At 38.3% G+C, this 576,716-nt stretch overlaps 3 protein-coding genes across 7 annotated transcripts; 2 read left to right on the top strand and 1 right to left on the bottom strand.

Moving 5' to 3' along the window:
• The first annotated feature begins 74,547 nt into the window (after positions 1-74,547).
• Positions 74,548-76,232, top strand: NDN (necdin, MAGE family member). The gene has a single exon (XM_082450789.1). It carries the CDS (start codon positions 74,680-74,682, stop codon positions 75,655-75,657), a length of 978 nt encoding a protein of 325 aa, XP_082306915.1. The 5' UTR covers positions 74,548-74,679; the 3' UTR covers positions 75,658-76,232.
• Positions 76,233-122,873: 46,641 nt separating this feature from the next.
• Positions 122,874-135,744, top strand: MAGEL2 (MAGE family member L2). 4 transcript variants are annotated; one of them, XM_082450777.1, is made up of 2 exons: positions 122,874-123,365; positions 124,149-135,744. In XM_082450777.1, exons 1-2 carry the CDS (start codon positions 123,353-123,355, stop codon positions 126,929-126,931), a joined length of 2,796 nt encoding a protein of 931 aa, XP_082306903.1. In that variant the 5' UTR covers positions 122,874-123,352; the 3' UTR covers positions 126,932-135,744. The 4 variants fall into 4 exon arrangements, with proteins under 4 accessions (XP_082306903.1, XP_082306902.1, XP_082306901.1 ...); XM_082450776.1 differs by having other exon boundaries at positions 124,089-135,744; XM_082450775.1 differs by having other exon boundaries at positions 122,874-124,339; positions 124,862-135,744.
• A 1-nt stretch (position 135,745) lies between these two features.
• MKRN3 (makorin ring finger protein 3) lies at positions 135,746-516,190 on the bottom strand. Of its 2 annotated transcripts, none has more exons than XM_082450787.1 (2): positions 496,494-516,190; positions 135,746-182,900 (listed from the first exon to the last, which is right to left on the bottom strand). In XM_082450787.1, exon 2 carries the CDS (start codon positions 168,362-168,364, stop codon positions 166,862-166,864), a length of 1,503 nt encoding a protein of 500 aa, XP_082306913.1. In that variant the 5' UTR covers positions 168,365-182,900; positions 496,494-516,190; the 3' UTR covers positions 135,746-166,861. The 2 variants fall into 2 exon arrangements, with proteins under 2 accessions (XP_082306913.1, XP_082306912.1); XM_082450786.1 differs by lacking the exon at positions 496,494-516,190 and adding an exon at positions 209,309-210,971 and having other exon boundaries at positions 135,746-179,085.
• Positions 516,191-576,716: the final 60,526 nt, after the last annotated feature.

Genomic DNA, 576,716 nt, shown 5'->3' with positions numbered 1-576,716 from the left:
CTGTGAAAGCAGTCCTTTTAGTTTCATGAAATTCCAAGTCTTTAACCTGTTATGTTTTACTGTCTTTTTACTTCTCCCCAGCCTTACCTCTCCTACCCACTCACATCCCTTAGCCCAATACCTCCATACACCATCTCATCCCTCCTTCCTGTTCAATTCCTATCCACCCCAAAAACCAGACATGTCTGAAGAAAAATATTCAACTGTGGTTTTGTTTTTTCATTTGCATAAATTTTTTAAAAATTGGTAAAATATATATAACATGAAATTAACCATCATAACAATTTTAAGTGTACAGCTCAGTGGCATTAAGTACATTTACATTGTTGTACAACCGTCCCCATCACCCATCTCCTGACACTTTGCATCTTGTAAAACTGAAACTCTGTCCCCACTAATGATAACACCCCATTACCCCCTTCTCCCAGCTACTGGCCACCACCATTCTCTTTCGTGTCTCTATAATTTTGACTACTTTAGGGACCTCATATAAGTTAAATCAGTATTTGTCATTTTGTAACTGGCTTATTTCACTTAGCATAAAGTCCGGTTCATCTATGTTGTAACATATGTCAGAATCCCCTTCTTTAAAAAAGCTGAATAATATTCCATTGTATAGATGGACCACATTTTGTTTACCATTCATCCATCAATGCACACATGGGCTACTTCCATGTTTTAGCTATTGTGAATAATGCTGATATGAACATGGGTGCAGAAATATCTTTTCAAGATTCTGCTTTAAAATTCTTTTGGTTATATGCCCAGAAGTGGAATTGCTAGATCGTAAGGTAATTCTAGTTTTAATTTGTTGAGCAATCACCATACCTTTTCCCACAGTGACTGCACTATTCATTTTATATTCCCACTGGTAGTACACAAAGGTTCCATTTCTCCACATCCTCACCAACACTTATTTTCTGTTCTTTTTTGATAATAGCCATTCTAACGGACCTGCAGTGGTATCTCATTGCAGTCTTGATTTGCATTTTCCCAATGATTAGTGCTGTTTAACTATGTTTTTTTACTTCACTTATAAATTATAATCACAGATTTCTCCAGGGTCCAGGATAGAGTAAATGATTCTGGAAATGTTCTCCCGTTGTAAAAACTAGAAAATTGATCAAAATATATGAAACTGGTTTGCAGACATTGAAAAACAGGCAGCCTAGAATTGCACACAGGAAACCGTATAGGTGAGCCCCGCTCTCATCTAGGTTTTTTGCTTGGAGACACATTCAGAACAGTAGCCCCAGTAGGGGAAGCTCAAAGCTCATGTGGCACTCTCAGTAGAGGAAAGGGAGATGAAAGTTCAGGAAGGCAGAGACATCTGGAAGGTGTGGGGAAGAGAACCAGAGAGAAGTGAGCTATGCAAAGACATAGACCTAGATATCACTGTTGCTGAATGCTAAGGTGCATTTGCACAGGGTGAGACTCTATAAGGAAGTACAAATAAGTGATGCAGAGCTGTATCCTGATCAATTCCCTGAGTTGAGAGAGGGCTGAGAGACATTTGAGTTGGGACCAGGCAGAGTAAAGAGTCTTTGTTGAGCATCTAGGGCATTGAGTAAAATCACCAGAAGAGGCATACCTTAAGTAGAGTAATAAACTATCCATAGAGTAAAAGCTACTCTAGATCTGCCACAGCAAGGCTTAAAAAAGCCTCAAAAGGATCATACTGATTCATACTTGTTTTAATTGCTTTCCCAAACAACTTCAATCCTCTTTAAAAGAAGACAAAAAAAAAAAAAAAATCCAGGTGATCAACAATATAGAATCACAATGTACAATACCTGAAAGAACTCCAGATAAGCAAAGAAGCAGAAATATGAGACCCATAACCAGGAGAAAAGTCAGTTAAAATAAACAGACTCAGAAATGACAGGGGTGATGGAATTACCAAATGACAAATTAAAACACATCATGTACATATGGGCAAGGATTTAAAGGAAACTTGAACATAATAAGAACAACATAGAAGATATAAAAAGAAACAAATGGAACTTGTAGAGCTGGAAAGTACGATAAATGAAGTAAAATTTTCACTGGGAAGTCTGCAGATTAAATACTGCAGAAAAATGACTTGAGACATTGAGGATATTACAATAAAAACTATCAAAACACAGGAATAGAGATTAAAAGAAAAGTGAAAAGAACAGACATTCATGAGACTGTTATTGAAAATGTAACATTCAGAGTGGGAGAAAACATTTGTAAACCATCTATTTGATAAAGGATTAATATCCAAAATATATAATATATTCATACAACTTAATAGTTAAAAATAATCTAATTAAAAATGGGCAAAGATCTGAATAGACATTTTTCCAAGGCAGATATTCAAATGGTACATGAAAAGTGTACTGGTACATGAAAAGTGCCCAACCTCACTGATAATCAGGGAAATGCAAATTAAAGCCACAATGAGATATCTGGTATTACAATGCTAGATACAATTGCAATACTAGATAGAGTAAGTTTTCCCCAGTCAAACATAATATTAATTCTAAAAATAGATTTAGGTAAAAAAGAACCATTTCACATAGAGTCTATGCAAACATTCCAATTTTCATTCATTTATCTTATCAATCATGTGTTGCATTCCCCATATCCTCCCAATTTAATTTTAACCCCTCTTAGAACTTTACCAACAGACTTTGGAATCACAGTGCCTTGGGCTACAATGTCAAAGAGTCCCAGAAAATTTTTTTCTCTACCTCCCGGTCATTTTATCCACACTGTGTATATGGCCTTGGGTTCCAAGCTGGGGGTTGGGTCAAGAGACTCCGAGTCTTTTGTGAATCCTCATCCTGATTAATTTGCTGGACTAGAATCCTTGGATATTTGAAATCAGGTTTCTCATTGTCATGTTTGCCTTCCAGCTTTAAAAATTCCTACAAACTAGAGTAAACAGAATGGGTATGTTTAGAGCCCTTCAGTATTGAGTCCAGTAGGTCAACCCATTTGTCCACTTAACCTTGATAGTACTGTGGTAAGACCTTTGTGTTGCCTCCACTGATGTCTGCTTTATTCATTTCATTCCTTAACAACATTTAAGGACTTCGACCCCAGTGGGACAAGTCCCTAGACTATTGCTTTTATATTCTTCCATTCTCTTGTGGATCACTCTAATTTTCTTAGCATCTGTAAGAAAAGACGAAGCTGAGACAACAAACTTGATACAGCATCTTGGACTATTGCTTGATTTCTCAGCATTAAGTTTGCATGGGGTGCCCATGTGAAAGAAGTCTCCTTGCTTATAACATCTACCATGACCTGAGTAAGGGGTTTATTAAATGAATGAACATACCCATCATCATAAAGCTAATCCAGTATGGCTTCATATACATCATATCAGCCACTTAATCTGGGAAATTCTACTTGGCATTTAAAGGAGAGAAAAGAAAATTCCCCTTCTCATGGTAAACAAACCTTACAGTGGCTCATATCAGTCTACCAGACTAGCTGTCCCCTTGATATTAGCCTGCTTTTTGTTTGCATGATGCATGGCCATCTGTGGTTGTTCAATAATAATCTGTGGGTTCTGAATCAACCCCAAAATGCACCTGTATCTTGCAGCATTAAAAATCAAAGACACTGGTCCTGAGTTACACTAACCATTTAGTTATTTATTCATTTTAACAAATGTTCTTCAGGAAACTGATGATATCAATTCACAAGTGAGACAACGCCTCCCTCTGTTTTGGTAGCTTCTTAGTTTTGCCACCAGGATTACCTTCTTGGTGATGATAGATCATAGAAGTGTTACCTGTTGTTCTAGAATAATTTTCCTTTTGTTGGCAGCCTTGAGGCTAGTGTCTACACTTAAGACTGGCCAAAATTCAAACTTAGTGCAGATCCGAATTCTGCTTCAACAATTTCCTCTACTTAGTTTTAGCTATTACAGATAAAAACAACCAAGGGATTATATACTTAACTTTTTTTTCTCATTATTTTGCATTCCCTTAGAAAACTCTTAGTTTTAGGTCCTGAGCGAGCTCTTAAGGAGTTGGATCTATCATTTCTAAACCCCAGTGGTATATTTTACCTTCAGTAACTGGTCACAGTGTAGTTGCTATCTCTTATCATGGGTGACTTAGTAGCCATCTATGCATCTAAGGTTTGTAATCGCCTGCTCTGCTGTCCATTCTTTTCCCAAACAATGATTTCCCAATGTTTCAGTGAGTCAGAGTCATTTGTGTGAATGAGTAACTAACACCAACTAGAGAACTGGGTTCCCAAGACAACCCTCAGACTCTTGAGATTCACTAGAAGGACTCACAGGACTCAGAAAAGCTTCTATATTCATAGTGTAATGTATCACAGTGAAAGGAGATATTAAAATCAGAAAAAGGAAAAGGTGCATAGGGCAAAGTCCAGGAAGAAACCAGGTGCAAGTGTTCAATCGTCTTCTTACAGTGGAGTCACATGGATGTGCCTGATTATCCCAGTAACAATGTGTGATAACGTATGTGGAGTGTTTTTAACCAGAAAAGCTTGTCTGAAACTTGGTGTCCAGGATTTTTCTTGAGGGTCACAGCAGCTGCATGACTGACTTGACTACACAAATTCCAGTCCCTCAAGGCAAAATAAGGTATTCACCATAATTCACATTGTTAACAAAAATTATCTTATCAAACTGGTACTATGGGATCCAAGGTCTCCATACAAAAACCCTTATCAGGCAGAACATTCCAAGGGCTTAGAGAAATCATCTCCCAGGATCAGACCAATGGCCAATCATGAAGACAAGTCTTTCTGTGAAATACTCTGGCTAGCCAGATTAGCCCTTTCTTGCACACTCTCTAACTTATTTTACAAATCCCTTATTATCTTCATACAAAAACCAGAACTTGCAGAAATACAAAATCAAAGAAAATTACAGATCAACTTTCCTCATAACCCTAGAAGTAAAAATATTTAATAAGGCTTCCCTGGTGGTGCAGTGGTTGAAAATCTGTCTGCTAATGCAGGGGACACGGGTTCGAGCCCTGGTCTGGGGAGATCCCACATGTTGCAGAGCAACTAGGCCCATGAGCCACAACTACTGAGCCTGCGCGTCTGGAGCCTGTGCTTTGCAACAAGAGAGGCTGCGATAGTGAGAGGTCCGCGCACCGTGATGAAGAGTGGCCCCCACTCGCCGCAATTAGAGACAGCCCTAGCACAGAAACGAAGACTCAACATAGCAATCAATCAATCAATCAATAAATCTTTTAAAAAATTTAATAAAATATTAGTAAATTGAATTCAGAAATATTAAAATGTCTAATTCATAAGGTCCAAGTAGGACTTATCCCTGGAATGTAAGCTTGATTGTACATGTAAACATCAATCAATGTAATTTATTGTATTAATATAATAAATGAGGAAAATAATAAAATCATCTCAGTTGATGCAGAAAATTCACATGACAAATCAAAGTCATTTATGATAAAACTTGTCAATAATCTAGGAATAGACTAGGACTTCCTCGACTTGATAAAAAATATCTATGAAAAACCTACAGGTAACATTACACTAATATAGAAAAAAGCTGAATACTTTCCACTTAAGATGAGGAATATATCAAGAATGTCCTCTCTTACCACTTCTAAGTCTTAGTCACTGTAATTAAGAAAGAAAAATAAATAAAATCTACACACATTGGAATGTAAAAGGTAAAATTGTCTTGATATGTAGATGAAATATTTATCTCTGTGGAGAGTCTTTCTCTAAGGAAACCACAAAACCTACTGAAATTAGTGAGTTTAGCAAGTTTGCATACCAAAAAAATATACAAAAATCAAATTTATACCAAAATAGTATCTTTGAAAAATTGGAACATATATTTGAAATACCATTTAGATTGGCATTAAAATATTTTTTTCAGAAATCTTAGTAATAAACTTAAGGAGATATGTGAAAGAGCTGTGCATTGAAACCTACAACTCATCACTAGGATCAATTGAAGATAACCTAAATAACTTCATGGCATGGAAGACTCAGTTTTACCAAGATGTCAGTTCTCTGAAACAGATTTATAGCTTAAAGGTAATCCAAAATAAAACCCAGTAGGTTTTTTTCTTTTGGTAGAAATCATCAAGTTCTTTCTAAAATTTACATGGAAACACTAATTTATGTGGAATAGTCAAACATTTTTGAAAAAGATACACTATAAAACTATAGTGATTGAGAGATTTTGTTACTTGTCTAAGGATAGACATATAGATTAATAGATCAGAAGACTAAATCTGGCATTACACCCACTCATGTGTGATCAGTTTAGTTTTGACATAAGTGCCAAGTTAACTAAATAAGGTAAGGATCATCTTTTCAACAAGTGATTCTGGAAAAGCAGCAACAAATAAATCTCAAACTTTTTTTCAAACCATCCACAAGTGACTTAAAATAAATCTTAGCCCTAAATGTAAGGAGAAAAAAAAACTATAAAATTGAAAAGTCAAAAAATAAATCAACAGGCATGAAAAGAATACTACATAACAGTACCTTACTCCCAATGTCCACCAGAAAATAAAATCCAGAAGGGGTCGCACAGCTCGAAGGCCATGCATACCTAGAGCTTACAGATTTCCTGCACAGAGTGCTGCTGCTTCTCACATTCCATCAGCTTGAGCCTATTTTAGCCCCAGAAATAAAGTCTTCACAGATGGGCTTGGATACCAGATTTCCTGGGAGAACCTCAGTTTTAAATTGAATAGTGTCTCCCAAAAGCTATGTCCAAGTCTTGACCCCCAAGTACCTGTGAATGTGATCTTATATGAAGATATGATTTTTGAATTAAAGATTAAAGATCTTGGTATGAGATAATCCTAGATTTAGGGTGGGTGCCGAATCCAATTGCAGGCACACCTCATTTTATTTTGCTTCCATTTATTGCTCTTCACAGTTACTGAAATGTTTACAAATTAAAGGTTTGTGGCAACACTACCTCAAACAAGTCTTTAGGTGCCATTTTTCCAATAGCTGTTGCTCACTTCCTGTCTCTGTGTCATATTTTGGTAATTCTCACAATACTTCAAACTTTTCATTATTATTATATTTGTTATGGTGATCTGTGATAAGTGATTTTGATGTTACTCTTGTAGTTGTTCTGGGGCACCATAGTCAGCACCCATATAAGATGGAGAACTTAATCAATTGTTGAAATGACAACAAAAGACAGAATATTACATAAACTTTGTTGATAAAGCTGCAACAGTGTTTGACTCTAATTTTGAAAGAAGTTCTACTGTGGGTAAAATATTATCAAAACGCATTGCATGCTAGAAAAATATCATTCATGAAAGGAAGAGTCAATCTACGCAGCAAACTGTGTGTCTTATTTTAAAATATTGCCACAGTCACCCCAGTGACTGGTGGTTGTTTAGCCACAACCACCCTGTTCAATCAGCAGCCATCAACACTGAGGCAAGACCCTCCACCAGTTAAAATATTATAACTCACTGAAGGCTCAGATGATGATTAGCATTTTTAACCATCCTTTTCATTCTATGTCTCAAATCATGTCAAACAGGATGGCGCTGGATGACAAATAGGATTTTTCTTCTCCTCCGTTGTTCAGGAATCTCTTATTATTAAGTCCCCTACACCCAGGGAACTGAGAAACATGAGTTCCTACCACTCCAATATGCCCATCTACCCGTCAGTATGAGAGTCAGAGAGGGAGAAAGGAAGTGCCCCTTCAGAGGGAGTGGTTGTCTATAAACCAAGGCTGTTCTGTACCATCACCTCTCTACAAGAAAGACAAGGGAGTAGACCTCTTTCCAGAAGGAGTGCCCTAAGAAAGGCAGTAGTGATGTGGGACTGTGTTTACAAGAAGGGAATTTTGGCATTTTCCCCCTGATTAGATAAGTTGATAAACCACTGAACTTGTTAGCTGCACTATTTTCCCTACTAATGGCGATACATCAAGGACTTTGTCCATTTCATCTAAGTTGTCAAATTTATTGCCCTAAAGGTTTTCAAAATATTCCTGTATTATCCTTTTTGGTTGTCTGTGGGATGTTTGGTGATATGCCACCTTTTCATTTCTGAAATTGGTAACTTGTGTATCTTCTATTTATGGATGTGCTTAGATGTTAATTTATTAATTTATAGGTATTTCTAAATGATTCATATTTAAAAATTTTCCCACTAAGAAAAAGGGAAGGCCCCACCCAGATAGCTTCATTGGTAAATTTTATAAAGTTTATGGAAGACATTATATCAATTCTACCAAACATATAATTGAAAGGAAGGAGGGAATATTTTCCAACTTATTTTTTCATACCAGGGTTGCATGATAACAAAATCAAGTAAATACATTATAAGAAAATCACAGATGAACTTCCTCATGAGTATAGATGTAAAAATTCTTAATAAAATATTAGCATATTAAATCCAACAATATGTAAATATATTATATATATATATATATATATATATATATATATATATATATATATATATATATAATGGGTCATGACCTAGTGGTGATTATGCAAGTTTGACTTAATGTTAAAAAGTCAGTCAATGTAATTCACTATATTTATAGAATAAAAGAAAAAAAATTATACAGTCATCTCAAGAGATGTAGAAAGATCATTTGATAACATTCAACATCCATAGCAGGCAGGCCCTGAACACAGACCGAGCAGGGTCTACCTTCTGTCTCTGAATGCTACTTTGTGGATTTGTAGCAGCAGCAGTAGTAGTAGTGTTTTACATTCATGTCATTGGGCACCTGATACTCCCATGAAGAGGGGCCCTGGGACTACACACCATCCCTGGGGACTGGCCTAGAGAATGTATGTGACAGAGCCTTAAACTAAATATTTTCTGAAGAAATAAATAAAGCTCCTTCATATTTGTTTAAAAAAAATTCAACATCCATGTATAGTAAAAATTCTCATCAAACTAGGAATAGAAAAGAATGTCCTCAAAACTGATAGAAGGCACCTAAGAAAACCCTACAGCTAAAATCACACTTAATGATAAAGGATTGAGTGCTTCCTTCCTAATATCAGAAATAAGACAGTGATGTCCACTTTTACCCTTTCTACTCAATATTATACTGGAGATTCAAGCTAGTGCAATATGGCCAGACAAAGAAAAATCTATACAAATTAGAAAGCAAGAAATAAAGCCATCTTTATTCACAGACAACATGATTATTTACATAGAAAATCTTATTGAAGCTACCAAAAAATTCTTATAAATAATAAATTAATTTAACAAAGTTGTAGAACATGAGTCACAGAATGAGTTCAACAGAATAATTAAGGGAATAGAGAAAAGAATCAGTGAACATAATGACAAAACAAAAGAAATTACCTAATCTTAAGAACAGAGAGCAAATAAACAGGAAAAAATAGAGCCCCAGGGACTTGTGCTACTATAATAAAAGATCTACACTTTATATCATAGGAATCCAGAAGGAGAGGAGAAAAAGGGCAAGGCTGAAGAAAGAAATAATGACTGAAAAGTCCCAAGTTTGGCAAAAGACAATAATATACATATTCAACATGCTGAATGAACCCCAAACAGGATAAATATAGGAAAATGAACATATGATGCATCATAGTCTAACTTCAGAAAACTTCAACAACAACAAAAATCTTGAAAGCAGTCTGTGAGAAAAGCCACTTTACCTATGGCTTTAAATAAAGTGGAATTCTCATCAGAAACTATGGAGAACAAAGGAAGTAGAACAGCATTTGTCAAGTTCTGAATTAAAAAGACTGCCAATCTAGAATCTTCTGTCTACTCAAAATATATTTCAGCAATGGAGGGGAAATCCAGACATTCTCAGAAGGACAAACAAGATAACTTGTCACCACCAGGTGTATGTAAATGAATGCCTAAAGGAAGTTTTCTAAACAGAAAAAGAAGGATTAAAGGAGGAATTTTGGAACATCAAGAAGAAATAAACAACACAATAAACAAAGATATGAGTAAATAAAATAAACTCTGCTTCTCCTACTGAGTCTCTTCAATTGTGTTTAATGGTTGAAGCAAAAATTATAACATTTTTTGATGGTGTTCTAAATGTAGATAGAGGGAATATTTAATACAATTGTATTGTAAATGAGGGAGTACAAAAGGATGTGAAAAGAGGAAAATTTCTAAACTTTATTTGAATTGGTAAAATGACAACACCATTAGATTGTGTTGTGGTAAGTTACATATATAAAATAAAATACCTAACGTCACCACTCAAAAAGCCATACAGAGAGATATATGTTGAAACCACTATAGATAATTCAAAACTAAATTATAAATAATGGCAAGTAACCCACAGGAAAACACATTAAAAAAAACAGAAAACATAGAGAACAAATAGAAAAAAATAATAAAATAAAATAAATGACTGAAGCCCTAACACAATAACTAGATTAAATATAAATGGCCTAAATACACCAACGAGAACACAGGGATTGGCAGAGTAGATTAAAAACATGAACCAACTATGTGTTGTCTACAAGAAATCCACTTCAAGTATAACAGTGTAAGCAGGTGGAAAATTAAAGAAGGAAAAAGATGTATTATGCAACGTTAATAAAAAGAAAGCTGGAGTGGATAACCAACAACAGCAGAATATACATTCTTTTCAAAATAGATAATACCAATAAAGAGATTAAAAATAATCAACAAGAACTAGATAGATTCTGGAGTTGAAAAGTACAATAACTTAAATTAAAAATATGCTAAAAGGGGCTTCCCTGGTGACACAGTGGTTGGGAGTCCGTCTGCCAATGAGGGGAACATGGGTTTGGGCCCTGGTCCGGGAGGATCCTGCATGCTGCGTAGCAGCTGGGCCCGTGTGCCGTGGCTGCTGGGCCTGCACTCTGGAGCCCATGAGCCACAGCCCCTGAGCCTGTGTGCTGCAACTGCTGAGGCCCACACGCCTGGAGCCCGTGCTCTGCAGCGGGAGAAGCCACCGCAGTGAGGAGCCTGCGCACTGAGGCGAGGAGTGGCCCCTGCTCGCCGCAACGGGAGGGGGCTTGCACACTGCAGGGAAGACCCAAAGCCAACAAAAATAAGTAAATAAATGAAAATTAAAAGAAAAAAAAACCCAGCATTGCCACAACTTCCCCTTTAAAAAAAATATGCTAGAGGGGCTCAACAGCAGATTTAAACTGGTAGAAGAAAAATCAACAAATTTGAGTATAGCACAATTGGAATTACTATGTATGAAGAACAGAAAGAAAAGACATTCAGCAAAATGAGCAGAGCTTCTGGGACACCAGCAAACATAACAACATATGCATATTGTGAACACCAGAGGATGGGGAAGAAGGAACAGAGACTAATTTGAAAGAATAATGACTCCAAACTTCCCAAATTTGATAAAATCATTAATGTATCTATCCAAACTCAGTGAACTCCAAACAAGATAAACTCAGAGGTCCACACCTAGTCCCATCATAGTAAAACTGTCAAAGCCAATGACAAAGAAAGAATCTTGAAAGCATCAAAAGAAAGCAACTCAACATATAGAAGAGATCATCAATAAGATTAACAGCTGCTTACAAAAAACCATGGAGGACAGAAAGCAGTAGGATGACATATTCAAAATGTCAAAAGAAAAAGACTATCAACCAAGAATTCTATATTCAACATAATTACACTTCAAAATATGAAGAATAAATTAGACCTTCCAAGGTTAAAAAAAAAACCTAAGAGAATTCATTTTTAATAAAATACTGAAGGAAGTTCTTGAAGTTAAAACGACACTAGGTAATAACTCAAGTCCATATGAAGAAATAAGAAGCCCCATTAAAGGTACTGCATAGATAAAGATAGAAGATACATAAATGTATTTGTTTTCTCTAACTTTTTTTTCTCTTATCTAATTTAAATGGCAACTGCATAACATTATAAATCTGTGTTGATGGAATTAAAATGTATAAAGATACAATTTTTAAAACAATTCCAGCAGAAATTTGGGAAAGGGAACACAGATTTAAAGGAACAAAATTCTTGTATACTATTGAAATTAAATTGATATTAATCCACACTATATTGTTATAAAGTAAGCTGTTAATTGCAATCCTAAAGCAACCATTAAGAAAATAACTTAAAATAAATAGTAAAGAAAAGGTAAGGGAATTAAAATGGTACACTGTAAAATATCTGCTTAACACAAATAAGTTTTACAACTTCACAGGAGGATAAGAGGAAGAAAAAAGACATAAAGAAAACAATGAATTAGCAGTTGTAAATCCTACATCATCAGTAATTCCATGAAACATAAGTCAACTAAAAACTCGAATTAAAGGGCAGATTTTGAAGGAATGAACACAAAAATAACTATATGTTCTCTACAAGGCACATCGTTTATATTCAAAGACATAAATGGTTTGGGTTGAAAATAAAAAAGATGTAAATAGATATACCACACAAAGAGTATCCAACAACTGAGCTAGGGTGCCTATGTAAAGTTAGACAAAATAATATTTCAGATAAAACTTGTTACTAGAGAAGAAGGATACCTTATAATAAATAGCCAACCCATCACAAACATTGAACAATTATAAACATACGTTCATCTAACAACAGAACACCAAAATATGTGGATAAAAAAATGGTAGAATTGAAGGAGGATTAGACAATTCAACAATAATAATTAGAGATGTCAATACCCCTGTAAAGGATACAAAAACTATACAGACAATAAAGGGATAGAGCACTGAACAACACTATAAACGAACTAAACCTATCAGACACATACAGAGCACTCCACCCAACAACAGCAGAATACGCATTCTTCTCAAGTGCACATGGAACATTCAACAATAGAGACCACATCTGGAACCACAAACTATACCTTAATGAATCTAAGAGAATAGCAATTATAAAAATATGTACTCAGATCAAAATAGAATCAAATTATAAATCAAGGAAAGACTATATGTTAGGCCACAAAACAATTTTCAATATATTTGAAATAATTGAAATTATACAAAATATGTTCTGCACTCAAAATGGAATGAAATTAGAAATTAATTACATAAGGAAATTTGGGGAAGTCATAACACATGGAAGTTAAGTAAAACACTTCTGAACAACTTACATGCCAAGGAAGAAAAAAATGGAAATCAGAAAGTACTTTGAGGTGATTGACAATGAAAGCACACAATACCAAAACTTAGGCGATATAACAGAAGAGTGTTTAGAAGAAAATATAAACCTTTAAATGAATGTATGAAAAAAGAACTCAAATGAATAACTTTTGGTTTGTTTAATTTTCTCTATTATTTTTCCATCTTATGTTTTACTTATTTCCACTCTAATCTTTATTATTTCCTTCCTTCTGCATATTTTGTCTTTACTTTGCTCTTTATTTCTGGTTTCTGACAAGAATTCCAAAACAATTCAATGGAGGAAAGAATAGTCTTTTCAGCAACTGGTCCCAGGACAAGAGAATATCCAGATGCAAAAGAATGAAGTTGGATCCCATCTTACCCTATAAACAAAAATCAACTGAAAATTGATCAAAAATTAAATGTAAGAGATAAAACAACAACAACAAAAAACCCTTAGAAGAAAACATAGGTGTAATTTTTCTTGACCTTAAATTAGGCTAGGTCATATGTGCTCATAGGTCATAGATATAACGGTAAAAGAACAAGCAACAAATAAAGATAAATTGAACTCATCAAAATTAAAAACTTCTGTGATTCAAATTATACCATGAAAAGGTGAAACAAAAACACAAAGAATGGGAATAAATAATTGCGAGTAATACATTAAGTGTCTATTAAGCAAAATTTTAAAAAATGTTACAACTCAAAGATAAAAAGGCAACTAACCCTGTTAAAAATGGTCAAAGGATTTGAGTAGACAAAGAAAATGTACAAAAGGCTAATACGTACATGAAAAAATGTTCAACATCATTAGTCATCAGGGAGATATACATCAAAACCATAATGAAATACCCCTTCACACTCATTAGGATGGCTGCAGTAAAAAAACAAAAAACAAAACAACAACAACAAAAAACAGTAACAAGTGTTCACAATATGGTGAAGTTGGAATCCTCATAAATGGCTGATGGGAATGGAAAATGGTGCTGCCACTTTGGAAAGCAATCTGACAATACATAAAAATATTAAGCCTAAATTTACCATATGAACTAGAAATTCCACTTCTAGGTATATTCTCCCTAAAATTTAAAACAAATACTGAAACAAATACTTGTATGCAAATGTTCATAGCGCCACTATTTACAATAGCCAAAAGGTGGAAACAACACAATGTACACCAACTGAGGAATGTGTTGTGATGTGGTAGGGTACAACCATGCACTGGAAAATCTTTCAGCAGGAAAAAAGGGAGAATTAAGTACGGATACATGCTACAACATGACTGAATCTTGAAAACATTGTGTGAAGTAAAAAGAGATGGGCACAGAACACACAGAAGTCCACACATTTGTAAGGCTCAGTTTATATGAAATGAACAGAAGAGACAAATTCCCAGAGATAGAAGGTATATCAGTGATTGTCAGGGTTCTTGGTGGATGAGGGAATAAGCAGTGACTGAATAGACATGCAGTTTATTTGGGAGGTAATGAAAATGTGTTGGAATTAGATACTTGTGTTGGTTGCAAAATATTTTGAATCAAGTTGATCCTTGAACAACATGGCTTTGAAGTGTGCAGGTCCATTTAGACTCAGATATTTTTCAATGGTAAATAGAGTACAACTGCACAATTCCCAGTTGGTTGAATCCACAGGTGTGGAACCTGCAGGTATAGAGGGCTGACTATAAAGTTGAAGGCAGATTTTTGACAGCAGGGAGGGCTGGCACCTCTAAACACCTCCCCAACCCCTGCACGTTCTTCAAGGGTCAACTGTATAATAAAAACCACTGAACTGTGCACTTTTAAATGGTAAATTTTATGACCTGTGGGTTACATCTCAATAAAAAAGAGTGATTGATACAGCAGAGGGATAGACATATTGACTGATGGCACAGAATATAGAACATAGAAACACTCCTCCTCAGAAGTATGGCCCCTTGATTTTTGGCAAAGGAGCAAAAGCAATTCAATGGTGAAATGAAAGGCTTTTCAACAAATAGTCTAGAGCAATTGAACATTCATAGACAAAACAATGAACCTTGAAATAATTCTCACACCTAATTAAAAATTATCTAAATTGGATCACTGACCTAAATGTAAAATGTAAAGAACATGTTAGGAGAACAAAAAGACAACCTACAGACTGGGCAAAATATTTGCAAACCATGTATCTGATAAGGAACTCATATCTAGAATATATAAATAATTCTCAAAAGGCAATAGTAAAAAGAAAATAAGAAAGGGCAAAATACATAAAGAGACATTTCACTGAAGAGCATATACAGACAGCAAATAAGTACATGAAAAGATGATCAACATCATTAGCCATTAGGAAGATGCAAGTTAAACTCACAATGAAATACTATTACACACCAGTTAAAACTGCTAAAAAAAAAAAAAGGACAACACTAAATGCTGGCTAGTATGCAGAGAAACTGGATCATTCACATTGTTGATGGAAATTCAAATTGGTACAGCCACTCTGGAAAACAGATAGCTTCTTTCAGTTTCAAACACACAAATAACAAATTACCCAGAAATTGAACTCCTGGGCATTTATCCCAGAGAAACAAAAATTATGTTTACATAAAAACTATTTATGAATATTTATAACATTTATTCATAATTAGCCCCAAACTGGAAACAATCCAAAAGCCCTTCAATGGGTGCCTGATTAAACAATGGTACATCCATTCCATAGAATATTACTCAGCAATGAAAAGGAGTGAACTATTTTTTTAACAGTGTTAAAATGTTTTTACTCTCTGATAATTTTGAATCCAAAAATCTAGGTTCAATTTGCCAGATAGTCAAAGATTATAAGTGTATACTATGGGGATAATTTTAGATATTTGGATGTTACTGGAAACTGCCAAGTTCTTAGATATAAGCTACCAATCTTTCTCTCTTTTTTAAAAAATCTATTTTACACAGTAACAATCTGTTGATAAATTCTTTTTTTTTGCATTCTTGTTTTCTCTTTATTTTTGTTTATTTTTTAAATTGAAGTATAGTTGATTTACAATGTTGTGTTAGTTTCAGATTTATAGCAAAGTGATTCAGTTATTTTACTGATTAATTTCAGTTAATTCAGTTATATATTTTGTATATATATATATATATATATATATATATACATATACACATGTATTCTTTTTCAGATTCTTTTCACTTATAGTTTATTACAAAATATTGAGTATAGTTTCCTGTGCTATACATATTTGATATATAGTAGTGTGTATATGTTAATCCCAAACTCCTATTTTATCCCTCTTTGCTTTCCCCTTTGGTAACCGTAAGTTTGTTTTCTATGTCTGTGGGTCTATTTCTGTTTTGTATATAAGTTCATTTGCATTATTATTTTTTAGATACCACATATAAGTGATGTCATATGATATTTGCCTTTCTCTGTCTGGCTTACTTCATTTAGTATGGTAATCTCTAGGTCCTTCCATGTTGCTGCAAATGGCATTATTTCATTCTTTTTTAGGCTGAGAAACATTCCATTGAATATCATATCTTCTTTACCAATTCATCTGTCAATGGACATTTAGATTGCTTCTATGACTTGGCTATTGTAAATAGTGCTGCTATGAACATTGAATATTGGGGTGCATGTATCCTTTCAAATTGTTTTTCTCTGGCTATATGACCAGGAATGGGACAGTAGGATCATATGGAAGCTCTATTTATAGTTTTTTAAGGAACCTCCATACTGTTTTTTAGTGGCTGCACCAATTTACATTCTCACCAACAGTGTAGGAGGGTACCCTTTTCTCCCCACCTTCTCCAGCATTTATTATTTATAGACTTCTTAATGATGGCCATTCTGATTGGTGTAAGCTGATACCTCATTGTAGTTTTGTTTTGCATTTCTCTGATAATTAGCGATATTAAGCATGTTTTCATGTACCTTTTGGCCATCTGTATGTCTTCTTTGGAGAAGTGTCTATTTAGATCTTCTGCCGGTTTTTTGATTGGATTTTTTTTTTACATTGAGCTGCGTGGGCTGTTTGTATATTTTGGAAATTAATCCCTTGTCAGTCATCATTTGCAAATATTTTTCCCATTGTGTAGGTTGTATTTTCATTTTGTTTATTGTTCCCTTTGCTGTGCAAAAGCTTTTAAGTTTAATTAGGTCCCATTTGTTTATTTTTGTTTTTATTTCCATTACTCTAGGAGATTGATCTGAAAAGATATTGCTGCAATTTATGTCAAAGAGTGTTCTGCCTATGTTTTCCTCTAGGAGTTTTATAGTATCCTGTCTTACATTTAGGTCTTTAATCCATTTTGTGTTTATTTTTGAGTATAGTGTTAGAAAATGTTCTAATTTCATTCTTTTACATGTAACTGTCTAGTTTCCCCAGCACCACTTATTGGAGAGACTGTCTTCTCCATTGTCATAGATTAATTGACCATAGATGTGGGGGTTTATGTCTAGGCTTTCTATCATTTTCCATTCATCTATATGTCTGTTTTTGAGCCAGTATTATATTGCTTTGATTACTGTAGCTTTGTAGTATGTCTAAAGTCCGGGAGCTTGATTCCTCCAGCTCCACTTTTCTTTCTTAAGATTGCTCTGGCTATGCTGGGATCTTTTGTGTTTCCATAAATTAAAAAAAAGTTTATTCCAGTTCTGTGAAAAATGCCATTGGTAATTTGATAGAGATTGCATTGAATCTGTAGATTACCTTGTGTAGTATGGTCATTTTAACGATATTGATTCTTCCAATCCAAGAACACAGTATATCTTTCCATCTGTTTGTGTCATCTTCAATTTCTTTCATCAGTGTCTTACTGTTTTCAGGTACAGGTCTTTTGCCTAAAAAAGAGTGAACTATAGATACACACAGCAACTGGATGAATCACCAGAGGATTATACTTAGTGAAAAAAGTAAAGCTCAAAAGTTAAGAATTCTATAATTCTCTTTATTAAAATTCTTGAAATTCAAAATTATAGAAATGGAGAACAGATTAGTGGTTAGTGGTTAAGAATGGAGGTGTACAGGTCAAGAGGTGGAGGCTATTAAAATATGAGTATGAGAGATCCTTTGGTGATGGACAGTATGAGAGATCCTTTGGTGATGGACATGTTCTGTATCTTGACTGTATCAATGTGAATATCCTGGTTGTGTTATTGTTGTATAACTGTGTAAGATGGTGTCATTAGGATAAATTGGGTAAAGCATATGAAAGAACTCTACAGATTATTTCTTCTGTTTGTAAATATACAATTATCTCTACAGTTTAATTTAAAAATCATTTGTATTTCTATATACTAGTAATGAAAAGTTGGAAAATAAAATAAAAAAAAATACCATTTACAATAGCATCCCCAAATATGAAAAACTTAAGGATAAATTTAACAAAACATAGTCAAGGCCAACACACTGACAATTTAAACTCTTTCTGGCCCAAACAGAGGTAGATCTTTGTCAGCCTGTCATTCTTCTAGATGTCGGAGGAAGAAAGCTGAGTTAATATATCTGAGATCAGGATGATGCTTCTATAGGACCTATCTTTTTGAAGCTTTTTCCTTGTAACTTATTCTCTTTCATGCATCTCTAGGCTCCTTTTCAACTGATGTTGCATTTTTCTCTCACTAGCATCCCACTCTGAGGAACTTAAAGCACATTCTAAGACATGAAACCCTGCCTTTATTTGGAAATACCATTCCGGCTGGCATTTATGTTCTAAAATCATCATACCCCTGAGCATGAGGTTCGGTCCTTTCAATCAACATAAAGTTTATATATCCTTCTCTGAGCCATGAATGATAGGAAAACAAAAAACAAATAAAATATATCCTCTAGTTGTCCACACTATTAAGGATGTATTAATTCATTTAAGAAGACCAAAAATCACAACATGCCTGATATATACCTGTCGCAGAAAACTTATGTGGCATTCAGGTAGGAAAGAAAAAATAAAACCTAGAGGTAGTGCCTATTGCCCACTGGAAGCTGTGCCTAGCTTTGTGCATCCCATTTCTTCTAGGAATCTCAGAGCAACTTGATTAGTTCAGTGATATTATTTCACTTGTCATAGGAAGACACAGGGACTTGGTCTCTCTTAGGGCACCTCACTGTGCAGTGTAGGTTCAATACAAAGGCAGCATATCTGACCCAGAACCCATGATCCTGTTCTTCTTCTCCTTTATTTCTTTTGTTGTTGTTTGTTTCACAATGGAAAAATAAGATGCTACAGAATAACCTCCACACAGTTTTCCCTAGTGGAATGTACCATTCTACATTCCCAACAACAGTGTATGAGTCCTAATTTTTCTACATCCTCACCAACACTTGTTACCTTTGTTTTTTGTTAATAATAAACACCCTAACAGGTGTGAGGTGATATGCAGTTGTGGTTTTGATCTGCATTTTCCTGATGATTAGTGATGTTGAACACCTTTTCATATACCTGGTGGCCTTCTTTGGCTTTTATGTTTGTTTGTTTGAGAAATGTCTATTTAAGTCCTTTACCCATTTTTAAATTAGGTATTTTTTAAATTTATTTTTTAATTTTATTTTTTGCTACTGAGTTGTAGTAGATTCTTCTGTATTTTGGACATTATCCTCTTATCAGATAGATGGTTTGCAAATATTATCTCTCATTCCATAGTTTTATCACTCTTATTGATCACTTCCTATGTTGTACAAGAGAATTTTAATTTGGTGTAGTCTCACTTGTCTATTTTTGAATATATTCCATGTGCATTAGGTGTCAAATCCAAGAAATAATTGCCAAGACCAACGTTAAGAAGATTTTCTCCTACTTCTTTTTGAGGAAGTTTTACAGCTTCAGGTCTTAACGTTTAAGTCTTTAATCCATTTTGAGTTGATTTATGTGTATGGTGTATTTCATTCTGTTGCATGAGGATATCCAGTTTTCCCAACATAATTTTTTGAGAGGGTATCATTTCCCCATTGTGTGTTCTTGATGCCCTTATTGAAAATCAGTATGTGTGGGTTTTTCCTGGTCTCTCTATTGCTTTCCATTTGTCTATCTCTCTTTCTTTATGCCGGTACCATGCTGGGTTTTTGTTGTTGGTGGTGGTTTTTACATTTATTTATTTATTTTTTTGGCTTGTTGGGTCTTCATTGTTGCACATGGGCTTTCTCTAGTTGCAGCAAGTGGGGGCTACTCTTCATTTCAGTGCACAGGCTTCTCATTGTGGTGGCTCCTCTTGTTGCAGAGCATGGGCTCTAGGTGTGTGGGCTTCAGTAGTTGCAGCATGTGGGTTCAGTGGTTGTGGCACACTGGCTCAGTAGTTGTGGCTCACAGGGTCTAAAGCACAGGCTCAGTAGTTGTGGTGCACAGACTTAGCTGTTCTGTGGCATGTGGGATCTTTCTGGACCAGGGCTCGAACCCGTGTCCGCTGCATTGGCAGGCAGATTCTTAACAACTGTGCCACCAAGGAAGTCCCCATGCTGTTTTAATTACTGTAGCTTTGTAACAAATTTTAAAATTAGAAAGTGTGATATCGCCAGCATTGTTCTTTTTTCTCGAGATTGTTTTGTCTATTTGGGGTATTCTGTGGTTCTATATGCATTTTATGGATTTTTTGTTTGTTTCTGTAAATAATGTCATTGGAATTTTGATAGAGATTGCAGACTGCATTGAATTTGTAGTATGGTATTGGGTAGTATGTCTTTCAGTAATACATATATTTTAACAATATTAATTCTTCCAACTCATGTCTTTCCATGTATTTGTTTTTTCTTTAATTTAGTTCGGCAGTGTCTTATAGTTTTCAGTGTACAAGTATTTTGCTCTCTTGGTTAAGTTTATTCCTAAATATTTTATTATTTTTGATGCTATTGTAAATGGTATTGCTTTCTTACTTTCTTTTTCAGATAGTTCATTGTTAGTGTATAGAACTACTACATGACCCAACAATCTCACTTCTGGATTTATATCCAAAATAATTGAAATCAGTACCTGGAAGAGATGTCTGCATTCCCATATTCATTGCAGCATTATTCACAATAGCCAAGATATGGAAACAACCAAAATGTCCATTGACAGATGAATGAATAAAGAAAATGTGGTATATACACACAATGGAATATTATTCAGCCCTAAAAATGTAAATCCTGCCATTTGTGCCAGTATAGATGAAGCTAAAAGACATGATTCTACATGAAATAAGCTAGTTACAGAAGGACAAATATTACATGATTCCACTTACATGAACTTTCTAAAATAGTAAAACTCATAGGAGCAGAGAACAGAGTGGTGTTTGCCAGGGACTAAGGGGTTGGAGAAATAGGGAAGTTGTTGTTCAATGAGTATAAATTTTCAGTTATGCAAGATGAATAGGTACCTATAATTAACAATTCAGCATTGTGCACTTTAAAGTATAAGAGGATAGATCTTATGTTAAGTATTCTTAAACATAGAGAGGCACACACATACAAAACCCAAAAAAAAAAACACATGGAAAATTTTGAAGGTGGTGGCTATGTTTAATGTCTTGATTGTGCTGATATTATGGGTGTATGCACATGTCCAAAATCAAGTATATACTCAATGTGTGTATTTTTAATATCAATTATACCTCAATAAACCTTACAAAAGATGATAGGGGATTTTTAACAAGGAAAAGAACACCGGTTTCTGAGATCACTAAATTACATCAAAGTTCCTATGGGGGAAAAGAAAGAACTACCTCTACCACTACTAAAATTAAAACAACTAAAACAAAAAGAATCATTGAAATAAAGATTAAAGAGACATTATTACTTTATTCATTAATCAATTGTTCCTAGTGACTATAACAATAAATAATTAATGAATAATCATATTGTATGAATCATTAAGCCTCAAATTACATACACATGTGCACACACATGCATATATATATACACACACACAGTGAAATGTGGATAAATGAACCTTGTTAATCATTAAACTAAAGCAAAGATTCCAATTTATAAGCCTTAAGTTAATAAAAATATTCATTCTTTCAATGCAAAATTAGTTTAAATGATAATGTGTGATTCTTATGTCCTTTGATGCAATAATACACAACACAGGTCAGTGGAGACTGAGCCATTACATTTGGAAAGCAACTGGCATCAAAATAAAAGGCCAAACAAATCTTTTCACTCTTTTCCCCACTGACACTAACCTGTAGAATTTATCTTAGAATGAAATCAGTCAAAAGTGAGGAAAATACCAATGCATACCCAGACTTTCAATGTACCATCTTTTAAAACAAACCTGAAGAGTTGGAAGCAACCTGCATTTCTAGCAACAAAGTACAATAATTAATTGAATAATGTTCTTTTTTACCCCATGGATCCATATGTTTTCTAAAAAAATAATTTTTAGGGCACTTTAAGCAGTTGGGAAAGGGCTTGTTAAATCATTGCTAGGTGAAAATCAGAATATAAATTATATAGAGTTACCATTTCAACTACTCAAGAAACATTTATTCGTATGCAAAAAGGACTAGCCAGGCACTCAAATGATATTATAACATGTATTATGAGTGTGGCATTGAAATTCACTTGATGGGGAAGATAGAATAATGGGAGAGATTGGGAAGAGAGGAAAGAAAATCAGTCTTTAGGCAATGAGTAGACTGGAAACTGTTGCCAGGGAGACCGGTTACTAGGCTCCTGAAATAGCTTAAATGAGAGTTGATGAAATTCTAAACCAAGGCAAAGGCTGAGGGGATAAATGGAAAGGAAATATTGAGGTTACTTTTTTTTTTAAAGAAAAACCATATAAGAAAAGAAAAAGGATTCTTTTTCTTCCAAAAATAAATGTCACATGGACTTTCTATTAAAATATATTGAAATTATAATATTAGATATCATTCATTAATTACTTAATCAATGCCAGGCAACTACCTCTTGTCCTATGCAGTCTATGAGGTTGTTTCCATCAGTATCCTCGTTTTAAAGAGGAGATGACTAAGGTGGAGAGGCTTGTCTAATATCACATGGCCAGTGAGTGAGAGCCCTAGACTCTTACCACATATCAGACCCCAGCTTAGACCCTGAACTCCATGCCTAGTGCTGAACAATGGGTAGTGGGATATACAGACCTGGACGAATCCTGAAAGTCACCACCTCTCTCTCTGATTCCTTTTCTTTCTTCCTTTCTTTCTTCCTTTCTTTCTTTTTCTTTCTTTCTCTCTCTCTCTCTCTCTCTCTTTCTTTTCTTTCTTTCTTTCTTTCTTTCTTTCTTTCTTTCTTTCTTTCTTTCTTTCTTTCTTTCTTTCTTTCTTTCTTTCTTCTTTCTTTCTTTCTTCCTTCCTTTCTTTCTTTCTCTTTCATGTAATCATATTTCCAGAATCCTTGACCTTCTTCATGCTTGTTGTTCTGGAGATTGGGGTTTGCAGCGTTTGCCTCTCTGTGGAAGGTGAACAGTTAACAGGCATACAAAGATGAAGGCTTGTGAGTTGCCTGCCAATTAAACTGAAAAAGAGTAGGGAGGCCAGGTTTTCACCTTTCAAGTTGGGGATGCATAAGGAGAGTTGAGAAGTAGGGGGAGGTAGTGGTGGATCTAAAAGAATGTGCAGAGGTGGTCCAGGTCACTATTCTGTGGGCGAAGAAGAAGCACAGGTCCCTGGGTCATTCTTCAGTCTATACCTGGGTAGAGACTGGTGGGAGGGAAAACAGTCCAGGGGAATGGGCTAAAAGACCAATAAGAGAAGAACACAGGAAGCAGGCGCTGAATTGCTGTGAGGAACTTGTGAGCAGTCAGTGAAAAAAAGACAGAAAGAGGTAATGCAGCCCACAAAATGTCATGGCAAAGATGATTACATGAGAATTCTCCAAAATCCAAAGTGGTTGGGTTAGAGCCATGGGGTTATAAGAATGTTTTGTCTTATTTTCTGTATCATTCAGAGTTAATACAAATATATACTATTTGTATAAAAATGAATTAACACCCAGTGAACTGATTTGCTTCATTTTGTGGTCTTTCCCTGAGACTCATTCAATAGCACTGCCTTGGTCCCCACATGCACCCAGGACCTCACCTCTTTCCTAGAACTGATAATCTTGTCACTGCTTCTCCTGCAGGTGTTTGTTCTTTTAATCTTTTGAGTACATACCCTCATGTGACACTAACCAGGGTCCTTTCCTGTGACAATGACGCTTAAGGTTGACATACTGTTCAAAGTGTATATAACTGCCTTAACTCTGTATCCAAGCTGACAATGTAGCCTAGAAAAGGGTGATTATATATGGGCAGTAGAATAAATCACAAAAGGCTGACTTGATTTATAAATACTGCTCTACATAAGAAATAATGATAAGATTAACAGGCAAAAATTTTAAATGAGGGATTATTGACCCCATATATGATCAATAGGTGGTTACTATCTCAACCCTATCAATAAGTAAAAGAGAAGCAAAGGATAGGAACACCCTTTTTAAAGATAATGTAGAGACACAAAGATAATTCACAGAGATTTTATGCATTATAAGATGGTCAGCCTCAGTAGTTATAAAATACATTTATTTGGAAATATGTGAAAAATGTAATACAATATTATTCTTTACACAGCAATTCCATTTCTGGAAATATGTAGATTAAGCATTCTAAAATAGGGATGTATATTTTTGGGAATTTATAGTAGAAAAATTCAAAAACTCCTAAATGGCTATCCATAAGAACTGTTTTAAATACATGATACCTAGTTAATATAATACAATACTGAGCATTCTTTAAAGTGCATGAGATATTAACTTTCAATATAAAAAGTAATATAAGATACATAAATATATTATCCCAGTATCTTTCCAAGTATACACATGTACAACACTGTTGGAAATATATAAACTAAATTGTGGTTATAAAAACAGAAATGGAATTACTGCAGTATTTTCTATTTACATATATCTTTGTTGTCTTAATCATGTACCCTTTAAATTAATACTTTTAAATTTATAAATATAATACAATATTTTAGTTTGAATAAATAAAAAATAAACATTTTAAAATGAGCCAAGACAGAAAAAATTCACAGCAGAAATATAAATAACAAATATAAGAAAAATGTTTCACCTTCCAAATAATTAAGCAAATTCAGCATCTTAAAGTGACAAACCATTTCCATATGTCCAACAGTCAGGATTTTAAGAAATGTACTGAACTATGTGGCTGCTTCCCACTAGCTATCTATTTTACATTTGGTAGTATATATAAGTCCATGTCATTCACACACTTCATCCCAGTTTACACTTCTCCCTCCCCATGTCCTCAAGTCCATTCTCTACATCTGCGTCTTTATTCTGGTCCTGCCCCTAGGTTCTTCAGAACATTTTTTTTTATTTTTAGACTCCACATATATGTGTTAGCGTATGGTATTTGTTTTCCTCTTTCTGACTTACTTCACTCTTTATGACAGACTCTAGGTCCATCCACTTCACTACAAAAGGTTCAATTTCATTTCTTTTTATGGCTGAGTAATATTCCATTGTATATATGAGCCACATCTTCTTTATCCATTCATCTGTCGATGGACACTTAGGTTGCTTCCATGTCTTGGTTATGGTAAATAGTGCTGCAATGAACATTGTGGTACATGACCTTTTTGAATTATGGTTTTCTCAGGGTATATGCCCAGTAGTGGGATTGCTAGGTCATATGACAGTTCTATTTTTTAGTTTTTTAAGGAACCTCCATACTATTTTCCATAGTGGCTGTATCAATTTACATTCCCACCAACAGTGCAAGAGGGTACCCTTTTCTCCACACCCTCTGCAGCACTTATTATTTGTGGACTTTTTGATGATGTCCATTCTGACTGGTGTGAGGTGATACCTCATTGTAGTTTTGATTTGCGTTTCTCTAATGATTAGTGATGTTAGGCATCCTTTCACGTGTTTGTTGGCATTCTGTATATCTTCTTTGGAGAAATGTCTATTTAGGCCTTCAATCCATTTTTGGATTGGGTTTTTTTTTGATATTGAGCTGCATGAGCTGCTTGTATATTTTGGAAATTAATCCTTTGTCAGTTGCTTCATTTGCAAATATTTTCTCCCATTCTGAGGGTTGTCTTTTCGTCTTGTTTATGGTTTCCTTTGCTGTGCAAAAGCTTTTAAGTTTCATTAGGTCCCATATGTTTATTTTTGTTTTTATTTCCATTTCTCTAGGAGCTGGGTCAAAAAGAATCTTGCTGTGATTTATGTCACAGAGTGTTCTGCCTATGTTTTCCTCTATGCGTTTGAGAGTGTCTAGCCTTAAATTTAGGTCTTTAATCCATTTTGAGTTTATTTTTGTATATGGTGTTAGGGAGTGTTCTAATTTCACTCTTACATATAGCTGTCCAGTTTTCCCAGCACCACTTATTGAAGAGGCTGTCTTTTCTCCATTGTATACTCTTGCTTACTTTATCAAATACAAGGTGACCATATGTCTGTGGGTTTATCTCTAGGCTTTCTATCTTGTTCCATTGATCTATATTTCTGTTTTTGTGCCAGTACCATACTATCTTGATTACTGCAGCTTCGTAGTATAGTCTGAAGTCTGGGAGCCTGATTCCTCCAGCTCCGTTTTTCTTTCTCAAGATTGCTTTGGCTATTCGGGGTCTTTTGTGTTTCCATACAAATGTGAAATTTTTTGTTCTAGTTATGTGAAAAATGCCATTGGTAGTTTGATAGGGATTGCATTGAATCTATAGATTGCTTTGGGTAGTATAGTCATTTTCACAATGTTGATTCTCCCAATCCAAGAATATGGTGTATCTCTCCATCTGTTTTTATCATCTATTTTCTTTTATCTTTTATCTTATAGTTTTCTGCATACAGGTCTTTTGTCTCCTTAGGTAGGTTTATTCCTAGGTATTTTATTCTTTTGTTGCAATGGTAAATAGGAGTGCTTCCTTAATTTCCCTTTCAGGTCTTTCAACATTAGTGTATAGGAATGCAAGAAATTTTGGGGCATAATTTTGTATCCTGCTACTTTACCAAATTCATTGATTAGCTCTAGCCGTTTTCTGGTAGCATCTTTAGAATTCTCTATGTATAGTATCATGTCATCTGCAAACAGTGACAGTTTTACTTCTTCTTTTCACATTTGGATTCCTTTTATTTTTTTCATCTCTGACTGCTGGGGTTAAAACTCCCAAAACTATGCTGAATAATAGTGGTGAGAGTGGGCAACTTGTCTTGTTCCTGATCTTAGTGGAAAAGGTTTAAGTGTTTCACCATTGAGGACGATGTTGGCTGTGGGTTTGTCATATATGGCCTTTATTATGTTGAGGTAAGTTCCCTCTATGCCTACTTTCTGGAGAGTTTTTTCATAAATGGGTGTTGAATTTTGTCAAAAGATTTTTCTGATCTATTGAGATGATCATATGGTTTTTATCCTTCAATTTTTTAATATGGTGTATTGCATTGATTGATTTGCATATATTGAGGAATCCTTGCATTCCTGGGATAAAACCAACTTCATCATGGTGTATGATCCTCCTACTGTGCTGGTGGATTCTGTTTGCTAGTATTTTGTTCAGGATATTTGCATCTATGTTCATCAGAGATATTGGCCTGTAGTTTTCTTTTTTTGTAACATCTTTGTCTGGTTTTGCAACACCATTAAGGTGATGGTGGCCTCATAGAATGAGTTTGGGAGTGTTCCTCCCTCTGCTATATTTTGGAAGAGTTTGAGAAGGATAGGTGTTAGCTCTTCTCTAAATGTTAGTCCTTAGGTAGAATTCGCCTCTGAATCCATCTGGTCCTGGGCTTTTGTTTTTTGGAAGTTTTTTAATCACAGTTTCAATGTAAGTGCTTGTGATTGGTCTGTTTATATTTTCTATTTCTTCCTGGTTCAGTCTCAGAAGGTTGTTCTTTTCTAAGAATTTGTCCATTTTTTCCAGGTTGTCCATTTTATTGGCATATAGTTGCTTGTACTAATCTCTGATGGATTTCTGCAGTATCCGTTGTTACTTCTCCTTTTTCATTTCTGATTTTATTGATTTGAGTCCTCTCCCTCATTTTCTTGATGAGTCTGGCTAATGGTTTATCAATTTTGTTTATCTTCTCAAAGATGCAGCTTTTAGTTTTAATGATCTTTGCTATCGTTTCCTTCATTTCTTTTTCATTTATTTCTGATCTGATCTTTATGATTTCTTTCCTTCTGCTAACTTTGGGGTTTTTTTGTTCTCCTTTCTCTAATTGCTTTAGGTGTAAGATTAGGTTGTTTATTTCAGATGTTTCTTGTTTGTTGAGGTAGGATTGCATTGCTATAAACTTCCCTCTTAGAACTACTTTTGCTGCATCCCATAGATTTTGGGTCACTGTGTTTTCATTGTCATTTGTTTCTAGGTATTTTTTGATTTCCTCTTTGATATCTTCACTGATCTCTTGGTTATTTAGTAGTGTATTGTTTAGCTTCCACGTGTTTGTATTTTTTTAGGTTTTTTTCCTGTATCTGATATCTAGTCTCATAGCATTGTGGTTGGAAAGGATACTTGATATGTTTTCAGATTTTCTTAAATTTACCAAAGCTTGATTTGTGATCCAAGATATGATCTATCCTGGAGAATGTTCCATGAGCCCTTGAGAAGAATGTGTATTCTGTTGTTTTTGGATGGAATGTCCTATAAATATCAATTAAGTCCATGTGTTTAATGTATCATTTAAAGCTTGTGTTTCCTTATTTATTTTCATTTTGGATGATCTGTCCATTAGTGAAAGTGGGGTGTTAAAGTCCCTTACTATGATTGTGTTACTATCGATATCCCCTTTTATGGCTGTTAGCATTTGCTTTAGGTATTGAGGTGCTCCTATGTTGGGAGCATAAATATTTACAATTGTTATATCTTCTTCTTCAATTGATCCCTTGATATTTATGTTGTGTCCTTCTTTGTCACTTGTGATTGTCTTTATTTTAAGGTCTATTGTGTCTGATATGAGTATTGCCACTCCAGCTTTCTTTGATTTCCATTTGTATGGAATATCTTTTTCCATCCCCTCACTTTCAGTCTGTATGTTTTGCTAGGTCTGAAGGTGGTCTCTTCAAGACAGCATATATACGGGTCTTGTTTTTGTTCATTCATCCAGTCTATGTCTTTTGGTTGGAGGATTTAATCCATTTATATTTAAGGTAATTATCAATATGTATGTTCCTATTACCATTTTCTTAATTGTTTTGGATTTGTTATTGTAGGTTTTTTCCTTCTCTTGTGTTTCTTGACTAGAGAAGTTCCTTTAGCCTTTGTTGTAAAGCTGGTTTGGTGGTTCTGAATTCTCTTAGTTTTTGCTTCTCTGTAAAGGTTTTAATTTCTCCATCAAATCTGAATGAGATCCTTAGTGGGTAGAGTAATCTTGTTTGTAGGTTTTTCCTTTTCATCACTTTAATATGTCCTGCCACACCCTTCTGGCCTGCAGAGTTTCTGTTGGAAGATCAGCTGTTAACCTTATGGGGATTCCCTTGTGTGTTATTTGTTGCTTTTCCCTTGCTGCTTTTCATATTTTTTCTTTGTATTTAATTTTTGATAGTTTGATTAATATGTGTTTTGGCATGTTTCTCCTTGGATTTATCCTGTATGGGACTCTCTGTGTTACCTGGACTTCATTGACTATTTCCTTTCCCATATTAGGGAAGTTTTCAAATATAATCTCTTCATATATTTTCTCTTCTTCTTCTGGACGCCTATAATTCGAATATTGGTGCGTTTAACATTGTCCCAGAAGTCTCTGAGGCTGTCCTCAGTTCTTTTCATTCTTTTTTCTTTATTTTGCTCTGTGGTAGTTATTTCCACTATTTTGTCTTCCAGGTCACTTATCCGTCCTTCTACCTTAGTTATTCTGCTATTGATCCCTTCTAGAGAATTTTAAATTTCATTTATTGTGTTGTTCATCATTGTTTGTTTGTTCTTTAGTTCTTCTAGGTACTTGTTAAACGTTTCTTGTATTTTCTCCATTCTATTTCCAAGATTTTGGATCATCTTTACTATCATTACTCTGAATTGTTTTTCAGGTAGACTGCCTATTTCCTTTTCATTTGTTTGTTCTAGTGGGTTTTTACCTTGCTCCTTCATCTGCTGTGTGTTTCTTTGTCTTTTCATTTTGCTTAACTTACTGTGTTTGGGGTCTCCTTTTTGCAGGCTGCTGGTTCATAGTTCCCATTGTTTTGGTGTCTGCCCCCAGTTGGTAAGGTTGGTTCAGTGGCTTACATAGGCTTCCTGGTGGCGGGGACTGGTTCCTGTGTTCTGGTGGATGAAGCTGGATCTTGTCTTTCTGGTAGGCAGGACCATGTCCGGTGGTGTGTTTCAGGGTGTCTGTGACCTTATTATGATTTTAGGAAGCCTCTCTGCTAATGGGTGTGGTTGTGTTCCTGTCTTGCTAGTTGTTTGGCATGGGATGTCTGGCACTGCAGCTTGCTGGTCATTGAGTGGAGCCGGGTCTTAGCATTGAGATGGGAATCTCTGGGAGAGCTCTCACCATGGATTGATATTACTTGGGTCAGGAGGTCTCTGGTTGTCCAATGTCTTGAACTCGGCTCTCCCATGTCATAGGCTCAGGCCTGACACCTGGTCGGAGCACCAAGGCCCTGTCAGCCACATGGCTCAGAAGTAAAGGGAGAAAAGAAATAAATAATTAAAATAAAATAAAATAAATAAAGTTATTAAAATAAAATGTTAAAAATATTATTAAAATAAAAATATAAAAAAGTACTTAAAAAAAAGAAGAGAGCAACCAAACCAATAAACAAATCCACGAATGATAACAAGCACTAAAAACTAAACTAAGATAAACATATAAATCAGAAACTAGTCACTCACATACAGCAAATCCCTAGTCTACAGTTGATCCCAAAGTTTACTGCCTCAATTTTGGGATGACTCATTTTCTGTTCAGGCATTCCACAGATGCAGGGTACATCAAGTTGACTGTGGAGTTTTAATCCACTGTTTCTGAAGCTGCATGGAGAAATTTCCCTTTCTCTTCTTTGTTTTCACAGCTCCTGGGGTTCAGCTTTGGATTTGGCACTGCCTCTGCATGTAGGTCACCCTCTGGAGTCTGTTCTTCACCCAGACAAGAGGGGTTAAAGTAGCTGCTGATTAGGGGGTTCAGGCTCACTCAGGCCACTGGGAAGGAGGGGTAGGGAATGCGGGTCGAGCCTGCAGTGGCAGAGGCCAGCATGACATTGCAACAGCCTGAGGCATGCCATGTGTTCTCCCAGGGAAGTTGTCCCTGGATCATGGGACCCCAGCAGTGGTGGGCTGCACAGTCTCCCAGGAGGGGAGTTGTGGATAGTGACCTGTGCTTCCACACAGGCTTCTTGGTGGCTGCAGCAGTAGCCTTAGCATTTCATGCCCGTCTCTGGTGTCCACACTGATAGCCGTGGCTCACACCTATCTCTGGAGCTCTTTTAGGCAGTGTTATGAATCCTATCTCCTCATGCACCCCGAGACAATGGTCTCTTGCCTCTTAGGCAGTTCCAGACTTTTTTCCAGACTCCCTCCCAGCTAGCTGTGGCACACTAGCCCCCTTTAGGCTGTGTTCATGTAGCCAACCCCAGTCCTGTCCCTGGGATCTGACTTTTGACGCGTAAGCCTCAGCTCCTAGCCCCCACCCGTCCCAGTGAGTGAGCAGACAATCCTCTCAGGCTGGTGACTGCTGGTTGGCACCGATCCTCTGTGTGGGAATCCCTCTGCTTTGTTCTCTGCACCCTTGTTGCTCTGCTCTCCTCCGTGGCTCCAAAGCTTCCCCCTCTACTCACCCTCCATCTCCACCAGTGAAGAGGCTTCATAGTGTGTGGAAACTTTTCCTCCTTCACAGCTCCTTCCCATAAGTGTAGGTCCTGTCCTTATTATTTTGTCTCTATTTTTTTTATTTCTTTTGCCTTACCCTGATATGTGGGGAGTTTCTTGCCTTTTGGGAAGTCTGAGGTCTTCTGCCAGCATTCAGTAGGTGTTCTGTAGGAGTTGTTCCACATGTAGATGTATTTTTGATGTATTTGTGGGGAGGAAGGTGATCTCCATGTCTTACTCCTCTGCCATCTCGAATGTCCTCCCATACTTTCTTTTCCTGAGAAATTTCACATTCAGTAATCAGTGTAAACAAAGCAATGAATTTAGACAACAATTTTTTACAAAGATGTTTATCATTGTGTTGCTTTAAATTAAAAAAAATGAGTCAATAAATAGTGTTGTACAACAATTTTAAATGATGTTCCTGTAGAATGTTTTGAGCCACCAAAGTCTAGTGATCTAGACAGCATCAGAATGTGGGGTATTAATTATGGCACAAGAGTAGACAACACCTGCTGGAATTGCACAGAGCAGGCAAGATAGAAACAATCAACTCTGTTATTGCTATGTTACAGTTTACAGGGGGAAAAGATTCTTTACTAACATAAACAACTTACTCAAGAATCCCTTGCTCTATGACCCACAAAGCTAGGTTAACCTGTATCCCTTCCATTCACATAACCCCTAACCTAGTCACTAGTACTACGTATGAAAGAATACATTTCAGATAAATAAGAGGAAATAAATTAAATTGCATTTGGAAGCCTCAGTTCAGAAAGAGAAGTATCAAACTACTGTCCACTAATAGGAACTATTTCAGACCTAAAAAGTTTAAAGTAAAATCATATATAATTACTGTTTATCCATAAAATTACTGTAATTATATTTTGAAAAGGCAAAAAGGCAAAAAAAAAAAGACCCTCACTATTCTCCAAACAAATTTACCTCTGAGGTCTTCATTCATCATTTGGTTTTAGAGTGACAGTAATCAATAGAAAGCAAGTTACATGGAGAGAGTGGAATTTCCAGACTTTGATTAATTCTGACCTAATGTCCATATAATGATTTACACTAAGCAGAACCAAATGTAGAAAAAATTGTTGAAAAATCCAGTTTCTCTGAATAAGAACTTTTGGTGAGAGGGAGCATCACTGATGAGTGAATTGTGCAAGTCTTTGATTGGCTTTTAGTTTTAAAACATACTGTGATCTAAAGCCCCTAGATTTGCATTCCAGCTGGAAAAAAAAAACACTGAATTAAGAACAATAGAGCACTTGTCTTTTCAGAAGCCCTCAAGGATTTTTAAAGAATCCAAAATGAGAGTAAAAGTTTATTAACATTGTTTCTTCATTTTGACAAAAATAGTGGGGTAGATGTAGAAAAAGACATAGGTTTTTCTATGGGGTTTCAGCTTGGAAATGAGCTGAAATGACTTAATTGAGAAACAAAAAAGCAAAAGGTTTATGTCTCAAGCTGCAAATCCATGTGAGGAAACTACTCAGGGAACATCATCTGAAAAGATTAGAATAAACAGAGCATAGATTGAGAATAATATTTCTCCCTACTGACCACAATTCATGGAGCATTGGGCAGAGTACACAGAAGGGTTTTCTTCACTTGTGGAAGACAATTATATCTAGACTGGGAACTGATCTAATCCACCCTAAAAAATCTTTAAAATCCAAGTAGAGGGGTTTCCCTGGTGGCGCAGTGGTTGAGAATCTGCCTGCCAATGCAGGGGACACGGGTTCAAGCCCTGGTCTGGGAAGATCCCACATGCCGCAGAGCAGCTGTGTTCGTGAGCCAAAATTACTGAGCCTGCGCGTCTGGAGCCTGTGCTCTGCAACAAGAGAGGCCGCGATAGTGAGAGGCCGGCACATCACGATGAAGAGTGGCCCCCTCTCGCCACAACTAGAGAAAGCCCTCACACAGAAACGAAGACCCAACACAGCCATAAATAAATAAATTAAAAAAAAAATCCAAGTAGAGATAGTCCCTGACTTACAATGATTAGACTTAAATATTTTCGAACTTATGATTGTGCAAAGGCAACACACATTCAGTAGAAACAATACTTCAAATTTTGAATGATCTTTTCCTGGGCTAGCAATATGTGGTACAATATTCCCTCATGATGCTGGGCAGTCATGTGCTTACAAAGGTAAATAATTGACAATTACCACCATTCTGTAACCACACAACCATTCGGTTTTTCTCTTTAAGTATGGTATTCAGTAAATTACATGAGATTTTCAACAATTTATTTTAACATAGGCTTTGTATTAGATGATTTTGCACAACTGTAGGGTAATTTAAGTGACTGAACACTTTTAAGGTAGGCTGGGCCAAGCTATGATGTTTGGTAAGTTGAGTGTATTGAATGAATTTTCAATATATGTTACTTTCAACTTATGATGAGTTTATCAGGACACAACCCCAATCTAAGTGGAGGATGATCTGTAATTCAACTGAATCCTAAAATATCTGAATCAAGAATAAAAACACTGAATATTTAGTAGTTCTGACAAGATAATATTCAAAATGTCTGTCATTCAATACCAGACAAAAAAGAAAATGTAACACACAATGAGGAGAAAATCAATCAATTGAAAATGATTTGTGGGAAATTTCCTGGAGGTCCAGTGGTTCAGACCCAGTGCTCTCAGTGCCTGGGCTTGGGTTTGTTCCCTGGTTGGGGAACTAAGATCCCAGAAGTCACGAAGCAGCCAAGGAAGAAAGAAAGTGATCCAGAACTGACACAGATACTAGAATTATCAGGAAAAAATGGTAGAACAGTTATTATAACTGTATTCCATGTATTGAAAACTTAGGGAGAGACATTGAAGTTATACAAAAAGATCAAAATTAAGCTTCTAGGGCTGGAACCTTTAATGTGACATTTGTTTTCCCCCACCTTGGGCTACAGTGGCTAGAAAGTGGGGGAAAAAACAACATAAAAATTTGGAGAAAATATTTTCTTTTTTAATTAATTATTATTGGAGCATAGTTGCTTTACAATGTTGCATTAGTTTCTGCCTTGCACCAAGGTTAATCAGCTGTATGTATAGATATATCCCCTCTTTTTTGGATTTCCTTCACATTTAGGTCACCACAGAGCACTGAGTAGAGTTCCCTGTGCTATACAGTAGATTCTCTTTAGTTATCTATTTTATACTTAGTAGTGTATATATGTAAATCCCAATCTCCCAATTCATCCCGCCTTACCTTCCAACTGTGGTATCCATATGTTTATTCCCTACATCTGTGTCTCTATTTCTGCTTTGCAAATAACTTCATCTGTACCATTTTTCTAGATACCACATATAAGCAATATTATACAATATTTGTTTTTCTCTTTCTGACTTACTTCACTCTGTATGACATTCTCTAGATCCATCCACATCTCTAGAAATGGCACAATTTTGCTGCTTTTTATGGCTGAGTAATATGTCATTGTATATATGTACCACATCTTCTTTATCCATTTCTCTGTTGATGGATATTTAGGTTACTTCTCTGTCCTGGCTATTGTAAGTAGTGCTGCAATGAACAGTGGGGGTTCACGTATCTTTTGGAATTGTGCCTTTCTCCAGGTATATGGCCAGGAGTGGGATTGATGGATCATATGTAGTTCTATTTTTAGTTTATTAAGGAACCTCCATAGTGGCTGCACCAATTTACAATCCCACCAATAGTGTAAAAGGGATCCCTTTTCTCTTCACTCTCTCCAGCATTTATTGTTTGCAGATTTTTTTGATGATGATCATTCTGGCCATTTTCCAATGATGAGAGAGATGATACCTCATCGTAGTTTGGATTTGCATTACTCTAATAATTAGTGAGGTTGAGTATTTTTTCATGTGTTTGTTGGCCATCTTCTATGTCCTCTTTGGAGAAATGTCTGTTTAGCTCTTCTGCCCAATTTTTGATTGGATGGTTTGTTTGTTTCTTTGTTTGTATGTTTTGATATTGAGCTCCACGAGCTGTTTTTATATCTTGGAAATTAATCCTTTGTCAGTTGCTTCATTTGCAAATATTTTCTCCTATGCTGAGTGTTGTCTTTTCATCTTGTTTATGGTTTCCTTTGCTCTGCAAAATCTTTTAAGTTTAATAATGTCCCATTTGTGGGCTTTGCTGGTGGCACAGTGGTTAAGAATCTGCCTGCCAATGCAGGGAACACGGGTTCGAGCCCTGGTCTGGGAAGATCCCACATGCTGCAGAGCAACTAAGCCTGTGTGCCACAACTACTGAAGCCCACACACTTAGAGCCCGTGCTCCACAACAAGAGAAGACACTGCAATGAGAAACCCATGCACCACAACAAAGAGCAGCCCCTGCTCAATGCAACAAAAGAAAGCCCATGTGCAGCAATGAAGAACCAATGCAGCCAAAAATAAATAAATAAATAAATTTATTAAAAAAAAATAATGTCCCATTTGTTTTGTTTTTGTTTTTAAATTTTCATTATACTAGGAGGGGGGTCAAAAAAGATCTTGCTGTGGTTTATGTCAAAGAGATTTCTGCCTATGATCTCCTCTAAGAGTTTTATAGTGTCCAGCCTTACATTTAGGTATTTAATCCATTTTGAATTTATTTGTATGTATGGTGTTAGGGAGTGTTCTAATTTCATTCTTTTACATTTAGCTGTCCAGTTTTCCCAGTACCACTTATTGAAGTGACTGTCTTTTCTCCATTGTATAATCTTGCCTCCTTTGCCATAGATTAGGTGACCATAGGTGCGTGGGTTTACCTCTGGGCTTTCTATCCTGTTCCATTGATCTATATTTCTGTTTTTGTGCCAGTACCATACTGTCTTGATACTGTAGCTTTGTATTATAGTCTGAAGTCGGGAAGTCTGATTCCTCCAGCTCTGTTTTTGTCTCTCAGGATTGCTTTGGTTATTTGAGATCTTTTGTGTTTCCCTACAAACTGTGAATTTTGGGGTCTAATGCTGTGACAAATGCCATTGGTAATTTGACAGGAATTGCATAGAATCTGTAGATTGCTTTGGGTAGTATAGTCATTTTCACAATATTGATTCTTACAATCCAAGAACATGGTATATCTCTCCATTTGTTTGTGTTATCTTTGAATTTGTTCATCAGTGTTTTATAGTTTTCTGAGTACAGGTATTTTCCCTCCTTAGCTAGGTTTATCCATAGGTATGTTATTCTTCTTGTTGCAGTGGCAAACGGGATTGTTTCCTTAATTTCTCTTTCTGATCTTTCATTGTTAGTGTATAGGAATGCAAGAGATTTCTGTGCATTAATTTTGTATCCTGAAATATTACCAGATTCATTGATTAGATCTAAACATTTTCTGGTGGCACATTTAGGAATTTTTAGGTATAGTATCATGTCATCTATAAACAGTGACACTTTTACTTCTTCTTTTCCAATTTGGATTCCTTTTATTTATTTTTCTTCTCTGATTGCTGTGGCTAGGGCGTCCAAAACTATGTTGAATAATACTGGTGACAGTGGACATCCTTGTCTTTTTCCTGATCTTAGAGGAAATGTTTTCAGTTTTTCACCATTGAGAATGATGTTTGCTGTGGGTTTGTTGTATATGGTCTTTATTATGTTGATGTAGGTTCCCTCTATGCCCACTTTCCGGAGAGTTTTTATCATAAATGGGTGTTGAATTTTGTCAAGAGCTTTTTCTGCATCTATTGAGATGATCATATGATTTTTATTCTTCAATTTGTTAGTATAGTGTATCACATTGATAGATTTCCATATATTGAAGAATCCTTGCATCCCTGGGATAAATCCCACTTGATCATGGTATATGATGCTTTTAATATGTTGTTGGATTCTGTTTGCCAGTATTTTGTTGAGGACTTTTGCATCTGTATTCATCAGTGATATTGGTCTGTAATTTCCTTTTTTGTGTGATATTTTTGTCTGGTTTTGGTATCAGGGTGATGGTGGCCTCATAGAAGGAGTGTGGGAGTGTTCCTCCCTCTGCAATTTTTGGAAGAATTTGAAAAGAATAGGTGTTAGCTTTTCTCTAAATGTTTGAAAGAATGCAGCTGTGAAAGCATCTGGTCCTGGACTTTTGTTTGTTGGAAGATTTTTAATTACAGTTTCAATTTCATTACCTGTGATTGGTCTGTTTATATTTTATATTTCTTCCTGGTTCAATCTTGGAAATTTGTACCTTTTTTAAGAATTTGTCCGTTCTTTCCAGGTTGTCCATATTATTGGAATAGAGTTGCTTGTAGTACTCTTTTATGATCCTTTGTATTTCTGTGGTGTAACTTGTAATTTCTCCTTTTTATTGTACTTCTATTGATTTGAGTCCTCTCCTTTTTTTTCTCAATAAGTTTGGTTAAATGTTTATCAATTTTGTTTATCTTCTCAGATAACCAACTTTTAGTTTTATTGATCTTTGCTATTGTTTTCTTAATTTCTATTTTATTTATTTCTGCTCTGATCTTTATAATTTCTTTCCTTCTACTAACTTTGGTTTTGTTTGTCTTCTTTCTCTAGTTGCTTTAGTTACAAAGCTACGTTCTTTATTTGAGATTTTTCTTGTTTCTTGAGATAGGGGTGTATTGCTATAAACTTCCCTCTTAAACTGCTTTTGCTGCATCCCATGGGTTTTGGATCATCGTGTTTTCTTTCTTATTGTCTCTAGGTTTTTTTTTTTTTTTCCTCTTTGATTTCTTCAGTGATCTCTTGATTATTTAGTAGCATATGGTTTACACTTCATGTGTTTGTGTTTTTTACAGTTTCTTTCCTGTAATTGATTTTTAATCTCATAGTTTTGTGGTCGGAAAATATGCTTGATATAATTTCAATTTTTAAAAATCTACTGAGGCTTGATTTGTGACCCAAGATGTGATCTATACTGGAGAATGTTTCATGTGCACTTGAGAAGAAAGTGTATTATGCTGTTTTCCGATGCAATGTCCTATAAATATCAGTTAAATATATGTGGTCTAATGTGCCATTTAAGGCTTGTGTTTCCTTATTAATTTTCTGTCTAGATGATTTGTCCTTTGGTGTAAGTGTGGTGTTAAAATCCTCCATTATTTGTGTGCTACTGTTGATTTCCCATTTTATGGCTGTTAACATTTGCCTTATGTATTGAGGTGTTCCTATGTTGGGTGCAGAAATATTTACAATTGTTATATATTCCTCTTGGATCGATCCTTTGATCATTATGTAGTGTCCTTCCTTGTCTCTTGTAACACTCTTCATTTTAAAGTCTATTTTGTCGATGTGAGTATTGCTACTCCAGCTTTCTTTTGATTTCTATTTGCATGGAAAATCTTTTTCCACCCCCTCACTTTCAGTCTGTATGGTCCCTAGGTCTGAAGTGGTTCTCTTGTAGACAGCATATATACAGGTATTGTTTTCGTATCCATTCAGCCAGTCTGCATCTTTTGGTTGGAGCATTTAATCCATTTACATTTAAGGTAATTATTGATATGTTTATTCTCATTGCCATTTTCTTAATTGTTTTGGGGTTTTTTGTTGTTGTTGTTGTTCTGGGTAGATGGAATGATGAGTAATTTTAATTTTCTTCTTCATGCCTTTCTTTTTTTTTAGCATCTTTATTGGAGTATAATTGCTTTACAATGGTATTAGTTTTTGCTTTATAACAAAGTGAATCAGCTATACATATACATATATCCCCATATCTCCTCCCTCTTGCACTTCCCTCCCACCCTCCCTATCCCACCCCTCTAGGTGGTCACAAAGCACTGAGCTGATTTCCCTGTGTTATGTGGCTGCTTCTCACTAGTTATCTATTTTACATTTGGTACATTTCATCTCAGCTTACCTTTCCCCCTCCTCATGTCCTCAAGTCCATTCTCTACGTCTGTCTCTTTATTCCTGTCCTGCCCCAGGTTTTTGTAGGTATTTTTCTTCTCTTGTGTTTCCTGCCTAGAGAAGTTCCTTTAGCGTTTGTTGTAAAGCTGGTTTGGTGGTGCTGAATTCTCTTAGCTTTTGCTTGTCTGTAAAGGTTTTAGTTTCTCCATAGAATCTGAATGAGATCCTTGCTGGGTAGAGTAATCTTGATTGTAGGTTATTTCCTTTCATCACTTTAAATATGTCCTGCCACTCCTTTCTGGCTTGCAGAGTTTCTGCTGAAAGATCAGCTGTTAACCTTATGGGGAGTCCCTTGTATGCTATTTGTTGCTTTTCCCTTGTTACTCTTAATATTTTGTCTTTGAATTTAATTTTTGATACTTTGATTAATATGTGTCTTAGTGTTTCTCGTTGGCTTTATCCTGTATGGAACTCTCTGCATTTCCTGGACTTGAGTGGCTATTTTTTTTCCCATCTTAGGGAAGGTTTTCACTATAATCTCTTCAAATATTTTCACAGACTTTTTCTCTTTCTTTTCTTCTGCCACCCCTATAATTTGAATGTTGGTGCATTTAATGTTGTCCCAGAAGTGTTTGAGACTGTCTTCATTTCTTTTCATTCTTTTTTTCTTTTTTGTGCTCCACAACAGTTTTTCCACCATTCTATCTCCGTGCTTACTTATCCATTCTTCTGCCTCAGTTATTCTGCTGTTGATTCCTTCTAGTATATTTTTTATTTCAGTTATTGGGTTTTTCAACACTGTTTGTTCTTCAGTTCTTCTAGGTCCTTCTTAAACATTTCTTGTATCTTCTCAATCTGCACCTCCATTCTATTTCTGAGATCTTGGACAACATTTCCTATCATTATTCTGAATTCCTTTTCAGGTAATTGCCTATTTCCTTTTCATTTGTTTTGGTCTTGTGGGTTTTTACCTTGCTCCTTCATCTGCAACATATTTCTCTGTTGTCTCATGTTGTCTAACTTACTGTGTTTGTGGTCTCCTTTCTGCAGGCTGCAGAGTTGTAGTTCCTCTTGCTTCTTGTGTCTGCCTCCGGGTGGGTGGGGTTGGTCCAGTGGCTTGTGTAGGCGTCCTGGTAGGAGGGACTGGTGTCTGCACTCTGGTGGTTGGAGATGAGTCCTTCCCCTCTGATGTGTAGGGCCGCATCAGAGGGTGTGTTTTGGGGTGTGTGAGCTTAGTACAACTATAGGCAGCCTGTCCGCTGATGTGTGGGTCTGTGTTCCTGTCTTTCTGGTTGTTTCACTTGAGGCATCCATCACTGGAGACTGCAGGCAGTTGGGTGGAGCCGGGTCTTGGTGTCAAGATGGAGACCTCTGGGAAAGCTCTTGCTGATTAATATTCCCTGGGGCCAGGAATTTTCTAGTGGTCCAGCATCCTGGACATGGTGCTCCCTCCCCCAGGGCTCAAGCCTGACTCCTGAGCAGGGAACCAAAACCCCGCAAGCCACGTGGTGTAGCCAAAAAAAGGAAAAGAAAACAAATAGAAAAACAAAACATAAGACAAATAGCAAAAACAAGCAAACAACAACACCAAAAAAAAAGAAACCTGGCAAACAAACTCAAGACAAATTATAAAAACAAAACCAAACAAACAAAAACCAAAAAGAAAACAAAAAACAAGTAAACAACCAAAAACAGAACCCAAAAATGAAAACAAACAATAAAAACAAAACTAACAGAAAGCAAAAGGAAAACAAAAACAGAAAGCAAAAAAATAAAAAAGAAAAGAAAGAAAAAATGAAAAAGAAAGAACAAAGATAGAACAAAACAAAACCAAAAAAACCACGAAAAAACAAATATGTGAAATAATAGAAAAATTAAAAATATATTTAAAAATTAATAAAAAATAATTTATAATGAAATATAAAACAACAGAACTAAACTATATATATATTTTATATATATATATACATACATATTTGTTTCCCTTGGGGCCTCCACTCTCAGTGTCCTTGCCCCTACAGTGAGCCACAGCCAACCTCCGCCTCTCCAGGAGGCCCTCCAATACCTCTACGTAAGTCTCTGGACCCACTATGGGCACTGAGGGGGCAGCTCAGACTCTGACCTGGCACAACTCCCTCATGTACTTTCCCCCAAAGTCCACAGATGCTAAACTAGACCAGTCTCAGTTGGGAGCTCTTGTTGTCCATTCAGATATTCTACAGATGCAGGGTTTAGCAAGCTGATCATGTGGATTTAATCTGCGGCTTATGCAGCAACAGGTAGAGATTTCTGTTCCTCTTCCTTAGTCGTACAGCTGCTGGGGCTCAGCTTTGGATTTGGCTCCACCTCTGCATGTGTGTCACCCTCAGGCATCTTTTCCACACCCAAGTGAGATGGGGCAAAAGCAGCAGCTGATTGGAGCACACTTGCTTGCTTAGGCCAGGGAGAGATAAGGCAGCCACAACAGGAGTGTGTACCTTTGTTCCGATGGGATTTCCCTCTAGTGCTTGCAGTGGCAGAGACCAGTAGGAAGTTGTAACAGACTGGGGTGTGCTCACTCTGGTGGGAGTTCCTCCCAGTGCCCATGAAGGCAGGGGCTGGGGTGTAGGGAGATAGTCTGCAATGGCAGTCCCACCCTTTGCACGTCACTCAACAATGGCACCTTGTTTCCAAGGCAGACCCCACTTCCTCCAGGAGCATTCCCAACCATGGAGCCCCAAACTCCTGTTCCCTCAGGTTGTCTCTGTGCAGCTGAGCTCCACACTTCCATCCCTTCAGGTCATCTCTGCACAGCCAACAACAGTCCTCTCCCAGGTCTGCTCTCCTAACCCCACATTTTAGCACTCAGCCTCCCCCTGCACTAGTGGATTCCCATCTCAGGCTGGGACATCCAGGGATGATTCCCAAGGAGGCTTTGGCAGGAGTGGCACTCAGGACCCTGGAGACTGCAGGCAGAGGAGACCTTGGCTTAAGGGGCAGGCAAGCCTGCTCAGATTGGTGCCCCTCCCAGTGCTCAGAGAGGCAGGGCCCAGAGAGTGGGGAAGGGCAGATGTCCCCAACCCCTGGGCCATGGACTGCTACCAGTCCTCAGCCTGTTAGGAACCAGGCCACACAGCAGGTGGTGAGTGGCAGGTGAGCGAGCAAAGCTTCATCTCCCACTCCCCATTGTTCCCCATCATTGCATTACCACCGGCACCATCCTCTCCACCCACCCACCCCACCCCATGTGTAGAAAAACTGTCTTGCATGAAACTGGTCCCTGGTGTCAAAAAGGTTGGGGACCTCTGGGGAAGGGGATTGCAATGACAGCTCCACCCCTTGTGCACCACTCAACAATGGCTCCTTGCTTCTATGGTGGCTCAGGCTTTTCCTGCAAGTTTCCCCCATTGTGGAGCTACTTACTTCGATCCCTTCAGGCTGTCTCTTCACAGCCAACAGCTGTCCCCTCCCTGGGTCTGCTCTCCAAACCCCACTTTCCAGCACCAAGCCCCCCTCTGCACCTGGAGACACACAAGTCAGCCTGAGGAATGCAGGCCTGCAGCACAAAATATGCGTGCAAATCTTACTCTGTCTTACCTTCCACAGACTGGTTGCTGCATTCCCCTCTGATATGCTGAAGTTCCTTCTCTGTGCCAGCTGACTTCTCTACCATGAGGGGGTTTCTCTAAATATGAGAACCTCTCCTCACCTTCAGCTCCTCGCCAGGGGTGCTGGTCGCTTCCTGTTCCCTCTTTTATTCTTTCTTTCACCATACCAGATTGCATGGGGATTATTCTTGTCCTTTTAGGTGTCTGAGGTCTTCCACTAGAATTCAGCATGTGTTCTGTAAGAGTTCTTCCATTTGTAGATGTATTCTTGATGTACTTGTGAGGAGAGGCGAATTTCATGTCTTCCTATTCTGCTGTCTTGACTCCTCCCCCCTGTTGGAGAAGGTATTTTCAAATCTTATGTTAGATAACGGTATAAAAGACAGAGCATATCATGAATCCCTTCAACTCTAAAAAAAAATTAAAGTGGCTAAAATGGCTAAAGGAGGAATCTGGCTCCCTGACTTCAGACTATAACACAAAGCTACAGTCATAAAAAGAGTATGGTCAAAAGCAACAGCTAGCTCTACCCACCACCAGTCCCGCCCATCAGGAAACTTGCACAAGCCTCTTAGATAGCCTAATCCACCAGAGGGCAGACAGCAGAAGCAAGAAGAACTAAAATCCTGCAGCCTGTGGAACAGAAACCACATTCACAGAAAGATAGACAAGATGAAAAGGCTTGGGCTATGTACCAGATGAAGGAACAAGATAAAACCCCAGAAAAACAACTAAATGAAGTGGAGGTATGAAAACTTCCAGGAAAAGAATTCAGAATAATGATAGTGAAGATGATCCAGTACCTCAGAAAAAGAATGGAGGCAAAGAGTGAGAAGATACAAGAAACGTTTAATAAAAACCTAGAAGAATTAAAGAAGAAACAGCTGGAAAAATTAAAGAACAAACACACAGAGATGAACGACACAATAACTGAAATGAAAAATATACTAGAAGGAATCAATAGCAGAATAACTGAGGCAGAAGAACCGATAAGTGACCTGGAGGACAGAAAGGTGGAATTCACTGCTGCAGAACAGAATAAAGAAAAAAGAATAAAAGAAATGAAGACAGCCTAAGAGACCTCTGGTACAACATTAAACGCAAAAACATTCGCATTATAGGGGTCCCAGAAGAAGAAGAGAGAGAGAAAGGACCTGAGAAAATATTTGAAGAGACTATAGTCTAAAACTTCCCTGACATGGGAAAGGAAAAGGCCACCAAAGTCCAGGAAGGGCAGAGAGTCCCATACAGGATAAACCTAAGGAGAAACATGCCGAGACACATAAAAATCAAATCAGCAAAAATTAAAGGCAAAGAAAAATTATTGAAAGCAGCAAGGGAAAAAAAGGCAAATAACATACAAGGGAACTTCCATAAGGTTAATAGTTGATTTCTTAGCAGAAACTCTACAAGCCAGAAGGGAGTGGCATGATATACTTAAAGTGATGAAAGGGAAGAACTTACAATCAAGGTTACTCTACATGGTAAGGATCTCATTCAGATTCAATGGAGAAATCAAAAGCTTTACGGACTAGCAAAAGCTAAGAGAAGTCAGCACCACCAAACCAGCTCTACAACAAATGCTAAAGGAACTTCTCTAAGTGGGAATCACAAGAGAAGAAAATGACCTACAAACAAACCCAAAACAATTAAGAAAATGGTAATAGGAACATACATATTGATAATTACCTTAAACGTGAATGGATTAAATGCTCCAAGCAAAAGACACGGGCTTGCTGAATGGATACAAAAACAAGACCCATATATATGTTGTCTGCAAGACACCCACTTCAGACCTAGGGACACACACAGACTGAAAGTGAGGGGATGGATAAAGATATTCCATGCAAATGGAAATCAAAAGAAAGCTGGAGTAGCAATACTCATATCAGGTAAAATAGACATTAAATTAAGAATGTTACAAGAGACAAGGAAGGACAGTACATAATGATCAAGGGATCAATCCAAGAAGAAGATATAACAATTATAGATATATATGCACCCAACATAGGAGCACCTCAATACATAAGGCAACTGCTAACAGCTATAAAAGAGGAAATTGACAGTAACACAATAATAGTGGGGGAATTTAACAACTCACTTATACCAATGGGCAGATCATCCAAACAGAATATTAATAAGGAAGCTCAAACTTTAAATGACACAATAGACCAGATAGATTGAATTGATATTTATAGGATATTCCATCCAAAAACAGCAGATTACTCTTTATTCTCAAGTGCGCACGGAACATTCTCCAGGATAGATCACATCTTGGGTCGGAAATCAAGCCTCAGTAAATTTAAGAAAATTGAAATCATATCAAGCGTCTCTTCTGACCACAACACTATGAGATTAGACATCAATTACAGAGACAAAAACGTAAAAAAAACACAAACACATGGAGGCTAAACACTACATTACTAAATAACCAAGAGATCACTGAAGAAATCAAAGAGGAAATCAAAAAATACCTAGAGACAAATGACAATGAAAACAGGACAATCCAAAACCTATGATATGCAGCAAAAGCAGTTCAAAGAGGGAAGTTTATAGCAATACAATCCTACCTCAAGAAACAAGAAAAATCTCAAATAAACAATCTAACCTTACACCTAAAGGAACTAGAGAAAGAAGAACAAACAAAACCCAAAGTTAACAGAAGGAAAGAAATCTTAAAGATCAGAGCAGAAATAAATGAAATAGAAACAAAGAAAAAAATAGCAAAGGTCAACAAAACTAAAAGCTGGTTCTTTGAGAAGATAAAACAAAATTGATAAACCATTAGCCAGGTTCATCAAGAAAAAGAGGGAGAGGACTCAAATCAATAAAATTAAAAGTGAAAAAGAAGAAGTTACAAAAGATACCACAGAAATACAAAGCATCCTAAGAGATAACTACAAACAACTCTATGCCAATAAAGTGGACAACCTAGAAGAAATGGACAAATTCTTAGAAAGTTATAACTTTCCAAGACTGAACCAGGAAAATATAGATAAAACGAACAGACCAATCACAAGTAATGAAATTGAAACTGTGATTTAAAATCTTCCAAGAAACAAAAGGCCAGGACCAGATGGCTTCACAGGTGAATTCTATCAAACATTTAGAGAAGAGCTAACACCCATCCTTCTCAAACTCTTCCAAAATATTGCAGAGGAAGGAACACTCCCAAACTCATTCTATGAGGCCACTATCACCCTGATACCAAAAGCAAACAAAGATACTACAAAAAAAGAAAATTACAGACGAATATCAATGATGAATATAGATTCAAAACTCCTCAATAAAATACTAGCAAACAGAATCCAACAACACATTAAAAAGATCATACACCATGATCAAGTGGGATTTATCCCAGTGATGCAAGGATTCTTCAATATACGCAAATCAATCAATGTGATGCACCATATTAACAAATTGAAGGAGAAAAACCATATGATCATCTCTTTAGATGCAGAAAAAGCTTTTGGCAAAATTCAACACCCATTTAGGATAAAAAACTCTCCAGAAAATAGGCATAGAGGGAACTTTCGTCAACATAATAAAGGCCATATATGACAAACCCACAGCAAACACCATTCTCAATGGTGAAAAACTGAAAGCATTTCCTCTAAGATCAGGAACAAGACAAGGATGTACACTCTCACCACTATTATTCAACATAGTTTTGGAAGTCCTAGCTGCAGCAATCAGAGAAGAAAAAGAAATAAAAGGATTAAAAATTGGAAAAGAAGAAGTAAAACTATCATTGTTTGCAGATGACATGATACTATACATGGAGAATCCTAAAAATAACACCAGAAAACTACTAGAGCTAATCAATGGATTTGGTAAAGTTGCAGGATACAAAGTTAATGCACAGGAATCCCTTGAATTCCTATACACTAATTATAAAAATCTGAAAGAGAAATTAAGGAAACACTCCCATTAACCATTGCAACAAAAAGAATAAAATATCTAGGAATAAAACTACCTAGGGAGACAAATGACCTGTATGCATAAAACTATAAGACACTGTTGAAGGAAATTAAAGATGATACCAACAGATGGAGAGATATACAATGTTCTTGGATTGGAAGAATCAATATTGTGAAAATGACTATATTACCCAAAGCAATATACAGATTCAATGCAATCCCTACCAAATTACCAATGGCATTTTTTTACAGAATAAGAACAAAAAATCTTAAAATTTGTATGGAGACACAAAAGACCCCCAAATAGCCAAAGCAGTCTTGAGGGCAAAAAATGGAGCTGGAGAAATCAGACTCCCTGACATCAGACTATACTACAAAGCTATAGTAATCAAGACAATATGGTAGTGGCACAAAAACAGAAATATAGATCAATGGAACAGGATAGAAACCCCAGAGATAAACCCACGCATATATGGTCACCTTATCTTTGATAAAGGAGGCAAGAATATACAGTGGAGAAAAGACAGCCTCTTCAATAAGTGGTCCTGGGAAAACTGGACAGGTACATGTAAAAGTATGAAATTAGAACACTCCCTAACACCATACAAAAAGAATAAACTCAAAATGGATTAAAGACCTAAATGTAAGGCCAGAGACTATCAAACTCTTAGAGGAAAACATAGGCAGAACACTCTATGACATAAATCACAGCAAGATCCTTTTTGACCCACCTCCTAGACAAATGGAAATAAAAACAAAAATAAACAAATGCGACCTAATGAAACTTAGAAGCTTTTGCAAAGCAAAAGTAACTGCAAACAAGATGAAAAGAGAATCCTCAGAATGGGAAAAAATATTTGCTAAGGAATCAATGGACAAAGGATTAATCTCCAAAATATATAAACAGCTCATGCAGCTCAATATTAAAAAAACAAACAACCGAATCCAAAAATGAGCAGAAGATCTACATAGCCATTTCTTCAAAGAGGACATACAGATGGCCGTGAAGCACATGAAAAGCTCCTCAACATCACTAATTACTAGAGAAATGCAAATCAAAACTACAATGAGGTATCACCTCACAACTGCTAGAATGGGCATCATCAGAAAATCTACAAACCACAAATGCTGGAGAGGGTGTGGAGAAAAGGGTACTCTCTTGCACTGTTGGTGGGAATGTAAATTGATACAGCCACTGTGGAGAACAGTATAGGGGTTCCTTAAAAAACTAAAAATAGAATTACCATATATCCCTGCATTCCCACTACTGGGCATATACCCAGAGGAAACCATAATTCAAAAATACACATGTTCATTGCAGCACTATTTACAATAGCCAGGTCATGGAAGCAACCTAAAATGCCCATCAAGAGACAAATGGATAAAGAAGATGTGGTACATATATACAATGGAATATTACTCAGCCATAAAAAGGAACGAAATTGGGTCATTTGTAGAGACATGGATGAATCTAGAGACTGTCATACAGAGTGAAGTAAGTTAGAAAGAGAAAAACAAATGTCGCATATTAACGCATATATGTGATACTTAGAAAAACAGTACAGATGAACCGGTTTGCAGGGCAGAAATTGAGATACAGATGCAGAGAACAAACGTATGGACACCAAGGGGGAAAAGTGGTGGTGGGGGATGCTGGTGGTGTGATGAACTGGGAGATTGAGATTGACATGTATACACTGATGTGTATAAAATGGATGACTAATAAGAACCTGCTGTTTAAAAAAATAAATAAAATTAAATTTAAAAAAAAACAGTATGGTACTGGAACAAAATCAGACATATAGATCAATGGAACTGGATAGAAAGCCTAATGTTTACACATTGTAAATTAACTATTCTTCAATATTTTAAAGGATTAAAATGTTTTTTAAAAGTGGCTAAAGGATTTGAACAGACTTTTCTCCAAGAAGCTATACAAATGGTCCATAAGCACATAAAACTATCCTCAACATCTTTAATCATTAGAAAATGTAAATCAAAATGAGATACCACTTCACATCCACTAGGGTGGTGACAATAAAAACAAATAGAGAAAGACAAATATCATATGATAACATTTTTGTAGAATGTAATAAAAATTGATACAAATGAACTTACTTAGAAAACAGAAACAGACTTACAGATCTTGAAATTAAATTTATGGTTATGAAAGGGGAAATGTGGGGGGAAGTGATAAATTAGGAGACTGAGACTAACATATACACAATACTATATATAAAATAGATAACTAATAAGGACCTACCATATAGCACAGGGAACCCTATTCAATATTCTGTAATAACCTATATGGGAAAAGAATCTGCAAAACAATGGGTATATATATATGTATAACTGATTCACTCTGCTGTACACGTGAAATTAACACAACATTGTAAATCAACCATGCTCAAATGATTTTTTTTAAATAAAAAAATAGATAAAAGGAAAGGAAGAACATTGAAAGTGTTGACAAGTATGTGGAGAAAGTGGAACCCTTATAAACTGATGGTGGGAACACAACAGAATTGGTTGGCAGTTCCTCATACATGTAATTGTTAATTAACTTGATCATACATATCAAACCATCATGTTTTACACTTTAAATATATACATTTTATTTGTCAATTATACCTCCATAAAACTTGACAGAAAAAAGTTTTAAAAAGGTAAGCATAGAATGGCTCACGGAATATGACCCAGCGATTCCATTCCTTGGTATATACTCACCCAAATTGAAAACAGATACTCAAATACTTCTACTCAAATAATTCTATATCCTATAAAATCTATATCCAGTAAAATTATCCTTCAAAAGTGAAGGAGAGAGGAGCTTCAAGATGGCGGAAGCATAAGACGTGGAGATCACCTTCCTCTCCACAAATACATCAGAAATACATCTACATGTGGCACAGCTCCTACAAAACACCTACTGAACGTTGGCAGAAGACCTCAAACCTCCCAAAAGGCAAGAAACTCCCCCCGTACCTGGGTAGGGCAAAAGAAAAAAGAAAAAACAGAGACAAAAGAATAGGGATGGGACCTGCATCAGTGGGAGGGAGCTGTGAAGGAGGAAAGGTTTCCACACACTAGAAGCCCCTTCGAGGGCAAAGACTGTGGGTGGCGGAGGTGGGGAGCTTCAGAGCCATGGAGGAGAGTGCAGCAACAGGGGTGTGGCGGGCAAAATGGAGAGATTCCCGCACAGAGGATCGGTGCCGACCAGCACTCACCAGCCCGAGAGGCTTGTCTGCTCACCCGCCAGGGCGGGTGTGGGCTGGGAGCTGAGGCTCTGGTTTCGGAGGTCAGATCCCAGGGAGAGGACTGGGGTTGTCTGTGTGAACACAGCCTGAAGGGGGCTAGTGTGCCACGGCTAGCCAGGAGGGAGTCCGGGAAAAAGTCTGGAGCTGCCAAAGAGACAAGAGACTTTTTCTTGCCTCTTTGTTTCCTGGTGCACGAGAGGAGATAAACAGCGCCGCTTAAAGGAGCTCCAGAGATGGGCGCAAGCCATGGCTATCAGCGCAGACCACAGAGATGGGCATGGGATGCTAAGGCTGCTGCTGCAGCCACCAAGAAGCCTGTGTGCAAACACAGGTCACTATCCACACCTCCCCTCCCGGGAGCCTGTGCAGCCTGCCACTGCCAGGGTCCTGTGATCCAGGGACAACTTCTCTGGGAGAACACACGGCACGCCTTAGGCTGTTGCAACGTCACGCCCGGCCTTTGCCACTGCAGGCTCGCCCCGCATCCATGCCCCTCCCTCCCACCAGCCTGAGTGAGGAAGAACCTCCAAATCAGCTGTTCCTTTAACCCTGTCCTGTCTGAGCGAAAAACAGACACCCTAAGGTGACCTACACGCTGAGGCAGGTCCAAATCCAAAGCAGAACCCCGGGAGCAGTGTGAAAAAAGAAGAGAAAAGGAAATTTCTCCCAGAAGCCTCAGGAGCAGAGGATTAAATCTCCACAATCACCTTGCTCTACCCTGCATCTGTGGAATACCTGAATAGACAACTGCATCATCCCAAATTGAGGAGGTGGACTTTGGGAGCAAAGATATATATATTTTTCCCCTTTTTCTCCTTTTGTGAGTGTGTATGTGTATGCATCTGTGTGTGATTTTGTCTGTATAGCTTTGCTTTTACCATTTGCCCTAGGGGTCTGGCTGTCTGTTTTTTATTTTTATTTTTTTACTTCTAAAAAAATTTTTTTTAATAACTATTTTTTTATTTTAATAACTTTATTTTATTTTATTTTACTTTGTTTTATTTTATTTTATCTTCTTTCTTTCTTTCTTTCTTTCTATTTTTTCTCCCTTTTATTCTGAGCCATGTGGATGAAAGGCTCTTGGTGCTCCAGCCAGGCATCAGGGCTGTGCCTCTGAGGTGGGAGAGCCAAGTTCAGGACACTGGTCCACAAGAGACCTCCCAGCTCCACATAATATCAAACAGTGAAAATCTCTCAGAGATCGCCATCTCAATGCCAAGACCCAGCTTCACTCAACAACCAGCAAGTTACAGTGCAGGACACCCCATGCCAAACAACTAGCAAGACAGGAACACAACCCCATCCATTAACACAGAGGCTGCCTAAAATCATAATAAGCTCACAGACAGCCCAAAACACACCACCAGACGTGGACCTTCCCACCAGAAAGACAAGATCCAGCCTCATCCACCAGAACACAGGCACTAGTCCCTTCCACCAGGAAGACTACACAAGCCACAGAACCATAGTTAGCCACTGGGGAGAGACACCAAAAACAAAGGGAACTACAAACCTGCAGCCTGGGAAAAGGAGACCCAAAACACAGTAAGTTAACCAAAATGAGAAGACAGAAAAACACACAGCAGATGAAGGAGCAAGGCAAACACCCACCAGACCTAACAAATGAAGAGGAACTAGGCAGTCTTCCTGAAAAAGAATTCAGAACAATGATAGTAAAGGTGATCCAAAATCTTGGAAATAGAATACAGAAAATACAAGAAACGTTTAACAAGGACCTAGAAGAACTAAAGAGCAAACAAACAGTAATGAACAACACAATAAATGAAATTTAAAAATCTCTAGAAGGAATCAATAGCCGAATAACTGAGGCAGAAAAATGGATAAGTGACCTGGAAGTTAAAATAGTGGATATAACTACTGCAGAGCAGAATAAAGAAAAAACAATGAAAAGAATTGAGGACAGTCTCAGAGACCCCTGAGACAACATTAAACACACCAACATACGAATTATAAGGATATCAGAAGAAGAAGAGAAAATGAAACGGACTGAGAAAATATTTGAAGAGATTATAGTTGAAAACTTCCTTAATATGGGAAAGGAAATAGTTTATCAAGTCCAGGAAGCACAGAGAGTCCCATACAGGATAAATCCAAGGAGAAACACTCCAAGACACATATTAATCAAGCTATCAAAAATTAAATACAAAGAAAAAATATTAAAAGCAGCAAGGGAAAAACAACCAATAACACACAAGGGAATCCCCCAAAGGTTAACAGCTGATCTTTCAGCAGAAACTCTGCAAGCCAGAAGGGAGTGGCAGGACATATTTAAAGTGATGAAAGGGAAAAACCTACAAACAAGATTACTCTACCCAGCAAGGATCTTATTCAGATTTGATGGAGAAATTAAAACCTTTACAGACAAGCAAAAGCTAAGAGAATTCAGCACCACAAAACCAGCTTTACAACAAATGTTAAAGGAACTTCTTTAAGCAGGAAACACAAGCAAAGGAAAAGACCTACAATAACAAACCCAAAATAATTAAGAAAATGGTAATAGGAACATACATATCAATAATTACCTTAAATGTAAATGATTTAAATGCTCCAATGAAAATACATAGACTGGCTGAATGGATACAAAAGCAAGACCCATATATATGTTGTCTACAAGAGACCCACTTAAGACCTAGGGACACATACAGACTGAAAGTGAGGGGATGGAAAAAGATATTCCATGCAAATGGAAATCAAAAGAAAGCTGGAGTAGCAATTCTCATATCAGACAAAATAGACTTTAAAATAAAGACTATTACAAGAGAAAAAGAAGGACACTACATAATGATCAAGGGATTGATCCAAGAAGAATATATAAAAATTATAAATATTTAGGCACCCAACATAGGAGCACCTCAATACATAAGGCAAATACTAACAGCAATAAAACGGGAAATCGACAGTAACACAATCATAGTAGGGGACTTTAACATCCCACTTTCACCAATGGACAGATAATCCAAAATGAAAATAAATATGCTGTAAATGATAGATTCAAAAAGATGGACTTAATTGATATTTATAGAACATTCTATCCAAAAACAACAGAATACACATACTTCTCAAGTGCTCATGGACTATTCTCCAGGATAGATCATATCGTGGGTCACAAATCAAGCCTTGGTAAAGTTAGGAAAATTAAAATCGTATCAAGTATCTTTTCTGACCACAATGCTATGGGACTAGATATCAATTACAGAAAAATCTGTAAAAAATACAAACACATGGAGGCTAAACAATACACTACTTAATAACCAAGAGATCACTGAAGACATCAAAGAGGAAATCAAAAAATACCTAGAGACAAGTGACAATGAAAACATGACGACCCAAAACCTATAGGATGCAGCTAAAGCAGTTCTAAGAGGGGAGTTTATAGCAATACAATCCTACCTTAAGAAACAAGAAACATCTCAAATAAACAACCTAACCTTACACCGAAAGCAATTAGAGAAAGAAAAACAAAAAAAAACCCAAAAGTTAGCAGAAGGAAAGAAATCATAAAAATCCGATCTGAAATAAATGAAAAAGAAATGAAGGAAACGATAGCAAAGGTCAGTAAAACTAAAAGCTGGTTCTTTGAGAAGATAAACAAAATTGATAAACCATTAGCCAACCTCATCAAGAAAAAAAGGGAGAAGACTCAAATCCATAGAATTAGAAATGAAAAAGGAGAAGTAACACCTGACACTACAGAAATACAAAGGATCATGAGAGATTGCTACAAGCAACTCTATGCCAATGAAATGGACAACCTGGAAGAAATGGACAAATTCTTACAAATGCACAACCTTCCAAGACTGAACCAGGAAGAAATAGAAAATATGAACAGAAAAATCACAAGCACTGAAATTGAAACTGTGATTAAAATTCTTTAAAAAAAAAAAATTCTTCCAACAAACAAAAGCCCAGGACCAGATGGCTTCACAGGCGAATTCTATCAAACATTTAGAGAAGAGATAACACCTATCCTTCTCAAACTCTTCCATGATATAGTAGAGGGAGGAACACTCTAAAACTCATTCTACGAGGCCACCATCACCATTATACCAAAACCAGAAAAAGATGTCACAAAGAAAGAAAACTACAGGCCAATATCACTGATGAACATAGATGCAAAAAACCTCAACAAAATACTAGCAAACAGAATCCAACAGCACATTAAAAGGATCATACACCATGATCAAATGGGGTTTGTCCCAGGAATGCAAGGATTATTCAATATACACAAGTCAATCAACATGATACACCATATTAACAAATTGAAGGAGAAAAACATTATGATCATCTCTTTAGATGCTGAGAATGTTTTTGAAAAAATTCAACACCCATTTATGATAAAAACTCTCCAGAAAGTAGGCATAGAGGGAACTTTCGTCAACATAATAAAGGCCATATATGACAAACCCACAGCCAACATCGTCCTCAAAGGTGAAAAAATGAAATCATTTCCCCTAAGATCAGGAACAAGACAAGGTTGCCCATTCTCACCACTATTATTCAACATAGTTTTGGAACTTTTAGCCACAGCAATCAAAGAATAAAAAAAAATAAAAGGAATCCAAATTGGAAAAGAAGAAGTAAAGGTGTCACTGTTTGCAGATGACATGATACTATACATAGAGAAGCCTAAAGTTGCTACCTGAAAACTACTAGAGCTAATCAATGAATTTGGTAAAGCAGCAGGATACAAAATTAATGCACAGAAATCTCTAGCATTCCTATACATTAATGATGAAAAATCTGAAAGTGAAATTAAGAAAACCCTCCAATTTACCATAGCAACAAAAAGAATAAAATATCTAGGAATAAACCTACCTAAGGAGACAAAAGACCTGTATGCAGAAAATTATAAGACACTGATGAAAGAAATTAAAGATGATACAAATAGATGGAGAGACATACCATGTTCTTGGATTGGTAGAATCAACATTGTGAAAATGACTCTACTACCCAAAACAATCTACAGATTCAAGGCAATCCCTATCAAACTAAGACTGGCATTTTTCACAGAACTAGAACAGAAAATTTCAAAATTTGTGTGGAAACACAAAAGACTCTGAATAGCCAAAGCAATCTTGACAAAGAAAAACGGAGCTGGAGGAATCAGGTTCCCTAACTTCAGACTATACTACAAAGCTACAGTAATCAAGACACTATGGTACTGGCACAAAAACAGAAATACAGATCAATGGAACAGGTTAGAAAGCCCAGAGATAAGACCACGCACATATGGTCACCTTATCTTTGATAAAGGAGGCAAGAATATACAGTGGAGAAAAGACAGCCTCTTCAATAAGTGGTGCTGGGAAAATTGGACAGGTACATGTAAAAGTACGAAATTAGAATACTCCCTGACACCATACACAAAAATAAACTCAAAATGGATTAAAGACCTAAGTGTAAGGCCAGACACTATCAAACTCTTAGAGGAAAACATAGGCAGAGCACTCTATGACATAAATCACAGCAAGATCCTTTTTGACCCACCTCCTAGAGAAATGGAAATAAAAACACAAATAAACAAATGGGACCTAATGAAACTGAAAAGCTTTTGCACAGCAAAGGAAATCATAAACAAGATGAGAAGACAACCCTCAGAATGGGAGAAAATATTTGCAAATGAAGCAACTAACAAAGGATTAATCTCCAAAATTTACAAGCAGCTCATGCAGCTCAATATCAAAAAACAAATTACCCAATCCACAAATGGGCAGAAGACCTAAATAGACATTTCTCCAAAGAAGATATACAGATTGCCAACAAACACATGAAAGAATGCACAACATCATTAATCATTAGAGAAATGCAAATCAAAACTACAATGAGATATCATCTCACACCAGTCAGAATAGCCATCATCAAAAACTCTACAAACAATAAATGCTGGAGAGGGTGTGGAGAAAAGGGAACTCTCTTGCACTGTTGGTGGGAATGTAAATTGATACAGCCACTATGGAGAACAGTATGGTGGTTCCTAAAAAACTAAAAATAGAACTACCCTACGACACAGCAATCCCACTACTGGGCATATACACTAAGAAAACCATAATTCAAAAAGAGTCATGTACCACAATGTTCATTGCAGCTCTATTTACAATAGCCAGGACATGGAAGAAACTTCAGTGTCCAGTGAAAGATGAATGGATAAAAATGATGTGGCCCATATATACAATGGAATATTACTCAGCCATAAAAAAAACAAAAGTGAGTTATTTGTAGTGAGGTGAATGGACCTGGAGTCTGTCATACAGAGTGAAGTTAAGTCAGAAAGAGAAAAAGAAATACCATATGCTAACACATATATATGGAATCTAATAAAAAAAATGGTCATGAAGAACCTAGGGGCAAGAATGGAATAAAGACACAGACCTACTAGAGAATGGACTTGAGGATAACGGGAGGGGGAAGGGTAAGCTGTGACAAAGTGAGAGAGTGGCATGGACTTATGTACACTACCAAACGTAAAATAGATAGCTAGTGGGAAGCATCCGCATAGCACAGGGAGATCAGCTTGGTGCTTTGTGACCACCTAGAGGTGGGGGATAGGGAGGGTGGGAGGGAGGGAGACACAAAAGGGAAGAGATATGGGAACATATGTATATGTGTAACTGATTCACTTTGTTATAAAGCAGAAACTAACACACCATTGTAAAGCAATTATACTTCAATAAAGATGTTTTTAAAAAATATGTTAAGAAAAAAAGTGAAGGAGAAATAAGGAATATCTCAGACAAAGAAAAACTGAGGAACTTAGTCACCAGCAAACCTGCTTTGTAAAAGTTATTAAAATAATTCTTCAGGGAGAAAGAAAATTGTTTATTTATCAATAGAAGCTCTGATCTGTGTAAAAGGGAGAGTGTCACAGAAGGAATAAATGAAGGTAAAATAAAATCTTGTATAGGGACTTCCCTGGTGTCACAGTGGTTAAGAATCCACCTGCCAGGGCTTCCCTGGTGGCGCAGTGGTTGAGAATCTGCCTGCTAATGCAGGGGACATGGGTTCTAGCCCTGGTCTGGGAATATCCCACATCCCACGGAGCAACTGGGCCCGTGAGCCACAGCTACTGAGCCTGCGCGTCTGGAGCCTGTGCTCCGCAACAAGAGAGGCCACGACAGTGAGAGGCCCGTGCACCGCGATGAAGAGTGGCCCCCGCTCGCCACAACTGGAGAAAGCCCTCGCACAGAAACGAAGACCCAACACAGCCAAAAATAAATAAATTAATTACTTAATTAAAAAAAAAAAAAAGAATCCACCTGCCAATGCGGGGGACACGGGTTTGAGTCCTGGTCCGGGAAGATCCCACATACCACGGAGCAACTAAGCCCGTGTGCCACAGCTACTGAGCCTGCTCTCTAGAGCCTGCGAGCCACAACTACTGAGCCCACGTACACAACTACTGAAGCCTGCACAGCTAGAGCCCGTGCTCCACAACAGGAGAAGCCACCGCAATGAGAAGGCCGTGCACTGCAATGAAGAACAGCCCCCGGTCGCCGCAACTAGAGAAAGTCCACACGCAGCAACAAAGACCCAACACAGACAAAAATAAATAAATTTAAAACAACCTTGTATATTTATTAACTTAAAGATAATTATTTACAGTAATAATAGCAATAATATATTGGATGATCCTATGAATTTTCCTTTGCCTGTTGACACAGTGCATGACATTAACTCATTAATTTTCAAATGTTGAACAACAGTTTCACACTTGGAAAAAGTCCCACTAAGCTATGTATAGTTTTCCTTATACATTGTTGGATTTGATGTTCTTTTGTTTTGGAAATTTTAGAATTGATAATATAACTATTGATTTTATTTAAATGCTAGATGATCTCATGAACAGAAGAGCAATGTCAAGGAAAAATCAGTGAACTTGATTATATGTCAATAGAAAATATTCAATCTAGATGACAGAAATTTAATAGAAAGAAAAAGAACAGAGGCTCAGGTACTGACGGGAAAATAACCAAGTCTTTAAATCTGCCATTTGAGTCTCAAAAGAAGAGGAGAATAGGTGTAGGGCTGAAAAGTATGTATTATGTCTGTCCACCTTCTAAATTTGACAAAAGGCATAAATGTACAGATTCAAGGGTCTGAGCAAAACACCAAAACTTTCAAGAAGCCCATGCCCAGTTACATCACAATCAATTTTTTGAAAACTAAATAGAAAAAGGTCTTAAAAACACATTTTTATCTGAAACCACAGAGGCCAGAAGGAAGGGGAATGGCAGTGAAATATCTTTCAGGAATAAAGGTGAAATAAATACATTTCCCTGACGAAAGAAAACTTTCTCCAGATGTTTTAAAAAAGTGGTAAGGGAATTTCCACAGACAGAAAGGAAATAAAAACAAAAGAAAATTTAAAACATCAGAAATTAAGAAAAAGAACTGTAAAGGTTTAAAATATAAACACATACACAGATAAACACACACAAAAGCCCACACATGCCCATAACATTGGAGCCAACCTAAAAGAGCTGGGAAGAGCTAATGCTGGAATAATTTGAACAACAAAGTTAATTACACTAGTACAGTTTATAAAGCGAAACACAAAATAAGTATTCATAAGTTCATCTTGACATTAAAAACTTAATTCAGGGACTTCCCTGGTGGTCCAGTGGTAAAGAATCCGCCTTCCAATGCAGGGGACACAGGTTCGATCCCTGGTCGGGGAACTAAGATCCCACATGCTAAGGGACAACAAAGTCTGCACACCACAACTACTGAGCCCATGTGTCTCAACTAGAGAGCCCACGTACCACAAACAACAGAGCCCACGCACCACAACTGGAGAGAAAAACCCGCACACCACAACTAGAGAGAAGCCTGTGTGCCGCAACAAAGAGCCCACACCACAACGAAAGATCCCGCATGCTGCAACTAAGACCCTACACAGCCAAAAAATAATTTTTAAATAAATAAATAAAAGCTTAATTCAATAAACAAATTAATGAAAGTGAAATGGCAAAACTTACTCAAAGAAGCATTTTAATTAATGAATGTAAAAAATTGAGTACAACATAAAATCACCAACAGAACATCACAGTAAGTAATGCTGTAGGCAAGATTATGATAAATACAAAAATCACTGGGTAAAACTTTAAAGAGAAACAGGATAGCAGACTATTCACATGGCCTCAAGTAATCTCTCTCAAAATATTTACCACACTTAAAATTTCAGGCTGTACTATAAAACACTAGTCATCAAATCAATCTAGTACTGACATAAAAAAGACAATAGAACAATGAATCTGAATCAAAAACCCAGAAATAAACCCAAGTATATATGGTCACCTAATATTTGGCAAGGGAGCCAAGAATACTCATTGGGAAAGACAGTCTCTTCCAAAAACGGTACTGGGATAACTGAATATTCACATGTGAAAGAATGAAGCTGTATCCATATCTTACACCACCCACAAAAATTAACTCAAAATAGATAAAAGACTTAAATATAAGACCAGAAACCAAGACACTCCTAGAAGAAAACATAGGGACAAAGCTCCTTGACATGGGCCTTAGTAATAATTTTTTTGGATATGGCACCTAAAGCACAGGTGACAAAATAAAAAATAAACAAGTGGAACTACTTCAAACTAAAAAGCTTCTGCACAGCAAAAGAAATCGTCGCCAAAGTGAAGTCAATCTAAGAACGGGGAAAGTATTTGCAAATCTTATATCTGATAAGAGGTTAATATCTGAAACATATAAAGAACTCATAGCAATCTATAAACAACTCAATAACGGAAAATGATAACCCAATTGAAAAATGGGCACAGGACCTGAATAGACTTTTCTCCAAAGAAGATACACAAAAAGCAGACAGGTACCTGAAAAGATGCTCAAAATCACTAGTCAGTAGGGAAATGCAAATTAGATATCACCTCACACCTGTTAGAATGGCCATAATAATAAAAAAAAAGACAAAAGACAAGAGATAACAAATGTTGGCATGAATGTGGAGAAAAGGGAAACCTTATGCACTATTGGTGGGAATACATTGAATAAATTGTATTCAATTCATTCCACCGTGGTACAGCCACGGTGGAAAACAGAATGGAGGATCCTCAAAAATTTAAAAATAGAGCTATCATATGATCAAGAAATTTCACTTCTGGGATTATATTCAAAGGAAATGAAAACAATAACTTGAAAAGAACCCCATGTTCATAGTTCATAGCAGCATTATTTACAATAGCCAAGACATGGAAAGAACATAAATGGTCATCAATGAATGAATGGATAAAGAATTTGTGATCTCACACAGACACACACACACACACACACACACACATAATTGAATGTTATTTATTCATAAAAAAAGAAGAAATACCTGTCATTTGTGAAAACATGGATGCACATTTAAGACATTATGCTAAGTGAAATGTCAGACATAGAAAGACAATATTGTATGAGCTCACTTACATATGAATCTAAAACAAACAAACCAAAAACCCAAACTCATAGAAAAAAAGATCAGATTTGTGGTTACAAGAAGTGTGGACGGTGGGGGGAGGGAAATTGGAGAAAGGTGATCAAAAGGTACAAACTTCGAATTATAAGATAAATAAGTAATAGGGATGTAATGTACAACATGATGACACTATACTCTGATGTAAGACATATAGGAAAGATGTTAACAGAGTATATCCTAAGAGTTCTCACCATAAGGAAAATTTTTCCTTATTTCTTTTTTTCTTTCGTCTTATTGTATCTATATGAGAAGATGGATGTTAGCTGAACATATTGTGGTAATCATTTCACTTTATATGTAAATCAAACTATCATGCTGTCTGCTTTAATACATACAGTGACATATAAACAATGATGAATGTCAAGTATTTCTCAATAAAAAATATTTTATATTTTCCAGGTTTATTGAGATATTATTGACATATAACACTTTGTAAGTTTAAGTGGCCATTATATATATATATACACACACATATGTATATATTTCATATACATACATATATGTATATATATTTTAATTTTTAAATTTATATTTTTATTTTATATTTATTATATTTTATATGTTATATATATTACCTATTTGTATGTTTCATATACTATATTTTATATTTTTATTATATATATAAATATATATGTATAGTGAAATGATTACCACAATAAGATATTTCATTCTGGTTTTGATTTGCATATCTCTGATATTTAGTGATGTTGAGCACATTTTCATGTACCTGTTGGCCATTGGTATGGCTTTGGAGAACTGTCTATTTAGGTCTTTTGCCCATTTTTTAATTAGACCTTTTTTTTTTTTGCTGTTGAGTGTGTAACAATATGATTAGTTAACATATTCATTGCATGATATGATTAAAATATTTTGTGTGTGTGGTGAGAACATTTAATATCTACTTTCTTAGCAGTGTTCAGGTATATAATACAGTATTATTAATTATAGTCACTATGCTATATATCAGATGTCCAAGAATTATTTACATTATAACTAGAAGTTTGTACCTTTTGACAAACATCCCCTCATTTCCCCCCACACTAGCCTCTGGTTACCACCATTCTACTCTCAGTTTCTATGAGTTCAGTGCTCTCTTTCTCTCTCATATAAATATATCACATTTTCTTAATCCTTCCCTTCACTTTCATTCATTTTATAGAAACTTAGGCTGTTTCCATATATTGGCTATTGTAAATAATGCTGCAATGAACATAGGGGTGCAGATATTTTTGGAGGTAGTGATTTCCTTTCCTTCAATTATATACCCAGAACTGAGATTGCTGGGTTATTTAGTAGTTCCATTTAAAATTTTTGGGTAACCTTCACACTGTTTTCCACAGTGGCTGCACCAAATTGCATTCCTATCAACAGTGTACAAGAGTTGCCTTTTTCCCACATCCTCACTAGCACATGTTGTCTCTCGTCTTTTTGCTAATACCCATTCTAACAGGTGTGTGGTGATATCTCCTTGTGGTTTTGATGCACATTTCCTTGATATTTAGTGATGTTGACCACCTTTTCTTGTATCTGTTGGCCATTTGTATGTCTCTTTGGAGAAATGTCTATTTAAGTTCCTTGTATACTTTGGATATTAACACCTTATCAGACAGATGGTTTGCAAATATTTTCTCCCATTTTGTAGGTGTGTCTTCATTTTATCGATTGTTTCTTTTACTGTGCAGAAGCTTTTTAGTTTAATCCAGTCCCACTTACTGATTTTTACATTTGATGCTTGTGTTTTGGTTTCATATTAAAAAAATAATCACCAAGACTGATGTCAAGGAGTTTTTCTCTATGTTTTCATCAAGGAGTTTCATGGTTTCAGGTCTTACATTTAAATCTTTAATAATTTTGAGTTAACTTTTGGTAGTGGTGTAAGATAGGGGTGCAATTTCATTTTTTTTTTCATGTGAATATCCAGTTTTCCCAGCACCATTTATTGAAAAGACTGTCTTCATCCCATTGAGTATTCTCAGAATCCTTGTCAAATATTAGTTGAATGTATATGTATAGGTTTATTTCTGAGCTCTTGATTCTGTTCCATGGGTCAGTGCATCTGTTTTTAAGCCAGTACCATACTGTCTTGATTATTATAGCTTTGTTGTAGAGTTTGAAATCAATGGATGATGCCTCCAGCTTTGTTTTTTTCTTTCTCAAGATTGCTTTAGCTATTCAGAGTCTTTGTGGCTTCATACGAACTTTTGGATTTTTTTTCTATTCCAGTGAAAAATGCCAGTGGAATTTTGATAGAGATTGCATTTAATCATCTATAGATGGCTTTGGGTAGTATGGCCATTTTGGATATCTTTTATTCATTTTTCTTGTTTAATTGCTCTAAATAAAACGCTATGGTTATTTTAATATATGTTCATATTTTTCTTTGATGTTATTCCCTCCAGTAAGTGGTGGAACTTAACTCCTCTCTCCTTGAGTGCAGTCTGGAATTAGCAATTTTCTTCTTACAAATAGAAAGGGAAGAATACTAAATTAACAGTGTAGAAACCTGACAGATACCACTCTAAGTGATCCAGGCTAATATCAGCAATAAATAATGTTGATATCATGAATACTCTGATATTAACGTTGTGAAAAAGCCATCTCATGTCTGTGTTATTTTTTCCCTTAAATCCACAACTCAAGTATCATCATAAGAAAACGTCAGACAAATATAAATGGATGGATATCCTTCAAAATGCCTCAGTAGTTTCATTCAAAAGTGTTAAGGTCACAGAGAACAAACATAGACAGAAACTGTTGTGGATTGGATGAAATTAATATATGATGACTAATCTAGATATTCTAGATTAGATTCTGGAAAAAAAAGAACATTAGCTGAAATAAAGGTAAAATACAAATAAAGTCTGTAGTTTTATTAATAATATTGCATCAATTTTAATTTCTTAGTTTTGATAAACATGTCATGCTTATTTAAGTTGTTAACTTTAACAGAAATGGTATGAAACACATACACAAACTCTCTGTACTATCTTTGCCACTCTGCTGTAAATCAAAAATTATTTCAAAATAAATATGTAAAACCAAAAATGTAAACATTATTAATTGGATATAATAGCAAGATTGACCTATATTTAAGCCTACAAAAAATCACTTTACATATAAAGATAACCATAAGTTACAAGTAGAAGGGTGAAAAATGTATACCGTGCTAACATGAAGTAAACAAAATCTGTAGTGGCTACAGCAATATTGGACAAAGTATATTTCAGAGCAAAGAATGTTTCCAGGAGATCATTTCATAAATACTCATCAAGAAGAGGTACAAGCACTAAACATTTGTACACCTAAATATAGAGCTTAAATATAATTAAATTAAAAACAGATAGATTTACAAAAGGCAGTAAATATAATTATAGCTGGCAATTTCAATATTTCCCTCTCAAAAATTGTTAGAACAAGTAGACAGAAAATTAACAGCAATATAGGAGAGCTGAATGACAGTATAAACCAAATTAACCTAATTGACAGTTATATAACATGCTACCAAATAGCATCAGAATACCCATTCTTTTCAAATGTACATGTAACATTTGCAAAGATAGACCATATTCTGGGCCACAAAAAAAAAAAGTCTCAACATATTTAAAAGGGTTGAAAAAACACAAAGTATGTTATTCTCTGACCACAAAGAAATTCAATTAAGAATCAATAATGGAATGATTTCTGCAATATCCCAAATATTTAAAAACAAAACAACATACTTGTAAATAACTCATTGACCCAAGGGGAAAAATAATCAAAGGGAAAATCACATCAAAATGTGTGCGGTGCTGCTGAAGAAATTCTTAAGAGGAAATTTATAAGATTAAAAGTGTATGTTATAAATAAGAAAGGTCTCAAATCAATGACCTCAGCTTCTACCTTACAAGAATTAAAAAAAAAAGAGCAAATCATACCCTGAGTAAGCAGGAGAAAGGAAATAATAAGTATTAAGAAGCAGAAAATAGGGAGATAGTAGAGAATGTCAAAGAAACAAACAAAAAAACCTGATTATTTGAAAAAAATCAAGAAAATTGACAATTCTCTAGCCAAACTGCTCAGGATCAAAAGACAAGAGATGCAAATCACCAATATCAAGAATAAAGAAGGCAACAACACTACAGTTTCAAAATGTATTGAAGGGACACTAATGGAATATAATGAACAACTTTATAGTAATATAGTCTACATATTAGAGATGGACAAATTCCTTGAATGGCACAAACTGCCAAACCTCATCCAATAAATATATAATCTGAATATTTCCCTTATATATTAAATAAGTGGAATTTGACTAAAAATCTTTCTAAGAAAACCCTTAGAAACTGAGAGGACTTTTAAACAGAAAGATCTTAAGATTTGCCTAATATTTGAAAATTGATTAATGTAACTCACAATAGCACAAAATATAAAGATAAAACATATTATCTCAATCGAGTAGAAAAATATCATACTTGATGAAACAATGCATCATATCCTTGTAAGATTAAGAATAAGACAAGATGGGCTTCCCTGGTGGCGCAGTGGTTGAGAATCTGCCTGCTAATGCAGGGGACACTGGTTCGAGCCCTGGTCTGGGAAGATCCCACATGCCACGGAGCAGCTGGGCCCGTGAGCCACAACTACTGAGCCTGCGCGTCTGGAGCCTGTGCCCCGCAACGGGAGGGGCCGCGATAGTGAAAGGCCCATGCACCGCGATGAAGAGCGGTCCCCGCACCGCGATGAAGAGTGGCCCCCACTTGCCGTAACTAGAGAAAGCCCTCGCACGAACCGAAGACCCAACACAGCCAAAAATAAATAAATAAATAAATAAAGTAGCTATAAAATTAAAAAAAAAAAAAGAGTGACGGGAACCAAGAACAAAATTTGCATTAGTAGCTTCTATGTCTTTAAAAAAAAAAAAAAAGAAAGAATAAGACAAGAATGCCCCAGGTTACTAATGGATGTTCTAGTCAGTGCATCAAATCAAGAAAAAGAAATAAAAGACGTTTGGACTAGACATGAAGAGATAAATAATTTTCATTCTCAAATTACAGCATCATCAATGTAGAATAGCTGAGGGAATCTACACACACACTCACACACACAAAAACCCTATTATATATTATCCTTAATATGTTGTATTAGTAAGGTGGCAGGATACAAAATCAATATAAAAAAACAATTATATATATATACATATATATGCATTAGCAAAATAATTAGACATTTTTATATTAAAAATATTTATAATGGCATCAAAATCATGAAGTAAATAAGGATAAATCTGATCAAAATCATAAAAGACCTGTACGCTGAAAATTATGAAGTATTGATGGAAGAAATTAAGGAATACCTAAGTAAATGGAGAGATTTACCAGGTCCATAGGTCAGAAGATTAAAGAATGTAATTGCTTTCAAAATCATTTATATAGTCTATAGGATCCCAATCAAAATCCTAGCAGTTATTTTGGTAGAAATTGACAAATTAATTCTAAAACTATTGAAATTCAAAAACCTAGAATAGCTAAAATAACCTTGAAAAAGAATAAAGATGAAATACTAATAGTCTTATTTTTAGAATTATGATAAAGCAATATTAATCACGACAGTGTGCTATTTGTTTCAGATAGATAGATCAATGGAACAGAATAGAAATCACAGAAATAGAATTGCACATATATGGAAAACTGAATTTTGACAAGTTGCAAAGGCACTTTAGTGTTGTAAGAATAGTCTCCTTGACAGAATGAACTTCAATCCATAACTTATTCCATATACAAAATTTGAGTCAAAATTGATAAATGGCACTATAAAATATGCCATTTAAATTGTAAGTGTACCCCCAAATTAAACCTAAAACCATAACACTTCTATAAGAAAATTTTGGAGAAATTGTTTGATACCTTGGTCTAGGAAAATATTCCTTAGCTATGGCATTAACATGCACAATCCCTTAAAGAACAGATTGATAAAATGTGACTTTATCAAAACAAAAAGACTTATCTGCTCTCAAAAAATTCTGTTAAGATAATAAAAAAGGCTAACTGTAACTGGGATAAAATATTTGCAAAGCATACTTCACCAAAGATGACATGTGGTTGATGATAAGCACATGACAAGATGGTCAATATTAGTCATTAGGTAAATGCAATTAAAACTACAATGTGATACCACTGCACACCTATTAGAATGGCCAAAATTTAAAATGACTGTACCACGGGTTTGTGAGAATGTGGAGGAACTGGTACCCTCATGTACTGTTAGTGGGAATGTGAAACTTTACAACAACTTTGGAAAAATATTTTGGCAATTTCTTGAAAAGTTAAACATTAGCCTACCATATGATCTAGCCATGCCATTTCCAGGGAGAGAAATGAAGGCATATGTCCATACAAAGTATTTTACATAAACGTTCATAGCAATTTTATTTGCAACAGCTCTAAGCTGGAAATGGTCAAAATGTTATCAATAGAGTTAAACAGAGTGATTAAACGGTTAAACAAACACATTTGTGGTATATTCATACAATAGAATACTACTCAGGAAAAAAATGCATAAACTCTTGGTATATGCTATAATATGGATGAATCTTAAAATAACAATGTTGAGTTAAAGAAGCCAAATAGAAAAGATTATATACTGTATGATTCGTTTATATAAAATGCTAAAAAATGCAGGCTATTGTGACAGAAAACAGATCATTGGTTACCTGAAGGTAAAAGTGGGTTGGGGTGCAATTACAAAGGGACATGAGAAAACATTTGAGGGTCATAGATATTACCTTAACTGGGGTAATAATTTCATGAATATTTATTTATTTGTCAAGGTATACTCTTTAAATATATGCAGTTTATCATGTATCAATTATACCTCAATAAAGCTGTTAAAAATAAAAATATAAGGCTTCACCTGTGGAATTAATGGTGAATAATTGAGAAACAGCAGAGTTAAGATTTTCAAAGGCACATATTAAACAGTATCTATGCCTATTTGTCCCCTGCCCCATAATGAATGGGCAGAATCCCACTGCCCTGGAGGAAAACTTACAGTTCTACACCCCTGTCTTCTATGAAAAAAAAAAAAAAGCCTTCTCTCACCTTTCCCAGGAGAGTAGAGAGTTCAGTCCAATGAGGGCTGCAGTAGGCATGGGGAGAGAATGCATTCAAGTTGTCATCACAGGCTGTGGTATAATTAAGAATTTGTCTGGTCTTTGTTCCAGGTTCCTGGCTCAGAACTTCAAAAACCTTTGTAATTTCCTGAGTGACGGGAGTGTCCTTGCTATGCTAATGAGGTGCGTCATGGGGGGCCAGTGAATTACTTCCAAGTGGAGGCTGGTTACCAGAAATATCAATCATGACTAGAAGGTTGGGGCTTTCAGCTTCCAGACCACAAGGGTGGGGAGGGTGGCTGGAGACTGAGTTTGATCACATGGCCAGTGATTTAAACACTCATGCCTACACAAAAAAAACCCCAGTAAAAACTCTGGAACTGAAGCTCAGTAGTGAACACATTAATGTCCTGACAGGGTGACACACCCTGACCCCACAGGGAGAGGGCATGGAAAATCTATGCTGGGAAACCTCCTAGACCTTGCCCTACATATATCCTTCATAATAAAACCATAATCCTATATGTAGTATTCTTAGTGAGTTCTGTAAGTCATTCTAGTGAATTGTGGAACCTGAAAGGGTCATGGGAACTTCCAAAGTTAGAGATAGTTGGTCAAAAGTGTGGGTAGCCTGGGGACCCCTGAATTGCAGTTGGTGTCAAAGTAAGGACAGTATTGTTTAAGACCTTACCCTTTAACCTGTGGGGTCTGCACTAACTCTGAATGGTAACTTCCAGAACTGAATTGCAGTACCTGCAGTTGGGCTTGAAAGAGTACAAGCAATACAATAAATGTAAAGCAAAATGGGGATCATTTATCTCTTTCATTGATACATTAATGGAAAGGGAGACATATAAGGCCAGCATTATAAGATTTATTTTATCTAATTTTATATCAATATGTAATTATAAAAATTAATCCCTGGCCATCAATGTGAGCAGGTAGAAGCAGCCATTCTAATAACTAAGGATTCAGATGTAATGAGGATGATGGGGTCCCATTTTCATGAAATGAAGAGCCTTTCTTATTCCAAAAGCTAATACCTGAATGTAAGATCCTAATTTATCAGTGGTTAAATGGGATTTGAGGCTATTTCCCATGGGACTCCCAAAGAGAGCCAATGGGACCTAATGATATTTAGACAGTGAACTCCCCTCCTCTTGAGGCCAGCCTTCTGTAGGTCACTATGACTGTACTGTACCAGACACCAAGGAGTTAGGAGAAATACTAGATTTGGACTATATCTAACATCTCAGTTCATTGTCTCTGAACGTGAAAGAATCCATGTGGTTCCTCTTAAACCCCAGGGTACTCTATGTAATTTTGAAATCATCTTTTTATTCATCCCTCCAAAGGGCTCACCTTTCGGAGGAAAAGGATTTTGCTAAGATTCTTTCTTCCATTGATTGTTTTCAAGCACCCAGGCTGTGTCTCCACTTCTCAAACTAATGAAATACCTGGAATCTCAATTTTCTTAACGGATTATTAGCCCCTGTGGTAGGTTGGAAAATAGCCGCCACCCACCCCCACCTCCCGCAAAGATATCCATGTCCTAATCTCTGACTCATGTGAATGCTACTTCAAATGGCAAAAAAAAACAAAAACAAAACAAAGTGTCCTTGCAGACAAAGATAAGGATCTCAAGACAAGATGACTCTGGACTTAGGTTGGGCCCTAAATCTAATGACTAGAAGACAGGAGAAGGAGATCAAAGATGGAGAGATATATGTGGGAGACAACTCTGTGAAGACCCACGTGAAGGTGGAGGGAGAAACTGGAGTTATTCTGCCACAAACCAAAGAATGCCAGAAGCCACCAGATGCTTGGAGAAGTGAGGAAGGATTCTCCCCTAAAACTCCAGTGGAATTGTGGCCATGCCAGTATCTTGATTTCAGATTTCTGCTGCCAGAACTAACAGGGAATAGAGTTGTGTTGTTTTATCCAAACCAGTTTATGGCAATTTGTCACAGCAATCCTAGGAGACTGTTACTGGGGAAGATTTTAATTTCAGAAGATGTACTGGTTTCAGTGTAGGTGATAAACTGTAAGTAAATAAATAAACAGTGAGAAGATGCAGCAGAAGTTGACTGTGGTAATCTAGGTGAGAAAGATCAGTGGAAAATTGTATCGGCATGCTGAGAGAAGGGTAGCAGTGGAACTTAGGAGGTGAGTATTGTGTGATTCATTGGATGTGAGGATAATCAGTGGCATTCTCATTTCTTTCTGGGAAACTGGGTGGACAGTCATGATATGTACTGTGAGGCAAGGAACATACAGGCAACAGAAAGATTGAGAGGGGCCACTGATGAAGTACAGTACATAGAATGTTGAATTTAAAGTTCAAAGTCATAATGTTTAGATGTCTCTTAAGCAGTTCAATATCCAGTTATAGACCACAGAAGAGACATCTAGGCTGAAGAAATAAATCTGGGGCTCATCATGTATAGATGTCAACTTCAAGGTCTGGGAGATGGCGTTGATCAAGGAGAACATAGGGTGAGGCGATAAGGGGACATAAAGTAGGACCACAAAAAACCTCAACTTTTAGGAGACACTTAAAATATTTGAGAAGGTGTAGACAGAGGGTTCTCAGCTGTCCCAGGAGTTGTGCATATGGAGAACTTGGGACTCTCTGGAAGAATACCTATGGCCTGGGTGGGGTGTGGACGTGTGTTGCCAGTATAGGTGAGGAAGCCAAGAGTGGGCTGAGTAGATAACTTGATCATTAAAAGGATAATAGGAAATACTACAAACACCAGTACACACACAAAATTAACAACTTAGATGAAATACACCAACTCCTTAAAAACCACAAAGCACCAAAATTCACCCAGAATGAAAAAGATAGTCTGATAGGTCTACAATCAAGTTGAATTGGTAGTTACAAACCATTTGAAAAAGAAATTTCTAGGTACTGGTGGTTCCATTGAAAAAATTCTACCAAAAATTAAAAAAGAAATAAAAACAATTCTATACATTTTCCTCCATAAAAGTGAAGAGTGGAGAACATTCTCCAAGTTATTTTAAGAGGCTCTGATATCAAAACCAGATAAAGGCCATGCAAAAAGTGAAAATTATAGACCAATATCTATGATGAATACTCACATAAGCATCCTCAACAAAATATCAGCAGGTTAATTCAGCAACATATAAAAAGAATTACAAAGCACAAACTTGTACCCAGGGTCTGCTTGAACAGGATTTATCTTCACAAAGATGTTGAAGATGAAGCAATCTATTTTAACAGGTCCTAGAACAGGTCCAGTGAGAAAAGTCTTATGATAGTCTGGAAAGAGGCTTACATGACCTGGGCTTCTTGGGCAGCTCTGTCTTTCCTCACTCCTGCTTGTAATTTTCAGTGGTTCTCAACTAGAGACCAGACTGCCCATAAAAGGGCTTTTGTCTGTGTAGGGGGAAGGCATCTTCTTTTTCTTTTCCTACACTTCCTTTTTGCTTGTCCCGTGTCCGGAAGGCATTTATATGTGTGTTGATAGGGACAGAGGTGTTCAGGTGTTGGTACTTGTGTGGTGTGCATTATGGTCTCTCACAATGAAAAATTGTCCCAATCTCATGCCAGGACTGTTCCTTTTGAAGAACCTTGCTCTAGACAGTCTCTCAAGGTGGTGCTATTTACCATGTTTATCTCCCAAACTTCTACTGTCTATCCAGGCGTCTTTCCTGAGACATACATACCCAGATACCTGCTGGGCACGACCCCTCCCTCTTCCCAGGTACATCTCTCCGAATAGTCTCAGGAAGTGGTGACTCCATATCCTGGATCCACAATACTGCTCAATGCCAGCCACCCTGAGACAGGATTCCAGTTGTCCTTGGTATTCACCGTCTCCCTTCACCTTTCCTTATTATTTACATCCCTACAGAGCATCCATTGCCTCTGTTCTATTCTCTGTGACGACATTGTGGCTCGTGAGATATGCATGGCAACATAATGCATAATGATTATTTAATTACTAACTTGTTTATTTGCTTATGGCCTTTTTTCTCCACCATTTCTCCTCACTATGGATTGCAGACACCACGTCTCTCCTTCTCATTTATTTCCCCAGGCACAATAACTGAGATGTAGTGTTTCATAAATAGTTGCATAATGAAGATGAAATGCAATCAATCATCTATTTTTAAGTGGATTCCTGTGAAAACTCTCCTAATTGGTCTCTCTGCCTCTGCTTCTCTACCTGCCCCCAACTCCAGACTCAACTCTGATTCCATTTGACTTTTCTAAAAGACACTCCTGACCCTGTTAGTCCTTGAGTACTGGCAGGCTGCACTGTGGGTCTGGACAGGACTAGAAGGTCTCCGGTTGCAGGAGTGTCTTTAGGCCTCAGTTGGACAGGCATGCACAGTGTCCCCTAGGGAGACTGAAGGGGTGAAGGGCCAGGGTTGTGTCCTCTCTCCCACCCTCCCAACTGCAGACAGCAGCACTGCCTGTCCTCACTTCTTATTCTTTTCTAATTAAAAGGGGCCAGCCTGTCAAACAGTCCCAATGTGATTGGTTTCTCCCCTGACTGAGCTACTTTTCTAAAATGCAAATCTTTCAGGCACATGATAGACATTGCTCAATATTTGCTGAATGCATTAATGTAAGTTCTCTGTCTCGATTCCTTGGCCTGCAAGGCATTTGGGGCCCCTCTGGGGGCTCCAAGGTGGGGTTGCTGCCTATGTGGACAGGAAAGAGCCAGAAGGATTCACATTTCATTCGGGGCCTCTGGGCCTCTGCACTGTGAGCATGTACGCTGTCCACGGGAGGCTCTGGGGTGATCCCCCTCCCTCTGTTCACTATGGAAACCAGTGCCAGGACAGGCCTCTCCTCCTATTCCTGAGTCTGCCAAGAACAGCCTATTCCACAGCTGTGTAATCTTTTCCACATTACAGAGTTTGAAGCAACCCACCAACAAAATTGTCCACACTAGAATATTTTAGGTTAAAAGTTCTCCATATAGTTGTTGCATCCATGGAACTTCTATTTACAGAATCTTGATTTAAAGAGTGGCCCTTCATGAGTTTTATGGGGAGAGATATTTTGCAACCTTCAGGCCTTTGCTTCTAAACTGCTGGCCCTGAGAGGACTCATTGCCCACATCGAATAGCGCCAACCCTGAAGATAACCAGTGAGCCTAAATTAGACAGTATTTGGCAAGGCATCACTGGAGCTCCAGACCCAAATCATGACCCTTGAATTAGAGAAGTTTTGGATGCCTCATGAGTACTGATTTCCTCTTCCACCCACAGTTGTCATCTGCCTTTTTATCTTATCTCTCTGAAGGCCTGCATCTCTGGGTTATGGAGAGGCACCTTATTAGGTGTTACTATCAAGCCATCAAGCTACTGACCTCTCCCATGACACATCTGCAGGTGCACTTTGTCTACTTAAGGGATATCCCAAGCTCTACTTTTCTCCACCCCCTCTCCATGGATTTTCTTTTTGTTGGGAAATGCACCCTCTTCAGCTGAACTTTTCCTGGAAGAAAATGATATCACATTAGCAGGTGTACAGTTGGGCTTCAAGGGTGAGCAGCACTAGGCGTTTACTCTGTACTTGGTTTCAAATTTGGCATCAGTTCTAAAGCTTTAAACCCTCTGAGTATAATCCCTCATAGTGGTTCCAGTCCACAGGCTCTGGGATAGTATTAAACAACCCTCCCAATAGAAGAAAGGTGTGGAGTGAGCTGTGGCAGAGGTAGGAGTTTACTGTTGACCATGGGAAACTTCACCAAAATGAGGACAAGTCCAGCTCAGGCAGCAGCTGAAACACAAGCAATTCTCTTGGGAATTGGGAGGGATTTGGGTGTGGTTGCCAACATGGGACCAGTCAGTTTCTGTGAAAGGTGGGGGTGGGGTCCTGTGAGAAGGTGAAGTTTCCACAGGAACAAATGTGGAGGTTGCAGCAGTCATAAGGGGAAGGAAGATCCTGGACAAACAGCGGGAAAGCCATCATACAAGTCTGTGCTAATAAATACGGCAATCTGTGTGATGGGATCCTAATGAAATTAAAATTACATCAAAATTACCCAAGGGAAGTTGAAAGCAAAATCAATGACCATTAAAACACTAAGAACATCATTAGTATATTACCTTCAAGAAAGTTTCCACTGCACATGGATTGACTACCTTCTGCATTTCTCATTTATAACCCTTGGATTTGGTAGGGAATCAATCAATTTTTATTATTATTCCTCAGAATTCCAATCTCCCACATCTTTTTCAGAGTTTACACATTTTCTTGACTGTTCTCTCAGTTTACATTCTCGCACTTGTCCGAAAGCCAAATTGACACACCAGACTAGGTCTTGCTCTGGGACTCCATCTCTTAACTTGATTCTGGATATACCCAATTGAACATCTCCTAAGCTTAAGTTACCATCTTTCCCCTTAAACTTGCTCCTTGTCCAGTGCTCATCCATCTCCCTCCCCTCCTCACCAAGACCTTAGCCCAACAGGACGCCTGGGGTGGGGGTGGTGATCCTTGATGTCATACTCTAGCGGAGCCTCTACCCTCCACGGGGCCTCACTGCCCCCCACCCCCTACTCCCTCCCGCCAGGCGCCCCGCCCGCCCGTCCGCCTGCCAGGCCCGCGGACGCGCAGGCGCACTGGCCCGTCCCGCCGCCGCCCCGCCCTGCCCGGCCGCTGCGGAAGGCGCCGCGCGCAGCAACGCGCACTTCCTCTCTAGGAGTCCAAGGAGGGAGCGCAGACTCGAAGAGCTCCTGGACTAGGCGGCCGTTCCCTTGCCAGACGGAGCAGACATGTCCGAACAAAGTAAGGATGTGTGCGACCCCAAGTTTGCAGCCGAGGCCTCCAACTCCGAGGTGCACAGCAGCCCCGGGGTTCCCGGAGGACCCTCTCTGCCCGCGTCTCAGGCCGCGATCTTCCCAGGGCCGGAGAGCCCTCCCGTAGGCCCGCCCGACGCCCCTCTGGTCTCGCCGGCGCCCCAGGCCCCAAGCGAAGAGGGCGACCCGAAGGCCCTGCAGCAGGCCGCGGAGGAAGGCCGCGCCCACCAGGCCCCGAGCGCAGCGCAGCCCGGCCCGGCGCCGCCGGCCCCGGCCCAGCTGGTGCAGAAGGCGCACGAGCTCATGTGGTACGTGCTGGTCAAGGACCAGAAGAGGATGATCATCTGGTTCCCAGACATGGTGAAGGATGTCATCGGCAGTTACAAGAAGTGGTGCAGAAGCATCCTCCGGCGCACCAGCCTCATCCTCGCCCGGGTGTTCGGGCTGCACCTGAGGCTGACCAGCCTGCACACCATGGAGTTCTCGCTGGTCAAAGCTCTGGAGCCCGAGGAGCTGGACAGGGTCGCTCTGAGCAACCGCATGCCGATGACAGGCCTCCTGCTGATGATCCTGAGCCTCATCTACGTGAAGGGTCGCGGCGCCCGAGAGAGTGCCGTCTGGAATGTGCTGCGCATCCTAGGGCTGAGGCCTTGGAAGAAGCACTCCACTTTCGGAGACGTGAGAAAGCTCATCACCGAGGAGTTCGTCCAGCAGAACTACCTGAAGTACCAGCGCGTCCCCCACGTCGAGCCCCCTGAGTACGAGTTCTTCTGGGGCTCCCGTGCCAGCCGTGAAATCAGCAAGATGCAGATCATGGAGTTCCTGGCCAGGGTCTTTAAGAAAGATCCCCAGGCCTGGCCTTCCCGCTACAGGGAAGCACTGGAAGAGGCCAGAGCCCTGCGGGAGGCCAACCCCACTGCCCACTGCCCCCGCAACAGTGTCTCCGAGGACTAGCAAGGTCTGGAGGCAGATGGATGGTTTCTGCCCCTCACCAGGGCGGTGGAAGGGTGGGGGTGGGACATTAGAGTATTCAGGATTTACAGTGCAGTATTTCACGTGTAACTTTTAAGTTTTCAGTACAGTGCTTTTATACTTTTTAATGCAATGATGTATTAATTTCAGTAATATTAGATAGAGTGTAGGATTCATGCATGTTTGTTTATAAGTAAGCTCAGTTGGTGCTTTTGCTTTTGTGCTACCTTTCTTGAATTTTTTGTACCAGAGACGTGCTAAACTTATGAAATACATTGAGACATTTTCCATCTTATTCTTTTACATGGAACGGAGGATGTGTATTGGGTAGACTGGTCCTGGAGAGTTTGGAAGAACTCCCCAGAAAAGCTGGCGTAACCAAGAGAAAAGTCAAGACCCCTGTCTTTGTGATCTCCCTGGGCGCAGGAAACATCGGTGTGGAGTGTGGTGATGTGGACTGAAACGGGCGCAACGTGGGCACACTTTACTAAACACAGATACAACCCCACCATGAGTAAACTTTAAAGTAAACATTAAAGATTCTTGTGATACAATCATTCATGGAAAAGTGTACTTTATCTTTTTAACAAAATATTATGGGTTGGGAATGGGAATTACAAAATGTACAGATACCACTATTTCATCTAATAACGCGGGGATATCACTATTCATCATGACTCATAAATGTGTGAAGTGTATAGTTTTATTTTCAAAATGGAACTCACAAGTTCATTTCAGAACTTTGAAAAATAGAGAAAAGTATAAAAACCAAAACAGGGTCATAATCACATCACATAGAAATAATAAATGTTAATATTTAGAGTAATTTCCTCTCTTGCATTTCTACATTTTATGAAAAATAATAGCTGTTTTTGTGGGCACGAAGAGAGTGAGGCATTGTACTAAATCCTTTATGTGTATTTTCTCTTTTTATTTAATCCTCACAACAGCCTTGTGAGGCAGGCACTTATTACATCTGCACCGTGGAGGAAATACAGGAACAAAGCAGGTAATTAACTTTCCCTAGATCGTAAAGTAGTCGTGCGAGAAGAGGCTAGGGTTTGGACTCAGACTGAATGAGTCCAGAGCCTATACTTTTACCCGCCTGCCTCCAGCTGCTCCCCTACCTCCTGCCTTTTAGTTTATGCCTTTTAAAAAATTCCTTGTTAGAGTCTGTACTTTTAGCTCCCTACCCCCCAACCCATTCACACAAGGCTAGGGGTTTTATTTTTCTAATGAATCCTCACATTAATCTTCTAGAGGAAGCAGTCATATTCTGACTGTACAAATCAAGAAACTTCATTTCGGAGAGATTAATGGACCTAGCCAAGTCATGTTCCTGCTTAGCAGTGAAACCAAGATTTGAAACATGGTCTTTCCTGAAGGACTGGGATGTTGGAGCAGTCTCTAATCAGTGGTGCTGGAGGAACACACATGGGACACCTGGGAGAGGGAGGTGGGGTTGGGGTGGGAAGGTCGCCTATTGGGGTATCTCCAACCCAGCAACTCTGGAATTGCAATGGGCCACTAAACAATCCCTCAGAGAGTGGGAGGGGGTGAGGGAGGGGGTGAAGGGCAGTGCCTGGGGATAAATCTCATTATAAAACTCTCAGTCCTGCAAGGGAGAGAAAGAGAAATGGGCTTTTAATAAGACTGAAAATCTTTCAAACTTCAGGACATTGGAAAAGACCATTTGGTTAAAGCCAGATCCTATTCTGGGGAGGCTGGAAAATGAGGGGAACACATAGGTCACATCACCCCGAAAAGAAGTAACCTGGGAGTTATATTTGGGTGAGGGAATTACAATCTGAATTGGGAACTAGGAGTCTCATCACTTAAATGACAGTACTTAGCAGGCAGGTGCAGGCGCTAAAGTGCTGAAGAAGCCTCACATGTCCTTAGACGAAATCCATCCCTTTTAGTACACGTCCTGTGAGGCCTCCTGTGGCAGGTAGGGGGCATTTCTGCAATAACTCAGGCAGCTGTGCCCTGGCTTCGATGCCACTTCTTACCCTGAGCCAAAGTGAACTCAGAAATTTTAGAACTGTTAAAAAAAATTACCTCCCTCTCACCCCAAAACTTCCTGCAGAATCAAAACAAATCTGTCCCTTTAAATGTAAAATTATGTCCGGGATGTCTCATTTCTGGAACAGGGCCACAGCTGTCTCCCCTGCCAAGGCGGGGTACTGGACACTTTCTCTAACGTCCTAATCCTGCTTGCAGCAACTGTAACTCCTGAACACTTTTTTCATCAAACCCAGAAGTCACCGGGCAGGCAGTCCCCTCACCTCTCAGTGTTTGTATTTACTTTCCTCTTTGCCAGGAGAGACTGGGAGAACCACTCCAGAGCTTCCCCAAGCTTCCTGACACAGGCACATCACCTGTGCTATAGAGGACCAAATCTTGAGAGAAGGACAGGATCATGAGAAATGAGAAGCTGACCCCAGCAAGTCATGCGGGCAGGGCTGCTCACCTCCCATGCAGGCTTGGAGGCAGCCAGACCCAGAGGGAAAGGCTTACCAGATGTGGAACAGGGCTAATTCATGGCACCTGGTCCTGCAGGGACAGCAGCTTGGGGCACACGGAAGGAGCATCCAATATCACTCTTGGATTTTCATGCTGGACTCAACTGAAAGGTTGGGGGGTTGGTCAAATATTTTCCAAAAGGTTCATCTACGAGGTGCCGGGAAAGGTCATTCAGGAAGGGGTCTGCAGACCCTCGATGTTCCAGCCGAGATGACAGTGTAGTGAAACCCAGACGGCTGCGGCTGGGAAAGAGTAATTCCCCACAACATCTGACATTTTCTCCATCTGTCTTGCCAACCAGAACCTCACTTCTTTACAAATACCCACACACATATTTCACTGTAATTAACTTCATTTAATTAAAGTCATGGAGGGCAAAAAGATCTTTATAAACTGAATATAAAGTATAGTGCCCCCTCATATAAGGTATTCTGAGAGGAAAATAAATGACTTTTGTAGTATCATTATGAAAAAAGGAAGACGTGTTTTAAATGAACTTCTTATGCAGTTAAGTATTTCCTCTGCTTGAAAAGTCATCTATGGCCCCCTCCACTTGAGTTTTACCTGACCAGCTCATGAGCATCACTTCCAGTGGGAATGCTGTCTGGCCTTGAAAGCACAGCCGTGTTCTCCTAGTATTACCTCCAATAGTATCCTAAACTATTCACTCATGCTGTTTATAAATAAGTTTGTATTTCTCTTCCTGGGATGTAAGATACTTAAAGGCAAAAAACTGTATCTGTCATTTTCACCATTTCCTTGATGCCTAATTTAAGGAGTGGCATATGTACGTGCTTGAAAAGTATTTGTTATATGAGTTAAGAAATTCAAAATATTATAAAAGACCTACTCTACCACATAGCAAAAACAAAAGGAAGCATGGCAAATAAAGACCAACCACTCTAAAGTAGAGGAAACATGGACAAGTTGAAATTAATGAAATTTAAAAATACAGAAAAATAGTATAAACAATTTTTTTCAAGTTAGTTTTGTGAATACACCAAGAAAATGGGCAAATATGTATCAAGTTTTTATTTTATTTTTATTGAGATATAATTGACTTATGCCATTGTATTGGTTTTAGCTGTGCAATGTAATGATTTGATATATGGATTACCACAGTAAGTTTAGTGAAGATTCATCACCTCACATTGTTACAATATTTTTTTCTCATGATGAGAACTTTTAAGATCTACTCTCTTTGCAACTTTCAAATATGCAATACAATTTTGTTAACTATAGTCATCATATACACATTACATCTCCAGGACTTATTCATTTTAACTGGAAATTTGTACCTTTTGAAGACCTTTACCCATTTCACCCACCACCCAACCCCTGCCTCCAGCAACCACCAATCAGTTCTCTGTATCTATGAGTTCTGTTTTTTGTTTGTTTGTTTTAGATTCCACTTACAAGTGAGATAATATAGTATCTACCTTTCTATGTCTGATTTATTTCACTTAGCATAATGCCCTCAAATTTTATTTGTGTTGTCACAAATGGCAGAATTTCCTTTTTTATGGCTAAATAATATTCCATTTTATGTGGAATATCACACACATTTTTTTTAATCCATTCATCTGCCATGGACATTTAAGTTGCTTCCGTGTCTTGGCTGTTGTAAAATTATGCTGCAATGAACGTGGTGTTGTAGATAGCTTTTTGAGATAGCAATTTATTTTCTTTCAGATAAATGCCCAGAAGTGAAATTGCTGGATCACATGGCATTTCCATTTTGAACTTTTGGAGGAACTTCCATGCTGTTTTCATAGTGACTGCATCAATTTGCATTTCCACCAACAGTTGTAGGAGGGTTCCTTTTTCTCCACGTCCCCCCCAATGTTTAATATTTCTTATCTTTTTGATGATAGACGTTCTATTCTTACAGGTGTAAAGTTTTGCTTGTTTGTTTCTAAGGAGAAAGGGCAAATAAATAATTTATTACTAGGTAAATGAGCCAAGGACACAAACAGGTTAGTGCTCCAAACGTGACACAAATAACAAGTGAAAAAATGAAAGAAAAAAAAAATCCAACCACACATTGTTAAATCAAGATACTTTTTGTATGCTAATCGATCAAAGATGTAATAAAAGCCAACATCCTTTACTAGCAAGGGTGATTAGAAATTGGCATCTGATGCCCTGATAGAACTGTATGAATAGCTACTGTCGACCCCTCAACAACTAGGGGTGAGTATGTTAGGTCATTAGGGGTGCTGACCCAGCCACAGTCCATTGGAGAATAAATTTACTGTCACCCTCCATATCCCCGGTTCCCCATTCATGCAGTCAACCAACCACAGATCCTGTAATAAACATTTATTGATTAAAAAAATCTGCCTGTAAGTGGACCCACTCAGTTCAAAACTGTATTGTTCGAGTCGACTGTACATGCTTTCCTATTTTATGCACTAATTTGTAGTGTGTATTGAGCACCTAATACATTGCATTTGCAGTGTTAGGAGTCAGGGATGCAATAGCGAACAGACTAGACATTGTCCTGTGCTCACAGAGCTTTCAGTGCATTGAAAGAAGGAGATGAATAATAGGAATTACACTTCAGCGCAGTGAGTGCCACTCCAGGAGAAGTATGGAGGCTAAAGAGGCTCAAACCAGTGCATCCAACTTGGACTTTCCAAGAGGAGTGACATATAAATATACGTCTATAGGATGAGAAAGAATTAGCAACGTGAAAGTGGTTTGGGAATGGTAGATTTGTGTGGAGGAACAGTTGTGTGAACAAATACACAAGCATGTGAGACTATAAAGTTTCTGAAAATCTACTAAAAAGAATATGGGAAATAAATTTCAGAATGGGCTAGAGGCTAGAACGTCGGATAAAGAGAAGAAAAATATCATGCTGAAGATGCATTCAATGCCCTGAAGATGTGAGTAATTTTAATCCTATGACAGCCTTAGAAGTAACTGTGCTGAAAGAAGCCCTTCTTTTGAATACGTATCTTCCTTTTAGTTTTCTTCTGATTGCTAATCAGGGGTCTAAAACATCCCTCTTTATCACTTAATTTACCCCATTATTCTTTGTTTCACCTACCAAGGGGTTTGGAGCCCTTAAATATATTATGCATTTTTCAATGTCTAAAGGGTTTCATGTGTCCCCTTATTCGCAACCTATATATATTTATAATATTATTTATTAATATATATAATATCATATATACTACCGTAATAGTATATATAATATTACATATATATATAATATTTTTTGTTGAACTTCAACTATAAGGCTACCTTGTGCTGGGTTCTGTGTACACATTAGTGAATTAGACATAAAGGGCCCCTGGCCTCAAGGAGTTTACTGAGACTCACAGTGCAGATACAGCACAATAAAAAGGTAAACAAACAAATGAACCATTAAATACAAATCACACATTTGGATAAGATAATGAGATAAATGACTTGGTTAGAATGATAAAGAATGGTGGAGGAGATCAGCTGAGATAAGATGCTCAGGAAAGAGTTTTCTGAAAAGGTGACATTTCAGCAGATACTGGAAGGATTAGGAGACATCTAGCAAAGAACAGAGAGAGCAAGCATATGTGAAGGCCCAGAGTTAATTAAGTGGATTTTCTGGTTTCCTTTACTACAAGACACAGCATTACAGATGAGCTGGGCAACAAGCAACACCCAACACTCTTCTGGTTTGTCTCTGTAACAGAGGCAGCACAAGCTGAGTATGTGATATCTCAGCCTGTCAGAGATGTTCCAGTTAAGACATAGAAGAAATACCTAAGCTTTTCCTTCCCACATCATTTTACTCCTTCTAAGAACATAGAAGGAATATCAGGAGCTATTGCGCATCCTGTGATGTCAAGAATGAAAAGAGGCAAATCACAGAGATATTGAGCATGACATCCACAAACCACTGAACAATTATCAATAGCTACCTACTTATCTCTGTATTTCTTTTTTTCCCAGATTTACTGAGATATAATTGACCAGCACTGTGTAAATTTAAGGTGTACAATGTGTTGATTTGATACATTTATAGATTGCAAAATGATCACCACCAAAATGTTAGCTAACCACTCCAGCATATCACATAATTATATTCTTTGTGGTGAGAACATGCTATGCATTAGACCCCCAGAACTTATTCATCTTATAATTGGAAGTCTGTACACTTTGACCAACATCTTCCCATCACCCTTACTTCTACCCCAGCCCCTGCTAACCACCACACTATTCTGTCTCTATGAGTTTGGCTCTTCATTAGATTCTACATATAAGTCATATCAAACAATATTGGTCTTTCTGTGCCTGACTTATTTCATTTAGCCTAATGCCGTCAGGTTTCATCCATGCTGTTGCAAATGACACGCTTCCCTTCCTTATCATGACTGAATAATATTCCATTGTGTATATATGTATGTTTTATTTATTTATTTATCTATTAATGGATAAAGAAGGTATGGTATATTTAATTTTTGAAAGTCGGCTTATTTTTAAGGCAGTGCTGTCATTTGATTAAGAAATCATGCTAATAATGGTAATGCATTCTAGAGGATAAAAAAGGGCAGATAATTAGGAGAGTGTGGGGCAACAGGCCAGAATTTACAGGCAAATTGTATTAAAGAGTAAATAGAAATCACTAAACAGTTTGGGACTTATTTGAAATTATGTTTTTAAAATACTACTCTATTATACAACCAAGATAACTCTACCCCACAAGAATCTCATTCAGATTTGATGGAGAAATCAAAAGTTTTACAGACAAGCAAAAGCTAAGAGAACTCAGCACCACCAAGCCAGCTCTACAACAAATGCTAAAGAAACTTCTCTAAGTGGGAAACACAAGAGAAGAAAAAGACCTACAAAAACAAACCCAAAACAATTAAGAAAATGGTAATAGTAATATACATATAGATAATTACCTTAAACATGAAAGGATTAAATGCTCCAACCAAAAGACACAGGCTCGCTGAATGGATACGAAAGCAAAACCCATATATGTGCTGTCTATGAGAGAACCACTTCAGACCTAAGGACACGTACAGACTGAAAGTGAGGGGATGGAAAAAGATATTCCATGCACATGGAAATCAAAAGAAAGTTGGAGTAGCAATACTCATATCAGATAAAATAGACCTTAAAATAAAGAATGTTACAAGAGACAAGGAAGGACAGTACATAATGATCAAGGGATCAATCCAAGAAGAAGATATAACAATTATAAATATATATGCACCCAACATAGGAGCACCTCAATACATAAGGCAACTGCTAACAGCTATAAAAGAGGAAATCGACAGTAACACAATAATAGTGGGGAACTTTAACACCTCACTTACACCAATGGGCAGATCATCCAAACAGAACATTAATAAGGAAACAGAAGCTTTAAATGACACAATAGACCAGATAGATTGAATTGATATTTATAAGACATTCCATCCAAAACAACAGATTACACTTTCTTCTCAAGTGCTCATGGGACAGTATCCAGGATAGATCACAACTTGGGTCACAAATCAAACCTCAGTAAATTTAAGGAAATTGGAATAATATCAAGCATCTTTTCTGACCACAATGCTATGAGATTAGACATCAATTACAGAGAAAAAAATGTAAAAAACACAAACACATGGAGGCTAAACACTACATTACAATATAACCAAGAGATCACTGACGAATTCAAAGAGGAAATCAAAAAATACCTAGAGACAAATGACAATGAAAACAGGACAATCCAAAACCTATGATATGCAGCAAAAGCAGTTCAAAGAGGGAAGTTTATAGCAATACAATCCTACCTCAAGAAACAAGAAAAATCTCAAATAAACAATCTAACCTTACACCTAAAGGAACTAGAGAAAGAAGAACAAACAAAACCCAAAGTTAGCAGAAGGAAAGAAATCTTAAAGATCAGAGCAGAAATAAATGAAATAGAAACAAAGAAAACAATAGCAAAGATCAACAAAACTAAAAGCTGGTTCTTTGAGAAGACACAACAAAATTGATAAACCATTAGCCAGACTCATCAAGAAAAAGAGGGAGAGGACTCAAATCAATAAAATTAGAAATGAAAAAGGAGGAGTTACAACAGACACGGCAGAAATACAAAGCATCCTAAGAGACTACTACAAGCAACTCTATGCAAATAAAATGGAAAACCTGGAAGAAATGGACAAATTCTTAGAAAGGTATAACCTTCCAAGACTGAACCAGGAAGAAATAGAAAATATGAACAGACCAATCAAAAGTAATGAAATTGAAACTGTGATTAAAAATCTTCCAACAAACAAAAGTCCAGGACCAGCAAGCTTCACAGGTGAATTCTATCAAACATTTAGAGAAGAGCTAACACCCATCCTTCCCAAACTCTTTCAAAATATTGCAGAGGAAGCAACACTCCCAAACTCATTCTATGAGACCACCATCACCTTGATACCAAAACCAGACAAAGATACTACAAAAAAAGAAAATTACAGACCAATATCACTTATGAACAGAGTTGAAAAAATCCTCAACAAAATACTAGCAAACAGAATCCAACAACACATTAAAAGGATCATACACCATGATCAAGTGGGATTTATCCCAGGGATGCAAGGATTCTTTAATATACACAAATCAACCAAGGTGATACACCATATTAACAAATTGAAGAATAAAAACCATATGATATTCTCAATAGAGGCAGAAAAAGCTTTTGACAAAATTCAACACCCATTATGATAAAAACTCTGCAGAAAGTGAGCATAGAGGGAACCTACCACAACATAATAAAGGCCATATATGACAAACCCACAGCAAACACCATTCTCAATGGTGAAAAACTGAAAACATTTCCTCTAATATCAGGAACAAGACAAGGATGTCCACTCTCACCACTATTGTTCAACATAGTTTTGGAAGTCCTAGCCACGGCAATCAGGGGAGAAAAAGAAATAAAAGGAATACAAATTGGAAAAGAAGAAGTAAAACTGTCACTCTTTGCAGATGACATAATACTATACATAGAGAATCCTAAAGATGCCACCAGAAAATGACTAGAGTTAATCAATGAATCTGGTAAGCTTGCAGGATACAATATTAATGCACAGAAATCTCTTGTATTCCTATACATCTGAAAGAGAAATTAAGAAAACACTACCATTTACCATTGCGACAAAAAGAATAAAATATTTAGGAATAAACCTATCTAGGGAGACAAAAGACCTGTATGTGGAAAACTATAAGACACTGATGAAAGAAATTAAACATGATACAAACAGATGGAGAGATATGACATGTTCTTGGGTTGGAAGAATCAATCTTGTGAAAATGGCTCTACTACCCAAAGCAATCTACAGATTCAATGGAATACCTAACAAATTACCAATGGCAGTTTTTACAGAGCTAGAACAAAAAATCTTCAAATTTGTATGGAGACACAAAAGACTGCGAATAGCCAAAGCAGTCTTGAGGGAGAAAAACGGAGTTGGAGGAATCAGACTCCCTGACTTCAGACTATACTACAAAGCTACAGTAATCAAGACAATATGGTACTGGCACAAAAACAGAAATATAGATCAATGGAACAGGATAGAAAGCCCAGAGATAAACCCATGCACATATGGTCACCTTATCTTTGATAAAGGAGGCAAAAATATACAGTGGAGAAAAGACAGCCTCTTCAATAAGTGGTGCTGGGAAAACTGGACGGGTACATGTACAAGTATGAAATTAGAACACTCCCTGACACCATGCACAAAAATAAACTCAAAATGGATTTGAGACCTAAATATAAGACCAGACACTATCAAACTCTTAGAGGAAAACATAGGCAGAACACTCTATGACATAAATCACAGCAAGATTCTTTTTGACCCACCTGCTAGAGAAATGGAAATAAAAACAAAAATAAACAAATGGTCCCTAATGGAACTTAAAATCTTTTGCACAGCAAAGGATACCATAAAAAAGACGAAAAGACAACCCTCAGAATGGGAGAAAATATTTGCCAATAATTCAACAGACAAAGGGTTAATCTCCAATATATATAAACAGCTCATGCAGCTCAATATTAAGAAAACAAACAACCCAATCCCAAAATGGGCAGAAGACCTAAATAGACATTTCTCTAAAGAAGACATACAATGGCCAAGAGGCACATGAAAAGCTACTCAACCTCACTAATTATTAGAGAAATGCAAATCAAAACTACAATGAGTTATCACCTCACACCAGTTAGAATGGGCATCATTAGAAAATCTACAAACAACAAATGCTGGAGAGGTTGTGGAGAAAAGGGAACCCTCTTGCACTGTTGGTGGGAATGTAAATTGATACAGCCACTCTGGAAAACAGTATGGAGGTTCCTTAAAAAACTAAAACTAGAATTACCATATGACCCAGCAATCCCACTACTGGACTTATACCCAGAGAAATCCTTAATTCAAAAAGACACATGCACCCTGATCTTCATTGCAGCACTATTTACAATAGCCAGGTCATGGAAGCAACCTAAATGCCCATCAACAGATGAATGGATAAGGAAGAAGTGTTACATATATACAATGGAATATTACTCGGCCATAAAAAGGAACGAAATTGTGTCATTTGTAGAGACGTGGATGAATCTAGATACTGTCATACAGAGTGAAGTAAGCCAGAAAGAGAAAAACAAATATCGTATATTTACACATATATGTGGAACCTAGAAAAATGGTACAGATGAACCAGTTTGCAGGACAGAAATAGAGAAACAGATGTAGAGAACAGACGTATGGACATCAATGGGGGAAAGTGGCGGGGGTGGTGGTGGTGGTGGTGGGATGAATTAGGAGATTGAGATTGACATATATACACTAATATGTATAAAATGGATAACTAATACGAACCTGCTGTATAAAAAATAAATAAAATAAAATTCAAAAATTCAATAAAAAGAAAAAAAAGCACTTTGCTTAGAAAATTTGAATCAAATTTATAATTAATAGTATTTGTATTCCTCCCCAAAACAATAAATCAAATACTACTCTATTATATTCAGAATGACTTGAGAGGAGTTAGTGTCAAAAATGGGACTCCATTAGGAAATGAGAATTATGTAGAAGAAGGTGGAGTGTGCTTCGTTTTTGGACATGGGGTTGCAGATATCTTTTCAAGAGTAAATGGGAGTGTGATTTAATGCGTTAAGGAAGAGGGGGGAAAGAACTGGTTTGGGGCAAAAGTCATAAAGAGTTTACATAGTCGGACTCTAGGAAATATCTTAAGAAAAATATACAGTAGACAATTAATAAAGATTCATTCTTAAGAGAATGAATCATGGCCCTTCATTGCAGCAATGTATTTATCCAGAGAGAAAGTGTAAAGGGTAAAGAGAAGTGTGTGTCCATGATTGTATTCTGGGAAACCAAAACATTTCCATGTCTAATATTGAAGGAAGATCTGGTGAAGTGACTCCAAAGAATAATTAACTGAGAGACAGAAAAATAAACCAAAAGAATATTGGATTATATAAATTAAAATAAAAGCATTCTGAGCTGGAGGAATTGGCCAGTGGTGTCAAATGCTGCTGAGATACCATAAGCGTTTGAATGTGTGTGTGGGGAGGGGGATGTTACATTAGTAGGACCAATGATGATTAGAGATAAGATAATGAGGATTAAGTTCAGAGACATATAACGTGGTATGCATTAGATCAGGTGAGAGACAATGGTGACCTTAACTAGGGAATGAGTAATGAAGATTAATGGGAAAAAAATGATCAATATTTGGAGATGAAGTTGATAGGAGCTGGTGATTGATTAGATGCTAGGAATAAGGACAGGGAAGAGTCAACGAGCATGGCCAAGTTTCTGTTTGAGTAATACCTACTCTTGGGTTTGGGAGCAAAGAAAAAGCAGGTTTATGTGGAAAGATGCTGAGTTCAGCTTTAGACATGTTGAGTTTGATGTGAATGTGAGATATCTAAGCAGAGACGTCCATTTGACTGGGGAGAAATTCCTAAGAGAAAAAATGAAGATGTAGATTAAGATTCCATGAACCCATGAATGGGAGTGAATGATATTGCTTAGGGAGAATGCATGGGCTTGGAAAGGTAACTTGTGCTATGCCCGAACAGTTAAGGCAAGGCATCCACAGTTCAGGTCACTCAGACATGAGCAGCAGCTATCCTCATGCTTCTTTACTATTCTACTTCCTAAAGGCAAAGGAGTTTGGGAACCTTGGAAAATGAGGGGAAAGAGATGCAGGATGGAGCATTGCAGAGAACAAATATTGAATGGACAAGCAGAGACAGAACTCTCAAAGAATATAAACAAACAGTGGACAGAGATTAGGAATAAAGCAAAACCTAAAATCTATGGTTTTATAGATGCCAAGGGAAGGAGAGGATGAAAGTAGTGTTAAATTTAGTTGAGCTGTGAAGTATTAAAATAATGTGCACTGAAGTTACTAATAAATAGATCATTTTCCTCTAATTAAGAGTAATTTCAATGGAATAAGTTTTAACAGAAGACAAACTTCAGTGACCTAAGAATTGAGCATGTCAGTGGAGGGGGTGTGGAGAATAGGGGACTCTCATATAGTGTTGGTGGGAATGTAAGTTGGCACAACCACTGTGGAAAACAGTATGGAAGTTCCTCAGAAAACTAAAAATAGAATTACCATATGATCCAGCAATCCCACTCCTGGGCATATATCCAGACAAAACTATAATTCAAAAGGATACATGCACCCCCCATGTTCATAGCAGCACTATTTACAATACCCAAGACATGGAAACAACCTAAATGGATAAAGAAGATGTGAGATAGATATATATATAATTATATATATATATATATATATATATATAATTATATATAAAAAATAAATTAAATAAAGCCATTTGCAGCAACATGGATGCAACTAGAGGTTATCACACTAAGTGAAGTAAGCAGAAAGAGAAAGACAAATTTCATATGATATCACATATTCGGAATGTAAAATATGACACAAAGGAACCTATCTATGAAACAGAAACAGAATCATGGACATATAGAAACAGACTTGTGGTTGCCAAGGGGGAGGGTTTGGGGGAGGGATGGAGTGAGAGGTGAGGGTTAGCAGATGTAAGCTTTTATATATAGAATGGATGAACAACAAGGTCCTACTGTATAACACAGAGAACTATATTCAATATCCTATGATAAACCATAATGAAAAAGAATATTTTTTTTAAAAATGTGTATATATATATATATATATATACATACATACATACATATATAACTGAATCACTTTGCTGTATAGCAGAAATTAACACATTGTAAATCAACTATACTTCAATTTTTAAAAATTGATTTAAAAAAAAAAGAATTGAGCATGTCAGGGTCAACAACTTGAACATATTCCACTGCCATTGGAAAGAAACCAGTGTTGAGGGTGTGGTGAGATCGAGCCTTAAACAAAGTCAGTTATACATTCTCTATAGGGACAGACAGAAGGGTAAAATGACTGATTAGATGTATGCACGTTTGTGTATGTGACAGGAAGTTGGTGGTTCTCTATTTTCTCAAAGCAGTGGCAAGGGAAGTAAAAATTTAAGACAGAAAGGAAGTGAAAAGAGAGAAAGATAGTCCTGGAAGTGTCCTAGAGGATGAAGAAGACTGAGGTTTTCCAGGAGCGGCTGTCATGGCTGACTCCGGCAGATATTAGCAAATTTAATGTATCAATATGAAAGAAGAAGAATATTCTACTACCAAGTTTATTTATTCTAGGAATGCAAAGTTGCTTCAATATTAAAAAATCAATCATCTTAATACGCCATATTCATAGTCTTTAGAATAAAAATCACATTTTCGTATCAGTTCATGCAGAAAAAGTATTTGACAAAATTCAACTCCCATTCATGATAAAAATTCTTAGCAAACTAGGTATAGAAGAGAAATCATCAACCTGATAAGGACCATAAACAAACAAACAAACAAAAAACCAGGCTACAGTTAACATTACATAACGTTTAATGGTGGAAGACTGAATGCTTCCCCTGAAGATTGGGAAGAGTAAGCTCTCTTACCACTCCTTTTCACATTGGGAGTTAACTTCCTGACCAGTTCAATAGGACGAGGAAAGGAAACACGTGTTTACATAATGACAATGAAGAAATAAAGCTGCCTCTATTTGCAGGTTACATGATTGACTACCTAGAGAAAAAAAAATACCAAAAATAAAAACAAAAACTTCCAGAACTAATAAGTGAGTTTAGTAAAGTCACAAGATGAAAGGTCAACACACACAACCAATTAGATTTCTGAATATTAGTAATTAACAATTAGAAACTGAAATGTAAAATCCAGTGCATTTATATCAAAGGTAGGTATAAACCTAACAAAACATGTATAGGTTATGTATGTTGAAAAGTATAAAATGATAAAAAAATCAAAGTCCTAAATATCAATAAATGGGGAGAAGCATCATGTTTATAAGATCAGAAGACATTACATAGTAATTAGATCCAATTCATCTATAGGTTAAACACAATTCCTATCAAAATCCCAGCAGTTTGCCTAGGATTGTCCTGGTTTGAGCACTGATAGTTCCACTTCCTAAGAAGTCCCTACGTGGAATGTAATATATCCCAGGTTTGGGATATGAGTGAAAAAAAATTGGAGAAAAAAGTGTAGAGTCATTTGGCAGCCACAAAATAGAGGCTGGATGCATTTTAGTGTCAAATAGATACAGCATGTATTATCTGCTTTTCATCATTCCTGTCACTAATCTTTTTCTTTTGTTTTTTTTACCTGATCAGTTATATTGGCAACTATGATTTACAGTCCACAGTAATGGACCATCTATTATTGCAACACTCGAAGTGTTGTGATCTAAATATGCTTCTTAGGCATCCTGGGATCATGAGTGTTAGTTCATATTTTACTTTGCCTGTGGATTAATGGTTCTGCTTTATATCCATTTAGTGCTAGTACAGTTTTTATCTTTACGAATATTGTGACCATGTTTTCCAGGAATTCAGATAGCAAAAATGAGAACAATTGCAATACCCGAGCTAGCATGTCCCAGCCTTCACTGAAAAGAAGGTTAAATGACTGTGTTATTTTAATGACATATGAAAGGCACATAGCAAGGGGTTAGAAAAGTAAATGAACAAAACAGCGGATTGCACAATATACAGAAAATAATTTGGGGTTGGATATAGTAGAGAAGGTGATATGATCTACATTAATTTTCTGGGGCTGCTGTAAAAAAATACTATAGACTGAGTGGCTTAAATATCAGAAATCTATTTTCTTACAGTTCTGGAGGTTAGACATCTGAGATCGAGATGTCAGCAGAGTTGGTTCCTTCTGAGGACTGGGAAAGAAGAATCTGTTCCAGGCTTGTTGATGGCTGTTTTTTCCCTGTGTCTTCACATTGCCTTCCCTTTGTATGGAGACTGAATCTCACAAGTTGGGGCAAACAAACAAATACCCCTAAAAAGATCAAAAACTTCTCTCTTTTTTGTCTCCTAAAAAGACTCCAATGCTCAGCTGAAAAATGCAGCCACTGAATTGGTGTGGGCATACCACACAAACATACTTCATCATTTCATTTCCTTTCCACCATGTCTGTTGTCCTCTGAAACTAACTAAAGTTTGTGAGCTGCAACTAAAATGTCCTTTGGACAAACAAAAGGGGATATTCTGATTAGGAATGTGACAGCCACTTACCTCGTAGAGCTGATTGTATCAGGTCTAACCACCATCAAGCTTTCTATAACATATTAAGTTATGTGTCAAATCAAAGCAACAACAACAGAAAAAGCACCCCCAGCCCTTAAGCATTTTGTTTTGAAAAATGGAGCTTGAAATTATCCTTTTGGTTTCTATGAAAATTTTAACTGAACCACAGAAAACATAAAACAGAAGATTATTGATATCTCATCCAAATCCAAACTAGACTTTGCTCATATATCAGCATATTTGGCAGATGGTACAAATGTAAATTTGGCAAATTTCATTCAGTCTATGAACTCCTTGCCAAATAGAATGAAATGAAAAAATCTCACTTGCTAAATGTCCCACACATCTTTTACGTAGCAGTGTTAAAATGGGGCTTCATATGCTTACCTGTGGTTTTGAGGCTTTCATAAAGTTTTTGGTCACTTTTCAGTTTTCTAAAAACTTGGAGAAACAATAATGATAGTGGTAGCTTTATAGAAACGGAAGGAGACAGCCTCCATGGACACATGCCTACAAGATGGCTGTCATTGTTTACACTCATAAAAAGGACTATCAAAATGTTGGCTTGCATTTAAATTATATTTTCAATGTGTGTGGGAAGAAGAATGCCCTGTCTAATTTGGAAATACATTGAGGAGGAGAATGAAGATAAGAGAAAAATAAAACAGAAATGTATATGCTTTTTATTCTGCAAACTGTTTCTAGGCCACAAAGAATTCTAGTAAAAGACAAACTGACTGTACCTGAGTTGCCTGATGCTATGTATGGTTGCAACAAAAACTAACAGAGCAAAAAAAGAAAACAAAACAAAAAAACAATTTTGGGGGGCAGCATGGGGAAAAGACTGTTTCAGAACTAAAAAAGAATTATCAGAAAAGGACAACCAAGTTAAACGGGACTTTCACAATTTTTTACAATTTTTTTTAACATTGTATATTATTTGGAATAAAAATTTTATTTCACATGTTAAAATTACCTCTGTGCTTTGAAGCCAATTTCCCTGAGAAAAAGTATTAACTTATGACAACATCCAATGCACTTCAGAGTGTTTATAAATCATGGATATTTCAGATGTTATAAACCTATATGATGAATTATAGAAGCAAAAATATGGGCGACTATTCAGCCAGTCTGTGTCTTTCGGTTGTAACATTTACAAGACCCATACATATGCTGCCTACAAGAGACCCATGTCAGACTTAGGGACACATGCTGACTGAACATGAGGGAATGGAAAAAGATATTCAATGCAAATGGAAATAAAAAGAAAGCTGGAGTAGCAATACTCATATCAGATAAAATAGACTTTAAAATAAAGACTGTTACAAGAGACAAGGAAGGACACTACATAAAGATCAAGGGATCAATCCAAGAAGAAGATATAACAATTATAAATATTTATGCACCCAACATAGGAACACCTCAATACATAGGCAAATGCTAACAGCTATAAAAGGGGAAATCAACAGTAACACAATAATGCTGGGTACTTTAACACCCCACTTCCACCAGTAGACAGATCATCCAGACAGAAAATAAGTAAGGAAACACAGGCTTTAAATGACACGATAGACCAGGTAGACTTAATTGATTTTTATAGGACATTCCACCTGAAAGTGGCAGAATACACTTTCTTCTCAAGTGCACATGGGACATTCTCCAGGATAGATCATATCTTGGGTCACAGATCAAGCCTTGGTAAATTTTAAAAAAATGAAATCATATCAAACATCTTTTCCAACCACAATGCTATGATATTAGAAATCAATTACAGGAAAAAAACTGTGAAAAACACAAACACATGGAGGGTAAATAATTCATTACTAAATAACCAAGAGATCACTGAGAAAATCAAAAAATATATAGAAACAAATGACAATGAAAGCATGATGACCCAAAACCTATGGGATGCAGAAAAGCAGTTCTAAGAGGGAAGTTTATAGCAATTCAATCTCACTTCAAGAAACAAGAAAAGTCTCAAATAAAAAATCTAAACTTACAATTAAAACAACTAGGGAAAGAAGAACAAGAAAACATAAATTTAGTAGAAGAAAATAAATCATAAAGATCAGAGCATAAATAAATAAAATAGAAACTAAGACAACAATAGCAAAGATCAATAAAACTAAAAGTTGGATCTTTGACAAACTTTTGGCCAGACTCATCAAGAAAAAAAGGGAGAGGACTCAAATCAATAAAATTAAAATATAAAAGGAGAAATTACAACTGACACCACAGAAACACAAAAGAGCATAAGAGACTACTACAAGCAACTGTATGCCAATAAAATGGACAAGCTGGAAGAAATGGACAAATTCTTTAAAAGGTACAAATTTGCAAAACTGAACAAGGAAGAAATAGAAAATATAAGCACACCAATCACAGGTAATAAAATTGAAACTGTAATTAAAAATCTTCCAACAAACAAAGTCCAGGACTAGAAGGCTTCCCAGGTGAATTCTATCAAACATTTAGAGAAAAGCTAACACCTATTCTTTTCAAACTCTTCCAAAAAATTGCAGACAAAGGAACACTCCCAAACTCGTTCTACAAAGCCATCATCACCCTGATTCCAAAACCAGACAAAGATATCACAAAAAAAGGAAATTACAGACCAATAACACTGATGAACATAGATGCAAAAATCCTCAACAAAATACTAGCAAACAGAATCCAACAACACATTAAAAGGGTCATATACCATGATCAAGTGGGATTTACCCCAGGGATGCAAGGATTCTTCAATATATGCAATCAATCCATGTGATACACCATATTAACAAATTGAAGAATAAAAACCATATGATATTCTCAATAGAGGCAGAAAAAGCTTTTGACAAAATTCAACACCCATTTATGATAAAAACTCTCCAGAAAGTTGGCATTGAGGGAACCTATCTCAACATAATAAAGGCCATGTATGACAAAGCCACAGCAAACATCATTCTCACTGGTCAAAAACGGAAAGCATTTCCTCTAAGATCAGGAAGAAGACAAGGATATCAACTCTTGCCACTATTATTCAACATAGTTTTGGAAGTCCTAGCCACGGAGATCAGAGAAGAGAAACAAATAAAAGGAATACAAATTGTAAAAAAAGAAGTAAAACTGTCACTGTTTGCCGATGACATAATACTATACATAGAGAATCCTAAAGATGTCACCAGAAAACGATTAGAGCTAATCAGTGAATCTGGTAAAATTGCAGGATACAAAATTAATGCACAGAAATCATTTGCATTCTTATACACTAACAATGAAAGATCAGAAAGAGAAATTAAGGAAACAATCCTATTCACCATTGCAACAAAAGAATAAAATGCCTAGGAATAAACCTACCTAATGAGGTAAAAGACCTGTACTCAGAAAAATATAAGACACTGATGAAAAAAATCAAAGATGACACAAACAGATGGAGAGATATACCATGCTCTTGGATTGGAAGAATCAATATTGTGGAAATGACTACACTACCCAAAGAAATTTACAGATTCAATGCAATCCCTGTCAAACTACAAATGACATTCTAATTCTTCACAGAATTAGAACAAAAAAATTTTACAATTTGTATGGAAACACAAAAGACCCCAAATAATGAAAGAAATCTTGAGAAAGAAAAATGGAGCTGGAGGAATCAGGCTCCCCAACTTCTGACTATACTACAAAGCTACAGTAATCAAGAGAGTATGGTACTAGAACAAAAACAGAAATGTAGATCAATGGAACAGGATAGAAAGCCCAGAGATAAACCCATGCACATATGGTCACCTAATGTATGACAAAGGAGACAAGAATATAAAATGGAGAAGAGACAGTCTCTTCAATAACTGGTGCTTGGAAAACTTTACAGCTACATGTAAAAGAATGAAATAAGAACACTTCTTAACACCATACACAAAAATAAACTCAAAATGGATTAAAGACCTAAATGTAAGGCCAGACACTATCAAACTCTTAGAGGAAAACATAGACAGAACACTCTTTGACATAAATCACAGCAAGACCTTTTTGACCCTCATCCTAGAGTAATGAAAATAAAAACAAAAATAAACAAACAGGACCTAATTAGACGTAAAATCTTTTGCACAGCAAAAGAAACCATAAACAAGATGAAAAGACAACCCTCAGAATGGAAGAAAATATTTGCAAATGAAGCAACTGACAAAGGATTAATCTCCAAAATATACAAAGAGCTCATGCAGCTCAATATTTTAAAAAAACCAATAAGAACGGAATCAAAATATGGGGGGAAGACCTAAAGAAAACTTTCTACAAAGAAGACATACAGATGGTCAAAAAGCACATGAAAAGATGCTCAACATCAGTAATGATTAGAGAAATGAAAATCAAAACTACAATGAAATATCACTCCACACTGGTCAGAATGGCCATCATTAAAATATCTACAGAGAGTAAATGCTGGAGAAGGTGTGGAGAAAAGGGAACCCTCTTGCACTGTTGGTGGGAATGTAAATTGATACAGCCACTATGGAGAACAGTATGGAGGATCCTTAAAAAACTAAAAATAGAACTACCATATGACACAGCAATCCCACTACTGGGCATATATCCAGAGAAAACCATAATTCCAAAAGATACATGTACCCCATGTTCATTGCAGCACTATTTACAGTAGGCAGGACATGGAAGCAAGCTAAATGTCCATCAACAGAGGGATGGATAAAGAAGATGTGGTACATATATACGTTGGAATATTACTCTGCCATATAAAGGAATGAAATTGGGTCATTCATAGAGACATGGATGGACCTAGAGACTGTCATACAGAGTGAAGTAAGTCAGAAAGAGAAAAAAAAACTATCTTATATTAATGCATATATGTGGAATCTAGAAACATGTTATAGATGATCCTATTTGCAAAGCAGAAGTAGAGACACAGACGTAGAGAACAAACATATGGACACCAAGGGGGGGAAAGAGGGTGTGGGTTGAACTGGGAGATTGGGATTGACATATATACACTATTGATACTATGTATTAAACAAATAACTAATGAGAACCTACTGTATAGCTCAGGGAACTCTACTCAATGCTCTGTGGTGAACTAAATGGGAAGGAAATCCAAAAAAAAGAGGGGATATATATATACATACACATATATATATATATATATATATATATATATATATATATATACATACACATATATATATATATATATATGTAAAGCTGATTCACTTTACTGTGCAGTAGAAACTAACACAACATTGTAAAGCAACTATACTCCAATAAAAAATAATTGTAAAAAATGTTGAAAATGAAAGGTACTCTGGTGTGAGATCACCCAGAGACATCACAGCAGAACACTGGCTTGGCCAGGAAGGCCCAGCTTCCCTCCGGCTGGTGGCCTCTTAAGGGTTCCTGATCTTTGCTGAGCTTCAGTTTCCTCATCTGTGGACTGGGGTTGACCGTCCCTGCTGCCCGCCTTAAAGGGTACCTTTAGAGGTCAAGGCAGTGCTGATGAGTATCCACATTTTCTTTTTTAAAGGGTCCACCCAGGAATGTAATTTGGTGTAGCCACTATAGAAAACAATATGGAGTTTCCTCAAAACACTAAAAATAGAGTTACCATACAATTCAACAATCTCACTCCTGGACGTATATCCGGACAAAGCTACAGTTCAAAAAGATACATGCAACCCTATGTTCAGAGCAGCACTATTCACAATAGCCAAGACATGGAAACAATGTAAAAGTCCATCAACAGATAAATGGATAAAGAAGATGTGGTGTATATATATATATATATATATATATATATACACATACACACACACACACATATATATATATATATGTATATGTATATATACAATGGAACACTACACACCATAAAAAAAGAATGAAATAATGCCACTTGTACCAACATGGACGAACCTAGAGATTATCAGACTAAGTGAAGTAAGTCAGAAAGAGAAAGACAAACACCATAGCATATTGCTTATATGTGGAATCTAAAATATGATACAAATGAACTTATCTGTGAGGCAGAAACAGACTCACAGATGTAGAGAACACACTTGTGGTTGTCAGCGGGGAAGAGGAGTAGGAGGAATGGATTGGGAGTTCGGGATTGGAAGATGCAAACTATTTTGTATAGGATGGATAAACAATGGGCTCCTACTGTATAGCATAGGGAACTATATTCAATAACCTGTTATAAACCATAATGGAGAAGAGTATGAAAAAGAATGTATGTGTATGCATGGCTGAGTAGATTTACTCTGCAGCAGAGATTAACACAGCATTGTAAATCAACTATAATTCAATAAAATACTTTTAAAAACCCCATAAAACTACAATGAGGTATCACACTGGTCAGAATTGACATCATCAAAAAATCTACAAACAATAAATGTTGGAGAGGGTATGCAGAAAAGGGAACCCTCTTACACTGTTGATGGGAATGTAAATTGATACAGCCACTATGGAGAACAGTATGGATGTTCCATAAAAATCTAAAAATAGAATTACCATATGACCCAGCAATCCCACTACTGGGGATATACCGTGAGAAAACCATAACTCAAAAAGACACATGTACCCCAATGTTCACTGCAGCACTATTCACAATAGCCAGGACATGGAAGCAACCTAAGTGTCCATCAGCAGATGAATGGATAAAGAAGATGCGGTACATACATACAGTGGAATATTAGCCATAAAAAGGAACAAAATTGGTCATTTGTAGTGATGTGGGTGGACCTAGAGTCTGTCATAAAGACTGTCATAAAGACTGAACTAAGTTAGGAAGGGAAAACAAATATAATATATTAACACATACGTGTGGAATCTAGAAAAATGGTACAGATGAACCTATTTGCAGGGCAGGAATAGAGACGCAGATGTAGAGAACGGAAGAGTAGACATGGTAGGGGGGAAAGGGAGAGTGGGAGGAAATGGGAGATTAGGATTGACATATACACACTACCATGTGTAAAATAGATAGCTAGTAGGAACCTGCCGTATAGCACAGGGAGCTCAGCTCGGTGCTCTGTGATGACCTAGATAGGTGGGATAGGGGGTGGGTGTTGGAGGGAGGTCCAAGAGGGAGGAGATATATGTATACATAAAGCTGATTCACTTCGTTGTACAGCAGAAACTAACACAACATTGTAAAGCAATTATATTCCAATAAAAATAAATAAATAAATAAGATTTTTAAAATGGGTGACACACAGCTAGTCTATCAAAATAAGCCTGTAGATTCAAAGTACATTGTGTTTCAAACATTTGTTTTGAAAGTGGACATTTTGGAAAGCTGGAAATTAATTCCTATAAATCTAAAAATCTACTGTTGCTGATAGGTAAAATCCTAAGTACCCTAGGCTAAGAAGTGTTTGCTGAGAAAACATTTAGTTTCATGTCATCACATTGGACTTACGCAAGGAATCAGTGTAGGTGGACTGGCTGAGGGCAGAGCTGCAAGTCAAAGGAAACCATATGTTTGTGCTCCTCTTATCACTGCATGAAAAACACGACTTATCACAAAAGCTACAGGCTTTGTAGAGAAATGTTATTGGAAAAGGAAACAGAAGGCGAAAAAATAACCCATGTAGCATGGGACAGAAAGAATTATGTCATTGTTATTTTAAAATTAAATGTATTAATATCCTATACCCTTTTGAATTTATATTCCCCTAAATTTCTTACATGTATGCATCTTAAGAAAAACTAAATTATAGCCTGCAGTATTCAAATATGCAATCAAGAGTTAAAATAAATTGCTGTATCAGAGGGCAGAAACATAAAATCTTGTTATATTTTTTCACAGGTATTACTTATTAGTTCAACAATTAGTTACTACTAACTTCCACTATTAAGTAGTCATATTTTTTATTTTGTTTAAAAAATGTCAGTTAGGTAATATAAAAGTAAATGGAGCAAATATTACAATTCTAAAATAATACAAAATAATATACAATTTTAATATATATATAAACCCTGATTTTTATGTTATATTAAAGTAATACTGCTTGTGTATAATTATTTATTACATATTATGTTATTATAATTTATTTTGTCTAGTATGATAATTCCCAGGTTGACTCTCTAAAAGTCTGGTCACCTAAGATATAGACAAACTGATTCTAAAACTCATATTGAGAGTGCCTGGGTAGCTCAAGTGGTAGAGCATCAGTTTTAATCTGAGGGCCCACGGTTCAAGTCCCTGTCCAGGTGCCAAAAGAAAAAATAAAATAAAATAAAATTTATATTGAGAAGTAAAGGGACTAGAATAGCTAAAGCAATTTTGTGAAAGGTGAATAAAATTGGAGGAATTGCTCTACCCAATTTCAAGACTTAGTGTACAACTCTGCCATCAGTGTGGTATTTGACAGAGGGATAGACACATGGATCACTGGAACAGAATAGAGAACTCGGAAATAGACTCACTACCAGTACAGCCAACTGATTTCCCACAAGGTGCAAAAGCAATTCAGTGGAAGAAGGGTTTGTTGCCTTTTCAACAAATAACGCTGGAGCACTTAGGCACCACATGAAAAAACAAACAACAAAACCCCATAAGCCTTAACATAAACCTCACACCTTATACAAAGATTAACTCAAAAAACGAATTAAAGATCTAAATGTAAAATGTAAATCTCTAAAACTTTTAGAAGAAAACATAGGCAGGAAATCTTCATGACCCTTGTTATAGAGGAGGACACTGAAAGCATGATCCACAAAAGAAAGGACTGATAAACTAGAGCTCATGAAGATCAAAAACTACTGTTCTTTGAAAGACACTGTTAAAAGAATGAAAACAAAAAGCCACAGACTAAGGAAAATTATTTGTGAACCACATAACCAAAAAAGGATTCGTATCCAGGAAATATAGAGAACTCTCTAAACTCAACATTATGAAAACAATCTGATTAGAAAATCGTCAGAGATAGAAACAGACACTTAACCAAAAGGGATATCTGGATGGCAAATTAGCACATAAGGAGATGGTCAATACCATTAGCCATTAGGGAAATGTAAATTAAAGCCACAATGAGATACCACTGCACACAAATTAGAATGACTGAAGGAAAATATACTGTCAGTATCCAAGGGAAGCTCTGCAAAACCCCGACTTCTCACATGGCTGGTGGAAATGTAAATTTATACAGCCATTCTGCAAAATGTTTTGGAAGTTTCTTATGAAATTAAACACACACTCACCATAAGACCTAATTTTCCCACTCCTGGGTAATTACTCTACAGAAATGACAGCATAGATGCATAAAAAAATGGTACACTAATGCTTATACTAGCTTGATTTTGCAATAGTGCACAACTGGAAACAATCCACATGTCCTTCAACAGTGAATACATAAATCATGGTATATGCATACAAATAAATACTACTCAACAATAAAAAGGAACTGAATATTGTTATACACACCAACTTGGATGGACCCTAAGGGTGTTATACTAAGTGAAAAAGCCAATCTCAAAAGGTTACATACTGTTTGACTCCAATTTTATAACATTTTAAAAATGACAAAATTATAGTGATGAATAACAGATAAGTGATGACCAGGGTTAGTGGAAAGGTGTGATTATAAAGGGCTAACATGAGAGAATATATTTGTGGTGATAAAAGAGTTCTGTATCCTGATTATGTTGATGGTTACACAAATCCATATCTGTAATAAAATTTCACAGATCTATACATACACACTCTCAAAAAATGAATGTATTCCTGAACTGATGAAACCCAAATAAGGTTTGTAGTTTATTTAATAGTATTGTACCAATGTTAATTTCTTAGTTTTGATCATTCTACCTTGGTTGTATAAGTTGATATCATTGGGGGACGATGGACGAAAGGGATACTAGAATTTTCCATATTATTTTTGCAACTTCTATATGAGCCTAAAATTACTTAAAAATGAAGAGTTAAAATAAATGAATGCTAATAGTATTACAGAGACAGAACAGTTTTTAGAACTGCTTAAGAAAAGTGTGGCAACCATCCTTTTGACTACCCAGTGTGCCTCGTAATGTGAGAAAACGAAAATCCAACATTTTTACAAAAATCAGATTAGAAGGATAAAAGGATAAAGTATGACATTTCTATAAAGGCTGTACAATTATGAAAGTTCACATGATACGATAACATAGTAATGATGATGTTAACATAATGACTAATATTTACAAAGCACTTAATATACAATTTTAGAACAAGCTGAGAGTATGTATTTCTTTACCACCATTTTACAGATGAGGAAACTGAGACACATAGATATTAATTCATATATCCTTGACTACAGAGCTAGTTAATGACCACGATGGGACTTTCACCCAAGGTGGTCTGGTCCTAGAATCTGTAGAGAATATAGAAAAATGTGTAATATATTCTGAAATTCTGAAAAAAATAAAGAACATAATCACAATAGATGAAAATACCTACTCTCAACATTTTGATATATTCTCTTTTTGATATGCCTCCTTTAACTTATTCATTTTTTGATTCATCAATAATTAAAATATTAGCTGAACATGTAAGATGTGTCAATCCTTGTTCTGGGAACATGGGCTACAGAAAAGAAACTAATAACATCCCTGTCTACATGGACCACCTAGTCTAATGGGGGGACAGACAATACAAATGACAAAAGTATAAGAAAATTTCAGGTGATAAGTCCTAAAGTAGAATAAAGTAGGAAGACAGCGGGGAGTTGTCAGGGAAATGAGGGAGTGAGCCACGGGAACTTCTTGGAGAAGTAGTAGAACATTCTGGGCAGAGGGCATGGCACTTGCAAAGGCCTGGGAGCTGGGACTGGATCCAAGGTCTCCAGGGAGGCCCATGTGGATGGAACTGGACAAGGGAGATGGAATGTGGGAGAGATCTACCAGGATCCTGTCCCACTGCCCAGATTGCACGGCTCATTCAGAAAATCTCTTTACACAGCCACCACTTTACATTTTCATTTCCTTTTATTGCTTGTTTGTTTTGTTTTGTTTTTAATATGAAGATTATTTATTATAAATTCTTCTCAAAAACAGCAGTTTTTAATACCATGAGTTTACCATTATATAATTGGTTTTTAAATATTTCTCCATCCACATAAGCAGAAATTAGGTAGTATTTCCTAATCCAAACAGAAGACGATGTAGAAGTGAAATGCTCTGTCCACTCCTTTCCCAACTTTCAATGGGAAGTTCCCTGAGACGTGTGTGGAAGATGTGTCCTCATGGGCACCTCCGCTGGGGCTTCCTCTGAGCCTGGACTTGAGGGGTTCAGTGGAGCTAGGGTCATTCCTGAGGTCCCATTCTCAGAAGTCCCAGCAGATCAGATAGAACTTCAACCCTCCCACCAGTTCAAGAAGAAATAGAGGCCTCTCAAGATGCTTCGTAAAGGGTGGGGCGGAACTCTTCTGCCACCTTGTGACTGATTCCATTTCTCCCTTCCCATTAGATGGATGTTTCTCTAGAAACTCCAGGAGTAGAACTTCAATTTTCAGTAGAAGTTCTTGACAGGATCAAAGGACATGGGGACCAGAATCCACAAAGGATTTTTCAACACAGAGCTAAGCCTAAATCAAAGATTATACTTGGTAATGAAATGGACAGTGGACTGTGAAAGAAAAGACCTTGGAAATCATGTATTTTATGGGTGCCTGAGAAGTAGGAAAAGCAGAGAACCAAGGTTAGATGTGGGAAAGAAGAACGAAGGGATTGAATGTCAGTTACCTCCTGTGAAATTATCTTCCTTGGAACTCAATTTAATTCTCTATCTTTTCTGTATGACAGATACTCAAGCTCCAATGAATCCAATATCTCCTTTCTCTACATGCTCACCTGATACGGAATCTCCTGCTGTCAGGAGATGTACCTGCCTGTCCATAGGCAACTCCCCCTCCCTTTCCCAATAAGGAGACCCTACCACCTAGCTTCACTCTCCTCAAGCCCACTCTGTCCTCCTAGTGGTGAGGAAATCTAGGCTGTCATTCAAGAGCTCCTTCAATACTTGGCCCTTGTCCTGTTCAAGATGGATGCTTAGATCCAGCCTCTCTCTTATTTTTTTTTAGTAATTATAAATATGACTTTCCTACCACCACATCCCATCTCCTATGAGATAAAAATTCTCCTTCAGCTTACCGTGGTGTATTTTCAAGCTCTCCCTCTCTGTTTCACAGACGCATGCCCCGAATATCCTTAGTACATCCCTGTGTTGGCAGTAATGGCAGTGTTATCACAAACTTCCCATTCTGTGCTGTGTTAAGTGTGTCACAACTTAGGGTACAAATATTAATTCCAGGGCTCATTGCAAAGCATGGTAAAGTTATTCAAAGTGCCATTTTAGACTGAAACAAACATGGAACTTTAATGACTTTTTGTCAAGTCATTGGCACCTTTATTCTTTGATCCTGTCATAATATGAAGATGGATGTACACTTTGGGTGAAATTTTTAATATAAATCATGAAATTTCAAATAAATTTCAGGTTCAAGCAGTGCCGTAATAATAGTGTCTTCAATTCCATCACAAAATGATGAATCTTAAATGCTTTATAGATATTCTTTGGCGAAAAGTTTTGAAAAGGACTTCCACTTCTGGGTTGGAAACAAAAAGTTCCACCCTAGTCATGAGAGCAACGTGGATAAATTACAAAACACATCAGCACACTGAAGACACAGAGACACCTGAATGAATTAAATTCCAGAAATGGCAAGGGGTCCTTTGGTGCTTTCATCTCTGCAGGTAATGCAGAAGTAGGAACAACTCCCCAAGGATGGCTGAGAAGAGAAACCAAACTATTAACAAATTATTATTGACTACATATGTCTGATGTGACAAATTCAAATTCTGAGGAGTCTAAAAGCACTCTACATCCACTTGCCAAATCTCCTTCAAGGCTCTGGCTGGCTGCATGTGAGTATCACACTAATGGCTGAGAGCAGGACAGGGGAGATGAGACAGACTTGTGAACCCTTCCCTGAGTGCAAGATAATGACCAGGAGGAGGACACTGAAGTGGAACAGGAGAACTAAGACCCTCCAAGGTGCACAGATCTTTCATGAGTGCAAGGCAGTAGCCTGCAGGAGGCTGTGAGAGGAGAAAGAGAACTGACAGCTCTTACTCCCAAAGTGCACACAAAATCTTCATTGAGTACACTACAGTGGCCTAATAAAGACTGAGGCAGGGAATTAAGGATTAGAAGGACCTCCTGAGGCTTGAAGATGTAGGGTCAGAGCTAGAGTGTAAAGAAAACTCCCTAATGAACCAAAAAGTTGTAAGAGAGTCAGAAGAAGAGGGAGACTTGGGTGCGGCCATGGGGAGAGGTAGACGGCAGGGGTGGTGGTCAGAAAGTGAAAGAGAGATTTATTTCCTATATCCTTACAACAAGCAACTGGATGTAATACAGAGATATTTGAAGTCTCACTGGTCTCAGATTTGAATCTCTGCTAAAAGGAATGTCTTAATCTAACCCTCAAAATATATGAAGTCATTATCGGGGAACTGAATCTAAGTATAGTTGCAAAAAAATACCCATATTCAATTCAACTGCATATTTAAATATTTAAATCCCACATACTAGTGGTCTGACAGAGGAATGATTATGCTTTCTCTTTTCTTACACAAAGTTGTTTCACATACGATAAAAAATTAAGAAACATGAGAAGAAACAGAGAACTGTGACCCATGGACAAGAAAGGAAACAAACACAAGAGAAGAGACTCAGATAATCTACATGTTTGAATTGGTAAAGATAGACTTTAAATAACTATGAAAAAACATGTTAAAGTATATAATAAAAAAGGTAGATAGCATACATGAACAAACAAGAAATTAACAAATGAGAGATTTCAGCAAGAAGATAAACTATTTTAAAAAGTGGAAATGTTATAAGAGAAAAATACAGTATCAGAACAAGTAATTCATTCAATGGGCTTAATATCAGACTGAATACAGCAGCAGAAGAAAGGATCAGTGGACATGAAAGTAGACTAATGACAAGTATCCAAACTGAAATAGAGAGAGAGAAAGAGCATTCAAGAACCACAGACCAATGTAAAAATAAATTTAACCTATGTGTAATTGGAATCCCAGAATGACAGGAGAGAGAATAAGACAGAATTATTTAAAAACATAATGGCATTGACATATATATAATACCAAATGTAAAATAGATAGCTAGTGGGAAGCAGCTGCATAGCACAGGGAGATCAGCTCGGTGCTTTGTGACCACCTAGAGGGGTGGGATAGGGAAGGTGGGAGGGAGGCTCAAGAAGGAGGGGATATGGGGATATTTGTATACATATAGATGATTAACTTTGTCATACAGCAGAAACTAACACAACATTGTAAAGCATATTATACTCTAATAAAGATGTAAAAAATAAATAAATAAATAAGGTGAGGAGTAGAAGGAAGCAAAAAAAAAAAAAAGACATAATGGCTGAGAATTTTCTAAAAATGGTGAAATGTATTAACCTACATATACAGTAAGCTCAGTGAAACCCAAATCAGGATAAACAAAAGAAATCCACACTTATGCCTATTATCATGAAACTGCGGAAAACTAAAGATAAAGAGAAAATCTTAAAAGTACTTAGCTGACAAGAATATTACTTGCAGGAAAACAATGATAAGAATGCCTTATTGCCAAAAAACAGAAGAATAACATCTTTAAAGTGCTGAAAGGAAAAAGAGAACTGTCTGTCTATAATTCTCTATCCAGCAAAAAAATTTTTCAAGAATGAAGTTGAGAGAGAAGAATATACAATGAAGAAAGGATAGTCTTTTCAATAAATGGTGTCAGGAAAACTGGACAGCTCATGCAAAACAATTAAACAATTAAACTATTTTACACCATACACAAAAATCAACTCAAAAAATATTAAAGACTTGAATGTAAGACCTGAAACCATAAAAATACTAGAAGTAAACAGAGAAATAAAGCCCCTTGACATTGATCTTGGCAAGTTTTTTTTTTTGGCAGGTGGGTGGATTTGACACCAAAAGCAAAGGCAGCAAAAGCAAAAATAAACAAGTGGAACTACATGAAACTAAAAAGCTTCCACACAGCTAAGAAAACCATCAACAAAATAAAAAGGATACCTGTGGAATGGGAGAAAATATTTGCAAGTTGTATATCTAATAAAGGATTAGCACCCAAAATATATAGAGAATGCATACAACTCAATAGCAAAACAAAAAATCCAATTAAAAAATGGTCAGAGGAATTAAATGGACATTTTTCCAAAGAAGACATACAAATAGCCAACAGGTACATGAAAAGGTGCTCAACATCACTAATCATCAAGGAAATGCAAATCAAAACCACAATGAGATATCACCTCACACCTGTTAGAATGACCATCATTAAAAATACAAGACATAAGAAGTGTTGGCAAAAATGTGGAGGAAAAAAGAACCCTTTATGAACTATTAGTAAGAATGTAAATTGATTCAGCCACTATGGAAAACACTATGAAGTTTCCTTTAAAAATTAAAAATAGAATTACCGTATGATCCAGAAATTCCATTTCTGGGTAAATATTCAAAGAAGAAAAAATCACTATCTGGAAAATATATATGTGCCTCCATGTTCATTGCAGCGTTGTTTACAGTAGACAAGACATGAAACAAACAAAGTATTCATGGACAGATGAATGTATAGAGAAAGCGAGGTGTGTGCGTACGTGTGTGTGTGTGTGTGTGTGTGTGTGAATAATGGAATATTATTAAGCCAGGGGAAAAAAAGAGGAAAATCCTGCCATTTGTTGCAACACGGATGGACCTTGAGGGCATTATACTAAATGAGATAGGTTGGACAGAGAAAGACAAATATTGTATGATCTCTCTTATATGTGGAATCTAAAAGAAACCAAGCTCATAGATACAGAAAACAGACTGGTGTTGCCAGAGGTTGGGTAAGAGGTGGACAAAAATAAATAAATAAAGGTAATGAAGGTAAAATAAAGTCATTTTCAGGTAGACAACAGCTGAGAAAATCTGTTTCTTGCAAATATTTACTATAAGTAATATTAAGGAAACTTTCTCAGGCGGAAGGGAATTAATACTAGAAAAAAATCTTGATATGCAGGAAGGGATAAAGGGAACTACAATGTATATACATATATATATATATATATATGCATATATATATATACACACATAATGTACAACATAAAAGGACTTTGCAAACTATTGTAATATACATTATATGTACAATAATGTTTATAATAGTTTAATATATAATATTTAATATAATATATAATAATATAATACACACAAATATTCATATATTTAAAATTATATACACAGATATATAGTATAGGCAGTCCTCAATTTGCACAGTACTGCCTTGACTGAAACTTGTGTGTATCAGAACAATGTTCCCAGTTTGCACAGAACTTCAGTTACCAGACACCTGTGCAAAGTGAGTACACTTTTCCAGTGTGCACAGGATTCAGTTAATATGGTTTTATGCATAGTAAGAACTATAATATATATAAAATGTATAATATATGTATTTTTTGACCACCTTCATCCATTTTGCCCATCCCTCACCCCAAACTCTGGCAACCACCAACCTGTTTTCTGTATATATCATATATTATTTTAAAAAGACAATTGGCCATTAAAAGCAAAATAAATAGTCACGTGTTGTAGGGTTTGTAGCATATATAGAGGTAAAGTAAATGGCAACAATAACACAGACGGTATGAGGAGTCTAAATGGAATTACATTGTTGAAAAGCTCCTATATTATTCATGAAGTAGGTAGGATATTTGAAGTAAATGGTGCTAAATTAAAGATGCATATTGTAATCTGTAGAGCGGCCATAAGAAAAAGAAGGAGGTATAAATTAAAAACCATACAGAAAATAAAATTTAATGCTAAAATATTTGATTAATCCTAACTGGGAAACAAAAAAATTGGTGACATACATAGAAAACAAATACCAATACAGTCAACTTATATCCTACTCTATCATTAATTACATTAAATGTTAATTGACTATTTCATGAAAAAGTAAGAAATTAGCAGAAATGATTAATAAATCACCACTTAAGTGTGATTGTTAATTTTATGTGTGAACTTGACTGGGGCACATGGTGGCCAGACTTGGTCAAACATTATTCTGGGTGTTTCTGTGAAGCTGTTTTAGATAAGATTAGCATTTAAATCAGTAGACTGAGTAAAGCATATTATCCTCCATAATGTGGATGGGCCTCACCTAGTCAGTTGAATGACTGAATAGAGCAAAAAGGCTGATCCTCCCCCCAAGTAAAAGTGAATTATTTCTGCCTAATGGCCTTTGAACTGGGACATTGGTTTTTTGCCTCCCTTTGGACTTGAACTGAAACAACAGCTCTGACTGGGTTTCAAGCCTGCTGGCCTTCAGATTTGAATTACACCATTAGCTCTGCTGGTTCTCAGCCCTTCAAACTCATACTGGAATTAAACCATTTGCTCTTCTGGGTCTCCAGCCTGACAACTGACCCTGCAGATCTTGGGACTTGCCAGCCTCCATAATCACATGAGACAATTCTTTATAATAAATCTATAAATTAAATTAAATATAGGAACTTCCCTGGTGGTCCAGTGGTTAAGACTGTTTCTCTGGAGAACCCTGACTAATATACTTAGTATAACTTATTTATCAAAACACACCTTAAATATGATGACCTGGGTTAAAAGTTTAAAAGATGCATATAAATAGGGTTTCCAATTTACTAAGCGTAAAAACTAATGTGACTCTGTTAATATCAGACAGAGTAGACTTCAAGAGAAGGGGTATTTATAGATCTAAGGGGGACATTTCATAAGGATAAAAGTGCCAGATTATCAAAAATACATAATCACACACAGAATGTGTGTTCCAATAAAAGTTCTTATAATATATTAGATTAAATTCCTTAACTCAGGGGAGAAATAGACAAATCCACACCAAATTTAGAGATTCTAACTTTCTAACACTTTCTTGATTAATTGATAGAGCAGATTTTAAAAAGCCAGTAAAAATACAGAAGATGTGAACAACATAATCTAATTGACCTAAGTGACAATTACATATAACAAAGAATGGCAGAACACACTTTCTTATCAAGTGTACATAGAATATTTTTCAAAATATACCCTATGTTGGAAACTACATGTGAGTCTTAATACATTTAAAATAACAAATAATATTGGCCGTATTCTTTGATCACAGATAACAGTGGAATTAAATTAATAATTAATATTATGAAAATATGTATAAGATATCCAAATGTTTGGAAATTAAACATCATATTTCCAAATAACCCATAAATCGAACAAAAAATTCAAAGAAAAGTATAAAATATTTTGAAATGAATGATAATAAAAATTATAATAAAAACATTGTTTCTACAGTAAGGCTGAAAGATAAATTTGTAGATTTAATTACCTATACTACAAAAGAGGAAATATTTAAAATAAATTACCTGAACTTGCATGTTAACAATATAGAAAAAGAATAAATCGAAATTAAAGTAGAAGAATGAATAGAATAGAAATAAGACCTGAAATAAATGAAAGAGAAAACAGACCAACAATGGAGATGATTACACAAGTCAATTGTTTATTTTTTGAAAAGAGTATAAAAATGAGTAACCCCTAGAAATACTACTAAAAGAAGAAAGAAAACAAAAGAGAGAGAGAGAACAAATTGCTTATGTCAGGAATAAAAGAGAGACAATACTGCATATTATACAGACATGAAAAAGTTAATAAAGGGATATTTTGTTAATCTCCATTTAATAAACAGAAATCATTAACTTAAAACTGTTTAACAATTAGCAGATTGTTAACTATTAATAAAGGTAGATTGATAACTCTAAGTTGACAACTTAGATGAAATGGAAAAATCCTTAAAAACAAAAATTACCCAAACTGGCAAATGAGAAAACAGAAAATCTGAACAATGTGATTTCTATTAAAATCAACAATAAAAAGACATACCAATTGGAGATTGGTTCAAGATGGTGGAGTAGAAGGACGTGTGCTCACTCCCTCTTGAGAGAGCATGGAATCACAACTAACTGCTGAACAATCATCAACAGGAAGACACTGGAACTCAATAAAAATGATAACCCACATCCAAATACAAAGGAGAAGCCACAATGAGATGGTAGGAGGGGTGCAATCACAATAAAATCAAATCCCATAACTGCTGGGTGGGTGACGCACAAACTGGAGAACACTTATACCACAGAAGTCCACCCACTGGAGTGAAGGTTCTGAGCCCCACATCAGGCTACCCAACCTGGGGGTCTGGCAACCGGAGGAGGAATTCCTAGAGAATCAGACTTTGAAGGCTAGTGGGACTTGATGGCAGGACTTCGACGGGACTGGGGGAAACAGAGACTTCACTCTTGGAGGGCACACACAAAATAGTGTGTGCATCAGGAGCCAGGGGAATGAACAGTGACCCCAGAGAAGACTGAACCTTACCAACCTTCTAGTGTTGGAGGGTCTCCTGCAGAGGTGGGAGGTGGCTGTGGCTCACCATGAGGACAAGGACACTGGCAGCAGAAGTTCTGGGATGTACTCCTTGGCGTGAGCCCTCAAAGAGTCTGCCATTAGCCCCACCAAAGAACCAGGTAGGCTACAGTGTTTGGTCGCCTCAGGCCAAACAACCAACAGGGAGGGAATCAAGCCGCACCCATCAGGAGAAAAGCAGATTAAAGTTTTACTGAGCTCTGCTCACCAAAGCAACACCCAGCTCTACTCACCACCAGTCCTTCCCATCAGGAAACTTGCACAAGCCTCTTAGATAGCCTCATCCACCAGAGGGCAGACAGCAGAAGTTGCAATCCTGCAGCCTGCGGAACAAAAACCACATTCACAGAAAGAGACAAGATGAAAAGGCAGAGGGCTCTGTACCAGATGAAGGAACAAGATAAAACCCCAGAAAAATAACTAAATGAAGTGGAGATACGAAAACTTCCAGGAAAAGAATTCAGAATAATGATAGTGAAGATGATCCAGGACCTCGGAAAAAGAATGGAAGTAAAGATCGAGAAGATGCAAGAAATGTTTAACAAAGACCTAGAAGAATTAAAGAACAAACAAACAGAGAGGAACAATAAAATAACTGAAATGAAAAATACACTAGAAGGAATCAACAGAATAACTGAGGCAGAAAAACGGGTAAGTGACCTGGAAGACAGAATGGTGGAATTCACTGCTGCAAAACAGAATAAAGAAAAAAGAATGAAAAGAAATGAAGACAGCCTAAGACACCTCTGGGACAACATTAAATGCAACCACATTCACATTATAGGGGTCCCAAAAGAAGAAGAGAGAAAGGACCTGAGAAAATATGTCAAGAGATTATAGTCGAAAACTTCCCTAACATGGGAAAGGATAGCCACCGAAGTCCAGGAAGCGCAGAGAGTCCCAGGCAGGATAAACCCAAGGAGAAACATGCTGAGACACATAGTAATCAATCTGACAAAAATTAAAGACAAAGAAAAATTATTGAAAGCAACAAGAGAAAAGCGATAAATAGCATACAATGTAACTTCCATAAGGTTAACAGCTGACTCCTCAGCAGAAACTCTACAAGCCAGAAAGGAGTGGCATGATATATTTAAATTGATGAAAGGGAAGAACCTACAACCAAGATTACTCTAGCCAGCAAGGATCTCATTCAGATTCAATGGAGGAATCAAAAGTTTTACAGACAAGCAAAAGCTAAGAGAATTTAGCACCACCAAACCAGCTCTACAACAAATGCTAAAGGAACTTCTCTAAATGGGAAACACAAGAGAAGAAAAGGACGTACAAAAACAAGCCCAAACAATTAAGAATATGGTAATAGGAGCATACATAGCGATAATTACCTTAAACATGAATGGATTAAAAGCTCCAACCAAAAGACACAGGCTCGCTGAATGAATACACAAACAAGACCCATATATACGCTGTCTACAAGAGACCCACTTCAGACCTAGGGACACATACAGACCGAAAGCGAGGGGATGGAAAAAGATATTCCATGGAAATGGAAATCAAAAGAAAGCTGGGGTAGCAATACTCATAGCACATAAAGTAGACTTTAAAATAAAGAATGTTAAAAGAGACATGGAAGGACATGGCATAATGATCAAGGGATCAATCCAAGAAGAAGATATAACAATTATAAATATATATGCACCCAACATAGGAGCACCTCAATACATAAGGCAACTGCTAACAGCTATAAAAGAGGAAATTGACAGTAACACAAAAATAGTGGGGGACTTTACTCCTCACCGACACCAATGGACAGATCATCCAAACAGAAAATAATAAGGAAACACAAGCTTTAAATGACACAATAGACCACATAGATTTAACTGATATTTATAGGACATTTCCTCCAAAAACAGCAGATTACACTTTCTTCTCAAGTGCACACGGAAGTCTCCAAGATAGATCACATCTTGGGTCACAAAACAAGCCTCAGTAAATTTAAGAAAATTGAAATAATATCAAGCATCTTTTCTGACCACAACGCTATGAGATTAGAAATCAATTACAGGGAAGAACACGTAAAAAACACACACACATCGAGGCTAACAATACGTTACTAAATAACCAAGAGATCACTGAAGAAATCAAAGAGGAAATCAAAAAATACCTAGAGGTAAATGACAATGAAAACACGACGATACAAAACCTATGGGATGCAGCAAAAGCAGTTCAAAGAGGGAAGTTTATAGCAATACAAACCTATCACAAGAAACAAGGAAAATCTCAAGTAAACAATCTAATCTTACACATAAAGGAACTAGAGAAAGAAGAAGAAACAAAACCCAAAGTTAGTAGAGGGAAAGAAATCATAAAGATTAGAGTAGAAATACATGACGTACAAACAAAGAAAACAATAGCAAAGATCAACAAAACTAAAAGCTGGTTCTTTGAGAAGATAAACAAAATAGATAAACCATTAGCCAGACTCATCAAAAAAAAAAAAAAAGGAGAGGACTCAATCAATAAAATTAGAAATGAAAAAGGAAAAGTTACAAGAGACACCACAGAAATACAAAGCATACTAAGAGATTACTACAAGTAACTCTATGCCAATTAAATAGACAACCTGGAAGAAATGGACAAATTCTTAGAAAGGTATAACCTTCCAAGACAGAACCAGGAAGAAAAAGAAAATACGAACAGACCAATCACAAGTAATGAAATTGAAACTGTGATTAAAAATCTTCCAACAAACAAAGTCGGGGACCATATGGCTTCCCAGTTGAATCCTATCAAACATTTAGAGAAGAGCTAACACCCGTCCTTCTCAAGCTCTTCCAAAAATTGCAGAGGAAGGAACACTCACAACTTCTTCTATGAGGCCACCATCACCCTGGTACCAAAACCAGACAAAGATACTACAAAAAAAGAAAATTACAGACCAATATCACTGATGAATAGACATGCAAAAATTCTCAACAAAATACTAGCAAACAGAATCCAACAACAAATTAAAAGGATCATACACCATGATCAAGTCGGATTTACCCCAGGGATGCAAGGATTCCTCAATATACACAAATCAATCAATGTGATACACCATATTAACAAATTGAAGAATAAAAACCATATGATCATCTCAATAGATGCAGAAAAAGCTTTTGACAAAATTCAACACCCATTTATGATAAAAACTCTCCAGAAAGTGGCCATAGAGGGAACCTACCTCAACATAATAAAGGTCATATATGACAAACCCACAGCAAACATCATTCTCAATGGTGAAAAACTGAAAGCATTTCCTCTAAGATCAGAAACAAGACAAGGATGTCCACTCTCAACACTATTATTCAACATAGTTTTGGAAGTCTTAGCCACGGCAATCAGAGAAGAAAAAGAAATAAAATGAATACAAATTGGAAAAGAAGAAGTAAAACTGTCACTGTTTGCAGATGACATGATACTATACATAGACAATCCTAAAGATGCCACCAGAAAATGACTAGAGCTAATCAATGAATCTGGTAAAGTTGCAGGATACAAAATTAATGCACAGAAATCTCTTGAATTCCTATACACTAATGATGAAAATCTGAAAGAGAAATTAAGGAAACACTCCCATCTACCATTGCAACAAAAAGAATAAAATACCTAGGAATGAACCTACCTAGGGAGACAAAAGATCTCTATGTGGAAAACTATAAGACACTGATGAAAGAAATTAAAGATGATACCAACAGCTGGAGAGATATACCATGTTCTTGGATTGGAAGGATCAATCTTGTGAAAATGACTATACTGCCCAAAGCAATCTACAAATTCAATGCAACCACTATCAAATTACCAATGGCCGTTTTCACAGAACTAGAACAAAAAAATCTTAAAATTTGTATGGAGACACAAAAGACCCCGAATAATCAAAGCAGTCTTGAGGGAAAAAATTTGAGCTGGAGGAATCAGACTCCCTGACTTCAGACTATACTACAAAGCTACAGTAATCAACACAATATGGTACTGGCACATAAATGGAAGTGTAGATCAATGGAACAGGATTGAAAGCCCACAGATAAACCCACACACCTAGGGTCAACTAATCTTTGACAAAGGAGGCAAGGATATACAATGGAGAAAAGAGAGTCTCTTCAATAACTGGTGTTGGGAAAACTGGACAGCTACATGTAAAAGAATGAAATTAGAACACTTCCTAACACCATACACAAAAATAAACTCAAAATGGATTAAAGACCTAAATGTAAGGCCAGACACTGTAAATCTCTTAGAGGAAAACATAGAAAGAACACTCTTTGACATAAATCACAGCAAGATGTTTTTTGACCCACCTCCTAGAGAAATGGAAATAAAAACAAAAATAAACAAATTGGACCTAATGAAACTTAAAAGCTTTTGCACAGCAAAGGAAACTACAAACAAGATGAAAAGACAACCCTCAGAATGGAAGAAAATATTTGCAAATGAATCAACGGACAAAGGATTAATCTCCAAAATATATAAACAACTCCTGCCACTCAATATTAAATAAACAAACAACTGAATCCAAAAATGGACTGAAGACCTAAATAGACATTTCTCCAAAGAAGATATACAGAAGGCCAAGAAGCACATGAAAAGATGCTCAACATCACTAATTATTAGAGGAATGCAAATCAAAACTACAATGAGGTATCACCTCACACCAGTTAGAATGGGCATCATCAGAAAATCTAAAAACGACAAATGCTGGAGAGGGTGTGGAGAAAAGGGTACCCTCTTGCACTTTTGATGGGAATGTAAATTGATACAGCCACTATGGAGAACAGTATGGAGGTTCCTTAAAAAACTAAAAATAGAATTACCATATGACCCAGAAATCCCACTACTGGACATATACCCAGAGAAATCCATAATTCAAAAAGACACATGCCCCCCGATCTTCACTGCAGCACTATTTACAATAGCCAGGTCATGGAATCAACATAAATGCACATTGACAGACAAATGGATAAAGAAGAAGTGGTACATATATACAATGGAATATTACTCAGCCATAAAACTGAATGAAATTGTGTCATTTGTAGAGACGTGGATGGATCTAGAGACTGTCATACAGAATGAAGTAAGTCAGAAAGAGAAAAACAAATATCGTATATTAACACATATATGTGGAACCTAGAAAAATGGTACAAATCAACCAGTTGCAGGGCAGAAATTGAGACAGAGATGTAGAGAACAAATGTATGGACACCAAGGGGGGAAAGTGGTGGTGGGGGGGTGGTAGTGTGATGAATTGGGAGATTGGGATTGACATATATACACTAATATGTATAAAATGGATAACTACTAAGCACCTGCTATAGAAAAAAATAAAATTCTTAAATTAAAAAAAAAAACAACCCAATTAATAAATGGGAAAGAATGAAATGCACAAAGAAGATATACAAATGGTCTCAAAATACAGCCACTTTGGAAGTCAGTTTTGGCAATTTCTTACAAAATTAAACATACTCTTATCATACAATCCAGCAATTTTGCTCCCTGGTATTCATGCAAATGAGTTGAAAACGTATGTTGGCAAAGAAATCTTCACACAAATGTTTATAACAGCTTTATTCATAAGTGTCCAAACTTTGAAGTTACCAACATGTCCTACAATAGGTGAGTGCTAATAAACTATGGCACTTCCACACAGTAGAATGTTATGCCAAGATGAAAAGAAATGAATCACCTACCCACGGATGTTTATGGCAACTCTATTCATATTCAAAATTTGGAAGCAACAGAGGTGTCCTTTCATAGGCAAATGGATAAACTGTGGTACATCCAGACAATGGAATATTATTCAGTGCTAAAAATGAAGTAAGCTATCAAGCCATGATAGTGGAGGAATCTTAATTGCATATTAATAGGTGAAAAAAGCCAATCTGAAAAGTTTACATATTGTATGATTCCAAGTATATGACATTCTGGAAAAGGCAAAATTATGGAGATCTTAAAAAGGGGGTTTGGGGGAAGGCAGGGTTTGCCTGGGGGTTTGTCGTGGGTTAGGGGGGAGGTAGGGTGAATAGCAGAGCACAGAGGATTTTTAGGGTAGTGAAATTATTCTGTATGTCATAAAGGTGGATACATGTCATTATACATTTGTCAAAACCCACAGAATGTATAACTCCAAGAGGGAACCTTAATATAAACTACAGACTTTGTATGATAATGATGTGTCTGTAGGTTCATGGATTATAACACATGTACCCTCTGGTGCAGGATGTTGATATTGGGAGAAGTTGTGTATGTGTGTGGGACGGGAAAAGATTATATGAAAATTCTCAATTTTGCTCTCAATTTTTTGGAAGCCTACAACTGCTCAAAAATTATCTATTAATAAACAAACATACAGACAAATAAAAATACGATACAACCATTTCTCACCCACTAGAAAGCTTAAAATCAAAACGACCAATTACATCAATTTTGGCAACGATGTGGAGCAAATGGAACTCTCATACATTGTTAAGAGGAGTACAAAATTGTACAATCACAATTTCACATCTGCTAGGATGACCAAAATAAAAATGACTGACAATACAAAATCTTGTAAGGCTATCAAGCACCTGGAATTCTCATAAGTTCTGGAAGAGTGTACGTAAAACATTCTAACCCAATGTTGGAGAACTGTTGCAGTTCCTTATAAATACACACATATCTACTCTATGAACCAGTCACCCAGTCTGACATTTACACAAGATACATGAACATGTACGTTCAAAAGAAGAATTTTAGAAGAAATTTCAAAGCAGTCTTTTTTTTATACTAGCCCCAAATTGTAAATGTCTCAATTTCAACAGGTAATAGATAAACAAAGTGTGCAGTATATATAGTTGGAGTTCTAGTTGGCATCAGAAAGTAGCAAACTTCCGATACATGCAATATGTTCAAATCTAAAAAAAAAAAAGTTGAATCCAGACACAAAAAGAGTATACACTATACTGATCAGATTTATATGAAATTCAAGAACAGGTAAAACTGATATATGGTGAAAGAAATCAGAAAGCAGCTCCCTTTGCACATGAAAAGATGCTCAACATCTCTAATTATTAGAGAAATGCAAAAGAAAACTGCAATGAGATATCACTTCATACCAGTCAGAATAACCATCATCAAAAAGTCTACAAAAAAAAAAAAAAAAAAAAAGTCTACAAATAACAAATGCTGGAGAGGGTGTGGAGAAAAGGGAACTCTCCTACACTGTCGTTGGGTTGGTGCAGACACTATGGAAAACAGTATGGAGGTTTCTTAAAAAACTAAAAATAGAGTTTCCATTTGATCCAGCAATCCCACTCCTGGGCATATATCTGGAGAAAACTCTAATTCGAAAAGATACATGCACCCCAATGTTTACAGCAGCACTATTTACAATAACCAGGACATGGAAACAACCTTTGTGCCCATCGACAGATGAACAGATAAAGAAGTTGGGGAGGAATGTATGTGTGTGTGTATATATATATATACACACTCACACACATATATACACATACAGATACACACACAATGGAATATTACTCAGCCATAAAAAAGAATCAAATTTGCAACAACATGGATGAACCTAGAGATTATCATATGAAGTGAAGTAAATCAGACAAAGATAAATATCATATGATATCACTTATATGTGGAATCTAAAAATATAATACAAATGAATCTATATACAAAACAGAAACAGACTCACAGACATAAAAAACAAACTTACGGCTACCAAAGGGGAGAGGGTGGTAGGGAAAGGATAAATCAGGAGTATGGGGTTAACAGATACAAACTACTCTACATAAAATAGATAAGCAACAAGGATTTACTGTTTAGCACAGGGAACTATATTCAATATCTTATAATAACTGATAATGGAAAATAATATTAAAAAATAGCAGTTGCCTTTGGAGGTGAAGGAATTGACTGGAAAAGGGCACATGGACATTTATTTGGTAAAGAAAATGCTCTTCATCTTGTTTTGACAGATGGTTACTTAGTGACAAAGTTCATTTAACAGAATGCTGTATATCTATACATTTAACTGTATGTTAATTATGTCTTAAATTTAAAAAAAAAGTTTTGGCAGCTCTGGTGTAATGGCCAAGGAAGCTCCCTTTTGGCAACAAATAGATTTGGCTTCAATTCCAGAATCTGCTATAGATTGCCAGGTTTTTGACAAGTTAATTACCATCCTGAGCCTCAATTTCTTGATGTGTAAAATGGCGCCAAACACTTGTGGATTTTGTGAGGAATATACAGTGTTTGAAAGCTTTTAGGATGGTATTTGGTCAAATAATAACCATTCAATAAATAGTAGTTACACTATTTTAATGAATCTCTCACAATTCTTCTTTCAAATGCCTTGTACTTCTGACATATCCTGTTTTTGTTTTTCATTTTTCTTTTAGTGCTCTATTTGTTCACTCATGAATCGCCCACACCTTTGGATTTGTTTGTTTTTCTTTTCATTGCTACTGCCTGCATCACACTCCTACTCCCACACTCCAAGCAGAAGTAAGCACTGTTATTTGCATCAATTATGACCAATATGAATTTTAAACAGTGCAAACAACAATACTTTATTGCACTAAAAAATAGCATATTCATATCCCTCTGTGTCTATAAGATCCAATGTCAGATTTTTCTCTGTACATAGCACCATGTCAGGCACATACTAAATCCTTAATAAAAGGCATTTCATAAGTAAATAATTTTAGACTTTGTGAAAATCATAACTATTTTACTCACTTATCAATATTTACACCAAGTCTAACAGCTATCGAGGAGTGAAAGATGGGTGCTTCTAGTGCTAATCTTACACTTCCATTCACTAGTTCCTTACTGAACACTCAGAATGATGTGGGGATAGATGAGTGAGCAAAACAAGGCTCCAGTCTCTATTATTGCCATGATGCAGACAATAAAGAAATGTACAAATTCTTCATACATCTGGCTCAGTGATTTTCCTACTCCTGTTTGTCTTGCCTCATTTCTCCTTCCCCCAATCTTTTCCATTACTTGTGTTATCCTTTTGTTATATACTTATGCAAATACTGAAAAGTCCTTTCTAATTAGAAGACAGACAGACACCTACATTCCATGGATGTTTTGTATATACATATATATATGTGTGTGTGTGTGTGTGTGTGTGTCTTTTATTTTCTATGCACCTTGGATTTTTAAGCTGTTTCATGGAGAAGGAAGGAAAGGGAATTTGACAACACTTGGATCAGAGGTATGGAGATGGGAGAGCATACGCACAGAAGGGTTGTGGGAGCCTCAGAAAGCTAGAACATTCCACAAGGAGAAGAGGGGTTTTTGGAGACCTATTTAAAGCTTGTAGTTCAAACCCACTAGACTCAGGACATTATTGGGTTTTGCTTTTATCAATATTAAAACAGTCAACCTTCACAAAGGGGCTATATGTCACTCGGTTCCTCAGGTGTTACTGACATTGGAAATAGGAAATTTGTGGGTAGCTAGGTCATCAAGTGTCCTGAGTCTGAGAGCACTGATTGTCTAAAACAGGTGGATGTATTTTCCAGGGAAGAATAAACCCAATTCACCCACCATTACTGGACCCAGCAGAACCACTGAATACTCATACCCCAATTTTTCTCAGATAGTTCAATAATGTTAACCAAAGAGTTGCAAAGGTGCTACCTTGACTACCTTCCACTTATAATGACACCTACATTGCCCGCCTCTTCATAACTCCTGATAATTTGCTTTTGGCTCCTGTATCATCCGTGGGCATAAACTGGGCCTCCTTTGACATAATGGATTTGGTGGGAATTGACGTTGTGTGGCAGTGCTATTCATTAAGCTCCAACCTCCGTGAGAACAACTGAGCCCTGCTGGTAACCATTTACTGTGTGGGATGACCCACAGCATGGTGGACCAAAAGTTAAATCTGCCATAATCCTGAAAAACAAATGGTTAGTGGGAGAACTTGATCTCTGATGAATTTATATATTGGAATTAGAGGAGGAAAAAGTGTGCTTTATTGAGGGTAGAAATGTCATAGGCTGAAAAATAAACTGATTTTCCCAAAGCCATCCACAGCCAGCAACTGTTATGTGACAGTGTTGGTAATAGGGGAACATGAGGGTTATGGGTCCAGAGTTGGCGCCCATGATGTCGTTAGTTCTAAACCGCATCAAACTGAGAACTCTTATATGGACTGACTATTATTAACCCACAGGAGGGATCTGAAACCATGAGACATGGCATATCCATTCTGTAGAAGCATCTTTCTGGGGTTATATAGGCATGACACATCATCAGCCACCAGGGAAGAGCTGCTGGCCTCTGAAAAGAAGATGTTCCTGGGGGATAACAACTCATTTCTCATCCCTTCAATTGCCAGAAAAACTACTGAAACCTCACTCCCAAATTATTATTTCATTATTTAAGGCAATAGTAAACTTGGGAGTGTGTATATGCCTTCACTGGGATTCATAAATTATCAAATTTGAGGGTACTGCAGGAGGAGTGGGGTGTAGCCTTCATCATTCTCGTCTGCCCCCTTGTGGCACCTTTCATGGTTTTTTCGTCACTCCAGACTCTTGCCCTAGGCTGCAAATAGTCTCTTCTAAACTAAACATCTTTGATATTTAGTATTTTGTATATTTCCAGAAAACTACCCAACTAGAGCTGAGACTGTCATTTCCTTTCATCATGAAGTAGTATAGTGTTACTCAATACGTTTGATGTCTTCTGTTTTATCTGTTAATACATTGTTTGCCTAATTTTTAAACTAATTTGTCTGAGTAGATTTCCCCCCAGTTCTGTGTGTTACTCTTCATCTGTTTTTCCTGTATATGAACCATGGATCTATCTATTCATTCGCCCATTTTATTACTTTTTAGTGCATTTTTTGGTTGTCGTTGTTACCATTTCTTTCTTGCTCTGCAACTGATAAAAAAGCAACAGGAAACCTACCTTGTTCTTTCATCCCAGTTATTCCATGGGAATTATCCCCCATACTAAAAATGCTTCCTCTCATGGATGTCCGGAACATCTCAATTTCCAGGATCTCTTTCCTTCTCTATTCTTTGCCATCTTTTTTCTCTGCCTGGGTCTGAAAATGCCTGTATCCTCCAAGAAAGACCTATCATAGGAGTTTCACCCTAAACACTCTTCTTCTGCATCCACAATCCCTGCAACAGCTCTATTTCCATGAAGAGTATCTGGACTCCCAGCTCACTTATCTTCTGAATCCCAAGCCATTATACAGGAGTGTCTGCAGGGTATCTCTCTTTGGCAGGTCCACAGCACTGTAAATCACCGTGTCCCATCCAATACCCATCAGTCTCTCTTCCTACCAGCCTCTACTGTGTCCCTAAGAAAATCATCTACACCAGCAATTTCCCACTTTCCCAGGACAGACTTCTCCGTCTCTTTCACACTTACATTAAATTATAATAGCTGCCTACTATCACTCTTGAAATATATATATGTGTGTGTGTGTGTGTGTGTGTGTGTATGTATGTGTGTGTATATATATATATATATATATATATATATATTTCCCTTCCTCCAGCTCTGGTTTTGCTGTATCTGAGCTCAGACCACACCATCTCCCCCTTCATGGATACCTTCCATGTTCCCAGTGGTCTGTTCCCAACTCTATAATGCAGTAGAGTGATTTCTAAAACATAAATCTGTTCCTGTCACTCCCCTGTGAAAACTCATCCATGGGGAGTCTGACGAGGCTGCATTTGGGGACTGGACAGAGTGAGGAGGGATCTTGTGTCAGCCAGGATTTCTGGTAGACGCCCCTATGCACTATCCACTTGTGGTGGTCGGGGGCGGAGAAGGGGCGGGATTGAGCCCCCTTCCCCCCTCCTCCTTACTGCGGAAAGCTGCAGAGCTAAGGGCACTCACTTCCTATTCACCAGTCAGCAGGGAGGAATCCTCTCAGCAGCCACGTAGGCATTCTCTTCTCTCTGGAGGAAAAGGCCCAGCAGCTGTCGGAGGAAAAGGCTCACCAGCTGTCAGAGCAAAAGGACATGTCGCAGCTAAGTAAGAATTTGGGTGATTCGAGTCCCCCGGCGGAGGCCCCTAAGCCTCCGGTCTATAGCCGCCCTACGGTTCTGATGCGGGCTCCGCCCGCCTCCTCTCGGGCTCCGCCAGTCCCCTGGGATCCACCTCCGATTGATTTGCAGGCTTCATTGGCCGCTTGGCAGGCACCTCAGCCTGCTTGGGAGGCCCCGCAGGGCCAGCCGCCTGCCCCAGTGGCTCCCATGGCCCAACCTCCGGCCCTAGGGGGCCCGATGGTCCAGGCTCCCCCTCTGGGAGGCCCGATGGGCAAGCCTCCAACTCCGGGAGTCCTGATGATCCATCCTCCCCCTCCGGGAGCCCCGATGGCCCAGCCTCCAACTCCGGGAGTCCTGATGATGCATCCTTCGGCTCCCGGAGCCCCAATGGCGCATCCTCCCCCTCCTGGGACCCCGATGGCGCATCCTCCCCCTCCGGGGACCCCGATGGCACATCCTCCCCCTCCTGGGACCCCAATGGTGCATCCTCCCCCTCCGGGGACCCCGATGGCGCATCCTCCCCCTCCGGGGACCCCCATGGCGCATCCTCCCCCTCCGGGGACACCGATGGCTCACCCTCCCCCTCCGGGGACACCGATGGCCCATCCTCCCCCTCCGGGGACCCCTATGGCTCAGCCTCCAGCTCCAGGAGTGCTGATTCCCCAGCCTCTGACTCCGGGAGTCCTGATGGTCCAGCCTCCTGCTCCAGGAGCCCCGATAGCCCAGCCTCCACCCCCGGCACCCTTGATGGCCCAGCCTCCGCCTCCAGGAACCCCGATGGCCAAGCCTCCAGGTCCTGGAGTCCTGATGATCCATCCTGCAGGCTCAAGAGCTCCAATCACTCAGCCTCCAGCTACAGGAGCCCCGATGGTGCAGCCGCCTGCGCCGGCCCCACCTGCGCAGCCTATGGCTTCCTGGGCCCCACAGGCTCAGCCTCTGATCCTGCAGATCCAGTCACAGGTTATAAGGGCTCCTCCGCAGGTTCCCCAAGGTCCACAGGCCCCGCCAGCGCAGCTGGCCACACCCCCAGGCTGGCAGGCCACCTCGCCGGGATGGCAGGCCCCACCGCAAGGCTGGCCAACCACGCCCCTGGGCTGGCAGACCACACAGGTCACCTGGCCTGCTCCAACGATTGCCTGGCAGGCACCTCTACCTGTGCGCCCGGGGCCACCACCCATCCGACCGGGCCCACCGCCCATCCGCCCTGGCCCCCCGCCGGTGCGCCAGGCCCCACCCCCAATCCGCCAGGCACCTCCACTGATCCGCCAGGCACCGCCACCCATCCGACCTGCCCCGCAGGTCCTGGCCACCCCGCCGCCTCTCTGGCAGGCCCTGCCACCCCCACCACCTCTGCGGCAGGCCCCGCAGGCTCGGCTGCCCACCCCGCAGTTGAGGGCGGCTCCACCAATTCGGGCGGCCCCACAGGTGCCAACGGCCCCTCCAGCACCACAGATGCCCACCGCACCTCCCGCTGTTCCGCAGGTGCCACCGGCCGTGATGCCAGCCCCTCTGCCGGCCGCACTGTCAGCCCCGCAGGCTGTACACTGCCCACCCATCATCTGGCAGGCCCCGAAAGGCCAAGCTCCGGTGCCACACGAGATGCCAACCTCAATGGAGTTCCAAGAAGTTCAGCAAGCCCAGGCCAGTCTGGCCTGGCAGGCTCCAAAGGCCCCCGGGCAATTCTGGCAGGCCCTGCCCACCCAGGAGGCCCAGAGGCAGGGCCCACCACTGGTTCAACTGGAGCAGCCCTTTCACGGGGCCCCCGCCTCCCAAAAGGCCCTGCAAATCCAGCTACCCACACAGCAGGCCCAGCCCTCGGGCTCGCAGGCAGAGCTGCCAGCCATGCAACTCCAGCCCTCCTGGCAGGGCCCCCCCTCAGCCTTGCAGGGCCAGCCCGGAGCCCCCTTAGCAGGGGCAAATTTTCCCATGGGCTCTGCTAAATCATTGATGACTCCATCAGGAGAATCCAGGGCCTCGTCTATAGACCGAAGGACCTCTTCAAAAGAACGTAGGACCTCTTCAAAGGAACGCAAGGCTCCTTCAAAGGACCGGATGATCTTCGGTGGCACTTTTTGTGCTCCCAGGGCAATGCCAACTGCTGGAGCACACCTACCAACTCCCTGGAAAAACTTGCCTGCCACATCCGAGACCTTTACTGCCACCCCAAGGGTCTTTCCATCTACCTCCCAGTTCCAGCCTGCCTCTTCTAATGCCTTCAAGGGCCCGTCTGCCACCTCAGAGACCCCAAAGTCACTGCCACTTTCTCTGCAGGATCCATTTGCCTGCATTGAGGCCTTGCCTGCAGTCCCATGGGTTCCACAGCCCAATGTGAATGCCTCGAAGGCGTCCAAGGCAGGGCCCAGCATCCTGATGGCGACGGCAGCTGCTCCCAAGGCAATGGCCACCACTCAAGAGGCCTCGAAGACCTCCGCTGAGCCTCCGCGTCGTTCGGGCAAGGCTACCCGGAAGAAGAAGCATCTGAATACTGAAGAGGAGGATGGCAGGGGCCAGATGCTGAGCATGTGCACCTGGCAGGCCCCCAGGCCCTGGGAAAGTGTGGACTTCAATGACTGGGAGGTTCAAACCCCTATCCAGGTCCTGTGTGACTGGGAGGGCCTGAACACCTCCCATGGCCTGAGTGGCTGGGAGGGCCCGAGTACCTCCCGGATCCTGAGTGGCTGGGAAGGACCCAGCACTTCTTGGGCCCTGAGTGCCTGGGAAGGCCCGAGCACCTCAAGGGCCCTGGGTCTCTGGGAAAGCCCAGTTAGCCCTCCGTCCTTGATCATCTCTGAGCTCCCTAATCTTGCTCAGGGATTTGGTGCAACCCAAGATGACCCCAAGCTGGAGACTCAGCCACTGTCTCCCTTGGATGAGAGAGCAAACGCACTGGTGCAGTTCCTCTTGGTCAAGGACCAAGCCAAGGTGCCCATCAAGCGCTCAGAGATGGTGAAATTCATCATCCGTGAATATAAAGATGAGTGCTTAGAAATCATCAGCCGTGCCAGCCACAAGCTGGAGTGTGTCTTTGGTTATCAATTGAAGGAAATTGATCCCAAAAACCACTCTTATATTCTCATCAACAAGGGTCAGAAGAGTGAAGCAGTGTCATCCTATTTAGATAGGCCCAAGTTAGGACTCCTGATGGTGGTTCTGAGCCTCATCTTTATGAAAGGCAATTGTGTCAGGGAGGACCTGATCTTTACTTTTCTGTACAAGTTAGGGCTGGATGTCCGGGAGACACATGGTCTCTTCGGAAATACAAGGAAGCTCATCACCGAAGTGTTTGTAAGGGAGAAGTACCTAGAGTACAGGCAAATCCCTTTTACTGAGCCAGCAGAATATGAGTTCCTCTGGGGCCCCCGAGCATTCCTCGAAACCAGCAAGATGCTTGTCCTGAAGTTTCTGGCCAAGCTCTATAAGAAAGATCCACGGTGCTGGCCATACCAGTACTATGAAGCGCTGGCAGAGTGTGAGTCTGAAGATTTGGATGAGGATGAGCCCGGCCCCGATGATAAAGCTGATGACCCCACCAGCAGCCCCCCTCCCCGCTAATGTGGTTTAGCCGATATCTCATTGTTCCTTTGGGTCCCCGGCCTGAGGCCACTGACAGGGTGGGGTGGGGGGGACGTTTTGTTTCTGGTGTTTATGTTCCAGTTCTCTATGTGTAAGTTTGAATTTCAATTTGCTTTCATATCTGCCAAAGCTTTGTACATTTTCATGTGGTGTTGATTTCAACTGGCTACTGTTCTATTTGGTATTTTGGCATTTGTATTTTTAAGTGAGATCTGTGATTCTCTGTTTTGTGTTATAATTGTTATGTTTTGCTATCGGAGTTGTGCTGGCTTTGTGAAATGAACTTGAGAAGCTATCCATCTCATTCTGGTACAGATTATGTAGCATCAAAATAGGCTGTTCTTTGAACGTTAAAATGACTCATCAGTAAAAGCTGTCTGCGGAAAAGTAAATATCTATATCTATATCTATATATAAATATAATTTCAGCATAACATGGAAGTGTTTGTCTTTATTCTAATTTTTATTCTAGATAGCAGGAGCCAAGTTTTACCGTACTCTCCAAATACAGCTAAACATCATGACAACTACCAGTGATAGTAGAAACCACGGTGACAAAACTGCTTTTCAAAGACAGTGCTACATGCATTATAATTAGGCAGTGATTGCAATGGGTGGTGAAATGTAAGATTAAAGCAAATGTAAAACTTGTCAAGTCAGCAAGGCTGAATCAAGAAGAGGTTTTTAATCCTCTTGATTCCTCACAATAATCCTTCAAAGTAGGCATTATTCCCATTTTGTAGGTGAGTGTCTAAGGCTCAAGTAGAATAATTAAATGGGACATGTCAGTGCCAAGACAATAATGTTGTAATTTGGAGCAGAAAATTTTCTTAAGGTTATGTGAGAAGTGAGGACCATCTGCTGCAGGACCACAAGTACCAAGTTCGTTAGCCACAGGGATGAATTGGCCAAAGGGGCATTGGTCAGTCATGTGGTGAGTGGTGGGTGTCCAGCAGCTCAAGAAATGTGGGTTTCATCAACACATTGGCACGGGCATTGAAACACACTCCCTGCAAAACATCCAGGTTTATAACAGGGAAAAGGAAATACCAGGCTTCATTGAACGGGGGATCCTGCAGATTGCAGGCGGTCGGGGGGAAGGAGGGGGACAACACGGAGGTCTAGCTGAAGCTCCTGGGAGGGGGCATCAGTTGTAACATACAGGGGAAGTCAGCTGGCAACGTCTGATGTGCTAAATAGCCTTAGTCAGCCTTTGGGTACAGGGCCTGGTGTGGGAGGGAGTGGATGTGGACGGGAGAGTTTCGGAGAAAGATATTCATGCACACCTGACCAGGCTGGTGTGTGCAAAACGACTTTCCTGAAGGTACCACTGTCTTCACGTGGATGGGGACCATCAGGGCTGCTGCCATCTCTACTGTCCTAGAAGGATACAGAACCCCACCCCTAAACCCCCCTTCTCTTGGTGAAGATGAAGTGCCAGAGAGGAGGTAAATGGCAAAAGTGGTATTCGTCTGCCACCTATTGGCCTGCCACAGTTCTGTCGCTCCTGCACTGGCTCAGTGCAGCCCCTGCCGCCGTGAAGAAACTCACACCCCAAATACCTGGGTTTAAGCTAGTACTTGCTACATAACCCTTGCCCATAATTCTGCTTGCATTTGGGCCCAAACGTTCCTTCTTTTCTCTTATGTCATAGGGCAAGGTGAAACCTCCTCTCCATGTCCAATCCAGTTGCATTTAGGAAGATGAGTTTCTAGAGGAGGAGATGAACTCATAAGATGGAGAGTCCATTCCCCAACTGCCCCCACCCTGGGACCTGCCTGGCTACAGGGGATCTTTGGCAAGTTGTCCAAGTGGCCAGGTTTTCCAGAAATTCTGAAGAAGTTTCTTGTAAGCTCCGTGGTTCAGAGAGTATTGGGCTACTGCCCCAATCAGTCTCTAGTTATTTTGACAACAACAGCAAATGCCCATTGAAGGCAACAGCACTGTCCCAACTGAGAACTATCCCCCAAAGAGGCTTTGCTGGACCAGAAAAGTGACACATAGGTCTAGTATTTCTTATTTGTTTTTAGTTTATTTATAATTGTTTTTATAGTTTTCTCCAAATCATTCTCTCATGGACTTGAGCAAGTCGCTTTTTGTGGAGCAAAATTTGAAAAGTAGCATCATGTGGCTTTGGTGCCATGCTTAAGGTGTGGCTTTACTTCAGGGCAGAAAGGCTCACTTCCCATTGACAATCCTTAATCTCATTTATCCCATCATCGGATATAAAGCAAATACCTAATTTAAGCAATGCCAAGGGCTTAAGACCTGAATAGAGTTAAAATGTAATTAGAGATAAGTTACAATAATAATACAATTGTAACTAAAAACAAACAAAATTGGCCAAATATTCAACTGAAACGTTTAAGAAAGAACAGCTGACATTATGAAATCAAAAGGCAGAAAACAAAAATCCAGGAAAATGGGAAACTACAGGGTAAGAAGCAATGAGAGAAAATTCAAGACCCATTATTTCAAAGTTCTAAAATGTAGATAAATTTAGTATGAAGATTTTTATTGTAAAATGAAGAAAACCTAAAACCTCTATAAACTAAATGGGCAAAAGATATCAGGTGACAAAAAACAAAAGAAATACAAATGGAAAATGACATTGTAAACTGTTTCACCTCACTAATACATGAGGACAATATTACCTATTATAAATATTAGACCAGTATTCCAGCTTTCATTTATTAAATTAGCATAGAATGAAATAAAAGCCCATGGACTATCCAATGCAAATAATGTTATCATGAAACTGGCACCCAGTTTATACAGCTGGTGAAACTATAAATTACTACAAATTACCCTGAAATAAATTCAGTCAACTGCATCTCCAAGAGATTTAAAAATATTAACACTATCTTACCTAGAAATTCTTCATATAGGAATATATTGAATGGAAATAATCTGCAGTGGGGGCAAAAGCTTTTTCACAAGGAAAACTGTTTAGGAAAGTGGAGGAGACATTATGATATGTACAGCTGCTCACCACCCCCATACAAACATACTAGCATCAAGCTGGTCCAGTGAGCTTTCTACTGAAAAGACCAAAGGCTTCCTCAGAAAACCACATACAGTTTTCTCCAGCACAAAATTGTATGCAGCAGAGCAGAGAGATGAAAACTGTGTCAGAAAAATTTGAAAGTGGGTGCTAGCAGGTTCCCATCAAAGCTGTGGAATGATCTCAGCCATTTCAGATTAAGCTGTAGACTCCTCAAGAAGAGAAATTTAAAATGTTTCCCAAAGTGATGGAATCCAGTGCACGGTTGTACAGGATGTTAAGTTATAAGCAAGGTAATATCTTAGGATGCTTACCTAGAAATGATGATCTAAATTTTAGAATAATACTGTATTACTATAAATCATTCCTCCCAAGAGCCATAGAGACAAGGGCTGGTTGCCTGTCAAAGCAGTACATAAAGCAACATTGTCAGCAGACAAGAATTAATCACTGTGGCTGTGATGGACAGAGTCCTCTCTCCAGGGTCCCTGTGGCTTCTGCTGGGCACCTAGCACATTAATAATTTACCCTTAGAGTTACAGATACACCCACAATGTGCGGCATCTTCTCAGCTACTGTCATGATACTGGAAAGGACATAGGCATCTAACCAGAGCCTAACATGTGGACACTGCCCCACATTTGATCAGTCATCCAGGCCTGCCAGGTTTGCCACATGGCACGGTGAGTGTTCACCCTCTGTCCATCCCTGCAGCCACTGTTTCTTGCTTGGACTTGGCAGCTGCCTTTGACATGGTGTCTACCTTCAGTATTGCTTCTCACGCAAACTGCTATGTCGGCTGCCCAGAGCATAACGTTTCACCCTGTTTAAAACAGTTGATGGCTCTCAGTTTATCTCAGAGTTAGATGCAGCTCACTTTCCTCACCCTGAGGGTCAAGGAGCATCAGGTTAGATGTGGGTTAGCCTAAATTAGGATTTACGAATTAGACCAGGGGTCCCTCTACTGGGAAGTTAGGGGAACTCCTAGGATTCTGTAGGGAACACCCAGGAGTGTCAACAAGAATGGGTCTTAAAGAGAATGTGTGTGTGTGTGTGTGTGTTTGTGTGTGTGTGTGTGTGTGTGAGAGAGAGAGAGAGAGAGAGAGAGAGAGAGAGAGAATTACTGGGAATGAACAAAGTTAGCAGAAGTAATGTTACCAAACCAGCAAGAACCAGAAGTACCTGGAGAAAATTCTCCAGTTAATTAAGATTCAAACGTGCGTATGTATGAGATGAAAATGCCACATATTTCATAAAGACAAAGGTGGGCATGGACCTAAACAAGACAACCTGTCTAAAGTCTCCTGTGATTCAGCACAGACTCAGAAGGCAAAAATGAAAGGCCATGATGAGGACAACATGAGGTGGGACTTCTCTGACAAGAGGCTTCAACTGAAGCTTCTGCACAGCCCATCCTTCCTTCATCCCTTGTGAGGGGGACTGGCCACCAGTTAGTGGAAAGCAGTGAATGGGAACTAATCCCATGGGTGCACCACAAATTCCAGTGAGTGGGCACGTTTTTTGGTACCAATAAATGAGTACACTGGTATATCAAAAAAAAAAAAAAAAGAGAGAGAGAGAGAGAAAGAGAGAAGCCCTACTGTATAGTACGGGGAACTCTGCTCAATACTCTGTAACAACCTAAATGGGAAAAGAGTTTGAAAAAGAATATATACATGTATATGTATAACTGAATCACTTTGCTGTACACCTGTAACTGACAACATTGTTAATCAATTATATGCCAATATAAAATATTTTTTTTAAAAAATGAAAGAAGCCACTGACATTTAGATCACAAACTTCCTGTTTTCTTTTGTTTCCAACCCAGAAAGTCCTGTGGGCACAAGAAAGACATGCAGGATAGTAGATCTGGCTTCTATGGAGAGAATCTCTGGGAAAGGAAGCCTAGCAATCCATCTTTAGAGCACAAGCTATAGTGCAAGCAATGTCATTCTTCCAAATTGTTCAAAGGGTCCTATTGTGAATCCCATAGAGAGATTTATAACACTACTAGCCCGCTGGTCTGATCCCCTAATCCTTTTAGATTCTGAAAGTTACTCTGGCTCCTTTTTGTTTTAAGAGATGAAGTCTATATGGGGAGCCTCCTTCATTCTCAGTTTTCTCCTATTTTGCTTAGTGGCACTTCAGGAATCCTCCTGGGGTCTCAGAGAGATGCCTTCTCAGTACAAATGACTTCACTCTGCGAACTGCCAATCCATTTCCCAGCAACTGGCTTTCTTTGCCCTCACTTGTTTGGAGTAACTTCAGCTTGAGGTTCTCAGAAGGTTAATAGAGGGATTGAGGTTGTCCAATCAACCAGCAATAACCACAGAAGCATTTCCTATCTGGTAGCCTTCCTGGGGTGTGCTTTCTAGTGACTCAGACTCTTCCCTGAAACAGAGCCAGCTGGAACCACAAAGCTGTGGGATTTGAGTGCTGGTTTTCTTGGCTTCTACAAGACATACTTAAAAACATTTTGTTTTGAAATAATTATTGATTCATAGGAAGTTGCAAAGATTGTACAGGACAGTCTTCTGCATCTTTCATCTAATTTCCCCCGATGTTTACATCTTATATAGCGGTAGTACAATATCAAAGACATTGACACTGGTACTATGTATATGTATAGTTCAATGATATTTTATCACAAAAAACTGTGGACTCTGTAAACGTCACCTCAATCAACATGCAGAACTGTTCCACCACTACAAAGATTTCTCTCATGCTGATCTTTATAGTCATGTGCATCACTTCCCCCACATCCCTAACCCCTGGCAATCATTGCCCTGTTCTTCATCTCTGTAATTTTGTCAGTTTGAGAATGTTATATAAATGGAGTCTACCTTTGAGTGGCAATTTTTCCACTCACTATAACGCCCTTGTTATCCATCCAAGTTGTTGTGTGTATCAGTACATAGTTCATTCGTTTTCAGTGTTGCAAAAACATTTACCTGTGAAGGACGTTTTGGTTGTTTCCAGCTTTGATCTCCTACAAAGCTGCTATGAACATCCCTGTGCATGGGATGGACATAAATTTTGTATGGACATAAATTTTCATTGTTCTGGGATAAATGCCCCTGGGTGTAATCGCTGGGTGGTATGGTAAATGAATGGTTATTTTTTTAAAGAAACTACCAAACTACTTTCCAGAGTGGTTGTAACATTTTACATTCCCACCAGCAGTGTACGAGAGATCCAGTTATTTCATATCCTCACCAAGAGTTGGTGTAGTCAGTAAAAAAAATGTAGCTGTCCTAGTAGGTGTGTCCTAATACCTCACTGTGGTCTTAATTTGTATTTCACTCGTGACTAGAAGAGTTGAACATCTTTCCATGAGCTTTTTTGTCATTTGTATACCCTTTTTGGTGAAATGTCTGTTCATCTCCTTTGCCCCTTTTCTAAATAAATTTTTATTTGTTTTATAATATTGGATTTGGGGTGTTCTTTATGTAATCTAGATTTGAATTATTTATTATATATGCAATTTGCAAGTGTTTTTTCCCAGTCCGTAGTTTTGTTTTTTATCCTTGTAACAGGGCCTTTCACACAGCAAAAGTTTTAAATTTTGATGAAGTTCAATTTACTGATTTTTTTCTTCTATGTATCATGATTTCATACATAAGTATTTTTTATCAGACTGTAGGTCCTAAAGATTTCCTTCTGTTTTCTTCTATAAGTTTAATAGCTTTATATCTTATATTTAAATCTATGATCCATTTTGAGTTTATTGCATATAAAGTATGACATTTAGGCCGAGATCCTTTTTCTTTTCCATATTCTTTTTCCTTTTTTTTTTTTTTGTGGCCTATGGATGTCCAGTTGTTCCAGTAACATTTATTGAAAAGACTATGCTTTCAACATCTAATTGCTTTTGCACATTTGTCAAAAAATAGTTTAGCTCTGCTTGTGTGGGCTAGTCCTGTCTCATTGATTTGTTAATCTATCCCTCCAGTGATAACTACACCACCTTGATTACTGTGGCTATATAAGACTTGAAATCAAGTACAGTGATTCTTCTCACATTATTCTTCTCTTTCAAAATTATTTTTAGCTATTCTAGATTCTTTGACTTTCAATATCAACTTTAAAATAAGATTGTCAATTTAAAAATAAGATTGTCTATAAAAAATTTTGCTGGGATTTTTAAAAGAAATTTAGTTAAACTTATATATGAAGTTGGGGAGAATTGACATTTTTTACTATGTTGAGTCTTCCAATCCATAAACACAGTATATCTCTCCATTTATTTGGATCTTCTTTGATGTCTTTCATCAGCATTTTGTATTTTTCAGTGTACAAGTCCTGGATATGTTTGTTAGATTTATACCTAAGCATCTCATTCTTCACGAGTGATTACAAATTATATTACATTTACATTTCAGCTTCCATGTGTTCAATGCTGGTGTTTAGAGATTTGTATGTTGGTCTTGTAGCCTGCAGCTTGCTGAACTCCCATGTTAGTTCTGGGAGTTTGATTCCTTAGGATTTCCTATGTAGTCCATTGCATCATCTGCAAGTAGGGACAATTTTATTTCTTCCTTTCTATCTGTATACCTTTTGTTTCCTTTTACTGTCTTGTGCTGGGCTTCACATAATATATTGGACTGGAGTGGTGAAAGCAGATATCCTTGTCTTGTTTTGATGTTGGGGTAAAAAAGTCTTTCACCATTTAAGTACAATGTCACCTGTAGGTTACCTGATGTGTTTTATCAAGTTGAGGAAGTTCCCTTCTATTCTTATTTTTCTTAGGGATTTTATCATAAATGGGTGTTAAACATTTTGTTGAATGTTTTTTCTGCATTGATTTATTTGATCATGTGATTTTTGCTATTTAACCTATTAACAGGATGGATAACATTAATTTATTTTTGAATATTAAAGCAACCTTGCATTCTTGGAATAAACCCCACTTCTGCTGAATTTTATTTACCAATATTTTGTTAGGATTTTTACATCCATGTTCACGAGGGATGTTGGTCTGTAGTTTTCCATTCTTTTCTTTCTTTTTTTCTTTCTTTTTTTGGGAGGTATGGGGGAGGGGGTAATCTGTTTGTATGATTTTGGTACCAGGGCATTACCAATTTCATAAAACATTCTTTCCTCTTTGGCTTTTTGGAAGTGATTGTATAAAATTGGTGTTAAATCTTCTTTAAACAGAATTCGCTAATGAAACCATCGATTTTAGAAGAAATTAGTTTCTAATATAGTCTTGCTTCAGGATGGAGGGAATTCTGCTGCACATAAGCATAACATCCAGTGGAGCTTCCAAAGAGAAGATACCAGCCTATACCTTAAGATGATCCAAGAATAGGTGTCATTGTTTCTCCTTTGGGAGAACCCAGGGTCAGCACCATCCCCTACCTCAGAGTCAAGGGCAAAGTCCACCATGGACTCCAGCCTATGACTGATGCCTGAAATTCCAAGTATGTCAAAGGTTTCCCTATTTCTGCCTTCCAAACGCCAAGCAGGGCACTTGGCCCTGGTCTCTGAACTCTCGCTCTCTTTTACCCAGTGTGTGGCTCATTTTCACCCTCTTATGAATTTCTACAATTAAAAAGAAGATATTAGCATATTTACCCAGAAGAGTTGAAATTGTTAAGGATAAAATAAGAATTGAAACAGAACCAGAACAAAAAATTTCACAATTTTTATGGAAAAACAAAAGACCCCAAATAGCCAAAGCAATCTTGAGAAAGAAAAACAGAGCTGGAGGAATCAGGCTCCCTGACTTCAGACTATACTACAAAGCTACAGTAATCAAGACAGTGTAGTACTGGTACAAAAAAAAAGAAATACAGATCAATGGAACAGAATAGAAAGCCCAGAGATAAACCCAAGCACATATGGTCACCTTACTTTTGATAAAGGAGGTAAGAATATACAGTGGAGGAAAGACAGCCTCTTCAATAAGTCTTGCTGGGAAAACTGGACAGCTACATGTAAAAGAATGAAATTAGAACACTCTCTAACACCATACACAAAAATAAACTCAAAATAGATTAAAGACCTAAATGTAAGGCCAGACACTATAAAACTCTTAGAGGAAAACATAGGCAGAACACTCTATGACATAAATCACAGCAAGATCCTTTTTGACCCACCTCCTAGAGAAATGGAAATAAAAACAAAAATAAACAAATTGGACCTAATGAAACATAAAAGCTTTTGCACAACAAAGGAAACCATAAACAAGACGAAAAGACAACCCTCAAAATGGGAGAAAATATTTGCAAATGAAGCAACTGATAAAGGATTAATCTCCAAAATTTACAAGCAGCTCATGCAGCTCAATATCAAATAAACAAACAACCCAAGCCAAAAATGTGCAGAAGACCTAAACAGACATTTCTCCTAAGATATACAGATTGCCAACAAATACATGAAAGGATGCTCAACATCACTAATCATTAGAGAAATGCAAATCAAAACCACAATGAGGTATCACCTCACACCAGTCAGAATGGCCACCATCAAAAAATCTACAAACAATAAATGCTGGGGAGGGTGTGGAGAAAAGGGAACCCTCTTGCTGTTGGTGGGAATGTAAATTGATACAGCCACTATGGAGAACAGTATGAAGATTCCTTAAAAAACTAAAATTAGAACTACCCTATGACCCAGCAATCCCACTACTGGGCATATACCCTGAGAAAACCATAATTCAAAAAGAGTCATGTACCACAATGTTCATTGCAGCTCTATTTACAATAGCCAGGACATGGAAGAAGCCTAAGTGTCCATCAAAAGATGAATGGATAAAAATGATGTGGCCCATATATACAATGGAATATTACTCAGCCATAAAAAGAAACAAAATTGAGTTATTTGTAGTGAGGTGGATGGACCTAGAGTCTGTCATACAGAATGAAGGAAGTCAGAAAGAGAAAAACAAATACTGTATGTTAACACATATATATGGAATCTAAAAAAAAAAAAAAATGGTTCTGAAGAACCTAAGGGCAGGACAGGAATAAAGACGCAGACATAGAGAATGGACTTGAGGACATGGGGAGGGGGAAGGGTAAGCTGGGACAAAGTTAGAGAGTGGTTTGGACATATATACACCACCAAATGTAAAATAGATAGCTAGTGGGAAGTGGCCACATAGCACAGGGAGATCAGCTCTGTGCTTTGTGACCACCTAGAGGGTGGGATAGGGAGGGTGAGAGGGAGACGCAAGAGGGAGGAGATATGGGGATATATGTATATATATATAGTTGATTCACTTTGTTATAAAGCAGAAACTAACACACCATTGTAACGTAATTATTCTCCATTAAAGATGTTAAAAAAAATAAGAATTGAAAATATACTCAAATATAGTGGTGGTAAAGGCAGTGAGTTCTATAGTCTGGGACTTAGGTACTATCATTACACTTGTTACAATACATTTTTGAGGTTTCTCTGCAATGAGTAGGCTGATAGCATACATTTGCAACTTCATGCCATCATCCTGTTACCCAGCTGCAGGTTTAGGCAGAAGTGTTCAGCAGAGGAATATCAACATTTCAGTTAATTTATTTCTATATTAACCAGTAAGTTTACAGAGATAGCCAAAGGCAATAGTGGTTAAAGAAAGCTTATATTCAGATGAGATGCCAGTCAAGATTCTTTTGTTTCTGCTTCATGGGTTGACCACTTACCCTTAGATAAGGGGAACATCTACTATTAGGGTGCACATAGTTCTGGACAAAGCAACAAAAGAGTGAAGACACAGATAAAAGTCCCCATTATCATGGTGCTTACATTATAGCGAAGAAAGGTGAGTCACAAACAAATGGGGAAATGTCAGTAGTGACAATACTGTGTTGAAACTAAAACAAGATGAATTATAGGGAGATAAAGGGGCTCTGTAGATAGTGTGATCAGAAAAGGACTCTGAGAAATTCATTTTTAGGTTGATATTTTAAAGGCAGAATGTAGCCAGACCACACAAAAGTCTGGGACAATAACATTCTAAGCAGAGGAATTGCCTAGTGCCAAGGTCATAAGGAAGAGGCATTCATGGACTGGGTACAGAACAAATTTAAGTGTGTCTGGAGCAGACTGAGTGGTCAAGGTTGGTGTGAGTGCTTGCCCTTTTTTTTTGGAGATGGACACCCATAAATGAGCAGGGTAACTTGGGAACATTGATTTGCCTTGCTGTTCCATTAGTTGATTAGGGGTTGGTACACAATATGCTTGTTTACGGATTGCACACAGGATCCCTTAAGAAGTCCATCTGTGGAAATGAGTGGGCTGAGGACAAATGAATCAGGTTTATGCAGCTGGCCAGGGCTACTGGGGCCAGCTGGCCTTAGGATCACATTTGTCACTTCTTCCATGACTTCAAAAAGATGGGTGTAACCTCACTTGTCTCTAATTTGATGCATACTTCCTAGTCGTTTGGGGGCATTGTAAAAAGGATATACCTAAAGGAATTCCCTGGTGGCCCAGTGGTTAGGACTCTGCACTCTCACTGCTTAGGCCCGGGTTTGATCCCTGGTGGGGGAACTAAGATCCCACATGCTGCACGGCCAAAAAAAAAAAAAAAAAAGAGAGAGAGAGAGTGAGAGAGAGACATCAACGGGTATGCCTGAGAAATTTTTAAAAAAATAATAAAACACCTAAAAAATGACCCCCCCAAAAATAGATATACCTAAGGGAAGGTTTTCTTGAAGTCTTTGAGAGGAGGCATTATTCAAAAATTAATAGTAGTTTCAGAGAAAGCTACCTCAGTTTGAGGAAAGTGCTAGCTGTGTTCAAATAATTCTAGAAAATTAGATGAGCCATCTCCTTTTAAGGCTGTCTGAGTTTCATCTATGTGGCTTAGGTACCAAAATGAATCCAGGTCTGTGTTGTAGAATTCCCTGAAGAGTTTATATGGTATTCATGGAGAGGCAGACAGTGTTAGTCACTTCCTTGTCCAGGGAAGCATGTAGGGAGCTTGGTACTGATCGAAATGAATTCCTATGCTCTTGGCAACCAGGAGCCACCAGAGACTTAGATGGCCTTCCTAGGGGCATGCTGTGTGCTGATGCCTAGAAAGATAAAGCTAGTCAGAGTTCCAGTCCATCATCACTGGTCATTCTGAACCCTGGGTTAACACCTCTGGGGTCCCACAGCCATGTTAAAGTCTACACTTTGTTTATGATTCCTGACCTCTGGAGAGTGGGGGAAAGAAATACATTTTAAAGGGAACCCAGAGTCTGCAGGAATGAAAGCGAAGCAGGTTGCACTGAGGGAGAGAATCACATAATAAAGTCACTAATTCCTGATTGTTTCAGGAGACAATGAGATGAAATGCACTGTCTGAAATCAAGGTCTTGTGAAAGTACACGAAAGGCTTCCTACCAATTCATACAAGTTTCGATTGTTTTTAATGCATCCCCATCAAGGTAATAAAAAAATCAACTTTTTGTTTCAGCTCTGACATGTAAAGCTCTTTCTGTACTTAAATGAAGAAAAATCTCGACAAACAGACAATCAATGAGTTTTCTGGACACATCAGAGAACTGAGGCTGCAAAGCAATACAAGCACCCCGAAATGTAGAGAGAAGGAAACTCCAGTGAGTTGCAAGATGTGAAGTTCTGGGGCAGAAGCTCTGGAAGCCAGAGGCTGGAGGAAAGCCTTCACAGAGAGCAGTGCTGAAACCTCATCCCATCTGGCGGAAGGACGTCTAGCCACTCCAGCCTCACTCTAGTCTTCTTGTGTCATCTAAGGAATAAGAAAACTGAAGCCAACAGGTGAGAGAGCTCCAGGGAAATAGGCTGGGGTTATCAAAGTCAAGAAAGATGGTAGGAGATGGGAAAAACTCTAGGGAGGGACAGAGACATCTGTAAAGACCCCCACGACAGAAGCACACTGTACCCCCGAAAGACTGAGACTTAATCAGAAGCTTAAAGAACTCCCCCTGCCCCATGCTCCACCTCCTCACTAGCAAACCTCCAACAAGAGCAGTGGATTAGTGCAAGAGTTGCAAATTGAATAATCTCTCTGAAGATCAGTACAAAGGGCCCTGAAATTCAGCACCCATTCATGACAAATACTCTTGAAAAACTAGAAATAGAAGTGATCTTCCTTAACTTAATAAAATTTTTATATGAAAAATGTGCTGCTAACATCATACTTAATGGTTAGAGACTCAATGCTTTGCCTCTAAGATCAGGACAGCATGGCAGTGGTGACAGTATAGACACACAGATCAATGAAATAAAAGGGAAAACACAGAATAGACTGTCACAAATATAGTCAACTACTTTTTGACAAAGATGCAAAGGCAAGTCAATGGAGAAAGAATATTCTTTTCAAAAAATGATGGTGGAAATATTGTAAGTCCATATGTAAAAAGTAAATTTTGATGCTGATCCTGCATCTTGCATGAAAAGTAACTCAAAAAGTATCATACAACTAAATATAAAATGTAAAACAATATAACTTTTAGAATAAAACAGAGAAGAAAGCTTTCATACCTTTGGATTTGTTGATGGGTTCTTAGATACAACAAAAAAGTATAATCCACGAGATTAAAAATTGATGAATTGGACTTTATTAAAGATAAAATATTTTTCTCTGCCAAAGTCACTGTTGAAGGAAAGAAAAGACAAGTCCCAGCCTTGGAGAATATATTTGTACATCGCATATCTAATAAAGAAATTGTATCCATAACATACAAAGAACTCTCAAAAGACAATAAAGAAAAATGAATAGCCCAATGAATAAGTTGGCAAAAGAACATCTCACAAAAAATTTTCAACACACTTGTAGATAGTCAGCAGCAAGCCTTAGTTTTACACTTTTTTTCTTCATTGCACCCTTTACTATCTATAGAGTTTCCAAATAGGAGTGTCCAGGAGCTATCCTAGAAGAGGGCAATGAGGTCTAGACAACTTTCTAGCTGACTAGCCAGAGTGAGGTTACATGTTTTTAACACATGCACATGACTATTCTTCATCCTAAAGTGAATACTTTCCTACCTCAGGAAGATCTAATTTAATTCCAGTTTTGTAGCATCCTATAACACAGCATCTTAGGCTGCGAACAAGTTTATTTTTAGAATGTTTTTGAGGATTATTTTCCATTCTCAGTAAACAACAGCAAACGTGTTTCATACTGCAGAGTGTTCTGTGAGATCTGGGTCTGTCCAAGTACAGACTTCCTTCTGTCTGTGATCCATGGTCTGCGAAATAGATCCCACTAGGGCCATCTGGTGGCCACTGGGTAAACCAGCAGCTTTTTGTATTTGCTGTTTCTCCGGAGAACTTTAGCTTTACTAAAGCTCTACTAAGAAGTCTAAAAATTCTAAAACGAGGGCTTGCTACAGACTATCTGTAAGCTTCCTGAACATTTATCAGAATTCAGTAGCCATATGTTTTGTTAATGTATTAATCGCTCCATATATTTTACATATAGTTATTACATAAATGTATAATCCATATGATTTCCCTGGACTCGGTTCATTAAATGACTCCATGAAATATATTCACTCTCCCCTTTCTACTACGATTGCCTTATGTTAAGTTCCTAATATCTCTTGCCTGGAATATTTCTCCTATGTAGTGTCTCTGCTTCCCCTCTTAAGCCATTTTCCAGAGTAGCCCAAATTATCTTTTAGAAACATATATATCATAATAGGGTCATGTCTTTTCCCTGCTTAAAGTCTTCCAGTGATGTTCCACCACAATTGTCGTGGACTGTAGACTCTTCACAATCACCCACAGAGCCCTACATGATCTGGTCTCCACCTACCCCGTCAACCTCATCCCCTACCCCTCTCCTCTTCCTTCACTAGAAACCAGATGGACTAGTTTCTTAAACACAGCCTCCCAGACTTTGGCTTTTGTGTGTTGTTCCCTCTACCTGGAATGATTGGTTCCCAGGTATTTAAATGGTTGCTTTTCTCTAAAACCATGGGGTGGTTTCAGATCAAATACAAAGTCCTCAGAGATGTATCCTCTCTCTGATTACTTCTGGGTTACTCAGATAAATTACCACTAAGCCGCAACGACAAAGAAACCCCCAAATCTCAGACGTTTGGTTATATTATATCGTGTCATGTTACATTATGGTATGTTAGGTGAGATGTCATGTCTTGTCATGTTATATGATATCACATTATTCTTGATTATGCAAATGTAAGTACGGGTTAAAGAGAGTGGAGATTGAGAAGCTCTGCTCCATGTAATTATTCAGGGACTGAGGCACCTGCTCACTTACGATTCTGCTTGGCACCTGGTTATTAGAAACTATGCCATTCACCTGTCAGAGGAAGTATGAGAGTGTGGAGGATTCTGTCAGAGGGTTTTATGGACCAGATATGGTAGTGGAGTGCTTTATTTCTTCCTACATCCCATCAGTTGGAATTCAACCACATGGTGTCAACTAACTATGACTGTGGACTGGAATGTAGGCCAGTTGTGAGTCCCCGGGGAAAATAAGATTGGATGAAGATACAACATTTTCTCTGCCAAGGTGGCCATTTTGTTCATCGAATATTCACTTCACTGTCTCCTTACATGTTGAGCAAATTCCTTTCCTAAGGGAGACAACCCAAAATTCATCTACGTATTGAAGGCAGTTCAAAGTTCAGGATTCCTGAATGATACTGAAGTCCTGATGTGGTTTTTCATGGTCAAGGACTTGGATATGTTATTTTCTTTCAACATCAAATGTCAATCAGAGAAAGGGAAAGGCTGGCCGTAATGAAAATCCTCATTTGGAAAAGCAAAGGAGACGCACAATTACCAGGGACCCGTAGGAATTATGGGATCCAACTGACACTGGTGATGCCTGTGATGCAAGTGAGAAGTAATATTCTAGAAGGACATAGTTGTGGGATGAAATCCTAGTTCCTACCTTTTTGGATAAAAGGGGTAAAAATGGAAGGTCTGAAATAATTACTACATTTCTTTACATTTAAATGCTGAGCAGAGAAAGGAGTTGTGGCTTGATTCCATGTTGAATTCTTTGTCTGAGTGTTTCACATGTGTTTCATACCCCACTCTCCCATTTGTACCTGGAAGGCCAGACCACTTGTAGGCATGAGGCACTTACTTTGAAGGAGCAACCAAAACTCTGACTCCAAAGAATGAAACTCAAAAACTGAAAAGAATGTAAAAAGACATATGCAACTGCATGTCTAATTTTTCAGTTCTTGATAGTTCAAAGAGGACTTAAGGGATAGAAAAAGTACGTGGATGGAAGATAGATAGAAATGGGTAATATGTGATCTTGAGTGGTGAGGTGAGGGTTGAAGTTGATGGTTCAGTAAAAAGGAATGTTCATTTAGAACAGGAATCCTTTTATAGCAGCGGTCCCCAACCTTTATGGCACCAGGGACTGGCTTCATGGAAGACAATTTTTCCACAGACCAGGATGGGGCAGGGAGGGAATGGTTTCTGGATGATTCAAGTGCAGTACATTTATTGTGCACTTTATTTCTATTATTATTACATTGTAATATATAATGAAATAATTATACAACTCATGATAATGCAGAATCAGTGGGAGCCCTGAGCTTGTTTTCACTTGCCACTCACTGATAGGGTTTTGATATGAGTCTGCAAGCAATTAATTTATTATGGTCTCTGTGCAGTCAAACCTCTCTGCTAATTATAATCTGTATTTGCAGCCACTCCCCAGAGCTAGCATCATTGCCTCAGCTCCACCTCAGATCATCAGACATTAGATTCTCATAAGGAGTGCACAACATAGATCCTTTGCATGCACAGTTCACAGTAGGGTTCACTCTCCTATGAGAATCTAATGCCGCCGCTGATCTGACAGGAGGTGGAGCTCAGGCGGTAATGCAAGTGATGAGGAGTGGCTGTAAATACAGAGGAAGCTTCACTTGCTCACCCACCACTCACCTCTTGCTGTGTGACCTGGTTCCTAACAGGCCACAGATCAGTACCAATCCATGATCCGGGGATTGGGGACCCCTGTTTTACAGCATGGGTCCCAACTCAATGCTGAATCTTTCCCGTTTCTCCTGGGACCCTCTCTAGGGAGAGGTCAGCCCTTTAGCCATTGAGTATCTAGTCTGAGATAATGCTTCTAGCTACTTCTTTGTTTGTGTCCAAAGATTCTAGAAACTTTTAATTCTAGGAGAGAGGGTAGGTTGTTTGGACATACTGGGGAATGCAGAGCAATGAGAAAGCCTAAACACCCAATCACGATCAGCTCAGAAAGATCCACATAGAAATTACCCTCTGATTTAGAAAAGGACCTTTGCTCTGTAGGATACCCCATAGTTGTTGGTGATCTATGATGATTGCTTGTCTTCCTTACCAGGCTGCAAGCTCTACAATGGCAAGAGTAGTGTCTCCTTTTCTCACTATCGATTTCTCAGCTCTTGTCACAGTGCCTGACTTATAGTAAATTTTCAGTAAATATGAGTTGAATAAATGAATAAATTTCCTGTAGCCATCGTTGTTAAACTGAATGAGAGTCAGGCAGTGAAGCCTGTATGTTCTCTGTGTATGTACACATTGCAGCTCAGAGTCAAATGCCTATGGCACATATTTGAGCTCCTTGTACCTTGTTTAGAAAGAATTGGCTGTGTTGAATGTTGTCTGCCTAGAATCTTTAGGGTTGACCATATGGGAACCACTGTGTCTAACAACGAACTCAATTTCACTATCTAGAAGAAATCCCTGGGTTGGAGGATGGTTGTTTGTCCTTGGAAAGAAAAACCTAAGACGTGTATCACAACTGAGCTCTGGGGGAACAAACTGTATAGCCTAGACTTATGTGCTGTGACCACCTTTTTGTATTGGTAGCAATTATTAGATGGATGGATGGTTTTTGAGTAGAGAGACCACCTAAGACATGTATAGTTTAGGGTATAAATTGAACAAAACAGACACAAACCATGTTTTCTGGAGCTCCCAGACTAGTGGAGGACTATAAGTTCAATGATAGCAAAAGTACAGTGGATTATGCATCACAAGTCAGGAATGTTTACCAAATTTAAGGAGATTAGGGAAGGCCATCAGCAGAAGTGTCACAAAAACTGAAACTTGAAGGTTGAGTAAATGGTAAAACACTCAGGGATCAGATGTTCCAGACAGAGAGAAAGCATGAATGAAAGACTGGGAAAGGGATCATGGTGCATTTGAGAGACAGAAGGGGAGGGAGAAGATGATGTATTCTGGAGAAGGTATTCTGCATTCAAAGAACTGACAGCAGATCACTGTTGTTAAAACTTCAAATGTATGTGTGTGTATGTGAAGGAGCTGGGAATGGAGAATGTTGAATCTGGAAACATAAGAAGAAGGAATACAATGAAAGATCTTGTACATTATAATAATAGGTTTGGCCTTTAATAGTAATAGGAGACCTCTGAAGGCACTTAATCAGGAGAATGGTGTAATCAGATTTACTTTTTGAGAGCGATGAAATGACATCTGTCTTACCATACTCCCTGGTTCCCCCACCTCCTAGAGCTCCTTTTATCTGGCTGAAAATCCTGGGGCTTAAAGATAACTGATTTGGGCAAGTCATGAATCACTGTCAACATTGTAGGGAGGCTTTAAAAGTAACCAAGGGCTCAGAAGGTGTGAATGCACCTTTTGCATAATAAGACCATTACACTAAGCCGGGTTGGCTTTGATGCGTTTGTGTAGACTCAGATTCTCATGGAGAAAACCATCTCTGCCTCAGAAAAGAGACCCTTTTCTCTAACACCCCTGGAATGAGAGTACATCTTCCCCTTCCCCTACGGAACCATTAGGCAGTGGGAAAAAAAAAACAAACCAAAAAAAAAAAAAAAAAAACTTAACCATTCTCCCCTCCACCAACTACTGACTCAATATAAACTGAGCTGAAGCAAAAGTGACTAAGAGGCAGTGGGCATCTGAAGTGGCGTGAAAAGGATCTTGGTGGCCAGGATACCATTATGTGAAAAGGAGAGGAAGTGGCAGAGGAGGAGAGGGCAGACCCTTGGATGGGGCAGAGTTTCAAGGGAGATGACTGTGGCAAAGTACACAGAGAAAACAGGAGTTAAGATATGATAGAACCTTCTTCACATGAGACCTCCTTTCAGGTCTGGGACATGAGACATTGCCCAGGAGACTGATGAGTCAAGGCACAACCAGATTCAAAAGTCTCTGTCCCAGACTCAAAATTCCAGATCAGCTTAAGGTATTGGCAGAACTCTGCAGGAAAGAAAAGTTTGAACATTCTTTGTGAATTAGCAGCTATTTGGTTTGAAGAAGGAAGGTGAAAAACCACCTGCGTCCCTAATTGGGAGGACAGATCCCTCTCCGAGGCTGTCACGTGGTACTAGATTGCACCCAACTATGCCCTTCTAGACAGTAAGAAGTATCAACTGGTTAATTTCCCAACTGGAAAATTGTAAGGCTACCCTCAGCCCCTCTATCCACAGAGTGAAATTTGTGACATACACCGAGGGGAAGAACAGAGAGTCTTTCTTCTAAGGTTAGAAAAATCATCCTGACTAGAGTGAAGAGAATGGATTGAGTGGGAATAATTAAGGAGACAGGGGAGCCAGATGGAAGCTAGTCCAATAATCCAGTAAAGAGTAAAAGCTCGCTAAGGTAAGATAGTGGCAGTGAGTTGGAGAGAAGCAATAGATTTGGAGATTAAGAGGAGCCATCCCTTGCCAACTACCTTGCACTCAAAGACAAGAGATATATGGAAAACTATCGAGTTAAATAGAGCTCTAAGTTTTCTGGCTTGAGTGACTGGATGAATACAGGTGTGCTTATTTGGGAAAAGGAACACAGAAAGGTAGCTACTGACGTGGGTATTCAGTTTCTGATATTTGTATCACATATCTAGAAAATAATGTCACACAGGCAGATGCATTCATTTGTTTGTTGGTTTGTTTATTGCTTTGTTCTGGAAAGCATTTGGGGTGATCTAGAAGGCATTCATATATTCGATTGTGGGTTTAGTTCCATAAGTGATTGGAGATAAAAATATGGGAGTCAGCATAGAGACAGTGGTTGAAACCCTGGATGGAATTGAGATGATGACTGATTATACAAAATGAGTAGAGAGTCAGGGATGGGAAGTTCAGAAAGCAGATATGGAATATGCAAGCAGTGGAAGAAGTGTCCACAACAGAAAAATAATGATTCAAAAGATTGACAGAGGCACTAGGAAAATGTGATGTTAAATGAACCAAGAGAGGAGAGAGAATCAGGCACCGCTCACAGATTTAGATGGTGATAGAAAATCATTCATTGGGTTTAGCAGAAATAAGGTAATAGGAAGGGAAACTCTGATAACAATGGTTTAAGAATAAGAAAAAATGAATAAGTAGAAGGAGTGAGGTTCTAGAAATGAATTCTAAATGGAAGTAATGGTAGAAGAAAATATCTGGAATTAGATGGAGGGCAAGGGGAAGTAAATCTCTGTGTGTGTGTGTGTGTGTGTGTGTGTGTGTGTGCACACATAAATAAATAAATGTAAAGAGATCATATAACAGAATCTTGTCTTGACACTCCTCAGTGACATCATAGCATTAGCAATTTCACTTAAAATCTCTTATTTGCAGCATTGTCATAAATAAAATTAATATGATAATAGTTAGCTTACTATGTTGATCTTAATAGTTTTAGCCTAGATTTTTCAAATCATGCAGCCTCCTGGATTCTTCCAGACCTGTTAAAGTTAAGGATTACCTGCCATTTCTGGGTCAGACTTTGTAAAGATTCTTTTAAATCACTGAAAAAAATTTTCAGGAAAACAAGGGTTAGACTCCACACAAAAGTACTTTATTCTCCTTGATTCTCTTCAAAGTGAAGCACTAAGCAACTCATTCATTGAACTCTTTATTCAATAAAAATTTTTAAATTTTCTACTGTGTTCTGGGACCCCTGAAGTCCATGAACCCTTTCTTCTAACCAGCTTGTTGATTATTTAGTTATAAATAATCCTGTATAAATTTCCTGAAAGTTATTTATTGAGCCATGAGATCTCTTTCAGTTCTCTTATTTGTTCTGTCTCTATATTATACTTATATTTATATTTAAGCCTCAGTCTGTCTCTTGCAAAGGCTTCATTTCACTAGGAGACACCCATTATGAGGATTATCCTTATTCTTCATTTTTATGGGCTTGTTTTGCACCTCGATTACCTTACACCCTGTTTTGTGTTGGTCTCATTCTATAGTGATGTTATCATCTAGGAATGACTGGGGTGCTCACCTGGGTCCATCCTGCTTATAGCAGCCCTCACAGGCATCTCCCCTTCCTGAGCCAATGTGGCTGGACCAGTGCCTGTGGTTCTTATGATTGCAAGGTGTATCTCAGCAACAACTATCAGGGGACTTGGAAAAAACAAGATTTATTACTCACAGATCCTGGAGGTTACACAGCACATCTGTGGCCACCCAGCAAGGCCACAGATAGAGAGTGCAGCCTGGGGCTCTGCATTTATTGTGGTCAAGGGTGGGGTGCCTAGGGTTTTGTGGGTTCACTATTGGTGAATGTAAAACATAAGAGCAGGAATTGAAGCATGGGAAGGGAAAAACAGGGTCATCAAGCAGTCAGTTATGTAGGTCAACCAGAGCTTTCCAAAAAGGGGAACTTCATGAGTGGGGTGGCCTGGCTCTTTATCTGGTTGTGTAGCTGGCAATAAATTTATTCAAGATGAATGTCTTTGAAATGGATGCCTTGACAATCAAAATCTTAATGTCAGGCACTTATATTACAATCCAAAAATCTAATTGTCAGGCAGATATACCACAATCCACCCTGTGATGCCCAGGCATCAGAGTCAATGGTGAGGACATTACCAGCCCAGGTAGCAGATATGTTAACAGTTGAGGGCAGGGCACATTACAACTAAGAGAGTACACATCTAATTAGGGTTATAGTAACAAATCTCAAAATAATTACACAGGTGATGGTCTGAAATCTAGTTCATAGCCATTGTCCCAAACTTGAAGGGTGCAGCCATCAAAATATATCAGTGATCTTAGGGCCCTGGGAACCTGTTCAAAGATTTGGGTAATATTGTGGAATATTTTAATAGCTGGAACCATCTGGTATAAAATTTGAACCTGTCCCGAGTCGTTGAGGTATAGGCAGTAAGTGGTCCTGGGGAGGGCACCAGCCCCTCCTTCCTTGGCCAGGGGATTTTCTAAGACCATTTGGACAAGAGATTGTCTAAAACCCTTGCACAAGGCACAGGGTTTCATCAAGTCATTGTACATGTTAGGATAAGATGGCTGATAATTGCTTATTGACCTCAATGACCTGATTGCGGTGGGGGGGGGCCCTTGCATCAGTGCCAATCCGATCAACCCTAGTAGGACTGCAATGTCCAGGACTAAGGGAATGAAAATGGCTCTTTTGGGTTGGTGGTAGTCAGCCAGAGTAGGATACAGCGAGGTTTGTGAACGAGCAATAAACCTCCAGTGGCAGGCCAAGGAGACAATGGTGCATTGTTTTTTGTGGCCCGGGGAGGAGGATCAGAGGGCTTGGGGAGAGAATGGTGCACGAGGTGAGAGCTTGCAAAGTGGGCCCACAATGCAATCTGAAGGCAGAAATTCCCAGTGTAAAGTGTTCATTGAAGTTTCCAGTCTGAAACTTGGGAAATCACACCATTCATTGGTTATCCTGGCTACGTGAGTCCTGGTGGAGTGGTTAAACGTCTGTGGTCCAAGAGCTGCTTGTGCCTAGGCATAGAACCACCAAAGTGGCCTGCAAGGCTGCTCCCACATGGCTCTGTGAGGAGCAGTTGGGGTAGGAAATGGGGGGGGCGAGGAGCATCTAATGGAAGGGAAGCCATGGCAAAGATGTTAGTTAGAGTTGGCTGAAGTGGAAAGATCAACAGAGCAAGCACTTAAGGTGGAGTGCAGGCAACTGGGGGCTAGGTGACAGACGTAATTTCTGATTCCCACTGAGTGGGTAGCCTTCTTAGTTAGTGGGGTAAAAATGTGGGTGGTATTTGTGAAGCACCTGACACGTAGTGTGGGGAAAGCATGGGGGAAATGTGGTGGAAGATATCCTAATAGATATCAGGGGTAACCATGGTGGGGGCTTGCTGTGGCCAGCAGGGATTGGGAATTCCCAAGTAAGCACACAGCACACAGACACAGAAGGTCAAGTTGATCAGGTACAAACGGGCAGTATTTGCAGGCCTGGGAGCTATCTGGTTCAGAATGCACAATTTGGCCTGACTCGGTGGGGGAATAGAATACAGTGCTACCCTGTGGTCAGCAGGGGAAATACTCATAGTCTGACAGGACTCTTGGTACAGAGTAGGGTCAGTAGGCAAACAATGGGCAAATTCAGCAAAATAATATTTCACTGAATCCCACAATTCCATCAGGGCAGTATATTTAGTCCCTCGTTCCCAGAAAGTCTTAGTCCCCACTGTGGAGATTCACTGAGTTCACTATAAACTGGGCAGGGAGTGAGGTCTGTGGCATGGTGCTGTGTCCCTGAGGAGTCATCTCTGCTAGAGGAGGTGTAGGCTCCTCCAATGGTGAACTCGGGCTGGATGAGGTGCTCTGGAGTGGTGGCCGGTGAGGGTGTGGGTGACCCTCTCATGGGCTATGCACTTGGAGTCACGGTCATGGGCTGGGAGTAGTGTAGCCTGATATAGCTTGGAGGCTTCCCTGAGGACTGAGCTAACATATCTGGGCCTGCTGCTAGTGCAACACATTCTTAAGAGATTCCCTGGAGACATCAAGGGCACAATTAGAACAGGAATGGGTGGCTACCCTTTTATTCCCTGACGAACTCATCCACAGTACGTAAAGATTGTGGACACATTTATATCCCTGCTAAGGAGGATCTTATGGATGCTATTTAGGCATTCCTGGGACTGGCCTGTGAGGGCAATTGGAAAATCATGGGACCACAGTTATCCCATAATCAGGTAGGTTTTATGTATGGGTACTTAAAGGTCCAGCTAGCTTGAAGCAGTATTTGATGTACAGAAATCAGGAGGAAGGGCAAGTGTCATTTAGACATCATTTCCAGAAGGCCAATCTCTGCAAAGGACTCAATCCCTTCACTGCCCAGACTTGGTGGCATGCTGGCCTGAGCCCTTCCAATGGGGCTGTCCAACATTCCCTGCTATTACATCCTGTAACCAGATGGATTTTACGTATGATCATCATAGGTCCGGTTAGCTTGTAACAATATTTGATATACTGAAATAGGGAGAAGATCATCATTTAGACATCACTTCCAGAGGGCCCATTGTCTGTAAAGGAATTCAATCTCTTTGCCAGGAGACCTGGTGGCCTGCTGGCCTCAGCCCTTCCAACAGAACTCTCCAACACTCTCCACTTTTCCACCCTGTGGTGCAATTGCAGGCTGGAGCAGGACTGGTCCAGCATTGTATCTGTGTGATGGTTAACTCTGAGGGGTCTACCAGTAGCTGTGTCTCCCAGGCAATACAAAGCAATAAGAATAGCCATAGTCATACAGAGCACTGGCATTTCATGAGCAATTGTCAGGTTGCTTCTGGCTGAACTATTTGTGTATTGATTAACGGCTCAGTGTAATTGCTCTTCATGAGAAAGTCATGGGTTACCTCTTCAGGCGTGAAGTACAGCCATGACTTGTAACTTTCATCGCGAAATATGGCTTGCACCTACCACGCAGAGAGTTTCTTTCCCTCTTTCAGACACCCAAACTTGTGCCCCTGGTTGGTCCTGTAGCAATGATTTCCACTCTCTTAAATTACTAGGGAATTAAGTTTAAATTAGCCACCCTTTGTATCTTCTATATTTGGGAAGAGCAGCCAGTATGGAGAGGCTCTTTTTGAAGGGTCCTCACCATTGTCAGGGTTTCCAAAGAAACAATTTTGCACCAACTTGGTGGACTTTGGGACAGGATGGCATTCAGTGAGGAGGGGGTCAATTGGACGATCTGCCCTTGATCAGGTCACCAGAGTGAAGCAGATGGCGAGATGACTGCAAAATTATCGAAAGAGGGAAGTGGAGTCAGAGGAAAATATGAAAAGGATATCGTCTTGGAGGGCAAAAGCTTGAGGCTTGCCAGAGAGGAGCAAAAGTGGCATTTGGTGGGGGGGGGGAATGGATAATAATTGATATGTTGGATATAAAGGCCCAGGGGTGAGAGTTAAGTAATATGAGGGCCCGTGACAAGAATTCAACCCATTTCAAGGACCACATGCCTGGACGTAATTTAAGGAGTGTCTCTTTAAGGAGGCCCTTAAGATGCTCAGTGAGGCCAGCTGCCTGGGGGCAGTAGCCTAGATGGACTTTCCAAAACTGCTATGTTGGAGAGCTCACTGTTGAGCCTCCCAAGAGGTAAAGTGGGTACCTAGGTCAGAGTTAATGTCTGGTGATCCAAAAGGAACAAGAATAAATTTGGTAAGGAAGGAGATTACATTTTTTTGAAGAGGAATGCCAGGTGTGGGTCACCAAGAGCACTCCCACATCAGTGATTGTGACAGCATATGTAGAAGCCCCAGTAGAAGGAAAGTGACCAGGGAAATCACATCTTGAGAGATGAGGCTGGGCCTTGGATCTTGTGAGGGACGATTGCCCAGGTGTAATGGTGTAGGTGGTGTGTGAGGCTGTGCACATTTGCCCTTCCAACTTCCTCGTAGGGACCCTCAGCATCAATATGATGCCAAAAATGACACTTTCCCAATTGTAAGGCATTTAAATCCTGACAGCAGAGGTTATGTGCAATTGCAGAGCTGTTTAAATATCCCACCAGGAGCTGTGTAAATGTGTATCGAACCCTGTCAAAAGTGAAAGCAAAGTAGGCCTGGAATTTCCCCGTGATGGGAACAGAACAGAACATGTTAGCTAGCTCAGGGTCACTCCTTGCACCAGTGTTATGTCCTCAATCAATTCTGCAGTTATCAGGAATTGGAGTCTTAATCAGGGGAACTGGAGTATTGAAGTTTCGATAGTCAATGGCCAGGTGCCATACATTAGCGGTTGGCTTAGGTTTTAGCCAAAAGGGGCTATTGAAAGGGAAGATTGTGGCTTAATGTCCCCAGTATCAAGCACATTGATAATGACAGGGTGTAGACCTTCAGTGCCTTATTTAAGTCGGTACTGGGAGCGTTTGCCACCTTGGTTGAGGAGGAAGAGTCACTGGTATCTACCAGGAAGGCTAAGTACTTGTTCCATGTGGCATGGGGCCATGTTAACGCATCCATGCCTGTTATGGGGAAAGAATAAGCCCAGAGGCCATCAGGAGAGGAAGCAGTTTGAGGTAAATGTCTCATTGGGTCTGTACACCTTTGATTGTTTTACTGGCACGCCCTTTTGTGGGCTCCCCTTTTGTGAATTCAGAGGCACTGTCTGGAATGACAGTGACTTGGGCCCCAGTGTCTAATAGGTCCTAAAAGACTGTACTTTAAGTGGAAGACAACTTTCCATTATTATTTTTAATTAAGTTAAAATTCATGAAAATTGAAGTGTCCAGACTTTTAAGACCATATAAATGTAATTACTTTTGGCAAATGTATAAATCTGTGCAGTGATGTGGTGGTGAACTAGCTTTCTGAACAATCACTGATGTGCTGTTTGTCAATGTCTATGGTGTAAATACTCTCACCACGTCCAGTTTCGAGCCACCAATGTCATATTGCTGAGTATGAAGTTGGGAGGGGATGTGCACTTGGCTCTTTTTACCTATTAGTCCAACTCCAGCATGTGATTGGACGTGTGCAGCCAACGCCCACACGAGATACAGAACATTTCCATCAGTTAAGCATGTTACCTTATGGTGCCTTCGAGATAATCTCTATCTCCATAGATCACCAAGGTTCTGATTTCCATCACAATAAATTAGGTTTTCCTTTTCTTTAACTTTTTAATAAATAAATTCATACGGTATGTTCTTTTAACTATCCGGGTGTTTTTGTCCAAAATATTACTTTGTCATCTCTTAATTTTGCTGTTTTCTTAAATAGTTATGTGCCCCCAAAACCATACTTAGGTTTTTTTCTGTTTTTTAGAAAATGAAAAGTAATTTTTATATGATTTTTATTATCACAGTTTTAACACTTATGCTCTTAGTTGAAATACATTACATAATAATCCCCTATCATTAAAATTTGGTGGGGGGCCTGGGTTAATATGCCTCCTGTCTAAATCATTATTCATGTGGGAATAATAAACTCCACAGATCTTGCCTCAAAAACATTGGTGGAGTCCAGATCCTTGAGTGCAAACATCATGCTCATCTTTGGTCTACAGACACTCATGAGTTCCTCATTTATACTGTATCTAGATTCCATTTGATTCCCTTCATCCAGATTTCATATAAACAACACTGAAAATTAGGTGCTGTTATTCCCATTTTCTCTCAGATGAGTAAACTGAGCTGTAGGACACTTCAGTAACTTGCCCAGGTTACTAAGACACAGAGATGGTGTTAGCTTCCAGTCCTCCACGTATCCTGTCCCCAAATAATTTCCCTTTCTCTAAGCATAGTCTACTGTTTCTTCTGCCTCTTATGTAACAGTCTGGATAAATGGTACCATTATATAAAATATATATGTAAAAATATCTATCTATCTATCTGGAGAGATGGGTGGGAGAGAGAGAGAGAGTTAGTAAAAGAAAATATGACAACTCCAGTGATGAGGAATGTAGCTTAGGAGAAAATTTGCAAACTGCCCAGGCCCAGCCTCAATGCCTCTTCTTTAGATCTGCCCCAACTGCCCTAGCCTGCTACTCTGCCTTTATTTTTGTAGCATCTGCTTTCATTATTACAGAATCTCAGAGAACATGATATCTGGCCAGATTCTCTCATTGTTTGGCTCTTTGGCTGACTGAAGCCCTAAAAAGTAAACTCTATTAAGTGTCTCTCACAGACATAGAAAACAAACTTATGGTTACCAAAGAGGATAGTGGGGGCAGGGTGGAGATAAATTAGGAGTTTGGGATTAACATATACACACTACTATATATAAAATAAACAACTAGGACCTACTGTATAGCACAGGGAACCACACTCAATATCTTATAATAATTTATAATGGAAAAGAATATGAAAAAGAATATATAACTGAATCACTTTGCTGTATACCTGAAACTGACACAACATTGTAAATCAACTACACTTCAATTAAAAACAATTTTGTTGATATAACAACAACAAAAATGAATGAGTGTCTCAAAGGAAGGGTCATGGTAAGATCTCATTGTATGCCCATCACCAGGTATTGCAGCACAGGTGGGACAGTTAAGACCTTCTGGCTCCTTCAACAGATATCTGGAAATCTTCCAACTACGGGGAGTTTAACTGGCCAAGGGCCCCAATGGCTGTGCTCTGAAATCCATGATTGTGTTTATGTCAGAGCCATGCTTCCCATGGACTGCTCCCAGCTAGTGACTGAATGTGACAAGGTCTATTTCTGAGAGATAGGGGACTCCAGTGATGGCCAGCTGTGGCTTGAGGACTCCTGGATGGCCTTGCTGAGACTCCACTAGACTACACGGCAGGCCAAGATGCTTCCATCCTACCTTCCTCCTCTCTCTCTGTCACCTGCATTGGTCTGAAGTATCTCCCCGCCTTCCTGGACCTCTCCCCAACTTCTCTCATGGGATCTTACCCAAATAACATCCGTGCACACTTAATTCTGTTTTGGTGCCTGCTTCTCAGAGGACCCAGACTACCACCCCTTGTTAACCATTTGGGTGGTATCTTTTTGGAAGGGTTGACATTGGAAGAAATAAGGAAAGCCACAATTAAGGAGTCTGAACCATTGCACCAGGAAGCAAAGGAGCATAGCAAAGAGAACACAAAATCTGAGGAACTGGGCAGAGTCCTGGCAGCGGAACAACTAATCCCTTGTTCAGAGGCAGATGAGATGGAAAGATAAGATCTGGAGTGTCTTTTATTCCCAGCAGTTCAGTGATACTTGTCCTTACCTTTGTGGCTTGCCCATCTACAGTGAACGTATATGTGCTTTTCCCCAAGCAGCTTTTTTGTAGGAGACACCCCCACCCCCACACTGGTACACTCACTCCAGATCAAAGGGTAGGCAGAATGGGAGGGGCCAGTCAACTCAAGTGTTTTGGAATCAGACAAACCAGGTTCAAATCCTGGCTCCACAACTTTCTGGATGTGGTCCTGAGGTGGGCAAATTACTTAACTTCCCCGTCATTAGCATTATATTCTGTAGATATCAGGAAGAGTACTAGTACACTGGGTGTTATGAAAATTAGAGCATGCTTATAGACTCCGTTTGCACTTTGTCTACTACATGGTAAAAACTTATTCGTGGTATATATTTTTATAAGAAAAACAGGTCATGCAAAGGCTTCTGGGTCAAGGCTTCTGGCCAGGCATCTTCCTTTTTTATCTGCTATCCATACCACGAGAAATGAATTTTTTTATTTTATGACTGTAGGATCCTAAATGTGACAATTAAGTCCATAGTGTTCATTGTTATTTAAATCTCATTTATCCTTATTTCTTTTTAAATAAGTGACTGATTAGGATGTGTTAAAAATATCTACTAAGCTTGTGGATTCCTGTATTTCCCCTATTGGTTCTTTTGTCTTTGTATTTTCTGAGGCTATGTAATCACATGAATACAAATTTAATTTGCTTTTAACTTCCCGAAGCATTGAAATTTTCTCACCTTTTCTACTAACACCTTTGACTTAAAATTAACTTTGATATAAATCTAGGAAATCTTTCCTTTGCATTACTTGTGTTTAATTTCCAGTATTACAGTTTACTTTCTATTTTTCTTGCTTGTTCTATGCCAATTTTCTCTTCTTTCTTAGCTTTTTATAAATTTATTATTTGTATTCTCCTTTTTCCACCTTTTAGCTACTATTTCAGTAATTTTTTTAAAAAACATCTCATTGAGAGAGAATCAGGAGAATACAGAATATTGAGTATAAAGACCTGTGCATGAGTCACAGACTGAATTATCACATGGCAATAGTAGACAGTACCAAGCCTTATTAGTGAATGTGTGTCTACATCTGTGGGATCCTTGAGAGTCAGCTCTGTTGCCATAGTGACTAGTGACAATAGTCATTGCTGGGTCCTTACAATGAGAGTGTGCTGTATTTGGCTGAAACTGTTTAAACAATTTTTCTCGTGAAGTCTAATCAATCATATCTTTGCATCTTTTCTCCACACAACCCACACTCATAAAGGAACCAAATGTACTAACCACTGACATTCAATTTTCAGGTCTACATTTATTTTATTTTACATGCATACCTATATATGTATACATTTTCTCCTGTGTGCATATTTACTTATTATATATATTTTACACACATGTATGTATATGTATGTATATCTATAGATACATTTTTTAAAAAAAAACTTATATTCTTTCACAAACAAATGATTTCTCAGGAGACTTTTATGTACATATAAGCAAAGACACAAAATATAACTATATATATATATATAAGCAAAGACACTATATATACTTATTGCTGCCTTTACATACAAATAATATAATTTCATAAACTTCTGCACATTTAATTCCTGCTTACCACTATACATTTACAGGTCTGCCCATGGAAATTTCCTTCTGCTTTTTTGTTTGTTCACTTTTTAAATGTGACTTCATAATATTCCACTGTTTGTCTCTGCTATTTTTTAACCAGTTGCCTTCTGTTGGATTTTTTAGGCATTTCCAATCTTATACTGTTATAACAAAGGCTGCAATTAACATCCTGGTATTTGAAATATTCCATACATGTAGAATATACATGTAAGTCACATTTAAATAAATAGAATGACTGGTCAAGAAGTATGTATATGTAAATTTATGATTTGATAGTATCAAGTTTTCCTCTATGGAAAGTGTACCAATTACACCCCTACAAGCAATATATGAAGGTAACTATTTCCCCAACTGTCACCAGAGTGTGCTTTCAAATGTCTGGGTATTTGATAAATTGAAAGAAGAAAACTGAAACTCCATGAAGTTCTAATAAACATTATTATTGGTGATGTTTGACAACTTTTTCTATCTTTAAATCTATTTGCAGTTTGTTTTCTGCGCAAGGTCTCATCATACTTTTATTAATTTCTTCATTATATTGTCTTTTGTTTTATTGGATCACTTTATAATGTATGGAAATAAGCATCTGCCCTGTTTTATGATTTCCTTCTGGTCTAGCTCATGTGAAATTTGTTAGACTCATTTCAAGGTGGTCACATTTGTGAGGCAGTGCAGTGGTGAGAGGATGGGCCTGGGAATCACTTCACCCTGGGCATATCTCTTAACCTCCCTACAAGGGGATAACACTATGACTAATCTTAGGATGGCTGGAAGGATTAAATGAGATAATGTATCTTAGAAACGAAACTGGAACATAGTAAGCTCTGCACAGTTGCTAAAGTTATTGTCAAAATTTCCTTTAAGACTTCTGTCAGTCATGTCATAGAAAGGCATTTTTGACTCTAGGACTTTAAAAGAAAAAAAAATCCTATGTCGTTTCTGTATATTTTTGGTTTCATATTTACATTTGAAACTTTGATGTAAGTAGAATTTACACTGTATGTAAAGTATGATATTTGGAGCCCATGCATTAGTTTTCAAGGTGACTCCAGAGTTTAATCCAACAATTTTTATTTAATAATTTAAGTTATTTTTGTTTTAATATTTTTTCATAAATTCAGTTCCTATATGTGTCTGTCCATTTCTCGACCTTTTTTATATACATCTTTGATTTCACAATGAAAGTGCCAATACCTCACTTTTCACACAGCTGGCATATGATACTATGTTTTAGTATCTGGTAGGGTTCAATGGTTACTTATATTTCAATTCTAAAATATTCAAGTTGTACTGGTTTTTTTTTTTTTCCTTCATATGAACTTTCACAGACTTACCTACGTATGTATGCATGTATGTGCTTATTTATTTAAGCTATATATTATCTATTTTTACTTGTCTTAGTCTGTTTGGGCCTGTTGAAATTGAGGAGGTGGTCCTGATTTCTGAATAGGCTTTGGGGTCATCTTCCCCTGTCTTGAAGAACAGAGCATGTTCAGAGCCAAACAGCTTTTATGGTCCTGCCTGTCAAATCCAGGAAGTCTGACAGCCTTCATTCTGTCTCATCTCTGCCCCCTTAGGTTCAAACTGGCATTGTTCCTACTGGGGTGGCAGGTTCGGCCGGCGGTTCACACCTACACTAATCTCATCAACTGGTTGGTTTGCCACACCCCAAGTTTGCTCTTCTGAAGGCGCTTCCTTGTTTTTTGTAATATGAACAGGCTGAGACTTTCCAAAATCTGTATATTGTTTCCCTTTTCCCTATCAATGCTGTCTTCATTTGTCTCTGCTCATATTTTACTATAAACAGTCAGGAGGAACCAAGCTACTCCTTCAACACTTTGGTAACAAATATCTTTGGCTAGATGTCCATTTCACTGCTCACAAGTTTTATTTGCCACTTTACAACAAGGGCTACATTTTCTGTTGTCCAATAACATATTCCTTATTTCTGCCTGAGATCTCATCAGAATGGCTATTACCATCCTTATTTCTACCAATATTCTGTATATGATTTTTTGTGTGTATTCCCTGTGTATCTCTGCCTTCCTTTCTGAGCCCTCACCAGTTACTTTTAAAAGGCTCCACAGCAATATCAATTTTTCTAGCAGGCACCTCAAGACTCTTCCAACCTCTACCTATTACCAGTTCCAAAACCACTTCCACATTTTTAGGTATTTGTTACAGAAGCACCCACCTCTCACTACCCCCCCATTTCTGTCTTTCTCAGTAGAGGCTACTATAGCAGAATACCACGGACTGGGTGGCTTAAACAACAAGCCTTTATTTCTCACAGTTCTGGAGGTTGAAGTCGAGGTACCAACATGGTTGGGTTCTTGGTGAGGCTCTTTTCCTGGTTTGCAGACGGCCACGTTCTAGCTGTATCTTCATGTTGTGGTGAGAGAGTAACCATCTCTCTTATGTCTCTTCTTATTAAGGCACTAATCCCATTCTCGAGGGCTTCACCCTCATGACCAAATTACCTCCAAATACCACCACATTGGGGATTAGGGGTTCAACATATGAATGGGGGGGGGCACAAACATTCAGTCCAAAGGAGTAATTTATTAGGATTTTGTCAAGTACATAAATGAACTTAAAGAACTGACACATTAATATGTTGATTTTTCCTATCAAATTCCATGATATACATTTTCACTTCAAGTATTCTTTAAGAATAATTGCTTATCTTGTTAAAGTGTTTCCTTTTGTAGCTTTTTCAGATTTATTGTTACTTATTTCTATACACTTTAATGTATTGTTTCCATAAAAAATGTGTCCATTAAATTTTCAATATCTTTATATGTGAAACATTAATTTTTGTTAGCATCTTACTGAATTTTTTTGAAGTTTTCCAGATAGTTTTGGATTTTCAACACAAAATATTATATTATCTCAGAGAGATAATTTTACATCCTTCTTTGAAAGTTTCGTATGCCTCATTTGTTTTATTTTGCATGCAATTGCATTGGTTATCAAAATAACACTAACTGGCAGTGCAGGGATGGGGTCTACTTGTTTTTGCCTGATCACAGGAGATAATTCTATGATCACATTCCTTTGCCTTATTAAAAGAATAAAAATGCTGAAATACTTTTTTTATTCTGGTTTTTACTAATTTTAAATTTTGCATCTTTTTCACAATAAATCATATTTCATATTATGAAATGATTTTCATAAATAAACCATATTTCAATAAATCACTTAATCATTTGTGTGTAAATGTGCATGTGTACTACACAGTACCATGAAATAATAATTTGGTATAAATTATGCATCATACAATGGAATATCACACAGCCATAAACAGGAAGGAAATCCTGCCATTTGCAACAACATGGATGATCCCTGAGGCATTATGCTATGTGAAATAAATTAGACAGAGAAAGACAAATGCTATATGATCTCATTCATAGGTGGAATCTAAAAAAAAAAAAAACCAAACTCATAGAAACAGGGAGGAGATTGGTGGCTGCCAGGATAGGGGAGTGGAAGGTGGGGGAAATGGATGATGGTGGTCAAAGAGTACAAATTTCCAGTTATAAGATAAATAGGTTCCAGGGATGTAATGTGCAGCATGGTGACTATAGTTAATACTACTGTACTGTATATTTTAAAGTGACTAAAACAGTTGATTTTAAAAGTTCTCACCACACACACACAAAATTGTAACTATGTGAGGTGATGGACATTAACTAAACTTATCGTGGCAATCATTTTGCAATATATACATATATCAAATCATACATTTTACAACTTAAACTTACACAATTTTATGTCAATTATATCTCAGTAAAGCTGAAAAAAATAACAAAACAAAATAAAACCACATAAGTTGTCCTACTTTCCATTTTCCATTTGGTAATAATTTCCAAATTGTGTAAAATAGCACTGAAATTATTTGTTCTTTAAAGGTTTTATGAAAATCCCTGTTTTTAGGGAAAACTGCATTCTGTGAAATAATTTATTCATGTTAAATGGTAGGTTATATTTTGTGAAGCTACTGTTTAATTAATTACATGTGCCTAGAAAATTATCAATTTCTTTCAAGTTTTGCAATTAATTGGCATCTGATTGAGTAATGTTCTTTCTTATGTTTCTTTAATAGAATCTCTGTGGTGAACCCCTATTAGGTGAATGTGTGTGCAACTGTGTATGGGCACTTTGTTTCTCTTTTTTCCTCGTTTTCTTAAGTTGGATAATGGTTTATCTATTTTATAATTTAAAAAATATCAAATCAGTCTTAATATTTAAATTTTCTCTATTATTTATTGTTTTCATTTCCTTTGCTTTCTTTAGTTATGTGCTTTTGTGACTGTGCATTTAAAAAATTATAGATGTATACTATATACATGTATACATATACATATATAGTTAACATACCTCATACACCTGTATGGTACATAAAATTATATTCATCATGAATTTAGTGTTTTTTTCAGATATACGAAGATGCTCAAATCATTATTTCTTTCGATGTATTAAGATAAAAGTATTTTCTCATGTTCTACCATCCTGTTACCTGGAATATAACCTACTCTTTCCTTATGTACCCTTCTACCGTGCTACTTTTTTGTTAAATTTTCATTTGAGATTTTTTGGCATCGATATTCACAAATGAGATTGGGCTCTAGTTATCTTTGTATTGTACTGTATTGGAAACATTCTGATACCAATGTTAGGTGTCATTCATATGTTTCGTAAGTGTCCCCTTTCTTCTCTTCTCTGGAATGATTTATATAGCATTGCAATCTATTTAAAGCTTTTAGTAAATTTCTGGGACAAATGTCTTCTGCTCTTCTCTTTTTTGGGCACTCAGGGGCATAAGTACATTCCTGATAACTTTCTTTAATTTTTCATTAGCAATTGGTTTAGTTTGATTTACTTTGTCTTTTAGATTGTTGCTTGGAAAATTATGTTGAAAATTTTAAATTCCTATCACATTTCCAAGTGCACTTGCCTCAGTGTAACAAGGGTTTATCTCCCATTTCTTTGGTGTCTTCTTTTCTCTGATTAATTCCTACTCATTGTTTCCTATTTTGTTTAATTGCATTTCTACCTTTATTTGTGATTACATTAGTGGTTTATCTGTATATCAATTTTTTTTATAAAAGCAGCTTTTACATCTGCATTTTATGATCCACTAATTTTTGCTTTAATCTTTCTTAATTCTTTCTGCTTACCAGTGTGTGTGTGTGTGTGTGTGTGTGTGTGTCTGAATGTTGTAGTTTCTTTAAAATTTACAGATTTGGATGTCTATTTAATTATGTAATTTGTCTTTCTAGATACTGTATATTAGTATTTAAGATTAGTTTTACTCTGAGCACAGATTCAGCACTATCCTACAGATTATGGTATATATAAATTTTCATTACCTTATTCTATCCTTCTAGAAGATTTTGAATTCACTCTTTCATCAAATTATTTTTGAGAGAGATATTTAAAAGAATTTTCATGTGGTAGTGGTTTATTTTCTTGTATTGACATCAGAGAATGTTGCCTGTACTAATAATTTCTCAATTTGACAGTTTCACTGTGATCTAATACACAGTCAATTATTTTTTGTTAGTGATCAACACTGGAAAATGTGCTATGCTATATTTTCTTAATGGGAAAATTCTGACATGTATTAATTTATTTCTTTGCACTAGTGTTGGGTTATTTTCCAAACATTCCTTTTCCCATCCCCACCCAAATTTCATTCTACACTTAGGTTGTAGTTTAGCATCTGCTGTGGAAACAGAAACCACACCCCCGTGATGTTCACAAAAGTGAAAAATGGAACACCATATAGGCATCAATTATGAACTGGAAATCTTTCCCTTTAAGTCACTGATATTCAGTAAATGGATTTAGTGACGGAGTCCTAGGTAAATTCTTAGCATGTTTGTAAGTCTTTACATCCACCAAATTTAGGTACATGAAGAATAAGAAAATCAGATTTGCTTCACCCAGGCATTCTTTGTGTGGTTAGAATGACACTCTATACGGCACGAGCCCCAGGGGCTGAATCCATGTGTCTCCTGGAGGAGGGGCAGCATACATTCTGAATCACTCACAGAGCAAAACTTTGTATGGCAAGGGCTCCTTTGTTCCTGACTGCAGCAGGGGTGGCTCAGCTGTCCTTATGGGCAGGCCCTTCGGACACTTCACCCAGCTTCGGATGTGCTGACATCCCTGTTATTCGATCTCTTTCTGAATAAGCTGATGAGGGAAAAGGGAATCCTATTTTTTAAAAATATCATCTTACTTCTTATTTTCCTCATGTAGGCATCTGTCACAAATAATATGATTTTTTTTCTTGTTTGCTATATTTTCAGGAATTGAATAGCACATTTTTAGTTTTAGCTGAATGACTTTTGCTAAAAAATTTACTTGGTCTTTTTGAAATTATGAACATAAAGGTAATGTTCCTACTACCTAAGAAAATAATCATAAAATAATAACGTTACCTTAACACAAGTTCCAAAGTTTCCCAAAGAGAAAAACTTGGTGGAGTTTTAATTCTTGTGCAAGCTTTTCTCAGGTTTACAAACACACATAAATACCACTTTTATACATGCTGTTTTAAAAATACCACCTATGTTTCAAGCTTTGTCCAGGTTACATTTGATCCTCACAACAACCCTGTAAAATAGGTGGTGTTATACCCATTTCTCATATAAAGAAACTGAGGTATAGGAAACTTAAATAACTTGCTCCTGACTGCAGGGCTGGTAAGAAGCAGAGTCGGGATTCTAGTCATCCTTTGTCTGTCTCCCAAACCATTTTATCTTCTATACACCCTTGTCACACGCTATCTCCTGATCTTTATTATGATTGTTTGGTTCAAGATACTATTTGAATAGAAATGTGATATTTCACAACATTAGGTAGTGCATATTAGGACAAACTTTTCAAAGTTTTCTGTGCTTGGTTTAAAATGCCCTACTTGACAGCATCGCCACCACTCAGAGCTCATGTTTTGAGCCTCTGGTTTCATTGTGGTCTTTGAGAGTGCCCCATCTGGTCCTATTCTTTGGTTGTTTGGTTATCTAAGCCCCCTTTCCCCTGCATGACTAGGGCAGCCTGGGGGTAGAAATATGTTTGGATTTCATTTGGAATCACTCACCCTACATGCCAGCAATAGCCAGGCATCCAGGGCCTTTTGACTGATGAATTATTTGGATAACAAGAATCTAGAGGGGAAGGACCCCAGTGAAACAGGCTGACACTTACCCACAGAATCAGGAATCATGTAAGAAGGGAGAGGCAGTGTACAAATATGGGCAGCTGAGGCACATTCTGAGCAGTGGACTAAGAAATACGGAGTCTGGCAGCCCACAGATAAAGCGCCAGGGCTCCCACATCTGTAGCTCATTTATGCCCATCTCTGTCCCACCCGGCTAAACCTCCATGTAAAGACTTCACATGTGTTTCCAGTAGCTATATTTAGTGGGTCCACCTGCTCTCAGTTATACATGTGGGGCAAGGGGCAGCATGGTGCCTGTGCTCTGGAAATATACTACCTGAGGTCCATTCGCTGTTCCACTAATTCATGCCTATGGGTCAGGGCTATATGGGCAAGTCATTTAACCCCTCTATCTTATTTATCTCATCATGACGGTGCTAAAAATTATAGCAAGTACCTCATAAGGTGGTTTTGAGAATTAAATCAGTGCTTTGAAGAGTATAAACTCTGTAAATGCACCCTGTCTTTGTTGCACAGTCAGGGAAGTCTGTATCTCCTGTGCCTTAGGCCCCCAGGATACTTTCAGCTATCTTGGCCAGGAGGAGAGTTTTCTGCAGTTGATATACAGCGTTTTATACAGGTCAATTAGGTAAACTATTAAAATTGTGCTATTCAACTCACATTCTTTCTTTCTTTGCTTGTTCAGTTACTGAGAAGAGGTATTCAAATTGTCTACCAAGATTCTGTAGTTTTCTTATCAATTATTTATTTGTATATCTAATCTTATGGTACCAAACATAAAATTGGAATAGTTTTATCTTCCTGGTAAATTATAATTTCATGTTTATATATCATCTTTATTTATCTCCAGCCATGTATTTATCCTTAATGTGAACTCTATCCGTGCTCAAAAGTCACAGCACCTCCGATTAATTTTTCATCCTTTACTTATAATGTTTCTGTATTCTTCTATTGTAGGTGTGTATTTTAAACAGCATATAGTTTCATTTTAATTTTAATCAAGTCTGCTAATCTTTGAGTTTTAGTTTTTAAACCAATTCCATTTAATATAATTACGGTATATTTGTGTTATAAACTTTCCAAATTACTATTGTATTTAGCTTTTGTCACTTTCCGTATTTCATTTATTATCTTTCCATTCTTGCATTCTGACTGATTTCAAAATGTTTACTGTTCTTTACCTTTTAAAATCTTGCCACTTTTATGTTGAAAACTTTTGTCAAAAGCCCCTTCTTTGGAATGTCTAGAGATGACACAAAATATTGAACACAAAGAACTGTGTATGTGAGTCCAGGACTGTGCTGTTATAAAGATCAATGAGATGGTGGCTGAACTGCACGGGAATTCACATTTCTGTACTGATAACAGCAATGAGCTATTAATGCCATCACAGGAATTACCAATGTCGTATTTTGTAAATATTTGCCACATTTGGAAAGAGCCACTCAAATAGCTGTTTTCATTAGATGCTAATCACTGAAGCTGTGAAAGGGACAGAACGATTATTCATGTACCTCACACTCACACAACACCAAATCCTATCAGCCTTTGACCTTCAGCTTCCAGCTCTGTATTTATTTTACTAAATAAACATTATATTATGGCATACACCTCTAAATATATTTTTAAATACATAACTTTCATACACATTAATATGCATATGTATGTATATATAGAATTCTGAAATATATACTTCCAAATATAAATAATTTCACATCAAGCTAAACAGGATAAAAACATGTAAACATATGCACCTGGTTCTGGTCAAGTAAAGCACACAACCACAAGGTAACCACAAGTTAAAGAGTGCACTTTTAGGGGAACAGGGGAAGGAACAGACGTGTAAACAACAGAGATGCTGAAGCTGCACCACAAAGCCCCACGAGGGTCCATTTCTTAAGACTGAAGTAGCAAAAAGCTCCTTGTTCAGTTAAGACTTCTCCTTTCACCCTGTCACATTTATTCTTGAGGGGCTTCAAAATGAGTGTGGAAATTCTGTAAACACTAGACTAGAACTGAGTCAATCCTGTTGAAAACAGAGATGACAAAATAAACCATAAACTGACAGTCATATTAATTTCTCCAAACAGTAACTTTAAGGACGTTTTGTTACTTTTTAACACAGTGAAACACCATAATCCTGGGGAGCAAGAAATGGGAATGGGCAAGAAAACAGTGATGGATGCTCTATACAAATGGTTTCCGCAGCCCCTGTAAGTGACAGATGTGTCTATAAACAAAACACAGGCAAGAGCAGATGACAGAGCTTCAGCACACCAGACAACATGCCACAGCATAATGCCACAGATTCAAATTGAAATATTCTTCCAGCTCACAATGAAGCAAGTCCCATCGGGCCTCCGTGAAGGGGAGCTCACTAGCTCCCAGTGAAAGAAAACACTTACACAACAGATTGGCCAGCCAAAGCATGACAAGCTCTTTTTTACTGCTTTTAAAGGGCATGTTGCCCTCTCCCACCTGCAGAGGCTCGAAAAGTTGACCGCGGCAAGTACTGGACGCCTCAGCACCCTGCCTCTGAGGCTCCTCTCCCTGGCCCTCAGGGAACGCATGTCTGTAAAAACAGTTCTCTCCAAATGGGCAGACCCTGCCTCGAGCAAAATACCTGCAGGTCTTGTGGCTCATTGCCTCCAAGTACTGCTGAATAAGTTTCTGCTTCTCTTCCTCCTCCTCCACCCAGAATTCACTGGGAATGACAAAGGTGGAGATGACCCTGCACTGCGGGCAGGACTTGACGACCCTGCTCCCAAACTGTCTGGCACTCCTCCACCTGCGGATACACTTAAGACAGTAGGTGTGGTTGCAGCTGGAGAGAATGCCAAAGCGGCAATCATTCAAGTTGGCTTTCTCATAGACAACCTCCATGCAGATGCCACACACTTTGTCCGCACTGCGCTGCACAGCAAACGAGAGCTCCATATTCTTCTCGTGTGCTTCAATGCAGGCCTTTACATGGTCTGCCCTCTGGGCACCGTCCACAGGGTGCAAGACCTGCAGCCCACACATATCACATATATCTCCGTGGAGATAGATACAACTCTGCCCACGAAAGCACTGCCCCACGATAGCATCGCGGCAAAGCTGCTTCCCCATGCCCAAGGCAATCTGCTCCCTCTCAGTCACCGAGCTCTGCAGAGGAGCCTCGGAGACAGAAGGGGCCATGCGGCCCCGATAGGGTTGCCCGGGAACAAACTCAACGGCACCCTCCCAGCCTTCTGCACCTGCTCCTCCGGCAGCTTCAAGGCCTGCCTTGTCTGTCTTAGCTTCAAAGAAACCCCTTTCAGCAGCCGAGCCAATCAGAGGCAAGGAGCGTGAGGACGCAGCAGGGGGGGCTTCCGCCACTTCCTGAGGCAGGGGCTCCATGTGCGCAGCCGTGCTGGGGCCGCTGTCTGCAGAGGCCTGGGGCAACAAGCCGTGGCCTTCGCTGGCCACCTGCCGGCCCGAGAGGTCGTGGGAGTATCGGCAGTTCTCCCCCTCCTTGCACAGCCCATGCAGATAATACCTGCAGACGACTTGCTTTGTCCAGCTGCCGCTGCTCCGGCCTTGCAGCCATCTGGGCGTAGCCCCTCCCCATGAGGCCTGGGCGGGCCTCAGACGTGACGGGCGGAAGGGGGCCGGGCCTGGAGCCGAAGACCACCGGGAGGCTGGGCGCACCGGGACGCTGGGCCGGGGGGTGCCCTCCCCCGCTGCCTCGGCACCCCCAGAGGCCCCAGCTGCCTCGTAGGGTTCTGTGGGAGCTGCAGGCTCTTCCATGGCAGCTTCTTCTCCCCGAAATGGTGCCGGAACTTCCCTGGTGTCTCTTCCTTTCGGGCTTGAGGCCCGGAGGCCAGGAGCCAGCTCGTGGGCTCCTCCCTAGAAGATGTGCATCTCTTTTCCCTCTCCCCCGCTCCCTGCTTCCTGTGCCTGTGTTCCTACTTCCTTCTCTAGGCAGGCGCGGCGGACACTTCCTGTGGGGGCAACGTCAGTCCTCCACCGGGTCGGTGCACAGTTGGTCCGGCGGGAATGGTGACCGGCTTCCTCCTGTGTTCGCAGCCGGCAGCGCTGCCCGCCCTCCGCTCCGGCGCTGCCCCTGCTCTGCTGCGCTCGGCCCCTCGCCGTCCCGCGGCTCTTCTGACCGAAGGAATCACAGCCCTTTGAGGTTTTTAATGCAATCTGTTCCAGTGTTCCTTCACACGCATTGATTTCGTTGCTTTTTCATACGTGTCTATTGAAAGCATCATAATCCTCGTGTATTTTTATTGCTCCCGTGTAAAGTTCGTCTTATTTCTGAACCATCTCACATATGAATTTTATAAATGCTTTGTCTGTTCACTCCGTTTTGTCTGTGGGTCTTATTTTTTAAATTCTTTTTATTTCTGGGTTTCTTGACTGTCACTGGTGGAAGCCTTATTTATTTAGTTGTGTTGACAAGACCTGATTTCTTCTGCTCTTTGTTTTCGGGAAATTCTTACGGGCTTAGGTTGGAAAGGCTTTTCGCCAGTGAGCCATGAGCAGGTTTCTGATCTGAGGCCACTTTAGCGCTTTTCAGCTGTCTTAGCTTATTGTGGATTGCAGGGCTCCCCTCCCACTGTGCAGAAGCTGCAGACTTCATTGGTCCTGATGCTGGCCTAATAAGCCACTGTCCCCTTTGTGTCCCCTTTGGCTTTTATTTTCTCTTGCTGGTTAACTCACAGTGGCTCTTTGTGTCCCTTTCTTTCTTTCACCCAGTTTTGTACGGTATTGTGCTGGGCCAGCCTTTCATAATATATTCTCTACCCTTCTGCCCATGAGTGGTGCTTTTTAATTTCTACGCCTGAGCTGTCATTTTGCAGATATATTTTAATAGATTAGTAAAAAAAAATTATTTTCCTAAATATAAAGAGTACTTATGGATGTATACTGAATTTTATCATGTAGTTTTCTGCATTTCTTAAGAGCTGATCACGTTATTTTCTCTTTATTGTGTTATTGCGGTTATTTTCACTGACAGATTTTTCAAATGTTTAACTTACCATTTTTTTTCCAAGAATAAAGCTTTCTGGTATGATTTATTATCATTTTATATATTATTGGATTTTGTTTGCTTAAACAAGTTTCTTAGAGGGAATTTTATGGTCCAAATTTATATTTTAAAATGGAAGAAAGTATGAATATAGCAGAGAAATTACATTGAAGTAAATAATGGAGATAAGAAATTAAAGAAAAACAAACATTAAGTAGGGGGAATTAATCAAAATCCTTTGAAAGGATTATTGAACCTGATAAATTTCTCGTGAAATTTATCAAGAAAAAATGAAGAAGGCTCAAATAACCAAGATGAGAAATTTAAAAAGTGGTATCACTACATTAATAACAGATATTAAAAATCATGTGTGTATATCAGATACAAGGTTAGGCCATTAAATTTGAAAATTTGTGAAATGGTCATATTTCTAGAAACATATTTATTAATAAAAATGACAGGACCAGAAATAAAGAACATAAGTATTGATCTGTTAGATAAATTAAATCTGTAATTAAAAATAATTCCATAAATGAAAGCTTTTAAGGTTTTCCATCTGAAATAAATAGAAAGGCAAAAAGGTCTATATGTGTTATTGCAAGTCCTAGCCAGTACAATAAGGCAAACAAAGAAATAAAAGATGTTAGAATCACAAAGGAATTATTAATGGAAGACAGCAGAAAATTAAGAATAATTTACTGATAAACTATTAGACTTAAACACATTTAGCAAGGACAATGAATGGTAGTGCAATTAACAGAATCATTTGTATTTATATTTATATGTATATATACATGTATACAATCAATGATACATAGACATTTAGAATTCCTAACATTTATAACATTAAAAGTTAACTACCCTGGGAATTGAAATAAAGTTCTAAAAAATTAAAATCGTTTTATTTCTGAAAACCTAAAGAAATTGAGGTTTATTCTGATCATGCAGTAGAAGGCTCAGTATTTTCAGAAGGTAAACTTTTCCTCATTTGGTAAATCATGTGAGAATGTTGCTGTTTTCCACTGCGAATCTAGGAAATCTTGGTGATTTTATATTTTCCTCCTTTATATTGAGTTTTGTATTTAGGATGCCAACTCTTTCAAAGTTTGGCTCACTTGCATTCTTTTTTCTCCTCTAAATTCATTGGTTAATGAATATTCCTTTGACAGCCCCCCAAACTTTTACAGAAAAAGGCTTGAAACAGATATTGGGCTTATATACCAGGCTCTCCACAAATTCACTAACATAAAAATCCTGAATATAAATCTATTATTTGTTTAATGGTAGTATGTTCTCAGCACCATGTCTAAATTAATTTGATTGACTTTTATAGACCAGCACCACCAGATAGGATGTTCCATGATGATTTTTTATGTGTTGTCCTGCACAGTAGTCATTAGCTCACATGGCTCTTGAGCGCTTGAAATGTGGCTGAGTAGTAGCTACTGTCGGACAGCAAAATTCCAGATAGTATCTGACCATCCTTCTCCTCAAACATGAAGAAATGGAGAAAAATAATATTTTCTAACCTACCCAGCTATGCAGCTGGCGTGGGACAGTGTTTGCTTTCAGATCCCCAATCATGTTTGTGTCCTGCCACATCTCGTTTTACAATGACATATTCCATGTTCACTATTAGAAACTAAAATTGTACCCCATGATTTTAAGTATCATCTGAGATTGAAAAACTGAAAATATTAGGCAATGCGTCCTGAGAGAAGTAATCAAATATTTTCCATCCCAGTCAAATCTCTATCCTCAGAGAATTTTCTCTGACCATCATACTTCAAAATCTTATCCTGATTTTTTTTTTAAAATGTGAGCACTGATGTTGCTTTCACACAGTCTCTAAGAATACACATCTGATCCTGTCTCCAGTTATTTGGCTCAGCTGAGCCCTCTTTTCCCAAAAAGCCACTGAGGGCCTCCAGGTCTGGGACCCGGCTGAGACCAATTTGTGTACACAGTGGTGTGCAGGGCAGCAGGAGATCTCCTGGATGGTCAACATTGGGGTGTCCAAGTGGAACAAAGGGAAGTAGTGTTCCACCTGAGCAGGCTGGGCTGAGCACCTGGTCACCAGGGAAGAGATGACAAGGGGGAGGTGGTTGACAGAGTTGAGACACAATCCAGGCAGTGTAACAAAAGCCTGACAGGCAGGAGACTAGTTCTGAGGTGGACTATGGCCATGGGTGGAAAAGAACCGGAGACCCCCACAGTCTTTTATTCTAAACATCTCAGGCCTGCTGGGTCCAGCCCCACGTGGCTCATGTGTCCGTATTTAAAGGACACACATTTGTCTCCAAGCAGTTTCCTCCAGCACACACACCTACTTCAGGTCTGACATTTAGGCATTACTGTGGGGTGGGGGGAGGGGGAATTAAAAGCAATTATCTAGAATAAGGCATCAGGGGTTCAAATTCGGGATGCACTGCTCTCTGAAGAATTCATCTTGGGCAAATTAATCACTCTTTTATCTCATCTGGCAAACAACAAGAGCCACCACCAATAATAAGAGCGATCAGCTCACAGGTTTGTTGCAATAAATGAAATAATTATTATAAAATTATTGGAACAGTGCCTGTTACAAGGACAATCTTTGAGATAAAATTCTTTTGTATTTTAGAATCACTGACTAGAGTGACCGTGTCAATCTCCATTTTCTGCTGTCTGGATACAGCAGTAATATGTCTATAGGATCCCTGCAAGTTCCTGGCACATAAGAGGTAGGGAATAAGTACTTATTTTCTTATACTGATGGACAAACTGATTTTTATTTTGAAATTTACAGAGGCAGTTTTCTCCAACTCTAGCTCAGAAGTCCAAACTCACCAAATTCCATAAATTAATTATGTGCAGTTTTTTGTATATCAATTATACCTCAAGAAAGCTGTAAATAACAAGTTGGGCTTTAAAACCAGGCACAATTAAATATATTATCACAAAGAGAAGTTCAGTTTTAGGTACCTTTGTGCAGCACTTTTTGTTCCCACATCACTTGTAATTGCATGGGTGTCTGCATGGGACAGGAGTTCTCTAGGCTCATCCTAGGAGAGGGTAGGCTGTTTTGAAGAATCTAGTCACCATGAGTGAACAACTTGATAAAAAGAAAGTTACTCAAAGATGTCTTTCTAATTCCATATTTTAATATGGATATAAAAAGGTATAAATTATCTTAAAGCCATTCAAATATAGTATAACAAAAACTTCTCTGATTATGAAAATTACACTGAGCTATCTATATTGTAATCAAACACAGAAAATTTCAAGAAATATTCTGAAAGCTTTTCTATAAGTGCCAAGAATTCAGCTATGTGTATACTGTAGTGTGGTTAGCAGAATTTATTCATATTCATTCATTTTACAGACCTAAAACATACTTAAATTTTAATTTCTAGCCATAACCCAGATTAAATAGTTTTTATAAGGCTGATAACTCCATGCAGAACCATGATAGAAACTGGATAAATATGAAAAGTAAATGTTTGAAAGACTTAGAAAATAGCTAATATGGTGAGAGTTCAAGGGGCATTAAATAACCTAAATCACCTATGAGTTATAGAAGAAATCACAAAGAAAATGAAAAATATTTCAAATGAATGACAATGAAAATATGACTTACGAAAACACTTAGGATGCACCTACAGCCATGCATAGAGGCACAATGTATAGCCTTAAATATATTCATAAGGAAGGAAGAAGCTTTGCTTCCAGGTGGTAGGAAAAGAAAGATGAACAGAGATGGGAGGAGAATGTCACGTGATGACGCTGGAGTCCTACTGCCTCCTCCCCTTTAGAAGAGGACATAGATGCTATGCCCACTGTACACTCAGACCTGAATGCTGTGGCCACAGGGAAAAAAGGACAGAATTAATCTGAATCTTCCTTCCTTGAAGAAGGAGTGATTTTTATATTTTAAGACATTAAAATACTCATATAGTTTGCCATGTTCTTTGCCCTGTTCCTTTCCTCCTCCAAAACGTTTAGGCAATTATTAAAGAGAATTGTGAGCAATCACGCCCGACTGATCGGACAAATGTTGGTTTCCCACAAGGAACGTTATAAAGTGCATTAATATTTCTGGCCGCTAGAGGGCGAGGATGTAATTGATTGAATAAGCCAAGGGGGGTAAAAACCCAGCAAGGTGATAGATTGTGATATGCTATTAATACTGTTGATCTAATTGATGTGTATAAAAACACTACATTCACCAAATCTAGTCCGTGAAAACTGCACACCAGACACTTATTACAATTTACATATTGGGCCTAAAAGGTGTCTAATAATTTCAAAGGATTGAAATAATTCAGAGTATATTCTCCGACCCCAGACTGAAATTGAGCCAGAAATCAATAAAAAAAATTAGAAAAATAATTTATAGGCCGGGATATTAATAAGTATATTTCTAAATCACCCACAGGTCAACGAAAAAAATCACAAAAGCAATCAGAAAATATTATGATTTGATTAATAATGAGATTGCTTATATAAAAGTCTGTGTGCTGGGTGGAAAGCAATGCTTGGAGAAAATTTTATAGCTTGAAATGAATATATTAGAAAGTGAGAAAGTCATATTATTTCTGATACAATCACTAAATTCGGGTAATTACAAATGTACATTACATTACAAAATTGACAACAAATTTAACCAAAAGAATATATGTGGAAGGAAATAACAAAAACAAGAACAGAAATTAATAAAAGAAAGCAAACATATAACAAGTAGAATAGCCAGAGTCTCGTTCTTTAATAGGATTAATAATTCAGATAAACCTCTAGTATGTTTCACTGAAAAAATAAAATGGAGATTTCTCAACTAACCAATATCAAGAATGAAAAACAGTGATCTCCCCATTGTTCATATACATTTTAAGGAGATCATAAGAATGTACCATGAACAGCATTAGGCCATTCAATATAAAAATGTAGTTGAAATGTTTAACTTCCTAGAAAATACAAATTATCATAAATAACATGGAAGTAAATGGGAAATATAAATAGCCTTCTAGCTTTTAAAAGAAATTAATTATAATTAAAAACCTTCTTTAAAAGAAAACTCCAGGCCCAGATAGATTCACAATAAATTCTATTAAGTATGTAAGAAGGATCATTACAGACACATGGTGCTCATAAACAATGATGCAAATTTCAGGAAAATTGAAAAATGAAGTCCAATGATCTATAAAAGGATAATATATAACAAAACAAAAAAGGGTTAGTTCTCATGATGTAAGGTAATGTCAATATTTGAAAATCAATTGAAAAACAACAAACTTATGCATGTAGAAAACAGATTAGTGGTTGCCAGAGGCAGGGATGGGGCTGGGTGAAATGGGTGAAAGTGGCCAAAAGGTACAAACTTCCAGTTCTAAAATAAATAAGTCCTGGGGATGTAATGTACAGCGTGGTGACTATAGCTAATAATACTGTATTGTGTATTGAAAGTCACTTAGAGAGTAGATCTTAAAAGTTCTCATCACGAGAAAAAACATTGTAACTGTGTGGTGATGGATGTTGTAACTAGACTCATAGTGGTGATCATTTCACAACATATACAAATGTCAAATCATTTGATTGTACACCTGTAACTAATATAATGGTTTAAGTCGTGCATATATCAATAAAAAATAAATAAAATGAAAGAACTGATTTATACGCACACACACAGCACACACACACACAAGGGTGTTTCTCAGAACACTAATTGCAAGCTGCATTTAAAAGTGTTTTATGAGTGAAATACATTTATACCCATTCTGTTAAGCACATAGAGAAGTTTTTAAGAACACTTGTAATAAAGATGTTTCTGAGATGCTGCTTGCAAGCTGCATTGAGAACAGTGTTATATCAATGAATGGAAGTTACAACCATTCTGAAATTCATTCAGAGAAGTGTTTGAGAATACTTGTAGTTAAGACATTTCTAAGATGCCACTTGTGAACTGTGTTGAGAACAGCGCCATACCAGTGAGTGGAAGTTATATCCATCTGTAATGCATGCAAAGAAGTGTTTAAGAGCACTTGAAATAAAGATGTTTCTAGGAACGATGAAAACAAACAAAATCAATCAGTGTAAATAACAACATTAAAATATTAAAGGAGAAAAATAAAATAATAAACTCTCAAAAACCCAGATTTTTATGTTTAAACAATATGCATTTGTGATAAAGCTCTTGGGACACTAGGAATAGAAAAGAATTTCCCTGACTGATTAAAGAGATCCTCTTTAAGAACTCTAGATAAAAGTCATATTGATTTATATAAATGTTGAAATGTACAAAGATTTCCCTCTGACACCAAGAATGAGGCCACAATGCCACCAACCAACAGTTATATTTAAATTTTTACTTAAGGCCTTAGCTACTATAATAAGGTAAGTAAAGAAATACAATGTATTATAATTGGAAATGAGTTATTAACAGGAGGACAGTTGAAAATCCAGAAGAATCTACAGTTGAACTATTTGAAGTAATAAATTTAGCAAAGCCATTGAGAAGAAATCAGTATATAAAAACCAATTGTCTATTTACATTTCTATAATGAACAGTTAGAAATGAAATTTAAGAACTCACAGAACTAAAGATGCATGGGGACATTTTTAATATTTTAGGAATCAATCTAAAGATATGTACATAGAAATCTATAAACTATCATTGAGAGAAATTTAGGAAGTCCTAAATAAATTGAGAATTATTCCGTGATAAAGGAGTAGAAGATGTAGTATTTTAAGGAGGTTAATATATGGAAATTTGATCTATGGATTAATTAGACGCTCAATCAAAATGAGTCTGTGTGTATAACTTGAAAGGGTCAGAGTAAATGCATATGCAAATGCTAATAACCAAATATAACTAGGCAACCTTGAAGGAGAAAAAAAAGAATTACTTTTACCAGACATCAAAATGCATTTCAAGGCTAACTGTAATTAAAACAGTGGATATTGGTACAATCATAGAGAGAAAACTGAATAAAACAGAGAGTTCAGAAATAGACCCCCACACAAGGACGTTTAATTCTTAACAAGTGTGGAACGTCAGAGTATTGAAGACAGTTTTTTCCATAAATGGTATTGAGTCAATTGAATAAATAACTTTTAAAAAAAGAAACTTCATCCTTATCTCGTAATATGCATACAATGTTATCTCAAGAGAAATATAGATATGAACCTGAAATACAAAACAATAAAGATTTTAGGAGAAAACTAACATTATCCCAAGAAATAAAAACAAGAGTCTTGATTTCTGGTTTTAAACACGAACATGAGATTCTCATATGCAGGGTTGAACTACTGTAGTATTATTAATATATCCTCACATACTACGTAGAGATGAGTTATTATTTTTCTACTGTATTATTCTTCTTGGGCTACTGTAACAAAATACTGCAGATTTTGCTTAAATAGCAGACATTAAGTCTCACGGTTCTGGAAGCTGGGAAGTCCAAGATCAAGATGCTGATTGCTTTGGTTTCTGGTGAAACCCTCATCCTGGCTTGCAGACAGCTGTTTTGGTGCTGTCTTCACATGGCAAAGAGAGAGACAGTGAGCTGTCTGGTGTCTTCTCTTAAAGGACATTAATCCTATTGGATCAGGACCCACCCTATGACTTCATTTAACCTTAATTACCCCCTTGCAGATCCTATCTTCAAATATAGTTACATTGCATCTATACTCATTGAAGATATTATCCTGTAATTTTCTAATTTTGGGTAGTATCTTTGTCTGGTTTTGGTATCAGGGTGATGGTGGCTTCATAGAGTGACTTTGGGAATATTCCCTCCTCTTCAATCTTTTGGAGTAGTTTGAGAAGGATAGATATAAGCTCTTCTTGTATGTTTTGTAGAAATCCCCAGTCAAGCCATAGGGTTCTGGACTTTTGTTTGCAGGGAGGTTGTTCTTGTTGTTTCTTCCTGCAGTGTTTGCATAGCTGTTAGATACATTTATTTTCAATATGCATCTTTTGATATATGACTTTGTAGTATTTCTTTAGACATGAGTAATGCATAACACTAAATAGATAATAAACTATAGTATAGTCTGTGTTTCACTCCAGTTTACCTGGTATAGTCTATACATAGTCAGAGTTCAGTAAACATTTATTTTTAACATAGATGCAAGGAGAGCATCAATCAAAAGTCAATCAGAGAACAGAGAAACATGCTAAATCACCCTTTGTGAGAATAATAACCACTGGGAATTGCAATATCAGCTTTACATCTAAGCAGATTTGGGCTGTAAAGAAGCACTTTCTTATATATGAGACACTCAAGGGTACTCTCATTGAGAGATTATGTGTGGGAAAATCTGCCTTCCTGCAAAGGTCTCAAATGAGGAAATCTGTTTCTTTACCTGCTTATTGAAAATAATAATAGAATTCTCTGAGAATTTATAATCATTGGACTGTTTATTCTTGCTGATTTTGCTGGTTTATTTTCTTGGAAGAAAAAAATCCCAGCCCCCAAAATTACTGTGATTAAAGGTTGGTATTGTCCTTTGGTGCCTGGAAGATACAAATAAAAATTTGTTCCAGATTCATTGTCCTTTATCCATTTCCCTCAGAATTACCAGAGGTTTAATTTAGCCAAATATGAGCCAGCACTCAGGTCATCAGAAACATAGAGATAAGGCAGATCTTCTGTAATGACTTTAATAAAGTTTTTTTATTGAATTTTTTATTGGGGTATAGTTGCTTTACAATGATGTGTTAATTTCTACTGTACAGAGAAGTGGAGCTCCCTGTGCTACACAGCAGGATCTTATTAGTTATCCACTTTATACATATTAGTGTATATATGTCTATTCCAATCTCCCCATTCATCACACACACCCCCACCACTTTCCCCCCTTGGTGTCCATACATTTGTTCTCTACATCTGTGTCTCTATTTCTGCCTTGCAAACTGGTTAGTCTGTACCATTTTTCTAGATTCCACATATATATGTTAATATACGATATTTGTTTTTCTCTTTCTGACTTACTTCAATCTGTATGACAGTCTCTAGGTCCATCCATGTCTCTACAAATGACCCAATTTCGTTCCTTTTTATGGCTAAGTAATATTCCATTGTATATATGTGCCACATCTTCTTTATCCATTTGTCTGTTGATGGGCATTTAGGTTGCTTCCATGACCTGGCTATTGTAAATAGTGCTGCAAAGAACACTGGTGTGCATGTGTCTTTTTTTTTCTAAAGAAAAAGTTTATTCTCTCTTCCTCTCTGCATGTGTCTTTTTGAATTATGGTTTTCTCTGGGTATATGCCCAGTAGTGGGATTGCTGGGTCATATGGTAGTTCTATTTTTAGTTTTTTCATATTTTTAGTTTTTTCAGGACCCATACTGTTCTCCATAGTGGCTGTACAATTTACATTCCCACCAACAGTGCAAGCTGGTTCCCTTTTCTCCACACCCTCCAGAATTTATTGTTTGTAGAATTTCTGATGATGCCCATTCTAACCAGTGTGAGGTGATAACTCATGGTAGTTTTGATTAGCATTTCGCTAATAATTAGTGATGTTGAGCATCTTTTCATCTGCCTTTTGGCTATCTGTATGACTTCTTTGGAGAAATGTCTAGTTAGGTCTTCTGCCCATTTTTGGATTGGGCTGTTTTTGTTTTTGATATTGAGATATATGAGCTGCTTATATATTTTGGAGATTAATCCTTTGTCAGTTACTTTGTTTGCAAATATTTTTGTCCATTCTGAGTGTTGTCTTTTCATCTTGTTTATAGTTTCCTTCCTTTGCTGTGAGAAAGCTTTTAAGTTTCATTAAGTCCCATTTGTTTATTTTTGCTTTTATTTCCATTACTCTAGGAAGTGGGTCAAAAAGGATCTTGCTGTGATTTATGTCAAAGAGTGTTTTGCCTATGTTTTCTTCTAAGAGTTTTATACTGTCCGGTCTTGCACTTAGGTGTTTAATCCATTTTGAGATTATTTTTGTGTATGGTGTTAGGGAGTGCTCTAATTTCATTCCTTTAAATATAGCTGTCCAGTTTTACCAGCACCACTTATTGAAGAGGCTGTCTTTTCTCCATTGTATATCCTTGTCTCCTTTGTCATAGATTAGTTGACCATACGTACGTGGGTTTATCTCTGGGTGTTCTATCCTGTTCCACTGATCTATATTTCTGGTTGTTTTTTTTCTTTTTTCCAGTACCATATTGTCTTGATTACTGTAGCTTTGTAGTATAGTGTGAAGTCAGGTAGCCTGATTCCTCCAGCTCCATTTTTCTTTCTCAAGATTGCTTTGGGTGTTCGGGGTCTTTTCTGTTTCCATACAAATTGTAAAATTTTTTTGTTCTAATTCTGTGAAAAAATGCCATTGGTAATTTGATAGGCATTACATTGAATCTGTAGATTGCTTTGGGTAGTATAGTCATTTTCACAATATTGATTCTTCCAATCCAAGAACAAGGTATATCTTTCCATCTGTTTGTGTCATCTTTGATTTCTTTCATCAGTGTCTTATAGTTTTCTGTATACAGGTCTTTTGCCTCCTTATGTAGGTTTATTCCTATGTATTTTATTCTTTTTGTTGCAATGGTAAATCAGAGTGTTTCCTTAATTTTTCTTTCTGATTTTTCGTTGTTAGTGTATAGGAATGCAAGAGATTTCTGTGCATTAATTTTGTATCCTGCTACTTTACCAAATTCATTGATTAGCTCTAGCAGTTTTCTGGTGGCATCTTTAGGATTCTCTATGTATAGTATCATGTCATCTGCAAACAATGACAGTTTTACTTCTTTTCCAATTTGTATTCCTTTTATTTGTTTCTCTTCTCTAACTTCCGTGGCTAGGACTTTCAAAACTGTGTTGAAAGAGTGGCACGAAAAGACATTCTTGTCTTCTTCCTGATCTGAGTTAGAGGAAATGCTTTCAGTTTTGACCACTGAGAATGACGTTTGATGTATGTTTGTCATACGTGGCCTTTATTATGTTGGGGTAGGTTCCCTCAATGCCCACTGTCTGGAGAGTTTTTATCATAAATTGGTCTTGAATTTTGCCAAAAGCTTTTTCTGGATCTACTGAGAATATCATATAGTTTTTATTCTTCAATTTGTTAACATGGTGTATCACATTGATTGATTTGCATTTAATGAAGAAGACTTGCATTGCTGTGATAAATCCCACTTGATCATGGTGTATGATCCTTTTAATGTGCTGTTGGATTCTGTTTGCTAGTATATTGTTGAGGCTTTTTGCATCCATATTTATCAGTGATATTGGTCTGTAATTTTCTTTTTTTGTAGTATCTTTGTCTGGTTTTGGTATCAGGGTGATGGTGGCCTCATAGAATGAGTTTGGGAGTGTTCCTTCCTCTGCAATTTTTTGGAAGAGTTTGAGAAGGATGGGTGTTAGCTTGTTAGCTCTTCTCTAAATGTTTGACAGAATTCACCTGTGAAGCCATCTGGTCCTGGACTTTTGTTTGTTGGAAGATTTTTAATCACAGTTTCAATTTCATTACTTGTGATTAGTCTGTTCATATTTTCTATTTCCTCCTGGTTCCGTCTTGGAAGGTTATATCTTTCTAAGAATTTTGCATTTCTTCCAGTTTGTCCATCTTATTAGCATACAGTTGCTTGTAGTAGTCTCTTATGATGCTTTGTATTTCTGTGGTATCCATTATAATTTCTTCTTTTTCACTTCTAATTTTATTGATTTGATTCTTCTCCCTCTTTTTCTGGATGAATCTGGCTAAAGGTTTATCAATTTTGTTTATCTTCTCAAAGAACTAGCTTTTATTTTTATTGATCTTTGCTATTGTTTTCTTTATTTCTGCTCTGATCTTTATAATTTTTTTCCTAACTTTGGGTTCTGTTTTGTTTGTTTTTTTGGTTCTTCTTTCTCTGGTTCCTTTTGTTGTAAGGTTAGATTGTTTATTTGAATTTTTTCTTGTTTCTTGAGGTAGGATTTTATTTCTATAAACTTCCCTCTTAGAACTGCTTTTGCTGCATCCCATGGGTTTTGGGTCATCATGCTTTCATTGTCATTTGTCTCTAGGTATTTTTTGATTTCTTCACGGATCTCTTGGATATTTAGTAGCATGTTATTTAGCCTCCATGTGTTTTTGATGTTTTTTTCCTGTAATTTATTTCCAATCTCATAGTGTTCTGGTCAGAAAAGATGCTTGATACGACTTCAATTTCTTAAATTTACTGAGGCTTGATTTTTGACCCAAGATGTGATCTATCTTGGAGAATGTTCCATGTGCGCTTGAGAAGAAAGTGTAATCTGCTGTTTTTGGATGGAATGTTCTATAAATATCAATTAAATCTATCTGGTCTATTGTGTCATTTAAAGCTTGTGTTTTCTTAATAATTTTCTGCCTGTATGATCTGTCCATTGGTGTCAGTGAGGTGTTAAAGTCCCCCATTATTGTTGTGTTACTGTTGATTTCCCCTTTTATAGCTGTTAGCATTTGCCTTATGTATTGAAATGCTCCTATATTGGATGCATATATATCTATAATTGTTATATCTTTTACTTGGACTGATCCCTTGATCATTATGTAGTGTCCTTCCTTGTCTCTTGTAACATTCTTTATTTTAAAGTCTATTTTACCTGATATGAGTATTGCTACTCCAGTTTTCTTTTGATTTCCATTTGCATGGAATATCTTTTTCCATCCCCTCACTTTCAGTCTGTATGTGTCTCTAGGTCTGAAGTGGGTCTCTTGCAGACAGCATATATACGGGTCTTGTTTTTGTATCCATTCAGCCAACCTGTGTCTTTTGGTTGGAGCATATAATCCATTGCCATTTAAGGTAATTATCGATATGTATGTTACTATTACCATTTTCTTAATTGTTTTGGGTGTGATTTTGTAGGTACTTTTCTTCTCTTGTGTTTCACACTTAAAGAAGTTCCTTTAGCAATTGTTGTAGAGATGGTTTGGTGGTGTTGAATTCTCTTAGCTTTTGCTTGTCTGTAAAACTTTTGTCTTCCCCATTGAATCTGAATGAGATCCTTGCTGGTAGAGTATTCATGGTTGTAGATTCTTCCCTTTCACCACTTTAAATATATGGTACCACCCCCTTCTGGCTTGCAGATTTTCTGCTGTGAAATCAGCTGTTCACTGTATGGGAGTTCCCTTGTATGCTATTTCTCATTTTTCCCTTGTTGCTTTTAATAATTTTTCTTTGTCTTTAATTTTTTTCAATATGGTTACTATGTGTATTGGCATGTTCTTCCTTGGGTTTATCCTGCCTAAGACTCTCTGTGCTTCCTGGACGTGGATGGCTATTTCCTTTCCCATGTTAGGAAAGTTTTTGACTATAATCTCTTCAAATATTTTCTCTGGTCCTTTCTCTCTCTCTCCTCCTTCTGGGACCCCTATAATGCGAATGTTGGTGCATTTAATGTTGCACCAGAGGTCTCTTAGGCTGTCTTCTTTATTTTTTCATTTTTTTTCTTTACTCTGTTCTGTGGCAGTGATTTCCACCATTCTGTCTTCCTGGTCACTTATCCGTTCTTCTGCCTCAGTTATTCTGCTATTGATTCCGTCTAGTGTATTTTTCATTTCAGTTATTGTATTTTTCATCTCTGTTTCTTCTTTAATTCTTGTACTTCTTTGTTAAACATTTCTTACATCTTCTCGATCCTTGCCTCCATTTTTTAAAATATCTTTATTGGAGTATAATTGTTTTACAATGTTGTGTTAGTTTCTGCTGTATCACAAAGTCAATCAGCTATATGTATAAATATATCCCCATATGCCCTCTCTCTTGTGCCTCCCTTCCACACTTGCTATCCCACCCCTCTAGGTGCTCACAAAGCACTGAGCTGATCTACCTGTGCTACACAGCTGCTTCCCACTAGCTGTCTATTTTACATTTGCTAGTGTATATATGTCAATTCTACTCTCTCACTTCATCCCAGCTTACCCTCCCCCTCCCCGTGTCCTCAAGACCATTTTCTACATCTGCATCTTTATTACTGTCCTGCCCCTAGGTTCTTCAGAACCTTTTTTTTTTTTTAGATTCCATATATATGTGCTAGCATATGGTATTACTTTTTCTCTCTCTGACTTCACTCTGTATGACAGACTCTAGGTCCATCCACCTCACTACAAATAACTCAATTTTGTTTCATTTTCTGGCTGAGTAATATTCCATTGTGTATGTGCCACATCTTCTTTATCCATTCATCTCAATGGAAAATTAGGTTGCTTCCATATCCTGGCTTTGTAAATAGTGCTGCAATGAACATTGGGGTACATGTGTCTTTTTGAATTATGGTTTTCACAGGGTATATGCCCAGTAGTGGGATTGCTGGGCCATATGGTAGTTCTATTTTTACTATTTTAAGGAACCATCATACTCTTCTTCATAGTGGCTATATCAATTCACATTCCCACCAACAGTGCAAGAGGATTCCCTTTGCTCCACACCCTCTCCAGCATTTATTGTTTGTAGATTTTTTCATGATGGCCATTCTGATTGGTGTGAGGTGATACCTCATTGTGGTTTTGATTTGCATTTCTCTAATGATTAGTGATGTTAAACATCCTTTCATGTGTTTGTTGGCAGTCTGTATATCTTCTTTGGAGAAATGTCTATTTAGGTTTTCCACCCATTTTTGGACTGGGTTGTTTGTTTTTTTTTTATATTGAGCTGCATGAGCTGCTTGTATATTTTGGATATTAATCCTCTGTCAGTTGCTTCAATTGCGAATATTTTATCTCATTCTAAGGGCTGTCTTTTCATCTTGTTTGTGGTTTCATTTGCTGTGCAAAACGTTTTAAGTTTCATTAGGTCCCATTTGTTTATTTTTGTTTTTATTCCCATTTCTCTAATAGGTGGGTCAAAAAAGATCTTGCTGTGATTTATGTCAGAGTGTTTTGCATATGTTTTCCTCTAAGAGTTTTATAGTGTCTGGCCTTACATTTAGGTCTTTAATCCATTTTGAGTTTATTTTTGTGTATGGTGTTAACAAGTGTTCTAATTTCATTCTTTTACATGTAGCTGTAGAGTTTTCCCAACATCAATTATTGAAGAGGCTGTCTTTTCTCCATTGTATATTCGTGCCTCCTTTATCAAAGATAAGGTGAACATATGTGCATGGGTTTATCTCTGGGCTTCCTATCCTGTTCCATTGATCTATATTTCTGTTTTTGTGCCAGTACTATATTGTCTTGATTACTGTAGCTTTGCAGTATAGTCTGAAGTCTGAGAACTTGATTCCTCCAGGTCCGTTTTTCTTTCTCAGGATTGTGTTGGCTATTCGGGGTCTTTTGTGTTTCCATACAAATTGTGAAAGTTTTTCTTCTAGTTCTGTGAAAAATGCCATTGGTAGTTTGATAGGGATTGCATTGAATCTGTAGATTGCTTTGGGTAGTATCGTCATTTTCACAATGTTGATTCTTCCAATCCAAGAACATGGTATATCTCTCCATCTGTTTGTATAGTCTTTGATTTCTTTCATCCGTGTCTTATAGTTTTCTGCATAGAGGTCTTTTGTCTCCTTAGGTAGGTTTATTCCTAGTTATTTTATTCTTTTTGTTGCAGTGGTAAATGGGAGAGTTTCCTTAATTTCTCTTTTAGATATTTTGTCATTAGTGTATAGGAATGCAAGAGATTTCTGTGCACAAATTTTGTATCCTGCTACTTTACCAAATTCATTGATTAGCTCTAGTAGTTTTCTCGTAGCATCTTTAGGATTCTCTATGTACAGTATTATGTCATATGCAAACAGTGACAGTTTTACTTCTTATTTTCTGATTTGTATTTCTTTTATTTCTTTTTCTCCCCTGATTGCCATGGCTAGGACTTCCAAATCTATGTTGAATAATAGTTTTGAAGAGTGGGCAACCTTGTCTTGTTCCTGATTGCAAAGTGATGCTTTCAGTTTGTCAGCATTGAGAACGATGTTGCCTGTGGGTTTGTCATAATTGGCCTTTATTATGTTGAGGTAGTTTCCCCCTATGCCTACTTTCTGGAGAGTTTTTCTCATAAATGGGTGTTGAATTTTGTCAAAAGCTTTTTCTGCATCTCTTGAGATTATCGTATGGTTTTTATCCTTCAATTTGTTAATTTGGATTACCACACATATTGATTTGCATATATTGAAGAATCCTTGCATTCCTAGGATAAACCCTACTTGATGATTGTGTGTGATCCTTTTAATGTGCTGTTGGATTCTGTTTGCTAGTATTTTGTTGAGTATTTTTGTAACTATGTTCATCAGTGATATTGGCCTGTAGTTTTCTTTCTTTGTGATATCCTTGTCTGATTTTGGTATCAGGGTGATGATTGCCTCGCAGAATGAGTTTGGGAGTGTTCCTTCCTCTTCTATACTTTGGAAGAGTTTGAGAAGGATAAGTGTTAGCTCTTCTCTAAATGTTTCATAGAATTCACCTGTGAAGCCATCTGGTCCTGGGTTTTTGTTTTTTGGAAGATTTTTATACACAGTTTCAATTTCAGTGCTTGTTATTGGTCTGTTCATATTTTCTATTTCTTCCTGGTTCAGTTTGGAAGGTTGTACTTTTGTAAGGATTTGTCCATTTCTTCCAGTTTGTCCATTTTATTAGCATATAGTTACTTGTAGTAGTCTCTTATGATCCTTTGTATTTCTGTGGTTTCCATTGTAAGTTCTCCTTTTCATTTCTAATTCTGTTGATTTGAGTCTTCTCCCTTTTTTTCTTGGTGAGTCTGGCTAATGGTTTATCAATTTTGTTTATCTTCTCAAAGAACCAGCTTTTACTTGTATTGATTTTTGCTTTTGTTTACTTCATTTCTTTTTTATTTATTTCTGATCTGATCTTTATGATTTCTTTCCTTCTGCTAACTTTGGGGGTTTTTTGTCCTTCTTTCTCTAATTGCTTTAGGTGTAAGGTTTGTTTGTTTATATGAAATTTTTCTTGTTTCTTGACATAGGATTGTATTGCTATAAACGTCCCTCTTAAGACTGCTTTTGCTGCATCCCATAGGTTTTGGGTCATCCTGTTTTCACCGTTATTTGTTTCTAGGTATTTTTTTATTTCCTCTTTGATTTCTTCAGTGATCTCTCGGTTATTTACTAGCATAGTGTTTAGCCTCCATGTTTTTAAATATTTTTTACAGTTTATTTCCTGTAATTGATATCTTTTTTCATAGTATTGTGGTCGGAAATGATACTTGAAATGATTTCAATTTTCTTAAATTTACTAAGTCTTGATTTGTGACCCAAGATATGATGTATCCTGGAGAACGTTCCATGAGCACTTGAGAAGAAAATGTATTCTGTTGTTTTTGGATGGAATATCCTATAAATATCAGTTAAACCCGTCTGATCTAATGTGTCATTTAAAGCTTGTGTTTCCTTATTTATTTTCATTTTGGTTGATCTGTCCATTGGTGAAAGTGGGTTGTTAAAGTCCCCTACTATGATTGTGTTACTGTCAATTTCCCCTTTTATGGCTGTTAGCATTTGCTTTATGTATTGTGGTGCTCCTATATTGGGTGCATAAACATTTACAGTTGTTATATCTTCTTTTTGGATTGATCCCTTGATCATTATGTAGTGTCCATCTTTGTCTTTTGTAATAGTCTTTATTTTAAAGTGTATTTTGTCTGATATGAGAATTGATACTCCCGCTTTCTTTTGATTTCCATTTGCATGGAATATCTTTTTCCATCCCTCACTTTCAGTCTGTATGTGTCTCTAGGTCTGAAGTGGGTCTCTTGTAGACAGCATATATATGAGTCTTGTTTTTGTATCCATTCAACCAGTCTGTGTCTTTTGGTTGGAGCATTTAATCCATTTACATGTAAGGTAATTATCGATATGTTTGTTCCTATTACCATTTTCTTAAGTGTTTGGGTTTCTTATTGTAGGTCTTTTCCTTCTCTTGTGTTTCCTCCCCAGAGAAGTTCCTTAGCTGGTTTGGTGGTGCTGAATTCTCTTAGCTTTTCTTGTCTGTAAAGGTTTTAATTTCTCCATCGAATCTGAATGAGATTCTTGCAAAGTAGCGTAATCTTGGTTTTAGGTGTTTCCCTTTCATCACTTTAAATATGTCTTGCCACTCCCTTCTGGCTTGCAGAGCTTATGCTGAAAGATCAGCTGTTAAACTTATGGGAATGCCCTTGTATGTTATTTGTTGCTTTTCCCTTGCTGCTTTTAATATTTTTTCTTTTATTTAATTTTTGATAGTTTGATTAATATGTGTCTTGGCGTGTTTCTCCTCGGATTTATCCTGTATGGGACTCGCTGCACTTCCTGGACTTGATTGACCATTCCTTTCCCATATTAGGGATGTTTTCAATGTTAATCTCTTTAAATATTTTCTCAGACCCTTTCTGTTTCTCTTCTTCTTCTGGGACCCCTATAATTTGAATGTTGGTGCATTTAATGTTGTCACAGTGGTCGCTGAGACTGTCCTCAATTCTTTTCATTCTTTTTTCTTTATTCTGCTCTGTGGCAGTTATTTCCACTCTTTTATCTTCCAGGTCGCTTATCTGTTCTTCTGCCTCAGTTATTAGGCTATTGATTACTTCAAGAGTATTTTTAATTTCATTTATTGTGTTGTTCATCACTGTTTGTTTGGTCTTTAGTTCTTCTATGTCCTTTTTAAACATTTCTTGTATTTTCACCATTCTATTTCCAAGATTTTGGATCATCTTTAGTATCATTACTCTGAATTCTTTTTCATACTGACTGCGTATTTCCTCTTCATTTGTTTGGTCTGGTGGGTTTTTACCTTGCTCCTTCATCTGCTGCATATTTCTCTGTCTTCTCATTTTGTTTAACTTACTGTGTTTGTGGTCTCTTTTTCACAGGCTGCAGGTTCGTAGTTTCCGTTAATTTTGGTGTCTGCCCCCAGTGGCTGAGATTGTTTCAGTGGCTTGTGTAGGCTTCCTGGTGGAGGGGACTGGTGCCTGTGTTCTGGTGGGTGGGTCTGGATCTTGTCCTTCTAGTGGGCAGGGCCGTGTCCAGTGGTGTATTTTGGAGTGTCTATCAACTTTGTATGACTTTAGGCAATTTCCTGCTAATGGGCAGGGTTGTGTTCATATCTTGCTGGTTGTTTGGCATGGGGATGCCAACACTGGAGCTTGCTGGCTGTTGAGTGGAACTGGGTCTTCGTGTTGAGTCGGAGATATCTGAGGGAGCTCTTGCTGATTGATATTTCATGGGGCTGGGAGGTCTCTCGTGGTCTAATGTCCTGTACTCAGCTCTCCCACCTTGGAGGCTGAAGTCCCTCACTTGGCTGGATCACCAAAACACTGCCAGCCACTTGGTTTGGAAGAAAAGGAAGAATAAAATAAAATAGAACAACGAATCAATAGAAACCCAGACCCAAATGTTAAAAGCAAAACTAAACAGAAAAAATGACACAAAAACATACAAACACACACTCATAAAAATAGAAAAAGCAAACAAACAACACATACAACAGACCGTAACATAGGACAAATGGTAAAAGCAAACTTAAACTGACAAAATCACAAAAGAAATATACACATACACACTCACCAAAAGAGAAAAAAAGGAAAATAAATTTAGAAATAATAATAAAATTTAAAAAATAAAAAATAAAAAAAGAAGAGAGCAACCAAAGCAATAAACAAATCCACCAATGATAACAAGCACTAGAAACTAAACTAAGATAAACCAAAACCAAAACCAAAACCAAATCAGAGCCAGAAAGCAAACCCCAAGTCTACAGTTGACCCTAAAGTCTGCCACCTCGATTTTGGGAACATTCATTTTCTATTCTATTACACAGATGCTCTGTTTATTAAGTTGATTGTGGGGATTTTATCTGCTGCTCTTGAGGCTGCACGGAGAAATTTCCCTTTCTCTTCTTTGTTCACATAGCTCCTGGGGTTCAGCTTTGGTTTTGGCCCTGCCTCTGCATGTAGGCCACCCTCAGGCCTCTGTTCCCCACCCAGACAGGAGGGGGTTAAAGCAACAGCTGATTAGGTCTCTCTTTCTCACTGAGGCCGGGGAGAGGGAGGGGTATGGTAATCATAATTGGCATGTAGGGCAAGCCTGTTGTGGCAGAGGCCAGCATGACATTACAACAGCCTGAGGCATGCTGTGTGTTCTCCCTGGGAAGTTGTCCCTGGATCATGGGACCCTGGAAGTGGCATGCTGCACGTGGGGGGTGGGTGGGTGTTGGTAGTGACCTGTGCTTGCACACAGGATTCTTGGTGTCAGCAGCACAGCATTAGCGGTTCATGCCCGTCTCTGGGGTCTGAGCTGATATCCTTGGCTTGTACCCATCTCTGGAGCTCCCTTAGCTGGTGCTCTGCCTTCTGTGGGCACATGGAGTGGGAATCACCTCTCCTCGTGCACCCCAAAACATTGGTCTCTTGCCTCTCCGGCAGGTCCAGACTTTTTCCTGGACTCCCTCCTGGCTAGCTGTGGTGCACTAGCCCCTTTCAGGCTGTCTTCACACAGCCAACTCCAGTCCTCTCCCTGGGGTCTCACCTCTGAAGCCCAAGCCTCAGCTCCCAGCCTCCACCTGCCTCAGTGAGTGAGCAGACAAGCCTCTCAGGTTGGTGAGTGCTGGTCAGCACCTATCCTCTGTGTGGGAATCTCCCCGCTTTGCCCTCTGCACCCCTGTTGCTGTGCTCTCCTCCATGTCTCCAAAGCTTCCCCCCCACCCCCACCAGTGAAGGGACTCCCTAGTGTGTGAAAACTTTTCATCCTTCACAGCTCCCTCCCAGAGGTGCAGGCCCCATCCCTATTCCTTTGTCTCTTTTTTCTTTTGCCCTACCCAAGTACATGGGGAGTTTCTTGCCTTTTGGGAAGTCTGAGGTCTTCTGTCAGCATTCAGTAGGTGTTCTGTAGGAGTTGTTCCACATGTAGATGTATTTTTGATGTATACGTGGGGAGGACGGTGATCTCCACATCTTACTCCTTCGTCATCTTGAAGGTCTCTATGCCTCCATTCTTTTTCCAAGGTCCTGGATCATCTTCACTATCATTATTCTGAATTCTTTTTCTGGAAGATTGCCTATCTCCACTTCATTTAATTGTTTTTCTGGGGTTTTATCTTGTTCCTTCATCTGGGACATAGTCCTCTGCCTTTTCATTTTGTCTCTCTTTTTGTGACTGTGGTTTTCATTCTGCAGGCTGCAGGATTGTAATTCTTCTTGCTTTCTGCCATCTGCCCTGTGGTCATTGTTGTTGTTTTTAATTACAGATTTTATTTCACTTCTAATGATAAGTCTTCAAATTACCAGTTTTCTCTTGACTCAACTGTGGCAGGCTGTAAGTTTCTAGAAACTTGTCCATTTCTTCTAAGTTGCCCAATTTGTTGGCATATAACTGTTCTTAGTATTCTCTTACAATTTTTTGCATTTCTGTTGTATCAGTTGTTACTTCTCCTCTTTCTCTCTTATTTTGTGTATTTGGGTCCTCTCTATTTTCTTCTTGGTGAGCCTGGCTAGAGGTCTGTCAATTTTGTTTATTTTTTCAAAAAACTAGCTCTTGGTTTCATTGATCTTTTCTATTGTTTTTTAAATCTCTATTTATTTCCTCTGTGATCTTTATTATTTCCTTCTGCTGACTTTGGATTTTATTTGTTCTTTTTCTATTTCTTTAAGATAGTAGTTTAGGTTGTTTATTTGAGATTTTTCTTGTTTCTTGAGGAAGGCCTGTATCGCAATGAACTTCCCTCTTAGAACTGCATCTCATAGATTTGCAAGGTTGTGTTTTCATTGTCATTTGTCTTGAGGTATTTTCCAATTTCCTCTTTGATTTCATCATTTATCCACTTATTTTTAGTAGTATGTTTTTTCATCTCCATGTGTTCGTATTTTCTCCAAGTTTTCTTTTTGTGGTTAATTTCTAGTTTCATACCATTGTGGCCAAAAAAGACACTTGAAATAATTTCTATCCTCTTAAATTTGTTGAAGCTCGTTTTGTGACCTAGTATGTGGTCAGTCCTAGAGAATGTTGCATGTGTGCTTGAAAAGAATGTGTATTCTGTTTTTTTTGTTTTTTGTTTTTTCTGAAGTAGTGTCCTATAGATATCAATTAAGTCCAACTGTCAATTGTGTCATTTAGGATCTCTGTTGTCTTATTGATTTTCTGTGTGGAAGATCTGTCCAATATCAGTGGGATGTTAAAATCTACAATTGTTGTATTCCTGTCAATTTCTCTGTTTATGTCTGTTAGTATTTGTTTTATATATTGGGTGCATGTATGTTAACAAGTGTAATATCCCCTTTTATTCATCCCTCACTCATTATATAATGTCCTTCATTGTCTTTCTTTATGCACTTTGTTTTAAAGTCTATTTTGTCTGATGTGAGTATTGCTTCCCCTGCTTTCTTGTCATTTCACTTGCATGAAATATCTTTTTCCATCCCCTCACTGTCAATTTGTTTGTGCCTTTCACCCCGAAGTGAGTTCTTGTAGGCAGTGCATTGGTTTTTATCCCATCCGCCACTCTGTGTCTTATAACAGCGTTTAGTTCATTGACATTTAAAGTAATTGATAAGTAGGTACTTATTACCATTTTAAACCTTGTTTTCCAGTTGATTTTGTACTTCTTTGTTCATTTTTTCCTCTTGTCATTTGATGGTTTTCTGTTGTATTATGATTGAGTTCCTTTTTTGTTTGTTTGTTTTTTGTGAATCTACTGTATATTTTTGATTTGTGGTTACCCTTGTTTTCAAGTATGTTAACCCAGAACTATATATACTTGCTTTAGACTGATAGTCATATAAGTTCAAACACATTCTAAGAGATTTTTTAGTCCCCTCCCACACATTTTTTTTCACTTTTGATGTCCTATTTTACATCTTCATGTTTATCCTTTCGCTGTTAGTTGCAGTTATAATCACTTTTACAAAATTTCTTTGATCTTTTTTAACTTATGCACTGTCTTTTTAAGTGTTCTTCAATCCTGTTATATATTTGTCTTTTCTATTGTGAAATTTCCTTTCCTATAGGTTCTTGCTTCTTTTCTGTCTAGAGAAGACCTTTCAGTATTTCCTTTAGTTTAGGTTTAGTATTTCTATACTCTTTGTTTGTGCTTGTCTGAGAAATTCTTTATCTGTTTTTCTATTTTAAATGACAAACTTGCTGGGTAGAGTATCCTAGGTTGCAGGTTTTTCCCTTTCAGGACTTTGAATATATCATGCCACTTCTTTCTGTTCTGCAAAATACCTGCATAAAAATCAGCTTTATGAGGGTTCCCTTGTAACTGACTCTTTGTTTTTCCCTTGCTGCCTTTAGAATCCTCTCTTTATCTTTAACTTCTGCCATTTTAATTATGATGTCTTGGTGTGGGTCTGTTTGGGTTCATATAGTTTGGGACCCTCTGTGCTTCCTGTACCTGAATATCTGTTTTTTTCTTTAGGTTTAGGAAATTTTTCAGCCATAATTTCTTTTTTTTTTTTTTTGGTAATACATTTATTTATTTATTTATTTATTTATTTATTTATTTATTTATGGCTGTGTTGGGTCTTCATTGCTGTGCACAGGCTTTCTCTCTAGTTGTGGTGAGTGGGGACTACACTTCGTTGCAGTGCACAGACTTCTCATTGCGGTGGCTTCTCTTGTTGTGGAGCTTGGGCTCTAGGTGCACAGGCTTCAGTAGTTGTGGCACGCAGGCTTAGTAGTTGTGGCTTATAGGCTCTAGAGCACAGGCTCAGTAGTTGTGACACATGGGCTTAGTTGCTCCATGGCATGTGGGACCTTCCTGGACCAGGGCTTGAACCCGTGTCCCCTGCACTGGCAGGCAGATTCTTAACTACTGCACCACCAAGGAAGTCCCACATAATTTCTTTAAATACATTTTTATCTCCTCTCTCTCTTCTTCTGGAACCCCTATTGTATGTAGGTTGGCATGCTTTATATTATCCCATAGATCTCTTATGTAGCTTTCATTTTTAAAAAATTTTTCTTTCTGTCTGCTGTTCTGATAGGGTGATTTCCATTATTCTATCTTCCAGATCACTTATTCATTCTTTTGCATTCTTTGGTCTGCTATTCATTGCTTCTAGGTTGGTTTTGTATCTTGGTAATTAAGTTGTCTAATTTTGATTGGTTCCGTTTTATAGTTTCTAGTTCCTTGTTACAAGGATCTGTATTTCTGTTGATAATCTTTTTTCATTCCTTTAACATTTTTATTACTTCCTTTTTCAACTTAGTGTCTAGTAGACTGGTGAGGTCTATTTCATTATTTGTTCTTTCAGAGGATTTCTCTTGCTCTTTTAGTTGGGAGCCCTTCCTTTTCTTTTTCATTTTACTTAACTTTTCCTGCCTCTATGAATTTAGGAGAAACAGTTATCTACTGTGGTCTTGAAGAGGTGTTTTTATGTGGGAGAATCCCTGTGCAGACTGTGTGCATCCAGTATTTTTGGTGTGAGAGCTGTTTTTGGTATGGATGCCAGCCACATCTTTTCTCAGTGTTCTGTCCATTATCCCCTTGATAGGGGGTTAGTGTTGTGCTTCCCGGAGCCTGCACTGGATATTGAGCAGGGCCTCCTCTTTGCTCCATGGCTGTCACAGCCCTGTTGGAGGGAGGTTCTGTTTCCCAGTTGTTAGAGTATATGCCCTGAGGTTCAGGTTTGATAAGGCTCCATTACCCTTAAGTGTGTGTTCTGTCCCCAAGGAGGTGATTGCTGAAGCAAGTGAGGACCAAGCGGTCAAGGGGACCTATGTGCCACCTGTTCAGGCATCCATGGTTCTGCCTAGAAAAAGGCCAAGATCACGTCCCTTTCTCTGTTGTGTTTGTCCCAGACCTGGTACTAGGCTGGTGCTTGTGGCTGTGGTACTATGGCTGCAGAAATTGAGGTGGCTGTGCTGCTACAGCCTGGGCCCTGGGTTGCCTATGTGGCAGGACTTTCCCAGGACCTGTCCACCCTAGGTCTAGCTTCAAGCTGTGGTGTGGGTTGGGTGGAATGGGAGAGCTCCCACTGGGAAATGAACCACTGCATACTCCTCCCCAGGGGCTGTCTTCCCAAGGCATGCATTTCTGTGGTGCCACCTGGTGTGCACGCCAAAAAAGTCCACCCCTGCTGGACCCACTCCCATAATGCACATACTGACAGTGGGCTCTAAGTTTCAGCCCAGACCACACCCAAGGCCCTCTGGGCTGTCTCTGTGGAGCTAGATCAAGTCTTCTCCAGGGCCTATCTGCTCAAGATTCAGCTCCTAGCTGCTGTTCATACTAGCAGCCCCACTGGGTGTGGGTTTGGGGCTGGGAAGTGTGGTGAGGTGGAAGCCATCAGCATAGGTCTCCTTCCACCCTGATTGCTAGCAAGCCTGCACATGTGCCCTCCTTGACAGCAGAGTCCAGACCCCTCCAGCCCCTCTATCTGTCCCAGTGGATCTCCCAGCAGGCAAGTGGGCTCCTCAGGGTGAAGATCTGCACCTGTGGAACTTCCCTGCTTCACAGATCCCTCCCAGGGGCACTGGACCCATTCTGATTCTTTTTTTCCCCATCCTACCTGGTTACGTGGGGATCTTTCTTGTACTTTTGTTTGTATAAGAGACCTTCTGCCAGTTTCCCATTGGTTTTCTGTGAGAGTTGTTCCATAGGTAGATGAATGTTGATGTGTTTGTGGGGGGAGGTGAGTTCCATATCCTCCTAGTCTGCCACCTGAGTCTTCTCCAAGATATGATAAGATTTATATCTTAAAGGACAATAAATAAAAATGTAAGTGTTCTCCTGGGAATTTTGGAGTATATTTGTCTATTATAAGTCTTAGGATAATTATTAGTAAAATAGTTTTGAAGCACAGGGCAACTTTGCTCCAATATCCTGATCTTTTATACTATCTACAAGCAATTTTGAGAGGAATAGGTGAGGTTTTAGGATGATAAAGATAGGTGGGCCTTGACTTGTTTCTAGAGTTGTACTTGTGGTTTTGTAGGAATTTGCAAGACAGAGACTTGTTCCTTTAAGCCCTTAAATATTGTACTCCAGCTGATTTATTTCCTGATTATTTGTAAGAGGACCTGGGGAATTGCTGAGAAGAAAGAGCAATTTTTAAAAAAAGAGAATTTATGTTGGATTTTGCTTTAAGACTAATTTCTATTCTTTCATCTTCATAAGGAGTTCCTTAAGGTTGGTCATTATAATTGTTTTCTTTTCAATTTGATCCTCCCATAGGTACCAGTATGACAGCTGCTTATGATGAGAGCTCTCAATTTTTTTCCCTTTTAAATACAGCCAATTTTAAGTATCTATTGTCTGGCCATTGATAAGTAGGATCTTATATTAATTTAAAAAGATGACTCAAACCAATAAGCATTTTTTGGTTTAACCAAAGGTGTAAGAGGCATCTCACAAGTGAGTATATATCCCTCATAAGATCAAGAAATTTTACTCCCAGATATAGTCTAAGAAGGTAAAAGCTCTTCCTTGCTACTGGCAGTAGAATGGTGTAGTGAAAATGGTGTCTCCAGTGTCCCACGAAAATGTGGGGCACCTCCTGCTGTAAATATGCTAATCAATGCACTGGGCAGATGCTACTGGAAATGAATTTTTCGAGCACTAACAAGCAACAAAGGTTGATATGAAAAAAGGTCCCTTGTGGACTGGGACCCCTTAGGACAAACTCTCCTGGGAGCTGGCACAGCCAGACAAAGAGAGTGCTGCTTGTGACTTTGTGTCTCAGAATCTGTCTATTCAACTGGCCACCAGATGCACCTTCCAGATGTCAGAGACCACAGAGAATATTCTCACTGGACACAAGGCCAAGCTCTAGGGACGTAGAAAAATATGGAAGACAAAGACCTCATTCCGTTTTACATAGAGGACCCACAGCTGAGTTTGCCTGAAGAAACACTGGTCTGCTGAGAACGGTTAACTCACCAGCCTGTGAGGCTGGCTCAGAGAGCAGGCTGATAGGGACTCTGCCTGCATTCTACCCTATTTCTTCCTCCTTGTGACAAACAACACAATAGACAGGCAAACACACACACACACACACACACACACACACACACACACGCAACAGTGACCATCTCTGAGAGAAGAATCCCCAAGTGTTGCTAAGTCCAAGGAATTTAGTTCCACAAGTATTTTCTCCTGCTAATCTAAAATGAGTGAGAGAGAGAGGAAAAAGGAACTCTCACCACTTGCCTTTGCAAAAGACCTTGGGGTCAGAGATCAGGAGGCTGACATGTAGGAAATCTTACCTTCTGCTGGCCTTTGTCACATGTCCCAGGATCTCTCAGCTGCAGCAGCCTCAGAGTGGGAAGCAGGTCCAGCCAGCCCCCTGGCTGACTCACCAACCACTGGGGAGGGGGGAAATTTTCCCTTCTTTCCCACTTGAGTTCTTGTGGCTGGACTAATCAAATTGACACAAGACAGATTAACAGGAGAAAAAGAAAAAAATTTAAATTCATGCACATGGATGTCCCATAGAAATGGAAACCTAAGAAGTGGCCAAAGCAGGCAGCTTTTATACTTTTTAGACAAAAAAACCCAATAAATTTGTTAGGAATTGACAGGACAAAGAAACTTAGGTTTAGGGTGCTCAATTAGTAAGATATCTAAACAAAGTTTGGGCTTGGAGTAGTAAATTAAAGAAGTAACAAGGTTTGTTTATATAGGCCTCTTGTCCTGAATTCCTCATCTCTGGCTCTAAGGGTGTGTGTCCTTTCACCTCCATATGCAAGGAGAGTACCTTTCACATGATAGATTTATTTCCTGATTTCAGGGTGACATAAAGGAGGGTCAGAGTGTCCCTCTTTCATTGGCTGTTTCTTAAGTAACTTTAATTCAAAATAATCAATATGGCATTGAGGCATATATTGGGGTGGCCTACCCTGGGCCCCATCAGCCTGAAGTGATGTCATTTGAGTAGTTGATCTGTTCGGTGGTGGGAGAGGTCAGAGCAGGGAAGGATAGGATAGGCTGGCTGGTGGTAAATCTGTGTATATGTGATAGTGCCTGGCTCAGGATGGAATTACAATATGGGATCTACTGCTAGTTAGGCAGATCTCCATGATCTTCATCAGATCATTAGGATGCACCTTGAAAGAACAACATGATGTCCATGTCCAAGCTTTGTGAGGACTCCAGCCAAAATGCATGTAGATCTGGGCACATTGATAGGCTAACTGTAGGCAGATTTACACTCAGGGATCATCCCATTAGACCTACAGTAAGATCATTAAAGCACAAGTCTGCCGGCCAGATGCATCTGATTTGGCTGCATTGGGAGGGCCATTCTGCTTGGGATATAATTTCAGGCACGGTATAAAAAAGGAGTGACCGGCTTAAGTGTCACTTCCATTGGCACCATTTAATGTAGGGGGAGGTGAGCTCTAGATCAGAATTCATGCCTATTGACACATTGAGCAAAGCTTTTGTAACAGGACCGGCACCTGGCACTCAGCCATTCTGCAGTACAGTACTGAACATGGCTGATTTCTTTTCCTGCTGGGGCAGGGTTAGACTTGTGGAGTCTATTAGCAATCCTATTATCCACGTTACACACATAAAGATCAATAGCCACATCAATGGAGAATATTTGCATTTGAAGTTGCAGGGCTTCATTTAAGGTGAGCAATCTGGATACTGACCAAGGCAGAGTGTCCTTGCTTTGGAGCACGTGGTCTTTACTTCTCCATCTCAGGTTGGGTAAGATCCAGGCTTTTCTCTGCAGATTTTGGCTGCTAGATCCTAGGGTTCTTTTAAAAGGTTATGCATTTTCAGGTCTTTGGTAATACCAGATAGTTGTCTCATTTCTGTGATGGTAAGTAGTAGGTCACAGAAATATTAAACACTCTCAACAGTTGGTCCCTTTTTATTCCTACTGATGTACAAAATCTTTAAAAATATTTTGAATCCCAAGATGCGTGAAATTTCAATTTTCAGTTTCAAATCCCCCACTGATTTGACCTTACGGGTTATTACTGGAAGGATGGATGTCCTCAGAAGCTGGATTCATAGGTATCTGCTTTCCTCTCCAGGGTGTCACAATCAGCCTCACAGGGATAGGGTTGGCCCTCATGCCCTCATGTATGATGGTGGCAGGATCACTGGGACTGGACCCTACACTCTGAGAGCATGGAAACAATGCTTTGGCATACTAGTTCACCAGGGCACTGAGCTATGTCCAGCCTGCCTCTATGGACATTTTATAGTTAATGAGGAGCTTGCTAAATTCCTGGGTGTTTTAGGCAGGGAAGGCACTAGGTGTTCAGGCTGTTTATGTAGGACCATTATACCTTTTGCCACCATGTGTTGCCGTGGCCCACGATATCCCACAGGGTTGGGGGAGGAGGTGCAACAGCAGCAATGTTTGTACCAACAGAAGGACCAGAGGCCTTGGGTGTAGCTGCCTTCCTGAGGCTCCATGCTTTCCTGAGTCAGGGTGCCCCAATTGTACTCGCTAGTACTGGAGTCCTGAAAATACAGAAGAAGGGGAGTCTCCTTTATCTAAGGGAGTCTCCTCCTTTATCTGGTAGTGCACGCTTGGGCAGGGGTTGTCACCTGTATGTCCCAGCCTTTTTTATTTATTTATTTATTTATTTATGACTGTGTTGGGTCTTCGTTTCTGTGCGAGGGCCCTCTCTAGTTGTGGCAAGTGGGGACCACTCTTCATCGCGGTGCGCGGGTCTCTCATTATCGCGGCCTCTCTTGTTGCAGAGCACAGGCTCCGGACGCGCAGGCTCAGTAATTGTGGCTCACGGGCCCAGTTGCTCCGCAGCATGTGGGATCTTCCCAGACCAGGGCTCAAACCTGTGTCCCCTGCATTGGCAGGCAGACTCTCAACCACTGCACCACCAGGGAAGCCCTGTCCCAGCCTTTAACTAATGAAAATCTTAGCCAGTTTTCCTAACAGTTATACCTGAAGTCTAACTCCCTCTGGGGGAATTCACCATCTGTGGGGCACTGATGAGTAGAAGACATGTCCACAGAAACTCAAATCAGCTCTGATGAGCATTGCTCTGAGGTTTGTGAAAACTCTGGTTGTCCCCTTCAGAGTTAGCACTATAGGATAGGAAGCATCTTTGTAGGTGGTACACTGCAGCACAAATGCCAGCAAGTGGTGGGCCTCCCCCAGGGAGAATTACCCACGAGAGCTAAGGGGCAACTCCACGTTCCTGCTCATGATGCCTGTTGTTATGACTTTGTTAAATTAATATTTGTTAAGTGGGGCACAGGGTGCCAGATGGCTGGTGAGTTGCAGTTCAACAACAGACCACAAGAGAAATTGAAATAGTGAAGTAATTACTCAGAGGCTCTGGAGGAAAGACACAGTACACCTGGAGGACCCACTGGGGACATCAAGGTGAATACAGAGAGAGAGAGACAGGACCTGGAGCACATGCCTTTATTACAGTCATGGGTGTAGTGCTTTGGGGTTCCTGGGCCAAGGCTGGATTGGTCAATTCAAGCCAGACTAGCAGGGTCTGGTGAGTTTCTTTGGGGTCTTATCTAAGGGGAACGAAAAGGGAAGGCCCTGGGAGGCCACAGGAGTTGTTGATCAGAAGGGCTGTTGGGGGAGTCATATTAGGAACTTATTCACTTGTGACTCTGTGGGCTGCTGTCTAGGGCATGTGCTTGCATGAGGGGCTGATGTCAGCTAAGGTCCCTGCAGGTCAGTTTGCCAAACAAAATGGATTTAAGGCAGCAAGACTGTGAAGTGTGTTGACCTAAGACGAATAGACTGCAAATATTTCTCCAGCAAAGATGGGATTATTCAGGATCAGCAGAGAATTGCAATTTGAGATCTGCAACCTTGGGGAGACACCTGCAAGCTCCTGCATAGCAAGGGAAGTAGAACTCCTTTGTGAGGGGAAAAGGATGTAGGGAGGAACTGTTGTAAACAAAGAGGCCATGGCTTCTTATTGGCTGGGTCCTCGCCAGGAAGGAAGAGGATCTTTCTTCCTCCTGTAGGGCTCTGCTACTGTTGGAGGGTGTGAGAGCGCCCCCTGCTGGTCTCCTGGCTCTATTTAATGCAGGTGTCTGTTTATTAAGTTTTTACAAGCTAAACTCTTAACAAGGACAAAACAGTAATAATCACAGCTGTAAAAATATAATATTTATTCTGGACAACATTAAGTTTGCCTAAGTGTAGTGACAAATGCAATTTCAAAAGTGTATTAAGCCTTTAAAAACTTATCCTCCTGAAAGCCCTGCTTCCCGTTGTACAATACCTATGTCTTCTCAATCTCTCAACTATTTTAAGGGGGGTGAAGGAAACAGGTGAAAAATTGGTAGAAGGCTATGATACTTAGCTGTAGTTGCTATAGGTCTGAAATACCTTAAAAGAGAGAGATTATTTAATTTTGGACTAAAGGTAGATGTTTATACTCCAACATACTCTAGCCAAATTCTGTGGTTCAAGCTATGTGTCTATAAAACACTACTTTTTTTGGTATTTGGCTTTTGACAGCTTTTAATCCAACTTCTCTTTCTTCTATTTCTGTCTCAAAACTGGGAAAGATGGTAAGAAAGCCTAGGTGCTCCTTACTTTGGAGCAGGTGGGAAGTTCAATCCATGCATGGGAATCCTCATCTCAGCCCCACCCTAACCATCATACAAACCCCAAGCCAGTCTCCTTCTCTTTTTCTTCAAGCTGTGTTGGATCTGCCTGGGAGCTGCTCTGCCCTCCCCAGAAAGCCTCCATATTGTGAGTAATAAACATGTTTGTACCCTCTTTGAATGTGTGTGTCATTATCAGTCTGGACATCCAAACAAAATTTTGAGTGAAAGTTCCTCCTCTATCTTCAAGTTGGCTACAACAGAATGTTGCTCTCATATCATTTTTTTAAATGCTGTCGAATAAACTTTGAGGTCCTGGCTGGAGTCTGGTAGTTCCCCTTCCTGAAAAGCTTATTATGTCCACACATCAATCACTTCCCTTGGAATCTCACACTCAAAGCACTATGCAGCAGTTAAAATTGCCCCAGGGTCAGGTATCAGACAACTAGGGACGCTCTTATGCCTTTATGTCTGATAACTTATTTAAATTAACCAATCCGCAGGGAGCCCACAACACCTAGCTAAGGACAGCCCACTTGCCATGTACAAGCTGCCCCCTAGAGCTTCAACTCTCTGTTACCCTGTCCCAGGTGCAACCTCTCATTTAACCCTGCCTGGCAGCCTTCTCTTGTTTGGGACTGCAAGTTATTAAAAAGTTCTGTCTTTTATCTGTCCTAGTGTCATTGTGTTGTGTACCACCATTAAAATAATCTTTAAAACTTATCAAACAATTGGTATTACAGACAGCATGTCTAGGCCATTATGGCTGATATATGGGCAGCTTTGTAGGAGGATGTGCTCTTAGATTATGATGGGTTCCAGACCACTGAAAAAATGGCTTGGGACAAAACTTCCACTTGTTGGTGAGCTTTAGCCTTGATGCTCTGTCTGCTGGTAGTAGCTGCATCTCTCCTTTCCCAAATTTTCTGGGTGTCAGAATATTCAAAATGAACACTGCTGATTGGCTAAACTCTGGGGGCCATATGCAGCTCAGGTAGGGGCTCACCTTAGGGCAATCTGAGTGACAGGCCACTTAACCGCACTTTCTAGGTCTGGGCATTCTAGTTGTTTCCGAACCAAACTTGGGTCAGCTCACCAGTGCACAGCAATGCCAATCTACTGACATCAGGTTGTGGTGAAGGAAAGTGCAGGGTTTATTGCAGGAGCCAAGGAAGGAGTGTGGGTGGCTCATGCTCAAAAGACCCAAACTCCCTGATGAGTTTCAGGGGAGGGTTTTTAAAGATAGAGTGAGGGAGAGAGCTGCAGGGTCTGTGATCAGCTCATGCACAATTCTCTGACTGTCTGATGGTGAGGTAAAAGTGTGGTGTTACAGGGGTTAACATCATCAATCCTCAGGCTCCAGCTGTTCTGGGGGCTACATGCTCATGGTCACGATGCAGTTATCTTCTTCCTTCTGGTGCAGGTTTTAGTATCTGCAAAACAGCTAAGGACTGTGCATCAGACACTGTTATCCATGTTCTTCAGGGAGGAACTAAAGTTTCTGTGACTCTGATATGTGGGTCATCTATTGTTTAAATTGTTACCAGTTCTCCTGACCCAACTGCTATCTTTTGTTACTACATGTTCACATTCATTAAATCTTGAGCCAGGTTTTTATGACTCAAGGGAGGCCTGGAAGACTAAAGCTTTTCTACAAACAAGAGGCAGGTGGGGGCAGTCCACACCCAGAAGGCCTCATAAGGTTGTGCTGAGTTATATGATATATTTCTAGTTGCAGCCTGTGTTTGGCAGAGGTTTATCCCAAGGGCCTATCACCTCTTGGGTGTCAGTACTTCTGTAATATTATTTTGGGCAGAACTTTAGTTTATCCATGTATTCTAGGCAACCCCTGTGGAGAAAGGTGTTGGCTGGACCTGCCCACCATATAGAAGTGGCACCTGGGTCTCCTTGCCAATGTTATGCAGCTGGAGGTGTTACCGACCAGGGTTCTTGGGTTTCTTAATCAATAGAAACTTATTAGAGGCCAGACAAGAAATTCAGGCAAGGGTTTACTGGGGCCCCTGCTGCAGCAGGGAGGAGAGAGAACAAACAACAGATTTTTTTGCTTGCTTGCTCCCTGATGGGGGTGAGCTGGCTCCTTATATGGAGTGAGGGTAGGGGTGTGACCAGGGGTCGTGCTGGAGGGGTGGCTCAGGAGGTTTGCCCACCCCTTAGGTGGTGTTGTGTGCAGGGCGGCATGTGCAGTACCCTGCTGTTGCTCCCGACCCCCTGCTTTTTCTCCAGGCTCTTCAAAAGTGGCAATTGGGTTTTTTGGTCTCTTTTTATCTTTTGTCTAGAATTTGCCCTAACTGCACATGCATGCAGTAATTTTTAATCCCATATGGTTTCCTTTTATTTTGTTGCTTGAGGAGAGGTGTATCCAGGTGCAAGCATTGCAACACTGCAGCAAAGGGTCCCAGGTCGCAGCCTGTCTCATTCCCCCCTGAGAGACTAGATGCCCTATTCTTAAGGGGTAAGGGGCCGAAGCTCTCTTCTTCTGAAACGTCTTCCTGCTGGACAGGGACTTCAGACCCTAGCTTACCCTAGAGGTGTAGAAGTCCCTTTCCGACTGTTCCAAGGACCTATAGGGACCTGGGCCACTTTCTGCTGGAATGGGCTGAATTCCTTGAGTCATCATAAGCCTTACTTCAAACTGTTGGAGCCTAAAGACACAAACTTAATCAAAAGGTTAAACAACAAGGGCAGGGACTTCTTTGGTGGTGCAGTGGTTAAGAATCCGCCTGCCAATGCAGGGGACATGGGTTCGAGCCCTGGTCTGGGAAGACCCCACATGCCGCAGAGCAACTAAGTCCATGCTCCACAACTACTGAGCCCACACACCACACCTACTGAAGCCCAGGGGCCTAGAGCCCATGTTCTGCAACAAGAGAAGCCACCACAATGACAAGTATGCACACTGCAACGAAGAGTAGCCACTGCTCACCGCAACTAGAGAAAGCCCACGTGCAGCAGCAAAGATCCAACACAGCCAAAAGATAAATAAAATTTTAAAAAAACATGTAAACAAACAAGGGCTACAAATGAGAAGAACAGTAGCCACTAAAGGGCCTGGAAAGGGAAGGAACAAGGTTAACTTTGGGCTTCCTTAACTGTTGACCAGACAAGGGAGATGACATCGCCCCTGCCAAAATTATGAAGCCACTCTGCCTGGGTGTATGTTTCCTTAATATTAATTTTACATGTCCTGTTGCATTGATCCAAGTGCAGCAGGAAGTATTAGTTGTCGCACAAACTCTACCTTGTTCTGCCGGAAGGTAATCAACAGCCAGACAGTTGTCAAGAACCACATCAGCCAAGGAAACAAGAGAGGTCCCAAGTCCCATTAAGGCTTCAAATAGGAGCCAACCCACTACATCATTTTACTTATCTGTTGATGGTGCCTGTCTTTTGAATAGATATCTCAGATCTTCCACTGGCTCACAGGTGTATTGCTCTTCTGTTGTGACCTGTGGGGCTTCTGGAGGTAAAAGCTTTAGTGTGGACAAATGTACCCAACTAGATATCCCTTGAGTTTGACAGCAGTGGGGGTGGTTAAAATTACTTTATAGGGGACCTTCCATTATGGCAATAGTTGGTCTTCGGGGATCCAAATTTCCAGGTTTTAAGAACTTGGTCCCTGGGGTTTATTTGTGAAGGGACTGCTCCTTCCTCTATTTTTAGTGGGACCTGGCAGTATTTTGTGGGCATAGTCCTGATTGCCTTCTGAACTTGTCCTAGATTAATAATATATCTCAGGGCCTGGTTCACCTCCATACAGTACAATGTAGTAGTAAGAAAAGGCCTCCCATATCATTTCAAATGGGCTAAATCTCAGACCACTCCTGGGGGCTACACAGACCCTGAGGAGTGCAAGTTGGTCCAGGGTTCATGAGTTTTTTGGCAGAGCTTTGATAAGGTTTTCTCTAAAGTATGGTTCATTTTCTCCACCTTCCCTGAAGACTGGGGGTGTCAAGAGGTGTGTAGCTTGTAATCTATCCCTAGGGCTGTTGTGATCTGCTGCGTGATTTTGGCTATAAAGGGCCCGTTATTGCTCTGGAGGGACTTTGGTAGTCCAAACTGAATAATTATTTCTTTAAAAAGGGACTTACAGACTTCCATAGCCTTTTTAGATAAAGGTGTGGAAGGCTTCAACTCATCCTATGAAAGTATCGACAAACACCGGAAGATATTTATATTCCTGATCATGGGGGCATTTGTGTGAAATCTAACTGCCAGTCTTCCCCTGGGTATGTCCCTCGGCATTGAATTGCCCTGAGTAACGAAGGAGGGATTGGATGGGTCTGTGGGTTATTACAGCCATACAAATCACAGGCAAGTGTTACTTGTTTTTACTGTTCTTTTAAGCCCCTTCCCTGAAAAAGCCTTTTGCATCAAGTCCCATAGTACATCCCTCCCATAGTGGGTGGCATCATGTAAACTCTTAGTGAGTTTCCACTGTCAAGCCACTAGGATTAGAACTTTATCCTCCTTTTTATACACCCTGTGCTTCCCTTCTCATACCCCCTTTTTTTTTTGCATTTTCTTATTCTTGTGGGGAGTACTGGGGAAGGCTAGGGAGTTCAGGGGGGCCAATCACTAGAGTCATAACTTGTTCATGTTCCTGCAATCATGCTACCTGTTTTGCAATTTGATCAGCTTTGCTGTTCCCTTGGCTCAAAAAAGATCCATCCCTCTGATGGCTTCTACAGCGTATTACTGCTACCTGGGTTGAAAGCTGCACTGCTTCTAAAAGAGCAAGAATCAAATCTTTATGTATTATGGGGGAATTTCTAGTGGTTAACATTCCTCTTTCTTTCCAAATGGCAGCATGGGCCTGTAGCATGTGGAACCCATATTTAGGGTCAGTAAAAATATTTAATTTCTTACCCTTCCCTAATTACAAAGCTCTCATTAATTCAATTAATTCAGCTTTCTGGGCTGACGTCTGGGGTGGCAGGGGCTTGACTTCTATAACTTCACCTAGACTAGCTATGGCATACCCTGCCTATCAGGTTCCCATTTCTATCAATACAAAAGTGCTCCCATCAGTAAACCATTCGACCTCAGGGCTGTCAGAAGGCTCATCTAGAAGATCAGACCTGCTGGAGCAAGTTTGTTCTATGGTCTCTATACACTGACGCAATAAGTCTCCACTCTCGACCGCTGAAAGCAGAGTTGCCGGGTTCAGGGTTTGGCACACCTTTAAGGTAATGTTGAGGTGTCCATTAGGAGGGCCTGATATCTTGTTAACCTTGCTCCAGTCAACCAGTGATGTCCTTTGACTTCCAGCACAGATTGTACCTGATGAAGGGTTAACATCTAAGTGTTGTCCCAGGGTGAGCTTGGAAGCCTCACTAACCAACAGGGCTGTGGCTGCTACTGCCCACAGGCAGTTTGGCCATCCCAGGGCCAATGAGTCAGAAGACAGTGGAGTAGAAGGACACAGAGTTTGCATCTTCTCACAACTAGGGCACCTACCAGGCATTGGTGGGGGGGCCTCGGACACCTAAAGGGATGGGAGGAACTCCAGCGCGACTGGGTAGGACGTGGAAGGGAAGAAGGGGGGGGAGAAAAGGTTGAGGTGTGATGGGACCAGGCACCCCTGCGGGGCAGCAGGGGAAGGAGAGGGGTTCCCACATGTGGAGGGGCCCAACCACGATGTGGGGATCGGTGGGAATAGGGAGAGACCTTCGGGGGATCGGGAGATCAGAGGGGAACAAGGCTAGCATCTCCCCAACTGGCTTGGGCCTTGGCAAACCTGCTGGGGTCCTGGGCCTGAACCTCAGCCCTCTGGGACCCCCGCCAGCCATGAGCCTGGGCGCTGCCCACCCCCACAACCCCCCAACACCACCAGGGCCTTTTATGACCTTTTTCTTTCTAATTTTATTTTATTTTTTATTCTTTTTAAATTTTATTTTATTCTTTTATTCTTTGTTATTGTTCTGCTCCTTTTTGTTAGTTGTTTGGAAAAGTAAGCCTCTGGTCTCTGATCCGGTCCCAACTTTTGGGTCAGGATTCTTAGTGCTGTCCCTGATGTCTCACGAACGTATCGGGTAAAGGACTTCTCCAAATTTGGAAGCCCCAGTGCTGGCACTCTATTCAACTCAGTCTTTAGAGTCTCAAAGGCCTGACGGTGGTCCTTATTCCATTGAAGGGGTTCCCTTTCTCCTCCCTTTAGAGCCTCATATAGGGGTTTTTCTATAAGGCCATAAGTTGGAATCCAGATACAACAGAACCCAACCATCTCAAGGAAGCCTCGGAGTTGTTTCTTTGTGGTTGGAGATGGTAATGCACAAATTGCTGTTTTTGGATCTTTGGCCATGGCTTGTGCCCCTGGGCTCAAAACAAATCCGAAATATTGAACCTGTTGCTGTGAGATCTGAGCCTTGGTTGGAGAGGTTTTATATCCCCTTTTTGCTGGAAAATTTAGGACTCTAACAGTATTTTGATCTGAATCTTGTTTGGTCTCACTACTTATCAATAAGTCATCAACATATTGTAATAGAGTTCCCTTCTCAAGGCTCAGTTCCCTCAGTTCTTTTGCTAACATGTTTCCAAAAAGATGGAAGCTGTCCTGAAAACCCTGAGGACGCACTGTCCAGGTATACTGGGTAGCCTCCAGGGTGTCAGCGTCCATCCAATTCAAAGGCAAAAAGGTATTGAAAGTCTGGATGTAGGGGAATACAGAAAAAATGCATCTGTGAGGTCCAAAACAGAGAAATGCTGAGCGCTCCCTGGCACTTCGGTGAGGCAACCTTATTCACTGCTCATAAGTCTTGCACAAACCAACACTCTCTGTTAGGCTTCTGAATGGGGAGGATTGAGTGTTGCATGGGGATTGGCAGGGCCTAATGAGTCCGTGTTTTAGGAATTTGCTGAGCAGTGGTTGGATTCCCCTCAGGTCCTCCGGCTTTAAAGGATATTTTCTCTTCCAGGTGTATTTTTCCCCAGGGCTTAACCTTATTTTTATCAGGGGAACACATTTTGCTTTCCCTGGCACCAAAGTATTCCAAACTGCAGGATCTACTTGTTCTCTAATTTCTTGGGGGAGGTCGTGGGGAATATTTTGATGCCCAACAGGTGGGTCATCTGGGACTCATAATACATGGCATTCTCTGTTTGGATTCTTTACCTCCTTGGACTTCATTCTGTCCTAAGAATAGACTAGGTCCTAACTCATTTAGCAAATCTCTCCCAAGGAGAGGGACAGGACATTCTGACATATATAAAAAGGAGTAATAATAATGGACCCGACTCTGCAGGCAAGGAGAGACATAAATCGCCTTACTTTTGGCTGTCCATCAACTCCCATCACAGTAGAGTCATGGAAAGAGGGCCAGCCGGCCACGTCAGAACAGAGCAGGCAGCTCCACTGTCTTAAAGAAATTCAATTCTCCTACCTGCCACATCGAGGGTGACACAAGGCTCTGCGGGAGTAATGAGGATGGATTGAGTGGGATCGGAGCAGGGCAGGCGCTCGGGGCCAATCATTCGGTGTGTGGGAATCTTGCATCTGAGAGATTCACAGCGAACTGGGGCCGGTCAGTGTTGCCCCTCGGGCATCCCACGGGAGGGCGCTCAGTACATTCCCCCATCCAGTGCCCCCCTTTCCGACAAAAAGCACACTGGTTCAGGCCCAGGCAGCTTCTTGGCGGTCTGTCCAGCCTTCTCAGCCCTCCAGGGTCCCCTCGAGGTGGTGGGTGGATCAGAGCAGCCTAAAGCTGAATTTTCTTTATTAGCCTCTTACCGTTATTGGCCTCCTCCATTAAGTCTCGGTTGTTATAAACCTTAAAGGCCTCCTTTACCAAGGTTTACAATGGGGTTTGGGGCCCAGCCTCAAGCTTTTGTAATTTTCTCTGGCATCAGGAGCAGCCTGGGTGACAAAATGCATGGCCAAGAATGTCCTTCCTTCTGAGGACTCAGGGTCTGTATTGGTGTACTTCCTGAATGCCTCTTCCACCAGGCTCAGGAAGACTGCTGGGTTTTCATTTTTTCCTGTGTAACCTCTCAGACCTTATCATAATTTACAGCCTTCACCTTACACCTTTTCATTCCTTCTGATAGAAAAGTAATACAATGTCTCATCCTAACCTGGCCTACACAATATTTTTCTTTTCTTTTCTTTTTTTTTTAAAGAAAATTTATTTAATTTACTAAGCATATACTGAAATATTGGGCTGGCCAAAAAGTTCGTTCGAGTTTTTTTCACACCATCTTAGGGTTTGGTAATAATAAAATTGCAAGAGTGCTTTTGGAACCCCTAAACCTCTCCAGAGTTGCTTTTAGTCTTTTTTTGTTTGTTTGTTTTTTCACACACACACACACACACACACACACACACACACACACTGTATTTTATTTTTACAAGAGATAAATAGACTGACACCAAGCATTGCAAATGGATGACCACAACAAAAGCAACAATGATTGCATTTACCAAACACGAACCACACTCATATTATGTCATATTATTGACATTCAGTCCAGTAATCCTCCACTGTAACAGCTCCTTTACTTTGCAGTGAAAATTGATTTGTATATTCTTTGCCTCTGAGTCCTTGTGGGATTTTTTTTTTAATTCAAACAAAGTCACAAAAGTTATAATCATCCTCATCAGTTCACTCAGTCCCATGTAATTAATTATTTTTTTCATCTTGATCTTTTGTTAGCACTTTTATGAGTTCATCAGTTTTTCATTAGAGTTCTGAAAATGCTTATTCATTCAGTTCAGCAGTACAGTCATTTGCCAGAAACCTGTACTTGTCAGAGTCTTTTCCATGAATTCATTGAAGATGAAACCTTTTTATAGGAACATATATGCAAAAGCGTCAGAGTACACACAGAACTGTCTGTAAATGACAAAAGACTTAAAAATGACCACGGTTAAAGATTTGATGAAAGTTCCTAATAATGCAATTGACAAGGAAATTTAGTTATTTCTGAGATATACATTTTAAAGTAATAACTAGAATTATGACTTATAACATTATACCAGAACATAGAAGATTTTTAGAAATTTCACATAATGTCTGAAACATTTATATTAACATATTTCCATACAAATAACCCAATGAAAGTTTAGTATTAGTTGTTTTGTTTGTTTGTTTTTTTATACTGCAAGTTCTTATTAGTCATCAATTTTATACACATCAGTGTATACATGTCAAGCCCAATCGCCCAATTCAGCACACCACCATGCCCAACCCACCACAGTTTTCCCTCCTTGGTGTCCATACGTTTGTTCTCTGCATCTGTGTCTCAACTTCTGCCCAGCAAACCGGCTCATCTGTACCATTTTTCTAGGTTCCACATACATGCGTTAATATACGATAATTGTTTTTCTCTTTCTGACTTACTTCACTCTGTATGACAGTCTCTAGATCCATCCACATCTAAACAAATGACTCAATTTCATTCCTTTTAATGGCTGAGTAATATTCCATTGTATATATGTACCACCTCTTCTTTATCCATTCGTCTGTCGATGGGCATTCAGGTTGCTTCCATGACCTGGCTATGGTAAATAGTGCTGCAATGAACATTGGGGTGCATGTGTCTTTTTGAATTACGGTTTTCTCTGGGTATACGCCCAGTAGTGGGATTGCTGGATCATATGGTAATTCTATTTTGAGTTTTTTAAGGAACCTCCATACTGTTCCCCATAGTGGCTGTATGAATTTACATTCTCACCAACAGTGCAAGAGGGTTCCCTTTTCTCCACACGCTCTCCAGCATTTGCTGTTTGTAGATTTTCTGATGATGCCCATTCTAACTGGTGTGAGGTGATACCTCATTGTAGTTTTGATTTGCATTTCTCTAATAATTAGTGATGTTGAACATCTTTTCATGTGCTTCTTGGCCATCTGTATGTCTTCTTTGGAGAAATGTCTATTTAGGTCTTCTGCCCATTTTTGGATTGGGTTGTGTGTTTCCTTAATATTGAGCTGAATGAGCTGTTTATATATTTTGGAGATTAATCCTTTGTCCGTTGATTCATTTGAAAATATTTTCTCCCATTCTGAGGTTTGACTTTTCGTCTTGTTTATGGTTTCCTTTGTTGTGCAAAAGCTTTTAAGTTTCATTAGTTCCCATTTGTTTATTTTTGTTTTTATTTCCATTACTCTAGGTGGAGGATCAAAAAAGATCTTGCTGTGATTTATGTCAAAGAGTGTTCTGCCTATGCTTTCCTCTAAGAGTTTTATAGTGTCCGGACTTACATTCAGGTCTCAAATCCATTTTGAGTTTATTTTTGTATATGGTGTTAGGGAGTGTTCTAATTTCATTCTTTTACATGTAGCTGTCCAGTTTTCCCAGCACCACTTATTGAAGAGACTGTGTTTTCTCCATTGTATATCCTTGGCTCCTTTGTCATAGATTAGTTGACCATGGGTGCATGGGTTTGTCTCTGGGCTTTCTATCTTGTTCCATTGATCTATGTTTCTGTTTTTATGCCAGTACCATATTGTCTTGATTACTGTAGCTTTGTACTATAATCTGAAGTCAGGGAGTCTGATTCCTCCAGCTCCGTTTTTTTCCCTCAAGACTGCTTTGGATATTCAGGGTCTTTTGTGTCTCCATACAAATTTTAAGATGATTTGTTCTAGTTCTGTAAAAAATGCCATTGGTAATTTGATAGGGATTGCATTGAATCTGTAGATTGCTTTGGGTAGTAGAGTCATTTTCACAATATTGTTTCTTCCAATCCAAAAACATGGTGTATCTCTCCACCTGTTGGTATCATCTTTAATTTCTTTCATCAGTGTCTTATAATTTTCTGCATACAGGTCTTTTGTCTCCTTAGGTAGGTTTATTCCTAGGTATTTGATTCTTTTTGTTGCAATGGTAAATGGGAGTGTTTCGATAATTTCTCTTTCAGATTTTTCATCATTAGTGTATAGGAATGCAAGAGATTTCTGTGCATTAATTATATCCTGCAACTTTACCAAATTCATTAATTAGCTCTAGTAGTTTTCTGATGGCATCTTTAGGATTCTCTATGTATAATATCATGTCATCTGCAAACAGTGACAGTTTTACTTCTTTTCCAATTTGGATTCCTTTTATTTCTTTTTCTTCTCTGATTGCCGTGGCTAGAACTACTAAAACTGTGTTGAATAATAGTGGTGAGAGTGGACATCCTTGTCTTGTACCTGATCTTAGGGGAAATGTTTTCCATTTTTCACCATTGAGAATGATGTTTGCTGTGGGTTTGTCATATATGGCCTTTATTATGTTGAGGTAGGTTCCCTCTATGCCCACTTTCTGGAGAGCTTTTATCATAAATGAGTGTTGAATTTTGTCAAAAGCTTTTCCTGCATCTATTGAGATGATCATATGGTTTTTATTCTTCAATTTGTTTATATGGTGTATCATATTGATTGATTTGCATATATTGAAGAATCCTTGCATCCCTGGGATAAATCCCACTTGATCGTGGTGTATGATTCTTTTAATGTGTTGTTGGATTCTGTTTGTTAGTATTTTGATGAGAATTTTTGCATCTATATTCATCAGTGATATTGGTCTGTAATTTCTTTTTTTGTACTATCTTTGTCTGGTTTTGGTATCAGGGTGATGGTGGCCTCATAGAATGAGTTTGGGAGTGTTCCTTCCTCTGCAATTTTTTGGAAGAGTTTGAGAAGGATGGGTGTTAGCTCTTCTCTAAATGTTTGATAGAATTCACCTGTGAAGCCATCTGGTCCTGGACTTTTGTTTGTTGGAAAATTTTTAATCACAGTTTCAATTTCATTACTTGGGATTGGTCTGTTCATATTTTCTATTTCTTCCTGGTTCAGTCTTGGAAGGTTATACCTTTCTAAGAATTTGTCCATTTCTTCCAGGTTGTCCATTTTATTGGCATAGAGTTGCTTGTAGTAGTCTCTTAGCATGCTTTGTATTTCTGCGGTGTCAGTTGTTACTTCTCCTTTTTCATTTCTAATTTTATTGATTTGAGTCCTCTCCCTCTTTTTCTTGATGAGTCTAATGGCTTGATGGCTAATGGCTTATAAATTTTGTTTATCTTCTCAAAGAACCAGCTTTCAGTTTTATTGATCTTTGCTCTTGTTTTCTTTGTTTCTATTTCATTTATTTCTGATCTGATCTTTATGATTTCTTTCCTTCTGCTAACTTTGGGTTTTGTTTGTTCTTCTTTCTCTAGTTCCTTTAGGTGTAAAGTTAGATTGTTTACTTGAGATTTTTCTTGTTTCTTTAGGTAAGCTTGTATAGCTATAAACTTCCCTCTTAGAACTGCTTTTGCTGCATCCCATAGGTTTTGGATCATCGTGTTTTCATTGTCATTTGTCTCTAGGTATTTTTTGATTTCCTCTTTGATTTCTTCAGTGATCTCTTGGTTATTTAGTAACGTATTGTTTAGCCTCCATGTGTTTGTGTTTTTTACGGTTTTTTCCCTGTAATTCATTTCTAATCTGATAGCGTTGTGGTCAGAAAAGATGCTTGAGGGCTTCCCTGATGGCCCAATGATTGAGAGTCTGCCTGCCAATGCAGGGGACACGGGTTCGAGCCCTGGTCTGGGAAGATCCCACATGCCGCGGGGCAACTGGGCCCGTGAGCCACAATTACTTAGCCTGCGTGTCTGGAGCCTGTGCTCTGCAACAAGAGAGGCTGCGATAGTGAGAGGCCCATGCACCGCGATGAAGAGTGGTCCCCGCTTGCCACAACTAGAGAAAGCCCTCACACAGAAACGAAGACCCAACACAGCCATAAATACATAAATAAAAAGAACGTGAATTTCTTTAAAAAAAAAAAAAAAAGAAAAGATGCTTGATATGATTTCAATTTTCCTAAATTAACTGAGGCTTGATTTGTGACCCAAGATGTGATGTATCCTGGAGAATGTTCCATGCGCACTTGAGAAGAAAGTGTAATCTGCTGTTTTTGGATGGAATGTCCTATAAATATCAATTAAATCTATCTGGTCTATTGTGTCATTTAAAGCTTCTGTTTCCTTATTTATTTTTATTTTCGATGATCTGTCCATTGGTGTAAGTGAGGTGTTAAAGTCCCCCACTATTATTGTGTTACTATCAATTTCCTCTTTTATAGCTGTTAGCAGTTGCCTTATGTATTGAGGTGCTCCTATGGTGGGTGCATATATATTTATAATTGTTATATCTTCTTCTTGGATTGATCCCTTGATCATTATTTAGTGTCCTTCCTTGTCTCTTGTAACATTCTTTATTTTAAAGTCTATTTTATCTGATATGAGTATAGCTACTCCAGCTTTCTTTAGATTTCCATTTGCATGGAATATCTTTTTCCATCCCCTCACTTTCAGTCTGTATGTGTCCCTAGGTCTGAAGTGGGTCTCTTGTAGAGAGCATATATATGGGTCTTGTCTTTATATCCATTCAGCAAACCTGTGTCTTTTGGTTGGAGCATTTAATCCATTCACGTTTAAGGTAATTATCGATATGTATGTTCCTATGACCATTTTCTTAATTGTTTTGGGTTTGTTTTTGTAGGTCCTTTTCTTCTCTTGTGTTTCCCACTTAGAGAAGTTCCTTTAGCATTTGTTGTAGAGCTGGTTTGGTGGTGCTGAATTCTCTTAGCTTTTGCTTGTCTGTAAAGCTTTTGATTTCTCCATCAAATCTGAATGAGATCCTTGCCGGGTAGAGTAATCTTGGTTGTAGGTTCTTCCCTTTCATCACTTTAATTATATCCTGCCACTCCCTTCTGGCTTGTAGAGTTTCTGCTGAGAAATCAGCTGTTAACCGTATGGGAGTTCCCTTGTATGTTATTTGTTGTTTTTCCCTTGCTGCTTTCAATAATTTTTCTTTGTCTTTAATTTTTGCCAATTTGATTACTATGCGTCTCGGTGTGTTTCTCCTTGGGTTTATCCTATATGGGACTCACTGCACTTCCTGGACTTGGGTGGCTATTTCCCTTCCCATGTTAGGGAAGTTTACAACTATAATCTCTTCAAATATTTTCTTGGGTTTTTCTCTCTCTCTTCTCCTTCTGTGACCCCTATAATATGAATGTTGTTGCATTTAATGTTGTTGCAGAGGTCTCTTAGGCTGTCTTCATTTCTTTTCATTCTTTTTTCTTTAGTCTGTTCCACAGCAGTGAATTCCACCATTCTGTCTTCCAGGTCACTTATCCGTTCTTCTACCTCAGTTATTCTGCTATTGATTCCTTCTAGTGTAGTTTTCATTTCAGTTATTGTATTGTTCCTCTCTGTTTGTTTGTTCTTTAATTCTTCTAGGTCTTTGTTAAACATTTCTTGCATCTTCTCGATCTTTGCCTCCATTCTTATTCCGAGGTCCTGGATCATCTTCACTATCATTATTCTGAATTCTTTTTTCGGAAGGTTGCCTATCTCCACTTCTTTTAGTTGTTTTTCTGAGGTTTTATCTTATTCCTTCATCTGGTATATAGCCCTCTGCCTTTTCATCTTGTCTGTCTTTCTGTGAATGTCTACACAATCGTAATGAAGCTTGACTCCTCTTTTTTTAAAATTATTTATTTATTTATTTATTTTTGGCTGTGTTGGGTCTTCGTTTCTGTGCGAGGACTTTCTCTAGTTGTGGCAAGTGGGGGCCACTCTTCATCGTGGTGTGCAGGCCTCTCATTATCGCTGCCTCTCTTGTTGTGGAACACAGGCTCCAGATGTGCAGGCTCAGTAATTGTGGCTCACAGGCCTAGTTGCTCCCCAGCATGTGGGATCTTCCCAGAGCAGGGTTCGAACCCGTGTCCCCTGCATTGGCAGGCAGATTCTCAACCACTGCAGCACCAGGGAAGACCCCTGGCCTACACAATCTTCATAGTCCCAGTGTGGATCATGTTCTGGGATTACATCTCCACCCACCTGATAAATTTGGTGGTGTGGATTGGTGGCCAGTAGGCCATCTGTGTGTTCTCTGGCCTTTCTCAGTATATGTTCCTTTTCATCCAGGGTGCAACAGTGGGCCAGAATAACCATGATGGCCTACCAGGTGAGAATGTCAACCCCAACCTGATAAATTCATCCCTATACTTGTCAGCATTTAGGGAGAACCTGCCAAACCTCTCCTCACAGTTTAACTCAGTTAGTTTAGGATCTCTCTTTGGGATGTTCCAGGGGCCCCTTGAAGCACCCCAAAGTTAATTGGAAGTCAGGAGAATTTCAATTAGAATTTGATATTTGGGAAGTCTGTCAAAAAGTTTAAAAAGTTTTAAAACACCCAGTCAGATAAGATCATAGTTTGCTGTAAAACAATATTTATTCCTTGCGATAAGGTGGGAAAAAAATCAAAAGTAAATATAGATCACTTAAAGGCACAGGAACTCACATGATCTGTTATCAAAAACAGCATTCCAGGACAACTTTGTTCTCTTATGAGAGAGAGAAACCAAATCCAGTCTTGCATCAGCCTACTCTTAATAAAATCCATTTACCTAACTAAATTTAATCCAACCTTAGAAAATTCTGACCACATACAAAATTCTTTTCTCAGTGTTCCTCTTCCACAAGCCTTCTGCAACTTTCTGTAGCCATATTTAGTCTTTTATTCTTTCCTCATTCAGAAATAGCCAGCTCTAGGACAAAATCACACTTTTCCCTTTCAGCAAAATATATTTCCATTCCTCATACCTTCTTTTCTGAAAACACACATCCTACTTTCCTTAAGCAACCATGAACTGTCCTTTACAGTAGCATTCTGTAGATTGGTAGAGAACGTCTTAAGGCAGCACCAAACAGCTTTAGTTTCTCTCTCACAAGAAGGCAAGAGTAGGTAAAGTTAGAGCTGTTTAGCAATTAATGTTCCAATATTTTATCTTATTTGAAATGGCCTGGATATTTAATTAATTCCTACCATTTAACTTAACTTAGTTTCAGGTTTACCAAAATTTAGAGAGACTGTTTTAGATGGAACTTTCCAAAACATAATTATTCCTGTAGAATTTACCAGAAAGTTCTTATCCCAGTTACATTTACTTAAAAATTTAATCATATCAGGTTATTTTCCCTGTTGACAGATTTTATAACAGAAACAATATGCACTTATTGACTTCTAGTAACCCTAGATACAGTGAAAGTATTGTACTTAAAGTTGATGACTCTAAAGACAAGTCTGTATTAATTAAACCCACAGGTTTAAACCAGACAAACCAATTTGTACAGAACCAGAGATCTCATAGTTTTCCTGCTTGAATTTAAAATGGCCCTTTTTTCCCTCAGTCTGGGGGACTACAGATGAATCAGGTAGTTCCTGAGAGCCCTGGCAGAATAGTGCATTGCAAGACCAGAAGAAGGAAAAATGCAAGCTCCTGTCTTTTCTTTTTGTTCTTTAAAATCCCACTAAGTAACCCAAGGCTGGAGTCTTAGACAATGTGGACTGGGTTTGTATTTCAAGGCTCAAGTGCTCCACCATGCCCACAATGTCAGTAGAGACTTGCAGGAGCAGTTGGACAGACAAAACTACATCAGGAACAAAGATATAAATCACAAAACTTAAAGACACAAACAAGAAGTTTTCAGGATAAAGGGGACGGGAATGCAGGTATAAGGATCAAGGGAGAGGTAAAGGGAGGGGAGAGAGAAAAGACTGAAAAAGAGAAAGAGACAGAAATAGGGAGATTTCTGTTTCAACCCGACTCCTGCATGTGTCTATTCAGGCACCAACCTGTGTGCTTCCGAAAAGGGCCAGTGAGGGGCTTCCCTGGTGGCGCAGTGGTTGAGGGTCTGCCTGCCAATGCAGGGGACACGGGTTCGAGCCCTGGTCTGGGAGGATCCCACATGCCACGGAGCGACTAGGCCCATGAGCCACAATTGCTGAGCCTGCGCGTCTGGAGCCTGTGCTCCGCAACGGGAGAGGCCGCGATGGTGAGAGGCCCACGCACCGCGATGAAGAGTGGCCCCCGCTTGCCGCAACTAGAGAGGGCCCTCGCACGGAAACGAAGACCCAACACAGCCATAAATAAATAAATAAATAAACCCAAAGTTTAAAAAAAAAAAAGAGCCTTTCTTTTTTTTAAAAAAAAAAGCGCCAGTGAAGGAGGGAGCACCCTGTCCACTGCCCAGCGGGTGATCAAGCCTGGAAAGCAGCCAGTTGTATGTCGTCTGTGGGTCCCCAACCCACAGGTGTGACTCTCACCCATACATACACTAGTATATAGAAATCTGCTGCTTCAGCCCATTCCCAACGGGAGTTCTCTTGGCGGCAGAAAAATAAAGGTGAGAATATTGGGATGATCAGACTTCCAGCCACTACACGATATGAGGTTTCAACCTCTATCACTCTCAAACATTTCTGTTCAGGGAGAAACCCCTGGACCAAGGTGTGTGCTGTGAGGCAAGCCTCTCCCACCTCTGCTTGTCACCCGTCAAGGTGAGCCATTGTCAGTCAAAAGGGAGGAGGTCTCACAAGCTGAGAGAAATGATGCTGTAGCTGCCTGACATCCACTGTCTTAGAAGGATAGGACAGAAGTAAGAGAGGACAGAGAGAAGAGAGGACAGAGAGAGAAGTAGAGAGATTTCAGGAAAGGGAAAGGAACAAAGGGGAAAGGGAAAGTGGTGAGGGAAAAGGGACAAGGGGAGGGGGAAAGCATTGCCTGAATGAGGGTACTGAGACTCCCAGGGGCCAGGAAAGCAGACTTACCAAACTTGCTGATGCTGAAACAAGAGGTTCGGGTGGCCACTTGTCACGCACTGGGAAGCGGCATTCAGTGGTCCTAGAGGTGCCCATATCCTCTCCTGGGAAGGGGACAATAGTCCCTTCGTGGTGTCACCACAAAGTATGTTACCAATCAGTGTTCTTGACCTCCTTAACAAATAGAAATTGATCAAAGGCCAGACAAGAAATTCAGGCAGGTCTTTATTGCGACTTCTGCTGCAGCAGGGGGAAGCGAGAACAAACAACATGTTTCCTTGCTTGCTCACTCCCTGAGGGTGGTGAGCTGGGTCCTTCTAAGGAGTGAGGGTAGGGGTGTGTCCAGGGGTCGGGCCAGAGGGATGGCTTAGGTGGTGTGCCCACCCCTTAGGTGGTGGTGTGTGCAGGGGGTCATGTGCAGTACCCTGCTTTTGCTCCCAACCCTCTGCTTTTGCTCCAGGTTCTTCAAAAGTGGCAATTGGGTTTTTTGGTCTCTTTGTATCTTTTGTCTAGAATTTGCTCTAACTGCACATGCATGCAGTTGTTTTTAGTCCCATATAGTTTCCTTGTATTTTGTTGCTTGAGGAGAAGTGTGTCCAGGTGAAAGCATTGCAGGACTGTCACCAAGTCCAAGCGCGCTCTGCTCGCTGCATGACAGGCCAATAAATCAGAGATGAGGTATTGAGGCAAGGAACACGACTTTATTTGGAAAGCGGGCAGACTGAGAAGATGGCGGACTAGTGTCTCCAAAAAACATCTTATCAGGGTCTGGTTGCCAGTTTCTTTCATAGAATCAGAGAGGTAAGTAAAGTAAAAAAGGCAAAATAGAAAGACAGGGGCAGTGAGGAAGTAAAGTTAAAAGAGCCATCAGTCTTGCAAAACATCTCCTTGGAATGACCCGCCTTGATGAGAGGATGTGTTAATTTCAGCCATTTACAGGTGGGCAGGGTCAGATTGTCTCCCTGTGAGCTAAACAGAGGCACTTTAGTTCAGCATTCAGGCAGAGGGACTGGGTTCCCTGAGTCAGGGCATTATGCATAATTACAATAACAAAAACAACAAAAAGCAAAGGTTAAAGTCAAAGAAACAGATCCAACATGGAGTCCGATTTACTTCTTCCCTGTTACGATTCCCCACTGTCAATGTCCATTCCACAATCTTGTGGAAAAAGGAGTGACAACTGTTCTAAATGCTCCATTAGATGGATCTTTCTGGGAGCATCCGCCGTCAGTGCCAGTGTTCCAAATGTTGAGATTTGTCTTTTGTTCCTCTTTGGAACTATCTACTTTACACCTGTTGACTTAAAAAAAATTCACACCCTGAAAGTTGAGAGTTATCGGGAATTTTGAGGGTTTCAAGCCCATGAGGCTACATCTGAAGTTAAGGAAATTAGCGTTTTTCTATGTATGGGAAGATGCAAGGCTCTGTGCTTACTGAAATCATTCCTTTGATATGCACCACAGCTATCTGGGGCCTGTATCCTGTATTTTCATAGCCTGAGTGTCCTCAGGGCTCATCATAAGGAGTGGCTGCAGTCTGATGGCTGCTAGATGGCAGGTATTCTCCTTCCTGAGTTTCCTCAGGGTTCACTGGCTCACGTTGGAGGGCTGCAATCGCTGGTGACTGATCCTCTCCTCTTGGTCAGGAATTTGACTAATATTTGGGAGACATTTCGTGATCAAATTTTGTCCCACAGTACTGGGAGGCTCATCCCAGGTCAGGTGAAAATTCTTGATATGCCACTCCAGGTGCTAATTTTAGGATCAGACCCTACTGATAATTAAAGATTCTTTAGATCCTCTGTCTAATTATGATCCAGGAGACATTTTCCCTTATTGCTTCTTCCCATACCTAGAATCACACTATTACAATTATTTTATGTTATAAATGTGATCTATTTCCTTAAGATGTTTAGCCATAGAAGTTTTGTTGGAGGCCTGGCTACACACTGGGTACTGTAAGAGACAACAACCTTATAAAATAGATGGGATATAAGTAATGCAGCTAGTAACATTGACAAAGACATAATGCAGCAGGGAAACATAAAGAGCAAACAATTTGGAAACAAAGAACAAATTAAAACAATGATTAGCATAATATCAAGTCCACAGGAGAGCCAACTAGAGACGCCAAATTCTGTCAGGATCGGGTAGAGAGAAAAAGATAAATGTTTCATCTTTGTTCACAAAGACATACTTTATCAAATTGTTGTAGGTCATAGCATAAGAGAAAAGTTTTTTTCTGAAAAACAAAGGTTAGAGCTAGTATATTTCACAAAGTCGTAAAGGTATAAACCACATTCATCAGTTCTTTCAGTCACATGTAATTAATTCCTATTGATCTGGATGAAGTAATCAGGTTTTCCATTAGTTTTGTCATTTGTCACCTAGTCCAATGACATTATCTAAAGGCTATCAGAAACTTATATTTGTTAAAAACTTCCTTTTATGAGTCTTCCTGAAAATCTTGATTTTGTAAATGCATCAGGACAAAACTTAAAATAGCATGGTTAAATATTTGAGTACAATGTAATTAGAAGGAAACTTGGATATTTCTGTGACATATAACATTTTAGAATGACTAGAATTATGATTGATAACATATCAGGATGTTAGTGATTCCATATAACTTTTGCAATATCTATATTAATGACATTTATCCATGCACTATAACCTAAGGTTCATCTCCAATCACCTAACAATATTTTTTTAAATTTTTTTAACAGGTTTATTGGAGTATAATTGCTTTACAATGGTGTGTTAGTTTCTGCTTTGTAACAAAGTGAATCAGTTATACACATACATATGTTCCCATATCTCTTCCCTCTTGCATCTCCCTCCCTCCAACCCTCCCTATCCCACCCCTCTAAGTGGTCACAAAGCACAGAGCTGATCTCCCTGTGCTATGCGGTTGCTTCCCACTAGCTATTTATTTTACATTTGGCAGTGTATATATGTCCATGCCACACTCTCACTTTGTCACATCGTACCTCTCTCCCTCCCCATATCCTCAAGTCCATTCTCTAGTAGGTCTGTGTCTTTATTCCTGTCTTGCCACTAAGTTCTTCATGACCTTTTTTTTTCCCTTAGATTCCATATATATGTGTTAGCATACTGTATTTGTTTTTCTCTTTCTGACTTACTTCACTCTGTATGACAGAATCTAACTCCATCCACCTCACTACAAATAACTTGATGTCATTTCTTTTTATGGCTGAGTAATATTCCATTGTATATATGTGCCACATCTTCTTTATCCATTCATCTGTTGATGGACATTTAGGTTGCTTCCATGTCCTGGCTATTGTAAATGGAGCTGCAATAAATATTTCGGTACATGACTCTTTTGGAATTATGGTTTTCTTAGGGTATATGCCCAGTAGTGGGATTGCTGGGTCGTATGGTAGTTCTATTTTTAGTTTTTAAGGAACCTCCATACTGTTCTCCATAGTGGCTGTATCAATTTACATTCCCACCAACAGTGCAAGAGTGTTCCCTTTTCTCCACACCCTCTTCAGCATTTATTGTTTCTAGATTTTTTGATGATGGCCATTCTGACTGGTGTGAGATGATATCTCACTGTAGATTTGATTTGTATTTCTCTAATGATTAATGATGTTGAGCATTCTTTCATGTGTTTCTTGGCAATCTGTAAGTCTTCTTTGGAGAAATGTCTATTTAGGTCTTCTGCCCATTTTTGGATTGGGTTGTCTGTTTTTTTGTTATTGAGTTGCATGAGCTGCTTGTAAATCTTAGAGATTAATCCTTTGTCAGTTGCTTCGATTGGAAATATTTTCTCCAATTCTGAGGGTTGTCTTTTGGTCTTGTTTACGGTTTCCCTTGCTGTGCAAAAGCTTTTAAGTTTCATTAGGTCCCATTTGTTTATTTGTGTTCTTATTTCCATTTCTCTGGGAGCTGGGTCAAAAAGGATCTTGCTGTGATTTATGTCATACTGTCTTCTGCCTATGTTTTCCTCTAAGAGTTTGATAGTGTCTGGCCTTACATTTAGGTCTTTAATCCATTTTGAGTTTATTTTCGTGTATGGTGTTAGGGAGTGTTCTAATTTCATACTTTTACATGTACCTGTCCATTTTGCCCAGCACCACTTATTGAAGAGGCTGTCTTTTCTGCACTGTATATGCTTGACTCCTTTATCAAAGATAAGGTGACCATATGTGCATGGGTTTATCTCTGGGCATTCAATCCTGTTCCATTGATCTATGCTTCTGTTTTTGTGCCAGTACCATACTGTCTTGATTACTGTAGCTTTGTAGTATAGTCTGAAGTCAGGGAGCCTGATTCCTCCAGCTCCATTTTTCTTTCTCAAGATTGCTTTGGCTATTTGGGGTCTTTTGTTTTTCCATACAAATTGTGAAATTTTTTCTTCTAGTTCTGTGAAAAATGCCATTGGTAGTTTGATAGGGATTGCATTGAATCTGTAGATTGCTTTGGGTAGTAGAGTCATTTTCACAATGTTGATTCTTCCAATCCAAGAACATGGTATATCTCTCCATCTATTTGTATCATCTTTAATTTCTTTCATCAGTGTCTTATAATTTTCTGCATACAGGTCTTTTGTCTCCTTAGGTAGGTTTATTCCTAGATATTTTATTCTTTTTGTTGCAATGGTAAATGGGAGTGTTTTCTTAATTTCACATTCAGATTTTTCATCATTAGTGTATAGAAATGCAAGAGATTTCTGTGCATTAAGTTTGTATCCTGCTACTTTACCAAATTCATTGATTAGCTCTAGTAGTTTTCTGGTAGCATCTTTAGGATTCTCTATGTATAATATCATGTCATCTGCAAACAGTGACAGCTTTACTTCTTCTTTTCCAATTTGGATTCCTTTTATTTATTTTTCTTCTCTGATTGTTGTGGCTAAAACTTCCAAAACTATGTTGAATAATAGTGGTGAGTGTGGGCCACCTTGTCTTGTTCCTGATCTTAGTGGAAATGGTTTCAGTTTTGCACCATTGAGGATGATGTTGGCTGTGGGTTTGTCATATATGGCCTTTATTATGTTGAGGAAAGTTCCCTCTATGCCTACTTTCTGCAGGGCTTTTATCATAAATGGGTGTTGAATTTTGTCGAAAGCTTTCTCTGCATCTATTGAGACGATCACGTTGTCATTCCCCTTCAATTTGTTAATATGGTGTATCACGTTGATTGATTTGCATATATTGAAGAATCCTTGCATTCCTGGAATAAACCCCACTTGATCATGGTGTACAATCCTTTTACTGTGCTGTTGGATTCTGTTTGCTAGTATTTTGTTGAGGATTTTTGCATCTCTGTTCATCAGTGATATTGGCCTGTAGTTTTCTTTCTTTGTGCCATCTTTGTCTGGTTTTGGTATCAGGGTGATGGTGGCCTTGTAGAATGAGTTGGGGAGTGTTCCTCCCTCTGAAATATTTTGGAAGAGGTTGAGAAGGATAGCTGTTAGCTCTTCTCTAAATGTTTGATAGAATTCACCTGTGAAGCCATCTGGTCCTGGGTTTTTTTTGTTGGAAGATTTTAAGTCACGCTTTCAATTTCAGTGCTTGTGATTGGTCTGTTCATATTTTCTATTTCTTCCTGGTTCAGTCTCTGCAGGTTGTGCATTTCTAAGAATTTGTCCATTTCTTCCAGGTTGTCCATTTTATTGGCATAGAGTTGCTTGCAGTAATCTCTCATGATCGTTTGTATTTCTGCAGTGTCACTTGTTACTTCTCCTTTTTCATTTCCAATTCTATAGATTTGAGTCTTCTCCTTTTTTTTCTTGATGAGTCTGGGTAATGGTTTATCAATTTTGTTTATTTTCTCAAAGAACCAGCTTTTAGTTGTATTGATCTTTGCTATTGTTTCCTTCATTTCTTTTTCATTTATTTCTGACCTGATCTTTATGATTTCTTTCCTTCTGCTATCTTTTGGGGTCTTTTTGTTCTTCTTTCTCTATTCGCTTTAGGTGCAAGGTTAGGTTGTTTATTCGAGATGTTTCCTGTTTCCTGAGGTAGGCTTGTATTGCTATAAACTTCCCTCTTAAAACTGCTTTTGTTGTATCCCATAGGTTTTGGGTCATCGTGTCTCCATTGTCATTCGTTTCTAGGTATTTTTTTGATTTCCCCTTTGATTTCTTCAGAGATCACTTGGTTATTAAGTAGTGTATTGTGTAGCCTCCATGCGTTTGTATTTTTAACAGATCTTTTCCTATAATTGATACCTAGTCTCATAGCGTTGTGGCCGGAAAAGATACTTATTATGATTTCAATTTTCTTAAGTTTACCAAGGCTTGATTTGTGACCCAAGATATGTTCTATCCTGGAGAATTTTCCTTGAGCAGTTGAGAAAAATGTGTATTCTGTTGTTTTTGTGTGGAATGTCCTATAAATATCAATTAAGTCCATCTTGTGTAATGTATCATTTAAAGCTTGTGTTACTTTATTTATTTTCACTTTGGATGATCTGTCCATTGGTGAAAGTGAGGTGTTAAAGTCCCATACTCTGATTGTGTTACTGTCGATTTCCCCTTTTATGGCTGTTAGTATTTGCCTTCTGTATTGAGGTGCTCCTATGTTGGGTGCATAAATATTTACAATTGTTATACCTTCTTCTTGGATCGATCCTTTGATCATTATATAGTGTCCTTCTTTGTCTCTTGTAATAGTCTTTATTTTAAAGTCTATTTTGTCTGATATGAGAACTGCTACTCCAGCTTTTTTTTGATTTCCATTTGCATGGAATATCTTTTTCCATCCCCTCACTTTCAGCCTGTATATGTCCCTAGGTCTGAAGGGGGTCTCTTGTAGACAGCATATATACGGGTCTTGTTTTTGTATCCATTCAGCCAGTCTGTGTCTTTTGGTGGGAGCATTTAATCCATTTACATTTCAGGTAATTATTGATATGTATATTCCTATTCCCAATTTCTTAAATGTTTTGGGTTTGTTATTGTAGGTGTTTTCCTTCTCTTGTGTTTCTTGCCTAGAGAAATTCTTTTAGCATTTGTTGTAAAGCTGGTTTGGTGGTGCTGAACTCTCTCAGCTTTTGCTTCTCTGTAAAGGTTTTAATTTCACCATCAAATGAGATCCTTGCTGGGTAGAGTCTTCTTGGTTGTAGGTTTTTCTCCTTCATCACTTTAAATATGTTCCGCCACTCCCTTCTGGCTTGCAGAGTTTCTGCTGAAAGATCAGCTGTTAACCTTATGGGGATTCCCTTGTGTGTTATTTGTTGTTTTTCCCTTGCTGCTTTTAATATGTTTTCTTTATATTTAATTTTTGATAGTTGATTAATATGTCTTGGCGTGTTTCTCCTTGGATTTATCCTGTATGGGACTCTCTGTGCTTCCAGGACTTGATTAACTCTTTCCTTTCCCATATTAGGGAAGTTGTCAACTATAATCTCTTCAAATATTTTCTCAGTCCCTTTCTTTTTCTCTTCTTCTTCTGAAACCCGTATAATTCGAATGTTGGTGCATTTAACGTTGTCCCAGAGGTCTCTGAGACTGTCCTCAGTTCTTTTCATTCTTTTTTCTTTATTCTGCTCTGCAGTAGTTATTTCCACCGTTTTATCTTCCAGGTCACTTATCCGTTCTTCTCCCTCAGTTATTCTGCTATTGATCCCTTCTAGAGTATTTTTAATTTCACATTTATTGTGCTTTTCATTGTTGCTTGGTTCCTCTTTAGTTCTTCTATTTCCTTGTTAAATGTTTCTTGCATTTTGTCTATCCTATTTCCAAGATTTTGGATCATCTTTACTATCATTATTCTGAATTCTTTTTCAGGTAGACTGCCTATTTCCTCTTCATTTGTTAGGTCTGGTGTGTTTTTACCTTGTTCCTTCATCTGCTGTGTGTTTTTCTGTCTTCTCATTTTGCTTATCTTACTGTGTTTGGGCTCTTCTTTTTCCAGGCTGCAGGTTTGTAGTTCCTGTTGTTTTTGATATCTGTCCCCAGTGGCTAAGGTTTGTTCAGTGGGTTGTGTAGGCTTCCTGGTGGAGGGGACTAGTGCCTTTGTTCTCGTGGATGAGGCTGGATCTTGTGTTTCTGGTGGGCATGTCCACATCTGCTCGTGTGTTTTGGGGTATCTGTGGCCTTATTATGATTTTTGGCAACCTCTCTGCTAATGGATAGGGCTGTGTTCCTCTCTTACTAGTTGTTTGGCATAGGGTGTCCAGCACTGTAGCTTGTTGGTCGTTGAGTGAAGCTGGGCCTTGGTGTTGAGCTGGAGATCTCTGGGATATTTTCATCATTTGGTATTACATGGAGCTGGGAGGTCTCTTGTGGCCCAGTGTCCTGAAGTTGGCTCTCCCCCCTCAGAGGCACAGCCCTGATGCCTGGCTGGAGCACCAAGAGCCTTTCATCTCCATGGTTCAGAATAAAAGGGAGAAAAAATAGAAAGAAAGAAATAAAGAGGATAAAATAAAATAAAATAAAGTAAGATAAATAAAATAAAGTTATTAAAATAAAAAATAAAAAATTATTAACAAAAAACAAAAAAAAATTTTTAAGTAAAAAAAACTAAAAAACATAAACGGATGGACAGAACCCTAGGACAAATGGTGAAAGTAAAGCTATACAGACAAAATCTCACACAGCAGCATACACATACACACTCACAATAAGAGAATAAGGTGAAAAAATAATATATCTTGCTCCCAAAGTCCACCTCCTCAATTTGGGATGATTCACTGTCTATTCAGGTATTCCACAGATGCAGGTACATCAGGTTGTTCGTGAAGCTTTAATCCACTGCTTCAGAGGCTGCTGGGAGAAATTTCCCTTTCTCTTCTTTGTTTGCACAGCTTCCGGATTTCAGCTTTGGATTTGGACCGGCCTTTGCGTGTAGGTCACCTGAGGGCATCTGTTCTTCGCTCAGACAGGACGGCGTTAAAGGAGCAGCTGCTTCAGGGGTTCTGGCTCACTCAGGCCAGGGGGAGGGGAGGGTACAGATGCGGGGTAAGCCTGCGGCAGCAGAGGTCTACATGACGTTGCAGCAGCCTGAGGAGCGTCATGCGTTTTCCCGGGGAAGTTGTCTCTGGATCACGGGACCCTGGCAGTGGCGGGCTGCACAGGCTCCTGGGAGGGGCAGTGTAGATAGTGATCTGTGCTTGCACACAGGCTTCTTGGTGACGGCAGCAGCAGCCTTAACGTTTCATGCCCGTCTCTGGGGTCCGCACTGATAACCGCGGCTTGTTCCTGTCTCTGGAGCTCATTTAGGCGGTGCTCTGATACCCCTCTCCTCACGCACCAGGAAACAAAGAGGCAAGAAAATGTCTCTTGGGCTTCCCTGGTGGCGCAGTGGTTGAGAATCTGCCTGCCAATGCAGGGGACACGGGTTCGAGCCCTGGTCTGGGAGGATCCCACATGCCGCGAAGCAACTAGGCCCGTGAGCCACAACTACTGAGCCTGCGTGTCTGGAGTCTGTGCTCCACAACAAGAGAGGCCGCGATAGTGAGAGTCCCGGGCACCGCGATGAAGAGTGGCCCCTGCTTGCCGCAACTAGAGAAAGTCCTCGCACAGAAACGAAGACCTATCACAGCCAAAAATAAATAAATAAATAATTTAAAAAAAAAAAAAAGAAAAGAAAATGTCTCTTGCCTGTTCGGCAGCTCCAGACCTTTTCCCGGACTCCCTCCCAGCTAGGTGTGGTGCACTAACCCCTTCAGGCTGTGTTCTCGCCGCCAACCCCAGTCTTTTCCCTGGGATCCGACCGAAGCCCTAGCCTCAGTTCCCAGCCCCTGCCCGCCCCGTTGGGTGAGCAGACAATTCTCTCGGGCTGGTGAGTGCTGGTCAGCACCACTCCTCTTTACGGGAATCTCTCCACTTTGCTCTCCGCACCCCTGTTGCTGCTCTCTCCTCTGTGGCTCTGAAGCTTCCCCCCTCTGCCACTCGCAGTCTCCACTTTCAAAGGGGCTTCCTAGTGTGTGGAAAACTTTCCTCCTTCACACCTCCCTCCCACTGGTGCAGGTCCCGTCCCTGTTCTTTTGTCTCTGTTGATTCTTTTTCCTTTTGCCCTACCCAGGTACCTGGGGAGTTTCTTGCCTTTTGGGAGGTCTGATGTCTTCTGCCAGCGTTCAGTGGGTGTTCTATAGGAGCAGTTCCATGTGTAGATGTATTTCTGTTGTATATGTGGGGAGGAAGGTGATCTCTGCGTCTTACTCTTCCTCCATCTTCTCCTCTCTCCCCTGACAATGTTTTTGAAGTAATTTAACATACCACATAAACTTAGTTTGACATTCCTCTCTGAGATGTCTCACAGATGTTCTTTTGAAGTATCCCAGAGTCAGCTGGAGGGTAAAAAGCTTTAGTCAGATTTTGATATTTGGGAAGTTTGTTAAAAATATCAAAAAGGTTTTAAAACACAACAGGAACATAGTTCACTGTGAAACAATACTTATTCATACTTATTCATTTAACCAAAGTCTCAAAACGATTGAAAGAAAACAAATATGAATCACCTAAGGGCACAGAAACTCATGCAATCTGTTAACAAAAAGGAGCACTTCTGAAACAGCCGTGTGGGGGTTAGAGTCCCCATCAGGGTTTTGACAGTTTTGTTTGAGTCCCGGCCATGTGGGTTTAGGTCCCATTGTGGGTTTAGGTCCTATTGTGGGTTTAGGCTGAGTTTGAGTCCCAGCACATGGATTCAATTCCCAGTCTGAGGTGCACAGTTTCAGCTGGCGACCACGATAAAGCTGGCACGGTGATAAAGGAAGAAAATGTTGAGAGTTAGGTCTTGATCCTTAAGAGACCCATGGGACGCCATGAGCCAGGTAACTAGGGAGGATGCTCTGCTGATGTCTGCTCATTTTTGACCAGTGGGTCAACCCCATATGCTTATGCACATCCAACAGCAGGTCCAGGACAGAACTATTAATCTCTATATACTCTTCTCCTTGACTCTGAGGTTTTTCTCCTACATTCTTACATTCTTGTTCATTCCTACTCTATTTCTTTCTTTCTTTCTTTCTTTCTTTCTTTCTTTCTTTCTTTCTTTCTTTCTTTCTTTCTTTCTTTCTTTCTTTCTTTCCTTCTTTCTTCCTTTCTTTCTTTCTTTCTTTCTTTCTTTCTTTCTTTCTTTCTTTCTTTCTTTCTTTCTTTCTTTCTTTCTTTCTTTCTTTCTTTCTTTCTTTCTTTCTTTCTTTCTTTCTTCTGTTAACCCTAGAAGACATGTGTGGCTACCAAGGTGTACTTTTCATTGCTTTTACTCTTCTCCCTCTGACCCTTACAAATGCAGACCCTTTATTCCCAACTTACAGCTAAACCAACACCCACTCATTGTCAACACTACTGGGGATGTCTCCTGTGCCGTTTCTTTGTGACAACTTTTTGGGCACTAACACCTCATTGGGAGACTACCTTGGAAGGGATACCATCTAAAATCCTAAGTGCTAATATTGATCAAATTGTGCGGTGGATTTTGACTTAACAATAGAATTTTGGATAACTCGGGAGTTAGAGAGACTTCACCTCCATCACCTCAGGCTTGTCTGAAATGGGTCAGGCTGTGTCAATCCCAGCCAATACCCCTCTGGGCCATATACTCTGGGATTGGGAATGATTTGGACAACAGGAATTAAAAGAAAAAAACTTAGTAGGTTACGTAATCAGGTTTGGCCACAATATGAGTTAGGAAATTTAAAATGGAGTGAAGTACCTTATGTTCAAATTTTCATGGCCTGTATCTAGGCAATGGAACACAAAAGGAATTTAAGGCACGTGTAGCTTGGAGGGATAACTCTAGGAAGGACACAGAGGACATTTTAACTGACCCACCCTACAGGGCCATGGATCCCTAATGAACGTGGATCCCTCCTTCCCCGAGGTACAGGCCCTTTTGGCTATGGATTTCATAGCCCAGTCTGCTCCAGAAATCAGGGGCAAAATTCAGAAAACAACTGCTGGTCCTCAGACTCCAATGAATGATTTGTTCCAATTGACTCATTTGGTTTTCAGTAATAGGGATATGGCCAAAAAGGCTGAATGCACCCAGAGAAATATGCAAAAGGCCCGAATGATTGCAGTGACTTTGTCCACTCAGAGACCACCAAAGGGGAAGCTGCCTTTTCTGGGCCAATCTGGCCATGGCTGACAACAAGGCCCACGTGTACACATACAAGGCCAGTGTACCCTGTGTGGGCAAAAGGGACACTGGAGGGAGGACTCTGATCGCTGTGCCCTTTGCAAACAGCCATCACATTGGAAGAGGGAATGCCCCAGATGCCAGAGAGTGATGGGGGCCCCTCAGCCACTGATGGTTTTGCAATCAGAAAAATGAGGTGGTACAAGGCCGAAAGTGTCTCTGCCTAGAGATACTATCTACATAACTAATGTCAAGCCTTGGGTGGTCATTAATGTGGTGGGCCACTTGATAGAATTTCTTATAGACACTGGTGCAGCCTTCTTGGTCTTAACCTAAAGGACTGGAAACCTTAGCAATCATACGAAATACATAATGTGGTTGTTAGGGAAGAGACAGGGGCACACTTTCCTAGAACCCCTTTTGTGCAAGTTCATTGGCCAGCTGTTTTTATATTCCTTTCTGTTTGTGCCTGACTGTCCCATCCCTTTAATGTGAAGAGATTTATTAACTAAGTGAGGGGCTACTCTGGTTCTCAAAGGGCAAGGGAACCACCCTCATCACCAATTGGTTCTAACAAAAAGCAAAAAGGAACAGATAAAATCTGAAGCTAAAATGGAAGCCTTAGTAGACCCTGGAATGTGGAATACTGAGGTTCCAGGCTTAGCCAAAGATATCCAGCCAGTGATTATTAAGTAAAAAGGGTTATATAGTGTCTAAATATAAGGTACAAATTTCTTAAACCTAGGGAAGATCCTCAAAAACGTTTGTAAGTAGATTACCAAAATAGGAGGCCACCGGTCTGACTAAACTGACCATAGCTGATATTCAGAGCCTGATAGGAATTTTGAAAGAGGCCTTCTCCCCTAAGCTAAATGAGGAAAAGTAAAACTTTCCAACATAGGTGAATGGGTATGTCAGTCCTTCAATATCATTGAGGTAACCACCCAATTCTTTGAAAAACAAAACAAAACTGTCCTTGTTTTACAAAGGTAGTCTTTACAGGACCAGAGGTGTGGCTCCAAAAATAATCCAAAGCCCACTAATCTTTTTACCACTCCCCAAACCTTCCCTATTTATCTTAAGAGGCTTGTAAGTATTAAACAAAGGGGAAACAAAGTCATCCTAGGAGGAACTTGCCTGTACCTTTGAGATACAAATGTCCTATCTGGTCTTCTAAGAAACCCTTATCTCTGTCATCCTTTTAAATGCAAATTTTAAAAAAGAGGGTAGAGTAATTTAGAACTTGACTTGTCAAGGATAAATAGAAATCCTAAGTGTATTTTCTATAAGCACTAGTAAAAAGGGTTTAGCCATCTAGATTGGTGACCTTGATTTGTTCCATCTGCCAGAAGCCCAATTTGAATCCAACCCCTTGTAACTGTTGGATTTTATGTTGTACCTGACTCAGGACTGTAATTTTGGAATGGGAACAATGAGACCTCTGTTTTTGTATTTTCATATGTATCTATATGTGTGTTGTAGGTGTATGGTATTGCCAAAAATTAATTCATAGAAGAGCTCTACTTAATTGGCTTTTAAAAAATCAAACGCTTACATAAATACTCAGAAGTAAAAAATAATCTGGCCAGAATGAATTTCAGGTTCATGTCATCTGGAAAATATTCAGTGCTAAACTGATATCTGGTATGAAGGTGGTTTAAACTTGTTGGTTTGATTAATATAGACATGTCTTTAGAGTCATCAATGTTGAGTATAATACTTCTGTTGTACCTAGGTTTACTGGAGGTCAAATAAAACCTTATTCTATCTGTTATAAATCTGTCAAGAAGAAAAGTAACTCAATGTGAAAAAAAAAACTTTTAAGGAAAGTAAGATGTATGTTTTCAGTAAAAGAAGGTGGGAGGAATGAGAATGAAAAATACTGAAAACAATAATACATGATCAGGATTTTCTAAGATTGGACTGAATTTAGTTGGGTAAATGGATTTTATTAGGAATGGGCTAGAACAAGACTGGATTTGGTTTCTTCCTCCAAAGCGTTCTTGAAATTCTGCTTTTGACAACAGACTGTGTGAGTTTCTTTGCCTTTAAGTGATCTGTATTTGCTTTTGAGATCTTTTGTAACTTTGGTTAAGGAATAAGTATTGTCTCACAGTGACCTATGATCTTATTTGACCAACTGTTTTAAAACTTTTTGACAAACTTCCCAAATATCAAATTTTAATTAAATTTCTTTTGATTTCCAGCTAACTTTGGGATACTTTAGAGGTCCCCTGAGGTATCTTAAAGAAAAATATTTAACTAAGATTACTTGGTATGTTAAGTTAAAGGTAATCATTCATAATTCTGGTTATTGTAGCCAAATTTCTTTATTGATTACACTGTAATCAAATGTTTAACCATGTCTTTTAAGTCTTTTGTCATTTATAGATATTTTGGTACTCTGATGCTGTTACAAAAAGTGCTTCCTCATCAAGGAAATTCACAGAAAGGCTATGGAAACAGTTACAACAGTTCCACACCAAGATGATGGCTATGCAAGGATTCCAGCCCATACTGATTTAAAACAAGAAGGTGTCCTGCCCCTGGAACCCCTAGGTCAGGCACCCAGGGATTTTTACTCCCTGACAGGCAGGATTGACACCCCTACTCAGTCTTGAAGCAGTTACAGAAGACCATCGCCCTTCTGCTTCCCATAAGAATATAGGAGTAAAATCTCTGAGGGGGGAATGAAACAGGAGGGAAGGGGACAGGGCACAACCTTTGAAAGAATGACATAGCCTGAGGACGTGACATAAACTGATTAGAACCAAATGGGTCCAACCTGGCAAACAAGTCAACTTCCACTATACCTTGAGCCTCAGTATATGCTCACTGTAACACATCAACAAGCTAAATGACACACCCACAGGCCCCATGACAGTTCCAACACTGACCATAAGGATCAAAAAATGGGCAGTGGCCCAATTCCTGGAAATCTCCGTCCCTTCCTGAAATAGCTGGAATACTCCTCCCACTCATTAGCCTATGAAATTATCCACCCCTATAAAAACTGACAACCCCATACACTGGTACATTTCTCACCTTCTGAGATGGCCCACACTCTGTCTGTGGAGTGTGTTTCTTTCTACATAAATCCACTTCTTCCCTATCACTTTGTCTCTCACTGAATTATTTCTGCAATCAAGAACCTGAGCTTCATTAAGTCCTGAAACCAGGTGTGTGATCTCAGTTGGAAGACTGTGGGTTTTGCCCAGGTTCGAGTACCAGCCATGTGGGTTCAATTCCCAGTCAGGGTTTAGGCTGGGTTTGTGTCCCAGCACATGGGCTCAAGTCCCAATCTGAGGTGCACAGTTTCACTTCTAACAGAGAGAGATCAAATTCTAATCTTGTATTAGAATCCATTTACTCAGTTAAATTCAATCTAAATTTAGTTAATCCTGACCATGTACAAAACTTTCTCAATAAACTGTAATTCCATTCCTTATACCTTCTTAACTGAAAACACACATTCTACCATACTGAAATATTTTATTATTTTCAGTAGCTTTAATTGCATATTTAAATTAGAATCCCTGACTCTTAAAAACCTTAATTTCTAATGAAAACCAAGAGGCAAGTAATAGTTACCAAAATCTGGAGAAACTATTTTAGATGATTTTTAGAATATAATCATTCTTCTAGTGTTTACCTAAAAGCTCTTATTGTTGCCAAAATCTTGGCTCTCTGTGCACCAATGCCAAACAGAAATACGGAGACAGACTTATGGAGGAGAAATTAAGAGTGGCTTTATTTCTTTGCCAGGCAGAGAGAGAACACAGCAGGCTAGCGCCTCAAGAACTGTGCACCCCTCATTGGGGAATAGGGATAGGTTATATAGTCAGTGGTAGTGCTCAGAGGTATGTGATAAAGATCAAGGCAGTAACAGTCTTGCATTCTTCTTTCTTCTGCAAAGTTTCAAAAGGGTGGGGTTGCTGACAAAGTTAGGGTGTGTGCAGAGTCTCTGGTGGTCTTGGGTCTCCTAATCTTGATGAGCTTCTCTGGTCTCTTTAATCTTGCCTCAGGTGTTTTCATGGCTGCTCCTCCCTTGACTAGTAACTGTTCAAATCTGCCCTTTGGAACTCAAGGAAGGTCATGGAGGCTGGAGTCTTGCCTACAAGAAACTGGGGACAAAAAGGCCTCCCTGCCCGGGAACTCCACAAGGCCCTGCTTGGCATCATTATCTTGTTTACATTGACTTTATTTTTTTAAATTTACTTATTTTATTTTTTTGTTTTTGGCTGTGTTGGGTCTTTGTTGCTGTGTGCGGGCTGCTCTCTAGTTGCGGTGAGCAGGGGCTACTCTTCATTGGGGTGTGCAGGCTTCTCATTGTAGTGGCTTCTCTTGTTGAGGAGAATGGACTCTAGGTACATGGACTTCAGTAGTTGTGGCACTTGGTTTCAGTAGTTGTGGCATGTGGGCTCTAGAGCACAGGCTCAGTGGTTGTGGTGCACAGGCTTAGTCACTCTGTGCCATGTGAGATTTTCCCAGACCAGGGCTTGAATCCGTGTCCACTGCATTGGCAGGCGGATTCTTAACCACTGTGCCACCAGGGAAGCCCTAAATTGACTTTAAAGTTTCATCAGATCAAGTTATTTTCTTGCTGACAAATTTGCAATACATATAACAAGATTTCATTTAACTTCTATTAAACCTAGGTGCAGTGAAAGTACTATACTTAATGTTGCTGTCTCTAAAGACATGTCTATATTAATTACATCAACAGACTTAGACATTAATGCCAGGTATTAATTTAATACTAAATATGTCCCAGTTCACGTGAACCTGAAACTCATTTAGCTTAATATCTCTTTTATTTAGAATTGTTTGGTTCGTAAGCACTTACTTTTCTTTAAGCCAATTAAATAGAGCTCATTTAGAGATTAACCTCAGCAATGTTATCCAAAGACAAAGACACATACAAACACACTAAGAGATAGACATCATAGTTCTCATTTCAAGATTTCAGCCCTGAGTCAGGTACAGCAATGTAAAACCCATCAGTTTACAAAAGAGGTTGGATTATCCACCACCAGTCCCTCCCATCAGGAAACTTGCATAAACCTCTTAGATAGCCTCATCCACCAGAGGGCAGACAGCAGAAACAAGAAGAACTACAATCCTGCAGCTTGTGGGAAAAAAAACACATTCACAGAAAGATAGACAAGATGAAAACACAGAGGGCTATGTACCAGATGAAGGAACAAGATAAAACCCCAGAAAAACAACTAAATGAAGTGGAGATAGGCAACCTTCCAGAAAAAGAATTCAGAATAATGATAGTGAAGATGATCCAGGACCTTGGAAAAGAATGGAGGCAAAGATCTAGAAGATGCAAGAAATGTTTAACAAAGACCTACAAGAATTAGAGGACAAACAAACAGAGAGGAACAATACAATAACTGAAATGAAAACTACACTAGAAGGAATCAATAGCAGAATAACTGAGGCAGAAGAAGGGAAAAGTGACCTGGAAGACAGAATGGTGGGATTCACTGCTGTGGAACAGACTAAAGAAAAAAGAATGAAAAGAAATGAAGACAGCCTAAGAGACCTCTGGGACAGCATTAAATGCCACAACATTTGCATTATAGGGGTCCCAGAAGGAGAAGAGAGAGAAAGGACCCAAGAAAATATTTGAAGAGATTATAGTCGAAAACTTCCCTAACATGGGAAGGGAAATAGCCACGCAAGTCCAGGAAGCACAGTGAGTCCCATACAGGATAAACCCAAGGAGGAACACGCCAAGACACATAGTAATCAAATTGGCAAAACTTAAAGACAAAGAAATATTATTGAAAACAGCAAGGGGAAAAAAACAAATAACATACAAGGGAACTCCCATAAGGTTAACAACTGATTTCTCAGCAGAAGCTCTACAAGCCAGAAGGGAGTGGTATGATATACTTAAAGTGATGAAAGGGAAGAAACTAAAATCAAGATTACTCTACCCAGCAAGGATCTCATTCAGATTCGATGGAGAAAACAAAAGCTTTACAGACAAGCAAAAGCGAAGAGAATTCAGCACCACCAAACCAGTTCTACAACAAATGCTAAAGGAACTTCTCTAAGTGGGAAACACAAGAATAGAAAAGGACCTACAAAAACAAAGCCAAAACAATTAAGAAAATGGTCATAGGAACATACATATTGATAATTACCTTAAACGTGAATGGATTAAATACTCCAACCAAAAGACACAGGCTTGCTGAATGGATACAAAAGCAAGACCTATATATATGCTGTCTACAGGAGACCCACTTCAGACCTAGGGACACATACAAATTGAAGATGAGGGGATGGAAAAAGGTATTCCATGCAAAGGGAAATCAAAAGAAAGCTGGAGTAACAATACACATATCAGATAAAATAGACTTTAAAATAAAGAAGGTTTACAAGAGACAAGGAAGGACACTACATAATGATCAAGGGATCAATCCAAGATATAACAATTATAAATATTTATGCACCCAGCATAGGAGCACCTCAATACATAAGGCAACTGCTAACAGCTCTAAAAGAGGAAATCAACAGTAATACACTAATAGTGGGGGACTTTAACACCTCACTTACACCAATAGACGCTCATCCAAACAGAAAATTAATAAGGAAACACAAGCTTTAAATGACACAATAGACCAGATAGATTTAATTGATATTCATAGGACATTCCATCCAAAAACACCAGATTACACTTTCTTCTGAAGTGCACATGGAACATTCTCCAGGATTGATCACATCTTGGGTCACAAATCAAGCCTCAGTAAATTTAAGAAAATTGAAATCATATCAAGCACCTTTTCTGACCACAATGCTATGAGATTAGAAATGAATTACAGGGAAAAAAATGTAAAAACACAAACACATGGAGGCTAAACAATGCATTTCTAAATAACCAAAAGATCACTGAAGAAATCAAAGAGAAAATCAAAAAATACCTAAAGACAAATGACAATGAAAACACGATGATCCAAAACCTATGGGATGCAGCAAAAGCAGTTCTAAGAGGGAAGTTTATAGAAATAAAGTCCTACCTAGAGAAACAAGAAAAATCTCAAATAAACAATCTAAACTTACACCTAAAGGAACTAGAGAAAGAAGAACAAACAAAACCCAAAGTTACAGAAGGAAAGAAATCATAAAGATCAGAGCAGAAATAAATGAAATAGAAACAAAGAAAACAATAGCAAAGATCAATAAAACTAAAAGCTGGTTCTTTGAGAAGGTAAACAAAATTGATAAACCATTAGCCAGACTCATCAAGAAAAAGAGGGAGAGGACTCAAATCAATAAAATTAGAAATTTTATTGAAATTAGAAAAAGGAGAAGTTACAACAGACACTGCAGAAATGCAAAGCATGCGAAGAGACTACTACAAGCAACTCTATGCCAATAAAATGGACAACCTGGAAGAAATGGACAAATTCTTAGAAAGGTATAACCTTCCAAGACTGAACCAGGAAGAAATAGAAAATATGAACAGACCAATCCCAAGTAATGAAATTGAAACTGTGATTAAAAATCTTCCAACAAACAGAAGTCCAGGACCAGATTTCTTCACAGGTGAATTCTATCAAACATTTAGAGAAGAGCTAACACCCATACTTCTCAAACTCTTCCCAAAAAATTGCAGAGGAAGGGACACTCCCAAACTCATTCTATGAGGCCACCATCACCCTGATACCAAAACCAGACAAAGATACTACAAAAAAAGAAAATTACAGACCAACATCACTGATGAATATAGATGCAAAAATCCTCAACAAAATACTAACAAACAGAATCCAACAACACATTAAAAGGATCATACACCATGACCAAGTGGGATTTATCCCAAGGATAAAAGGATTCTTCAATATACACAAATCAATCAGGGTGGTACACCATATTAACAAATTGAAGAATAAAAACCATATGATCATCTTAATAGATGCAGAAAAAAAGCTTTTGACAAAAAAAAAGAGGTTGGATTAAAGTTGGGTTTCTGGCAGACGGAAAAAAATCAAGCTCACTTGTCTAGATGGCTAAACCCTTTTACCTAATATTTTTGGAAAACATGTCAAGTTCTAAATTAGTGTACCCTATTTTTCAAAATTTGCATTTTAAAAAGATGGTAGAGAAAGGGTTCCTGAGAAGACCAGATAGGACATTTGCATCTCAAAGATACAGGCAAGTTTCTCCTAGGATGACTTTATTTCCCCTTTGTTTAATATTTAGAAGCCTCTTAAGATAAATAGGGAAGGTTTTGGGAGTGGTAACAGGATCTGTGGGCTTTGAATTATTTTTGGAGCCACACTTCTGGTCCTGTAAAGACTATACTTGTAAAACAAGTGACAGTTTTGTTTTTCTGATTCCCCAGACTTTTGATTATAGGAGAAAGTCCTGGACATAAGGGAACCTCAGTCCGTTTTCCCAATCTGTGGCAATAAAAATCTCATTGTAAGAGACCAATTTTTAGGCCAGTTTTCTTTGGTATTGGATCACAGCTGTAGGTCGACCAGTCATTTGGTTTCCCAAGGGGCTCGCAGTTGGGGGTGGAACTTTAGAGGAAGTGCTTCCCATTTTAGTTCGAGCAGTTAGTACCAGATATCTGCGTGCTCAAACCAAAGTAACCAAACCAAACCAAAACCTCACCAGCCGGAAGTAACACTCAAAGTAAAACAGATGACAAAGAGATGCCCAGGAATCAAAAGCCAAATGGCAAAAATGCCCCAAAAGTGACTTCCCAGTCCCACTAGAACTGTGACCTTTGTCCAAAGTGGCACCTTGCAAATGGAGGAACTCCACAAATGGAACTGAAGTTCCCCAAATGGACAAGATCAAAAAGGCCCCTGTGGGACCCTGATGTCAAGCTGTTCTGACAAAAAAGTTACTTGAGCATTTAATTACAAAGAAGATCTTGTCCCCAAAAGGGGGATTGGACACTATGGCATATATAAAAAGCTATATTTCAGAGTGAGGTCCCCTTGTTGGTATTCTAGAGGTTGTAAGAATGAACGGTTTTGTGTGTCTCCACAGACTCCCGTGACCAGGATACACTGAGATGTTTTCTGTGTCACTTTGGTGTTTACCACAGAATATGTGGCACCCATATCTATTAGAAAGTCAATCAACTTGTTCCCCACTGTCAAAGTTACCGGGGACTCCTGAGGCAAAATCAGAATTGGACACCTCAAGTCCAAGGGAGTCCCTTGGCCTCTTATAGGATATCGGCCCAAGGGAAATTGCCCTGCTGTGGAAGTGGCTCCCGGTCCCAATTGGGTGCCCTGTTGGGTCTTAGATGGTGATGCTAAACCAGATCCCTGTGCCCCAGGGGTTACCATAGAAACTTCTATTTGATCCCCCTGGGTAGGGGAAACAGGAGGTGGTGAATATGTTGGTGACATGGGGGGGTGGGGCAGTTGCAACAACTGCCAGTGCAGCCTGCTCAGCCACTGCGGAGCTGGATAGGCTGGGGAGGTGGGTTTTAAGTTTTGAAATAACATGTCCCCACTCATTTCTCCCTCTTTCCCTTGTAGAATGGGTTTCCCCTTGGGTTTCCTTTCAGACCGTTGCACCATAAGGTGGCAGTCCTCTGACTCGTTTTCCTCCTGATGAGATAGCATAAATGCTTCTACATATGGAATCTCATCTCTTTTCCTTTCTCTTTTGCAAAACACTTCTAACTGTGAGATCGTATAATAACTGAGGGAGCCATTCAGGGGCCATTCCTCTTCTGACCCTAACACATATTGAGTCCACACCCTATTAAAATAGTATATCATGTCTTTCTTAGTCATAAGCTCATGGCTATGTTTTGCCCATTTATCTAATATACGCCCCAAAGAGCTCTCCTTCTGGATAGATGTAGTATTTTCCATTTTTACAAGTCTGATAACACCAAAACAAAGAAAATGTAGACAAATTCCAACACAAAAGGCACAAATTCTAACACCGATGCACACAAAACCAAGACCAAAACCAACGAACTAGTTCCCAAATCAGGTGACTTACCCTACAAAACGAGCGAACTAGCTCCCAATGAACTGGTTCCCCAAATCAGGTAGAGTCCAACAACAATTCCCTTCTCCAACAGGGCATCCCAACTTAATTGGCTTGTCCCGTAAAGGAAAAGCCCAAATTGAGGGGGGATATGTTCCCAGTGTGCATGCCGGAGCGACTTGCCCTCCAAAATCAGATTGAGTCCGACTCATAGAAGTTTGCTGGTTCCTTGCTTCAACTGCCAAGTGCTGGGGTAGCTGGTGCTGCTTCAGGGAATTTTGAAGGGAAGATCCTCAGGACAAATTATCCTGGCAGCTGCTAGGGTCTTGCCCCAATATTCCCAGACTGGGGCCGGCTAGCCACGAGCAGCAAGGCTCCTGGCTGGCTAAGCCATATTTGTTACTGAGTCCAAGCTCACTCTGCTCACTTCATGACAGGCCAATAAATCAGAGATGAGGTGTTGAGGCAAGGAATATGACTTTATTCGGAAAACCGGCAGATGGAGAAGATGGCAGACTAATGTCTCAAAATAACCATCTTATCAGGGTCTGGATGCCAGTTTATTTTATAGAATCAGAGAGGGAAGTAAAATAAAAAGGCAAAATAGGGAGAAGCAGTGAGGAAGTAGAGTAAAAATGGCCATCAGTCTTGCAAGACATCTCCTTGGAATGGCCAGCCTTGGTGAAGGGATGTGTTACTTTCAGCCATTTACAGGTGGGTAGGGTCAGATTGTCTCCCTGGGAGCTGAACAGAAGCACTTTAGTTTAACGTTCAAGCAGAGGGTCTGGGTTCCTTGAGTCAGGCCATTATGTATGATTATAATAAAAAAAGCAATGAAAAGCAAAGGTTAAAGTTAAAGAAACAGATCCAATGTGGAGTCTGATTTAGCTCTTCCCTGTTACGGCATTGCAGCAAAGGGTACCAGGTCCCAGTCTGTCTCCAGGGGTAGCAAGCCACAGTCCTCTTTCCTACTGCATACCTTGCTCTTATTCTGGGAGTCATCTTCATCCTCCTAGAATCTGAGAGATATTGTAGTCCGCACCGTGGAGAGCAATAGCCCAATGTTAATTCAGAGGGACAAGGAAAGAAATATCTCACACCTGCACCGCTCCATCATGATGTCTGCCAAAGTTAACCTATTGTTTAAATATTGCAAGAATCAAGAAATACCAGATATAATTGTCATAAAAATATAATTTATAAATTTAACACATTTTTACAACTACACTGAGATTGTTGGAGACTCCAGAAATTTCAGATGTTTTCTTGGTTAATGGCATATAAATAAAGAACTTGGTTATGGGCCAGTCTACAAGAACTCCTTATTGTTTTGCTTGTTTTCCTTTTTTTTATTCTTATGATAAAATGTTTCTACAGTTTCGGGGCAACCTATACTGTACTCTATAAAAGTATCACTATTATTCAGGCCACTCAAATATTCCAAATAATTTAGTTCAAAATTGATGTCAAGATATCAAAGCTTCCAATATATACCTCAATTAAATCAAGAAGATATCAAAGGGTGAATTGTAATATAGTGGGATTTTTTCCAGCTTTACTGAAACATAATTGACACTTAACATTGTGTAAGTTTAAGATATACAATGTGATGATTTGGTATATGTATATATTGTGAAATGGTGACCACAATAATATTAGCAAACACATAACATTACCTAAATACTTATAATTTTTTGTGTGTGTTGACCAAACCAAGCAGGACACTGTGGGGCATTCCCAAGTACAAAAGCCTTTCCGTGTCCTCCATTTTTGTTTTTGGTAAAAAGGTTTCAGCATCCTAGACCTTCCCTAAGTTCCAAAGGACAGAATCAAACAGTTACTAATGTTTATCAATATAATTAATACTCTCAAAGAACCAACTAGTTGCTGATTTTTTATTACAACTTTGCTTTCTGACATTTTATTCAATCTTTTATTTATTTGACTTTATTTATTTAATTATTGCTTTTCTGTTGGTTTTTTTTTTTTATAATTTTTATTTATTTATTTTTGGCTGTGTAGGGTCTTCGTTTCTGTGCGAGGGCTTTCTCTAGTTGTGGCAAGCGGGGGCCACTCTTCATCGCGGTGCGCGGGCCTCTCACTATTGCGACCTCTCTTGTTGCGGAGCACAAGCTCCAGACGCGCAGGCTCAGTAATTGTGGCTCACGGGCCTAGTTGCCCCGCAGCATGTGGGATCTTCCCAGACCAGGGCTCGAACCCGTGTCCCCTGCATTGGCAGGCAGATTCTCAACCACTGCGCCACCAGGGAAGCCCCTTCTGTTGGTTTTTAACTCTTGAGATTAACACTTAGATCATTGATTTCAGGCTTTCTTCCTTTCTAATATTTAATTTTAATGATATGAATTTCTCTGAAAGCTCTGCATTAGCTTTTTTTTAAACAACTTTATTGCAGTATAATTGCTTTACATTGTTGTGTTTCTGCTGTATAACAAAGTGAATCACCTATATGTATACTTATATCCCCATATACCCTCCCTCTTGTGTCTCCCTCCCACCCTCCATATCCCACCCTCCAGGTGGTCACAAAGCACCAAGCTGATCTCCCTGTGCTATGAAGCTGCTTCCCACTAGCTATCTATTTTACATTTGGTAGTGAATATATGTCAATGCCACTCTCTCACTTCGTCCCAACTTACCCTTCCCCCTCCCCATGTCCTTAAGTCTGTTCTGTACGTCTGCATCTTTACTCGTATCCTGCCCATAGGTTCTTCAGAACAATTTTGTTTTTAGATTCCATAATATGTGTTAGCATATGGTATTTGTTTTTCTCTCTCTGACTTACCTCACTCTGTATGACAGATTCTATGTCCACCTCACTACAAATAACTGAATTTCGTTTCTTTGTATGGCTGAGTAATATTCCGTTGTGTATATGTGCCACATCTTCTTTATCCATTCATCTGTTGATGGACACTTAGGTTGCATCCATGTCCTAGCTATTGTAAATAGTGCTGAAATGAACGTACATGACTCTTTTGAATTATGGTTTTCTAAGGGTATATGCCCAGTAATGTATTGCTGAGTCATATGGTAGTACTATTTTTAGTTTTTTAAGGAACCTCCATACTGTTCTCCATAGTGGCTGTATCAATTTACATTCCCACCAACAGTGTAGGAGGGTTCCATTTTCTACGCACCCTCTCCAGCATTAATTGTTTGTAGATTTTTTGATGATGGCCATTCTGACCGGTGTGAGGTGATACCTTATTGTGGTTTTAATTTGCATTTCTCTAATGATTAGTGATGTTGAGCATCCTTTCATATGTTTGGTGGCAATCTGTATATCTTCTTTGGAGAAATGTCTATTGAGGACTTCTGCCCATTTTAACATTGGGTTGTTTGCTTTCTTGATATTGAGCTGCATGAGCTGCTTGTATAATTTGGAGATTAATTATTTGTCACTTGCTTCATTTGCAAATATTATCTTCCATTTTGAGGGCTGTCTTTTCATCTTGTTTATGGTTTCCTTTGCTGTGCAAAAGCTTTTAAGTTTCAATAGGTCCCATTTGTTATTTTTGTTTTTATTTCCATTTCTCTAGGAGGTGGGTCAAAAAGGATCTTGCTGTGATTTATGTCATAGAGTGTTCTGCCTACGTTTTTCTCTAAGAGTTTTATAATGTCTGGTCTTACATTTAGGGCTTTAATCCATTTTGAGTTTATTTTTGTGTATGGTGTTAGGGAGTGTTCTAATTTCATTCTTTTACATATAGCTGTCCAGTTTTCCCAGCACCACTTTTTGAAGAGGCTGTCTTTTCTCCATTGTATATTCTTGCCTCCTTTATCAAAGATAATGTGACCATAAGTGCGTGGGTTTATCAGGGCTTTCTATCCTGTTCCATTGATCTGTTTCTTTTTTTGTGACAGTACCATACTGTCTTGATTACTGTAGCTTTGTAGTATAGTCTGAAGTCCAGGAGACTGATTTCTCCAGCTTCATTTTTCTTTCTTAAAATTGCTTTGGCTATTCAGGGTCTTTTGTGTTTCCACACAAATCGTGAAATTTTTTGTTCTAGTTCTGTGAAAAATGCCATAGGGATAGGGATTGCATTGAATCTGTAGATTGCTTTGGGTAGTATAGTCATTTTCACAATATTGATTCTTCCAATCCAAGAATATGGTATATCTCACCAGCTGTTTGTATAGTCTTTAATTTATTTCAATATGTCTTATAGTTTTCTGCATACAGGTCTTTTGTCTCCTTAGGTAGGTTTATTCCTAGGTATTTTACTCTTTTTATTGCAATGGAAAATGGGAGTTTTTCCTTAATGTCTCTTTCAGATTTTTCACCGTTAGTGTATAGGAATTCAAGAGATTTCTGTGCATTAATTTTGTATCCTGCTACTTTACCAAATTCATTGATTAGCTCTAGTAATTTTCTGGTAGCCTTTTAGGATTCTCTATGTATAGTATCATGTCATCTGCAAAAAGTGACAGTTTGACTCCTTCTTTTCTGATTTGGATTCTTTTTATTTCTTTTTCTTCTCTGATTGCTGTGGCTAAGACATCCTAAACTATGTTGAATAATAATGGTGGCAGTGGTCAACCTTGTCTTGTTCCTTATCTTAGTGGAAATGGTTTCAGTTTTTCACCATTGAGGATGATGTTGGCTGTGGCTTTTTCATATATGGCCCCTATTATGTCAAGGAAAGTTCCCTCTATGCCTACTATCTGGAGGGTTTTTATCATAAATGTGTGTTGAATTTTGTTGAAAGGTTTCTCTGCATCTATTGAGATGATCATGTTGTTATTCCCCTTCAATTTATTAATATGGTGTATCACGTTGATTGATTTGCATATATTGAAGAATCCTTGCATTCCTGGGATAAACCTAACTTGATCACAATGTATGATCCTTTTAATGTGCTGTTGGATTCTGTTTGCTAGTATTTTGTTGAGGATTTTTGCATCTATGTTGATCAGTGATATTGGCCTATAGTTTTCTTTCTTTGTGACATCTTTCTCTGGTTTTGGTATCAGAGTGATGGTGGCCTTGTAGAATGAGTTTGGGAGTGTTCCTCCCTCTGCTATATTTGGAAGAATTTGAGAAGGATTGGTGTTAGCTCTTCTCTAATTGTTTGATGGAATTTGCCTGTGAAGCCACCTGGTCCTGGGCTTTTGTTTGTTGGAGGATTTTTAATCACAAAGTCAATTTCAGTGCTTTTGATTGGTCTGTTCATATTTTCTATTTCCTCCTGGTTCAGTCTCGACAGGTTGTGCATTTCTAAGAATTTGTCCATTCCTTCCAGGTTGTCCATTTTATTGGCATACATTTGCTTGTAGTAATCTCTCATGATTGTTTGTATTTCTGCAGTGTCAGTTGTTACTTCTCCTTTTTCATTTCTAATTCTATTGATTAGAGTCTTCTTTTTTTTCTTGATAAGTCTGGCTAATGGTTTATCAATTTTGTTTATCTTCTCAAAGAACCAGCTATTAGTTTTATTGATCTTTGCTATCATTTCCTTCATTTCTTTTTCATTTATTTCTGATCTGATCTTTATGATTTCTTTCCTTCTGCTAAGTTTGGGGTTTTTTTGTTCTTCTTTCTCTAATTGCTTTAAGTGTAAGGTTAGGTTGTTTATTTGAGATGTTTCTTGTTTCTTAAGGTAGGATTGTATTGCTTTAAACTTCCCTCTTAGAACTCTTTTTCCTGCATCCCATAGGGTTTGGGTCATCGTGTCTCCATTGTCATTTGTTTCTAGGTATTTTTTAAATTTCCTCTTTGATTTCTTCAGTGATCTCTTGGTTATTATGTAGTGTGTTGTTTAGCCTCCATGTGTTTTTATTTCTTACATATTTTTTCCTGTAATTGATATCTAGTCTCATAGCGTTGTGGTCGGAAAAGATACTTGATGTGATTTCAATTCTCTTAAATTTATTAAGGCTTGATTTGTGACCCAAGATATGATCTATCCTGGAGAATGTTCCATGAGCACTTGAGAAGAATGTGTATTCTGTTGTTTTAGGATGGAATGTCCTATAAATATCAATTAAGTCCATCTTGTTTAATGTATCATCTAAAGCTTGTGTTTCCTTATTTATTTTCATTTTGAAGGATCTGTCCATTGGTGAAAGTGGGGTGTTAAAGTCCGCTACTCTGATTGTGTTACGGTTGATTTCCCCTTTTATGGCTATTAGTATTTGCCTTATGTATTGAGGTGCTCCTATGTTGGGTGCATAAATATTTACAGTTGTTATATCTTCTTCTTGGATTGATCCCTTGATCATTATATAGCGTCCTTATTTGTCTCTTGTAATAGTCTTTGTTTTAAAGTTTATTTTGTATGATATAAGAATTGCTACTCCAGCTTTCTTTTCATTTCCATTTGCATGGAATATCTTTTTCCATCCCCTCACTTTCAGTCTGTATGTGTCCCTAGGTTTGAAGTGGGTGTCTTGTAGGCAGCATGTATACGGGTCTTTTTTTTGTATCCATTCAGCTAATCTATGTCTTTTAGTTGGGGCATTTGATCCATTTACATTTAAGGTAATTATCGATATGTATGTTCCTATGACCATTTTCTTAATTGTTTTGGGTTTGTTTTTGTAGGTCCTTTTCTTCTCTTGTGTTTCCCACTTAGAGAAGTTCCTTTAGCATTTGTTGTAGAGCTGGTTTGGTGGTGCTGAATTCTCTTAGCTTTTGCTTGTTGGTAAAGATTTTAATTTCTCCATCAGATCTGAATGAGACCTTTACTGGGTATAGTAATCTTGGTTGTAGGTTTTTCCCTTTCATCACTTTAAATATGTCCTGCCACACCCTTCTGGCTTGTAGAGTTTCTGCTGAGAAATCAGCTGTTCACCTTATGGGGATTCCCTTGTATGTTATTTGTTGCTTTTGCCTTGCTGCTTTCAATATTTTTTCTTTGTGTTTAATTTTTGATAGTTTGATTAATATGTGTCTTGGCATGTTTCTCCTTGCATTTATCCTGTATGAGACTCTCTGTGGTTCCTGGACTTCATTGACTACTTCTGTTTCCATGTTAGGGAAGTTTTCAACTATAATCTCTTCAAATAATTTCTCAGTCTCTTTCTTTTTCTCTTCTTCTTCTTGGACCCCTATAATTTGAACGTTGGTTCATTTAATGTTGTCTCAGAAGTCTGTGAGACTGTCCTCAATTCTTTTCATTCTTTTTTCTTTCTTCTGAACGGAGGTAGTTATTTCCACTCTTTTATCTTCCAGGTCACTTATCCATTCTTCTGCCTCAGGTGGTCTGCTATTGATTCCTTCTAGATAATTTTTAATTTAATTTATTATGTTGTTCATCATTGTTTGTTTTCTCTTTAGTTTTTCTAGGTTCTTGTTAAACATTTTTTGGATTTTCTCCATTCTATTTCCGAGATTTTGATTCATTTTTTTTTTCTTATTAACCCAGGAATTTTATTTTTATGCAGTTATATAAATAGAAGTTCATACTTCAAGCTATAAGGATTACCACTGCAAACATATTAACAGTGTTGAAAACTATAAACAATCAAGAGGTTGGTATAATAAATTATGGCAAGTTAATATAATATAGTACTAGGCAGCAATTAAAAATAATAATATAGAAGAATATTTAATGCCATGAAAAACACTCACTATAAATTGTTAAATGAAAAAAAGCAAGTTACTTAAAAATATAAATATAATTACATATATGTATGCATGTATATATGGATCATCTTTACTATCATTACTCTGAATTATTTTTCAGGTAGACTGCATATTTCCTTTTCTTTTGTTTCATCTGGTGGGTTTTTACCTTGCTCCTTCATCTGCTGCATATTTCTCTGTCTTCTCATTTTGTTTAACTTACTGTGTTTGGGGTCTCCTTTTTGTAGGCTGCAGGTTTGTACTTCCCATTGTTTTTGGTGTCTCCCCCCATTGGGTGAGGTTGGTTCAGTGGGTTGTGTAGGCTTCCTTGTGGAAGGGACTGGTGCCTGTGTTCTGGTGGATGAGGCTGTGTCTTGTCTTTCTGGTGGGCAGGACCATGTCCGGTGGTGTGTTTTGGGGTGTCTGTGAACTTATTATGATTTTAGGCTGCCTCTGTGCTAATGGGTGGGGTTGTGTTCATGTCTTACTAGTTGTTTGGCATGGGGTGTCCAGCACTATAGCTTACTGGTCTTCGAGCAGAGCTGGGTCTTTGCGTTAAGATGGAGATCTCTGAGAGAGCTATCAGCAATTGATATTATGTGTCTGGAAGGTTTCTGGTGATCCAATGTCCTGAATTTGGCTCTCCCACCTCAGAGGCTCAGGCCTGACACCCGGCCGGAGCACCAAGATCCTGTCAGCCACACGGCTCAGAAGAAGAGGGAGAAAAAAAATAAGAAAGAAATAAAATAAAGTAAAATAAAGTTATTAAAATAAAAAAATTTTAAAGTATGTTTAAAATTTAAAAAGTTTAAAGTAATTTTAAAAAAAGAAGAGCGTAACTAAACCAATAAACAAATCCACCAATGATAAGAAGCACTAAAAGCTAAACTAAGATAAATATAAAAATCAGAAACTGGTCAGTTGCATACAGCATACCCCAAGTCTACTGTTGCTCCCAAAGTCCACTGCCTCAGTTTTGGGATGATTCATTGTGTATTTAGGTATTCCACAGATACAGGGTACATCAAGTAGATTGTGGAGATTTAATCCACTGCTCTTGAGCTTGCATGGAAAAAATTCCCTTTCTCTTCTTTGTTCGCACAGCTTCTGGGGTTCAGCTTAGGATTTGGCCTGGCCTCTGTATGTAGGTCGCCCTCTGGCATCTGTTCTTCACCCTGAAAGGAGAGAGTTAAAGGAGTGACTGAGTAGGGGGCTCTGGCTCACTCAGTCTGGGGGGAAGGAGGGGTACGGAATGCAGGGCAAGCCTGTGGTCGCAGAGGCCAACATGACATTGCAACAGCCTGAGGCATGCCATGTGTTCTCCCAGGGAAGTTGTCCCCGGATCATGGGAACCTGGCAGTGGTGGGCTGCACAGGCTCCTGGGAGGGGGGGTGTGGATAAGTGACCTGTGCTTTCACACAGGATTCTTGGTGGCTGCAGCAACAACGTTAGCATTTCATGCCCGTCTCTGGTGTCCATGCTGATAGCTGCAGCTTGTACCTCTCTCTGGAGCTAGTTTAGGCAGTGCTCTGAATCTCCTCTCCTCATGCACCCCAAACCAATGGTCTCTTGACTCTTAGGCAGTTCCAGAGATTTTCCCGGATTCCTTCTTGGTTAACTGTGGTGCACTAGCCCCCCTCAGGCTCTGTTCATTCAGTCAACCTCAGTCTTCTCCCTGAGATCTGACCTCCGAAGCTCGAGCCTCAGCTCCCAGCCCGCACCCGCCCCAGAGGGTGAGCAGACAAACCTCTCAGGCTGGTGAGTGCTGGTCAGCACCGATCCTCTGTGTGGGAATCTTTCCACTTTGCCCTCTGCACCCCTGTTGCTGTGCTCTCCTCCATGGTTCCGAAGCTTCCTTCCCCACCCACCTCCTGTCTCCGCCAGTGAAGGGGCTCCCTAGTGTGTGCAAACTTTTCCTCTTTCACAGCTCCATCCCAGAGGTGCAGGTCCTGTCCCTATTCTTTTGTTTCTGTTTTTTCTTTTTCTTTTACCCTACCCAGGTACGTGGGGAGTTTCTTGCCCTTTGGGAAGTCTGAGGTCTTCTGCCAGGGTTCAGTAGGTGTTCTGTAGGAGTTGTTCCACATGTAGATGTATTTTTGATGTAATTGTTGGGAGGAAGGTGATCTCCATGTCTTACTCCTCCACCATCTTGAAGGTCCTCTCTGCATTAGCTTTTTATCCAAGGTTTCTACAACATACTTTTCTTATTGTTCTGTTCAGAACATTTTAAAATGTCTATGTAACTTTTTCTCTTAGCCATGTTTAATTTCTAGGAACCTAGGATAGTCACATTATAATTTTCTAATTGTTTTCTTGCCTAATTCTGACTGATTAAATTCATTCAGGTGAAATATGATGAATCTTGCTTGAGGCTGACCATCTTATAGTCAAGTTTCTTAAATATTTCTTGTTATTGGAAAATAATATTAATTTTCATTATTAAGCCCATTATTTTACCTATAACTATTGGTTCAACATTTGTAACTATCTTTTTGAGCTTTAAAATATTAACTTTAATCTTTAAATTTAGAGTTTGAGGCTTTGAAAACTTTTTTCTTTGCAGTAAGAACACTTAATATGAGATCTACACTAAAAAAAATTTTATGTGTACAATATAATATAGTTAATTATAGATGCAATATTGTACAGCAGATCTGTAGAATATAATCATCTTGCATAACTGAAATTTCATCCCTGTTGAATTGCAACTGCCAATTTTCCCCTCCCCAAGCCTCTGGAAACCACTAATTTACTTTGTGCTTCTATTTGTTTGAATATTTTATATACATCATAACAAATGGCATCATGCAGTATTTTTTTTACTGTGACAGACTTATTTCACTTAGCATAATGTCCTAGACATTCTTCCATGTTGTCACACATGGCAGGATTTATTTCCTTTTTAACATTAAAAAATATCCCACTGAGTATATTTACCACATTTTCTGTATGCATTAATTCTTTGATGGACATTCAGTTTTTTTCCACATCTTGGCTATTGTGAATAGTACAGCAGTGAACATGAGTCCAAATATCTCATAGAGACCCTGATTTCAATTCTTTTTGATAAATACCCAGAAGTGAGTTTGTTGGGTCATATGGTAGTGTTATCTTTATCCTGTTTAATGAACCTCCATGCCATTTTACATTCCCCTCCAAAGTGTAAAATGATTCCAGTTTTTCCACTTCTTTATAAACTTGTTATCTCTTTTTTGTTGTTGTTGTTTGGTACTTGCCATTCTGATATGTGTAAGGTGATATCTCATTGTGGTTTTGATTTGCATTACCTGATAATTAGTGATGTTAAGTACTTTTTAATACACCCATTGGTCATTTGTATGTCTTCTCTGGAGAAATGTCTATTCAAGTCCTTTGTCCATTTTTTAACCAGGTTATTAATTGAGTTGGAGTTCCTTATATATCTGGGGTTTAACCCCTTATCAGATATATGGTTTGCAAATATTTTCTCCCATTTGGGAAGTTGTTTTTTCTTTTCCATTACTAGTTTCCTTTCCTATACAAAAGTTTCTTGTTGTTATTTTGGTTTTTTGTGTGTTTTTGTTTTTACTCTGATGTAGTCCCATTTGTCTGTTTTTATTTTTGTTGTCTGCACCTTTGGTGCCATATCCTAGACACCATTGCCAAGTCTAATGCCACAAAGCTTTTCCCTTATGTTTTATTCTAGGAATTCTACAGTTTCAGATCTTATGTTTAAGTCTTTGATGCATTTTGTGTATGGTGTAAAATAAGGGTACTGTTTTATTCTTTTGCATGTGAATATGCAATTTCCCCAACATCATTTGTTAAAAAGACTGTCTTTTTCTCATTGAGTATTGTTGGCACTCTTGTTGAAGATCAGTTGACTGTATACACATAGGTATATTTCCTGGCTCTCTATTCTTCCCTTTGTCTTTATGTCTGTCTTTCTGCAAGTACCATGCTCTTTTAATTACCATAACTTTGTAATAGAGCTTGAAATCAGGAAGAGTGTTGCCTCTAGCTTTGTTCTTTCCCAGAAATTTTTGGTTATTCAGGCTCATTTCAGCATCATAAGAATTTTAGACTTTTTTTTCTATTCATGTAAAAAAAATGCCATTGGCATTTTAATAGGAATTGCATTGAATTTGTTGATCACTTTGGGTAGTGTGGGCATTTTACAATATTAAGTCTTCCAATCCATGAACACAGGATATCTCTCTATCTACTTATATTTTCTTTGTTTTATTTATGTTTTATATTTTTCAGTGTAAAATCTTTCACTTCCTTAGTTAAGTTGATGTCTAAACATTTTACTGTTTTTGTTGCTACTGTAAATGGTATTACTTTCTAAAATTTCCTTTCCAGAGGGTTTGTTTTTAGTGTATGGAAATGTAATTGATTTTTGTATGTTGATTTTATATCCTGCAACTGTACCGAGTATATTTATGAGTTCTAAAGTGTTTTGCTGGATTCTTTATGGTTTTCTATATATAAGATCATGTCATTTGTAAAAAGAAGAAGTTTATATTTTCCTTTCCAATTTAGATATATTTTATTTCTATTTCTTTCCTAATTGCTCTGGTTAAAACTTCCCATACATTGTGGGAAAAGTGACAATAGTGGAAACCCTTGCCTTATTCCTCTTCTTAGAGGAAAATCTTTCAGTTTTTCACCTCTGAGTATGATACTAACTGTGAGCTTTTCCCCTGTAGCTTTTATCATATTGAGATCATTTCCGTTTTTAAACTTTGCTCTAGTGTACAACTTTTATTATTTGACCTTTAGAGTCACGTAAACTATAAAGTAAAGGTAGAGAAATTAAATGTAAGATAATTTAATAACCACTATCTACTCCATTATCTCCTCTCTCAAACATACAAAATATTACTTCTATAATTAGAAGTGTGTATCTGCTTTTAGATTTTCTCCAAATGCAAACAGATTTCAGCAAACTTTATTAATTTTATAGATTTTATTTTCATTTTCTTATACAATAAATATTACCTTTTCTGCATTTTAATTATTTTTCCAGTTTTATTGAGATGTAACTGACACACAATGTTTAAGATGTACAATGTGATAATTTGATACACTTATATACTGCAAACGATTACCACCATAGAATTAACTAAAACCTCCATTCCACCATATAATTACCATTTCTTTTTTTTCCTGAAAACATTTAAGATCTACTCTCTCAGCAACTTTCAAGTATATAATACAATATTATTCATAATTGCCATGCTGTACATTAGATCTGAGAATCTGTTCATCTTATTACTGGAAATTTTACCCTTTAACCAATATCTCCCTATTTCCACCACCCCTAGCCCCTGATAACCACTACTCTACCTTCTGCTTTTGAGTTGTTTTTTTCTTTTTTTTTAGATTTCACATTTTTAAAAAGTGACACCATACAGTATTTGTTTTTATCTGTCTGACTTACTTCACTTAGCATAATGTCTCAAGGCTTATCCACGTTGTCACAATAGGTAGTATTTGTTTCTTTCTCATGGCTGAATAATAATCTATTGTACATATATACACCACATCTTCTTTATTCATTCATTTGTTGATGGGCACTTAAGTTGTTTCCATATATTGGCTATTGTAAATAATGCTGCAATGAACATAGAGGTGCATGTATCTCTTTAGGATCCTGCTTTCATTTCTTTTGGATATATACCCAGAAATGGGATTGCTGGATCATATGGTAGCTCTAGTTTAATTTTTTGAGGAGTCTCAATGCTGTTTTTCATAGTGGCTGAACCAATTTACACACCCATCAAGAGAGCACAAGTGTTGCCATTTATCCACATTCTTGCCAAAAGTAGTTATCTCTTGTATTTTTGGTGATGGTCATTCTAACAGGGGTAAGGTGATATTTCATTATGGTTTTGATTGCTTTTCCCTAATGATTAGTGATGTTGAGCACTTTTTCATGTACTTTTTGGATATTTGTACATCTTCTTTGGAGAAATGTTTATTCAGTTCCTCTGCCCATTTTTCAGTTGGGATGTTTTTTTATGCTATTGAGTTTTATGAGTTCTTTGTGTATTTTGGATATTAATCCCTTATCATATATATTATTTACAAATATTTTCTCCCATCCCATAAGTTGCCTTTTCATATTGTTGTTTCTTTTGTTGTGCAGAAATTTTTAGTTTGATGTGGTCCTACTTATTTATTTTTACTTTTGTTTCTTGTGCTCTTGGTGTCATATTCAGAAAATATTTGCCAAGACCAATGTAAAGGAAATTTTTCCTATGTTTTCTTCTAGGAGTTTCACAGTTTCAGGTCTAACATTTAAATCTTTAATTCATTACAAGTTCATTTTTGTGGCTGGTGTAATATATGTGCCCAATTTCATTTATTTGCATATGGTTACTTTTTCCCAATACCATTTACTGAAGAGACTATCCTTTCCCATTGAGTATTCCTGCCTCCCTTCAAATATTAGTTGATTGTATATGTTAGGATTTATTTCTGGGAAACTGTTTACCTCTCTTTCACTATTTTTTTCAGGGGTTTTCTCTTGATCTTTCTATTGAAAGTAGTTCTTCTGCCTTCTCATTTACTTAACTTTCTCTGCCTCTATGAATTTAAGTGAAATAGTTACCTATTATGGTCTTAAAGGGGTGTTCTTATGTGGGAGTGTCCCTATGCAAACTGTATGTGCCCAGTGTCTTTGGTGGGAGGGCTGGATTTGATGTGGACACCAGTCTCATCTGAACTTGTTTGCTGGAAGTTTTTTATATTATTATTATTATAAATTCAATTTCACTTCTAGTGATCAGTCTGTTCAAATGGTCTGTTTCTTCTTGTTTCAGTCTTGACAGGTTGTACATTTCTAGAAATTAGTCCATTTCTTCTACATTGTCCAATTTGTTGGTATATATGTGTGTGTGTGTGTATATATATATATATATATATATATATATATTCTTCATTTTAATTGCATTCAAAATGTTTTCTAATTTTTCTTGTAATTTGTTATTGACCAAATTAATTGTCATAAATGGTCAAATATTTGATAATTTCTCAAATAAATTCAAATCGCCAATTTTAATGTAATTATGCTGTGAGAGAACATACTTCGGTCTTCATGAGAGAAAACACATTGCATGATATATCCCTTTAAGTGTATGGAGAGTTGTTTTATGGCGTACTATATGTTTTTTTTTTCCCCTGAGAATGTTCCATATGATTCTAAAAAGAATGTGCTAAATGTCACATCAAGTTGGTTGATTGTTCACATCTATATTCTTACAGATCTTATGTTTATTCTTCTATCAATTCCTGGGGGATGATATTAAAATCTCCAACTATGTGATCAACTGTCCATTTCTCCTTTCAGTGATGGCAGTTTTGCTACATGAATTTGGGGACTCTGTTATTTAGGTATGTATAATTATTATATCTTTCTGATCTGTAATCATTTATCATTATGAAATATTTCTTTGTCTCCAATAACATATAGTGTCTTAAATATACTTTGCCTGATATTAATATAGTTATCCCAGTTCTTTCATGTTTACTGTTTGTATGGAATATATTTTCCATCCTTTTACTTTCAACCTATTTTTCTTTCTGAATCCAAAAGTTGCATTTTGCAGATAGCATATATTTTACTTAATTTTTTGAATTTTATTTTATATTAGAACCTGGTTGATTAACAATGCGGTGTTAGTTTCAGGTGTAGAGCACAGTGATTCAGTTATACATATACATGTAACTATTCTTTTTCAAATTATTTTCCCATTTAGGTAAAGAATTTGAAAAAGAATATATTTCCCAGAATATTGAGCAGAGTTCCCTGTGCTACACAGTAGGTACTTGTTGGATATCTATTTTAAATATAGCAGTACGTATGTGTCAATCCCTAATTCCTGATCTATCCCTCACCCCATCCTGCCCCCCTGATAAATATAAATTCATTCTCTTAGTCTGTGAGTCTGTTTCTGTTTTATATATAAGTTCATTTGTATCATGTTTTTAAGATTCCACATATAAGCCATATCATATGATATTTGTATTTCTCTGTCTGACTTACTTCACTCAGTATGAGAATCTCTAGGTCCATCCATGTTGCTGCAAATGGCATTATTTTTTTCTCTTTTATGGCTGAGTAATATTCCATTATATATATGTACCACATCTTCTTTATCCATTCGTCTGTTGCTGGACATTTAGGTTGCTTCCATGCCTTGGCTATTCTAAACAGCACTGAAATGAACATTGGGGTGCATGTATCCTCTCAAACCATGTTTTTTTCTGGATGTGTGCCCAGGAGCAGGATTGCCAGATCATATGGTACCTCTATTTTTAGTTTTTTAAGGAACCTCCATATTGTTCCCCATAGTAGCTGTGCCAATTTACATTCCCACCAACAGTGTACAAGGTTTCCATTTTCTCCACACCTTCTCTAGCATTTATTGTATATAGATTTTTGATGATGGCCATTCTGACTGGTGTGAGGTGATAACTCAATGTAGTTATTTATTTATTTATTTATTTATTTATTTATTTATTTATTTATTTATTTATGGCTGTGTTGCGTCTTCATTTCTGTGTGAGGGCTTTCTCCAGTTGCGGCAAGTGGGGGCCACTCTTCATCGCGGTGCACGGGCCTCTCATTACTGCGGCCTGTCTTGCTGCGGAGCACAGGCTCCAGACGCGCAGGCTCAGTAATTGTGGCTCACGGACCTAGTTGCTCTGCGGCATGTGGGATCCTCCCAGACCAGGGCTCGAACCCGTGTCCCCTGCATTGGCAGGCAGATTCTCAACCACTGCACCACCAGCGAAGCCCTGATAGCTCATTGTAGTTTTGATTTGCATTTCTCTAATGATTACTGATGTTGAGCACCTTTTCATGTGCCTTTTGGCCATCCGTATGTCTTCTTTGGAGAAATGTCAATTTAGGTCTTCTGACCATTTTTTGATTGGGTTGTTTGGGTTTTTTTGTTATAGAGCCACATGAGCTGTTTGTAAATTTTGGAGATTAATCCCTTGTTGGTTGCATCATTTGCAAATATTTTCTCCCATTCTTGTTGTTTTGTCTATGGTTTCTTGTCTGTGCATATGCTTTTGAGATTAATTAGACCCCTTTTGTTTATTTTTGTTTTTATTTCCATTACCTTAGGAGATGGTTTGGAAATATATTCCTGCGATTTATGTCAAAGAGTGTTCTGCCTAGGTTTTCCTCTAAGAGTTTTATAGTGTCTGGCCTTACATTTGGGTCTTTAATCCATTTTGAGTTTATCTTTGTGTATGCTGTTAAAGAATGCTCTGATTTCTTTTTTTTTTACATGTAGCTCTCTAATTTCCTCAGCACCATTTATTAAAGAGGCTGTCTTTCCTCCATTGGATAGTCTTGCCTCCTTTGTCATAGGCTAATTGACCATAGGTGTGTGGGTTTATTTCTGGGCTTTTTATCCTGGTCCATTGATCTATATTTCTGTTTTTGTGCCAGTACCATACTGTTTTGATGACTATAACTCTTTAGTATAGTCTGAAGTCAGGGAACCTCATTCCTCCAGCTCCATTTTTCTTTCTCAAGATAGCTTTGGCTATTTGGAGTCTGTTGTGTCTCCTTACAAATTTTAAGATTCTTTTTTGATCTAATTCTGTGGAAAATGCCATTGGTAATTTGATAGGGATTGCACTGAATCTGTATATTGCCTTGGGTAGTGTAGTCATTTTGACAGTATTGATTCTTCCAATCCAAGAACATGGTATAGCTTTCCATCTGTTTGTGTCATCTTCAATTTCTTTCATCCATGTCTCATAGTTTTCAGAGGACATGTCTTTTGCCTCCTTAAGCTGGTATACACTTAAGTATTTTATTCTCTTTTATGTGATGGGAAGTGGGATTGTTTCTTTAATTTCTCTTTCTGATTTTTCATTTTTAGTGTGTAGAAGTACAACAGATTTCTGTGTATTAATTTTGTAACCTGCAACTTTACTGAACTCATTGGTGAGCTCTAGTAGTTTTCTGGTAGCATCTTTAGGATTTTCTATGTATAGTATCATGTCATCTGCAAACAGTGATAGTTTTACTTCTTCATTTCCAGTTTGCATTCCTTTTTTTTTCTTTTTCTTTTTCTTCTCTGATTGCCATGGCTAGAACTTCCAAAACTATGTTGAAGAAATGTGGCAATAGTGGACGTCCTTGTCTTTTCCTGATCTTAGAGGAAATGCTTTCAGCTTTTCACCATTGAGTATGATATTAGCTGTAGGTTTGTCATATATGGCCTTTATTATGTTGAGGTATGTTCCCTCTTTGCCAACTTTTTTGAGAGTTTTTATCATAAATAGGTGTTGAATTTTGTCAAAAGCATGTTGTGCATCTATTGAGAAGATCATATGGTTTTTTATTCTTCAATTTGTTGATGTGGTGTGTCACACTGATTGATTTGCGGATATTGAAAAATCCTGGCATCCCTGGGATAAATCCCACTTGATCATGGTGTATGATCCTTTTAATGTGTTGTTGGATTCAGATTGCATGTACTTTGTTGGGGATTTTTGCGTCTATGTTCATCAGTGATATTGGCCTGTAATTATCTTTTTTGTAGTAACTTTGTCTGGTTTTGATATCAAGATGATGGTTGCTCCATAGAATGAGTTTGTGAGTGTTCCTTCCTCTGCAATTTTTTTTGAAGAGTTTCATAAGGATAGGTGTTAACTGTTCTCTAAATGTTTGATAGAATTCACCTGTGAAGCCATCTGGTTCTGGACTTTTGTTTGTTGGGAGTTATTAAATCACAATTTCAGTTTCAGTACTTATGATTGGTCTGTTCATATTTTCTATTTCTTCCTGTTTCAGTCTTGGGAGATTGTACCTTTCTAAAAAATTGTCCATTTCTTCCAGGTTGTCCATTTTATTGGCATATAGTTGCTTGTAGTAGTGTCTTATGATCCTTTGTGTTTCTGTGGTGTCCATTGTAAGTTTTACTTCTTCATTTCTAATTTAAAAAAAATTTATTCATTTATTATTTTTGCATTGGGTGTTTGTTGCTGCATGCAGGCTTTTCTCTAGTTGCAACGAGCAGGGGCTACTCTTCATTGTGGTGCATGGGCTTCTCATTGGGTGGCTTCTCTTGTTGCAGAGCACGGGCTCTAGGCTTGCGGACTTCAGCACTTGTGCCACTCGGGCTCAGTAGATGTGGCTCACGGGCTCTAGAGCACAGGCTCAGTAGTTGTGGTGCATGGGCCTAGTTGCTCCACAGCATGTGGGATCTTCCCAGACCAGAGCTCAAACCCGGGTCCCCTGCATTGGTAGGCGGACTCTTAACCTCGGTGCCACAAGGAAAGCCCCCATTTCTAATTTTATTGATTTGAGCCTGCCCCCTTTTTTTCTTGATGAGTCTGGCTAAATGTTTATCAATTTTGTTTATCTTTCCAAAGAACAAGCTTTTAATTTCATTGATCTTTCTATTGTTTTCTTCGTTTCTGTTTCATTTATTTCTGCTCTGATCTTTATGATTTCTTTCCTTCTACTAACTTTGTGTTTTGTTTGTTCTTCTTTCTCTAGTTGTTTTAGGTATAAAGTTGAGTTGTTTATTTGAGACTTTTCCTTTTGCATGGAATACTTTTTTCCATCACCTCACTTTCAGTCACTATGTGTCCTTAGATCTGAAGTGGGTCTCTTGTAGACAGCGTATATATGGGTGTTGTTTTTGTATCCATTCAGCCAGTCTACATCTGTTGGTTGGAACATTTAATCCATTTACATTTAAGGTAATTATCAATTTTTATATTCCTATTGCCATTTTCTTAATTGTTTTGGATTTGTTTTTGAAGACAATTTTCTTCCCTTTCTCTTTTATTCTCTTCTGTTGTGATTTGATGACTAACCTTAGTGTTCTATTTGGATTTCTTTTTCTTTTTTGTGTGTGTATCTACTGGAGATTTTCAGTTCATGGTTACCATGAGGTTTTGATATAGCAATCTATATATAAAAAAGATTGTTTTAAGTTGCTGGTCTTTTCATTTCAAATGCATTTCCAATATCCTGCATTTGTGCTCTCATCTTCTCACAATTCCTGGTTTTGATATCATATTTGTGTGCAGATAGTTTCCTACCTTTACTTTATGTTTGCCTGTACCAGTGATCTTTGCCATTAGTAATTTTCTTGTTTCTTGTAGTGGCCTTTTCTTTCCTGCTTAGAGAAATTCCTTTAGCATTTGTTGCAATGCTGGTCTGGTGGTGCTGCATTCTCTTAACTTTTCCTTGCCTGTAAAGTTTTTACTTTCTCTGTTGAATGTGAATAAGAGCCTTGCTGGGTAGAGTATTCTTGGTTGTAGGTTCTTCCTTTTCATCACTTTAAATATAATGTGCCACTCCCTTCTTGCCTGCAGAGTTTCTGCTGAGAAATCTGCTGATAACTTTATGGGAGTTCCATTGTATGTTATTTGTTGCTTTTCCCTTGTTGTTTTACTATTTGTCTTTGTTTTTAATTTTTGTCAGTTTGATTATTATGTGTCTCGGCATGTTATTCCTTGGGTTTATCCTGCCTGGGACTTTTTGTGCTTCCTGGACTTGGGTGAATGTTTCCTTTCCCATGTTATGGAAGTTTTCTGCTATTATCTCATCAAATATTTACTTAGGTCCTTTCTCTCTCTCTTCTTTTCCTGGGACCCCTATAATCCAAATGTTGGTGCATTTAATGTTGTCCCAGAGGTCTCTTAGACTATCTTCATTTGTTTTCATTCTTTTTTCTTTATTCTGTTCTGGGGCAGTGAATTCCACCATTCTGTCTTCCAGCTCATTTATCCCTTCTTCTGCTTCAGTTACTCTGCTATTGATTCCTACTAGTGTAGTTTTTATTTCAGTTATTGTATTGTTCATCTCTGTTTTTTCTTCAGTTCTTCTAGGTCTTTGTTAAACATTTCTTGTATCTTCTTAATCTGTGCCTCCATTCTTTTTCTGAGGTCTTGGATCATCTTCACTATCATTTCTCTGAATTTTTTTCTGGTAGATTGCCTATCTCCACTTCACTTAGTTGTTCTTCTGAGGTTTTATTTTGCTTCTTCATCTGGGATATATTCCTCTGCTGTATCATCTTGTCTACAAATGATTGTGGACAAGATGATACAGCAGAGGAATATGACTTTTCAGTGATTGCGGTTTCCATTCTGTAGACTGCAGAGTTGTATTTCTTCTTGCTTCTGCTGTCTGCCTGCTGGTGGATGAGGCTGTCTAAGAGGCTTTTGCAGGTTTCCTGTTGCGAGGGTCTGGTTCCTGCCCACTGGTGGTTGGAGCTGGGTCTTGTCCCTCTCTTTGGAAGAGCCGTGCTCAAGAAGACTTTAAACAGCCTGTCTGATAATGAGTGGGACTGTGTTCCAATGCTGTTGGTTGTTTGGCCTGAGGTGTCCCAGCACTAGAGCCTACAGGATGTTGGGTGGGTCTAGGTCTTGGGCTGGGGGGGGAATTGGTGGTCTCCGAGAGGGCTCATGCCAATGAGTACTCACCAGAAATGCTACTGCCAGTGTTCTTGCCCCTGCAGTGAGCTACTGCCATGCCCTGCCTCTGCAGGAGACCTTCCAATACTAGCAGGTAGGCCTGGCCCAGTCTCTTATGAGGTCAATGCTGTTTTCCCTGGATCCTGGTGTGCACTGGACCTTTTGTGCACCATCCAAGAGTAGAGTTTTTCTTTCCCCCAGTCCTGTGGAATTCCTATCAAACTCTGTTGGCCTTCAAAGCCAGATTGTCTGGAGGCTCCTCCTTCCATTGCCAGACCCTCAGCCTGCGAAGCCTGATGTGAGGCTCAGGACTTTTATTCCTCTGGGAGAACTTTTGTGGTATAATTATTTTCCAAATTGTGGGTCACCCACCCAGCGGGTATGGGATTTGATTTTATTGTGATTGCACCCTTCCTACCCTCTCTTTGTGGCTTCTTCTTCGTCTTTGGGTGTAGGGTATTTTCTGGTAGATCCCAGCTTTTTTTTTTTTTTTTGTCAATGGCTGTTCAGCAGGTAGTTATGATTTTGGTGTTTTTCTAAGAAGGAATGAGCTCATGTCCTTCTACTCTGCCATCTTGCCGGCAATTCCTGACAGCATATAGTTCAGACTTGCTTTTTCATCTAAGGTAACCATTTATGCCTTTTGATTTAATGTAATTATTGATACTCTTGGATTTATACCTGCCATTTTACTGTTTTCTACATTTTTATGTCTTTTTGTTGTTGTTGTTCCTTTCTCCTCCTTTACCTCTTAGTTTGTGTTAAACAGATATTCTACTGTGTTCTATTAAATCTTATGTTGATTTTTTTAAACTCTATTTCAAAATACATTTTACCAGAGGTGGTTCTAGGGATTATTAGATATAGCCTTAATTATCCCAAACTTCTTTAGGTTTGTATCAACTTAATTGTGGTAAAACACAGCATACTCTACTTTATCTCCCTTTGTTCTTTACTTTCATATATATTACAAGTATATATCTTTCATACTCCAAAAGAAAACTTTGGGAAATATCTTCGTGGCATCGGGATTTGTCAAACATTTATTTACAAGAGCACAAAAACACTTACTATCAAGATAAAATATTGATACATTGTATTACATTAAAATTAATAACTCCTTCTCATCAAAATCATTAAGAAAGTGAGAAATCAAGACATACTGTGACAGACTATAATTATTATACATATACCAAAAAATGTACAGACTATTTCAAATACTCTTAAAAATCAATAAGAAAAATGTAGATTGTCCAGTAAAAACATCAGAGAAATGGATACTGGAATGGTGGTACACATAGAAAAAATGGTCAATGCAAATTGTTCCACCACGTAATCATATATTTTCCAAATGATTAAAATTAAAAAGTCAGAGCTGCCAAGGGTTGGAGTAGAAATGAGGCAACTGACAGATCCATAAACATCTGGTGAGTATTTAAATTGATATACTTACTTTGGAACCTTGTTTAATTACTGAAGATATTTTTACCTTATGGTGCAGCAACCCCAGCATATAACCAAAAGAACCAAAATGTTCTGCTAAGTAATATTTCCACTGTGTATTAGAATGTTCATAGAGTACTAGTTTAACTGCCTAAACTGGAGAAAAATTAAATGTTCTTCAACAGTAGAATGTCTTATAAATTTGGTATATCCATAAGAAGGCATGGTACATAACAACGAGATTGAAAAAACTACCACTCCATGCAATGACATGTATATATCTCACAAATATAAAGGTGAGTGAAAGGAGCTAGATACAAACACATAACTTGCAATTCCATAATTGTAAAGTTAAAAAATAGTCAAATTCAATCTCTGGTGTTAGAAAACAGGATAGAAATTGATGAGAATTTTAGTGACTGGAAGAGGGCCTGATAGGGCTGATAATTCTCTTTAATTATCTAATTGCATTAAAGTAATTTGACAATTTATAAGGCTATATATTTATTATTTATGCAGTTTTTGATATATGTTATACTTCAACAGAATATTTGCATTAAACACTTATTGAGGGAATATTGGTTGATAATGCTTCTGCAAAAAGAAGCAAGTAAAATTTTTATAACTTTTCTTACAAAATTACTTTCCATTTTCTTTAATAAATCATACAAACTAAACACACTGAACTCAATATCTGCTGTGGTACACACACACACACACACACACACACACACACACACACACACACAGTGTTTGAGCCACAATACCTCCTTTATAGGTTCAATAAAGAGGAAATTCTCAGTCATAGAAGGTGGGACTTGTTAAATGCATGCATGCATGTAAAGGCCACAGAGCAAGAATCAAAAGAATTAATCGATATTTTGCATCCAGGGAGAAGGAGTTTTTAAAATTTAATAAGAGTAAATACTTGTAAAATATGTCCTAGTGCACTTTGTGGCCCTCTTCCCCACCAGAATGTTTTGGCTATTTTTAAAGAAACTGTGAAATGTCATTAGTAAGTAATTGAAGTCTCTAACTGATCTCCCTTCAACATCCAGTGTTAACAATCTGAGTCAATGCACTAATATTTTGGAACACTAGGTGTCTCTGTATGTAAAGAAAGAAAAGTCAGCAAGAATTGGAATGTTTTGACCAACATAATAAAGTTGAGCTAGTTGGCATATATAGAACACCAAGACCATCCGAACTAGATGACACATTCTTTTCAAGTACTTGTTGATTGATGACACACTGAACCCAAATCTTATCTCAATAATTTCAAAGACTTAAAATCATTTAGAATAATATTTTTTGAAGATAGTCTGAGATTTCCAGAAATCAATAAAAAATGTTAGGCAGAAAGTTACTGTTATATTGAAATTTCAATTAGCACATTTCTATATTACTAATGGTTCAAAGAAAAATTAAAGCCCAATGAAAATTTTTTAAATTTTTAAAATTTTATTTTATTATTTGGCTGCATCAGGTCTTAGTTGCGGCACGTGGGGTCTTCACTGCAGCATGTGAGATCTTTCATTGTGGTGTGTGGGCTCTTCGCTACAGCACACGGGCTTCTCTTTAGTTGTGGAGCACGGGTTCCAGAGCACGTGTTCAGTAGCTGTGGCATGCAGACTTAGTTTCCCTGAAACATGTGGGATCTTAGTTCACTGAGCAGGGATCAAACCCATGTTCCCTGCACTGGAAGGCAGAATCTTAACCAGTGGACCACCAGGGACCATTTTCACGAGTGGTCAAATAATAAAAATTATTTTGATTTGATTGTTAATAAAAATGTCCTCTTCAAAGGACATTGTATGATGCAGCTAAGGCAATGTTTCTCAATGGGAATTTTATAACTTTAAAGGTATACATGAGAAAATGGTAAAGGGTAAATATCTCTCATAAAAATCACCGAATTCAAGAGGTTACCTTAAATAAGACACTAACTGAAAAAGAATCAGAGAGAAAGACATTAATGAAAGAAAAAGAAAACTTCAATAAAGGTTTTTCATTTTTAAAAGTCAGTTGTTACAAAAGGATTAATAAAGATGGCAAATCTCATAAATCTTATCAAGAAAAAGTAGAAAACTCTTAAATGCTTACAATCAGAAATGAATAGAGAGGGCAGACAGCAGAAGGAAGAAGAACTACAATCCTGCAGCCTGTGGAACAACAACCACATTCACAGAAAGATAGACAAGATGAAAAGGCAGAGGGCTATGTACAAGATGAAGGGACAAGATAAAACCCCAGAAAAACAACTAAATGAAGTGGAGATAGACAACCTTCCAGAAAATAAATTCAGAATAATGATAGTGAAGATGATCCAGGACCTCGGAAAAAGAATGGGGGCAAAGATCAAGAAGATGCAAGAAATGTTTAAGAAAGACTTACAAGAATTAAAGAACAAACAAACAGAGATGAACAATACAATAACTGAAGTGAAAACTACACTAGAAGGAATCAATAGCAGAATAACTGAAGCAGAAGAACGGATAAGTAACCTGGAAGACAGAATGGTAGAATTCACTGCTGCAAAACAGAATAAAGAAAAAAGAATGAAAAGAAATGAAGAGAGTCTAAGAGACTTCTGGGACAACATTAAACGCAACAACATTCGCATTATAGGGGTCCCAGAAGGAGAAGAGAGAGAAAAAGGACCAGAGAAAATATTTGAAGAGATTATAGTTGAAAACTTCCGGGAAAGGAAATAGCCACCCAAGTCCAGGAAGTGCAGTGAGTCCCATACAGGATAAACCCAAGGAGAAACATGCCGAGACACATAGTAATCAAATTGGCAAAAATTAAAGACAAAGAAAATTTATTGAAAGCAGCAAGGGAAAAATGACAAATAACATACAAGGGAACTCCCATAAGGTTAACAGCTGATTTCTCAGCAGAAACTCTACAAGCCAGAAGGGAGTGGCAGGATATACTTAAGTGATGAAAGGGAAGAACCTACAACCAAGATTACTCTACCCAGCAAGGATCTCATTCAGATTTGATGGAGAAATCAAAAGCTTTACAAACAAGCAAAAGCTAAGAGAATTCAGCACCACCAAACCAGCTCTACAACAAATGCTAAAGGAACTTCTCTAAGTGGAAAACACAAGAGAAGAAAAGGACCTACAAAAACAAACCCAAAACAATTAAGAAAATGGTCATAAGAACATACATATTGATAAATACCTTAAACGTGAATGGATTAAGTGCTCTAACCAAAAGACATAGGCTTGCTGAATGGATACAAAAACAAGACCCATATATATGCTGTCTACAAGAGACCCACTTCAGACTTAGGGACACATACAGACTGAAAGTCACGGGATGGAAAAAGATATTCAATGTAAATGGAAGTCAAAAGAAAGCTGGAGTAGCAATACTCATATCAGATAAAATAGACTTTAAAATAAAGAATGTTACAAGAGACAAGGAAGGACACTATGGAATGATCAAGGGATCAATCCAAGAAGAAGATATAGCAATTATAAATATATATGCACCCAACATAGGAGCACTTCAATACATAAGGCAACTGCTAACAGCTCTAAAAGAGGAAATCGACAATAACACAGTCATAGTGGGGGACTTTAACACCTCACTTACACCAATGGACAGATCATCCAAACAGAAAATTAATAAGGAAACACAAGCTTTAAATGACACAATAGACCAGATAGATTTAATTGATATTTATAGGACATTCCATCCAAAAACAGAAGATTACACTTTCTTCTCAAGTGCACGTGGAACATTCTCCAGGATTGATCACATCTTGGGTCACAAATCAAGCCTCAGTAAATTTAAGAAATTTGAAATAATATCAAGCACCTTTTCTGACCACAACACTATGAGATTAGAAATGAATTACAGGGAAAAAAATGTAAAAAACACAAACACATGGAGGCTAAACAATGCATTAGTAAATAACCAAGAGATCACTGAAGAAATCAAAGAGGAAATCAAAAAATACCTAGAGGCAAATGACAATGAAAACACGATGATCCAAAACCTATGGGATGCAGCAAAAGCAGTTCTAAGAGGGAAGTTTACAGCAATACAAGCCTACCTCACGAAACAAGAAAAATCTCAAATAAACAATCTAACCTTATACCTAAAGGAACTAGAGAAAGAAGAACAAACAAAACCCAAAGTTAGCAGAAGGAAAGAAATCATAAAGATCAGATCAGAAATAAATGAAATAGAAACAAAGAAAACAATAGCAAAGATCAGTAAAACTAAAAGCTGGTTCATTGAGAAGGTAAACAAAATTGATAAACCATTAGTCAGACTCACCAAGAAAAAGAGGGAGAGGACTCAAATCAATAAAATTAGAAATGAAAAAGGAGAAGTTACAACAGACACCGCAGAAATACAAAGCATGATAAGAGACTACTACAAGCAACTCTATGCCAATAAAATGGACAACCTGGAAGAAATGGACAAATTCTTAGAAAGGTATAACCTTCAAGCCTGAACCAGGAAGAATTAGAAAATATGAACAGACCAATCACCAGTAATGAAATTGCAACTGTCATTAAAAATCTTCCAAAAGGGCTTCCCTGGTGGTGCAGTGGTTGAGAATCTGCTAATTCAGGGGACACGGGTTTGAGCCCTGGTCTGGGAGGATCCCACATACCGTGGAACAACTAGGCCCATGAGCCACAATTACTGAGCCTGCGCATCTGGAGCCTGTGCTCTGCAACAAAAGAGGCCGCGATAATGAGAGGCCCACGCACCACGATGAAGAGTGTCCCCCACTTGCCGCAACTGGAGAAAGCCCTCGCACAGAAATGAAGACACAACACAGCCATAAATAAATAAATATTAAAAAAAATCTTCCAACAAACAAAAGTCCAGGACCAGATGGCTTCACAGGTGAATTCTATCAAACATTTAGAGAAGAGCTAGCACCCAGCCTTCTCAAACTCTTCCAAAAATTTGCAGAGGAAGGAACAATCCCAAACTCATTCTATGAAGTCACCATCACCCTGATACTAAAACCAGACAAATATATTACAAAAAAAGAAAATTATAGACCAATATCACTGATGAATAGAGATGCAAAAATCATCAACAAAATAGCAGCAAACAGAATCCAACAACACATTAAAAGGATCATACACCATGATCAAGTGGGATTTACCCTAGGGATGCAAGGATTCTTCAATATACGCAAATCAATCAATGTGATACACCATATTAACAAGCTGAAGAATAAAAACCATATGATCATCTCAATAGATGCAGAGAAAGCTTTTGACAAAATTCAACACCCATTATGATAAAACTCTCCAGAAAGTGGGCATAGAGGGAACCTACCTCAACATAATAAAGGCCATATATGACAAACCCACAGCAAACATCATTCTCAATGGTGAAAAATGGAAAGCATTTCCCCTGAGATCAGGTACAAGACAAGGATGTCCACTCTCAGCACTATTATTCAGCATAGATTTGGAAGTCTTAGCCATGGCAATCAGAGAAGAAAAGGAAATAAAAGGAATACAAATTGGAAAAGAAGAAGTAAAACTGTCACTGTTTGCAGATGACATGATACTATACATAGGGAATCCTAAAAATGCCACCAGAAAACTACTAGAGCTAATCAATGAATTTGGTAAAGTTGAAGGATAGAAAATTAATGCACATAAATCTCTTGCATTCATATACACTAATGATGAAAAATCTGAAAGAGAAATTAAGGAAACTTCCCATTTACCATTGCAACAAAAATAATATAATACCTAGGAATAAACCTACCTAGGGAGACAAAATACCTGTATGCAGAAAGCTATAAGACACTGATGAAAGAAATTAAAGATGATACCAACAGATGGAGAGATATACCATGTTCTTGGATTGGAAGAATCAATATTGTGAAAATGACTATACTACTCAAAGCAATCTACTTGAAATTCAATGAAATCCCAATCAAATTACCAATGGCATTGTTTACGGAAGTAGAGCAAAAAATCTTAAAATTTTATGGAGACACAAAAGACCCTGAATAGCCAAAGCAGTCTTGAGGGAAAAAAACGTAGCTGGAGGAATCAGACTCCCTGACTTCAGATTATAGTACAAAGCTACAGTAATCAAGACAATATTGTACTGGCATAAAAACAGAAACACAGATCAATGGAACAAGATAGAAAGCCCAGAGACAAACCCATGCACCTATGGTCAACTAATCTATGACAAAGGAGGCAAGGATATACAATGGAGAAAAGACAGCTTCTTCAATAAGTGGTGCTGGGAAACCTGGACAGCTACATGTAAAAGAATGAAATTAGAATACTCCCTAACACCATACACAAAAATGAACTCAAAATGGATTCAAGACCTAAATGTAAGACTGGACACTATAAAACTCTTAGAGGAAAACATAGGCAGAACACTCTTTGACATAAATCACAGCAAGATCTTTTTTGATCCACCTCTTAGGGTAATGGAAATAAAAACAAAAATAAACAAATGGGACCTAATGAAACTTCAAAGCTTTTGCACAGCAAAGGAAACCATAAACAAGACGAAAAGTCAAACCTCAGAATGGTAGAAAATATTTGCAAATGAATCAATGGAAAAAAGGATTAATCTCCAAAATATATAAACAGCTCATGCAGCTCAATATTAAAGAAACAAATAACCCAATCCAAAAATGGGCCGAAGACCTAAATAGACATTTCTCTAAAGAAGACATACAGATGGCCAAGAAGCACATGAAAAGCTTCTCAACATCGCTAATTATTAGAGAAATGCAAATCAAAACTGCAATGAGGTATCACATCACACCAGTTAGAATGGGCATCATCAGAAAATCTACAAACAACAAATCCTGGAGAGGGTGTGCCGAAAAGGGAACCCTCTTGCGCTGTTGGTGGGAATGTAAATTGATACAGCCACTATGGAGAACACTATGTAGGTTCCTTAAAAAACCAAAAATAGAATTACCATATGATCGAGCAATCCCACTACTGGGCATATACCCAGAGAAAACCGTAATTCAAAAAGACACATGCACTCCAATGTTCATTGAAGCACTATTTACAATAACCAGGTCATGGAAGCAACCTACATGCCCATTGACAGACGAATGGATAAAGAAGAAGTGGTACATATATACAATGGAATATTACTCAGACATAAATAGGAACGAAATTGGGTCATTTGTTGATACATGGATGGATCTAGAGAGTCTCATACAGAGTCAAGTCAGTCAGAAAGAGAAAAACAAATACCGTATATTAACGCATGTATGTGGAACCTAGAAAAATGGTACAGTTGAACCGGTTTGCATGGCAGAAGTTGAGACACAGATGTAGAGAACAAATGTATGTACACCAAGAGGGGAAAGCCATGGGGGTTGGGGATGGCAGTGTGATGAGTTGGGCGATTGAGACAGACATGTATACACTGATGTGTATAAAATTGATGACTAATAAGAACCTGCTGTATAAAAAATAAATAAAATAAAATTCAAAAATTAAAAATAAAAATAAAAATAAATGAATAGCTAGTACAACTAGAGATAATACAAACATTGAAAAGTCATGATGGCTGGAGGAGATGGCAGAGTAGGAGATACCAGTTTTTTCCCCCACAAAAAGCAACAGTTAGCTACCCATGAATAAAAATAGCCCTGGGATGGCTCAAGAGTTCAATTAAGAACCTGAAGCAACATGGTGGAGGAAGAAAGGGAGAATAAACACGTATAAAGTGTTGGTGGGAGATTTATACAGATGAGACATCTGGAGATAGCTAGGAACAAGGAAGGGTGGGGCTATCAGGATCAGCCATACAGAGGTTGCCCAGTGGTCTTCCCTGTGGGGTCCCTTGCAACTGTGCTCCTCAGTACCTCAGCCCCCATGAAAGCCACTGACCCTGCAGATTTTACAAAGCACTCCATAGTTTTCATCTGTGCCAACCCCAGTGCCTCACTCCACAGAGGAAACAGGCAGCTCCCACCACTGAGGCAAGTAAAATCCTTCACTGCCACAGAGCATCCAGGGACAGAGAAGCTGTGTGCAGCTCTCCAAACACACATAAGAAGGAGCTTCTGTGATGTCACCCAAGGACCAGCGCCACCAACCCTTCAACCCCATGCACACCCTGAGTCCCCAAACCGTGGCTGCTCCATGTACTCTTGAATTCCAGACCCTGGCCCTGTGGTCATTCTAGACATACCCACACTCCAGATCCTAGCTCCATGGCTGCTCCATGAGCAGCTACACCACAACCAAAGGAGCCACCACTCTAGTGAGTGCATACATGCCCCAAACCCTAGAGCCACAGTCATTTGCAAGCCCATGTCCTAGACCCTGGCTCCATGGCTCTGTGAGTGCTGACACTTAGGGCATTGGAGCTACCACTGCAGCAAGTGTACCCATGCCCTGGACCCTGGAACCACTGTACATCTGTGTGTGCCTGCCTCACAAGCACCTGCAACTCTCACACAATTACCAACACAGCAGCTGAGGCACAGGTGCCACTTCTTCCCCAAACTCTGGAGTGGTGGTGTTTCTATGTGCACCTGAGCTTTGGACATTGGTTTTGTGGCCACTCCGTGGGCACTTGGACATCAGATAGCAGTACCACCATGAGCACACCTGCAAGTCAGACCTGACATCAAGAGGGTTCAGTTTGGTTACAACTTACTCTTTGGGGAAAAAAAAGAGATCAGGAGTACAACCACAGCCTTCACCACTGCAGACACCCACAACCTTGGTTGTTGAGCACCCCTTCATTCTTTGTCCACATTGACCTTAGCTGATGGAGCTGCATGGAGACTGCTTCTGCACCCTCCCTGGAGCCAGAGCCACACACCCAGCCTGGGTCCTTACACCCACCTGTAGGTGAAGGTCTCTTCCCACTGAAATCAATCTATAAGTTCTAGAAGAGATGACTCCTCCAACAAATGTGCAAACATCAGTACAAGGTACAAGAACCATGAAAGATCAACGAAGCATAACACCACCCAAGAACACAGTAGTTTTCTAGTAACTAACCACAAAGAAATGAAGATCTATGGGATTAGTGGGAAACAATTCAGGGGGCCAATATATTCACTATAGGCATACCAGAAGGAACAGAAATCTTATTTAAAGAAATAATAGTTGAAAACTTCCCAAATCTGGGGAGAGATATGGACATCCAGGTACTTGAAGCTTAAAGGTCCTCAAACAGTTTCAAAGCCAAGGAAGTCTTCACAAGAGATACATTATAATCAAACTGTCAAAACTCAAAGACATAGAGAGAATTTTGAAAGCAGCAAGAGACTTGTCACATACATACATACCTCATTTTATTGTGCTTTGCTTTATTGAGCTTTGTAAATATTGAGTTATTTATAAATTGAAGGTTTGTGACAACCCTGTGTCAATCAAGTCTATTGGCATCATTTTTCCAACATTTGCTCACTTCATGTTTCTGTGTCACATTTTGGCAATTCTTGCAATAGTTCAAACTTTTTCATTATTGTTATATTTGTTATGGCGATCCATGATCAGTAAATTTTAAAAAAATTTTATTGAAGTATATTTGATTTACTATGTTGTGTTAATTTCTGCTTTACAGAAAAGTGACTCCATTATACATATATGTATTCTTTTTCATATTCTTTTCCATTATGATTTATCACAGGATATTAAATATAGTTCCCTGTGCTATACAGTAAGACCTTGTTGTTTATCCATCCTACATATAATAATTTGCATATGTTAATCCCAAACTCTCAATCCATCATCGCCCTCCCCCCACCCCTTGGCAACCACAAGTCTGTTCTCTATGTCTGCGAGTCTGTTTCATAGATAGGTTCATTTGTGTCATATTTTAGATTCCACATATATGTGATATCATGTGATATTTGCCTTTCTCTGTCTGACTTACTTCACTTAGTGTCATAATCTCTAGATCCCTCCATGTTGTTGCAAATGGCATTATTTCATTCTTTTTTATGGTTGAGTAATATTCCGTTGTATATATACCACATCTTCTTTATGTGATCAGTGATCTTTGATGTTACTACTATGACTCGCCGAAGGCTAAGATGATAGCACTTTTTAGTAATAAATTTTAATTGAAGTATGTACTTTTATTTAGAAATAATGCTATTGTGCACTTAGTAGACTACAGTATAGTTCAAACATAACTTTTATATGTACTGGGAAACCAAAAACATTGTGTGACTCACTTTATTACAATATCCACTTTATTGAGGTAGTCCAGAACCGAATCTGCAATATCTCCAAGGTATGCCTGTCCAAGAGAACTCCCATAAGGCTGTCAGTGGTTTTCTCAGCAGAAACCATGCAGGCCAGGAGAAAATGAGATTATATATTCAAAGAATTGAAAGTAAAAACCTCAAACCAAGAACACTTCACCCCACAAACTGTCCTTCAGAAAAGAAGGTGACATTTCCAGTCAAGCAAAAACTGAGAGGAGTTTATCACCTTTAGATCTGCATTACAAGAAATACTAAAGGGAGTTCTTAAGGCTGAAATGAAAGATGCTAATAAGTAACAGCAAAACTAATGAAAATAAAAACTCACTGGTAAACTTTAGTATATAGACAAATTCACAATACTCTAATATTGTAATTGTGGTCAGTAAAATCATATATAACTCTAGAACAGAAGCTAAAAGACAAAAGTATTAAAAATAACTATAGCTATAATAATTTGTTAATAGACATGCAATATAAAAATATAAATTGTGATATCAAAAACGTAAGATGGGGGGATTAAAAGGATAAAGTTGTTGGTACGCATTTGAAATTATGTTGTATCAAAGAAAAATTAGGGTTAGACAAACATTAAAGTGGTAAAGATAAATTTTAATAATAATAATAAATTAAATTTTAAAAACCTGTTGCCCTAGGAGTAGAGAGAGACTCCAGTATATAACTGGGGTCAATTTTGAATACAACCAAAACAAGTGGGGACTATAGCCAAGAAACAAGTTGCGGGGACATTGGTGGATGTAAAATCACGAAGAGGAGACATCAAGTCTGGGGAGATTCTGGCTGAGTTGACTTAACAGGATCCTTATCGGAAGAACACCAGAGTGATCAGATATCATGTAGGGAGATAGAGGAATGAGGAACTTGATCAGATATCAAGGGTAGGGAACTCTCCTTAAAATGACTTAGCTGGACTCTTGCTGAAACTGAATTCTACAAGGAAGTACATGAATGGGACTCGTTGGGAAGAGGGTTCAGGAGAGGCTGACTAAACTGGTCAAGCAAAAAATCTTTGTCAGTCTTCCCTCTTATTCAAAAGAAGAAGAGGCATTCTTCTTTCTTCTGAACAACGTAAGTCCATTTCTCATTTGGTTGCTTTTGTTCTTACAGAACCAGCTGAAACATCTGTTGAGACTTGGTGATGGTTACCATTTGCTGTACTGTGTGACTCACAAGACATTTAATGAGTGGGATAGCCATTTAATGAGTGGGATAGAGACAAAGATTAGAGGCTGAATCAATCTGTATTCCCACATTTGTAGAGCTTCAGGGATACGTCAGAAGAAGTCCCAGGACACTTTGACATTTCTGGTTATGTCAGCACAAGGGCAGTGATGCCATGGATTTCTTCATTTGCCTCTCAAAACTTCCTGGTTATGGCAAAGATGTCAGACAAGTTGCCTGGGTCAAAGTTGCCTCCTTCTGTAGCTAAAACAACATGCTGGACATCTTGTACTTGGTGATCATAGATTCAAGCCACTGGTGTTGCTGTCCAAGGAAAAGGTAAATTGCTTCAGCAATGAGTAACTGATTTTGTGCTGAGTCAGTTAGGAGATGGATTTCTAGGGATGCTACCCAAAAAGTGGCAAAACTTTCCCCAAGAGCAGTGAATCCAGTTCTTTAGCTGTTTTCCCCCACCTAGGTTGCCTCCCCAGTAATCAAGACCATCTACAGGGGACCTGTGATAAACTTGACACTTCTTTTGCTCCTACAGTGAGAGCAAGGTGAACCAGAAGGAGAGGGTGATTGTTTTAGAGATAGTCCAAGAAGGGAGGAAAATTGTGGGGAGCTGAGTAGAGAAAAGGATTAGTAAGATTGGCAAAGTAGTATGATCCAGTCCAGTTGGCCCATAACAGCCAATACGCTTGGGTTCCACAGACAAAATAATAATCTTTGGGAGTTAGCCAAGCATCATAGATATAGTTATCTGATGGCTAAGGGTGACCATGTAATGCAAATTGTGAGGGTGGAGAAAGGATTTGTCAGAGATGGTGTATATGTGGTTGGGTTGGGTCCAAGAGACTTGGCTGGGAGGGGCAATGGGGACATTTCCATTAATATGAGGGATATCCAGGGAACGCATAGCAGCTTGGGGATTTTATGCTGGAATTAGTGAGAGCTAGGTAAGTGTCAAGACAAATGTCCTTCCCCAGAAAGGGGCTGGTGGTAAAATTACTATGGAAACAGACATGACCCTTGCAAGGATAGACTGGTGTAAGTACAGTAGTTTTCTCAAGATGGGTAATTGTCTGGTTTAAGACAGTGGAGAAAAAAGGAGGAAGGTTTATAGCAAAATAGGTGTTCTGATTGATCAAGGGGATCTGGGAAATTCCAGAGGAAAGGAAAGGGAAGAAAAAACACACAGCATTGACAGTATGTGGTGTTACAGGAAATGGTGATCAGTTTGACCCTCGCTTATCAAGGATCTGTGGGTGAAATGGTCTTACTGAGAATAGGGGGAAAAGGAGGAGTAGGAACTCATGAAGTTAGGAACGAAAAATGAAGGTGAAAACTAATCTCAGGTGAAGAAAATCATAGTGAAGGTGGGGAGTTATTGTGGCAAGGTTCTCTAGGCAGATGCTAAGGATAAAAATTCAGGGGATTAAAATAATTAAGGGAATCAGATGGGTCTTTTTCCATCATCTTGGGTGGACACTGAGTACCTTGTGACATCATTGACTTGTTCAGATGTTCTTGGGGCAGCTGCCGGCTTCTGGAGGCTCTTGAGAGAACTCCAGAGTTTGAGGTCTTCAGTTGGAATACTTCTCCAGTTTGAAAAGCTCTTCTATTTCTTTACTTGTGAAACATGAACCCAGTGTTGAGCACCCTGTAATTTGACAGCAGTGTCCACAATGAATAAAACTGTATAAGATCTGGGTTCAAGATAAGTTCTCTGATGGTAGAGTTTCCAGAAAACCAGGTTGCCTACTTGTAAATCATGTAAGGGTTGTTCAGGAAGTTCTAAAGGGAAGGCAGGGTTGGCTTGGTGATTATAGGGTTGAGTATATTTTATTAACCTTTGGCAGTACCTAAGGATGTCAGATTAAATTAAGTTAGAATGTTCCACTAGCCAGGATGAATAAGGTATCCTCATGAGGCAAGAAGGTCAGGGTGGGGCCGAAGGACAGCCTCTTCATGCATAGGCATTAGTCAGAAGGCAAAGCCACCTCTTTGTTTTGCACTTAATGAGTCCATGACACATGGAGGGATGGCATCTAAAACAAATTTTGTAGCACCTGAGCAAAAAACTCTACATGAAAACCGTCGAACATGCATAAATAAAAATGCAGAAGTTGCTGACGATTGTGTGAAAGAGAAAGCAACCCACCACAACCTCCTCATTCTTGTGGGTGGGAGGATTTCCCAGCCTGACACATGGACAGAGGGGGTCTCAAGTCGTCCTCTAGTAACCTTGGCTACATTATAATACCATTATAATATCATTAGCATTGCAGTTTTACCCTCCACCCCTGTGAGTTTCACTTAGGTACTCACAGGAAAGATTCAAAAAGGTGCCTGGTGGAAGCCCACATAAGGAACTTCAGCCGGCATAATCATAGGAGAGGGAAAAGGGGAGTCATCCTCATCTACACCCTAGAATATTAGCCCCATATTAACAACCTAAACTGCCCCTATAGCGTGCTTCTCACTCGCAAGGTTGCCCACACTCTTCTTCTCTGAGCGTGTAAATTTGCTTCTGCCCTAAATAAACTGCTTCTTTGTGTGCTCTCCCACACGTACTGTGTATCTAATAAACTCTGCCTGCTTTAAAATCTTGCTCTCTTTGTGGAATTCATTCTTCAAAGAAGACAAAGACCGAGGTCATCTCACCTGCAGAAATCACTCATAGTCTTTCCGTGATAATTTAGGAGGGTAGCTCATGTGGAGATAGGGAAGCAGTTCTGAGATTCGTAAGAGCAACAGGCAGCTCTCATGACCAACTCTCAAGTAGTTTAGCCGCTTTGGTCTTGAGGATGCCATTGGCTCTTTCTATGGTGCCTGATGACGGAGGATGGTAAGAGCAGTGGACTCTTCAATTTCCTGGATGATTTTATCCTCTGTCACTGAAGATGGTACAGTGAATACCTCAAGTGGGGAAGATTCATTCCTGGAAAATGTTGGCAACAGATGTTGCTGAGACATTTTGGCAAGAGAAAGCCTTTAACCATTTAGAAAGCATGCAGTTTAGAGTGAGTACCTATTGGTAGCCTTGTGCTGTTGGTAAGTGGATAAAATCTCTTTGCCAATAAGGAAGGATCCGGGGGAGCTGCTTCCCCTCACTGCCCCACCTTTACAGCTTTTCCATGGTTATGTTTCCAGCAGATGAGACAAGTGGCAACTGCTTGGTCCAAATAAAAGCTTAAAAAATGTCCAAACTTTTGTTTGTCTGATTTCCATGGTGAGTCATGTTGTGTAAATCATATACAATGATTCAAGATATAGACTTAGGAGCTACCAAGTAGCTGTCTCAGTGAGTCCAGAGTTCATCTAAGTGGATTGAACATCCAGCTTTTTCCCACTCAATTATTTCTGAGTCAGATGCTGCTATTTGGGCCACATGGATCTGTTTTATGATTTCCTTAGGAGTCATCCTAAAGAAGTTCTCTCTTTCAGTGGAGGGTGAACAATCCTACCAGGATCTAGGGCATTGAAGTGGGACCTAGTGATATAGTCCCAAGGTTTGGGTATCTCTGGGATTTCTTGGATGATTAGGGAAGAGGCTGCTAATTTAACATATTTATCAGCCAATCTATTTGCCCAGGACTTGTTTGAATTTTCTGTGCTGTGTCCCTCAGTTTATCAATAGTGATTTCCTACGGTAATAACAATACCTCTAGAAGATCTGCTCTTTGGGGTTCATTACTTTAAAAAATATTATTTAATGGAAGTATAGTTGATTCACAATGTTGTGTTAATTTCTGCTATGCAGCAAAGTGACTCAGTTATACATATATATACATTCTTTTTCATATTCTTTTCCATTATGGTTTATCACAGGGTATTGAATATAGTTCCCTGTGCTATACAGTAGGACCTTGTTGCTTATTCATTTCTACATATAATAGTTTGCATCTGATAATCCCAAACTCCCAATCCATCCCTCCCCCACCACCCCTCCACCCTGGCAACCACAAGTCTGTTCTCTATATCTGTGAATCTCTTTATGTTTTGTAGATAAGTTCATTTGTGTCATATTTTAGATTCCACATATTAGTGATATCATATGGAATCTGTCTTTCTCTTTCTGACTTACTTCACTTGGTATGATAATCTCTAGTTGCATCCATGTTGCTGCAAATGGCATTATTTCATTCTTTTTTATTCCATTGTGTATATGTACCACATCTTCTTTAGCCATTCATCTGTCAATGCACATTTAGGTTGTTTCCATGTCTTGGGTATCATGACTAGTTCTGCTATGAACAAAGGGGTGCATGTATCTTTTTGAATTATAGTTTTGTCCAGATATACGCCCAGGAGTGGGATTGCAGGATCATATGGAAACTCTATTTTTAGTTTTCTGAGGAACTGCCATACTGTTTTCCACAGTGGCTGCACCAATTTACTTTTTTGGGGGTCCATTTTTAACTGGAGTATCAGCCACTGCCATGAATCCTCTGTTTCTATAACATAAAATCATGTGATACCTCAAAGGCATGGCAGTTGTCAGTATAAATGTTAACCTTCAATCTCTCTCCTCTTATTCTAGCCCAAATACTCAGCTATGTAGGCTGATTTAACATTTGGTAGAAGTTTATATTGATCAGTGATGACATATCTATCATGGAAGGCCCCATCCTCCTTCCAGAAGTAGGAGCCATCAAAATAGAATGAGGTCAATTTGGGGGAGGGGGTTTCATGACAAACCTCATCTAGGACAAGATAATAATCTAGTGTTAATGAAACAATCATGGGGCATCCGATTAGTAGGTAAAGGAAACAAGGGGTCAGGGTTAAGGTTTGACAGCAATTATGTGGTGAAGTGAGGGAGAGTAGTGAGATCTCATAAGATGTAAGTGGAGACACAGAAAAGTGCTGTGTGTTTTCCATAAGCTATAAGATTGTCCAGCATAGGAAACATGGATGTCAAGTAGATGACCTAATACTAAGTCAGAGGTAACCTGGAAAAATTTGGTGGTTGCAGCCACAGTTTGAAGACAAGAAGGGTATGCTCTAGCTATTGCATCTAACTGATGAAATAAAATTTATATTTTAAGGCAGGACAAGAAAAAATTAAACATAAAATTATCTCTCTGTGTTTGTTTGGGCTTTCTCTGAACATCCCTAATGTGCAGCGTGCATCTGCATTACCCATTAACCAGAACTCCTCAAAGATGGGAGTGCCTGCTCAACCATAAAGATCAATTTTTTTTCTTCTGACATTAGCAATGTAACCTCTTAAAAGAATAGTGTTCTTTCCCAGCTCTTTAGGGGATCATGGTGACTTGCTACTTCCTTTATATGTGCTTACTTGGACTATGTTTCCTTGGTGACCTTTATATAAAATATCTGTATGTCATTTTGATGTATGATTCTTTGTCTCAAAAATGTATATGGCTGTTCCTTCAACTTCTAACAGGCAGAACAGTTCTTAGAGCTTTCTGGGAATCTGCTTCCTGAGAATAATCTTCAGTTTGGCTGAAATAAAATTCTTTTTTTTTCTTCTTAACATGATTGTTTATTGAATTTTCATTGGCATAACCAATCTGTAATGTCTAAGCGGACTTTTGTGTCTATTATATTGCTGGGATAACACTCCATGGGCACTCCTTGTTCATGCACAAACAAGGAAAAAGGCAGGGAGTAACTGAGGAGTCCAAGAATTTAAAGTGAAAGTAAACAGTCCTTATGGCTCTCAAAAGTATTTTTGGATCAGGAGTCTGAGACTTCTGGGTCTTGGGACGACTCCCTAGTCATGGCATAGAGGAGTGAGGCAATCATATATAAATCAGATACTCACACCCTATAATATCCTGCAAGACCAACAAAACCCTCCCTAAGTGGATGGTTGTTTTGTTTCAGGAAGAGGAACATAGTGAATAGTAGAGGCTCAGTTGTGGAGTTAGTTTTACCTGCAGCTGAAATATCATGACTCAGATATTGGACACAAAGAGAGCATAGTTGAACTTCATCTCTAGCTACCACGTGACCCTTTCTTGCTGATTCCATAAGAAGGTATTTGGTGTGCAAAATGGAGTTGTCATCACTGTCAGAATATAGAAGAAGGTCATCTGCATATCATTTTAAAGTGGAGTCTCCTGGGACTTTTATGTCCTTCAAATTGGCATTTAGGGTGCTCAAAAAGTAGGTAGGAGCCTCAGTAAATCCTTGGTGTATAACAGTCCAGGAATATATTATTGGTTATCTCAGGTAAGGCAAACAATTATTGAGATTCCTTTTGAAGGGGAAAAATAAACAATGTGGTACACAAATAAATGACTGTGAAATATTGGATAAAGGAATAGTAGACAGGAAAGTGTTAGGATTAAATACCAAGGGAAATCTGAGTTTGAATATTTTGTTGATAGATCTTAGTATCTAAATATCCTTTCCTGTTTGGCTTTTTGACAGCAAAAATGAGAGTATCGCATGGTCTAGAAGTGGAGACTAGACGTTTTTGTCTAATAAAGTTTGGATCGTTGGGCAGAACACTTCAAGTACTTCTGGCTTTAAATGATGTTGGGGAATTTTGAGAAGGAACATGAAAGGATCTTTTTCTACATCGTGGGGTTCTGCATTCTGTCTGTGTCCAACACCAGTGGAGTTTTTTCCAATAAAGAAGAGGGAATTTGGTCTAATATAGCTTTGCATGTTCAGTGAAATAAGTGTTAAGTTGAAGCAGGGAAAGGAACTTGGCAAAGTCAGACAAAGCTGTTAAGGGACATAGGCTTGAAGGGGGGAGGAGTCAGGGACGTGTAGGAGTCCTTTTGGGCACAATGAATTTTTTTAACCAAATTCATGCAAAGACCTCTTGCTAAACAGTTTTACTGGGATGACAGAACCAAGAAGGAAGTGTTGTTGAGCTTTAAGAGGTGCCATAGAAATATTAAAGGATTGAGGTAGAGGCAAATCATGAGGTAAATTATAAAACCCACTACTGGTAAGGTTTGGTGACTCAGAGGAAAGGGGACAGGAAAGGAGGTGGTGTTAAGGGTAGAATGTATTGCCCCTGTATCAGTGAATAATGTGGTGGGACGCCCTTCAACTTGTACCCTTATCTCCTGTTGTGAATTTAGTGACAGTTGAGGACATTCAACATCTATTTCCCTGGAGGAGAGTCAATAATTTTGCGATGAAGAGGAGGCTCAGGCTTTTCACCTCCTCTTGAGGTCTGAGCCAGTGTCCTTTTTTTCTGACAATTTCTGCAAGTGTCCTGATAAATGAAAGACCATGAACTTGGGGATTGCTGTAGATTAGATTTTCAGGTCTTTCTGTTTTAATTGCAATGTTATAAGCTTGCATTGTGCATTTTCCAAATTTTTTGGAAATAATGGTGAGCTTCATATTGGTGGGCTAATGAAGGGAGCTCAGACATATTTGCATTTTGCCAATTAATATTATTTCTCTGTGACAGAGCTCCAGTCTGAGACTATTTGCAAAGCTGTGGCCAGAGCAGAGGCTGTTTAGAAAGTGATTCAAATGTCCAAATGCTCTTTCCTTGTTTTCTCTAATCAGCAGTAATGGCCAGTTTCACCTATTTGTTGTTTACAATTTTGAATACAAGACCAATCAGTTTTGGTGGGACCGACTTCAGAGATGGCACCTAGTAATTTTTTATCTTTCTTCCCTCAGCTTCCAGTGGGAATCAGGGGTAGTCTGAGACCTTTGAAGGTCTCCAGAAGTGTTCCATTTGACCTTTTCAAACCAAAAGAAGGCATCTCCAGGGCCAACTGATAGGTGACCCAACAACCCCCAATTGTCTAATAAACCTTTGCCTTTCCTTTTGGGGGTCAGAAGAGTCCTTGGTGATGACATGCGATTCAGACTGAGACTAAGGTTTGAATGTTATCTCTTCTCTTGGCCTTGCTTGAGAATGAGTACCGGCCATTCCCTGGGCTTCATCTGTAAGAAATGGTCTGTTGAACTTTTCATTCTGGGAGAAAATAATATAAAGAAGAGCTTGGAGGGGAATATAGCGGTGCTGCAGAAAGTTCTAGAGGGCTTACTAGGTCAGAAAACTTTAAGAAACTTTTTAATGAGGTTTGAATTATTCAGCTGCCTTTTGGCTTCTTCATATCAAGCAAAATAAGTGGACCATTATGCATCTGATATCTTTGTTTCTTTTTGTTCTAGGACTCCCCTTAGGTGGATTAGCCTGGTATATCCCTGGAGCCGCAGAGTGGTCACTGAAGCTCAAGAGAGTTTTTAATTAATTAGTTTATTTACTTATTGTTGGCTGTGTTTGGTCTTTGTTGCTAAGCGCAGGCTTTCTCTAGTTGCAGCCAGCGGGGGCTACTCTTTGTTGTGGTGCTCACGCTTCTCACTGCAGTGGCTTCTCTTGTTGCAGAGCACGGACTCTAGGTGTGCGGGCTTCAATAGTTGTGGCTCACGGGCTCTAGAGTGCAGGCTCAGTAGTTGTGGTGCACGGGCTTAGTTGCTCTGCAGCATATGGGATCTTCCCGGACCAGGGATCGAACCCTTGTCCCCTGCATTGGCAGGTGGCTTCTTAACCACTGTGCCACAAGGGAAGTCCAAGCTCAAGAGAGTTGTTAATGAGGAAGTTTAATGAAGGGGTTTGGAAGTGTGGTGAAAGGAGCACTTGAAGGCTGATACTTAGTCTTCCATATTTTCGTGATGTCATATCCTTCTCTGGACCTTAGTCTCATTTATAAAATGGGGACCATAATCCCCACTTACAAGGACTGAGCTCACCTCTAGAACTTAACTACCTGCCACTCCGATAGGAAGCACCAGGTCTCCAGAAAGGGATTTTTACCCATATACTTTCCAACTGAGATCACCTATGAAGATATGGTCACACCTATTATGGTGGGGATTGTCAGGTGGGTCCATGAGTTCAGGTAGGACATCTGTGCAGCACTAGTTACTTGTCCTGAGTGAGAATAGGGATGTGGGCACTTCTGTAACCGGTTCTAAGTAAAAGTGGGAGAGGGGACCATAAAGGATAGCAATGCCTCTCTCCCAGCACTGTCAGTTATCTCTTCCAGGGGTCTCCTCCTTTGGCTTCCTCCTTTGGATGGTGGTTTTTATTCCAATTTACAGTCTGTTCATTGAGTTCCTATTATGTGGTATGCCTTGTGCAAGTGAAATGGAGCAGAACCCTCTGGTCCTTCCCCCCTATATCCTCTGCTTTCCTTTTGTCTGGAGAAAAACTTTAGCCAAAGAATAAGTTTAATCAGAGAAGTGAGAAAATGAGGAAGCAAAGGAAAACAAACAGGACAAAATAATAAGAGTTTAGTCATTAAGTAAAGTCAAGGACATTTAATTCCTCCTCGAGGTCTACAGATAATATTCTGAGCCATACCCTTTGAACTGTCCTGTAGATCCTGAAACCTCCACCAGGTGGAAGAAGTTAACTATGTGATGACCAGATCATAGCCATGACATAAGCTGCCACAATTCCAATAACTTGTCTCAAAGAAATTGGAACAAATCGACCCTGGAACTAAAGATTAACTGTACTCAAAACAATCAAGATGATGCTGATCAGACCACTGCATGACCAATTTCAAGATGACTGTCAGAGCTGACTGTGCTGTTTCTGCATGTAACCACCTGCCTCAGCCCTGGAACTCCCCTTTGAAAGCTCTTGCCCACTGATTGTCAGGGGGAGTCAGCCTTTTGATATGAGTCTGCCCTTTCTCCCAGTTACCATCCTTTGAAATAAAGCAAACTTTCCTTTCCACAAAGCTTACATTTTTATTGGCTTTTGAGCAGTGAGCAGCCAGACCTCACTTTTGGTAACACAAGGATTTCTCACATACAATTCATAAAGAACCCTGATAGATGGGGGATATTGCTCTGAGAGGATGTGCCAGAGTCTGGTAAGAGTTTTCCCACTGATGTGTACAGTGGGCATATAGGTTGTCGACTGTAGATTTGGATGTGCTTGTGCCACCTTGTGGGCTGGGGCCAGGAATGTCCTGACTCGAGCCTGGGTAAGGAATATAGGTGCTGTCCTGTGTGCCAAGCTCCAGTGTCTAAGTGATTCAGGGGTGACCAAAGTTGCTGGATGTTTTCATGGTGACAGGTTCTCAAGAAAACAAACGTGCATAATTTCAGAGATACCTTGGGAGTCTGATAGAGGCTGGATAAAGGTAAAAGGAAGGGGATTTCAGGGGAAAAGGACCAGCCTCAATCTCAGCCATGCTCAATGACATCAGAGTGCATGTCCTAGGGGTTTCAGATGAGAGGATATTCTGATGTCCCAGATGTCCTAAGAGACTCCCAAACACTCCAGGGTTCCTCATTCCCAGCCAGCACTTTTCCCACCATAAAATCTCCCTGAATTACTCCCAGAGGTCAGCAACAGTTGCCCTGATGACACTCTCTGGCCCCCATTTCCCCTCAGAGTTCTCTGAGTGTGGATTCCAGAATCTCTCAACTTTACAAATGTTTCACCAAACCAGACCATCATCTTCCCCATCATTGAACCCATTCCCTGCTGCCAAGGGGGCCTTAGGGACACTGGTTTTCTGCTGACCCCTCCTTCCTTAAATGTTCCAGTGGAGTGAGAACAGAGTAGTGGCAGTGACTGCACTCTGGCTCCAAGGATGTTGGGGAATTCTAAGGGTCAGGCATGAGCAAGGTCTCAGGAGGACCAGAAGGGTAAGCAGCAACACTGAGGTCCCTCCATTTGGGGGATGCTGGCTTAGACACAGACCTGTGTCCAGGTTCACTCTGGGGTAATTCCAGGCACAGCTTCCTGAGCACATGCCAGGCTGCCCAGCAACCCCACCCCTATGTCAATTTTCAGAGGCTCCCAATCCACTGGTGATCAATTGTGAGTTGTTCTCAACTCTCTGAAAAGCCTCAGTCAGGAGCCAGAAGGCTGAAGAGAGGACACAGAAGAGTGAGACTACCTGTTGCTCTTCTAACTCCCAGCCTCCCCCCTTCCCCCCATCCCCAATCCTTGGAGGTGGTCTAGAGCCCTGGGACGGTACTTTGGAATGCCCAGGCCTGGGCTTTTCACTTTAAGGAATTGAGCCCCCATGAGATGAAGTCACTTGCCACAGTCAACCAGCTGCATTATGATGGACAGCCAGGAAACCGCCCACTGATTGCCAAGCTCACTGACCACTGTGCAACAGTGCCTGTGCCCTGGTTGTGTAACCTTGTACTCTTGCCCTGTTTCCTGATCTATAGCTTCATCTCATATGCTGGAGGATGGGAGGTACCAACCTGGAGAAGGAGTTCTGGTCCCACAGTACCACCTCCTATGAAGAAACTTTCACACAGCACATATGAAGGAGTAAACTATGCTTCTTGGGGGCATTCCTGTGTAGCACATACTTGCCTTGTTTGTAATATCTCTAGATACTATTCTCACAGACACATGATCCACTGGAGAAATAGATTCTACAAATATTTGAAAGTCTCTAGCATAGAGAAAAATGTAGAAAAAGAACCAGAGCTAGAATGTGTGGGATAATATCAGGTGGTCTCATAAATGTGTAATTGGCTTTCAGAAAGAAAAAAGAGAGAGGTGAATAAAGAGAAACTTGTCCAAATTTGATTTAAACTAGAAACACAGTGATCCAGTGAACACAATACACTCAAACAGGGTAAACCAATAAAAGCCATTTGAAAACAATGTCACAAATCTGACAAGTGATAAAGGGGACATTTTAAAAACACCTAGGGAAAAAAAGACACATTACTAACAGAAGACCAATGATAAGAAAGATCGAGTAGAGAAGATGGTGGAAGAGTAAGACACGGAGATCACCTTCCTTCCCACAGATACATTAGAAATACATCTACATGTGGAAGTTCTCCTACAGAACACCCACTGAATGCTGGCAGAAAACGTCAGACCGCCCAAAAGGCAAGAAACTCCCCACGTACTTGGGTAGGGCAAAAGAAAAAAGAAATAACAGAGACAAAAGAATAGGGACGGCACCTGCACCAGTGGGAGGGAGCCGTGAAGGAGGAAAGGTATCCACGCACTAGGAAGCCCCTTTGCGGGCAGAGACTGCGGGTAGCAGAGGGGGGAAGCTTCGGAGCCACAGAAGAGAGCACAGCCACAGGGGTGCGGAGGGCAAAGTGGAGAGACTCTCACACAGAGGATTGGTGCCGACCAGCACTCACCAGCCCGAGAGGCTTGTCTGATCACCCACCGGGGCAGGCGGGGCTGGGAGCTGAGGCTTGGGCTTCGGTCGGATTGCAGGGAGAGGACTGGGGTTGGTGGCATGAACACATCCTGAAGGGGTTAGCGCACCAAAGCTAGCTGGGAGGGAGTCCGGGAAAAAGTCTGCAGCTGCCGAAGAGGCAAGAGACTTTTTCTTCCCTCTTTGTTTCCTGGTGCGTGAGGAGAAGGGATTCAGAACGCCACCTAAATGAGCTCCAGAGACAGGCGTGAGCCGCGGCTATCAGCGCGGATCCCACAACAACAGGCGCGCAGAGGGAAAAACGGAGAGATTCCCGCACAGAGGCTCGGCACTGAGCAGCACTCAGCAGCCTGAGAGGCTTGTCTGCTCACCCGCCGGGGTGGGCGGGGCTGGGAGCTGAGGCTCGGGCTTTGGTTGAATCACAAGGAGAGGACTGGGGTTGGCGGCGTGAACACAGCCTGAAGTGGTTAGTGCACCAGAGCTACCTGGGAGGGAGACCAGGAAAAAGTCTGCAGCTGCCAAAGAGGCAAGAGACTTTTTCTTGCCTCTTTGTTTAGCGGCGCAAGGAGAGGGCCTTCAGAGCGCCGCCTAAACGAACTCCAGAGATGGGCGCGAGCCGCGGCGATCAGTGCGGGTTCCAGAGACGGGCATGAGACGCTAAGGCTGCTGCTGCTGCCACCAAAAAGCCTGTGTGCGAGCAAAGGTCACTCTCCACACCGCCCATCCCGAGAGCCAGTGCAGCCGGCCACTGCCAGGGTCCCATGATCCGGGGACAACTTTCCCGGGAGAATGCATGGCGCCCCTCAGGCTGGTGCAACGTCACGCTGGCCTCTGCCACCACAAGCTCGTCCCACCTCCTCCGTACCCCTCCCTCCCCCTGGGCTGAGTGAGCCAGAGCCCCCGGATCAGCTGCTCCTTTAAAACCGTCCTGTCTGAGGGAAGAACAGAAGCCCTCAGGTGACCTACACGCAGAGGTGGGTCCAAATCCAAAGCTGAACCCCGGGAGCTGTGTGAACAAAGAAGAGAAAGGGAAATCTCTCCCAGCAGCCTCAGAAGCAGCGGATTAAAACTCCACAAACAACTTGATGTGCCTGCATCTGTTCAATACCTGAATAGACAAGGAATCATCCCAAATTCAGGAGATGGACTTTGGGAGCAGGATATATTAATTTTTCCCCTTTTCCTTTTTTTGTGAGTGTAGATATATATGCTTCTGGGTGAGATTTTGTCTGTATAGCTTTGTTTTATAATAGCTTTATTTTACTTCATTATATTATATCCTCTTTCTTTCTTTCTTTCTATTTTTTATCCCTTTTACTCTGAGCCGTGTGGAAGAAAGGCTCTTGGTGCTCCAGCCAGGCATCAGGGCTGTGACTCTGAGGTGGGAGAGCCAACTTCAGGACACTGGTCCACAAGAGACCTCCCAGCTCCACATAATACCAAACGGTGAAATTCTCTCAGAGATCTCATTCTCAATATCAAGACCCAGCTTCACTCAATGACGAGCAAGCTACAGTGCTGGACACCCTATGGTAAACAACTAGCAAGACAGGAACACAGCCCCATCCATTAGCAGAGAGGCTGCCAAAAATCATAATAAGGTCACAGACACCCCAAAATACACCACTAAACGTGGACGTGCCCACCAGAAACACAAGATCCAGCCTCATCCACCAGAACACAGGCACTAGTTCCCTCCACCAGGAAGCCTACACAACACACTGAACCAACATTAGACACTGGGGACAGATACTAAAAACAACAGGAACTACGAACCTGCAGCCTGTGAAAAGGAGACCCCAAACACAGTAAGATAAGCAAAATTACATGACAGAAAAACACACAGCAGATGAAGGAGCAGGGTCAAAATACAACAGACCTAACAAATGAAGAGGAAATAGGTAGTCTACCTGAAAAAGAATTCAGAATAATTATAGTAAGGATGATCCAAAATCTTGGAAATAGAATAGACAAAATGCAAGAAACATTTAACAAGGACGTAGAAGAGCTAAAGAGGAACCAAGCAAAGATGAAAAACACAAAAAATGAAATTAAAAATACACTGGATGGGATCAATAGCAGAATAACTGAGGCAGAAGAAAGGATAAGTGACCCGGAAGATAAAATGGTGGAAATAACTACTGCAGAGCAGGATAAAGAAAAAAGAATGAAAAGAACTGAGGACAGTCTCAGAGACCTCTGGGACAACATTAAATGCACGAACATTCGAATTATAGGGGTCCCAGAAGAAGAAGAGAAAATGAAAGGGACTGAGAAAATATTTGAAGAGATTATAGTTGAAAACTTCCCTAATATGGGAAAGGAAATAGTTAATCAAGTCCTGGAAGCACAGAGAGTCCCATACAGGATAAATCCAAGGAGAAACACGCCAGGACACATATTAATCAAACTGTCAAAAATTAAATATAAAGAAAACATATTAAAAGCAGCAAGGGAAAAACAACAAATAACACATAAGGGAATCACCATAAGGTTAACAGCTGATCTTTCAGCAGAAACTCTGCAAGCCAGAAGGGAGTGGCAGGATATACTTAAAGTGATGAAAGAGAAAAACCTACAACCAACACTAATCTACCCAGCAAGGATCTCATTCAGATTGGATGGAGAAATTAAAACCTTTACAGACAAGCAAAAGCTGAGAGAGTTCAGCACCACCAAAACAGCATTACAACAAATGCTAAAGGAACTTCTCTAGGCAAGAAATGCAAGAGAAGGAAAACACCTACAATAACAAACCCAAAACATTTAAGAAAATGGGAATAGGAACGTACATATCGATAATTACCTGAAATGTAAATGGATTAAATGCTCCCACCAAAAGACACAGACTGGCTGAATGGATACAAAAACAAGACCCATATATATGCTGTCTACAAGAGACCCACTTCAGACCTAGAGAAACATACAGACTGAAAGTGAGGGGATGGAAAAAGATATTCCATGCAAATGGAAATCAAAAGAAAGCTGGATTAGCAATTCTCATATCAGACAAAATAGACTTTAAAATAAAGACTATTATAAGAGACAAAGAAGGACACTATATAATGATCAAGGGATCGATCCAAGAGGAAGGTATAACAATTGTAAATATTTATGCACCCAACATATGAGCACCTCAATACATAAGCAAATACTAACAGCCATAAAAGGGGAAATCGACAGCAACACAATCATAGTAGGGGACTTTAACACCCCACTTTCACCAAGGGACAGATCATCCAAAATGAAAATAAATAAGGAAACACAAGCTTTAAATGCTACATTAAACAAGATGGACTTAATTGATATTTATAGGACATTCCACCCAAAAACAACAGAATACACATTTTTCTCAAGTGCTCATGGAACATTCTCCAGGATAGATCATATCTTGGGTCACATATCAAGCCTTGGTAAATTTAAGAAAATTGAAATCGTATCAAGTATCTTTTCCGACCACAACGCTATGAGACTAGATATCAATTACAGGAAAAGATCTGTAAAAATACAAACACGTGGAGGCTACAAAATACACTACTTAATAACGAAGTGATAACTGAAGCAATCAAAGGGGAAATCAAAAAATACCTAGAAACAAATGACAATGGAGACACGACGACCAAAAACCTATGGGACGCAACAGAAGCAGTGCTAAGAGGGAAATTTATAGCAATAAAAGCCTACCTCAAGAAACAGGAAACATCTCGAATAAACAACTTAACCTTGCACCTGAAGCAATTAGAGAAAGAAGAACAAAAAAACCCCAAAGCTAGCAGAAGGAAAGAAATCATAAAGATCAGATCAGAAATAAATGAAAAAGAAATGAAGGAAACAATAGCAAAAATCAATGAAACTAAAAGCTGGTTCTTTGAGAAGATAAACAAAATTAATAAACCATTAGCCAGACTCATCAAGAGAAAAAGGGAGAAGACTCAAATCAATAGAATTAGAAATGAAAAAGGAGAAATAACCACTGACACTGCAGAAATACAAAAGATCATGAGAGATTACTACAAGCAACTCTATACCAATAAAATGGACAACCTGGAAGAAATGGACAGATTCTTAGAAATGCACAACCTGCCGAGACTGAACCAGGAAGAAATAGAAAATATGAACAGACCAATCACAAGCACTGAAATTGAAACTGTGATTTAAAATCTTCCAACAAACAAAAACCCAGGACCAAATGGCTTCACAGGCGAATTCTATCAAACATTTAGAGAAGAGCTAACACCTATCTTTCTCAAACTCTTCCAAAATATTGCAGAGGGAGGAACACTCCCAAACTCATTCTACGAGACCACCATCACCCTGATACCAAAACCAGACAAAGATGGCACAAAGAAAGAAAACTACAGGCCAATATCACTGATGAACATAGACGCAAAAATCCTCCACAAAATACTAGCAAACTGAATCCAACAGCACATTAAAAGGATCATATACCATGATCAAGTGGGGTTTATTTCAGGAATGCAAGGATTCTTCAATATATGCAAATCAATCAATGTGATACACCATATTAACAAATTGAAGGAGAAAAACCATATGATCATCTCAATAGATGCAGAGAAAGCTTTCAACAAAATTCAACACCCATTTATGATAAAAGCCCTGCAGAAAGTAGGCATAGAGGGAAATTTCCTCAACATAATAAAGGCCATATATGACAAACCCACAGCCAACATTGTCCTCAATGGTGAAAAACCGAAATCATTTCCACTAAGATCAGGCACAAGACAAGGTTGCCCACTCTCAACACTATTATTCGACATAGTTTTGGAAGTGTTAGCCACAGCAATCAGAGAAGAAAAAACAAATAAAAGGAATCCAAATTGGAAAAGATGAAGTAAAGCTGTCACTGTTTGCAGATGACATGATAGTATACATAGAGAATCCTAAAGATGCTACCAGAAAACTACTAGAGCTAATCAATGAATTTGTTAAAGTAGCAGGATCCAAAATTAATGCACAGAAATCTCTTGCATTTCTATACACTAATGACGAAAAATCTGAAAGTGAAATTAAGAAAACACTCCCGTTTACCATTGCAACAAATAGAATAAAGTATCTAGCAATAAACCTACCTAAGGAGACAAAAGACCTGTATGCAGAAAATTATAAGACACTGATGAAAGAAATTAAAAATGATACAAATAGATGGAGAGATATACCTTGTTCTTGGATTGGAAGAATCAACATTGTGAAAATGACTCTACTACCCAAAGCAATCTACAGATTCAATGCAATCCCTATCAAACGACCACTGGCATTTTTCACAGAACTAGAAGAAAAAATTTCACAATTTGTATGGAAACACAAAAGAGCCCGAATAGCCAAAGCAACCTTGAGAACGAAAAATGCAGCTGGGGGAATCAGGCTCCCTGACTTTAGACTATACTACAAAGCTACAGTAATCAAGACAGTTTGGTACTGGCACAAAAACAGAAATATAGATCAATGGAACAGGATAGAAAGCCCAGAGATAAACCCATGCACATATGGTCACCTTATCTTTGATACAGGAGGCAAGCATATACAGTGGAGAAAAGACAGCCTCTTCAATAAGTGGTGCTGAGAAAATTGGACAGATACATGTAAAAGTATGAAATTAGACCACTCCCTGACACCATGCACAAAAATAAACTCAAAATGGATTAAAGACCTAAGTGTAAGGCCAGACACTATCAAACTCTTAGAGGAAAACATAGGCAGAACACTCTATGACATAAATCACAGCAAGATTCTTTTTGACCCAGCTCATAGAGAAATGGAAATAAACACAAAAATAAACAAATGAGACCTAATGAAACTTAAAAGCTTTTGCAAAGCAAAGGAAACCATAAACAATACCAAAAGACAACCATCAGAATGGGAGAAAATATTTGCAAATGAAGCAACTGACAAAGGATTAATCTCCAAGATTTACAAGCAGCTCATGCAGCTCAATAACTAAAAAACAAACAACCCAATCCAAAAATGGGCAGAAGACCTAAATAGCCATTTCTTCAAAGAAGATATACAGATTGCCAACAGACACATGAAAGAATGCTCAACATCATTAATCATTAGAGAAATGCAAATCAAAACTGCAATGAGGCATCATCTCACACCAGTCAGAATGGCCATCATCAAAAAATCTGCAAACAATAAATGCTGGAGAGGGTGTGGAGGAAAGGGAACCCTCTTGCACTGTTGGTGGGAATGTAAATTGATACAGCCACTATGGAGTACAGTATGGAGGTTCTTTAAAAAAGTACAAATAGAACTACCATACGACCCAGGAATCCCACTACTGGGCATATACCCTGAGAAAACCATAGTTCAAAAAGAATCATGTACCAAAATTTTCATTGCAGCTCTGTTTACAATAGCCAGGACATGGAAGCAACCTAAGTGTCCATCATCGGATGAATGGATAAAGAAGATGTGGCACATATATACAATGGAATATTACTCAGCCATAAAAAGAAATGAAATGGAGATATTTGTAATGAGGTGGATGGAGTTAGAGTCTGTCATACAGAGTGAAGTAAGTCAGAAAGAGCAAAACAAATACAGTAAGCTAACATATATATATGGAATCTACGGGGAAAAAAAAGGCCATGAAGAACCTAGTGGCAAGACGGGAATAAAGACACAGACCTACTAGAGAATGGACTTGAGGATATGAGGAGGGGGAGGGGTGAGATGTGACAGCGTGAGAGAGTGTCATGGACATATATACACTACCAAATATAAAATAGATAGCTAGTGGGAAGCAGCCGCATAGCACAGGGAGATCAGCTCGGTGCTTTTTGACCACCTAGAGGGGTGGGATGGGGAGGGTGGGAGGGCGGGAGATGCAAGAGGGAAGAGATGTGGGAACATATGTATATGTATAACTGATTCACTTTGTTATAAAGCAGAAACTAACACACCATTGTAAAGCAATTATATTTCAATAAAGATGTTAAAAAAAAAAGAAAGAAAGACCACGGGTACGTCATCAGAAACAATATATACTATGAAACAAAGAAATAACATATTTAAAATTTTGAAAGCAAAAGAAAATAATATAAAATTCTATACCATCTAAAATATATTGAAATATTAACATGAAATAAAAAAAATTGTGGACACCCAAAAGCTAAATTGCCAGCAGGTGTGCACATAAGAAATATTGAAGGGGTTCCTCACACTGAAGGAAAAATGATAATTGATGGAAGCTTTGATATATGAAAATGGATAGAGTGATGGAAAAGGTAAATAGGTGGCTAAATATAATTTTTTCTTGATTAAAAAATTTAAACATTAATCACATGCTTAAAGTAAAAATAATAACAATGTATTATAAATGTTATAATAATGAAGTAAAAAATATAAAAAGAATAACAATTGGAGGGGATAAATGCATATACATTGTAATAAAGTTTCCGTGTTGTACAATAAATTATATATTATTTGAAGGTATCCTGATAAGTTAAAGATGCATTTTTCCAACAAGTAGAGCAACCCTGGAAAAGAAAACTGAGGTAATAGATGATAGGCCAAGAGAAGAGATAAAAAAAGTCAAAGTAATCACTCCATTTAAAGGAAGGCAGGATAAATGAAAAAAAAGAATATGTGGGAAACTAGAAAACAGAACAAAATGGTAGCCTTGAACCAACAATATTGATAATCACATTAAAATGAAGATATTTAACCACTTTGATTACAAGGCAGAAACAGACTGGATATAAAAGTGAGATCCAAATATATGTGGTTTACAAGGAATTCACTTGCAATATAAATACAAAAATAGCTTAAAATTAAAAGAATGGATAAAGAGATGTGCTAATCATTTAAAATTCGTTTTGGTTTTATTACTAATAGAGAAAGTAGTCTTTGGGACAAGGAACATTACCATAGATGAATAAAGGATACTTAAAAATGATAAAAGAGTTGATTTATAAAGATGTCATATCTCAATCTTAGGTGTGTATGCAATTACTTACAGACTTCAATATATGGAATAAAATTGACAGGACTGAAAACAAGAAATTGATAGAAATAAGTTGATAGATTCACTTCACAATTGTCATTGGAGAGTTTAATAATCTTCTCTAATTATTAAAAACAGTAGAGAAAAAAATCAAACCTTTATAGGATTTAGATAACATTACCTAGTAATTTTAGCTAAGCAACATGGAAGAGTCACCCAATAGTAGTATAATTCATCCAATTCACATTTTTTCAAGCACAATGGAATATTCACCAAAATAGACCATAGAACCATAAAACAAGTCTCAGGTTTGACAGATTTAAATCGTATAGAGTGGATTTGTTGCTCATAATAGAATTAAAGTAGAAATCAATAACAAACATATCTGGCAAATCTCCAACTATTTGGAATTAAACAACACATTTCTAAATGCCTCTGGGTGAAAGAAAAAATTACAAGGGGGGTTAAAATATATTTTAAACTGAATTATAATGAAAATACATCATGTCAAAATTTATATGGGTGGTTGAAGTGCTTACAGGGAAATTTATACCTTTAAATACTTGTCTTAGAAAGGAATAAAGTTCTAAAATCAGTTGTCTAAGGTTCTGCCTTAGAAATCAAGAAAATAAAAGGGAGAATTAAAGTAAAAGTAAGGAGAAGGAGGGAAATAATATTGAAATTACTGAAACAGAAAGCCAACCAAAATAGTGAAAATCAATGACACCAAAAATTGATTCTGCAGAGATCAGTAGAATTGATAAATTTCTAGCTAGAATGAAGATGATAAAGACAAATTTTAAATATCAGAATTAAAACAGGGAACCTCATTAGAGATTACACAGAGATTAAATCGACTATAGGGGAATATTATGAACAATTTTAGTCAATATTTTTGACAACTTTGAGGTAATGGTCATGTTCTTTGAGAAACACAAATTTTATATTTTACAAAAATAAAATAGGAATTAGAAATAGAAACAGTTTTTAACTATTAAAGGAATTGAAATCATGATTGAAACATTCCACCTCCCTACACACACACACACACACACACACACACACACACACGCTCCAGGCCTAGACAGCTTTTTATTGGTAAATTCTATCAAAAATTGAAAGAAGCAATATAAATCTTATAGAAAAACTTTGGGGAAATAGAAGTTGGAACATGACCCAAATGACTTTATAAAGCCAACATTACTATGATACTAAAACTAAGCAAATATATTATAAAAAGCAGAACACCATGATTCAATTTAATTGGTGAACACAGATAAAAAAAATCTCTAAAAAAATGACAGGAAATCTAAACCATCAATATAAAAATAGTATAATACATCGTGACTAAGCAGGTTTTATCCAGGTGGTTCATGGGTGTTTTAACATTTGACAATCCATCCATGTATTAACAAGATTAAGGGGGAAAATTATATGGTCATCCTTAATAGATGCAGAAAATATATCTGACAAAATTCAACACCTATTTAAATATTAATCTCATCAAGCTAAGAATAAAAGAAAACTACCTCAAACTGATAAAGGATAATACATATTTCCTATAGCTAATATATTTGGTAATGAAAGAATGAGCTCTTTACCCCTAAGACTAGATCAAGGCAAGCATATCCACTATCATCACTTCTATTCAACAGTGTAGAGGAAGCCAATGTAGTAAAGTCAGGAATGAAAAAAATACATTTTATTTGCAGTTAACATGACTGGACTGTGTATATAAATGTTTCTAAATCTTCTAAATAGATTCTAATCAAATCAATTAAGAAGCTACTATATTTTTAGTTTTTTAAGGCACTTCCATACTCTTCTCCATAGTGGTTGTATCAATTTACATTCCCACGAACAGTGCAGGAGGGTTCCCTTTTCACCACACACTTTCCAGCATTTATTTTTTCTAGATTTTTTGATAATGGCCATTCTTACCAGTGTGAGGTGATATCTCAATGTAGTCTTTTTTTTCTAGTTCTTTCTTTCTTTTCTTTCTCTTTCTTCTTTCTTCCTTTCTTTTTCTTTCTTTCTTTCTTTCTTTCTTTCTTTCTTTCTTTCTTCCTTCCTTCCTTCCTTTTCTTTCTTTCTTTCTTTCTTCCTTCCTTCCTTCCTTCCTTCCTTTTCTTCCTTTCTTTCTTTCTTTCTTTCTTTCTTTCTTTCTTTCTTTCTTTCTTTCTTTCTTTCTTTCTTCCTTCCTTCCTTTTCTTTCTATCTTTCTTTCTTTCTTTCTTCCTTCCTTCCTTCCTTCCTTCCTTCCTTCCTTCCTTTTCTTTCTTTCTTTCTTTCTTTCTTTCTTTCTTACTTTGTCTTCTTTCTCTCTTTCTCTTTCTTTATTTTAACATCTTTATTGGAGTATAATTGCTTACAATGTTGTGTTACTTTCTGCTGTATAACAAAGTTAGTCATCTATTTGTATACATATATCCCAATATCCCCTCCTTCATGTGCCTCCCTCCCAACCTACCTATCCCACCCCTCTAGGTGGTCACAAAGCACTGAGCTGATCTCCCTGTGCTATGAAGCTGCTTCCCACTAGCTACCTATTTTACATTTGGTAGTGTATATATGTCAATTCTACTCTCTGACTTTGTCCCAGCTTACCCTTCCCCCTCCCCGTGTCCTCGAGTCCATTCTCTATGTCTGTGTCTTTATTCTTGTCCTGCCTCTAGGTTCATCAGAATCATTTCTGTTTTTAGATTGCATATATATGTGTTAGCATATGGTATTTGTTTTTCTCTTTCTGACTTACTTCACTCTGTATGACAGACTCTAGGTCCATCCACCTCACTACAAATAACTCAATTTTGTTTCTTTTTATGGCTGAGTAATATACCATTGTATATATGTGCCACATCTTCTTTATCCATTCATCTGTCAATGGACACTTAGGTTGCTTCCGTGTCCTTGCTATTGTAAATAGAGCTGCAATGAACATTGTGGTACATGACTCTTTTTGAATTATGGTTTTCTCAGGGTATATGCCCCATAGTGGGATTGCTGGGTTGTATGGTAGTTCTATTTTTAGTTTTTTAAGGAACTTCCATAATGTTCTCCATAGTGGTTGTATCAATTTACATTTCCACCAGCAGTGCAAGAGGGTTCCATTTTCTCCACACCCTCTCCAGCATTTACTGTTTGTAGATATTTAGATGATGGCCATTCTGACTGGTGTGAGGTGATACCCCATTGTAGTTTGGATTTGGATTTCTCTAATGATTAGTGATGTTGAACATCTTTTCATGTGTTTGTTGGCAATCTGTATATCTTCTTTGGAGAAATGCCTATTTAGATCCTCCACCCATTTTTGGAGCTGGAGGAATCAGGCTCCCTGACTTCAGACTATACTACAAAGCTACAGTAATCAAGACAGTATGGTACTGGCACAAAATCAGAAATATAGATTAATGGAACAGGATAGAAAACCCAGATAAACTCACACACATATGGTCACCTTATCTTTGATAAAGGAGGCAAGAATATACAATGGAGAAAGACAGACTCTTCAATAAGTGGTGCTGGGAAAACTGGACAGCTACACATAAATGAATGAAATTAGAACACTTCCTAACACGATACACAAAATGGACCTAAATGTAAAGCCAGACACTATAAAACTCTTAGAGGAAAACATAGGCAGAATCAATCTGACATAAATCACAGCAAGATCATTTTTGACCCACCTCTTAGAGAAATGGAAATAAAAACAAAAATAAACAAATGAGACCTAATGAAACTTAAAAGCATTTGCACAGCAAAGGAAACCATAAACAAGACGAAAAGACAACCCTCAGAATGGGAGAAAATATTTGCAAATGAAGCAACTGACAAAGGATTAATCTCCAAAATATATAAGCAGCTCATGCAGCTCAATATCATTGTAGTTTTCATTTGCATTTCTCTAATAATTAATGATGTTGAGCATCTTTTCATGTGCCTTTTGACCATCTGTACTGAATCTAGTGGCAGGGCAGGAATAAAGATATAGACATAGAGAACGGACTTGAGGACATGGGAGCGGAGGGGGCAAGCTGAGGTGAAGTGAGAGTAGCATCAACATATATACAGTATAAAATGTAAAATAGTAAGCTAGTGAGAAGCAGCAGCATAGCACAGGGAGATCAGCTTGGTGCTTTGTGACGACCTAGAGTGGTGAGATATGGAGTGTTGGAGGGAGGCTCAAGAGGGAGGGAATATGGGGATATATGTATGCATATGGCTAATTCACTCTGTTGTACAACAGAAACTAACACAGTATTGTGAAGGAATTATACTACAATAAAGATGTATTTAAAAAAAAGAAGCTACTATAGCTTGCAAGTAAACTGAGCAAAGTTGAAGGATACAAGGTCAACATGTAAAAATTAATTGCATTTCTATATAATATATCAAATAGATATATTTATTCTCTTGTAATGATAGTCTTCAATTATTTGTGCTGGAACAACTGTAAATTAATAGGGAAAAAGTAAACCTTGAATCTTGCTTCACCTCATACATTAAAATTCATGCAAAATGGATCATAGACTAGATCAAAACATCAAATTTAAACTTTAAAACATGTAGAAGCAACAGGAAAATGAATAGCATCTTTCAAACCTTCAATCTCCATAAATATGACACAGAGACAGACATAAACACACATAACACAATTTTAAAAATTAATAAATTAGAGTTCATCACATTTAAAATGAACTTCAGATCATTGGAAAACAATGTTGGAATGACAAGCAAGTCACTGACAGAAAATATCTGCAACACTATCTCTTACAAAGGAATTATGTTCAGAATATAACCAATCATTCTAACAATGTAATAACTGAAAGAAAGAAAAAATAATGTAAGAAATGGCAAAAGATTTGAACAGACACATTTCTAAAGAAGAATGGCCAATAACCACATGAAAAGGTGCTCAATGAAAATAATCATTAGAGAAATAAAAAGTAAACCCAGAATTAAATACCCTATGTCACCAGAGTGGATAAAGTTAAAACCAGTGACAATAAATGTGGTGAGTATATGGAACAGTGCGAACTCATACATTTCTTAGGGGATGCAGAAATGAGATAACTCCAGACACTTTGGAAAACAGCTTGTCTATTTTTTTATAAAGTTAAACTTACATTCTTCAAATGACACAGTAATTTCATTCTAAACTATTTATCCAAAAGAAATAAAAATGTGTTCACAAAATAATCTGAAATTTTCACAACAGATTTATTAATAATAGCTAAAAATTATAAGTAACCCAAATATCAACTGGTAACCAAGCGCTCATCAACTGGTAAACAAATTGTGGTACATCCATACAATGGACTACTATTCAGTGATGAAAAAACTGAACTGTGGATACGCACAATAGCCTGGATAAATCTCAAGACAAGAAACAAACATTATGCTGAATTATATCAGACATGAAAGTACATAATGTATTCTTTTCATTTATATGAGATTTTAGGCCACACAAATTATTTTTTTTAACATCTTTGAGTATAATTGTTTTACAATGTTGTGTTAGTTTCTGCCGTATGACAAAGTGAATCAGCTATATGTATACATATATCCCCATAACCCCTCCCTCTTGCATCTCCCTCCCACCCTCCCTACCCCACCCCTCTAGGTGGTCACAAAGCACCAAGCTCATCTCCCTGTACTATGCATGTGCTTCCCACTAGCTACTTATTTTACATTTAGTGGTAGGACACACAAATTATTATATATATATATTTTTTATTAAAGTATAGTTGATTTACAGTGTTTCAGGTATACAACAAAGTGATTCAGCTTATGTATATATATTCAGTTTATATATATATATATACTTATATATACATACATACACATATATTTTTTCAGATTATTTTCCTTCATAGATTATTACAAGATATTGAATATTCTTCATATTCTTCCCTGCCTGTGCTATACAGTAGGTCCTTGTAGTTTATCTATTTTAAATATAGTAGTGTGTATATGTTAATCCCAAATTCTCAGGTTATTCCTCACCCCACCTTCCTCCTTTGGTAACCATAAAGTTTGTTTTCTAGGTATGTGGGTCTATTTCTGTTTTGTAAATAAGTTCATTTGTATCATGTTTTTTAGATTCCACATATAAGTGATATCATATGATATTTGTCTTTCTCTGTCTGGCTTACTTCACTTATTATGATAATCTCTAAGTCCATCCATGTTGCTGCGAATGGCATTATTTCATTCTTTTTTATGGCTGAGTAATATTCCATTGTGAATATATAACCCTAACCCTACTAATGTGTGTTAAAATATTTCACTAAATTACAAATATATGTTTGTTTTTAGTTTTATCAATTTTAGTTTTATATACTTTGAGGCTATATTATGAGGTATATATAAATTTGGAATTGTATACTTTCTGATGAACTGATCCTTTTAGTATTATCAAATATTCCTTTTTATCTCTAGCAAAGGTTAAAGTGTGATATTAATACCGTTATATGAGTTCTTTTGTTTTTGTTAGGGTTTGGTAAATGTTTATCCATCCTTTTACTTTTAACCTTTCCATATGTTTATATGTAAAGAGTCTCTCTTAGAAGCAGCAATTTAGTTTTGTTTGATATCCAGCCTGACAATCTTTGGCTTCTAGATGGAGTAATTAGCCCATTTATATTTAACATAATTACTGATATTTGTGGGATTAAATCAACCATCTTATCATTTGTTATTTGTCCTGCTTTCTTGTTATTGCTTTTATTCCTCTTTCTTTCTTTTGTATTACTAGAGCTGTTTTTATTTCACTTGATTCCTATATTAACTTAACAGTTTTATATTCTTTTCCTACTTGGTGGTTATCCTAAAATCATAAGACATATTCTTAACTTACCAATGTCTAACAGAGAAAAAAGCTTCCATCACTTGGCATTTAATACAAAGATCTTGGGATTCCCTGGTGGCACAGTGGTTGAGAATCTGCCTGCTAATGCAGGGGACATGGGTTTGAGCCCTGGTCTGGGAAGATCCCACATGCCGTGGAGCAACTGGGCCCGTGAGCCACAACTGCTGAGCCTGCACGTCTGGAGCCTGTGCCCTGCAATGGGAGGGGCCACGATAGTGAGAGGCCCGTGCACCGCGATGAAGAGTGGCCCCTCCTTGCCGCAACTAGAGAAAGCCCTTGCACGAAACGAAGACCCAACACAGCTAAAAATAAATAAATAAATAAATAAATAAATAAATAAATAAATAAATAGAGTAGCTATTAATTTAAAAACAAAACAAAACAAAAAAAACCCAAGATTATTGGGCTTCACCCTCAGAGTCTCTGACTATGCAGATCTGGGGTGGGGACAATACTCTAAAAAAAAAAAATACAAAGATCTTAGAATACCTTAAATTCCATGAATCCCTTCCAGAATTAAATGCTATAATACTCATGTGTTTTAGTTCTATATAGACATTAATCCACAAAAGATATTTTTATCTTTGTCTAATTTTTTAATATTCAATTTTTTTTGCCTTTTTTCCCCTTTTATTGTTATTGGAATATAGTTGCTTTACACTGCTGGGTCAGTTTCTACCGTACAGGAAAGTGAATCAGCCATACATATATATATATCCCCTCTTTTTTGGATTTCCTTCCCATTTATGTCACCACAAAGCACTGCGTAGAGTTCCCTGTGCTATACAGAAGGTCCTCATTAGTTATCTATTTTATACAGCGTAGTGTATATATGTCAATTCCAATCTCCCAATTCATCCCACGCCCCCTCTCCCCTTGGTATCCATAAATTTGGTCTCTATGTCTGTGTCTCTATTTCTCTTTTCCAAATAAGATCTATAACATTTTTCTAGATTCCATATATATGCATTAATATGTGATATTTGTTTTTCTCTTTCTGACTCACTTAACTCTGTATGACAGTCTCTAGGTCCATCCACATCTCTGCAAATGACCCAATTTTGTTCTTTTTATGGCTCAGTAATATTCTATTGTGTATATGTACCACATCTTCTTTAACCATTCCTCTATGATGGATTTATGTTGCTTCCATGTCCTGGCTATTGCAAATAGTGCTGCAATGAACATTGGGGTGCATGTATCTTTCGGAATTATGGTTTTCTCCATGTATATGCCCAGTAGTGGTATTGCTGGGTAATATGGTAGTTCTATTTTTAGTTTTTAAGGAACCTCCATACTGTTCTCCATAGTGGCTGTATCAATTTACATTCCCACCAGCAGTGCAAGAAAGTTTCCTTTTCTCCACACCCTCTCCAACATTTATTTTTTGTAGATTTTTTGATGATGGCCATTCTGACAAGTGTGAGGTGATACCTCATTGTAGTTTTGATTTGCATTTCTCTAATAATTACTGATGTTGAGCATCTTTTCATGCACTTTTTGGCCATATGTATGTCTTCTTTGGATAAATGTCTATTTAGGCCTTCCGCCCATTTTTTTTTATTGGGTTGTTTGTTTGATATTGAGCTGCATGAGCTGTTTGTATATTTTGGAGATTAATCCCTTTTCAGTTGATTCATTTGCAAATATTTTCTCCCATTCTGAAGGCTGTCTTTTCATCTTGTTTATGGTTTCCTTTGCTGTGCAAAAGCTTTTAAGTTTAGGTACCATTTTTTTTCTTATTTTCATTAATCTAGGAGGTGGGTCAATAAAGATCTTGCTGCAATTTATATCAATGAGTGTTCTTCCTATGTTTTCCTCTAAGAGTTTTATAGTCTCTGGTCTTTCATTTAGATCTTTAATCCATTTTGATTTTATTTTTGTGTCTGGTGTTATGGAGTATTCTAATTTCATTCTTTTACGTGTAGCTGTCCAGTTCTCCTAGCACCACTCATGGAAGAGAATGTCTTTTCTCTATTGAATATTCTTATCTCCTTTGTCATAGGTTAGGTGACGATAGGTACATAAGTTTATCTCTGGGCTTCCTATCCTGTACCATTGATCTATATTTCTGTTTTTGTTCCAGTACCATACTGTCTTGATTACTGTAGCTTTGTAATATAGTCTGAAGTCAGTTAGCCTGATTCCTCCAGCTCCATTTTTCTTTCTCAAGATTGTTTTGGGTATTCAGGGTCTTTTGTGTTTCCATACAAACTAAAATTTTTTATTCTAATTCTGTGAAAAATGCCATTGGTAATTTGATAGGGATTGCATTGAATCTGTAGATTGCTTTGGTTTGTGTAGTCATTTTAACAATATTGATTCTTCCAATCCAAGAACATGGTATAACTCTCCATCTGTTTGTGTTTTCTTTGATTTCTTTCATCAGTATCTTATAGTTTTCTGCCTACAGGTCTTTTGTCTCCTCAAGTATGTTTATTCCTAGGCAATTTATTCTTTGTGTTGCAATGGTAAATGGGATTATTTCCTTAATTTCTCTTTCTAAACTTTCTTTGTTAGTGTGTAGAAATGCAAGAGAGTTCTGTGTATTAATTTTGTATCCTGCAACTTTACTAAATTCATTGATGAGCTCCTGTAGTTTTCTGGTGGCATCTTTAGGATTTTCTATGTATAATATCATGTCATCTGCAAACAGTGACAGTTTTACTTCTTTTCCAATTTGGATTCCTTTTATTTCTTTTTCTTCTCTGATTGTCATGGCTAGGACTTCCAAAACTATTTTGATTAATAGTGGCAAGAGTGGGCACCCTTGTCCTGTTCCTGATCTTAGAGGAAATGCTTTCACTTTTTCACCACGGAGAATGATGTTTGTTGTGGGTTTATCATATATGACCTTTATTATGTTGAGGTAGGTAGGTTCCCTCTATGCCCACTTTCTGGAAAGTTTCTATTATAAATTTGCATTGAAATTTGTCAAAAGCTTTTTCTGCATCTATTGAGAATATCATATAGTTTTTATACTTCAATTCGTTAATATGGTATATCACGTTAATTTTTGTATATTGAATAATCTTTGCAACCCTGGGATAAAGCCTACTTGATCATAGTGTATGATCCTTTTAATGTGTTGTTGGATTCTGTTTGCTATTATTTTGTTGAGGATTTTTGCATCATGTTCATCAGAGATATTGACCTGTAAGTTTCTTTTTTTGTGACATCCTTGTCGGGTTTTGGTATCAGGGTGATGGCAACCTCATAGAATGAGCTTGTGAGTGTTCCTCCCTCTGCTATATTTGGAAGAGTTTGAGAAGGATAGGTGTTAGCTCTTCTCTAAACGTTTGATACAATTTACCTGTGAGGCCATCTGTTCCTTGACTTTTGCTTGTTGGAAGATTTTTAATCACAGTTTCAATTTCAGTGCTTGTGATTGGTCTGTTCATATTTTCTGTTTCTTCCTGGTTCAGTCTCGGAAGGTTGTGCTTTTCTAAGAATTTGTTCATTTCTTCCTGGTTGTCCATTTCATTGGCATATAGTTGCTTGTAGTAGTCTCTTATGATCCTTTGTATTTTTGCGGTGTCATTTGTGACTTCTCCTTTTTCACTTCTAATTTTATTGATTTGAGTCCTCACCATTGATGAGTCTGGCTAAAGGTTTATCAATTTGTTTATCTTCTCAAAGAACCAGCCAGCTTTTAGTTCCATTGATCTTTGCTATTGTTTTCTTCATTTCTAATTCATTTACTTCTGCCCTGATCTTTATGATTTCTTTATTTCTACTAACTTTGAATGGGTTTTGTTGTTGTTGTTGTTCTTCTTCTTCTTCTTTCTTTAGTTTCTTTAGGTGGAAGGTTATGTTGTTTATTTGAGATTTTTCTTTTTTCTTGAGGTAGGCTTTTATTGCTATAAACTTCCCTCTTTGAACTGCTTTTGCTGCATCCCATATGTTTTGAATTATTGTGTTTTCATTGTCATTTGTTTCTAGGTGTTTTTTGATTTCCTCTTTGATTTCTTCACTGATCTCTTCATTATTTACTAGCGTATTGTTTAGCTTCCGTGTGTTTGTGATTTTTACAGTTTTTTTCCCCCTGTAATTGATTTCTAATCTCATAGCACTTTGGTAGGAAAAGATGTTTGATATAATTTCAATTTTCTTTAATTTACTGAGGCTTGGTTTGTGACCCAAGATGTTATCTATCCTGGAGAATGTTCCATGTGCATTGAGAAGAAAGTGTATTCTGCTGCTTTTGGGTGGAATGTCCTACAAATATCAATTAAGTCTATCTGGTCTAATGTGTCATTTAAAGCTTGTATTTCCTTATTTTCTGTCTGGATGATTTGTCCATTGGTGTAGGTGGGGTGTTGAAGTTCCCCACTATTATTTTGCTACTGTCGATGTCCCCTTTCATGGCTATTAGCATTTGCCTTATGTATTGAGGTGCTTCTACATTGGGTGCATAAATATTTACAATTGTTATATCTTCTTCGTCGGTTGATCCCTTGATCATTACATAGTGTCCTTCCTTGTCTCTTGTAACAGTCTTTATTTTAAAGTCTATTTTGTCTGATGTGAGAACTACTACTCTAGCTTACTTTTGATTTCCATTTGCATGGAATATCTTTTTCCATCCCCTCACTTTCAGTCTGTATGTGCCCCTAGGTCTAAAGTGGGTGTCTTGTAGACAGCATGTTTATGGGTCTTGTTTTTGTATCCATTCAGCCAGTCTGTGTCTTTTGGTTGGAGCATTTAATCCATTTATATCTAAGGTAATTATAGACATGTAGGTTCCTGTTACCATTTTGTTAATTGTTTTGTGGTTTTTTTGTAGGTCTTTTTCTTCTCTTGTTCCTTGCCTAGAGATGTTCCTTTAGCAATTGTTGTAAAGCTGGTTTGTGTTTGCTGAATTCTCTTAGTTTTTCTTGTCTGTAAGCTTTTGATTTCTCCATCCAATCTGAATGAGATCCTTGCTGGGTAGAATAATTTTGGTTGTAGGTTTTCCTCTTTCATCACTTTAAATATATCAAGCCACTCCCTCTGCCTGCAGAGTTTCTGCTGAAAAATCAGCTGATACCCTTATGGGGATTCCCTTATATATTATTCATTGCTTTTCCATTGCTGTTTTTAATATTTTTCTTTGTATTTAATTTTCCTAGTTTGGTTAACACGTGTCTCAGTGTGTTTCTCCTTGGGTTTCTCCTGTATGGGTCTCTCTGCACTTCCTGGACTTGGGTGACTATTTCCTTTCCCATATTAGGGAATTTTTTGACTATAATCTCCTCAAATATCTTCTCAGACTTTTTCTCTTCCCCTTGTGTTCTGGGACCCGTAGAATTTGAATGATGGTGCATTTACTGTTGTCCCAAAGGTCTCTCAGACTGTTCTCATTTAATTTTATTATTTTTCTTTAGTCTGCTCCTTGGCGGTTATTTCCACCATTCTATCTTCTAACTCACTTATCTGTTTTTCTGCCTCAGTTACTCTGCTATTGATTCCTTCTAGTATATTTCTCATTTCAGTTATTGTGTTGTCTATCACTGATTGTTTGTTCTTTAGTTCTTTTAGGTCTGTGTTAAACATTTCTTGCATCTTCTTGATCCATGCCTCCATTCTGTTTCTGAGATCTTGGATCATCTTTACTATTATTACTCCTAATTCTTTTCCCAGTAGATTGCCTATTTCCTTCTCATTTATTTAGTTTTGTGGGTTTTTACCTTGCTCCTTCGTCTGCAACATATTTCTCTGTCTTCTCACTTTGTCTAACTTATTGTGTTTATGGTCTCCTTTCCGCAAGCTGCAGGGTTGTAGTTCCTCTTGCTTCTGTTGTCTGCCCCCTGGTAGGTAAGTTTGGTCCAGGGGCTTGTGTAGGCCTCCTGGTGCCTGTACTCTGGTGGGTGGAGATGAGTCTTGGACTGATGGTCACATAAGTTGGTGTGTTTTGGGGCGTCTGTGAGCTTAGTATGACTTTAGGCAGCCTGTCTGCTGATGGCTGGGGCTTTGTTCCTGTCTTGCTGGTTGTTTGGCATGATGTGTCCAGCACTGACTGCAGCCTGCAGGCAGTTGGGTGGTGCAGTGTCTTGGTATTGAGATGGATATCTCCAGGAGATGCATACTGATTAATATTCCCTGGGCCTGGGAATTCTCTGGCAGTCCAGCATCCTGGACTCAGTGCTTGCACCCTGGCGGCCCAGTGCCAACCCCTTGCTGGGGAGCCAAGAGCCCACAAGTTGTGCAGCGCAGCCAGAGAAAAAAGAAAAAAAAAAAGAAAAAAGAAAACAAACAGATAAAAAAAACCCAAGACAAATATCAAAAACAAAACAAAAACCAGCAACAACAGCACACATGGAAAAAAAAATGAAGAAGAAAGAAAACTAACAGACAAACCAAACGAAAGACAAATGATAAAAACAAAACCAAACAGAAACAAAGACACAGAAAAGAAAACAAAAAACAAGGGAACTAACAACAAAACAAACAAAAGAACTCAAAGTGAAAACAATCAATAAAGACTAAACTAACAAAAACAAAAAATGAAAAGCAAAACGAAAACAGAAAGCATACAAAAAAACCATGAAACAAATACATAAAGATGATCAAAAAAAGAACAAAAAGAAGAAAAAATAAAACTACAAAAGGGTAAAGCAAAAATAGAAAATAAAAATTCCATTAAAAATAAAATTAAAATAATATAAACAACAACAACTTAACAAAATAAAACAAATAAAGAATAATATGAATATTTTTCTGGGGCTTCTTTTTTCAGCTTCCTCACTCCCACATTGAGCCACAGCCAATCTCCCCTCCCCAGGAGGCTCTCTAATACCTCTAGGAAAGTCTCGACCTGCTGTGGGCATTGTGGGGCCAGCTTAGACTCTGACCTGGCCCAACTCCCATGTGTACTTGCCTGCAAAGTCCACTGCTGCTAAAGCTAGACAAGTTTCAATTGTGAGAACAATCATTGTCTATTCAGATATTCCACAGATGCAGGATTTGTCAAGGAAATTATGGGGATTTAATCTGTGGCTTGTGCAGCTGCATGGAGAGATTTCTCTTTCTCTTCCTTAGTCACACCACCCCTGGGGCTCAGCTTTGGTTTTGGCCCCAACTGTGTGTGTGCCACCCTCGGGCATCTGTTCCCCACCCAGGCGAGAGGGAGTGAACACAGCAGCTGATTGGGGCACACTTACTCAGGCCAGGGAGGGGTACAGCGGCCACAACTGGGGTGTGCGTGAAGTGCCTGTGGTGGTGGAGACCAGCAGGCAGTTGCAACAGACTGAAACATGCCTGCTTTGGTGGGAGTCCCTCCCACTGCCTGCAGAGGCAGGGGCTGGCATGTGGGGGCAGTGGCAGCCCTGCTCCTTGTGTGCCACTTAACAATGGTACCTCATTTCCTAGGCAGACCACGTTTCCTCTAGGGGCCTTCCCAGCCATGGAGCCCCTCACTCCTGTCCCCTTTGTTGTATCCATGCAGGCAACAGCAGTCCTTTCCCTGGATCCACTCTCTTAACCACACGCTTTAACACTCAGCCCCTGCCAGCATTGGCAGATTCCTGTCTCAGGCAGGGGTGCCTAAGGTTGAATCCTAAGGAGGCTTTGGGATGGGCAGTGTTCAGGACCACAGAGTTTATGCAGGTGGAGGAGGCCTTGGCTTGAGGGGCGGGTGAGCCTGCTCAGGTGGGTCTCCCTCCCAGTGCCCACAGAGGCTGAAGCCAACAGGTGGGGAGGGGGTTGCAATGGCAGCCCCACCCCTTGTGCACCACTGAACAATAATGCCTTGCTTCTATGGTGGCCTGGGAGTGTTCCACAAACTTTCCTGGTTGTGGAGCTCCTTACTCCTGTCCCTTCAGGCTGTCTTTTCACAGCCAACAGCTGTCCCCTCCCTGGGTCCATGCTCCAAACTCCACTTTCTAGCACCAGCCCCTCTCCACAACAGGAGACACATGACTCAGACTGGGGTGCACAGTGCTGCGGCAGAGACCATGCGCAGTTCTTACTTTGTCCTGCCTGCCACAGACTGTCTGCTGTATTCTTCAATTCCCGAAAGGTCCCTTCCTATCCCAGCTAATTTCCCCATCATGAGGGGTTTTTCTAAGTGCGGGAACCTCTCCTCATCTTCAGCTTCCTGCCACGGTTGATGGCCCCTTTTTGATTCCTCTATTTTTTCTTTCTTTCATCCTACCTGGTTGTGAGGGGATTTTTCTTGTTTTTTTAGGTGTCAGAATTCTTCTGCTAATGTTCAGCAGGTGCTCTGTGAGAACTGTTCCATTTGTAGATATATTCTAGATGTACTTTTTTATTTTCAACATCTTTTATTGGAGTATAGTTGCTTTACAATGGTGTGTTAGTTTCTGCTTTATAACAAAGTGAATCAGTTATACATACATATATGTTCCCATATCTCTTCCCTCTTGCATCTCCCTCTCTCCCGCCCTCCCTATCCCACACCTCTAGGAGGTCACAAAGCACAGAGCTGATCTCCCTGTGCTATGCAGTTGCTTCCCACTAGCTATCTATCTTACGTTTGGTAGTGTATATATGTCCATGCCACTCTCTCTCTTTGTCATATCTTACCCTTCCCCCTCCCCATATCCTCAAGTCCATTCTCTAGTAGGTCTGTGTCTTTGTTCCCATCTTGCCACTAGGTTCTTCATGACCTTTTTTTTCCCCTTAGATTCCATACATATGTGTTAGCATACTGTATTGGTTTTTCCCTTTCTGACTTACTTCACACTGTATAACAGACTCTAACTCCATCCACCTCATTACAAATAACTCAATTTCATTTCTTTTTATGGCTGAGTAATATTGCATTGTATATATGTTACACATCTTCTTTATCCATTCAATGGACACTTAGGTTGCTTCCATGTCCTGGCTATTGTAAATAGAGCTGCAATGTACCTTTTGGTACATGACTCTTTTTGAATTATGGTTTTCTCAGGGTATATGCCCAGTAGTGGGATTGCTCTGCCATATGGTAGTTCTATTTTTAGTTTTTTAAGGAACCCCCATACTGTTCTCCATAGTGGCTGTATCAATTTACATTCCCACCAACAGTGCAAGAGGGTTCGCTTTTCTCCACTCCCTCTCCAGCATTTATTGTTTCTAGATTTTTTGATGATGGCCATTCTGACCAGTGTGAGATGATATCTCATTGAGTTTTGATTTGCATTTCTCTAATGATTAATGATGTTGAGCATTCTTTCAGGTGTTTGTTGGCAATCCGTATATCTTATTTGGAGAAATGTCTATTTAGGTCTTCTGCCCATTTTTGGATTGGGTTGTTTGTTTTTTAGTTATTGAGCTGCATGAGCTGCTTGTAAATCTTGGAGATTAATCCTTTGTCAGTTGCTTCATTTGCAAATATTTTCTCCCATTCTGATGGTTGTCTTTTGGTCCTGTTTATGGTTTCCTTTGCTGTGCAAAAGCTTTTAAGTTTCATTAGGTCCCATTTGTTTATTTTTGTTTTTACTTCCATTTCTCTAGGAGCTGGGTCAAACAGGATCTTGCTGTGATTCATGTCATAGAGTGTTCTGCCTATATTTTCCTCTAAGAGTTTGACAGTGTCTGGCCTTACATTTAGGTCTTTATTCCATTTTGAGTTTATTTTTGTGTATGGTGTTAGGGAGTGTTCTAATTTCATACTTTTACATGTACCTGTCCAGTTTTCCCAGCACCACTTATTGAAGAGGCTGTCTTTTCTCCACTGTATATGCTTGACTCCTTTATCAAAGATAAGGTGACCATATGTGTGTGGGTTTATCTCTAGGCTTTGTATCCTGTTCCATTGACCTATGTTTCTGTTTTTGTGCCAGTACCAAACTGTCTTGATTACTGTAGCTTTGTAGTATAGTCTGAAGTCAGGGAGCCTGATTCCTCCAGCTCCATTTTTCATTCTTAAGATGGTTTTGGCTATTCGGGGTCTTTTGTGTTTCCATACAAATTGTGAAATTTTTTCTTCTAGTTCTGTGAAAAATGCCAGTGGTAGTTTGATAGGGATTGCACTGAATCTGTAGATTGCTTTGGGTAGTAGAGTCATTTTCACAATGTTGATTCTTCCAATCCAAGAACATGGTATGTCTCTCCATCTATTTGTATCATCTTTAATTTCTTTCATCAGTGTCTTATAATTTTCTGCATACAGGTCTTTTGTCTCCTTAGGTAGGTTTATTCCTAGTTATTTTATTCATTTTGTTGCAATGGTAAATGGGAGTGTTTTCTTAAATTCACTTTCAGATTTTTCATCATTAGTGTATAGGAATGCAAGAGATTTCTGTGCATTAATTTTGTATCCTGCTACTTTACCAAATTCATTGATTAGCTCTAGTACTTTTCTGGTAGCATCTTTAGGATTCTCTATGTATACTATCATGTCATCTGCAAAGAGTGACAGCTTTACTTCTTTTCCAATTTGGATTTCTTTTATTTCTTTTTCTTCTCTGATTGCTGTAGCTAACACTTCCAAAACTATGTTGAATAATAGTGGTGAGAGTGGGCAACCTTATCTTGTTCCTGATGTTAGCGGAAATGGTTTCAGTTTTTCATCATTGAGGACAATGTTGGCTGTGGGTTTGTCATATATGGCCTTTATTATGTTGAGGAAAGTTCCCTCTATGCCTACTTTCTGCAGGGCTTTTATCATAAATGGGTGTTGAATTTTATTGAAAGCTTTCTCTGCATCTATTGAGATGATCATATGGTTTTTCTCCTTCAGTTTGTTAATATGGTGTATCACGCTGTTTGATTTGTGTATATTGAAGAATCCTTGCATTCCTGGAATAAACCCCACTTGATCATGGTGTACGATCCTTTTAATGTGCTGTTGGATTCTGTTTGCTAGTATTTTGTGGAGGATTTTTGCATCTATGTTCATCAGTGATATTGGCCTGTAGTTTTCTTTCTTTGTGACATCTTTGTCTGGTTTTGGTATCAGGGAGATGGTGGCCTCGTAGAATGAGTTTGGGAGTGTTCCTCCCTCAGCAATATTTTGGAAGAGTTTGAGAAGGATAGGTGTTAGCTCTTCTCTAAATGTTTGATAGAATTCGCCTGTGAAACCATCTGTTCCTGGGCTTTTGTTTGCTGGAAGATTTTAAATCACAGTCTCAATTTCAGTGCTTGTGATTGGTCTGTTCATATTTTCTATTTCTTCCTGGTTCAGTCTCGGCAGGTTGTGCATTTCCAAGAATTTGTCCATTTCTTCCAGGTTATCCATTTTATTGGCAAAATGTTGCTTGTAATCTCTCATGATCCTTTGTATTTCTGCAGTGTCAGTTGTTACTTCTCCTTTTTCATTTCTAATTCTATTGATTTGAGTCTTCTCCCTTTTTCTCTTGAAGAGTCTGGCTAATGATTTATCAATTTTGTGTATCTTCTCAAAGAACCTGATTTTAGTTGTATTGATCTTTGCTATTGTTTCCTTCATTCCTTTTTGATTTATTTCTGATCGGATCTTTATGATTTCTTTCCTTCTGCTATCTTTTGGGGTTTTTTGTTCTTCTTTCTCTAATTGCTTTAGGTGCAAGGTTAGGTTGTTTATTCGAGATGTTTCCTGTTTCTTGAGGTAGGCTTGTATTGCTATAAACTTCCCTCTTAGAACTGTTTTTGCTGCATCCCATAGGTTTTGGGTCATCGTGTCTCCATTGTCATTTGTGTCTAGGTATTTTTTGATTTCCCCTTTGATTTCTACAGTGATCACTTGGTTATTAAGTAGTGTATTGTGTAGTCTCCATGTGTTTGTGTGTTTTACAGATCTTTTCCTGTAATTGATATCTAGTCTCATAGCATTGTGGCCGAATAAGATACTTATTATAATTTCAATTTTCTTAAATTTAACAAGGCTTGATTTGTGACCCAAGATATGTTCTATCCTGGAGAATGTTCTATTAGCACTTGAGAAAAATGTGTATTCTGTTGTTTTTGTGTGGAATGTCCTATAAATATCTATTAAGTCCATCTTGTTTAATTTATCATTTAAAGCTTGTGTTTCCTTATTTATTTTCATTTTGGATGATCTGTCCATTGGTGAAAGTGGGGTGTTAAAGTCCCCTACTCTGATTGTGTTACTGTCAATTCCCCTTTTATGGCTGTTAATATTTGCCTTATGTATTGAAGTGCTCCTATGTTGGGTGCATAAATATTTACAATTGTTAAACCTTTTTCTAGGATTGATCCCTTGATCATTATATAGTGTCCTTCTTTGTCTCTTGTAATAGTCTTTGTTTTTTTAAATTTAATTAATTAATTAATTTATTTATTTATTTATTTATTTATTTATGGCTGTGTTGTGTCCTCAACTCCACGTGAGGGCCCTCTCCAGCCGTGGCAAGCTGGGGGCACTCCTCATCGTGGTGCACGGGCCACCCACTATCGCGGTCTCTCCCATTGCAGAGCACTGGCTACAGACGCGCAGTCTCAGCAATTGTGGCTCAAGGGCCCAGCCACTCCATGGCATGTGGTATTCTCGCAGACCAGGGCTCGAACCCGTGACCCCCACATATGCAGGCAAACTCTCAACAACTGCCCCACCAGAGAAGCCGAATAGTCTTTATTTTAAAGTCTATTTTGTCTGATATGAGAGTTGCTACTCCAGCTTTCATTTGATTTCCAATGGCATGGAATATTTTTTCCATCCCCTCACTTTCAGTCTGTATGTGTCCCTAGGTCTGAAGTGGGTCTCTTGAAGACAGCATACATAAGGGTCTTGTTTTTGTTTCCATTCAGCCAGTCTATGTCTTTAGGTGGGAGGATGTAATCCATTTACATTTCAGGTAATTATCAATATGTATGTTTCTATTCCCATTTTCTTAAATGTTTTGGGTTTGTTATTGTAGGTGTTTTCCTTCTCTTGCATTTCTTGCCTAGAGAAGTTCCTTTAGCATTTGTTGTAATGCTGGTTTGGTGGTGCTGAACTCTCTCAGCTTTTGCTTGTCTGTAAAGGTTTTAATTTCTCCATCAAATCTGAATAAGATCCTTGCTGGGTAGAGTCATCTTGGTTGTACGTTTTTCTCCATCACTTTAAGTATATCCTGCCACTCCCTTCTGGCTTGCAGAGTTTCTGCTGAAAGATCAGCTGTTAACCTTATGGGGATTCCCTTGTGTGTTATTTGTTGTTTTTCCCTTGCTGCTTTTAATTTGTTTTCTTTATGTTGAATTTTTTATAATTTGATTAATATGTGTCTTGGCGTGTTTCTCCTTGGATTTATCCTGCATGGGGCTCTCTGTGCTTCCAGGACTTGACTAACTATTTCCTTTCCCATATTAGGGAAGTTTTCAACTATAATCTCTTCAAATATTTTCTCAGTCCCTTTCTTTTTCTCTTCTTCTTCTGGGACCCCTATAATTCGAATGTCGGTGCGTTTAATGTTGTCCCAGAGGTCTCTGAGACTGTCCTCAGTCTTTTTCATTCTTTTTTCTTTATTTTCTTCTGCAGCCGTTATTTCCACTATTTTACCTTCCAGGTCACTTACCCGTTCTTCTGCCTCAGTTATTCTGCTATTGATCCTTTCTAGAGTATTTTAAATTTCATTTATTGTGTTTTTCATCGTTGCTTGTTTCCTCTTTAGTTCTTCTGCGTCCTTGTTAAATGTTTCTTGCATTTTGCCTATTCCATTTCTAAGATTTTGGATCATCGTTACTATCATTATTCTGAATTCTTTTTCAGCTAGACTGCCTATTTCCTCTTCATTTGTTAGGTCTGGTGTGTTTTTACCTTGTTCCTTCATCTGCTGTGTGTTTTTCTGTCTTCTCATTTTGCTTATCTGACTGTGTTTGGGGTTTCCTTTTCACAGGCTGCAGGTTTGTAGTTCCTGTTGTTTTTGGTATCTGTCCCCAGTGGCTAAGGTTGTTTCAGTGGGTTGTGTAGGTTTCCTGGTGGAGGGGACTAGTTCCTGTGTTCTGGTGGATGAGACTGGATCTTGTCTTTCTGGTGGGCATGTCCACATCTGATGGTGTGTTTTGGGGTGTCTGTGGCCTTTTTATGATTTTAGGCAGCCCCTCTGCTAATGGATGGGGCTGTGTTCCTGTCTTGCTAGTTGTTTGCCATAGGGTGTCCAGCACCATAGCTTGCTGGTCATTGAGTGAAGCTGGGTCTTGGTGTTGAGATGGAGATCTCTGAGAGATTTTCGCCATTTGGTATTAAATGGATCTGGGAGGTCTCTTGTGGACCAGTGTGCTGAAGTTGCCTCTCCCTCCTCAGAGGCACAGCCCTGATGCCTGGCAGGAGCACCAAGAGCCTTTCATCCACATGACTCAGAATAAAATGGAGAAAAAATAGAAAGAAAGAAAGAGGATAAAATAAAATAAAATAAAGATAAAGTAAAATAAAGGTATTATAATAAAAAATAAGGAAAAAATTATTATGAAAAATTTATTAAAATAAAATTTTTTTAATTTTTTAAAATAAAAATTTTAAGAAAAAAGTATTAAGAAAAAAATTTTTTAAAGAAAAAATAAGAGAAATATTATTCAGAAAAAATGTATTAAAAAATTTTTTTCAATTTTTTAAAATATAAAAATAGGAAAAAAATTATTAAGAAAAAATTTGTTAAGAAAAAAGTTTTTAATTTTTTAAAATAAAAACTAAGAAAAACATTATTAAGAAATAATTTATTAAGAAAAAAATGTTTTCTAAGTAAAAAAATACGGATGGAATGATGCCTAGGACAAATGGTGAAAGCAAAGCTATACAGATAAAATCTCTCACAGAAGCTTACACATATATACTCACAAAAAGAGGAAAAGGGGAAAAAATAATATATCCTGCTCCCAAAGTCCACCTCCTCAATTTGGGATGATTCATTGTCTATTCAGATATTCAACAGATGCAGGTACATCAAGTTGATTGTGGAGCTTTAATCTGCTGCTACTGAGGCTGCTGGGAGAGATTTCCCTTTCTCTTCTTTGTTCACACAGCTCCTGGGGTTCAGCTTTGTATTTGGCCCTGCCTCTGTTGTTAGGTCACCTGAGAGCATCTGTTCTTCACTCAGACAGGACGGGGTTAAAGGAGCAGCTGCTTTGGGGGCTCTGGCTCACTCAGGCCGGGGGGAGGGAGGGGTCCGGATGCAGAACAAACCTTTGGCGGCAGAGGCCGGCGTGACATTGCAGCAGCCTGAGGTGCGCCATGTATTCTCCTGGGGAAGTTGTCCCTGGATCACGGGACCCTGGCAGTGTCAGGCTGCACAGGCTCCCGGGAGGGGCCGTGTGGATAGTGACCTGTGCTCGCACACAGGTTTCTTGGTGGCAGCAGCAGCAGCCTTAGCGTCTCATGCCTGTCTCTGGGGTCCGCAGTGATAGCCGCAGCTCGCGCCCGTCTCTGGAGCTCGTTTAGGCAGCGCTCTGAATCCCTTCTCCTCGCGCACCAGGAAACAATGAGGCAAGAAAAAGTCTCTTTCCTCTTCGCCAGCTCCAGACCTTTTCCTGAACTCCCTCTCAGCTAGCTGTGGTGCGCTAACCCCTTCAGGCCGTGTTCACATCGCCAACCACAGTTCTCTCCCTGCAAAATGACCGAAGCCCGAGCCTCAGCTCCCAGCCCCCGCCTGCCCTGGCGGGTGAACAGACAAGCCTCTCGGGCTGGTGAGTGCAGCTCAGCATCGATCCTCTGTGTGAGAATCTCTCCGCTTTGCCCTCCGCACCCCTGTTGCTGCGCTTTCCTCAGCGGCTCCGAAACTCCCCCCCCCTCCACCACCCACAGTCTCCACCCACGAAGGGGCTTCCTAGTGTGTGGAAACCTTTCCTCCTTCACAGCTCCCTCCCACTGGTGCAGGTCCCGTCCCTATTCTTTTTTCTCTGTTATTTCTTTTTTCTTTTGCCCTACCCAGGTACGTGGGGAGTTTCTTGCCTTTTGGGAAGTCTGACGTCTTCTGCCAGCATTCAGTGGGTGTTCTATAGGAGCAGTTCCACGTGTAGATGTATTTCTGATGTATCTGTGCGGAAGAAGGTGATATCTGCATCTTACTCTTCCACCATCTTGCCCAGACCCCCTCTAGATGTACTTATGGGGAGAGATGAATTACATGTCCTCCTATTCTGCCATGCTGACACCTCCCCCTGTTAATATTCATTTAGATTCACCCACTTTTTTTTACAATGTTCTTTGCTTTTCACTCCTTTGTGCATCTCTGAGTGACAATGGGAATAATTTAGCTACTTCCCAAATAACATCCTTCAGTTTTAAGGGAAATACCCCACTGTGTTGTGGCATCCACTGTCTCCCTGGAAAGACTGAGTTCCAATCGTATTGTTGCTTCTTTAATGGTACTGTTTCCCCCATCTCTGGTTGCTTCTTAGGTATTATTTTCATTGTCTTTGGTTTACCATATGGCAGTCTTTGTTCTTATCATGCTTCATATTCTTAGGGCTCCTCAAATGTGTTCTTGTTGGATATTTTTGCTTTGTGTTTTAAGTTTTGGAAAATTCTCAGCCATCATTTTTTCAAATACAGCTTCTATCCTATTCTCTGTCTTTTGCATACATCTTTCCAGAATTCCCATTACACATATGTTAGACCTTTTCACTGTGCCCCGTATGTCTCTTACACTATTTGTATTTTCCTCTTTTACCTTTATTGATCAGGCTGGTATTTCTTCTGGCCAATCTTCCAAATCACTAATTTTCTCTTAAGCTATATCTAAGTGTGAAAAACTAATATTATGTTCTTAATTTCACTCTACTTTTTAGTTGTAGATTTTCCTAAATTTAAGATTTTTAAAAGTTTGTAGTTCTTTAATAAAATTATCACTTGAAAAAATTTCTTGAAACCAGTGTTATTTAAAGTTCATGTCTGATAAGATCATTATCTGGATCCCCTATGGTACAGTGTATTGTCTCACTTCTCTTGGTTTTTATTCATGTTGGTTTCCTTCCTTGTTTGTCATATATATATATATATATATATATATACATATATATATATATCTCACATCTTCTTTATCCACAAAGAAGCTGCTTTAGAGGTACAGAAAGCACATTAGAGTTGTAGATAAAGGATGGACTGCAGAGTCATGAGGAAATAATTTCAGGTGATGCAATGATCTGTATGTTGATTATGGTATGGTTATTGGAGTGCATGAGTTTTTCAATAATCATTAATCTGTACAATTAAAATGAATGTGTTTTTGTTTTGTGTAATTATAGTAAAATAAGTAGGTTTATTTTTAAGATAAAAAGAGGTCCCTAAATAATTCCTTGGGTATCAGGTATAGTCCTTTCTCCTTGTACTTTGTAGCATCAAGCAAATATTTTATTGGTAATCAGGATCAATCACCTTCAGTAAATGAATAAACCCTTTATTAGCCTATTAGTTATGTGGTATAAGACCCCCTGCCAGCTTCTAATTCAATATTATTGTTATTGCCTTTCCTGGTGGAGACAGCCCTCCTATGAGAACAAAGATCTTCAAATCAGAAGACTCCAAAACTGAAGGGACAAGAAACAAAAATTCTGAAAATAGGTTATTAGGTATACCAGTGAGAGAAGTCGCTATTCCCATTCTTTCTCAGACTTGTCTATTCTACCTGTGGGAGAAATATTACCACATACTGCTTACTGATTAAAAGCATTTACCGAATCCTTTAAGATGGAGTCACTGAGCAGCTTGTTCTGAGGTACAATGAGGCTTTTTCTTGAATTTCAAAAGAAGCTAAAGACAGGAAATCAGTCTTGATGCAATGGTGAAGTACCACTGAAGGGGAAAAGCAAGCAAGCTGAAAGAAGGAATTTCTTCTTCCCCTCTTCCTGCCTTCCAAGCTCTCCTTTAAAAAAAAATAATGAAGTATAGTTGATTTACAATATTGTGTTAGTTTCAGGTGTATAGCAAAGTGATTCAGTTATATATATATATATATATATATATATATATTTCAGATTATTTTCCATTATAGGTTATTAAAAGATATTGAATATAGTTCCCTCTGTTATACAGTAAATAACACTTGTTGCTTATCTATTTTGTATATAGTAGTTCATATCTGTTAATCCCAAACTCCCAATTTATCCTTCCCTCCTCCCTTTCCCCTTTGGTAACCATAAGTTTGTTTTCTAGATCTGTGAGTCTGTTTCTGTTTTGTATATTGATTCATTTGTATTATTTTTTAGATTCCACATATAAGTGACATCATATTGTATTTGTCTTTCTTTTTCTGACTTGCTTCACTTAGTATGATAAGCTCTAGGTCCATCCATGTTACTGCAAATGGCAATATTTCATTCTTGTTTATTGCTGAGTAATATAATATTCCATGATATATATATCTATATATATGACTATATATTCATGACCTGTGAATGAAAAATCTCTTAAACCACACCACTATTGAATGAAAATATTGAAATTATATCTGTAAGAAACATTTAAAGAGAATAATATATTAGTTTTTAATTGGTATTTTAATTTTTATATATTCAGGAAAGAACAGAAATGATTGAATATTGTTAATTATACCACTGTGTGTTTAGCAAAGTAAGAATCAGTCAGTTTCATATCAGTGACAGCACTTAGAGGTATCGTTATGGCATATAAACCTTATGTCCTAGAATTACTTTAGTAGATTTCAGTAGTATTAAATGATTTTCCCATTTGTTCAGATTATTTCTGGTGAATCTTTGTCAACAGTTACTTTTAAATGCAGGTCAACAAGTTCCAAAAACCTACCACTTTTTGAATTCTTCAATGTAAAAATCCTTAAGATACAGTCTGTCTCTTTAAAAGGAAAAAAAAAAAAAGGAGCCCAAGCAGAAGCCTATGACAAAGGAAAATTCTAGCTGGTCTGCCTTCTCTTACTTTTCAGAGCCTTCTTATGTTGTTTTACAAATCATAGCCAGGACTTTCAGCTGTACTTAGTGGTAGGAAAGGAAAAAGTGCATCTATCTCATCTTTTTCTGAAGGCAGAATTCTCTTAATAGTGTTTTAATACTCTGAAAAACCCATATGAAATGATTATCTGATTTTATTAAGTTCATCTGGGACTTCAGAAATGCCCAGGGTTTATTATCATGAACTAAAAAAAATATTTAATCATCTAACATTATATAATTATCTAATCAACACAATTGGATAATGGTGGAGAGGGCTTTAGTGCTTGCTCTATCTATCCTAGTGATGGTGCGTGGAGACCTAGTAATCTCTGAGACAGCTGTGTCTCCTTTGTGACTAGCCTGCTTACCTAACCACTCTGTGATGTTTCGTAGAAATTTTCCCCATCTCATTTTCATCCCACTTTAGACGAGTTCAGAAGAAATATACTTTTTTAGAGCAGAAAGGAATAAGCTAAGAATAAAGAAAACCATTGATGACTCACAGGAAAGAATAAAAGGAAGCAAGAAAAATAGAGGGTATTTTATTCATCATTTGCATCGTTTTTCACTTCATACCCAATTTGTAGTTCAACTCTACATGAATCCCTGTGATAAAAGTTTGGCTCAAAGTTCCATTTACTCCAGATAATATATGTAATTAAAAGGCATTTGAACCATAAAAAAACGAAATGCTTTATAAGAGGAGGCATCCCCAAACATACTAAGTATAAGCTCGTACTGCTCACTGCACGGCAGGCTAATAATCGAGATGAGTTGTTGGGGCAAGGAATAACGACTTTATTCAGAAAGCCAACTAACCAAGAAGATGGTGGGCTCGTGCCCTAAAGAACCATCTTGACTGAGTTAGAATGCAGGCTCCTTTTATACTAAAAGGGGAGGGAGTAAAATCAAACACTTCCTGGTTCCCATCAGCCTCTGGAGGGGATGAGTTAATTTCTTCCTCCCTGCAGTCATTTACAGGTGGGCCTGGTCAGGATGTTTCCTGTGAGCTAAACAAAGGTAATGCTCATTACCTGGGAAGCAGGGTTCCCAGAGACGGGCCATCATGTATATTTTAAGCTTATAGGCAACATCCCTTTAGTGATTAACTTGTAATAGAATACAAAAGGTCCTTCCCTATTATTATTCCCTATACAATACAAGCACTTTTGAAGCAGGCACCATACGACTGTGCCCCCTACTTCCTTTCTACACCACAGTCATCTGTTGAGCTTGTCACTCCCCTTCATTCAGTGAATATTTTGCTACTGGGTCATTGTCTACCACTCACCCTGGCATCAGTATTGGTGACTCTGTTTCTTACTTGCCTTTACAATGACTTTTCTTCACCTCAACAATCTATGCCCACAGCCATCCCAAGCCGTATCATACCAATAAAGGGCACTGTGTCATTACTTCTGACCACTACCACTTATCTTTGAAGCTAACCTACTTACTTTTGTACCCCAACTAAAAACACTTTTACTCCCATTGAAGTCCTCAATTCATTGACCCTACTAATTTTTATCACCACCACTACCCTCATATCCCCATCCCTCTCCTTACATAGTTTGGATTCCTGGGTCTTTCACAATATTCACAAACCAGAATGCATCCTCTCTGACCTCCTCTCTCCATGGGACTCAGTGATGAAAGCACAACTCTAGTTAAGAGCATGAGCTCTCATATCCAGACCAATGTGACCAAGTTCAAAACTAGGGTCTACCATTGACTAGCTATGTCATTTTTGGTCAGTTGCATAATGTCTCTGGGCCTCAGTCTCCTAATTCATAAAATGAGGATTATGGAGTCATTGTGAGAATTATATAAACTAACACCTAGAAAGAATTTAGAACATTTCCAGGCCATAACTAAGTTAAAAATACTGCTGTGATTAAATCCGACTCCTTCTTCTGTAAGCTCTTCCTCAGCAAGTGATGTGGCTTAGCTGAACATACCTCACTATCCTGACCACACTTGGCCTCAAAAAGGCCCTCAGCACCACTCAATCATTCTACATTTCCCTTGTAAATTTGCCTTTCTATGCTGAGATGATCCTTCACACTTCCTACTCAAAATTGTAAAACTACTTCCTATTCTTTATTCTCAGTTGTTGATTTTATTTCACTGAAAAAGTAGAGAATGTAGAAACAATGAGTACGACCCCCTCTTCCCATCAACAAAAATTCTATTAATCTCTTACACTGGACCCATATTCTTTGTTATCCTTGCTGCTACAATGAATGAAAGGTCCTGATCTTCACTTGTGCACTGGATCTCATTCCCTTCCACTCACTCAAATATTTTGTTCCTAAAATAATTTCCTTTTTTTCCTGGCATCATCAATTTTTCTCTTAATGGCTCATTCCAATCATCTCACAAGCATGTCATAATATCTCCATTAGAAGTCCCCCTGCTCCCATGCTAATCCCAAATTATCACTCTTTTCCTCCTACTTTCCTTTATTGAGAAAATTATGTTACTATCCTCACCTCTCAGTTATCTTTAATCCATTCTAATCAGATTTTTGTCCCCACAACTCACCTGGAACCACTTTTCCCAAAGGTGCCAGTGACCTCTGAATTGAGAAACCTAATGGACAATTCCTTTCCTAGTAAATTTATTGGCAGTATTTGACACAGTGGATTACTTCCGCTTTCTTTATCCTTCACTTGAAGGGAAGAGGACAGAGGAACTGGAGAGGATGCAGCACTCTTCCAGTTTTACTTCTACCTCCCTTCTTAGTCTCCTTTGCTGGCACTATCACTCCTCTTTCACCTGACCTCTTCACAAGATAAAACACAAGTTCTCAGCTCCTGTTAATCTTTCTGTTTTCCACATTCACGGTATAAGTAATCTCACCCAGTCATGAGGCTCTAGATAGCATGCACAGGAGCAGAACACATCCTAAATTTATCTTTCCTTCCCTGAGTTCCTTTGTTGAATTTCCCACTGGGATGAAAGATTTCCACGTAGATGACTAATTGGAATTTTATACTTAACATGTCCGAAAACAGATTCTTGATTCCCTCAATTTATTTCCACTAACCTGACTCTCTTACCTATCTAAATTTATGTCAGAATCCAGTTGATGGTACAGAAACACTTCAACATTGCCCATCTTTTCACTTTCCCTTACCCCACCATGCCAAACCATGAGCAAATCCTATCTGCTCCAACTTCAATATACATCCAAAATCTCACCAATTTTCAATGTCTCTAGCACCCACATCCTAACCCAAGACATAATTACCACCATAATTGCGTGCAATAATTAGAGAAGCTTCTGAACTGTTCTTATTACTTCTGCCCTTGCCTCCTCACAGTCTATTCTTCATATGGCCCTTAAAGTGATTAATTGATGTAAATCTCAGATCATATGACAATTCCCTAAAAGCCCCCATGGTCTCCATGAAATAAAATACAAAATACCTGCCAGGAATGGATTTGATCTGGTGTTTGTGCACTTTGACACTCATTTCCTCCTGCTCTGCTCACTCTGATTTAGATACTCTGGCCTTCTATTGGCTCCATCAGTACACACACTGTTTCTGCCTTAAGCCTTTGTGTTTACTGTTCTAACTCCCAACATGTTCTTGTCCTAGATCTTCCCTTAGTTCCTTCACTTGCTTAATTTAGGTCTGTGCTCAATTACCTCCTGAAAAAGCACTTTCCAGGCCACTCTATCAAAGAGAACTCCTGTGTTATGCTCCATCTGGTTAGTGACTTTACCTGTCTAGTTTCATCACTATATTTCTTGAAGGGTTTCTGGTACATAAAAGGCAATAAAATATTTACAGAATGAATAACTGAATACATCAAAGAAGGGTAGGGAGATGGGAGTGTTCCCATTCTCTAGGCCTGTTAAAACGTGATTGTGTGACTTGTAAAATGATACCTCAAAAATATAGTTACAAAGTGTGTAGATATTGGTGAACAATCATTGTTAGATAATTAGGGTTTTTAAGAGAAATGTGATGAACTGTGAGAGACAGGAAAGTATCATGTCAGTGAACATGGACAAAATGGAAGCACAATATCTGTAAAAGTTTTTATTAAAATTACTAAATCCTAAAGTACTCAAAAATACTATGGAGTCTAACTCAACCTTGGATGAAACATATTTAGAAAGGCATTTCTTTTTTTAAAATTTTTATTTTGTATCGGAGTATAGTTGATTTACAATGTTTTGTTAGTTTCAGGTGTAGAAAGGCATTTCTAATCCTTTAATAATACACCCATGAAATGGAGTGACATTTTAAAACAGTGTAGAATTTCTAAATAAGTAGAAAATAATATTTGCTACATGTGTATTCACATACACTTTTAAAGATAGTTAACTAAAATTTGGGGATACCATGGGCAGGCCCAATAAGTTATTCAAAAGCATAATGTTACAGTGGTAAAGTTATCAAGCTTTGGAATGCAATAACAAATTTTTTAAAAAAATTCAAAGAAGAATTAGAAATTTTAGTTGTATTTCACAGACATTATATCAGCCTATGAGAAATATTTTTAATAAATTCAAGATTCACGAGAAGACATGACAAAAGGGAAATTAAGGTGGTAACTATTTCATCTAGTCCAGGGGTGGCAGTATTGCCTTACTTGTTATCAAGCTATATTTTCTATATTGCTCTTTATCAAGAACTCTATTCAAGTTCTTTGAAATCTGATATAATTCTCCCCTTAGGAGGTCTCAGCTTCCTTATCATTTCTCGTCCCAATACATATGAACCAAAAGCAAAGGAACATATAAAAAATGGTTAAGAAATTGATGTAATAATCTAGTACAATTGAGCATAACATTTCTAATATTCAGAGGATGGAGACAGTGTCTATTTTAAATACATGTAATAAAGAGATTTTAAGTGAGCAATGTTGTACTGAAAAGAGAAATGAAAAACTTTAAGATAAAAGAAACACAGATACCCACAATCAACATACACTTGATGGTTTCATAAAGGACACTTGAAAAAAGGGTTTCTATAGTTATTGATTAAACCACTTATATTTGATTTTTAAATAGCTTTATTGAAATAAAATAGAAATACAATAAACTACACATAAAGTATACAATTTGATAACAGCATATATATATGTGTGTGTATATATATATGAAATCATCACCACAATCAATGTAATAAGCATTTCAATCACTCCAAAAAATTACCTTGTGCATCTTAATAATTCCTTCCTTTTACTCATGCCTGTCCCATTCCTTAACTCCAGCTAATCACTGATCTGCTTTCTGTTATTATTTAGAAATTTATATAAATGGTATGGTATAAGAGTGTTACAAATTATGTAATTTTGACAAATACAAAACTTAAAATCTAAGTCCTCGCTCTAGATCTCTCACACACAAGCATGTCTGCGTGTGTACACAGATACGTATGTGTGGATATGTATACATATATTTCATTTAGGGTATTTTCAGAATTTATTTCCTAGATACAACTAAACCTGTGTGTAAAGTTGTGAACTCTGCCCAAAATATTTCCTACAGTTTTCTCACTAATTCGGATTTTAATTCCATGGTCCTTCTCATATTTGAAAAGTGCACTCTAATGTCATCATTGCATTGACTACAGTTTTCATTCTGGATCAATGTGTACTCTGATATACCTAAGATTTCTCTTCTGACTTAAGTTAAAATTAGACTCATATTCTGTGTAGTTTTTCTTTCCTGTGGATTCTCTGATGAACATCAAGTTTTGAGATCTGAGTGAAACCCTCCCCATATTTATTATGCTTGTAGGCTCTCTCCCCAGTGTGATTCTCTGATGGACTCTGAGATATATGCTAAGGCTAAAGCCTTTACCACACTATTCAGATTTAAATGATCTCTCTGTGGTGTGGACTCTGATGAGAACAAAGGTCTGTGTTGAGACTGAAGCCTTTATCACACTCTCCTCATGTGGACTCTCTGGTGAATATGAAATTTGGGATGCTCCTACTGAAATCTTTACCATGCTGTTTACATTTATAGGGCTTCTCTCCCATATGGATTCTCTGATGAACGTGGAGTTCAGAACCCCTACTAAAGTCCTTGACACAAGCCCTGCATTAGTAAGGTCTCTGTCCTGTGTGCTCTCTTTGATGGATACACAGATCTGAGCCTACACAGATCTGAGCCTCCAGGGAAGCTTTTACCACATTGTTGACATTTATATGGTTTCTATCCTTCATGGACTCTCAGGTGAATGAGGGGTTTTGAACTTGCAATGAAGCCTTTGCCACACTCATCACACTATATGGCCTCTCTCCTGTGTGCCTAGATCTGAACTTGTAGTGAAGTCCTCACCACACTCATTACATTTATATGGCTTTCCTCCTGTATGGATTCTCTGATGAACGTGAAGATGTGTACAATCACTGCATCCCTTACCACACACATAACATAAGTTTTCTCCCCTGTGCGGGTCATGTTATGTAGATTTAGTTTTGATCTTCCACTGAAGTCTTTTCCACAGTCATTACATCTATGAGATTTCTCTCTCATGTTTTCTCTGTGATCATTATGTTGATATAAACTCAAACTGAAGGCATTACCACACTGAATACTTTAACACTGTGCATCAACTATGTGGGTTTTCTCATTTCTTTCAAAATCTGAACTTTTCTTAAGGAAGTGTTTGGTACCCCTTTTCACTTTTCCAAAGGTCTTCTTATACCTACAAACGACAAACTGTGTTTTCCAAGGGTAAGTGGTCTTACACTCACCACACACAGGGGTGTTGGTCCAAAGGCTCACCCACATGGTTACTTGGGCCTATTATGTCAAACAATGGAGAGGTTTGTTCTATGTTAGATGCAAGATGAACCTTGAACTTCTTTGAATCAAGTACCATGGAAGCGTTTTTCCTTCATGGTACTTTATCCCTGAGGTTTTCTTGGGTCAGAAAATGACCTCTGCTTCCTTTAGAATTTTGGCTGTCACTCACAAAAGAACCATGGTAAGGTACTTGCCTTGTGATATTCCAAGGTAAAAGTTCTTGATTTTCTAAGTTTGAGGCAACATCCTGTTGGCAAGTCTCCACAGAGTTCCCACTTTTGGATACCTTAGTTGACATTCTTTAAGAATAAAAAGGATTAAGTGATGAGAATAAGCAAATATTTTGTTTGAAGTTTATAAGATTTCTGCAAAAAAAAAAATGCTCATCCTCAAGTGTTTCTGGCCACAGGTGGTTCCCTTTCATAACTTTTACGTCCTCTGGCTCTATATATCTCAAGAAAGTAAGTTACAAATACTAGAATCCTTGTTGCAAGAACTGAGAATGAAGTGCAAACATAGCACAATTAAAAATATTAAGTCCAATCAGTGAGATACGAATTAAGAGCTAAGGTCAAAATAATCACAGAAAGATTTTTCACAAGAGATAATGTGCTTCTGTACCTATGAGTCTTCAATCTCTTCTTGCTGAACAAATTATTAATCCATTAAACTGCTTCCAATTGATTTCCTCAGTTTATTAAGGTCAATTTTCCCTTAATTTTAATTACATACCTACCGTTTGCCAAACAGCATGCTAAGTAGGTATCCAGGATACAAAGATGAAAGGGGTGAAGTCCTCTGTCGAAAGATCTTACAATGGACGGAAAGAGACAAAATAAGCATGGCACTATAGTCTAATAAAATGTAAACCTAAAACAATGTTTAGCTCTGCAAAAGGACATCATACCTAGAATGAGCAGCTCAGAGGAAAAGATTCTAGGAGATATTGTCTGAAATAAACTTGGGAACATGAACAAGAGTTAGCAAGTCAAAGGGTAGAAAAACCACTCTTGCACACACTTTGGCATAGAAGGCAGAGAGTATGGCCTGTTTCATAAGCTTCAGAAACTTCCTAAATTACTGGATTATAGAATTTTAAAAAGGTAGTGATAATGGGGAGAAATGGGACCTGGGAGTATAGACATAAAGAGATGGGAGGGAGGGAGATGCAAGAGGGAAGAGATATGGGAACATATGTATATGTATAACTGATTCACTTTGTTATAAAGCAGAAACTAACACACCATTGTAAAGCAATTATACTCCAATAAAGATGTTTAAAAAAAAAGAGATGAGATCTAAAAGGTAAAAGGATTAGTGTTATACAGGATAAGAAAAAATCATGCTAGTTATATGTGAGGAAAAACTAGAATAACTTTAGACATTAAGAGTTTAAAGACCCTGAGCTCACCTCCTCCCACAGGCACATCAAAATTACAACTATTTACCAAGCAACTGTCTAAGACAACAACCTGAAGACCAGCAGAAAAGATTTTCCAGAACTAAAGATATAAAGAAAGAGCCACAGTAAGCCAGATATGAGGTGTGGAGCTGCAGTGCAGTCAAGACCCACATCCCCAGGTGGATGAACCACAAATGGGAGGATAATTACAATTGCAGAGGTTCTTCCTGAGGAATGAGGGGTCTGAGCCCCACAGTGGGCTCCCCAGTTCAGGGGTCCTGCATGGGAAGATGAGGCCCTGGAATGTCTGTCGTTGAAGGCCAATGGGACTTGAGTACAAGAGACCCAGAGGGCTGTAGGAAATAGAGACTCCATTCTTAAAGGGTAAACACAATTCTCACACACTCCAGGTCCCAACACAGTGACACTAATTTGAAAGGATCCTGGGTCCAACCCATGTGCTGATCTTGGAGAGCCTCCCAGAGAGACAGGAGGAAACTGGAACTCACCCTGGAAGCACAGACACTGGTGACAGCTGTTTTGGGGAGTTCATGCTACCACGAGGACACTGGTGTTGGCAAGTGTCACTTTGGAGTCCTTACTCTAGCCTATTAGTGCCTGAAGCACACCCGCCTACTAGCTGTTTGGTACTAGTCCTGGGAACCCCGAGGCAAAGCAGCCAGCTGCATGGGGAACCAACTCCACATGCCAATGGGCTAGCACCAGTCCATGACTTCCCCAACACTCCCTACCCGGACAAGCCACCCTGTGATATGGCACCACCCACCAGCAGGTTGGCATCAGCCCCAGGAACCCCCAGGCTTTCAGCCAGCTGCAATGGGACATGGCCCATTTTAATTAAGCTTGGAAGACAATGGTGGTAAAATCATCTATATCCACAATAAGTAGTAAAGGTATACACAAAATAAAAAGATGTAACATATGATGTCAAAAACATAAAACATGTAAATATGGAAGAGAGTAAAAATGTAGGGTTGTTAGAATGGATTCGAACTTCAAAGATCATCAACATATATATATATATATAAATTATATATTATTATATATTATATAAGATATTATATGTAATTATATATAATTACATATAATACATAATATATATAATATGAAAATATATAATTTATGTATAAATATATATTACATACTTATATTAATATATAAATTAATCAATATAGTAATATATAAATTAATATATTGTTAATGTAATAAAATTATTAATATACCATATATTATCTATAAAATAAAAATAAATATATAAATATATTTATATAAATATTAAATATTATATGAATATAATATTAAAAATATTTAAACATATTTAATATATTTCTAATTTATATTTAATATATTTATAATATTTACTAATAAATTATTTATAATTGAATATGTATTATAATCAAATATTTATAATATTTAATTATAAATTATAATATTTAATTATAATATTTAATATTATATTTTATTTATATTTATTTATTTATATTTATTGAATTTTATTATATTTATAAATTTTAATATATTTATAATTTATATTTAAATTTATATTTAATTTCAAAATGTTTACATATTTATTATTTATATAAATATATAAAATATTTAATATATAACATATTTATATAAATATATAATTTATATATTTTATATATATTATATATATAATATACTTATATATTATTTATATTTTTATAAATATATAATTTATATAATACATATAAACATATTTAATATTTATATTTACTGTATTATTATATATTATATATTTATTATTACGTATAATATGTTTAGTTATAATAAATATATTTAATTTTAGAATATATAATATGTAATTATATGATTATATATTTTAAAATTATAATTATATAATTATAAGTATAATATAATTATATATAATTATACTATAAATAATCAAATGTATTATATTATATTAATTATATTATATTAATTATATTTATAAATATATAAATTATATTTAATCATATATGATAAGCATTTTTAATTATATGTAATTATGTTTAATTACACATTATATTTAATATATTTATAATATACATAAATATTTATAAAAATATAATAAATATTATATATAACATATACTTATAATTATACATTATATAAATATATATTTATATGTATTATATAAATATATATGTTTATATACATTATATAAATATATATTTAAATTAAGTATATAAATATATATTCATATATATTTATGTATATAAATGTTTATATAAATATGTAATTTATATATTATATATATAAAGTATATGTGTATTAAATATAAACATATAGCTATAAATATATATCTATATATATCAATTATATATATAATTAAATATTATCTAGAAAGCTATAAATAAGCCTCATGGTAACCAAACCAAATGTCTATAAAGGATACACACACAAAAAAGAATACAAACATAACACTAAAGATAGTAGTTAAATCACAAGGAAAGATAGCAAAAGAAGAAGAAAGATACAAAAATGAACTACAAAAGCAAGCTGAAAACAATTAACAATATGAGAATAAGTACATACCTGTCAATAATTAGTTTAAATGTGAATGGACCAAATGCTCCAATCGAAAACACACTGAGTGTGGTTCCTAGGAGAAATGGCTGATCATAGGGCTGGTCAGGGAAAATACAACAGGAACCTTGAACATCTTGTAGGACCAGAAATTAAGAAAGCACTCCCTGAAAAAAAAGGGGTGGAAAGAGCTGGGCGATGTCAAAAGGACACAAGACCCAACCTGAAAGTGATCTCTGTGGTCAAACTGGGACAATTTGGGTGAGAAAACAAGTACTGTATTATAATCCAATCTTACTCACAAATTGAGTTAGAAAATAAGTTTATTGGATTATAACTTTGTAAAATGAAAGTTTTGAGCATGAGTTCACTCCCCTTGAATGTAGGAGGGACTTGGACTCATGCCCAAAGAATAACGTATGGAAGGGGGAAAAACAGTAACATTACAGTGGGGACCCTGACAGACACCCTCTGATATCATGTGATGGGAAGGGTACTTCACCTCTGCTATCTTTTCTGCATTAACCCAGACCCTCTGTCTAATCATGAGAAAAGAGCAGACAAAGCAAACTGAGGGGCATTCTACAAAATACTTGACCAGTGATCTTTAAAACTGTCAAGATCATGGTAAACAAGAAAAAGCTGAGAAACTAGGAAATGAAGAAGACATGATGATTAAATGCAATGTACTTTCCTGTGTTGGATCCTGGAACAGAAAAAAGACATTAGTAGAAAAACTGGTAAAATCTGAATATAGTCTGCCATTTCGTTAATAGTTATATACCAATGTTCATTCATTAAATTTTGACAAATATTCCATGGATATCTGAGATGGCAACATTAGGGGAGACTGGATAAAAGATGTTCAGGAGCTCTGTACTATTTTTGCAACTTATCTAAATTTACCCAAAATAAAACATTAATTAGTAAAAAAAAAAACAACCACACACTGAGTGGCTGAATGGATAAAAAACCAAGACCCATATATATGCTGCCTACAAGACACTCACTTCATATCTAGAGACACACACAGATGGAAAATGAGGGCATAGAAGAAGGTATTCCATGTAAATGAAAATGAAAAGAAAGCTGGAGTAGCAATACTTAAATCAGACAAAAGAGACTTTAAACAAGGACTATAAAAAGAGACAGAGAAGGACATTAGATTATGATAAATTGATCAATCCAACAAGAAGACATAACAGTTGTAAATATATATGCACCCAACATAAGAGCACCGAAATACATAAAGCAAATATTAACAAACATAAATGGAAAAATTGATGGAAATATAATAGGAATAGGGGACTTTTAACACCCCACTTACATCAATAGACATATGACCCAGACAGAAAATCAATAAGGAAACACTGGCCTTAAATAACACATTAGACCAGATGGACTTATATATATATATATAGAGAGAGAGAGACAGAGACAGACACAGAGACAGAGAGAGAGAGAGAGACAGAGACAGAACACTCTACCCCAAACAGCAGAATACACATTCTTTTTAAGTGCATATAGAACATTTTCCAGGATAGATCTTATGCTAGGCCACAAAACAAGTCTCAGTAAATTTAATATTGAAATAATATCAAGCATCTTTTCTAACCATAACACTATGAGACTAGAAATCAACTATAAGAAAAAAAACTGCATAAAACACAAACAAGTGGAGGCTAAACAATATGCTACTAAGCAACCAGTGGGTCACTGAGGAAAATCAAAAAGGAGATTAAAAAATACCTGGAGACTAATGAAAATGGAAACATGAAACAGTATGGTACTTGCACAAAAACAGACACATATATCAATGGAATAGAATAGGCAGCCCAGAAATAAACCCACAGACATATGGTCAATTAATCTACAATAAAGGAACAAGAACATAAAATGGGGAAAAGACAGCCTCTTTAATAAATGGTACTGGGAAAACCAGAAAGCTACATAGCAAAAGAATAAAACTGGACTACTTTATCACACCATATACAAAAATAAACTCAAAATGGATTAGAGACTGAAATGTAAGTCATGAACCATGAAACTCCTAGAATACAATATGGGCAACACACTCTTTGATATCAGTCATAGCAATATGTAATTTTTTGATCTGTCTCTTCATTCAAGGGAAACAAAAGCAAAAATAAACAAATGGGACTCATCAAACTATAAGTCTTTTGCACAGCAAAGGAAACTATCAACAAAACAATAAAGTCACCTACTGAATAACAGGTGCAAATGATATATCTGATATGGGGTTAGTATCCAAAATATAAAAAGAACTCATACAACTCAGCAACAAAAACAAAAACAAATCCAATTTAAAGTGGGCAGAGGACCTTAATAGACATTTTTTCCAAAGAAGACATATAGATGACCAACAGACACATGAAAAAATGCTCAACATTACTAATCATCAGGGAAATGCAAATCAAAACCACAATGAGATATCAACTCACACCTGTTAGAATGGCTACTGTAAAAAAGATAAACAAGTGTTAGTGAGGATGGGAAGAAAAGAGAACCCTCATGCACTGTTGGTGAAAATATAAACTGGTGCAGCCACTGTGGAAAACAGTATGGAGGCTCCTCAAAAAATTAAGAAAAGAACTATCATATGGTCCAACAAGTTTATTTCTGGGTACTTACCTATAAAAACCCTAAAAATGCTAATTTGAAAGCATTTGAAAGCTAAACGGACCCCTGTTTTCATTGCACAACATGATGAATATAATTAACACTGTTTTATGTTATATATGAAAGTTGTTGAGAGTAAATCCTATGAGTTCTCATCACAAGGAAAACTATTTAAAAAATTTTTTCTTTTACTTTGTATTTACATTAGATGACGCATGCTCAATAAACTTATTGTGATAATCATTTCATGAAGTATGTAAGTCAAATCATTGTGCTGTACACCTTAAATTTACACAGTGCTGTATGTCAATGATATCTCAATAAAACTGGAAGAAAGAAAGTTTAAAAGATAAGAAAAAGTAAGAAATTAAGAGATTTCCCATCTGAGGACATGTGTTTACTCTGTGAAATATCAGGTAAGACAATCTGCTGACAGCGAGGTTTCAGAGTTAAGAGATATTCCCCTTTCAAATGTCTTGCATACACAGCCTATATATATCTTACTACCACAGCAATAGTATCAAGTCTTTTCAAATCCTTATGATTTGAATCTTCTGGATATGCTGATGCATAGCCCAGTATTTATGAATGCAGCCCCCATAGCCAGACTGCCTAGGTTAGAATCCTAGTTCTACCACTTACTGGTCATTTACATTAAATATCTTAACTTCTCTAATCTACTAATAACCTCACAAAGTACACGGATTTAAAAGAAAGCATATTTATTATGATCAGTGAAAATTAAAAAAAAATAATGTGTGGTCAAGTAAGATTGTAACTGCAATAATAAAGACATGAGTGGTTACTCTAGATTGAAGAAGTCAAATATTTCATGGGGAAAATAGAATCTGAATTCAACTTTAATATGATAAAGACCAGGACAGCTAACAACAGGCCGAAACATAAGTAAGTGTGTCTACAGAAGACATCACATAAATAAGTGTGGCTGGTGAAAATGGAAAAGGGCTAGATTATGAAAGGCCAGGTTATGAAGAGTCCTGAAACTACAAAGAGTGTTTAGGTGCCATGCCAAGCTCCTGTAGGTTTTTATCAGATGAAAGATAAAACTTGCAACATCTATATATGATGGACCAAAAGAAAGATTAATGTTAGGAAATTTATCTAGCAATTATAGTTAATTCAGGATCAACTGGGATGCAGACAGGAAGTCCATGAGGGATGGGTAACCTGCAGCTCTGTCCTGAGACACCTCTTCTCTCCGTATCTCACCCAGCATCAGTAGTACCCTGGCTATAAATGCATTCTATATGATAAGGACTTACACATTTATCCCCAGGTCTGCTCCCTTCCTCAACTCTGATTCTTATCCTTGACTGTCTGCCTGACATATCCATTTGGATGCACAATAGACATCTCAAACTTAATATGACCTGGACAGAATTTTTGACTTTCAGCCCATCCCCCCAAATATGTTCTTATGTTCTTCCTCATTTCTGTAAATGTCACTACCATTTTCTCAAGCAATTACTCAAGCCAAAACCTTAGAGGTTCTTCTCCCTAGCTTACCTCTCACATTTACGTAATCAAGGATTCTGATCAACTTGCCTAATCCCTGCCCTGTTACAGATCACATCTATTTCTCTCCATCTTCATTTATATTGCTGTTACCCTGGCCACCATCATGTTTCACCTAGACTACTGCAAAAAAAAAGAGCTTCCCTATAATCCAGATGTTTCCTTACTATATAAATCCTCAAATGAACTCCCATAGCTCTACACAATCTGCTCCCTGTCTCTCTGACCTCCTTTCTTACCACTTTTCCTGTCACTCATTATATTTCAGCCATACCTGTCTTCCCAGGACACCCAGGTTTGTTCCTGCCTTAGGATATGAAATGTTCTTAAACCAGTTTTTGAAAGGCTGGCCCTGTCATTCATGTTTCAGTTTGAGAGACACCACCTGAAAAGGCCCTCCCTGTCCACTCAATCTAGTCACCCACCCTGGTCACTTTCTCATAGGACCCTGGTTTGTTTTTTACCAAAGCAGTCTCACTATGTCATGTTCTGTTTGCTTGTCTCCTCCTTCCCCTCAGGCCCCACATCCCCACCTCAGAAGTCAGCTCCATGAGACAAGGCACCTTTTAAGTCTAATTCTCTGTTGCATCTCTAGGTCCAGAAAGCAGTGCCTGATACATGGTAGGCATTCACTAGACATTTATTTGAAAAAATGAATGGAAATAGTATTTGATAAAGATAGGATATCAAATTGGGGAAGAAAAGATGGATTGGATGATAATCGAGATAAGTTGTAAAGGATACAATAAGAAAAATCTGAAGACTACTAGGGAAACTCTTCCTAGACAAACCCTTACCAGATCCCTATAAATTCCCTCTATCCTCAGATAACCTGTGATTTCTCCTGACCAAGAAGAGGCAAATCTACATTCTAAAACCATTCTTCTGAAAAACGGTTATGAGAAGGTTTCAGGGAGTGGTCGAATAGGGAAGTTCCTCATATCAATTCTTAAAAGATAAAGACAATTTATCTGGGGGGAAAAGAGATTAGAAACATCCTATGTCTTGGGGGCCAAATGGACTTGAAACCTTTGAGCTCTGAGACAAAAGCCAGCTGAGTGAAACACCATGAAGACCTATGATTTTGATAATTGAGGAAGCAAAGACCTTTCAATAATAAGACTTTCAGTGACAAAAGAAGGCTGTCCTCTCCCACTAAGACCAGATTCCTATAGTTCTCCACATCACTTCTCTGTACAGGGTCCTCTGTGGAAAGCCCAGTTGGTACCACTGCTCCTTGGGGAAATCCACAGCAACATTCCCAAATGTCACTGGCTCCTAAAATACAAGCATATATATTCTTTACTAAATATCCAGAACAGTGTCTCTGAGATAAAGAGTGAAGATGATGGTCACAGGAAAAATGCGGAAGATGTACAGAAAGTATTTTTGACAATGTTCAGACTTCGGAGTTATCCAAAACAGAAACCATCAAAGAGAAATTCCAATTCTTTATAAATTCACTATTTCACCCATATGTCTTTCTTCCTGTATTAGAAGAAAAGTTGTCTTTCCCTTTATCCTCTCATCCTATGTTCTTAGATGTTTTTTCCTCTGATATTCTCTAGGCATTTACTCTCACCATTATCCCCCATTTTTTTTTTTTTGGTCAGTCTTCAAACTACTCCTTTTTGAAAATTCATCCTCAGCTTATAAACAAAAACATTTGAACCTTTCTATTCCTAATGGTTTCTATTTTGTTGTTAGAAAAAAAATAGAGCCCTTTGGAAAACAATTTAGGAATATAATGACACAAACAATGTTGATGGGCCATTATTTAATAGGCACTATAAAAAGATTGAGAGATGCAGATAAATGGTGAATAGGGAGTTTGAGAGGGAAAATCAAGGAAATATACTATCAAGAGCAGAAGCCCTTATATACTTCTGCAGAAGCAGAGAGGGCTGTCAGGGACTTGCCAGTTTTTGAGGCGATACATGGAGTTGGAAGAATAAGGCAAAGCCCCCAGGGCTCTTTTTCCCAAGTTGAGAAGGGAAAGGGCAGACCCCAGGCCTCTAACAAAGAGCTCAAGGCTGTCCTGGGTAGGTTCTCCCCATCTCCTAGGCCAGGGTCTCCACTATTAAAAAGGGTACAGAGAATGTGACACTAAATGCTTTACTGCAGCCTTGAAGTGAAGACAAATGCCCCAAATAATTTTGGAATAGTGTCTATGAGACTCTATCTGTACTAATTGCAGCAGATAGGAGGTCAGGATATAACCAGCAATGTTGAGATGTTTATAAACAAGATTTTTTTTAAAAGCAAGTACTTGATGATTATGCACAGACATGACAGTGATAAAGGAAAAGGGTAAAGCATGAAAAAATAATCAAAGGAAGAATTTATTCTGGGAGAAACACGATCCAAGGAACATGAGAAATCTTCCATAAATGCTTGTGCTACAGAAGAATTCAAAAAGGGCATGAACAAACAAACAAATGACAAAATGATAAAAAAAATGAGATGAAAAGGCTATGAAACAGTCTAAGAATTAAAATCTACCATAGAGTTAATAAATGTATTAGAAAAAAACAGAATAGAGTAGCAATGGCTGAAAATATTAGAATTAAAGAAAACTCTAAAATAATCATAGTTAATGCAAATAAGAAAGAGAGAGATCAACACAATAGAGTTAACTAGTGTCCTTGAAGTAGAGAATTAAACAAATGAAACAGAAAAAAAATTAGAAATGTGATGGAGGAACATTTCCTCTAGCTGAAGGACAAATGGTATCTGCTGAGCTTTTGTGATTAGATAGACTCCACAACAAAATGGAAAGGACAGAGGAAAGAACCAGTGAACTCAAAAACAGAACAACACTGAACAACAGAAAGAACATACACTGAAAAAAAGAATAAACAGGGACCTTTGGGACTATATCCTGAGACATAAACCAAACCTCAACAAACTTAAAACAATTAAAATCACAGAGAGTATGTTTCCTAACTGCAATGGATTCAAACTAGAAATCAATAGGAAAAAGATCACAGGAACATTTCCAAACACTTGGAAATTAAACGACTCCTGTCTAGATAATCCATGAGTCAAAGAGGAAGTGTCACAGGAAACAAAACAAAAATAAATAAATAAATGAAACACATAAAAGTAAATGAAAATACAGCATATAAAAATGTGTGGAATACAACTAAATCAGTGCTGAGAGGGAAATTTACAGCACTAAAGATGAAGTCTCAGATAAAAAGAAATCTAAGCTTTGCACTCAGGAAAAAAAAAAAAAAGAAGAGCACAATAAACCCAAAGCAAGCAGAAAATAATAAAGATAAAAGTGGAACTTAAAGGAATTGTAAATAGAAAAACAATAGAGAAAAATCAATGAAACATCAGGACTTCCCTGGTGGTGCAGTGGTTAAGAAACCACCTGCCAATGCAGGGTCAATGCAGGGTTTGAGCCCTGGTCAGGAAGATCCCACATGCTGCAGAGCAACTAAGCCCGTGTGCCACAACTACTGAAGCCCGCACACCTAGACCCCGTGCTCCACAACAAGTGAAGCCACCACAATGAGAAGTTTGTGCACTGCAACGAAGAGTAGCCCTGCTCACCACAACTAGAGAAAGCCTGCGCACAGCAACAAAGACCCAATGCAGCCAAAAATTAATTAATTAATTTTAAAAAATCAGTTAAACAAAAAGCTGGTTCTCTGAAAAGACCAGCAAAATTTGTGACTAACGAAAATAAATGGGGAGAAGACACAAGTCACCAATATCAGGAAACCACCAGAGGATATTATCACAGACCCAGAGAATATAAAAATTATATTAAGGGGATACTATGAATGATTCTATAGACATATAAATATGAAAACTAAAATGAAATGGACTAATTCCTCAAAAAACACAGGCTTCCACAACTCATCTATTGTGAAATAGACTATTTAAATCATACTGTTGAAATAATTATTAAGAAAACTGAATTCATAATTTTAAAACTCCTGAAAAAGACATGCCCAGGCCCAGAAGAACACACTGTCAAATTCTGCCAAATGTTTAAAGACAAATTAACTCCAATTCCACACAATGTTTGGTAGGAAATAGAAAAAGTGATTGCTTCTCAATTCATTTCATGAGACCAGTAATCCTGAAACGAAAATCAGAAAAAGACAGTACCAAAAAGAAAACTACAGACCAACAACCCCTGTATAATAGATGCAAAATCCCTTAGCAAAATATAAGCAAATAGAATTCAACAATATGATAGAAAATTGTGTGGTGTGATCAAGTGAGATTTCTACCACTAATGCAAAGCTTGCTCAATATTCAAAAATTAATCAACGTAATGTACCATATTAACATTTCAAAGAAGAAAAGTCCTAGGGTCATACTCATTAATGAAGAAAAAGCATTTGACAAAATTCTACATTTCTTCATGATTAAAAAAAACTCTCAGAAAATTAGGAACAGAGGGGAGCTTCCACAACTTGATAAAGAACGTCTACCCCAAACCCATAAGGTAACATGATATTTAATGATTAAAGACTGTATGTGCTCCCCCTAAGATTAGGAAAAGACAAGGACACCTACTTCTCACCATTATTATTCAATATAGTACTGGAATTTCTAGCAAGCACATTAAGTCAAAGAAAAAAAAGACATGTAGATTGTAAAGGAAGAACTAAAACTGTCCTTATTTGGAAATAATATGACAGACTATGGTGAAAATCTCAAGGGATCTTCAAAATAATTCAACTAATAAGTGAGTTCATCAATAAATCATACAAGATTAACATATAAAATCAGCTGTATTTCTATATACTGTACTTGCAATAAAAACATGAAAAATTAACACCATTAATAAGGTGAAAAGAAAAACCTACAGAATGGGAGAAAATTTATTTGATAAGGGACTGGTGTCCTGAATACACAAAACACTCTTATACCTCAACAATAAAAAGAAAAATAACACAATTTAAAATTGGGAAAAATATTTGAATAAATATTTATCCAAATAAGATATACAAATGACAAATAAGATATGCAAATGACCAATAAGACAAATGAAAAGGTGGTCAACATCAGAAGTCACTAGAGAAACACAAATCAAAATCACAACAAGATATCACTTTACACCCAAGAGAATGGCTATAACAACAACAACAAAAAAGATGGACAATATCAAGTATGGGTGACAAAGTAGAGAAATTGAAACTTTCATTGACTTCTGGTAGGAATATAAAATGATGCAGCTGCCTTGGAAAACAGTTCAGTAGTTCTTCAAAAAGTTAAACATAGAGTTACAATATAGCAATTACACTCCTAGGTATACACCCAAGAGGAATGAAAATATATGTCCACACAGAAAATTATACATGAATGTTCATAACAGAATTATTTATGACAGCCAAAAAGTGGAATGAATCCAAATGCCCATTAACTGATGAATGGATAAACATTTGTCATAACCTTAGGTGGAATATTATTTGGTAGTAAAATAGAAGTACTGATTCATGCCCCAACATGAAAACATTATGCTAAGTGAAATAAGCCAGTTTTACCTCTTCCTTTCTAATATGGAATCTTTTATTTCTTTTTCATGCATATTATATTGCCTAAAGACTTGGATTTGAATAATTGTGCAGAATAAAATTTTCCACATTTCTATACATGTAACAACAATTCAATTAAAAATTTCAATGTGTATCAAAAACAACCAAAACACCAAGAGAAAAAAAGTTAAAAAGAAAACCATGGAAAATTCAGATAAGAAAATAATCAAATATGGCTGTTAAATAGTAATAAGTATAACCAAGAAAATAGATTACAAATTTTAGCATAGAATGGGAATCAAATGGAAATTCTGAAGTGAAAAACATAACTGTAAGTAAGAACAGATGGGTTAAGTAGAATATTGGATGCAGCTAAGGCAAGAAATAGGTCAGTAGAAAATATCCCAATTTGCTCTGAAAGACAAAGAACATAAAAAAATGGATTCAAGCTCACCTTAACAGCAACATTTTAACTTAATCACATATTTAGAGAACATATCTCCAATCCCAGTCACATTCTGAGGTGCTGGAGTTTAGGGCTTCCACATGTGAATTTGAGGCTGAGGGAGACACAGTCCAGCCCATAACAGGAATACAAACGAAACCAAATGAACATAACTGTATGTCAAATAAATAACATATCCACACTGAAGGGGGAAGAAAAATAACTTATCCAAGTACTTTCTGAACCAGTATTGAGACTATATCTTCAGTCTTAAGGTAATAAAAACCGTAAACAAATACTGAACAAATATTGACTTATAGTTAGTAGGTTTGTTCTTCACAGCCATATGGGCTGGAAAACCTACTTTCTGTGTATTCTAGGATTGAGCAAATGAGTAAAATATATTTAGAATAATGAGAGCCAGGTTTCTCACTTTGGAAAATAGAGTTACAAATAGGGCAATAATGAAGACTGCATGGTGTTGAACTGGTATCAGTAGGAATTAACGGTTTTGAATATATAGATGGATATAGATATGTATGTGTGCATGTATGTGAATGTACATATATGTATGCATGTATGTATTTCTGTATATAAATTTTTCCATTGGGAGGACCTATAAGCAATGACACCCCAGAAGCAATGAGTACGGAGAGCACCCAGATTTGGTTTCTACAATCCATTGTTCCCTTAAAGAACCAAGCCTGCTTGGAGAAATGCTGATTCTAGGGCTGAGACAAGGAAAGAACTGGATGAGCCTAAAACATCCTGTTATGCTAAAAAAAAATGAGGAAACACTAAAAAAAAATGATAGGTATATGTCAAAAGGATACAGTAGCTGGTTTGAATGGACTCCCAAAGCACATATCTGGATAATTTCAGCACCAAAATCAATAATGATAGTAACAGATTCTAACCCATTGAATAAAATAAAGATCCATTAGTTCACTCTGATATAAATAAGTGTATAATTGAAGTAGAAGGGGAAACTCTTCCTTATAGAGAAAACAATAATAAATGTAGAAAGAATAATCTAGTCATAAAGTCTCTATTATGCAGCCATAATATTTACCATTGGTTTATGCAGGAATCATCAATGAATGCTATAAGTATTGTATAAAATTTTGATAAATAAGAGATTTACATAGCCTCAAAATATTTCCCATAAAATAATTACTAGCTACAACTGAACACCTTGTGACCATGAACCCTTTTATTGTCTCTGAAAGATTTCCTCACTCTCAAAATGGAAATAATCATCTACTTTTTGCAGTTCCTCTAGGACATATATACAGGAATTGGTAGTGTCTAAAAGTACCTTACAGGCATTATGCTAATGCTAATCATTTTCTCTTTTCTAAAAAGGAGCAAAGATCAGCTAACTCTGAGTAATTACACAGTGTTTCAGGAGAAAAAAATCAACTCACCTGTAACTGGGTCATGGTCTCCTCTGGAGAAAATGCAGAGAAGATGGAGCTGGTGGAGAAGAAAAAAAGCATGACTGAGCAGACTAGCCCATTTCAGCCACTCTGGGCTTCGGGAATGAAGTGAACATTTTACTCCACTGAGATCATTAACACTGCTTGCTACCTGAGCCATTGTTTTCCTCGCTTACCCACCCTAAAAGGTCTTTCGCTCCTTTCCCACCCAGGTCTTCTGGAACTGTCACCTCAGGCTTTTGGGTTAAGCTCTCTCCATTGCCTCTCTCTTTCTCCCTCTTTGTGGTTGTGGTACCTCCTCTCAAGCCACCTTTTTTTCTGGGCCAAAAGTTGAGCAAGCAAGCAGACCCAGGAGTTCCAAAGTCTTTCTCTTTTCAAACCCTCTGGGTTCTCCCTTCGATTTGTTGCAAGAGGTCTCAGGCAGAAGGGTTTCCTCTCAGAATGTATTCTTGATGCTTAGGGTGTATCCTCCTTTTCCACTCTCTGGAATCTGTATTTTCCCTTTGTGCAGGGGCTGTGTGTGCAGAGACAACACTGCTTTGGGTGTGCATTTACTCTGAGCACCAAAATTAACTTTCTTTCACTTGCCAAACGACGAGAGTTTAGTTTACAAAATAAAGGATCACAGTTCTGGTGAATCTTGGAAACTAATGGCCTGGCCTGATCCACTAGGTCTTGGGCAAATGACCTTGGCAAGAAGGTCCTACCAGGCTCTGGCCGCTGCCAGATCCAACGGAGGCCTTACAGAAGGGCTGGATACTCCTGAGGACAATGCCTACGGTGCTCAAGAAGAGATTCAAGGAATGAAAGTGGCTGGAAAAGTCTTTGCTGTGGACACACAAATTAGTCGGACACATCCTGGCTTCTGGGATCTCAAGATTAATGAGTCAGGTCACAGGACAGTGCAATTCGCCATGTGTTGGGAGTAAAGCTCTTATCGCGCTGTTTTGAAATTAGTTCTTTTATTTGTCTTCCCTGTGAGACTTTTAAGACCTACTGAACGACGCCAACCCACCGCGATCTCAGGACCAATGACAGGTCCCAGGTGGGCCAGAGCTCCGAGAACAGCTCCGCGATTGGCCCAGTGAGCATGCGCAGTGCGCTCGCCTGCGTCACGGAAGATGCGCGCTTCCCTGCGGGCGCGCGCTTGAGGGCCCAGTTTTTCGGGTCTTACTGCTCCACCACGCAACCCCCTCCTTCTAGCCCGACGCCCACAGAGCCTCCTTCTCCTATGACCCCAGCGGCTCCGAGCGCCCGCGCGTCCCAGACCACGTTGCGAGCGAGGTCAGCCGACCTCCTAGAACTCGGACAGGGCGACCGGAAACAGAGAGGACTGCGCGGAAGCTTGTGGACCACGGTCCCCACAATGCCCTGGGCGTTCTTCCGTTTCCGCTGCCTCTCAGCCAGGAGTCCAGCCTTGGGTCTGGGAGTGGGGCTGGTGCTGCGACCTCAGGCACAGGCTGGCGCTGCCCCTTTCATCTCTGAAGTCCTCTTATATTATCCTTTGCCAACCTCGGAAGGGGAAAAATTGGTGTCTGTTGTTGTTTAAGTATATTGCGTATGCGTTTATGTTCATACTGTTTATATATTTTTTCATATGATTTGTTTTACTATCGGGCTCTTGCTTGCTGTGTTTAAGTGCAGACTGACTTTATATATATATTTATTATATAAGTTTCAGATGTACAGCATTATAATCCGACATCTATATGCACTACAAAGTGATCACCACATGTCTAGTTACCATCCATCACTGTACAGTTGACCCCTTTCACCCATTGCACCCACCTGCCAACTCCCTTCCCCTCTGGTGACCACTCACTTTATATATTTAAGTCTATTTATATCTTTATTTCTTTTTATTTTATGGCTTCAGTAACAAGAAATCCTTTAATTTTACCTGATTAAAATGGTAAAAATTCAATTCTGTTCTTTTTGTTGTTGCTGTTGATTTGAAATACCTCTTTGATGTAAATATTAATTAATTAATTTTTGATAGTTTTATTTGTTTTAAATATTTTAAAATATTTTTCTCATAAGTCCTGTGCCCTTTTTTTGTATATTTTATATAATATATGCTGCTAATGTACAGCTGTAGAAAAATTGAGAATATTCTTAGACAAAACAAAATTCATCATCAACTGTAACAGAGTTGCCTTGTTGACATCTCTTCCCAGTTTTACTTCTCCTGTGATGGAATCTTTCCTCTTGATTACTGATCTGAGAATTCTACATTCTTGCATTATTTGTCTTCTGAGTACAGAGAGTACTCTGGCATGCCCTGCCAAGAAACTGAGGAACTGAGTAGTAATAATTTCAAAACTCTAGCACATATTGGGGAAAAGCACCTTCCCTCAACCCAGTAGTTACTTCTACCCACTGTTCTCAACTAAAAATACTGTATAATTTTTTAAATGTTCATAATGTTGCCAAAAATCTTGGCTCTCTGTGCACTGATGCCAAACAGAAATATGGAGACAGATTTTGGAGGAAAAGAGAGATGGCTTTATTTCTTTGCCAGGCAAAAGGGAAAACAGCAGACTACTGCCTCAAGAACTGTGCCCCACTCTCCTGGGGAATTACAGAGGGTCTTATAGGTGGAACTCGCAGTCTGGGGGTAAGTGATAAGGATCGAAGTGGTGAAGGTCTTCCATTCTTCTTCTTGCATTATTTCAAAACAGTCACTACTGGCATCAGGCAGCCCAGTAATTGGGTCAAGCAGCCCGGTAATTGGGTCTGTTTGTCTCCGGGTTATTGGCCTGCGATCTTCCTTCTGAAATACAAACAGCTACAAGGGGTGATTTGCTATGAGAGAGCTGGGAGAGTAAATACCAGGTGCAGGATGTAAAGTACACAGAATTAAGGGGTGATAGGTGCAGGATGTAATTTACACGGAGTTAGGGGGTGACAGGTTAACTTTGTGAAGGAAAAATCTAGTTAGAGACAGTACAGATTAGTAACAGTTAAAATAAAACTAAGATTGATTAACGTTTTCAGGCCAGTTTATATTTCTTCTCTAGCCAATTCACTGTTCCCTTTATTTTCCTTGTCATCAGGAGAGGAAAAAAACTAATTTATATTTCTGTTGTAACAATAAAAGCAGCTAAGAATTGACAAGATAGAATTACCAAACCAAGATCTCAGAGAAAGCTATGAACCCAGAGACGTAAAAGTGTTACTGGAGCTACCTTTACTATGAAGATACGCTCATCCTGAGGCAACAGGGATGGAAGTAAAAACCCAAGGACAGTCAGAGATGAGAAGTCCGATAGGGGAATTACTCTATATTATGTTGAAATTCCAAAAGACCAAAATTACATAATGTACAGAAGTCTAGGTTGGCAGCTATTTTCTTTTTGTGCTTGGATCCTATTCTACTGTTTGCTGGCTTCCTTTGTTATTGAGAAACCAGCTGACAATCTAATTGCCAATCCTATTAGAGTAGAATGTCCTCTTAAGATTTTGCTCTCTGTCTTTGGTTTTCTGATTTAACACTATTAGGTTGTGTTCTGTGTTCTTTTATGTGGTGGTCAGTCAGGTCTGGACACAAGAGGAGACACAGGACAGGCTCAGAAAAATAAAATATACCCACAGGTCCTAGAAATAAGAGGCACAGTAAATCATGAAGGGGCACAGAGGGAAGCACCAGCACTGGCTAGGAGGCAGAAGAGGCAGGAGCAAGGGGAGAACCAAGGCCATGGCCTTTAAGGAGTTTCTGTAGGAAAGGCTTGGCAGGTCACGGTAAACAGTTTAGGATGGCTAGTATGAATAATTTTAGTGGGCTTTAAGCTATAGGGGTGGTCCCTAGTTGCCTGGTACTTGGCACTGGCATGATTAAGGCAGAGGAATATTGCCTCCCGGGTTGTAAGGGCTATACAGAGGAGGCATTACTCTGGACTGGATAGTTTGTATGTCAAAGGCCTTCTCCAGTCTGGATTCCTTGCCATCTCTAAGAATTGGCTAACCCTGGAAGGGGTAGTCTCTGCCCAGCCAGGAAGGTTTTTAAGATATCAAAACATCATAATATACAGAAAAATCTTTTAAATATACATAACACAAATGGCTAAGTGTTGATTTATTTTTATTTATCCTGCTTAAGATTTCCTGGGCTTCTTGAATCTGTAGGTTTAAGTATCTTGTTAGTCTGGAATATGCTTACTGTCATCTTTGCAGATGTTGTCTCTATTGAATCTACCCTCTTCTCTCTTAATAGAACTCTGAGTAAAGATATTTAGAACTTTGCATCCCATCCTCCATATCTTTTAAAATCTTATTCTCTATTTTTTAATCCTTTTTATTCCTTACATTGTGTTCTGGATAATTTACCATGATCTATGTAATATTCTAATTCACTAATTTTCTGATGTGCTGTGTTCAATCTCCAGCCAGATCTATCCAATATGTTTTTAATTTGGGTGATTATATTTTTCACATGTAGAGAATGTATCTCCCTTTCAAAGCTTCTATATCTTTATTCAGGTTCCTAGTACTTTCAGATTTATTCAAGTTTTCCTTTTAATTATTTTTTTTTAAAGGTCGGAGACTGCTGTTTTATACACTTATTTATTTATTTTTGCTGCGTTGGGTCTTCATTGCTGTGCACAGGCTTTCTCTAGTTGCTGCAAGCGGAGGCTACTCTTTGTTGTGGTGGCTTCACTTGTTGCAGAGCACGGGCTCTAGGCATGCAGGCTTCAGTAGTTGCGGCGTGCAGACTCAGTCGTTGTGTCACATGGGCTCAGTAGTTGTGGCTTGTGGGCTCTAGAGCGCAGGCTCAGTAGTTGTGGCTTGCGGGCTCTAGAGCGCAGGCTCAGTAGTTGTGATGCACAGGTTTAGTTGCTCCGCGGCATGTGGGATCTTCCTGGACCAGGGCTCGTACCCGTGTCCCCTGCATTGGCAGGCAGATTCTTAACCACTGCACCACCAGGGAAGCCTCGTCTTTTAATTCTTTATAGTTTTATTATCTGAGACTAATAATTCCCATACCAAATTCTTTGGAAGCCTGTTTCTACAGATTCTCACTCATAGTACTGCATATCTTAGTCTGTTTAATTATCTTTGTGTATTCCTCATTGACTGAAAAGGTATGTCTGGGAATTCTCCAAGGTTTAGGATTAAGTTACTTTCCTCAAGGGGGGAGCTACACTATTTCTGCCAACCCCCTTAGGGCACCATCAGTGCAAGATCACATTACACAGAAAACACAGCCGAAGCTTTCCTACGTCACCCACATGATCTAATTTGGGGCAAATCCTGAGTGAGGTCTTATATATACTTGTCATACCTAAACCATGGTTTTTCTTCTCTAGTAATTATCACTTTCTATTCTCTCAGTGAAAGAGTCACTTGGGTGTGGAGTCACTTGGGTGTGGAGGATGAGAATGAATTTAATTTTGGATTTCTTTATCTTAAAGGTGTATTTTTGCCTTGAATTAGTTAAAAAACAGTCTGACAAAACATACGGTGGCAGAAAATAGCACATTATATCTTGAGATGACCGAAAAAAGAACTACAAAAATACTACCCTCAACAAAAATTTTGAAAAGAATGAGGACAAAATAAAGGCATTTTCAGACAAAAACCAACCAAACAGACACACAAACTGAGCAAGCCGCTGTTGTGGCAATCCTGTGGAGCAAATGAACTCTCACCTAAAATTTGGTTCAGGTGTCAAGACTAATTATACCTCCCACCTTCCAATAGAATATAAAAAAGATGTATAACTCACAACATGAGGTCTTCTGGGAAAAGCACAGACAACCTCCAAAGCTGGTCTGAAAATGCCTTCAGAGAGCAAGGGAAGAAGACTGGCTTGAGGTTTCTGTGGTGTTTAGGGGGTAGGGCTGGGGTAAAGGTTCCCGGGCACTGTTTGAACACACCTGTCAAAGGAGGGGGCATGGGGCTTTCTTATCAGTCTTCCTAGATGTGAGACAGGAGGGAGAAAGTGGGCCCCAGGCAAACATAAAAAGAAAAAATTGCAGTCAGAACCTTTATGACAGTACATCACCCACCAACTTTAACTGAAGAAAATTCTAGAACAGCAACAAAAATATCTGATGGGGTTAAAGAAAAGACAAAACTTTAAAAAACAGACAACAGTAACATGTGAGAAGTGTGTAATAGATTTCAGTCATTCCAAGTTCCTTCTATCATCTAGGAAGAAATTAAACACTAATTTGATTGACTTAGAGTTTTGAAAAATTTGGTAACTTCTTGTATAAACATTACAGATAAAAATTAGTAATGTATAATATTCAAACCAGAAGAGGAAAAATTGATGATTAAACAAAGATCAATCTAAAAAACAAAGGTCATAAAGAAAAATATATGGAAACATGGTAGTTTAAAAACAAAATATTAGTTATTAGTTAACAAAATATAAATTGACTAAATGTTCCATGTTTAATGTTCCAAAATGTTTGTCATATTCTATTTTTAAAAAATTACAAGCTGTCCATAACAGACACATCTAAATGTAAAGTCTCAGAAGAATTAACTGTAAAAGGATGATATAAAAATACACCCAAATGTAGCCAAGAGAAAAATGGCATCAAGAAGAGACTTTACTAAATAGACTTGGAAGCAAAAGCAAATTACAAAAAAATAGACTTTAAGGCAGAAAGTATGATAAAAAGTTTATTTCATTATGATAAAGTATTCAATACACCCAGAATATGTAAGTACGTATGCAACTATTAATAGTCTAACTAATAGAAATATAAGGAAAAATAGAAAAATCCCAAATAGTGGAAAGTTTCAGACATGTCCACTTCAACTGATAGAACAAACAAAAATTAGTAGACAAAATATCGGTAAAACTGTTAAGCAAGTGAAAACCATTATTACCAAAATTGATTTAATACAATTATAGGAAACACTGCAGCCATGAATTCTAGGATACATGTTTATCAACACATATGGACTATTTAGAAAATGTGACTCTATCCTTGGCCGTAAACATCTGAATAAATTATAAAAGTCTGAAATCACAGACATCATGGAAGTAAAGCTGGAAATAAGTTACATAAAGTTGAAATAAATAATAGAAATTGAAATGAAGCAACATTTCAATGTTACCCTGAGTCAAAGAGGAACTAAGATTTGAAAGTATTTCAATACTTGAAAGTATTTTGAACTGAGTAATGCTGATTATACTGAACACCAAAACTTGCCATAATTAAAAGAAAATATACCAACATAACTATACATATGTTAGGGAAGAAAGCCTGATTGATAATGAGATAACCAAGTGTCATGTCTGAATCTAAAAAAGAGCAACATAATCTTCCAAAAATATAAGAGAAAATAAATATAAAAACTGTCAATGGGCCAAAACTTCATGTAAGACCACTGCCAGAAATAGTAAATCCACAGTAATTAGGAACATACTAAGAAAGATATTAGTAGATTAGAGCATGAAACACAGGGAAGCAACTTAAAAGTACACACAATTTGAAATATCTGTATTTGAAAAGTCGCTCCTGGGAAAGAAGAGCCTAAAATAGAGGAAGAGGCATCCTTTGGCAATCATGTGGTGAGGGGCACATGAAGTAAAAGAGGACATTTTACCAAGAAATAAAACCTAACAATTGGGGGACACACAAACATCGCCCATAAACCAGCAAAACAAATCCATAGAACTGAAATTTGCTATACTGACAGAAGAGGGCACCATTGAATCTGTGAGCTAGCAAAAATCCACTAAAATGAGAAGAACATTCATTGTCTTAAGGAGTTACTATAAAAAATTAGATTCAATACACTTCAACTAATTGAGAATTCCCCACAATAAAATAATTATGAATCAAAGTAAGACTCTTAAAGCAGCAGTACAAATGGAATAAAATATATTCAAACAAGCATTTCTGAATAAGAAAAACCACCTTGAATCAGACATCTAAAAAAAGGAACAAAAATGGACAAAGATTTGATGAAATGAAAATATAGTTAATTAAACTCATAAAATAAAGAAAAAGATGAAAAAGTAAATAAATCATAAGAAGACAAAAGGAATAGACACAAATGAAAACGTAATGGCAGGCATTGAAGAAAGACAGGAAAGTAGAATGAAAATGAGATAACTTTAAAAAAAACAAGTTCAAAACAGAGGGGTGGAAATGGAAGTTCAGCAAAGGATGCTATTCATATAAATGACGTTTCTGGAAAAGAAAGATAAAACAATGGGACAAACTAGTAAGATCTAATATTTAAAAGTATATTGCAAGAAATTTATGCAGTAATCAACCTGAGTTTACTGGTTCTCCTTCTCCTGAGGTTGCTCTCCTTGGCTTACAGGTGGCCACATCCTAGCCGTGTCTTCATATGGCCTGTCTCTGTGCACACACATCACTAGTGTCACTTATAAGAACACCAGACATATTAGATTAATGGCCACCCCCTCCCCTCGACCAAATTTAACCTTAATTACCTCCTTAAATGCCTTACCTCCAAACACATTCAAATTGGGGGTTAGGGATTCAGCATATACATTTTTTTCCCTGAGGGACACAATTCATTAAGTTACAGACATTTTAGTTGTTTGCAGTGTCTTAATTTAATTTCAGTTTAGCAGTAAGAAATTCAGTAATTTCAGCTTCCCCCATCTCTCATAGCTGGGTAACTAGGATTTCACAGGGACTTATTGCCAGTGAGGGTAAGAGTTAGATCACCTTTGTGACCAGTAACCTTAATTTAGTGTCCATTTAGTAATGACCTATAGTGGCTCTACTTTTATTATTACTTCTTTATGGTAAAAGAGATATACAAACATGGTAAAAATTTTTAAATGCAACATGATACTAAACGAAAAGACTGATCCTTCCTTCCTGCTCCACTCTCTATCACAATCCTTTTAACTTTTTCTATTTTTAGTTACTTTTATATACTAAAAGGATTGTTTTCTATATATAGTAGTGTGTATACGTTAATCCCAATCTCCTAATTTATCACTTCCCCCCATGTTTTCCCTTTGGTAACAATAAATTTGATTTCGAGAACTGTGAGTTTGTTTCTGTTTTGTAAATAAGTTCATTTGTATCATTTTTATTAGATTCCACATATAAGTGATATCATCTGTTATTTGTATTTCTCTGTCTGACTTACTTCACTTAGTAATAGATAACTAATAAAGACCTATTGTATAGCACAGGGAACTCTACTCAATATTCAGTAATAACCTATGTGGGAAAAGAATCTGAAAAAGAATGGATATATACATATACATATACATATATATATAATATATATATATATATATATATATATCTGATTCACTTTGTTGTACACCTGAAATTACACAACACTGTAAGTCAACAATACTCCAATAAATTTTTTTAAAAAGGACTGTTTATGCTGTATGTTACTGAAAATAGTTCAAACTGGCTTTAAAAAACAAGAAAGTATGATCTTTGATAAATGAAAACTTGGGGGTTAGTCTGGATCCAGGTTTCAAATCGGATGATCAGGCTTCTCCATGTCTTTGACATTCTCTCTCTCCTGTGGGATGAAATACTCTGAGTCACATGATTACTTTTACTGTATGGACTTGGGATAGTTAATGAGTTTTCTGCAAAGGGAGAAGAAGGAGCTGTAACAGAAGGGAAAGGGGAGATAGGTAAGCAAAGGCAATATATTGGTGGTCAATAACACTTGAATGGATTTAACAATTTAGAGAATGTTTAACTCCTTACTGTGAGATTATTACTAATCTCACCAGTACTTCTGCTCCATAACTTTCAAACTCCATACAGTTCATTCCCAGTATCTGTGGTAGTGACGTCCTACAAAGTCACCACAATCACTGAATTAGCCAGTACTGAACCATTCCGCCCTGGGGAAATACAGAGTTAGGTTCATGTGAGCCTCTGGTCACAGCACTTTCATCAACTGATCAATGCCTAACCTTGTTTTGTGTGTGTTTCTGTTTAAAGGCACTTTATTTAATATATATTGTTGATTCACTGACATTGAACTCATGGCCAATGGGACTGAACAAAGCTTATCTAACACACGTGAAGGTGCATCTCACCCTTCTTGCACGTAGGAACAATAGACCCACTTCCTCACTATGCTGGGGCCGTTTTGAACGTGAAATCACCAACAAAAAGCACAAAAATGTAAAACACATGGCACTAAGTAGACTGCAAAGAGAACACTTATTTACAGTATGAGAGCTGAACTGAGAAAGTAGAGCTTGCCTGGTCCACCTCAGCTGGGGACCTGCATGGTAGGCGACTCAAATTTCCACGGCTCTGCACATATCTGCAAATGATTGCAGAAGCACCATGAGTATTGATTCAGGGGCTACAAATTACTTGGGGGTTATAAATACCAATTGAACAAGTCAGCAAATTGGCAAATACAGAATCTGAATGAGGAAAGTATAGCATAGGAATGAAGTCGATTCCTATTTTATTAATTCTGTACTGCTTGAGCGAGAATCATCCAAGGTTAGGGTCAAATATGCTCTCTTTTAAATGTCACAAAAGTATTTAGTGTTTGTTTTGTGAACTTTTTGTTTATTTGTTTTCCTTACCGTTTCTAATTGCCTTTCTCTTATCTTATTGAAAAATGACCATTGGCCGTTTTCATTCCATCCTTAAGTTCAGCTAACTTAATCCTCCTATTTTTTCAGTGATCTAGTTTGAACGGAGAGTTTTCTAAGCCTTCTGCACAGTTATATTCATGGGCTTTCCTTTCATGACAGGCTGGCAGAACTGCTGGCAACCTCAGTACAGTTCTCAAAGTTACCGCCTCTGACCTTTCTCCAGTCAGGGTTTCTTATTATGTAATGAAGCTAAGATAGGGAAGGCAGAGTGGATTCAAAGACAATTAAAACAATAAAGGGGTATGAAACAACAGACTAGACTTCCTAACATTTATGCACAAGTTTTCCTCATATTCTCTCCATCATTATTCACTGCACAAATGCCACCCTTTTTCCACTCTTTCCCAGTGACTAGAATGTAAAAACTAAACAATCACTTTCTCTTGTCCATGCCTGTTTCCAATCATCTTGTTAACCTAGATCTGTTTTGCTGACCAAGTCATATTTACTTCCTTATGATTTAGCGCAATGATTTCTACGGATATGATTTATTTAACAAAGCATATTCAAGCACATTCGACCTCTACAAAATATAATACCTTATATATTTTTCTATTTAACATAATAAAATAGCTTATGTTATAACAGCAGATTTTCTTACAGATCAAAATTACCCAGTTAGACTCGTTGGTAGTCAGAAGAAACTGACTTCACCCCTCCCAGCCCAGGGGATTTACAGCTAACAAATTCTAGGACTATTTCAGTCCAATGTAATAGATGGCTCCATGAAGTGGATTTCTAATCCTAGATCAGGGAACAAACAGATAACCTTAAAGATAATTCTTTTTTTAAAATTTTATTGAAGTATAGTCGATTTACAGTGTTGTGTTAATTTCTGCTGTACAGCAAAGTGATTCAGTTATACATATATATATTCTTTTCCATATTCTTTTCCATTATGGTTTATTACAGGGTATTGAAAATAGTTCCCTGTGTTATACAGTAGGACCTTGTTGTTTATCTATCCTATAAAGATGATCCTTTCCAGTAATTATGTGAAGGATTGAAGGTGTTAGCTAATGTTATGGTGGTAATCAATTTGTAATATATAAGAGTGTCAAATCAACATGTACACCTTAAAATTACAAAATATTATATATCAATTATATCTCAATAAAGTTAGGAGATATATAAAGATAGATTCTTATTCTAAGATCAGTTTATGTATTTCTCATCTGTCTCCCTTCACCAGAATGTTATCTCTATGAGAAGGGTTTCTTTATTCCCCATTGTGTCACCTGTGCCTTGCCCCTTGTAGGCTCTTAGTAAACATTTTTGGAATGGATGGATGTTACCTATAGCTGCACAAAACATCACCCCAAAACTTAGTGGCTTAAGATAAAGCAATACCTGTCATTTTATCATGATCTCTCATGGTTCTAGAAGTCGGCTGGGCTCAGCTGTAGAAGTGGTGTTTTTTTTTTCTTTCTTTAACCTATCTAGGTTTTTTTAAAAAAATTGTAGTATAGTAGATTTACAATATTGTGTTAGTTTCAGGTGTACAGCAAAGGGATTCATATATATATATATATTCTTTTTCAGATTATTTTCCACTTTAGGTTATTACAAAATATTGAGTAGTGTTCCCTGTGCTATACAGTAGGTTCTTGTTGGTTATCTGTTTTATATATAGTGGTGTGTAATCCCAAACTCCTAATGTATCCCTCCTCCCCACAGTGGTTCTTGATCCAGGTCTCTCATGTGTCTGCAGTTAGATTGGTGGCTGCAACTGAAGTTAGCTTGTCTGGAAGTTGCTGCTGGCTGTCAGGAGACACTGTCAGCCAGAACACCTACACAAAGACCTTGTGAGCTTCCCCACAGTGTGGTGGTTAGGTTCCAAGGGTAGATTTCTCAAGGAAATGATGAGGAAGCATGTGCATTTTCATGAACTAGCCTTGGAAGTCACACATCATCCCTTCTATCATGAAGTTCCATTCGCATTGAAGGGGAGAAATATAGCCCCCATCACTAGATGGAAGGTGTGTCCATGCCACATTTCATGAGAATATGGGATGAAATATACTGTGGTGGTTAGCTTTGAAAATCTCAGTCTTCCATGAAGGCTGACCAACAACAAACTACACTTGTTCATAAGCACATAGGAGACACCCCCAAGTTGCATGAAAAATAAGGTAGAGACACCTTGAAGTGGGATGAAGAGTCTCTGGTAGCACATAAGTCATATGGTGAAGATGCAGGACTGCAGTGTGAATGTTTCATAAATCTTGTCATGGTTGTAGTACTTGGAGAGACCTCCAGGGGCATGCAGGCAATGAGGACATGGAGCAAGCAGAGGTCAGCTTCCCCCTCCTCTACTTCAATTAGAACATCTCCACCTTTAATTTGCCTGTTGATATAAACACAGAACTTTGGTTCTGCGTGACGATTCACTTGAAGCATTCTGCTGCTTCAAACGTTGGTAAACTGCAGAAGTGTGTAAGATTAAACACATGCAAAATGCTTGATTTGTGTCAAGCCAGCTGCTGCCAATGTTTTTTTATTTATTTGTTTGTTTGTCATTTTCGAGAAGTTGATGGGAAATATTGAGAGGGAATTCCAAGGAAATGAATGGAATTACATGACATTCATGCCAATACTTAATCTTTCAGTATCAGATGTTGTTGTTCCTTCGGATCCTTCTGGCTACCACTGTGAGTTGGATTTGGTACTTTATTATAAAAAAGTAACTGTTTACGTGAATGTCCTTACTTGTTAGGGTGTCCATCTTCCATAAAGACCACCATTCACCCTAAGCATCACATGTCACATTCCTGTTAGTCTCTTATTCAGAAAAAGAAGGAGGCAAAGGGAATACATTCATTTTCCTTATTGCACGTTCCTTTAGCAAAAGTTTATGGATATTTTCTTCATTATTTACCACCTAAGTATGAATAACAAAGAGTTGTGTTGTAAATTAGAAGAACAAAACCATGCTAAGGAAAGCTCTTGTATTTGGCAGGATAGACTAAACTTGCAGCATGGTAATACACAACATGTAAATATCAGTGACTGAACGCACTAGTTACTTTTGTTCCTGCAATGTTGGTGTAGCTCAGACTAATCTCCTTTGCTTCCTTCCACTTGAGAACTCAAACATACAGGCTTCTTTGCTCTTGTGAGTCCACCATCTCAGTGTAGCCATAACAGGGAGAAAAGATACTAAAAGTGGAAGAAGAACTTTTTGCTACCTCAGTCCAGAAGTGAACTGTCAGGTCACTATCCACTGATTAGGACTAGTTCTGTGATCCGAGACGAGTGCAAAGCAGCTAGAAGCTGTGATCTTTGTGCCCAGGAAGGAGAGGAGACTCTATAAGTGCCTGCTGTAGCATCAAATGTCGTCATGATTTTCGCAATCTTTTTGGAATGTAATGAGGATAGTCTTTGACCCAGTAATTCTATTCTTGGAGACTTAGAAAATTATTCTATAGAAACAACCTCCACCCAAACAACAAAAGGTATCTCTTTGACCTCCCATAACAACCTAGGCATTGATCTGCCATCGTTCACACTGCATTATTTTATTATTATGCATTTCTGTGTCTGAACTTCACACTAACCTGTGCAATCTTTAAGTCATGATCAGGATCTAATTTAGTTTTGAATTTCAAGCCATAGAGATGCATAAAGTTAACCAACAGTATAAGCTGGAAAATAGATATCTATAGTGAGAGCCATTTATACGAACAAAAAGCCCATCTACATTTGTCACGTCTTAGTTATGTACATCTGGTAGAGAAGTCTCTGAGATGTCATGTAGGAAAATATTTCATGCCGGAGTTTAGTCTTCAGTTGGGCTTGAAAGACTAATAAAAGATATGGATGGAAAGTAAAGATGATATTGGATGCAGCCTTTACCTAGATATTGTAATTCACAAATGCTGGCTGATTCAGGGAGCCAACACTGACTGATATATATCTGCAGATTCAGGTCAACCAGCAATGGGGTCTAAAATTACCCTTTTAGTCCTTTTGCTTTTACTAGTGGATCCTGGGAGGAAATGGGGTGGGAGTACATATAGGTATTTATAAATGACATCCTTTATCCTTTTCACCACCCTCACCTCTGGTTCTGATTTGCCTGTCAATTTACCCACTCATCTTGAACACCCAAGGGCTCTTCAATTTGTGTAGTCACTTCTGACTCCTAGGGTTGTGGTCTTTCCTTCCAGTACGTTGGATCTCACACTAACCCAGTCAGACCGTTGGGAACCAGGATGATGCCTCTGGTCTGACTTGGGGTATTATTATTGTTTGAAGACACCTGCTTTCTTCCCTTGTCCTAGACAGCAGTAGGTGCCTCCTGATGTATAGACATTGATCCGGAATCCTCCTGGGAGACAGAGAAAACCAAACAGGCTAGAACTTTAGGGTATGCAAGATTGAGTAAGTTGGCACGCAGAGTCCAATCCATTCAATACCCACATTGGTCTCTTTGCCCAGCCCCTAAATGTCCCCCTCTTCCCCACTAGTCTAGCACTGAGGTCCTAACATGAGTCTAAAGGAACATACCTGAAATATAGGTAGTATGATTTCAGGAACAGCACAGAATTTAAGAAGAAACAGAGATGAGAGTGCATATAGTATATACAGAAGTGGTCATAGAAACCATAGAGTGAAGCAAATGATTTCCACTGGAGATAGTATGAGTTCAGTCTTGAAAAGAAGGAGGGAGCTATGTTAAGGGGCACCTTGGATGCTAAGTGAACAGAGTGTGAATTTACCATGTAGAGAAAAAGTTAGTCTGGTGTAATTCACAGAACCTGACATTGTTAGTAAGCCTGACTTGGGTCTTTTAATCTCAGCTCTGTCATTCATTCCTTCTGTGGCTGTCCAAACAACTAATTTTCTAAGTCTATTTTTCCCCCTGCAAATTGAGCATTCCCTTTCTGCTGAGTTGTTGTGACAGTTAGAGTCAATGAATCTAAAAAAAATGAGCACAGTGCCTGACAAAGAGCAAGTATTTACAGTGGGCTAAATTATCATTGAGAATTAGGGAGAATATGTGGGAAAGAGTAGTATTTTAGGAAGGGCGACTTGACTGCTTCCTTGATGGGATTGTAGCTGTGGCATACTACAAAGGCAAGGAGAATCAATCAGTATACTATATAAAAATAAAGAACCAAGTTTGGACTAAGACATAGCCTATGGGAAGGAAAAAGAATGGAGAAAAAGCAGTGATCTTTGTGTGTGTCCCCACATGTCAAACTTACATAAATGGGAGAATGTTGGGGTTGAGGAAGCAGGTTTGTGGTGATGATGAAACTTAATTTTAGAAAGTGGAGTTTGACATCAAAGTGGTGAGTCTAAGAGGATATGTGTGTCTGAAGCACAGGAGGAAGTTTAATGTATGGAATTGGGAATTTTCTGTGCAGAAGTCATACTGGAAACAATGAGAGTGGTTATGATCTGTTCCAAGCACTAAACACATGCTTCTAAAGGTCAGGAGGAAAACACCAATGAAGACACAGATATGCATATCTCAATACTGAAATGGTAGACACAGATGCACACATCTTGAGGATGGAATTGTACGCTGGTGTCTAAAGAAGCAGCATCAGGACCATCCTTAAAGAAACCCCTGTTCCTGGATCCATACTTGCTGTTCCCATGCCACCACAAGGGAGTGCCAACACTTCACTCCTCTCTGCAGCTTTTGGAGAGCAATTAAGTTCAAGAAGAAATTCAGGACCATTTACTGTCTACTTGACTGAAGGGATTTTGCATGATAATTTACATAGGTAGAATTTGTAAAATGAACTGAAAGCAGGACTATGTATTTCCCTAGAACATGGGCCAATTATCACAGACAGCTATTAGCCGCTCTCTTGGAGTAATTAATCAGAGTAAATTAATAACTAATTTCTGTTTTTAAAGGTCTCTTTTGTTTAGATCTGCTTGTTGTGCAGAAACTTCTTCACCTTTTCCCAATGACAAATTCATATATTAATTACCATTTTAATGCTAAACAGCATGACTTTCAGGAAAGTTAGATTTTAGATTGTTTTTCAGCAAAATTAAATCATCTGCTCTGAATATTCTAATTTCACAGAAGAGAGGAGAGGGGACAAGAGGGGAGGAGAAAGGAGGGGAGGGAGAGAATGATGCTGGTAATGAAGTACCAGCGTCTCCTAATTGGTGATGTCCCTTGGGATTTTCTCAGGGTCCTTAGTGTCTGAGCTATTTACTGAAGTAAAATAAACATACAGAAAAGTGTATGTATTATACACGTATAGCTCTATAAAATTAACAGCACCCCAGAAGCTTCCCTTCATATAAATTCGTATCATACAGAATATACTCGTGTTTGGCTTCCTTTGATCAAGATTAAGTTTGTGAGGCTCATCCTTATTTTGGTGAACAGTGGTCATTTCCTTCACTCTCACAGCTGTGTAGTATTCCACTGTGTCAGTATATCACAATTTTTTATGCATTCAACTGTAAATGGATATTTGGGTAGTTTCAAGTGTTGTACCATTACAAATGCTGCTGCTATGAGCAGTCTTGTACACCTTTTTGTGAATGTGTGCATGCATTTATGTCAGGAATGTAAACAAGGATAGAATTGCTGGATCATGCATATGTTCGACTTTGAACCAGACTGCTAAATAGTTTTCCAAAATGATTATGTCAACTTACATTCCCATCAAAAGTATATAACAGTTCCAGTTGCTCTAAATCCTTGCTAACACTTGGTATTTTTGCTCCTTTTCATTACAGCCATTCTGGTGAATATATTTTGCAGTTTTACTACACATTTCCTTACCAACCAATGGAGTAGTATGAAAAAATAGCATCTTTTCACATGTATATTAACAATTTTGAAAAATTTTTTTGAACACTGTTCAATTATTTTGACCATTTAAAAAATTGGATACCTTGCCTCTTATTGCTTTATAATATAGTATATCTTTATATATTGCAGATATAAATCATCTGTCAGAAATTACCTACTCCAAGTAAATTCTCTCAATCTATAGATCTTATTTTCACTGTCTTAGTGAGGCCTTTTGATAAGCTGAACTTCTTGATTTTAAGATAGTCTATATATTATTTACCCTTTGTAATTATTTCATTTTGTGTCCTGTTTAAGAGGTCTTTGTCTAAGCCAAGGCTGCAGTGATGTTTTCCTGTGTTTTCTTCAGAATGCTTTATTGTGTACCATTCGCATTTAAGTCTGCAATCCGTCTTCACAAGGTTATTGAGTGTGGTGTGAGCTGGTATTCAACTTCACCTTTCAGTATGGCATCCAGATGATTCAGCAACATTTATTGATGAGACTTTTCCTTCCCAGTGAACTGTAGTGACTTCTTCATCATAAATCAGGTGACCACCTACATTTGTATCTGTTTCTGGACTCTTCTATTGCACTAGTTGTCTATTCTTCTGTCACTACCACATCGCATCCATTACTCTAGTTTTATAATAGATTATGATAGTTGATTTTGTCAACTCACTCATAGCATGCCCCTCAAGATTCCCCCTGGCTTTTCTTATCCTTTTGCATTTCCTTGCAAATTCTGGAAACAGTTTTTCAAAATCTCCCCTAAAATCTTGCTGGGATTTACTGTAATTAAGTAGAATCTATAGATTAATTGGGAAGAAACTGATATCTCTACAATATTAAGACTTTCAGTCAATGAACATGGCATATCCCTCCATTTATTTGAGACTCTTTTAGAAACATTTTGTAGTTTTCAGTGTAGTGGTCTCACGTATAAACTGATAGATTTTCCCCTTGGTATTTGATGTGTTTTAATGCCATTGTAAATGGTACCATTTAAAAAATCTGTTTTCCATTGGTTTGTCATTGGTGTGTAGAAATACAATTTTGTTTTGTGTATTTACCTTGCCTCCAACAGCTCTGCTAATTTCTTTGAAGTTTTGTTAACATACCCATTCTGCAAATAGAGCCAGTTTTATCTCTTCTTTTGTAGTTGTTAGTATACATTGAATATTTATATCTTTTCATACCTTACTGAACTTTCTAGAATATTATTACAACATTGAATAGAAGCCATGGCTTTAGGCACCCGTATCACATTACTGTTCTTGAAGGAAAACTTTCAATAATTCATCATTAAGTGTGGAGTTTACTGTGTGACGTTTGTAGATTTTAAAAATAAAATTAATTAAGTTGCCTTCTATTTCCAGTTTGTTAACCATTTTTATCTTGTATGATTGTTGAATTTTGGGAAAAACTTAATCATGTGATTTTTCTTCCTTTTTCTTGTTTATGTGGTGAATTACACCAATTGATTTTTTACTGTTATAACAATCTTGCATCCCTAGACTTAATGACACTTGATCATAGCACATTATTCATTTATTGCTTATTCTCATTTCTAATATTTTTTAGGATTATTGAATTTATGTACATGAAAACAATTATTTATTTTTTATTTTTTTAATTTTTATTTATTTATTTATTTATTTAAAAAGTTTCCTTTCTTTTTTTCACAACTCACACACACACACACTGTATTTTATTTTTACAAGAGATAAATAAACTGACACCAAGCATTGTAAATGGATGACCACAACAAAAGCAACGATTGCAATTACCAAACACGAAACACACTCATACTATGTCATAATATTGACATTCAGTCCAGTAATCCTCCACTGTAACAGCTCCTTTACTTTGCAGTGAAAATTGATTTGTATATTTTTTGCCTCTGAGTCCTTGTGGGATTTTTTTTTATTCAAAGAGAAAGTCAGAAAAATTATAATCATCCTCATCAGTTCACTCAGTCCCATGTAATTAATTGTTTTTTCATCTTGATCTTTTGTTAGCACTTTTATGAATTCATCAATTTTCCACTAGAGTTCTGAAAATGCTTATTCATTCAGTTCAGCAGTATAGTCAGTTACCAGAAACCTGTACTTGTCAGAGTCTTTTCCATGAATTCCTTGAAGATGAAACGCTTTTATAGGAACATTTCTGCCAAAGCATCTTTGTTGTCTGTAAATGACAAAAGACTTTAAAATGACCACAGTTAACGATTTGATGAAAGTTCCTAATAATGCAATTGACAAGGAAATTTAGTTATTTCTGAGATATACATTTTAAAGTAATAACTAGAATTATGACTTATAACATTATACCAGAACATATAAGATTTTTAGAAATTTCATGTAATGTCTGAAACATTAATATTAACATATTTCCATACAAATAGCCCAAAGAAAGTTTAGTATTAGTTTTTTTTTTGTTTGTTTGTCTATACTGCAGGTTCTTATTAGTCATCAATTTTATACACATTAGTGTATACATATCCATCCTAATCGCCCAATTCAGCACACCACCATCTCCACCCCACCGTGGTTTACCCCACTTGGTGTCCATACGTTTGTTCTCTATATCTGTGTCTCAACTTCTGCCCTGCAAACCGGTTCATCTGTACCATTTTTCTAGGTTCCACATACATGCGTTAATATGCGATATTTGTTTTTCTCTTTCTGACTTACTTCACTCTCTATGACAGTCCCTAGATCCATCCACGTCTCAACAAATGACTCAATTTCGTTCCTTTTTATGACTGAGTAATATCCCATTGTATATATGTACCACATCTTCTTTATCCGTTCGTCTGTCAATGGGCATTTAGGTTGCTTCCATGACCTGGTTATTGTAAATAGTGCTACAATGAACATTGGGGTGCATGTGTCTTTTTGAATTATGGTTTTCTCTGGGTATATGCCCAGTAGTGGGATTGCTGGATCATATGGTAATTCTAATTTTAGTTTTTTAAGGAACCTCCATACTGTTCTCCATAGTGGCTGTATCAATTTACATTCCCAGCAAGAGTGCAAGAGGGTTTGCTTTTCTCCTCACCCTCTCAGCATTTGTTGTTTGCAGATTTTCTGATGATGACCATTCTAAATTGTGTGAGGTGATACCTCGTTGTAGTTTTGATTTGCATTTCTCTAATAATTAGTGATGTGGAGCAGCTTTCCATGTGCTTCTTGGCCATCTGTATGTCTTCTTTGGAGAAATGTCTACTTAGGTCTTCTGCCCATTTTTGGATTGGGTTGTTTGTTTCTTTAATATTGAGCTGCATGAGCTGTTTATATATTTTGGAGATTAATCCTTTGTCCATTGATTCATTTGTGAATATCTTCTCCCATTCAGAGAGTTGTCTTTTCGTCTTCTTTATGGTTTCTTTTGCTGTGCAAAAACTTTGAAATTTCATTAGGTCCCACTTGTTTATGTTTGTTTTTATTTCCATTACTCTTGGAGGTGGATCAAAAAAGATCTTGCTGTGATTTATGTCAAAGAGTGTTCTTCCTATGTTTTCCTCTAAGAGTTTTATAGTGTCCGGTCTTACATTTAAGTCTTGAATCCATTTTGAGTTTATTTTTGTGTTGGTGTTAGGGAGTGTTCTAATTTCATTCTTTTACATGTAGCTGTCCAGTTTTCCCAGCACCACTTATTGAAGAGACTGTCTTTTCTCCATTGTATATCTTTGCCTCCTTTGTCATAGATTAGTTGACCATATGTGCATGGGTTTATCTCTGGGCTTTCTATCTTGTTACATTGATCTCTGTTTCTGTTTTTGTGCCAGTACCATATTGTCTTGATTACTGTAGCTTTGTAGTATAGTCTGAAGTCAAGGAGTCTGAATCCTCCAGCTCCGTTTATTTCCCTCCAGACAGCATTGACTATTTGGGGTCTTTTCTGTCTCCATAGAAATTTTAAGATGATTTGTTGTAGTTTTGTAAAAAATGTGATTTGTAATTTGATTGGGATTGCATTGAATCTGTAAATTGCTTTGGGTAGTATAGTCATTTTCACAATATTGATTCTTCCAATCCAAGAACATAGTATATCTCTCCATGTGTTGGTATCATCTTTAATTTCTTTCATCAGTGTCTTATAGTTTTCTACATACAGGTCTTTTGTTTCCCTAGGTAGGTTCATTCCTAGGTATTTTATTCCTTTTTTTTGCAATGGTAAATGGGAGTGTTTCCATAATTTCTCTTTCAGATTTTTCATCATTAGTGTATAGGAATTCAAGAGATTTCTGTGCATTAATTTTGTATCCTGCAACTTTACCAAAATAATTGATTAGCTCTAATAGTTTTCTGGTGGCATTTTTAGGATTGTCTATGTATAGTATCATGTCATCTGCAAACAGTGACAGTTTTACTTCTTCTTTTCCAATTTTTATTCCTTTTGTTTCTTGTTCTTCTCTGATTGCCATGGCTAAGATTTCCAAAACTCTGTTGAATAATAGTGGTGAGAGTGGACATCCTTGTCTCATTCCTGATCTTAGAGGAAATGCTTTCAGTTTTTCACCATTGAGAATGATGTTTGCTGTGGGTTTGTTGTGCATGGCCTTTATTATGTTGAGGTAGGTTGCCTCTATGCCCACTTCCTGGAGAGTTTTTATCATAAATTGGTGTTGAACTTTGTCAAAAGCTTTTTCTGCATCTATTGAGATGATCATATGGTTTTTATTCTTCAATTTGTCAATATGGTGTATCACATTGATTGATTTGCGTATATTGAAGAATTCTTGCATCCCTGAGATAAATCTCACTTGATCATGGTGTATGATCCTTTTAATGTGTTGTTGGATTCTGTTTGCTAGTATTTTGTTGAGGATTTTTGCATCTATATTCAACAGTGATATTGGTCTGTAATTTTCTTTTTTTGTAGTATCTTTGATTTTGGTATCAGGGTGATGGTGGCCTTATTGAATGAGTTTGGGAGTGTTCCTTCCTCTCCAATTTTTGGAAGAGTTTGAGAAGGACGGGTGTTAGCTCTTCTCTGAATGTTTTGTAGAATTCATCTGTGAAGACATCTGGTCCCGGACTTTTGTTTGTTGGAAGATTTTTAATCTCAGTTTCAATTTCATTATTTGGGATTCATCTGTTCATGTTTTCTGTTTCTTCCTGGTTCAGTCGTGGAAAGTTAGACCTTTCTAAGAATTTGTCCATTTCTTCCATGTTGTCCATTTTATTGGCATAGAGTTGCTTGTAGTAGTCTCTTAGGATGCTTTGTATTTCTGCAGTGTCTGTTGTAACTTCTCCTTTTTCATTTCTAATTTTATTGATTTGAGTCCTCTCCCTCTTTTTCTTGATGAGTATGGCTAATGGTTTGTCAATTTTGTTTATCTTCTCAAAGAACCAGCTTTTAGTTTTATTGATCTTTGCTATTGTTTTCTTTGTTTCTATTTCATTTATTTCTGCTATGATATTCATGATTTCTTTCCTTCTGCTAACTTTGGTTTTTGTTTGTTCTTTTTCTCTAGTTCCTTTAGGTGTAAAGTTAGATTGTTTATTTGAGATTTTTCTTGTTTCCTGAGGTAGGCTTGTATAGCTATAAACTTCCCTCTTAGAACTGCTTTTGCTGCCTCCCATAGGTTTTGGATCATTGTGTTTTCATTGTCATTTGTCTCTAGGTATTTTTTAATTTCCTCTTTGATTTCTTCAGTGATCTCTTGGTTATTTAGTAACGTATTGTTTAGCCTCCATATGTTTGTGTTTTTTACGGTTTTTTCCCTGTAATTCATTTCTAATCTCATAGTGTTGTGGTCAGAAAAGATGCTTGATATGATTTTAATTTTCTTAAATTTACTGAGGCTTGATTTGTGACCCAAGATATGATCTATCCTGGAGAATGTTCCGTGTGCACTTGAGAAGAAAGTGTAATCTGCTGTTTTTGGATGGAATGTCCTATAAATATCAATTAAATCTATCTGGTCTATTGTGTCATTTAAAGCTTCTGTTTCCTTATTTATTTTCTGTTTGGATGATCTGTCCATTGGGGTAAGTGTGGTGTTAAAGTCCCCCACTATTATTGTGTTACTGCCGATTTCCTCTTTTATAGCTATTAGCAGTTGCCTTATGTATTGAGGTGCTCCTATGTGGGGTGCATGTATATTTATAATTGCTATATCTTCTTCTTGGATTGATCCCTTGATCATTATGTAGTGTCCTTACTTGTCTGTTGTAACATTCTTTATTTTAAAGTCAATTTTGTCTGATATGAGAATTGCTACTCCAGCTTTCTTTTGATTTCCATTTGCATGGAATATCTTTTTCCATCCCCTCACTTTCAGTCTGTATGTGTCCCTAGGTCTGAAGTGGGTCTCTTGTAGACAGCATATATATGGGTCTTGTTTTTGTGTCCATTCAGTAATCCTCTGTCTTTGGTTGAAGTATTTAATCCATTCACGTTTAAGGTAATTATCGATATGTATGTTCCTATGACCATTTTCTTAATTGTTTTGGCTTTGTTTTTGTAGGTCATTTTCTATTCTTGTGTTTTCCACTTAGAGACGTTCCTTTAGCATATGTTGTACAGCTGGTTGGTGGTGCTGAATTCTCTTAGCTTTTGCTTGTCTGTAAAGCTTTTGATTTCTCCATCGAATCTAAATGAGATCCTTGCCGCGTAGAGTGATCTTGTTTGTAGGTTCTTCCCTTTCATCACTTTAAGTATATCATGCTACTCCTCTCTGGCTTGTAGAGTTTCTGCTGAGAAATCAGCTGTTAACCTTATGGGAGTTCCCTTGTGTGTTATTTGTCGGTTTTCCCTTGCTGCTTTCAATAATTTTTCTTTGTCTTTAAGTTTTGCCAATTTGATTAATACGTGTCTCAGCATGTTTCTCCTTGGGTTTATCCTGTATGGGACTCTCTGCTCTTCCTGGACTTGGGTGGCTATTTCCTTTCCCATGTTAGGGAAGTTTTCGACTATAATCTCTTCAAATATTTTCTCTGGTCCTTTCTCTCTCTCTTCTCTTTCTGGGACCCCTATAATGCAAATGTTGTTGTGTTTAATGTTGTCTCAGAGGTCTCTTAGGCTGTCTTTATTTCTTTTCATTCTTTTTTCTTTATTCTGTTCCAAAGCAGTGAATTCCACCATTCTTTCTTCCAGGTCACTTATCTGTTCTTCTGCCTCAGTTATTCTGGCATTGATTCCTTCTAGTGTAGTTTTCATTTCAGTTATTGTATTGTTCATCTGTGTTTGTTTGTTCTTTAACTCTTCTAGGTCTTTGTTAAACATTTCTTGCATCTTCTAGATCTTTGCCTCTGTTGTTTTTCCAAGGTCCTGAATCATCTTCACTATCATTATTCTGAATTCCTTTTCTGGAAGATTGCCTATCTCCACTTCATTTAGTTGTTTCTCTGGGGTTTTATCTTGTTCCTTCATCTGGTACATAGCCCTCTGCTTTTTCATCTTGTCTATCTTTCTGTGAATGTGGTTTTTGTTCAACAAGCTTCAGGATTGTAGTTCTTCTTGCTCCTGCTCTCTGCCCTCTGTTTGATAAAGCTATCTAATAGGCTTCATGGGAGGGACTAGTGGTGGGTAGAGCTGACTGTTGCTCTGGTGGGCAGAGCTCAGGAAAACTTCAATCCACTTGACTCTTGATGGGTGGGTCTGGGTTCCCTCCCTGTTGGTTGTTTGGCCTGAGGCAACCCAACACTGGAGCCTACCTGGGCTCTTTGTTCGGACTAATGACAGACTCTGGGAGGGCTCATGCCAAGGAGTACTTCCCAGAACGTCTGCTGTCAGTGTCCTTGTCCACACGGTGAGCCAAAGCCCCCTCCCCTGCCTCTACAGGAGACCCTCCAACACTAGCAGGTAGGTCTGGTTCAATCTCCCCTGGGGTCACTGCTCCATCCCCTGGGTCCTGATGTGCACACTACTTTGTGTGTGCCCTCCAAGAGTGTAGTCTCTGTTTCCCCCAGTCCTGTGGAATTCCTGCAGTCAATTCCCAGTGGCCTTCGAGGTCTATTCTCTAGGAATTCCTCCTCCTGTTGCCGGACCCCAAGGTTGGGAAGCCTGACCTGGGGCTCAGAACCTTCACTCCATGAGTGGACTTCTGTTGTATAAGTGTTCTCCAGTCTGTGAGTCACCCACCCAGGAGTTATGGCATTTGATTTTACTGTGATTGCGTCCCTCCTACCATCTCATTGAGGCATCTCCTTTTTCTTTGGATGTGGGATATCTTTTTTGGTGAGTTCCAGTGTCTTCCTGTTGATGATTGTCTAGCAGCTCATTGTGATTCTGGTGTTCTCGCAAGAGGGAATGAGATCACGTCCTTCTACTCAGCCATCTTGGTTCCTCTCCCATGAAAGCAGTTATTTTATAATTTTCTTCTTGGTAATGTTCTTGTCTTGGTTTGGTATCTTATTGTCTTGTTTTTGTATTATATCATAGCTCATTAAAAAAGTGGGAAGTCTTTCCTGTTTTTCTATGTCCCATAAAAACTTTGTCAAAGATTGGGGATGTATTTTTTGAAATATTTGAATTATTTAGTTATTAAAGCCAACTGATCTGAAAGTTTACTTGTGGGAGGGTTTTAAAGTAATAGTTCAATTTCTTTAATATATTTTCAGCTTATTCAAATTTTCGTTTTCTTCTATCAGTTTTCATAAAACTCCGTTTTTGGGGAATTTGTCCATTTCTTCCAGAAGATCATTTTTAATTGTCACAAAAATTTTACAATATCTTATTATCATTTTTGATGTTGGGAACAAGTGTAATGATTTTCTCTTTTTCATTCCTGGTACCGCTAATTTGTGTCTTTGTTTATCAATTTTACTATTTTTCAAAAAACCAACTTTTGGGTTTGTTTACCTTTTAATATATACACATAAGAGTGGTGTGTGTGTGTGTGTGTGTGTGTGTGTGTATTGAATTCCTATATTTGTTAAATGTTCCATTTAACGAAATGTTCAAGTTTCTCTTCTACTTTCCTTATGCTTGATTTGGTTTTGTAGCTATTTGATATGGAAATTTAAATCACTTATATTCAGCTTCTCTTCAATAGTTTTATATGGATTTAAGACACAAGTAGCTCTTTAAGCACTCCCTTTTCTACATTCAAAATTGCTACTGATTTCTTTTTTATCCCACAGCAGCAATTTTCTGCCATGGTATGAAGGGCCCAAGTCTTGTTTCTTTGCCTCTAATTTGCCTAGAATTGATAAATATCCTGAGGTGAAAGGGGCTTTTTACCATTGCCAGTTTATCTCTCACTCAAGGCTTTAACTCTTGCCTGTTTTTATCATCTGTAAATAGCTATAGACCCTAGTTACATCACATTGTCAGTCCTGGTATTGACAAGTTGTGTCTGCTCTTTGTTACTCCTGATCAGTCTGCCTAGAGTGTTTTTAATTTTATTCATATTCTTAAAGGGGAAGTATTTTATTTCATTGTATTTCTGATTTGTTTTCTGTTTTGTATTTCATTGATCTCTGCTCTGATCTTCATTATTTCCTCTCTTTTGCTACTTTGGGTTTGATTTGCCTTTCTTTTGCTAGACTCTTCAGTTGGAAGCTGAGATCTTTGAATTGAGACTTTTTTCTAATATAGGCGATTAGTGCTACAATTTTGCCCTAGTACTGCTTTAGCAGCATCCCACAAATATTAATGGTATGTTTTAGTTTTCATCTAGTTAAAAATACACTCTAATTCTCCTTTGGTTACTCTTATGACCCACAGGGTATATAGAAATATATTAGTTAGTTTCCAGTTATTTGGAGATTGTCCAGCGATCTCTCTGTCATTAATTTCTAATTTAATTCCACTGTGGTCAGAGAATATACTTTGTATGACTTGAACCCTTTTAAATTTCATGTTTTGTTTTCTGACCTCAAATATGGCTTTTCTTGGTAAATTTTTCCTGTTTGCTTAAAAAGAATATGTATTTTCCTGTTTTTTGGTTTTTTGTGGGGTTTTTATGGTTTTTTGAGGGTTTTTTTTGCTGGACTGGTTTATAAATGCTAACTGATTTTCTGTTTACATGTTCTATCATTTTTTGAGAGAGGGATATAAAAATATCTGACTACAGTTTTGAATTTGTCTATTTCTCCTTGCAATTCTATCAGTTTTTTGCTTCATATATTTTGAAACTCTCTTAAGTGTTTGGGATTTGTTATAGCCTCCTGATGAATTGACTCCTTCCTTTATCATTATGAAACGGTCTTTTATGCTTCATAATATTATATGCCCTGAAATATACTTTGCTTGATATTAATATAATCTCTACAACTTTTTTGTAATAGTGTTACATTTTACTTATTTGTGTTTTGTAGGTAGCATATAGTTGAATCTTGCTTTTTTATCCAGTTTGACAATCTCTTCCTTTTACTTTGGGTATTTTGACCATTTATATGTAATATGATTATTGTTAGAGTTTGATTTAAACCTACTAACTTACTCTTTGTGTTCTATTCATCTCATCTGTTTACTGTTCTCTTTTTTGCTATATTATTTGAAATGTTTAAAATAATGTATTGAGATGAAATGCATATGACATAAAATTACCTACTTTAAAGCCAATAATTCAGTGAAATCTACTACACTCAGAATGTTGTACCACCATCACCTCTATCTAGTTCCAATACATTTTAATTACTGCCAAATAAACCCCTTACCCATTAAGCAATTACTCCTTCTTCCTCTGGCAACCACAAATATGCTTTCTGTTTCTATTGATTTACCTATTCTGGAACTATAAATTTTGTGACCATTGTGTCTGACTTCTTTCACTTAGCATGCTTTTGAGGTTCATCCACATTGTAGCATGTAGCAGTACTCCATTCCATTGTATGGCTGAATAATGTTCCATGTGTGGATGCAACAAACTTGTTTATCTATTCATCTGTTAATGGACATTTTGACTGTTTCCACCTTATACCTATTGTGAATAGTGCTGCTATGAAAATTGTATATAGGTAATTGTTTAAATACCTGTTTTCAGTACTTTTGGTATATACCTAGCAGTGCAGTTTCTGTGTCATAAGGCAATTCTATGTTTACTTTGAGAAACTGGCAAACTATTTCCACAGTGGCCTCACCATTTTGCATTCCCACCAGCAATAACTGGTTTCTTCACATTCTCACCAACACTTTCCATTTTCTAGATTATCACCAACTTAGTGGGTATGAAGTGATATCATGCTGTGGTTTTAAATAAATTTCCCTAGTGATGAATTATGCAGAGCATGTTTTCATGTGCTTATTGATCATTTGTATAGATTTATTTTTGAGAAATTTCTGTTCAAATCCTTTATCCATTTTTGAATTAGATTGTTTGTCTTGTTGAGTTGTAAAAGTTCTTTCCATATTCTGGATACTAGAGAATACAATTCGCAAATATTTTTTCTCATTATACAAGTTGTCTTTTCACTCTCTTGATTGTGTCCTTTGATGCACAAAAAGCTTAAATTTCATGAAGCTCATTTTATCTAATTTTTCACTTGTTGCTCATGCTTTTGGTGCCATATCTAACAATCCATTGTTAAATCTAAAGTCATGAAAATTTACCCATACATTATCTTCTTAGAGTTTTAGAATTTTAGCTCTTACATTTAGGTTACCAATAAATTTTGAGTTAATTTTTGTTTGTGGTGAGAGTTATGGGTCCAATTTCATTCTTTTGCTTGTGGATATCCAGCTGTCCCAGCACCATTTGTTGAATAGGCTACCATTTCCTCATTGAGTGGTCTTGGAACGCTTGTCAAAAATCAGTTGATCATATATATGGGTTTATTTCTGGACTCTCAATTTTATTCCATTGGGCCATATTCCAGTACCACACCTTATAATTCTTTTTATTTCTGTAAGGTCAGTGATGCTGGCCCTTCTTCCATTCCTGATTTTAGTAATTTAAGTCTTTTTATCTTCTTCATTCTCGCTAAACATTCATACATTTTGTTCATCTTTTCAAAGAACCAATTTTAGTTTCTCTAATTTTTTTTCCATTTTATGTAATTTTTTTCTGCTCCGATCTTTGTTATTTCCTTCTTTCCACTTACTTTGATTTAATTTGCTCTTCTTTAAAAAAAAATTTGTTATTGGAGTATACTTGATTTACAATGTAGTGTTAGTTTCTGCTGTACAACAAAGTGAGTCAGTTATACAAATATATATATCCACTCTTTATTAGATTCTATTCCCATATAGGTCATTACAGACTACTGAGTAGAGTTCCCTGTGCTATAGAGTAGGTTTTTATTAGTTATCTATTTTATATAATGTAGTGTGTATATCTCAATAACAATCTCCCAATTTATCCCTCCCTCCTCCCACATTCATAACCATAAGTATGTTTTCTACAATCTGTGACTCAATTTCTGTTTTGTAAATAGGTTCATTTGTACCATTTTTTTAGATTCCACATATAAGAAATATCATATGATATATTTCTTTCTCTGTCTGACTTACTTCACTCAGTATGACAATAACTAGGTCCATCAATGTCACTGTAAGTGGCATTATTTCATTCTTTTTTATGGCTGAATAATATTCCATTGTATATATGTACCGTGTCTTCTTTATCCGTTCCTCCATCAATGGACATTTAGGTTGCTTCCATGTCCTGGCTATTGTAAATAGTGCTGCAATGGACATTGGGGTGCATGTATCCTTTCAAATTATGGTTTTCTCAAGATATGTACTGTGGCTCACACCCATCTCTGGAGCTCGCTTAGGCAGTGCTCTGCCATCTGTGGGCACACAGAACAGGAAACCTCTCTCCTCATGCACCCTGAAACAATGGTCTCTTGCCTCTCCAGCAGGTCCAGACCTTTTTCCAGGACTCCCTCTTGGCTAGCTGTGGCACACTAGCCCCCTTCAGGCTGTCTTCATGCAGCCAACCCCAGTCCTCTCCCTGGGGTCTGACCCCAAAGCCCGAGCCTCAGCTCCCAGGCCCCACCCACCCCAGTGGGTAAACAGACAAGCATCTCAGGCTGGTAAGTGCTGATTGGCACCAATCCTCTGTGCAGGAATCTCTCTGCTTTGCCTTCTGCACCCCCGTTGATTCTCTGTCCTCTGTGGCTCTGAAGCTCCCCACTCCCATCCCGCCAGTGAAGGGGCTTCCTAGTGTGTGGAAACTTCCTCCTTCACAGCTCCCTCCAGAGACCCAGGACCCATCCCTATCCCTTTGTCTCTTTCTTTTTCTTTTTTCTTTTGCCCTACCCAAGTATGTGGGGATTTTCTTGCCTTTTGTGAAGTCTGAGGTCTTCTGCCTGTATTCAGTAGGTGTTCTATAGGAGTTGTCCCACATGTAGATGTATTTTTGATGTATTTGTGGGGAGGAAGGTGATCTCCATCTCTTACTCCTCTGTCATTTTGAAAGTCTTCTAGTTGTTTTACCCTTACTGAAGCTTTATCTTTTTATTCCTCAAGGTGGATAATCTCAACTGACCTGTATGCTGTTGAATTAGTGAATTTTTCACTTTAGTGATCACACTTATTATATCCAGAATTTCTTTTCTTTTGAAATAATATTAATTAATTAATTTATTTATTTATTTATTCTATTTTTTGGAGACATCCACCTCATAGTTACCTTGTGTCCTTTAGGCATGATTTTTTTTTAATTTCTCTGAACATAGCTAATTTAAAGTCTCAGGGTCAGTTTCCATTGCCTGCATGTTTTCCTGTGTATAAGCCATACTTTTCTATTTCTTTGCATGTCTTATTACTTTTTGTTAAAAATCAAAAAATTTTAATCATGTAATCAGGGAACTCTGAAAATCAGATTCCACCCCCAGCGTTTATCTTTATTGCTGTTTGTTAAGTGACTTTCCTCAATAAATTCTTTAAAATCTGTGTCCTTTCTTTTATGCAACCACTGACATCTCCTCCTGATTAGCTTATTGGCCAGATAATGGTTGGATGGAGATTTCTTTAAATGCCTTGAGACAATGTGGCTCCCAGTCTTTGTTAAGGAGATCTGTGTGTGTTGGGGTGTATCTTCAAGGCTCTGACAGGTAGTTTACAACTTTGCCTTAGCCTTCAGTCCTTGCCTGTATTGGGGGAGCAAGAGCTTAGGGCCTTCACAGGTCCTTCTTGAGATGAGACTGTGCATAACCCTGTCCATGCACCTGCCTTACACATGAACATGACCCTCTAAATTCCAAAGGTTATGTCACGGACTTTCAACAGTCCATAGAGATGAACATATCATTTGTCAATTTTTCCTTTTAAGTTTTTGGTCAGCCTCTAGTTTATCCCAACCAGTATCACTACCTCAGGCAGCTACAATATAAAACAATATCCTCTATTATTTTTTTAACAGAGAAATGTCATTTACACTAGGAGGGCTCAGGTCAAACAAAGCAAAGCCTGTGTTATGGAGCTTTTGAGCAAGTTTCCACACAAGGTAAAACAGTGACAACTCTCTGGAATGGGGCTTGTAGGCTCCTCCAATCACATTCTGCCCCTTCCAGTGACTGCTAGGCTGCTGGATTTTTTTTTTCACAGATACCATCCATTGTGTGGTTTTTGATTTTCTTTTTTCTTTTTTTCTAATTTATAAATTTATATATTTATTTATTTTTATTTTTGGATGCGTTGGGTCTTTGTTGCTGTGCGTGGGCTTTTTCTGGTTTTGGCAAGTGAAGGCTACTCTTCATTGCATTGCGTGGGATTCTCATTGCAGTGGCTTCTCTTGTTGCAGAGCAGGGGCACTAGGCACACGGGCTTCAGTAGTTGTGGCATGCCGGCTCAGTAGTTGTGGCATGCGAGCTCTAGAGCACAGTCTCAGTAGTTGTGACGCACGGGCTTAGTTGCTCCTCAGCATGTGGTATCTTCCTGGGCAGGGCTCGAACCCGTGTCCCCTGCATTAGCAGGTGGATTCTTAACCACTGCGCCACCAGGGAAGCCCGTGGCTTTTGCTTTTTAAAGCTACTGTGAAGGTGATGAGTGAGGGAAGGAATTAAGCAAGTGGAATTGTTGAAACATTTACTGTTCTTACTAGCATTCAATTGTTTCTTTTTTTTAAACATCTTTATTGGAGTATAATTGCTTTACAATGGTGTATTAGTTCTGCTTTATAACAAAGTGAATCAGTTATACATATACATATGTCCCCATATCTCTTCCCTCTTGCATCTCCCTCCATCCCACCCTCCCTATCCCAATCCTCTAGGTGGTCACAAAGCACCGAGCTGATCTCCCTGTGCTATGCGGCTGCTTCCCACTAGCTATCTATTTTACATTTGGTAGTGTATATATGTTCATGCCACTCTCTCACTTTGTCCCAGCTTACCCTTCTGCCTCCCTGTATCCTCAAGCCCATTCTCTAGTAGGTCTGCGTCTTTATTCCCGTCTTGCCCCTAGAGTTCTTCTGACCATATTGCAAGCCTTTAGTTCATTTTCAGTGTTCTGAAAACTTTGATTTTGATAATTTTTTGCCAGTGTGTTTTTTTTGCTGCTGTTTGTTGTGAATCTACATCACAGGATTGTGAGTATTGAATGAGGAAAGACTTATAGTACCTAGCTCATAGCAAGTGCTCATTCAATGGTTACTATAATCATTTTGTTTGTTTATTTGTTGTTAATTCTTTTTTTAATTTTTGAATTTTATTTTATTTATTTTTTTATACAGCAGGTTCTTATTAGTCATCAGTTTTATACACATCAGTGTGTACATGTCAATCCCAATTGCCCAATTCATCACACCACCACCACCACCCCCCCGCCACTTTTGCCAGTGTTTTTATTACTTCGGTGAAAGAGCAGATTTTCAGAGGTCTCTACTCCACCATTCTGCTCTATGGTTTTCAATTAATTTCTCTGTGATTTCTTCCTCTCTGGAATTCTCTCTCTCAACTCCAAGCTATTTGGGCAGCCAGGGGCTTTGATCACTTTATCTTCTGTTTCTAGAAAAGTGACTGTGATTTCTACTTAGCCTCTATTCCCTTGTACTCTGATATAGAAAATCCACACAGGGAATAATCTGGGGTATAATATGGAGTTAACCTTGTGTTTTTCCATTTTCCCAATGATTATAGACCCTCAATTAATAATTCATCACTTGCTTCACAATACTTCTCAGACAATAGTTTTAAATATCTTACCTAAATTTATAGCTGTTTTTTGGCAGAAACATTAGATTAGTGCCATATGAGCTAATCTATCATAACTAGAGCCATAAGTATAGCTGCTCTTATAATTTCTCCTTTCATTTCCTTTACAGGGAACTGGTTAAATAAATGTGGCACATCCACATAAAAGAGAATTTTGAAGCCTAAATAAAAGAGAAGGATTTATACTTCTACAAAGTGATCTCCAGAATGAAATTTTTTTTTCATGGTTTGGAGTATTTTATTTTATTTTAAACATCTTTATTGCAGTATAATTGCTTTACAATGGTGTGTTTGTTTCTGCTTTATAACAAAGTGAATCAGTTATACATATACATATATCCCCATATCTCTTCCCTCTTGTGTCTCCCTCCCTGCCACCCTCCCTATCCCACCTCTCCAGGTGATCACAAAGCACCGAGCTGATCTCCCTGTGCTATGCAGCTTCTTCCCACTAGCTATCTATTTTATATTTGGTAGTGTATATATGTCCATGCCACTGTCTCACTTAGTCCCAGCTTACACTTAGCCTTCCCCATGTCCTCAAGTCCATTCTCTAGTAGATCTGCGTCTTTATTCCCGTCTTGCCTCTAGGTTTTTCATGGCCATTTTTTTGTTTGTTTTTAGATTCCATATATATGTGTTAGCATACAGTATTTGTTTTTCTCTTTCTAACTTACTTCATTCTGTATGACAGACTCTACGTCCATCCACATCACTACAATAAACAATTACGTTTCTTTTAATGGCAGAGTAATACTCTATTGTATATATGTGCCACATCCTCTTTATCCATTCATCTGTCGATGGACACTTGGGTGGTTTCCATGTCCTGGCTATTGTAAACAGAGCTGCAATGAACATTGAGGTACATGACTCTTTTTGACTTATGGTTTTCTCAGGGTATATGCCCAGTAGTGGGATTGCTGGGTCATATGGTAGTTCTATTTTTTGACTTTTAAGCAACCTCCATAATGTTCTCCATAGCGGCTGTATCAATTTACATTCCCACCAACAGTGCAAGATGGTTCCCTTTTCTCCACATGCTCTCCAGCATTTATTGTTTGTAGAGTTTTTGATGATGGCCATTCTGACTGGTGTGAGATGATATCACATTGTAGTTTTGATTTGCATTTCTCTAATGATTAATGATGTTGAGCATTCTTTCATGAGTTTTTTGGCAATTTGTATATCTTCTATGGAGAAATGTCTACTTAGGTCCTCTGCCCATTTTTGGATTGGGTTGTTTGTTTTTTTGATATTGAGCTGCATGAGCTGATTGTAAATCTTGGAGATTAATCCTTTGTCAGTTGCTTCATTTGCAAATATTTTCTCCCATTTTGAGGGTTGTCTTTTCATCTTGTTTATGGTTTCCTTTGCTGTGCAAAAGCTTTTAAGTTTCATTAGGTCCCATTTGTTTATTTCTGTTTTTATTTCCATTTCTTCAGGAGGTGGGTCAAAAAGGATCTTGCTGTGATTTATGTCGTAGAGTGTTCTGTCTATGTTTTCCTCTAAGAGTTTTTTAGTGTTTGGCCTTACATTTAGTTCTTTAATCCATTTTGAGTTTATTTTTGTGTATGGTGTTAGGGAGTGCTCTAATTTCATTCTTTTACATGTAGCTGTCCAGTTTTCCCAGCACCACTTATTGAAGAGGCTGTCTTTTTTCCATTGTATATTCTTGCCTCCTGTATGAAAGATAAGGTGACCATATGTTCATGGGTTTATCTCTGGGCTATCTATCCTGTTCCATTGATCTATATTTCTGTTTTTGTGCCAATACCATACTGCCTTGATTACTGTAGCTTTGTAGTATAGTCTGAAGTCCAGGAGTCTGATTCCTCCAGCTCCGTTTTTCTTTCTCAAGATTGCTTTGGCTATTCGGGGTCTTTAGTGTTTCCATACAAATTGTGAAATTTTTTGTTGTGGTTCTGTGAAAACATGCCAGTGGTAGTTTGATAGGGATTGCATTGAATCTGTAGATTGCTTTGAGTAGTATAGTCATTTTCACAATGTTGATTCTTCCAATCCAAGAACATGGTATATCTCTCCATCTATTTGTATCATCTTTAATTTCTTTCATCAGTGTCTTATAATTTTCTGCATACAGGTCTTTTGTCTCCTTAGGTAGGTTTATTCCTAGATATTTTATTCTTTTTGTTGCAATGGTAAATGAGAGTGTTTTCTTAATTTCACTTTCAGATTGTTCAACATTAGTGTATAGGAGTGCAAGAGATTTCTGTGCATTAATTTTATATCCTACTACTTTACCAAATTCATTGATTAGCTCTAGTAGTTTTCTGATAACATCTTTAGTATTCTTTATGTATAACATCAGGTCACCTGCAAAGAGTGACAGCTTAACTTCTGTTTTTCTGATTTGGATTTTTTAATTTCTTTTTCTTCTCTGATTGCTGTGGTTAAAACTTCCAAAACTATGTTGATTAATAGTGGTGAGAGTGGGCAACCTTGTCTTGTTCCTCATCTTAGTGGAAATGGTTTCAGTTTTTCACCATTGAGGATGATGTTGGCTGTGGGTTTGTCACATATGGCCTGTATTATGTTGAGGTAATTTCCCCCTATGCCTACTTTCTGAAAGGTCTTTATCATAAATGGGTGTTGAATTTTGTCGCAAGCTTTCTCTGCCTCTATTGAGAAGATCTTATGTTTTTTTTCCTTCAATTTGTTAACATGGTGTATTACATTGATTGATTTGCGTATATTGAAGAATCCTTGCATTCCTGGGATAAACCCCACTTGATCATGGTGTATGATCCTTTAATGTGCCGTTCGATTTTGTTTGCTAGTATTTTGTTGAGGATTTTTGCATCTATATTCATCAGTGATATTGACCTGTAGTTTTCTTTTTTTGTGATATCCTTGTCTGATTTTGGTATCAGGGTGACGGTGACCTTGTAGAATGAGTTTGGGAGTGTTCCACCCTCTGCTATATTTTGGAAGAGTTTGAGAAGGATAGGTGGTAGCTCTTCTCTAAATGTTTGATAGAATTTGCTTGTGAAGCTATCTAGTCCTGGGCTTTTGTTTGTTTGGAAAATTTTTACTCACATTTTCAATTTCAGTGCTTGTTATTGGTCTCTTCCTATTTTCTATTTCTTCCTGTTTCAGTCTCGGAATGTTGTGGTTTTTTAAGAATTTGTCCATTTCTTGCAGGTTGTGCATTTTATTGTCATATAGTTGCTTGTAGTAATCTCTCATGATCCTTTGTATTTCTGCAGTCTCAGTTGTTACTTCTCCTTTTTCATTTCTAATTCTATTGATTTGAGTCTTCTCCCTTTTTTCTTGATGAGTCTGGGTAATGGTTTATCAATTTTGTTTATCTTCTCAAAGAACCAGCCCTTAGTTTTATTGATCTTTGCTATCATTTCCTTCATTTCTTTTTCATTTATTTCTTTTCTGATCTTTATGATTTCTTTTCTTCGCTAACTTTGGGGTTTTTCTGTTCTTCTTTCTCTAATTGCTTTAGGTGTAAGGTTAGGTTGCTTATTTGAGATGTTTCTAGTTTCTTAAGGTAGGATTTTATTGCTATAAACTTCACTCTTAGAACTGCTTTTGCTGCATTCCCTAGGTTTTGGGTCATCGTGTTTTCATTGTGATTTGTCTCTAGGTATTTCTTGATTTTCTTTTTGATTTCTTCAGTGATCTCCTGGTTATTAAGTAGTGTATTGTTTAGCCTCCATTTTTTTGTATTTTTTACAAATTTTTTCATGTAATTGATATCTAATCTCATAGTGTTGTTGTCCGAAAAGATACTTGATATGAGTTCAATTTTCATAAATTTACCAAGGCTTGATTTGTGACCCAAGCTATGTTCTATCCTGGAGAATGTTCCATGCGCCCTTGAGAAGAAAGTGTATTCTGTTGTTTTTGGATGGAATATCCTATAAATATCTATTAACTCCATCTTTTTAATGTATCATTTAAAGCTTGTGTTTCTTTATTTATTTTCATTTTGGATTATCTGTCTATTGGTGATACTGGGGTGTTAAAGTCCCCTACTATGATTGTGTTACTGTTGATTTCCCCTTTTATGGCTGTTAGTATTTGCCTTATGTATTGAGGGGCTCCTATGTTGGGTGCATAAATATTTCCAGTTGTTATATCTTCTTTTTTGATTGATCTCATGATCATTATGTAGTGTCCCTCTTTGTCTCTTGTAATAGTCTTTGTCTTAAAGTATATTTTGTCTGATATGAGAAATGCTACTCCAGCATTGATTTGATTTCCATTTACATGGAATATCTTTTTCCATCCCCTCAATTTCAGTGTGTACGTGCCTGTAGGTCTGAAGTGGGTTTCTTGTAGACAGCATATATTATGTGTATTGTTTTTGTGTCCATTCAGCCAGTCTATGTCTTTTGGTTGGAGCATTTCAACCATTTACATTTAAGGTAATTATCGATATGTATGTTCCTATTACCATTTTCTTAATTGTTTTGGGTTTGTTATTGTAGGTCTTTTCCTTCTCTTGTGTTTCCCTCTTAGAGAAGTTCCTTTAGCATTTGATGTAAAGCTGGTTTGGTGGTACTGGATTCTCTCAGCTTTTGCTTGTCTGTAAAGATTTTAATTTCTCCATCAAATCTGAATGAGATCTTTGTTGGGTAGAGTCATCTTGGTTGTAGGTTTTTCTCCTTCATCACTTTCAGTATATCCTGCCACTCCCTTCTGCCTTGCAGAGATTCTGCTGAAAGATCAGCTGTTAACCTTATGGGGATTCCCTTGTGTGTTATTTGTTGTTTTTCCCTTGCTGCTTTTAATAATTTTTCTTTGTATTTAATTTTTGATAGTTTGATTAATATGTGTCATGGCATGCTTCTCCTTGGATTTTTCCTGTATGGGTCTCTCTGTGCCTCCTGGACTTGATTAACTATTTCCTTTCCCATATTAAGGATGTGAACTACAATCTCTTCAAATATTTTCTCAGTCCCTTTCTTTTTCTCTTCTTCTTCTGAGACCCCTATAATTCAAATGTTGGTGTGTTTAAAGTTGTCCCAGAGGTCTCTGAGACTGTCCTTAATTTTTCCATTCTTGTTTCTTTATTCTTCTCTGCAGTAGTTATTTCCACTCTTTTAAATTCCAGGTCACTTATCCATTCTTCTGCCTCAGTTATTTTGCTATTGATATCTTCTAGAGAATTTTTAATTTCATTTATTGTGCTGTTCATCATTGTTTGTTTGCTCTTTAGTTCTTCTAGGTCCTTGTTAAACGTTTCTTGTATTTTCTCCATTCTATTTCCAAGATTTTGGATCATCTTTACTATCATTATTCCGAATTCTTTTACAGGTAGACTGCTTATTTCATCTTCATTTGTTAGGTCTGGTGGGTTTTTACCTTGCTCCTTAATCTGCTGTGTGTTTCTGTGTCTTCTCATTTTGCCTAAGTTACTGTGTTTGGGGTCTCCTTTTTGCAGGCTGCATGTTCATAGTTCCTGTTGTTTTTGGTGTCTGCCCCCAGTTGCTACGGTTGGTTCAGTGGGTTGTGTAGGCTTCCTGGTGGAGGGGAGTAGTGCCTGTGTTCTGGTGGATGAGGCTGGATCTTGTCTTTCTGGTGGGCAGGTCCACTTCTGGTGGTGAATTTTTGGTGACTGTGACCTGATTATGATTTTACGGAGCCTCTCTGCTATGGGCGGGGTTGTGTTCCTGTCTTGCTGATTGTCTGGCATAGAGTGTCCAGCACTGTAACTTGCTGGTCGTTGAGTGGAGCTGGGTCTCTGCGTTGAGATGGAGATCTCTTGGAGCTTTTTGCCATGTGATATTATGTGGAGCTGGGAGGTCTCTGGTCGACCAATGTCCTGAACTTGGCTTTCCCACCTCAGAGGCAAAGCCCTGATGCCTGGCTGGAGCACCAAGACCCTGTCACCCACACTGCTCAGAATAAAAGGGAGAAAGAAAGAAAGAAAGAAAGAAAGAAAGAAAGAAAGAAAGAAAGAAAGAAAGCAAACAAGCAAGAAAGAAAGAAAGAAAGAAAGAAAGAAAGAAAGAAAGAAAGAAAGAAAAGAAAGAAAGCGATAAAATAAAATAAAATAAAGTGAAATAAAATAAAATTATTAAAATAAAAATATTATTTAAAAAAATGTTTTTAAGTAATAAAAAAGAAAGAGAGAAAGAAAGAAGAGAGCAACCAAACCAAAAAACAAATCTACCAATGATAACAAGTGCTAAAATCTTTACTAAAAAAAAAACAAAGAAACAAAACAAACAAAAAAAACCAGACAGACAGAACCCTAGGACAAATGGTAAAAGCAAAGCTATACAGACAAAATCACACACAGAAGCATACACATACACACTCACAAAAAGAGAAAAAGGGGGAAAAATTATATATATATATATCGTTGCTCCCAAAGTCTACTACCTCAATTTGTGCTGATTCGTTGTCTATTCAGGTATTCCACAGATGCCGGGTACATCAAGTTGATTGTGGAGAGTTAATCCAATGCTCCTCAGGATGCTTGGAGAGATTTCCCTTTCTCTTCTTTGTTCGCACAGCTCCTGGGGTTCAGCTTTGGATCTGGCCATGCCTCTGCATATAGGTGTCCTGAGGGCGTCTGTTCTTTGCTCAGACAGGATGGGTTTAAAGGAGCAGCTGATTCAGGGGCACTGGCTCACTCAAGCCCTGGGGAGGGAGGGGTACAGAATGAAGGATGAGCCTATGGTGGCAGAGGCCGGCATGATGTTGCAACAGCCTGAGGCACACCATGAGTTCTTCCGGGGAAGTTGTCCCTGGATCACGGGACCCTGGCAGTGGAGGGCTGCACAGACTTGGGGAGGTAAGGTGTGGATAGTGACCTGTGCTTGCACACAGGATTCTTGGTGGCTGCAGCAGCAGTCTTAGCATCTCATGCCCATCTCTGTGGTCTGCACTGATAGCTGCAGCTAGCGCATGGCTCTGGAGTTCCTTTAAGCAGTGCTCTTAATCCCCTCTCCTCGCGCACCAGGATACAAAGAGGCAAGAAAATGTCTCTTGCCTCTTCGGCAGCTCCAGACTTTTTCCTGACCCCCTCCCAGGTAGCTGTGGTACACTAGCCCCCTTCAGGCTGTGTTCACACAGCCCACCCCAGTCGTCTCCCTGGGATCCGACCTCCGAAGCCTGAGCCTCAGCTCCCAGCCCCCGCCCACCCTGGTTGAGGAGCAGACAAGCCTCTTGGGCTGGTGACTGCTGGTTGGCACTGATCCTCTGTGAGGGAATCTCTCTGCTTGCCCTCTGCACCATTGTGGCTGCACTCTCCTCTGTGTCTCCAAAGTTTCCCCCCTCTGCCACCCGCTGTCTCTGCCCGTGAACAGGCTTCCTAGTGTGTGGAAACGTTTTCTCCTTCACATCTCCCTCCCACTGGTGCAGGTCCCATCCCTACTATTTTGTCTCTGTCTTTTCTTTTTTCTTTTGCCCTACTCGGGTATGTGGGGAGTTTCTTGCCTTTTGGGAGGTCTGAGGTCTTCTGCCAGCATTCAGTAGGTGTTTTGTAGGAGTTGTTCCACATGTAGATGTATTTCTGATGTATTTCTGGAGAGGAAGGTGATCTCCACGTCTTACTCTTCCACCATCTTGAATTTCCACCCATATTTTCTTTACCCATTCATCTGTTGATGGCCATCTAGGTTGCTTCCATGACCTGGCTACTGTAAATAGTGCTGAAATGTACATTGGGTGCATTTGTCTTTTTGAATTATGGTTTTCTCCATGTATATGCCCAGTAATGGGATTGCTGCATCATATGGTAGCTCTTTTTTAGTTTTTTCAGGAACCTCCATACTGTTCTCCATAGTGGCTGTGTCAAGTTACATTCCCACCAACAGTGCAAGAGGGTTCCCTTTTCTCCACAACCTCTCCAGCATTTATTGTTTGTAGATTTTTTTTTTAATGTTGAAATTTAACAAATATTTATCCTCTATCTCACCTGTATCAGGCAATATTCTAGGAACCAGATAGAACAATGAACAAAACAGACCAAAAGACCTGCTCTCATGGGCTCAGTCAAGGAAAAGTGATTTGGAGAACGAACAACTTGGGCTTAGCCTGGAAACTGTGTTGGATCTGAATATAGTAAGGGGAAAGCAGGAATCCTTTAGCAAACTGTTTGTAGATTTTTGATGATAGCCATTCTGATTAGTGTGAGGTGATACCTCATTGTGGTTTTGATTTGCATTTCTCTAATGATTAGTGATATTGAGCATACTTTCATGTGTTTGTTGGCCATCTGTATATCTTCTTTGGAGAAATGTCTATTTCGGTCTTCTTCCCATTTTTGGATTCAATTATTTGCTTTTTTGATATTGAGCTGCATTAGCTATTTGTATATTTTGGAGATTAATCCTTTGTCAGTTGCTTCGTTTGGAAATATTTTCTCCCATTCGAAGGGTTGTCTTTTCTTCTTGCCTATGGTTTCCATTGCTGTGCAAAAGCTTTTATGTTTCATTAGGTCCCATTTGTTTATTTTTCTTTTGTTTCCATTACTCTAAGAGGGGGTCTAAAAGGATCTTGCTGTGATTTTTGTCATAGGATGTTCTGCCTATGTTTTCCTCTAAGAGTTTGATAGTGTCTGACCTTACATTTAGGTCTTTAATCCATTTGAGTTTATTTTTGTGTATGGTTTTAGGGAGTGTTCTAATTTCATTCTTTTACATGTAGCTGTTCAGTTTTCCCAGCAGCACTTATTGAAGAGGCTGTCTTTCCTCCATTGTGTATTCTTGCCTCCTTTGTCAAAGATAGGGTGACCATATATCATGGGTTTATCTCTGGGCTTTCTATCCTGTTCCATTGATCTATATTTCTGTTTTTGTGCCAGTACCATACTGTCTTCATTACTGTCGCTTTGTAGCATAGTCTGAAGTCAGGGAGCTTCATTCCTCCAGCTCCTATTTTCTTTCTCAAGATTTCCTTGGCTATTTGGGGCCTTTTGTGTTTCCATACAAATTATAAAATTTTTGCTCTAGTTCTGTGAAAAATGCCATAGGTAATTTGATAGGGATTGCATTGAATCTGTAGATTGTTTTCAGTAGTATAGTCATTTTCACTATGTTGATTCTTGCAATCCAAGAACATGGTATATCTCTCCCTCTGTATCGTCTTTGATTTCTTTCATCAGTGTCTTATAGTTTTCTGCATACAGGTCTTTTGCCTCCTTAGGTAAGGGTACTCTTAGGCATTTTATTATTTTTGTTGCAATGGTAAATGAGAGTTTTTCCTTAATTTCTCTCTCAGATTTTTTCTTGTTAGTGTATAGGAATGCAGGAGATTTCTGTGCATTAATTTTGTATCCTTCTACTTTACCAAATTCATTGATTAGGTCTAGTAGTTTTCTGGTAACATGTTTAGGATTCTTTCTATATAGTATCATGTCATCTGCAAACAGTGAAAATTTTACTTCTTCTTTTCCGATTTGGATTTCTTCTATTTCCTTTTCTTCTCTGATTGCTGTGGTTAGGACTTCCAAAACTATGTTGAATAATAGTGGCAAGAGTGGACACCCTTGTCTTTTTCCTAATCTTCGAGGAAATTGTGGCACTTTGGAAAGTATACTTTGGAAGAGTTTGAGAAGAATAGGTGTTAGCTCTTCTATAAATGTTTCATAGAATTCACCTGTGAAGGCATCTGGTCCTGGGCTTTTGTTTGTTGGAAGATTGTTATTCACAGTTTCTATTTCAGTGCTTGTGATTGGTCTGTTCATATTTTCTATTTCTTCTTGGTCCAGTCTTGGAAGGTTGTACTTTTTTTACAATTTGTCCATTTCTTCCTGGTTGTCCATTTTATTGGCATATTGTTGCTTGTACTTGTCTCTCATGATCCTTCGTATTTCTGCAGTGTCAGTTTTTACTTATCCTTTTTCATTTCTTATTCTCTTGATTTTAATCTTCTCCCATTTTTCTTTCTTGATGATTCTGGCTGATGGTTTGTTGATTTTGCTTATCTTCTCAACAACCAGCTTTTAGTTTTCTTGATCTTTTCTGTTGTTTCCTTCATTTTTTTCCATTTATTTCTGATCTGATCTTTATGATTTCTTTCCTTCTGTTAACTTTGGGTATTTTTGTTTGGTTTGCTTTGGTTTTCATTCTCTAATTGCTTTAGGTGTAAGGTTAGGTTGTTTATTTGAGATTTTTCTTGTTTCTTGAGGTAGGATTGGATCGCTATATACTTCCCTCTTAGATCTACTTTTGCTGCATCCCATAGTTTTTGGGTCACCGTGTTTTCAGTGTCATTTGTTTCTAGGTATTTTTTGATTTCCTCTTTGATTGCTTCAGTTATCTCTTGGTTATTTAGTAGCGTATTGTTTAGATTCCATGTGTTTGTATTTTTTACAGGTTTTTTTTCCTGTAATTGATATCTAGACTCTGAATTGTGGTCCAAAAAGAAACTTGTTATGATTTCAATATTCTTAACTTTCCTGAGGGTTAATTTACAAATCAACCTTTAATCTATCCTGGAGAATGTTCCATGAGCACTTGAGAAGAAAGTGTATTCTGTTGTTTTTGGATGGAATGTCCTATAAACATCAATTAAGTCCATCTGGCCTATTGTGTCATTTAAAGCATTGTTTCCTTATTTATTTTCATTTTGGATGATCTGTTCACTTTGAAAGTGGGTTGTTAAAGTCCCCTACTATTATTGTTTTACTGTAATTTTCCCCTTTTATGGCTGTTAACATTTGCCTTATGTATTGAGGTGCTCCTATGTTGGGTGCATAAATATTGACAATTGTTATATCTTCTTCTTAGATATTGATCTGTTGATTATTATGCAGTGTCTTTCTTTGTCTCTTGTAATAGTCCTTATTTTAAAGTCTATTTTGTCTGATTTGAGTATTGCTACTGTAGCTTTCTTGTGATTTCCATTTGCATGGAATATCTTTTTCCAAAAAAGATATCTTTTTCATATCTTTTCCATCCCCTCACTTTCAGTCTGTATATGTCCCTAGGTCTGAAGTGGGTCTCTTGTAGACAGCATCTATATGGGTCTTGTTTTTGTATCTATTCAACCAGTCTACATCTCTTGGCTGGAGCATTTAATCCATTTATATTTAAGTTAATTATCTATATGTCTGTTCCTATTACCATTTTCTTAATCGTCTTGGGTTTGTTTGTGTAAGTCTCTTCTCTTGTGTTTCCTGGCTAGAGAAGTTCCTTTAGCATTTGTTGTAAAGCTGGTTTGGAGGTGCTGAATTGTCTTAACTTTTGCTTGTCTGTGAAGGTTTTAATTTCTCCATCGAATCTGAATGAGATCTTTGCTGGTTAGAGTCATCTTGGTTGTAGGTTTTCCCCTTTCATCACTTTAAATATGTCCTTCCACTCCCTTCTAGCTTGCAGAGTTTCTGCTGAAAGACCAGCTGTTAACCTTATGGGGATTCCCTTGTATGTTATTTGTTGCTTTTCTCTTGCTGCTTTTAATATTTTTTATTTGTATTTAATTTTTGATAGTTTTATTAATATGTGTCTTGACATGTTTCTCCTTGGATTTATACTATATGTGACTCCCTGTGCTTCCTGGGTTGATTGACTATTTCTTTTCCTTTTCCTTTCCTTTCCTGAAGTTTTCAATTATAATCACTTAAAATATTTTCTCAGACACTTTCTTTTTCTCTTCTTCTTCTGGGAACCCTATAATTTGAATGTTGGTGCATTTAATGTTGTCCCAGAGGCCTCTGAGACTGTCCTTAATTTTTTCATTCTTTTTTCTTTATTCTGCTCTGCAGCAGTTAATTCCACTATTTTATCTTCCAGGTCACTTATCTGTTCTTCTGCCTCAGTTATTCTGCTGTTGATTCCTTCTAGAGTATTTTTAATTTCATTTATTGTATTGTTCCTCATTGTTTGCTCTTTAGTTCTTCTAGGTCCTTTTTAAACGTTTCTTGTATTTTCTCCATTCTATTTCTGAAATTTTGGATCATTTTTACTGTCATTACTCTGAATTCTTTTTCGGGTAGACTGCCTATTTCCTCTTCTATTTGTTTGATCTAGTGCGTTTTTACCTTGCTTCTTCATTGGCTGCATACTTCTTTGTCTTCTCATTTTCTTGAGCGTACTGTGTTTGGTGTCTCCTTTTCACAAGCTGCAGGTTTGTAGTTCCCGTTATTTTTGCTGTCTTCCCCCAGTGGCTGATGTTGGTTCAGTGGCTTGTGTAGGCTTCCTTGTGGAGGGGAGTGGTGCCTGTGCTCTGTTGGGTGGGGCTGGATCTTTTCCTTCTGGTGGGCAGGGCCACATCAGTGGTGTTTTTTGGGGTGTCTGTGAACTTATTATGACAGAAGGCAGCCTTTTAGCTAATGGGTGGGGTTGTGTTCCTTTGTTGCTAGTTGTTTGGCCAGGGGCATCCAGCACTGGAGCTTGCTGGCCGTTTGGTGGAGCTTGGTCTTCATGTTGAGACGGAGATCTCTGGGAGAGCTCTTGCCAATTGATATTACTTGGGACTGGGAGTTCTCTGGTGGTGCAATGTCCTGGACTCAGCTCTCCCACCTTGGAGGCTCAGGCCCAACACCTAACCGGAGCACAAAAACCCTGCCAGCCACACGGCTTAGAAGAAAAGGAAGAAAAAAAAACCCAAAAGATATAACCCCAAACCAAATTGTAAAATCAAAACTAAACAGACAAAATCACACAAAGAAACATGCACATACACACTCTCAAAAAGAGAAAAAAGGAAAAAAATAATAAAAAATATATATATAAAGAAATTAAAAATGGAAGAGAGCAACCAAACCAATAATCAAATCCACCAATGATAACAAGCACTAAAAACTAAACTAAGACTAGCATAAAACCAAAAACATATCAGTTGCAGAAAGCAAACCCCAAGTGTACAGTTGCTCTCAAAGTCCACCATCTCAATTTTGCGAACATTCATTGTCTATTCAGGTATTCCACAGATGCAGGGATTATCAAGTTGATTGTGGGGATTTATTCTGCTGCTCCTGAGGCTGTATGGAGAAATTTCCCTTTCTCTTCTTTGTTCACATAGCTCCTGGGGTTCAGCTTTGGTTTTGGCTCTGCCTCTGTGTAGGCTGCCCTCAGGCATCTGTTTCCCACCCAGACAGGAAGAGGTTAAAGTTGCATATGATTAGGGCTCTCTTGCTCACTCAGGCCAGGAAGAGGGAAGGGTACAGTAGTCATAATTGGAATGCAAGGGGAGCCTTTGGCAGCAGAGACCAGCATGACTTTGCAACATCCTGAGGTGCGCTGTGTGTTTTCCGTGGGAAGTTGTCCCTGGATCATGGCACCCTGGCAGTGGCGTGCTGCACAGCCTCCCAGGGTGGTGGGGAGTGCATTAAGTAGTGTCCTGTGCTTGCACACAGGATTCTTGGTGGCAGCAGTCACAGCGTTAGCAGTTCATGCCTGTCTCTGGGGTTAAAGCTGATAGCCATGGCTCATGCCCATCTCTGGAGCTCATTTAGGCAGTTCTCTGCCTTCTGTGGGCACACAGAGTAGGAATCCCTTCTCCCCGGGCACCCCAAAACAATGGTCTCTTGCCTATCCAGCAGGTCCAGACTTTTTCCCAGACTCCCTCCCGGCTAGCTGTGGTACACTAGCCCCCTTCAGCATGTCTTCGCACAGCCAACCCCAGTCCTCTCCCTGGGGTCGGACCTCTGAAGCCAAAGCCTCAGCTCCCAGCCCCCACCTCCCCCGGCGGGTGAGTGTGGTTGGCACCGATCCTCTGTGCAGGAATCTCTCCGCTTTGCCCTCTGCACCGCTGTTGCTGCACTCTCCTCCGTGGCTCTGAAGCTTCCCCACCGCCCACACCCTGTACCTGCCAGTGAAGGGGCTCCCTAGTGTGTGGAAACTTTTCCTTCTTCACAGCTCCCTCCCAGAGGTGCCAGGACCATCACTATTCTTTTGTCTCTATTTTTTCTTTTTTTTTTTTTTTGCCTTACCCAGGTATGTGGGGATTTTCTTGTCTTTTGGGAAGTGTAAGGTCTTCTGTCAGCATTCAGTAGGTGTTCTGTAGGAGTTGTTCCACATGTAGAAGTATTTCTGATGTATTTGTGGGGAGGAATGTGATCTCCACAACTTACTCTTCTGCCATCTTGAAAGTCTCTCCAGAATGAATTAATAATGATAAAAATCAACTCAAAGTGCAGTGCCTCTTATGATAATTACACGGACTTCGCCTATTATGGTTGTATTCACACTGGTATTCTTGAATTCTATAATCCTCTTCGATATTAAGGGCTTAGTTCCATAGAAGATCTCCCTCAAAGCTTGTCCCTTTTTGGCTAAGACAGGTGATCTGGATGCCTAGTAAGATACATATGTGATAGAGAAGTAGGTAAACCACTTCAGTGAAATTTTTAGGGATCCAATAGTGTAGAACAGTGGTTCTCAAGCTTCTTGATATTAGGAACCCTTTATACACACTTAAAATTGTTGAGCATCCAAAAGGATTTTTGTTTATGTGAGTTAAATCTGTCATTATTTACCAATGACAAATTTAAATTGAGAAAATTTAAAAGCTATGTGTTTGTTCATTTAAAAAGTAAAAATAATAAGCCCACTATGTGTTAAAATATTTTCATGAAAATAGCTATATTTTCAAAACATTTAGTTAGAAAACTGATATTGGATTTATGTTTTAAACTCTCTTCATGTCTCACTTTATAGTACATATCTAGATTCTCATATCTGCATCTACATTCAATGTGTTGCACTATTTTGTTTTGATTGAGGGACATGAAGAAAATCTGTCCTCACACAGATATATAGTTGAGAAAAGGAAAATATTTCATTAGGTTTTTCAGGTTTTCTTCATATACCTCAACCAAAACAATGTAGTGCAACACATTGCCTGTAGAAGTAGATGTGTGAATATTCTTCTCTGATACACCACTGTTTAGTCCATTTGATCTTCTCTAACAAAATACCAAAGACTCAGTAGCTTATAAGCAACAGATATGTATTTCTCATGGTCTAGACTGGGAGTCCAAGATCAAGGCTTCAGGAGATTTTCTGTCTGGTGAGACATTCCTGGTTTATAGACAGCTGTCATTTCCAAGTGTGCACAAAGGGTAGAAGGGGTGAGAGATCTTTCTGCAGTCTCTTATATAAATGTTCTAATCCCATTCATGAGGGCTCTGCCCTTATGACGTAATTATCTCCCAAAGGCCTCACCTCAAAAAATACCAACACGTCAGGGATTAAGTTGGAATACATGAATTTGTGGGGTGACACCAACATTCAGTCTATGACAGCCATCAACACTCAACAAGTGGTAGTTATTTTCAAATGTGGCTATGAGCACTTGAAATGTGGGTAGTGAGATTAAAGAACTAAATGTTTAATTTTATTTCACCTCAATTAAGATTTAAATTTAAATAGCCACATGTGACCAGTGGATACCATATTGGACGGCACAGTTTTGTAGCATCATGCATTAATCGTTTGGAAAAAGTTTGTTCCCTGAGTCATGCACCTCCTTCAAATGTTGATATTTTATTGTGAATTATCAAAAGCTCACTTTTGTTAACATCACCACCATTCTCATCAGAAAAGTCTTTAAGTATATATATATTTTTGGGAGGGTCTGCTTTGAGTCTTTGTTGTTGTGTGAGGGCTTTCTCTAGCTGTGGCGAGTGGGGACTACTCTTTGTTGCAGTGCATGTGTTCTTATTGTGGTGGCTTCTCTTGTGGCATAGCATGGGCTCTAGGCACACAGGCTTCAGTAGTTTTGGTGCACAGGCTCAGTAGTTGTGGCTCGAGGGCTCTAGAGCACAGGCTCAGTAGTGTGGCACACGGGCATAGTTGCTCTGCGGCATGTGGGATCTTCCTGGACCAGGGATCGAACCCATGTCCCCTGCATTTGCAGGCAGATTCTTAATCACTTTGCCACCAGGGAAGTCCAAGAAAAGTCTAAGTATTAAAAAGCTATCCAAAATTCTAATTTTTTCTTGAAAGGCCTCATTTTACCATTGGAAACAGATACTATCAGGAGTTTTTTTTTGAAGGTTCTTGCTCTCTTTGTCATTTTTGGGAAAAAAATGGATAAATATGCAAACATGTCTGAATAACTGCAGTTTACTTGTCACTCAGTTAAAAATGGTGTCCGATGAAGAAAAGCAGTGTAGTTTACAATTCAACCAGTCATACTAGTGTTTCTCCGTTAGACAACCATGCTTGAAAATGTAGCAGAATCTCTTCATGTAGATTTCCAACTTCTTAACATAAAGCAGTTAAACCATATGCATGGAAGGGCTAAAATTTAATATGATTAATAATTTTTACTGCTTTATCAATGGAATTCCTAAGTGACTTCAATTTTTTTTCTTACAAATGCATGATGTTGAAAAATACATTGTACTGGTGCATTTTGGTGCCACAGTATTAATTCATGTTTAGGTATCAGCAGTTTTTACCCACCATACTTTTGCCCAATCAGTACAAATGTCAAACAGTTTAAAAGGCAAATAATATCTTGTTAATATTATGGAATTTTTTGACCTCTCCCCCAACTAAAATGCTCTCAAGGATCCCCAGGAATCCACAATCAACCTTTTAACAACTGTTAGTCTAGAGTATGCTAGGATATGTCCTGCAAGGTAAAAGACAAATTATTGTATGCATTAATGGTGCAATGGTAAGCATGTCATTAAGAAAGAGGCACAAACCATAGCTTGACTTGTGGTATAAGAGTTTGGTTAAAGTCTGCAAAAGCATTCTATGGATAATCAATTGGCTATATGGTATTTACAGAAGGAATGTTGTTTATATTTTTATTATTTGTAAATTATGTTTTGCATATCCTTTATACCAGTAAAACTGATGATTACATTTAAAAAGAAAGAAAGAAAGAAAGAAAGAAAGAAAGAAAGAAAGAAAGAAAAGAAAGAAAGAAAGAAAGAAAGAAAGAAAGAAAGAAAGAAAGAAAGAAAGAAAGAAAGAAAGAAAGAAAGAAAGAAAGAAAGAAAAAGAAAGAAAGAAAAAAAAGAGGCACACCCCTTGGTGAATGTCTTTGGATTTTGGAAGTGTACACTTGGAAATTCTGCTGTCACTCATATGTTGGGTAACTTGAAAGGCTGAGAGGTTTGGGTTGGACTCAGAACAAGAGAGAACTTTGCAGCAGATCCAGGCTGTGGCACAAGTTTCCCTGATGTGAAATCCACATGACCTGACAAATTTAATGGTAAGTTACTGCACTGTTTTTTAAAATCCTAATTAAATGAATACTGCATAGTGGTTAGGCTTTCAGGAGACACTCAGGACACAGAGGTGAACTAGAACCAAGCACAGAGGGAGACTGATATATGGCAGATAACCACTTAAAGAAGAGAACTCAACAGTACAGACTCAGCTACATTTCCTTTGGTCACACCTGCCTAATCATTTTACCAACTGCCTAGTCTGTAGGATTGACATTGAGCAGTAAAAGGTTTAACTGAAAGGCATAAAATAATCTTCAAATCTGAAATACTTATAATGCCTTGAGTGATGTCAGATTAACACTCTAATAAGAAAGACAGTATCCAGAAGGGTTCCATAACAAAATGGAAATGGTTTGTACATTAACATGCTAATAGGGAAATTCAAGGAGGTACTCATTATATCCATACACAGGTAGCCTCTGTTCCCCTGGGCTGACTTTGAAACACCTGACAAGCTGCCAGATTGCGGTTCCCTGTACACTGCTCCCAACTGTCCAAAAAGATATTTAGTTTGTGGTTAACAGCTCCAATAAGGATGGACTGCATCCTTTATAGAAAGCCACCTCAAAATGACTGATGGAAGTCTTCTGATTGAAGAAAAGACATATCAACCCAGGGATGAATTGCACACTTTTTTTTCTTGCAGTGATGAAAGAATTGAGCCATAATAAGCACCCCTATGTTTGGGTTTCTACAGACTCATGGACAGTGGCCAATGGCCTGACCAAATGGTTATTATGGGCACTGGAAAACTGGAACATAAAAAGATGCTCATATGGGATATGTTAAGAAAAAAAATCAATGACACTGGTTAAAGATGGTAAGAAGACTATTTAGAATCTTCACACCAGAAATAGGGACCACTGCAATGGGATTTTACAGTGAGGGAGAGATATGGGGCTCAACTCTGAATGCAGACAGGGCCAGTGGGAATTTATAGCCAAGGAGCAGGATGGGGATCAGTGGATGGAAAATTACTAAGAGGAAACATCAAGGGTTAGGGGGATTCTGGCTAAACTGACCTAACAGGATTCTTTACTGAAGACAGGCCAGGGGCGAAAGTGGAGGCTCAGGACCCCATCAGATATCTAGAGGGCGTAATTCTGGCTAAACTCACTTACTGAGGTTCTTGTTAAAACTGGCTTTTACAAGGATGTGCACAATGGGCTTAGGAGAAAGTCCAGGAGCCTGACTACAGCTAAAATCTTGGCCAGGCCCCCTCTTGTTCCAGGAGAGAAGACATTCTTCTTTCCTTGGAACAAGGTAAGTTGCCTTGTCAGTTGCCTTTTGTTATTAAGGACCAGCTGGATCGCCTGTTGAGACTTGGTAGTAAAGGGTGTATGCTGAAATGGTGCTAACCATCATGCATTTAATGAGGGGTGTTTCTATGAAAATAAAAGAAAAACAAAGATTAATTAGTGAGAAACCCAGTTTCTAACTATTCTGGTGAACTTTCTTATTGGCCCACAAAGGAGAAGGCATAAAGTTTGCCCATATATGAGCTGTTGTGATTTTTTGAAATTTATGTCAAGTCGTCCAGATTCAGCTTTCATGACTTCAGGAAAAGGGAAGCTATAGTTCTCAATAATTTTAAGTCAGAAGTGAAAAAATGCAAACATTAGTTTGGAGAATTACAGACACACATTGGAAGAAACTACAAGAATTCAGAACTCAGTCCAGTCACAGGTAGGTAACGAAACTTTAAAGACAATGAATGAGACTAGAATTTAATACCAACAAAGGTGTGCTTCAGTTTTCCATTGAAACAGAATTTTTCCCTCTACACTCACTCCCATTTATATCAAAGATAATCAAAATAAGACGAATTTGTTTGCAAAAAGTCTCATTATACTTGGCCTGGATATTTACATAAGCACAGAAAGAATAGTGAGTCATCCCAAAGGTCCCTTGAATTTGCTTTGCTGGAAATTTTCATAATGAATGTCAGTTTAACCTTTTCAGATCCTCTTGAAACTGGGAAGTCAAGCCAAGAACTTGGCAATAGAATAAACCTGTATTTTTTTATATAGATTTTGGTGAATTCCTCTAATTTTGAGGTCCAAAAACATATCCTGATGTTCCTGGGCCTGCCAGGAATTATCTTCTTTACTTACCTGGTAAAGCTGCTGGGAAACCTGTAAGGAAGATACCAAGTGGGTTTTTCCAAAATATTTTTATTAACATTGGCTTCATAACGTCAACCCTATTTCCTTAAAGCTCTCAGGTCATATCTGATTCCATGCAGATCATTCTCAAATATGACATTCCAGTCAAAGCCTTGATAATATAACCACCAATGTTTCCAATTGTGTCCTGTTACAAGGAGAACAGATTCTTATTGAGCTTATTCAAATAACTATATTGCCATGGAAATAAGAATACTCATGGAGAGTTTCTGTATTCTAGAGAGGTTAAGCAAGGGGAAAGAATAATTGTTTCATCTTTGTTCACAAAGGTATAGTTTACCAAATTGCTGTAAGTTATAAATAACTTTATAGAAAAGAGAAAAAATTTCCTTAAATCTGGAAAACAAAACATTAAAAACCAGCAATGTTTAAACAAAGAACCATAAAAAGATTATAATCATCCTCATCAGTTCATTCACGTCCCTGTGATTAATTTTTGTTTTACCTGGCCTTGAGTTGGTAGTTTTATAAATCCATCAGCTTCTTCTTTAGTTCTGAAAATTCTTAATGAATCTAGAATCATGGCCTCCAAGTTATTTAAGTGAGGCCATCATGAAGCATTTCTGTGGTAGCTAATTGTAAATGCTTTAAGAAAAGAACAAGAGTGAGATAACAAAATAACTGTTAATGGTAAATGACTTAAAATGGTCGAGGTTAAACATCTGATGAGAATTCATTTAACACAAATTAGTTATTTACGTGGTGTACATCATTTTAACATAATAACCAGACAACAAGTGTGTTTACAAATTTCTATGAACTTTATAGATCTTCTGGAACAACTATATTAGTAACATATATCCATGCACTTACAACTGAAGATGGCTTATCATCACTGCTTATTTGACAGTGCTCCCCACATAATTTAACATACCAAATAAACCGAATTAGTTTAAAGTCTCTTTTTTATAAAGTGAGAAACAAATAATTTGAGATTTTCCAGGGGATTTCTGGGAGATTTCAAAGTTCGTTCTAGGTCAATAAGACTACATTTAGAATTTGATTTGGGGGAAGTTTTCACAAATGTCAAAAATTTTGAACATTTGATTAAATAGGGTCTTGATTACCATTTAACCAAAGTGACAATAAAAGATTTCAAAGACAAATACAGAAGGCTACATAATTGTTTAAAAAAAATTTACAATTGAGAATACTCGGTTTTCTTAGTTAAAGACCTGATGAAGGCAACATGGAGCACAGGAAATTATTCTAAGGCACAAAATCTTCGTTTCCCAGGCAGATTACTTAAAAGGTAAAGAAATACCCTTTTTATGATTTCTTATTAAGAGCAGATGAATAATCTAAGAAAACAATTATTTGTACAGAGATAGAAAACCATTCTCTAGTAGGTCTGCATCTTTATTCCCGTCTTGCCCCTAGGTTCTTCATGACCTTTTTTTTTTCTTAGATTCCATATATATGTGTTAGCATACAGTATTTGTTTTTCTCTTTCTGACTTACTTCACTCTGTATGAGAGACTCTAGGTCCATGTGTGTGTTAAATCACATTTGGTCATTTGTTCAGTTAATGAAGGTTTTCTGTTTTCTCTGTCAATGTATAAATTTGCGTGTAAGGGTTAGTTTTATGTTTCATTGTTCAGAGGAATGAAGGGTCAGTAAAATAACTGATAATCATGGGAGGAGTTTCCAACATTAGGCTTTCTTTGATGTGATTTTAATAAATAAAAAGTTGCTTCTCAAAAAAAAAAAAAGAAAACTAAATTCTAGTTTTGTACCAGTATACTTGTTATATTAAGGTTCATTAAAATACATATATATTTAATCTTAATAGCTTTGACCAAACAAGATAACAGTCTTTTTTTTTAACATCTTTATTAGAGTATAGTTGCTTTACAATGGTGTGTTAGTTTCTGCTTTATAACAAAGTGAATCAGTTATACATATACATATGTTCCCATATCTCTTCCCTCTTGCATCTCCCTCCTTCCCACCCTCCCTATCCCACCCCTCTAGATGATCACAAAGCACCGAGCTGATCTCCCTGTGCTGTGCGGCTGCTTCCCACTAGCTATCTATTTTCCATTTGGTAATGTATATATGTCCATGCCACTCTCTCATTTCGTCTCAGCTTACCCTTTCCCCTTCCCATATCCTCAAGTCCATTCTCTAGTAGGTCTGTGTCTTTATTCCCGTATTACCACTAGGTTCTTCATGAACTTTTTTTCTTTCCCCCTTAGAATACATATATATGTGTTAGCATACTGTATTTGTTTTTCTCTTTCTGACTTACTTCACTCTGTATGACAGACTCTAACTCCATCCACCTCACTACAAATAACTCCATTTCATTTCTTTTAATGGCAGAGTAATACTCTATTGTATATATGTGCCACATCTTCTTTATCCATTCATCAAATGATGGACATTTAGGTTGCTTCCATGTACTGGCTATTGTAAATGAAGCTGCAATAAACATTTTGGTACATGACTCTTTTTGAATTATGGTTTTCTTAGGGTATATTCCCAGTAGTGGGATTCCTGGGTCGTATGGTAGTTCTATTTTTAGTTTTTTAAGGAACCTCCATACTGTTCTCCAGAGTGGCTGCATCAATTTACATTCCCACCAACAGTGCAAGAGTGTTCCCTTTTCTACACACCCTCTCCAGCATTTATTTGTAGAGTTTTTGATGATGGCCATTCTGACCGGTGTGAGATGATATCTCATTGTAGTTTTGATTTGCTTTTCTCTAATGATTAACGATGTTGAGCATTCTTTCATGTGTTTGTTGGCAATCTGTATATCTTCTTTGGAGAAATGTCTATTTAGGCCTTCTGCCCATTTTTGAATTGGGTTGTTTATTTTTTGGTTATTGAGCTGCATGAGCTGCTTGTAAATTTTGGTGATTAATCCTTTGTCAGTTGCTTCATTTGCAAATATTTTCTCCCATTCTGATGGTTGTCTTTTGGTCTTGTTTATGGTTTCCATTGCTGTGCAAAAGCTTTTAAGTTTCATTAGGTCCCATTTGTTTATTTTTGTTTTTATTTCCATTTCTCTAGGAGCTGGGTCAAAAAGAATCTTGCTGTGATTTATGTCATAGAGTGTTCTACCTCTGTTTTTCTCTAAGAGTTTGATAGTGTCTGGCCTTACATTTAGGTCTTTAATCCATTTTGAGTTTATTTTTGTGTATGGTGTTAGGGAGTGTTCTCATTTCATTCTTTTACATGTAGCTGTCCAGTTTTCCCAGCACCACTTATTGAAGAGGTTGTCTTTTCTCCACTGTATATGCTTCCCTCCATTATCAAAGATAAGGTGACCATATGTGCGTGGGTTTATCTCTAGGCTTTGTATCCTGTTCCATTGATCTATATTTCTGTTTTTGTGCCAGTACCATACTGTCTTGATTACTGTAGCTTTGTAGTATAGTCTGAAGTCCAGGGAGCCTGATTCCTCCAGCTCCATTTTTCATTCACAAGATTGCTTTGGCTCTTCAGGGTCTTTTGTGTTTCCATACAAATTGTGAAATTTTTTGTTCTAGTTCCATGAAAACATGCCAGTGGTAGTTTGATAAGGATTGCATTGAATCTGTAGATTGCTTTGGGTAGTTGAGTCATTTTCACAATGTTGATTCTTCCAATACAAGAACATGGTATATCTCTCCATCTATTTGTCATCTTTAATTTTTTTCATCAGTGTCTTATAATTTTCTGCATACAGGTCTCTTGTCTCCTTAGGTAGGTTTATTCCTAGATATTTTGGGGGTTTTTTGCAATGGTAAATGGGAGTGTTTTATTAATTTCACTTTCAGAATTTTCATCATTAGTGTATAGGAATGCAAAAGATTACTGTACATTAATTTTGTATCCTGCTACTTTACCAAATTCATTGACTAGCTCTAGTAGTTTTCTGGTAGCATCTTTAGGATTCTCTAAGTATAGCATCATGTCATCTGCAAACAGTGACAGCTTTACTTCTTCTTTTCCGATTTAGATTCCTTTTATTTCTTTTTCTTCTCTGATTGCTGTGGCTAAAACTTCCAAAACTATGTTGAATAACAGTGTTGAGAGTGGGCAACCTTGTCTTGTTCCTGATCTTAGTGGAAATGGTTTCAGTTTTTCACCATTGAGGACAATGTTGGCTGCGGGTTTGTCATATATGGCCTTTATTATGTTGAGAAAAGTTCCCTCTATGCCTACTTTCTGCTGGGCTTTTATCATAAATGGGTGTTGAATTTTTTAAAAAGCCTTCTCTGCATCTATTGAGATGATCACATGGTTTTTCTCCTTCAGTTTTTTAATATGGTGTATCACATTGATTGATTTGCATATATTGAAGAATCCTTGCATTCCTGGAAAAAAACCCACTTGATCATGGTGTATGATCCTTTTAATGTGCTGTTGGATTCTGTTTGCTAGTATTTTGTGGAGGATTTTTGCATCTATGTTCATCAGTGATATTGGCCTGTAGTTTTCTTTCTTTGTCTGGTTTTGGTATCAGGGTGATGGTGGCCTCATAGAATGAGTTGGGGAGTGTTCCTCCCTCTGCAATATTTTGGAAGAGTTTGAGAAGGATAGGTGTTAGCTCTTCTCTAAATGTTTGATAGAATTCGCCTGTGAAGCCATCTGGTCCTGGGCTTTTCTTTGTTGGAAGATTTTTAATCACAGTTTCAATTTCAGGGCTTGTGATTGGATTGTTCATGTTTTCTATTTCTTCCTGGTTCAGTCTCGGCAGGTTATGCATTTCTAAGAATCTGTCCATTTCTTCCAGGTTGTCCATTTTATTGGCATAGAGTTGCTTGTAGTAATCTCTCATGATCGTTTGTATTTCTGTAGTGTCAGTTGTTACTTCTCCTTTTTCATTTCTAATTCTATTGATTTGAGTCTTCTCCCTTTTTTTCTTGATGAGTCTGGCTAATGGTTTATCAATTTTGTTTATTTTCTCAAAGAACCAGCTTTTAGTTGTATTGATCTTTGCTATTGTTTCCTTCATTTCTTTTTCATTTATTTCTGATCTGATCTTTATGATTTCTTTCCTTCTGTTATCTTTGGGGTTTTTTTGTTCTTCTTTCTCTAATTTCTTTAGGTGCAAGGTTAAGTTGTTTATTCGAGATGTTTCCTGTTTCTTGAGGTAGGCTTGTATTGCTATAAACTTCCCTCTTAAAACTGCTTTTGCTGCATCCCATAGATTTTGGGTCGTCATGTCTCCATTGTCATTTGTTTCTAGGTATTTTTTGATTTCCCCTTTGATTTCTTCAGTGATCACTTCGTTATTAAGTAGTGTATTTTGTAGCCTCCATGTGTTTGTATTTTTTACAGATCTTTTCCTGTAATTGATATCTAGCCTCATAGCATTGTGGTCGGAATGGATACTTGATACGATTTCAATTTTCTTAAATTTACCAAGGCTTGATTTGTGACCCAAGATATGATCTATCCTGGAGAATGTTCCATGAGCACTTGAGAAAAATGTGTATTCTGTTGTTTTTGCTTGGAATGTCCTATAAATATCAATTAAGTCCATCTTGTTTAATGTATCATTTAAAGCTTGTGTTTTCTTATTTATTTTCATTTTGGATGATCTGTCCATTGGTGAAAGTGGGGTGTTAAAGTCCCCTACTATGATTGTGTTACTGTCGATTTCCCCTTTTATGGCTCTTAGTATTTGCCTTATGTATTGAAGTGCTCCTATGTTGGGTGCATAAATATTTACAATTGTTATACCTTCTTCTAGGATCAATCCCTTGATCCTTATATAGTGTCCTTTTTGTCTCTTGTAATAGTCTTTTTTCTTTTTATTTAATTTAATTTATTTATTTATGGCGGTGTTGTGTCCTCAACTCCATGCGAGGGCCCTCTCCAGCTGTGGGAAGCCGGAGCACTCCTCATCGCGGTGCGTGGGCCTCCCACTATCGCGGCCTCTCCCATTGCAGAGCACAGGCTCCAGACGTGCAGGTTCAATAATTGTGGCTCACGGGCCCAACCGCTCCTTGGCATGTGGGATCCTCCCAGACCAGGGCTTGAACCCGTGAACCCTGCATTGGCAGGCAGACTGTCAACCATTGCACCACCAGGGAAGCCCAATAATCTTTATTTTAAAGTCTATTTTGTCTGATATGAGAATTGCTAGTCCAGCTTTCTTTTGATTTCCATTTGCATGGAATATCTTTTTCCATCCCCTCACTTTCAGTCTGTATGAGTCCCTAGGTCTGAAGTGGGTCTCTTGTAGACAGCATATATACGCCTCTTGTTTTTGTATCCATTCAGCCAGTCTGTGTCTTTTGGTGGGAGCATTTAATCCATTTACTTTTCAGATAATTATCGATATGTATGTTCCTATTCCCATTTTCTTAAATGTTTTCGGTTTGTTATTGTAGGTGTTTTCCTTCTCTTGTGTTTCTTGCCTAGAGAAGTTCCTTTAGCATTTGTTGTAAAGCTGGTTTAGTGGTGCTGAACTCTCTCAGCTTTTGCTTCTCTGTAAAGGTTTTAATTTCTCCATCAAATCTGAATGAGATCCTTGCTGGGTAGAGTCATCTTGGTTGTACGTTTTTCTCCTTCATCACTTTCAGTATATGCTGCCACTCCCTTCTGGCTTGCAGAGTTTCTGCTGAAAGATCAGCTGTTAACCTTATGGGGATTCCCTTGTGTTTTATTTGTTGTTTTTCCCTTGCTGCTTTTAATATGATTTCTTTATATTTAATTTTTCATAATTTGATTAATATGTGTCTTGGCGTGTTTCTCCTTGGATTTTTCCTGTATGGGACTCTCTGTGCTTCCAGGACTTGATTAACTATTTCCTTTCCCATATTAGGTAAGTTTTCAACTGTAATCTCTTCAAATATTTTCTCAGTCCATTTCTTCTTTTCTTCTTCTTCTGGGACCCCTATAATTCGAATGGTGGTGCATTTAATGTTGTCCCAGAGGTCTCTGAGACTGTCCTCAGTTCTTTTCATTCTTTTTTCTTTATTCTACTCTGCAGTCGTTATTTCCACTATTTTATCTTCCAGGTCACTTATCCGTTCTTCTGCCTCATTTATTCTGCTATTGATCCTTTCTTGAGTATTTTTAATTTCATTTATTGTGTTTTTCATCGTTGCTTGGTTCCTCTTTAGTTCTTCTAGGTCCTTGTTAAATGTTTTTTGCATTTTGTCTATTCTATTTACAAGATTTTATATCATCTTTACTGTCATTATTCTGAATTCTTTTTAAGGTAGACTGCCTATATCCTCTTCAGTTGTTAGGTCTGGTGTGTTTTTACCTTGCTCCTTCATCTGCTGTGTGTTTTTCTGTTTTCTCATTTTGCTTATCTGATTGTGTTTGGGGTCTCCTTTTCACAGGCTGCAGGTTCTTATTTCCCGTTGTTTTTGGGATCTGTCCCCAGTGGCTGAGTTTGGTTCAGTGGGTTGTGTAGGCTTCCTGGTGGAGGGGACTAGTGCCTGTATTCTGGTGGATGAGGCTGGATCTTGTCTTTCTGGTGTGCACGTCTACATCTGGTGGTGTGTTTTGGGGTGTCTGTGGCTTTTTTATGATTTTAGGCAGCCTCTCTGCTAATGGAATGGGCTGTGTTCCTGTCTTGCTAGTTGTTTGGCATAGGGTTTCCAGCTCTGTAGCTTGATGTTCGTTGAATGAAGCTGGGTCTTGGTGTTGAGTTGGAGATCTCTGGGAGATTTTCTCCATTTGGTATTACATTGAGCTGGAAGGTCTCTTTTGGACCAGTGTTCTGAAGTTGTCTCTCCCACCTCAGAGGCACAGTCCTGATGTGTGGCTGGAGCACCAAGAGTATTTCTCCCACATGGCTCAGAATAAAAGGGAGAAAAAATAGAAAGAAAGAAATAAAGAGGATAAAATAATATAAGATAAAATAAAGTAAGATAAAATAAAATATAGTTATTAAAATAAAAAATAACTATTTAGAAAAAAAATTTTTTAAGTAGAAAAGAAAAAAAACCGGACGGACAGAACTCTAGGACAAATGGTGAAAGCAAAGCTATACAGACAAAATCTCACACAGAAGCATTCACATACACACTCACAAAAAGAGGAAAAGGGGAAAAACTAATATATCTTTCTCACAAAGTCCACCTCATCCATTTGGGATGATTCGTTGTCTATTCAGGTATTCCACAGATGCAGGTACCTCAAGTTGATTGTGGAACTTTAATCCACTGCTTCTGAGGCTGCTGAGAGAAATTTCCCTTTCCCTTCTTTGTTCACACAGCTCCCTGGTTTCAGCTTTGGATTTGGACCCGCCTCTGCGTGTAGGTCGCCTGAGGGCATCTGTTCTTCGCTCAGACAGGATGGGGTTAAAGGTGCAGCTGCTTCGGGGGCTGTGGTTCACTCAGGCCGGGGGGAGGGAGGGGTACGGATGTGGGGCGAGCCTTCGGCGGCAGAGGCCAGCAGGACATTGCAGCAGTCTGAGGCGTGCCATGCATTTTCCCTGGGAAGTTGTCCCTGGATCACTGGACCCTGGAAGTTGCGGGCTGTACAGGCTCCTGGGAGGGGTGCCTGGTGTGGATAGTGACCTGTGCTTGCACACAGGCTTCTTGGTGGTGGCAGTAGAAGCCTTAGCGTCTCATGCCCGTCTCTGGGGTCTGCGCTGATAGCCGCGGCTTGCGCCCGTCTCTGGAGCCCCTTTAAGCAGCTCTCTTAATCCCCTCTCCTCATGCACCAGGAAACAAAGAGGTGAGAAAAATTCTCTTGCCCCTTCGGCAGGTCCAGACTTTTTCCCGGACTCCCTCCCGGCTAGCTGTGGTGCACTAACCCCTTCAGGCTGTGTTCATGCAGCCAACCCCAGTCCTCTCCCTTCGATCCGACCGAAGCCCAAGCCTCAGTCCCAGCCCCCGCTCGTCCCCGCGGTTGAGCAGACAAGCCTCTCGGGCTGGTGAGTGCAGGTCGGCACCAATCCTCTGTGCAGGAATCTCTCCACTCTTCCCTCTGCACCCCTGTTGCTGCGCTCTTCTCCATGGCTCTGAAGCTTCCCTCCTCCGCCACCTGCAGTCTCCGCCCACGAAGGGGCTTCCTAATATGTGGAAACCTTTCCTCCTTCACAGCTCCCTCCCACTGGTGCAGGTCCCGTCCTTATTCTTTTGTTTCTGTTTTTTCTTTTTCCTTTTGCCCTACCCAGGTACCTGGGGAGTTTCTTGCCTTTTGGGAGGTCTGAGGTCTTCTGCCAGCCTTCAGTGGGTGTTCTATAAGAGCAGTTCCACGTGTAGATGTATTTCTGATGTATCTGTGGGAAGGAAGGTAATCTCCGCATCTTACTCTTCCACCATCTTCTCCTCTCTCTAAGATAACAGTCTTTCCCCAAGATTTCTCTACACTTTTTTTCCTCACTTTTTTTTAACATCTTTATTGGAGTATAATTGCTTTACAATGGTGTGTTAGTTTTTGCTGTATAACAAAGTGAATCAGCTATACATATAAATACATCCCTATATCCCCTCCCTCTTGCATCTCCCTACCACCCTCCCTATCCCACCTCTCTAGGTGGACATAAAGCACTGAGCTGATCTCCCTGTACTATGCGGCTGCTTCCCATTATCTATCTATTTTAAATTTGGTAGTGTATATAAGTCCATGCCACTCTCTCATTTCGTCTCAGCTTACCCTTTCCCCTCCCCATGTCCTCAAGTCCATTTTCTATGTCTGTGTCTTTATTCCTGTCCTGCCCCTAGGTTCTTCAGAATCTTTTTTTTTTTTTTAGATTCCATATATATGGGTTTCTCAGTCAGTTTTTGTTCTACTCTTCTATCTTTCCCATTCTGGAACAACCTATCACTCTAGTATAGGACACAATTATTCTCTTCTATGAAAAGTAGCAAATTTGTGAATACATAATTTCATCATTTTCTAGAGTCATGTTTTCCATAGTACAATTTTCATGTTTATTAACAGATCTAAATATATTAAGCTTTTTGTACCATATAAAACAAGATGCCAAAAGTAAATAAACTTATGTTCTAATAAGAACCTGCTGTATAAAAAATACATAAATAAAATAAAATTCAGGAATTCAAAAACAAAACAAAAGTAAATAAACATGTTCAGCAAGCATGTTTCAATATTTAATCTTATTTGTTTTTTTAAAATTTTTAATGGAGTATAGTTGCTTTACAATGTTGTGCTAGTTTCTGCTGTACAGTAAAGGGAATCAGTTATATGTATGCATATATTCACTCTTTTAAAAATTTCCTCCCCATTTAGGTCACCACAGAACACTGAGTAGATTTCCCTGTGCTAAACAGTATGTTTGCATTAGTTATCTATTTTATGCATAGTGGTGTATATATATCAATCCCAATCTCCCAATTTGTCCCATGCCCCCATTGCGTCCTTGGAAACCATAAGTTTGCTCTCTACATCTGTGTCTCTATTTCTGCTTTACAAATAAGATCATCTATACCATTTTTCTAGATTCTGCATGTATGCATTAATATACGATATTTCTTTTTCTCTTTCTGACTTACTTCACTTTGTATGACAGTCTCTTGGTCCATCCATGTCTCTAGAAATGACCCAATTTCGTTCCTTTTTATGGCTGAGTAATATTCCACTGTATATATGTACCACATCATCCTTATCCTTTCCTCTGTTGATGGACATTTAAGTTGCTTCCATATCCTGGCTATTGTAAATAGTGCTGCAATGAACATCGGGGTGCATGTGTCTTTTTGAATTATGGTTTTCTTCAGGTATATGCCCAGTACTGGGATTGATGGGTCATATGGTAGTTCTATTTTTAGTTTTTTAAGGAACCTCCATACTGTTCTGCCTAGTGGCTGTACCAATTTACATTCCCACCAACAGAGTATGAGGGTTCTCTTTTCTCCACACCCTCTCCAGCATTTATTGTCTGTAGATTTTTTGATGATGGCCATACTGACCAGTGTGAGGCAATAGTTGTAGTTTTGATTTGCATTTCTCTCATAATTAGTGAGGTTGAGCATCTTTTCATGTGCTTGTTGGCCATCTGTATATCTTCTTTGGACAAATGTCTATTTAGGTCTTCTGGCCATTTTTTGATTGGGTTGTATGTTTCCTTGATATTGAGCTGCATGAGCTGTTTGTATATTTTCGAGATTAATCCTTTGTCCATTGTCTCATTTGCAAATATTTTCTCCCATTCTGAACGTTGTCTTTTTGTCTTGTTAATGGTTTCCTTTGCTGTGCAAAAGTTTTAAGTTTAATTAGGTTCCATTTGTTTATTTTTGTTTTTATTTTCATTACTCTAGGAGTTGGGTCAAAAAAGATCTTGCTGTGGTTTAGGTCAAATTGTGTTTTTCCTATGTTTTCCTCTAAGAGTTTTATAGTGTCTGTCCTTACATTTAGGTCTTTAATCCGTTTTGAGTTTATTTTTGTGTATGGTGTTAGGGAGTGTTCTAATTTCATTCTTTTACATGTAGCTCTCCAGTTTTCCTAGCACCACTTATTGAAGAGGCTGTCTTTTCTCCATTGTATACTCTTGCCTCCTTTTTCATAGATTAATTCACCATATGTGCATGGGTTTATCTCTGGGCTGTCCATCCTGTTCCATTGATCTATATTTTTGTTTTTGTGCCAGAACCATACTGTCTTGATTACTGTAGCTTCTAGTATAGTCTGAAGTCAGGGAGTCTGATTCCAGCTCCATTTTTGTTTCTCAAGAGTGCTTTGGGTATTCACGGTCTTTTGTGTTTCCATACAAATTGTAAATTTTTTTTGTTCTAATTCTGTGAAAAATACCATTGGTAATTTGATAGGGATTGCATTGAATCTGTAGATTGCTTTGGGTAGTATGATCATTTTCACAATATTGATTCTTCCAATCCAAGAACATGGTATATCTCTCCATCTGTTTGTGTCGTCTTTGATTATTTTCATCAGTATCTTATAGTTTTCCGTGTACAGGTGTTTTGCCTCTGTAGGTAGGTTTATTCCTAGGTATTTTATTATTTTATTGCAGTGGTAAATGGGACTGTTTCCTTAATTTCTATTTCTGATATTTTGTTGTTAGTGTACAGAAATGCAAGAGATTTCTGTGCATTAATTTTGTATCCTGTGACTTTACTAAATTCATTGATTAGCTCTAGTAGTTTTCTGGTAGCATCCTTAGGCTTTTCTACATATAGCATCATGTCATCTGCAAATAGTGACAGTTTTACTTCTTCTTTTCCAATTTGGATTCCTTTTAGTTTTTTTTTTTCTTCTCTGATTGCCGTGGCTAGTACTTCCAAAACTATGTAGAATAATAGTGGTGAGAGTAGACATCCTTGTCTTATTCCTGATCTTAGTGGAAATGGTTTCAGTTTTTCAGTATTGAGAATGATGTTTGCTGTGGGTTTGTCATATATGGCCTTTATTATGTTGAGGTAGGTTCCCTCTATGCCCATTTTCTGGAGAGTTTTTATCATAAATGGGTGTTGAATTTTGCCAAAGGCTTTTTCTGCATCTATTGAGATGATCATATGGTTTTTATTCCTTATTTTGTTAATATGGTGTGTCATGTTGATTGATTTGTGTATATTGAAGAATCCTTGCATTCCTTGGATAAACCCCACTTGATCATGGTGTATGATCCTTTTAATGTGTTGTTGGATTCTGTTTGCTTGTATTTTGTTCAGGATTTTTGCATCTGTGTTCATCGGTAATATTGGCCTGTAATTTTCTTTTTTTGTGTTATCTTTTTCTGGCTTTAGTGTCAGGATGATGGTGGCTTTATAGAATGAGCTTGTGAGTGTTCCTCCCTCTGCAATTTTTTGGAAGAGTTTGAGAAAGATAGGTGTTAGCTCTTCTCTAAACCTTTGATAGAATTTGCCTGTGAGGCCATCTGTTCCTTGACTTTTGTTTGTTGGAAGATTTTTAATCACAGTTTCAATTTCAGTGCTTGTGATTGGTCTGTTCATATTTTCTACTTCTTCGTGGTTCAGTCTCGGAAGGCTGTACTTTTCTAAGAATTTGTCCATTTCTTCCAGGTTGTCCCTTTTATTGGCATACAGTTGCTTGTAGTCGTCTCTCATGATACTTTGTATTTCTGTGGTGTCAGTTTTAACTTCTTTTTCATTTATAATTTTATTGATTTGAACCTCTCCCTATTTTATTGATGAATCTCACTAAAGTTTTATCAATTTTATTTATCTTCTCATAGAACCAACTTTTAGTTGCATTGATCTTTGCTATTGTTTTCTTTCTTTCTATTTCATGTATTTCTGCTCTGATCTTTATGATTTCTTTCCTTCTACTAACTTTTGTTTTGTTTATCTTCTTTCTTTAGTTGCTTTAGGTGTAAGGTTATGTTGTTTATTGGAGATTTTTCTTGTTTCTTGAGGTAAAATTGTATTGCTATAAACTTCCCTTTTAGAACTGCTTTTGCTGCATCCATAACTTTTGGGTCATCGTATTTTAATTGCCAATTGTTTCTAGGTAGTTTTTGATTCCTCTTTGATTTCTTCAGTGATCTCTTTGTTATTTAACAGCATATTGTTTAGCCTCCATGTGCTTGTTTTTTTTACAGTTTTTTTTTTCTTCCTGTAATTGATTTCTAATCTCATAGTATTGTGGTCAGAAAAGATGCTTTACTGATTTCTATTTTCTTAAATTTACTGAGGCTGTATTTGTGACCCAAGAAATGGTCTAGCCTGATGAATTTTCCTTGTGCAGTTGAGAAGTAAGTGTATTCTGCTGCTTTCAGATGGGAAGTCCTATAATTATCAATTAATTTGATCTGGTCTAATGTGTCATTTAAGGCTTGTGTTTCCTTAATATTTTTCTGACTGGATGATCTGTACATTCATGTAAGTGGGGTGTTAACCTCCCCTACTATTATTGTGTTACTGTCGATTTCCCCTTTTATAGCTGTTAGAATTTGCCTTATGTATTGAGGTGCTCCTATGTTGGGTGCATATATATTTACAATTGCTATGTCTTCTTCATGAATTCATTCCTTGATCATTATGTAGTGTCCTCCCTTGTCTCTTGTTAACTGTCTTTATTTTAAAGTCTGTTTTGTCTGATATGAGTATTGCTACTCCAGCTTTCTTTTGATTTCCATTTGCATGGAATGTCTTCTTCCATCCTCTCACTTTCAGCCTGTATGTTTCCATTGTTCTGAAGTGCATCTCTTGTAGATGGTGTATATATGGGTCTTATTTTTGTATCCATTCAGCCTATCTATCTGTGTCTTTTGGTTGGAGCATTTCATCCATTTACTTTTAAGGTAATTATGGATTGCCATTTTCTTAATTGTTTTGGATTTGTTTTTGTAGGTCTTTTTTCTTCCCTTCCTCTTTTGTTCTCTTCTCTTGTGTTTCTTGCCTAGAGATGTTTCTTGCCTAGAGATATTCCTTTAGTAATTGTTGTAAAGCTGGTTTAGTTTTGCTGAATTCTCTTAGTTTTTTTTGTCTGTAAGCTTCTGATTTCTCCATCCAATCTGAATGAGATCCTTGCTGGGTAGAGTAATCTTGGTTATAGGTTTTTCCCTTTCATCACTTTAAATATATCTTGCCACTCCTTTCTGGCCTGCAGAGTTCCTGCTGAAAAATCAGCTGATAACATTATGGGGATTCCCTTGTATGTTATTTGTTGCTTTTCCCTTGTTGCTTTTAATATTTCCTTTGTATTTAAAATTTTTAATTTGATTAATATGTGTCTTGGTGTTTTCCTCCTTGGGTTTATCCTATATGGGATTCTCTGTGCTTCCTGGACTTGGGTGACTATTTCCTTTCCCATGTTAGGGAAGTTTTTGACTATGATCTCTTCAAATATTTTGTCAGACCCTTTCTTTTATTCTTCTTTTTCTGGGACCCCTATAATTCGAATGTTTGTGCATTTAATGTTGTCCCAGAAGTCTCTGAGACTGTCTTCATTTCTTTTCATTCTTTTTTCTTTAGTCTGTTCCATGGCAGAGATTTCCACCATTCTGTCTTTCTGGTCACTTATTCATTCTTCTGCCTCAGTTATTCTGCTATTGATTCCTTCTAGTGTATTTTTCATTTTGGTTACTCTCTTGTACATCTCTGTTTGTTTGTTCTTTAGTCCTTCTAGGTCTTTGTTAAACTTTTCATGTATCTTCTTGATCTGTACCTCCATTCTGTTTCTGAGATCTTGGATCATCTTTACTATCATGACTCTGAATTCTTTTTCAGATAGATTGCTTATCTCCTCTTCATTTTGTTGCTCTTGTAAGTTTTTATCTTTCTCCTTCATCTGCAACATATTCCTTTGTTGTTTCCTTTTGTTAGACTTACTGTGTTTGTGGTCTCCTTTCTGCAGGCTGCAGGATCACAGTTCCTCTTGTTTGTGGTGTCTCCCCCCCTGGCGGGTGGAGTTTGGTCCAGAGGCTTCTGCCATTGTCCCCTTGATAGTGGGTTTGATTGGTGTTGTGGTGACCAGAGCCTCCCCTGGATATTGAGCAGGGCCTCCCCTTTGCTCTGTGGTTGTCACTGCCCTGTCAGAGGCAGGGTCTGCTCCCTAAATGTTGGAGTAGAGGCTCCCAGATCTGTCTCTTAGCTGTGATTCTGATCTGTGGTGTGCGGTGGGATTGGAGCACTCCTACTGGGAGAGAAGCCACTGAATTTTCCTCCTTTCAGGCTGTTCACCTGTGAATATGCTCTGTTATGTCCCCTTCTGCTTGTTGTGTGGGCTCACCATGTATACTGTTTTTGGCACTGTTTTCAGTCCTGCCTTAACTGTGGGTATGCTGGCAATTGGCCCTCATGACTCTCAGGCATTGTTTTCACCCAGTCACTGTTGCAGGTCCACTGAGGCTAGGTCCCAGTTCTGCAGTAGTCTTGCACCTGGACCCACTGTGGGAGCTATGGAGGCAGCTCAAACTCTGGTCTGGCCCAACCCCCACATGTATGTGCCCACAGAGCCCATAGTTGCTAAAGCAGGACCCATCCCAGCTGCAAGAGCACTTGTTGTCCTTTCAGATGTTTCACAGGCACGGAATTTAGGAAGTCATCAGTAGAGGTGCAACTCCACAGTTCATACAGCCGTGAGGAGAGATTTCAGCTCTTCTTCATTAGTTACACAGCCCTTGTGGCTCAGCTGTGGTTTCAACCCCTCCTGTGGGAGAATTTCCTAGTGAGAGTTATCTGCACCTCCCAGGACAGTGAGGCAGGTCCCGGCACCCACTGGCAGATTTCCTAGTAGTGAGAGGTTTCTGCACACTCCAGGGACAGTGGGGGAGCTCCTGGCACCTGCTGATGGATTTCTTAGTGAGGGAAGTTATCCATGTACTCCTGGGACAGGCGGGTGGGTTCCAGCACCCACTGATGGATTTCCTAGTCATGGAAGATTTCTGTGCCCTCCTGAGATATGGAGCGGGTCCTGGCACCTACTGGTGGGCTTCCCAATAGCAAGAGCTATCCTCACACTCCCAGGACAGCATAGGCAGGTCCTGGAGACTGCTGGTGGAATTCCCAGAGGCTGGATCCATCCACACTCCTCCAGGTCAGCAGGGGCAGGTCCTGTGGCCCACCAGCAGAAAGCTGTCTGCGTCCTTCCAGGTCAGCTTGGACAGGTCCTGGGGCCCGCTAGCAAAGTTGTTAGTGGCTGGATCTGTCTGCACCCTTCCAGTTCAGCAGCAGCAGGGTCTGGCATCTGTGATGGGCCTGGAAGAGTCGGCCAGTGCCTGCTTCTGGAGCCCAAGATGGTGGCAGTGATTAACGTCTGCCCACGGAGCTTCTGTAGGTGGTATCCTGTTGCCTGGGAGCACTCACAGGGAAAGAAACTTTTATGGTGGTCCCACCCCTCTCCTCGCACACTCCCAATAATGGTAACTTTCTGCTCTGGTGGGCCTAGGCTTTTTCCTAGTACACCTTCAGTTGCCACAGCCCAACCTCTTCAGGCTGTTTCCACACCTAACCCTGGTCCTCTCCCTTGGAATGAGCCTTGGAGTCTGAGCTTCAGCACCCAACCCCCATCCTCACTGACAGAGGAGTGTCTCAGCTTGGGGAACACAGGGGGGCAGTACCGACCCTCTGTGCAGGTTACTCTCTGTTTTGTCTTCCACAAACTTGTTGCAGCTCTCCCCCTTTTTAGGTTCCAAAACTCCCCTCTCCATCCAGTCTAATTTCTCCAATGGTGAGAAGCCTTCCCAAGGTGCAAGAAACTTTCCTTCTTCACAGCTCCGTCCCCAGGAGTGCAGGCCCCATCTTGATACCTTCCTTTTCTTTTTCCTTTTGTCCTACCCAGTTACGTGGAGGTTTTTTTTTTTCTTTTTTGTCTTTTTGGATGTCTGAGTGCCGATCTTCTGTTGGCACTCAGTAGCTGTTATGTGTGAACTGTTCCACTTGTAGATATATTTTCAGTGTTTCTGTGGAGGGAGATGAACTCTGCTTCCCACTCCTCCACCATCTTGATCCCAATCGAAACATGCCTCTCCTCTCCTAGAAAAGAGCTTCAACAGGGGCTTCTCTCAAAACATCACACAGAGCCATCTGGATGTCTTTGTTGAATCTGCCTCAGGGCCCAGGACAGAAGCAGCCCAGCAAGGGGTTCCCAGACTGTGTTTGAAAGAGGCTCATTTGCTTGTCTTGGAGCATCAGCCTGAGACACAAGCATCTACTCTGGCCACTGAGGCACCCATCGGGATGGAAACTGGCTGATGCCATCCTCACCCTTCTTATCTTATTTTTAAATGATCTAAGTATTCAATGAGTATCCATCATTTAACTTAACTTAGTGTAGCTTTAAGATTTCAAGTTATCAAAAAGAGTTTTGAAGCTATTTTTAAGTAAACATGTTATAAAACATAATTATTGTTTAAAGTCATATATGAAATTTTATCCCACTTACTTCTATTTAATCCACTTCCTCTGAACAATTATGCTTGAATTAATAATGAAGATTTATGGTACATTAAATGAAAGCCATCATGTTAAGTTATTTTTCTTGACAAATCAGGGAAATATATTAAAAAAAAACCAAAACATAGAGGCAAAGAACCTAAAAAGTTAAAAAGTTCTTCCGCCTCCCCAATGCCCTTTTTTTCACTGACATGCTTGACATGCATCAAACAGTTCATTTTTATTGTACATTTTGTCCTTAGGTTGGATTTATAGTTTTATAATCTTAAACATCTAATAAGAGATAGCATGAGCTTGTTTCACTAGTAAACCTAGGTGGCATAAATTGTATGCTGAATTATATGTAACGCTGACAATTCTGAAGACATGCCTATTTTTATTTTATGAACAGCTTTAAAACTAGCTTATTTACTAATTATCCTAGACCACAGGAACTTTATAAACATTTGAGTTACAGTCTATATTTCCGAAAGTTTTGGGAATACTTAATTATTATGAGCACTCATTTATGTATAAGGCAATTTGAATAGAATTTCTTTAAGGTATTTTATAAATTAATTTGGTAATATTATCCAGAGGTAGAAAATATCACACATATATAACATACATACATACATATATACGTACAAGTTGAGGTTACTTAATAAGGGCTAAATTCTTTTACGAATATTTTTGGAGGAAATTTAAAAAATTTCTTTTGCCCTGACATTTCATCTGATGGAGGCTGTGGGGTAGATTTTAGGTCAGTGACTGAGGAGACAGGTAGCAACTGTTTGGATGTCTGAAAAACCTAACTGAATGGTCAAAACATCCAGTTTTGTTTCCAAATAGCTTTTTCCTCTTTTCATCCTGACATGGTTCCTTTTGGGAGTTCTTAGTCCCTTGAGAGCCTTTGATGGAGGGCAGGGAGCCTAAAGTTCAAGTGACTTCAGGGAACTGAGGGGCTGAGGTGGGAAATGTCTGGCTAGTGGACAGAGGGATGAAGGAGGTAGGGGTTTGAAGGGGAACATATCAAATGACGTAAAGGAACTAGAGGGAAGAACCAAAGCAATAAAAAGAGGAAGCAGGAGCAACTGTGAAAGGTAGGAAGTGGTTTTAGAGAAGCCAGTTGGGGAAGGTTATAAGTTTCCCAAAGAGACCATTGAAGTTTCCAGTTATCCTTAATAAACGAATTTCAACAAGAAAGGAAACACAGAGTTGATGGAGCATATATTCAGCAAGGGTTAGAGAAGGGGGTTTTCAAACCACCAAGAAGCTCCCACATTCTTAATTAATGGTCCCTTTATACTTATGAACAGAGAAATTGAGACTCCAACACAGCTTCAATTTCTTGCAGAGACTAACCAGCCTCTTACAAACAGAGAAACTTGGGACTCTAACTCAGCTGATTTTACACAGAGAAACCTAGGATTCTAACCTGGTTTCTAGAGCATTCTCAAAATCTTAGGAATCAAAGTCTATCCTTACCAGCTTCAGTGGATGTTTGTCCAGAGCAATGGTTTAGGAATCAGACTCACCAATCAGTCAGTCAGGAATGAACACAAAGATTTCAAAGGTGCACACAAAGGATCTTGGTGAGAGATACAGGGTTCCTATGATGAATTTTATTCTAGCCATACATGTTGGAAAAAAAATATTCAGTGATACTGGTTAAAGATGGTAAGGCGGCTTTATCCAGAACCATTGTAATAGATATAAGGACCACTGCAATGGAATTTTACAATGAGGGAGAGAGATGGGGCTCAATCCAGAATACAGCATTGGGCAAGTGGGAATTTATAACTGAGGAGCAGGATGGAGGTCAGTGGACAGAAAATTACTAAGAGGAAACATCAGGGGTTAGGGCGATTCTGACTAAAGTGACCTCACAGGATTCTTTGCTGAAGACAGGCCAGGGTGATCAGACATCACCTAGGGGACGGTGGAGGCTCAGGACCCCAACAGATATCTAGAGTGTGTGTGTGGGATTATGGCTAAACTGACTTATTGGGGTTCTTGCTAAAACTAGTATTTACAAGGACGTATACACTGGGCTTAGGAGAAGGTCCAGGAGCCTGACTACAGTTTAAATCCTTGTTAGGCACAGCCTGGAAATCTCTTTGGAAATGTAATTGGTTCATTAATGTTGGACATGTCAGTGCCTATCAGAAGAACCCTCTTTCAGGATTGGAATGTTATTAGAACTATTAAGTGCATATCCTGATGTGCCTACTTGATGTGGCCACCTGGCTTCCATGGGATGAGAGGATGTGGAGAGCTACAACAATGTAGAGAAGGGGTGACCATCAACATATCCCTCTCGCATTCTACGGGGCTTAAAATGTCAAGAAATACCATTCCGTGTCCCAGCAGAAGAGACAGAAACTGCAGATGGCTATGGAAGATTCCCCAGAGGGGAAGACCCCTCATATCTGTCAAATAGACTGCATTGGACTGCACATCGCCCCTGAATTTACACATGTATCCTCATGAGGATAGACTCTTACTCTAGACTGTGCTTTGCTTACCTGCTGGTAAATGCAAATACTCAAAATACTACAAAATGACTGGAACAGAAGATAATGTATTAATTTAGACTGCTGAGTTACATTTTTTCAAATGAAGGAAAAAAATTTAGCACCTATAGTGTCTAACAATGAACAAAGAGACAGCACATCCAATGGACGTATCATGTTGCAGACCATCCTCAGAGTAATGGTTTAAAAGAGAATTGGAATAAGAAACAGAAACTCTTGTCATTTAAGATGGGGAAAAATACAAATACATATATCAACTTTTTTTTAGATTATTTTTCCATATAGGCCATTACAGAGTATTGAGTAGAGTTCTCTGTGCTATACAGTAGGTCCTTATTAGTTATCTATTTTATATATAGTAGTGTGTATGTGTCGATCCCAATCTTCCAATTTATCCCTCCCCACCTCCACCCACCAGTAACCATAAGTTTATTTTCTAAGTCTGTAACTCTATTTTGGTTTTGTAAATAAGTTCATTTGTACCCTTTTTTTTTAAGATTCCAAATATAAGCGATATCATATGATATTTGTCTTTCTCTGTCTGACTTACTTTACTCAGTATGAGAATCTCTAGGTCCACCAATATTGCTGCAAATGGCATTATTTTGTTCTTTTTTAATGCCTGAGTAATATTCCAGTATATATATGTACCACATCCTCTTAATCCATTCCTCTGTTGATGGACATTTATGTTGCTTCTATGCCCTGACTATTGTGAATAGTGCTGTAATGAACATTAGAATACATGTATCTTTTCAAATTATTGTTTACTCTGTATATATGCTCGGGAGTGGGATTGCTGGATGATATGGTAGCTCTATTTTCAGTTTTTTAAGGAACCTCCATACTGTTTTCCATAGTGGCTGTGCCCTGAAACTAACACAACACTGTAAATCAATTATACCCCCAATAAATTTTTTTTAAATGTCTGAAACTGCAGCAACTACATTGAGATCATGAAGAGAGAAGATTAAGTGCTGAGGATGGTAAAGCAGAAAAGATATAACTTTTATCTTATTTTTAAACAGTTCATTTACCAATGTTTCAACCACTCTACCTCTAGATATTGTCATGTGAGCTAATAAGTATTCTTATTGTTAAGACCCCCCCCCCCACAAAAAAGATAGGGAAAGATAAAGGAATGAAGGACTGGCTGACATGCCTTCATGAATGTGTGCTTATATCTTCACTAGATAGAGTCCTCCACTTTTCTGGGTGCTGTGGGGGAAGGGGGGATCAATGTTGGTAAAACTATACGATTCTTTCCCACATCAAATTAACTTTCTTTTTTTCCCATTTGATGCAGTGGTCCTAGGATCAGAGCTATAACAGTGGGTACTAGAAGCAGGGGTGATTCTTAAGGAAGAAACAGTAACCATACCTTTAAATCTTTGTGCCAGAATTTCTAAGGACCTCATGGAGTGGATTGTACCTTTAGCTCATCTGGCAAAGTTGGAGCTGACAGTGAATATATCTTCATTGCTAATAACCAAGAAAACTTAATAGTTCTGTCCCTCTGTAACCCTCCCTTACGTGACTGGGAATGGACTGAGAGGGATACACTTGCTAAACTGGTGTTATGGAAAGCAATCTGGACCAGCAGAGTGGCAAACATGTCTCCTAAAGATGGAAAAGTTTGACTTAAAATAAATGACAAATGTAAAGAAGGAGATACAGTAATTGTGGGGAAAAGAATGAATAAATGGTTTATGCAATGAGGGAAATACAATATTACCTTGGTGTCTCAAGAGAGGGTTGTAGCTAATGATGATATTGTAACATAGCTCAATTACACCAGGTGCCCAAAAGGGTGAAGCTATATGTTTGCCAAGAACATCCCTGGTTTTGGAAGCTGACAAGGTCAAATGGAATCTTGCATACCCAAGTGACATTGCTCTGGGAGAAATTTTGGTCATAAAATACGATGATGAACTGAACCAATTGTTAATGATTGAGTGGAATGCTAGTAAGGACCAGTATCTTTAACTCTTATTTTTCAGGTTACCTTTACTACCATACTGTGGTATAGTGTAACACTGGCATTGTTGGTAAGATCCAACTACTGTATGCAAAGAAATCCTATGATAATACTGATATGCATGACCAAATGTATTGGGAGATGGAGTCAAATTCTCCTCAGGATGCAATACCAATGTAAAATGACTGGACTGGGGAAAATCTATACCTAACCATTATCTAATCTATGCTAAAGAGTTTAGCACAAGTTTGTCATAAGATATAATTAGCAGTAGATTGATGAGGAAATAGGTAGTCAAATTAGGACAGCGATATGAAAATGTATGTAATGGCTTTATAGGATGGTGGGATGATTAATTTTATGTAAACCTGACTGGGCCACGGGGTGCCCAGATATTTGGTCAAACATTATTCTGTTTGAGAGATCTTGGCATTTCTGTCAGGATGTTTTTGGATGAGATTAACATTTAAATCAGTAGACTGAGTAAAGCAGATTGCCCTCCATAATGTAGGTGGGCCTCATCCAATCAGTTGAAGGCTTGAGGAGAACGAAAAGGCTGACCCTCCCCCAAGTAAGAGAAAATTTTTCTTGCCAGATAGCCTTTGAGCTGGGACATCGGCTGTTTTCCTGCTTTCAGACTTGGACTGGAACATCAACTCTTCTTGGGGTTCAAGCCTGTGGTTCTTCAGACTTCAGCCACACCATTGTCTCTTCTGGGTCACCAGCTTGTCTTCTCACCCTGCAAAACTTGGGACTCACCAGCCTCCATAACAGTATGAACCAATTCCCTATAATAAATCTTTGTGTGTGTGTGTCTATATATAAATCCTAATTATTTTTATCTCTGAAGATACAGGTAGACTTGTTGTTTCTTTAAATCTATCCACAAACCACCCTGGATCCTCCAAATGTTAAGCATATTCACACTGATACTATTAGAATATGTGTTATATAAATGCTGCTTTATACGTACATGCTCAGAAAAATATGATTTTTTTTCTGTAAAAGATCCAAGAGCCTAGGGCAAGTGCCAGGGGGACTAACTGTGAAGTAAAGGTTGACTCTGCAGGTTTGGGTAGTTAATTCCTGCATGTTCCAAAGAAATTGACCTTTGACCTACTTTTGGGAAGTAATCTCTAAGTCCTTGGAATATCCTATCTGATAGCAGTAGCTTTGTATACCTGGGGATTTGGGCCACACCAGAGACTTTATGTAATTTATGGTGGGGACCCTGGGCCACGCTGTATTTGTTTTGACCTCTGGAGTAGATGGAGACTGAGTAACTCATGGGGACTCCATGCCTACATGATCAACCCCAGTAAAACTCTCGCTAGGGGGAGCTTTTCTGGTTGACAGCACTCCATATGTGTTGTCACACATTATGCTGGGAGAAATGAGCCTTTCCTATACAACTCCCCTGGGAAGGAAAACTGGAAGCTTGTGCCTTGTCTGTCCTGGACTCTTCTTTATTTGCTTTTCACTTTTATTGATCTTAAGTTGTATACTTTTGCTGTAATAAAGTAGAACCATGATTAGAACAGCCTTAGTTAGTTCTCTTTCTATTGAATCATATAATCTGACTGGGGTTTGGGGAATCCCTGACACAATATTGGCCAAAGAACCTTATTATTGATAGTTTTAAAATATATATATGTTTATAAGTACACACACCTGCATTCATTATACTTATACATCTATATATTGGTGGTGTGTGTGTGTGTGTATTTGCTTAGATCAGTTCCTTCCTCTCATGGGTTAAGTCATTAACAGCTAATTGTTTTTGTCATTATAAAGTTCAAAGGTAATAAAGTAATAACTAATATTTATTTAGTCTTAATTTTGATCTAGGTCATATATTATAGCCTTTACTTCATTTTCTAAACTAACCTTGAAGGAAAGTTTATCCACTCTACTTTGGAGCAGAAGCCACTGAGCCTCATATGAGTTAGCTAAGGTGCCCAGTGTTTCACAGCTAATGGACTCAATCCCAGTTCTATCTGCTGCTGCTCTTTCTGGGTGGGTCCAACTTCCTGTTTCCATTGATATTTTGCTGCCCACGTGCTTCATCATTTCCTATAGAGAAGGATCTAAACACAGGTCTTTCCTTTCTCTGTATATTACACTTTATATTTTAAAATAGACTTTTGCATTGAATTCTTCAAAGGATGCCCACATTTTATACATGAAGAAACTTGGAGCCTCAAAGAAGACATTTGTCCTGCTCAAGTCTACACAGCCAGAGTGAAGACATAGACGAAGAACTCTGATTCCAAAGTACACACATGAAAATGACAAGATTTAAGTCTTTGTTCTTTCTGAGTCCGTGATGGTATAATAACTTCTAGGGTAAAACCTCCTGCCTGTATTAAAGTTTAATAGGGTCCACAATATCAAAAACTCTGCAAAAACACTACAGCACATTTACTTTGTGAATTTTCCCAGTTTTTGTGTTTCACTTGGAAATGACTAAATAAAAATGGTTAGCCTTGACTTTGCCTTTCTATTTCTGTTTAACTTAGCTTATGATTATTACATTGAATCCAGATTGAAATTGTATTTTCTATTAAGACATTTGATTTGTATAAACCCTGAGGCAACATTGGCTTTACCTCAAAATATCCTTCTATGCTCTTCTCATAATAAACGAACACTTCATTCCTAAAGTGCAGAGACCCTAGAAGAAGAGGTCTAAAGGTTACAGAGTTGCTTGATCCTGGTGTGTTGTTGTTTTAATATGGAAACCCTACACAAGCAAGACACTGAATATTATTGTCATATCCTGGAAAGAGGTAAGATTAACATATTTGCTTATGTATATCTAAATGTATCTGAAGAAAGGTTTGTTATGTCCTTACATATGAGGTGAGCTGAGCACAGGCTGTAATGTTAGAAGATGTAGAGTTAAGCTTTGATTCCATGGTGTGACTTCATGGACAAGACACTTCATCATCCTCAGCTTTGGACTTCTCATCTGTGGAGTGAGGAGATGGGCCAGTAGTGATTAAGATCTCTCTCAATCTTTTTTCTCTTTATTTGTTTAAAGCATCATAAGGAATTCAACAGCTTTGTTGAAGGACAATTTAACTACCATAAAACTGACCTATTTTAAGTGTACAGTTAGATTAGTTTTAGTACATTTACAGAACTATACAACCATCAACACAACCCAGTTCTATGTATTTCTGTCATCCAATAATTTTCCTCATACTGCTATTCCCTTCCCTGCCCCAGGCAACCACAGATCCACTTCTTGTTCTCATATAGCCCTGCCTTTTTTAACAGCTTTACTGGGATATATTTGACATATAATGTTGAGTAAGTGTAAGGTGTTCAATGGATGTTTTGATACACATATGTATTAGGAAATGCTTACCACAATAAGGCTTGTTAATACATTCATCTCCTCACATAGTTACCACTTTCCCTGTGGTAAGAACATTTCAGATTTGCTCACTTAGCAACTTTCAGGTATTATAATACGGTATTGTAACTATTGTCGCCATGTTGTACACTAGATCTCCAGAACTCATTCATCTTATAATTGAAGTTTGTACCCTTTGACCACCACCACCCACTTCCTCCTCCCTCCAGCCCCTGGCAGCCACCAATCCACTCTCTGTTTCCATGAGTTTGGTTTTCTTAGATTTCATATATAAGTTATACAATATTTATCTTTCTCTTTTACTTATTTCACTCAGCATAATGCCCCAAGGTTCAACTATGTCGTTACAAATGTCAGGATCTCCTTCTTTTTTATGGCTGAATAATATTTCATTGTGTGTGTGTGTGTGTGTGTGTGTGTGTGTGTGTGTGTGTGTGTGTGTTTTCCTTTATCCATTCATCCATCAATGGATATTTAGGTTGTTTCCAACCTAAATTATTGTGAATAATGCTGCAATAGGGGTGCGTATATCTCCTCAAGATAGAGATGTCATGTTCATTAGATAAACACCTGCAAGTGGAATTGCTGGATCATAGGGTCATAATGAAATCATACAATGTTTTATGTTTGCCTTCTTTCACTTAGGGTGATAGTTGAGAGTCATTTTCTTTGTAGTGTGTAGTGTGTTCCTTTTTGCAGAGTAGTATTCATCCCTTAAGGTTTAAAAACTATCACACTCTTTCCTGAAGATCAGTCTGGGTTTATGATTCCCCATTATACAGTACTTTGCTGTCTACTTTCCTCAGAGCTCTGACACTGTATTATTCAAAAAATCGTGTAGCTCAAATGTACTGTGTAGAGTACAAAAGGTTTTGTGGCACAAAACATTCTTAAAAATATTGTTGCCATTTCTGTCCTAGTGAATGATCTGTATTCCATGCTTCTGAAGCCATAGTGGGTCACTTGTTTGGAGAAAAGTACCACCAGCTCCAGCTCCAGTTGTTCAAATTCATAAGTGATTTGTTGGGTAAAGATAACTTTAAAATTTCTGGTTTTCAAGGCCTCTTCTGCATCTCTAAGTTCTCTTCTTGTTTATTGTTTTCCCATTAGTGATCTCTTTTGTGAAAATACAATTTGAAGGTACTCCTGTATGTATGCAATCACTTTCCCAGTTTAAGTACAATAAGAATCCTTTCCAATGGAACAAAATTTACTTTCCCTCTCTCCCAATTTTCCACATAAATGACCCTAAAGAAGGTTAAATGTTGAAAAACCCTAAGCACGATAAGAACAGACGTCAGGTTAGGGGTGGCAATGGTGGTATCATCAGATGGGTGCTGGTGGTGGTGCTGGTGAGTTTTCAAGAAATTTCTGGAAGATGGGAAAGAGTGAGCATGTTTTGAGGAGATGTTAGTCAAAGGGTCAAACTTGCACCTAGGAGAGAAATAAGTTCTGGGGAGCTAATGAATGGCATAGCAATTACAGTCAACAATACTGTGTGATATAGTTCAAAGTTGCTAAAAGACTAGATCTTAAATGTTTTCACACAAAAAGGAAATAATAAAATTATGTGACTTGAGACAGGTGCTAGCTAATGTTATAGTGGCAATTATATTGCAATATATAAGTGTATCAAATCAACACATTGTACCTCTTAAACTTACACAATGTTATTTGTCAATTATAAAATAAAATGGTGGGCATGTATTATAGGATGATGCACAATAGAAAAAGGCAAGCTCAGGTGTGCAGGACAGGCTTGGTGGGGTCGGCTGAGGTCATGAAGGGAAGAAGTGAGGCAGAAAATGGGGAGCACCTAAAATGTGCTCTCAGAACCTTTGCTTCACTATCTTCTTTCCCACCCCTACCTCCCTGTATATTCATTTTGCATAATTACCAGCTGGAGTTTCCCTTGGATAAAACAAACAAACAAACAAAAAACAGAAAAAAAGAATAAAACTAAGAAACAAAAACAAAACTGAACAACTATTCTCTTGTTAAAAAGCTGTCTGAGGAGCTATGGGTAGTTTAAACCTCCAGAAGAATACCTAAAAATTCTGATGCATTTGAGCTACAGAGCAGGAAACCTACTATCCTCCTTCCATTCAGCACCCTGAAGCTCACTCTCCACCTAGGCAGTGCTTTGACCAAACCTTCCAGATTGCTAGTGATTAATTAACCTACTTCTTTATTTTTAAATATGAGTAGCAACCAAGAATCAAAAGATCTATGAAGAATATCAACAGACTGAAAAAATAAATAGGGGCTAACAAACAACTGACACCATCAGAAATAGAAACAGTTTAATAAGCACCATAATTCAGTGAAATAATTTAAAACACACAAACAAAGAAGTATCTTCAGAGAGACTCAAGAAAATATTGCACCTGTACAATTACAGCATGATGTTATGAAAAAAGAGGTGAGGAACAAAAGCCTTTTGGAAATTGGAAACTAGATTGCTGAAGTAAAAATTCAATAGAAGAATTAGAAGAGAAAATTGAGACAGTATATTAGAAATTAGAGAAAAAATACAGAAATAAGAACGATAAAAGAAAATATAAGAGAATTAAATAATCTGCAAGTTATGACTTCCAAAAAATAGCAATTCCTGAAAGAGAGACAATGGAGGTAAATAAATTATCAAAGACATAAAAGAAGAATATTTTTCAGAGCAGAAGAATAAATTTCCCAGAGTTGACTATTTGGCAGGGTGAATGAAACAAAGACTCATACTTTTCTATGTTCTGGATTTTGTTTCATATCCAAAAAATAAAAACATGATTAAAAACAGTTCCAGAGCGCAAACAGTGTTATCAACAGCAGAACAAGAATCAGCCTGAACAAGAATATTCAGAGGAAGCACTTAATGCTAGAAATTGAGTAATGTCAAAATTAGCAAAATTTTTGGTATTTTGGCTATAGTGTTTTAGATCCAGGTAATATATTTATCAAGAGAATTTTTTTAAATCTAGGAGCAAGAAAATTCACCTCCCATGTACCCTGAAATAAAATTACTTAAGGCTGTATCACCCCCCAAAATGAGAAGGATAGAAAGCAATAGAGTAAGGTGGCTGTGGTAGGCTGAAAAATGGCCATCCCAATGGGGTCCTTGTCCCTAGAACCTGCCAATGTTACCTTATATGGCAAAATGACTCTGTAGATGTGATTAAGTTAAGGATCTTGAGATGGGGAGAATATTCTGGATTATCCTGGTGGACCCAACATAAATACAAGGCACTTATAAGGTAGATGATACATAGTAGGTACATAGGTAGATAGATAGACAGATGGACAGACAGATAGATAGAAACATACATACATGCATGCATACATACATACACACAGGTAGATAGAGAGATACATAAATGAATAGAAACTTTTGAAAATGTGATCTCCCATCCTGATTTTGTCAGTTGAATATGTCTACCTGGATGTCCTTTGTCATCTCAAATTCAAAACTAAATTTTAAAAAGTATTTCTTGCCACAAACCAGTTTCTCCTTTGAGTTTCCATTGATAATTGGCTATAAATATTCCTTATTCCTTTCTTTTCCCATCTCCAGTGATTGATCTCCCATTAATTCTACTTTTGAATCTTTGGGTCTATTTCCTGATACATTATGTTTTGACACTCTCAAAATATTTTATTGTACTATTACTAAGAGTGATAGATGAGAGAGGTGGAGACAGAGAGAGACAGAAAGGGAGAGACAGAGCTCCTCACAAGTGGTAACTAACATTCTTTCAACCCATGACGTTTGTCAACACACCTTTTTTTAGCTGAGCTATTACTTTTTTTTACTATTATTTTTATCCAGTTTTATTGAGATATAATTGACATACAGCACTCTATAAGTTTAAGGTGCACAGAATAATGATTTGACTTGCATAGATCATGGAAGGATTATCACAGTAAGTTTAGTGAACATCCATCATCTCAGATATACACAAAATAAAAGAAAAATAATTTTTTCCATTGATACGAGCTCTTAGGATTTACTCTCTAGACAGCTTTCATATATAACATACAACAGTGTTATTTATATTAATCATGCTAATCATGTTGTACATTACATCCCTAGTACTTATTTACCTTATAACTGGAAGTTTGTACCTTTTGACCAAATAACTTTTATGCAAATTAATACTGTTTCTAAAACAGATTTAATTGTCAATACACTGTCCCAAATATTTGCCTGGCTCCCTTCGACCTCCATGATACGATTCAAATTTTTAGCATGACATTAAATACCCTCCATTGTCTGATTCTCTCAAACAATCTTTCCAACCTTAATTGCCTGACTCTACTTCTCATTCTTTCTCTGAATCCATGTGGGATCTTCAGTACTTGTTTTCTGTAAACACCCTATACTTCTACCTCCTTCTGCTCAGAATGCCCTTTCCCTACTTCCTTCCATCTGTTTGCCTCCAATCCTCCAAGGTAAGTTTCAGGCCAATACTGTATACTACTCTTCCCCAATTACCCAGATTAATTTTACCTTTTCTTCCTTGGGGTCCTTTTATATATTCTTTTTAAAATGAAATTGGACATTTTGGTTTTTTGTTATAGGTACACAAATGTTCAATTTCCTTTATTAGACTCTATACAACAAGAGGACATGACCCATACTTTGACATATTGTATTGTTGTTTTACTATTTTTTGTTCTGTTGCAATCCCTTTAAATGGAATTCTTTCCCATGTGGTTCCTGGGAATACATAACTCCATCATTGTGTTTTGTATCATTATTTCCTGGTATTTACTATTTAGTCCATTCAGTTTTTTATACTGCCTTTTTTTCTTTAATTCTCTGACATGTATTGGCTGTTTAGATGGATTTTTGATATATCACTTATATGTCCTGCTTTGAGGACCTATGTTGAATATTCTGCTTCAACTCGTCCTTTATACTTTCCTCTGACACTGGATTTTTTAGTACAAACACTGACAGTATGCTTACCAAGGCTTCTGAGTACAAGCAAACCAAAAAAATCCAAATTTAATTTACATAATTGATGTTAAGTTTCCAGTAAAACTCTGAAAATGAGCAGAAACCAAAGGAAGCATGGCAGTCAGAACCACAGTCAGAACCATGCCACAGAAAAAGCCTTCTGCTGTGGGACACTGGACTCTCTTCTTTATATAATGGACTCCACAACTGCTGTCCACTTGAATTTTCCAGTGTCCCTGGAATGACTTGTTTCAGATTGAAAATGCTGGAGAGAAACATCTGATTTGCTGGATTATGATTCAGGCACAAGCAGAAGTTGCCATGGGTTACAGAGACATTGTATCTTGACATTTTTGCCATTTGTAATGATATCGATCAAGATTACAAAGTGAGTACTGGGGCAACTTGAAGAATTTCCAGATGTTTTCAAGTTGAAAATATTACAAGTTCCAAATACGCCACCCCTTTGGGTGTTTACCATTCATACACACCCTTCTTCTAAAAATAGTATACCCAAATTGACATCTTCATAAAATGGAAAATGTGCACTTACCCTCTACCAACATTGGAAAATAGCATCAACAACTACATCCAGTAACCAATCCACATATATGGTAGCTATCCTTTTTCTAGTTTCACCAAATTTGCTTTGGAATATCTCTCATACAACAACATGAAGAAATAACAGCAGTAGGAGACATAATTCTGGCAATGATTAAGTAGTTTTTATCAGACTAAGCTTCCTGCCAAGAAAGCTGTATTTAAAAACAAACAAACAAAAACAAACAATGACCAACAGCTCTTTGAAGTTTCTGGAGAGAAAGCAAGGCACCCAGAACTTGAGCACCATGATCTTGGGGAAAGGAAAACATTGAGGTAGGTTAGATACTCTCTTCCACATTTTCCCCTTGGAACATCTGCTGATTTTCAGCATTGAGACTTCTCAGGGCTACCAAGTCAGTCAGATCTTGATTGATCTGATTCCAGAGAAAAGGACCTCAGACAAGGGAGCCCTGAATCCTGTGAGATTTTACTCTCATGTCAAAACCTAAGCTATGGAAGGGTAAGAAGCTGAAAAATTAATCACTGAGCACATATTGAGAGGTTAAATGCTTATGCAGACCTTTCATTTGTCTCATGGTGCTGGCGGGAAAAATGGAGTTTAGAGTTCAGCAAGGAGGGAAAATGCTTGGTAAATATGGTACCACTTGGGTTGAAACCCTGAAAGTCTATTTCCCAGGAACAAGGACAATCCAGAAATAAGCCAGCCTTTAAATAGTCTGATATCCAGACTCAAAACTTTTACTCTTGGTTGAATCAGGTTGCCCTCCTCCTGGTATATATGCCTGAAAGGAGAGCATTAAATCCTATCTGGAGAAAAGTAATATCCCCCAGAGTTTCCACAAATTTTCATACACAGTGACAAGCATTTAATACAAAATTATAAGGAACACCAGGATACAGGACCAAATGGCTAACTCTAAGAAAATAGATAATAAGAACAAATTAATTGGTTACCTAAAAATTAGAATTATTAGACAGGGTCTTTAAAATAATTATAATTAATATATTCAAAATAGAGGACACAATAACAAGTTTTAACAGAGAACTGTATAAAAATAAATCAAATGGACAGTCTTGTAAATAAAAGTATTACTAAAATTACTAACTCAGATGAGTATAAAGATAGATTAGACAGGGAAGAAGAAAGTACCAATAAACTGGTAAACATGTCAGTAAAAAATATCCAGATGGAAGCCTAAAGAGAATAAAGATTGAAAAATACAGAAATGAATACCAGAGGCACATGAAGCATGGAAAAGAGCTCTACCATATATGTTACTCTCATCCTAGAGAGAGAGAAGAGATAATGAATGAAATAGACACAACAAACGAAATAACACTGGCCACAGATTTTTCTAAAATAGATGAAATATGACAAGTCATACAATCAAGAAAGTCTCTGAATTCCATGCAGGTTAAAAAGAAAAGTACACCAAATCACATCAGAGTGAAACAGCTGAAAACTAAAGACAAGAACAAATCCATAAAAGCAGCCAGAAGAAAAGATGCTCCATCATCTTCAATGGAGCAACAATCATACAAGGAAGACACACATAACCAAGTACACTTTTTAAAAAAAATTAATCGGTATTATCTATTACATGTAAAGAATAAAGGAGAAGAGACAAATGGTCATGTAAAACAGCAGTCCCCAACTTTTTGGCACCAGGAACCGGTTTTGCGGAAGATGATTTTTCCATGGACGAGGGGGCGCATTGTTCAGGTGGTAATGCAAGCGATGGGGAGCGATGGGGAGTGGCAGATCAAGCTTCACTCACTAGCCCACCACTCACCTCCTGCTGTGCGGCCTGGTTCCTAACAGGCCACAGACTACCAGTCTGTGGCCTGGGGGATTGGGGACCCCTGACGTAAAAGGTAAAGAACAAAACTTTTGATAAAAGTCAACAATTGTTTATAATTAAAGATTCCTAGTTAACTAGTATCCTAGTCTGTTCAGGTTGCCATAACAAAATACCAGAGACTGAGTGGCTTATAAACATCAGAACTTTGTTTCTCACAGTTCTGGGGGCTGAAAGGCCAAGATCACAGTGCCTGCCAGCATGGCCAGCTTCTGGTGAGGGCCCTCTTCCAGGTGAGAGACTGCTGACATGTTTCAGTGTCCTCACATGGTGGAAAGGGCTAGGGAGGGCTGTGGGATCTCTTTTATAAGAGCAGGAATCCCATTCATGAGGGTTCCACCTTTATGACCTAATCACCTCCCAAAGGCCCCACTTCCTAAAATCATCACACTGGGCATTAGGATTTCAACAAAAGAATTTGGGGGTGTCACAAACATTCGGACCATAGCTACTAGAAATAGAAATAAGTTTCTAGTATCTTTAAGGGTACCTATGAAAAAAACCACAGTTCACAGTAAAATAATGATGATATTGGATGTTTCTCCTTGAGGTGAGGGACAAGACAAAGACGTCCACTATACCACCTATATTCAGTATTGTGCTGGAGGTTGTATGCTGTGTAAAAAGGCAAGAAAGGTAAGACTAGTAGAAATTAGGAAGGTGAATACTCACTATTTGAAGATTGTTTACACAGAAAACCCAAAAGAATCTATAAACAAATGATTTTGATTTTAGAAAACCTGCTGATATCAAGGCCAATATAACAAGTTAGCTTCATTTCTATTGTTTTTATAAACACTATCAGCAAACAATAAGAAAACAATTTAAAAAGCAACTTAACACTATTTACAATAGTATCAAGAATATAAAGTTACCTATGAATAAATCTAATCAAAGTCAAAACATTGTTGAGGGAAATTTAAGAGACTTAAATAAATGGAGCTAAATACTCTTAAATAGGTTGGACATTTCAATGTTGTTAAGATGTCAATCTCCTCTGTCTCCAAACTGATCTACAGATTCAATGCAATCCCGTCAAAATCCAAGTAGGTTTCTAAATCAGGATTCTAAAATTTATATGAAATGAAAGAATGTAAATAGCCAGAGCAATCAATTAAAAAAACACACACAGTAGAACAAAGCTGGAGGATTTATACTACTACATATCAATAACTATTATAAATCATTAGTAAATAATTAAGCATGGATACTGGCACAAGGAAAAAATAAAACATTGAAATAGAGTAACAAACAAGAAACACACCCATAAATTTGTAGTCATTTGATTTACAACAAAGGAATGATTGCAATTCAGTAAAAAAATGATGATCATCATTTCAATAAATAATGCTGTGTCAACTGGCTAGGCATATGCAATAAAAAATTAAATCTTGACGTCTACCTAACACCATACATAAAATTTCATTTGGAATGGATCATAGATGTAAAAGTTAAAGATAAAAACAATAATATTTCTCAAAGAAAACATGTGAAAATATCTTTGAAAGTTTAGAGCAAGAACAGGACACACCACCACCAACTACAAAAAGTAACTAATAAATTTGACTTTATAAAAATCAAGAATTTCCATTTAGCAAAGTACAATATTATGAGAATAAAAAAGGCAAGCCACATACAGGAAGAAGATACTTACCATACAATAAATTAAACAATCACTCATCTAAATTGTAACAAGAAATTTTACAAATGATTATGAAAATATTAATCGTCCAATATAAAATGAGCACAATATAAAATGAGTCAAATATACTTGAACAGGTACTTCAGTATCTATTTACCATAATGGCTAAAATTCATATATTGCTGGTAGAAGTGTAAATGGGTGTACCAGTTTGGTAATAATTGCACAGTACCAACCAACTATATATACCAACCATGTATACACACCATAGTAGGGAGTATCAGACAGATAGATGACAGAAAGATAGATAGATAGATAGATAGATAGCCTATCTGATCCAGCAATTTGGGGATATATGACTAAGAGTTGAAAGTGCTATGCTTACCAAAAAACATGTACAATAATGTTTACAGCAGCATAATAGTCCCAAACAGAAATAACACAAATATTTATTAATAGAATGAGTAAATAGGTATGTTAACAATGTGAAATGCAACACAATAATAATAAATATTAAACCCTACAACACACAACATTGTGCATGAATATCACAGATATAAATTTGATTTTAAAAGGCCATACTCAAAAAGATATATCCTGTCAATCCCAAACTCTCAATCTATCCCACTGCTATGTTTAAAATAGATAAACAACAAGGACCTACTATTAAAAATAAATAAATAAATAAATAAATTTTTAAAAGGCATATCCTGTGTGCTTCCAAATATAAAATTCAAACACAATGTTGTCTCTGCTACTAGAGGTCAGAATAGCTGTTACCTTTGGGGGAGGGGTATCAATTAGGAAAGAGCACAGAGATTCTGCTGAGGTGCTGAAAATATCTTACAGCCTGTTCTAAATGATGATTACATATGTACCTGGATATCTAAAAGCTAATCTGGTTGAACACTTCAGATTTGTGAACTCTACTCTGTTAATAAGACAGAGAAAAGAAAGAAAGGAAGGATGTGCAAGAAAACTACACAGAAGGCTCAATAACATTACTGAAAAATATTAAAGAAGACCTAAATCATTAGAGAAATATACCATGGTCCAAAATTGGATGATATAATGTTGTAAAGACATGAGTTCTCTCTGCTTTGATCTATAGATTCAATTAAATCGTCAAAATCCTAGCAGGCCATTTGTGGAAATTTATAAGCTGAATCTTGTAAAGACATAAGAAAAACCAAGAACATCTTCAACAATGTTGGAGGGCTTATCCACTGGATATAGAGTCTTATTTAAAAGCTACTATAATTAACAAAATATGATTTTGGCACAGAAAGGGACAAAAGGACTGAAGTAACAAAAGAGAATTTTTTTTAAAAGACACACAGATCTATCTATTTATCTATTATCTATCTATCTATCTATCTATCTATCTATCTATCTATCTATCATCTATTTATCTATCTATCATCTTTGCCACCATAGTATAACAGGGGAAAGATGGTCCTTGCAATAAATTTCACTGGATTCATTGAATATCCAAATGGATAAAAGAAGGAATCTTGAACCTAACAACAAATTCTACACAGAAATCAATTCCAGATGGTTTATAGAGCTAAACATAAAAAATAAAAATAGTTTCTAGAAGTTAACATCTTCACACACAAAAAACATTAAACCAAAAGGAAAAGATTGATAATTTTAAATTCATGAAAATTAAGAGTTTCTGTAGCAGAAGACACCATTAAAAGAATGAAAAGAGCAAGCCACAGATTGGTGGAAAATATTTGAAATAAAAATATCCAACCAAATCTAAAGAAGTCTTCATTTTTCTTAGTCACATAGTAACAATTATAAAAATAATTACAGTAATGATAATATGAGTAAAGGAACTAATAACTGACATTTCTTAAAAATATATTTCAGAGACTTCCCTGGTTATCCAATGGTTAAGACTCCTTGCTCCCAATGCAGGGGACATGGGTTTGATCCCTGGTCAGGGAACTAAGGTCCCACATGCCACCAGGCATGGCAAAATATATATATGTATGTATATATTTCTGACTTTAAGTATTTTGCATAGGTTGTTTCTTATAACTCTCCTAAAAGCCTTATGAAGTGTTATTATTTTTATTTCCAGTTTACCAGTGAGCAAACCAAAGCAGGATAGATTTGTCCAAGATCACACAAAATGGTGGCTCTGGGACCTGAATGCAATCATCCTCTGGCTCTCACTGGAGAATGCTCTTCTGCTCTGAGACCCACCCATGCCTGGATATCTGCAGACCGCTTACTATTGGGATCAGCACAATATATGCAATAGTGTTTTGTGTTTCCTCTAAAATTCAAAGATGCCCACAAGTGAGGTGCATATTTCTTAGAAGTCAGGAATTTAAAACAGAAATTGTTTTCCATTTTGGGAGGTTTGTCCTAATGTGCCCACACTATTGGACACCCAGAACTTCCAAGATTGCAGGTGCTTGAATTTTATTAGAATTTATCTTTATTTTAGTAGCATGTATACTACATACTTACAGGGCATAATATGAGGAAAATTAAAGTCAAAATTGTATTTATCACCTGGATCCCAAGAGTATTCACTCTGACTAGTGGAGACAAATGGTATTTGGAGACCCCAGGAAGTAGCATTAACCCCAAGTCAATATCTAATCATTGCAAGATGTCTTGGATATTCCCATCCACAGTACAGGACTTCTTTGGAGATTGACAGGAGGAATATTCAGAGGAAGAACTTGTGCTTCCTCATTATACTTGCATTCCTCAAATATACTTGCATTTCTCCTTCATTATATAATCTCTGTGTCTGTAGGACTGAACCTCATCTAGAAAATGGGAGAGAGGCTGTCAGTATCAGATATCTATTTGCCAGATCCAGAGACTTTATTCTTAATTTTAAAATTGAAATAGAGAACTCAGGACTTTGGGCTAAGATGGCACTGACATCTCTCTCTGCTCCTCTCCACTGAGAACAATAATAAACACTGGAAATAATACAAGGAACAATTAAAGGAGAACGCTGAAAGATGGTAAAAGGAAGGTGAACTGCTTAGGGACCCCTGGTATTGAGGAATAAAGTATCAGGAGAGGTGATACAGACCCAGAATCTCCCAATCCCCTTGTAGCAACATAAGGTAGCCCAAGTAGGTACATTCCTCCCCAGGATCAAATGGGAGTCCTACCACTAACACTAGGTGAGCCCAGGGGAACTAACCAGGGGAGTCAATTGATTAGAAGCTTTGCTAACAGTAAGCACCTAGGGTAAGAGCTCTCCTTTCCCAGCAAGTCTGAAGCCCCCTTCCCACCTCTTTACCCCTCACTTCTCTACCACAACACATGGTCCAGGGACACTAGGAAGGGGAATTGCCACAACAGGCAGCCCAGCCTGGAAAATGACTCCTTCCCATCAAGGTCTGACACTCCCCTCCCCCACCCAGACAAACCACTCAGCCAAGGGCACAGGGAAGGGGGTTCATACCACCACCAGCACTTTGTCCCTGCAGACCAGTGTTTCCCTCACCCATTGAGAGACACCAGGTAACCCAGTTTGGAGAAGTTCCTTCCTCACTCTCAAGCAGCACCAGCAGGGACCAGTACAGATCCAGTGGAATGAGATACACCAAAAAAACAAAAATAATACTGCAAAGATGGAAAATTAGATTGTCCTTGGAACAAACCCCCCTTATTGGGACAGGACTGGCATAATAAGCTAAAATCGTGAATACCTACTAAGTTTTATTTAAAAAGAAAGAATCCAGATCTTCTAAATTAATATTGAAAACTGTACAAGAAACAAACAGGAACTGAAATGACAAAAAATTAACTGATGCCAACACTGAAATGAATCAAATGTTAGTATTTTCTGACAATTATTTCAAAGAAACAAGCATAAAATGATTCAACAAGCAATAAAAAAAATCTTGAAACAAATGCAAAAATAGAAAATCCAAGCAAAGGAATAGAAGTTAGCACAGGGAGAACAGCTCGGTGCTTTGTGACCAGCTAGAAGGGTGGGATAGGGAGGGTGGGAGGGAGGGAGATTCAAGAGGGAAGAGATATGGGGATATATGTATATATATAACTGATTCACTTTGTTATAAAGCAGAAACTAACACACCATTGTAAAGCAATTATAGTACAATAAAAACGTTAAAAAAAATGAAAAGACACGGAACAGAAAAATACAAAACAGAAATAAAAAGCTTGCTGGATGTGCTGACTAGTAGAGTGAAGATGACAGAAGGAATAATCAGAGGACATGAGAACATACAATAAAATTTATCTAATCTGAACAACAGAGTAAATAGACTGAAAATAATGAACAGAACCTCAGGGATTGGCAGGACAGTAATAAAACATTCAACATTGATATTTTCAGTCTCAGAGGAGGAGGGGAAAGAAAGTAACACTGAAAGAGTATCTGAAGAAATAATGGCTAAAGTCTCCCAAATTTGGTGAAACAAATAAACTCACATTCAAGAAGTTTATTATGTCACAAATAGGATAAATTGAAACACAACGACAACAGGACACATCATAATTAAACTTCTGAAAGCTCAAGACAAAGAAAAGATTACTGAGAGGACAGAGAGCAGAAACAAGAAGAACTACAATTCTGCAGCCTGTGGAAGGAAAACCACATTCATAGAAAGAATGACAAAATGAAAAGGTAGAGGACTTTGTGCCAGATGAAGGAACAAGATAAAACCTCAGAAAAACAACTAAATGAAGTGAAGATAGGAATTCTTCCAGAAAAAGAATTCAGAAAAATGATAGTGAAGATGATCCAGGACCACATAAAAGAATGTAGGCAAAGATCGAGAAGATGCAAGAAATGTTTAACAAAGACCTAGAAGAATTAAAGAACAAACACTTAGAAGAATTAAAGAACAAACAAACAGAGATGAATGATACAACAACTGAAATGAAAAATACACTAGAAGGAATCAATAGCAGAATAACTGAGGCAAAAGAACAGATAAGTGACCTGGAAGACAAATGGTGGAATTCATTACCATAGAACAGAATAAAGAAAAAAGAATGAAAAGAAATTATGACAGCCTAAGAGACCTCTGGGACAACATTAAACACAACAACAGTCACATTATAAGGGTCCCAGATGGAGAATAGAGAGAGAAAGGACCCAAGAAAATATTTGAAGTGATTATAGTCGAAAACTTCCCTAACACGGGAAAGGAAATAGCCACCCATGTCCAGGAAGCACAGAGAGTCCCATGCAGGATAAACCCAAGAAGAAACACAACAGACACATAGTAATCAAATTGACAAACACTAAAGACAAAGAAAAATTATTGAAAGCAAAAAGGGAAATACAACAAATAGCATACAAGGGAACACCCAAAATGTTAACAGCTGATTTCCCAGCAGAAACTCTACAAGCCTGAAGGAAGTGGTATGATATATTTAAAGTGATGAAAGGGAAGAACCTACAAACAAGACTGTTCTACCCGGCAAGGATTTCATTCAGATTCGACAGAGAAATCAAAAACTTTACAAACAAACAAAAGCTAAGAGAATTCAGCACCATCAAACCAGCTGTACAACAAATGCCAGAGGAAATTCTCTAAGTGGGAAACACAAAAGAAGAAAATGACCTACAAAAACAAACCCACCAAAATTAAGAAAATGGTAATAGGAACATACATATCAATAATTACCTTAAACATGCTTGGATTAAATGCTCCAACCAAAAGACGCAGGCTCACTGGATGGATACAAAAAAAAAAAGACCCATATATATGCTGTCTACACGAGACCCACTTCAGACCTAGGGACACAATCAGACTGAAAGTGAGGGGATGGAAAAAGATATTCTATGCACATGGAAATCAAAAGAAAGCTGGAGTAGCAATACTCATATCAAATAAAATAAACTTTAAAATAAAGGGAGTTACAAGAGACAAGGAAGGACACTACATAATGACCAAGGCATCAATCCAAGAAGAAGATATAACAATTATAAATATATATGCACGCAGCATAGGAGCACCTCATTCCATAAGGCAACTGCTAACAGCTATAAAAGAGGAAATTGACAGTAACAAAATAATAGTGGGAGATTTTAACACCTTATTTACACCAATGGACAGATCATCCAAACAGAAAATTAATAAGGAAACAAGCTTTAAATGACAAAATAGACCAGATAGATTTAATTTATATTTATAGAACATTCCATCCAAAAACAGCAGATTACACATCTCAAGTGCACATCGAACATTCTCCAGGAAAGATCACATCTTGGGTCACAAATCAAGCTCTGGTAAATTTAAGAAAATTGGAATCATATCAAGCATCTTTTCTGACCACAACACTATGAGATTAGAAATAAATTACAGGGAAAAAACGTAAAATATACAAACACATGGAGGCTAAACAATATGTTATATATAACCAAGAGATCACTGAAGAAATCAAAGAGGAAATCAAAAAGTACCTAGAGAAAAATTATAATGAAAACACGATGACCCAAAACCTATGGGATGCAGCAAAAGCTGTTGTAAGAGGGAAGATTATAGAAATACAAGCCTACCTCCAGAAACAAGAAAAATCTCAAATAAACAATCTAACCCTTCACCTAAAGGAACTATAGAAAGAAGAACAAACAAAATTCAAAGTTAGTAGAAGGAAAGAAATCATAAAGATCAGAGCAGAAATAAATGAAATAGAAACAAAGAAAACAATAGCAAAGATCAATAAAACTAAAAGCTGGTTCTTTGAGAGGGTAAACAAACTTGACAAACCTTTAGCCAGACTCATCAAGAAAAAGAGGGAGAGGACTCAAATCAATAAAATTCGAAATGAAAAAGGAGAAGTAACAATGGACACAAAAGAAATACAGAGCATCCTAAGAGACTACTACAAGCAATTCTATGCCAATAAAATGGACAACCTGGAAGAAATGGACAAATTCTTAGAAAGGTATAACCTTCCAAGACTGAACCAGGAAGAAATAAAAAATATGAACAGACCAATCACAAGTAATGAAATTGAAACTGTGATTAAGAATCTTCCAACAAACAAAAGTCTGGGACCAGATGGCTTCACAGGTGAATTCTATCAAACATTCAGAGAAGAGCTAACACCCATTGTTCTCAAATTCTTCCAAAAAATTGCAGAGGAAGGAATACACTCAAACTCATTCAAGGGGCCACCATCACGCTGATACAAAAACCAAAGATGCTAGAAAACAAGAAAATCACAAACCGATATCACTGATGAACATAGATGCAAAAATCCTCAACACGATACTAGCAGACAGAATTCAAAAACACATTAAAAGGATCATACACCATGATCAAGTGGGATTTATCCCAGGGATGCAAGGAGGTAAATCAATCAATGTGATACACCATATTGACAAACTGAAGAATAAAAACCATATCATCATCACAATAGATGCAGAAAAAGCTTTTGACAAAATTCAACACCCATTTAAGATAAACACTCTCCAGAAAGTCAGCATAGAGGGAACCTACCTCAACATAATTAAGGCCATATACGACAAACCCACAGCAAACATCATTCTCAATGGTGAAAAACTGAAAGCATTTCCTCTAAGATCAGAAATAAGACAAGGATGTCCACTCTCTACACTATTATTCAACATAGTTCTGGAAGTCCTAGCCACGGTAATCAGAGAAGAAAAAGAAATAAAAAGAACACAAATCGGAAAAGAAGAAGTAAAACTATCACTGTTTGCAGATGACATGATGCTATACAGAGAGAATCTTAAAGATGCCACCAGAAAACTACTAGAGCTAATCAATGGATTTGGTAAAATAGCAGGATACAAAATTAATGCACAGAAATCTCTTGCATTCCTACACAATAACAATGAAAGACCAGAAAGAGAAATTAAAGAAACATTCCCATTCACCATTGCAACAAAAAGAATAAAATACCTAGGAATAAACCTACCTATGGAGGTAAAAGACCTGTACTCAGAAAACTATAAGATGCTGATGAAAGAAATCAAAGATGACACTAAAAGATGGAGAAATATACCATGTTCTTGGATTGGAAAAATTAATATTGTGAAAATGACTCTACTACCCAAAGCAATCTACAGATTCATTGCAATCCCTATCTGATTACCAGTGGAATTTTTTACAGAACTAGAACAAAAAATCTTAAAATTTGTATGGAGACACAGAAGACCCCGAATAGCAAAAGCAGCCTTGAGGGGAAAAGAACAGAGCTGGAGGAATCAGACTCCCTGACTTCACAATATACTACAAAGCTACAGTAATCAAGACAATATGGTACTGGCACAAAGACAGAAATATAGATCAATGGAACAGGATAGAAAGCCCAGAGATAAACCTATGCACCTGTGGTCAACAAATCTATGACAAAGGAGGCAAGGATATACAGTGGAGAAAAGACAGCCTCTTCAATAAGTGGTGCTGGGAAAACTGGACAGCTACATGTAAAAGAATGAAATTAGAACACTCCCTAACACCATACACAAAAATAAACTCAAAATCGATTAGAGACCTAAATGTAACACCAGACACTATAAAAGTCTTAACAGGAAAACACAGGAAGAACACTCTTTGACATAAATCACAGCAAGATCTTTTTTGATCCACCTCCTAGAATAATGGAAATAAAAACAAAAATAAACAAATGGGACCTAATGTAACGTAAAAGCTTTTGCAAAGCAAAGGAAACTACAAACAAGACCAAAGGACAACCCTCAGAATGGGAGAAAATATTTGCAAATGAATCAACAGACAAAGGATTAATCTCCAAAATATATAAAAAGCTTATGCAGCTCAATATTAAAAAAACAAACAACCCAATCCAAAAATGGGCAGAAGACCTAAATAGATATTTCTGCAAAGAAGACATACAGATGGTCAAGAAACACATGAAAAGATGCTCAACGTCACTAATTACTAGAGAAATGCAACTCAAAACTACAATGAGGTATCACCTCACACCAGTTAGAATGGGCATCATCAGAAAGTCTACAAACAACAAATGTTGGAGAGGGTGTGGAGAAAAGGGAACCCTCTTCACTGTTGGTGGGAATGTAAATTGATACAGCCACTATGGAGAACAGTATGGAGGTTCCTTAAAAAGCTAAAAATAGAATTACCATATGACCCAGCAATCCCACTACTGGGTATATACCCAGAGAAAACCATAATTCAAAAAGACACATGCACCCTAATGTTCATTGCAGCACTATTTACAGTAGCCAGGTCATGGAAGCAACCTAAATGCCCATCAGCAGACGATTGGATATAGAAGATGTGGTACATATATACAATAGACTATTACTGAGCCATAAAAAGGAATGAAATTGGTCATTTGTAGAGACGTGGATGGATCTAGAGATTGTCATACAGAGTGAGGTAAGTCAGAAAGAGAAAAACAAATGTTGTATATTAATGCATATACGTGGAACCTAAAAAAAATGGTACAGATGAACCAGTTTGCAGGGCAGAAATAGAGACACATGTAGAGTACAAACGTATGGACACCAAGGGGGGAAAGCAGTTGGGGGAGGATGAATTGGAAGATTGGGATTGACATATATACACTAATATGTATAAAATAGATAACTAATAAGATCCTGCTGTATGAAAAGTAAATAAAATAAAATTCAAAAAAAATATCTGGACTGTTGGAAAAATAAAGAGTATTGAAAGCAAGCAGAGAAAAATATCCTGTAGGGAAACACCGATTTGAATGACAGTAGTGTTCTCATCTGAAACCATGAAGACAAGAAAGAAGTGACAAAACATTTTTCAAGTGCTAAAGAAAACAATGGTTAATCATATTGAGTGTAACTATCCTTCGGGAAATGAGTACTAGACATCAATAAAAAGAAACAAACTATTGATTCACACAATGACTTTAATGGATCTTAAAGAAATTATGCTGGTTGAAGAAGATAGTCTCATGGCATGGTTATATACTGTATGATTCAATTTTTGTGACATTCAAGAGAAGACAGAAGTACAGTGATGTAGAACAGATCAGTGGTCATCAGGGGTTAAAATGTGACTATAAAGAGATAACATGAGGTCATTTGGGGCAGTGATGAAACTGTTCTTTATCCTGGTTTTTGTGTAGTTACACAAATCTATACATTTGTTAAAATTATAGGTTTGATAGAACTGTTCTTCAAAAATAACATTCAGATTTACTATGTAATAACTTACAAAACAACTTTTTACAAGTCACATTTGTGCATTTCACAAGCTGTAATTACAAAGCAAAATTGAGATTTTAAAATAAAATAAAAGTATAGCAAGCATAAAAGCTTTCTATGCTTGACATAGTAAGCATGGATTTACATAAGGCTAGTTACCTTTTAACCTAGATAATTTTACATGAGTTTTCTAGGCATTTTTGGGGGGTTCCTTTTTCAAAAAGACTTTATTTTTTGGAGCAGTTTTAGGTTTACAACAAAACTAAGAAGGAAGTGATCTCAGTTGGCCTTGGCCTGGAGCAGCTTGAAGCAGAATTTCAGTTCCCTGGCCAGAGACTAAAGTCAGGCCATGGCAGTCAGAGCACCAAATCCTAGACACTAGGCCAGTGGCCAGTGACAATGCTCTGGCCCTTCGGCTTTGCAAAAATAAATTCCCACAAAGATGGAAAGTAGTGAAACAAAATTAAGTGTTTATTAGGAGGAAAAAGAGTATTTGTGGATAGACATACAGGTGGTCTCAGAGAGAGAGAGAGTTGTGTGCTCGTGGTAGTTTGAATCACTTATATGGGGCATTTCTTCTGGGTTTCTTTTGGCCAATCGTCTCGCTTTGTCTGGTTCTGAGTCCATATTTGGTTTTTCTCAGGGTTCTCCCCTGTGTGCGTGCACATCTCTTAGCCAAGATGGATTCTAGCAAAGAGGCCTATGGGGAGGTTGACATCACTCCCTTTTTGACCTCCAAGAAACCTCTCTGTGCATGTATAGTTGGGAAGGTCTCCTTGACCTCGAGAATGAGAAATATGTAGTCTCTCATCTAAGCACGTCTCAGCTCCTCCTCCTCTTCATCTTGGAGTATCTGTCCATAGGGGACAACTCAAGCTGCTCAGCCTGAAGCCCATCTATCTCCTGTCTCAAATCCCCCCTGAGAGATATGAACCCCAAGAAATCTTTATTGGGAGGATGAAGTGCAAAAGTCTGTCTTTTGTAGCTTCTTCAGGCTGGCATGGGGCTCATAGACCCTACCTACTTGGGGTCACAGAGCTCTCACCCAGTCTTATTAAGGAGCCCAGGGTTACTCCTATTGTTATTCCAGCAGGATCTCTTCCAAGGAGTGGCTGGAATCTCTGCATCACTGTCAACTTGTCTGGGAAACTGTTGTGTCCTTAGAAAGAACAAACTAGACAAGTAAATTAAGAAGGCAGGGGCCAAATATCAGTAAGAGAATTATTGTAATCAGGGACCCAGTTAGGAGTAAGAACTAGGTTACATTTGGTAGCAATTGTGATCCTGGTCCAGATAGAGTCAGCGCTTGCGTCACCCTGTCCAAAGGAATGGAGGTCTTTGGCACGGTCACATACATTGTTTTTTTTTTAACGTCTTTATTGCAGTATGATTGCTTTACAATGGTGTGTTAGTTTCTGCTGTATAACTAAGTGAATCAGCTATACACATGCACATATCCCCAAATCCCCTCCCTCTTGCACCTCCCTCACACCCTTCCTATCCCACCCCTCTAGGCGGTCACAAAGCACCGAGCTGATCTCCCTGTGCTATTCGGCTGCTTCCCACTAGCTACCTATTTTACGTCTGGTAGTGTATATATGTCCATGCCACTCTCTCACTTCCTCCCAGCTTACCCTTCCCACTCCACATGTCCTCACGTCGATTCTCTACGTCTGTGTCTTTATTCCTGTCCTGTCCTTAGGTTCTTAAGAACGTTTTTTTTTTAGATTCCATATATATGCGTTAGCACACAATATTTGTTTTTATCTTTCTGACTTCACTCTGTATGACAGTCTCTAGGTCCATCCAACTCACTTCAAGTAACTCAATTTCATTTCTTTTTATGGCTGAGTAGTATTCCATTGTATATATGTGCCACATCTTCTTTATCCATTCATCTGTTGATGGACACTTAGGTTGCTTCCATGTCCTGGCTATTGTAAATAGATATGCAATGAACATTGTGGTACAGGACTCTTTTTGAATTATGGTTTTCTCAGGGTATATGCCCAGTAGTGGGATTGCTGGGTTGTATGGTAGTTCTGTTTTTAGTTTTTTAAGGAAACTCCATACTGTTCTCCATAGTGGCTGTATCAATTTACATTCCCACCAACAGTGCAAGAGGGTTCCCTTTTCTCCACACCCTCTCCAACATTTGCTGTTTGCAGATTTTCTGATGATGCCCATTCTAACTGGTGTGAGGTGATATCTCATTGTAGTTTTGATTTGCATTTCTCTAACAATTAGTGACATTGAGCAGCTTTTCATGTGCTTCTTGGCCATCTGTATGTCTTCTTTGGAGAAATGTCTATTTAGGTCTTCTGCCCATTTTTGGATTGGGTTGTTTGTTTCTTTAATATTGAGCTGCATGAGCTGCTTGTATATTTTGGAGGTTAATCCTTTGTCAGTTGCTTCATTTGAAAATATTTTTTCCCATTCCGAGGGTTGTCTTTTCATCCTGTTTATGGTTACCTTTGCTGTGCAAAAGCTTTTAAGTTTCATTAGGTCCCATTTGTTTATTTTTGTTTTTATTTTCATTACTCTAGGAGATGGGTCAAAAAAGATCTTGCTGTGGTTTAGGTCAAAGAGTGTTTTTCCTATGTATTCCTCTAAGAGTTTTATAGTGTCTGACCTTACATTTACGCCTTTAATCCATTTTTAGTTTATTTTTGTGTATGGTGTTAGGGAGTGCTCTAATTTCATTCTTTTACATGTAGCTGTCCAGTTTTCCCAGCACCAATTATTGAAGAGTCTCTCTCTCTTTTCTCCATTGTATATTCTTGCCTCCTTTATCAAAGATATGGTGACCATATGTGTGTGATTTTACCTCTGGGTTTTCTGTCCTGTTCCATTGACCTATATTTCTGTTTTTGTGTCAGTACCATACTGCCTTGATTACTGTAGCTTTGTAGTATACTCTGAAGTCAGGGAGCCTGAGTCCTCCAGCTCCATTTTTCTTTCTCAAGATTGCTTTAGCTATTCGGGGTCTTTTGTGTTTCCACATAAATTGTGAATTTTTTTGTTCTAGTTCTCTGAAAAATGCTATTGGTAGTTTGATAGGGATTACATTAAATCTGTGGATTGCTTTGGGTAGTATAGTCATTTTCACAATGTTGATTCTTCCAATCCGAGAACATGATATATCTCTCCATTTGTTTGTATCATCTTTAATTTCTTTCATCACTGTATTATAGTTTTCTCCATACAGGTCTTCTGTCTCCTTAGGTAGATTTATTCCTAGGTATTTTATTCTTTTGGTTGCAATGGTAAATTGGAGTGTTTCCTTAATTTATCTTTCAGATTTTTCATCATTAATGTATAGGAATGCAAGATATTTCTGTGCATTAATTTTGTGTCCTGCTACTTTACCAAATTCATTGATTGGCACTAGTAGCTTTGTGGTAGCACCTTTATGATTCTCTATGTATAGTATCATGTCATCTGCAAACAGTGACAGTTTTACTTCTTCTTTTCTGATTTGGATTCCTTGTATTTCTTTTTCGTCTCTGCTATGGTTAAAACCTCCAGAACTATGTCAAATAACAGTGGTGAGAGTGGGAAACATTGTCTTCTTCCTGATCTTAGAGGAAAGGGTTTTATGTTTTCACCTTTGAGAACGATGTTGGTTGTGGGTTTGACATATATGGCCTTTATTATGTTGAGGTAAGTTCCCTCTATGTCCACTTTTGGAGGGTTTTTTATCATATATCGGTTTTGAATTTTGTCAAAAGCTTTTTCTGCATCTATTGAGATGATCATATGGTTTTTCCCTTTCAATTTGTTAATACGGTTTATCACACTGATTGATTTGCATATATTGAAGAATCCTTGCATTCCTGGGATAAATCCCACTTGATCATGGTCTATGTTCCTTCTAATGTGCTGTTGGATTCTCTTTGCTACTATTTTGTTAGGATTTCTGCATCTAGGTTCATCGGTGTGATATTGCCCTCTAGTTTTCTTTTTTTGTGACATCTTTGTCATTTGGTATCAGGGTGATGGTGCCCTCATAGAATGAGTTTGGGAGGGTTCCTCCATCTGCTATATAATGGAAGAGTTTGAGAAGGATAGGTGTTAGCTCTTCTCTAAATGTTTGATAGAATTCGCCTGGGAAGCCATATGGTCCTGGGTTTTTGTTTGTTGGAAGATTTTTATTCACAGTCTCAATTTCAGTGCTTGTGATTGCTCTGTTTATATTTTCTATTTCTTCCTGGTTCAGTCTCGTAAGGTTGTGCTTTTCTGAGAATTTGTCCATTTCTTCCAGGTTGTCCATTCTATTGGCATATAGTTGCTTATAGTAATCTCTCATGATCCTTTGTATTTCTGCAGTGTCAGTTGTTACTTCTTTTTCATTTCTAATTCTTTTGATTTAAGTCTTTCCCTTTTTTTTTTTGATGAGTCTGGCTGATGGTTTTTCAATTTTGTGTATCTCCTCAAAGAACTAGCATTTCATTATATGATCTTTCCTATCGTTTCCTTCATTTCTTTTTCATTTATTTCTGATCTGATCTTTAAGATTTCTTTCCTTCTGCTAACTTTTGGGTTTTTTAGTTTTTCTTTCTCTAACTGTTTTAGGTGTAAAGTTACGTTGTTTATTTGAGATGGTTCTTGTGTCTTGAGGTAGGATTTTATTGATATAAACTTCCCTTTTAGAACTGCTTTTGCTACATGCCATAAGTTTTGGGTCATCATGTTTCCATTGTCATTTGTTTCTAGGTATTTTTTGATTTCTTGTTTTATTTATTCCATGATATCTTGGTTATTTTGGAGGGTATTGTTTAGCTTCCATGTGTTCTTATTTTTTACAGATTTTTCCTGTAACTAATCTCTAGTGTCATAACGTTGTGGTCGGAAATGATATTTGATACGATTTCAATTTTCTTAAATTTACCAAGGCTTGATTTGTGACCCAAGATATGATCTATCCTGGAAAATGTTCCATGAGCACTTGAGAAGAAAGAATATTCTGTTGTTTTTGGATGGAATGTCCTATAAATATTAATTAACTCCACCTTGTTTAATGTATCATTTAAAGATTGTGTTTTCTTATTTATTTTCATTTTGGATGATCTGTCCATTGGTGAAATGAGGTGTTAATGTCCCCAACTTTTACTGTATAACTGTCAATTTCCCCTTTTATGGCTGTTAGCATTTGCCTTATGTAGTGAGGTGCTCCTATGTTGGGTGCATAAATAGTTACAATTGTTCTACCTTCTTCTTGGATCGATCCCTTGATCATTACATAGTGTCCTTCTTTGTCTCTTGTAATAGTCTTTATTTTAAAGTCAATTTTGTCTGATATGAGAATTGTTACTCCAGCTTTCTTTTGATTTCCATTTGCGTGGAATATCTTTTTCCATCCCCTCATTTTCAGTCTGTATGTGTCCTTAGGTCTGAAGTGGGTTTCTTGTAGACAGCATATATACTTGTCTTGTTTTTGTATCCATTCCACCAGTCTATGTCTCTGGTTGGAGCATTTAATATATTTATATTTAAGGTAATTATCGATATGTCTGTTCCTATTACCATTTTCTTAATCATTTTGGGTTTGTTATTGTAGGTATTTTCCTACTCATGTGTTTCCTGCCTAAAATAGTTCCTTTTGCACTTTTTGTAAAGCTGGGATTTGGTGCTGAATTATCTTAGCTTTTGCTTGTCAGTAATGGTTTTAATATCTCCATTGAATCTGAATGAGATTCCTGCTGGGTAGAGTAATCTTGGTTGTAGTTTTCTCCCTTTCATCACTTTAAGTATGTCTGGCCACACCCTTTTGGTTTGCAGAGTTTCTGATGAGAAATCAACTGTTAACTTTATGGGGATTCCCTAATATGTTATTTGTTGCTTCTCCCTTGCTGTTTTTAATACTGTTTCTTTGTATTTAATTTTTGGTAGTTTGTTTAATATGTGTCTTGGCATGTTTCTCCTTTGATTTATCCTGTATGGGACTCTCTGCGCTTCCTGGACTTGATTGACTATTTCCTTTCACATATTAGGGAACTTTTCAATTAAAACCTCTTCAAATATTTTCTCAGTCTCTTTCTTTTTCTCTTCTTCTTCTGTGACCCCTATAATTCAAATGTTGATGCGTTTAATGTTGTGCTAGAGTTCTCTGAGGCTGTCCTCAATTCTTTTCATTCTTTTTTCTTTATTCTGCTCTGTGGTCATTATTTCCAGTATTTTATCTTCCAGATCTTTTATCTGTTCTTCTGCCTCAGTTACTCTGCTATTGATTCCTTCTAGAGAATTTTTTATTTCATTTTTTGTGTTGTTCATCATTGTTTGTTTGCTCTTTAGTTCTTCTAGGTCCTTGTTAAACATTTCTTGTATTTTCTCAATTCTATTTCCAACATTTTCGATCATATTTACTACCATTACTCTGAATTCTTTTTCAGGTAGACTGCCTATTTCCTCTTCATTTGTTTGGTTCTTGTGGGTTTTTACTTTGCTCCATCTTCTGCTCTGTATTTCTCTGTCTTCTCATTTTGCTTAACTTACTGCATTTGGGGTTTCTTTTTAGCAGGCTGCAAGTTCATTTTTCCCATTGTTTTATGTGTCTGCTTGCAGTGGGTAAGGTTGGTTCAGTGGGTTGTGTAGGCTTCTTGGTGGAGGGGACTGGTGCCTGTGTTCTGGTGGATGAGGCTGGAAATCGTCTTTCTGGTGGCCAGGACCACGTCCAGCAGTATGTTTGGGGGTGTCTGTGAACTTTTTATGATTTTAGGCAACCTCTCTTTTAGTGGGTGGGGTTGTGTTCCTGTGTTGCTAGGTGTTTGGCATAGGCTGTCCAGCACTGTCGCTTGCTGGTTGTTGAGTGGAGCTGGGTCTTAGCCTGCAGATCGAGATCTCTGGGAGAGCTTCACCATTTGATATTACGTTGGGTTAGGAGGTCTCTGGTGGACCAATGTCCTGAACACAGCTCTCCCAATTCAAAGGCTGAGGCCTGACACCCAGCCAGAGCACCAGGACCCTGTCAGCCACATGGCTCAGAAGAAAAAGGAGGGGAAAAAAAAAGAAAGAAAATAAATAAATTAATTAATTAAATAAACTTATTTAAATAAAAAATATATATTATTAAAAACAAAAAATAAAATAGTACTAAAAAAAGAAAGAAAAAAGAGAGCAAGCAAACCAATAAACAAATCCATCAATGATAAGTGCTAAACCTATTTTAAAAAATGGAGAGGCAGAATCCTAGGACATATGGTAAAAGCAAATCTATACAGACAAAATCACACAATGAAGCATATACATACACACTCAAACTCACAAAAAGAGTAAAAGGAAAAATATATATATATATATATATAAAAGGAAGAGAACAAACAAATCAACAAACAAATCTACCAATAAAAATAAGCTCTACATACTAAACTAAGATAAACATAAAAACAGAAACAAATTAGATGCAGAAAGCAAACTCCAATCTACAGTTGCTCCCAAAGTCCACTGTCTCAAATTTGGGATTATTCATTGTCTATTCAGGTATTCCACAGATGCAGGGTAAATCAAGTTGATTGTGGAGATTTAATCCACTGCTCCTGAGGGTGCTGGGAGAAATTTACCTTTGTCTTCTTTGTTCACACAGCTCCTGGGGTTCAGCTTTGGCTTTGGCCTCGCCTCTGTGTATAGGTGTACTGAGAGCATCTGTTCTTCACTCAGAGAGGATGGGTTTAAAGGAGCAGTTGATTCAGGGGCACTGGCTCACTCAGGCCCAGGAGAGGGAGGGGTACGGAATGCAGGATGAGCCTGTGGCAGCAGAGGCCGGCGTGACGTTGCACCAGCCTGAGGCACACCATGTGTTCTCCCGGGGAAGTTGTCCCTGCATCATGGGACGCTGGAAGTGGCAGGCTGCACAGGCTCCTGGGAGCGGCAGTGTGGATAGTGACCTGTGCTTGCACACAGGCTTCTTGGTGGCTGCAGTAACAGCCTTAGCATTTCATGCCCATCTCTTGGGTCCATGCTGATAGCCATGGCTCACACCCGTGTCTGGAGCTCCTTTAGGTGGTGCTCTGAACTTCCTCTCCTCACGCACCCTGAAACAATGGTCTCTTGCCTCTTAGGCTATTCCAGACCCTTTTCTGGACTCCCTCCCAGCTAGCTGTGGCACACTAGCCGGCTTCAGGCTGTGTTCATGCAGCCAAGCCCAGTCCTCTCCCTGGGATTTGACCTCTGAAGCCCAAGCCTCAGCTCCCAGCCCCCACCCATCCTGGTGGGTGAGCCGACAAGCCTCTCAGGCTGGTGAGTGCTGGTCGGGAATGATCCTCTGTGCTTTGCCCTCTGCACCCCTATTGCTGTGCTCTCCTCCATGGCTCTGAAGCTTCCCCCCCACCCACCCTCCATCTCCACAAGTGAAGTGGCTTCCTAGTATGTGGAAAATTATCCTCCTTCACAGCTCCCTCCCAGAGGTGCAGATCCCACCCTTATTCTTTTGTTTCTGTTTTTTCTTTTTTTTTCCCTACTCAGGTATGTGGGGAGTTTCTTGCCTTTTGGGAAGCCTGAGGTCTTCTGCCAGGGTTCAGTAGGTGTTCTGTATGAGTTGTTCCACATGTAGATGTATTTTTTTATGTATTTGTGGGGAGGAAGGTGATCTCCACATCTTACTTCTCCACCATCTTTAAGGTCGCCCTTCCCACATATATTTTTGATGTCCTCTTTTATTAGCTCAGTATGATTGATGCAGGTGTAACAGACCCAGTTAGAAGTAGTTGTAGGAGTGACAACCTGAATGTTAACAGACAAAATAGATCTCTCTTTTTTTTTCAGAATAAGCCTGAAACCCAGTCTGGACTTGGCACTTTGGGGAGACCTGCAGCCAGGTAGCCAGTTGTCTAGTTTTACCTAAGTAGGTTTTAACTATTAATGTGGTATTAACACATATATAGCAGGTGCTATTGGTCATCATACATGTCTCTTATTTTTGTTGATGTATGATCCAAGGCAATTTAATTGTCTAAAAATGTAATAGTTACAAGAGGAGACCTTTAAAAAGTAAGGTTGTAGTTACCAGCTGCCAGCAGACATTGTTTTGAGAATGGCTGGTGGCATCCTAAGTCTGACACAGCTCATAAAACTCAAGTTCTTAGCAATACAAGGACTCATCTGAAATCACATCTATAGTGTCACCTAGTATTACTTCATTGTCTGAACCACAGCTACTCCATTTTGAATTTGAATTGTAATTTTCTCCTTAATAGTCAAGTAGATGTCACTGTTAATGATGTTAGTGTTTCTCTAGGGATATGAAGATGCAAGAATTTGGGTTCATAAAATCTTCCCCTGAAAATATCTAACTATCTGAAGGCCTGTTCTGCCAGTTTTTCCCAGAGCACAGACTGCCTCATTCTTGATCTCCACCCTGAAATCCTTTCAGGGAATGTTGAAGCTACAGAAGCCCATGATTTAATCCTTGTAGAGATACATGGTAAGTGCCAATTTGTAGGTGACAGGATCTCCTGTGGTCATAAGTTTGACCATGGTTTGGGAGGCATTTTGTGACCACTTTGTCCCATGGTTCTAGGAATGCTCATTCCCAGGTCTGGCAAAGATATATCTGAAAGGCTGCTCCATGTGCTATTACTGGACTAAGCCTTACAAGTAGCCAAGAATCTCTGGACCACCTGTCTTACTAGTCTCTTATGGTCCAGGAAAATATTCTCTCTTGTTGCTTCTTCCCATATCTAGAGTTACACTATTGCCATCACTGATCTTATATGGAACAATATATTATTATTTTATCAGAGGCTCAGTAACACATTTGGTAATGTAAGAAACAACAATCTTGTAAAACAGGCAAAATACAAATAACATAGATAGCAGAATTAGTAAAGTCATAAGTAAGAATTTAGTTCAAGAACTTCCATTAGGTGTAGCCCAGTATATCCCAGGTCATCTGACTTAGTCTGTTCTGTACCAATCCTTATCTTTAAAACAAATTATATATTGGCACTGTCCATAAGGCACCCAGCCCAGTTTCCTAGTGCTACTAGACTGATTATACTTAGTATGATTTAATTTTTTCCAACATAGAGGAGCCTTTAAACTTAAATTACCATAGCCTGGTGTTAACTACATAAATCCACCCGATAACTGTGGGAGATTTTATTCCTTGGCTGAAATTTTGCTTGTTGCTCTGATTGAACTTGAGTAATATAGGAAAATTCATATTTATGGTCAGGGTCAGAGCAGGCATTATTAATTGGCCAGGTGAGGGGATCCCATCTAGTAATATAAATAGTGGCTCTAACATGACTATAGTTTTTTCTTCTAAAATAAATTTTCTACGAGCCAATGAATTAGAGCCTTGGAGTGGAGAAATTCACCAAGGTTACCCAGAAATACTAGGCACAAGTAATTGGCCACAAACACAACAATTGGATTGATTTTTAAAACTAGCATAGGATCATGCTTATAATGGAAAAACATTTGATTCCTGTTCAAAGGTCCAATCAAGAAAACACTATAAATGATCATATGAGTCAGATACAGGATCTTGGGCAAGCTGTCTACTTCTGATGTCGTCTTCTTCTCATCCTGGTGTGGGTGTAGTTTCTCCTTTGTTTGAGCATTGTTTTGAGGTGATCTTGAGGGCAGCCATCCTCTCTACAGACCAGTCCAGTGAAGGGGCCTTTTGTGAGTGGAAATTAATCCAAAAGTCAATTCCCTTCAATTTTAGTGTGCATGAGGTAGTTAAGAGTACCTGATAAGGATCCTTCCATCTAGGTTGGAGATAGTCCTTTAAATTAATGTCTTTTCCAGTATGTATAACTCCCTGGTTGCAGGTTGTGGGGCATCTGATCTTCATCCAAAGATGGATTACTGAGATAAGCTTCAGAAACAAACTTAGAATGTCCTTTCAATAATTCAATTAAACTTTACACTAATATAACATAACAGCAAGGAACTATCTGGGAGGTGAGTCTTAGTAAATACAGACTTCCATTAACAAAACTGGAATTTAGTGTTCAGTAAAACATAATATTTTTCTCTCTAAAATTACCCTTGTTTTTACCAAATATAACCAATTTAACTCTAGTTTGTTTGCAAAATGTCTGGTCTCAGTACACCTGGTCTGATAACTTATATAACTATAATTGATCATATAGGCTTTTTGCTTGCTGAAACTTTTATAAGGAGTCTCAGACTGAACTTCTAAAAGACCTCTCAGAGCTAGGAAACTCATGCCAGGGGCTTATCACAGATTTTGCCTAACATATCTAGGTGAATTCTTCCATTTTCAAGGTTCTCAAAATGCCTTGAGATTTCTGTACTGGTTAATGAGGTAGCCCTCTTAATTTAACTGATAAAGCTGCTGGGAATCTAAGAGTTTCCAATCTCTGGAGGGATCAGGTAGAGAGAAAAGAGAAATGTGTCAATTCTGCTCACAAAGGTATACAGTAATACCAAATTATTGTAAGTTATAATTAATTTGAGGGGAAGGTTTTCCTTACACTTGGAAAATGCAGATTCAAACTAGAAATTTTTCAGATAGAAGCCAAATAAATTATAACGATATTCACCAGTTCACTCAGTCCTTTTGTTAACTCTTTATGAAATCATTAAGCTTTTCATTAGAATTATTCAATTTCTTACCCAGTTCAGCATTATGGTCTGAAAGTCAGAAACTTGCATTTATCCAGAAATCCTTTCTGTAAGTCTTCTTGAAGAGGAAGCATTTTTGCAAAGGCATTAGAGTGAAACTGTAAGTGTCTGTAATGACAAAAGACTTAAGAAGGCATGTTTAAAATCTGATTACAATGCAATTGACAAAGTAACTTTGTTACTGTTGTGACATACAACACTTTCAGATAATAACTAGCATTATGACTGATAACATTTTACCAAGACATATCAGATTTTTAGGAATTCCATATAATGTCTAGAATATCTATATTAGTAATATTTACCATACAATATAACCTAAGAAGATTTATTACTCATTTAACAACACTTCCCATGTAATTTAACATACCAAATGAACATAATTAGTTTAATATCTCTCTTTAGGTTGTTTCAGGGGCCCTTTGAAGCAACCCAAAGTTAGCTAGAGGTCAAAAGGACTTCATTAGAATTTTATTTAGGAAGTTTTGTCAAAAAATATCAAAAGGGTTTAGAACACTCAGTCAGATAGGATCATAGGTCATGGTGAAACAGTAGTTATTCACTTAGCCAAAGTGACAAAAAATTTCAGAGAAAAATACAGAATAGATCACTTAAAATGTAAAGAACTTAAAACCTGTTATCAAAGGCAGTTCAACATTTTAAGAAAATTTGTCTCTTAACAGAGAGAAAAGCCAAATTCAAGTTTTGCACCAGCTTACTTTTAAAATTCATTTACTCAATTAAACTTTTTCTAAACTTAGTCAATCCTGACCATGCACAAAACTCTTTTCTTGGAGTCCACTTTCCACAAAGCTTCCATAATTTAACTTATTTTAGCACAACTCTAACTTTCAAGTTGTCAAATATCTGGAGAGATTATTCTTAAGTAGACATTCCTAAAACATAATTATTCATAAAAAGTTCACCCAAAGTTCTTGTCTCATTTGCATTTAATTCACTTATAAAATTTCATCATATCAAGTTATTTTTCTTGCTGACAAATTTGCAACAGATATAACAAGATCTTATTTAACTTCTATTAAATCTAGGTACAATAAAGTATTATACTTAATGTTGATGACTCTAAAGACATGTCTATATTAATTATATCAACAGACTTAAACATTAATACTGAATATTAATTTAATGCTGAGTATTTCCCAGTTCATGTGAACCTGAAATTAATTCTGGCCAGTTACCTTCTGTATTTTTCAGAATTTATATAAGCACTTAATTTCCTTTAAGACGATTAAGTAGAGCTCATTGAGAAATTAATTTTGATACCTTCCAAAGGTAAAAACAAAGATAATGCACACATAAACCTATAGACAGACAAAACAATAGATCTCATAACTTCATTTTCTAAACTTAGTCATGAATCAGATATCACAATATAAAACTCAATAGTTGTAAATAACAGTTGGAATAAGTAAAATTTTAAAAGGTTTCTTCCCCATTTTTTCCCACAGTCTCAGGAATTTGAGATCATCTAGATAAGATAAGTGCTCCTGAAAGCCCTGGTTTCAAGGCCCAGGGAGAGAAAATCAAGTTCTCCTAGTAGGACTTGCTCCCTCAGGGTTAGAATTCTGAAAAAACAAAAAGTTTAACAAGCTAACTTTCTCTAATTGCACATACAAAAAAGAACCGGTTTTACAATTTCAAAAAAATGTTTTATCTTAACCAATTTTCTCCAGAGACCAAAGAATATTGTAGCCACACTGTCAAAAATCATCTTTCTCTTTCTGAGGTCATGGTTTCATAGCTAAAATTTATAACAGATAGTGCTCAAATTGGCCCTGATAACAGGGGCAGACTTGAAGATAAAGTGTTGTCCCAGCAGGGATTGTCCCTGGGGAGGTGGGGTCTTAGTCTGATCAAAAGAATCTGAAGGAGTAAGGGAACTTGCAGGAGTGGGGGAAGCTTGGTTCCCCCCCTGAGAGTTGGAAGAAGTTAGAAGGGGACTGTTTAGAATGTCAAGAGTTTTTTTGATTCCTCAAGCTTTAGATTATAGGAGAAAGTCCTGGACAGAAGGGAAACTCAGTCCATTTTCTCACCCTGTGGTAACAGAGATCTAATTGTAAGAGACCCATTTTCAGGCCATTTTTCCATCGCCCAACTTAAATAAAGGCCAGGCACTGTTACAGCAAAACTTAAGATTTCCTTTTCGCAGCCCATCGGACTTAGAAAGAGGTCATCCCGTGTTGAGCAACATGCAACCAAGAACTGCACTGCTAGAAATGAAATCCCGTGTCCCAGAAACATTACTAGGAGGCAACTGAAGGAGATTCAGAGTGTCCTCTGAATTTCCTTCGAATCCTCTGCTTGATGGGATTTTGAGCATCCTCTACTGTCCCATCGATCCCTTACCAGACATCTCTGGTCGACCCAGTACTTCACACAGGAGGTCTCCAAAAGGGGACGTTTGCATTGCCAGGGCTCTCCTTGAGCATTGCAGTCTGCTTGAAAGTGGCCAACCCAATAGGCTGTCCATTGCAGTGTATGGACTGCCAAGGCCTGGAGTGAAGGGGGAACTCCTGGAGGAATTGGATTTAGCTGCAATGGAAAATGCCATGGGGGTTAGGACCTGAGGGCCTGAGGGGTGGAAGTATTCCAATAGGGGATTTTTGGACACAGAGTAAGGTGGGACATTAAACAGCAGAGGAACCCCAAATCTATCATCTTGTTTGTCTGGCGGCTAAGATAAAATGGGGAATCGTCTGACGATTTTGTCTGACACAGGCAACACCGAGTTTGGCAGTGGCAGGGATGCAGTTTAAGAATGACGTCCAGAAAATCCTTCCCTAAAAGGGTGTGGAGATATAAAGTGAGAAGGAGACCTTTTTGTGTGAGTAAGGTGGGAAGGAACGGCCTAGTGGAGAGTTCCTTATGGGGCAGAGAGAGAGGGAGAGCCCTTGGGCTCCTGCACGGTCAGAAATCACGTTTCCACCAGGTCCCAAAGGGCAACGCCAGCTGTCACTCAAGTATTATTTGAACCTGCACGGCCTTGGGGATACCCCTTGCCACCCTTAATTTGAGGGGAGCCATACACAGTGAGCAGACTGATTTTATGCCCTGCGGGTCTTGAAAAGCAAGCAAAGCAGAGACCTAGAGAAAAACGCAAGAGCGTAAATCAGGGTCTCAAGCTGCAGCTGGGCAAAGACCACAGTTTACCTTGAATTCCTGGGTTTTAGCACCAAATATGATCTCGGGTGGCCTCGGCCTACAGCAGCTTGAAGTAGGATTTCAGATCCCCAGCCAGAGATTGAAGTCAGGCTGTGGTAGTGAGAGCACTGAATCCTAGCCACTAGACCAGTGACCACTGACAAGGCCCTGGCCCTTTGGCTTTGCAAAAATAAATTCCCACAAAGATGGAAAGTAGTGAAACAAAGTAAACTGTTTATTAGGAGGAAAAAGAGTATGTGTGGAGAGACATACAGGCAGTCTCAGAGAGAGAGAGAGTTTTGTGCTCGTGGTAGTTTGAATCACTTATATGGGGCATTTCTTCTGGGTTTCTTTTGGCCAATCGTCTCGCTTTGTCTGGTTCTGAGTCCATATTTGGTTTTTCTCAGGGTTCTCCCCTGTGTGCGTGCACATCTCTTAGCCAAGATGGATTCTAGCAAAGAGGCCTATGGGGAGGTTGACATCACTCCCTTTTTGACCTCCAAGAAACCTCTCTGTGCATGTATAGTTGGGAAGGTCTCCTTGACCTCGAGAATGAGAAATATGTAGTCTCTCATCTGAGCAAGGCTCAGCTCCTCTTCCTCTTCATCTTGGAGTACCTGTTCACAGGGGACAACTCAAGCTGCTCAGCCTGGGGCCCATCTATCTCCTGCCTCAGAAGTATAGAGATTTCCCATATATCCCTCTGCCCCCACACATGCATGACCTCCCCCATTATCAACATTACTCCCCAGAACGTAACTCTTTTTAAACCAAAGATGAACCTACATTGACACGTCATAATCACCTAAAGTCCATAGTTTACCTTAGATTTCACTCTTCATGTTGTACATTCTATAGGTTTGGGCAAATGTATGATGACATATATCCTTCATTATAATGTTATACAGAGCATTTTCACTGCCCTAAAAATCCTCTGTGCTATGGCTATTTACCTCTCCCCTCACTCCTTCAGAAACCACTGGTTATATTATTGTCTGCACAGTTTTGCCTTTTCCACAATGACATACAGTTGGAATCCTACAGTACATAGCTTTTTCAGATTGGCTTCTTTCACTTAATTATATGCATTTAAGTTTCCTCCATGTCTTTTCATGGCTTAAGAGATCAATTTTGGAGGGCACTTAATAATATTTCATTGTCTGGATGTACCACAGTTTATTTATTCATTGACCTACTGATGGACATCTTGGCTGTTTCCAAGTTTTGGCAATTATAAATAAAGCTGCTATACACATCCATGTGTAGGTTTCTGTGTGGACATAAGTTTTCAACTTTGGTGGGTAAACACCAAGGAGTATGCTTACTGGATTGTATGATAAGAGTATGTTTAGTTTTGTAATAAACTACTTAACTGTCTTCTAAATTGGCTGTACCATTTTGTGGAGTTCCTGTTGCTCCATATTCTTGTCAGCATTTGGTGTTGTCAGTGTTCTGGATTTTGACCATATACTTTGCTGAGTATAAAAGAGGAAAAATCTTGAACCTAGGGTTGGACTGTGCAATGCACAGTGTGTACAAAGAATAATAAGTAGAATTAATAGACTCTAAAAACAATTTATGTAAAATGGTACATTACTTTGCATTATAAAAAATGGTCATAAAAAACAAGGTCCCAACCGTAAGGCTGGGACACACTGGGTGGTTGTAGAGGGTAGTGGGGTATGGATTGAAGCTTGAAGGCTGCTCTACCCTGAGCTAAAATGGAAAGATTAAATTTGCCCAAGATAATAGAGGACTGGTTATCTATCTATCTATCTATCTATCTATCTATCTATCTATCTATCTATCTATCATCTATCTATTTATCATTGGTCATATATTTATTATCTATCTTCTATCTGATTTTGTACAAAGACAAACAAGGAATAGCACTGATCTAAAGGACTGCAACATTAAAGTAATCAAGTAGCTGGAGAAAAAGAAACAGCAATAGAAGTCTTGGAGACTGTTTTTATGGAGTTTGCTGTGTGTTATACCTCATGATAGAGAATGCTTAGCAGATCAGAAGCTATGATATAATCACCAAAGTTTCTGACCCTTCATTAGACTCTTCTCTAAATCCCTATGATTGGAACATGAAATTTGTAAGTCAAAAAATATTACAGAGAATTTTTTTCAAGAAGAATGCTACAAACAGAATTCAATTATCAGATGTTGTGTTGTCTGTCTGTCTGTCTGTCTCTGTCTCTTTCTCTCTCTCTCTCTCTCTCAGGCCTGGCTAGAGCTTTATCAATTTCATTGATGTTTGTGAAGAACCAGCTTTTGATTTTGTTGAATTTCTATTGTTTTCCTATTTTAAATTTTATTGATTTATGCTCTAATTTGTATTATTTTCTTTCCTGGACTTGCTTTAGGTTTAAATTGGTACTCTTTCTCAAGTTCTGTAAGGTGCAAGCTTAATTTATTTATTTTTCTACATTTTTATTTCCTAATATATGCATACATTCACTTAATGTTACAAATTTCCTTCTAATCACTGCTTTAGCTATATCTCACAGTTTTAATAAGTTGTATTTTCATTTTTATTTAGTCTGAAACATTTTTTGAAAATTCTTCTTTGGCTCATGGGTTATGAGAAGTTTTCATTTTTGTGCTACATTACCTCTTTGTCTACTCTTTTCCATTAATAATTCTTAACAATTTTATAATAATTATTTTAAATGCCCTCTCTGGTACTCCAACATCTATGTCATATCTGAGTCTGATTCTGATGATTGCTTTGTCTTTCTTTCTTTTTTTACTTTTAAACATTTTATTATGAAAATTTCAATCATACACATAATTAGTGAGAACAGTATAATAAATTCCCATATTCCAACACCCAGTGTCAAAAATTATCATTTTAACAATCTTTCAACTTTTTTCAAAAATAAGAACTACTTGAGTCATATCTTACAGCTATACTATTCAGTTTCTTGCCTAGTCATTTCTATTCCTTATGGACTTTAAGACATCTCATGTTAATTAATTTATTTATTTATTTTCCTATGTTTCTTACATGTCTTTAATCTGTACATTCTCACTCAATCTTTTTTTTTCACACACACACACTGTATTTTATTTTTACAAGAGATAAATAAACTGACACCAAGCATTGTAAATGGATGACCACAACAAAAGCAACAATGATTGCAATTACCAACACGAAACACACTCATACTATGTCATAGTATTGACATTCAGCCCAGTAATCCTCCACTGTAACAGCTCCTTTACTTTGCAGTGAAAATTGATTTGTATATTTTTTGCCTCTGAGTCCTTGTGGGATTTGTTTTTTTATTCAAACAGAAAGTCAGAAAAATTATAATCATCCTCATCAGTTTACTCAGTCCCATGTAATTAATTTTTTTTTAATCTTGATCTTTTGTTAGCACTTTTATAGATTCATCAGTTTTCCATTAGAGTTCTGAAAATGCTTATTCATTCAGTTCAGCAGTATAGTCAGTTACCAGAAACCTGTGCTTGTCAGAGTCTTTTCCATGAATTCCTTGAAGATGAAACCCTTTTACAGGAAAATTTTTGCAAAAGCATGAGTACACCAGAACTGTCTGTAAATGACAGAAGAATTAAAAATGACCACGGTTAATGATTTGATGAAAGTTCCTAATAATGCAATTGACAAGGAAATTTAGTTATTTCTGAGATATACATTTTAAAGTAATAATTAGAATTATGACTTATAACATTATACTAGAACATATAAGATTTTTAGAAATTTCAGGTAATGTCTGAAACATTTATATTATCATATTATCATACAAATAACCCAAAGAAAGTTTAGTATTAGTTGTTCTTTGTTTCTTTGTTTGTTTGTTTATACTTTAGGTTCTTATTAGCCATCAATATTATACATATCAGTGTATACATGTCCATCCCAATCGCCCAATTCAGCACACCACCATCCCCACCCCACAGTCGTTTTCCCCCCTTGGTGTCCATACGTTTGTTCTCTACATCTGTGCCTCAACTTCTGCCCTGCAAACCAGTTCATCTGTACCAATTTTCTAGGTTCCACATAAATGCATTAATATACGATATTTGTTTTTCTCTTTCTGATTTACTTCACTCTGTATGACAGTCTCTAGATCCATCCACGTCTCAACAAATGACTCAATTTCGTTCCTTTTATGGCTGAGTAATATTCCATTGGATATATGTACCACATCTTCTTTATCCATCCATCTGTCGGTGGGCATTTAGGTTGCTTCCATGACCTGGCTATTGTAAATAGTGCTGCAATGAACATTGGGGTGCATGTGTCTTTTTGAATTATGGTTTTCTCTGGATATATGCCCACTAATGGGATTGCTGGATCATATGGTAATTCTATTTTTAGTTTTTTTAAGGAAATTCCATACTGTTCTCCATAGTGGCTGTATCAATTTACATTCCCACCAACATGGCAAGAAGGTTCCCTTTTCTCCACACCCTCTCCAGCATTTGTTGTTTGTAGATTTTCTGATGATGCCCATTCTAACTGGTGTAAGGTGATACCTCATTGCAGTTTTGATTTGCATTTCTCTAATAATAAGTGATGTTGAGTAGATTTTCATGTGCCTATTGGCCATCTGTATGTCTTCTTTGGAGAAAAGTCTATTTTGGTGTTCTGCCCATTTTTGGATTGGGTTGTTTGTTTTTTTAATATTGAGCTGCATGAGCTGTTTATATATTTTGGAGATTAATCCTTTGTCCGTTGATTCATTTGCAAATATTTTCTCCCATTCTGAGGGTTCCCTTTTCATCTTCTTTATGGTTTCCTTTGCTGTACAAAAGTTTTGAAGTTTCATTAGGCCCCATTTGTTTCTTTTTGTTTTTATTTCCATTACTCTAAGAGGTGGATCAAAATAGATCTTGCTGTGATTTAAGTCAAAGGGTGTTCTTCCTATGTTTTCCTCTAAGAGTTTTATAATGTCCGGTCTTACATTTAGGTCATGAATCCATTTTGAGCTGATATTTGTGCATGGTGTTAGGGAGTGTTCTAATTTCATTCTTTTACATGTAGCTGTCCAGTTTTCCTAGCACCACATATTGAAGAGGCTGTCTTTTCTCCACTGTATATCCTTGCCTCCTTTCTCATAGATTAGTTGACCATATGTGCATGGGTTTATCTCTGGGCTTTCTATCTTGTTCAATTGATCTCTGTTTCTGTTTTTGTGCCAGTACCATATTGTCTTGATTACTGTAGCGTTTTAGTATAGTCTGAAGTCAAGGAGTCTGATTCCTCCAGCTCCGTTTTTTACCTTCAAGACTGCTTTGACTATTCAGGGTCTTTTGTGTCTCCAAACAAATTTTAAGATGATTTGTTCTAGTTCCGTAAAAAATGCCTTTGGTAAATTGATGGGGATTGCATTGAATATGTAGATTGCTTTGGATAGTATAGTAATTTTCACAATATTGATTCTTCCAATCCAAGAACATGGTATATCTCTCCATCTATTCGTATCATCTTTAATTTCTTTCATCAGTGTCTTATAGTTTTCTGCATATAGGACTTTTTTCTCCCTAGGTAGGTTTATTCCTAGGTATTTTATTATTTTTGTTGCAATGGTAAATGGGAGAGTTTCTGTAATTTCCCTTTCAGATATTTCATCATTAGTTTATAGGAATGAAAGAGATTTCTGTGCTTTAATTTTGTATCCTGCAACTTTACCATATCATTGATTAGCTCTAGTAGTTTTCTGGTGACATTATTAGAATTCTCTACATATAGTATCATGTCATCTACAAAGACTGACAGTTTTACTTCTTCTTTTCCAAACTGTATGCCTTTTATTTCTTTTACTTCTTTGATTGCCATGTCTAGGACTTTCAAAACTATGTTGAATAATAGTGGTGAGAGTGGACATCCTTGTCTCATCCCTGATCTTAGAGGAAATGTTTTCAGTTTTTCACCATTGAGAATGATGTTTGCTGTGGGTTTGTCATATATGGCCTTTATTACGTTGATGTAGGTTCCCTCTATGCCCACTTTCTGGAGAGTTTTTATCATAAATAGGTGTTGAATTTTATCAAAAGCTTTTTCTATATCTATTGAGATGATCATATGGTTTTTATTCTTCAGTTTGTTAATATGGTGTATCACATTGATTCATTTGCGTATATTGAAGAATACTTGCATCCCTGGGATGAATCCCACTTGATCATGGTGTATGATCCTTTTAATGTGTTGTTGGATTCTGTTGCTAGTGTTTTGTTGAGGATTTTTGCATCTATATTCATCAGTGATATTGGTCTATAATTTCCTTTTTTTGTAGTATCGTTATCTGGTTTTGGTATCAGGGTGATGGTGACTTCATAGAATGAGTTTGGGAGTATTCCTTCCTCTGCAGTTTTTTGGAAGAGTTTGAAAAAGATGGGTGTTAGCTCTTCTCTAAATGTTTTACAGAAGTCACCTGTGAAGCCATCTGGTCCCGGACATTTGTTTGTTGGACGATTTTAATCCCAGTTTCAATTTATTATTTGTCTCTAGGTATTTTTTGAGTTCAACTTGATTTCCTCAGTGATCTCTTGGTTATTTAGTAATGTATTGTTTAGCCGCCACGTGTTTGTGTTTTTTAAGTTTCTTTCCCTGTAATTCATTTCTAATCTCATAGCATTGTGGTCAAAAAGATGCTTGATATGATTTCAATTTTCTTAAATTTAATTTTCTTTAATATAATTTAATTTTTCTTAAATTTCTTTAAATTTGAGGTAATTATCGATAAGTATGCTCCTATTCCCATTTTCTTAAATGTTTTGGGTTTGTTATTGTAGGTGTTTTCCTTCTCTTGTGTTTCTTGCCTAGAGAAGTTCCTTTAGCATTTGTTGTAAAGCTGGTTTGGTGGTGCTGAACTCTCTCAGCTTTTGCTTGTCGGTAAAGTTTCAATTTCTCCATCAAATCTGAATGAGATCCTTGCTGGGTAGAGTCATCTTGGTTGTAGGTTTTTCTCCTTCCTCACTTTCAGTATATGCTGCCACTCCCTTCTGGCTTGCAGAGTTTCTGCTGAAAGATCAGCGGTTAACCTTATGGGGATTTCCTTGTGTGTTATTGGTTGTTTTTCCCTTGCTGCTTTTAATATGTTTTCTTTATATTTAATTTTTGATAATTTGATTAATATGTGTCTTGGCGTGTTTCTCCTTGGATTTATCCTGTATGGGACTCTCTGTGCTTCCAGGACATGACTAACAATTCCCTTTCCCATATTAGGAAAGTTTCCAACTATAATCTCTTCAAATATTTTCTCAGTCCCTTTCTTTTTCTCTTCTTCTTCTGGGACCCCTATAATTCGAATGTTGGTGCGTTTAATGTTGTCCCAGAGGTCTCTGAGACTGTCCTCAGTCCTTTTCATTCTTTTTTCTTTATTCTCTTCTGCAGTCGTTATTTCCACTATTTTACCTTCCAGGTCACTTACCCGTTCTTCTGCCTCAGTTATTCTGCTATTGATCCCTTCTAGAGTATTTTAAATTTCATTTATTGTGTTTTTCATCGTTGCTTGGTTCCTCTTTCGTTCTTCTATGTCCTTGTTAAATGTTTCTTGCATTTTGCCTATTCCATGTCCAAGATTTTGGATCATCGTTACTATCATTATTCTGAATTCTCTTTCAGGTAGACTGCCTATTTCCTCTACATTTGCTAGGTGTGGTGTGTTTTTAAATTGCTCCTTCATCTGCTGTGTGTTTTTCTGTCTTCTCATTTTGCTTATCTGACTGTGTTTGTGGTTTCCTTTTCACAGGCTGCAGGTTCGTAGTTCCTGTTGGTTTTGGTATCTGTCCCCAGTGGCTAAGGTTGGTTCAGTGGGTTGTGTAGGCTTCCTGGTGGAGGGGACTAGTGCCTGTGTTCTGGTGGATGAGGCTGGATCTTACTTTCTGGTGTGCACGTCGACGTCTGGTGGTGTGTTTTGAGGTGTCTGTGGCCTTATTATGATTTTTGGCAGCCCCTCTGTTAATGGATGGGGCTGTGTTCCTGTCTTGCTAGTTGTTTGGCATAGGGTGTCCAGCATTGTAGCTTGCTGGTCGCTGAGTGAAGCTGGTTCATGGTGTTGAGACGGAGATCTCTGAGAGATTTTCACCGTTTGATATTACGTGGAGCTGGGGAGGTCTCTTGTGGACCAGTGTCCTGAAGGTGGCCCTCCCACATCAGAGGCACATCCCTGATGCCTGGCTGGAGCACTGAGGGCCTTTCATCCACAGGGCTCAGAACAAAAGGCAGAAGAAAAGAAAGAAAGAAGTAAAGAGGATAAAATAAAATAAAATAAAATAAAGTAAGAGAAAATAAAATAAAGATATTAAACTAAAAAATAAGAAAAATTATTAAGGAAAAATTTATTAATAAAAAACTTATTAAATTTTCAAAATAATTTTTTTAATTTTTTAAAGAGTAAGAAAAAAATTATTTAAAAAAATTTATTAAGAAAAAAAATTTTAATTGTTTATAATAAAAAATAAGAAAAACATTATTATGAAATTATGTAGAAAAAAATGTTTTTAATTCTTTAAAATAAAAAATAAAAAAAACTCCTTAAGAAAAAACGTATTTAATTTTTTAAAATAAAAATAAGAAAAAAATTATTAAGAAAAAATATATTATGAAAAAAAAATTTTTAAGTCAAAACAAAGAAACAAAAAAAACCCCAAAATAACAGATGGACCACATCCTAGGACAAATGGTGAAAGCAAAGCTATACAGACAAAATTTCACACAGAAGCATACACATATACACTCACAAAAAGAGGAAAAGGGGAAAAAATAATATATCCTGCTCCCAAAGTCCACCTCCATTTGGGATGATTCATTGTCTATTCAGGTATTCAACAGGTGCAGGTACATCAAGTTGTTTGTGGAGCTTTAATGCACTTCTTCTGAGGCTGCTGGGAGAGATTTCCCTTTCTCTTCTTTGTTCGCACAGCTCCCGGGTTTCAGCTTTGGATTTGGACTCACCTATGCGTGTAGGTCGCCTGAGGGCATCTGTTCTTCGCTCACACAGGACGGGGTTAAAGGAGCAGCTGCTTCGGGGGCTCTGGCTCACTCAGGCCTGGGGGAGGGAGGGGTCCGGAGGCCGGGAAATCTTGCGGCAGCAGAGGCAGGCGTGACGTTGCAGCAGCCTGAGGCGCGCCTTGTGTTCTCCCGGGGAAGTTGTCCCTGGATCACGGGACCCTGGCATTGGGGTTTTGCACAGGCTCCCAGGAGGGGCCATGTGGATAGTGACCTGTGCTCGCACACAGGTTTCTTGGTGGCGGCAGCAGCAGCCTTAGCAGCTCATGCCCGTCTCTGGGGTCCGCGTTGATAGCCGTGGCTCGCGCCCGTCTCTGGAGCTCATTTAGCGGGTGCTCTCAATCCCTTCTCTAATGCACCAGGAAACAAAGAGGCAAGAAAAAGGCTCTTGCCTGTTCGGCAGCTCCAGACCTTTTCCTGGACTCCCTCCTGGCTAGCTGTGGTGCACTAGTCCCCTTCAGGCTGTGTTTACACCGCCAACCGCAGACCTCTCCCTGGGATCTGACCGAAGCCCAAGCCTCAGTTCCCAGCCCCCGCCCGCTCCGGCAGGTGAGCAGACAAGCCTCTCGGGCTGTTAAGTGCTGCTCAGCACCGGTCCTCTGTGTGGGAATCTCTCCACTTTGCCGTCTGCACCCCTGTGGCTGCGCTCTCCTCCGTGGCTCTGAAGCTTCCCCCCTCTGCCACCTGCAGTGTCCGCCCACGAAGGGGCATCCTAGTGTGTGGAAACCTTTCCTCCGTCACAGCTCCCTCCCACTGGTGCAGGTCCCGTCCTTATTCTTTTGTACCTGTTACTTCTTTTTTCTTTTGTCCTGCCAGGTACGTGGGGAGTTTCTTGCCTTTTGGGAGGTCTGACGTCTTCTGCCAGCGTTCAGTGGGTGTTCCATTGGAGCAGTTCCCCGTGTAGATGTATTTCCTTTTTTTTTTTCTTTTTTTATTAACATCTTTATTGAAGTATAATTGCCTTACAATGGTGTGTTAGCTTCTGCTTTATAACAAAGTGAATCAGTTTTACATATACAATATGTTCCCATTTCTCTTCCCTCTTGCATCTCCCTCCCTCCCACCCTCCCCTTCCCACCCCTCTAGGTGGTCACAAAGCACCGAGCTGATCACCCTGTGCTATGCGGCTGCTTCCCACTAGTTATCTATTTTACATTTGGTAGTGTATATATGTCCATGACCCTCTCTTACCCTGTCACATCTCACCCCACCCCCTCCCCATATCCTCAAGTCCATTCTCTAGTAGGTCTGTGTCTTTATTCCCGTCTTGCCACTAGGTTCTTCATGGCCTTTTTTTTTTTTTTAATATTTTATTTATTTATTTATTTATTTATTTATTTATTTATGGCTGTGTTGGGTCTTCGTTTCTGTGCGAGGGCTTTCTCCAGTTGCGGCAAGTGGGGGCCATTCTTCATCGCGGTGCGCGGGCCTCTCACCATCGCGGCCTCTCTTGTTGTGGAGCACAGGCTCCAGACGCGCAGGCTCAGTAACTGTGGCTCACGGGCCCGCTCCGCGGCATGTGGGATCCTCCCAGACCAGGGCGCGAACCCGTGTTACCTGCATTGGCAGGCAGACTCTCAACCACTGCGCCACCAGGGAAGCCCCATGGCCTTTTTTTTTTCCCCTTAGATTCCGTATATATGTGTTAGCATACTGTATTTGTTTTTCTCTTTCTGACTTACTTCACTCTGTATGACAGACTCTAACTCCATCCACCTCATTACAAATACCTCCATTTCATTTCTTTTTATGGCTGAGTAATATTCCATTGTATATATGTGCCACATCTTCTTTATCCATTCAGCTGTCGATGGACATTTAGGTTGCTTCCATGTCCTGACTATTGTAAATAGAGCTGCAATGAACATTTTGGTACATGACTCTTTTTGAGCTATGGTTTTCTCAGGGTATATGCCCAGTATTGGGATTGTTGGGTCGTATGGTAGTTCTATTTGTAGTTTTTTAAGGAACCTCCATACTGTTCTCCATAGTGGCTGTATCAATTTACATTCCCACCAACAGTGCAAGAGTGTTCCCTTTCCTCCACACCCTCTCCAGCATTTATTGTTTCTAGATTTTTTGATGATGGCCATTCTGACCGGTGTGAGATGATATCTCATTGCAGTTTTGATTTGCATTTCTCTAATGATTAATGATGTTGAGCATTCTTTCATGTGTCTGTAGGCCATCTGTATATCTTCTTTGGAGAAATGTCTATTTAGGTCTTCGGCCCATTTTTGGATTGGGTTGTTCGTTTTTTTGTTATTGAGCTGCATGAGCTGCTTGTAAATCTTGGAGATTAATCCTTTGTCAGTTGCTTCATTTGCAAATATTTTCTCCCATTCTGATGGTTGTCTTTTGGTCTTGTTTATGGTTTCCTTTGCTGTGCAAAAGCTTTTAAGTTTCATTAGGTCCCATTTGTTTATTTGTGTTCTTATTTCCATTTCTCTGGGAGCTGGGTCAAAAAGAATCTTGCTGTGATGTATGTCATAGAGTGTTCTGCCTATGTTTTCCTCTAAGAGTTTGATAGTGTCTGCCCTTACACTTAGGTCTTTAATCCATTTTGAGTTTATTTTTGTGCATGGTGTCAGGGAGTGTTCTAATTTCATACTTTTACATGTACCTGTCCAATTTTCCAAGCACCACTTATTGAAGAGGCTGTCTTTTCTCCACTGTATATGCTTGCCTCCTTTATCAAAGATAAGGTGACCATATGTGTGTGGGTTTATCTCTGGGCTTTCTATCCTGTTCCATTGATCTATATTTCTGTTTTTGTGCCAGTACCAAACTGTCTGGATTACTGAAGCTTTGTAATATAGTCTGAAGTCAGGTAGCCTGATTCCCCCAGCTCCATTTTTCGTTCTCAAGATTGCTTTGGCTATTTGGGGTCTTTTGTGTTTCCATACAAATTGTGAAATTTTTTGTTCTAGTTCTGTGAAAAATGCCAGTGGTAGTTTGATAGGGATTGCATTGAATCTGTAGATTGCTTTGGGTAGTAGTGTCATTTTCACAATGTTGATTCTTCCAATCCAGGAACATGGTATATCTCTCCATCTATTTGTATCATCTTTAATTTCTTTCATCAGTGTCTTATAATTTTCTGCATACAGGTCTTTTGTCTCCTTAGGTAGGTTTATTCCTAGATATTTTATTCTTTTTGTTGCAATGGTAAATGGGAGTGTTTTCTTAATTTCACTTTCAGATTTTTCGTCATTAGTGTATAGAAATGCAAGAGATTTCTGTGCATTAATTTTGTATCCTGCTACTTTACCAAATTCATTGATTAGCTCTAGGAGTTTTCTGGTAGCATCTTTAGGATTCTCTATGTATAGTATCATGTCATCTGCAAATAGTGACAGCTTTACTTCTTCTTTTCCGATTTGGATTCCTTTTATTTCTTTGTCTTCTCTGATTGCTGTGGCTAAAACTTCCAAAACTATGTTGAATAATAGTGGTGAGAGTGGGCAACCTTGTCTTGTTCCTGATCTTAGTGGAAATGGTTTCAGTTTTTCACCATTGAGGACAATGTTGGCTGTGGGTTTGTCATATATGGCCTTTATTATGTTGAGGAAAGTTCCCTGTATGCCTACTTTCTGCAGGGCTTTTATCATAAATGGGTGTTGAATTTTGTCGAAAGCTTTCTCTGCATCTATTGAGATGATCATGTGGTTTTTCTCCTTCAGTTTGTTAATATGATGTATCACATTGATTGATTTGCATATATTGAAGAATCCTTGCATTTCTGGGATAAACCCCACTTGATCATGGTGTATGATCCTTTTAATGTGCTGTTGGATTCTGTTTGCTAGTATTTTGTTGAGGATTTTTGCATCTATGTTCATCAGTGATATTGGCCTGTAGTTTTCTTTCTTTGTGACATCTTTGTCTGGTTTTGGTATCAGGGTGATGGTGGCCTCGTAGAATGAGTTTGGGAGTGTTCCTCCCTCTGCAATATTTTGGAAGAGTTTGAGAAGGATAGGTGTTAGCTCTTCTCTAAATGTTTGATAGAATTTGCCTTTGAAGCCATCTGGTCCTGGGCTTTTGTTTGTTGGAAGGTTTTTAATCACAGTTTCAATTTCAGTGCTTGTGATTGGTCTGTTCATATTTTCTATTTCTTCCTGGTTCAGTCTCGGCAGTTTGTGCATTTCTAAGAATCTGTCCATTTCTTCCAGGTTGTCCATTTTATTGGCATAGAGTTGCTTGTAGTAATCTCTCATGATATTTTGTATTTCTGCAGTGTCAGTGGTTACTTCTCCTTTTTCATTTCTAATTCTATTGATCTGAGTCTTCTCTCTTTTTCTCTTGATGAGTCTGGCTAATGGTTTATCAATTTTGTTTATCTTCTCAAAGAACCAGCTTTTAGTTTCATTGATTTTTGCTATTGTTTCCTTCATTTCTTTTTCATTTATTTCTAACCTGATCTTTATAATTTCTTTCCTTCTGCTGGCTTTGGGGTTTTTTTGTTCTTCTTTCTCTAATTGCTTTAGGTGCAAACTTAGGTTGTTTATTCAAGATGTTTCCTGTTTCTTGAGGTAGGCTTGTATTGCTATAAACTTCCCTCTTAGCACTGCTTTTGCTGCGTCCCATAGGTTTTGGGTCGTCGTATCTCCATTGTCATTTGTTTCTAGGTATTTTTTGATTTCCCCTTTGATTTCTTCAGTAATCACTTCGTTATTAAGTAATGTATTGTGTAGCCTCCATGTGTTTGTATTTTTTACAGATCTTTTCCTGTAATTGATATCTAGTCTCATAGCGTTGTGGTCGGAAAAGATACTTGATACGATTTTAATTTTCTTAAATTTACCAAGGCTTGATTTGTGACCCAAGATATGATCTATCCTGGAGAATGTTCCATGAGCACTTGAGAAAAATGTGTATTCTGTTGTTTTTGGTTGGAATGTCTTATAAATATCAATTAAGTCCATATTGTTTAATGTATCATTTAAAGCTTGTGTTTCCTTATTTATTTTCATTTTGGATGATCTGTCCATTGGTGAAAGTGGGGTGTTAAAGTCCCCTACTATGATTGTATTGCTGTCGATTTCCCCCTTTTATTGCTGTTAGTATTTGCCTTATGTATTGAGGTGCTCCTATGTTGGGTGCATAAATATTTACAATTGTTATACCTTCCTCTTGGATCGATCCCTTGATCATTATATAGTGTCCTTCTTTGTCTCTTGTAATAGTCTTTATTTTAAAGTCTATTTTGTCTGATATGAGAATTGCTACTCCAGCTTTCTTTTGATTTCCATTTGCATGGAATATCTTTTTCCATCCCCTCACTTTCAGTCTGTATGTGTCTCTAGGTCTGAAGTGGATCTCTTGTAGACAGCATATATACGGGTCTTGTTTTTGTATCCATTCAGCCACCCTGTGTCTTTTGGTGAGAGCATTTAATCCATTTACATTCAAGGTAATTATCAATATGTATGTTCCTATTCCCATTTTCTTAAATGTTTTGGGTTTGTTATTGTAGGTGTTTTCCTTCTCTTGTGTTTCTTGCCTAGAGCAGTTCCTTTAGCATTTGTTGTAAAGCTGGTTTGGTGGTGCTGAACTCTCTCAGCTTTTGCTTGTCCGTAAAGGTTTTAATTTCTCCATCGAATCTGAATGAGATCCTTGCTGGGTAGTGTAATCTTGGTTGTAGGTTTTTCTCCTTCATCACTTTAAGTATATCCTGCCACTCCCTTCTGGCTTGCAGAGTTTCTGCTGAAAGATCAGATGTTAACCTTAAGGGGATTCCCTTATGTGTTATTTGTTTTTTTTCCCTTGCTGCCTTCAATATGTTTTCCTTATATTTAATTTTTGACAGTTTGATTAATATGTGTCTTGGCGTGTTTGTCCTAGGGTTTATCCTGTATGGGACTCTCTGTGCTTCCAGGACTTGATTAACTATTTCCTTTCCCATATTAGGGAAGTTTTCAACTATAATCTCTTCAATTATTTTCTCAGTCCCTTTCTTTTTCTCTTCTTCTTCTGGGACCCCTATAATTCAAATGTTGGTGCGTTTAATGTTGTCCCAGAGGTCTCTGAGACTGTCCTCGGTTCTTTTCATTCTTTATTCTTTATCCTGCTCTGTAGTAGTTATTTCCACCATTTTATCTTCCAGGTCACTTATCATTTCTTCTGCCTCAGTTATTTTGCTATTAATCCCATCCAAAGTATTTTTAATTTCATTTATTGTGTTCTTCATCATTGCTTGGTTCCTCTTTAGTTCTTCTACGTCCTTGTTAAATGTTTCTTGCATTTTGTCTATTCTATTTCCAAGATTTTGGATCATCCTTACTATCATTATTCTGAATTCTTTTTCAGGTAGACTACCTATTTCCTCTTCATTTGTTAAGTCTAGTGTGTTTTGACCCTGCTCCTTCATCTGCTGTGTGTTTTTCTGTCTTCTCATTTTGCTTATCTTACTGTGTTTGTGGTCTCCTTTTCACAGGCTGCATGTTTGTAGTTCCCGTTGTTTTTGGTATCTGTCCCCAGTGGCTAAGGTTGGTTCAGTGGGTTATGTAGGCTTCCTGGTGGAGGAAACTAGTGCCTGAGTTCTGGTGGATGAGGCTGGATCTTGTCTTTCTGGTGGGCACGTCCACGTCTGGTGGTGTATTTTGGGGTGTCTGTGGCCTTATTATGATTTTAGGCAGCCTCTCTGCTAATGGATGGGGCTGTGTTCCTGTCTTGCTAGTTGTTTGGCATAGGGTGTCCAGCACTGTAGCTTGCTGGTCATTGAGTGAAGCTGGGTCTTGATGTTGAGATGGAGATCTCTGAGAGATTTTTGCCGTTTGGTTTTATGTGGAGCTGGGAGGTCTCTTGTGGACCAGTGTCCTGAAGTTGGCTCTCCCACCTCAGAGGCATGGCCCTGATGCCTTGCTGGAGCACCAAGAGCCTTTCGTCCACACGGCTCAGAGTAAAAGGGAGAAAAAAATAGAAAGAATGAAAGAAAGAGGCTATAATATAGTGAAGTAAAATAAAGCTATTGTAAAGCAAAGCTATACAGACAAAATCTCACCCAGAAGCATATACATATACACTCACAAAAAAAAGGAAAAGGGGAAAAATTAATATATCTTGCTCCCAAAGTCTACCTCCCGAATTTGGGATGATTCGTTGTCTATTCAGGTATTCAACAGATGCAGGCACATCAAGTTGTTTGTGGAGTTTTAATCCACTGCTTCTGAGGCTGCTGGGAAAGATTTCCCCTTCTCTTCCCTGTTCGCACAGCTCCTGGGGTTCAGCTTTGGATTTGGACCCGCCTCTGCATGTAGGTCGCCTGAGGGCGTCTATTCCCCGCCCAGACAGGACGAGGTTAAAGGAGCAGCTGCTTTGGGGGCTCTGGCTCACCCAGGCCGCGGGGAGGGAGTGGTACAGAGGAGGCGGGGCGAGCCTGCGGTGGCAGAGGCTGGCGTGACTTTGCAGCAGCCTGAGATGTGTGTTCTCCCGGGGAACTTGTCCCCGGGAACCTGGCGGTGGCGGGCTGCACAGGCTCCCGGGAGGGGCGGTGTGGAGAGTGACCTGTGCTCACACACAGGCTTTTTGGAGGCGGCAGCAGCAGGCCCAGTGTCTCACGCCCGTCTCTGGGATCCGCGCTGATCGCCGCGGCTCACGCCCTTCTCTGGAGTTAGTTTAGGCGGCGCTCTGAATCCCCTCTCCTTGCGTGCAGCGAAACAAAGAGGCAAGAAAAAGTCTCTTGCCTCTTCGGCAGCTGCAGACTTTTTCCAGGTCTCCCTCCCAGCCAGCTGCGGTGCGCTAACCCCTTCAGGTTGTGTTCATGCCACCAGCCCAGTCCTCTCCCTGCGATCCGACCAAAGCCGAGCCTCAGTTCCCAGCCCCGCCCGCCCCGGCGGGTGAGCAGAAAAGCCTCTCGGTCTGGTGAGCACTGCTCGGTGCCGAGCCTCTGTGCGGGAGTCTCTCCGTTTTTTCCTCTGCGTCCCTGTTGCTGTGGGGTCCGCGCTGATAGCCGCGTCTCGCGCCCATCACTGAAGTTTGTTTAGGCAGCGCTATGAATCCCCTCTCCTTGAGCGCCGTGAAACAAAGAGGCAAGAAAAAGTCCCTTGCCTCTTCGGCAGCTGCAGACTTTTTCCCAGTCTCCCTCCCAGCCAGCTTCGGTGTGCTAAACCCTTCAGGCTGTGTTCACGCCGCCAGCCCCAGTCCTCTCCCTGCGATCCGACCGAAGCCTAGCCTCAGCTCCCAGCCCCGCCCGCCCCGGCGGGGGAGCAGACAAGCCTCTCGGGCTGGTGAGTGCTAGTCGGCATTGATCCTCCGTGCGGGAATCTCTCCGCTTTACCCTCCGCACCCCTGTGGCTGTGCTCTCCACCGTGGCTCCGAAGCTTCCCCCCTCTGCCACCCGCAGTCTCTGCCCACGAAGGGGCTTCCTAGTGCGTGGAAATCTTTCCTCCTTCACAGCTCCCTCCCACTGGTGCAGGTGCCGTCCCTATTCTTTTGTCTCTGTTATTTCTTTTTTCTTTTGCCCTACCCAAGTACGGGGGGAGTTTCTTGCCTTTTTGGAGGTCGGACGTTTTCTGCCAGCGTTCAGTGGGTGTTCTGTAGGAGCAGTTCCACGTGTAGATGTATTTCTACTGTATCTGTGGGAAGGAAGGTGATCTCCGCGTCTTACTATTCCGCCATCTTCTCTCCCCCTCGCTAGATGTATTTCTGATGTATCTGTGGGGAGGAAGGTGATCTCTGCGTCTTACTCTTACGCCCTCTTGCCCAGACCCATCCCTTTTTTTCTTGATGAGTCTGGCTAATGGTTTATCAATTTCGTTTATCTTCTCAAAGAACCAGCTTTTAGTTTTATTGATCTTTGCTATTGTTTCCTTCATTTCTTTTTCATTTATTTCTGATCTGATCTTTATGATTGTTTTCATTCTGCTATCTTTGGGGTATTTTTGTTCTTCTTTCTCTTATTGCTTTAGGTGCAAGGTTAGGTTGTTTATTCAAGATGTTTCCTGTTTCCTGAGGTAGGCTTCTATTGCTATAAACTTCCCTCTTAGAACTGCTTTTGTTTCATCCCATAGGTTTTGGGTCGTCGTGTCTCCATTGTCATTTGTTTCTAGGTATTTTTTGATTTCCCCTTTGATTTCTTCAGTGATCACTTGCTTATTAACTACTCTATTAAGTAGTGTATCATTTTGGATGATCTGTCCATTGGTGAAAGTGGGGTGTTAAAGGCTTCCAGGGTGCTTCCAGGACTTGACTAACTATTTCCTTTCCCATATTAGGGAAGTTTTCAACTATAATCTCTTCAAATATTTTCTCAGTCCCTTTCTTTTTCTCTTCTTCTTCTGGGACCCCTATAATTCAAATGTTGGTGCGTTTAATGTTGTCCCAGAGGTCTTTGAGACTCTCCTCAGTCCTTTTCATTCTTTTTTCTTTATTCTCTTCTGCAGTCGTTATTTCCACTATTTTACCTTCCAGGTCACTTACCCGTTCTTCTGCCTCAGTTATTCTGCTATTGGTCCCTTCTAGAGTATTTTAAATATCATTTATTGTGTTTTTCATCGTTGCTTGGTTCCTCTTTCGTTCTTCTATGTCCTTGTTAAATGTTTCTTTGCATTTTGCCTATTCCATGTCCAAGATTTTGGATCACCGTTACTATCATTATTCTGAATTCTCTTTCAGGTAGACTGCCTATTTCCTCTTCATTTGTTAGGTCTGGTGTGTTTTTACCTTGCTCCTTCATCTGCTGTGTGTTTTTCTGTCTTCTCATTTTGCTTATCTGACTGTGTTTGGGATCTCCTTTTCACAGGCTGCAGGTTCGTAGTTCCTGTTGGTTTTGGTATCTGTCCCCAGTGGCTAAGGTTGATTCAGTGGGTTGTGTAGGCTTCCTGGTGGAGGGGACTAGTGCCTGTGTTCTGGTGGATGAGGCTGGATCTTGTCTTTTTGGTGGGCACGTCCATGTCTGGTGGTGTGTTTTGGGGTGTCTGTGGCCTTATTATGATTTTTGGCAGCCCCTCTGTTAATGGATGGGGCTGTGTTCCTGTCTTGCTAGTTGTTTGGCATAGGGTGTCCAGCACTGTAGCTTGCTGGTCGCTGAGTGAAGCTGGTTCATGGTGTTGAGACGGAGATCTCTGAGAGATTTTCGCCGTTTGGTATTACGTGGGGCTCGGGAGGTCTCTTGTGGACCAGTGTCCTGAAGGTGGCCCTCCCACATCAGAGGCACATCCCTGATGCCTGGCTGGAGCCCCTAGGTCCTTTCATCGACAGGGCTCAGAACAATAGGGAGAAAAATAGAAAGAAAGAAGTAAAGAGGATAAAATAAAATAAAATAAAGTAAATTAAGAGAAAATAAAATAAAGTTATTATACTAAAAAAAAGAAAAAATTAATAAGGAAAATCTTGTTAGTAAAAAAATATTAATTTTGTAAAATAAATTTTTTAATTTTTTAAACTAAAGAATAAGAAAAAAATTATTAAGAAAAAATGTATTAAGAAAAACATTTTTAATTGTTTGTAATAAAAAATAAGAAAAACATTATTATGAAATTATGTAGAAAAAAATGTTTTTAATTCTTTAAAATATAAAAAAAAACTTCTTAAGAAAAAACGTATTTAATTTTTTAAAATAAAAATAAGAAAAAAATTATTAAGAAAAAATGTATTATGAAAAAAAAATTTTTTTAACTCAAAACAAAAAAAACCCCAAAATAACAGATGGACCACATCCTAGGACAAATGGTGAAAGCAAAGCTATACAGACAAAATCTCACACAGAAGCATACACATATACACTCACAAAAAGGGGAAAAGGGGAAAAAATAATATATCCTGCTCCCAAAGTCCACCTCCTCCATTTGGGATGATTCGTTGTCTATTCAGGTATTCAACAGGTGCAGGTACATCAAGTTGTTTGTGGAGCTTTAATGCACTTCTTCTGAGGCTGCTGGGAGAGATTTCCCTTTCTCTTCTTTGTTCGCACAGCTCCTGGGTTTCAGCTTTGGATTTGGACACACCTCTGCATGTAGGATGTTTGAGGGCATCTGTTCTTCGCTCACACAGGACGGGGTTAAAGGAGCAGCTGACTCGGGGGCTCTGGATCACTCAGGCCGGGGGGAGGGAGGGGTATGGACACGGGGCGAGCTTCCAGCGGCAGAAGCAGGTGTGACGTTGCAGCAGCCTGAGGTGCGCCGTGTGTTCTCCCAGGGAAGTTGTCCCTGGATCACAGGTCCCTGGCAGTGGGGGGTTGCACAGGCTCCCGGGAGGGGCCATGTGGATAGTGACCTGTGCTCGCACACAGGTTTCTTGGTGGCGGCAGCAGCAGCCTTAGCGTCTCATGCCCATCTCTGGGGTCCGCGTTGATAGCCGTGGTTTGCGCCCGTCTCTGGAGCTCGTTTAGCGGGTTCTCTCAATCCCTTCTCTAATGCACCAGGAAACAAAGAGGCAAGAAAAAGGCTCTTGCCTGTTCGGCAGCTCCAGACCTTTTCCCGGACTCCCTCCTGGCTAGCTGTGGTGCACTAGCCCCCTACAGGATGTGTTTACACCGCCAGCCCCAGTCCTCTCCCTGGGATCTGACCGAGGCCCAAGCCTCAGTTCCCAGCCCCAGCCCACTCCAGCGGGTGAGCAGACAAGCCTCTCGGGCTGTTAAGTGCTGCTCAGCAATAGTCCTCTGTGCGGGAATCTCTCCACTTTGCCCTCTGCACCCCTGTGGCTGCGCTCCCTTCCGTGGCTCTGAAGCTTCCCCCCTCTGCCACCTGCAGTGTCCGCCCACGAAGGGACTTCCTAGTGTGTGGAAACCTTTCCTCCTTAACACCTCCCTCCCACTGGTTCAGGTCCCGTCCTTATTCTTTTATACCTGTTACTTCTATTTTCTTTTGCCCTACCTAGGTACGTGGGGAGTTTCTTGCCTTTTGGGAGGTCTGACGTCTTCTGCCAGTGTTCAGTGGGTGTTCCATTGAAGCAGTTCCCCGTGTAGATATATTTCTGATGTATCTGTGGGGAAGAAGGTTATCTCTGCGCCTTACTCTTACGCCGTCTTGCCCAGACCCCTCCCTTTTTTCCTTGATGAGTCTGGCTAATGGTTTATCAATTTCGTTTATCTTCTCAAAGAACCAGCTTTTAGTTTTATTGATCTTTGCTATTGTTTCCTTCATTTCTTTTTCATTTATTTCTGATCTGATCTTTATGATTGTTTTCGTTCTGCTATCTTTGGGGTATTTTTGTTCTTCTTTGTCTTATTGCTTTAGGGGCAAGGTTAGGTTGTTTATTCGAGATGTTTCCTGTTTTCTGAGGTAGGCTTGTATTGCTATAAACTTCCCTCTTAGAACTGCTTTTGCTTCATCCCACAGGTTTTGGGTTGTCGTGTCTCCATGGTCATTTGTTTCTAGGTATTTTTTGATTTCCCCTTTGATTTCTTCAGTTATCACTTGGTTATTAACTAGTCTATTAAGTAGTGTATCATTTTCGATGATCTGTCCATTGGTGAAAGTGGGGTGTTAAAGGCCCCTACTATGATTGTGTTACTGTTGATTTCCCCTTTTATGGCTGTTAGTATTTGCCTTATGTATTGAGGTGCTCCTATGTTGGGTGCATAAATATTTACAATTGTTCTACCTTCTTCTTGGATCGATCCCTTGGTCATTATATAGTGTCCTTCTTTGTCTCTTGTAATAGTCTTTATTTATAAGTCAATTTTGTCTGATATGAGAATTGTTACTCCAGCTTTCTTTTGATTTCCATTTGCATGGAATATCTTTTTCCATCCCCTCACTTTCAGTCTGTATGTGTCCCTAGGTCTGAAGTGGGTCTCTTGTAGACAGCATATATATGGGTCTTGTTTTTGTATCCATTCATCCAGTCTATGTCTTTTGGTTGGATCATTTAATCCATTTACATTTCAGGTAATTATCGATATGTATGTTCCTATTCCCATTTTCTTAAATGTTTTGGGTTTGTTATTGTAGGTGTTTTCCTTCTCTTGTGTTTCTTGCCTAGAGAAGTTCCTTTAGCATTTGTTGTAAAGCTGGTTTGGTGGTGCTGAACTCTCTCAGCCTTTGCTAGTCCGTTAAGGTTTTAATTTCTCCATCAAATCTGAATGAGATCCTTGCCGGGTAGAGTCATCTTGGTTGTAGGTTTTTCTCCTTCATCACTTTCAGTATATGCTGCCACTCCCTTCTGGCTTGCAGAGTTTCTGCTGAAAGATCAGCGGTTAACCTTATGGGGATTCCCTTGTGTGTTATTTGTTGTTTTTCCCTTGCTGCTTTTAATATGTTTTCTTTATATTTAATTTTTGATAATTTGATTAATATGTGTCTTGGCGTGTTTCTCCTTGGATTTATCCTGTATGGGACTCTCTATACTTCCAGGACTTGACTAACTATTTCCTTTCCCATATTAGGGAAGTTTTCAACTATAACCTCTTCAAATATTTTCTCACTCCCTTTCTTTTTCTCTTCTTCTTCTGGGACCCCTATAATTCGAATGTTGGTGCGTTTAATGTTGTCCCAGAGGTCTCTGAGACTGTCCTCAGTCCTTTTCATTCTTTTTTCTTTATTCTCTTCTGCAGTCGTTATTTCCACTATTTTACCTTCCAGGTCACTTACCCGTTCTTCTGCCTCAGTTATTCTGCTATTGATCCCTTCTAGGGTATTTTAAATATCATTTATTGTGTTTTTCATCGTTGCTTGGTTCCTCTTTCGTTCTTCTACGTCCTTGTTAAATGTTTCTTTGCATTTTGCCTATTCCATGTCCAAGATTTTGGATCACCGTTACTATCATTATTCTGAATTCTCTTTCAGGTAGACTGCCTATTTCCTCTTCATTTGTTAGGTCTGGTGTGTTTTTACCTTGCTCCTTCATCTGCTGTGTGTTTTTCTGTCTTCTCATTTTGCTTATCTGACTGTGTTTGGGGTCTCCTTTTCACAGGCCACAGGTTCGTAGTTCCTGTTGGTTTTGGTATCTGTCCCCAGTGGCTAAGGTTGTTTCAGTGGGTTGTGTAGGCTTCCTGGTGGAGGGGACTAGTGCCTGTGATCTGGTGGATGAGGCTGGATCTTATCTTTCTGGTGGGCACTTCCACGTCTGGTGGTGTATTTTTGGGTGTCCGTGGCCTTATTATGAGTTTTGGCAGACCCTCTGTTAGTGGATGGGGCTGTGTTCCTGTCTTGCTAGTTGTTTGGCATAGGGTGTCCAGCACTGTAGTTTGCTGGTCGCTGAGTGAAGCTGGTTCATGGTGTTGAGACGGAGGTCTCTGAGAGATTTTCACCGTTTGGTATTACGTGGAGCTGGGGAGGTCTCTTGTGGACCAGTGTCCTGATGTTCGCCCTCCCACATCAGAGGCACATCCCTGATGCTTGGCTGGAGCACCGAGAGCCTTTCATCCACACGGCTCAGAACAAAAGGGAGAAAAAATAGAAAGAAAGAAATAAAGAATAGAAAATAAAATAAAATAAAATAAGAGAAAATAAAATAAAGTTAGTATAATAAAAATAAGAAAAAAATTATTAAGGAAAAATTTATTAATTAAAAAATTATTAATTTTTTAAAATTAATTTTTAATTTTTTTAAATTAAAGAATACGAAAAAAATAATTTAAAAAACTTTATTAAGAAAAAAGATTTTTAATTGTTTAAAATAAAAAATAAGAAAAACATTATTATGAAATTATGTAGAAAAAATTTTTTTAAATTCTTTAAAACAAAAAATAAAGAAAACTTATTAAGAAAAAACGTATTTAATTTTTTTAAATAAAAATAAGAAAAAAATTATTAAGAAAAATTTATGAAAAAAAAATTTTTTAAGTTAAAACAAAGAAACAAAAAAAACCCCAAAATAACAGATGTACCGAACCCTAGGACAAATGGTGAAAGCAAAGCTATACAGACAAAATCTCACACAAAAGCATACACATATACACTCACAAAAAGAGGAAAAGCATAAAAAATAATATATCCTGCTCCCAAAGTCCACCTCCTCAATGTGGGATGATTCGTTGTCTATTCAGGTATTCAACAGATGCAGGTACATCAAGTTGTTTGTGGAGCTTTAATGAACTTTTTCTGAAGCTACTGGGAGAAATTTCCCTTTCTCTTCTTTGTTCCCACAGCTCCTGGGTTTCAGCTGTGGATTTGGACCCACCTCCTCGTGTAGGTCGACTGAAGGCATCTGTTCTTCGCTCACACAGGACGGGGTTAAAGGAGCAGCTGACTCGGGGGCTCTGGCTCACTCAGGCCAGGGGGACGGAGGGGTACGGATACGGGTGGAGCTTCCAGCGGCAGAAGCAGGCGTGACATTGCAGCAGCCTGAGGTGCGCTGTGTGTTCTACCGGGGAAGTTGTCCCTGGATCACAGGTCCCTGGCAGTTGGGGGTTGCACAGGCTCCCGGGAGGGGCCGTGTGGATAGTGACCTGTGCTCACACACAGGTTTCTTGGTGGCGGCAGCAGCAGCCTTAGCGTCTCATGCCCGTCTCTGGGGTCTGCATTGATAGCCGTGGCTCGCGCCCGTCTCTGGAGCTCATTTAGCGGGTGCTCTCAATCCCTTCTCTAATGCACCAGGAAACAAAGAGGCAAGAAAAAGGCTCTTGCCTGTTCGGCAGCTCCAGACCTTTTCCCGGACTCCCTCCCGGCTAGCTGTGGTGCACTAGCCCCCTTCAGGCTGTGTTTACGCCGCCAACCCCAGTCCTCTCCCTGAGATCCGACCGAGGCCCAAGCCTCAGCTCCCAAACCCCGCCTGCCCCAGCGGGTAAGCAGACAAGCCTCTCGGGCTGGTAAGTGCTGCTCAGCACCTATCCTCTGTGTGGGAATCTCTCTGCCTTGCCCTCTGCACCCCTGTTGCTTCGCTCTCCTCCGTGGCTCTGAAGCTTCCCCCCTCTGCCACCTGCAGTGTCCGCCCACGAAGGGGCTTCTTAGTGTTTGGAAACCTTTCTTCCTTCACAGCTCCCTCCCACTGGTGCAGGTACCGTCCTTATTCTTCTGTACCTGTTACTTCTTTTTTCTTTTGCCCTACGCAGGTACGTGGGGAATTTCTTGCCTTTGAGGAGGTCTGACGTCTTCTGCCAGCGTTCAGTGGGTGTTCCATTGAAGCAGTTCCCCGTTTAGATGTATTTCTTATATATCTGTGGGGAGGAAGGTTATCTCTGCATCTTACTCTTACGCCCTCTTGCCCAGACCCCTCCCTTTTTTTCTTGATGAGTCTGGCTAATGGTTTATCAATTTTGTTTATCTTCTCAAAGAACCAGCTTTTAGTTTGATTGATCTTTGCTATTGTTTCCTTCATTTCTTTTTCATTTATTTCTGATCTGATCTTTATGATTGTTTTCCTTCTGCTATCTTTGGCGTATTTTTGTTCTGCTTTGTCTTATTGCTTTAGGTGCAAGGTTAGGTTGTTTATTCCAGATGTTTCCTGTTTTCTGAGGTAGGCTTGTATTGCTAAAAACTTCCCTCTTAGAAATACTTTTGCTTCATCCCACAGGTTTTGGGACGTCGTGTCTCCATTGTCATTTGTTTCTAGGTATTTTCTGATTTCCCCTTTGATTTCTTCAGTGATTACTTGGTTATTAACTAGTCTATTAAGTAGTGTATCATTTTGGGTGATCTGTCCATTGGTGAAAGTGGGGTGTTAAAGTCCCTTACTATGATTGTGTGACTGTCGATTTCCCCTTTTATGGCTGTTAGTGTTTGTCTTATGTATTGAGGTGCTCCTATGTTGGGTGCATAAATATTTACAATTGTTCTACCTTCTTCTTGGATCGATCCCTTGATCATTATATAGTGTCCTTCTTTGTCTCTTGTAATAGTCTTTATTTATAAGTCAATTTTGTCTGATATGAGAATTGCTACTCCAGCTTTCTTTTGATTTCCATTTGCATGGAATATCTTTTTCCATCCCCTCACTTTCAGTCTGTATGTGTCCCTAGGTCTAAAGTGGGTCTCTTGTAGACAGCATATATACGGGTCTTGTTTTTGTACCCATTCAGCCAGTCTGTGTCTTTTGGTGGGAGCATTTAATCCATTTACATTTCAGGTAATTATCGATATGTATGTTCCTATTCCCATTTTCTTAAATGTTTTGGGTTTGTTTTTGTAAGTGTTTTCCTTCTCTTGTGTTTCCTGCCTAGAGAAGTTGCTTTAGCATTTGTGGTAAAGGTGGTTTGGTGGTGCTGAACTCTCTCAGGTTTTGCTTGTCTGTAAAGGTTTTAATTTCTCCATCAAATCTGAATGAGATCCTTGCTGGGTAGAGTCATCTTGGTTGTAGGTTTTTCTCCTTCCTCACTTTCAGTATATGCTGCCACTCCCTTCTGGCTTGCAGAGGTTCTGCTGAAAGATCAGCTGTTATCCTTATGGGGATTCCCTTGTGTGTTATTTGTTGTTTTTCCCTTGCTGTTTTTAATATGTTTTCTTTATATTTAATTTTTGATAATTTGATTAATATGTGTCTTGGCGTGTTTCTCCTTGGATTTATCCTGTATGGGACTCTCTGCACTTCCTAGACTTGATTGACTATTTCCTTTCCCATATTAGGGAAGTTTTCAACTATAATCTCTTCAAATATTTTCTCAGTCTCTTTCTTTTTCTCTTCTTCTTCTGGGACCCCTATAATTCGAATGTTGGTGCGTTTAATGTTGTCCCAGTGGTCTCTGAGACTGTCCTCAGTCCTTTTCATTCTTTTTTCTCTTCTGCAGTCGTTATTTCCACTATTTTACCTTCCAGGTCACTTACGCGTTCTTCTGCCTCAGTTATTCTGCTATTGATCCCTTCTAGAGTATTTTAAATTTCATTTATTGTGTTTTTCATCGTTGCTTGGTTCCTCTTTCGTTCTTCTACGTCCTTGTTAAATGTTTCTTGCATTTTGCCTATTCCATGTCCAAGATTTTGGATCATCGTTACTATCATTATTTTGAATTCTCTTTTAGGTAGACTGCGTATTTCCTCTTCATTTGTTATGTCTGGTGTGTTTTTACCTTGCTCCTTCAACTGCTGTGTGTTTTTCTGTCTTCTCATTTTGCTTATCTGACTGTGTTTGTGGTCTCCTTTTCACAGGTCGCAGGGTCGTACTTCCTGTTGTTTTTGGTATCTGTCCCCAGTGGCTAAGGTTGTTTCAGTGGGTTGTGTTGGCTTCCTGGTGGAGGGGACTAGTGCCTGTGTTCTGGTGGATGAGGCTGGATCTTGTCTTTCTGGTGGGCACGTCCACGTCTGGTGGTGTGTTTTCGGGTGTCTGTGGCCTTATTATGATTTTTGGCAGCCCCTCTGTTAATGGATGGGGCTGTGTTCCTGTCTTGCTAGTTGTTTGGCATAGGGTGTCCAGCACTGTAGCTTGCTGGTCGTTGAGTGAAGCTGGGTCTTGGTGTTGAGACGGAGATCTCTGAGAGATTTTCGTCTTTTGGTATTACGTGGAGCTGGGGAGGTCTCTTGTGGACCAGTGTCCTGAAGTTGGCCCTCCCACATCACAGGCATATCCCTGATGCCTGGCTGGAGCACCGAGAGCCTTTAATCCACCCGACTCAGAACAAAAGGGAGAAAAAATAGAAAAGAAGAAATAAAGAGGATAAAATAAAATAAAAAAATAAAGTAAGAGAAAATAAAATAAATTTAGTATAATAAAAAATAAGAAAAAAATTTAAGGAAAAGTTTATTATTAAAAAAATTATTAATTTTTTAAAATTAATTTTTTAAAATAAAGAATACGAAAAAAATTATTTTAAAAAGTTTATTAAGAAAAAAGTTTTTTAATTTTTTAAAATATAAAATAAGAAAATAAGTATTATGAAAAATTTATGTAGAAAAAAATTATTATTTGTTTTAAAAAATAAGAAAAAATTATTAAGATAATAATTAATAAGAAAATTTTTTTAAATAAAAATAAGAATAATTTTATTAAGAAAAAATGTATTATGAAAAATATTTTTTAAGTAAAAAAACAAAAAAACCCAAAAACAAACCACGAAAACAGATGGACCGAACCCTAAGACAAATGGTGAAAGCAAAGCTATACAGACAAAATCTCACACAGAAGCATCCACATACATACTCATAAAATGAGAAAAAGGGGAAAAAATAATATATCCTGCTCCCAAAGTCCACCTCCTCAATTTGGGATGATTCGTTTTCTTTTCAGGTATTCAACAGATACAGGTACATCAAGTTGTTTGTGGAGCTTTAATCTGCTGCTTCTGAAGCTGCTGGGAGAAATTTCCCTTTCTCTTCGTTGTTCACAGATCTCCCGGTTTTCAGCTTTGGATTTGAGCCACCTCTGCGTCTAGGTCGCCTGAGGGTGTGTGTTCTTCGCTCACACAGGACGGGGTTAATGGAGCAGCTGACTCGGTGGCTTTGGCTCACTCAGGCCTGGGGGAGGCGGGGTTTCGGATGCGGGGCGAGCTTGCAGCGGCTGAGACTAGTGTGACGTTGCAGCAGCCTGAGTCACACCATGCGTTCTCCCGGGGAAGTTGTCCCTGGATCACTGGACCCTGGTTGTGGCGGGCTGCACAGGCTCCCGGGAGGGGCCGTGTGGATAGTGACCTGTGCTCACACACATCTTTTTTGGTGGCAGCAGCAGCAGCCTTAGTGTCTCATGCCTATCTCTGGAGTCTGCGCTGATAGCCGCAGCTTGCGCCCGTCTCTGGAGCTCGTTTAGGTGGCGTGCTGAATCCCCTCTCCTCGTGCACCAGGAAACAAATAGGCAAGAAAAAGTCTCTTACCTGTTCGGCCGCTCCAGATCTTTTCCCGGACTTCCCCCCGTCCACCTGTGGTGCGCTAACCCCTTCAGGCTGTGTTCACGCTGCCATCCCCAGTCCTTTCCCTGTGATCCGACCGAAGCCCGAGCCTCAGCTCCCAGCCCCCGAATGCCCTGGTGGGTGAGCCGACAAGCCTCTCGGGCTGCTTAGCGGTGGTCAACACCACTCCTCTGTGCAGGAATCTCTCCACTTTGCCCTCTGCACCCCTGTGGCTGCGCTTTCCTCCGTGGCTCTGAAGTTTCCCCCCTCTGCCACCCGCAGTCTCCGCATGCAAAGGGGCTTCCTAGTGTGTCGAAACCTTTCCTCCTTCACAGCTCCCTCCCACTGGTGCAGGTACCGTCCCTATTCTTTTTTCTCTGTTATTTCTTTTTTTCTTTTGCCCTACCCAGGTACATGGGGAGTTTCTTGCCTTTTGGGCGGTCTGACGTCTTCTGCCACCATTCAGTGGGTGTTCTATAGGAGCAGTTCCACGTGTAGATGTATTTCTGATGTATCTGTGGGGAGGAAGGTGATCTCCGCCTCTTACTACTCTGCCATCTTGCTCCCAGCCTCGATTTCAGCTTTTTAAGTTTCCACATATGAGTGCATACAGTACATATCATACAGCATTTGTCTTTGTCTGAATTACTTCCCTTAATAAAATGCCCTAATGATACATCCATGTTTCGAAAATAGCAGGATGTCCTTTCTCATGGTTGAATAATATTCCATTATATATGTATCACATCTTCTTTATCCATTCAACTATTGTTGGACACATGAGGTGGTTCCATGTCTTGGCTATTGTGAATAATGCTGCGATAAGCATGAGAATACAGATATTTTTTCCATATATAAGGATGCAAATGGATTGACATTGGACCTGGGCCTGAAAGGATAAGAAGGATTTGGAATACAAAAATGGAATAAATAGTCAGCATCGTTAGGTAATCTACACAAATACAAAGAAGATATGAAACTAGAGGACTCTGAAGTATATGAAAATAGCCACCTCAGGAAAACATTACCAATATAAAAATCAGCTGTGATATTAAGTTGCATTTGACGACTTACTAAATAGAAATTGGGTAGTAAGATTTGCCGGTAGTCTTGTTCTCTGTACCCACATGGATCTGGGATAATTTTCCAGATTGTTATGAACCATGTGGAACATGCTGAAAGCACACAATTCCCCGGGGCCTCCCTGTGTCCAGGGCCCCCCCCCAAGTCACCTGCCCTCCACCCTCTACCGTGTGCTCCAGGCTTCCCTGCACTTTCAGGGCAGTTCTGTTGGGGCAGCTCCACTGGCTCATGCAAGAATTCAGCGTTGTGTAGTCAGCTTTGCTGTGGGAACTGACAACCCTAAAAATCTCAGTGGCTTCCACCAACAAACATGTTATATGATGCCTGCATGTTGGTTACAGGTCTCCTGGGATCCAGGATCCAGGCTGAAGGAGACGCCTCCTCGTGGGCAATGCTATGCTGCTGGGAGAGGGAAAGCTTTGTGTATACCTGGCACTCTGCCCTTGCTCTTCTCATTCTATCAGCAGGTAGTCGTTATGGGGCAGGAAACTGTTCCCACTTGTGGGGATGCTGACCTGACCTGGGAATGGGGAGGAGAGCTGGGAATGATGACAAAGTCCACCACAGCTTGAGGCCACTTTCTCACTGAACGAATCCTCACCCAGTGGTCCCAATTTGAAAGATGTGGCAGAGTTTCTCTCTTGGAATCCTAATTCCTCTCTGATAGATGTTGCTGTTCTCTTGCCAAGTTCCTGTCAAGAGGTCTGAACCTCTGACCCTAAGCTCAGTGACTCCAGCTCCTCCTCCATAGCCTCTCTTCTGGCTGACATCCCCATGCAGACTCCTTGCCTGGAGTGCTGAGCCTTTCAACATCCTAATTGCTTATCCCAGGCTCCAACTGCTTTTGGAGAAACCCTATAAAAGGGTATCAGATCCTCTCCCCAACTCAGCACTCCATCACAGTGTTAGGCTACCACGTATTGATTTCTCTCTGGATAAAGGATGTTCTGCTCAGTAGATTGGACTTCCTCCAGCAGTGACAGCTGGACCACTGCTCTTGTGTCCTCATACCTGCCCCCTCTCAGCTACTGACCGACCGACCTCATCCTCCAGAGGCAGCTGATCCATGACAGCTGAGGAATGGATGACGACACACTGCTTTGCTTCTTGACTTGTCAAGGAACTTTCTGACTACTAATTTTGTGTAGCAGGTTTGACTTTTAATCCACATCTTCAGGTGTGTATGAAATAAAACTTGTATATGGCTTTTGGTACCCATGACCTGGAGCTGAAATTGCCAGGTCGTAGGGATGTACTTTTGTTCAAACTTGGCATACTACAAAATAGTTTTCCAAAGTGGTGGTGCCAATTTATACTTGCACCAGCAATAGAATGCAGTTCCTGACAGCCTTGAAATAATGATGGGTATGTAGTGTTGTCTCTTGGTTGTTTTAATGTACATTTCCTGCTGACTAATGATGTTGAGCAACTTTTTATATAAACATTGATCATTCAAAAACCTCCCTTTTGAGAAGCGCTTGCTCAAATGTCTTCCCAATTTTTTAAACGAGTCTTTTTCTTACTGATGTGTACAAGCACATTATATAATATAGAGAGGGGGACCTTTCTCTGCTGTGTGTGTCTGACATATTTTCTCCTAGGCTGTGACTTACATTTTCATTATTATTGATGAAATTATTATTATTATTATTGATCACTATTTCAGTGAAGATATGTTCACAATTTTAATGTAATCTGATTCATCAAACTTCTTATATTTTTAAGCTTTTTGTAGAGTGTTTAAGAAACCTTTTCCTACACCAAGATCATTAATATACCCCATTAGAATATATTCTAACATTTTTATTGTTTACCTTTCACATGTAGATTCAAAATCCACATAGCCATTGTTTTATGTGTGTGTGTATGGTGTGAAGTAAGGATCAATTTTTGTTTTTTTCTTCATGAATCTCCAGTTGGTTCATCACCATGATTAAAAGACCTGTTATTTCTTCATTGCTCTGCAATGCCACATCCATCCCAATTAAATGTATGTATGGCTACTTTTGTACTTTTATTATGTTCTGTTAGTCTTCTTGTCTGTACTTTTGTCCCTACCATATTATCCTACTTATCATTGCCACTCTTCATATTCAATATTGACTTGTTTATTCATGACCATTTGAATTTCCTGTAAGTTTTACATTTAGCTTACCAAATTTCACAAAGTTAGCTACCAAACAGTTTGTTACGATTCCATTAAATCAATATATCAATTTTGAAATAATTGATTTCTTTATAAAATTTCATAGTCAATTCTTCTGATTCATGAACACACACGTTTTATAGTTTATAATTTTAAGTGTGGGGGTTCTGCCCATTTGGTTTTTATTGACTTCTTGATATTCTAGTTTTTGATACTGGTTTTAACTGGAATCTATTTAAAATTTTATTTCATAATTATTACTAATTAAAAATACATTTAAGTTTTTTGTATGGACCTTGCTTTTAGCAATTTTGCTAAATATGTATCTGTAGATTCTTTGGGGTTTTTTATATATACAATTATGTTCTCTAGAAATAATAAAAGCTTTATTAATACCTCATCCCAAACTTATAGATAATACACATTTTACTCTGGGAATAATTTTAGATTTACAGAAAGGTTGCAAACATAGTATAGACTATTCAGCTTCCCTAAAGTTAACATCTTTTATAACCATGGTACGTTTGTCAACAATATATTGCTGTTAACTAAAATCCAGAGTTTATTCAGATCCCCCAGTTTTTATACTAGCACACTTTTTCTGTTCCCAGAGCCAATCCAGGATGCCCTATTGTGTTCCATCACATGTTTCCTTGATGTCCTTGGTCTAAGACAGTGCCTCAGTCTTTCACTGTCTTCATGACCTTGATAGTTTTGAGGGGTGCTGGCCAGGTATTTAGTAGAATGTTACTCAATCTGGATTTGTCTGTATTTTTTTTTCATGGTTAGATTGGGGTTATGAGGTTTTGGAAAGAATGTCACAGAGGTTAAGTTCCCTCTTCATCCCAGCATATCAGGGGCACACACTAGCAACATGACCTACCGTGGGTGATGTGCTTTGACCATTTGGTTAAGGTACTGTTTGCTAGGTTTCTCTGCTGCAGCGGTACTCCTTCTCCCCTTTCAATGCTCTATGCTTTGGACATGAGTCACTGAGTCTAGTCCACACCCAATGTGGAGGACAGGATGAGCATTATGTTCCCTTACTGGAGGAGACAGTAAGTATATTATTTGGAATATTTCTGTAAAGATTTGTCCTTTCTCTCTCTCTATTCTCTGGAATTTTTTTTAATAGTGTTTTTTCTCAAATTTTTGGTGAAATTTATTAGTGATTAAATTTGGACCCGGGTTTTTTTGTGACAAAGCATTCAATTACAGATTCAACTTCATTAATAATTATAAGATTGTGAAGATTTTCAATTTCTTTTGGATTGACTTTAATAAATTATATTTTCTAAGAATTTGTCTGTTTTTCAAAATTTTGAAAAAAGTTGTTAATAATATTTACTAATTATCTATTTTATACCTATGGATAAGGAACTTTGGTGATATTCCAGTTTCATTTCTAATATTTGTTATTTGTGCCTTCTCTCATAAGTATATATATAATATATACTTCATATATAATTATATACTAATATATTTAATTACACATGAATATAAATGTATACTTAACATATATAATTCATATATGCTTAAATTATATGCTTAGTTATATTTAATTTTAATTATATATTTATATATGTATGATTTCATATATGTGTACATATAGAGAGAGAGAAAGAGAAAGGAAGAAAGAGAGAGAGAAGAGTGTAGCAAACTGCCATTAATTCATCACCCAGCTTCAAAAATTATCAACTCACGTCCAAATGTTTTCTCTGAAATCCCATAAACCTCTTGACATGAACACATATGCCAAATTATTTAAAAATACATTTCAGAGGCCTTTCGGCCACTGAGTGAATTCAAAGGAGAATAACCTTTTTCTATTGGGTTATTTTCCTTCTCATACTGACTTGTAGTCTATTAGGTTCAAGAATAGTGTTTTTTTTATTGTTCCTCCCTAAACAGCCTATCTAAAATAACATCCTTCATCCCCTGCAAAGCTCTATGTTCCCTCACATGCTTTATTTATTTCCATAGCACTTACTAAAATCTGAGATTTATAACTACATTTATTCATTTATTTATTATTACCTGCCTCTCCTGTGAGAGAAGGCTATTGTCTGTTTTGTTTCCTACAGTTTCCTCAGTAACTAGAACAGTACCTTGCATATGACAGACATTCAATAAGGATTTGTTGGAGGGACTAATTTATTTGTGGCATATTGATATATATTCTGGATATACTAATCTGAATATATTAAGCCCTTGTCAGTCATATCACATCTATTTAATCTGTGTAAGTTTATGGTGCCTTTTGGTGTGCAGGTGTGTTTAATTTTAATGTTGTCAAGTTAATAAATATTTTCTTTTATGATTGTGTACTTTAATAAAGCTGTCGCTCTCCTGAAAATATTAAAATATTCTTCTATATATTCTTTTAAGAATATATTGCATTTTGCTTTTCACATTTAGGCTTTCTTACCTGAAACATTTTTATAAATGGTATCTTGATAGAAATCCATGTTTTTTTTCTGAATGGGTAGTGTTGATCAATTTGTTCAATGTTTTATCTTTTATCTGGTGATCTGTGATGCCATTTCTTCACACTTAATGCTTGATTCTCTGTTAGTCTATTTTCTGTCTCTATGCCATTGCCACGCTTTAAATTTCCATAGCTTCATAATTAGTTTTGATAGGTTTGACCTAGTGAGTGTCCACTTACTCCACAGAGTGGACAAGCATGGCTATGGGTGGCTGACTTTGCAGTAACAAGACGGTGAGGTTGTGCCTACTTCCTGTGCCTGGTACCCACAAAAATGGGATTATCTGCCTAAAGGGTCTTCCATGGGAGCAGAGTGGATAGAGGGACTTACAGCTAGGCTACTCGGGATCCTCCAGAATTTAGATGTCAAGGTGGCACATAATTTTATGCCTTACACCAGACATCTTTTGTTTACATTTATTACATTTACCAACATATTCAGATTTACTACAGTCAATTTGTTGTATGCTATAAAATTACCCTAACTTTTCTGTTTTTGTGTTTTTTTAATGTCTTTTGCCAGATAACTATAGATTCTATTTGTCTATTTTTAAAATTGCCTTCTAGGATTTAATAGATATAACTATTGTCCCAGTTGACAAATATATTATCACTCTAATTACTTGCCCATTTGTTTTTGTAATTCTGACTATATATAGTTGATATTATATTATTAAGTATTGACAAGCTTAACATTGCCTGTTTCATTTCTTTTTTAACTGATTTTTTAAAATATATTTATTGGAGTATAATTACTTTACAATGGTGTCTTAGTTTATGCTTTATAACAAAGTGAATCAGCTATACATATACATATATCCCCATATCTCCTCCCTCTTGTGTCTCCCTCCCACCCTCCTTATGCCACCCCTCTATGTGGTCACATATCACCAAGCTGATCTCCCTGTGCTAGGTGGCTGCTTCCCACTAGCTATCTATTTTACATTTGGTAGTGTATATATGTCCATGCCATTCTCTAACTTCGTCCCAGCTTACCCTTACCACTCGCTGTGTCCTCAAGTCCATTCTCTACATCTGCATCTTTATTCCCGTCCTGCCCCTAGGTTTCTCAGAACCACTTTTTTTTTTTTTTAGATTCCATATATATGTGTTAGCATATGGTAATTGTTTTTCTCTTTCTGACTTACTTCACTCTGTATGACAGACTCTAGGTCCATCCACCTCACTACAAATAGCTCTATTTCATTTCTTTTTGTGGCTGAGTAATATTCCATTGTATACATGTGCCATATCTTCTTTATCCATTCATCTGTTGATGGACACTTAGGTTGCTTCCACATCGTGGCTATTGTAAATAGAGGTGCAATGAACATTTTGGTACATAACTCTTTTCGAATTATGGTTTTCTCAGGGTATATGCCCAGTAGTGGGATTGCTGGGTCATATGGTGGTTCTGTTTTTAGGTTTTTAAGGAACCGCCATACTGTTCTCCATAGCAGCTGTATCAATTTACATTTCCACCAACAGTGCAATAGGGTCCCATTTGCTCCACACCCTCTCCAGCATTTATTGTTTGTAGATTTTTTGATGATGACCATTCTGACTGGTGTGAGGTGATACCTCATTGTAGTTTTGATTTGCATTTCTCTAACAATTACTGATGTTAAGCAGCCTTTCAAGTGTTTGTTGGCGATCTGTATATCTTCTTTGGAGAAATGTCTATTTAGGTCTTCTGCCCATTTTCGGATTGGGTTGTTTGTTTTTTTGATATTGAGCTGCATGAGCTGCTTGTAAATTTTGGAGATTAATCCTTTGTCAGTTGCTTCATTTGCAACTATTTTCTCCCATTCTGAGGGTTGTCTTTTTGTCTTGTTTATGTTTTCCTTTGCTGTGCAAAAGCTTTTAAGTTTCATTAGGTCCCATTTGTTTATCTTTGGAACGTTGTGCTTTTCTAAGTATTTATCCATTTCTTCCAGGTTTTGCATTTTATTGGCATATAGTTGCTTGCAGTAATCTCTCATGATCCTTTGTATTTCTGTAGTGTCAGTTGTTACTTCTCCTTTTTCATTTCTAATTCTATTGACTTGAGTCCTCTCCCTTTTTTTTCACAGACACACACTGTATTTTATTATTACAAGAGATAAATAAACTGACACCAAGCATTGTAAATGGATGACCACAACGAAAGCAACAATGATTGCAATTACCAAACACGAAACACACTCATACTATGTCATAATATTGACATTCAGTCCAGTAATCCTCCACTGTAATACCTCCTCTACTTTGCAGTGAAAATTGATTTGTATATTTTTTAACCTCTGAGTCCTTGTGGGATTTTTTTTTTATTCAAACAGAAAGTCACAAAAATTATAATCATCCTCATCAGTTTACTCAGTCCCATGTAATGAATATTTTTTTATCTTGATCTTTTGTTAGCACTTTTATGAATTCATCAGTTTTCCATTAGAGTTCTGAAAATGCTTATTCATTCATTTCAGCAGTATAGTCAGTTACCAGAAACCTTCTTTCCCATGAATTCCTTGAAGATGAAACCCTTTTATAGGAACACTTTTGCAAAAGCATCAGAGCACACCCAGAACTGTCTGTAAATGACAGAAGACTTAAAAATGACCATGGTTAAAGATTTGACGAAAGTTCCTAATAATGCAATTGACAAGGAAATTTAGTTATTTCTGACATATACATTTTAAAGTAATAACTAGAATTATGACTTATAACATTATACCAGAATATATAAGATTTTTAGAAATTTCATGTAATGTCTGAAACATTTATATTAACATATTTCCATACAAATAACCCAAAGAAAGTTGAGTATTAGCTGTTTTTTGTTTGTTTGTTTGTTTGTTTATACTGCAGGTTCTTATTAGTCATCAATTTTATACACATCAGTGTGTACATGTCCATCCCAATCGCCCAATTCAGCACACCACCATCCCCACCCCACCGTGGTTTTCCCCCCTTGGTGTCCATACGTTTGTTCTCTACATCTGTGTCTCAACTTCTGCCTTGCAAACCGGTTCATCTGTACCATTTTTCTAGGTTCCACATACACGCGTTAATATACGATATTTGTTTTTCTCCTTCTGACTTACTTCACTCTGTATGACAGTCTCTAGATCCATCCACGTCTCAACAAATGACTCAATTTCGTTCCTTTTTATGGCTGAGTAATATTCCATTGTATATATGTACCACAACTTCTTTATCCATTTGTCTATTGATAGGCATTTAGGTTGCTTCCCTGACCTGGCTATTGTAAATAGTGCTGCAATGAACATTGGGGTGCATGTGTCTTTTTGAATTATGGTTTTCTCCGGGTCTATGCCCAGTAGTGGGATTGCTGGATCATATGGTAATTCTATTTTTAGTTTTTTTAAGGAACCTCCATACTGTTCTCCATAGTGGCTGTATCAATATACATTCCCACCAACATTGCAAGCGGGTTCCCTTTTCTCCACATCCTCTCCAGCATTTGTTGTTTGTAGATATTCTGATGATGCCCATTCTAACTGGCATGAGGTGATAACTCGTTGTAGTTTTGATTTGCATTTCTCTAACAATAAGTGATGTTGAGCAACTTTTCATGTGCTTCTTGACCATTTTTTGTCTTCTTTAGAGACATGTCTATTTAGGTCTTCTGCCCATTTTTGGATTGGGTTGTTTGTTTTTTTTAATATTGAGCTGCATGAGCTGTTTATATATTTTGGAGATTAATCCTTTGTCCGTTGATTTGTTTGCAAATATTTTCTCCCATTCTGAGGGTTCTCTTCTCATCTTCTTTATGGTTTCCTTTGCTGTGCAAAAGCTTTGAAGTTTCATTAGGTCCCATTTGTTTATTTTTGTTTTATTTCCATTACTCTAGGAGGTGGATCAAAAAAGATCTTGCTGTGATTTACGTCAAAGAGTCTTCTTCCTATGTTTTCCTCTAAGAGTTTTATAGTGTTCGGTCTTACATTTAGGTCTCGATTCCATTTTGAGTTTATTTTTGGGTATGGTGTTAGGGAGTGTTCTAATTTCATTCTTTTACGTGTAGCTGTCCAGTTTTCCCAGCACCACTTATTGAAGAGGGTGTCTTTCTCCATTGTATATCTTTGCCTCCTTTGTCATAGTTTAGTTGACCATAGGTGCGTGGGTTTATCTCTGGGCTTTCTATCTTGTTCCATTGATCTATGTTTCTGTTTTTGTGCCAGTACCATATTATTTTGATTACTGTAGCTTTGTAGTATAGTCTGAAGTCAGGGAGTCTGATTGCTCCAGCTCCGTTTTTTTCCCTCAAGACTGCTTTGGCTATTCAGGGTCTTTTGTGTCTCCATACAAATTTTAAGATGATTTGTTCTAGTTCCATAAAAAATGCCATTGGTAATTTGACGGGGATTGCATTGAATCTGTAGATTGCTTTGGGTTGTACAGCCATTTTCACAATATTGATTCTTCCAATTCAAGAACATGGTATATCTCTCTGTCTGTTGTCATCATCTTTAATTTCTTTCATCAGTGTCTTATAGTTTTCTGCATACAGGTCTTTTGTCTCCCTAGGTAGGTTTATTCCTAGGTATTTTTTTCTTTTTGTTGCAGTGGTAAGAGGGAGTGTTTCCATAATTTCTCTTTCAGATTTTTCATCATTAGTGTATAGGAATGCAAGAGATTTCTGTGCATCAATTTTGTATCCTGCAACTTTACCAAGTTCATTGATTAGCTCTAGTAGTTTTTTGGAGGCATTTGTAGTTTTCTCTATGTATAGTACCATGTCATCTGCAAACAGTGACAGTTTTACTTCTTCTTTTCCAATTTGTATTCCTTTTATTTCTTTTTCTTCTCTGATTGCCATGGCTAGAACTTCCAAAACTATGTTGAATAATAGTGATGAGAATGGGCATCCTTGTCTCATTCCTGATCTTAGAGGAAATGCTTTCAGTTTTTCACCATTGAGAATGATGTTTGCTGCGGATTTGTCATATATGGCCTTTATTATGTTGAGGTAGGTTCCCCCTATGCCCACTTTCTGGAGAGTTTTTATCAGAAATGGGTGTTGAATTTTGTCAAAAGCTTTTTCTGCTTCTATTGAGATGATCATATGGTTGTTATTCTGCAATTTGTTAATTAGGTGTATCACATTGATTGATTTGCGTATATTGAAGAATCCTTGCATCCCTGGGATAAATCCCACTTGATCATGGTGTATGATCCTTTTAATGTGTTGTTGGATTCTGTTTGCTACTATTTTGTTGAGGATTTTTGCATCTATATTCATCAGTGATATTGGTCTGTAATTTTCTTCTTTTGTAGTATCTTTGTCTAGTTTTGGTGTCAGGGTGATGGTGAGCTGATAGAATGAGTTTGGGTGTGTTCCTTCCTCTGCAATTTTTTGGAAGAATTTGAGAAGGATGGGTGTTAGCTCTTCTCTAAATGTTTGGTAGAATTCACCTGTGAAGACATCTGGTCCCGGACTTTTGTTTGTTGGAAGATTTTTAATCCCAGTTTCAATTTCATTACTTGTGATTGGTCTGTTCATATTTTCTGTTTCTTCCTGGTTCAGTCTTCGAAGGTTATACCTTTCTAAGAATTTGTCCATTTCTTCCAGGTTGTCCATTTTATTGGCATAGAGTTGCTTGTAGTAGTCTCTTAGGATGCTTTGTATTTCTGTGGTGTCTGTTGTAACTTTTCCTTTTTCATTTCTAATTTATTGATTTGAGTCCTGTCCCTCTTTTTCTTGATGAGTCTGGCTAACGGTTTATCAATTTTGTTTATCTTCTCAAATAACCAGCTATTAGTTATATTGGTCCTTGCTATTGTTTTCTTTGTTTCTATTTCATTTATTTCTGCTCTGATCTTTATGATTTCTTTAGTTCTACTAACTTTGGGTTTTGTTTGTTCTTCTTTCTCTAATTCCTTTAGGTGCAAGGTTAGATTGTTCACTTGAGATTTTTCTTGTTTCTTGAGGCAGGCTTGTATATTTATAAACTGCCCTCTTAGAACTGCTTTTGCTGCATCCCTTTGGTTTTGGATCATCGTGTTTTCATTGTTATTTGTCTCTAGGTATTTTTTGGTTTCCTCTTTGATTTCTTCAGTGATCTCTTGGATATTTAGTTACGTAGTGTTTAGTCTCCACGTGTTTGTGTTTTTTACATTTTTTTCTCTGTAATTGATGACTAATCTCATAACGTTGTGGTCAGAAGAGATGCTTGATATGATTTCAATTTTCTTAAATTTACTGAGGCTTGATTTGTGATCCAAGATGTGATCTATCCTGGAGAATGTTCCATGCGCACTTGAGAAGAAAGTGTAATCTGCTGTTTTTGGATGGAATATCCTATAAATATCAGTTAAATCTATCTGGTCTGTTGTGTCACTTAAAGCTTCTGTTTCCTTATTTATTTTCATTTTGGATGATCAGTCCATTGGTGTAAGTGAGGTGTTAAAGTCCCCCACTATTATTGTTTTACTGTTGATTTCCTCTTTTATAGCTGTTAGCAGTTGCCTTATGTATTGTGGTGCTCCTATGGTGGGTGCATATATATTTATAATTGTTATATCTTCTTCTTGGATTGATCCCTTGATGATTATGTAGTGTGTTCCTTGTCTTTTGTAACATTCTTTATTTTGAAGTCTATTTTATCTGATATGAGTATAGCTGCTCCAGCTTTCTTTTGATTTCCATTTGCATGGAATATCTTTTTCCATCCCCTCACTTTCAGTCTGTATGTGTCCCTAGGTCTGAAGTGGGTCTCTTGAAGACAGCATACATAAGGGTCTTGTTTTTGTATCCATTCAGCCAGTCTGTGTCTTTTGGTTGGAGCATTTAATCCTTTCACGTTTAAGGTAATTATTGATATGTATGTTCCTGTGATAATTTTCTTAATTGTTTTTGTAGGTCCTTTTCTTCTCTTGTGTTTCCCACTTAGAGAAGTTCCTTTAGCATTTGTTGTAGAGCTGGTTTGGTGGTGCTGAATTCTCTTAGCTTTTGCTTGTCTGTAAAGCTTTTGATTTCTCCATCGGATCTGAATGAGATCCTTGCCAGTTAGAGTAATCTTGGTTGTCGTTTCTTCCCTTTCCTCACTTTAAGTATATCCTGCCACTCCCTTCTGGCTTGTAGAGTTTCTGCTGAGAAATCAGCTGTTAACCTTATGGGAGTTCCCTTGTATGTTATTTGTCGTTTTTCCCTTGCTGCTTTCAATAATTTTTCTTTGTCTTTAATTTTTGCCAATTTGATTACTATTTGTCTTGGTGTGTTTCTCCTTGGGTTTATCCTGTATGGGACTCACTGCACTTCCTGGACTTGGGTGGCTATTTCCTTTCCCATATTAGGGAAGTTTTCAACTAAAATCTCTTCAAATATTTCCTCTGGTCCTTTCTCTCTCTCTCTTCTCCTTCTGGCACCCCTATAATGCGAATGTTGTTGCGTTTAATGTTGTCCCAGAGGTCTCTTAGGCTGTCTTCATTTCTTTTCATTCTTTTTTGTTTATTCTGTTCCATGGCAGTGAATTCCACCATTCTGTCTTCCAGGTCACTTATCCGTTCTTCTGCCTCAGTTATTCTTCTATTGGTTCCTTCTAGTGTAGTTTTCATTTCAGTTATTGTATTGTTCATCTCTGTTTGTTCTTTAATTCTTCTAAGTCTTTGTTGAACATTTCTTGTATCTTCTCGATCTTTTCCTCCATTCTTTTTCCGAGGTCCTGGGTCATCTTCACTATCATTATTCAGAATTCTTTTCCTAGAAGGAAGGTTGCCTATCTCCACTTCATTTAGTTGTTTTTCTGGGGTTTTATCTTGTTCCTTCATCTGGTACATAGCCTTCTGCCTTTTCATCTTGTCTATCTTTCTGTGAATGTGGTTTTTGTTCCACAGGCTGCAGGATTGTAGTTCTTCTTGCTTGTGCTGTCTGCCCTCTCTGCTTTGTCTTTTAATTATGTGTTTTATCCCCCTTGCCTTTGACATTTCCTAAATTTGGGTTGAAAGCCAGCTCTTTGTATTAAGCACTAGGAGCTGAGGTAAATAGGCCTAAACGTGAGAATTTATGTTAATATGTCTAGGTGTCAGGCTGTGTTTAATGACTGTTGTAACTATAAGCATCAGAGGTTTCCTATTCTTTTAGTTAAGACTGTTTTTCTCGTCTCTCAGCTTTTGTGGCTTTTCCATAAGCTGTGTCTTTCAGCTTTTCAGCTGTAATCAATTTTTTTGGTTTTTTTAATTTTTTATTTTTAAAATTTTTTATTGGAGTATAGTTGATTTACAATGTTGTGTTAGTTTTTGCTGTACAGCAAAGTGAATCAGTTATATATATACATATATCCACTCTTTCCCATATGGGTCATTACAGAGTATTGAGTAGAGTTCCATGTGCTACACAGTAGATCTTTATTGGTTATCTATTTCATATATAGTAGTGTGTATATGTCAATCCCAATATCCTATAATTACTTTTTAAATGTGAGTCTTGTTGGTTCAATGACAGGATGTATAATCTTCTGATTGTGTCAGTCTTTCCATGGAGTAGTATCTCAAGGCTGTGTCTGTCCCAAGTGTTTCCTTCCCTCTCCCAGTGATATGCTTTCTCCCTGCCCCCTACTCTCTTCCCTGGCTCCAGAGTTCCCAATATATTTCCATGAAGCCATCTCCCCTGCTATGAATTTTTCCTCCTTAGGTGAAACAGGAAGGCTTACAGGGGCTGAAGGGAGGAGGGATTCCTTTCCCCAAGCTTGGATTAGGTTTCAGAATAGTGCTTTGCTAAAGCCCTTCCCCCTAGAAAGCAGGGCTTCTGGAGAAGGCTCTGGATGTGTTTCTCAATGGCTACTCTTCTCCTCTCTCTGCCAGGGCTTTAAGGGGACCCTTTTGTACTTTTCACCAGTAGAACATGGTGAGGTTCCTGGAGGGAATCCCCATAAGACACCCAGTAACCAACAATTTGTTACAATTGCTGCTGTTGTGTTCTTACCACTATATGTCTCCAGAGGCCTCTGCTCCAGGAATCATATCTTAGTGGTGGTGTCTGGTTATGCTTTTCTTTCCAGAATTCGGGGATGGCAATTTGTCCTGTGCAGTGCAATTATAATGCCAACTACACAGAGTTAGGTCAAACTTCATTGGTGAAAGGCAAAATTCTCATCACTTCAGACCCAGCCATAAGCTCAGGGTCCCTAGGCCACCCACAATTCTCGCCAACTGGCTGCCCTACCCCCCTGAAGTTTGATAATTCACTAGAATGACTCACAGAACTCAGGAAAGTGTTGTACTTATGATTACAGTTTTAAAATACAGCCTATGAATTAGAACCAGACAAAAGAAGACATCCACAAATCTTACAAAAGGGTAAGGCCCGGGAGGGACCCAAATGCAAAACTTCCAGTTCCTTAGGACATGTTATCTTTCTGGCATATCGATGGGTATTGCCATCTGGGATAGCTCACCTGAGCTTCAGTACCCTGAGTTTTTATTGGCGTTTCACTGCATGACGGATTGAATCTTTGATCACGTTATTGAGCTCTGCTTCCAGCTTCTTTATCTGGCCCTCCCAGTGGCACACACATCAAAGTTCCAGCCTTCTAATCACATGGTTGGTCTTTCTGGCATGACCACTGCTACATGTGAGCTCATAGCATTGTGTGGTGGCCTTGTTAGGAGCACTGGTCACTTTGCAATGTCACTTTTTGTCTCTTTTTCCATCTTTCTCACAATTCTGTGGCTTATTCATCTTTGCATCTCTAGTGCCTGACCCCACAGGTGTTAGCTAGCCATTTCCTAGAATAAAATATTATTAAATTCGGAGTTTCTTATTCAAAACTACCTCTTAGTGGAAGTTGTACCAGTCTGGCTCTGCTTTGATTGCCAGTAAAAGAAATGACTGTAGATGAAATTTCCAAGGGGAAAGGTTTGTCATGCACTGATCTTGTACAGCATTGTCATCTGCTATTTTGAATCCTAGTCATTGCATATGGAAATCGTAATGACCCATAGGATATATCTCTTTGAGGGTAAGTCATCATTCTTTGAGGAAGGCCTTGTCAGCTATGGAATAACCATGAGGAATAATATATTTACTGTCCTTCCTGAACCCAAATGAGGGAGTCATATCAACCCTGTGGCCTATTACTATGGAAATCTTTGTAGAGATAGGAAGGACAATATGAAATGAACAAAAAACAAGATAAATATCCAAATTAGTGGTTGTGACATCAAGTGGGAACATGACCTTTTTTGAAATAGCAAATATAAATAAAGCTTATCTAAAGCAGTCAACCTTTCTAAATTGGGAATCACAGAGGGGATTATTTATTAACAAACATAAATATGTCTTTTGCCTTTGAAGTGTTTGGTAGCCAATTTTGCTCATATGGAATTCTATGTATCTTATCAATTGCTGCACCATTCTTGGAATTAAATGCTTGGGTGTATTGGGACTATCTTAGAACTGCATAGTTTAGCATAGCATATAATAGAATAGAAAGACCCTTTTACATAAGAAAGTCAAAATATGTTTATCTTTATGTAAATACACATATATCAATTAATATGTCTAAATAATGATATGAATAAAGAAGAACAAGCTAATTTATTTTTCCCATCTTGTGGAAGAGCAAAATCAACTTCGGCAACACTTGACAATTAGTGAATGAAGTATGTAAGTTTTACTGAGTAATTATATTTATCTTAATTATCTTAATATTGTGGAGCTCATTTGACATCTTTTTGTCTGCCATTTACTAGTTTGGTGACCTGGAGCAAGTTATCTAATTTTTCTGTGCTTTGGTTTGCTTCTTTGTAATCTGGAAATACATCACCTATTCAAAAGTTTACTGCAAGGATTAAAAATGAAAAGCACTTAGCATGGTTCTTGGCACTTACTACTCATGTAATAAGTGGTAGCTTTAAAAAGTGCTTTTAAAAAGGGTGTTTTGTTTCTGGGTGTCAGAAAAGTCACCTTACTCTATAAATTGGAGCTTCCAAAGCATAGCTGAAAAAGAGTTATATATTAGATATCAAAATGTTTTAACATATGAATTTTTAGCTGTTGTTAACTGAATTCTCCTGAAGACCCTGTTTTTAGTGTGTGTGGTGTGTGCACATGTGTTTTATTGCCAAAGAAAGAAGTCTGATGAGGTGTAAAGCAAGAAGGCCTCCAAGATTCTAGATGTTAGATGTATCAATCATCTAGTATCTACATACATAATGTTTTGGCTTTTTTTTTTTTTTTTTTTTTGCCAAAGGACCCAAAGGGGTATGCTGGCTTACATCCTACTTGGAAAAGTTGAGAATAAAGCTGACAAATGGATCCAGAGACAGAAAAAAAAAAAGACAACATAGGCTCATTAGCTACTTCTCCCCCCCCCCACCTTTTTTAAAATTCTGGAATATTAAAGGAAGAAAACATTCTTTTACTTATTTTTTTATTTTTTATTTTTGGGGGGCCATGCTGTGAAGCATGCAGGATCTTAGCTCCCCAGCCAGGGATCAAACCCGTGTCCCCTGCATTGAGAGCACAGAATCTTAACCACTGGACCACCAGGGAAGTCCTTCCCGTCTCTCTTATTTCTGCTTCTCTCTGTATGTTAGGCCGATTTTTTTCCCCTGGAGCTTGTGAAGGAATTGAAGACACCAGAGGGATCAGTCTTATTGTAGATAAGCTAGTTGTGGAGTCTGATATCTCTTCTTAAAGATTCTGAAGTAGACTTTCAATCTGTCAGCTGATGACCTCATTTAGGACCATCGTGTACAACAGGACAAGGTGTGTAGTGCAGGACACCAGGAAGTGCTCATCACACAGGCCTCCTCTGTAGTTGTGCAGTGCACAACCAGAACACACACACACACACACACACACACCTCCTACTTCAGTGAGACACAGCAGTAACCTTTCTTGTCTTCCCTCCAGTACCTACCACCCTCCCTATACTCACTCCTATCGAAGGCCTTGCCCTCCACATGTGTTCTGGATCTCATCTGCTGGTGCATTTCAAGGCCTCCCCTCTCATTTATCCACTTATCTTTTGCATTTTTTATTAAGAAACAAGCAGTAAACCTCAAAATGACAAGACCACTACCATACATCTCTCTCCAGCTACTACCCCATTTTCTTGCTTCCCATGTGTTCATTCACTTGTTGCCCATGAAGAGTGGTTGTCATTTTCTTGCCTTCCATTCACTCTCTGATCACGGCAATCTGACTCCCACATCACCACACCTCTGCATCTTCTCCAGTCTAGGGCATCGATGACCTCCATCCACGTGGTCAGATGTAAAGGACCGTCTGCCCTTACTCTACTCCATAACACAGTGGTATGTGATACAGTCGGCTGCTCTAAGTGTTGAAACACGTCTCTTCCTTGTTTTCCATCACCTAGCCCTCTTCTGTTTTTCTCCCACCTCACAGGCCCTTCTTTCTTGGTTTTCTTGGCTGATACCTCCTCCATCTCTGCGTGACCATAAATGTGGGGATTTGCCAGGACTTAATCCTGTGCCCTCTTATATTTCTTTCTTCTTAGATCAACATGGAGTTTTTAACATTGTTTAAGGTTGACATCCCTCACTTTATATTTCTGAACATACCTTTCTCCTAAACTCCAGTCAAGCATAGCTAATGCCACATTAATTGTTTACAGAGTTTTCAAACTTGATGGATACAAAAATTGATCTCTTGGTTTCTCCCCTTTAATGGGTCTTCCCCATCTCGGTAAATGGTATGACCATCCACCTATTGTTCAAGTCAGAAATATGGACAACATCTTTGATTCCTCTTCAATTTTACCCATCAGTAAAGACTACCAATGTGATCTCTATCAATTTTGTCACCACCTCAACCCAGGCCAGCAGCATCTCTGCCAAGATTACAGCAGTCTTCCAACTGTCCTCTTTCCATAGATGCCACAAAATCCATTCTTTCATATTATAACCATGGTAATCTTCCTAATTATAAATCTGTTGTTACTTATGTTATGCTTCAAATCCTCCAATAGTTTTTTGTTACATTTTTTAAAAATCCCTAGTTTATTATTGTTTTAGAGAAGGTCTTGAATGCTCTTCCCCATACTCATACCTTTGACTTCCTTTTGTGCAACTCACTCTTGTAATTATTGTGCTTGCCATGAAGTCTTGTGACTTTTCTTTTAAAAGAGGCTTGTAAACAGTTAGAATAATTTATTTTTTGAGGGAGTGGAAGAATGTATTTACAAATTAATGCATTTTATGTAATACGTGATTTTTATACATACTTATCTGTGGAAAATTAATAAAATCATTATTACATTTAGAAATTTAGTCATTTCATCAGGTAGGGAAAAATTCCTTTCCCTTAATTATTTTCAAAGTTATATTATGAATATTTGTACATTTTCAACTCCATATGAATTGAGAATCCCTTATCAATTTGACCGTGCTTGCAACTGAAGTTGCAAGTAACCTTGTGGATAGCTTACTTTTAACAGATGAATCTTTCCAGCTAGGAATTGGGCTTTTGTCTCAAATACCAGGTTTTTAATCATTTTTGCAGATTCCCTTCTTGTTTTTTCCTTGGAAGAATTTTAGAATTGATTTTTTGTTATGAAATCATGCGTAGGTAACCCTCAAAGTGAATCTTTTTAAAAAAAATTCTTCTAGTTTGGTGGGACCTCTCCTGAAGACTGTTGTCTTCCTTTACCACTGAGACAGATTTGTCCCTCGTTTTAGGCAATTTGTTCTTCTGCATTTTCTTTGTTCTCTTTTTTGGGAACTCCTTTTAGTCAAGCTTTAGATTTCCTCTTTAGATCTTTAGTCCTTAAGTCCTGTTCATGTGTTTTCAATGTCTGAAGTACATTTTAAGGTTCTCTATCTGGATGTGGAGGACAAATTGCTTTATGATCACATGGTCATAGGACAGAATCAGCGTCACCCCGAACAGTCAAGCTGTGTCTTCTGTGATGGGAACACCAATTTTTCACCTGGAAAAATCTTGTATACCAAGGGGCAAGAGGAGCAGTCTGTGCGACATACTTTCTGCTCCTTCAGTTCTACACTTCACCCTTCTCCATTTGGATCTGTCTTTCAGGAGGCTGACCACATGGTAGACTCCCTGACCTTCTGGCCTCCTGGGGAGCCCACGTAGGAGAGGAGCCTGGGGCTGCAATATTGATTCCTTTTACTCTCTCCCCACGTGAACAGCCCAGGCCAAATGCGTCCTTGAGCAAAGGACCAAGTTCCACTCAGTCATCCTTCACTATCAGACCTGTGACCTTGGCTTCCTACAGAATCTCCCTCTCTTGCCCTTTCAGGCCCAGAGGTAGCAACCTACGCTCAACATCACCTCCCATGATATCACACTATCTGTCCCTTGTGGTCCTCTCAGCCCAACCCACACTTGGGTAAATGTCCCTTTACTAAGTATTCTCAAATTATTCTAATGTGCATGTTTAATCTGTTTCCTGCTGGTACTCTGACAGGTACAAGCAGAAATTTTAAAGAAATAAAAAACAAACAAGCACACAACAGAGAGTTTCAATAAGGTCAAAAGTGGGTTTCTTTCCAATTTAAAAAAAATTTTTATTGAAATATAGTTGCTTTGCAATGTTGTATTAGCTTCAAAATTTTAATGCAACATCCCAATGCTGACAAAAGAATAAATAAAACATTTAATAATCCAATGACTATTAAGAAAATACATGAAGTAATTAAAATTATTACTTTAGCAAAATCTGAAGCCCCAGATGACTTCACTAGCAAATTCCACCAAATATGTAAGGAAGAAGAATGCCAATCTTATTAATAATAAGATTGATAAATCCCCTGTAAGCATAATTGAGAGAAAAGGGGCAAGGACACAAATAACCAATACAGATATAAAAAATGAGGATTTCAGTAGTTTTTAAAAACATTAAAAAATTGAAAGATTATATACACTTTATACCTTACATTTGAAAATATAGATGAAAAAGATAAATTCCTAGAAAAATGAATCCTACCAAAATTCACACAGAAAGAATATCTATGTAAGTCAATAAATAATAATCAGATTGTGTATAAATACTCACATCATTGAGAGAGATTAGAGAAGATGTAAATAAATGGAGGCATACACTCTGTTTTATATTGTAAAAATATCCATTTTCCCCAGACTAACCTACAGATTTAGTGCAATCTCAATAGTTTTTTGGTAGAACTTGAGAATATGGCCCTAAATTCACCTGGAAATGAAAAGGAGCAAGACTAGACAAGACAGTTTTGGAAAAAGATCAACAAGGTGGAAAGATTTGTTCAATGGTATATTGACACTTTTTAAAGCTATAGCAGTTGACAAGGATTGACACACTGATGAACAGGATGGAGTGGGGGGCCCAGAACAGACCTGCCCATAGATGGACAAAGGTCTGTGAGAGGCTGTGTTAGGGCAGTGGGGAATGCCACTTTTTCAATAAATGGTGCTTTCCAGTTGGACATATACATGGGAAAAGAGTACTTAACCCGTGCCTTACTCCATACACAAAATCTGTTGTAGGTTGATTTTGACATAAATGTAAAACAAAACTATAAATTTTCCAGAAGAGAATTAAGAAGAATATGTTCATGATATCCAGGGTCTTCTCAAAGATGACCCTAAGCACATTAATTACAAGAAGACGAAGTCTTTTTTTTTATACTTTGTCATTATAGGAAGTGCCATACATATCCCAAAGAAGAACAAAATAACAAAATTAGTTTTCAAATACCCAAGACCCAGCTTCAACAGAGATCAATTCATGGATAGTTGTGTTTACTATGAACCCCTTTCTCTTCTTTCCAGCTTCCTTGGATTATTGTGAAGCTTGTCCTAGATACTACATAATTTCACTTGTAGATATTTTATTATGAATCTCTAGAAGACATATAGGGATAGAGGTATACATATAGCTGATTCACTTTGTTATATAGCAGAAACTAATACAACATTGTAAAGCAATTATACTCCAATAAAGACGTTAAAAAAAGGATTCTTTTCTTAAAAAGCATATGTCTAAAATAGTCAATAACTCCCAAATATCATCAGATATGTAGTCTGTGTTTACATTCTCATAACTCTCATAATACTCTTTATTACATAGTTTGTTTGAATCCGGATCCAAATATGGTCTTTGCATTGTCATTGGTTTTAATTTGTGGGTTCCTCCTCTCCCTCCCTCTCCCTCTCCCTCTCTCTCTCTCTCTCTCTCTCTCTCTCTCTCTGATAGCACTCGTCATCTTCTTATGCTTTATTTTAGGTTTATTGGCTCTGTTCTGACTACCCACCACCCCCACAGTCAGCTAGAATGCCAATTGCACAAGGGCAGGACCCTATGATGGAGACTGAGTTGAACCATGCCTGGCCAAGTGGCTGGTTCTCCATAATCATTTACTCAGTGAGGGAGTGTAGATGATAATTACCTTAAATGTGAATGGATTAAATGCTCCAACCAAAAGACACAGGCTCACTGAATGGATACAAAAACAAGACCCATATATATGCTGTCTACAAGAGACCCACTTCAGACCTAGGGACACATACAGACTGAAAGTGAGGGGATGAAAAAAGATATTCCATGCAAATGGAAATCAAAAGAAAGCTGGAGTAGCAATATTCATATCAGATAAAATAGACTTTAAAATAAAGAAGCAATTTGCATTCTGAAAAAAAAGAAGATAGAAGAAAAGGAAGAGGAGGAGTTATCATTTACTTAAACTGCCAACAGTGTAAGTAAATAATGACTATAATTTATTCACATATAATCTTTTGAAAAACAAATTGAGGGTGATTTATGAGCAAGACCTCTTCCAGTGGGTTGTCAATGGTGTGTGTGTGTGTGTGTGTGTGTTAAGAATTAATGCCCTTATTTCCACCTCCTTTCAGCCTGTAGCACCAGGAAGTCATTGTCTGGGGGAGGCGAGGGTCTAGCCATGAAATTCACTGACACTTTTCTCAGTTCACAATGAAGGTAATTATGAGTGAAACGATAGTGTGTGATGCTCAAAATCAAAAGGATCAAGTTGACAAGAGAAACAAATATTTTAATAAATATAAATTAGGTCAAGTGTTTATTTTCATTGAGAGGAAGTCCGAACATTACTTAGGCCTGGGGGACAACATTGGGGCATGGCCAGCCTTGGAGTGGGGTCTGGTCTTCCCTCTCCTGCTGGACCTGCTCTCTCTACTGGAGCTCAGCACCCTGTATGCACATGGCCCCTCATCTCAGAAGTGATGGCTGCAGGGTATTCACCTGGTCCTCCTGCTCCAAGATGAGTCAGGCTCCTGCAGGCAATTGGATGGGAATGAGAAAAGCAGAGAGGAGAGTGAGAGAAACCAGCAATGCATCCTGGTCACCTTTCACTCACTTGAGTAGCTGGTCTGCAGGGCAGGGGAATATATGCTACCCTGAGGGAGAAGATGAGCAGAGAGGCAGGGCCAGAGACTGTGTCTCTTGTTTCCCTGTAGTTTTCCCCACCCAGAGCCCAGTCCCTCCTGTCCTTGGGAAAAAAGAAGGAAGACGGAGGAAACTGTATTAGTCAGGATTCTACAGAGAAAAAGAAGCAATAGGATGTGTCTATACATATACAGTTTACCCTTAAACAACATGGGTCCACTTATACGTGGATTTGTTGCAATAAGTAATACAGAAGTACTACACAATTCATGACTGGTCAGACTCACAGATGTGGAGCTACAGATACAGATGGCTGACTATAAAATTATAAGCAAAATTTGACTGTGCAGGAGTCATCGCCCCTAACCCCCTTGTTGTTCAAGGGTCAACTGGTGGCTTACACAGTTGTATAGGCTGACAGGTCCAAAGTCTGCAGGGTAGGCCAACAGGATGGAGACCAAGGGAATACAGAGATGGCTTATTTCTCGTATCATCTGGTCCCCAAATGCAAAATGCTAGTGTGATGAATGGGACTTTTCTTATTGTGAAAGAGTGGAAATCAGTGTTCTCTGGCTTCACATGGTAGTTCTAGAATCAGACTGCAGTTCTAGGTTATCTTAGCATTGTGACTGGACAGAGGGCAGGGGCAGGAGGTTGGGTAGGAGAAATGCCAGTGAGAAGACTGACTTTTCAGGATGTATATATTTGAGCAACAGATGGTGAAAGGAGGTGCTGGTGCAGGGGAACTGAAGTGGCAAGGGCTCAGCTGGGCATCGCCCCCATGTGGTTGCAGGTCACAGCACTGCTGTGAAAGGTGCATTTCATGAAAATATACCTGTATCTCATCACAAGATTCTATCTTTGGAGGACATTTCTCAAAGCCAATAAATAAATATGTTAGTTAACTTGCAAAGGATAATCATCTGTGAAAAATGATATCCTAAATTAGAAAATAAATAATTAACTAAGAAATCTCTCATCAGGATTCATATATGTTGATTTAAAGGAAAGAAGATTTTGATTCTCACCAAATTTAAGTGGCAACTTAGCTCAATAAAATTGAGAGGTTGCTTTTAAATGTAAACATTACTTTATAGTACATGTTTATCTCAACAAGGATTTGAAATTCGGAAAAAAAAAATCGTCAGAAAAACAATGGGATTTTGATAGGGATTACATTAGAATCTATCGATGGCTTTGGGTAGTATGGACATTTTAATAATATTAACTCTTCCAATCCATGAACAAAAAAATGATTTTCCATTTACTTGTGTCTTCCTTAATTTTTTAAAATTTTATTTTATTGCAGTATAGTTGATTTACAATGTTGTGTTAGCTTCAGGGGTACAGTACAGGTATGTATGTATATATATATATATAATATACATATTCTTTTTTTAACTTTTTATTTTATATTATAGTTGATTAACAATGCTGCATTAGTTTCAGGTGTACAGCAAAGTGATTCAGTTATATATATATACATATACCTATTCTTTTTCAAATTCTTTTCCCATTTTGGTTGTTACATAATATTGAGCAGATTCCCTGTGCTATACAATAGGTCCTTGTTGGTTATCCATTTTAAATATAGCAGTGTGTACATGTCAAACCCAAACTCTTTAACTATCCCTCCCTCCAACCCTTCACCTCTGGTAACCATAAGTTCGTTCTCTAAGTCTGTGAGTCTATTTCTGTTTTGTAAATAAGTTCATTTGTATCATTTTTCTTTTTTAGATTTTGCATATAAGCGATATCATACAATATTTCTCTTTCTCTGTCTGACTTATGGAAAACAGTATGGATGTTCCTTAAGAAACTAAAAAAATGTGTAGATATGTATATATATATTCTTTTTCAGATTCTTTTCCTTTACAGGCATTATAAAATATTGAATATATTTTACAATGCTATGTAGTGTGCTATACAGTAGGTCCTTGTTGGTTATCTATTTTATATATAGTAGTGTGCATATGTTATTCCCAACCTCCTAATTTATCCACCCCCCACTTTGGTAACCATAAGTTTGCTTTCTATGTCTGTGGGTCTTTTCTTGTTTTGTAAATAAGTTCATTTGTATTTTTTTTTTAGGTTCCATGTATCACAAATCAATCAACCCAATCAAAAAAGATCTAAATAGATAGGTCTCCTAGGAGGACATACAGATGGCCAAGGGGCACATGAAAGGATGCTCAATATCACTAATTATTAGAGAAATGCAAATCAAAGCTACAATGAGGTTTCACCTCACATCGGTCAGAATGGCCATCATCAAAAAAAATCTACACACAATAAATGCTGGAGAGGGTGTGAAGAAAAGGGAACCCTCCTTCTTTAATTTCTTTAATCAATGTCTTATAGCTTTTGGTATATAGATCTTTCACTTCCTTAGTTAAATTTATTTCTAAATATGTTATTGCTTGTTATGCTATTGTAAATGGGATTGTTCTCACTATAACCACCATAAAAAACAAACAAACAAAATAAAAGGTAATTGTGTGAGGTGAATGATGTGCTAACTAACCTTATTGGCATAATAATTTTGGAATATATATGTGTATCAAGTCATCACATTGTATACCTTAAACTTACACAATGTTATATGTCATTTATATCTCAATAAACCAGGAAAAAAAGAGAAAAATCACAAGAAAGGGGAGAATAAGCATAGGAAAATTAAGCTAAAGCCAGATAGTGTTAAAATAGCACCAACAAATATCATATTCAGGCCTCAGACACTCTGCTAGAACAGAGAACACAAGTCCTATCCAGAGCTTCCTAGTAGTGTGTGTAAGAGGAAGACATTGTCGAAAGATATATCGAGGAACATATCTGTAAAAAGGTGCACAGATGCCTAACTCTGAGTGTAAGCAAATTATGTCTCAGGCTTGGCTGAGTTACATTACATTCGTTCAGTCATTTAATCCAGCAAGAAAAGCAAAGTCATCACAAGAGACCACAGATAAAAAACAAGTGTTGGAGAGGATGAGGAGAAAGGGGAACACTTGTGCATTGTTGGTGGGAATGCAAAAGGATGCAGCCTCTGTGGAAAACGGTATGGAGGTTCCTCAAAAAAATTAAACATAGAGCTACCATGTGATACAGGAATTCCACTTCTGGTTCTTTATTCAAAAGAATTGAAATTAGGATCTTAAAGAGATATTACCACTTCTAGGTTCATTGCAGCATTATTCACAATAGCCAAGATATGGAAACAACCTAAACATTCATCAACAGATGAGTGGATAAGGAAAATGCAGTGCATACATACAGTGGAGTATTAGTCAGCCTTTAAAAAGAAGGAAATTCTGCCATATCCGACAATTTGGATGAACCTGGAGGATATTATGCTAAGTGAAATAAGCCAGTAGCAGAAGGAAAATACTGCAGGACTTCAACAATATGAGGAATCTAAAATAGTTACACTCATAGAAGAGTAGAATGGTGGTTGGCAGGGGTTGGGGAGAGGGGGAAATGGGGACTTGCTAATAACTGGGCATAAAGTTTCAATTTTGCAAAATGAATAAGTTCTGGAGATCTGCTACATGACATCGAGTTTATAGTTAACAAGACTATATCTCATAATTAAAAATTTGAGGGTAGATCTCTCATTAACTGCTCTTACCACACTAATTTAAAAAAAAAAAAAAGAGAGACCACAGGTGAATGATGATGACATGGCACACCTACATCCAGAGAGCTCAGCAGCCCAGAGGGAGTGAGAAATCACCAGGGTGGAGGTTCCTGGGACCACCGGCCTGCGGGGTTGTGGGGAGATACCATGCCACTGGGGGCTGAGCAACTGGGTTTATACTCAGGGGCTGTACCAAAGACCATATCCTACTTTCTTTAGTGCCTATTTCTTGCTTTGTCTTTGGGCCTTCGCATTGACTAGACCAAGGCCCTTATATATTGGTCTACAAACATTCAGAAAAGCAGCCTTAATTCCTTGTAAGCTGTTTCTACTTTATTCTCAGCAGAATTAATGCCCCTCATTGAATCCTCATCTCCTCAAAGCTTAGCAAAATTGGAATTGATTGTGGGGAGGCCAGAAATACTTCAGTCTACATTTCAAATCCTTATATAACCTGAGTAAAGGAATTGCATGCTTTTCTCATTGAAAGTTCAAATAGCTTAGTAATGGTTTAGAATAGTCTCTTACTGGCTTCTTGATTTAGCACCTTAAATGCTCTTTGAGATCATTGCTCTTTTTTAGACTCGGGAAGTCATTGTAATACATGTTCTCTTTCCTGGGGTTGAGCTATTACAATAGCTTCCTAATGACTCATCTCCATCTCCTTTTCATACATTCTGTATGATGTACTTTGTCTGATTATTTCTTCTGATGTTTGGATCAATTCCATTCATCTCACAACGCTGCTCCAAACACTGTAATGTCTTACTGTCCCTTGGTATATTTTTAAATCCCCGTCCTTATTCTAATCCACTCTTTCCCAACACAGTGTCACTATGCACATTGCTGTCAAAAGTCTGTCCCATCTGCTGTGACTTCCCATGTTCTTTTGTCCTAAAACTCCATGATAATAGGTAAAAGAATGGTCTTGGAAGAGTTTATTAACCACACGATGTCCCAAATTTCTCCTGGGAGTCAAATATACCCCTCTGTCAGTTTAACTGAAAGAAACAGCAATTACAATGAATTTAATGATCCTCTAATTACAATATCTTCTCCAGTCTCATAATTCCACAGCCCTTTCTGATTCCACGACAACCTACATTACAAAGGAGTGAATTTACTTAGAGGTCAAGAGGGAAAATTCAGGTATTTTTCTCATCTTTTCTTGCCCCCTACTTATAGGCCATAGTAAGACCACTCTTCGCTTTATAGCATGCATCAAATTCCTAAGTTTTGTAGATTTTGTATAAAAAGCCACTGAAAACATGCATTCTTCAATTACCCCTGATGTTTCCTCTAAATTATAAAGAATAAAACTAGCCATAGAGGCAAATTCCTTTAGACCTTCTCCTAGAGACAAATATTACCCATTATAAAAAGCTCCAATCACAAGTATTTTGGTTTTTTGAGTAAACCAAAATATTTGGACCTGCATGTTTTAAGCTGTATACCTGACATATATACTCCCATGTTGTTGAGCACCTCCCTTTACACTGCCTCCCACCATGTCCATTATGCTTCAAGGCCCATCACAAATGTCACCTCTGTCTGAGCTGCCTTCCTGAACAAACACACAACCCAAGACAGGGAAACCAGCTGAGGCTGGCTTGGGAAGTGTGGACTGCAAGTCCCACAGTGACTGAGCACAACACCTTATGTGGGGAATGGAATATGACCAGACCCCAAAGGACTGGGGAACCAGAACTTCATGCCCATGTGAGGATTTTGGCCAGACAGGTGAAAGGGAACCCTGAAGCCAACTGGCTATAATGAGAGTCAGCGGGAAAGAAGACATGGCCCCAGGAGAATCCTTCCCTGATCCTCTTGACCGGCTCTGGTTTCGCATCTCATGTCACTTCTTTGGTATCTCTCGGTGACATTTGACATCTTCGGCTTTGTGTTAGATATGTTTGTCTAGTGTCTCCTCATCCCTGATTTGTGGCCACTTACCCAAGCCACAAAGGGAGAGACCTCTCCGCCTGTGCCTCTATAAACATCAGGAGTGCTGCCTTGTACTCGACAGGTGCTCAAGGATTTTTTTTTTTGGACTTGAGTTCAGGTGATGAGGATCTAGTGATAGCTATCACTAAGAAGAACAATTTCCAATAACTGTTTAGAAAAATCTTGATGAATTTACTCAATTAGATGTTTGAAAAGAATGATGGGGGAGGATCCATGCTAAGCTCCAAATTTCAAGGTGGAGACCTAGGAGAATGGTGATGGCTGCCACAATGTTGATATTTCCTAACACCGCATTTGCAAGCTCGACATTCAATGTTTCTTCATTTAGAGTCCGCAGCAATCACTGGGCAGTGCCGGGTTTTGGCATGAATGCAGAATACTATTGTAAAGATATTTTGCTTCATATAAAGAGAAGCACAGCTGTTGTTAAGCATCAAAACTAAGTACAAATAAACAAGGACCTGCTGTATAGCACAGGGAACTATACTCAATATTTTGTAATAACCTATATGAGAAAAGAATCTGAAAAAGAATATATATATATTCATATATATATATTAATCACTTTGCTGTACACCTGAAACTAACACAACATTGTAAATCAACTATACTTCATTAAAAAATAAAAAAATTAAAAATGCAGAAGGCAGCTAAAATTTTTTTTTAAATAAAAAGAGGGGTAAAGAATTAGGGCCACTGATGCAATTAATCTGTTGTAAAGGTACATCTAGATTCCTATTACACTCAACTAATCTCTTTTTCAGCAAGAAGCTTACATCAATGCCACAGTGACTCACAATTGCCCCAGAAGTGATTAGTGTCTTGAGAAACCACCAGAGAGGATGCTTACCACAATCCACTCTCAGGTGCCTGGGATTTGTGTCCCACCTTCATGAACAATAATACTGTCCTCTTCCCAAAGCCCCCCAGAGTCTCACCCTATTACAGCATAGGCTCAAAGCCCAGATCTCATTTTCTAAATCTATCCCAGGTGTGGATGAAGGTCCCTGGGTGTAATTTCTCAAATACAGTTTTTCTTGATCTGCAGATCAAGAAAGTAAAGAAACAAGGTACCCCACCCACATACACTCAACATACAGTTATGGGACAGGATAAAAATAACTGCACCAGCCTACAGACACCCCTGCTCAAAAAGGGAGACATTGGAGGGCACAAAGAACCACTGTTCTGTAGCAATTCTGAATACCTGTTCTATAGATGAGAAATATGAGACCAAGGTCAAGCAACTTGCCTAAGAGTAGATGTTTAGTATATGGTAAAATTGTGATTCTCATCAACAACTTATTGCATCAAAGTAATAATAAAAATCCAAAATTTGTATCAGAATAATAGGATTTAACCAAAAATGTTAATTTAAAAATTTAAAATTTGTTTTAGGAGAATAATATTAAAATGTATGGAGAGAATGTTAAGAGGAAATAATTTTAGGGACAGTTTTGTTGTGGACATGTAGAGTTAGAAGTGAGGGCAGGATGAATGACAAAATGTCAGAAGTCAGACTCAAACTTGGATGAAAATTTGTGGCTAGAGAACAAGATTAAAATGTGTCATCCTGTGACTCCTACTGGAAACCAGTAGGAGGAGAGGGGAACACATAATGTCCCATGTCAGGAGGATGCTTCAGAGAAGGAAGGATTGGAGGAATCCTCTTTTATCCAGTGGGAGGCGAAAGAGCAGTCTGAAAATGTAAAAAAGTTAAACTTTTCTCAGAAGTAGAGGATGTACCCGGATAACAGAGTGAGGAGACGGTCTCCAGAGGGGATCAGGTTAAATAGGGATCACTGTGTAGCTTGGTTTTTATGGAAGAAATAATAGTGACCATTGCATTAGAGATATCTGTGAAATCCAGATTCCAAGGACTAAGGGGGAAAATGGAAACAGGTACTTAAATGACATGTGAAGGGAGCTACACCAGACAAAGAGAGCGGGGCCATGTATCTGAAGGCTTAGAGGGACCAGCCTTGGCATCAGGAGCAGGAGGGGACAGGCCAAAGAACAGGTTCTTACACTATGTTATCACCCAAGGGAGACATGGAGGAGGAAAGAAAAGAAGAGGGACGGAGTGCAGATGTGTCAAGGTGACAGCATAGACCCCCAATGGCATTGGCCCCTCCAATTTCATGGTAATTTATGGTTTATGTTTTCATTTTGCATTTATAGAATCCCTCTCCTAAAATTTGGTAGATTCTGCCAGAGAAAAAGCCTTGATCCAGCCAGTTTTCTAGAATCCTATAATAAAAAGCAAGTCAATCTGATAAATTCAAGGTAATTTCATAATTTATAAATAACAACATTATTTCTAAAATTACCGACATTGCCAAGATCAGATTTTTAAATGCTTATTTAGGCTGTTTGTGTTCAATACAAATGACTTTGTGCTCATTAGTGATGCTCACTCTCCAAACAAAGATTGAGGGAGATTCAAATAACTGGTGAGTGACATGAAACAAAGACTTTCCAGGATATCAGCCATGGGGTAATCCATCTATGGTCCACATTGGGACTCACAGGTAGACTGAACTTAGGAGCATTGAAAAGAACATCAAACCAAAGCATCTGCTTCCATCCTATGGACACATTGTCCCCCAAATTCTCCATTTCCAATTATTTATTTTTGATAGAAGGCTATATGTCCAGATATCACCTGAACATTCTTCAGGGAAGTGGTATCATATCAAGGCATTATCAGCCATTAACAATTTAGAACAAAGCACTATGTCACCTGGTAAAGAACTGAGAAAATGCAACACAGGACAGGTCAGGAATATCTTGTTGGCAGGAAGAAAAGAGGGAATTATTGATGGTAGAGTTGGGCCAAGGAAAAAGACAAGTTTGAGGGATGGCCCTGGTTTCAGATAATCCATGTCTTCCTCCTCCAAGGCTCATTCTTTCCCATCCATTATAATGCCAATATTCCTATAAAGTTGGAGTTTCCCTTCAATGACCTCAAAGGATTATTCCAGCTTGAAGAGATGTACTTATTCACCTGCTAATCTTCTTTGACGAACAGATGGAGAGGACTATGCATCATTCCTTAAAAGAAAGTGGAAGTTTGATTTTTAAAATATGAGCCTCTTATCTTAAAGTGAGCACATCTCCATCTAGGCTAAGCATTTACATTTACTCCAATATGATTCCTCAGTGCAAAATAATCTTTGAGTGCAAAATGAAATCCCTTAGTGCGAAGACATTCTTTAGCTAATGGAGAAAGGCATTCATTGTGCAGTGCAGTAATTCCAGAGAAATGATTTCTGAGCCTTTGTAAAATTAAAGAAAAATGTTCTAGGGTTTATTTGAGAAATGTCACTCGGAGATTCTGTGCTGCCAAGACTCTGACAGAAGCAGGTCTGAGTTGTGATGCTCTCCTGTTTGCAAGGGTTGAAATTCCTCCACTGATAACAGTAAAGCCTGTCAGTGGTAACACCCTGATGCTGGCTGTGGTGCTCCTACTCTTTTATATGGTGGAAAAACTGTATCTATCATAGTCAATTTTATTCCAATAAATGCAGTAATGTCATTTTCTCTTTACTCTTTGGAAGACATTACAGAATCAGAAAAATCACTTTTTAAAATTCATCAAAAATATATGTTGACAATCTCTAGGTCTATCCATGTCACTGCAAATGGCATTATTTCATTCTTTTGTATGGCTGAGTAATATTCCATTGTATATATGTACCACATCTTATATTGGCATACTGAGTGAAGTAAGTCAGACAGAGGAAGACAAATATCATATGATATCACTTATATGTAGAATCTCAAAAAAATGGTACAAATGAACCTCTTTACAAAACAAAAATAGACTCACAGATGTAGAAAACAAAGTTATGGTTACCAAGGGAGAGGGGGGGAGGGATAAATGGGGAGATTGGGATTGACATTCACACTACTATATATAAAATAGATAACTAATAAGAGCCTACTACATAACATAGGGAACTCTACTCTATACTCTGTAATGATCTATATGGGAATAGAATCTAAAAAAGAATGAATATATGTATATGTATAACTGAATCACTTTGCTGTACAGCAGAAACTAACACAACATTGTGAATCAACTATACTCCAATAAAAATGAATTTTAAACAAAATATATAAAATATATATGTATATATATATATATATATATATATATATATATATATATATATATATATATGCTGAGCCCTCAGGGGCTCCAGGCCTTGAGCCAGGTTCTAGAATTAAAGGGGGTAAAAAAAAATGTAAATGTACAGTCTACAAGGACTTCCTTAATCAAATGGACCCAAGGACCTGATTTCTTTAGTAGATAATGTGTTCAGTTAAACAGATATTTTTGTGATGTGCATATTAGCTGCTCAGGAACTATCAGCAATGGTGTCTCCTCTGCATTTGGAGAAGTTTCCATGGCTACAGAGCCTGAGGTTCCATGTTTCTCAGGTATGGACCCTCATTGCAAAAGTTCATAAAAAGCTAGACCTCTGAAAGGATGATTCTTGCAAACTAAACTCAGAAGACAACAATGTATAAACAAAAGCTCATATTATTTAGTATCTCACTAGTGTAAAATATTTAGAAATGCTGGTTACTGCAGCAAACATACTTCCACTCTGTTCCCGAGTGCAGCCATCAGGAGTTTGGTCATTTCCATAACAAGGCTAGGAATATCTCCCTCACTGATGAAGGAAGAGAAAGTGCATGAAACAGAGATAATAAAAAGACAGAGCTATTTAGACTCGAATATTTTATGGCAGAAAAAAATCTTGTAAAGAGTAAACGTGCATATAATATAAAGAAACAAAAGTATTAAGGTTAAAAAAGTGGGAAATATATAGCAGATATTTTCGAACCAAAAGAAAGCCCCTGCATTAATGTTAAAATCAAGCAAAATAAATCATAAGGTAAAAAACATTATTAGGAATAAATAAATCCACTACATGAGGGGCAAGTATACAACTCATCAGAAATAAGCAATATTGAGGAGACCTTCAAGATGGAGGAGGAGTAAGACGGGGAGATCACTTTCCTCCCCATAAATACATCAAAAATACATCTACATGTGGAACAACTCCTACAAAACACCTACTGAATGTTGGCAGAAGACCTCAGACTTCCCAAAAGCCAGAAACTCCCCATGTACTTGAGTAGGGCAAAAGAAAAAAGAAAAAACAGAGGCAAAAGAATAGGGACAGGATCAGCACCTCTGGGACGGAGCTGTGAAGGAGGATAAGTTTCCACACACTGGGAAGCCCCTTCACTGGCAGAGATGGGGGGTGGTGGTGGGGAAGCTTTGGAGCCACAGAGGAGAGCTTAGAAATAGGGGTGCAGAGGGCAACACAGAGAGATTCCTGCACAGAGGATTGGTGCTCACCAGCACTCACCAGCCTGAGAGGCTTGTCTGCTCACCCGCCAGGTCGGGTGGGGTCTGTGATCTGAGGCTCTGGCTTTGCAGGTCAGATCCCAGGGAGAGGACTGGGGCTGGCTGCGTGAACACAGCCTGAAGGGGGCTAGTGCACCACAGCTAGCCTGAAGGGAGTTCAGGAAAAAGTATGGAGCTGCCTAAGAGGCAAGAGACCATTGTTTCAGGGTGCATGAGGAGAGGGGATTCAGAGCACTGCCTAAACGAGCTCCAGAGATGGGCGCAAGCCACGGCTATCAGTGTAGACCACAGAGACAGGCATGAAATGTTAAGGCTGCTACTGCAGCCACCAAGTAGCCTGTGTGCAAGCACAGGTCACTATCCACACCTCCCTACCCGGGAGCCTTAGCACCCTGACACTACCAGGGTCCCGTGATCCAGGGACAATTTCCCGGGGAGAACACATGGTGCACCTCAGACTGTTGCAATGTCACGCTGGCCTGTGCTGCCGCAGGCTCACCCTGCATTCCGTACCCCTCCCTCCTCCTGGCCTGAGTGAGCCAGAGCATACTAATCAGCTGCTAACTTAACCCTGTCCTGTCTGAGCAAAGAACAGATGCCCTCAGGCGACCTACACACAGAGGTGGGCCCAAATCCAAAGCTGAAACCCAAGAGCTGTGCGAACAAAGAAGAGAAAGGGAAATTTCTCGATGCAGCCTCAAGAGCAGCGAATTAAATCTCCACAGTCAACTTGATGTACCCTGCATCTGTGGAATACCTGAATAGATAACAAATCATCCCAAAATTGAGGTGGTGGACTTTGGGAACAGCTGTAGACTTTGGGGTTTGCTTTCTGAATCTAATTAGTTTCTGGTTTTATGTTTATCTTAGTTTAGTACATAGACCTTATTATCATTGGTGTATTTGTTTACTGATTTGGTTGCTCACTTCCTTTTTTCTAAAATATATATATGTATATTTCCTTTTTGTGTTTTTGTGTGTATGTGTATGCTTCTTTGTGTGACTTTGTCTGTATAGCTTTGCTTTTACCATTAGTCCTAGGGTTCTCTCTGTCCATTGTTTTTTTTTTGTATAATTTTTAGCAATTGGTATCATTGGTGGATTTGTTCTTTGGTTTGGTTGATCTCTTCTTTCCTTCTTTTTTTTCTTGCTTTAAATTTTTTTTTATTTTTAATATATTTTATTTTAATAACTTTCTTTTCTTTTCTTTCTTTCTTTCTTTCTTTCTTTCTTTCTTTCTTTCTCTCTTTTCTTCAGAGCCGTGTGGCTGACAGGGTCTTGGTGCTCCGGCCGCATGTCAGGCCTGTGCCTCTGAGGAGGGAAAGCCAAGTTCAGACCATTGGTCCAACAGAGACCTCCAGGCTCCACATAATATCAAACGGCTAAAGCTCTCCTAGAGATATCCATCTCAACACTAAGACCCAGCTCCACTCAATGACCAGCAAGCTATAGTACTGGACACCCTATTCCAAACAACAAGCATGACAAGTACACACTGAATCCATTAGCAGAGAGGCTGCGTAAAATCATAATAAGTTCACAGACACCCAAAAAAACCCCACCGGATGCAGTCCTGCTCACCAGAAAGACAAGATCCAGCCTCATTCACCAGAACACAGGCACCAGTCCCCTCCACCTGGAAGCCTACAAAACCCACTGAACCAACCTTAGCCACTGGGAGCAGACACCAAACACAACGGGAATTACGAATGTGAACCCTGTGAAAAGGAGACCCCAAACACAGTAAGTTAAGCAAAATGAGAAGGCAGAGAAACACACAAAAGGTCAAGAAGCAAGGTAAAAACCCACCAGACCAAACAAATGAAGAGGAAATAGGCAGTCTATCTGAAAAAGAATTCAGAGTAATGATAGTAAAGATGATATAAAACGTTGAAAATAGAATGGAGAAAATAAAATAAATGTTTACCAAATAACTAGAAGAACAAAAAGCAAAGAAACAATGATGAACAACACAATAAATGAAATTAAAAATTCTCTAGAAGGAATCAATAGCAGAGTAACTGAAGCAGAAGAACAGATAAGTGACCTGGAAGATAAAAGAGTAGAAATGACTACTACAGAGGAGAATAAAGAAAAAGGAATGAAAAGAATTGAGGACAGTCTCAGAGACATCTGGGACAACATTAAACGCACCAGCATTCGAATTATAGGGGTCCCTGAAGATGAAGAGAAAAAGAAAGGGACTGAGAAAATATTTGAAGAGATTATAGCTGAAAACTTCCCTATAATTGGAAGGAAATAGTCAGTCAAGTACAGGATAAATCCAAGGAGAAACATGTCAAGGCACATGTTAAACAAACTGTCAAAAATTAAATATAAAAAAGTATTAAAACAGCAAGGGAAAAGGAACAAATAACAAACAAGGGAATCCCCATAAGGTTAACAACTGATCTTTCAGCAGAAACTCTGCAAGCCAGAGGGAGTGGCAGGATTTATTTAAAGTGATGAAAGAGAATAACCAACAACCAAGATTACTCTACCCAGCAAGGATATCATTCAGATTCTACTGAGAAATTAAAATCTTTAGACACAAGCAAAAGCCAAGAGAATTCAGCATCACCATACCAACTGTACAACAAATGTGAAAGGAACTTCTCTAGGCGGAAAACATAAGAGAAGGAAAACACCTACAATAACGAACCCAAAACAATTAAGAAAATGGTAATAGGAACATACATATCAATAATTACCTTAAATGTAAATGGTTTAATGCTCCAACCAAAAGACATAGACTGGCTGAATGGATACAAAAACAAGACACGTATATATGCTGTCTACAAGAGACCCACTTCACACCTGGGGAAACATATAGACTGAAAGTGAGGGGATGGAAAAAGATATTCCATGCAAATGGAAATCAAAAGAAAGCTGGAGTAGCAATTCTCATATCAGACAAAATAGACTTTAAAATAAAGACTATTACAAGAGACAAAGAAGGACACTACATAATGATCAAGGGATCAATCCAAGAAGAACATATAACAGTTGTCAATATTAATGCACCCAACATAGGAGCACCTCAGTACATAAGGCAAAGGCTAACAGTCATAAAATGGGAAATCAACAGTAACACAATCATAGTAGGGGACTTTAACACCACACTTTCCCTAATGGAAAGATCATCCAAAAGGAAAATAAGGAATAACAATCTTTAAATGATGCACTAAACAAGATGGACTTAACTGATATTTACAGGACATTCCATCCAAAAACAACAGAATACACTTTCTTCTCAAGTGCTCATGGAACATCCTACAGGATAGATCATATCTTGGGTCACAAATCAAGCCTTGGTAAATTTAAGAAATTTGAAATCTTATCAAGTATCATTTCTGACCACAATGCTATGAGACTAGTTATCAATTACAGGGAAAAAACTGTAAAAAATACAAACACATGAAGGCTAAACAATCCACTACTAAATAAACAAGAGATCACTGAAGGAATCAAAGAGGAAATCAAAAAATACCGGGAAACAAATGACAATGAAACCACAATGACCCAAACACTATGGGATGCAGCCAAAGCAGGTCTAAGAGGGAATTTTATAGCAATACAATCCTAACTTAAAAAACAAGACACATGTCAAATAAAAAAGCTAACCTTACACCTAAACCAATTAGAGAAAGAAGAGCAAGAAAAACACAAAAGTTAGCACAAGGGAAGAAATCATAAAGATCAGATCAGTAATAAATGAAAAAGAGATGAAGGAAACAATAACAAAGATCAATAAAACTAAAAGCTGGTACCCTGGAGAAGATACATCAAATTGATAAACCATTAGCCAGACACATGAAGAATAAAAGGGAGAAGAGAGGAGGAACCAAGATGGCGGAGGAGAAGGATATGTTTTCACTCCCTCTTGTGAAAACACCAGAATCACAGCTAGCTGCTGGATAATCAATGGCAGGAAGACACTGGAACTCATCAAAAAAGATACCCCACATCCAAAGACAAAGGAGAAGCCACAATGAGACGGTAGGAGGGGCACAATCACAATAAAATCAAATCCCATAACTGCTGGGTGGGTGATGCACAGACTGAAGAACACTTATACCACAGACGTCCACACACTGGAGTGAAGGTTCTGAGCCCCATGTCAGGCTTCCCAACCTGGGGGTCTGGCAATGGGAGAAGGAATTCCTAGAGAATCAGAATTTGAAGCCTAGTGGGAATTGATAGCAGAATTTTGACAAGACGGGGGAAACAGATACTTCAGTCTTGGAGGGCACACACAAAGTAGTGTGCACATCGGGAACCAGGTGAAGGAACAGTGACCCCAGGGGAGACTGAACCAGACCTACCTGCTAGTGTTGGAGGGTCTCCTGCAGAGGTGGAGGGGGGGGCCGCGGCTCACCATGGGGACAAGGACACTGACAGCAGAAGTTCTGGGAAGAACTCCTTAGTCTGAGCCATGCCAGAGTCTATCATTAGCCCCAGCAAAGAGCCCAGGTAGGCTCCAGTGTTGGGTTGTCTCAGGCCAAAAAACCAACAGGGAGGGAAGCCAGCCCCACCCATCAACAGTCAAGTGGATTAAAGTTTTACTGAGCTCTGCCCACCAGAGCAACAGTCAGCTCTACCCACCACCAGTCCCTCCCTTCAGGAAACTTACACAAGCCTCTTAGATAGCCTCATCAACCAGAGGGCAGACAGCAGAAGCAAGAAGAACTACAATCCTGCAGCCTGTGGAACAAAAACCACATTCACAGAAAGATAGACAAGATGAAAAGGCAGAAGGCTATGTACCAGATGAAGGAACAAGATAAAACCCCAGAAAAACAACTAAATGAAGTGGAGATAGGCAACCTTCCTTCTAGGAAAAGAATTCTGAATAATGATAGTGAAGATGACCCAGGACCTCGGAAAAAGAATGGAGGAAAAGATCGAGAATATGCAAGAAATGTTTAACAAAGACCTAGAAGAATTAAAGAACAAACAAACAGAGATGAACAATACAATAACTGAAATGAAAACTACACTAGAAGGAACCAATAGCAGAATAACTGAGGCAGAAGAACGGATAAGTGACCTGGAAGACAGAATGGTGGAATTTACTGCCATGGAACAGAATAAACAAAAAAGAATGAAAAGAAATGAAGACAGCCTAAGAGACCTCTGGGACAACATTAAACGCAACAACATTCGCATTATAGGGGTGCCAGAAGGAGAAGAGAGAGAGAGAAAGGACCAGAGGAAATATTTGAAGAGATTTTAGTTGAAAACTTCCCTAATATGGGAAAGGAAATAGCCACCCAAGTCCAGGAAGTGCAGTGAGTCCCATACAGGATAAACCCAAGGAGAAACACACCAAGACAAATAGTAATCAAATTGGCAAAAATTAAAGACAAAGAAAAATTATTGAAAGCAGTAAGGGAAAAACGACAAATAACATACAAGGGAACTCCCATAAGGTTAACAGCTGATTTCTCAGCAGAAACTCTACAAGCCAGAAGGCAGTGGCAGTATATACTTAAAGTGAGGAAAGGGAAGAAACGACAACCAAGATTACTCTAACTGGCAAGGATCTCATTCAGATCTGATGGAGAAATCAAAAGCTTTACAGACAAGCAAAAGCTAAGAGAATTCAGCACCACCAAACCAGCTCTACAACAAATGCTAAAGGAACTTCTCTAAGTGGGAAACACAAGAGAAGAAAAGGACCTACAAAAACAATTAAGAAAATGGTCACAGGAACATACATATCAATAATTACCTTAAACGTGAAAGGATTAAATGCTCCAACCAAAAGACACAGACTGGCTGAATGGATACAAAAACAAGACCCTTATGTATGCTGTCTTCAAGAGACCCACTTCAGACCTAGGGACACATACAGACTGAAAGTGAGGGGATGGAAAAAGATATTCCATGCAAATGGAAATCAAAAGAAAGCTGGAGCAGCTATACTCATATCAGATAAAATAGACTTCAAAATAAAGAATGTTACAAGAGACAAGGAACACACTACATAATGATCAAGGGATCAATCCAAGAAGAAGATATAACAATTATAAATATATATGCACCCACCATAGGAGCACCACAATACATAAGGCAACTGCTAACAGCTATAAAAGAAGAAATCAACAGTAAAACAATAATAGTGGGGGACTTTAACACCTCACTTACACCAATGGACTGATCATCCAAAATGAAAATAAATAAGGAAACAGAAGCTTTAAGTGACACAACAGACCAGATAGATTTAACTGATATTTATAGGATATTCCATCCAAAAACAGCAGATTACACTTTCTTCTCAAGTGCACATGGAACATTCTCCAGGATAGATCACATCTTGGGTCACAAATCAAGCCTCAGTAAATTTAAGAAAATTGAAATCATATCAAGCATCTCTTCTGACCACAACGTTATGAGATTAGTCATCAATTACAGAGAAAAAAACGTAAAAAACACAAACACGTGGAGACTAAACACTACGTAACTAAATATCCAAGAGATCACTGAAGAAATCAAAGAGGAAACCAAAAAATACCTAGAGACAAATGACAATGAAAACACGATGATCCAAAACCAAAGGGATGCAGCAAAAGCAGTTCTAAGAGGGCAGTTTATAAATATACAAGCCTGCCTCAAGAAACAAGAAAAATCTCAAGTGAACAATCTAACCTTGCACCTAAAGGAATTAGAGAAAGAAGAACAAACAAAACCCAAAGTTAGTAGAACTAAAGAAATCATAAAGATCAGAGCAGAAATAAATGAAATAGAAACAAAGAAAACAATAGCAAGGACCAATATAACTAATAGCTGGTTATTTGAGAAGATAAACAAAATTGATAAACCGTTAGCCAGACTCATCAAGAAAAAGAGGGACAGGACTCAAATCAATAAATTAGAAATGAAAAAGGAAAAGTTACAACAGACACCACAGAAATACAAAGCATCCTAAGAGACTACTACAAGCAACTCTATGCCAATAAAATGGACAACCTGGAAGAAATGGACAAATTCTTAGAAAGGTATAACCTTCGAAGACTGAACCAGGAAGAAACAGAAAATATGAACAGACCAATCACAAGTAATGAAATTGAAACTGGGATTAAAAATCTTCCAACAAACAAAAGTCCGGGACCAGATGTCTTCACAGGTGAATTCTACCAAACATTTAGAGAAGAGCTAACACCCATCCTTCTCAAATTCTTCCAAAAAATTGCAGAGGAAGGAACACACCCAAACTCATTCTATCAGCTCACCATCACCCTGACACCAAAACTAGACAAAGATACTACAAAAGAAGAAAATTACAGACCAATATCACTGATGAATATAGATGCAAAAATCCTCAACAAAATAGTAGCAAACAGAATCCAACAACACATTAAAAGGATCATACACCATGATCAAGTGGGATTTATCCCAGGGATGCAAGGATTCTTCAATATACGCAAATCAATCAATGTGATACACCTAATTAACAAATTGCAGAATAACAACCATATGATCATCTCAATAGAAGCAGAAAAAGCTTTTGACAAAATTCAACACCCATTTCTGATAAAAACTCTCCAGAAAGTGGGCATAGGGGGAACCTACCTCAACATAATAAAGGCCATATATGACAAATCCGCAGCAAACATCATTCTCAATGGTGAAAAACTGAAAGCATTTCCTCTAAGATCAGGAATGAGACAAGGATGCCCACTCTCATCACTATTATTCAACATAGTTTTGGAAGTTCTAGCCATGGCAATCAGAGAAGAAAAAGAAATAAAAGGAATACAAATTGGAAAAGAAGAAGTAAAACTGTCACTGTTTGCAGATGACATGGTACTATACATAGAGAAAACTACAAATGCCTCCAAAAAACTACTAGAGCTAATCAATGAAGTTGGTAAAGTTGCAGGATACAAAATTGATGCACAGAAATCTCTTGCATTCCTATACACTAATGATGAAAAATCTGAAAGAGAAATTATGGAAACACTCCCTCTTACCACTGCAACAAAAAGAAAAAAATACCTAGGAATAAACCTACCTAGGGAGACAAAAGACCTGTATGCAGAAAACTATAAGACACTGATGAAAGAAATTAAAGATGATGACAACAGACAGAGAGATATACCATGTTCTTGAATTGGAAGAATCAATATTGTGAAAATGGCTGTACAACCCAAAGCAATCTACAGATTCAATGCAATCCCCGTCAAATTACCAATGGCATTTTTTATGGAACTAGAACAAATCATCTTAAAATTTGTATGGAGACACAAAAGACCCTGAATAGCCAAAGCAGTCTTGAGGGAAAAAAACGGAGCTGGAGCAATCAGACTCCCTGACTTCAGACTATACTACAAAGCTACAGTAATCAAAATAATATGGTACTGGCACAAAAACAGAAACATAGATCAATGGAACAAGATAGAAAGCCCAGAGATAAACCCACGCACCTATGGTCAACTAAACTATGACAAAGGAGGCAAAGATATACAATGGAGAAAGACAGCCTCTTCAATAAGTGGTGCTGGGAAAACTGGACAGCTACACGTAAAAGAATGAAATTAGAACACTCCCTAACACCATACCCAAAAATAAACTCAAAATGGAATCGAGACCTAAATGTAAGACCGGACACTATAAAACTCTTAGAGGAAAACATAGGAAGAAGACTCTTTGACGTAAATCACAGCAAGATCTTTTTTGATCCACCTCCTAGAGTAATGGAAATAAAACAAAAATAAACAAATGGGACCTAATGAAACTTCAAAGCTTTTGCACAGCAAAGGAAACCATAAAGAAGATGAGAAGAGAACCCTCAGAATGGGAGAAAATATTTGCAAACAAATCAACGGACAAAGGATTAATCTCCAAAATATATAAACAGCTCATGCAGCTCAATATTAAAAAAAACAAACAACCCAATCCAAAAATGGGCAGAAGACCTAAATAGACATGTCTCTAAAGAAGACAAAAAATGGTCAAGAAGCACATGAAAAGTTGCTCAACATCACTTATTGTTAGAGAAATGCAAATCAAAACTACAACGAGTTATCACCTCATGCCAGTTAGAATGGGCATCATCAGAATATCTACAAACAACAAATGCTGGAGAGGATGTGGAGAAAAGGGAACCCGCTTGCAATGTTGGTGGGAATGTATATTGATACAGCCACTATGGAGAACAGTATGGAGGTTCCTTAAAAAAACTAAAAATAGAATTACCATATGATCCAGCAATCCCACTACTGGGCATAGACCCGGAGAAAACCATAATTCAAAAAGACACATGCACCCCAATGTTCATTGCAGCACTATTTACAATAGCCAGGTCAGGGAAGCAACCTAAATGCCTATCAATAGACAAATGGATAAAGAAGTTGTGGTACATATATACAATGGAATATTACTCAGCCATAAAAAGGAACGAAATTGAGTCATTTGTTGAGACGTGGATGGATCTAGAGACTGTCATACAGAGTGAAGTAAGTCAGAAGGAGAAAAACAAATATCGTATATTAACGCGTGTATGTGGAACCTAGAAAAATGGTACAGATGAACCGGTTTGCAAGGCAGAAGTTGAGACACAGATGTAGAGAACAAACGTATGGACACCAAGGGGGGAAAACCACGGTGGGGTGGGGATGGTGGTGTGCTGAATTGGGCGATTGGGATGGACATGTACACACTGATGTGTATAAAATTGATGACTAATAAGAACCTGCAGTATAAACAAACAAACAAACAAACAAAAAACAGCTAATACTCAACTTTCTTTGGGTTATTTGTATGGAAATATGTTAATATAAATGTTTCAGACATTACATGAAATTTCTAAAAATCTTATATATTCTGGTATAATGTTATAAGTCATAATTCTAGTTATTACTTTAAAATGTATATGTCAGAAATAACTAAATTTCCTTGTCAATTGCATTATTAGGAACTTTCGTCAAATCTTTAACCATGGTCATTTTTAAGTCTTCTGTCATTTACAGACAGTTCTGGGTGTGCTCTGATGCTTTTGCAAAAGTGTTCCTATAAAAGGGTTTCATCTTCAAGGAATTCATGGGAAAGAAGGTTTCTGGTAACTGACTATACTGCTGAAATGAATGAATAAGCATTTTCAGAACTCTAATGGAAAACTGATGAATTCATAAAAGTGCTAACAAAAGATCAAGATAAAAAAATATTCATTACATGGGACTGAGTAAACTGATGAGGATGATTATAATTTTTGTGACTTTCTGTTTGAATAAAAAAAAAATCCCACAAGGACTCAGAGGTTAAAAAATATACAAATCAATTTTCACTGCAAAGTAGAGGAGGTATTACAGTGGAGGATTACTGGACTGAATGTCAATATTATGACATAGTATGAGTGTGTTTCGTGTTTGGTAATTGCAATCATTGTTGCTTTCGTTGTGGTCATCCATTTACAATGCTTGGTGTCAGTTTATTTATCTCTTGTAATAATAAAATACAGTGTGTGTCTGTGAAAAAAAAGGGAGAGGACTCAAGTCAATAGAATTAGAAATGAAAAAGGAGAAGTAACAACTGACACTACAGAAATACAAAGGATCATGAGAGATTACTGCAAGCAACTATATGCCAATAAAATGCAAAACCTGGAAGAAATGGATAAATACTTAGAAAAGCACAACGTTCCAAAGATAAACAAATGGGACCTAATGAAACTTAAAAGCTTTTGCACAGCAAAGGAAAACATAAACAAGACAAAAAGACAACCATCAGAATGGGAGAAAATAGTTGCAAATGAAGCAACTGACAAAGGATTAATCTCCAAAATTTACAAGCAGCTCATGCAGCTCAATATCAAAAAAACAAACAACCCAATCCGAAAATGGGCAGAAGACCTAAATAGACATTTCTCCAAAGAAGATATACAGATCGCCAACAAACACTTGAAAGGCTGCTTAACATCAGTAATTGTTAGAGAAATGCAAATCAAAACTACAATGAGGTATCACCTCACACCAGTCAGAATGGTCATCATCAAAAAATCTACAAACAATAAATGCTGGAGAGGGTGTGGAGCAAATGGGACCCTATTGCACTGTTGGTGGAAATGTAAATTGATACAGCTGCTATGGAGAACAGTATGGCGGTTCCTTAAAAACCTAAAAACAGAACCACCATATGACCCAGCAATCCCACTACTGGGCATATACCCTGAGAAAACCATAATTCGAAAAGAGTTATGTACCAAAATGTTCATTGCACCTCTATTTACAATAGCCACGATGTGGAAGCAACCTAAGTGTCCATCAACAGATGAATGGATAAAGAAGATATGGCACATGTATACAATGGAATATTACTCAGCCACAAAAAGAAATGAAATAGAGCTATTTGTAGTGAGGTGGATGGACCTAGAGTCTGTCATACAGAGTGAAGTAAGTCAGAAAGAGAAAAACAATTACCATATGCTAACACATATATATGGAATCTAAAAAAAAAAAAAAGTGGTTCTGAGAAACCTAGGGGCAGGACGGGAATAAAGATGCAGATGTAGAGAATGGACTTGAGGACACAGCGAGTGGTAAGGGTAAGCTGGGACGAAGTTAGAGAATGGCATGGACATATATACACTACCAAATGTAAAATAGATAGCTAGTGGGAAGCAGCCACCTAGCACAGGGAGATCAGCTTGGTGATATGTGACCACATAGAGGGGTGGCATAAGGAGGGTGGGAGGGAGACACAAGAGGGAGGAGATATGGGGATATATGTATATGTATAGCTGATTCACTTTGTTATAAAGCATAAACTAAGACACCATTGTAAAGTAATTATACTCCAATAAATATATTTTAAAAAATCAGTTAAAAAAGAAATGAAACAGGCAATGTTAAGCTTGTCAATACTTAATAATATAATATCAACTATATATAGTCAGAATTACAAAAACAAATGGGCAAGTAATTAGAGTGATAATATATTTGTCAACTGGGACAATAGTTATATCTATTAAATCCTAGAAGGCAATTTTAAAAATAGACAAATAGAATCTATAGTTATCTGGCAAAAGACATTAAAAAAACACAAAAACAGAAAAGTTAGGGTAATTTTATAGCATACAACAAATTGACTGTAGTAAATCTGAATATGTTGGTAAATGTAATAAATGTAAACAAAAGATGTCTGGTGTAAGGCATAAAATTATGTGCCACCTTGACATCTAAATTCTGGAGGATCCCGAGTAGCCTAGCTGTAAGTCCCTCTATCCACTCTGCTCCCATGGAAGACCCTTTAGGCAGATAATCCCATTTTTGTGGGTACCAGGCACAGGAAGTAGGCACAACCTCACCGTCTTGTTACTGCAAAGTCAGCCACCCATAGCCATGCTTGTCCACTCTGTGGAGTAAGTGGACACTCACTAGGTCAAACCTATCAAAACTAATTATGAAGCTATGGAAATTTAAAGCGTGGCAATGGCATAGAGACAGAAAATAGACTAACAGAGAATCAAGCATTAAGTGTGAAGAAATGGCATCACAGATCACCAGATAAAAGATAAAACATTGAACAAATTGATCAACACTACCCATTCAGAAAAAAAACATGGATTTCTATCAAGATACCATTTATAAAAATGTTTCAGGTAAGAAAGCCTAAATGTGAAAAGCAAAATGCAATATATTCTTAAAAGAATATATAGAAGAATATTTTAATATTTTCAGGAGAGCGACAGCTTTATTAAAGTACACAATCATAAAAGAAAATATTTATTAACTTGACAACATTAAAATTAAACACACCTGCACACCAAAAGGCACCATAAACTTACACAGATTAAATAGATGTGATATGACTGACAAGGGCTTAATATATTCAGATTAGTATATCCAGAATATATATCAATATGCCACAAATAAATTAGTCCCTCCAACAAATCCTTATTGAATGTCTGTCATATGCAAGGTACTGTTCTAGTTACTGAGGAAACTGTAGGAAACAAAACAGACAATAGCCTTCTCTCACAGGAGAGGCAGGTAATAATAAATAAATGAATAAATGTAGTTATAAATCTCAGATTTTAGTAAGTGCTATGGAAATAAATAAAGCATGTGAGGGAACATAGAGCTTTGCAGGGGATGAAGGATGTTATTTTAGATAGGCTGTTTAGGGAGGAACAATAAAAAAAACACTATTCTTGAACCTAATAGACTACAAGTCAGTATGAGAAGGAAAATAACCCAATAGAAAAAGGTTATTCTCCTTTGAATTCACTCAGTGGCCGAAAGGCCTCTGAAATGTATTTTTAAATAATTTGGCATATGTGTTCATGTCAAGAGGTTTATGGGATTTCAGAGAAAACATTTGGACGTGAGTTGATAATTTTTGAAGCTGGGTGATGAATTAATGGCAGTTTGCTACACTCTTCTCTCTCTCTTTCTTCCTTTCTCTTTCTCTCTCTCTATATGTACACATATATGAAATCATACATATATAAATATATAATTAAAATTAAATATAACTAAGCATATAATTTAAGCATATATGAATTATATATGTTAAGTATACATTTATATTCATGTGTAATTAAATATATTAGTATATAATTATATATGAAGTATATATTATATATATACTTATGAGAGAAGGCACAAATAACAAATATTAGAAATGAAACTGGAATATCACCAAAGTTCCTTATCCATAGGTATAAAATAGATAATTAGTAAATATTATTAACAACTTTTTTCAAAATTTTGAAAAACAGACAAATTCTTAGAAAATATAATTTATTAAAGTCAATCCAAAAGAAATTGAAAATCTTCACAATCTTATAATTATTAATGAAGTTGAATCTGTAATTGAATGCTTTGTCACAAAAAAACCCGGGTCCAAATTTAATCACTAATAAATTTCACCAAAAATTTGAGAAAAAACACTATTAAAAAAAATTCCAGAGAATAGAGAGAGAGAAAGGACAAATCTTTACAGAAATATTCCAAATAATATACTTACTGTCTCCTCCAGTAAGGGAACATAATGCCCATCCTGTCCTCCACATTGGGTGTGGACTAGACTCAGTGACTCATGTCCAAAGCATAGAGCATTGAAAGGGGAGAAGGAGTACCGCTGCAGCAGAGAAACCTAGCAAACAGTACCTTAACCAAATGGTCAAAGCACATCACCCACGGTAGGTCATGTTGCTAGTGTGTGCCCCTGATATGCTGGGATGAAGAGGGAACTTAACCTCTGTGACATTCTTTCCAAAACCTCATAACCCCAATCTAACCATGAAAAAAAAATACAGACAAATCCAGATTGAGTAACATTCTACTAAATACCTGGCCAGCACCCCTCAAAACTATCAAGGTCATGAAGACAGTGAAAGACTGAGGCACTGTCTTAGACCAAGGACATCAAGGAAACATGTGATGGAACACAATAGGGCATCCTGGATTGGCTCTGGGAACAGAAAAAGTGTGCTAGTATAAAAACTGGGGGATCTGAATAAACTCTGGATTTTAGTTAACAGCAATATATTGTTGACAAACGTACCATGGTTATAAAAGATGTTAACTTTAGGGAAGCTGAATAGTCTATACTATGTTTGCAACCTTTCTGTAAATCTAAAATTATTCCCAGAGTAAAATGTGTATTATCTATAAGTTTGGGATGAGGTATTAATAAAGCTTTTATTATTTCTAGAGAACATAATTGTATATATAAAAAACCCCAAAGAATCTACAGATACATATTTAGCAAAATTGCTAAAAGCAAGGTCCATACAAAAAACTTAAATGTATTTTTAATTAGTAATAATTATGAAATAAAATTTTAAATAGATTCCAGTTAAAACCAGTATCAAAAACTAGAATATCAAGAAGTCAATAAAAACCAAATGGGCAGAACCCCCACACTTAAAATTATAAACTATAAAACGTGTGTGTTCATGAATCAGAAGAATTGACTATGAAATTTTATAAAGAAATCAATTATTTCAAAATTGATATATTGATTTAATGGAATCGTAACAAACTGTTTGGTAGCTAACTTTGTGAAATTTGGTAAGCTAAATGTAAAACTTACAGGAAATTCAAATGGTCATGAATAAACAAGTCAATATTGAATATGAAGAGTGGCAATGATAAGTAGGATAATATGGTAGGGACAAAAGTACAGACAAGAAGACTAACAGAACATAATAAAAGTACAAAAGTAGCCATACATACATTTAATTGGGATGGATGTGGCATTGCAGAGCAATGAAGAAATAACAGGTCTTTTAATCATGGTGATGAACCAACTGGAGATTCATGAAGAAAAAAACAAAAATTGATCCTTACTTCACACCATACACACACACATAAAACAATGGCTATGTGGATTTTGAATCTACATGTGAAAGGTAAACAATAAAAATGTTAGAATATATTCTAATGGGGTATATTAATGATCTTGGTGTAGGAAAAGGTTTCTTAAACACTCTACAAAAAGCTTAAAAATATAAGAAGTTTGATGAATCAGATTACATTAAAATTGTGAACATATCTTCACTGAAATAGTGATCAATAATAATAATAATAATTTCATCAATAATAATGAAAATGTAAGTCACAGCCTAGGAGAAAATATGTCAGACACACACAGCAGAGAAAGGTCCCCCTCTCTATATTATATAATGTGCTTGTACACATCAGTAAGAAAAAGACTCGTTTAAAAAATTGGGAAGACATTTGAGCAAGCGCTTCTCAAAAGGGAGGTTTTTGAATGATCAATGTTTATATAAAAAGTTGCTCAACATCATTAGTCAGCAGGAAATGTACATTAAAACAACCAAGAGACAGCACTACATACCCATCATTATTTCAAGGCTGTCAGGAACTGCATTCTATTGCTGGTGCAAGTATAAATTGGCACCACCACTTTGGAAAACTATTTTGTAGTATGCCAAGTTTGAACAAAAGTACATCCCTACGACCTGGCAATTTCAGCTCCAGGTCATGGGTACCAAAAGCCATATACAAGTTTTATTTCATACACACCTGAAGATGTGGATTAAAAGTCAAACCTGCTACACAAAATTAGTAGTCAGAAAGTTCCTTGACAAGTCAAGAAGCAAAGCAGTGTGTCGTCATCCATTCCTCAGCTGTCATGGATCAGTTGCCTCTGGAGGATGAGGTCGGTCGGTCAGTAGCTGAGAGGGGGCAGGTATGAGGACACAAGAGCAGTGGTCCAGCTGTCACTGCTGGAGGAAGTCCAATCTACTGAGCAGAACATCCTTTATCCAGAGAGAAATCAATACGTGGTAGCCTAACACTGTGATGGAGTGCTGAGTTGGGGAGAGGATCTGATACCCTTTTATAGGGTTTCTCCAAAAGCAGTTGGAGCCTGGGATAAGCAATTAGGATGTTGAAAGGCTCAGCACTCCAGGCAAGGAGTCTGCATGGGGATGTCAGCCAGAAGAGAGGCTATGGAGGAGGAGCTGGAGTCACTGAGCTTAGGGTCAGAGGTTCAGACCTCTTGACAGGAACTTGGCAAGAGAACAGCAACATCTATCAGAGAGGAATTAGGATTCCAAGAGAGAAACTCTGCCACATCTTTCAAATTGGGACCACTGGGTGAGGATTCGTTCAGTGAGAAAGTGGCCTCAAGCTGTGGTGGACTTTGTCATCATTCCCAGCTCTCCTCCCCATTCCCAGGTCAGGTCAGCATCCCCACAAGTGGGAACAGTTTCCTGCCCCATAACGACTACCTGCTGATAGAATGAGAAGAGCAAGGGCAGAGTGCCAGGTATACACAAAGCTTTCCCTCTCCCAGCAGCATAGCATTGCCCACGAGGAGGCGTCTCCTTCAGCCTGGATCCTGGATCCCAGGAGACCTGTAACCAACATGCAGGCATCATATAACATGTTTGTTGGTGGAAGCCACTGAGATTTTTAGGGTTGTCAGTTCCCACAGCAAAGCTGACTACACAACGCTGAATTCTTGCATGAGCCAGTGGAGCTGCCCCAACAGAACTGCCCTGAAAGTGCAGGGAAGCCTGGAGCACACGGTAGAGGGTGGAGGGCAGGTGACTTGGGGGGGGGCCCTGGACACAGGGAGGCCCCGGGGAATTGTGTGCTTTCAGCATGTTCCACATGGTTCATAACAATCTGGAAAATTATCCCAGATCCATGTGGGTACAGAGAACAAGACTACCGGCAAATCTTACTACCCAATTTCTATTTAGTAAGTCGTCAAATGCAACTTAATATCACAGCTGATTTTTATATTGGTAATGTTTTCCTGAGGTGGCTATTTTCATATACTTCAGAGTCCTCTAGTTTCATATCTTCTTTGTATTTGTGTAGATTACCTAACGATGCTGACTATTTATTCCATTTTTGTATTCCAAATCCTTCTTATCCTTTCAGGCCCAGGTCCAATGTCAATCCATTTGCATCCTTATATATGGAAAAAATATCTGTATTCTCATGCTTATCGCAGCATTATTCACAATAGCCAAGACATGGAACCACCCCATGTGTCCAACAATAGTTGAATGGATAAAGAAGATGTGATACATATATAATGGAATATTATTCAACCATGAGAAAGGACATCCTGCTATTTTCGAAACATGGATGTATCATTAGGGCATTTTATTAAGGGAAGTAATTCAGACAAAGACAAATGCTGTATGATATGTACTGTATGCACTCATATGTGGAAACTTAAAAAGCTGAAATCGAGGCTGGGAGCAAGATGGCAGAGTAGTAAGAGGCGGAGATCACCTTCCTCCCCACAGATACATCAGAAATACATCTACACGTGGAACTGCTCCTATAGAACACCCACTGAATGGTGGCAGAAGACGTCAGACCGCCCAAAAGGCAAGAAACTCCCCATGTACCTGGGTAGGGCAAAAGAAAAAAAGAAATAACAGAGAAAAAAGAATAGGGACGGTACCTGCACCAGTGGGAGGGAGCTGTGAAGGAGGAAAGGTTTCGACACACTAGGAAGCCCCTTTGCATGCGGAGACTGCGGGTGGCAGAGGGGGGAAACTTCAGAGCCACGGAGGAAAGCGCAGCCACAGGGGTGCAGAGGGCAAAGTGGAGAGATTCCTGCACAGAGGAGTGGTGTTGACCACCGCTAAGCAGCCCGAGAGGCTTGTCGGCTCACCCACCAGGGCATTCGGGGGCTGGGAGCTGAGGCTCGGGCTTCGGTCGGATCACAGGGAAAGGACTGGGGATGGCAGCGTGAACACAGCCTGAAGGGGTTAGCGCACCACAGGTGGACGGGGGGAAGTCCGGGAAAAGATCTGGAGCGGCCGAACAGGTAAGAGACTTTTTCTTGCCTATTTGTTTCCTGGTGCACGAGGAGAGGGGATTCAGCACGCCACCTAAACGAGCTCCAGAGACGGGCGCAAGCTGCGGCTATCAGCGCAGACTCCAGAGATAGGCATGAGACACTAAGGCTGCTGCTGCTGCCACCAAAAAAGATGTGTGTGAGCACAGGTCACTATCCACACGGCCCCTCCCGGGAGCCTGTGCAGCCCGCCACAACCAGGGTCCAGTGATCCAGGGACAACTTCCCCGGGAGAACGCATGGTGTGACTCAGGCTGCTGCAACGTCACACTAGTCTCAGCCGCTGCAAGCTCGCCCCGCATCCGAAACCCCGCCTCCCCCAGGCCTGAGTGAGCCAAAGCCACCAGGTCAGCTGCTCCATTAACCCCATCCTGTGTGAGCGAAGAACACGCCCTCAGGCGACCTAGACGCAGAGGTGGGTCAAATCCAAAACTGAAAACCGGGAGTTTTGTGAACAAAGAACAGAAAGGGAAATTTCTCCCAGCAGCGTCAGAAGCAGCAGATTAAAGCTCCACAAACAACTTGATGTACCTGTATCTGTTGAATACCTGAAAAGAAAATGAATCATCCCAAATTGAGGAGGTGGACTTTGGTAGCAGGATATATTATTTTTTTCCCCTTTTCCTCATTTTATGAGTGTATATATGTATGCTTCTGTGTGAGATTTTGTCTGTAGAGCTTTGCTTTCACCATTTGTCTTAGGGTTCAGTCCATCCATTTTCTTGGTTTCTTTTTGTTTGTTTTTTTTTTGTTTTTTTTACTTAAAATATTTTTTTCATAATACATATTTACTTAATAATAATTTTCTTATTTTTATTTTAGAAGATAATTTTTTTCTTATTAAATATTTTCTTAATTTATTCTTATTTTTTTTAAATTAAATAATTTGTTTCTACATAAATTTTTTCATAATAATTATTTTCTTATTTTATATTTTAAAAAATTAAAAAACGTTTCTTTTAATAAATTTTTTAAATAATTTTTTTCGTACTCTTTATTTTAAAAAATTTAAAAATTTATTTTAAAAAATTAATAATTTTTTTGTTAATAAATTTTTCCTTAACAATTTTTTTCTTATTTTTTATTATACTAACTTTATTTTATTTTCTCTTACTTTATTTTATTTTATTTTATCCTCTTTATTTCTTTCTTTCTATTTTGTCTCCCTTTTGTTCTGACCTGTGTGGATGAAAGACTCTCGGTGCTCCAGCCAGGCATCAGGGATGTGCCTCTGATGTGGGAGGGCCAACTTCAGGACACTGGTCCACAAGAGACCTCCCCAGCTCCATGTAATACCAAACGGCGAAAATCTCTCAGAGATCTCCGTCTCAACACCAAGACCCAGCTTCACTCAACGACCAGCAAGCTACAGTGCTGGACACCCTATGCCAAACAACTAGCAAGACAGGAACACAGCCCCATCCATTAACAGAGGGGCTGCCAAAAATCATAATAAGGCCACAGACACCCCAAAACACACCACCAGACGTGGACGTGCCCACCAGAAAGACAAGATCCAGCCTCATCCACCAGAACACAGGCACTAGTCCCCTCCACCAGGAAGCCTACACAACCCACTGAACCAACTTTAGCCACTGGCGACAGATACCAAAAACAACAGGAACTACGAGCCTGCAGCCTGTGAAAAGGAGACCCCACAGTCAGATAAGCAAAATGAGAAGACAGAAAAACACACAGCAGATGAAGGAGAAAGGTAAAAACACACCAGAACTAACAAATGAAGAGGAAATAGGCAGTCTACCTGAAAGAGAATTCAGAATAATGATAGTAACGATGATCCAAAATCTTGGACATGGAATAGGCAAAATGCAAGAAACATTTAACAAGGACTTAGAAGAATGAAAGAGGAACCAAGCAACAATGAAAAACACAAAAATGAAATTTAAAATACTCTAGAAGGGATCAATAGCAGAATAACTGAGGCAGAAGAACGGGTAAGTGACCTGGAAGGTAAAATAGTGGAAAAAACGACTGAAGAAGACAATAAAGAAAAAAGAATGAAAAGGACTGAGGACAGTCTCAGAGACCTCTGGGACAACATTAAACTCACCAACATTCGAATTATAGTGGTCCCAGAAGAGGACGAGAAAAAGAAAGGGACTGAGAAAATATTTGAAGAGATTATAGTTGAAAACTTCCCTAATATGGGAAAGGAAATAGTTAGTCAAGTCCTGGAAGCACAGAGAGTCCCATACAGGATGAATCCAAGGAGAAACACGCCAAGACACATATTAATCAAATTATCAAAAATTAAATATAAAGAAAACATATTAAAAGCAGTAAGGGAAAAACAACAAATAACACACAAGGGAATCCCCAGAAGGTTAACAGCTGATCTTTCAGCAGAAACTCTGCAAGCCAGAAGGGAGTGGCAGGATATACTTAAAGTGATGAAGGAGAAAAACCTACAACCAAGATTACTCTACCCAGCAAGGATCTCATTCAGATTTGATGGAGAAATTAAAACCTTTACGGACAAGCAAAAGCTGAGAGAGTTCAGCACCACCAAACCAGCTTTACAACAAATGCTAAAGGAACTTCTCTAGGCAAGAAACACAAGAGAAGGAAAACACCTACAATAACAAACCCAAAACATTTAAGAAAATGGGAATAGGAACATACATATCCATAATTACCTGAAATGTAAATGGATTAGATGCTCCCACCAAAAGACACAGACTGGCTGAATGGATACAAAAACAAGATCTGTATATATGCTGTCTACAAGAGACCCACTTCAGACCTAGGGACACATACAGACTAAAAGTGAGGGGATGGAAAAAGATATTCCATGCAAATGGAAATCAAAAGAAAGCTGTAGGAGCAATTCTCATATAAGACAAAATTGACTTTAAAATAAAGACTATTACAAGAGACAAAGGGGGAGGGGAGAAGATGGCAGAAGAGTAAGACGCGGAGATCACCCTCCTTCCCACAGATACAGTAGAAATACATCTACACGTGGAACTGCTCCTACAGAACACCCACTGAATGCTGGCAGAAAACGTCAGACCTCCCAAAAGGCAAGAAACTCCCCCCGTACTTGGGTAGGGCAAAAGAAAAAAGAAATAAAAGAGACAAAAGACTAGGGATGGCACCTGCACCAGTGGGAGGGAGCTGTGAAGGAGGAAAGGTTTCCACGCACTAGGAAACCCCTTCGTGGGCGGAGACTGCGTGTGGCGGAGGGGGGAAGCTTCAGAGCCACGGAGGAGAGCGCAGCAACAGGGGTGTGGAGGGCAAAGTGGAGAGATTCCCGCACAGAGGCTCGGCGCTGAGCAGCACTCACCAGCCCGAGAGGCTTTGCTCCCCTGCCGGGGCAGGCGGGGCTGGGAGCTGAGGCTCAGGCTTCAGTTGGATCGCAGGGAGAGGACTGGGGTTGGTGGCGCGAACACAGCCTGAAGGGGTTAGTGCACCACAGCTGGCCAGGAGGGAGTCCAGGAAAAAGTCTGCAGCTGCCGAAGAGGCAAGAGACTTTTTCTTCCCTCTTTGTTTCGTGGTGCGCGAGGAGAGGGGATTCAGAGCGCCGCCTATACAAACTTCAGAGACGGGCGCGAGCTGCAGCTATCAGCGTGGACCCCACAGCAACAGGGGTGCAGAGGAAAAAACGGAGAGACTCCCGCACAGAGGCTCGGTGCCGAGCAGCACTCACCAGCCCGAGAGGCTTTTCTGCTCACCCACCGGGGCGGGCGGTGCTGGGAACTGAGGCTCGGCTTCAGTCGGATCTCAGGGAGAGGACTGGGGCTGGCGGCGTGAACACAGCCTCAAGGGGTTAGCGCACCAGAGCTGGCCGGGAGGGAGTCCGAGAAAATGTCTGCAGCTGCCGAAGAGGCAAGAGACATTTTCTTGCCTCTTTGTTTCGCGGCACGCAAGGAGAGGGGATTCGGAGCGCCGCCTAAACGAGCTCCAGAGACGGGCGCGAGTCGCGGCTATCAGCGCGGACCCCAGAGATGGGAGTGAGATGCTGGGGCTGCTGCTGCGGCCGCCAAAAATCCTGTGTGTGAGCACAGATCACTCTCCACACCGCCTCTCCCGGGAGCCTGGACAGCCCGCCACTGCCAGGGTCCCGTGATCCAGGGACAACATCCCCGGGAGAACGCACTGCATGCCTCAGGCTGGTGCAACGTGACGCCGGGCTCCGACGCCGCAGACGCGCCCCGCCTCCTCTGTACCGCTCCCTCCCCGCGGCCTGGGTGAGCCAGAGCCCCCGTAGCAGCTGCTTCTTTAACCCAGTCCTGTCTGGGCGGGGAACACACCCCCTCAGGCAACCTACACACAGAGGCGGGTCCAAATCCAAAGCTGAACCCCGGGAGCTGTACGAACAAAGAAGAGAAGGGGAAATCACTCCCAACAGCCTCAGAAGCAGCGGATTAAAACTCCACAAACAACTTGATGTGCCTGCATCTGTTGAATACCTGAACAGACAACGAATCATCCCAAATTCAGGAGGTGGACTTTGGGAGCAGGATATATTAATTTTTCCCCTTTTCCTTTTTTTGTGAGTGTATATGTATATGCTTCTGGGTGAGATTTTGTCTGTATAGCTTTACTTTATAATAGCTTTATTTTACTTCATATATTATAGCCTCTTTCTTTCTTTCTTTCTATTTTTTCTCCCTTTTACTCTGAGCCGTGTGGACAAAAGGCTCGTGGTGCTCCAGTCAGGCATCAGGGCCGTACCTCTGAGGTGGGAGAGCCAACATCAGGACACTGGTCCACAAGAGACCTCCCAGCTCCACGTAATACCAAACGGCAAAAATCTCTCAGAGATCTCCATCTCAACATCAAGACCCAGCTTCACTCAACGACCAGCAAGCTACAGTGCTGGACACCCTATGCCAAACAACTACCAAGACAGGAACACAGCCCCATCCATTAGCAGAGAGGCTGCCTAAAATCATAATAAGTCCACAGACACCCCAAAATACACCACCAGACGTGGACGTGCCCACCAGAAAGACAAGATCCAGCCTCATCCACCGGAACTCAGGCACTAGTTCCCTCCACCAGGAAGCCTTCACAACCCACTGAACCAACCTTAGCCACTGGGGACAGATACCAAAAACAACGGGAACTATGAACCTGCAGCCTGTGAAAAGGAGACCCCAAACATAGTAAGATAAGCAAAATGAGACAACAGAAAAACACACAGCAGATGAAGGAGCAGGGTCAAAACACACCAGACTTAACAAATGAAGAGGAAATAGGTAGTCTACCTGAAAAAGAATTCAGAATAATGATAGTAAGGATGATCCAAAATCTGGGAAATAGAATATACAAAATGCAAGAAACATTTAACAAGGACGTAGAAGAAATAAAGAGGAACCAAGCAACAATGAAAAACACAATAAATGAAATTAAAAATACTCTAGATGGGATCAATAGCAGAATAACTGAGGCAGAAGAAAGGATAAGTGACCTGGAAGATAAAATGGTGGAAATAACAAATGCAGAGCAGGATAAAGATAAAAGAATGAAAAGAACTGAGGACAGCCTCAGATACCTCTGGGACAACATTAAATGCACCAACATTCGAATTATAGGGGTCCCAGAAGAAGAAGAGAAAAAGAAAGGGACTGAGAAAATATTTGAAGAGATTATAGTTGAAAACTTCCCTAATATGGGAAAGGAAATAGTTAACCAAGTCCTGGAGGCACAGAGAGTCCCATACAGGATAAACCCAAGGAGAAACACGCCAAGACACATATTAAACAAACTGTCAAAAATTAAATATAAGGAAAACATATTGAAGGCAGCAAGGGAAAAACAACAAATAACACACAAGGGAATCCCCAGAAGGTTAACATCTGATCTTTCAGCAGAAACTCTGCAAGCCAGAAGGGAGTGGCAGGATATACTTAAAGTGATGAAGGAGAAAAACCTACAACCAAGATTACTCTACCCAGCAAGGATCTCATTCAGATTTGATGGAGAAATTACAACCTTTACAGACAAGCAAAAGCTGAGAGAGTTCAGCACCACCAAACCAGCTTTACAACAAATGCTAAAGGAACTTCTCTAGGCAAGAAACACAAGAGAAGGAAAACACCTGCAATAACAAACCCAAAACATTTAAGAAAATGGGAATAGGAACATACATATCGATAATTACCTTGAATGTAAATGGATTAAATGCTCCCACCAAAAGACACAGACTGGCTGAATGGATACAAAAACAAGACCCATATATATGCTGTCTACAAGAGACCCACTTCAGACCTAGAGACACATACAGACTGAAAGTGAGGGGATGGAAAAAGATATTCCATGCAAATGGAAATCAAAAGAAAGCTGGAGTAGCAATTCTCATATCAGACAAAATAGACTTTAAAATAAAGACTATTACAAGAGACAAAGAAGGACACTGTATAATGATCAAGGGATCGATCCAAGAGGAAGGTTTAACAATTGTAAATATTTATGCACCCAACATAGGACACCTCAATACATAAGGCAAATACTAACAGCCATAAAAGGGGAAATCGACAGCAACAGAATCATAGTAGGGGACTTTAACACCCCACTTTCACCAATGGACAGATCATCCAAAATGAAAATAAATAAGGAAACACAAGCTTTAAATGATACATTAAACAAGATGGACTTAATTGATATTTATAGGACATTCCACCCAAAAACAACAGAATACACATTTTTCTCAAGTGCTCATGGAACATTCTCCAGGATAGATCATATCTTGGGTCACAAATCAAGCCTTGGTAAATTTAAGAAAATTGAAATCGTATCGAGTATCTTTTCCGACCACAACGCTATGAGACTAGATATCAATTACAGGAAAAGATCTGTAAAAAATACAAACACATGGAGGCTACACAATACACTACTTAATAACGAAGTGATCACTGAAGAAATCAAAGGGGAAATCAAAAAATACCTAGAAACAAATGACAATGGAGATACGACGACCCAAAACCTATGGGACGCAGCAAAAGCAGTGCTAAGAGGGAAGTTTATAGCAATACAAGCCTACCTCAAGAAACAGGAAACATCTCGAATAAACAACCTAACCTTGCACCTAAAGCAATTAGAGAAGGAAGAACAAAAAACCCCAAAGCCAGCAGAAGGAAAGAAATCATAAAGATTAGGTCAGAAATAAATGGAAAAGAGATGAAGGAAACAATAGCAAAAATCAATGAAAGTAAAAGCTGGTTCTTTGAGAAGATAAACAAAATTGATAAACCATTAGCCAGACTCATCAAGAGAAAAAGGGAGAAGACTCAAATTAATAGAATTAGAAATGAAAATGGAGAAGTAACCACTGACACTGCAGAAATACAAAAGATCATGAGAGATTACTACAAGCAACTCTAGGCCAATAAAATGGACAACCTGGAAGAAATGGACAGTTTCTTAGAAATGCACAAACTGCCAAGACTGAACCAGGAAGAAATAGAAAATATGAACAGTCCAATCACAAGCACTGAAATTGAAACTGTGATTAAAAACCTTCCAACAAACAAAAGCCCAGGACCAGATGGCTTCACAGGCGAATTCTATCAAACATTTAGAGAAGAGCTAACACCTACCCTTCTCAAACTCTTCCAAAATATTGCAGAGGGAGGAACACTCCCAAACTCATTCTACAAGGCCACCATCACCCTGATACCAAAACCAGACAAAGATGTCACAAAGAAAGAAAACTACAGGCCAATATCACTGATGAACATAGATGCAAAAATCCTCCACAAAATACTAGCAAACAGAATCCAACAGCACATTAAAAGGATCGTACACCATGATCAAGTGGGGTTTATCCCAGGAATGCAAGGATTCTTCAATATACACAAATCAATCAATGTGATACACCATATTAACAAATTGAAAGAGAAAAACCATATGATCATTTCAATAGATGCAGAGAAAGCTTTCGACAAAATTCAACACCCATTTATGATAAAAGCCCTGCAGAAAGTAGGCATACAGGGAACTTTCCTCAACATAATAAAGGCCATATATGACAAACCCACAGCCAACATTATCCTCAATGGTGAAAAACTGAAACCATTTCCACTAAGATCAGGAACAAGACAAGGTTGCCCACTCTCACCAATATTATTCAACATAGTTTTGGAAGTGTTAGCCACAGCAATCAGAGAAGACGAAGAAATAAAAGGAATCCAAATCGGAAAAGAAGAAGTAAAGCTGTCACTATTTGCAGATGACATGATACTATACATAAAGAATCCTAAAGATGCTACCAGAAAACTCCTAGAGCTAATCAATGAATTTGGTAAAGTAGCAGGATACAAAATTAATGCACAGAAATCTCTTGCATTTCTATACACTAATGACGAAAAATCTGAAAGTGAAATTAAGAAAACACTCCCGTTTACCATTGCAACAAAAAGAATAAAATATCTAGGAATAAACCTACCTAAGGAGACAAAAGACCTGTATGCAGAAAATTATAAGACACTGATGAAAGAAATTAAAGATGATACAAACAGATGGAGAGATATACCATGTTCTTGGATTGGAAGAATCAACATTGTGAAAATGACACTACTACCCAAAGCAATCTACAGATTCAGTGCAATCCCTATCAAACTACCACTGGCATTTTTCACAGAACTAGAACAAAAAATTTCACAATTTGTATGGAAACACAAAAGACCCCGAATAGCCAAAGCAATCTTGAGAACGAAAAATGGAGCTGGGGGAATCAGGCTCCCTGACTTCAGACTATATTACAAAGCTTCAGTAATCCAGACAGTTTGGTACTGGCACAAAAACAGAAATATAGATCAATGGAACAGGATAGAAAGCCCAGAGATAAACCCACACACATATGGTCACCTTATCTTTGATAAAGGAGGCAAGCATATACAGTGGAGAAAAGACAGCCTCTTCAATAAGTGGTGCTGGGAAATTTGGACAGGTACATGTAAAAGTATGAAATTAGAACACTCCCTGACAGCATGCACAAAAATAAACTCAAAATGGATTAAAGACCTAAGTGTAAGGGCAGACACTATCAAACTCTTAGAGGAAAACATAGGCAGAACACTCTATGACATACATCACAGTAAGATTCTTTTTGACCCAGCTCCCAGAGAAATGGAAATAAGAACACAAATAAACAAATGGGACCTAATGAAACTTAAAAGCTTTTGCACAGCAAAGGAAACCATAAACAAGACCAAAAGACAACCATCAGAATGGGAGAAAATATTTGCAAATGAAGCAACTGACAAAGGATTAATCTCCAAGATTTACAAGCAGCTCATGCAGCTCAATAACAAAAAAATGAACAACCCAATCCAAAAATGGGCCGAAGACCTAAATAGACATTTCTCCAAAGAAGATATACAGATGATCTACAGACACATGAAAGAATGCTCAACATCATTAATCATTAGAGAAATGCAAATCAAAACTACAATGAGATATCATCTCACACCGGTCAGAATGGCCATCATCAAAAAATCTAGAAAAAATAAATGCTGGAGAGGGTGTGGAGGAAAGGGAACACTCTTGCACTGTTGGTGGGAATGTAAATTGATACAGCCCCTATGGAGAACATTATGGAGGTTCCTTAAAAAACTACAAATAGAACTACCATATGACCCAGCAATCCCACTACTGGGCATATACCCTGAGAAAACCATAGGTCAAAAAGAGTCATGTACCAAAATGTTCATTGCAGCTCTATTTACAATAGCCAGGACATGGAAGCAACCTAAATGTCCATCGACAGCTGAATGGATAAAGAAGATGTGGCACATATATACAATGGAATATTACTCAGCCATAAAAAGAAATGAAATGGAGGTATTTGTAATGAGGTGGATGGAGTTAGAGTCTGTCATACAGAGTGAAGTAAGTCAGAAAGAGAAAAACAATTACAGTATGCTAACACATATATACGGAATCTAAGGGGAAAAAAAAAAGGCCATGAAGAACCTAGTGGCAAGACGGGAATAAAGACACAGACCTACTAGAGAATGGACTTGAGGATATGGGGAGGGGGTGGGGCGAGATGTGACAGGGTAAGAGAGTGTCATGGACATATATACACTACTAAATGTAAATTAGATAACTAGTGGGAAGCAGCCGCATAGCACAGGGAGATCAGCTCGGTGCTTTGTGACCACCTAGAGGGGTGAGATGGGGAGGGTGGGAGGGAGGGAGATGCAAGAGGGAAGAGAAATGGGAACATATTGTATATGTATAACTGATCCACTTTGTTATAAAGCAGAAGCTAACACACCATTGTAAGGCAATTATACTTCAATAAAGATGTTTAAAAAAAAAAGAAAAAAACAACAACAACAACAAAAAGGCTAGCATAAGGTTAAGACAAAAGTAGTAAAATAAATATAACTACAGTAGTTAATCAAGAGATACACAAGATAAAACAAAGTAAAAATTGACATCAAAAACATAAAACGTGTGGTGGGGGAGGTTAAAACGTAGACCTTTAGAAAGTGTTCAAACTCAAGTTGCTATCAACATAAAATAGACTTTTATATATATAGGCTGTTATATGTGAGCCTCATGGTAACCACAAAATGAAAACCTAAAGTAGATGCACAAATGATAATAAGAAAGGAATCTAAGCATAAAGAGAAAGTCTTCAAGCCTTGAAAAAAGTGTAGAGCAGGAGAAGAAAGGACCAGAACAATTACAAAACAGCCAGAAAACAATTAACGAAATGGCAATAAGTACATGCCTATCAATAATTACTTTGAATGTAAATGGACTAAATTTTCAAATCAAAAGACAGAGTGACTGAATGGATAAAAAACAAGACCATCTACATGTTACCTATAAAAGACTCACCCCAGATGTAAGGGCACGCACTGACAGTAAAGAGATGGAAAAACATATTCCATGCAAACGGAAACCAAAAGAAAGCTGGGGTAGCTATACTTACATCAGACAAATAGACTCTAAAACAAAGACTATAATAAGAGACAAAGAGGGGCATTACATAATGATAAAGGGGTCAATCACACTAGGGGGTATGACACTGGTAAATATTATTGTCTGGAAGTGCTTTCCCATGAGAAAGACTCTCTGCCCCAATTCCAAAATCTTTTTATTTACAAACTTAACTCGCCTAAGTATTGAAATATTTAGACAGCTTCTGTGTTCCTTGTTATCAGTGCAACTTGTGGAATGTGTAAATGGCCTGAGGCTTCTAACAGTGTTTTAGATTCTGTTTTCCTTAATTTGTATAGATAATTCTCTATTTTGGTAGCAATAGATGAATTTATGGTTGGTAAATGAAAAAAGAACAAAGTGTAACCAGTAATTAGTGTGTTTTTTTTCTTCCTATGACAAAATATATTTCCTATGAATTTGAGGGAAGTTGAGTTACCACAACTCCTTTACTTGTTTTTTTAAGGTTTGAGCTACTCAGTTTTTGCTACTCATTTTTATTTGGGCAAAAATAATTTTAATAAAAACCCTGGCAGTATCTCAAGAAACATACTTTATTTAGAGTCGGTTTCATGTTACAGGCTCAGAGAGCAATAGAGTCCTGGCAGTCAAACAGAACTTGAAAACAAGGTTGAGAGAATTTTCCCTCAAAAAATATTTTATAGGACCTATAAAATACAAATGAATAATTCTTAAATGATTACTACAGAAATCTAAACATAATACCAGCTAAGAAGGGGCATAATAAAATGTATATACCCCTAAAAAGTTGATGGCATAAATCCCTATAACACAAGACCCTCAAGCAAGGAGGAAATTAGTATCACTATAACTCAAGGAGGGAGACTTTCTCCTTCCAACCAGGGAGACTGAAGGGGGTTTTATCAAAGATAATGACATTGGATCTAGTCCTTAAAGGATAGGAAGGATTTGGAATATAAAAATGGAATAAACCATCAGCATCGTTAGGTAATCTACACAAATACAAAGAAGATATGAAACTAGAGGACTCTCAAGTATATGAAAAGAGCCACCTCAGGAAAACATTACCAATATAAAAATCAACTGTGATACTAAGTTGCATTTGACACTTATTAAATAGAAATTGGGTAGTAAGATTTGCCGGTAGTCTTGTTCTCTGTACCCACATGGATCTGGGATAATTTTCCAGATTGTTATGAACCACGTGGAACACACTGAAAGCACACAATTCCCCGGGGCCTCCCTGTGTCCAGGCCCCACCCCCCTCCAGTCACCTGCCCTCCACCCTCCACCATGTGCTCCAGGCTTCCCTGCACTTTCAGGGCAGTTCTGTTGGGGCAGCTCCACCGGTTCATGCAAGAATTCAGCGTTGTGGAGTCAGCTTTGCTGTGGGAACTGACAACCCTAAAATCTCAGTGTCTTCCACCAACAAACAGTAATTCCTGCACATGTTATATGATGCCTACATGTTGGCTACAGGTCTGACCCACGTGTCTCCTGGGCTCCAGGATCCAGGCTGGAAGAAACAGCTCCTCCTGGGAAATGTCATGCTGCTGGGAGAGGGAAAGCTCTCTGTATACTTGGCACTCTGCCCCTGCTCTTCTCATTTTATCAGCAGGTAGTCGTTATGGGGCAGGCAACTGTTCTCACTTGTGGGGATGCTGGCCTGAGCTGGGAATGGGTAGGAGACCTGGGAATGCTGACAAAGTCCACCACAGCTTGAGGCCACTTTCTCACTGAACGAATCCTCACCCAGTGGTCCCAATTTGAAAGATGTGGCAGAGTTTCTCTCTTGGAATCCTAATTCCTTTCTGGTAGATGTTGCTGTTCTCTTGCCAAGTTCCTATCAAGAGGTCTGAACATCTGACCCTAAGCTCAGCGAATACAGCTCCTCCTCCATAGCCTCTCTTCTGGCTGACATCCCCATGCAGACTTCTTGCTTGGAGTGCTGAGCCTTTCAACAACCTAATTGCTTATCCCAGGCTCCAACTGCTTTTGGAGAAACCCTATAAAGGGGTATCAGATCCTCTCCCCAACTCAGCACTCCATCACAGTGTTAGGTTACCACATATTGATTTCTCTCTGGATAAAGGATGTTCTGCTCAGTAGACTGGACTTCCTCCAGCAGTGACAGCTGGACCACTGCTCTTGTGCTCTCATACCTGCCTCCTCTCAGCTACTGGCCGACCGGCCTCATCCTCCAGAGGCAACTGATCTATGACAGCTGAAGAATGAAAGATGACACACTGTTTTGCTTCTTGACTCATCAAGAAACTTTCTGACTACTAATTTTGTGTAGCAGGTTTGACTTTTAATCCTCATCTTCAGGTGTGTACGAAATAAAACTTGTATATGGCTTTTGTTACCCATGACCTGGAGCTGAAATTGCCAGGTCATAGGGATGTACTTTTGTTTAAACTCAGCATACTGCAAAATATTTTTCCAAAATGGTGGTGTCAATTTATACTTGCAGCAGCAATAGAATGCAGTTCCTGACAGCCTTGAAATTTTAGCCATCATGATGGGTTTGTAGTGTTGTCTCTTGGTTGTTTTAATGTACATTTCCTGATGACTAATGATGTTGAGCAACTTTTTATATAAACATCAATCATTTGAAAACCTCCCTTTTGAGAAGCACTTGCACAAATGTCTTCCCAATTTTTTAAACGAGTCTTGTTCTTATTGATTTGTAGAAGCACATTATATAATCTAGAGAGGGGGCCTTTCTCTGTTGTGTGTGCCTAACATACTTTCTCCCATATTGTGACTCACATTTTCATTATTTTAGTGCTATATTTCAGTGAAGATTTGTTCACAGCTTTAGTGTAATCTGATTCTTCAATCTTTTTTATGTTCAAAGCTTTTTGTATAGTATTTAAGAAGTCTTTTTCTACACCTATGTCATTATATACTCCATTAGAATGTATTCTAAAATGTTTATTGTTTACCTTTCACACATAGATTTAAATTCCACATGGGCATTATTAGTGTGTGCATGTGTGTGTTTCTATATAAGGCATGAAATAAGCATCAATTTTCATTTTTTCTGCATGAATCGCCAATTGACTCATCACTATTATTAGTGACTATTCTTTCTGCATTTCTATACACTAATAACAAAGAAAGAGAAATTAAGAAAATATCCCATTAACAATCACATAAAAATAAAATTGGTACAGCCACTATGAAAAATGGTATGGAAGTTTATAAAAAATTAAATATATAACTATCATATGATCTAGGAAACCCACTTCTGGGTGTATAACTGAAGGAAATGAAATCAGTATCTCAAAGAGATATCTTCACTCCATATTTATTGCAGTATTATTTACAATAGCCAAGATATAGAAATAACCTAAGTGTGGACAGATGAATGGATAAAGAAAATGTTATATATATTTTATATGTCATTATGTATATATGTGTGTGATTCATATAAGAATGAAATATTATTCAGCAATACAAAAGAAGAAAATCTGCCATTTGTGAAAACATGGATGAACACTGAGTTCATTATGCTAAGCAAAATATGTCAAAGACAAATACTGCATGTTATCAGTTACATGTGGAATCTAAAAAACAAAAAACCCTTCGAACTCATAGAAACAGAGTGTTATATGTTGGTTGCCATGGATTGGATGGTGGGAGAAATAGTGGGATACTGGTCAAGGAGCACAAACTTTCAGAATTAGTTCTGAGGATAAAATATACAGCACGGTGACTACAATTAATAATGCTGTATTGTGTACTCAAAATTTGCTAAAAGAGTAGATCTTAAGCATTCTCACCACGGGGAGGGGGGAAAGAAAGTAACTATGTGAGGTGACTGATGTGTTAATTTGATTGTGAAAATCATTTCACAATGTATTCATATACCAAATAATGACAGTGTACCCTTTAAATATATACAATTTTATTTGTCATTTATACCTCAATAAAGCTGGAAAAATTTAAAAGGAAAATTGAAAAAGAGAAAAGGAAAGCACACTCTACATTAAAGAGATGTAATAACAAAATGTAATACATGAATATAGATTGTTTTCTGGTTTTAATAAAAGTTGTAAAAGTCATTTTTAAAGCAACTGAAAAATTTGAATATGGATTGTGTATTAGATATTAGGGAATTACTTTGAATTTTGTTTGATTCTGAGATTATGTGATTGAGATTGTCGAATAGCTCAGCAAGATAAAAATACAAGAAAACATAAGAAAAACATTTACAATTGTTGATTCTAATGATTAACTAATATAGAGTTTGTCAATGTACTATTCTTCCAACTTTTCTCCATGTTTGAAAATTACATAATGTGAAAGTTGGAGAGTAGAAGAACCATAAAAAGGGGAAGGAAATACTTCAAGAAGTGGAGCTGTCTGTCACTGAGGTGGGAATTCCACTTCTGGGTGGAAATCTACCAGAGAGGTCATGTTGGAATTCCTCCACTGACTGTGAAAACTGAGGATGCTGCTAAGGTCCTGTCTGTCTCTAGGAGTCTATGATTCCAGGATACAGTATCATGTTTCTACAAAACAGTTTTGCTTAAGGGAAGATTAAATGAGATCATGTCTGTGTCTGACACATGGTACTTTATTTATGGGGAAAAAGATGCCCTGAATATAGACCTGAGTGTTCCAGGTACATAAAAATATTATGTTGTGTAACAGGAAGGATCACATTTACAGATACCACTGTGGTCTCATTTAGCATGTTGAGGGCATCAACCCCAGAGAGAAGGTAGGATTTTATTATTTTCTGAATGTTTTCCCATAAAGGCACATCTGGCTGATGGTTACCGTATTAGACACTGCAGTTTCAGAAGGTGGAGAGAGATATGACGCAGCACATTTAATTAAAAAGTCCTAACACCATTGGATTGTAAAGCAATATAAATCTATTTTCTTTCAGGTACGTCTTCAGTATGAAACATCATAAGAAAGAAAGGACACAGTGATCCTGTGATAAACCACTATGGAAAAAAATATTAAAAAAAGAATATATATGTATTACTGAATCACTTTGCTGTACAGCAGAAATTAACACAACATTGTAAATCAACTATACTTCAGTTAAAAAAAGAAAGAAAAGATAAGTAAAAAGGAGAAGCATTTTAGGTTTTGGAAGTCAGAATGACAAAGAGAAGGAAGAATCTTGGAGGAAGTCTTATTAGAAGACTGCAAACTCCAAGGAAGTCATCAAGCAGGTTTTGCTAGTGACGAGGAGGCAACCATATCTAGTCTTTCTAAAACCTAGGATGGACAAGACGAAATCAGTCAGCTGGAGCACTTCACCAGTCTCACAGACATTTTCTGACCTGGACCTGGATATAGACCACCCGATGCTTTCTGAATATGATTTCATGGGGAACAGAGCTGGGTGCTTACTAAATGCCAGGCCTTGTGCACAGCATTTTTCCATGGATTATCTCATTTAATACTCGCAACAATCCTCTGAGTTGAAAATGTAATGGATTTTCTATTGGGATTGTCAGAAAGAAGAGTCTTCCCCAAGAGTTTAGGTGATTTTGAGAACCAAGAAATTGCATTGGAAAGTGAAATAATGGAAAGTATCTTTCTTAAGGAGAGGGTGAAGATTCAAAAATGGATTCATTTTTGGACATGTAGCTAACTGAAGAATTGGAATCCTTAATACAGAATGCCTTTAAGCAATCGAACTTTTCCAATGACCACATAGATTCATTTTTGCCTTTATAAATATTAATAGTTTAAGTGACTCAAGCAAGCATGTAAGTATTATGACTCCCATTCTTTCTACAAAAAAATATGGATTAGAACAATGAAAATTTAGAAAGTTCTGCCTCTTCATTAAATTTAAATTTCTTAAGTTACATTCAGTTTTGACTGAATAATACTAATATGTGCACAGCCTACCTATGATGCAGACAGGGAAAACTCAGCAGGCAGAAAAAAAAGGTGTAACTCCTGAAAAACCTGAATTAATAGCACATGTATTCCCTGATACTGCTGTTCATCTAGAATACAGGTGTAGGTAAAGAATACGAACAAACCACTTCCTAAAAGTTAGGCAGAACTTTCAGTTCTACATAGCGTCAAGCAATCTTTCCTAGTTATCTGAAAGCTACAACAGCTAAAGACAAGTATGAAATGGAGAAAAAAATCTAATAGCAACAGACACTGGAGTTGGTATATAATTTTCAAATTTGTCTGATATTTGAAAACCCTGTATCAATTCCTACATACCTTGAACTAAATGAGAAAATTAATTTTACTGACCCTTTTGAAATAAAGAAAACTGAAAATCTTCCAAAGGATTATGTGAGATTTCAGATAAACAGAATAATTTATGAATGAAGATGAACAAGAAATGGAGACTATTCTAATGGCCTGGAGTGCTTTGTCATCTGGAGTAAACAAAAAAGATGAAAGTGTGATGTTGATTGTCATGACAGGGATGGCCAGTCTCTCATCAGAGACTGTCTGGAATTGCCATTACCAGCTGAAATGGCTTTTCAGCATAATGAAGTATTTGGTTCTGTTGGCATTGATTCGGGGTCTTTAACAGTTGAGGAGAATGTGCTTCATATCGATCTGAGTTTGGAAAAAGTGATTCATAAAAAAATTAAAGAATCTGTGATGGTTAGCAGGCTTCTTTTTATAAAGAACTCCTTTTGTGTCTGTTTCGTCACCTTCCTTCTTGAACAAAATCTACCACATTATATACTATAATTCCACTGAATTTAATTTTGAGAGAGAATTAACTTTTACCGGTTAACAGGTTGCTGATTTTTCCTCCTCTTTTCAGCTGTTTTTAACTTATTTTTCTAGCAGTTACATTGAGATATAATTGACATACAGCACTGTATAAGTGTAAGGTGTACAGCATACTGATTTGACTTACGTATGTCATGAAATAATTATCACAATAAGTTTGGTGAACATCCATCATCTCATATAGATACATTAAAGAAATAAAAAAATTTTTCTCCTTGTGATGAGAATTATTAGGATTTACTCTCTTAACTACTTTCATATATAACATAGAGCAGTGTTAATCATATTTATTATGTTGTACCTTACATCTCTAGTACTTATTTATCATATAACTAAAAGTTACTTTTCAACTGGCTTCATCCATTTCCCCTTCTTCCACCCCCACCTCTGGTAAACACAAATCCCATCTCTTTATCTTTGAGTTTCTTTGTTTATTTGTTTGTTTTTGAAATATAATTGACGTATAAACGATAATAGTTCCTGTTAAAGCATTTAGATTATTTCCAGATTGGCCGAATTATATAATTGGTGACAGAACCCAATGTGATTGCTCATATTTTTGAGGCTAAAAACAAAAACAGTGAGTTTTCTACTCCCATAGTTAAAGACTGCAGTGCCAATTAAGTTTTCTGTTTTTTTTTAACATTTCTTTTATTTATTTCTTTATTTTTTTACATCTTTATTGGAGTATAATTGCTTTACAATGGTATGTTAGTTTCTGCTTTATAACAAAGTGAATCAGTTATATATATACATGTATCCCCATATCTCTTCCCTCTTGCATTTCCCTCCCTCCCACCCTCCCTATCCCACCCCTCTAGGTGGTCACAAACCACCGAGCTGATCTCCCTGTGCTATGCGACTGCTTCCCACTAGCTATCTATTTTACATTTGGTAGTGTATATATGTCCATGACACTCTCTCACTTTGTCCCAGCTTACCATTCCCCATCCCCATATCCTCAAGTCCATTCTCTAGTAGGTCTGCATTTTTATTCCCATCTTGCCCCTAGGTTCTTCATGAGCATTTTGTTTTTGTTTTTGTTTTTTAGATTCCATATATATGTGTTAGCATACTGTATTTGTTTTTCTCTTTCTGACTTACTTCGCTCTGTATGACAGTCTCTAGGTCCATCCACCTGACTACAAATAACTCACTTTCGTTCCTTTTTATGGCTGAGTAATATTCCATTGTATATATGTGCCACATCTTCTTTATCCATTCATTCGATGATGGACACTTAGGTTGCTTCCATGTCCTGTCTATTGTAAATAGAGCTGCAATGAACATTTTGGTACATGACTCTTTTTGAATTATGGTTTTCTCAGGGAATATGCCCAGTAGTGGGATTGTTGGGTCGTATGGTAGTTCTATTTTATGTTTTTTAAGGAACCTCCATACTGTTCTCCATAGTGGCTGTATCAATTTACATTCCCACCAACAGTGCAAGAGAGTACCCTTTTCTCCACACCCTCTCCAGCATTTATTGCTTGTAGATTTTTTGATGACCACCATTCTGGCCAGTGTGAGATGATATCTCATTGTAGTTTTGATTTGCATTTCTCTAATGATTAATGATGCTTAGCATTATTTCATGTGTTTGTTGGCAATCTGTATATCATCTTTGGAGAAATGTCTGTTTAGGTCTTCAGCCCATTTTTGGATTGGGTTGTTTGTTTTTTTCATATTGAGCTGCATGAGCTGCTTGTCAATTTTGGATATTAATCCTTTGTCAGTTGCTTCACTTGCACATATTTTCTCCCATTCTGAGGGTTGTCTTTTCGTATTGTTTATGGTTTCCTTTGCTGTGCAAAAGCTTTTATGTTTTATTAGGTCCCATTTGTTTATTTTTGTTTTTATTTCCATTGCTCTAGCAGGTGGGTCAAAAAGGATCTTGCTGTGATTTTTGTCATAGAGTGTTCTGCCTATATTTTCCTCTAAGAGATTGATGGTGTCTGGCCTGACATTTAGGTCATTAATCCATTTTGAGTTTCTTGTTGTGTATGGTGTTAGGGAGTGTTCTAATTTCATTCTTTTACATGTAGCTGTCCAGTTTTCCCAGCACCACTTATTGAAGAGGCTGTCTTTTCTCCACTGTATATGCTTGCCTCCTTTATCAAAGATGAGGTGACCATATGTGCGTGGGTTTATCTCTGGCCTTTCTATCCTGTTCCATTGATCTATTTTTCTGTTATTGTGCCAGTACCATACTGTCTTGATTACTGTAGCTTTGTAGTATAGTCTGAACTCAGGGAGACAGATTCCTCCAGCTCAGTTTTTCTTTCTCAAGATTACCTTGGCTTTTGGGGGTCTTTTGTGTTTCCATATAAATTGTGAAATTTTTTGTTCTAGTTCCATGAAAAATGCCAGGGGTAGTTTGACAGGGATTGCATTGAATCTGTAGATTGCTTTGGGTAGTAGTCATTTTCACAATGTTGATTCTTCCAATCCAAGAACATGGTATATCTCTCCATCTATTTGTATGATCTTTAATTTCTTTCATCAGTGTCTTATAATTTTCTGCATATAGGTCTTTTGTCTCCTTAGGTAGGTTTATTTGGAGATATTTTATTCTTTTTGTTGCAGTGGTAAATGGGAGTGCTTTCTTAATTTCATTTTCAGATTTTTCATCATTAGTGTGTAGGAATGCAAGAGATTTCTGTGCATTAATTTTGTATCCTGCTACTTTACCAAATTCATTGTTTAGCACTAGTAGTTTTCTGGTAGCACCTTTAGGATTCCCTATGTTTAGTATCATGTCATCTTCAAACAGTGACAGCTTTACTTCTTCATTTTCGATTTGGATTCCTTTTATTTCTCTTTCTTCTCTGATTGCTGTGGCTAAAACTTACAAAACTATGTTGAATAATAGTGATGAGAGTGGGCAAACTTGTCTTGTTCCTGATTATTGGAAATGGTTTCAGTTTTTCACCATTGAGGATGATGTTGGCTGTGGGTTTGCCATATATGGCCTTTATTATGTTGAGGAGAGTTCCCTCTATGCCTACTTTCCAGAGGGTTATTATCATAAATGGGTGTTGAATTTTGTTGAAAGCTTTATCTGCATCTATTAAGATGATCACATGGTTTTTCTCCTTCAATTTGTTAATATGGTGCATGACGTTGATTGATTTGCGTGTATTGAAGAATCCTTGCATTCCTGGGATAAACCCCACTTGATCATAGTGTATGATGCTTTTAATGTGCTGTTGGATTCTGTTTGCTAGTATTTTGTTGAGGATTTTTGCATCTATATTCATCAGTCTTATTGGCCTGCAGTTTTCTTTCTTTTTGAACACTTTTGTCTGGTTTTTATATCAGAGTGAGGGTGGCCTCATAGAATGAGTTTGGGAGTGTTCCTCCTTCTGCTATATTTTGGAAGAGTTTGAGAAGGATAGGTATTAGCTCTTCTCTAAATGTTTTGTAGAATTCACCTGTGACGCCATCAGGTCCTGGGCTTTTGTTTGTTGGAAGATTTTTAATCACAGTTTCAATTTCAGTGCTTGTGGTTGGTCTTTTCATATTTTCTATTTCTTCCTGGTTCAATCTCGGAAGGTTGTGCACTTCTAAGAATTCATCCATTTCTTCTGGGTTGTCCATTTTATTGGCATATAGTGGCTTGTAGTAATCTCTCATGATCGTTTGTATTTCTGCAGTATCAAATGTTACTTCTTTTTCATTTCTAAATCTATTGATTTGAGTCTTCACCATTTTTTTCTTGATGAGTCTGGCTAATGGTATATCAATTTTGTTTATCTTTGCAAAGAATCATCTTTTAGTTTTATTGATCTCTGCTCTGTTTTCCCTCATTTATTTCTGATCTGACCTTTATGATTTCTTTCCTTCTGCTAACTTGGGGGTTTTTTTGTTCTTTTTTCTCTGATTGCTTTAGGTGTAAGGTTAGGTTGTTTATTTGAGATGTTTCTTGTTTCTTAAGGTAGGATTGTATTGCTATAAACTTCCCTCTTAGAACTGCTTTGGCTGCATCCCATAGGTTTTGGGTCGTTGTGTTTTCATTGTCATTTGTTTCTAGGTATTTTTTCATTTGCTCTTTGATTTCTTCAGTGAACTCTTGGTTATTAAGTAGTGTGTTGTTTAGCCTTCACGTGTTTGTATTCCTTACAGCTTTTTTCCTGTAATTGATATCTAGTCTCATAGCGTTGTGCTTGGAAAAGATACTTGATATGATTTCAATTTTCTTAAATTTACCAAGGTTTAATTTGTGAACCAAGATATGATCTATCCTGGAGAATGTTCCATGAGCACTTGAGAAGAATGTGTATTCTGTTGTTTTTGGATGGAATGTCCTATTAATATCAATTAAGTCCATCTTGTTTAATGTATCATTTAAAGCTGGTGTTACCTTATATACTTTCATTTTGGATGATTTGTCCATTGGTGAGAGTGGGGTCTTAAAGTCCCCTACTATGATTGTGTTACTGTCAATTTCCCCTTTTATGGCTGTTAGTATTTGCCTTATGTATTGAGGTGTCCTATGTTGGGTGCATAAATATTTACAATTGTTATATATTCTATTTGGATTGATCCCTTGATCATTATATAGTGTCCTACTTTGTCTCTTGTAATAGTCTTTGTTTTAAAGTCTATTTTGTGTGATATGAGAATTGCTACTCCAGCTTTCCTTTGTGTTCCATTTGCATGGAATATCTTTTTCCATCCCCTTACTTTCAGTCTGTATGTGTTCCTAGGTCTGAAGTGGGTCTCTTGTAGACAGCATGTATACGGGTCTTGTTTTCGTATCCATACAGCAAATCTATGTCTTTTGGTTGGAGCATTTAATCCATTTACATTTAAGGTAATTATCTATATGTATGTTCCTATTACCATTTACTTAATTGTTTTGGGTTTATTATTGTAGGTCTTTTCCTTCTCTTGTGTTTCCTGCCTAAAGAAGCTCCTTTAGCATTTGTTGTAAAGCTGGTTTGGTGGTGCTGAATTCTCTTAGCTTTTGCTTGTCTCTAAAGGTTTTAATTTCTCCATCAAATCTGAATGAGATCCTTGCTGGGTAGAGTCATCTTGGTTGTAGGTTTTGTCTTTCATCACTTTAAATATGTCCTGCCACTCCCTTCTGGCTTGCAGAGTTTCTGCTGAAAGATCAGCTGTTAACTTTATGGGGATTCCCTTATGTGTTGTTTGTTGTTTTTCCCTTGCTGCTTTTAATATTTTTTCTTTGTATTTAATTTTTGATAGTTTGATTAATATGTGTCTTGGCATGATTCTCCTTGGATTTATCTTGTATGGCACTCCTGTGCTTCCTGGACTTGATTAACTATTTTCTTTCCCATATTAGGGAAATTTTCGACTATAATCTCTTCAAATATTTTCTCAGTCTCTTTCTTTTTCTCTTCTTCTTCTGCGACCCCTATAGTTCGAATGTTGGTGGGTTTAATGTTGTCCCAGAAGTCTCTGAGGCTGTCCTCAATTCTTTTCATTCTTTTTTCTTTATTCTGTTCTGCAGTAGCTATTTCCACTATTTTATCTTCCAGGTCACTTACCCGTTCTTCTGCCTCAGTTATTCTGCTATTGATCCCTTCTAGAGAATTTTTAATTTCATTTATTGTGTTGTTCATCACTGTTTGTTTGCTCTTTAGTTCTTCTAGGTCCTTGTTAAAAGTTTCTTGTATTTTCTCCATTCTATTTCCAAGATTTTGGATCATCGTTACTATCATTATTCTGAATTCTTTTTCAGGTAGACTGCCTATTTCCTCTTCTTTTGTTAGGTCTGGTGAGTTTTTACATTGCTCCTTCATCTGCGGTGTGTTTTTCTGCCTTCTCATTTTGCTTAACTTACTGTGTTTGGGGTCTCCTTTTCACAGGCTGCAGGTTCATAGTTCCCATTGTTTTTGGTGGCTTTCCCCAGTGGCTAAGGTTTGTTCAGTGGGTTGTGTAGGCTTCCTGGTGGAGGGGACTAGTGCCTGTGTTCTGGTGGATGAGGCTGCATCTTGTTTTTCTGGTGGGCAGGTCCACATCTGGTGGTGTGTTTTAGGGTTTCTGTGGCCTTATTATGATTTTAGGCAGCCTCTGTGCTAATAGATAAGGTTGTGTTCCTGTCTTCCTAGTTGTTTGGCCTAGGGTGTCCAGCTTGCTGGTCATTGAGTGGAGTTGGGTCTTGGCATTGAGAAGGAGATCTCTGGGATATATTTGCCATTTGATATTATGTGGAGCTGGGAGGTCTCCTGTGGACCAGTATGCTGAACTTCGCTTTCCCACCTCAGTGGCACAGCCCTGATGCCTGGCTGGAGCACCAAGAGCCTGTCCTCCACACAGTTTAGGATAAAAGGGAGAAAATAAAGAACTAAAGAAGAAGATAAAATAAAATAAAATAAAGTAAAATAAAATAAAATATAAAAAATAATTATTAAGAAATAAATTTTGTTAAGTAATAAAAAAAAAACAGACAGAGAGAGCCCTAGGGCAAATGGTAAAAGCAAAGCTATACAGACAAAATCACACACAGAAGCATACACATACACACTCACAAAAAGAGAGAAAGGGAAAAATATATTGTTTCTCCCAAAGTCCACCTCCTCAATTTGGGATGATTCGTTGTCTATTCAGGTATTCCATACATTCAGGGTACATCAAGTTGATTGTGGAGATTAATCCGCTGCTCCTGAGGCTGCTGGGAGAAATTTCCCTTACTCTTCTTTGTTCTCACAGCTCCTGTGGTTCACCTTTGGATTTGGCCCCGCCTCTGCATGTAGGTTGCCTGAGAGCGTCTGTTCTTCGCTCAGACAGGATATGGTTAAAGTAGCAGCTGATTTGGGGGCTATGGCTCACTCAGGCCGGGGGGAGGGAGGGTTATGGAATGTGGGGCGAGCCTGGGGCTGCAGATGCCAGGGTTACGTTGCACCAGCCTGAGGCGCACCAAACGTTCTCCCAGGGAAGTTGTTCCTTGATCACAGGACCCTGGCAGTGGTGGGCTGCATAGGCTCCCAGGAGGGACAGTGTGGATAGAGACCTGTACTTGCACACAGGCTTCGTGGTGATGGCAGCAGCAGCCTTAGCATCTCATGCCCATCTCTAGGGTCTGCACTGATAACCGCGGTTCACGCCCATCTCTGGAACTCCTTTAAGCGATGCTCTTAATACCCTCTCCTCACGCACCAGGAAACAAAGAGGCAAGAATAAGTCTCTTATCTCTTCAGCAGCTCTAGACCTTTTCCCGGACTCCCTCCTGGCTAGCTGTGGTGCACTAGCCCCCTTTAGGCTGTGTTCACGCAGCCAACCCCTGGCCTCTCCCTGGCATCCGACCTCCGAAGCCTGAGTCTCAGCTCCCAGCCCCTGCCCGCCCCAGTTGTTGAGCAGACAAGCCTCTCAGGCTGGTGAGTGCTGGTCGGCACCAATCCTCTGTGCGGGAATCTCTCCACTTTGCCCTCCACACCTCTGTTGCTGCACCCTCTTCCATGACTCCGAAGCTTCCCCCCTCCGCCACGCGCAGTCTCCTCCCGAGAAGGAGATTCCTTGTGCGTGGAAACCTTTCCTCATTCACAGCTCCCTCCCACTGGTGCAGATTCCGTCCCTATTCTTTTGCCTCTGTTTTTTCTTTTTTCTTTGGCCCTACCCAGGTATGTGGGGAGTTTCTTGCCTTTTGGAGGTCTGAGGTCTTCTGCCAGCGTTCAGTAGGTGTTCTGTAGGAGTGTTCTACATGTAGATGTATTTCTCATGTATTTGTGGGGAGGAAGGTGACCTCCTCATCTTACTCTTCTGCCATCTTGAAGCTCCTCCTCCACTTGTTTATTTTTGTTTTTATTTACATTTCTCTAGGAGATGAGTCAAAAAGGATCTTGTTGTGATTTATGTCATAGAGTGTTCTGCCTATGTTTTCCTCTAAGAGTTTGAAAGTGTCTGCCCTTACATTTAGGTATTTAATCCATTTTGAGTTTATTCTTCTGTATGGTGTTAGGCAGTGTTCTAATTTCATTCTTTTACATCTAGCTGTCCAGTTTTCCCAGCACCACTTATTGAAGAGGCTGTCTTTTCTCCACTGTATATTCTTGCCTCCTTTATCAAAGATAAGGTGACCATATGTGTGTGTGTTTATCTCTGGGCTTTCTATCCTGTTCCATTGATCTATATTTCTGTTTTTGTGTAAGTACCATACTGTCTTGATTACTGTAGCTTTATAGTATAGTCTGAAGTCAGGGACCCTGATTCCTCCAGCTCCATTTTTCTTTCTCAAGATTTCTTGGGCTATTTGGGGTCTTTTGTGTTTACATAAAAATGGTGAACTTTTTCGTTTTAGTCTTGTGAAAAATACCAGTTGTATTTTGATAGGGATTGCATTGAATCTGTAGATTGCTTTGGGTAGTATAGTAATTTCCACAATGTTGATTCTTCCAATCCAAGAACATGGTATATCTCTCCATCTGTTTCTATCATCTATAATCTCTTTCATCAGTGTCTTATAATTTTCTGAATACAGGTCTTTTGTCTCTGTAGGTAGGTTTATTCCTAGATATTTTATTCTTTTTGTTGCAGTGGTAAATGGGAGTGTTTTCTTATTTTCACTTTCAGATTTTTCATCATTAGTGTATAGAAATGCAAGAGAGTTCTGTGAATTAATTTTGTATCCTGCTACTTTACCAAATTCATTGATTAGCTCTAGTAGTTTTCTGGTAGCATCTTTAGGACTCTCTATGCATAGTACCATGTCATCTGCAAACAGTGACAGCTTTACTTCTTGTTTTCCAATTTGGATTCCTTTTATTTCTTTTTCTTCTCTGATTCCTGTGGCTAAAACTTCCAAAACTTTGTTGAATAATAGTGGTGAGAGTGGGCAACCTTGTTTTGTTCCTGATCTTAGAGGAAATGGTTTCAGTTTTTCACCATTGAGAACTATGTTAGCTGTGGGTTTGTCATATATGGCCTTTATTATGTTGAGGTAAGTTCCCTCTATGCCTACTTTGTGGAGGCTTTTTTTCATAAATGGGTGTTGAATTTTGTCAAAAGCTTTCTCTACATCTATTGAGATGATCATATGGTTATTCTCCTTCAATTTGTTGATATGGTGTATCACATTGATTGATTTGTGTATATTGAAGAATCCTTTCATTCCTGCGATAAACCCCACTTGATCATGGTGTATGATCCTTTTAATGTGCTTTTGGATTCTGTTTGCTAGTATTTTGTTGAGGATTTTTGCATCTATGTTCATCAGTGATATTGGCCTATAGTTTTCTTTCTTTGTGACATCTTTGTTCGGTTTTGTTATAAGGTGATGGTGGCCTCGTAGCATCAGTTTGGGATTGTTCCTCCCTCTGCTATATTTTGGAAGAGTTTGAGAGGATAGGTGTTAGCTCTTCTCTAAATGTTTGATAGAATTCGCCTGTGTAGCCATCTGGTCCTGGGCTTTGTTTGTTGGAAGATTTTTAATCACAGTTTCAATTTCAGTGCTTGTGATTGGTCTGTTCATATTTTCTACTTCTTCCTGGTTCAGTCTCGTGAGGTTGTGCATTTCTAAGAATTTGTCTGTTTCTTTGAGGTTAGCCATTTTATTGGCATAGAATTCCTTGTAGTAATCTCTCATGATCCTTTGTATTTCTGCAGTGTCAGTTGTTACTTCTCCTTTTTCATTTCTAATTCTATTGATTTGAGTCTTCTCCCTTTTTTTCTTGATGAGTCTGGCTAATAGTTTATCAATTTTGTTTATCTTTGCAAAGAACCAGCTTTTAGTTTTATTGATCTTTGCTATCGTTTCCTTTATTCTTTTTCATTTATTTCTGATCTGATCTTTATGATATCGTTCCTTCTGCTAACTTTGGGGGTTTTTTGTTCTTCTTTCTCTAATTGCTTTAGGTGTAAGGTTAGATTGTTTATTTGAGATGTTTCTTGTTTCTTAAGGTAGGATTGCATTCTATATACTTCACTCTTAGATCTGCTTTTGCTGCATCCCATAGGATTTGGGTCATCGTGTTTTCATTGTCATTTGTTTCTAGGTAGTTTTTTATTTTCTCTTTGATTTCTTCAGTGATCTCTTGGTTATTAAGTAGTGTATTGTGTAGGCTCCATGTGTTTGTATTTTTTACAGATTTATTCATGTAATTGATATCTAGTCTCATAGCATTGTGGTCGGAAAAGATACTTGATACAATTTCAATTTTCTTAAATTTACGAAGGCTTGATTTGTTACCCAAGCTATGATGTATGCTGGAAAATATTCCATGGACTCTTGAGAAGAAAGTGTATTCTGTTGTTTTTGGATGGAATGTCCTATAAATATCAATTAAGTTCATCTTACTTAATATATCATTTAAAGCTTGTGTTTCCTTATTTATTTTCATTTTGGATGATCTGTCCATTGGTGAAAGTGGGGTGTTAAAGTCCCCTACTATGATTGTGTTACTGTTGATTTCCCCTTTTTTGGCTGTTAGTATTTTCCTTATGCATTGAGGTGCTCCTATGTAGGGTGCAAAAATATGTACAATTGTTATATCTTCTTCTTGGATTGATCCCTTGATCATTATGTAGTGTCCTTCTTTGTCTCTTTTAATAGTCTTTGTTTTCAAGTCTATTTTTTCTGGTATGAGATTTGCTACTCCAGCTTTCTTTTAATTTCCATTTACATGGAATACTTTTTCCACCCCCTCACTTTCAGTCTGTATGTGTCCTTAGGTCTGAAGTGGGTCTCTTGTAGACAGCATGTATACGGGTCTTGTTTTTGTATCCATTCAGCCAGTCTATGTCTTTTGGTTGGAGCACTTAATCCATTTACATTTAAGATAATTATCGATATGTATGTTCCTATGACCATTTTCTTAATTATTTTGGGTTTGTTTTTGTAGGTCGTTTTCTTCTCTTGTGTTTCCCACTTAGAGAAGTTCCTTTAGCATTTGTTGTAGAGCTGGTTTGGTGGTGCTGAACTCTCTCAGCTTTTGCTTGTAAAGGATTTAATTTCTCCATCAATCTGAATGAGATCCTTGCTGGGTAGAGTCATCTTGGTTGTAGGTTTTTCCCTTTCATCACTTTAAATAATTCCTGCCACTCCCTTCTGGCTTGCAGAGTTTCTGCTGAAAGTTCAGCTGTTAACCTTATGGAGATTCCCTTGTGTTTTATTTGTTGTTTTCTCTTGCTGCTTTTAATATTTTTTCTTTGTATTTAACTTTTGATAGTTTGATTAATATCTGTCTTGGTTTGTTTCTCATTGGATTTATCCTGTATGGGACTCTCTGTGCTTCCTGGACTTGATTAACTATTTTCTTTCCCATATTAGGGAAGTTTTCAACTATAATCCCTTCAAATATTTTCTCAGTCCCTTTCTTTTTCTCTTCTTCTTCTGGGACCCCTATTATTCGAATGTTGGTGCATTTAATTTTGTCCCAGAGGTCTCTGAGACTGTCCTCAGTTCTTTTCATTCTCTTTTCTTTATTCTGCTCTGCAATAGTTATTTCCACTATGTTATCTTCCAGGTCACTTATCCGTTCTTCTGCCTCAGTTATTCTGTTATTGATCCCTTCTAATGAATTTTTAATTTCATTTATTGTGTTGTTCATCACTGTTTGTTTGCTCTTTAGTTCTTCTAGTTTCTTGTTAAAAGTTTCTTGTATTTTCTCCATTCTATTTCCAAGATTTTGTATAATCTTTACTATAATTATTCTGAATTAATTTTCAGGTAGACTGCCTATTTCCTCTTCTTTTGTTAGGTCTAATGGTATTTTACATTGTTCCTTCATCTGCTGTGTGTTTTTCTGTCTTCTCATTTTGCTTAACTTACAGTGTTTTGGGTCTCCTTTTCGCAGGCTGCAGTTTCTAAGTTCCCATTGTTTTGGTGTCTTCCCAGTGGCTAAGGTTTGTTCAGTGGGTTGTGTAGGCTTCCTGGTGGAGGGGCCTAGTGCCTGTGTTCTGGTGGATGAGGCTGGATCTTGTCTTTGGTGGGCACGTCCATGTCTCGTGATGTCTTTTGGGGTTTCTGTGGCCTTATTATGATTTTAGGCAGCCTCTCTGCTAATGGGTGGGGTCGTGTTCTTTTCCTGCTAGTTGTTTGTCCTAGGGTGTCCAGCACTGTAGCTTGCTGGTCGTTGAGTGGAGCTGGGTCTTGGTGTTGAGATGGAGATCTCTGGGAGATTTTTGCTGTTTGATATTATGTGGAGCTGGGAGGTCTCTTGTGGACCAATATCCTGAAGTTGGCTCTCCCACCTCTGAGGCACAGCCTTGATGCCTGGCTGGAGCACCAAGAGCCTCTCATCCACACGGCTCCGAATAAAAGACAGAAAAAGAAAGAAAGAAGAAGATAAAATAAAATGAAATTAAATGTTTTTAAAATAAAAAGTAATTATTTAAAGAAATTTTTTTAAGTAATAAAAAAAAAAAGAAGGAAGGAAAGAAGAGAGCAACCAATCCAGAAAACAAATCCACTAATGATAAGATGCTCTAAAAACTATACTAAAAAAAGAAAAAAATAAAACCGGACAGACAGAACCCTAGGACAAATGGTAAAAGCAAAGCTATACAGACAAAAATCACACACAGAAGTATACACATACACTCTCACAAAAGAGAAAAAGGGGGGGAAATATATATATCGTTGCTCCCTAAGTCCACCTCCTCAATTTGGGATGATTAGTTGTCTATTCAGGTATTCCACAGATGCATGTACATCAAGTTGATTGTGGGGATTTAATCCATTGCTCCTCAGGCTGCTGGGAGAAATTTCCCTTTCTCTTTTTTGTTCGCACAGCTCCTGGGGTTCAGCTTTGGATTTGGACCCACCTCTGCGTGTAGGTCACCTGAGGGTGTCTGTTCCCTGCCCCCACAGGACGGGGTTAAAGAAGCAGCTGATTTGGGGGCTCTGGCTCACTCAGGCCTGGGGGAAGGGGGGCAATGGGTGCGGGGCGAGCCTGCGGTGGCAGAGGCCGGCATGACGTTGCACCAGCCTGAGCCGCGCCGTGCTTTCTCCCGGGGAAGTTGTCCCTGGATCACGGGACCCTGGCAGTGGCAGGATGCACAGGCTCCCGGGAGGGGCCGTGTGGATAGTGACCTGTGCTTGCACACAGGCTTGTTGGTAGCGGCAGCAGCAGCCTTAGTGTCCCATGCCCATCTCTGGGGTCCGTGTTGATAGCCACAGCTCACGCCCATCTCTGGACCTCCTTTAAGCAGTGCTCTTAATTCCCTCTCCTCGCGCACCAGGAAACAAAGAGGTAAGAAAATGTTTCTTGCCTCTTCGGCAGCTCCAGACATTTTCCCGGACTCCCTCCCGGCTAGCTGTGGGGCACTAGCCCCCTTCAGGCTGTGTTCACGCAGCCAACCCCAGTCCTCTCCCTGGGGTCTGATCTCCGAAGCCCGAGCCTCAGCTCCCAGCCCCCACCCGCCCCATCGGGTGAGCAGACAAGCCTCCTGGGCACCGATCCTCTGTGCGGGAATCTCTCCGCTTTGCCCTCTGCACCCCTGTGGCTGCGCTCTCCTCCATGGCTCCGAGGCTTCCCCCCTCTGCCACCTGCAGTCTCCGCCCGCGAAGGGGATTCCTAGTGTGTGGAAACCTTTCCTCCTTCACAGCTCCCTCCCAGAGGTGCAGGTCCCATCCCTATTTTTATGACTCTGTTTTTTCTTTTTTTTTTTTTTTTGCCCTACCCAGGTACGTGGGGAGTTTATTGCCTTTTGGGAGGCCTGAGGTCTTCTGCCAGAGTTCAGTAGGTGTTCTGTAGGAGTTGTTCCACATGTAGATGTATTTCTGATGTATTTGTGGTGAGGAACATGATCTCCACGTCTTACTCTTCTGCCATCTTCGCCAATTAAGTTTTAAAATCAGTTTTTAAAAGATGCAGCAGAAGAGCTCTGTATGTGGAGAAATTATATGGATGCAGCCATACTTTATAATTTTTTTTTATATAGCTTTATTTATTTAGATTAACTACAAATAATTTCACTACAATTATACTAGACAAAATCATTTCTGGACAAAAATAATATAAATGCATTTACCAATGCATCCCTTCTTTGCCAATTTCCTGCCCATGATTTGTGTCTAAAAGCATCAAGGACAGGAAGTGTCCTATAAAATGCTAATTTGAGACCCTCCCCTTGTTGGGGATATTTATCCTGATAATCCTGAACAAACATCATCTCAGGGAACCAAATATTATTGAAGAATTTAGCAGCCCCTGATGTGCTACTCTTATTGGATCTTTGGAATACTCAAACTTTTTTTTGAAGTATAGTTGATTTACAATGTTGTGTTAGTTTCCAGTGTACAGCACAGTGATTCAGTTTTTTATGTATATATACACACACATATATACCACACATATATATAAAACTGAATCACTGTGCTAAGAATATATATATATATATATATATTCTTTTTCAGATTCTTTTCCCTTATAGGCTATTGCAAAATACTGAGTAGAGTTCCCTGTGCTGTGCAGTAGGTCCTTGTTGGTTATCTATTTTATATATAGTAGTGTATGTATGTTAATCCCAAACTCCTAATATATCCTTCCCCCCCCATTTCCCCTTTGCTAACCATATGTTTGTTTTCTATATCTTTGCTCTATGTTTGTTTTATAAATAAGTTCATTTGTATCTTTTTTTTAAGATTTCACATATAAGTGATATCATATGATATTTGTCTTTCTCTATCTGGCTTACTTCACATAGTATGATAATCACTAGGTCCATCCATGTTGTTGAAAATGGCATTATTTCATTCTTTTTTATGGCTGAGTAATATTCCATTGTATATGTGTGCCACATCTTCTTTATTCATTCATCCATCAATGGACTTTTAGGTTGTTTCCATGTCTTGACAATTGTAAATAGTTCTGCTATAAACATAGTGATGCATGTATCTTTTTAAATTAGAGTTTTGTCTGGATATATGCCCAGGAGCGGGATTGCTGGATCATATGATAACTCTAGTTTTTTAAGGAACCTCCATACTGTTTTCCATAGAGGCTGCACCAATTTACATTCCCACCAACAGTGTAGGAAGGCTCCCTTTTCACCACACCCTCTCCAGCATTTATTATCTGTAGACTTTTTGATGATGGCCATTCTGACCAGAGTGAGGTGATATTTTATTGTAGTTTGGATTTGCATTTCTCTAATAATTAGTGATGTTGAGCATTTTTCGTGTGCCTGTTGGCCATCTGTAGGGAATACTCAAACTTAAAAAGTATCACTCAGAGAAATAATGTCAGAAGTAATTGCCTCACAGGAAAAACATGATTTGAAAAGGGAGCCACATAATGTTTGTAAAAGATTATGTCACTGAATTAAAGAAGCATCAGCTCTCCAAGATATTCCCAAAATTCTCTGGTGGAGATTTTCAAGGACCACAGCCATCTCTTGGGACACACATTTAAACTGTGCTCTTAAAGGAGACCCCAAAAGAACTGTTGTTGCACAAGAGTTCTTCACCAAATGTGAACATCACTTCTACTGCGTAGAAGTCTAAAGAGAAACAAAGGAAAGACTGGAGATAAAGCAGTCCATTCCCCTGAGTAGGATGGCTGCAAGCAGAAGAGTATGCAAGGTTTCAACAAGGCAAAGAAGCCCATCAGATGGGGGGTGGGAGTGCTGCCATGTTTTATGCCCCCCAGGGAAGTGTCCATGAGCAGACGAATGAAGCCAGCTGCATTGCCAATGCAGAGATTTTTCAGAAAACGTTCCTCCCTGCTGACACAGAATGATCCAGACCTCCATGGGCTGCATGGCAACAAAGCTAGAGAACACTGGATGACAGAATTACAGCACAAACTGAAGAATTTAAGAGAATGTTCGTATGTCTTGCCTCTCTGTGATTATGGACCAAGGAAAACAGCCAGGGCATGGTTGATGGCAGGAAGCCAGCCGCTGTTAAATACCTACAACCACAGATTCAGGCTCTCTGAAATTAGACCAGGGTGCTGGAAAGTCCTGCTAAAGTAAAGAAACATCCTTGACTTAAAAGCATAAAGAATTTAATAAAGAAACAGGGCCAGAATGCATCTGCATCCAGAAGAGCCCTTTATGACTTCACGTTATATATGACAAATTTTGTTATCTTTCTTTTTAAACTGAGTGATTCTTCTGGTTCAAATGGTGAACCTGTTTTTAATAATGATTGAATTAACTGTGAGGCTACTCATTAAAATGCAATATTGCAGGTATCTTGTGGAGAATATATTACAAAACTTTCAGCCAGTATATGAGAAACAAAATGTTTTTATTTGTACAATAAAGACAAAGTAATTTTGCTGTCAGCTCTGTACAGTTTTATTAAGAACTCTTTATAACTCTGCCTTTAAAATTTCTTATAAAACCATTTGCAAATCACATACTTAGTTTAATAAAATGCTTTTGCCCCCTCCCCCAAAATTGCATATTTACTTGTATGTCAAACAAGTGTTAAGTTGTCCTTAATATCAGTCAATTTGCCTCCTTAGTTCTGCTGACTGTTTCTTTCAGCAGAGTTTTCCTTTGTTGTTCCTGAAAAGATTTGGGGGTATGTACTGGTTTTCTAGGACTGTTGTACCACAGACTGGGTGGCTTAACCAACAAAAATTTATTGTCTCACAGTTCTGGAGGCTGGAAGTATGAGATCAAGGTGCAGCAGGTTTGGTTTCTTTCTGAGGGCTGTGATTCTCTTGCCTGGTAGAAGGTAGATGACCATCTTCTCTCTGCATCTCCACACATTGCTTTCCCTCTTTGTATGTATTTCTGTGTCCAAATTGTCCCTTTTTCTAAGGACAACAGCCATTTTTATTAGGTCTTTCCTAATGTTCTCATTTTCCACTCCCATCTCCAAATAAGGTCACATTCTGAGGTACAGGTAGTTAAGACTTTAACACAAGAATCTGGAGTGGGGGTACATATAAATTCAACCTATAACAGAGTGGATTCCCTTCTGGGGGCTGAGCTACCCATAACCATCCCAGGAAGGGTACCAGGACTAAGGAAGCTGAGGAATCATGGACTTTTTTGCCAAGCTTGGGATTTCTCTCTTGCAATACATACCCCCTATACATTTTGCAATTCATCAGGGACCCCCAGTACCCAGTGATAAAGGCTAGTCTTTCTGTGTGAGGATCTATAAGCATGCACCGGCCCTTACAGTATCTCCAACTGTGGACATGTGTCCCTGGCCTCTCCCCCTGCCTCACATGTACGAGTTCTGCCTTGCCCTCTGCTTCTAACTGCAAGGAAGGAAGTACCAGCCTCCATGTGCTGGGCACTCACTATGTAACAGGCTGTGTGGTAAGCTCTCCACAGACGTTGTCTCCTTTTATCCTCCCATAAGCCTAGGAAGTAGGTGATGGCATTTCTGTTTTATAGATGAAAAGATTATGTTGTAAATAAATTAAGTGTTTTGCTCAAGGTTTGTGTTTATCATTTCATTAAATGAAATATATCCAATATGCTTTCTCATTTAGCAGAGACAAAATACCACTCCTGGTAAGGACAGAGAAAGGGACAGGTGCCAGAAAAACATAAGGAAGAGGGATTTCATGAGTCTCCAGGATGAGGACCAACACCCACATTTGAAAAAGAAGGGTAGTCCTCCTTCACACCAGCACTGTTCACAACAGCCAAAAGAAGGAAGCAATCCAAGTGTCCATCCATGGATGAATGGATAAGCCAAGCATGGAAGTGTTGTCTCTCCATACAATATTAATCAGTCTTTAAAAGGGAGGACATTCTGACACAAACTACAACATGGATAAACCTTGAGGACATCATGTTAAGTGAAATAAGCCATTCACCAAAGGACAAATACTGTATGACTCCACTTATATGAGTTCTTGAGTAGCTCAATTCATTGTGACAGAAAGTAGAATGGTGGTCCCCTGGGGTAAGGGGTGGAGGGATTACTGTTTAATGAGGACAGAGTTTCAATGTACAAGGATGACAGAGTTTTAGAGATGGATGGTAGGAATGGGATCAAAAATGCGAATGTACTTAACGCTGCAGAACTTTTCAGGACACTAACAGATGGTTACGATGGTAAATTTTATGTTATGTGTATTCTACCACAATTAAAAATAATTTTAAAAAAGAAAAAAAAGAAAGAGCATTGATGTCAACCCATACACTTAAAATAATCTTGAACTCAGATTTCCCCACAGTATTATAAAATGATCTTTTGATCAATCACTCAGAAAGGTCTAGAGGAAACTGAATTTTTATAGAGAAGAACAGCCTTGAGACGGAAGCAGAGTTTACGTGCATGAGTGTGTTTTCAGTAAATATTTGGGTAATAAATTCCCATTTCACCTAAAGGAAGGTCTCCAGGACCCAGAGGTAGGGGTGAGGTTGGTGCCAGGGTGCATACCCCTGAAGAGAGGCTTTAGGTGTGGACTCTAGGACTTCTCACTAAGGGTAAGTTTATCTTTTCACCAGTCTCTGCACAGGTGAGCCTAAGCAAGGCAGTGGGTGATAGGGAAGATGATGGAAATGGCAAAGGAGCATTCCCGGGCTCAGCCCTGATTGCAGAATGAGAGGGCACCTAGGTCAAGGAGATGGCTGGTCCTTAGAGGCTCACTGTTCCTGACCAAGGATGGGGGCAGAGCAATGACCTCAGCACACCTAGAGAAATGCTCCCTATCAACGATCTCTCTCTCTCCCAGCCTCTCTGCTATGACCTCATAGACTTTTGTCTGGCCTATTCCTCCCAGGTCTTCTGCTTTCCATCTTAAAATATTTCAATCTTTCTGCTACTTGCAGTCAATGATGATAAAATGTAAATCAAATTACATGATCCCACCACTAAAATTCCTCCCCATCTCTCCATTCCCTGTGAGACACCATCAAAACCCAGAAATGCAGGCTGATGAATGTGCCTTGCCCACTTGTCCGGCCTCGGGCCTTACCAGCTGTCACCCTGACACAGACTCACATAGGACATCTAGTCAGCAGCTGGCCCTCCAGCCTCAGTGCACGGAGCTTGGTGAGCCTGTACCTGGCTCCTGCCCTCTCACCCACCCACCACTGTCAACTCAGCCTCAAATCTCTCCTCAGCCGTAAGCCCCCAGGAAGGATTCCTGGAAGTTCCACCCCTTATCTTGGTCTTGGAAGTTCGCTTGCTGCTTTTGACTCCCACTGCCCATCTCTGGAAGGGGAGCCCCTGGACGGTGGGTCAAAGTCTTTGTTTCTGAACTTCCCACCCCTGCGATTGTGCCTATTCCTTCATGAGAGTCAGGAAACAATGCATGTGAAAAGCATTGTGTTTTTGCCTCTCATTTAACCCTGACAAAGTCCTGTTGGTTTTTGGATGCACACGTCCACTGAAAGTGGACTCATTCTCCACAGTGAGGTTCAAGTCCATTCTTCCAGATGCCCATGGGAGGTGCCACCATAGTGCAGTGCCCAGACCTGCACCTGGGCACCTGGCATTGGTTTTAGGCTTCAGTTTTTTATTCAGTAAAATGAACTGACTTCACCAAATGCAGTGAGGAAAAAACATAAATTCTATCTCACTTTTAGAATGAGTCTCAAAATATGAAAAAAAATTCTCAAGTTTTGTAGACAATTATTTTGGCTTTCCACCCCTAGAATAACTGAATTCTTAAAAATCTAGCTCTGCAGGGAGAAATAAAACCAAACTCAGGTTCATGTCAATGAGACTGATAGCACACAGAGGTTAGTTGGTGATTAATAGTTGAGAGTCTGGCCTTCAAGTTCCCAGGCCCATCCTTGTTGCAGAAGACCTTGAGAGCTCACAGAACTGGGTGAGCACACACTATTAGAAACTGTTTTAGGCTGTCAGCCTTGTGTATCTCCTCCAAAAACATGTAGCTCATAAAAACATACTCCAGTTCTCTTCAGTTGATTTGATGCAATTTCCTTCAATGCCATTTGGTTATGTCTTTTTTATAATTATGTCCAAAAAGTAGGAAAAATAATGCAAATCAGGCCATATTCTAAAATAGAAAGCAGTAAAGGGTAAAGTAATTGAGGCTCTGCATCTCTCCCCACCCCCCCCCAAAAAAAGAGCAAAGTAGAGTGAATCTCACTTTATACATCTGAAGCATTTTATTTCTAAACTTTACAAAGCAAAGCAACAGGAAACTTGTTAACTTTTATAGCCAGACAAAGAGATAATAGCATTTGTATCTATGGAAATATAATTGGGCTTTTATTTAAATGTGGCAGAGAGTTGCTCCAAATGAGCAACAACAAATCATCCGTGGGCTTTATCATCCATGAGGTGCTGGGGCTGGTGGATCATCTCTTGTAATTGAACTATGGAGCCAGAGCTTGATGAAAGCCAGCTCTCTGCAAGTTTGAATAGTAATAGTCATTATTTTGATAATCATCATCATGACAAAATATTCCCTGTCCCCATTGTTGTGTTTAAGTAGAAAAAGTAAAGGAAGCTTGCAGATCATGAATGCAATTCGTAACTTTGCCAGTGGAAAACCCTGAATGTGATCATCTTCTTGTCTCTGCTTATACCTAAGCTCCTTTCCTGAACTCTGATTCCTGTTTCTCTCCCAATCTGTCAATTTCCTTCTATCCTTATCATCTCCCTGCCCAGTGAGGTAGCCCCAGAGGAACATGGGGTAAAACCTATCTGAAAAGTCACTCAGATTTCTAATAGATCATGAATGTTGAGCTAAAGGTCCTTGACCTGTCCTAAGTTCTTCCCGAAACAGGTAATGTCCTAAAAAATAAGCTTTAAATTCTTTTTTAAAAGTGGGTAAAGCTAGGTGAGTGTTTCTGATTTCTTACAATCTTATCCCCCCTCCATTTCATGGAAGGAAAATTCAAGGATGAGGATAAGAATTTACTCATTAGAAAGCATAAATTGACTTCTGTTTAAAGATGACTTTCCTTGCTCTCGCTCTCACTCTCCCTCAAAGCCCACCCAAAAATATACAAACAACAACAACAAAAGAAAAATAGAGAAAAATATATATCCATCTTAAATAGGGAAAATGATCTATCCATCATATAAAACAAGATAATGGCCACAACCTCAAAAGAAAAGCTGTGACATCTTGACAGGAGTTACAGATCACATAAAAAGTTAACCTCTGCCACCTGAACCTCAGGCCAGCCCAGGGGTGCTCCTAAAAGGGAGGGTTCACGGTCTATGGTCCATCTGCATGTTCCTGCCCCAGCTGTATTCACTACTGGAAGAGTGTCAGAGGTGTACAGGACACAAAGGGTGGTGACAGCTATTGCCAGCATCAAGTGGACATCCTGTAAAGGGTTTGAGAGGATATGCCTGCAGGGAGGAAGATCCTCAGGGCAAAAAAAAAAGCAGAGTTTATTGGAGGACCTCAAAGGAAAAATGTATGTGGAAGGGGGAGACAGGGTCCCTTACCCACTTCCTGCCACTTTCCCACTTCCACCTCACCCTCCCACTAACTGAATGGGGCTACTCACTGGCCCCTTCAAAAATGAGTCATACAGAAATAAAGAGCCTGGCCTTAAGTGTAAACACTGCAAAAAGATACAAATTATTTACAAAACAAAAACAGACTTACAAACTTATGTTTACCACAGGGAAATGTGGTTGGGGGAGGGATAAATCAGGAGTATGGGATTAACATACACATACACAGTATATAAATGTAGCAATATATAAGATATATAACCAACATGGACCTACTGTATACCACAGGGAACTCTACTCAATATTCTGTGATAACCTATATATAAGAAAAGAATCTGAAAAAGAATGAATACATGTATGTGTATAACTGAATCACTTTGCTGTACACCTGAAACTAACACAAGGTTGTAAATCAACTATACTCCAATAAAATTTAAAAAAAAACAAAAACCACTGCCATCAAGCAGTCAAGTGGAGGGAGGAAAGACAAGAAGACAAGTCAAGGGCATATCAAGGGCATATGTCACAAGAGGCACTATTCAAGGGAACGGGAATTGTGACCAATCATTCTTCACTGCTGCCAAAAGATATGTATAGCAGACAGCATTCCACCCCTGGAACAAGAGCTCACGTGAGAGTTAGGATTTTCAAAGAAGAGGCTATATGACAAAGGGGAAGGATGTGAGAAAAACCAGGGTCCAGGAGAAAATGGAAAAGAGGAAGCACACTGCAGAAATGAAAAATCTATATGAAGGGGGAAAAAGGCAGATGCTACAATTAGGTATTGACAGATAGATCTGGGAGAAATCTTTTAAGTATTAAGAAGAACTAGAGAATTTAAAAATATATGTTTATAAAAAAGATGGCAGAGAGGCAAGCGTGCAAGGGTGACACAACCCTCACCCCGCTGCTTTTAACCCCTACCCTCGGCCTAACCGTTCACACTGCTGGCCTTGGCAGGGCAAGAAAATGCTGGCCCATCACCATCACTTTGTACCTTTCCTTGGGTTAAGCTGTTTGACTGCAATCATCCTCCCTGCTCTCCCTGCCAGATATATAATATCCTTTGCTTTATCCAAATATATTCTTGTGTAGTTTTCTCTGTGAAACCTCCCTCATGAATTCTGATTCTCATGCCTTCAGCGGCTGCAGTGACAACAACTCATCTCTAAATTTCCTTCCCCTTTAAATCCCACAGTTCAGTGGTCATCTGCAGAGTCCCCTTTGACCTCAGAACACGCGGGATGGCCTTCTCCAGGGGATCCCAGTGTTTTCACTCTGACACTTTCATGACATGCTTCACATCCAATGCCCTGGCTGCCGTGGCTCTGATCTAAGAGAAAACAAGTTCAATTTCATCAGATCCAAAGGAGGGCTCCTTAAAATAGGAAAGGATATAATTCTCAGTGAAGTGAACCAGTCATGAAAACTTGCACCTAATGAAATAAATCAACAATTAAAAAATGAAAACTACAGAAAATACAAGAAAGAGTGGTGGGAGACTTGAATGCACTTGGTCCTTGAGAAGGAAGTGTTGCCACCAAGGAGCCTAGAAACATTTAAACCACATAATTGACCAGGTGAATCATTTTTATTATTGATCAATGTGGAGTTTAGGGGGGGTGTGTATAAATGTATTTATATACACATGTATACATCAGTGACTTAAACGTATATGTGTGTATATGGATATGGATATATACATATAAATATGTATATATATGTGTGTGTATAATTCACTTGATACATATACATGCATAATTCACTATATATGTATATAATTCACTATATATATATATATACATCATACTCCACACTTATAGATAATACGCCATCATTATTTCAAGTGACCAAGAGACATACACAAAACATAACCACATATTAAGCCACAGAGTAAAAACTCAAAAATTTCCTGAGAATAAAATAGAAGGAATATTTTCTAATCCCATTCCTGTAAAACTAAAGTCTTACAGCAAAAATATCAAAAGCAAGAATAAAAAGATAGAAATCTGGGTTTCCCTGGTGGCGCAGTGGTTAAGAATCCACCTGC

The sequence above is a fragment of the Balaenoptera physalus genome (genome assembly GCF_965194825.1).
Source record: "Balaenoptera physalus genome assembly, chromosome: 2".
Classification (NCBI taxonomy): domain Eukaryota; kingdom Metazoa; phylum Chordata; class Mammalia; order Artiodactyla; family Balaenopteridae; genus Balaenoptera; species Balaenoptera physalus.
Note: the sequence above shows the minus strand (reverse complement) of the source record. Positions and strands in the feature narration are given on the sequence as shown.

What these genes read in the sequence shown, in the direction of transcription:
- NDN (XM_082450789.1), top strand. Translation starts at nt 74,680, where the DNA reads ATGTCCGAACAAAGTAAGGATGTGTGCGACCCCAAGTTTGCAGCCGAG.
- MAGEL2 (XM_082450774.1), top strand. Translation starts at nt 123,353, where the DNA reads ATGTCGCAGCTAAGTAAGAATTTGGGTGATTCGAGTCCCCCGGCGGAG.
- MKRN3 (XM_082450787.1), bottom strand. Translation starts at nt 168,364, where the DNA reads ATGGAAGAGCCTGCAGCTCCCACAGAACCCTACGAGGCAGCTGGGGCC.